This window comes from Triturus cristatus, chromosome 6, assembly GCF_964204655.1.
Source record: "Triturus cristatus chromosome 6, aTriCri1.1, whole genome shotgun sequence".
Taxonomy (NCBI): Eukaryota; Metazoa; Chordata; class Amphibia; order Caudata; family Salamandridae; genus Triturus; species Triturus cristatus.
In genome coordinates, this window is record NC_140589.1 from 1,328,339,214 (window position 1) to 1,328,846,645 (window position 507,432).

The 507,432-nt window shown below is 44.4% G+C and overlaps 1 protein-coding gene across 4 annotated transcripts; it reads left to right on the forward strand.

The window, feature by feature from the left end:
- Nucleotides 1-45,680: 45,680 nt before the first annotated feature.
- NINL (ninein like) lies at nucleotides 45,681-487,375 on the forward strand. 4 transcript variants are annotated; one of them, XM_085612328.1, is made up of 31 exons: nucleotides 45,681-45,803; nucleotides 148,088-148,292; nucleotides 182,421-182,514; nucleotides 190,488-190,663; nucleotides 259,554-259,620; nucleotides 261,854-262,044; nucleotides 269,717-269,869; nucleotides 277,894-278,052; nucleotides 284,900-285,036; nucleotides 289,820-289,960; nucleotides 307,622-307,796; nucleotides 330,345-330,455; nucleotides 335,126-335,215; nucleotides 346,300-346,447; nucleotides 347,044-347,109; nucleotides 361,401-361,519; nucleotides 362,761-363,107; nucleotides 369,944-371,350; nucleotides 383,707-383,811; nucleotides 384,465-384,513; nucleotides 384,857-385,141; nucleotides 398,278-398,406; nucleotides 423,976-424,059; nucleotides 426,730-426,813; nucleotides 435,727-435,810; nucleotides 437,151-437,264; nucleotides 455,033-455,146; nucleotides 456,765-456,878; nucleotides 462,690-462,902; nucleotides 471,236-471,349; nucleotides 486,510-487,375. In XM_085612328.1, the coding sequence occupies exons 2-31, from the start codon at nucleotides 148,110-148,112 to the stop codon at nucleotides 486,699-486,701; spliced, it is 5,445 nt and encodes a 1,814-aa protein (XP_085468454.1). In that variant the 5' UTR covers nucleotides 45,681-45,803; nucleotides 148,088-148,109; the 3' UTR covers nucleotides 486,702-487,375. The 4 variants fall into 4 exon arrangements, with proteins under 4 accessions (XP_085468454.1, XP_085468455.1, XP_085468456.1 ...); XM_085612329.1 differs by lacking the exon at nucleotides 398,278-398,406; XM_085612330.1 differs by lacking the exon at nucleotides 369,944-371,350.
- The last annotated feature ends 20,057 nt before the right edge of the window (nucleotides 487,376-507,432 follow it).

A 507,432-nucleotide genomic window follows, 5' to 3' on the forward strand; every position in this document is an offset into this window, starting at 1 on the left:
AATATGCATTTCTAGCAAAACCACTCATTCAGTTGACAACACAGGAGGCAGCCACATCGACTGTCCTCCCTTGGACTCAAGAACATACACATGCCTTTGAAAGCTTAAAGAAAGCTTTATGCCAAGCACCTGTTTTAGCAACACCATGTTACAGTAAACAGTTCACACTCTTTGTTACAGAACGCGAAGGTACTGCCTTGTCAGTACTCACTCAGGAACAAGCAGGATCACACAAACCATGTGCTTATTTTTCTAGTACATTAGATCCCGTAGCTCAGGCTCTTCCTGCGTGCCTGAAATCAGTCGCAGCAACAGCTTTAGCAATCAGACAAAGCGATGCCATAGTGTTAGGACATCAATTGACAGTACAAGTACCACACGCAGTAGAGGTTCTCTTGAACCGCACACAAACACAACACTTGACTATAGCAAGACTAACCGGTTATGAATTAACATTGTTTCAGCCACACATAGAAATCAGACGTTGTAATACGTTAAATCCTGCCACACTTTTGCCAGTAAACGGAACAGATCCATTAGCACATGATTGTATTGAAGTCATTACTATCACGACGAAACCCAGACAAGACTTGACAGATATCCCTTTATCAGATCCGGACCTGACATTGTATGTAGATGGTTCATGTATGAGAACAAGTACAGGAGAGTTAGTGGCCGCTTACGCAGTCACAACAGACACTGAAGTCATTGAAACAAATTGTATTAACACTTTGTCAGCTCAAGCAGCAGAGCTCATCGCTCTGACACAAGCCTGTATTCAAGCCAAAAATAAGAAAGTCAACATATACACAGATTCACGTTATGCATTCGGAGTCGTCCATGACTTCGGCGTACTGTGGCGAGAGAGAGGTTATTTAACTTCTCATGGTGCCCACATCCAACACGGACCCCTCATTCAAGCCCTATTAGACGCGATTCATCTACCTACTGCAATATCGATTATGAAATGCAAAGCCCATACAAAAGTGACCGATATCATTTCTCAGGGTAATGACCTAGCTGACAGAACAGCTAAACAGACTGCTCAGAATCAGACTCATACAACTGACACGACAAAGACAATAGTTCCGACACCAACACATTGCATGACAGTTAAGGATCCCGCCCTTGATGTAATTGACATACAGACACATGCTACACCAGAAGAAATACAGAAATGGACTGAATTAGGAGGGATCCAAACGGATCAAGGATGGATGACGAAGGGAAAATCTATATGGTTTCTTCCCGACTCCATGGTTCAAGTCATCATTAACACAATACATAGTCCAGCGCACCTAGGAGAAAAAGCTATGCTAGACAGCATTCAACACATTTGGTTCAACAAACACTTGCGAGCAGCAGCCAAACAGAAAGTACGTACCTGTATGATATGTTGTCAGTTTAATCCAGGTAAAAGCATCCCCGTAGAGCAGGGTGGATTTCAACCTCCCGATCATGCTTTTGAAGTCCTCCAGATGGATTATATCCAGATGGAACGATGTCGAGGATTCAAATATGTTCTCGTAGTTGTCTGTGCTCTTTCCCGTTGGACAGAAGCCTACCCGGTTTCAGATTACACTGCCCCGACTACTGCCAAACAGCTAGTTCGAGAATTCTTCCCACGGTACGGTTTACCACGTGTTGTATACTCAGATAACGGCCAACCATTCTCATCCGAACTAATGAAACACGTTTCACTTCTGTTAGGTTACCAATGGAAATTCCACTGTGTCCGACATCCCGAGGCAGCAGGTCTCGTGGAACGCCATAATCAAACTCTGAAAATTAGATTGTCCAAAATATGTAGAGAAAAAGGTGTCGATTGGATAGTAGCCTTACCAGTTGCGCTCTTTTACATGAGAATGGTAGCACATTCTCGAACAGGGCTATCCCCGTATGAGGTGATCTTCGGTAGACCACCAAATATGTGGGGGACGCCTATACCTCGCAAAATCACTGATGTTGACTGTAATATGCTGACAGATTACCTGGCTTCCTTGATGTCTGCACTACAATCTTGTCGTTCACAGGTAGCTGCAGCTTTTCCCGATAACACTGAGGTGAAGCCCCATGACGTGGTTCCAGGGGACCTGGTTCTTGTAAGGAATTTCGACCGGAAGACCCAGTTGGAGCCCAGGTGGAAGTCACCCAAACTCGTCTTGCTGACAACAAGGACAGCCGTGAAGATTGAGGGACGTAAAGGGTGGTTGCACTCGAGTCATATCAAGAAATTTTATGGACTACCGTCCGATGTGAACACTCAGCCCTGCATCCCCTCACAGACAGACTCAAAGCTCCCCTTGGTTGAACAGACAAAACACGAACTCTATAAACTGAAACTAAGGTCTAGCAAGTCAGACAATTTGATTGTTTAAGTCCTCTCCAAGGTGAATCGGTTGAATTTGTCTCTGACATGTATCCTCTAGACTGAAATAGAGAGAGAAATAGACAGATACAGCTTAGAAAACATGCGTACTGTAAATCACTTCGTAGTCATTGCATAGTGACATTATTAATTTTGTTTTTTCTAAGTCTTCTGATCATCATTTCTAGTGTATTGCTACATATGTATTACCCTATTTCCAAACGTGCTTACAATGCTACTGCTGAACATTCTTTTAGCGAATTACCTCCGCATGAGTTGTCTTATAGATTTGCGCTGCGCAACAACACTTTTATTAGTATGTTACATCATTCCCATCAGACCAGCAATGCTACAAATTGTTGGATATGTGGCCGACTCCCTCCCTATCAGAACTATAAGGGAGTTTTGCCTCTCTTTCCGTATCCGTTCACACACAATGGCTCCTGTGGAGCATGGTTTAGTTTGATTAATTCCCTAGATTCAAATTCAGTAGTTTATCAAGACAACTGGGTATGGGGAAACCTGAACCTAGTTTTGCTTAAAGTCTGCTACCCTAACAAGGAGGGACTTCCCAAAAGAACAGGAACTGATCTAAAAAATGAAGTATATGGATTAGGTAACTTTACACTTAACCTCATGATTCTGAATGTTGAATCCGAAGCTACACCAATCTTGCCCGCTATGTCAGTATTTCCAGTTAAAGGTGAATTATGTGTAAGAAAGAATGGTTCCATACACCTGGGCCATAGTAAATGCACCACTGTAATAAAATTCAGTGATCAAGGCAAGTCTACATTTAGAGCTTCCCGTCATTCCTACTTCATATGTGGCCAGACCGCATATATACGTTTACCTCTAGATTGGGATGGTACCTGTTACATAGCATTCCTTCTGCCACCTGTTTTCCTAGCCCCTCCTGACTATCACAGAAATACCCATTTAGTACACAATAGACAGCAGAGAGATCTCCCGATTGTCGATTACACTGAAACGGCATGGGAGCAATACACAGATTTCAATAAAGGTTTCTTTCCATATATAGGTCAGTCACTAATAGTAAGCTGATACGTAGATTAACTAGAACCCTTGAAGCAGTAGTGAACGAGACTACTTCCGCCTTAGGCAATTTAACAGAAGAGCAGTCTGCTATGCGGATTGTTGTGCTTCAAAATCGTCTTGTCCTTGACGTCATCCTGGCCGATAGGGGCGGAGCTTGTAGGGTCATCGGATCAAGTTGCTGTGTTTTCATACCAGAAAATTCGCCATCAGTATATAAAGCCATAACTCGCCTTCATAAGATTATAAGCCAGATACACCAGAGTCCAGGCACCTGGACTTGGTCCGGTTGGTTCTGGAGCGTGTTGTCAGCCTGGGGATGGAGGATCCTATCCTTCCTAGGTATTGGCTTTCTCATACTATTCAGTTGCTGCTTATGTCTACAATGTGGGCCAGCGATTTGTGGTCTGTGTGCCACATCGTGTATCCCGCATCCAAGTTTTCGTTCAAGATCCCGGAAGAAGAAAGAAGAACAAATGATGCTATATGAACAGATCGATGGATTGATGAAGATCGATATCTCCTGAGGGTCCGTAGGGGACAAGGAGGGAATGAGGAAATATGAATTTTATGATCAGTTATGTCCCCTATCGTAGACCCCAACGGCTCCATGTGCATGCTACAAGTACATGTATGTTCCCTCCAGTTCCAGTTATGAAGACGCAAATACATGTGCGTCCACCGTCAACATGTCCTCTTTCAGATCCGCCATGAATGGGTCAGATATTCCATTCCTAAGTATGAAAGGCCACCGACTTTATGTGGTTCACTTTCCACATTTTACAGATTCAGGCGAGTAGGCCCTGAATTCTGCCATCAAGCCTTTTCCTGCCTTCTGCCTCTGAAAGCTCCAGTCCGAGCCCGCATCTGTATCCATGAACTTTGTCCTACTCCCTGCGCGGCTAACGGTGCCTGATCCAGCCTGTTGCCTGCCAAAAACTGTATTTCACCTTCAAGATTATCTGCTCCGCTCCTCATCCGATGCATTCCTGTCTAGTAGTTTAGGTAAACATCCTTCCAGCTACCGAGCAGAGGGCCAGGCCTCACTGTCCTCATGCAAGTAATTCATAGCCCCTGTTACCATGGAAGATTCCTGCCCCCTCGCATCTCATGTAGACACTTAGACGCTTGTACACGCACTAACAGTCAGTATAGAATAGATTCCGTCCGAGAGACCTTTCCTTTTGGATAATACAGTTCTTTAAACATAAGATATTAGATATGATTTGGGATTAGGTTGACATGACCCCTCAGACTTCTGTCTCCACATGTAGAGCTAAATGTCAAGTCCCCTCCACCCTCTAGTTGCACGTCAATCACACGTCATGCGGCTGCGCGCGCATCTATGCCAAATATTTCTGCTGACATTGCAGGATTCTCTTATGGATCCACCCACTTGTGACATCATGTTTAATGACGTTTCTAGTTACGCCTATATGTACGCCTTTTTCCATTACGTATGTGTATTATTATCTGTATTATCAGCTGTTACGCCTCCTGCATCTGTCTTAATGTAATGCTTCTCATATAAATATCTTTACTTGTCAATAATGTATTGCCTTCCCTTCCTGAACCTTCGTGGTGATGGAATTTGGAGCCTATGGTTCGAACTATAATTCCTTTGTAGAGGAATAAAGCCTTTCAGAACCTCTAATACCACGGATTCTGCCTCTTATTTTTACTGAGTTATTCTTACTAGACTTTACCGCATAAAAAATAGTACCGGTAATGAAATATTTACCACAGTCATTGGGCTACATTTGGGCTACATCTGGGTGATATTTGGGCTACATTTGGGCTCTTTTGTCTCTGGTGTCCATTTTAGGAGATTTATTTGTTATGAAGTTTCCTAATTTCCTCATTTACTGCAGTCTCCTCAGTAGGAAAGGCTTTCAGTTTTTTACTTTGATTCCATCAAGAAGGTATTCATATATGTCACACATTTGCCATAAATTCTGAATGTTAGCACTCTAGTTGCTCATTAGATCACTGTAGTAAAGCTACTGCTCACCACGGAAGTCTGCTGCTAGTATTAGAAGTGCATGTTTCAGTCTGCATATCATAATTTTTTAATGAAATAGAAGAGGATTTGAGAAGTCAAAATGTGCCCTAGTTTTTCTTTCTGCAGCACTAATCATAATTTATATGGCAAAATGAACCCCCTCATTTTGTTCCTTTGTAAATTAAATGTTTTAAGTGTTACCACTTTATTCCAATCAAGATGGCTTCAGGTGTGCCATACTTTTGTCATAAGTAAGACTGTTAGCGCTCTAGTTGTTCTTTAGAGCACTCTGGGAAGCTGCAGTAGAACACAAAGGAATCAACTGACAGTCTCTGCCCTTGTTGGATGTACATGTTTTACTGAGAATGTCAGACTTCATTCTTACATGACTGAGAAAGATAATGTGAATTTACAGAAAATATGCTCTCAGTTTAGCTTATAGATCCCCTTCCAAACCTCTGCAGGGGTGTGGAATTTTCCAAATAATATAGTTGTCCAAGGGACAAAATGCCACTGAGATCTACATGTCCTGTAAAATCCACTTGTCCCACCTACCCCCGTTCCACATCAAACCTGAGAAGAAGTGTGGCTCAATGATTAGAGCGGCAGACCCTGAGGCAGAAGTCTAGCCCGGGACCAGGATTCAATTCCCCGCCTCGGCGGGTCTTGGGCTCAAAAAATTCCACGGACCTGATAATTCTCGCCTCGGTGCCTATTCCAATCATGGAGTCCCACTCTGCAACTCTGGGCAATAGCTTGCTTAATCTCCACAACGGCCCCCACAACGCTAAGGATGCCTGGCCTCCACCTTGGGGGTGCCCAGGAGTGGATGCCTCACAGGGAAAGCCAGGATGGGTTCCACAGCGGTATTCGTACAAGCGCCTTAAGACCCTTGCGGGTGAGTAGTGCGCTATACAAGTATCAAATTTAAATTTTTTACATTTAACCTAAGGGCTCCGGCTGACAGAGAAACATTAATATATTTTTGCTTTATTAAAATCAGTAAACCATTGAATGCTGTGCAATAATGATGCTAAAGGAAAACTTGTCAAGCGATATTATCATGTCCCTGCCCCCCTGCGCCCCCTCCCTGACGGCAATTCTTTTATTTCTATTCCCCTTTTTTCCATTTTTTTGGGCTGTGTATTTATTCCCACAAAATACGTACATTTCAAACCATACGTAATGTACTAATTTACCGTCACCCTTGGCTGTGTATTTATTCCCACAAAATACGTACATTTCAAACCATACGTAATGTACTAATTTACCGTCACCCTTGTAAAAACGTATGGGTGGGATATAAAAGGTGACAGCCAGCGTGCCTCCTGCCATTTCCCCCTCACTTTTGCAGCTGGCCAGACGTGAGCCCTACGTTCCTTGCGAATCGGTAAGTTGTATCGAAAAAGAAACAGCAAAGTTGGGAGCTTCCTTTAATAAGAAGAATCGTTTTTTCGCCAAATGTACCCTCTTTGCAACATTAATCAATTGTGTAATGTATATTTGTCGGTGTGTTTACGCAGTTATGGGCTGAAAGTTAATAGCTCACTATTCTATATTAGGACTTTAAGTTATAAATTGCAAGTCACCAACGGATGTCTCTTTTGAAAGCATTAATTTGCAGATCTGTTTCCATCCTATGCACTCTGTAATCGACTTCGTACATGTTCTTTGCAGCAGGCATATTAACCCTCTGCACTAACTTCACAGAGGTCACAACCTCAACTATACAAAACACGGATCTCTTTCCAGGATGGTAATTCATCACACGAGTTTTCTACACATTTCTGTGAGGCCTGGTAATTGCCGGCGGAAAGAAACGCTGCAGCAGGTGCTTCGAAAGCTTTTAGTGCTGGCTGCGCCGTGTGCGACAATGTTTTTTTGCCCATAAGCCAAAGGAGTGAAAGTGTAGGAGTCACATGTCACCCATACTGGTAGGCAGTAGTTTAAGAGTGCTTGGTGTGGAGAAGCACAAACGCAGAGTCGAAAAAGAAACAGCAAAGTTGGGAGCTTCCTTTAATAATATGAATCATTTTTTTCGCCAAATGTACCCTCTTTGCAACATTAATCAATTTTGTAATGTATATTTGTCGGTGTGTTTATGCAGTTCTGGGCTGAAAGTTAATAGTTCACTATTCTATATTAGGACTTTAAGTTATAAATTGCAAGTCACCAACGGATGTCTCTTTTGAAAGCATTAATCTGCAGATCTGTTTCCATCTGCGGTATGAAGGCTCCGGACCCGCGATGTTAAACCCGCGTTGCGATGGCAGTGCGTGAATCTGAATTCGTTGTAATGGGTGTTTCCCCCATGAAGCGGTGGTAGCGTAGCGCGCCTGCTTGCGATACGCTTTTTTGACGTCCTCATCTGAGGCGCCGAGGCGGGCCAGGCCTAGGCTTTTGTACTAATTAATCTACCCACGCACGGTTGCTAAAAATATAAATAAAAGAAAATCGCAGCACCTCCGTAACAATATCACACAATTCAAGCGGGCAAAACAACTTATTTTTACCTGAATGCTTAGTGCAAGCCTCGTGGCGGCCACGGACTACTGCTTGCAGAGGCTGAGTGACGTTTCACTCCCCCAGCCAATCACTGGCTAGAGCCCAGTCATGGGCTGCTAGCCAATCAGATGCTGCAAAGGCTCTCTGCAAGCTTCGGATTGGCTGTGAGCCCCAGAGTGCCCACAGCCTGTTGTTTTAACGAGATTAAAACGTGATTAATGTCTACATGTCCTTCGGACATAAATAGACAATAAATCTTCTTGCCCGTCAATATAAACAACATGGTTCGGGCGTAGGGCGATATGATTCCCCCACCCCTGACTCTGTGGGAAAAGTATGAGAAAATAGTTTTCTCTCAAACATGGTTCGTGATATCACAGCAGAAGGCTTTTTCACATGGTAAAATCACCTTAGAACACACCACAATTCCTAAAATGAGTATGGTACCATCAACAAATGATTTATAATGTAACTAAAGTCTTAAAACCTTCTATTAACTGCAATGCTTTTTAATGAGGTGCTATCATGTATATTGGTCCCAAGATGGCTGCCAACACTTCTTGGATGAAGTACTGACAGCCAATCAGATCTCACGATGAGATGTGTGGTTAGGCTCCGCCCAGATATGTATATGATTTTACTTTTGATTTTCTCAGGAACTACTGAACAGATTGACACCATATATGCAAAAGGCACATGCCTGACCTGAGGACTACCTCTTTGCCAAATTTCAAGTAATTCTGTTCAGCCGTTCGGGCTGTACCTTGGACTAAAGGTCCCTATGGAAAATTGCATGGGAAAAACGTGTTTTGGGACCCCCCTTTCTTCTCAGCCCCCTTGGCGAATCCCCCCGAGACTTTCAGGGTAGGAGCGGAGCGGAGCGCCCCACCTATTTTGAAATTTTCACGAGGATTCGTCAACCGGCGCTAAAGATGTTCCAAATAGAATGTTGTGGATTTCCTATGGAAACACGGTCCTAACTATAACTATCTACTGGCGACCGCCAGTATATAATATATACGTATATATATATATATAATAAATATATATATGCCAAGGTGTATTAAAGTATGAGTGGGTATATGAGTGTCTGAATAGATGATTTAGTAGGTGAGTGACTGACTGTATAAGTGAGTGATTAAACGTATCATACTGAATTCATTGGTTAGTGAGTAAACTGTGTAAATGTCTGTATCAGTCTGTCAGTTGATGTATAAGCGGCGGCATGGGTTAGTGAGTAGCTACATGAGTGTCTATATGGGTAATTGATTGGTTGTCTGAGTATCTGTATGGGTGTCTGAGTGTCTGTGTGGGCGGGTAATGCACTGGGTGTATGAGTTCAAGAGTGCATCTGTGACAGACTGTATGGGTGGGTGAGTGTGTGTATGGGTGTGTTGGTGAGTGAATGGATGTCTCAGTGGTACATGTGTGAATAACTACTATGTGAAAGGTAGTATATGTGGGTGTTGGAGTATATAAATCACTATATGTGAGATGAGTGATTGTGAGAGTGGCTGTATGGATGAGTATGTGGTTGTATCATTGACTGTATAAGAGACTAAGTATGTGTTAGTATCTGTATGAATAAGTGAGGTGATGTGTGTATAACTGTATAGGTAAGTAAATGGGAGTGTGATTAATTATTTGCATAATTGACTAGGTGTGTGAGTAACTCTATGGATGAGTGGTGGTGTGTGAGTGTCTGTATAGGTGTATGAGTGCATATGATAGTGCTGTATTGATGAGTGACAGCATGTGACTGCATGTATGAGTGACTGTATGGGTGAACGAGTGGATGAGTGTGTGTAGACCTAGGAATCATTGAGTGGGTATGTAGTAACTGGTATTGGTGTGTCTATGGTTTTGAAAATAGAGATCTGTATTAGTGGGTGTATCAAAGGTTATATTAGGGTATGAGGAGGTGCATCGGTTTATGGATGATGTCATCAGTGATGTCATCAGTGATGTCATTTGAGGAGTCATCAGTGATGTCATCAGTGATGTCACTGACCATGTCATAAATGATGTAATATGTGATGTCATCAGCAGTGCATTGCGGAGGCGCGAATTATACTTAGATCTACTAACTATAATGGCCGAATTACTCATGTTTTGTACGAGTGAAATGTCCAACTAACTATAACGCCCCTGAAACCTATGTTTTTTTCAATGAATTTCAACGTTTTTTTAATGCTAATTACTAACTATAAAGTTCCTGACACCTATGGTTTTTTCAGTGAAATTCTAACGTTATTTAAATGCTAATTACTAACTATAACGTACCTGAAACCTGGTGTTTTTTCAGTATATTTCAAAGGTCTTTTAAATGCTAATTTCTAACTATAACGTCCCTGAAGCCTATGTTTTTTTCAGTGAATTTCTAAGGATATTTAAATGCTAATTACTAACTATAAAGTACCTGAAACCTGGTGTTCTTTCAGTGAATTTCAAAGGTTTTTTAAATGCTAATTTCTAACTATAACGTCCCTGAAACCTATGGTTTTTTCAGTGAATCTCAAAGGTTTTTTAAATGCTAATATAATGTTCCTGAAACCTATGTTTTTTTTAACTAAATTTCAAAGGTTTTTTTAATGCTAATATCTAAGTATAATGTACAAGAAATGTTATTTTTGTTTTTAAAATTCTTGTAAAATGTATGTTTTTTCTTTTCTAAAATTAAAATATACATTTTTTTAAATTAAAAAATGATTCACGCACCCATTGTGCACCTTTCTTGATGGTGCGAGAATTCATGTAATTAGATGCCATATTGGTTAAGTTGTGTACACTACTCGTATCATAAGTGACCGGTGCGCATTGCCGGCCCCGCATAATGTCACATACGTGAGTTGCGATGTTGCACTGGGTGCGCGACTCCATCGTAAATATTTTACTTTTAAAAGTATGTATATATAACTTTATTGTATATATTACACCAAGACATGATTTAAGATAATTATGAATGTCATGTATTTATAACTGGAATAAAGATATATTATTTTTAAATGTGTTTTTCCTGAACTGCGACAGGTGCACTCACGTTGCGCACCGCTGTGCGCGCCCTGCGTGAGTCCCATGTGACTTCAAAAGAAAGGTTTTCATTGGTTTATAGGCTTTTTATTCTAGACGTTGAAGGACCCCACCCATTTTTGTTTCATTCTTTCAGGACCATCCATAGAGACAGATCTGTTCTCTCTTAGGTGTGTTTTTACATCTTTTTGGTGTTTATTTTACTTTCCCTCCAAATGGCTGTTGTACCACCATCACAGCAACTTCCACCAGAGGAAGAGGAAGACCTGGAAGAACCCCGGAAGAAGAGGTATGAAAGTGTTCTGTGGGTGTTTTTTACCATACCTCCTGGTGAAAAGAAAGGTAATGCCAGGAAGGTTTTACTTGCACAATTTGCGAGCAAGTGCTTTCGCATGGATCTGACAAGAAATACTCTTGCGGCACATCATCGATGCTCAAGCATCTGCAAACGATCCACCCAAGACTGCTTGACCAAGAGCAACTAAGGCGGCAACAAGAGAAAGAAGTACAAGATGGGCCCAGTACTTCTTCTAGTGGGACAACACCTGCCACAATCAACATACATCCAGATTTGGCTCGAGTAGAGCAGTTGTGCATTAAATGCAGAAAGACTCTTTGTGTTAGGGATCAGTCAATGAAAGCAATTCTGGTTGCAATCCAGAGTCACAAATGTTAATTTTCTTTTGTTCCTTTATGCAATTACTTTAAATTGCATCTTTTTTGCCATGTTTTTGTTGTTGGCTCTGGGTTCTTTTCACTTTTTCAATTAAAAAACACCAATAAAATGTAAAAAATAGTTTAAAAAATACAAAAAAAGAAGAAAACAACAAAAGAAGAAAATAAATGGTTCTTTCAAAACCGCCTATTTGGTTTAAAGAAGAAAAAAATTCTGAGTGTTGCATGAATTGTTGCCTGACTGATTGAAGGACTACATGGATAGAGCCTGAGTGATTTTGTTAGTGCTTGAATAATGTGTGCGTGATTGTATAAGTGCAAGGATAGTATCTGGTTGATTCAAAAAGAGTACATGGATAATGTGTGGGTTATTGTATGAGTGGACAAGTAGTGCCTGAGTGATTGGAGGAGTACATGGATAGTGATTGGATGAAGTTATAAGTGCTTGGGTATTGGCTAAATAATTGCTTGAGTGTATGGGTAGTGTTTGGGTGATTGAAGGAGTGCATGTGTAATGCCTGGGTGATTTGTATGAGTGCATAGGTACTGCCTGAGTGATTGGAGAAGTGCATGGGTAATACCTGGCTGACTGCATGACTGCATGGATAGTGCCTAGATGATTGGAGGAGTAAAAGCATAGGGCATGGGTGGTGCCTGGGTAATTTCAGGAGTGCATCAGTAGTGCATGGGTGAATGGAGTAGTGTATACGTAGTGCCTGGGTGATTCCATGAGTGCATGGGTAGTGCTTGGGGGATTGGAGGAGTGAATGAGTACTGTGAAGGTGATTAGAGGACTGCATGTGTAGTGACAGGGTGATTGCTGGAGTGCATGGGTAGTTCTTGGGTAATTGAATGAGTGAATGAGTACTGTGAAGGTGATTAGAGGACTGCATGTGTAGTGCACAGGTGATTGTAGCAGTGCATTGTTAGTGCCTGGGAAATTGCATGAGTACATGGGTAGTGACTAGATGATTAAGGTACTGCAAGAATAGTGCATGGTGAATTTATAAGTGCTTGGGTATTGGCGGAGTGATTGGATAAGTACATGGTACTGGCTGGGTGATTGGAGGAGTGCATGTGTAGTGACAGGGTGATTGCTGGAGTGCATGGATGGTTCCTGGGTAATTGAACAAATTAACAAATAATGTCTAGGTGATTAGAGGACTGCATGGATAGTGCACAGGGGATTTTAGCAGTAAATGGTTAGTGCCTGGGAAACTGCATAAATACATGGGTACTGATTGGATGATTAGAGTATTGCAAGGATAATGCATGGTGAATGTATAAGTGCTTGGGTATTGGCGGAGTGATTGGATAAGTACATGGTACTGGCTGGGTGATTGGAGGAGTGAATGAGTAGTGACCGGGTGATTGGAGGAGTGCATGGGTAGTGACAGGGTGATTTGTGGAATGCATGGGTACTACCTGGGTAATTGAAAGAGTAGTGTGTAGGTGATTAGAGGACTGCATGGCTAGTACACAGGTGATTGTAGCAGTGTGTGGTTAGTGCCTGGGTCATTGCATGAGTGCATGGGCACTGACTGGATGATTAAAGTACTGCAAGGATAGTGGATGGTGAACTTATAAGTGCTTGGGTATTGGTGGAGTGATTGGATAAGTACATGGTACTGGCTGGGTGATTGGAGGAGTGCATGGGTATTGAAATGGTGATTTGTGAAATGCATGGGTACTACCTGGGTAATTGAAGGACTGAATGAATCATGTGTAGGTGATTAGACAACTGTATGGGTAGTGCACAGGTGATTGTACCAGTGCATTGTTAGTGCCTAGGTCATTGCATGAGTATATGGATGATTAAAGTACTGCAAGGATAGTGCATGGTGAATTTGTAAGTGCTTGGGTATTGCTGGAGTGATTGGATACCGCATGGGTAGTGCACAGGTGATTCTAGCAGTGCATTGTTAGTGCCTGGGTCATTGCATGAGTGTCAGGATTGCCGTCTTGATTCCGCTACTGACAGTGAGGTCCTAACGCGCTTGCGCGAGGAAGTCAGGCTGTCAACAAAAGCCTTACTTCCGCCGGGAAATGCGCTTTGCATCATTTCCGCTTCCCGAAGCCTCAGAGTCCGACAGTGCCTGCAGCGTTCCCGTACGGATCTTGGACCTGACTTGGAAGAACCCCTTTTCCTTGTTCCGAGTGCACGGTGCGGTGCAGTGAGTCAGTGCCGTGGCATTCTTTGCCTTTATCCTGTGCTTACTAGGGCTTCCCCAATCTCGGTATCGGTCCGTTGTTCGTACCACGGGGTGAAGGGCAGTCCCGCAAGCAAGTGGAGGCATTGGGGGTTTCACTTGTTGTTAGGATTGGAATTTCCTCGACAGGTTGGAATACCTAGTGTCGCTCGCTGGTGTTTTGGGACTTTCCATAATCTTGGTGGGAGACTCTGGACAATACTGATAGCCTCACTACATGTTCATAGAACATCCCGGAGAGTCGCCTAAGGTGGAAGAGACTTCTTTGTGAGAAGAGACTTTGTTCTATTTTGTTTACCACACCGTATATCCCTAATTTGAACATTCACGAAAAGAGGACACTGCAACTACAAAAGGGGATACGGTAACAGCGAGGATTCGCTGCTTTATTTTCTTTATCATTCATGTTTGAGGACTCCTGTATCCTGCTGAGTTATGAGTTTAAGCCTCGGCAGACCTCTCTGAGGGAAGAGCAGTCTGGAAGTCGTTTTTGCTTATCTTTGAATCCCTATACATGGAAGCTCCATTTACCCCGCCCCGTAAGCACTACGATCTGTTGGTCTCATTTTTCTCCCAGTAGACTGTACTTGGTATAATGACATGTTTATCTGTCCCTTTCTAGTGCAGACCCTTAGTATGGTGGAGCTCGTCCTGTTTTAGAGGAAGAAGGGTGGCTTTAAGGTATCTTTCTATTCAATACTGTGATTCGAGTAGTTTTCCTTTCCTAGAGAGACAGATATCTTGTTTGTTTTTCCCTTTCAGTTCTATTTCTGCGAGGATTCCTGGTTGGTGCCAAAAGCTGAGAAATCCCCACTTTCCTTGTTTTGTTTCCCTTCTTCCCCAAACCTCATATGGCTGCCTAGAGTCTGGTAGGCGTGGTACGGGGTTGGGGAAGTTGTGGACCTAATCATCAGTTCCAGGGCGCTTCTGCAGAAATCAACAGGTGAGCACCTGTACGCTTCTGACAATGAGTATATGGGTACGGACTGGATGATTAACGTACTGCAAGAATAGTTCATGGTGAATTTATAAGTGCTTGGGTATTGGCGGAGGGATTGGATAAGTACATGGTACTGGCTGGGTGATTGGAGGAGTGCATGGGTATTGACATGGTAATTTGTGGACTGCATGTGTAATACCTGGGTAATTGAAAGAGTGAATGAGTAGTGTGTAGGTGATTAGAGGACTGCATGGGTAGTACACAGGTTATTGTAGCAGTGTATGGTTAGTGCCTGGGTCATTGTATGAGTACATGGGTACGTACTGGATGATTAGAGTACTGCAAGGATACTGCATGGTGAATTTATTGGTGCTTGCGTATTGGCAGACTGATTGGATTAGTACATAGTAGTGTATGGGTGATTGTAGCAGTGCATGGGTAGTGCTTGGGTTATTGCATAAGTGTATGACTAGTGCATGGATGATAGCAGGAGTACATGTGTAGTACCTACATGAAGTGTATGGGTATTGCTTGGTTGATTTTACAAGTGCATGCTTAATGCCTGGGTAATTAAATGAGTTTATAGGTAATGGCTGGATGATTGGTTGAATATGTGGTTAGTGCCTGGGTCATTGCATGAGTACATGGGTACTGCCTGGATGCTTCAAGGAGTGGAGGGATACTGCATGGTGATCTCAAAAGTGCTTTGGTATTAGTGGAGTAATTGGAAAAGAACATGGTCTTCGGGTCCCCAGCTGGGTGAATTGGAGTGCCTGCTGAGGTGCACCACCGTGGGAGAGTTGAAGCCTGCATAACGACTGCACGGAGTGGGGGAGGGGAGCCCAGGCCATTGATTGGAATGGGCTGGACCGATGATTGTTATTGGTGAGACCTCGAACAGGGCCTGGAAGATTTGGAGCCCCTGCGCAAGACACTAGAAAGAGCAGCGAGACCCCTGAGGAGAGAAGGTGGAAGTGCGAGGTGGCACAGGACGGTGGGAGGGGCTATCCAAGGTGTATGCCAGCGACATTTAATCATTTAAACAATCTCCTTTGGATGCGCACAAGTCTGATCGGCCTGGACTGACCTGTTCACTGATACCTGAGATGGTGGCTCCACTGTGGTGATGCTCTCGATAGGAAGCCTGACGTATGATCCCTGTCAAGTGTCTTGCATTCCAAGAGTCATAACTGAAATCTTCCTTACATAATCCTATCAGGACTGTGCCTGACCTCAAGATGGCGTCTGGAATTCATTCGGACCATGGTTTCTCCCCCCACCCCCAAAATCTGACAATCTCTGAGTACTCCTGATCTCCATCCCAACAGTGGAGTACGAGCACTATGTCCGATGCCCGGTGGAGCTGCTCTGTTCAGCTATTGAGGAGATTGGCCTTGGTTCATTCCCGGACCGTCACCTACCCAACCGGACTTTGGGCACAGTTTTTCGGCCCATCTCCCTGTCTCGCCCACACCCCCCCCATCGTCTTTCTGTAACTCTGCTTTTTCCTTGTCTCCTATCTATCTATCTGTTCCCATTTAGCACTCTTTCTTTCTTTGTCTTACTTCCTTTGCTCCTATCCCCTCTCACCTGAATCTTTCCCCTTGCCCGCTACACTGCCTAGCCCCCTGTCCTTTTGTGTCCTTTGACTAAGCACTCCTTCTCCCCTTGTTGGGGAAAGATCCAATATTTATACTCTGGAGTCTCAGAGACCCCTCTGAGAGAGCCCACTGCGTATAGGGAGCCTCTCGCAACAGAGATGGGGAAATGATACCACTTCCCCTGGGATCACAGCTTAATGGACTTTAGACGCAGCTCTGACTCGTCTACCAGTTTGTGTCCCCGTCACCCTCCCCCTCCTCTTTCCATGCTGTGTCTCTCACCCTCTTTTCCTCCTCCATTCTCTGTCTACTTCCCCTGCTCTTACCCCCCTTCCCTGAATCTCTCCCCTTGCCTGCTTTTTCCCTTACCTATATGTCCTTTTTGTTTGTTTCAACCTTACTTGTCACTATGTTGGCATACTCTAATAACTGTGTAACCTTTGTAACGATGTAACCTGCAATTATGGTCTGATACTCATGTAAAGCGCTCTGATACCTCCGGGTTTAGCCAGCGCTATATAAAACCTTTAAAATAAATAAAATAAATAAATGGTACTGGCTGGGTGATTGGCGGAGTGCATGAGTAGTGACAGGGTGATTGCTGGCGTGCATAGGAAGTGCCTGCATAATTGAAGAAGTGAATGAGTAGTGTCTAGGTGATTAGAGTTCTGCATAGGGTAGTGCACGGGTGATTGGAGCAGTGCATGGGTGGTGCTTGGGTTATTGCATAACTGCATGAGTAGTGCCTGGGTGATAGCAGGAGTAAATGTGTTGTACCTGTATCATTTTTTTAGTGCATGGGTATTGCTTGGTTCATTTTACAAGTGTATGCTTAATGCCTGGGTAATTACATGATAGGTAATGTCTGGATGATTGCTTGAATACATGGTTAGTACCTAGGTCATTGCATGAGTACATAGGTAGTGAATGGATGATTAGAGGAATGCACGGATAGTTCATGGTGATTTTATAAGTGCTTGGGTATTGGCAGAGTAATTGGATAAGTGCATGGTTAGTGATTGGTGATTAGATGAGTGCATCAGTAGTGCCTGGGTATTCGAAAGAGTAAATGAGTAGTGTCTAGATTATTACAGGACTGCATGGGTAGTTGATAGATGATTGCAACAGTGCATGGATAATGCCTGAGTTATTGCATGAGTGGATAACTAGTGCCTGTGTGATTGCAGGAATACATCAGTTGTGCTGGGTATTCCTTGGGTGATTACAAAGATGCTGTACAGGTACTACCACACTGAACAAAGCTGCATATTGGTAATGCATAGGTGATTTTGTAACTACAGAGGTTATATTTCAGAGATTGAAGAAGACCATATGTTCCTGTAATGAATGACTGCAATAAAAGTGACTCTAAATATAAATTCATAACATTATCCTTATTACATTACTTTATCTTACCATCTTTACTGAAGTAGATATGAAACTCATTTAAACAATGTATTCCGTTTTTTAATTATAATCTAAATTTAAAATATTTTCAAACTTTAGAATTAGTTTCTGTAAAAGAGAAGAAAAAGTACTGTTATTGCATATAATATTATAGTTTTAAGAGCACATCATTTTAGAATTACATAACATATTCAGTTTGCCTTTTTTGCTGTTTTCAGATTCTATTGAATTTCACCATACACAGTGATTTCAATGTTGATCATCATGTAACAGCGGGCAAACAAATACAATCAATAGGATTGTTAAAAAAAACAAATCTGTGTTCAAAATATTTACAAGAAACTCAACTATCTGTTTACATTTTCAAAAATAAACACTCTCATTAACATTGCATATAATACAAAGATCAAATATTTGAACTGCTTCTTTCAAACACAATTTTCTAAATACAGTATCAAAGAACAGTAACGATAATTGAAACAGTAATTGTTGAAATTTTGCCTATAGGCCGAATTATGTTTCCGAAATCATTAGCATTAAAAATATCCAAAATAAACTTCTTAATTCATATTCACATCTTCCCAATAGTCCGAATGATGTTACCAAATTCATTTCTATTCGAAATATCCAAAATACACTCATTTATTCATGTTGACATCTTCCCAATAGGCCGAATGATGTTTTCAGAACTTTGGCATCAAAAATATTAGATATGAATTTGGTAAGTCATAAGGCAACCGATATTTGAATTCTAAATGGGCATCATTACAATGTGTCCGTCCTTTATTGTATCTTAAATACACAGTATAGTGTCCAGATGTTGTCCTAGGTCCATCATGGAAAATAATATCCACTGCTTTAAAAGTTCTTCCTGAAGTTAACACTTGACTTGCGACAAAAATTTTAATTCTTGCTTCCAATTTTGTTCCATCTGCTCTACAACGTTGTAGCATTAAAATGACTATTTGTCCAAATCTTTCTATAAATAATGTTGACAACATTTCTGATTTGTAGTGAGTACATTTCATATCTTGATTAGCTGTGTTTACTAATTTGTTAAAAGACACTGTTTTGCAATCTGGTATCGTCAAATATATGAATTGCTCAGTGTCTATTTCAGTGATAGAAGAAAAAGAACAGCTATCACATTTATGATCCCATCTGTAACGTAGTCCAAACAGATTTTCAATTTGTATTACTTCATCTTCTAATACTGAAAGCATAAACATAAGAAATTCTGGGGCATCTTGTTATACATCTAGGGCCTGATTCCGATCCGGGTCGGAAAGCACTCTGACCGATTCGGATCCGGAGTGTTTTCCGACCGAGCTGGACCCCTACAGTCCGACCGAGCGAGTACGATGCGCACGTATTCTGTCGGACTCGGTTTGGTCGGACTCCCATAGAAGTCAATGGGAGCCAATTGTACGATTCGTACATGCGCTCCCATTGACTGAATGGGTACGTCTCGAACAAGTGCGCCCCCTACAGTGGGTACGTGTCGGTGCCATCCGCACTGTACATGCCTGTGTTGGGGAGACCCATAGGTCTCCCCCTGTGTCTGAGTCGTAGGGCTACGGGTGTCAGGGGGTCCGACTCGGACCCCCGAAGTCCGACTCCGGGAGCTTTTGCGAGCTGGACACTCCGGCTCGCACAGGCTGTCCGACGCATGCATTGTACTGGCTTGGTTGTAAATCGCATCCATTGCACGCCACGGTTAGCTTCCGACCGAGACGTACGGAGCGGTTCGGACCCGGAAACGACTCGGTCGGTGAATCTCACGTAGCTCGCATCGTACTTGCTCGCTCGTAAAGCTGTACAAGTCGGCTGGAAAACACGCGTACGGCTCGTAGTTTTTCCGACCGTATCGCGTTCGGTGCCCTTCCGACCCAGATCCGAATCGGCCCCCTAAGTGTAAATTGTGAAGAACCTGAACATATGTCCAAAAGATGCCTAATGCCAGAAGCAGTTTAGATTTTAGTTTTATCAGTTGTCAACTTTTCAAAAATATTATGCAACAAAGAACAAAATATTTTTCCTCGATTCTCCATAGTTTGATGATGTAAATTTTCTAGAAAAAACACGACGTTTAGAATTACATTAGCATAGCAGTTGATACATGAACTATTTTCTAACTGGTATCCTACAATATAATCGACAGTGTCCATTTTTATTTTCTTTGGAGCCTCACCATTCGCTTGATTATTTTTCTTCATTCCAACCTCACTACAGTGTTTCTCATATGTTCGTTTTGGAAATACTACACATTTTTCATATACAGGATATTCACCTAAATTGGGAGCATATAGTCTTCTTAACCGATTAGACTCTCTTACACAAATTGCATCTGCACTAATCTTTCTCTCATCAAAATCAATCAAATACAGTCCAGATAATATTTTTACTTGAGACAATGCAACATATGCCATTCCCTCTTTAAACACTGTACTTCCAAAATTTATTAAAGCATTATCTACACTTAAACCTTGAGATTTATGAATGGTCACCGCATATGCCAAAGACAGAGGAAACTGTTTTCTATGAACATACAAGTCTTTAATAAGCAAAAAACGAACAGCACAACGTCTAATCAGTGTTACCTCTTCAATCTGATCGAATTTAATCTTCAAAAATGTAAGTCCATCTCTATTTGGATAACTAACAAAATCAACAACTTTCCCCATTGCTCCATTTACTAAACCTTTTTCTACATCCAAATTATGCCGTAAAATTACCCGACAGTTTTCACATACATATAAATTATTTTCTAAACCAGCAGTCTTAGATATAGATTTTTCCAATGAATCCAATTTTGATTTTAATTTTTCTGACAATATAATAGTAATTCCTTTGTGTTCTATTTTATCAATGGCTTCCATTTTTATTATTTGTTGTTTTTCTAGCTTTAAAAGTTCTTCATTGAATGTAGAACACACTTGCAGTGTTGGCATTAGGCAAATTATAGATTTATTTTCTCCAAATTTGTTATACATTATTTCAGGAGCAACATTTTCATTTGGAAACAAGTTTCTAAGTAGTCGACTTTGCAAAGCTTCTTTACCATGTTTTGACAAAACACCAATTCTTATATCTTGAAAAATGCTTCCATAATGTTCATCACTTGCTTGTCTCTATTTTTAGTAAGTTCTTTATATTCAAAATAATTCCAAATGTTGACATTTCCAATACTTCCCAAAGATTTCCTGGTGTCTTCATGCACAAGTGTTTTAAAAACTGGTTGTCCTTTTACAGGAGTAAGTTGTAGTAGGTCGCCGAATGCAATTAGATGTTTTCCTCCAAATAAAACATCATAATCTGTTTTTAAAATCTGTTGCATTCTTAAATGTACAAAGGCAAGCATTAGTTTTGAGACCATGCTTACCTCATCAATGATCAGAAGTTTCATTTTATTTAGTACTCTTGAAACTTCATTACAAGCTTCTCCAGATAGCTTGTGATATTCCCACTTGTTTTCATGTTCAACAGGTAGCATCAGTAAACGATGTAATGTAATCCCTTTAATGTTGTATGCTGCTAACCCAGTTGGAGCAGTTACAATTTATTTAAGCAATTTATTGAGCGCGCAACTACCCGGAGGTGTCTCGGCGCTATAGGACAGCGTAAACAGACAGTCGGGAGAGACGGAGAGTATTATTGGAATAGCCATGTTTTTATATTCTTCCGAAAAGATAAAAGAGTAGGGGCACTCTTGATATGTAACGGAAGTTTGTTCCAGAGTTTGGCTGTTGCCACGATAAATCTCTTATCGCCCCAGGTGGCTTTCTTGGTTCTAGGAACCCTTAGCAGCTGATTAGAGCTAGAACGTAAGTTCCTGCTAGGTCTGTACAGGCAAAAGTTTTTCTTAAGGAATTCGGGGCCTGAGCCGTGGATTGATTTATAGGCTATACATAATGCCTTAAATTTAGTCCTGCTTTTGATAGGTAGCCAATGGAGCTGTCGTATGACTCCTGAGATAGGTTTGAATTTAGGAGTGCCTGAGAGAATCCTAGCCGCGGCACTCTGTACCATTTGTAATTTTATCAGGACTTTTTCTTGTGCATTTATAAATAATCCATTGCAATAGTCTATTCTGGACATGACAAGGGTACTAACAAGAGTTTTTCCTGCACTAGGAGGAAGAAAGGGTAGAAGCTTCTTTATCATTCTGATGGTGTAGAATGAGGATGAGGTGATATAATTAGCGTGTGGCATGAATGATAATTTATCATCAAATAAAACTCCAAGGTTTTTGACTCTAGTGACCGGGACCGGGGGGGAGCCTAGTTCCTCAGGCCACCAAGAGGTCGACCAGCTGGGGTGTGGCTTTCCAAAGATCATCACCTCCGTTTTGTCGGAGTTTAGCTTCAGACAGTTTTTTGACATCCAAGTGCAGATGGTGGACATTCCTTTTTTAAAATTGTTTGCGATCGAGTTTCCATTTTCGTATATTTCTATGACAATCTGGGTGTCGTCAGCATAAGATGAAAGTCGCAGGTCGTGCGATTTTATGATTCTAGCAAGGTCTGCAACATAAAGATTAAACAACGTAGGGCTTAATGACGAGCCCTGGGGGACACCACATGGTTGGGAAAAGGGAGGAGAGAGAAAGCTGCCCAATTTTACTTGTTGTGATCGATTGGCTAGAAAGGATGCTAATAAGGCCTTGGCTCTGTCTTTGATCCCTATGGCTGAGATACGGTTAATGAGGATTGAGTGGTCCACCGTATCAAATGCTGCTGAAAGATCCAGCAGCACCAAGATTGCAGCTCCACCCTTGTCCATAGTTGTTCGTATTTCATCAGCTGTTTTAATGAGCGCTGTCTCTGTTCCATGTCCTTTCCTGAATCCAAATTGGGTTTCATCTAAGCAGTTGTTAGTTTCGATGTATTCGGCCAGCTGAGTGTTCATCACCTTTTCTATAATTTTTGCTGGAAGAGGGAGACCTGCAATGGGTCTGTAGTTGCAACAGTCAGAAGGGTTGAGGTTGGGTTTTTTTAGGAGAGGTCTGATTATTGTTTCTTTCCAGATGGAGGGGTATATTCCTGTTTCAAACATGGAGTTGCAAATTTTAGTCAATTCTGGGGCTATAGTTTCTGGAATGATTTTTATTATGTTGGGTGGGCAAGGGTCATTGGGAGATCCAGATTTGGATTTAGAGATAAGGTCAGTTATGTGTTCGTTTGTGATTTTTTTAAATTCTGAGAAGGAGGGAGAGACGTCCTGGTTATTGTTTTGAGATGTTGGACTATTGGATAAGGAAAGGTCAGTATTGGACATAGTGGTTTGTGCAGAAAAACTGGAGTAAATGTCCATTACTTTATTCTGAAAAAAACTAGCAAGATTATCACAGAGGATTTGCGTTGGTGCTACTGACGTGGGTGTGTCTAAACCTGATAATTTGGTAACCACTTTGTAAAGTTGTTTCGTGGAGTCTTGAGAGGATTCGATTTGATTAATGTAAAATTTACTTTTTTCCGTTATTAATAGTTTTTTGTAGTTGGAAAGAGCTTCCTTGTACTGAGTTTTAGTTATGTTGTCGTAATTTCTGCGCCAATGGCGCTCTAGGTTACGGCATTTCTGTCTATCTAACCTTAGTTTCTCTGAAAACCAGGGGGCGGAAGGAGTTTTCCTATTTTTGGAGGTGTTTTTTGTTGGGACAAGTGTGTCAAAAGCTGAACGAAGCAATTGTGTGTAGAGCATGGCTGCGTGTTCAGGATTGTCTGGGAGGTCTTGATGCGTAGCTTTCAGATGTGTTTTAATATTATCTGAGGAGATGCTGTTCCAAGCTTTAAAGTTGGCAGGCGAGAAAGTGGAGGTCTGATTATGTGGTTTATGTACAGTATTGATATTGAAAAGAATTGCAAAATGGTCAGTCCATGTTAAAGGCAGGATGTTTCCTAGTGAAATGTGTTTATTGTTAGTGAAAAGTCCATCGAGAGTATGGCCAGCTGTGTGAGTCGGTTTATTTATCAGTTGGGAGAATTCAATAGAGTCGAATTCAGAGAGTAGGGCAGATGTATTTTCATCATTATTGGATTCAAGGTGAAAGTTAAAGTCGCCTAGGATAGTGAAATTAGCTTCTCCTGCGGAAGGCTCTATTAGGGACGATAGAGACGAGAGGAAGTCTGTTCGAGATCCAGGAGGGCGGTATAATAATATACCTTTGAATGTGAATGCTTTGGTGAGTGATATGGCAAAGGAGAAAGCTTCATAGCCATTCATGAGTATTGGATCTATTTTGATATTATAAGAGTCACGATGTATCAGAGCTATACCTCCGCCTCTTTTGTTAACTCTGTCCAGTCTTTTAACAGAAAAATCGTTTGGAGTTACAACAGCAAAGTCAGGCCCTGATGATGGGTCGGCCCAGGTCTCGGTTAGAAATAAGAGATCCAGATTGTGGTTCTCGAGAAAAGCAAGTATTTCATATTTATGCTTAGGTAAAGAGCGGACATTAATGAGTGCGGCTGTGACCATATGATTATTTGTAGGGATGGTAGAGGGATTTATAGAGGTGGATAGTGGTAAGCTAGAGCTGGGTGTGCAATTATTGCATGGCGTTAGCACTTGAGGTGGTATAGTGGTGTTAAAAGGACAAGTCTGTAAGTTATTGGAGATGGTCCTGATGTTTAGCAGCTGTCTTCTGGTATAAATTAAAGAAGTGGGTAGCTGAGCTGGCTTGGGTGGATCAGGGGGGGGGCGCTAGGCGCGGTCCAGGCGCGGACGGGCGCAGACGGGCTTGCCTTTGGCGCGCCTTCGGCGCGCCGGCGGCGCGCCCGCTGCGCGCGTCCGCTGCGCGTTGCGCTTTGCATCTGGCTTTGTGTTATTTTTGCCAGCAGCTGATTGGATGGCTGACCGGAAGTGCCGGGCCCTTCCTGTTGCACGTGATCCCTCCACTCAATCCGAATTATCGGTGGTGGACCGGGGATTTTGTGCTACTGAGTGGGTGAGTTAGCGGCGCAAATTATATTTAAAAATTTACAAATGAGTGGTTGGTTAAAATGTCACAGTGTACAGCGATTCAAAATGCAATTACAGTGTGATTGATGAGCCCTTTACCAGGCGCTCCTAACGGTTACCAGCATATACAGAAATCAGGAGCCCTTTACCAGGCGCTCCTAACGAACAAATACAATTCTCAGCCTCACCTTTCTGAGTTTAAGCGCGTCTGCTGCGCGTTGCGCTTTGCATCTGGCTTTGTATTATTTTTGCCAGCAGCTGATTGGATGGCTGACCGGAAGTGCCGGGCCCTTCCTGTTGCACGTGATCCCTCCACTCAATCCGAATTATCGGTGGTGGACCGGGGATTTTGTGCTACTGAGTGGGTGAGTTAGCGGCGCAAATTATATTTAAAAATTTACAAATGAGTGGTTCGTTAAAATGTCACAGTGTACAGCGATTCAAAATGCAATTACAGTGTGATTGATGAGCCCTTTACCAGGCGCTCCTAACGGTTACCAGCATATACAGAAATCAGGAGCCCTTTACCAACACAAGATAAATGTGATTCAGTGGTTTTCTGCAGATAACTGGTCAAAACTTTAATTAAGAAATATTTTCCTGTACCAGCTTGACCACTGATATACATTTGAATAGCTTTAAATGATGTGTAGTTGCATTCTTTTTTTCATAAAGTAAAACATGGTCTGTTGTGTAACTTGCTGATATATTTATTTCTGTTCAATATTTAGTTGTTCTTCCAAGTTTCCCAACTCCATAATTTCCTGTTGCGCTTGATGCATTGCCATTTCTACTTCACTCATGGCGATTGCTGCTTCATTTTCAAAAGTTGATTCTCCTAGTGGATCTTCACTCAGTAGAGTAGAACTTTGACTATCTTGAGAACTGTCTCTAGCAATTTCAGCTGCAATAGTAGCTTCTTGTTGAATCTCTTCATTCAACATTTGTAGATAATTTGGAAAAACTGTGCATTCAATGCTATCTTCACATTTGTTAAAAGAATCTTCATAGCACTGAAAATCTCCAAGTAATTCCATGTCAGTACGCCAAGGCTTGAACAGTTGCAGAAGTGCTAAATAGTAAAATTCCCTTTTATCTGGAGTTTCGCAACTGAGTTTCATGTGATTAATGAGATTTCCTTTGGTATGTTTCACCAAAAATCCACCACAGCCAATGACTATTTTTCTTCATTTATGCGCGCTGTAATATTTCTCTTAAAGCTGTAATATTGCAGTATTTCATAGAGACATATGTTTTCAAGATGCGGACTTCTTTTAGTATAGTACGTATCCAACATATTTGTTTTAACAATATCTGATCTTTCGGTTTATTGAGTGCTAAGTGTTCAATTTCCTATACAGATCTCAATACTCGATTTTGTGTTGAAGCAAGACCTAGACTTACCCAAATTATTTCTCTTGACTTTGAATATAAACTTGTAGATGTCAACCGATCCGAACCTTCGTAGGATCCAATTTCTCGATGGGAAAGCATCTTTAAACTAAAGCTGTACAATTTGTTACTAAGAGTCTTCTCTTGTGAAATTTCTTCTCACATTTCTTTCAACTCCATCTTTTCAGATTTTGTTATGTATGACGTCACATAGCGAGCAACAGCAATCAAATTATCTGCAACATACTGGATAACCATATTTGCATTCCACATCATCAAAATTACTGGATTATAATCATTATTATACTTTGAATGTTCACTTCTTTTTATATTGAAAGTATTCTTTGGAGATTTTCGAGTTATAGTATGCATCCCTGCTGACATGAAACTGTTGACTCTTCCTCTGGAAATTACTGGACGTGGGAATCAAAAACGACATTTTGTATAATATTTTTCCTTTGACTTGTATGTCAGTCCACAATATTTCCCACATCGATGAGTTTGAAACCGTAAAACTTGTTCTCTTAAGTATTTTCTTCTCCTGTTTTGGGAATTCCACATGTAACAATCTTCAATGAAAGATAAAACAGTCTCATCAGAATCAGTTCCAAATTTCGGTGCATCCTTGATCCATAAAAGCATATATATATGAAGAGCACCTCTAGCTTGGTACTCCTTTCTCCAAAAGATATCAATAACTTCTCCAAGAGATGGGTTGTTTTTATTGCAGATATATAGCTTGAAACCTATGATTAAAATGTCTGGACACATCACTTGCGGACCAGAACCATCTCGGAATCGATGCATCACTCCCCCTACAGACCGGATTTGACGTATCACTTCTCCTGTGTGCAGCAGAACTGTTGCATCACCTCCCCAGGGTCTCAGGTACTGACGCATCTCTTTGTTTTTCTACTCTTCCCATCTCTGCAGCTGTTTGGTCTTGTGAATTTTGTCGCAACTACAGGTACTTTGAGAGAAATCACGCATCCATAGTTTTCTATGGACCCAGTTGCTTAAAACCTTTTTAAAGTCATATTCTTAATAACTTGTATGTTGGATTTCTGTTGTTTTGGTCTTGTTGAGTTTCGATAACGATACTTATTTTTCCATATCTTCTTTCAGCAAGACCACGAGTCACATGACAAAATGAGTTAAGACGCCAGAAGGAAATACGCCAACAGAGAGTCTGGCAGAGACATTGTGGAAATTTTTTTAAATGTACAATTTTGTTGACAAATTATTTGGGCAAACTAATGATGAATGCGGTTGTGCAGCAGAACTGTTGCATCACCTCCCCAGGGTCTCAGGTACTGACGCATCTCTTTGTTTTTCTACTCTTCCCATCTCTGCAGCTGTTTGGTCTTGTGAATTTTGTCGCAACTACAGGTACTTTGAGAGAAATCACGCATCCATAGTTTTCTATGGACCCAGTTGCTTAAAACCTTTTTAAAGTCATATTCTTAATAACTTGTATGTTGGATTTCTGTTGTTTTGGTCTTGTTGAGTTTCGATAACGATACTTATTTTTCCATATCTTCTTTCAGCAAGACCACGAGTCACATGACAAAATGAGTTAAGACGCCAGAAGGAAATACGCCAACAGAGAGTCTGGCAGAGACATTGTGGAAATTTTTTTAAATGTACAATTTTGTTGACAAATTATTTGGGCAAACTAATGATGAATGCGGTTGTAACCGATTAATTTATGATGTTGCTCTTTAATCAAATTAATTTTCTCAATTAGAAGTGTGATTAATCATTTAGTATAGTTATGCAAAATTTTAACACGAGTCAACATATATTTAAAATAGATATATATTTTCTGGTGTTCTGCACATCTTGTTCCTGCTCATTCCCCCCTCCCACGCAGCGTCCCATTGCAAGACTTCTCTCCCTAAAGTTTTGGTGGAACACAGAGCGCTATGAAGCAAAATAGATATTGTAATAGACTGCGAATTATGAATGAAATTGTGTACCTGATGTATCATTCTGAAGGATTTCCTCTGGGAGTTTCGATGCAGGCGTGCAGAAGAACATAATTCTATGAGCTATTATCTAAGAAATGTTTCATAATATGTTGTATATCTCCGGAGTGCATATACTGATGAAGCAAGCAGAAAATTACCATTAACTGAAGAAATGGGTTAGTGTTAAGAACATTTATAATTACTAAGTTGTTTTTGATTTGCCAATTGTACCTAACCATGATCATATCATACTGAATTTGAAGTTTTATTCATTGATATGCATACATTTTGTATAAAAAAAACCTGGTTTTGTAGAATTGGGGGCGATTTTCTTATTTTCCTCCCAAGATTATTTTGAGACTTTCTTTTCTCAGTTAGGATGTAGTCAGTACTCTTTATGAGTTCGCCACTCTGCCGTTACCTTGGTCTGTCCCTGCAGGAACTTTTGGACTGCCTCCCTTTGTGTCCCGCCATCGCTGCGGCTCCTGCTGTGTCCCCCCCTCCTCCCGCCGCCGCGTTAGAGAACTCCGTGGCCGCAGCGTGGAGGGAGGGCGAGAGAGGACTTCAACACCCAGGCTCCCTGGTCCTATTACCCCGGAAGCAGCGTCACCCTTCCAGCGCCCGGAGGCGCTTTAAAACCAACACAACACCCGGTGGAGCGGGTGTGACCCTGCCGTTACCTTGGTCTGTCCCTGCAGGAACTTTTGTACTGCCTCCCTTTGTGTCCCGCCATCGCTGCTGCTCCTGCTGTGTCCCCCCCACTCCCGCTGCCGCGTTAGAGAACTCCGTGGCCGCAGCGTGGAGGGAGGGCGAGAGAGGACTTCAACACCCAGGCTCCCCGGTCCTAATACCCCGGAAGCAGCGTCACCCTTCCAGCGCCCGGAGGTGCTTTAAAACAAACACAACACCCGGTGGAGCGGGTGTGACCCTGCCGTTACCTTGGTCTGTCCCTGCAGGAACTTTTGGACTGCCTCCCTTTGTGTCCCGCCATCGCTGCTGCTCCTGCTGTGTCCCCCCCACTCCCGCCGCCGCGTTAGAGAACTCCGTCTCTGTCTAGATCTATGGAAATTCAAGAACGAAAACTGCCTAATACATTTCAGGATAGAAATTCTTATAAACATGGTCTTCCTTTAAAGTTCCTTTTTTGGAACTTAGCGGGTCTTTCCCCTAAAATTGAAAATGGCCAAGGCCCCTCTCTTTTCGAAAAGTCACATATTATCTGCCTTCAGGAGACTTGGGCCACAGAAGTAATACACATAATAGGTTTCAAAACCTACTTCTCATCCGCGGTCCCCTCATCCTCTGGCAGACCAAAGGGTGGCCTAATTATTTACATTACAAACTTGCTAGGAGAGGTTCATATTACTCCAGTTATTCTAGATGTCCATTTTCAAATATTAAGTTTACGTTTTGCTAAAGGAGACTTGCTTCTACTTGTCAACTTTTATAACAATCTAAAGGACCATGACGCAAGGGCAGTTATCCTATCTATTACCTCCCATTTGTCAACGTTGATAAAATCTTCCCATCTGGGCGCATCTATCATCTGGGGAGGTGACTTTAATTCACATTTGTGTAAAATTAACAAAGGCACTTTATGTGGGCTAACGGACGAACTAGGGGAACCAACCCTCCATTTCTCCCATACAGGACTAGGTGCCACTTTAAACGATATAATACTTGAATTGGACCTCCTAATTGCTAACATCAGGAATCCTGTTACTGATTGGCCGGATCCAACCTTTATAGGCAGAGGAACTCATTCGATCATAGACTTTATCTTAATTACAAACTGTTGGAAATCCTCCACTCCCACACCGGTAAGGGTTGGTGGCAACGGGGTCTTTCCAGGACATACAGTGGTAGCTTGGCTCGAGTGGTCAGGAATCAGGCACCGTGCTAAGCATACGTCATACCCATACAATAACCATGCGTGCATCCGTTCCAAAAACGACTCTACACCGTAAAAATTATGAAAATATCTTTCTTTATCTTCTTTTTCTCTTAGTTGCTGATTAGATAAATAATACACAATCACAATATACAAAGCTTTTTAAATAGTGCAGGTCAAATAAATACTGGCTTAATGATTCAATAAATAGGGGTGATCATAAATAAGGAAGGCATAAATATAAGTGCAAAACATACAGGCAATTAAATATTCTGAGGCAATAAATACTGCAAACCAATAAATATTGTGCGACAATAAATACTGTGGAACAATAAATACAGTGAAGCAATAAATAGGTTAAATACAATAAATACAGTGCCCTCAATAAATAATTAAAAGCTGACAGTGACACTTATAGAATCAGATCACATTTAGATCTCTATGGGCTGATTTGGCCCAGGCACAGCTTGTAGTTATGTGGATGGCTTGAGGGTGTCTACTCCCTGGCTTGGACAAGGCTGAGGCCTAAACTGAGGTAGATCAAGGGGGGAATACTAGTGACCTGGCTCTCTCACTCTACACAACCCCTCTGAATTAGTCTCAGCTCACCCCTGGCACAGTCCAGCTGGTTCCAGCACCTCTCTAACCCCTAGAGTAGTCTCTTAAGATTCCACAGGGCCTTTGGCGCCCTCTATTCCACTTACTGCCCTTTTTCTGAAGTTCCGACGCCGCTGGAGTCGTGTCGACGCCGTGAGGCGGTTCCGGTTCGATGTCGGCGGCCTCGGCACAATGTCAGTTCTTGACGACGCCGGCAGGCGGTTCCGGATCGATGTCGGCGGCCTCGGCTCGATCTCGACCTCCGATTCGATGGCGTCGGGCAGTCTTGGCTCGATGTCGACTTCGGGCGGCTCCGGTCCGATGGCGACCTCAGTTTCGATGACGTCGGCCGGCCTTGGCTCGATGTCGACTTCCGGCGGCTCCGGAGTGCGATCTCCACTCCCGACCTCCGGTGCTCTTCTCCTCAGGTTCCGGCGACTCCGGAGTGCGACCTCCACTCCCGACCTCCGGCACGATTCTCTCAGGTTCCGGCGACTCCGGAGTGCGATCTCCACTCCCGACCTCCGGCACGCTTCACCTCGGTCTCCGGCGACTCCGGAGGGCGGACTTCACTCCCCCGTCGACGCCGCTCACTCGACCTCGGGTGACTTCCTCCTCGACCTCTGGTACTCTCTACGACCTCCGTCGGCGCCCTCTCTCGACCTCCGGCGGCTCCGGGTACGACGTCTGCTTTTCCAGTCAGCGCCGCTTCTCCACCTCGGGCTCCAGGTCTCAGGCTTCTCGACGTCGGACTCCAGGGAAACCAGTATCCAGGTCAGGATCTTGCTGTTCTTGGATTCTAAGGCCTGTTTCTGCTGTCCAGGTCCTTAGGATGGTTTTTCTTGCTTCTTCCCACACAGGGCTCCAGGCTGGGCTCAGTCAGTAGGGACTAGTATCAAGGGTGGGTTTATGGACCCCACTCCAGGCACAAGTTTCCACCCCTGCTGCCTCACTCCTTCCTCCTTCAGGTTTCTGCTGCTCACTCTTCACCAGTCAGGTGCCAACTGCCAGCTCCAACTGCCAACTCTCTGTCTTAGCTTCCCAACATTCTAAACCGCCTCCAACTGTCACAGGGTTCTGGAATGTTCTGGAAGGTGCTAGTAGGTTCCAGTGGGTGCTGGTGATGTCACAGGTGGCCACCATTTTGTGCTCCAGGCCCTCAGACAGAAGCTCCAGGGGTAGATAAAATGGCTCCCTGAATCTGCAGCAACACTAAAAAATCTGGTGGTTCCCAAAAAGGAAAAATACCAACAGGGTTTGAGGCAAAAGTGGGACAAAATAAATAATGATGAGGAGGGACCACCCAAAGGGCTGACAGGTCTAACACGCGTCCCCCCCAGCTGAAAGTGGGGAGAGCTACCCAACCCCTTGGGAGTTCTCATCACTAAGGCGGAAATACCTTGAGAGACCGTCTGCATTGGCGTGGTCCACTCCAGGCCGATGTTCCACCTGAAAGTCCATTCCCTGTAGGGAAATAGACCACCTCAACAACTTGGGATTCTCCCCCTTCATCTGCATCAGCCAACGAAGGGGTCTGTGGTCGGTCTGAACCAGGAAGTGCGAGCCAAACAGGTATGGCCGCAACTTCTTCAGAGCCCATACCACTGCAAAGGCTTCACGCTCTATTGCACTCCACTTCTGTTCCCTGGGGAGTAGTCTCCGGGATAGGAAAACCACGGGTTGATCCAGACCCTCTTCATTGAGTTGCGATAACACTGCCCCAATGCCATGTTCTGATGCATCTGTCTGGACAATGAACTCCTTGGAAAAGTCTGGGGCCTTTAAGACCGGGGCCTCGCACATGGCTTTCTTCAATCTCACAAAGGCCTGCTGACAAGCCTCCGTCCAGACTACCCGTCGAGGTTGTTTCTTGGACGTGAGCTCCGTGAGGGGGGCTACGATGGTACCGTATCCCTTCACGAAGCGGCGGTAGTATCCCGTGAGGCCCAGAAAAGCTCGGACCTCAGTCTGTGTCTTGGGGGGTTCCCAGGCCATGATGGCCTCGATCTTCGCCTGGAGGGGTTGCACCGCTCCCCTCCCCACCAAGTGTCCAAGGTACACTACCGACCCCTGCCCGATCTGGCACTTGCTGGCCTTGATCGTCAATCCAGCTTGTCTCAGGGCCTGGAGAACAGCTTGCAGGTGACGCAAGTGATCCTCCCAGCTGTTACTGAAGACGGCTATGTCATCCAGATAAGCAGCAGAGAAACTCTCCATTCCGGTGAGGATCTGGTTTACCAGGCGCTGAAACGTGGCAGGTGCGTTCTTGAGCCCAAAGGGCATCACACAGAACTAGTAGTGGCCATTGGGCGTGGAGAAGGCTGACCTTTCCCTTGCTCCATCAGTCAAAGAGATCTGCCAGTACCCAGAAGTAAGGTCAAAGGTACTTAGATATTGGGCAGCTCCCAGCCGGTCAATCAATTCATCCGCCCTAGGGATCGGATGAGCATCAGTTTTGGTCACTGAGTTCAGTCCCCGGTAGTCCACACAGAACCTCAGTTCTGGTTGGGCACCCGGTAGTGCAGCTTTCGGTACTAACACCACCGGACTGGACCAGGGGTTGCTAGAAGGTTCGATCACTCCTAGCTCCAGCATCTTAGTGACTTCACTGTGAATGCTGGCCTTCACCTTGTTTGACATCCGGTAGATCTTGGACTTCACAGGTGGGCTGTCTCCTGTGTCCACGTCATGGACGCACAGGTGAGTCCTACCCGGGACAAGGGAGAACAACGAAGAGTACTGCCCCAGGACCTGGCGACAGTCCTCCTGCTGTTCAGGAGTTAGAGATGGGGAGAGAATCACTCCCTCCACCGACCCATCCTTCTCTTGAGACGCAAACAAATCGGGGAGAGGCTCGCTTTCCGCGTCCTCTGCTCCGTCAGTCACCATCATCAAGATGACTTCGGGCCTCTCGTGGTGGGGTTTGAGGCGGTTGGCATGCAGCACCCGCAGGGGCTGACGAGGGGTCTTCAGGTCCACCAAGTAGGTAGCCTTACCCTTCTTCTCCAACACCTCAAAGGGTCCTGACCAGCGATCCTGGAGGGCACTAAGCTCTCCTGGTTCGATCACCCACACCTTCTGGCCAGGCTCCAACTCCACCGGGTGAGCGTTGTGGTCATACCACGCCTTCATCACTGCTTGGCTGGCTTCCAAGTTGTCAGAAGCTTGCTTCCACAACTTAGCCATTTGGCTCCGGAAGGCCAGCATGTAGCTCACCACGTCCTGGGGAAGCTTTCTGGGAGTTCTTTCCCATCCGTCTCTCACCAGGTTGAGAGGTCCACGTACAGGGTGCCCATACAGAAGCTCAAAGGGGCTGAAGCCCACTCCCTTCTGTGGCACTTCCCTGTAGGAAAAGAGTAGACAGGGTAGGAGGACGTCCCATTTCCTCCGCAGGCTTTCAGGCAGACTTCTGATCATGCCTTTCAAGGTTTTGTTAAACCTCTCCACCAGACCATTGGTCTGGGGGTGGTAAGGAGTGGTGAACCGGTATGTCACTCCACACTCCTTCCACATCGCCCGCATGTACGCTGACATGAAGTTGGTCCCCCTGTCGGACACAACTTCCTTGGGAAAACCCACTCGGGTAAAGATTCCCATCAGGGCCCTAGCCACAACAGGTGCTGTTATGGTCCTCAGAGGTATTGCCTCTGGGTACCGTGTGGCATGATCCACCAGAACCAGGATAAACCTGTGACCAGCTGACGTTGGCGGATCTAACGGACCCACAATGTCGATGCCCACCCTTTCAAAGGGGGTGCTAACGACAGGAAGTGGTTCCAGGGGAGCTTTCAGCTTCACCCCTGTTTTCCCACTGGCTTGGCAAGACACACATGTCCGGCAGTAGGTATCGGACGACACTTTCATCTGAGGCCAATAAAAGTGTGGGACAAGACGGGCGAAGGTCTTGTCTTGCCCCAGGTGTCCTGCCAATGGTATCTCGTGAGCCAACTCCAGAAGGAAGGCTCGATAACGTTGAGGGACTACCAAGGCTCGTGACGATCCGTGTAGGGGTGCCTTGGGTTCACTGTAGAGGAGGCCATCCTCCCTGTAAACACTGTAGTTCCCTTCAACGTTCCCTGCTGCCTGGGCTTCGGCCTGTCGCCTCAGCCCCTCAAGGGTAGGGCACTCCCTCTGGCCCTGGCAGAATTCCTCCCTGGACGGGCCTCCCTCCACGTGCCACTCGGCCGGGATGGGTAGGTCCTCCAGTTTGGTAACGTCCCCCACCGCAGACTCCTGGTCCACCACCTCCGGTGGCCTATCCGTCCTACGGGGTGTGGACGCCGAGGCAGGCTCCTCCTGTCCTCGGTTCTTCCCTTGACTGGCAGCTGGCTGGGCCTTTGTTCCAGGCTCCAGCCGAAGCGAACTCCCTCTCCGGGTAGTCGCGGACCTTGTGCTCACACAGGCCCAATCAGGTGTACCCAGCATCTCAGTGTGAGTCCGGTATTCCACCTCCTTCCAAGCGTTGTGCTCCATGTCATTCCCCAGCAGACAATCGACTGGCACGGCAGGGCTTACGGCAACTCGAAGTGAACCTGCAACCCCCCCCCCCCATTCAAAGGGAACCTCGGCCACTGGATAGTGGCCTGTTCTGCCGTCAGCCATCGCGGCTGGGTGGAGTACATCGGGAATTACCTGCTCTGGAGACACCAGTTGGCTACGTACCATAGTCATACTGGCTCCTGTGTCTCTCAGAGCCTCCCCTCTTTGGCCGTTGATGGTGACCCACTGCCCATATTTTACAGTATTGGCGGGCACCTGGATCTTAGGAACCATCTCCCGTTCTCCCAGGGACACTAAAGTGACACCCGCCCACTCCCTTCCCTTAGTTAAGGGCATCTCCTCCCCGAGCACTGCACTAGCTACTCCGGGGGTCTTTCCTCCACTGGGAGGGGGTGGTCGTTTCAGGCACTTCGGATCTCCTTTATAGTGTCCAACGCCACCGCACTCATAGCAATGGACAACCCTTGGCTGCTGACTCTGGCCAGGATTAGGGTTTCTGGGTGGGTTAGCCCTAGGGGTGAATCCTGTTCCCTTCCCTTGGAAGTTATTTTGGGGGCCTTTGGAGAACTCCTTTTTCTTTTCCCCTCCCTCTTTCTTCTGGGGGGCGCCCTGTCCGGCCTTTTGAGTATCCCCTCCAGTCCCCCTTGTGGACACCCGGGTACTAGCCCAAATGTCCGCCTCCTCAGCAAGCTTCCGGGGACTGGTCAGCTTGCTATCCACCAGGTGTTGACGCAGTTCAGGGACACATTTCTCGAGCAGGTGTTCCTTCAGTACTAGATCAAACAACCCCTCGTAGTTCCTCACTTCACTGCCCTGAATCCAACCCTCCAGTGCCTTCTTTGCATAGTCCAGGAAGTCCACCCAATTCTGTGTGCCCAGTTTGTGACTACCCCTGAACTTCTGTCTGTACTTTTCGGGTGTTAGTCCAAACTTTCTTATGAGCGCCACTTTCATGGTGGGGTAGTGGGTCTGCTCATCCTCCTCGAGGGCCAATAAAGCATCCCTACCAGCTGGAGGCATGTACTTGTACAATCCCGCTCCCCAGTACTTCTCTGGAACCCCATGGGCCCTCAACGAGATCTCATAGGCCGCTAGCCACTTGGCGATATCGTCGCCCACTCCATAGCTAGCTACTATGTCCTTTGGCAGGTAGGGTTTGGGTTCCCTGGTGTACTCTCGTTCTTCGCTGCCACCGTTAGGTACAGGGTGTGCCCCGATTCTCAGGATTTGAAGATCTATCTCTTTCAGCCTTATCTCATGAGCCATCCTCTGTTCCTCCTTCTCTTTCTCCAGCCTTGCTAAGTCCCATGTGAGCTGTCTTTTCTCCCTCCGGTCTGTTAACTCCACTTCAGACAAGCCACCGCTAGAGGCACTGCTGCCCTTCCTGGAAAGTGTCCTGGGCCCCGCTGACAGGTTCCCCACCTCAGGTTGGTACAAACCAGCTCCCTCACTGTCGGGCTCTCTATCCCTGTCCTCCTCCTCAGCCTTGCTTTCTCGGCGTGCCTCCCCCCAAGCCCTTAAGCTGGTTTGGAGTGCACCCTTCTTTGCTCCTGGGGGACAATACACCCCCTCCCGCTGGCAAAACTCCCTGAGTTGGGCCACAGTGTACGTTTCTAAATTCTCCAGTACAAACTCCATCTTGCCCACTCAGGTCAGAGAACAGTTATTTGCAGTAACAATGCAGGGGGGTACCTTTAATAATACCTCCTCCCACCACCAGAGTAAATTTGGAAAAAAACAAAAACCCACAATTAGGAAGGCCGCTTTGAGAAAACTCCCGGTGTAGGCCTATGGACTACCCACAGTTATTGTTGAGTATACGTAGGCACAGCTCTATCCCACCACTGAACACCAATTAATGTTGGAAATCCTCCACTCCCACACCGGTAAGGGTTGGTGGCAACGGGGTCTTTCCAGGACATACAGTGGTAGCTTGGCTCGAGTGGTCAGGAATCAGGCACCGTGCTAAGCATACGTCATACCCATACAATAACCATGCGTGCATCCGTTCCAAAAACGACTCTACACCGTAAAAATTATGAAAATATCTTTCTTTATCTTCTTTTTCTCTTAGTTGCTGATTAGATAAATAATACACAATCACAATATACAAAGCTTTTTAAATAGTGCAGGTCAAATAAATACTGGCTTAATGATTCAATAAATAGGGGTGATCATAAATAAGGAAGGCATAAATATAAGTGCAAAACATACAGGCAATTAAATATTCTGAGGCAATAAATACTGCAAACCAATAAATATTGTGCGACAATAAATACTGTGGAACAATAAATACAGTGAAGCAATAAATAGGTTAAATACAACAAATACAGTGCCCTCAATAAATAATTAAAAGCTGACAGTGACACTTATAGAATCAGATCACATTTAGATCTCTATGGGCTGATTTGGCCCAGGCACAGCTTGTAGTTAGGTGGATGGCTTGAGGGTGTCTACTCCCTGGCTTGGACAAGGCTGAGGCCCAAACTGAGGTAGATCAAGGGGGGAATACTAGTGACCTGGCTCTCTCACTCTACACAACCCCTCTGAATTAGTCTCAGCTCACCCCTGGCACAGTCCAGCTGGTTCCAGCACCTCTCTAACCCCTAGAGTAGTCTCTTAGGATTCCACAGGGCCTTTGGCGCCCTCTATTCCACTTACTGCCCTTTTTCTGAAGTTCCGACGCCGCTGGAGTCGTGTCGACGCCGTGAGGCGGTTCCGGTTCGATGTCGGCGGCCTCGGCACAATGTCAGTTCTTGACGACGCCGGCAGGCGGTTCCGGATCGATGTCGGCGGCCTCGGCTCGATCTCGACCTCCGATTCGATGGCGTCGGGCAGTCTTGGCTCGATGTCGACTTCGGCGGCTCCGGTCCGATGGCGACCTCAGTTTCGATGACGTCGGCCGGCCTTGGCTCGATGTCGACTTCCGGCGGCTCCGGAGTGCGATCTCCACTCCCGACCTCCGGTGCTCTTCTCCTCAGGTTCCGGCGACTCCGGAGTGCGACCTCCACTCCCGACCTCCGGCACGATTCTCTCAGGTTCCGGCGACTCCGGAGTGCGATCTCCACTCCCGACCTCCGGCACGCTTCACCTCGGTCTCCGGCGACTCCGGAGGGCGGACTTCACTCCCCCGTCGACGCCGATCACTCGACCTCGGGTGACTTCCTCCTCGACCTCTGGTACTCTCTACGACCTCCGTCGGCGCCCTCTCTCGACCTCCGGCGGCTCCGGGTACGACGTCTGCTTTTCCAGTCAGCGCCGCTTCTCCACCTCGGGCTCCAGGTCTCAGGCTTCTCGACGTCGGACTCCAGGGAAACCAGTATCCAGGTCAGGATCTTGCTGTTCTTGGATTCTAAGGCCTGTTCCTGCTGTCCAGGTCCTTAGGATGGTTTTTCTTGCTTCTTCCCACACAGGGCTCCAGGCTGGGCTCAGTCAGTAGGGACTAGTATCAAGGGTGGGTTTATGGACCCCACTCCAGGCACAAGTTTCCACCCCTGCTGCCTCACTCCTTCCTCCTTCAGGTTTCTGCTGCTCACTCTTCACCAGTCAGGTGCCAACTGCCAGCTCCAACTGCCAACTCTCTGTCTTAGCTTCCCAACATTCTAAACCGCCTCCAACTGTCACAGGGTTCTGGAATGTTCTGGAAGGTGCTAGTAGGTTCCAGTGGGTGCTGGTGATGTCACAGGTGGCCACCATTTTGTGCTCCAGGCCCTCAGACAGAAGCTCCAGGGTAGATAAAATGGCTCCCTGAATCTGCAGCAACACTAAAAAATCTGGTGGTTCCCAAAAAGGAAAAATACCAACAGGGTTTGAGGCAAAAGTGGGACAAAATAAATAATGATGAGGAGGGACCACCCAAAGGGCTGACAGGTCTAACACAAACTCAGTTGGAAATCGGATGAAAGACTTGGAAACACATATCACAGTAACAAGTGATCATTGCGCTTTGTCCATAATATTCTTTCCCCTATATGAATTTTGTCCCCAACCAATACTTAGTTTACTGACACAAAATTCCCTTCACCTGGATAAGCATAATGGCTACGCCCTGAAATGGGAAAAGGTGGATCCGGTTGAAACCACAGATAGAATCATAAATGAGGCATCTACCGACATCTTTAAGTGCCTAGACTTACATACTACGGATCCTGAACTCCTGGTCCATTTTGGGGTGATTTTGAAAGCAACTAAAAATGCTTTGTTCGTGAAAACTAAAAAATCAATCCAACCGAAAAAATTGGGCTGGTTTAATCATCGATGTACTGTTGCTCACACCACACTAAAAAAAGCATTGCAAAAACAAGATAGGGATCCTCAGGAAATAATAAACCTGGGAAGAGAATACAACTCCGCCCTAAAAGACAGAAAACTCGAACTCAAGCTAGATTTATGGGCCCAACTCCAGAAAAGCATTAAAACTAAAAACAGTGCTGCTTTCTGGTCTATAGTCAAATCCCCTTTTTTAAATAACACAGATGACTCCCCGTCTATCGATGTAGCTATTGATGCAGGAACCTGGGTTGACCACTTCTCAAAGATATTTTCAAACAATCACTTGGAAGAGGAACCTCAAGACCAGTCAGAGTCCACTGTGCTAGGAATGCCATATCCCCTAAACATCCTTATAACCATGGATGAAGTCATCCTAGCACTAAAAGCAAGCAAAAATGGTAAAGCCCCCGGCCCAGATGGAGTTCCTATCGACTTATTTAAATCAAATTTGGAACTCTGGGCCCCTATTCTAACAAGGGTCCTCAATGCAGCTTGCAGGGTTGGTCTACCAGGCTCTTGGTCCAAAACAATTATGCTTCCCATCTTCAAGAAAGGAGACCGTCAAGATGCCACTTCATTACTAGATTCGGTGGGCAAAATGGCGGGGAGGATAATATTAGAACGCCTACAGGACTGGACTGACGATTCTAAGATTTTATCAGACATCCAGTTCGGTTTTCGGGAAGGGTTAGGGACGGTGGACCAGGCCCTAAATCTCTCACTAATATTGGGGAAATACACAGCAACAAAAAAAGGCAATATTTACATGGTCTTTGTAGATCTTTCTGCAGCTTTCGATTGCGTTAGTCATTCAAAATTATGGTCAATCTTACGGGATATGGGGGTAGATATAGCATTATTAAACTTCATACGTGAACTATATTCTAATGCTTCAGCCAGGGTTAGGTTTGGGACGAATGGTGAACTAACCGCCCCATTCACCGTGGGGAGAGAGGTAAGACAGGGGTGTGTCCTGGCTCCCTTTCTCTTTACCCTCTACACAAATGGTCTGGAGAAAGCCATGTTGAAAGGGAGTCAGGACCTCCCACGAGTGAAGGAGCGTCAGATTCCAGCCCTTCTATACGCCGATGAAGCGGTGATCCTCGCAAGAACCCCAATGGAGCTCCAGAGGGCTTTAATTAGATATTCCGATTTTATGGGTTTGTTAGATCTACGAATAAATATTAAAAAAACATTCGTCATGTCTTCTGGCCCCAAGAAAAAAACTATGAAGGAAATCTTCTTGAACCAGGAGAAAATTGCAACGACATCCCAATATCCCTATCTGGGAATTATCATTGACCACAAATTACAGTGGAAAGCTGCCCTCGAGTCTAGAAAGCTTCACTTCGTACGTACAACAAAGGCCATTGTTAATTTCTCCAAAAAACTGGGCAAAAGACCCCCAGGAGAATTGCTAAAAATGTATACAGCCAAATGCCAATCAGTTGCATTATATGGGGCAGGCCTCTGGGGTTATTTAGATATGCACTCACTTCAGACAACTGAGAATGCCTTTTTGAAATTCCTCCTATCTCTTCCCATGACTGCATCGACTTTTGCCTGTCACACTGAACTTGGTATCCCCTATATTTCTGACCTAGCTAGAATCCAACCCCTTTTACTTTGGCACCGTATATGGTCCTCGGACAAAAACACGCTGACTCAATCAATAATCCGAGACTGTATGGAGTTGGATTCTGCGTCAAAAATTCGATGGTTAGCATATATAAGATCTTCTCTTACCGATCTTGGCATGGAAAAATACTACCTCGATCCAGCATCAATTAAAGAGGTTCCGAGAAAATCGTTGAAAAAGGAGTCTCTTAACTTCCTTGAGGAACTTCGGATCGTTAAAGAAGGGTCAAAACCATCAGTACAACAAAGCATTGCCCTTCAAATCACTCCTAATATTCAGCCCTATCTAACCTTCGACCTCACCACTTTTGACAGATTTCTTCTGGTCAGATTTAGGCTGAATTTGTTCCACCGTTTGGTTGCCTTCCCAACAAATAATAATTGGGATAGATCCCTGCCCTGCTGTCCGTGTGACAACATTTCAAAACAGGCAACAATCCACACTGTTTTTTTCTGTCAATTTTATACTGACTACCGTAAAAAATGGTTAATACCGCTTTTAAGGCTTACTGGTATTAGAAGATGTCGTCCAGCACTAGTAGCCTTACAGCAATTAGATCATGTTTGGACAGCAAGGATACTGTTGAAGTTTCTGAAATATATCTTTCGACATCGGAAGAATCTATAGAATTATTTGGCGCTCTAGTTTTAACGAAGTTTTCTTCTTTTTAACCTAAATTTTAAAAAATGTTTCTGCTATGAAATAATTGTTATTTTAAACATATTCAACTGTATTGCTATTTGATGTATATTTATGCTATTGCTTTTATGGTTTTTTTACAATGACAAAAACGGAATAAAGTAAATATGATATGATATGATATGAGTTTGCCACTTAAAATTTTGAGAGTTTTTACTGCCTAACTAGGGATTTTATTATGATTTATGATCCTATGTCTGAGCCTTCATGGTAAATTATGCATTTTCTCGATGTTTTTATAAATGAAATAATTCTGCATTAAACCTTTTTAAACAAAATTTTGATTTAGAACTCAGTTCTTGTGTGGTCCTAGTTTCTAATTTGATTTTGGTTGATTTTACACATAATTTGTGTCATTGATTGGAGGATAGTCTCTTCCCGCTAGATCAATGAGAAGATTTACGGAGCGGACCTGCCTAAGGCCAAATTTGGGGTTCATACGATATTGGGGTTAAGGAGATTATTAGTGTTCGGCTCCCAAAACTGCACCTTACAATGGTGGTGGTGTGGACGTCACACTCCTCACGGGAAGAGAATCTGACAGAACTGCACATGTGCAGTAGCATAGCATTTCTTCCTACGAGCAATCACACTTCTAAAATATGGAATTGAGCGTTTTCCAAGCACTCAGTTCCCTTTACGTTCGATGCATGCCTAAAACTTTAGAAATAATAAAAGGGAGTTATCCCTAAGGAAAGATGCTTTGCAACTGTTTCTTAAGACCAGTCAGAAGCTTGTCGAGTATTCATATGCAGCTTTTTCTGTTGTTCTGTTATTCAGTCCAGCATCAGCACTGGTTTCCTCCATTTACAGCTCTTTTCATTCACTGCTCTCCGTTCATTTGTACTGGTTCCTTTTGTGGTACACCTGTTTCTCGCAGCCATTTATTGATACGAAGACTCCTCATCTTTCTGCTGACTCGTTGAGATTAAGCCTTTCTTGGCTTTATCAAGTTACCACTACTAAAGACCTCTGCCTCTACTGCTTGAATCAAGTTCTTGAAGTTACATCTCATACAACCAATCTTTGGCATTAAGCAGAGTCAAGACCATCTTCTATCTTGGCATCAATTACTCCAGGACAGCTGGAACCAAATATACTTTTTAAGAGTATTATCTGTCCAGAGTCAAGGTTCCTGTACCACATCTGTGTTGCCACCTGATATCTAGGAACACTCAAGTCAACCAAGTAACAAAATCTACATTTCATACCATGCAGAACTATGACATATCTTTCCATATCTTAGATTCCTACAGTGACTCCTAGCAACCACTTAGGGGTGTTTCTTTCAACAATGAGACACCTTCCAATAATCCAGAATGCAGTGGATGACAACTTCTACATGCTTACCTACAAACCCATAACTCTGATTTCCTAAATGCTATTCACTTGCTCCCTGTTTCTATATTTACTTCCTAGATACTATGCATTACATACATGGCAATAAATAGAAAGAGGCCAATATCCCTACAGGTAAAGCTTTAGAGATACTTTCAGAAAAAGAGACTGCATTCAAGATTAGCAACTAGTTTTACGACCCTACAAGAAAAAAACACGGATGCACGGAAGCCCACCCGCCAGCTCCGCTCCGCCAGCCTCGCTCTCGCCACCGTCCCCCGCATCCGCAGAGCCACCGCCGGAGGAAGATCCTTCTCCTACCTGGCAGCCAAGACATGGAACTCCCTCCCCATCCACCTCCGGACAACGCAAGACCATCTCGCCTTCAGGAAGCAACTCAAGACCTGGCTGTTCGAGCAGTAGCGTTCCCCCCCCCAGCGCCTTGATACCCTCCGGGTGAGCAGTGCGCTATACAAATGCCTATGATTGATTGATTGATTTGCAATGCTCATACTCTATCCCGTGTTAAGTTAGCATTCATGGCGCCATCTTTCTTGGCGCCATCTTGTTCTGTAACTGAGATCGAGCTCCTGTCCCATAATGCTTGCCTCAGCACAAAGGCTGCAGTTGGGCCTCTAGCTTGTACTTCTCAAGGTTGAAGCTGTGCTGCTCTCATGAATGTATTATCTATTGTTGCATACCTTTGCTGCTAGATAGACTCGTTCCCACATCTTAGAATGGTAGGCACCGGCTGAACGGCCTTGGGGTCGAGATAGCATCTACCCAGCCCTGTGCCACGGCTCATCCTTTTTTGCTGCCTTTGTTCACCATAGTCTGAGACGGAATTTTCCAGGCTGGGCGTATTCTTTGAGAATGTATAATATTTGATTTCATGTTGGGGGAGTCAGTCCCTCCGCAGTCATCTCAGGAGACTTGTCAGACTGGGCTCCGCTGCAGCACATTACAAATAAACTATTTGGATTGTATTCTCCACTGTCTGATCGACTCTTCATTCATGGGAAGGCGCAGAGGTGGTTGTGAGTGTCCCGGGTGACCCTAATCGGGCCACTTCCTTCAGAGGTAAGTACTTTCCTTCAAGGTCACCGCCCAGTTGGGCCGCACCGGTTGCAACGCCCTTAAGCTGACCCTGCTGCAACTCCAACAGTAGATGTGGCGTGCCTACAAGGGACCATCATGGACCTGGAGGTGGAATTCAGTTTCAAAACTGTAAGATTGAAGTGAGCAAACTAAGGCAGCACTTACACTTGATTTAAGCCACACACTGATCTCCTGAAGAAACCGAGCGGATAGGGAGGACCCCAGGGACCGGGAAGAGTGCAGCGCCACTAAGACAAATCGCACACAGAGACACAACGCATTAAATTGTGAAGTATTCAATGCAAGTGTTATATTCAAAGTACTTTGTTTCTTTGAAAAGATAAGCACTTGGGTGAACGTGGGAGCGGTTGTGTCTTTGTGGATTGTTGTGTGCCGAGCGCATGAATTCACACACTACCTCCCGGGCTGATTGGGGCCAATCAGCACCTCCTTTCCCTGGGGCCCTCTGAACGGAATCTAGCAAGTTCTAGTCAGTGCTTAATGTATATATATTTTTTATTAAGGAAAAAATATGTGCATGGACCAGTGCTTAATTTGAGCCGGTGCTTTCTGGTGCTCAGTGCTGGCACTTAATTGGTTTCCGGTGCTAGCACCAGCACATAATTGTCAACACAATACTTAGAACAGTCTACCACATGGTGGCGCTGCTCATCTAATTTAGAGATGAGCAGAATAACGTTGTTTAGGAATACAATATACATTAAAATAGTGCTGGAATAATCTGAACTGTTGCATTTACATGCAAGAGAGATTGTTAGTAGTTGTTTGGTCAGCGATGACAAGGGCGAGGGGTAGTGCAAGCTGCAGTGGCTTCCTGGTCAGAGCCCTGGCACTTAATATTTTACAAATTAAAAAGTTTTGTTTGGAGCCATGCCATCCCTGTCGAATGTTGGGGCCGCCTAATTCCAAGGCTGCCTAGTTTTGATTCTGTGTCGTCCTTCTCTTTTCACCCTACGCTTCCTCTTTATCTCTCTTTTGCCAGTTTTGTATCCCTGCTTTTTCCCTTTATAACAGTTTGTGTCTCTTTCTCCTAGTGTCCCAGTTTTCTGCACAAGTCAAGTTCTGACTCTCTCTTGATTCTGTGGGTGGTGGTGCATGACTGTCAGTTGGTGGAGCGATTTTTCTTGTTAATTTCGATAACGAAGTGCTGACTTGGGGATGTGCTGGTTAAGCTTTATTGGATCTGTGGAAGAAGTGACTTCGGTAGCAATTGACTTGTACCTGTCATAACAATAAAGTTTGTTTTGAGTTTTATTCGAGTATGCCTTGAGTATACTTTGTATTTATTGCAGGAATAGTGGGGGTTAAAGGAGCCGCCGCGCCCCTCCTCGCCGGCAGGGGAGGCTGCGATCGTCTGGCGGAGAGGAGAGGAAGCCTGGCTGTGGAAGATGAGCGCTGCTACTCCGGCGGGTAGGCGGGGAGGGATCGGGAGGAGAGGGATGCAGGGCTGAGGCCGAGCAGCGGCGCTGGAGGAAGGCTCGGCCCCGCCCCTCCCCCTCGCACTAAGCCCTGAAACCTGAGGAGCAGCTGAGGCAGAGGAGCGAGGCAGCCGGGAGCACAAAGCCGCCAGAGCAACAAGCGGGTCCCCGGGAGCATGGGGGAGCCGCGGCCGAGGCAGCGAGGCAGAGTGAGGTGAGTGCGGGGAGTCCAGAGCCCCCGGGGGACTGGGGGGAGACACCGCGGCGGGATCGGAGGCTCTGTGGCCCGAGGGAGGAGGAGGGAAGAGGCAAGTTTCGCCCTGTTGCTATCTCTCTATTACGTGGACACATGGATAACCTCTTTCGCGGCGCTGTTCATACCACTCTTGTTCGCCTTTGCCCTCTCACCCCAGCCAGATAGACCAGTGTTATCGCCAGGGTGAAGTGGGAGCGCGTGACAGAGAGAGAGGGACTCTGGGTACCTTTACCAGATCAACAGTGTAGGTGGTAGTGTTTTGGGTTGCTTTCCTCTAAAGAGGAGTCATTCACCAACTGCCCAGTAATCTGCAGACACTTCTTTTTGTATTCCATCGTGTTTCACTTTGCCCCCTATGGCATTGCCAGTGCACCATGTTGATGGCAGTAGTGCCAGGCAGTTGCCCTGGCAGCTGCCTCTGTCGTTCTCCAGTATTACTATCTTATTTCAGTGTGCCCCCTCTGGCAGTGCCAGTGCACCCTGCTGATGGCAGTTGTGCCAGACAGTTGCCCTGGCAGTTGCCTCTGTGTTTCTCCAGTGCTACTGTCTGATTTCAGGTGCCCCCCTCTGGCAGTGCAGCTTGTTGCTTGCAGCAGTGCCTGGATATGGGTATAAGTCGTTTCCGTGAAAAATTCCATGCCCACTTTTGTTGGTCTTTTAACAAAAAGAAAGTTTCCAGAACGTATGCTTGTCGCGGGACTAATAACGAGTGTCCTTATAGTGCTTAAACATTTTCAGGACCTGGGCTTATAACCGGTGAAAAATGCAACAAGCACTGGGATGCAAATTAGAAAGCAGACAGTTGGGGTTCGCTTCCTTACTGACGTGGAAAGGGGCACCGGTGCAGTGTGTGGTGGCATCGGCGCTCATAGGACAGAGTGCTTGTGGTCTGGTGATGGCTAGAGTTGGTGTGCACGGGTGGCATTGGAGTGGCCGCAGGGGATCACTGAGGGCACTTGAAACACTCATCTGCGCTGCTCTCACATCCCATGATGCCCCCTCCGGCCTAGACACGAAGCACAACAGGCCGTCAGTGGCGTGCCAGGGGCTTGATCCTCGGAGGCGCAGCCTGATGTGTGAAGAATGGAAGGTTGGCACAGGGAGTGTGTGGGCACAGGGAGTGTGTGCGGCCTATGACATGCGTGGCGCGTTATTCAATAAAATATCGTTCACTCATCGGAACAAAAGTCTGCTAACTAAGTGGTGGACGCGTTCTTTTTTTATGCACGAAGGAACAATTTAAGGATTTTGGGGGCCGGGCCAAACGTATTTGGGGCCCCCTTTTGGAACAGCTTTGAAATTATGTTCCGACTTCTGCTCCTTTAATGCCGTCGTTGGCCAGGTCACTGAGAGTGCACATGCACATTCGTCTAAAGTTGTTACATGTAATATTCAGGGATAGTGACGTGTGTTTTCAATATTGTAACACAGCAGCAGCTCACAAATATTACTCCAAATAATCTGTACCTCCCTCCCATTTCTCAAATGTGAGGTACTGTTTTGAACTCTAAAAAACTTTTTGTGGATGTTGTGTGAAACATAAACTCAGCATTTCTCTGCTAAATGTCTGCAATAGTCTCTCCCACATTACACATAAATTAAAGGGAAACGCTGTTGGAAACAATCTGTTTTAAGAATTATTCTCGACCAGCAGGGCAAGACTGCAGATCTGTCAGGCACGTTTCTAAATTGCACCACGTGGCGTGGGAAATGCGTATTTGCCCCGAGAGTCAGTTGTCTTGAGTTGTTGGGGGGGGGGGGGGGGTGGGGGGGGGGAGGAGGGGGCGTCATCGTCTGGATTGCGTTATTTAATAAGTATTAGTGTTGATTTTATATCACTGTGTTAAGCCCTGTGCCACATCATGGCACTAGAGGACACCTCGAGGGTGTAATTTGCTTCCGTATCGCACTACACCACTATTAATAAGTACGTGGACGTAAGGTTACCGGATGAACATGCTTTTTAGGGTTTCCCAATATTTAATCGGTATGAACCCATTTCATATAGTAAGGGTGACATTGTCGCGACCCCGCAAATTCCATGAATAATTTGCTTACGGATAGATCTGAAACAGTCTGACCAAACCATCACATCCTTTGCTTCACCTTCCCACGTGGGCCCCAGCCTGCTGACATGACATGGCCGGTGCAGTGGCACAGGCGCCTAGAGGCGAGTGAGGCGCACTGCTGCCCCTTGCGGCTGTCCAGGGCCTTTTCCTTGCGTACAATAGGGTTCGTGGTACCGCCCTCGGGTGACAGACAGCCAGTCTTGTACTTTTATCTTGCTTCCCCTGCTTCTTGGATTTTCCAGGACTCAGCCAGGCTTGTGTTTAAAAAAGTACACAACATGGTACCCATTGGAGGGGGTGCGGGGTGGGGTAAAGGCACAGCAAGGCACCTGCCGGTGAAACGGAATCGGATAGCCCCTCCTGCGCTGGCCTGGAGGGTAGTTTCCATCGATTCGGAAGAGGAAACATCTAAAGAATGTGTGTGTTTAATAATTAAAAAAGGTGTGTGATCTCCGGTAGGATTGTTAGGGAGTTAAACCATCTCGGCGAGTCACTTGCAGACTATACTGGGCATTTGGCATTTCAAAAGCACGAAAGTGACGGAATGCCCAAACCCAATGATGCCAACCAAACAAATCAAACACTTTTATTCGATCCTTTATTAAAACATCAGTCAATTTACATCCGCATATTTAGAAGCAAGAGAATAAAATGAAGTCTTGCTCGATAAGTAATAACCGAAATCAGACTACAACCAGATATTAAAAAGTTGACAGAGCACCTTAACCTGGGCGGTAAACAATAAGAAATGTGACTAGTTCAATGTAAAAGTAAGCAGCGCTTTGACCACTCGCTACTGGTACCATCAGAGAGTCACGTGTGAAGGGGGATAGCTTGCTTATTCGATTGGAATTAAATAGTATCATAGGCCATGGGACATCAATGATAGAAAAAACCTTCACCACGGACATTGTCCTGTGACCACTTGGAGCGACATGACCCAGAGAAAAGCCGTACAATATCTGTCTTATGGACCCATATCTGAAAAAAAAGGGAGTGTTAAGAAACCGGCTCAAGTCAGCTAGTGAGTGCTCTAAAAATCTAGCCAACAACAAGGAGTGCAGTTCACTTTAGTGGGCAGAGAAACCTGGCGTCAAGTCCTGATGCCACCAAAATATATTGGTGATAAAACACGACAGTTCCATTTCCTGGGGCTGAGTTGTTTTTTGTTCTTTCTCCTTCAAGAGGTGAAGGTCGAAAATAGGCCCTGTCTCAACATACGTTTTTTTTCTTTGCCAGGACTTAGCCCTGGATGACTTGGAGCCCTGGATACCAGTCTGTACTCTCAGGCTTCTACAGTGCCCCCATAGTTACTTGATAGATTTACATGCCCATGCAGGTATATTATTTGTATTTTATTTTAAGCATTTTCATCCTGATAACGAGGTACCATTTGTAGGTTGACTCAGTTGCTTCAGCAGCATTTTACAGTTTGACAACAGTTTTGCGTTCTGCAAAAAAGCTAAAAATTCCAGTTCCAATTGGTTTTTACCGCATCCACTTCCTGGCATGCAGCAGCATTTTGGATATATCTGGAACTAGCAGAGAAAATTCTCGTTGCATCTTGTAACTGTTCCTTGGTGTTTGCTGCTTTCAGTTGGTATTTGTTCCTGACAAGCAGAATTTGTTATAATCATGAATTTGTGTTCCTTCCTGTTGCACCAAGTTAAGGTATGTGAAAGATCAGAGGGATTTTCACTTTTCTGTTTAATAAGGTAACTAGTTAAATAGATATCCCATTATAGTCCCTTTCTGTGTACTTAGAGTTGTTTTACACAAATAAAGTAAACCCATTCTATTTATTAAATGTCTTTTAATGCGAAGTGTACAGTGTACTGGGTATTTCTTTTTCTAGGCAGCCTGCTTACCCATGAAACAGTATGTTACTAACTCATAAACTGATTGCCATGCCCCCATGTTTACAGATATTTGCTCTGTGTTTCTACTCAGCTGTTTTCTGTGATTATGAAATTACACTATCCATTTTCTTCTATATCTGTTCACTCTTCGATTAGATTGGTACAAAGTTGTCCAGTCAGCAGTTTGAGTTTGCATCATTATTGTGGTTTTTTTATCACTGTTATGCTTCCTATTGGTTACTTCAAATCACTGTGGGACCACATAACATTACACAAGATATGAAGGACATGAGCTTCACCGAGGCAGCTCTAGACAGCGGTACTTCTGCTACTTTGGAGGAGCCCGTGTTCCTAATCACAAGTCGGAAGTTGGGTACGCCTACGATCAGCTTATGTTGTTTTACATCCATCCCTACCTCTGCACTGCTGGGCCCTCCATCATGTCAGAGATGAGGCCACTGTGTACCTGGGCATGGTGGCAGGCAGGGTTAGGGTGACAGCTGTCATGTGCTGAACACTTTGCCTCTCTTGCTGTGAGACACCTTTTTCCGCAAGGAGCTATCGTCTGTTTAAGGTCCTGATCAAGAGAAGTGGGATCCAGTGGGGTGATCAATACTATGCCTGACCAGGCCGTCCATCACCTCCTTCAGGAATGCGTGGTGGTGCAAAGAACACTCCTAGGCAATTGACAGTCCACTAAGGCAGTGGGCAGATTTAAGAAAGCGGTTTGCCAATGAGTAGCGAATCCATATTCAAGTCAACAACAGCTTCTTACAGCTTGGATGAAAAATGGCTTCCATATATCAATACTATATACATGCAATAATCACAAAATATGCATATTTTGTAAGAGTTCTCCAGCCATGGGTGTTAAGTTCGAATCTTGTTTACTACTTAGGCACTTTATGTTTAGCCATACTTGTATCACCATTTTAAGAGGGCTGTCTGTTGATAATTTCTAAAAAGCAGTGAGCCCTTAGCCTGGAGTTTACAGCGTTTCAAAATTGTGTTCCTTTTAACTAGAGATACCTTCACCCATCTGTTCCAGGTGTAATCTTTAGCTAATCACTTTGTACTACCCTGATCTGATAGTACCAGCAGACTGTAGAATGAGCCTAGCAATTGTAGGCAGACCCAGTTCTAGTCCCAGAAGGCCTTATGCATGACATCAAATACATTGTCATTGCTTCCTGATTCTAATGAAACGCAATGAAGAGACTTCAGGGCAACCTTGATGTAGCTGTTCAATTTGTGGCTTATTGTGGGGGTGGGTTAGTTTTGCATCCTTTGTAATTTTTATGAATGTTCTTTAGAACAACTGAGTAAAACAAGTTTACATGGTCTTGTCATTACTGAGCCTGTCATAGGCCTCACGTTATGGTTGAAACAGAAAAGGGAGGCGTCATTTAGGAACTAGTTAGAGATGCTCTCTTTTGACACCAACCTAAGGTACAAAAGAAAACCCAAGTAAAGGAGATCCCCTAAATGTATAGAGTGACCGGATATACAAAGTGAAGAACCTTGATGGGGTACAGATATAGAAGTAGGACTAACATTTGGCACTCATTTGAAAAAGGAATTATTTGTAGGCCTGGACAGGGTTCCACTACGCGGAACTCTGCAAAGTGATTAAAAAACACTCCACGCTCTACACGGAGTTCCGCAAGCGGCAGAGTGCATTAGGACACGCCGTTTGTGCTGATTTTTTTGCGCTAGGTTTTTGTCCCGTGATAGAAAATCAGTGCAAACGGCAGCATGCACAGCGCAAGAGGGCGCTGCTTCTTTCTGCCACTTGAGTAGATGTTCTACTCAAGCGGCAACTTCCTCAATGCAAATGGAAGGTTTCTCAACTGTAGCAGCCATCCGAGACCACCCGCTTTGAGAAGTCTTGCTGGGAGGTGGCCTGGAGTAAGATTTTTCTCGCGTTGGTGAGCTTAAGCAATGAAAAACCTCTGCTCTGTTACGGGGAGCGCAGTTTTTCAGGACTCCACATGCTTCACAGAGTGGGAAAAACTCCGCAAAGTCCGCGAGCGGAGAGGAATTTCATACCCAAGCCTAATTATTTTGCATCCTGTACACATAGAACAAAATAGAGAACATTCCGAGCACTTTTCTAAAACTTCATATATCATTAATATTGTGTACATTTAGGTTATAGCTAGTCAGAGGAAAACACTTCAAAATCTTGTTTTTATTAAATAAGTTATAGTCCGTCCTCTAGTTCATTCACAGACTGTGATAAAGCTCAGGGGAAGGCTGGTAAACCTGGATTGTGCCCGAGTGCATCTTTGTAAGGTGACAACAGTGGTATGAAATTGTGTGGACCTTCTAAAGCAACTTCGGAAGATGGTACCCCTTCTATCCTTTTCAAGTATGCAAACTTAGGTGACGGCACTGATTGTGTCGCAACTGGATTACGGTAATGTGCTATATATTGGGCTCCCGGGCAAGCTGTTAGGAAAGCTTCAAGTAGTAATGTACATTCCTGCAAGATTAATTTTTAAGCTTCCAAGGCGTTCACATGCTACACCATTGCTGCAACAACTGCATTGGCTTCCAATTAAGCAGAGGACTAGGTTTAAGGGCCTACGTATTGCACATAAGGTCCTGTATGGAATGATACCATGATATATCAAAGACCGTCTAAGGAGATATGTTTCAGGGCGATGCCGCCGATCGTCTGAGGCAAGCCTGTTGTCCTGTCCACGGTTTGACAAAGTCACCATGGGTGGACGAGCCTTTTCAGTATTGATTCCCCAGTTGTGGAATAAGTTGCCGGAGAATGTGCGTGGGGAAGCCACTCTCCTTCCATCCAGGAAAAAATTGAAAACTCTTCTGTTTATGCAGGCTTTTCGGGCAAGAGAAGTTCTGAAGTGGGTATTGTGGCAGGTAACAGTTGGTGTTGTTTGTAATTTTCTCACAAGCGCTAAGAAGAGACCATTGACGATTATGCATTATACAAATTACACTTAACATTAATGCGGATTGACTCCTCTTTAAATTTTGCTGTGACTTATGAATGAGGTGAAGCAGCACATTAGGTGAGACTTTAAAGCAATTACTCTCTCTACAGGGAAGGGAGGTGGAAACATGACCATGCTTGACATTATTTAAATTATTAATTCTGTGCACCTGAGCCGCTCTTAAAAACCCGGCTTGTATGTAATTGAAAACCATCAGAAAACCGAATACTGAAAAACCATAACTTTAGGGGGAATCCTGTGACATCTGGTTACTCAATGGATGTATTATTTCTGACATTACTACTGAATCTAGTGTTTGTGGTCTTTCGAAAGATAGAGCATTTTTTCAGTGTGTACCCCAAGAGCAGATCTTCAGTCATGGTTTTTTAGGTTAAAGGAAGTGTTTTCTAATTTAGGACGTGGGTTCCATTGACTCACACATGGGAAAGAGAATACTGTGTTGAAAAACTCTTGCTCTTTGGTGCATATAAATATTTAGTATTAGCGCAGATGGGGATTGTGTCCTGGGATCCTGAATAGGAGGCTGTGAAGTGTTGAGGACTAGTCATAACTTGTTGGGTCCTATTTAGTAGTAAGGATCATATCCATTTGAGTGGTGGACTCGAGACCCCCCACGACTTAGGTTTAGACTGTGGAACAGGAAGGCATGGACGATCCATGGTTTGCATGCTGCTGAGAGTCCACGGGGAATTTGGGGTTATGGGTGGTCTCCACATGTAGAAGCTGAAAAGCAGGGGATGCTTTGAAGCTCAGGGTCTCAGAGTGTGAACATTCCTCCTAATAAAACCTGATGAGAATAGCATGCCATCAGCAAGGAGCTTAAACCCACCTCACCTGTCCCTGTTTCATAAACTTTGTGGTGCGGACCCAGACACCCACAAACGATTTAATTTACTTTATCGAAGAAATTCTGCACACTTACTTCTTCAAGTCTTCCCTAATATTTTATCAACTTTCCTGCCTGTACTGCCCTCACAAGATAGGTATTCTGCCTCCCTCTTTCCAAGTGAGGAACACACTTGTGCCGATTGTTCTTGGGCTTGGTAGGTATTGTAAATGTAATATCGAGGCAACACAGTAATGTAAAAACTAGTGTAGTGTATAGCGTAGTGTAACCTCTCATTGATCACCTCTTTGAGTAAAGCCTGAATCCGTTCCCGCTTGATAAATTGACTCTTTGCTTTTAAACGTTTGTGTATACTTGGCAGCAGAGTATCACTATTTTTTTTTTTTTAATGTTTTTATATCTTATACATGCTGTAATTTATTACTTTTTTGTAGGGAATTTAAGCAGTGTTCTAGTCTAATTTTGAATTGATCATGCTAGGACTCAAAGTTTTGATTTGCAGGTTGCGTTGATCTCTGCTCCACTTGCCAGACTTCTACTTAGCTGTTATCAGTTAATGATGACAAGTGTTGGGAAAGATATTTCTGAACTTAATGTGAGAGTTGCCTATTACAACAACCTCAATTGTAAAAGAATATTGATCCTTATTAATGCTTTAAAAACTCCTATATATATATATATATATATATATATATATATATATATATATATATATATATATATATATATATATATATTTCACGCTCCAACTTGCCCTCAGGCGCAGCAGCACTCCCCAACAACACCTTCGGATAAAAGCTCAGATCACACTCTGTATTCTTTCTGTCTTCATGTCGACAATTACTGCCTGACGCGTTTCTGGGCATCCGCCCTCATCAGAGGCTTCGACAAAAGAGATTGTGCATTGTAGACACACCCACATTTATTCATAATTAACCGCCCGTGGATGGGCTCACTCAGGTGAGTGAAACGCTTTGACTTGTGGGTCTTGTAGTGCCTATTGATTAGTACCTTGATGGTTGCACGAATATTGTCCATGAAAAGGTCCTGAATGGGCCCCCAAAGTGTGCGTGCGCCATAGATTCCTGTTGTTGGTCCATAGCCGAGGCCCAGAGGATTCCAGGCCCCGTGGCCCCCAGTCATCGCGAGCTGCCGCGCCTGAGGGCAAGTTGGAGCGTGAATTTGTATGCGGCCGGCCCGGCCGTAGCGGCGTGCACCACCCCGCGATGACTGGGGGCCACGGGGCCTGGAATCCTCTGGGCCTCGGCTATGGACCAACAACAGGAATCTATGGCGCACTCACACTTTGGGGGCCCATTCAGGACCTTTTCATGGACAATATTCGTGCAACCCTCAAGGTACTAATCAATAGGCACTACAAGACCCACAAGTCAAAGCGTTTCACTCACCTGAGTGAGCCCATCCACGGGCGGTTAATTATGAATAAATGTGGGTGTGTCTACAATGCACAATCTCTTTTGTCGAAGCCTCTGATGAGGGCGGATGCCCAGAAACGCGTCAGGCAGTAATTGTCGACATGAGGACAGAAAGAATACAGAGTGTGATCTGAGCTTTTATCCGAAGGTGTTGTTGGGGAGTGCTGCCGCGCCTGAGGGCAAGTTGGAGCGTGAATATATATATATATATATATATATATATATCACTGAAAAAACCATCGGTTTCAGGGGCGTTCTAGTTAGCTGGACATTTCCCTCGTACAAAACCCTAGAAATTCCCCTGTTATAGTTAGTTCAGCTAACTATAACTCGTGCCCCCGCAATGCGCTGCTGATGACGTCACATATTACATCACTCATGACATGGTCAGTGAGATCACTGATGACATCACTGACGACATCTCAAATGACATCACTGATGACATCACTGATGACGTCATCCATGTGACAAATTAGTGCACCTTCTCACACCCTAATATAACCTTTGATACACCGACTCAAAATTTTAGACGGCCATTTTGACAACCATAGATACTCCAATACCAATAACTACACATCCACTCATTGACTTTTAGGTCTGTGCATTTATACACCTATATAGACACTCACACACCGCCAATCATCCATTGAGGTACTGACACATCTAGTCAGTCATGCAAATAATTAATCACAGTCCAATTTGCTCACCTATACAGTTAAACACACTCAAGTTCACTTACTCATAAAAATACTAACAAATTCTGTGTCGTCCTGCAGAAAAACAAACAGCACATGACACAGATATCCTTGCACTATGGCGCATACAGCCACTCCCAAAATCACACACTCTCACATAGAGATAGTTATATACTCTTACACACATATACACTGCGTTTCACATATGTAGTTACTGACACATGTACAACTGAGATATACATTCAATCACTAACACACCCTTACATACAGTCACCCAACCATACAGTCCATCACAGATACACTCTTAAAACCATGCACCCACTGAATCACCCACTCACACATCTAGTCACAGAGTCACACACACCCTACCCACACAAACACTCAGGCACCCATACAGATACTCAGACAACAAATCAATAACCCATATAGACACTCATATAGCTATTCACAAAACCAGGCAGCCACTTATACACCAACACACAGACACATACAGACATTCACACAGTTTAGTCACTAGTCTGCAGTAAGATACATGTAATGACTCACTTATAGAGTCAGTTACGCAACTAGAAAATCATCCATTCACACACTTGTACACCCACTTATTCTTCAACAGGCCTTTCCCTATATATATTAAACATATTAAAACTGTTCAGAAACACATACTCAATGAATGATGTCATCAGTGATGTCGTCAGTGATGTCATTGAAAAATTATCGAAAAATTATTGTTGATGATTGAATTTGTTTTTCGTTTTGAGCCATACGGGGAGCTCGTAATGTTTTCTTTCATGTCTATTAACCATGACCTGTATTTCTAAGGGAATTTGGGCACAGGTCAGCAACTTGACAAAGGCTTCGCCGAAACGCGTAGTTCTGTTTGTTTGACACAATAAAGGTTTATTGTGTTGTCCTTGGCGGAGTTGTGACCGTTGCTGGCACCGGCGTCGCGAGGGAGGAGAGCGGTGATTTCACGACGAACTTCTGGAAACACTAAAATTGAACTGCTCCCACCGCTTCCACTACAGTGATATCGATATTTTATCGTAAGCGGGCGTTTTGGGAACAGGCGGGGAGGTGTCATGAATTCACACCGGAGGGAGGGGTTTGAGGCAGTATCTCTGTCTGTATCTCGTTTCTGCCTACGCTACCGGTATCGTAACGATTGGGAGGCAGACGCAGCACCCTGGCACAGAATCTTGCGCTGGGTGCCGAGGGACACGTTTGTGAATTGACTTCTGCTATATGTCCAAAACATGAATGAATGGGAAACTCAGAGAAGGAACGAGGCACTATCTTTATTCGATGAAGGCTTGGACAACATAAGTGTCCTAACAACGACGAGCGTCCGTGGCAATACAGTGGAATCTTCCTTAAAACAGAAGTTGTCCCAACTGGAAAAGCTATCAAAAAGAGAGATAAATAAATGGTGGGAAATAACATTGTTAACCAACTACATAGAGGTAAATAGAGTACCCAGAGGACTCTGAATTGCTATCATTCCAACTTACGAAAACCCAAATCCAGAATTGTTAAAAGAATGGTCTTCGTTCATGGCCAAAACATGCAAAGGCATGTTGGAGATGCTAGTTAAATATGCAAAAATTGATCTTGAAACAACCAGGAAGGAATTGTCAGATCTAAGACAAGAACTGGACAAATCTAAAACTGAGAAAACTGTCACGGATTTCCTAAAGCAATTGGAAAATAAATTAAAAACCTACGAGGATACTATCCAACCAATTTTGTCCACAGATTGACAAAGCAAGGAAGCACGTCAACAAATCTATTTCTGCTTTCCTCAGAGACTATGGTATGGGTTCTATATACCACAACAACTTGCGTTACAACATGCAAGACATTTATAGAGGAGATGGTGTACACTTCACTGATGAAGGCAACAGAGTCTTCCTCTTGAACTTTAGACTCTGCATCGGTACTTACTTGTAGGTACCGAAAAACACTCCATAAACACAAGGGCTCTTTTTAGAGCCACCTTATATCTAATCACTTAAATGCGATTTTTTTTTTTTATTCTTTTTTTATTCTTTTTTTTTTATTTCGGGTGCGCACTGGGTGCGCGCACTCGGCGATTTTTTTTTTTCAAAATATAAATCTTGTTTTTGCCCTACAAGGTCATACTGTGACCCCCTTATAATGCCTAGTGGGTCAATATCTCCCCACTCTGCCCCCTTTACACGTTCTCCCCCTTTGTTTATCACCCCCTCTTTATGCAAGAGACAAAATGGCGGCCGCCGCCTCCTGATTTCCACCGATTCGAATGTTTACTGACATCTAACAACCAATCAGAAGTGCGCTCGCGCACGGCAGGGTGCGCGCACAGGACTTGCTCAGTGCGCGCACGCTGCGCGTGTATAGATATATATATTGATTTAAATGCTAATTTCTCAGGAAATACTGAACAGATTTACACCAAACCTGCAAAAGGCACTTCATAGACCTTATGGCCACCTCTCTGCCAAATTTCACATAATTCTGTTCAGCCGTTCGGGCTGTAGCTGCGACTAAAGTCCCTATGGAAAAATCCATGGGGAAAACGTGTTTTGGGACCCCCCCTTTTTCTCGGCCCCCGCTTGACGAATCCCCCCAAGACTTTCAGGGTAGGAGCTGAGCGGAGCGCCCCATTAGTTTTGAAAATGTTGCGAGGATTCGTCAACCGGCGCCAAAGTTATTCAAAATAGAATTTTGAGATTTCCTATGGAAACACGGTCCTAACTATAACTACCTACTGGCGACCGCCAGTAGGTAATATATATATATAGATATATATATATATATATATTATGTATTTGGAAAAAGCTCACAATGCCTAAATAGTCCCTGGAACTGAAGGGAACTACTTGGTGGGCGGATGTGCTCCTTGTGAAAGAGCAGAATGGCGTCACTCACAGTAATGTTGGCCAGTGGCTGAAGTGAGCTGACCAACTGTCCCTTGCTGCATTTTCTGTAGAGTGTGGTAGGAAATGTGAATGATGGAATTACAGACAAATGGATGAAGAGGATTGACTGGAAGGAACTAGAAGTAAGCTTATTGTGTATACACATTTAGTAAAATCTAAAGGGTTTGGCCAACACCAGACCTAAAATGACCCTTTCTTGTGTGATGAAAGAATATTACCACCTTCCTCTATATAGTCACCGAGCCCCTTGATGACTTTCAATATAGCCTTATGTACCTCAAGGGTCCTTCATTCCATATATGCCCACACCCTTGCCCTTTTTCCAAGACACTCATGTGAATGTCTTGGTAATATCTGTGCCAGCGCATATCTCCACGCTGTGAACAGCTGCATACTTTATTCAGTCCAAGATGGCTCCGGGCTGTGGTCATGTCCTCAGGAGACAACAAAAGCAGGCTTCCCAAAGCGACACGGACCACCTCAAACAGCACTACACACTGAGGCAAGATTGGGCGTCGGTGCTCGTATCACGTTGCGGCAGGGTTAAAGTCTTTGCACTGCTGCCCTCAGCCACGTGTTATCTTCAAAAACAACTGCCTTGTTCACAAGGTGGGTCATGTGTAAAGTTTGGAGAAGAGTCTGCAAAAACAACGGCTGGTTCATCTCTGGAAGGTGGAACTGCCACAGTTGTCAGACTCCAGCTACAGCTGATACCTGTTTCATTAAAGCGGGCTTTTCTATACTATGACGTAGTCAGTCATTTCATTTCATGAAGCTTTATTCGGTACATTCAAGAAACAATGACCATAAAAGCACACAAGCAAAATGCTATACAAAAAGAAACACATAAAAGATTAAAAAATCATGCTTTTCCTAAGCTGAAAAGACGTACATAAAAACGTAGCAATAAAAAAACATTTGTCCGGAGAATTCAATTCATAAATCAATTTCATAGCATCCTTCACATTAGAAATAGCATATTTTTTAAAAATTGGTTTTAAATGGACAATCCTCATGTTCAAGAAAAGAGTGCAAATTAGCATAAAGTGCAGGGTGCTCTGTTTCGAGTGACTATCACATGGGCACGGTCCAACTGGCTGTTTCTTTAGTTGTGGAAAAGCCACCAACCCGTGGGCCATCCCCAGCCTGAGTCTAGTCAGAACAAACCTATGAGCTGGTTTAGTTACCAGGCTCAAATACAGTTGGAAGCCATCACTATACATATATTTATTGTACAGAATAACTGAGGAGAGGCGTCCACTTAAAACTGCACGTTTTTGGGCTCGATACATCAAGAAAATATTTTTCATATCTAACTTTGAAAAATTGCCAGCAGAACCAGGATCTGCCGCTATATCGAGTCCAAATATAGTATCAAAGCTATCCACAATATACTTGAGCCATGGTATATTCAAAAAATTGTCCAGTTTAAGACAGTCCTCAATTACAGACTGATTAAAAACTCTCTCCTCCTTAGTCCAGATTGCACGCCATACCATTAGTGGCCTTAACAAAATCAGGTCACTTAAGTGGGCAACCCCAACTTCTCTATGAATTAAATCAGTGGAGGCTGAGGTGGGGACACAAAGCAATTTTTTGACAAAACAGTTTTCTTCCCTGTGCAAGGAGTCAACATTAGTATGGCCCCACAACCCAGCCCCATATAATGCGATGGAAACACTTCTGGCATTATATATTTGGATCATGTCACTGATTCTTCTGTCGCCGATCTTAGTGGCAAATTTAAAAATACCGTAGGCACTTTTCTTCATTTAGGACCTAGCATTCTATAAATCATGGGACCAACTACCATCATGAGAAAAGATAACACCCAAATAATAGAATTTATCCACATCCTAGACTTTCATCCCATCGATAAAAAAGGCATGATTTTTTTTACCTCTAGTACCACAAACCATAGTGTGAGTTTTACTCTTATTAATGACTAGCCTCCGTTTACTGATAAAGTCTGAAAACTGGTCCATTAGTCGCTGCAGACCTATCGGGGTCCGGGACAGGAGCACAGCATCGTCCGCATAAAGCAGAACTGGGACGCCTGTTCCACCAATCTGGGGAGCATCTGCTTTAACTGTTTTCAAGACCGAATCGACCGCATTAATAAAGAAAGTAAACAGAAAAGGGGCTAGGACACAGCCCTGTCTTATCCCACGTTTTATGTCAAAATTTGGGGTACACTCCCCTCCTACCCCGAAACGCACACATGTTTGCATTCTATCATATAATCTTGCTAAGAAAAAAATGATAGCCTCTGGTGCGCCAAGTTCCAACAGGACTGGCCATAAGATGGAATGGTCCACTAGGTCAAATGCACTGCTTAGATCGGCAAAGCAAAGATATAATGTGCCTGGCTTGGCCCTAGTATACTTTCCGATAATTAAATCCAAGTTCAGGCATTGATCTATTGTTCCACGTCCCTTTCTAAACCCATATTGCAAGCTTGCCAGGATCTCATTTGCTTCCGCCCACTCTTCCAGCCTAAATAACAATACTCTGCTCATAATTTTTACTGAGGAGTCGAGCAGACTGATCGGACGATAATTACTAGCTACCGCCTTGTCCCCTTTCTTATAAATAGGGACAATGATCGAATCTCCCCATGTAGGTGGAATCAGGGTTGTTACGGCAGCATTCAGTACCAGGGTAAGTATGGGTCCCCACATCAGTAGTACTGTCTTATAAACATCGATGGGTACTCCATCTGGGCCCTGCGCCTTCCCCCCCATACTAGACTTAATACTGTTCTCAACTTCTGACAGAGTAATGTCTAGAGGGACTATGGGCTAAATTCTTGGTTCAACATCAACAGGACCTGTTCCTTGAAATATGGCCGTAAAAAGAGAAATCCAGGCCTCGCTACCAACATTAGATACAAGGTGTGGTACTTTATCGTCCCTGAGAAAAGGAGAATTAACCGTGGACCAGAACAGGCAGTTATCTGAAGTTTCAGCCGCCTGCGATAGGTTATCCCACGCTTCTTGTTGTAAATCCTTCTTCCTTCTAAACAGTGCCAATTTATATTCAGATCTTAAGTAGGCAACCAAGGTTTTATCCCTAGGCCTAACTCCTAGGGCCTGTTTCAGTCGGGTTGAGCTAGAGGTACATGTATGATCGAACCAACCCTTTCCCTGATGGGACTTAGCCGTCCTACTAGTGGTGAAGACACCCTCAATAGTTTTATTAATTTTGATAAAGTTATTCATGATAACAGTAGATGTACTATCCAGATTCAGAATGCCTTCAATTTCAACCAAGGATTTAGATACGATCATACCCATGACAGCTGCCGATTTATCCCCCTTCCATCTCAACCGTGTTCCATTTCGCCTATGTGACTCAATGTTACACGGGCTTTTTGTCACCTGTTGTCTGCTACGCTTCCATATCTCAGTAACCATTACGATACGATTATGATCACTAAGTGAAGGATCCTGTATTATTGATGTCCGAAAATTGGGCACAATAAATGATGACACCATAACATGATCAATGAGGGAATTAAGGTTCCTTCCCGTATAAGTGGGAATAGCTTGGCCATCTGCATCCTTACCAGGTTGCAGTAACTGTAAATCATAAGTTGCCATGAGATTGTTAATTGCGTCACCATATGCATTATGGGGAAAATGTGATATATAATTATCACTATTGTCTAGCACTCCACAAGCCCTAGAAAGGGATAAAGGGCAAATGGTAAGATTAAAATCACCTAACCAGATGAAGTTAAAAGAACATTTTGCTTTGGTAACAAGCTTCATGAGTGCCTTTTCTAGTTCCTCAATAACTAGATGTCGGGTATTATTAAAAATGTTATTGTAAAAATGTATTAATACCACCTCGTGGCCGTCCTTTTCTCTAACCCACAGAATTTGTGAGTGTGTTCCTGCAGTTATATGTTTAACAACTGTAAGTGATAAATCCACGGACAACAGAAAAAGCAAACCAACCCTTAGCTCTACCATGTCTTGATTCTATGGCTTCCAAGCTGTAACAGGCGAAGCCATCAACACTAGGTTTACTGGTACACCACGTTTCCTGCAAACAGAGGATATCGTACGACCCAACTAGGTCCACCCAACCCTGATTGTTTTCCTTTGAAGCCCATCCTGCTATATTCCAACTCACCATGGTTGTCCCCTTCTTAATACAACTTTCAGAGATACAGGTCTGGTTATCGTATACCATATCTACAATCCAATCCGGCCTGTCTTCGGCTGGACCTGCGTCGGTATACCCGGCCCAGGTGTCAGTCGAATTGGCTGCAACTCTCTCAACATCGGGCACATGCTTCGGCCAGATGCTGATAAGATCATTTGTGGCCCCATTTGTAGCAGACGTGGTATCAATGTTGCCCCGTCGTGGTATCATGTTAAACATAGCCCCATGTACGTTCGCATTAAACCCACCAACCTTTGGCTGTCAATCATTCAGGTCCAAAGAGCAAAAAGCTTGAAATCTATTATATGTTGGAACCTCAAAGGTTGGAAAAGGAATGGGGAAAAGGGGTCTACCTCTATTGATAGCTTGAGGTGCATTATTCAAGTGGTTATAAAAATGACGTAGTCAGTCATTCTTGATAACACCATCCCGCCGGATATCACTGCTATCAAGAGAAAGCCTCCTGCAGCGATATTCACCTGAGGACGAGGCCGACGTAGCCAGTATTATGACGTGTGTCAATAAAATGGTCAGAACTGTGGGCTTCGGTGCCATTTTTAGCTCGACAGAAAGCTCGTGGTTACAGTGTGCAGCTCAGAGTCACATACCACACTGGGAAGCCTCAGAGCTTTGTAAATAGTGATGCGTTACGCTTCCATTGAAGCCCGGCCTGCAGTGTACACATGGTTGTGCAAGGTGCCATTGTCTGCGAGCACCAGTGTATATGCTCACCCGGAAGCATTAACAACAGCCGAACACAAAACACATTTCAAAACAGCTTTCGAGCCCCACCGCTAGCATCGTATGCAGTGTTGGTGCAATGCTTATTGGAAGATCTTCCATCATTAAGCTGGAATTTAGCAAAGGGATTTAATGCACCTTCTGCATAGATCCGCGTCTCCTCTGGCTACTGCAGGGTGTGGCCTGCCCGCTCTTCATCCTTCAGTGCTGATGAATTGAGCACAGTGCAGCTGTGTAAAGACAACGCACCATGGTTAAATGCGATGAAAAATTAAAATGCAGTGGTGGTGAGTGCTACACAAGAGTTTTCGTATTGCGCCATGAACCCTGGTGCCAGGAAGGCAAATGAGCCATTGGAAGAGGTGTGGCGCCGCGGCCAGGGCGACTGACTCCGGACTCTGGGGATCATCACGGTTCGATCCCCGGCGCCGGCGGCAGATTAGCCCAGCACCATGTGACTTTGGGCAATAGCTTGCTTAATCTTCTCGACGGCCCCCAGCATCTAGCGACCCTTACGGGTGATTGTTTGCGCTTTACAAATGTGGATTATTATTATTATTGACTACGGTTGTTAAACTCACCAATATTCACCCTTCAGGTAGCCTCTAAACCTGTTGGGCCCCGTGCAACTGCACCCCTGCGCCATTGCTAGCTACGTCCCTGGCTATAAGCGGTGGCAAGAGCCTATCAAACATTTACAAATAAATGTACCGAGTCGCCTCGCAACTCTGAGTCCTTCCGGCACCAGAATATGCGGGAACCTGCCTGCCTCAAAGTAAACTTACATTGAGGAAAAACCCGGAAATTAAAGAGAGACGTCCTGGTTAATAGCAACATTGCACCATAGGGAATCTGAGAATTAATTTCACCTGCATCACAGCTGTTATGGATTTATGGTAATTTTAATGCCAAACCCTCCGTTTTATTATTACAGGGCTCCGCGCTGACGTAGTCTCTCTTTCTGAGCGATTCTAATTCTGGCGGATATGAAGCTTTGTGAGCAGCACGGCTTTTGTGTGTTTAACACATTCATACAATCCCCAGGTGCGCTCGTTTGAAGAAAGTATTTGTCGCTCCTCTCCCTGGCATGACTACATGAGGGCAGACTGGCTGATTTGTGTAATATCCTCACGGTGCTAAGGTTCGGATTACTTTGATATGTCTGTTATGTTTTTTTTCTTCACAAGGAAAATAATTTTCTCTGCGAATACTCCCTCACCTCAACACCACCCGTAAAATGGGCGGGGTTGGAAGGAATACAGCAAAAGCGCATTGACTTTGGTGCAGGTTTGAGATTGGAGATACATGGGGGAAAGGATTTACACATTCTTGGAAATACAGACTAATGTGCAACTTTGTGGGTGTTCACAACATTTTCATTGCCCCTTCCTCTGACATTAGCCCCCTCTCGGGCACATCCTCTTTATCACCCTGAGGTGTTATGGTGACTGTGGGAATCCACACTCCTCAGGAAGCGTCCACTGACGTAGTTGCGTGATCTAAGCATACGCATTTGCATAACCTTTCTCGGGCACAAGTAATACACGTAGGAAGAATGAAGTTTGAGTGCGGTGCCCAGAGGAATAAGGTAATGTGCACAGCCTAGGGTCACGCAACGAGGTCAATTGGGGATTAGAACTTTATTGTTCTGAGTCGAAAGTCTGTAGACAATGCGTCCTTGGCACGTGATGCGCTGCAGCCCACCCCCATTACCACTGTAATCCTGGCCCGAGAAGACTGGCGTTTACATGTAAATGCAAACTACTACCCATTAAACAACCCCCCTCGTCCCCAGCTGCCGGGCCCAAGCCCCCCCCCCCCCTTGAGCTAACCCCTCCCCCGCCCTACTGAGCTATCCCCCCCCCCGCCCTTCGCCCCACTGAGCTAAGCCCACGTCCCCATTGGAGATGAGACAGTCGGTGCCCTCGTAATATTTTCTTTCGACCCGATTGTGTGTCTGTGGCAGACGTAGAAAGCTTCTCTTCTCGACGCAGGCAGACAAATAGGTGACGGGTGATTGCTTCCATGGACTGAGCTCTTTAAAAGTTTTTGGGAACGCTGTCCACATCTTTCATTCAAGCCAAAACATAAATCTTTTCTGTGTCCCGAGGTCCGTGACTAACTGCGTAACAAAACAGGGCAAGTAGTCAATATTGCAGCCTTGGAATAACTAGACAATGTTGTGACAGGAGTGTGCCCCTGTTTTCTTTCTTGCCACATATTCGGCATTCCTTACTTTGACTAAATAACAGAATGACTCAGAACCAAACCTGAATGGAATATACAGTGCGGCCTTCAGTCACTCAGAAAACAGGGCAAGACTCGTGGTCTGCAAGAAATGCCAAAGCCAATAGGCTTTGATGTGCTAATGCAGAAAACTGCGTTATATCTGACCTACTTTTCTTTGTGTACTTGCCTGAATTGCACACATCCCCACCCACAGCCCCTAACCCCTTCCTTCATAGCCCCCCAAGTTAGTTGTGTCATCTGATTCCCGCTAATTCCACCCCAAACTGTGGAAAGCACGGCAGAGATTCGTCTGAGGATGCAAGACCAAGGGTCTGATTACAAGTTTTGCGGATGGGATACTCAATCACAAACATGACATATATCTTGCCTGTCAAATTACAATTCCATTATATCCTATACAACTTGTAATATGGCGGATGGGATATCCGTCACGTTTGTGATGGAGTATCCCATCCGCCAAACGGGTAATCCGGCTCTAAATCCACTAACCAAATACCGCTAAATTGACCTCGGTTTAGAGCAACTTGCTACTAACCATAAAGCGCTTCACTGCCTCAACAGGGGTGATAAGCACTACATAAATGCAATTGCAATCTAATGCAGTATATAGACACAGTCATTAAGCTGAGTCCAGATGAAACCATAAAAAAAGCTGCTTCAGTGAAAATAATGTTTACCTTGCATATAGAATGTTTACATGACAATTAATTGAATGTGTGAAGATTGAGCATAGTTTTGAATGTGAAATAGTCCTTCATGCGTTGAATAGGAGGCGGAATGATACACCTAACAGCCATTAGCATTACGTGAGAGAGTACTCCTTTGGAGAGGAGCAAAAGCCCACTCTAGGTGTATGTTAATGTGTTGATAAGAAAAGCTCCTGCAAGGCAGCTGCGCTTTCAAGCCGAATGCAAAAAAGTAGCAAAAAATGTGTATCCCCACTCACCATGAATCCGTACAGAAACTTGGAACAAAGGGAGTTTATGCTTTGCAACGTTACCTACTGTAGTGACAATAGTTCAATTATTACATGCTGTGCATTCGCCGGTCTCGTCTCTAATTGTATGGCACATTTGTGCACAACAACAAAAAAGTAGAAATAACTGTCTGTGAGGTTTAGACATCAGAGCAGACACTGCCTTCGAACCTACCCCATCACCGCCATCTTGTTTGATGTTCTGTGGCTCGTCATTATCTAGAGAATTGACACAAGCTCCATTCTTTTTTTCAGAGTTTCTTATCAAAGAAATTACCAAATACCTTGGTCTACCAACCTAAAATGAGGAGTTTGTAGCTAACTCATACATTGCAAGGTGTGTTCGTTCACCCATAGTGTAGGGGCTGTATACAGGCCTGTCAGAAGGGGGCGCAAGGGGTTCCTTATGCACCAGGACTTTTTTTTCAGAGTCCGATACACATGTTGCTTGTTGCAACATATATGCTCATAGATCTTAATGCTAACCTCCACTGATCTTTTAGGTCTCGCCTACGCAGAGCGCATGCGCTGCATAGGAGACCTTTAGCCGTCGTGCAGCACTTTTTCAAAGCACATACTCGTGCTTGTGGCGGCATACAGCTTACGGGAGTGCGCATCGGCGCGCCACAAGAACGAGTATGTGCTTTGAAAAAGAGCTCTCCCAGCGTGCGCGTACCACTCGCAGGTGCATCCCTCCGCCTCTCTCTGCCGCTGAAGCCTTCACGGCTTTTTAAAAAAAAAAAATGTCAGCGCGAGGTGCGCATGCTTGTCTCTCTGAGCTTCCGTTTCACCCCTCTCACTCTCGTCCTCTTTCACTTTCCCTCTCTATTTCTTTTGTCTCTGCGTATGTCTTCCTGTCTCTTTCTCTCTGTCTCTGTCTTCCCTCTTATCTGTTGTTCTCTTCACCTCTGTCTCTCTCCTTTCCTTTTCTCTGCCTACTTTCCAATCTCTCTCTTTTTCTTTCTCTCTCTCTCTCTAGCTCTCTTTGCTCGCACTTCCTCTTTTCCTCTCACGCTTGCTCTACTGAAGCTGTTTCCTATGGAAAGACTGTCATGGGACTTGAGGTGTCGGGATAGTAAATCTGACACACTGTGGAATACTCTACTTATACATTTAAAGGAGGGTTCACTAGCCTTGGCTTATCCCAGGTCACTTGGCCCTTTGATAGTAGGAATAGGCAGATGCATAAATCTGAGAGGATTCTGAGTCTTAAGAGATGTATTTGGGCACAGATGGAGGAGACAGGTTGTCCTCAGCTATGCACACATTTATTATCTCTGTTTATTGTTACTGACGTATTTTGCAATCCGTGAGTGGAGGGTGGGAAGTGTCTTGTCACTATGTAGGTATATCTTTCTCCTATGTGAAATGTCATATAAGCCAGTGACTTGATTTTATTCAATGTTGGGAAAACTTAAAGGAAATAAAAACATATGGCTTTTTCCCCCAAAATATATTTGTGCTGTAAAATTCCCCTTTAGAGGTAATGACCTTTAAGCCTGTTTTAAGGCATGGACGGGCTTCTTGGTCAATTGCTAAAGGCCCCCATCTTTTAAGGCTCACCCTGTTAAAGTGATCAAAACAGAAGACTATCTCTCGCTCTTTCTTGTTCTCTCTCTTTCTGTGTGTTACCATCTTCCCCTTACCCCTTCTGACTCGTCCTTTCTCTACCTATCCCACAATTTTCAACCTCTCTATCCACCTCTTTCTCTACCTCACCTACTTCTTGCTCTATCATCCATTTCCCTGTCTTGCTAACCCTTCTTTACCTCTCCACTTTCTGTCTGCCTTCCATTAACTTACTCTTAGCTCCTGTTTGTTTTGCCTCTCTACCTCCCACCTCTACTCACATTTCCCTCCTTCATCTCTCCCTCTTCCTCTCTTGTTGTAAGTTAACTCTCTTTACCTGACCAGAGACTAAATCCCTGCCCTTCTCTCTAACTTACTTCTCTACATACCACACTCTGTGACTAGTTGTCACTTCTCTATACCACCCAATACATTTCTTTCTCTGTCGCACCTTTCTTTTCCCATGTCTCATTCCTTTACCTAAACACTCCCTTTTTACCTGTCTGTTTATACATGGCTACGTACTTACCACACTATTGCTCTACCTTTAAACTCTCTCTGTACGTCACACCTCTCTTTCAATAAACCTCAGTGCCCCACTGCACTTACCGCTCATGACCTCAACTTGCCATCTCTCTCCGATCCTACCTCTAGATCTCTAGCTCTCGGTCAGCTCTCTGCCCCTCTCTTTTCCTCAAGTGCCTCTCTCTCTCTCTCTCTGTCTTTCTCTCTCTCTCTCTCTCTACTTTCTCTTCTTTCTGCATCTTGCTGCTCTGTTTGCATCTCATTCTCCTTCATTTCTCTTCAATTTACTTCACCTCCCTCTTCATTTCATCTCTTTATCTTACCCTTTCTATCATTTTTGCCATCCATACCTTACCTTTCTCTACCTCTTGCATGCCTCTTTGTACCTCACCATTCTCTCTTTCATTTCTCTCTCTGCCTCGCAACTCACTGCCTCATCTCTCTCTTCCCCACCTCTCATACACTATCTAGCCTCTCAATTTACCTCACCTATTGGCCTTCTATGTCTCTTTTTTTTATTGATGTCCTCTTTCCCTTACCTTTACCATTATTTTATTTATTTCTCTCTACAATGCTCTCTCTACCTCTTCCACTCCATCTATCACTCCCTTTGCTTTCATCTCTCTTTCTATCTCCTTCACTGTTTCCGTTCACTCTCTCTGCTTCCAGTGTCTCGCTTGTTTAATACATCTGTCTTACCTCTGTCTCTCTCTCCCTATTTCACCATTCTCTACTTCTCCCTCACCCTTCCTCTGTATTAGCCTCATCTCTCTACCTCATCTGCACCTCTTTACTCTCTACTTCTCATATCTTTCTATTTTTCATCCCACCGGCTCTACCTGCCTCTCTGCCTCGCTACTTTGTTTATCTGACCTGTCATTCTGTGCTCCACCTTTCTATTTGTGCTATCTCATTATAACTCGCCTCTCTTCCTATCTTATTTCGCTCTAGACCTTGCCCCTCGTGTTGGCACCTTTCTTACCAGCCTACATTTAAAACTGCATGCCAGGCCTCTAAAAACAAGCATTGGCATAGCCAATAGGTCTCGCTTTTGGGACCTTATAAGATGTTAGCCATGCAACAGTTGATGTTATTGCACCAAGGATATTGTGCTGCATAGCTAAATACTTATAAGGTCCCAAAAGCGAGACCTATTGGCTATGCCAATGCTTGTTTTAATGGCGAGCAATCTATCATGGCCTGTATAAAGCCAGATGCTGTAGGTTTGCTGACCCAGGCCAGTGCTTAATTTGAGCCTGTGGTTGCAGGTGGGGCCAACAGACACTCATTTTTGGGAACCGGCTCTTATTTTTCCTAAACAGATTTTGATCCAGGGCAAGAGAGAGGGAAACACAAAAGGAGGAGGAAGAGAAAGATGGAAAACAGTGAGAAAGGAAGAAAGCTGGGCTTAAAGAAACGAGTAAAAAGTGAGATGAAAAAGCAGGGAGTGCCTGGAGGAGGGAGAAAGAGGCATGAAGTGGAATCAGTACTTCGCTGCCTTGGCATTCCGTACCCCAATCTTCAATATCGTTAGTCGTGGACTTCTAAGCAAAACATTGGGCGCCGGCACTTATTCTTTTACAACTTCAGCAGTGCCCGGGCCCCAAAAATATCATGCCACATGCCTGGCTGTATGAGATTGTGAATCAAGAATTAAGGCTGTGGAAGCCAAGAGAGCGGTTTAATGTCTTCAGCATTTGTGGAACAGCTTGTAGTGCTCACAGAGTTTGTTGTAAAGACCTTGATACATGCTGGAGCACTACAGTGGCTGAAGAGTACGGTAGCCTGTAGTTCATCGAGAATGTTCCATGAAGGTGTACTGTCAAAACATGCAGGTTTAATTGGAGCCTTGGGACCACACGTGGGTGATGTCATTGTTTTTGTTGCGCAGAAGGCTCGCGCTGCATTTCAGAGTTCAGGTGCTCACAAAGGCGTTCCTGAGAAAGGCGACGTCAGTCCCTAGAAGATGGCTTCACGAATGAGTCGAGTTTGCGTGGGTGAGGCTCATTGTGTGTGGCGGTGCACCGATACTTAAGAAGTTAGGGCACCTAATAATCGTTAGTATTGTGTGGAAAGCCCCAAACTAATTTAAGAAAACGGCAGCTTTGTTTTAATTCAGAGGAGGCAGCGAGTGCTGATCCGTTTCCAGCTGTCTATCCTCCTGAACTCCTGCTCATAGCTGTGCTTTACGAAGCTACGCTACATTGAAGAGCCCACAAGAAAGAGTGTGAGTTCCACACTACATACTGTGCATTAGCCGACAAGACTCCCTGCAGTATACAAATTCCCACACTAGGCATGCTTCGTAAAAAAAAAAAACACACACACAACCATATGCTTCCTTTTTTAACTGCTGGTGCAAGGTAGTGATAGTTATATCTATTTTTAGGTCTGGCACAGAGAAAGTTTTATTTTTTTCCCAACTAAATGGTTTCCAAAAAAGTACATACATTAAAATATGCATGCTGGATCATGTTTTCCCAAAAATATATGCATGCTGGAGCTTTCGGTCTGCCCTCATCATCCATTGGTCTGTTCAAGAAAGTGTGATTTATATTTTGCTTCCGTCCATCGCAGCTTATGACATGGGGTAATCGGTCAGCCCCCTTCAGCCAGTGTTGGTATTTTGCTTGTACACATCCTGTATTAGAAGTTGTCGCCTTCAGTGCGAATGGTGTTGGGCCAATCTCTAGATTCACTGCATTTATATTTGTACATTTATTTTTGCCCTCTGTCATTTTTTAACTTATTTTTTTAAAAAAAATGCATGCCACATTTAGAAGGCAGCACATCTGCTTTTTGTTACTTTTAATGCCTGTGGCAGATGTGTGTGATACATAAATATATACATTTAAAAAAACATTGCATGCTTGCCAAGGTAGGCCTAAGTGAAGTTTTCTACTTTTAACTAACGGGACTAGAATGGGGGGATGCTTACAAAACCGGCACGAACCATCAGTGAATGACGGCTGCTAAATCTTCATGTTACAAAAAGTATTTGGGGGTGTGTGCGCCTCATCCCGGACACAGGAAAACAGCTCCCGTCAATAGTAAAACCACAGGCAACATTCTAAACTTGCTGCTTGATGCTCATAGGTATGTGGTTTTCTGATGTGATCTCTCAGGTTAGGTATTGCCTACTAATGTGCATCGTATTTTGTTTCTGTTGATTTGAAAGTGGAATCTCCTATTGTGGTTTAATGTACTTGTCCAGACTTAGTGTAGAAGTAAATGCTCACCTCGGAGTGTTCCTAAGCACTTCAAATGCGAGCATATAAAGTATCTGAAGCACACTGCTACTATGTGATTTTCCCAGGATGCTACAATGTGGTGAAGTGGTAAATCTGGGCTTAGAACACTACTGTTCTGATTCTAGTTCTGTCATTTTAGTCATTTTAGTCACCTGTGAGACATTTTGTTTACTTACAAGGGGCTTAGAGGCCGAACATTGTTTTCCACTGGTTGGCTTCATCGTCACTCTTATTTCCTTGCTTCTCCCTGGTCAGCACATGATGGCTTCACTTACTCTTTGTCTGTTTGTCCATCCCATGGAGCATGGCCCAAATACTGATTTCTGGACCAGTGTGTGTTCTTTCACCAGCCGCGCTTTCGGCAGGACTTTTTAATTTTGTTTTGCTTGCTCCAGACTTTTCCCGCTTTGTTGCTGTCCCCGTCACCCTTGCACCCCTCCCTCTTTGTTGCTTGCCCCATCCCCCCTGCCAGAAAAAAAACTATGTGATGCGGTTTGTGGCTGCCTGGAGGTGGTGCTCATCTCTGAGAGACAGTAAAACAAGCATTGGCATAGCCAATAGGTCTCACTTTTGGAACCTTCTAAGTATTTAGTTATGCAGTATAATATCCTTGGTGCAACCACATCAACTGTTGCGTGGCTAAATACTTATAAGGTCCCAAAGGCAAGACCTATTGGTTATGCCAATGCTTGGTGTGGGTGTGTGTGTGGTTGTGTGGTGGTTGTGTGTGTGTGTGGTTGTGTGTGGGTGCGGTTGTGGGTGCGGTTGTGGGTGTGTGTATGGATGTGTGGTTGGGTATGTGTGGTTGTGTGTGTGTGTGTGTGTGGTTGTGTGTGTGTGGTTGTGTGTGTGTGGTTGTGGTTGTGTGTGGTTGTGGTTGTGTGTGGGTGTGGTTGTGCGTGCAGGTGTGGTTGTGTGTGGTTGTGTGTGTGGTTGTGTGTGGTTGTGGTTGTGTGTGTGGTTGTGTGTGTGTGATTGTGTGGTTGTATGTGTGTGTGGTTGTGTGTGTGTGGTTGTGTGTGTGGGGGGGTTGTGTGTGGGGTTGTGTGTGGTGGTGGTTGTGTGTGTGGTTGTGTGTGGTTGTGTGTGTAGTTGTGGTTGTGTGTGTGGTTGTGTGTGGTTGTGTGTGTGTGTCTGTGTTCGTGTGTGTGGTTGGGTGTGTGGTTGTGGGTGTGGTTGTGGTTGTGTGTGGTTGTGTGTGATTGTGTGTGTGGTTGTGTGTGTGTGGTTGTGTGTGGGTGTGGTTGTGTGGGTGTGGTTGTGTGGTTGTGTGTGTGGTTGTGGTTGTGTGTGTGGTTGTGTGTGGTTGTGTGTATCATTGTGGTTGTGTGTGTGGTTGTGGTTGTGTGTGTGTGTGGTTGTGTGTATGTGTGTGGTTGTGTGTGGTTGTATGTGTGGTTGTGTGTGGGTGGTTGTGCGTGTGGTTGTGTGTGTGGTTGTGGTTGTGTGTGTGACAGTAATACTAAAATCATCTCAAAATAAAGGAACACAAACATCGAGTTTGTGGAAAGAGAAAGCACGTTGTAAGTCAAACGGGCGCAGCAAAGCATTAACACAACAACAAAACAAAGAAGATCACTTAGCGAAGGCTGAGTGCTGATAATGGATACACCCAGCCCAACATCTTAAGAGTTCGATTGCAGCCAATGTGCACTCAAACCTGCCCCCTCCTTGTGAGTTGCACCCCATATTTCATGAGTTGTAACTGCTGCACCCACCATAGCGCTTTGAGATCTAAAGCGCTACATAGGTCTAATTGATTAACCAGTCGCCAACATGCTGTGCTTTTAAAGAGAATGTGCCAAAAGTTTCCAGCTTCCTCATCATGTTCTCATGAAAGCGCCAACGAAAGGACTCCCTGAATGGTGCAACGGACATGAAGCAGCCGCAGCGATCAGAAATAAACACTGTGAACGTTGTCCAGTTTCACAGTAACATTTCCTTAATGTTCTTTAAGTCACAAAACAGTAATACTAAAAGCATCTCAAAATCAAGGGTAATACTAAAAGCATATCAAAATAAAGGAACACAAACATCGAGTTTGTGGAAAGAGAAAGCACATTGTAAGTCAAACGGGCGCAGCAAAGCATTAACACAACAACATGTTCTTTGATGTTTGATGTTCTTTGAACGAGAACATCAAAGGGGCGCTGCGAAAGGGATCGCGGGCGCTTAATGAGTATGACAAGGTTTGCCAGCCTCTGCTCCTAAGCGCGCGCCCGCGCACATGCACTGTAGCTCTAGGCTGGCCATGGTAGCATTTTTTGAGACCTCACAAAAAGTCTCGCCAGATCAGCGCATGCGCTGGGTCAGGCAAGACCTAAAAAAGCATTCTAACCACTAGAAATTGGAAACATGATGCTTATGTTAAGAGACACACTAGGCATGGACTATTTGGAATAGCAGAATTGAAAGTAAGTGTGAAAGTTAAAAAAAAAAATAGAGTGATAACTAAGCACTGCTGCATCATACCATTTTATCCCCCCAGCATTTAGCCATGTTGCACAGCAGTCACACTGCTGTACAACATGGCTAATAATACATTGACAAAGCCAATAGCTCTCGTAGGCGAGACCTATTACTTTTGCTTGTTTGCTATAACAAGCAGCTGCTTTACGTTTTGTGATACAGTAAACTTCAGAACGAGCAGCCATCAAAAAGTATGTACATAGGAACAACGCTTCAGGTGTCAATTAAAAAACCCCGTCTAGCTGTGAAGTCAGAGCTACCACTTAATAGCCTAACGAAGATGGCTACAGTAGAGTACCCAGTAAAAGAGTAGCATGACTTTACTTTCATTGTATAAGATTGAGAAATCTGAACTGTACTTGTGTTTTCAGCTCCGAGACATTCTTTGTTTTATTGATGTAATACGTCACATAACTTTTCTTTGTATTTTTTTGGATGGGGGTGGATACTGGGGAGCCACCAATGTGATGCAGCTGACCCATCTGAGAGAGCGGGCGAAACCTATGCATTAAATTATTAATCTTATATTGAAGGGATGGTTGGTCTAAAAAAAGTAGAAGCAACCTACCCTTGAGGCAAGCAGTGGCGTAGCAAGGTCAGGTGGTACCCGGTGCGGAAAATTTCTTGTCACCCCCGGCTTGACAAAATGGCAAAAATATGTGTTTAAAACACATATTTTTGCCATTTTGTCACCCCTTGCAGTGATTTCTTGTCACCCCCGGCTTGACAAAATGGCAAAAGTATGTGTTTAAAACACGTATTTTTGCCATTTTGTCACCCCCTCAGTGATGACACCCAGGGCAGCCCACACCCACTGCACCCCCCTTCCCAAGCCACTGGAGGCAAGTCCAGTAAAAATCAACATTTCTTGTAAATCTGCACGCATAATGTACTACTCCCCAACCCCCACACATCAAGCCCTTTCAATGAATGTCACGCGATACATCACCCATGCAGTGGTCTTGGGCAAGTTCATGCAAGTTCTCACCGAGCAGCATCCGAGTTACAGCACCACATCTCGTTCTTCTGGATCACCTCTTGGGGCGCGAGTCCTGCAGTTCCTGGCATGCGATCTATGCCTGGCAATATTTCAACTACTCTGCTTTTGTTTGGGTAATATTGTGTCGTCTTTGTTCTTCTTGAGGGTCATTTTCGTTTTTGGTCTCCGTTCAGGTCACATCTTGCTATGTTTGAAACAGAAACCTGTAGGGATGTAACAGAGTTGGGTTTGTCAGGGTTGTGGTGGGGATTAGATGCATTACTCTTAACCTGTGCAGCTTTGAGTAGTTGATATTAAAGGTGAACTGCAATGTTTTTCATGTAAAATAATAAAAATATACCTATAATATTAAGGGCATTTTTAATTATTTGTGCGCTTCTATCTTTTGAACTGAGGAGCTACGGATCTTAAACATCTGCTATAAATCTATGCCATTGTCATGCCCTCGCATTTTGTCCTATGGCTCCCTAATTCCTCCTGGGATTGATAAAGTTCTTTTTGCACACATTATTCCAAATGAATGACAGGCTTTCTATAAGGAAGGAGTAAGGGGGGTTGATATGAGAGGAGACTGCCTGTTTTCCCTTCTCAGCCATGTTGAGTTTGCAAATTCAGGGGCTAGGAAAAATTCAGGAATTCTGCTTTGGGAAAGGGAGTGGTAGTAACAGGTGTGCTGTTTCAACATATGGCATGTTAATTGTATGAACAGTTTATGCTATGCATCAATTCTGCTCTTATGTAGGATATATCTGTTCGAAATACCACTGTGCTCATACCAAATAAATAAACAAACAAATCAAAAAACATTGTCTAATCGACAAGCAGGGTCTGTATATTCTGACTTCCCATTCTTGTAGCTACAAACGTCAACCATTTGGATACAAAAATAATTATCATGTAACCCATAATCATGTGGCACTGCCTAATGGGGTGAATGTAATGGCACAGTGACTGGTTAAGGTGGCATACCTATTGAGCCAATAACCGCACTATGAGGCCTCAATTTTAGCATTAACACTGCCTGGCAGTACATGGTAATTTGCACAATAATGAATAGTGTTCTACCTTTGTCACCAACACTCTTTAACATCTATGTGGCCCCTCTGGCCAAGCTCATCAAGGCACATGGCTTTGCTATAATCTCCTACGCTGATGACTCTCAGCTTATAGTCTCTGCTGGGCAAGAATCAAATGACTCAGCTATTAAGTTTCATAGCTGTATGTCAGAAATTATGGAATGGATGCGAGAGAATTTCCTCAAAATCAACACAGAGAAAACCGAGATAATTGAATTTGGCTCGGGAAAGCCCGCATGGAATAGCTCCTGGTGGCCGGCCGAGGCAGGCGAATGTCCTATCCCTGTACGCAAGGTCAGAAATCTGGGAGTGGTGTTCGATGACCAGCTCAATTTCTCGGCACATGTCAGCAATCTCGCCTCTTCCTGCTCGTATCTAATTAGGATACTGCGGAAGATTTTCCCTTTCATCAACCCTGACCTCCGCAAGAATGTGGTGGTGGCCTTAGTGCTGTCCAAGATGGACTACTGCAATGCACTTCTCCTGGGACTGAATAAGTCCCTGCTGAAGAGATTGCAGGTTCTGCAGAATGCAGCAGCCAGACTTCTGCTGGATGTACCTAGAGACCAGTCTGTTGCTGAGGGAATTAAGGCATTGCACTGGCTCCCTGTCCAACAGCGGATAGAGTTCAAGGCGCTATGCCTAGTTCATAAGGCAGTGTTTGGGGGGGGAGCTAAGGATGTGGAGATGCTCTTTACTCCTTACCGCCCGGGTCGGACACTCAGATCTTCCACCCAAAGTCTGCTTAAACTTAACCGTGTGAAAAAAGCTAGATGGGGAGGTAGAGCATTTTCGTATCAGGCGTCCAGCCGATGGAATGATCTCCCAGGCTTTATTAAACGTACTGACAGTCATCAAGTTTTTAGAAAATTGATAAAAACATGTCTTTTTGAGGTCACCCACTCTTAGTGGAGTAATCTCTTTCTATGGACCAGCGCCAAGACGCTTCGGCATTTGTTCGCGCTTTACAAGTGACTATCCTATCCTATCCTATCCTATCCTACCTTTGCATTACAAGCTTTCTTAAGCTCAGGGACACTCCTTGGAGTAACCAGGCGCTCTACAAATTCTTTTAACATAACATCCCAGTTATATAGCGTTATGTTGGTGATTTCTGTGTATAGACAGCAAGGTTCACTGTACTAATCGTGGGCTGGGCATGGATCAGCTGCATCTAAGTACAGGTAAATATAATTCTAATATATGATTGATATATCATTATTTTATCTAATGAACGTATCACTTTTACGAGCCGCACAGAAGCCATGAGAAATGCGCTAACATATGATCACAAGGTTCCCTGATTGTACTTTCCCACCACAACCCCACACACACTACACAAATAACCAGACAACACGGAAGTTACACCACCATGACCCACCACAAAAAGCCCTCCCCACATGCACACACACCTCAAAGTCTACATTTCCCTATACAAACAACCTCCCTTCCACCTCTACCAAAACCCACAAGCAAAATACATCCCCAAACCAGCCACATCAACATACTCAATCAACCATACAGTACTTGTAGAGCGCAGCTTATCACCCTTGAGGGTATCCAGGTGCTGGGCTGCCGGTTTCAGTCGAAGAGGCAGGATTTGAACTTTCTCCTGCAGACTGTCCGCAAGGGTGATGTTCAGAGGTGTAGGTTGAAGGGCGCTCCAGGACTTGGCAGCGAGGTGAGAGAGGGAGCGTCCTCTGGTGCGGCAGCAGCGGATGTGCAGTATCTGTGCGAGGGCGAGTTGGGCAGAGAGGAGGCTTCTGGAAGATGGGTGAAAGTTCAAGCGGTGGTTCATGTATGCAGGTGCTTGGTCGTGGAGGGCTTTGTAGGCGTGGATCAGGAGTTTGAAAAGTAATCTTTCCTGGATGGGGAGCCAGTGGAGGTCTCTCAGGTGCTGTGTAATGTGTGTGGGTCCTTTTAGGCAGGTTGAGGATCAGTCTGGCTGCTGTGTTCTGTATCGTAAGAAGTCTTCTCACGAGTTTGCTGGTAGTGCCTGCATAGATTATGTTGCCATAGTTCAAACGGCTGGTGATGAGGGCCTGTGTCACTGTTTTTCTGGTGCTGACGGGGAGCCATTTGAAGATTCTGCTGAGCATGCAGAGAGTGTGGAGACAGGCTGATTAGATGGCGTTGACCTGTCAACCGTCCTCTACCTCCATCCTTACCACAGGAGATGAAGAAGAAATAAACACAACAACTAAAATGCTTACTCTTCACTGCAAGATCGATTAACTAAAATTGCTTTAACCTTCTTAACTTATTCTCAAAACCAACACCAGACCTCACCTTCATTAGAGAAACATGGCTCAGCAAAGATTCTACAAGCAAATGCCACAAATCCATCCGTCCTGATTTTCACATTATTAACAAAAATTGTATTAGCAAAATTGGAGGATGCCTAGCTGTCATTCATAAACAAGCATTGGCATAGCCAATAGGTCTCGCCTTTGGGACCTTTTAAGTGTTTAGCCATGCAGCACATGTATACACAAGAGGAAGGACACTGAAAAAAACATGCAAATATGCTAAAAGAAAAAAAACATAAATAGATATCTCTACTCTCAAAGACCAACAGACTTACCAGTCAGCTTTGGACCTGATGAACCTAGTTGAATGTGCAGAGTGCTCTTCACATAGGAAGATGCCTGGAATGTGGAGACATGCTGATGTTCGGATTGAGAGGACTGTATGGTTTGTGCAGGGATTGTTGTGCCGGCAATGTAGCCTGTTTTTATTTTGGTGTATTGAAAGGAGCGGAGTTAAAGGGGGCGGGGAAGGGGGTGCATGATGCTGTGGGAAGGGGATGTGGCGTGACGTCTGGGGGGCTGACCGTTGGGCGGGGGAGCAGTAGTCGGGATTCAGCTTGTTCTCTCGTGCTAGCTGGGGCCGGGGGAAAATGGCAGACAACTGCGGGTGATCTAGCAATGGAGTCCGATTGATTTTTGCAGTGCTGGTGAGCTTTTTTGAGTGTTTGTTGGATGTGGCTGACAGCCTGAGAACTGTGGAGCTGTGTTGAATTTGTGGTATGCTGCCTACATGCCAAGCCATTGCAAAAAAGGAGGAAATGCCATATTTATAATTTATAATGTTGAGTGACTTTTGCGTTGTGAAGAGCCAGTGGGGCTGGTGTTGGGTAGTTCTGCTCAGGACTTTGAAGTGTTTGGTGCATCTGCGTTTCTGGTTTGATTCTTCTGATTGCTTTTGGTGGGGGATGTCACATACCGTCTCAAAATGATGGGCATGAACCTGGGGAGCCCATTTCAAGTTTTGGCATGCTTTCAGCGTGCCACCCCAGGCCACGTGGGTCCTGTTGCAGTTTGGGAGTGTGACTTTGAAACTGCATCCCTTTTGGGCCCCCATCGCTAGGCAAGCATCTCATTCCTGCTGCCGAGTGGGCGCAGGGGAGGAGAGATGAGGGGGGGAGAGATGGGTGTGAAGGCCTTGGAGCATGAATGAGCAGTCTGGACCTCTGCCCCAGTTCATACTGTGGAGAATTGGACTGTCTCAGTTATCTCAACTGCTGCGAAGTCACCAAACAACCACCCTAAAACTGACACATGAAATGTCCACTGCGGCTTTGAGAGTTGGCTCTGCTGCCTTGGAAAGGTGGCGCAATGATTTTATACACTATGGCAGTAACTCAGTTGGGCACGTGGAAGGTGGAGCTGCTAGCCCAATGTCACACAGCGCATCGGTGGCACACTAGGACTAATGGCATATGGGAACTGTGGGCTCACCTGGGGTCACTAAATTCACGGCACTGTGACGTTGGAGTAAGGGAAACAGGTGACGACAAGCCTGCCTGAGTTAACAAAAGGACGGTGACCTGCGTGCAGCGTTGTAGAGATGAGACAGGGAGACTAGCGCGCGGGTCGAAGCTCTGCTTCACCCGGGCGGTCACGTGCCGTCTACCACCTCCAGACCATGCTCTCTCTAGGGAAGGTAAAGGGCAGTCTCTTGGGCTTTGCAAATGTTACCCGAGGCCAGAGATAAGAGGTGAGCCTGCCCCGCTCGGAGTCCCAAATACTGTTGATGAAACAAATCTGAGTGCTCACTGCGGTTTGGATTAGACAAGGGCCTACCATGACAGGAGGTTGAGAAGAGTGCGAACGATGCCCTTTGGGGCGGATGGGATTCTCTTCGCTTGTAGTACAAAGGTTCTCCGTAGAGGCGGCGCGCCTGTGGACACTTCATGTTTGCGACGGCAATGCTCTACATTTTATAATAGAGACATAGCGGCGGAAAGCGCTCTTCTCTAAAAAGCGCTCTTCTCTAACAAAGCTAACAGAAGCCCTTTGTGCCTTGCAGCGATCCCAGAGCTAGGGGAAGAGTTGAGAGCCCTCGTCACAAGATGCTAACAGCTCTTTTCAAGCACTTGTGCTTGTGCTGGCATCCACCTTGTGGGAGCAAGCAGCGGCGTGCGGAACATCTGTTTTCAATCAGTGCGCGCACCGCTCCTCGCTCCCGCAAGGTGGATGCCAGCACAAGCACGAGTGCTTGAAAAAGAGCAGACCAATTCTTAAAGGTCATCTCCTAGACCAGCGCATGCGCGCTGCCTAGGCGAGACCTAAAAACACTACAAATAACATCTCAGCACGGACGGCTGCGGATTCTTCATGATAAGATGTCACCCCACTCCAGCTATTACCTATTTCTTCCGCCTAACATATAGACCACCACACAGCAATGACAACACTAAATATGTCTGTCACGGGGGCACCAGTGGGGGCACGACTTCTGACACCCAACCTGAACGGATGGCTGATTGTTCCTTTACGCCTTGGCCACAGGACTGGTACGGGCCCTTTAATTCCACCAGAGAACCCCGTGGGGAGGAGCCGACTGTCTACACGACAGACCACGTCATCCAATCAGAGAGCTCGGGACCTGCTAAAACGAACCCGGAAGAGGAGAAGTGCGCGAAAGCCGGAGGACGAGTGAAGAGCCGAGAGAAGGAGACGGAGCAGGATCGAGTGAGCAGTGGAGAAGGAGAGACGACTAAAAGAGAGTGCGGAATCCGAGAGACGGCGCCGACGGAGCCAGGAGGCCAACGGATACGCTACTCGCCCCGCCACGTTCCTGGAGGAGCGTGGCTGGGAAAGGTACGTGATCGTATCTTGAGTCTGTCACAGTTACGGGGAGGGTCGAAGTGAATGAGACGAGGGAGGTCACGGGAGTACGGGGAGTGTTGAGGATTCCTTTTCTGTGGGTTAACCACGCTCAACCCTTCCAGCCTTCTCTGCCTACGTTCACCTCCTTACCTCACCTGAGTTGCACGAGTCGCACGAGTTGGTGGTAGTCCCCGGTGATCCCTCACAACCCTTTTCCCCCTCAAAGCGCCATTGGTCCCTACAACCCTACTCACCTTTGTGTCCCTCTGTATCTCTTCCCTGGGTCACGGACGGAGGAGGCGGAGACAGTCCCTACGGCAGAACCGGAAGGAGAGACGATCCCTGCAGAGGAACCCAAACCGGACAGTGGCCCCTGGAGCAACAGACCGCATACAGAAGCTTAACCGAAGGACGCTTATTGAGCTAATAAAAACCCGATTCATTATCTCATCTGTGGGTCCCTGTCTTGATATACTAGGCGATCCACCCCCCCCCAGCACACCGATCCTCACAATGTCCTACTTGATACAGTAACCAACACCCATCTGAACCTCTCAAGCCTGTACATTCTAGGAGACCTCAACATATTCTCTGACAAGAAGTCTTAACTACAGCTATCACAGCCAACCTTGAAGCCGTAACAAATAGTTTCTGGCCCAACTCACTACAAAGGAAACACGCTAGATGTCATATCTGTATCCTTATGACAAGCCACAGTTACAGACAACTCACTCCACCCCCGAAAGCTGGAGTGCCACAGCATCATCACCTTCAAGAACCACAGATCTAGCAATAACAGCACTTCACAAACAACCTAAACCTACATCAACAAACACTTATACAGAAAATGGAAAAAACTGAACATCCAGCAACTCAACACCCACCTTGGAAAACCAGAGTAAACGTAGGCAAAAGACCTACACACCTTCTACAACTGGATCTCCATTGCACTGGAAAAACGGATAACAACAAAAACCACATCCAGAGTTGATCACAAAAAGAACACCACATGTATTAATGACAACATCAAAATAATGAAATCACAATTTAACATACTACAACGTAAAAGGAGAAATTTAGGAGATAAAACAGACAAAAGCATGCTAAGCACTATAATAGAGTGTACAACAGAGCCATCAGAACCACAAAAAGACACCAGTATGAGCAAATATGTAGAGGTAGGTTAATTCCTATGTGAGCTCAAAACCTCATACATAAAATCTCTCCTTAAAAATAAAAAGCTCTACTCACCTCATCCAGCACATTACAGGCCCATATCAAATGCACCATTCTCAGGATTTGTTTTGTTGAGAAAACAGTGTTACTCAGCTCACTCACTTTACTGAAAATTATGGTTTACTGTCAGACGAACAGTCCGAATTTCAGACCAGGCACAGGCACAGAGTCAGTCATTATTTCAATATGGGGTGATCTAAAACTTTCCGTGGACAAAATCGGAGTAACTGCCTTCTTATTTCTGGTTCTATCAGCTATATTTGACACTGTCCACCACCACACACTACTGCAAAGACTTTACAATATCGAAATCATGAAAATGCTTCAAAATGGGTTGCTTCTTATGTCACAGACAAAGTATAGTCCACTTACTCCCTTACACATCACCTCCTCACGCACAACACTGTGGCGTTCCTCAGGGGTCCATCATAACCCCTTTATTATTCAATATCTAGATATCAATATAACTATATATCTCCTTATGCAAAGACAGAGATTAGGACATGCAGACAATGGCAAAACTATTTGCCTACTGCCATTTTGCATAAAGTGCTTGAAGCCTTTCCGACAATATCAAAAGAAGTTAGAAACATAGGAGTAAGCAGGGATTCAGAACTATTCTTGATATCGCATGCTAATGTCGCAAAGAGTGCCTACTGCACAATGAAAACACTACGTTGTATCTTCCTATACCTTACATAACGACATAAATTGCAAGCCATCTTCAACACTCCTAATCTACAAACTTGACTATGCCAGAATCTTATATTTTGGCACACCCGCATTCATTATAAGGAAAATACAACTCATCTAAAATGCTGCCGCAAGGCATCTTTTACATCATCATCCAAGAAAAAGTAGAAAAATACAAACTTCACCAAATGAACAGGAATAGAATACCTAAAGTGATCTATTGCACATTACTGGTCAATTTGGAGAACTTTGGTATAGTCTATTCACTGCAAGTCCCAAATATCTATACAGTCTGACTGCTTATTTTACATCTCTTGAAGGCATTCATATATGGGATGATGATAAAAATTCCAATCCCAACAGATCTCTGTTTCTCTCTCTCTCTCCAACCATGCCAGCTCAGGAATACAACTATACACAAAATCTTACATTGGACAACCCAGTGTAGTAACCAGCTAAGCAGACTATATCGTATCAAATACCATCAAGGGACCTGCAAAGCTGTTCAAAGGTACCAACATGCTGAAAATGATAAACTGTACGTCTGTTTCTTACACTTCATCATCCAACACACTGCTACGTTACAGTTACCTTAGGGCACGATTTAAAGTTACTTGAGATAATTATAACTGGTGAATTTCTGTGGTGTTTTGCATTTAAAAGGTTACATTGTCACAGAAATGTTGACCTAACTAAAACATTACTTTAACCTTTGTTTTTTTCAATGGCTTTCTAGGTTATTTTTACCGTAAAGTAATATTTTATCACCATACTTAAAGCCAACCCCCCGCCGCCCACAGCCTTGGGTCGTGCCGGGCAAAGGATTGGCCACCCGAGCTGACGTGGTTGAGCGATAATGCGGGCAGGGAAAATACTGTGTCCCAGCGGTGGGCTCCCCAGGACACAGTGTGTGAGCAGAGCCTGGGGATGTGATGCCTGGGGCCTTAGAGGTTCAGTGCAGTGCAGTGCGCCCCCCTCCCCTTATCAGTGACATTTAACCCCAGGGGAAGGGGACCCTGGGCCTATTAAGGCTTGTGGAGACAGGCCACTCCCACCCCCCTTATTATATACAACGGCCACAGTGGACGGGGTCCCCAGGGCCTTACAGAGGCTTGTGGAAGGCGGCCACGTGTCTCCTTCCCCAAAAGGAATATTGTGCTCCGGCTTGAGCCCGCCCTAGCCACCCATGGGACAGGAGGGAGGGGGTTTAAAAGAAGTGTAGGAGCCCACTCTTTAAAAAAAAGATTTTTTGCATATTTATGGCTGCTTTGTGAATTTGCAACAACATTCTGGTTGATATGGTAGCAGCCAATTAGATCTCATCTGGAGATCTGTCGGCCCTGTGGATTCTCCATGGCGTGAAATATGCATTTGAGCATTTAATTTATTTGTTTATAAACCGCTTGAATCACCCCTCAAGGGGTATCTCCGTGCTATAGACATTCTGCAGCCAGCCAGAGAAAGGATACAGGTTAAAACAGTACAGTTATGAGGAGCCTCCTGAACTGCAGGTGATCTGGGCATTGCCGTAGTTGGATAGGAAGTTGGTTCCAGTAAAAGAGGGCTAGGTGGAAAAAAGCTTTTCCTCCTAGATGCGATTTTTTGCAGCGTGGAACAAGGAGTAGAGACTTAGTCCGTGAATGTAGAGGCCTGGATGGCAGATATTTTGTGAATTTTTCTGCCAGGTAACTTGGACCTTAGCCATTCTAAGATTTATGCACAATGCAGCAAATCTTGAATCTGATCTGCTTACGCACTGGAAGCCAGTCTAGTTGGTGGAGGAGAGGAAGGGAGGCAGTTTAGGGAGCAGCATTCAATACCAGGCGAGGTGTAGTATTGTGGACTACTTTTAATCTGTTCAGTGTAGATTCATTAGCTTAACTCAGCAGGGCATTGCAGTAGTCCAGACGGCTTAGCACTAATGCCTGGATGAGTGTTTTACGAGTGGTCAGAGGAAGGAAGGGGAATAACCTACGTAGGAGGCATAGCACGTGGAAGCAGGAGTCAGCGGTAGTAGCAGCGTGCTCCTTCATTATCAGTTTCTGGTTCAGTCGGACGCCCAGGTTTTGACCACAGTCTTGGGAGCCAGAGCAGCGCCCAACTCTTATGGCCGCTAGCTAGGGGACCACATCATAGGGGCATCTCCAAACAGCATGATCTCAGTTTTCCCTGCATTAAGCTGGAGGAAACTGTTCCTCATCCAGCTAGCGATTGCCAACATGCCATCCGAGAAAGTAGACTGAGCGTTGGGAGTGTGTTTGTCAAAGGAAAGTAGGAGCTGCCTATCATCAGCATACCAGATTGGTATAAAGCCTAGTTTCCTCAGTAATTCTGCTTAGGGAGCAACATAAATATTGAATAAGGTGGGACTGAGACAGGATCCCTGGGGTACTACCTTTGTCAGTCCCGTGGTCTTTGAACAGAAAGGGGCTAGGTTGATAGTCTGAGTTCGATGAGAGAGAAAACTCGACATCAATTGTAAGGCTAGCCCTTGGACACCAATTTCTTTGAGTCTCCTGAGCAGAGTCTGATGAGAGACTGTGTCGAAGGCAGCTGACAAATCGAGCAGTACAAGAAGTACTGCTTGTCCGTTGTCCAGGGACTGTCTGATATTGTCAGTGACCGCTATCAGAGTTGACTGTACCAGGGCCTAAAACCAGACTGCAATGGATCAAGATAGCTTGAGGCTTCGACAAAGTCAGACAGGTGTTTGTTTATATGTTTTTCCAATATCTTGCTCAGGAGAGGTAACAGAGAAATTGGGCGATAGTTGGATAGGTCTTCCATGGGGGCCTTAAGATTCTTACGGATGGGGATTATTTGTGCGGCCTTCCACTCAGGGGGAATTAATTGCTCAAAAAACACTGAATGGATTTACACCAAATCACAAAAAAACACTTCTGGACCAAGATCTAGCTTTCTGCTGAATTTGGTGTTAATTCAGTCAGTCGGTCGGGCTGCAGCTGTGTCTAAATTTCCAATGCAAAAATGAATGGGGAAAACGCATTTTGGGACCTCCCCCCAACCCCCCCCCCCCCAACCCCCAACTAATCACCCAAACTTTCCATGCACAAACTAGCCAGTATTGCAAATTGGGAGCCCCGGCAGGAAACCCAGGATACATGAAGTGTGCTATGTTACACACATGTTCATCTCAACAAATCAAAACTTTGTCTGAATGTTCTTAGTCAGCCTAATAAGAGGGGAGGTGGAAGCAGGTTAAAGGATGTTTATTGTCCAAACACAAAACAGCTTTCTTGAACACGTTCTTAACTGTACTGGACCTTGCATAATTGTGGGAATTTTTAGCAACTTGTAAACATCAATGCTATGATGCCCACTGTCCAGCCATGCTGGCCCTCCAAAATGTTAGTGATTCTTGACAACTTGTCAGTCTCTACAGGATGATGCCTATTACCCACCTGAGGTGAAATTAGGACCTTAGCATAATGGTAGTAAATCGTGACAACATGTGGGCATCCATAGGATGTTCCTCATTGCCCAATCATGATCAATATGCTGGTTGCTGCATGCTAGTGGTATTTCCCAGCAATATGTTGGCATCCATGGCTTGTCCTCTTACCCACCCCTTGTGACCTGCTTGCCCTGTTGTAACGGTGGTAGTTCCTGGCATGTGAGTGTCCATTGTACAGTTGTGTTTGTCTCTGGCCTCCTGATTATCTTGGCAGAATGGTATTCACTTTTGACATATTGTGCACAGCTATGGGACTGTAGTGGCCGCCTCTAGCATAACAGTGAATCTGGCAGGATAGTGGCAAGTCTTGGCATACTGATAGCAGCCACTGCATAGGGGGTTCCCAAGCCTTTCATAATGTTCACCCTAGCAGTACAGTGGTAATACTTGCTGAGAGGCAGCAAAAGTAGATATGTTTGAGTACATCAAGGTGAAGGTAGCCTCATAGTAGAGAAACCAATGCAATTGCACGTATGTATCATGCACGCTAGTGGCCATGATCACCCAACCGCCCCTTCACATACTAGGGATCTTCTTTTGTAGACTGTGTTTTTGTAATCAGCTGAAACCTGATTAAATCATTTGGATTTCAAAGTAGAGTTGATAGTTTGCTATTGCCTCATCCCTGGCTCATATGCTGGTGTTGTGCTGAGTGTGCGGTGTAGCATGGCACATTGCCATTTGCATTGTTTCTGCTGCTCTGGTTGCTGTGAAAAGGTGTTGCAGCTATGATGCACTTATGTGTTTGTTGCATCGTAGGGTGATTTGTTGTCATTTGTGCTACAGGAAACCTAGCTTGAGTGTCAACATAGTGCTACATAGTTACACAAAAAGAGAGGTGCAACAGTAAGGATATTAATGTAGATGGTAGCATGACCTTTAATTGGGCAGTGTTTTGTCCACCACCTAACCTTCTCCACAGAAAGGGGCATTTGAGTAGGCACTAATATTCTAAACAGTCATGGACCCCCTGAATAGGCGTTGTGGTCCCCCAGGGCTCCACGGACCCCATGTTAATAGCCAGTAGTGTCTGGCAGGGAATGAGGGTGGAGGGGCGGTGACAATATGCAACAAAAAAAACCACTTACCTTTTCTGCCAGTCACATCTCTCCTCCACTTCTCTGGTGAGTCTTGGAACCAGGAAGCACCCAGGCTCCCCTAAGCCAATCACAACGCTGCAATGCAGTTTTGTGATTGGTCTGAGTGCCGTGGTTCGGCGCTCAGATGGGGACAGAGAGGCTGTGCATGTTTCCCACCAGGCTGTGTAAGGCAGCCTGGTGGGGAACATGCAAAGTGCGCATGACGGTATGGCTGGCAGGAGGCGGCTGGTCAAACCGTCATGCACACTTGGAGTGTGCAAACCACTCTCCCCCCCTGTGCCACTATTCCCACCCTAAACGAGTCCGAACCTGCGATAAATAAAATGATAATAATAACTAAGTTATTATCATTTTATTTTTCCTGCTCAAAGAGCAGTGGGGCAACGTTTCTCCACCTTAGCGGAGGAGCGTGCCCCTGTTAAGAGCTGCTGACTTACACCGTAGACCATTTTTTTGCCTCCTCTTCCTGCGTAAGCACGGTTGGTGGGGGATGTTTTGAGCACCAACTACTGAATTTTATATTTCATATGAAAAATTGATTTTTGAGATTTAAAACCAGTGTATGCTGGACTTTTTTTTTCAAACAGTCGTTTTATTGAAACGAGTATTCGATACACCATTACAATCAATGAACATTGAATAACATTATTTGAACAACTTTCGGGACGCCAGGTACAGTGTGATACATTCTTGGGAGGCATCTCTAATATAGCCCTTGGCTCTTTTGGTGTAGTTCATCTGTAGTTCCCTCGCTTTTGTCCTTGCCACTCAGCTAGGTCCTGTATTTCCCCATGAAGTCCCGATTGTTTCCCATTTCTTGGCACATCCTCTACTATCATACACCACCTTTTCTGCGAGTTGTCACCTGTCCATGTCTCGCTTCCAGCTGGTAAGCCTCGGCGCCGCCTGAGCCCCCCACAGTCTTGCAATGTTTTGCTTCGCCACCCACTAGGCCAGCATGAGCCTGGTGTTTGTGTGTGGGCATATTGGTCTCCCCTGTGACTCCCAATAGGAGCCATCTTGCATCCAGCTGCATTCTGAGGCCTAGCTCCTCTGACATCACCCCAACCACTTTTGACCAGTAGCGCTGGATTTTGGGACACTCCCAGATAATGTGAAAGAAGGTGCCCACCATCCCGCTCCCTCTAGCACAGCGGTCTGTGCCTGATCTCCCTCGTCTGTAATGGAGTGTTCTGGGGTATATGACCTGTGTAGGACTCTAAGCTGGATTAGTCTGAATCTTGCCCATATAGCCACCATTCAGGGGCTTTGGATCGATTCCTGCCAATCGTCGTCTTCGAGCAACCCTTGGTCTGATTCCCAGGCATCTCTCCACGGGCCCAGGGGGTCAGGGAGGTTATTCATTATCTTAAGGTATGTGAGGGAGACCGCTTTATCCGGCATGGGGTCCCAGAGGGGACTATTCGGGCAGCAATTCCCCCTCTGGCACATGGTGTCGTAGGGCGTGCCTCTACTGCAGGTAGCGGAACTGTTCACCACCTTCCATTTGATATTCAGTCTGGAGCTCTGTAAAGGTGATCATATTCCCATTTCTCCATATGTCCCCTAGTGAGTCTATGCCAATGAGGCTCCACCCACGGAAACCCTGTAGGTGCCCCACGTATGCTGGATTTTTTATCCTCATGTTACTACATTTGTGTTCTGAATCTTTGTACACCACAGGCCAAACGACCAACAGAGTTAAAGAAAAAACAAGCAAGGATCCTCTCCGCGCAATGCCTTGATAGGCAGCTTGACCTTTCTAAGCGCTTTTATTTTTTGTAATGTTTTACAGTGCCTATACTGTAATGATTCAATGGGAAAATGTGTCAAAAGAAACAGGCCAAATCACTTCTTCACAGGTTGGAGGTAGTCCAAAAAGAGGTGCATGTATTTAGCAGTTTTGAATAGGAAATTACTTAATCATGAAAGCCTTACTAAGAAATTATTATTGCTCAGTCTTGTGGGCTTTTTGGTTAAAGAGTTCACGAAAATGAATACGTGAAAATAGCCTCATAATAAACTGCTGGGGCTAAGTTTTACCATTAAAAACTTTAACTCTTGTGGCCTTATAAGACCCCTTGAGTATTTATGTAGTGGTAGATTCCAAGAATTGGTCTGTAATTGGAATGTAGACAGGAACACCCCTCTCTCCTTTCATATACACACCATACCGGATGTCTTCTGTCAGCAGTACTGACCGGGGTGCCTCACCAGTGCTAGACTGGGAGCGGAAAGCTGTCCACACAAAAATGCTGCACCAGCAAGCAGGTGGATAAGCTGATGTTTCTAGATGCTTAATGCGGTGGAAACCAAGAATGTTCAGTGGTCAACTGTCTCTAACGTTACCACCTTTGCTGCATGTCTGTGGGACGTCATGTTTCTGGTCCCGGGCTTTCATTTGGCTCCCCAGCAGGTTCTGGGAGTTGTACTCTTGGTATTGGGAGAGGGAGAGGGTGTTGCCTAATGGCTAGAGCAGTCGACTTCGAAGCTGGGGAACCAGGTTCGAGTCTCGGCAGGGACGCTCAGCATCCTGTGATTCTGGGCAAATCACTTAATTTCCCCATGCCTAACAAAATTAATGTGTCCGTCTGTAACGCAACGGGTGTTCATCTGAAGCGCTCCGATACCTTCGGGTCAAGTTTGCGCTATATAAAAATAAAAAAAATGTTTCCTTTAACCCGTTGACTGCGGCGTGCTGGCGAAATAATAAGTGGGCGGTGTTCGGGCGGCCCCCGGCCGTCCTCTGCACACGCCCACTGTGACGTCGGACGGCCAGGCCGTCCGACGCATGCAAGGGGTTAAATCAATTGGACAAGTTCACCACACATGGCGCACTGTTGACAAAGACTGATAAGCCAACTTGTTTAATGAGGACAGCGATGTTGGCCAACTAGCCAATCAAGAAAGGAAATGTTCATTATAGTTAGTAGTAAACCTTTTTCATTTTTTGCACCTCTAAGTATATGGCAAATATTTGATACAGTTCTGTTGTAGCACAATGTATGAAGGGACCACTTTTGACACTAAAGATGACCAAGCAAGTTAAGCACTTGTTTCTTCCTTCGAGTGTGATCTGAGGGTCACAGTTTCAAATCTTGGTAAGGCCAACTCAGCCTTTTATCCTTCCAAGGTTGGTAAATTGAGAACCATTACATTGGGTATTAGAGCTTAAAAATGATGGAAGTACCATATGAAGTGCTATTTAAAAACAAGGAATCCCCAACCAGGCTTTGGGAAGCGTTCAAGACCGTAATACGAGGGGACGCCCTCTCAGCAATAGCCGGGCAGCGTAAGGAAAGAGAAAAGCAAATGCTTGTCGTCGAGCGCGAACTTCTTGATCTGGAAAAGGTGGCGCAAGAGGATAGAGATCCGGGGGCTCTACATCGAATGCAGATTAAGGCGGCCGAATACAAGGCACTGGCCACTGAGGCCGCTAAGAACCTAGCGAGGGATAGAGACTAGCGTCTATACGACCAAGGGGATAAAGCGGGCAAAATGATAGCCTGGTTGGACAAGAAGCAGAAAGCGCAGAGAGTAGTGGCGGAGCTCAGGGACAGTTCGGGTGCTCTCCTCACTGAACCTCAAGAGATAGTTCATGAATTCGCAACACACTTCAAAAAAGTGTACCAGAAGGGATCGGAGCTCACGGAGGAGGACTCCTCCGCGCTCTTGGCCGACATCAGGCTGCCTACACTCTCTGACTCAGACCGAGAGGCCCTGGAGGGTGCGCTCACTGTGGAGGAGCTGGCCACGGCGATCAACGACCTCCGGCCGGGAAAAGCCCTAGGACCCAACGGTATCCTGATTGAGCTGTACAAGCTCAAGCCCGACAGCCTGGGCCCACACCTGAAGCGTATGTTCGAGGATAGTAAAGCTCTGGGGAAACTGCAGAGAGACCAGCGTATCGCCACATTGGTGGCTATCCCGAAAGAGGGGAAACCCAGAGAGTCGTGTACCTCTTATAGGCCGATCTCACTACTAAATGCCGAACCCAAAATCCTCGCAAAACTGCTCGCAAATAGGATCAAGCCTATAATTACAAAATTGATCCACTCAGACCAATCGGGCTTTATGCCGCACCGCAACACCACACTTAACTTGAGGCGACTCCATGGGGTACTGGGACGCTGCCACATGATCCAAGAAGATGCGGTCATGGTCTCCTTGGATGCCACAATGGCCTTCGACACGCTTGAATGGCCATACCTGATGGCGGTCCTCAAACGGTTGGGCTTCGGCCCTAACTTTATTGGGTGGATACGTCTCCTTTATACGGAGCCGCTGTCTCAAGTAGTTATCAACAACAAGATCTCCGAGGTGTTCACCCTGGAGAGGAGGACGCGGCAAGGCTGCCCCCTCTCCCCCCTGCTTTTCGCTCTCTCCTTGGAGCCGCTCGCGGCCAGGATATGACAGGACCTTTCCCTAATGGGGCTCAAATGGGCAGAGGGGTCTGAGGATCGGATCTCGCTCTATGCAGACGACATTCTCTTGTATCTCGCCTCCCCCTGTAAATCACCGAGAGTAGCTCTGGACATCTTCACCAGTTTCGGGAGAAACTCCGGCTACAGCATCAACTGGGGGAAATCGGTGCTCTACGTCCTGCATGGCACCCCTCCCTCAATGCCACGCTGCTGCCCGATCAAGACAGTCAAAGAGGGGTTTACGTATCTAGGTATTTTCATCACCACCGATCTGACAGCTCGATATGAGAGGAACCTCTTACCGCCCTTGCAGAGGTTCAAGAAGGGAACCGCCACCTGGAAGAGGCTCCCGATGTCCCTGTTGGGACGGGCGGCTCTTTTCAAGATGATGGCACCGACGCGTTTCCTCTACGCTCTCCAGAACTACCCGGATCAAGTCCCGCAAAAGTACTTTAAAGAAATCGAGGCCACTCAGAGGGACTTGTTGTGGGCCGGAACACCACGTATAGCACTCCATAGGTTGACACTTGGCTGGTACGATGGGGGCATAGCACTTCCAGACATTAGGAAATACTACTGGGCAGCCCATCTCTCAGCTATTGAGTGAAGGTAGCCTCATAGTAGAGAAACCAATGTAATTGCACGTATGTATCATGCACGCTAGTGGCCATGATCACCCAACCGTCCCTTCACATACTAGGGATCTTCTTTTGTAGACTGTGTTTTTGTAATCAGCTGAAACCTGATTAAATCATTTGGATTTCAAAGTAGAGTTGATAGTTTGCTATTGCCTCATCCCTGGCTCATATGCTGGTGTTGTGCTGAGTGTGCGGTGTAGCATGGCACATTGCCATTTGCATTGTTTCTGCTGCTCTGGTTGTTGTGAAAAGGTGTTGCAGCTATGATGCACTTATGTGTTTGTTGCATCGTAGGGTGATTTGTTGTCATTTGTGCTACAGGAAACCTAGCTTGAGTGTCAACATAGTGCTACATAGTTACACAAAAAGAGAGGTGCAACAGTAAGGATATTAATGTAGATGGTAGCATGACCTTTAATTGGGCAGTGTTTTGTCCACCACCTAACCCTCTCCACAGAAAGGGGCATTTGAGTAGGCACTAATATTCTAAACAGTCATGGACCCCCTGAATAGGCGTTGTGGTCCCCCAGGGCTCCACGGACCCCATGTTAATAGCCAGTAGTGTCTGGCAGGGAATGAGGGTGGAGGGGCGGTGACAATATGCAACAAAAAAAACCACTTACCTTTTCTGCCAGTCACCTCTCTCCTCCACTTCTCTGGTGAGTCTTGGAACCAGGAAGCACCCAGGCTCCCCTAAGCCAATCACAACGCTGCAATGCAGTTTTGTGATTGGTCTGAGTGCCGTGGTTCGGCGCTCAGATGGGGACAGAGAGGCTGTGCATGTTTCCCACCAGGCTGTGTAAGGCAGCCTGGTGGGGAACATGCAAAGTGCGCATGACGGTATGGCTGGCAGGAGGCGGCTGGTCAAACCGTCATGCACACTTGGAGTGTGCAAACCACTCTTCCCCCCCTGTGCCACTATTCCCACCCTAAACGAGTCCGAACCTGCGATAAATAAAATGATAATAATAACTAAGTTATTATCATTTTATTTTTCCTGCTCAAAGAGCAGTGGGGCAACGTTTCTCCACCTTAGCGGAGGAGCGTGCCCCTGTTAAGAGCTGCTGACTTACACCGTAGACCATTTTTTTGCCTCCTCTTCCTGCGTAAGCACGGTTGGTGGGGGATGTTTTGAGCACCAACTACTGAATTTTATATTTCATATGAAAAATTGATTTTTGAGATTTAAAACCAGTGTATGCTGGACTTTTTTTTTCAAACAGTCCTTTTATTGAAACGAGTATTCGATACACCATTACAATCAATGAACATTGAATAACATTATTTGAACAACTTTCGGGACGCCAGGTACAGTGTGATACATTCTTGGGAGGCATCTCTGATATAGCCCTTGGCTCTTTTGGTGTAGTTCATCTGTAGTTCCCTCGCTTTTGTCCTTGCCACTCAGCTAGGTCCTGTATTTCCCCATGAAGTCCCGATTTTTTCCCATTTCTTGGCACATCCTCTACTATCATACACCACCTTTTCTGCGAGTTGTCACCTTTCCATGTCTCGCTTCCAGCTGGTAAGCCTCGGCGCCGCCTGAGCCCCCCACAGTCTTGCAATGTTTTGCTTCGCCACCCACTAGGCCAGCATGAGCCTGGTGTTTGTGTGTGGGCATATTGGTCTCCCCTGTGGCTCCCAATAGGAGCCATCTTGCATCCAGCTGCATTCTGAGGCCTAGCTCCTCTGACATCACCCCAACCACTTTTGACCAGTGGCGCTGGATTTTGGGACACTCCCAGATAATGTGTAAGAAGGTGCCCACCATCCCGCTCCCTCTAGCACAGCGGTCTGTGCCTGATCTCCCTAGTCTGTAATGGAGTGTTCTGGGGTATATGACCTGTGTAGGACTCTAAGCTGGATTAGTCTGAATCTTGCCCATATAGCCACCATTCAGGGGCTTTGGATCGATTCCTCCCAATCGTCGTCTTCGAGCAACCCTCGGTCTGATTCCCAGGCATCTCTCCACGGGCCCAGGGGGTCAGGGAGGTTATTCATTATCTTAAGGTATGTGAGGGAGACCGCTTTATCCGGCATGGGGTCAAGTAGGAGTCGGTCCTCCAGAGGGGACTATTCGGGCAGCAATTCCCCCTCTGGCACATGGTGTCGTAGAGCGTGCCTCTACTGCAGGTAGCGGAACTGTTCACCGCCTTCCATTTGATATTCAGTCTGGAGCTCTGTAAAGGTGATCATATTCCCATTTCTCCATATGTCCCCTAGTGAGTCTATGCCAATGAGGCTCCACCCACGGAAACCCTGTAGGTGCCCCACGTATGCTGGATTTTTTATCCTCATGTTACTACATTTGTGTTCTGAATCTTTGCACACCACATGCCAAACGACCAACAGAGTTAAAGAAAAAACAAGCAAGGATCCTCTCCGCACAATGCCTTGATAGGCAGCTTGTCCTTTCTAAGCGCTTTTATTTTTTGTAATGTTTTACAGTGCCTATACTGTAATTATTCAATGGGAAAATTTGTCAAAAGAAACAGGCCAAATCACTTCTTCACAGGTTGGAGGTAGTCCAAAAAGAGGTGCATGTATTTAGCAGTTTTGAATAGGAAATTACTTAATCATGAAAGCCTTACTAAGAAATTATTCTTGCTCAGTCTTGTGGGCTTTTTGGTTAAAGAGTTCACGAAAATGAATACGTGAAAATAGCCTCATAATAAACTGCTGGGGCTAAGTTTTACCATTAAAAACTTTAACTCTTGTGGCCTTATAAGACCCCTTGAGTATTTATGTAGTGGTAGATTCCAAGAATTGGTCTGTAATTGGAATGTAGACAGGAACACCCCTCTCTCCTTTCATATACACACCATACCCGATGTCTTCTGTCAGCAGTACTGACCGGGGTGCCTCACCAGTGCTGGACTGGGAGCGGAAAGCTGTCCACACAAAAATGCTGCACCAGCAAGCAGGTGGATAAGCTGATGTTTCTAGATGCTTAATGCGGTGGAAACCAAGAATGTTCAGTGGTCAACTGTCTCTAACGTTACCACCTTTGCTGCATGTCTGTGGGACGTCATGTTTCTGGTCCCGGGCTTTCATTTGGCTCCCCAGCAGGTTCTGGGAGTTGTACTCTTGGTATTGGGAGAGGGAGAGGGTGTTGCCTAATGGCTAGAGCAGTCGACCTCGAAGCTGGGGAAACAGGTTCGAGTCTCGGCAGGGACGCTCAGCATCCTGTGATTCTGGGCAAATTTCCCCATGCCTAACAAAATTAATGTGTCCGTCTGTAACGCAACGGGTGTTCATCTGAAGCGCTCTGATACCTTCGGGTCAAGTTTGCGCTATATAAAAATAAAAAAAATGTTTCCTTTAACCCGTTGATTGCGGCGTGCTGGCGAAATAATAAGTGGGCGGGGTTCGGGCGGCCCCCGGCCGTCCTCTGCACACGCCCACTGTGACGTCGGACGGCCAGGCTGTCCGACGCATGCAAGGGGTTAAATCAATTGGGCAAGTTCACCACACATGGCGCACTGTTGACAAAGACTGATAAGCCAACTTGTTTAATGAGGACAGCGATGTTGGCCAACTAGCCAATCAAGAAAGGAAATGTTCATTATAGTTAGTAGTAAACCTTTTTCATTTTTTGCACCTCTAAGTATATGGCAAATATTTGATACAGTTCTGTTGTAGCACAGTGTATGAAGGGACCACTTTTGACACTAAAGATGACCAAGCAAGTTAAGCACTTGCTTCTTCCTTCGAGTGTGATCTGAGGGTCACAGTTTCAAATCTTGGTAAGGCCAACTCAGCCTTTTATCCTTCCAAGGTTGGTAAATTGAGAACCATTACATTGGGTATTAGAGCTTAAAAATGATGGAAGTACCATATGAAGTGCTATTTAAAAACAAGAAAACAAGCTACTATTATTTGTTTTCTCACCAAACAGGAACGTACCTACATTTGGAACTGCAGGTGCCGTGGCACCAGGACCCAGAGCCCTGAGGTGCTGATTGATCTCTGACAATGGCTTATTTTACTACCCAAACTGCAGCTGGAGGGACAATTTCCTTGCTTGCACTGGGGCCAAGGGAATCCTTGATGAGCTGCTTTGACACCAAATTTACCATCATTGTCCCTTGCTTTGCCCACAGCTTGGTCCTGCTAAGTGTAGAACTAGGTTCTGGCTAGCCGATTGGAATGAGAGAATACTTCCTGCATTGTACCATGCTGATGGCTGGCAGGCAAAGAGATGCATGTCACTTTGGCAACTTTCTTAATGTGAAGCATCGCTTGTTGACTTGAGGACACTCATTCTGCCTATGCGGCTTGGTTCTGACAGTAAAGAGGTTGCACAGCCTCCCTGAGAGTAGGAAGAACCTCTCGTTTGGCCTGATGCCTTTCATTGAGGATTTAAGCTACTTAAAAACAGACATGACCACTGTGTCACGTGCTAGAAAAGCAGATTTCTTTTAGACAGACTCAATCTGAAAAAATTTGCAACACACTACCATCCTGCCGCTTCTAAAAAAAAAAAAAAAAACTGCGCTGACCCCACCTCACCAGCCAACTCCTGACCCATCTTGCTGTTACCATACACTGTGAAATTCTTGGGAAAACTCATTAACAAGAGACTAGCTAACCTTTGGGACAAAAACCACTTCTGGATCCATCCCACTCGGGCTTCAGACCCAATCATAGTACTGAAACTGCCCTCATCGTAGCCACTGATGACAGCCCTCATCCTCCTTGACATCTTCATGGCCTTTGACATGATCTCCCACCCGATCTTCATCCAACACCTCCACCAGCCAGGAATTTGCAGATCAGCCCTTCAATGGATCCGCTCATTCCTCACAGGATGCACATAAACGGTCACCCTATACCCGCCCCTCCTCTGCTTCTTCATGAACTCATCAAGCTGATCTGTGGAATCCCCAGGGATCTTCTCTCAGGCCAATGCTCTTGAATATTTACATGACTCCTCTCGCCTGCATCGCACAAGTGTTTGGTTTCAACATTGTGTGGTATGCCGATGATACTCAACTCATCCTCTCCAAGGACACCACCAACACCAAAGCTAGGTTCATCGAGTGCATGTCAAAGGAGTCCTTTGGAAGAAATCTAACTGCATCAAACTCAACTCTGAAAAAAACAGAGGTAATGCTCTTTGGGAAGGACACCCTCTCTGGTAATCAGCCTAATGGCCTACCGAACTTGAACCCTCACCCACCCCTACCAGCAAAGCCAGAAGCCTGCGAATTATGTGACAGCAAACTATTAATGGCCAGCCAAGTCAATGCGGTCACCTCTGCCTGCTTCTACTCCCTCAAGAAAATCCACAGATGGCTTTCCCTCAAAACCTGCCATACAATTACACATACACATCACCAGCATGCTAGACTTTGGGAACACACTTTACATTGGTATACCCCCCCCCCCGCCAGCTCACCAGGAGGCTCCAGACTATCCACAGTCCTGCAGGCTGACTCTCTCATTCTCCTCCACGTAGCCACATCTCCTCCCATCTCAGAGGCCTCCAATGGCTCCTTGTACACAAGCGCTCTCTGTTCAGACTAATCATACACACATTGAAGGCACTACACAACTTAACAGTCACATCAGCTTCCACACTTTTCCCTGACACCATCGCTCAGGCAGCCTCATGCTCACGATGGTCCCACACATCCATAGAGCCGGGGCCGGCGGCCACGCTTCTCACACACATTGGCAACAATGAAAATGTGATAGTAACGCTGTTCTGGAGGGGCACTGCATTTTAAGATAGCTTTGGGGAAAGGGACTTGTCCGATTTATATGCATTTCAAGCTAATAGGACACTGCATTCCAGGCTTACACTATGAATCAAAACACCGCCTTACTACAAGAAATCCATAGGAGGCACAGCTTTCTCAGTACAAGCCACCCAGCTCTGGAACTCTCTACCAGCCACGATTTGAAGCATCCAGGAGCACTTACAGTTCAGATGAGAGGTGAAAAGAAGGCTGTTTCCAAGATAGCTACAACATCCCATAACCTTGAGATAGAACCTGTAACAATCACTACTTCAGGCACAAAGCGCAGTCCACATGTATGCAGCAGCCTGACCAGCTCACTCTCCTCATGTCCGCAAACAACTTTCTGTGTCCAGGTAAGTTATGATAGGCTCACCTGTGTCTAGCCTGGGAATTATATCGTTCTCTAAATTCATACATAACCCTCTCGCCCCTCAGGAACACTGTACTACACTAATACAAATAGTCGTGCAGCCGGTTGTAATTCAAACATGCTGCATATTAATTTCATATCCTGCTTGGCCTTTTTACTCTTACATAAGAGAGAACCCCTGCAGGTCATTTCTGTCACCTAGTACTGCACCAGTCCAGAACAACAAACCACAAATCATCTACTAAACAGGCACTGAATAACTAAAGAAAGAAACCCCAAGTTAAAAGCCTCCAATTGAGTTCATCACTGTAGATTACTACATACTATGATCACTGCTTGCTAACTCACAGTGAGTCATATGACGAATATCAGCCGATCTCCTAAATCTCTATCCTTCTAACCTATTCCAGCTCAGAACCATAAACATAAAAATCTCAGAATGGACAACCCTGGTGGTACCGTGGCCCACTGTCCCCACCATTGAGATCCTTGTTGCCATGAAAACCATATGGCACTTGCCCCACCAAGCCTTCCCCAAAGGACGCCTACCAATCCACGAAGCTCTAACATCCACACTCAGTGCCTCTGTTGAATCAGCCACATTCCCAGACGCCTGGAAACATCCCACCATCATGCCCCTGCTCAAGAAACCCATCCACTGACCTTGCCAGACTTTTCAACTACAGGCCTATCTTCTTCCTGCCATACTAGGCAAAAGTCTTAGAGAAAATAATCAACCGAAGCCTCACCGACTACCTCAGCAACCACCAATAGCTCCTCGATGCCATGCAGTCTGGATTCAGGCCCAGCCACAGTACAGAAACATCACTCCTTGCCACCACAAATGACATCCGCATGATCCTTCACAGAGGAGACATGGCTGCCCTGATTCTCCTGGACCTCTCCTAAGCATTTGATAAGGTCTCACACCCCATCCTCCTCAGGCGCCTGCACAAGATTGGCATCCAAGGACCCTGTCTCTGCTGGATTTGCTCCTTCTTAATGAATACACACAAGCTGTTAGCTTGGCACATTACTCCTCAGAAGCCGTCAAACTCATCTGTGGAGTACCTCAAGGTTCATCACTTCAGCCTCACCCTGTTCAAAGCATACATGATCCCTCTGGCCACCGTCATCCATGCACATGACATCAACAGCCTCTCCTAAGCAGAGGACCTGCAACTCATACTGTCCCTTTTGGATAGGACCCCGAACACAAGAAACATGTTCACTGCCTGCATGACCGAAGCCTCTGACTAGATGAAAGCCAACTGTCTCAAGATCAGCATGGACAAGACAGAAGTAGTGATCTTCGGCAACATCTCACCATGGGACTCCAATTGGTAAATGGCTGAACTCAGACCCACACCGAGCACCCATGCCAGGAACCTCGGAATAATCATCGACTGCAAACTGGACATGACCGCACAAGTCAACGCCGTCACTGCATCCTGGTTCCATATCCTGCAGGTGTTGAAGAAGATCTTCAAATGGCTCCCAAGCAACACTAGAAAAACTGTCACTCAAACCCTAATCACCAGCAAATTGGACAACGTGTACGCCCTCTACTTCTGAGCAACTCACTAGAAGACTACAAACCATTCAGAATCATGTGCCAGACTCATCCTCAACCTCACAGACAGAACACACATCACACCACACCTCAGAGCTCCACTGGCTCCTGATACATGAACATGCTCATTTCAAACTCCTCACACACACATTCAGGGCACTACACTACTTAAGTCCCACCTTCCTGAACAGGCGTATCCTTCCACCAAATACCCAGACAAATCCACTCCACATAACTCTCACTCGCACACATCCCAAGCATACACAGAACAAGATAAGGAGGACTGGCGTTCTCTTATATCGCCCCAAAAGAGTTGAATGACCTCCCACTCCACCTCAAAGCCTCCTCCTCTCTTCTTCATGAAGTCTGCAAGAAGCTGAAGACCTGGATTTTCAATTAACCAACCTACCATAGGCAGAACTAGGCACACTGACCTGCTCAACACCAGGATATCCTTGCGGTGATAGCGTGCTTTACAAATGCACTTAACATACCAACCAAGGGGAGTGTGATCATAAGAAATATCGCAAAGGGACCCACAGAGCTGGTCAAAGCTGCCAGTGTACTCAAAAACATAAACTGTGCACCTATCTATCACACTTATTCATCCATCACACTGTTAAGCTTTGTGTCCCATAACACGATAACTGCACCTCGCTGGTCATCACGCACGCATAGTAACACTTCCCACATAGGCTCAGTACTAAGACACCACCCTTCCAACCTCCCACCCCATGCGGTGTAGCATGGTACGCTTGTAGGCAAGCATTTCAGCATCCCACATAGGGGTACTAAGTGCGGTATAATTGTTACAATGCATCACAATACAATGTTTAGCCAACACGTTTGAGGGTTTAATACTGGTACTGTACCTCAGGAGGTTAACGCAGTTGCTGGAGAGATATTTATATAATCTCTTGTCACAGAATAGAAAGGTCATAAAATAGCATAGAGGGTTAATGTCCCTCAAGCATAGCCCTGTGTTTAAGGGGTCTGTCACAGATTATTGCTTTCTGTAAAATAGCTCAGTGGGTTAATCTTGTTGCCCAGATCTTGCTGTAACCTGCAGATCACGGGACAACATCTATTAAATTTACAGCCTGCACCAAGCAGCTGTAAGTAATCTGCCTGGCATACATTTGAATGATTGCAGATTGTAACTCAGTCTTTCGTCGTTCTAAGGTTGTTAAATTGTTATCTGTGAGTGGTGATCAACATTTACTGTTGAGTGACAAAAGATCAGTTAGTTTTCTCTTCTATATATGTTGTTGTTATTATTAATGTGATAACGGACATACAGGTATTCCTGAAGAGCATGTATAGATCTTGGTGTCTTACATAGATACAGAGATTGAGACAGTCAAAGGCACCTTCAAGTCTCAGAATTTTACTATGCAGTTAGTGAAATGATCTATTGAGCGTATCTTTTTGTCACCTCGTGGGTCGCTGAATCTGGCAGCCAATGGCATGTGCCCAGTTGGGCTCCAGTTGAGTCAAGGCTCAGATCAGACAAAAGGAGTTGCTGAATGTCCACAAAGTGAGGCACTTGCAGCCCGCCATTGCTTCTGAAGGCTCCTGCATGGCATGGCAGATTCTGCACAGAATGTGCAAGGGTACTGCTGCATGCGTCCTGGGACGTTGCACTGGGCACAACTGTAATGATTCACTGTGCCCGCTGGTGAAATTGGCTTGGGCTTTAAGCAGATATCCTGCCAGCACAGCTAAATGGGATTTAGTTTAGTAATTTTTCCATTTATTGAATATTGTTGTCGTTTTCACTGAAAGTAATAGATGTGGAAAAAAACGAAGGGTTTGTCGTTTTAGGATCACGGCTTTGCCACCTGATACCTCCAATGGCATGCCGGGGTCAGACTGGTCTGTAGGCAGTGCCGGCGAGATGGTCTGTCAGGTAAGTGTGGGGCCTGGGGGGGCATTTTTTGGCACTTTGTGGGTCTATTTTGTGGTCCGCTCGGCTGGTTTTACTACGAATTTCCCTGATATTAAAACAAACACTGCCTGCCGTAAGCTCAAATCCACGCCGCCTTCCATACCCTGCAATACACTTATACAGCGTGTCTTTTCAAGTTCAAAACTAACTCAGTTTGCAATCATGGACCACATTTGTAGCTACCTAAATCACACATTTTTGGCCACTTTTATTTTCTGTCCCAGCCCGACCCTGCTGCAATTGTGCATGTCCAGGCCTGCTAGACACGCCTTTGGCTACGGAGCTCTGATTGATGGTGCTGAAGACATTTAGGGGATGGGATTAAAGCTCCAAGGCAGGTTTATCAGGTCGTGTTTCGTAGGTCACATGGGATAGTCCGGTACCACTTCTGCCTGCCTGTTTGTGTAAAGCAATCAGGTGAACGGGAGACATGCTGGTGCGTTACTGGTAGAGACACACAAATGTCCATCCGCCATTTAGCATCATTGCTTTCTCTGGATATTTGAATGCTCACCTGTGAGAGACCATCATGTGTGTGTATTTAACATTTTTTTTTTTTTTAGGAAAGGTGGTGTGAGAGACCGGTGGAATGGGGGCCGGGGGCTGGTATAAGTTGCCTAACACTATAACCAGGGTGCTCCCGGAAGTGGATATATACCGTATTGCTTTTAGTATTTACATAGCGCTTCATAACCATGACAAGCCAGTGAAGCGAGCTGATTTCCATCAGCTTCCTGGTGGCCGGGGTGCTGGCCATTGTTTAGCCAATAATGGGAGGTGTTGGTTGAGAAAGCATGCTTCAAAGATTTTACGCAACAGCTCGGACTTACACAGAGCTTGAAACGAGACGCTGTCCCGTGCACGTGCAATATTTGCGATCACGTTTCCTATAAGCGAGGCAAACATTAATATCTGAAGCGAGCGCATTAGTGGCGTATATACTATTTGAAATTCGCTCAGGATCAACAGAAGCTCGACCTGTTTGTGTTATTCTATTTTTATAAAGATCTGAATGCAAATCAACTACTTCCTCAGTGGGTACCTGGGGGGGTTGGGGGATGACTTTTACCTGCTCCACAGCTATTTAACCATCGCCTCTGGGCCTGCCTTGGCAACTGTTGTCTCTAAGGAAAAGCAAGGTATGTAATATTTTCCACATCGCCTCAAGGTCTGTTGTGCTCAGCCCAATTAATTCTCCGGTAAACAGGCTCTTGCTCCGTGCTCGCGTTCATTGGCTGTGTGTGACTGGGAATGCACCAAACTGACAGGGCGAAGGCGCCATATTTGAACGCAAGGTTCTGCCTTCGCTCCCTTTCTGAGATGACTATTGGACAAATATGACTCTGGTACTTTCACATTTAGAGAGCAAAACCAACAACCTGTGCTCCTTTTATGTGGCTGTGAAGTCGTCTTTTTCTTAGGTGTTTACGATGACTTAAATAAAACAAGCATTGGTAAAGCCAATAAGTCACGCCTATACAAAAGCTATTGGCTTTGGCAATGTGTTTTGCCATGCTGTACACCAGTGTGGCTGCAGTTCAGTATGACTAAAAGTTAGTGGTATGGAGTGCTCTAGATTGGAGTGGGGGGAGTAGAATGTTGTTGACTAGATTTGTTGGAGTAGAGTGTTGTAGAGTGGAGTAGGGGCAGTAAAGTGTCGCTGAGTAGAGAAGAGTAGAGTTCAGTGTTTCAGTGACAGAGAGTGTCATAAAGTGCAGTGCAGTGGAGTGGAGTTGGTGGACTGGATGGGGTAAATTGGATTGCAGTTGGGTGTATTGAAAAAAGGTGAGGTGGATTGGGGTGGATTGGAGTAGAGTGGGGTGGATCACATTGGTTTGGGGTGGATTGGACTGGAGTGGGATGGATTGGATTGGAGTGGGGTGGACTAGATGGATCGGATTGAGTGGGGTGGACTGAACTGGGGTGGATTGGGTTGGGGGAGTGGGGGAATTGGAGTAGAGTGGGGTCGACTGGATGAAGTGGATTAGATTGGAGTGGAGTGGATTGGTTTGCAGTGGGGTGGATTTGACTGGGATGGATTGGATTGGGTGGGGTGGATTGGATTGAGGTGGATTGAATCGGGGTGGTGGGAACTGGATTGGGGTGGGTTGGGGTGAGGTGGGGGTCCATGAGAGTGGCATAAAGGTCAGTGGCAGAGAATGCAATGTTGCAGAATAGAGTGGCGTAGAGAGCAGAAATGTATGGTGAAGTGGAGTAGAGTGCATTGATGTAGAGTGCAGTGGCGTAGAGTGTTGCAGAGTTGAATATAGTGGTGTACAGTACAGTGGTGCATAGTGCATTGGCATAGAGTGCAATGGCGTAGAGTGCAGTTGGCTTATAGTGCAGTGGCATAGAGTGTTGTAGAGTATAGTGGCATGGAGTAGTGTGGTGCAGAGTAGAGTGTTGTGGCGCAGAGTGTCATTGCACCAAGTGCAGTGGCATAGAGTAGATTTGAGTGGTGTAGAGTGGATTGGCATAGAGTGGAGTGATACAGAGTAGAGTACATTGGTGTAGAGTGCATTGGCATAGAGTGAAGTGTTGCAGAGTGCAGTGGCCAGAAAGGAGTGGCATAGAGTGCAGCGGCATAGAATAAAATTGAGTTGCACAGGGTAGATTTCAATGGCGTAGAGTGGAGTGGCGTAGAGGGCATTGTTGTAGAGTGCAGTGGTGTAGCGTAGATTAGAGTGGCTTTGAGTGGATTGGCGTAGAGTGGAGTGATGTAAATTGTAGTGGTGTGCAGTGCATTGACATAGAGTGCACCATCGGGCACAGAGTAGAGTGCAGTGGTGCACAACAGAGTGGCGTAATGTTCAGTGGCGGAGAGTGCAGTGTGGCAGAGTAGAGAGGCATGGAGTGGAGTGGTGCAGTGTAGAATGAAGCTGTGCAGGGTAGAGTGCTGCGGCATAGAGTGCAGTGATATAGAGTAGAGTGGTATAGACTGCAGTGGAAGAGAGTGCGTGCCTTTGCAGACTGTGCATTGTTGTAGAGGAGACTGTCATAGAATGCAGTGGTGTATAGTAGAGTGGCTTGGAGTGCAGTGGCATAGAGTAGCATAGAAAGCATTGGCGTAGAGTACAATGGTGTAGAGTGCAGTGTCATAGAGTGTGGCAGAGTAGAATATAGTGGCATAGAGAAGAGTGGTGCAGAGGAGAGTTCCGTGGCGCAGAGTGTCATGGCATCAAGTGTAGTGATGCTGATTGCAGTGATATTGAGTGCAGTGGCATAGAGTGCAGTGTTGCAGAGTGGAGTAGTGTAGATTGCAGTGGCGAGTCCACTGGTGAATTGTAGTGTGGAGTAGATTGCATTGTCATAGAGTACAGTGGTGTAGAGTAGAGAGGCGTAGAGTGGGTTGGCGCAGAGTAGAGTGCAGTGACGTAGTGTGGGGTTTTGCAGAGTAGAGTGCAGTGGCGTGGAGCAGTGCAGAGTCAAGTGGAGTTAGATAAAGTGGAGTATGCGTGGTGTAGTAATGTACTGCCACTAAAGAAAACACATCTTAAATTGAAATTACCATTACATTTGTACAGACATACATTTACTGATGAAAGTATATAGCACACAAACAATAGTGTGTGGAAATGCCATTACCTAGCGTTTTGATTTGTTTTGATCGTATTAAAATATTTGTTTCCACCACTCTTCACGATTACCAAAAAATGTGCTTCATGTGTGCTGTCCTAATTCTGATATATTCTGAAATATCTGCACCGTTCATTTACATACATTTACATTTTGTTGTGTGCTAGCTAGAAATAAAATAACATATTGTAGCCATCTGACCAGCACACGCTCAGTAACCAGCATGATTGTCACATAAATCCTCTCACTTTGAAGTCAGAGAAAGAAAAGTAAACAGGAAGCTCCCTGGAAGACGTTTGACCTCTAACTTTGATGCACAGCAAATATGACTAGATAAGAACAAGATTTAAAGGCCTGTTTACAGAAATCAAGTACTGATGGAAGAATACAGTAAATAATTTTTGGGCAAGGGAAGGGACAAACTCAAGCTGGTCCGCCTAAAACAAATAAAAGCCAGCAAATGGAAAGCAAGCAATTGTGAGTTACAAACCATAAAGCCAATGGTAAGCAATGGGTGGAATGTATTCCCATGGAAGCTTTCCGAATGTCCCCAAGATGTTTGCAAACCAGCCTGCACAGGGTTTCCACCTAAATAGGGTCCTAGAAATCTCCCCTGCAATTACCGCCAAATTATCCTGCTCGATGCTTTAGGGAAAATATTTGCTGAGAGCATCTTGGAACACCTTTCTGGGTGGGTTGAAGAGGAAAAGATTCTTCCCATAGAACAAGCAGGCTTTAGGGAGAAATCCTGGTGGCTTAGTGGACTAATGAGTCTACTGTTGGAGCCTGTGTTCGACATCATAGTCACAGTTTCAAATCCTGGCAGGTCCACTCAGCCTTTCATCCTTCTGAGGTTAATAAAATGAGCACCATCATGTTGGATAACAATAAACATCTGTTATTCAGCGCCAAGATACCCTTGGGTGAATGTGCGCTTTACCAATACACATGTTCTCTCCAATATTCGGCAACACTTCTTCCTATTTTCATTGTGAATTTAGAATATCTCACTGAGCACAATTTCTTTGGTTTAAGCCTTAATGATTGGGAGAATAGATGTTACCACTTTCTAAAGGAGGGGCAAGAAAAAGACTGTAAACCAGTGACAAAGAGAGAAAACCGAGATGAAAAAAAACCTGCAAGTGTTTGATAGAGACAGGCTTTGTCGGGTGATGGCAGAAAGAGGCATGAGGTGGAATCAAGACGAGGCAGCCTGGGTATCGGTAAACCTGATTTTCGTCCACACTGATGGCAGGTTCCTAAGAAAAAAATGTAGACCCCTGCATTAATTTTTTTTAAATTAATTTTTACTAAGTAAACACCAGATGGAAGATCACGCCAGGCCTCTGATGTACATCTCTACAAGCCAAGATACAGGTAAGGTGGACGCCTTTTTACAGGCCCGCCTTTCAGATAGATTTCTTAGCGTGTCCCACCCCTCTTTATTACTTAAAGCAACGTAAGGCCAATAGTGGCAGGCCACATATATTGTAAGTCTGTGTCAAAGAAGGCAGTGGGCAGCTGGGTTTCCAGAGAGAGCTGCACAAACCACGCCCCCCTTACCCTTTTGAGTGGAATCCTGGTTACTCTGCCAGAGGCCCCAGAAGAAAGTACTGACGCAGCCGTCTCTTTTGCTGCTAGGCAAGTCTGCTCCCTCGGGCTGACTAAAGATTTAGGCGAAAGGAGTCTTATTTTGAGTAACACCAACTATCAAAGCTTAATATAGGAAAACTGGTCTGTCCTCATAAAGCATTCCCTCAAGGCAAAGCTTTATTTTTTTAAATGTAGAAAAATGCGGAGGAGGCGCTCAGCCGCAGAAGCAAAAACAAACTGCTGGAGTGAAACGTTGATTTCTAGTGGTCAGGTCTGGCTTTCATTTTAGACTCCTATATATTTTTTTCATCGTTGCTCAAAATATGTGGATTTGCTGAGACGCACTGCAGCAGGTAAATGGAATCACCTTTTCTGATTTTCACTCTTGGAACCAAGAGTTATCTAGCTTGTACGTTAATCTTGATTTCTCAAGGATTCAGCCTCGTTTTCAAGAAGGAGGCCTCTGCGAGGATGCTGAGTGACGTAGTCCTGGTAGTGCTGCGGTGCCACAAGTGAGCTGAGGCTACCACTGGACTGACACAGGCTTGATGTCTGCCTCCACCTAAATCTGAGAGTCAGTTACGCGGCTCCTCCAGGGAACCTGTACAATGCTTGGCTTGGTTTGCTGCTCACTCAGACTTGCCAAGGTTTTGCATCGCCTGTGGGGCTTCCTGCCATGCTTTCCACTCTGTTCCACGGTGAGCCATCTGAGCGCCTTCTCTGGAAGCAGGATGTGAGCTAGACTCCAGGAGCAACATTTCAACTTCTACTGTCACTTCTTCTCATGAGCCAGTGGCTGAGTGTTAAAGGAAATAGAAATTAAAAGAACTGTGGAACGTAGATACCAATTTTCCTATGCAACCCTATATTTAGAACACACATTTGTAATGTAATAGGCCATCAGCTTTTTGGCTTTGCCAATGCGTGTTTTGTTTTGTCATGGTTTTCCCAAAACTTTATTGTTGTGGAAGTTGCCGGCCTTAGTCTATCTGAAAAACAAACAATTGCTAAACGCTAAAATATTTTGGGGTCCTAAAGAAGCACATATTGTTATAGTAGTCTGTGGCACTTAAGGGAACTACTTTGTGCGTGGACGTGCTCATTGTGAAAGGGAAGAATGCTGTCACTTACAGTGAAATTAGCCAGTGGCTGAAGAGGGCTGACCCTACGCCTTGTTCTGCAGTGGATGGAAGAAAAATTACACAAAAACAGACTAGCCGAAGAAGAGGGCTGGTTAAACCACCTTTAAGTACGTATATTATACATTTAATTTTAGTAAATGAAAAGGTCTTGGTTAATGGCATACATGAAAAGAAAAAAGAGTTTAAGTTGCCATAAAATCTTATAAATGTTAAGGATAGTAAGAAATTATAAGAATTTTCTAAGAAATTGTTTGACTCCTAAGGTCTTTTAAAGTTATTTTTTCTTAAAGTGTATGTTGCCTTGTCAATAGAAATACACAAGAATCTCAGAAAGCACATTGTATGGGCAAATGCCAACTTGATTAGTGTGTGTTTACATCAGATATATGTTTATGCATATATTGTAATTCTTTACTTTGAGGTGAAGAATTTGAGGAGTTGCTAAACCCCTTTACCACCACCTCTTGAAGTCCTTCAGCACTTGAGGATTCCATTATCCATATATTGGTTGATGTTTTTATTATTTTCGCTCTCTAGACAGTTAGCAGAGCCTGGAAGTTCCTTCCATTCCCATCAACATGATAATCATGTCCTCTCTTGCACTGGTGTTGAGTTCATTATACTTTAGTATTATTGTATTGTAATTGGATGGATATAGTGCTTACTACCCCTGACAATGTGTTGAAGCGCTTTACGGTGAGTGCTACTCAGGAGTCCAAGATTAATAGTTAATCCAGTGTGCTCCCAATGAAAATATTGCGTTCATTTGAGCCTGTGTCTTTAGGAAGATTACATTATTAGGAGTTAGCTGTGATCATTAGTGGGGGATATGTGAGTGCTTGCAAATGGCAGGTGTTATAAATAAACGAGTAAGAGAAGGTTCTGTTATGTTAGGTTGCTTGGGTATGGCTCAAAGAAGGCGAGGTTGTGGTCCGTTAAGTGAATTGTAGGCAATTTTCAGAAATGCTATAAATAAGATTAAGGAAGACAAGCAGGTGATTAAAGTGGACTATACTCAGAGGGAAACCATGCTGAGGATGGAGGTAACAAAGGAATCATTGAAAAAAAGAAAGAGGAAACAATGTACAGTTTGAAGTTAAAGTCCAATTTACATGCTAGTGTTGTAGAATGTAGTGAGAGGGTGTTTTTTATAGATTGCATGCAATCTGAGTATGTAAAACTGCAGAAAGATAAACAACATTACGAGCCTGTGAGATTGTGCTATTTTGATTGGTAATTGAATCAGGTGAAACAGTCTTCTTGCCGCTTGGATTGATTTCTGTAGTGACTTGAATACCTCCTTCATGGTACAGAGGTGTGTACCCTTTCCCTAAGTGCCTGACTACATGTGAAGCTGGTATACTGGCTTTTTATTTTGACCCTGGCATCACATTATTCAAACATGTGCCTAGAAACCTGGACCTGTTCTGAGACCTGGTGGGGCCAGCAGCGGCCAGTAGAGGTAAGCGCAGTAGAGTGGTGGGAAGGGGTGGGGAGCTACGGGGGTATGTCGGCAGACGAAGGAATAGGAATTATTTATTTAATGTGCCATATTCCGTTGTCTGTCGACATCCGCCCGCCTCACCATACTTACCTGCATCGGCTGCACCTCATCGTACTTACCTGCACCGGCTGCTGCTGGGTGGGGCACACCAGTGGTATACTCAGAGTGGAGAGAGGACTGCTGTCCTTGTTTTAGGTTTAGTGCATAACGCAGTGGTGACAACCTATCGTTTATGATCTCCAGTAGAAGATCAGACTTTGTTTTACCTGTGTCAGTGAGGATGTGAGCTGCTGGCCCCTCCCATTTAAAGAATGTGAAACCTTGGCACCTAGTGCTGATAGCCAGTGTGTTTGTGGAGCGTGCATGCATGTGTAGTACTGTGTAGTAGGGCTCTGGGAATATAAGTCTGAGTACCGAAACCAATATTATCCATTTTGCATGCCCCTGCTCTAGCATGCCACAAGATGGAGGGTGACAGAGATTCCACAGACTGTGGAAGTGTATTGCATGCATTCTTTATTCTGGAGGCGTGGAAATCCATACGCTTAAGTGATGCACACGGCGGCAAGGCTACATTTAGAAATTCCATGAAGAGTTTTAACAAGGGCCTGTAGATTATGGTTGGATTATATGAGGAAGCATGATGTGACAGTATGCTCCTATTTCAGAAGTTTCCCACCCTCCACCTTATTAGAATACTTTAATTCAGTTGTAATATGTTTCCTCTCAAGTATATATTAGGGGTTCCTGCTGTGATAGGCTTATTGTTTATCATGTTTGCTTTATCTTTGGAATTAATGTCAAATTTATTATTAACAGATAGTTAGATTTTTTAAACATCTCAATACCTATTTCCTAATTAAGAAGAAATGCCTTCTTTTTGTACTTTCTGATCTCTGGACTCTATGCAATTGTCATTTAATTAAGCTCCTGTGAGTTGAATAGATCTCTGTAGTCTGATTTTTGACAGAATCTTGTGCTAGCTTTGCAATTGTGGTTAAGAAAATGGAGAGATATTTTTGAGATCAACATTAGCGTCTGGTTTACGGCGGTATTAGTCAGATTTGTTTTTATGATAGGTGAGGCCAGCAGCCTATCACTGGCCCTAGAGAGTATTGTGGAATAGTAAGTTCCTGAGGTGTGAGGGTTGACGCAAAATGATGTAGAAGTACTCTGCTCTTGGCAGTGGTCCTTCTCAGTTGAGATGTGGTATTAAAATTGGGGAAGTCCTGTAATGGAAATTTTAAGTGACTATAGACTAGAAACAGGCACTGACTGATAATTTGTATGGTTGTTAAATATTTATGCAGCCATCTATCCCATAGCAGGTTTGGAGGTTAAGCCTACCAGACAATGCAAGATGTCAATTTGCTAAAAACCTACTGTGGGCGTAGGCAGAACTTACAGGGGTGTACAGCCGGCACTTTATTTACCATTGGTTGTCTTTATCTTCTCCCTCATTGTTTTGCTTCTTATCTGATGGTTTTCTTTGTATTCCTTGTGCCTGTCCTTCCCCTGGTGCATAGCCTCTTCACCACCCTCTTGACTGGCTGACTTGGGTCCTTCCACTACTCCAACCACTGCATGAGATTGCATGTGTTTTCTGCTTGTTGCTTCATCAACCCTGTGTGCTGCCTTCTCTTTCAGAGCATTCTCCGCCTCTGTGCTCTGCGATGCTCTCCCATCCAATCCCACCCAGCTTGTCCCATTGCTTAGTCATAAGTTTGTTTTCGGTGCTAAAATGCGGATTGTACTTCAGAAAGGACATGCTCTTTCCTGATTGTTTGCTCTCTGGGCTAGGTAATCGATTACAAGCAATAAGGAGTTACGTTGTTATCTCTAGTTGGTTGCTCTAAAGGTTGCGGAGTGCACCAGCCCACCACACCGAATGGAAAACAACGCAGCTCTGGCGCATGCTTAAGTGCTGTTTAGGGTCTAGTAACTTAACCACTGTAGCGATGAAAAAAACATACATTTCTTCCACACGGAAAAACTGTGGAAACCACAAATATTGGCTCAAGACCCTCATTCCTATAGTGTTTCCTTTACACGGAATCGCATACGAGGTTTTGGCAGTACAGTGAGTCGGAGAGGGGTGCACACATGGGCACTCTGATCACATGGGGACACTTTATCCCTTACCACGGATGGTGTCTCCTGGAGAGGACCCTCTGGCTTACAGAAGAGCAGCAATAGCGCTGTCCTGCATCAACACCCCAGATTTTCCTTTAAATTACCAAAACATTTCTATATTCCCTCCTGAAACAGAAGAGGAGTCTTTTTTTTTTTTTTTTTTTTTTTAATTTGTTTATTGGGATTTAGCATTTCACGTAACAAATTGACATAGTACAGATATAATATATCAACATGTGTTTGCTGAAAAAGAATAACTGCAGATGTTCGAATTTGCAATAACTTGTGCGTACAGTATACAATTAACATTTATCAGTGGTACATTCTGGGTGTTACCTTCTTGGCAGGTCCAATTACCTTGTTAATACACTTTCAAGAACATAGCTTGGTTAAGTTTCCCATGGTCATGGAGTTATGTCTGTCCCCATATTTATGTATAGGTGCTATAAAATGTGATATGAGGTGAATGCGTTCCCTTTTAATTATCACCGCCTTCGGAATGGCCGGTTGAGAGTAGTAACTGCTAACTTTCGGGGTGAGCTAAGGAAGTTATAAGGGAACGGCGGGAATGCGTATCGCTGTGAGCTAATGTGCGGTTGGTTATAGTGTGGCTTCACAGTGTGATTACATTCATGTGGGGGGGCCACTACAGGTAATCCCGGCTTGGTGTGTGAGGTTAACTGTCATGACCTTTATGTGGCCTCCGCCGCGTACTTCTGCCGGTCCAGTCAGGCATAGGTATGGCGTCTGGGGTTGGGAGGCCTCAGGTGATTCCGCATGTGCGGTTTCGTGCTTGAATTGATGTAATAGCTGTGCCCATCAGACGAGGAGTCTTGTAGCTGAAGAACACTTATTTGAGTTAAAGCATTCTTCTCACTGCCTCACTTCATCTCCAAGGTCTGGTCATAGCTCATCAGCTGTGCTTTATGTTCTATACACAGAAGTTGAGAAACTCAACATTTGTTTCCAAACTTTCTAAATTCTTCTTACCGCCCAGGTCCCTGGTACTGAGCGCTGATGTATGGTCCCTCGGGAGGTTGTCTGATGCGTTGCCAGACTTCTGTGAGTGGTCTTGTGTGTTTCTGCAGCATCTACTGCTTACAGAATCACAGCTGGGTGCTAGTGATGGGTTTAGATGTTACATCTGCAGTCTCAACAAGTGCCTTATTTAGAGCCTTGCAGTGTCAGCTCCTCACCTGCCCTCTAGAATAACTTACTCTGCCAGACAGTTCCATTTCCTCACACTGCCTGCTTCTCACTGACCTCACTTCCCACCAATGCTGGCTTTTTCTCTGCTCACTAAAGACCTTTTCCTAGGCTGTCCACCAGCCACCTATTACACTGTCCACCTGCACATGCTTTTCCCACTGCCCACCAATGTAAATGTATTTGTACTTATATAGCACACTTCTACCCAGAGGTCTCGTAGTGCTGTATTCATACCGCTGTGGAACCCTTCCTGGTTTTCCTGTGAGATGTCCACTCCTGGGCACCCCCCAAGGTTAAGCCAGGCATCCTAGCGCTGTGGGGGCCGTTGTGGAGATTAAGCAAGCTATTGCCCAGAGTTGCACAGTGGGACCCATGATTAGAATAGGCACCGAGGCGAGAATTATCAGGTCCGGGGAAATTGAATCCAAGAGCCGCCGAGGCGGGAATTGAACCCTGGTCCCGGGCCAGACCTCTGCAACAGGGTCTGCCGCTCTAACAATGGAGCCACACTTCTCCACATGGCACTTTTCCCACACAACCTATGTTCTGCGCTGGCTGCATGTGTATGCTTTTGCCACTTTCTGGCAACACCTGTTTTTCTACACTGCCAGTGCCAACTTCGCCTGCTACCCAACATGGCCAGCTTCAAAAACTCTTTTCAACTGGGAGCTCTATAGGGAAAATGCCAAGCCGCCCTCCACTCACAATCTGTCAACAACAATGGCGCGGCTCAGCAAGACTACATTAGAGGCTGTGGATTGATCCTGACTCGAGGCGGTGACGAGATAAGGATCGCTCCGATAGAGGTTACGGTGAGATTTCTGAATCCCGGTACAAAGGTGGCGAAATGCTGTGTCCGTTGTTGGTAAAAGTGATACCGTTGAATTGTGGTGTGGCTTGAATGAATCCAAGACGGGTTCATGCGGAGCTACGAGATGTGGTTGAAGACGAATGTGTGGTTAAAGCATGGCCGGAGTTGAATTTAACCGGCTTTTAGAGACATACAAAATGAGAATGGAGGTGATGCAGGGGGTGGATACTTGCTACAATCACCGGTTGAAGTCTGCATTGGGACTTGATGATAAGTTGCAAACCTCTCTTCCACAGGTGGAACTCGCGCTAGTTGCAGCGCATTTCCGAGAATCGGGAAAAAGGAATATTGAGTAGAATCCCGAGTGGTGTTGTGAAGGCTGGTATGAATGTCCTCGGCCTTTACATGGTAAATACACCTATGGGAATCAGTAATTGGTGTAATCGATGAATGGTTGGTCCAATTTTTTATTGAAGTACAAATAGAAAATAGTCATTCTATTTTTCTTCCTTCCTGCTTTTTATACAGCCCTTCTGTAAACACTAAAGTGGATGTCCAGTGATACGAGTGATCAAAACCCCATGCCCTGATGAAATTGCCAAAAGATTAATGGCAATGAAACATGTTGGCCTTCCTCATAAAGGTTAGCGACATATAGTGCTTTTATTTTTGAGTGAACTCACTGGTTGTGAATAAAGAGGGTGACTTAATAGTGAGTCCTTAACTCAATTTTAAAATTGCTCGGAACATCTGTTCTTGGCAATACACTGGGTTTTTTCATTCTTACTCTTTGTCTATGGGGACAGCAAAGTTTTCCTTTTAAAAATTCTCTTTGTCTATCCACCTTTTTCTTTACTGGACACTATCTCTATGAGTTGGCAACCAATGATGACAAAACGTGGGCATACCAGCGAGAACCAGCTGGCAGCCTTCCTGGTGTTGCGTACGTGCCGCCTCATTTTTTCACTTTTCACGTGTCACACTATTTTCTTTGACTTCTCTGTGAGCTGTGGTGACACACTTTTTGTGAGGCTATGAAGGGTTGTATTGCAGATTGTCTTAATTGAAATTCAAGAGGTTCAGGACCGGGCTAATTTTGGACGTATTGCCAGTGGTTGGGATATAGTTGTTCCCAATAGTAGTGGTGGTCCTTAAATTGATACGTGAAGTCCTCTTGATGCCCAGCTTCAAAAACTGCCAACTGTACCAATGAAAAACTTCCCAGTCTGGTAGTAGTAGAGTATAAACTTCAGGCCCTTTCAATCACTCTGTGCTGAAAATAAACAAATTACTCTGCTCTCTCTGATTTTCCTTATATTTCTAAATCATATTTATGCCTTGAAATGCGGGTATGTATTTAGGTTTCACCTTTTTAGATCGAGGCTAAGAGCAGCGTGCATGCGCTGCTCGCTCTGCGAGGCATGCTGTATGGGAGTATGCACTGGAAGCCCCTCCCACGCCCATATTTGTCATTGGCTTGTGTCAATGTCCTTGGTAAATGCTGGCTTCTGATTCTTAAATAGGCTTGTTAGTCCCTCCTTGGTACAGCCTTGTCTGCATTTAGTACATCCCATAATTACTGGACCTTTTACTTGACTTGTTACACGGTCTGTGTTATAAGTGGGTGAGCACTATTTTGTTTATTGACTAATGGGGACAATGGCGGTTGTTTTTTTGTATTTGCAGCGTGCCCACACTGACAATGGCGGACGCTTTTCGTATAGCGAGCTATGCCGCTCTAACTTTATAAGTGGCTGCCCCCTACCCCTACAGCACTCACTGCACAATTGCGAGGCTTTTTAAAAATGACTTTTTCCCTCTCCTTACCCTTTCCTTTGTTTTCCCTTTGAGCTATTCAGATGTTCCCAAGATGGGCTGTCCAACTTCTTTCACACCTCCGGGTGCACCTGCTATACATGGTTTCTTACAAGCATATCATAAAATATTCTAATGTCATCTTTAAATGTTGTCTCTTTAAACACTAACAGGCCGAACCACCCTGTCAAAAGAACCAAAGTTTTAGACTATTGTAAAGGTTTGGATGGGGATATAGTGCTACTCCAAGAAACCAAAATTTGGCTGTAAAGAAGTCCTCTTAATGAGGAAAGGCTGGGTCTCTGATGTCACTTGTTCTGAAGCTTGTGGGAAGAGGAATGGGGTTCTTACCCTAATTTTGGAAAAATCGAAACTAACTGTAGTCTCCTCTGAACATGACGCCGATGGCTACTTACTAGATTAAGTAATGGCTTTTAAGATGTTTATTTCATGAACGTATATGCCCCAAATGTAGACTACCCACTATTCTGGCATACTCTTAGCAAAAAACTATGGGCTATCCCAAGAGGTTCAAAATGTATTGTTGGTGGAGATTTTAATCTCCCTATGAATCCTATTTTAGATCGCTACTCAGCCTTTGAGTTCAGAACATTCTAGGGCTCACAAACAAGTCTCAGTCTCTGCACTTCACACCGTCTTTTCGATGTTTGGAGACCACCATCCTAAAGGTAATGAGTTTACCTTTTTCTCCCCTCCTCATTCCAGCTTTTCACACATAGATTATCTCTTGGTGGATGATTCACTTCTTAAAGAAACTTCCAATGTCAAAATCCATCCCATCCTTATCTCAGACCATGCTGCAGTTTCCTTGACTATTAGATCTGTGTCCGTAACAAACAATGCCAAAATCTGGTGCCTGAATACAGAAGTTCTTGAGAACCAACATGATATTGAAGATCTTCAACTTGCAAAAGCTCACTTTTTTGAAGAAAATGTGCATTCTGTTCAGTCCCCTGTAATTCTGTGGGATGCTTTTAAATGTGTTATTAGGGGGCATATTATAAAACAGATGGCTGACAAAAACAGTGAAATTGAGAAATCACTGCACAGGCTGGAATCCGAAATTAAGACCAAAGAAGAGTCATTTAGATGTTTGAATGATAAATCCTTACTAGATGAAATTAAAAACTTGAAATACTCCTAGAACACCGTTGTCAGTAAAAGGGCATATCTCAGTGCTCATTCCCAAAAATCGAAGCAACTCTTGTTTCGTAATAAAGCTGGTAAAATACTCGCTGCCACTCTTAAATTTAATAACCACAGCAACCAAATTTCTCACATCATGGCCTGTGATGGCTCACAGAAATTTAAAACTGAAGAGATACTCTCTGTCTTTAAGGATTTTTATAGTAAACTGTATACCCCTGACACGCTATGCGAAAAATCCAAATGTTCAGAATTTCTGAATACCCTCCCTATCACCTCAGTCTCTGATTCAGATCGGCACATTTAAATCAACCATTTGACACAGAGGAAATCATACAAATTATAAAATCTATGCGGTCGGGTTAAGCACCAGGGCTGGATGGCTTTCCCATCGCCTTTTATGAGGTCTTTTTTCCCATAATCATCTCCCACCTTAAAAATATGTTAGACCATTTTTTTCTCCAGGGCAAAGTGTCAGGTTCAGCATCTGAGGCAACAATAGTAGTTATTCCTAAAGAGGGAAAGGATCATTATGATCCTAAAAACTTTCGGGACATTTCTCTGTTAAATATGGGAGCAAAAATATTCGCAAAGATTTTAGCCAATAGACTAGAAAGTTCTATACCTGATTTAATACATAATTCGCAAACCGGTTTTGTTAAAGGTCGTCTGGCCCGGGATAATATCCGCACGTTTTGCCACATATTGGAAAAGTCCCGTATGTCCTCACTCTCCACAGCGGCGATCACTCTTGATGCTGAAAAGGTGTTTGATAAAGTCACATGGCCTTGTCTGCATGCTGTTTTGAAATCTCATAAGCTTGGAGACTCTTTAATTAGTATGGTCATGGCCTTGTATGCCGACCACAAAGCAAACATTAGAATAAATAGCTCTACATCCTCGTACTTTGACCTACACCAAGGCATACAACAGGGTTGTCCTCCTTCTTCTTTACTTTTCTTGCTAGCTATTGATCGCTTACTTCTTAAACCCAATGCTGCCCCGGGGATTAAAAGTATTCAATTTGGCCCCAAAAGCTATAAAACTGCAGCCTACGCCAATGATATACTGATCTTCACTGAAGATATCTAATTTGCAATTCCAAGCATTATCAATATCATGAATTCTTTCTCTGAGGTTTCTGGGTACACATTAAATCGGGACAAGACAGAGGTTTTCCCCTTAAATTCAATATGTTTTCCTTCACACTTGGGCAACTCGGGTCTCAAATGGCAGCCTGAACATCTTAAATACTTAGGTATCTGGTTTTGTGGAGACCTAACAGTGACAGTACAATACAATGAATCACAAGCTATTACCAAAGTTAGAGATCTTTTATCCTCATGGTCCCTGAAGTTCATCTCTTGGTGGGGGAGGCTTGAAACCCTCAAGTTGATGGTCACTCCAATGGTCAATTTTGTATCTTCTATGCTCCCGCTAAAACTCTCAGACTCTTTTTTTCAAGGAAATGGATAAAATTACTTCAACGTTCCTCTGTAACGATAAAAGGGTGATGATCTCTTACAAATCTCTTCGTAAAACTCCACCTATTTGAGGATGCCAGCTCCCAGATTGGAAACTTTACCAATCTGTGTTCTTGGCTTCCCAGGGAGTTTTTTGGCTGACTCCGGATACGCCACGTCCCCCATTATGGTTGGAGATTGAATGCATAATATGATTGTCATTTAGTCCCTGCTCTATTGTTACAATGTCAAAACTTACAATGTCTCACTCCATGCAAATCTTTATAGACTCTGTCAATGCTTTGAAATTGGTAGATAAAAAAACTGTCGGAACCTCTTCATAATTCTAGAGGGCTTCTTTGTGGCATAACCCTAAAATTAAAACAGAGCTAGACAGTCAGGTTGTACAAACATGGGCTTCCAGCTGCATTACATTGATTGATCTATATGACACCAATGATGACCCGATTCCCTTCTCGACCTTGGCGGATCGGTTTGGCTTCTCCAACATGGACTTTTATAGTTTCCTTAAAATAAAGGTGATACTCTCAAAACTCACTCTCACCAAAATCCCATCCCTACTATTAACCCTGGCAAGATGGCAGCACTTATGGTATATTGCCTCTAAAATCTATACATTCTTATCAGACCCGCCCGCATCACAACCCTCCAATCTCTGCACCAAATGAGCTCATCACTTCCACCGTGATGTCTTCAGGAACATTTCTGATGAGCAATGGCAAAATATTGGTACTCTTACTTTACAGAATAAAATCGCCCCCTCTCTCATACAATCCAAACTGTTTACAATGCACCTACTCCATTGAACCTCTGCCAGACTTCATAAACTGCGCTTACGAGATTCTGATAAACGCTGGAACTGTAACCAGCATTCTGGCACACACCAACACATGTTCTTTGATTGTACACTTTTGGTCCCATATTGGCGTGCAATCCAGGACAGGCTTTCACAGATATTTCACTTCCCCATATCTTTATGCTTTCCTGTGATAGCTTTAGGTCCCTGGGCCGCCGAAAACGCTTTAGGACTTCATGCTAACGATATGGCTCTTTTCGCTCTCCTCCTTACTATTGCAGTGAAAGTTATTCTTTCCGAGTGGAAATCATTCAATCATCTTTCTCACCACACTTGGTGGGAGTGGGTCTCATACCTTAGAGGGGCACACTCTCTGCATCCCCATTCACAATTCAGCGCTGTTTGGCGCTCTCTAGATAGCTTCATTGAGGAAAACAATCAAGATACCCAAACCCACTCACTTGCTCTTGGATAGCTCTACCCTCCCTCGCACTCCCCTCTTCCCCTTAATGGTTTATAAATCCTTCCTATGAGTGTTTTTCTGATATACGTGATACTTTAGGTGTGTCTTGCTCTCAATAACGAACATCCTATAATGTGGGAGCACTTCGTTATGCATAACTCTTGTTTTATCTACTCCCACTTATGTTTTCGTATTATGGTGGACCCTACTTTTAAGTCCTTTTTCCCCATATACTTGTATGATGTATATGAGAAGGATTCTTTGTAATATTCATATGGAATGGGTTACATCTACTTGTAATGTTTATATTACAGCAAACTTTATACTTGTATCGCATGTCATATTGTTATATATATATATATTTTTTTATTTCCCAACTGAACAATGAGCACATAACAGTTTTACAAGTATATCTGCAGTGATCGATCACCTATAATAAGAAACATTTTCTTGGTTAACATAACCAACTCCCCGCCTCCCATCGAGTGTTATGAAATTATAATCGCCACCCGTATCTCCACCTTTCCGGTGTATGGTCGTGACTGGGACCTGAGAGCAATTTGGTACAGCCACCCAGTATATTGTTTTCAGACGGTCCTCCCTTTGACCCCACTAGGGGGGTTCCCTGTGTTGTAAGCATTGCAGACTGTTGTATATCATCCCCAATGTCCAAACCAAAATGTCTTCTCCATGGGTCCCAAATTCTATGGAATTTTTTGGGGCATCCCCTGCTGTGGTACATATTGCTATATATTATTATACACTCAAAATACTTTGGAAAAAAATTTACTTTTTAGAACAACGCGGTGTCCGCTTCTTTTTTATAAATTTGCATGCTGAGTGCGGCGCCTGCTTTAGGGACACTGTCTCGGTTTCATTCTTTTTTTTTTTACTATAATGTTAGTGCGGCGCCCACTTCAGGGGCACCAGGCTCTGTTTTTTTTGTTTTTTTTACTTTAATGGTGGGCACGGCACCCAGTTCAGCGGCACCATGCTCTACAATACAATGTAAATGACAATGCCTTTTAATATTATAAAAGGCATTGTCATTTACAATGCCAATATCTCAAAATCTCGCTGTTGCGAGACCTATTGCATTGTAAATGCTTGTTTTAAATGTCTTTAGTATATCTGGTTACAAGGCCTGCGGCAAGAGTTCACATGGTATAACCGGACACCCTGCTGGCTCTTTCCGCTTCCAGATTACAGTACAGACTACAGTGCAGAGACGTGGGAGCCAACGTGATGCAGGGAAGGTCTGACTTCGCCCATATAAACTGGAAGGGGGCACAGGGCAAAATGCAAATGGGAGAAGCGTAACTTCGATCCACCTTCATTTTCAAAAAAAAAAAAGCAGAATGCTAGTGTTTGTAACACTAGGCTCTGGAAATGTTGTTTGTACATTTCCATCCTGGCTGAACATTGACAAATTGCTGAGCGAGCCCTTTTTATGTCTTATCTAGAAACAGCTTCAGCTGTCTGTTCTGTTGTCAAAGAACGTTTTTGCACAAGGCAAATAGTTACATTGAGCTTTAGGACAGTCCATTTTTTTTATCACTGGTTGGCCTTCTTATCAATTTCATTCTTTTAGCTTCCTTACCACCCTTTTGCTTGGTAGTCTTCTATCCTTCAACGGATGACATTAGGGAGCCACTTTTCTTTTTTCCAGTACTCTGTGGAAGTGTATGTGTTTTCTTGCTTTCGCCCCCGTGTGCTGCTTCCCCCTCATATTCCTGCCCTAGCACTCTCTGTGTTCTTCATCCTGTGCTTGTTTATTGCCACCACACCCTGTCCCACTTGGCTGTTTGATCATCCTAGATATTTCATTTCTCCACCAGCACAACGTTAACCCGTCTCCTCCCCCTCAATTATCTCTGTTGCTCTTCTGCTGCCTAGTGGTGGCACATGTGGATGTACACATCATGATGCAGAGGCTAGGAGTTTTGCCCTTTTTTCACAACAATAATGTGTTCTTATTCGTCAGCAACAAGCTTTTGCAAAACCAAAAGTTAGGCTAGCACCTTTCAAAGGCGAGAACTGTAGATGTTACCAATGCTTGTTTGGTTTGCTCTTATATTTGATGATAATCTCCTTTTGGAATCACAGTTACACAGGAGCTTATTTGTCATGTGTGCTCTCTCAACTACTTTGCATAACATGTTAATTTCTTCACTAACTTTTTTCACCAAGATGGCAGACTTCCCTGTGAAATCAGCTAAAAATAATTCTCCCAAAATGGGGCGATTATTGTTGTTAACTACCTCCATTATGAATACCTGCTCATAGAACGCTGTTGATGGATTACAGGATCCTCCATATTAAAATTGCAATTCCAGCAATGATGCGCTGACAGCAAAGTGTTAATCAATGTTCATGGTCTTCAGCTGGCACATTTTCATGGATATCTTTACCTCTCTGGCAAAATTTGGAAATATTTTGAAGTGTCAGTAAATGTCTTCTCAGTATTTCTGAGTGGATCTTAAATTTGGGGATTTGAGGCACAGAGGATACTTCATTGTTGTGATTTGCACCCCAGCTGGCCTTGTGTTACTGAAGGGCAGCTACTTTCATGCACTCTGCAGATCAAGCAAGGGATTAGGTATAGCTTAACTCAGCAGAACGTACAGGGAACAGAGCAGGCGACAGCCCGTTTTAGAAATGAAAATACTACATCACCCACCAGCCGAGATGCCCCAGAGTCCAGCAAATACTGGATCGTGCCTGTGGGACCCTAGTGTTTTAACTGACACACATTGTAGCATCTTAAAACAATATTAAACATCGAGGCGAACACATTTGGGCTAAAACATAATTGTTGCATTATTTAAGGAATGTCTCTCCTATGCACACTTTGTGTTAAAATGTTGCTAATTGAACTGTTTTCCTGAATTTCACATGTAACTCAAAGCTTGAATTTATGTACCCTGCAATAGAGCCCTATTCACTTGATTAGAAGGTGTTTCCATGTACAACGCATCGTCAAATGTGGTAAGCGTTATATAAATGGAATTACATACTATACAACGTATGTGCATAAAATAACATTGCTTAAAACCAGAAATCGGCTAAACATACACAGTAGTGCGTTTATGAATCCGACATTGCAAGTGCTGTGTTCTTCAACCTGTGTACCGTGTTGTGTCCTGCTCTGGTTGCAGAAGTATTGTAAATGGCAACACCAAAACATGCTTCCTTTCTGCCTACAAGCGCTATTCACATACAAAGCCAGAGGCACTGATAGCATAAAACACAGCACTGCTAATTCCATTGTAGCCGGCTAATTCCTTATGGATCACTAATTCCTTGACCACTGTTGAACGACAAAGCTTCTTAGTCAGGAGGCTTACTGTGTGCCAAGCTCCTGAAATGCTGGCATGTCACAGATCCATATTGGCTAGCAGTTTCCTCTTATAAATTCTGTGGTTTCACCCCCAGGCCCAGCCTTGGTACAATGTCCAGACAAATCCTTGGCAGAATGTCCAGATTTAACAGAGAATTTGAATTCAAGCAGCCGCTGTTGGCAAATTCTACTGTTCTAATCAAGAGCTATGCTGGGGAAAGTTTGACGGTGATTGCAGTAATATTTAAGATTAAAAACATAATATCAAAAATACGTGATATAAAATGAGGAAACAGTCAAGCTATCAAATCATCATCTCTTTGTTGGCAATAATTTGTCCAGCAGTATTTAAGGATAGAAGTAAGAGGATAAGGCACACATGGGGGGATGGAAGATTGAGAAGGGATAAACATACATTGAGGCAAGGTACTATGCCACGAGTTACCATACAGTTCCGTGTAGCAGTCAAATCTAATCAAACATTCTGTTTTTATTTTCTCTTCGGCAAGACACCTTGTCCAGGGCACCTAATGAAGTAAGATTCTGTTGTCTATTAATGAAACACTCATGCTTGACCTCCATTGTTCCCTGTTAGCACACAATTTCAAAATCTCCACACCTATATTTTCTCTGATTCCAGTAAGATTCATGTGGCTTCAGGTTTATGGGCACAGCACTTTGATGTGTTTCAGGCCTTGGATAGACCAATTCTAACAGTCTGAATATTGAACAAGCTTAGTTTTTCCAGGTTTTTGGAATATTTTCATTGTGAGGATCAGGAATGTGTAAAAAGGAACAGTGCACCCAGAGGTAGACAGAGCATGCCCTTTGATAAACATCCTAGGCTTTTCCACATCCTTCCGCCTTTCTACAAGACATTACTTTCCAGGTAGCCAAAGGCCACATACACCGTGAACCACAAATATCCGGATGGACCAAGCTTGTCAATGCCATTGGTGGTGGTATCTTAGTGCATTAGTCAAACAAGAAGGGGGAAATTGATGGTGTTCAAGTGAAGGGAAGTTGGGTCTTGCTTGCTGCACCACACATTTAAAAAGAATGTGTTTATCATTTAATAAAAGAACATAACATCTACAGAGGTATCATTGTAGAAATCTGGCCTTACAGTGTCTAGGTCAACATTTAGCAAATTCTGTGCACAGAGGATTTTGTTCATTTGCAATAAAGATCATTCTTCCTTTACGCATATCTCGTAGTTTCTGCCCTCTGACATTACCATGTCTACAGTGCACCCAGAATTTAGGTGAAAATTACACTCTTATAAATAAAAACCCTGACACTTGTTGCCTATGTGACGAGTCACTCAATTGCATGTAAGTAACATCCGGGGACTTTATTAGAAGGCCAATTATTTCCACCCATTCTTCTAAGACATCTCTACAAAAGCCTCTAACAAACCAGTCATCCTACAACTTGACGGTCAGTCATTAAACAAATAAACTGTATTATATCCACCATCGCTAGCACACATTTGCCTATTAGCTTACGCCAGAATCATTGCATTCTCATTTTAAATAAGTAGGTGGATTCCCTGAGGTAGCTGAAAAGTGTATAATCTGTGACTGGGGAATGTCAGGGGTATCAACTGGCCAGAAGTGAATAAGTACTTAAAAAGTGATATACTAATAAATTCATATTTTAGCATTTGTTTTAACTGTGTCCAAAATGTATCTCTTCAATGCACTCACTACACTGCCAACAATATACTTGGCCGTGTATATTTTGAAATCTCTGTGCACAACGAGCCATCCATTGAAGTGGACCATTCCTCCTTCAATTTAGACTCTGCTCATACTGCCAAACTTGGTCTCTAGGTTCTTTCAAAAGGCTTGCAGCAATGAAAGACCTTTGTCAGTGCATGCAAACAAACTCTGGGACTCAATTTCTACAAGAATAAGGACAAAAATACTCTCCTCCATCTCCAATAAAATGAGGACTTTCCATCATTAACACTTGGAAAATCCGCATTACAACCACTTCAAATTTCATAATCCTTAAAAAAAAACTACCAATAATAATTTCCAATCACAATATCCCCTTAAGACAGAACTCCCCTAAAAAAAATGTTGGTGGTTTATTTTCTAATTTGGGCTACTAGCCATTGGGTATCAGCATCGTACTTTGTCTTAAACAGTTTAAGACAATGTCAATCATGTTTTTTTTAAAAAAAAGATGGTTTAGGTCTAAGCAGGCCCCCCAATTGCATAGAAGATGATAGTAAATAGTGCCATCTGCTCTGCTACTTTCTTTACCTCGGCCATGGCTGCCTTTGGATCTGAGTAGGATCTGAAATATTTTGCTTTTTTAACATATCCAGAATGCTTCCAAACATAGAATACTTGCAGTCCATGTGAGCCCTCAACAGGTCCGGGCCACCATCAGCGACACATATTCCCATACGAGCCTTGAAATGAAAGTTAAACTCAGTGCAGCACAAATGCAATTCAGTGAAAAGAAAAAACTCCTCAGAAATGCCTATGTTCATGCTTTAAAATGTACGCCCTTGTAACAGAGGGTAATGCAGAGTTAAAATGACCTCCAGTGGAACCCAGATCCCAGATCAGAACGTCTATGCGTCAGATGCTGTCCGCTGAGTATGCTTGTGGAATGCACGCAGCGCATAAATTATGGCTGTGGAACGCATGGGGCCCGGTAAGTGAGCGACGCAATGCCTGTTAAATTGAGCGAGTTCATAAGGCTTCACAATTCACTGAACAAGCTTTATACCTAGTAACCGCCCTTCTGGCATATCCAGGTCTAGCTGACAGTAGTTAAAAGTTAAATTTGCTTATCTAATACGAGTATTACCAACTTGGTAGCTCTGCACTTCTTGACTATTAGTAGTGGGTTCTTCTACAGCTCGATTCCGCTCGTCACCTACATATACGTTGTAGTGATCTTCCTTAAATGATGCACACAACTTCTGGATGATGCCTCATTATATTTTATTCGTCAAACGGAGTTGCAAACAACACAGCCTCTTAGCCTCTGTAAATAGTCTTAACTGTCATCCATATAATATCAAAATTCCATTCTGGGTCAAGCAGCATTCTATGGAATACTGAGGTAGCATTCCATAGAATGCAATTATCCATAATATCTCATAACTGTCTCCTGTGTACTCTTCTGCTTCACCACAATGACCCTTTAAGCCCTTCCCAAACACAATCCTAGCTCAAGCTACTTTGACCAGGCCAGGTGGCTGTCAACCAAGAAAAGAGCCTTCTATAATTTGTTGACCATGGTCTTAAGGTCCATAAATGGCTCCTTTTCCAGCTCAATGCTTTTAGTGCTACAGAAAATAAACACATTTATTGTTTATGATTGGGACTACCAAATTAAAATTACTCTGTCCTCAAAATCACTTAGCACATCATACTTTGATATATTAGACACTGCACCTTGGCTCGCTTTTCTCCCAGTAGACTTCTTGATATTTCCTTTATATCCTCATCATAAAGTTTGCATTTTGTCTCTTAACTTCTCTCATCTTTCAATCGACTCATGCTTCCTTTTCCTGTTTTGCCCCTACTCTACCTTGATATCCCTCACTGCCCTCTCTTCTCTGTCTCTATTTTCCAAACTCTTTTATTCTTATATTTATCTTACTCCCATCATTACTCTCTCCCTCGTTTCTGTAATGTAAGCCTCTCGTTTTTCTCTCTTCTCTCCTTTTCCTCTTCACTTCTGTCCGCGTTTCCTCCCAATTGTAACTGTTACATAGGATCCTAAAAATCTTTGGTACAACTATTTTGGAGAGTATATACCACAATTTAAACTCTTCTGGGTAAGGCACACTTGCTCAAGTTTTATTTTGTACGCTGTGTTCTATTTATCTGCTGCTCTTTCAAAGTGAAGAGGAATATTATGATGGATGAAATGCTGAAAACAATCTCAGCCACTGGTAATCACTCTGGGCTGTCTTCCAGTCAATTGTGCTTCTTTTTGTTTTTGCTTGCTGTGCCATTTCTTACAACGACCAACCACATGCACCATATGCATATCAATCTTAACCCAATCTTAAAGTGGTCAGTCAGCCTGGCTTGAACTGCTCGACTACCTCTTCTCTGTATGGAAATACCAACAACCGCAGGCACAGAATGGGTGTGCCTAAACATGCCTGACTCCCACGCTCTCCCTGTTGCAAAACTAAAACTGTACTCCACTGAAGAGACCCGAATCAGTCTGGATTTACTTATGTTCTGGTTGAATCGAGAAATAGCTCACCTTAATAGTAGCCTTTCGAAAATTGCACTGACCATCTAAAAATGATAGAATGGAATGTGGCCAGAATCATTAATTACCAGTGGTTCAGAATGATTCAAGCATTTCCATCTGTAAGAAATTGGATTATTATTTGAGGGGTTGACTACCCACCTCAAAAAAGAATCACAACCCTTGTTAAGGTGAACCATCAATGCCACTAAATTAACCTGAGCTCGTGGTAGCTAGGTAGTGAAAAGCGGGAAGCAGATTAAATGAATTCGTCTTTCACGATTGGAGGAAAGTGTGAGAGGATGAGTTTAAATTGTGATCATGGGGAGGAGCAAAGATCTTGGAAGCTTGTGATCCGCTATGGTCATGGAGAGAAGCAGTGTGAGATCGGCTACGAGCATTTATGAAAAACAGCAGGTATGCAGGAAAGATTGACTTGTGTAGGGTATAGTGTAAAGTTTGAAGTGCTCAAGGTTGGGTTCTATTGCATACAGCTATTTGTTGAGGCGCAGACGCGTAGAGGGGTCTAATAATTCATGCAGGTAGCACTGGGTTGTGAAGTTTTTATGTAGCACCGCGGTTAAAATGGCAGGTTTTACAACGAGGATGGATGTGGGGGAGGTTGCCGCGGGCAGTAAAAGCTTCATGAGGTTGTTACACCAGGAAAGTGGGGTTTTTTTTGTGTTTCAGTCAATTTTCACGAGTTGGAGGGTTGTGTTTTATCCACAGCACGTAGTTGAGCGATAGACCAATCATTTACAGCAAACACTTTTGTATGAACATTGTGGTATTAGATTATGGACTAATGGAGGTTTATTTTAATCTTAACAGCTACCCCTGACGAAGGGCTAAAATATAAGCCCGAAATGCATTGGGACATTTTATATCTACAACTGCTTAACATGAATTTAAAGTCCCTCGTGATGTGGTAAGAGGCCCGGATCGGCACAACCACCTCATTTGAAAAAATTGGGACTTCTTACAGTCTTATTGTGAATAATCAAGAGAAATGTGATAAATCTTATGAATACATGGAATAAACAACAAGTTTGGAATAAAGTTTGCAAAGCCCGTTTTTGAGCTGTGCGATTGGAATGCAGGACCGTGATTCTCCTGGTAGCTATGACGCAGAGCACACATGCTTAACTTAGGGCAATGTGTGAAGTAGTTATGCCGTGCCAAAACAGTAATAAAGTTGAAATGCAAAGACATATACATCCCAAACCGAATTAGAGAATAGAGTAAAATTAAATAAACAGAATTTCAACAATCCAAAAGGTGGAACTAAAGATATGAATGTTTAAAGTTTTAGGTAGGAATAGCGGCAAGAAGCATAAAGTGCAAGTGAAAATCAACTGTCACAGTAAACCAGGACACGTGCAATTTGATGCTGACCGCAATGGGGCGCAGGATGGATGCACTAACCAGGTTTGTCCTGGTCAAAGATAATGCCTACTAACTTAAGTCCTCTAAATCCTAATCCACCTCAGAAGAACACTTATTTTTTAATTTTATTTTTTGAGGAGCATTAAACCAAGAGTTCATAGATATACACTAGACGTATGTTTACAATAGTTAGTTACATATTTAATGAGAGATAAATACAAATCGAACAATCAAATTAACACTAACATGATTCTGCATTTGGTGGGCTACGCCATTTCACATTATACATTACCAGAATTAATTGGTTATAGATATTGCAGTATGGTCCTTCCTTTACTAGCTATATTCCAATTTAAAAATTCATTCTTGTCCATCCAAACAGCCACTCAGTGCCCATAAATTCGCCGCTTTCTTGCCTCGCTGCCATTACAATTATACAAATCACTCTCCACATAATATATAGACAGCAATCTAGTGTACAGGAGTACACTTCTAAAGACCCTCAGGGGAGTCACTTAGGGGCTCACAGGGAGTCAAGGCAGAGGACAACAGCAGGGTCCAGTCCAAGTCCAGTGGCCACTTGTCAGCTGGGCAGTTACGAGAAATTGATTTCTGTAGCCTGTTGTGTCCCTGTAGCTTTAACAGAAGGTCAGACATATAACACTTGGAGTATACTTCTTTGTCCTGATTAAAAAAGAGAGCATGCCCAGTCCTTCAGATCTCTTCTCAGGTCCTTGACAGGAGTTCAGTCTCTTCTGATCTCCATAGGTTATGAAGTGTTCTGAAGTGGGTGCCTGGAGGCGCCACATTTATGCCTGGCTTGAACTAGTGGGAGGGAATGATTCCTGGGAATGCAATCCTACCCACTTTGGGCGTTTTTCCTGATGGCCGAAATCTTCAGCCACTCTGAACTTGGATTCTGAGGGCTGGGATTTTGTGTGGGGAGTGTGCTATGGTAATCATATTGTCCTACCACATCTATCACAAGAATCTAGATTGGGGCACTCACTGTATCCCCAATAAACCCAGAGACAGAAATCTGGTAGAACAAAAGAAGGTTTTTCCAGCAACCAGACAGTGAATACACAAGAATTATTTGGGCATCATGTGTCCCTTCCTTTCAAGTACGCCTCCTATGTTATATGTAAAACTCAGCACAACTGTCAAGCAGGATTTGATAATTTAGCAGTGTTTGTCATTTAAACTTGATTTGACACTAATGTCAAAAAGGATGCTCACAGCTGCACCCTTCATATTCTGTCCAGTTCAGAGGAGTCATCTCTGGCCATTCAGGTCACCTTTTTCACACCTATTCAAATGCTAACTGCTGGCTGGCAGAAGTGGAAGAGCAAATGCAAATTTTGCCTTGAGGAACTTAAGGCAGGGAAAGGTAATGTTCTAGAACTAACTTTTCCCTTAATATTTATTACAACTCTGACTTCACCATTGAATTGGATTTTTAATAACTATTAAGGTCGTTTATTATTTTTCTAGCTAGTCCATTCTCAAGATACAATATTAGGGCTTTTAATATGTACCCTGGTTTTCCACATAGGACACCTAGGCTTGCTACAGTGAATAATAGCATTTGGGCACAGGGTACTGTAAGGTCATGTTAACAATACATTTCAATATGTCCTACGTTCAAATATCATCCCCACTGACTTGTGGACTCCAAGGCCAACAAAAGCGTGACTTGTTAATATTTAAAAAGAAAGTTTTGACCTGGCAAAGGGATTCATTTTGGCAGACTGAAATGCAGTGTTTAAACTGCCACAGTCAGACTACACTGATAGGCCTGAAGCCATGTTTGCACTGCCATTGTAGTGGATGGCACAATAGGTGCTGCAGTCCACTAGTGGCATTCAGCTTCCAAGCCCTGGGTACATCTTGTACCATACACTAGGGACGTACAGGTAAGTTAATTATACTAATGAGAAATATGCAGATTCAGCCATGCTTAAAGGGGGAGCACGCGCACTTTACTGCTGGTTAGCAGGAGTAAAGTGCATAGAGTTGTAAAGTCAGCAAAAATATAGGATTCAGCAAAATGTAAAAAATGCAGCGTGATCACGCCAAAAGGCATATTTCCTACACCATCCATCACTTTTTTGCTCTCCATCTACAGTTACTCACATGCTTGCTTATAAACATAGAGTGAAATGTATTGGAGTTCAACAGTGTGCAGTTTGGTCATGTGAGAGGACAGGCCTTTGTGGTTTGTAACCCTCCCAAGTTGTGGGCATCAAGGGTTAGATTAACTCATTTGGTTGCTTGTCCCCCTCATTACCACACTGCAGTGCATTTGTCAAGCAATTAGAGCTCCTCTCTGCCTTTGTATTGTTATTAATAAAGGTGCATTGTATATTGTCTGCAAGCAGTGTCAGTCCCCTGCAGCCAGATGTCCAGACAGAGGCTGAGAAGAGGTGAGATTGCTGTGAATATACCAGTATTTAAAATCCCATAGCTGTGGGTGAGACCTGAACTGGTCAGAAGCAATTATCATGTGGGTATTTGTCTCTCACTGTGCAGACTGGACAATGTGTGGGACTAGTGAAACTATTTCCAGTATGCCAAGACTGCTTGCCCCCCACCGTAATCATGACCCTCCACCCTCATAGTGCCAAAAGTAGGAAAGACTCCGCCCTGTGACCCAGCGACCGATCCCAATATATTTTAGCCATATAATCAACACTTTTTAGCAAATTTCTTCATATCCTTCCCAGACAGCATTCATGGTCAGCACATTTCTTCTTGAAAGTTTCAATAACTGTTAAGAGTGAGGAACACTAACCATGGCATTCCGTACTCAATGTATTCTTTTCTCAATTTAATTACATTGCTAGGCAAAATTAGTCATGTTCTTTGACTAAATGAACCTATATAGTTCCAAATTAGAGAGACGCTGGCCAAAGTAAATTTCTTTTTGTCATGTAATGCCAACAGTAATGGAGGAGGAAGAAGAGAGACGAGAAAAAGGAATGCACAAAGTTGCAAGGGAGAGTGGGGAGAAAGGGGAGAAAAAGGAGGAGGAGAGAATGGGGGGAATTGATAATGAGGGGGATGGGATACATGGCAAGGGAAGAGAAAGAGACAAACATGAGCGAAAGGTGTGAAGAGATTAGAGACTGGAATGGATAGGACAGTCCTAAAAGGAGAAGAGAGCGATTCGGGGAGGGAGGAAGAAAGAAAGGACGAGGAGAAACGGATGGAAATGATCAGGATTTCTAAGAATTTTAAAGAGAAAATGAGAATAGGGAGATATAAACAGAGTCTAGAGATATGTGGGCGAAAGGAGAGAAATATACAAGCAGGCTAGAGAAGGGCACAGTCGGAGGAGAGTGATCAGAAGAAGTAGAAGGCGGAAGACAGCTGGAGTGAGACAAATAGGTATAGGGAGTGACGGTTGGATGGAGAGAAGAAAGACAACAGGGAGAGAGAAGAAGGAAACAAAAAAGTGAACAATGAGGAAAGATTTGAAGGAGAAAATGGTGCCTTTGTGACCCCGGGAGTCAGAGATGGCAAAATCAATGCCTAGATATGGGGTACCCCCGCATACATTATTTTCTGCCCATTTTTCTTTATACTAATAGTGAATAATAATTTAATATTCACAATTAGTGTAATGAAAAATTGAGCACGCTTAGCTGAAAGGGACCTTTATTGGAAGGTGTGGTAAGTAAAACTCATTTTATATTTATGTAGTGTGCATGCTTGTGAGTGAGTGTGTTTAAGTGAGAGAGAGTGTGCGTCTGTGTGAGCACGTGTTTCTTTATGTGTAAGCATGTATGTGTGTGTGAAAGTGAGAGAGATCGTGATCCAGATTTACTATTCTTTGGCGGAAGGCAGCGCAGCAACTTTGGTGCAACGTTGCCTTGCATCAGAGAGAGAGAAAAAAAATTGTCACATCTACTAACATATGGTGCATTTCTTCTCTCCCAGTGTGCTAGTACCAACACACACACACTTGTGCCTTAGTGCAAGGGTGCCAGCATTCTCTGAAGCATAGGTTTTGTATTGGAAAGGGTCTTTTTCCAGTACAAAAACTATGCTTTGAGGCCTTTCCCACTTTTACAATTGTGCTGCAATGTACAAAACCCATACAAAGTTGGAAAAATTAGAACATTTCTCCTCATTACACCTGCCTTAAGGAGGCGTAAGATTTGGGCGCAAAATCCTAGCTACCAATGTTTGTAGATAAGGCTTTGCATCAAATCCCAAGTGTGGTTTCATGGGCATGCCCATGCACTATCCATGGAATGCCCTCTTGATGCAAAATAACACATAGCAGCGCATAGCACAACTTTGCGTTACTTTGGGATCCTATCCAACCCAAATCCTGATTTGCATTGGATAGTAAATTCTACCTTAACACTTTGCGTGGTGTTTGAGTCACAAAATTAATGCAAACCTGTTGCAATGCATCACAGTAGTTATCCTGCTCCTAAGTATTAATAATTATGTGTGATTGAGGATGAGTTATAGTAAGAGTGAATGATTAAGACTTAATAAGAATGAGTGTAACAGGGTGTAAGAGTGTGACTGAGAAGGAGTGAGTGAGAGAATGAGTGAAAATGAGTGAGTGTGAGCGAGAAGGTGATACTTAGCGAGTTTGTTTTTAGCCCTGGCATAGCAAAGGTAACTATTGTCTTATAGATATACCCAGGGCAAAATATTGGCACTGGCATACTCAAAACAGTTCGCAGCATGACAGCCACCTGTGACAAAATACTGGCACACTAGGGATAATTCTTGGCATAAAGGGCAACAATGGACTGGCACTGGCGTACTATAGGTAATTTATGGCATACAGGCCAACTGGGGAAAAATACTGGCATACTATAGGAAAATCTTGGCACGTGGACACTAGTGGCAGAATGGCAGTGCTAGCACAATAGAGGTACTTTTTGGCATAAAGGAGGACAACCTAGCATTTGGGAGGGTGGCAACCATGACAGAATAGTAGTCCTGACCAACTGACGTTATTTTTCACATAAGGGTCATCTATGGTATATGGCAGCATAAATTGCAAAATTCTGGCACTGGCATATTTTATGTCATTTTGGTATAATAGGTAACACCCATGACTAAATGTTGGCTCAGTCACAATGGAGGTAATTTTGGGCATATGGGGGCATTTATAGAACATTTTGAAAACAATGGGGTCAACTCCTGGGGAGTGTTCTATTTCATTGGCTTGCCACCCCATGAAAGGATTTTAATTTTTAATACATTTGCTTACCGCACGTATGGCATTTTAGTACATTTATGTGAAAAATGTATTTTAAAATGCACAATTTCACTCGTTCTTTTCAAAATTATCCCTGGGTGGGAAACCACTTAGAAGAGGTCTGGCTTGCTCCCTCTGCTCGCTCACTGCAATTTAGGACAAGAGTTATGCTGCGCAGCTTTCAAAGATCAAGTCAGCACCATAATATAGGTGGTATCTAAAAAAGACTGTTTTATGCGGGTATACTAATCTTGGAATTGTGATGTTAGGGTCATGTGACATGCTGTCCTGGAATAATATCAGTGGAAAAGGTAATTTGATGTCACTTTCTGTGATAGCATTAAAATTAAGGTCAAAGTGTATGTGATGTCACTTCCGCTACCGCTGGCATTGATGAATCTACACCCATGGTGGTGTGATAATTAGCACTTCTGGTTATAGTGTAAAAATGAAAGCGCAGATATGTTCAATAGCATTACCTCATGTTAATCCCCATTATTTGTATTAAATATGGATTTTGTAAATGCTAGCTACTGGGCTATGGACAATGCTACTGCTAGAAGGGTGTTTCCTGTCAGTTTTGCTTGTCACTCGCAATGATAACGATATTGTAATGGCTTGTGCAGACCTCCGGCTCTCTTAAAACAAGCATTGGCATAGCCAATAGGTCTCGCCTTTGGGACCTTATAAGTGTTTAGCCATGCAACAGTTGCATAACTAAATACTTATAAGGTCCCAAAAGCGAGACCTATTGGCTATGCAAAGCGGCCGTGCGGGATCACGATCAAACATCAAAGCGGCCCTGCGGCCGTGAAAGTGAAAGTAATTGCGGTAAAGCGCGGCGCCGGCGCGCGCGCCCGCGCACATGCACTGTAGCTCTAGGCTGGCCTGGTAGCACTTTTTGGAGCCCTCTCAATAAGTCTCGCCAGACCAGCGCATGCGCTGGGTCAGGCGAGACCTAAACAGGGGTGGTTAAACTTTGTCCAAGAAGTTGCGATGTACCCCAGTTTTCAGGGTAACCGCTGTCTGTGTAAATAATGTCCTTATAGATTTGCTGTATGTGCCCGGTGGCTGCCCTAAAGTCTGAGTTCCCTTTGGATTAATGCCCCAAAAACCTACCTCAACCTGAAGTGTCTCAAAGGATGCCAAAAAAAAAACAGTCTGTCTATGAACCAAGGGTCCACGGGGCTGCCGCTATGCCAGTATGTGGACGGCCTGGCCTGTATGAACAGTGAAATCCACAATTTTTCTCCTTTTGAAAAATAAATCTAAAACGGAAAAGACATAAAGAAAACACTTACAGTGTTTGAGAGTTAAACTGGTGTATCCTTGCCATGTACTAAATGAATACTGAGAATTTTTCAGACATATTTCAGCAGCCAGAAACCCTGGCAGGTCAAATAGAATGTATGTAAAATTCTCAGTAATCATTTAGTACATGGCCCTAAAGGAATAGTAAGATGTAAATAAATGCCGGTATTTTTTTCCTGTGAGAGTTGGCATCCATAGATCCTTACTTGGACATTAATGGGCGCTGTGCCCTTTTTACCACGCTTGCCAGAGCTCCTTAGGTCGAGGAATGATTGATACCAGCAGTAGTGCGAAGGAGTGTCAGTGTCGGGTGCTTGGAATGTCCCTACCCAAAGAGCGCCGGGCAAGCTGCAGCACGTACCTGTTGCGTTAGTGCCACCTTTGTTGCTTTTATTGACTTTAACATGGATCGCTTTTGTAGAGCTCTGAAAATCTCCCAGCAGCGTTTGTCATGCGTGTTTGTCTTCCGCTTGTAAGATAAAAAATACTTTCCCAAGTCCTTTTAAATCATTTATTTTGTAATTAATAAATAGTGTGATGGAATGTTGGAATCTGTGGAACGTTGTCCTGAATATCAAAGAATTCCGCGGACCAGGGGCCTCCAGCTATTTTACGCCACGCCCCTCAGATACGCAACAGTTAATATTTCCTGACAGTTTGTAAGTGAAATGTTAAATATTGTGCGCAAGCTAAAACCTGTCATGTCGACTTGGAGACGTTAAGTCCAAGTAATGACGGTAAAACCGGTATTCAGCATGGCACATGAATTTCTGACTAAACATTTCGAGTTGGACAGTTGAGTTTGGGAAGAAAGCCGAAAATAAAAGATCAGAATCTTATCTTTTTCTTTCGTTTTTTGCCAGTACACTCAGAATTTGGTCTTGAATACAGTTCCGAACTTTTAGGGGGTTTCTGAGTGTTTGAAGGGTGGTGCTTGCAAGGCAGATGTCAGTGGCTTCCAGGAGAAGGAACACTAGACTTCACACTTTAATCCCTGCCCTCGTGAATAGTCTAGGAGCAGTGATTTATCTGCGGTCACAACCCCTTCCTTTTTGGTGTTCCCTACATGGAGATTTAAGGCCTTTTAATGCACCTTAAAACTGCCCCTGTTTGTATGCTTGATAGTGTGTGTGTGTGTGTGTTGGGTCGTCAAGCAGTGCTGGCTCCATTATTGCCTAACGGTGCCTACGTATTGGTTTAAACATGTAAGGGCTGCGCCACGTGTTCATTTGTGTGTGCAGTCCTCAAGATTCTACATTAAGCGAAGAGTAGTTAATGCTGATTAGTGAAACTTCATCTTTTTGCAGCATAAGCTTTTTTCTTTCGTTTGAGGTTTTTGGAGAATTAAAAACACGGGCTTATTGCCAAAGAGCGTTTGGATGCCATCACAAAGAAAACTGGCCAGTGAGGCTAGAACCAGAATCCTGGAAAGAAGTCCTGCTTTTGTTGTCTTTTCCAACTCGCAATCAAATGAAATAGCACCAAAATAGCACCAAAGCTGTGCTGGACTGTGCATCTATCCTGCCCCCTTCTCCCCCCCCACCCCCCCCCCCCCCAATGTGCCACGGTTACTGGTCGGCTGCCTTCTCTGGTACCGCAGACTTGCACTGGCTGATGGCCAGGAGTAGAGATTTACTATGCACAGGGTACCACAGGCCTGTTCCTTAGATCTCTGGCAGCGCGGTGTGCACACATGGTCCAGGGCCGCAGAAATTGAGGAAGTACACTGTTTTTTCAACTGGAACAGTTTTGTGATTGCATGCCAGAGCCCTTTAAACATATCCAGCATGCGTATCGTATGAACTTTTTTATTCAGTGAAGTATTTAAAGTTTCACATAAAATGTCCATTATCGCTTTATTTATATTTGAGTTTGGAATTTTAATTAAAACGCCAGCCTCTTTACCTGGCTGGCTGTGTGTTGAATTATGTTGTCTGGGGAGGTAGCCTGTAACGTCATTTTGTACCTCTACCACACTCTTCGGGGCCTTCATGCAGCAGTTCGCAACTAAAAACGGGAAAACGCATTATCTTCTCGTTTAGTAACGCTTATTGCATATAATAAATGGCTGTTTTTAAACTCTGAGTTTTTTAGGGCTAACGCTGCTGCAACTGTGACTTTGTGCACTTGTTGACATCAGCAAGCAGTAAGTCGTTCTGTACACCCCTTTGTTCCGAGGTAACGTGGTCTGCGCCACATTGGTCATGTGATGCCTCTGACCAGGGTCTCGCCGGTATTAGACCTGGGATTAGGCTCTCACACTCGACATTCCAGCTCCACATTTGACCATTTCAATCTCGCACTTGCCTTAATTCAGAGGAAACACGTGGTGAATAGAAACTGCGTGGGAGGGAAACAGGAATACTATTTGAATGCTGTTTTCCTAACAAACGGCATACCTGTTGCTATGTTGCATTTCGTAATACCAACCCGCTACGCATTCTGGTGTGTGGTACATTGTGTGTGCATGGCACATCGGCCTGAGTACAGATCATTACTGAGAATGGATTTAGGTTACGGCAGTTTTGGTATAGCACAACTTTCTTCCATTACTTGGCTACTTGGCACTTAATTGGTAGGCTACTCGATTTGTGAGGTTTTCTCTGGAGGATCTCCATGGTGGCGAGGGATGGGGTGTCATTCAGCTGTCCCTGAGCTTGAAGTAGAGTGAGCTATGTAGTTTAGAGGGTGTTGGGCGAATTTTGCAAAGTCTCGACAAAATCATGACTGAGTTTGGTACGTCATATGTTACATCTTTACTGCATTATGAAGGGGTCCGAAAGGCTGAGTGCCATGTTTGTGCCACCTCCGTCCATCATCTGTTCTTTTTGCATTTGTCGCCCTAAAGTGGGAAGGGTATGCCCAGACGTGGGTCCCGTGCTCGCTACGCCACCAGATTCAAGCTAGCCTGACTGATGAGGGGTGTTACCCCGAAACCGGTCCCGGGATGCTTTTTTCTGGTCCCGGGAGGACCTGGCCTGGCAGTTCAGGCTGGACTGTTTCCATGGGGAACAGGGTCAAGACTGATTTGCATATGGCTGGGTCGAAACTGGAATGGCGTGGCGTGCAAATAAACAATGGATTTAACCCAGATCTGTGACTGGGGGTGAGTGTTTGATTAATTCAGCAATCCGTCCATCATCTGTTCTTTTTGCATTTGTTCCACTTCCCTCGGCAGAATCCTCCCTGCCGGGACTGGACCCTAAGATCTCCTTTATCTGTCTTCCTTTCCTGGCCTCACTGAGTCGAAATTTGGTCTGTATTTGGCATCTCATTGTTCCTTCTGTCCCAGCTGTTTGCAAGCCAGCGTGCCTGAGCAAGAGTCTTCACCACGCGCTTCCTCACTTGCGTCTTCCTCCTTGGACCACTCTACTCCCACTGGCTCTGGGTAAGGCTCCCCAATTACATCTCTCCCTGATTTGCTGTTACACCCCAACATCTTTTCGCTCATTGGAGATGTAATATTGGCAGCTCTCTTGCTGAGCTGTTGCACTTGTGTTCTTCCACACCCTCTCTTATCCTGTAACACATTCCTGTGCAGTACTGAGTCCCTACATTACTGCCATCTTTTTTGGACCTATCAGCCCAAGTCTTGGTTGTGTTTACAGTCTCCATCCTCCTGACAGTTTACAGAGTTAACCAACTTCACTTAGCCTTGCTTGAGGGAGAAGTTTACTGCACAAAAAATGTTTTGTGTGAGAACTGGCTTGCAAAAAGTTTTTGTTGGAAAATACTACTAGTAAAAGTGGTTATTTCTCACAGTTTTCTCTTGGTTTTAGTGACGGTTTTGTTCCATTATGTAAAAAAAAATTGCACATTTTGTGAAGTTCACAATGAAAAAGTAAACTTTACAAAATGTTGAAAGAAAAGCCTTCACAATTTGATACATCTTTACTATTTTCCCCACACCATTCCACCCATTGGCCCGCTACATGGTAGCAATATCTAACTGTGCCTTGCATTAACTCTTCATGATGTCAGTAATAGAGGATTTAAATGCCAGCATGCCTGTAGGGAATTGGCCTTTTTTGCGTGGTCACACCTTATATTTCACTTTTTGCTGGACCCTATATTTTTGCTGGCTTTACATCTCTGTGCACTTGAACCCTTCTAACCAGCGGTAAAGTGCCTGTGTTTCCCCTTTAAACATGGCCAAATTGGCATAGGATTAATTGGTATATTTAACTTGCCTACAAGTCCATGATATATGGTACAAGATCTACCCAGGGCCTGGAAGTCGATTGGACTGCAGCACCAATTGTGCAATCCACTACAGTGGCATTGCAAACATGGCTTCAGTGTAGCCTGACTGTAACAGAGCAAAATATGTACTTCGACCTGTCAATTAAACTCTTTTAAGAAGTCAAATCCTCCCTTTTAAATATTAATAAGTCACTCCCAATTATACCTTGTCATCCTCAAGGCAGGGTGCATGGTATTTAAAAGTAGGCAATGGAGAAAAGTAATGTTAAAATGTCCTTACAGTAACTAGCACCCAAAAGCTGTTTTTCACTGTGGCAGGCTCAGCTGAAAACCAAACAGATTAAAAATCGGAATTTGTAAATGGGACTAGATAGAAAAATAATTGAACAACATTTTAATAGGTATTGAAAATCCAATTCAGTAGAGAAGTCAAATTCTTTAATAAATATTTAGGAAAAGTAACTTTTAGAAAGTCACCTTTTCCCTGCCTGAAGTTCCTGGAAGGGAAATTAGCATTTGCTCTCCTACTTGTGCCAGCCAGTAGTTAGCATTTGAATAGGCGAGTAAAAGGTCCAAAGTGCATCCCAGGATCAAACAATTGGCTGACATGAATGGACAGAAATGACACCTCTAAACCTGACTGAATATGCAGGGTTGGGCTGTGAGCATCCTTTATGACATTGCAGTGTCAAATTTTGCTTAAATGTCAAATCCTGCTTGACAGGTCTACTTGGTTTTACATATAATACTGGGGTCACACTTGAAAGGATGGGAAGCAGGATGCCAAAACAGTTCTTGTGTATTCACTGTCTGGTTTCTTAAAACTCTACTTTTGTTCTACCAGATTTCTGTTTCTGGGTTTTTACATATAACACTTGGCGGAACTTAAAAGGAAGGGGAACAGGATGTCAAAAAATATGTATCTACTGTCTGGTTGCTGGAACCCTCCTTTGTTCTACCAGACTTATGTCTCAGGGTTTATTGAGGGTACAGTGGCGACTTCAAACCGGATTTTAGTGTTAAATGGTGGAAGACACTAAGATGACTTTAGTACAGTCCCCACACACACCCTCAGGCCTCGGTGCCCAACTTTAGTGTGGCTGAAGACTTCTGCCATCTTAAAAATGCCCAAAGTGGGTAGGGCTGGCCCCCGGAACTTTTATCCCATTGGCTAGGGCATGCCCAGGAGCTATTCCCACCAACAAGCTTGTGCCAGGCATAAATTTGACACTTCAAGGCACCCACTTCAGAACAGTGCTAGACATGAGGAAGAACAGAATAGGGCTGGACCTGCTCTCTGTAATCTGAGAGAAATCCTAAAGAACTGGACTTGCTCCCTCTTGTACCTAGGACAAAGAGGTAGACTCCAAGAATCCGATGGCTGACCTCCTGTTTGAAGCTACAGGGATAAAACAAGCTATAAGAGCCCTTTCCTGTAACTGCCCAGCTGACCCGTGGCAATAGGACCTACGCTGGGCCCCTGCAGTTGGCTTCAGCGTCACACCAAGTGAGCCCTGGGGGCTTTAGAAGTGTAAAACTGTAGTGGATTGGGACTTAAATGATTAAAGTCAGAAGGTAAAATCTTTGACCGGGATGAACCTGGTTGGTGTATCCAACCCATGCTCTAGTGCGGTCAGTGTCAAATTGTGCCTAAGTTGCAGTCTACTTCAACCATTGACTATCATTGACACTTTGTGCTTCATGGCACTACTTAAAACTTAAATAAATTGTATCTCCGGTACCCCTTATTGGATTTTTTTACATTTTGGGGTGATTTTGTCTTTTGAATTGTATACAATTTCTCTAATTTGGTTTGGGATTTTTATTCTTTTGCATTTCAAAATGATTGCTGTTTTGGTTCTTCATCCAAACTTTACACATACCCCTAAGTTAAGTCTGGCTGCTCTGTGCGATAGCGGCCAGGGGATTGAACTCCGGTTAATTTAGTGAATTTGAGGGTTCACCCTGACAAGTGTTGTAATTATTCCTTAAGGTGGGTAGTCACCCGCCCCAGATAATAATTCAACTTATTACAACTGCTTTCTTCCATGATAGCTGGCACGTCAGATTAGGAATGTTCTTCAGGTAATATCTTGGAAGGCGGGGTACGGAACTCGAAAAGCAATAGCTAACAAAGCGACTTCCCACTGATCAGACAACTTATCACGTGCACCACAGCATATACATACAGACTGGCCAAAAAACCCCACTACCAATCTAAAATGTCATAGACTGATAACTCTGCCATGGTAATGTTCTAGATCTACCTGTGTCTGGCAGCACCCTCATGGTGTCTCTGAAATCCCATCTCACCAGCAAATTAATTTCATTCTTCACTAAGACATTTGGCACCATTCGACTAGCTTTCGTGATACTGGCCCATCTCAAGTTGAGTTGTCACCAAAGGCTCCCCATTTCTTCACTCTCCTTTGTATGTACACCTGCTATTCAAGAAAGTGTGTTGACTAAACTTCTTCCTGAATTTAAACATCTCCCCCTAATGGCTTTTGAGTTTCTGGACTTGTTTTTGTTACTTGTTGTGTTACCACATTCCAACACCATATGTCCTCGGTATCAGTGTCCCAAAAACTGAGACACACCATTGTCACACTGCTCTCCAGAAAATTAGGCAGTGGTATTGAAAACTTTCCCAATTCTAGACCTGTATTGGGCCTACCGTGAACAGCCAAGGTTTGCAAGGCACTCAGCATAAGGAAATATCTTCCAATCACTCCCCTAGTGACTTTTTGTCCAATTTCTCCCATACTACCAGATGGAATCCACACTAGTTAATGCAATAGAATCATTTATTGCATCCATTGACCTAAAACATGTGTGCCCTAATGCTTAGTTTGCCGGATGGAATTGGTACTGCAGCTCTCAAGAGATTAAGGGCCAGATGCATCAAATGGTTTTGCCCATTCTGTGTTTATGGGAAAATGTGTTGATGCATATGGCCCTAATGCACTTACATGAGAACCAAGCTCATTAAGCCATACTCAAATGTCTTCTCAAAGGATCGACCCTGCACCAGAGCTTTTTCTGTATGTAGCTTACCAATTGTGTCCCTTCATTTAGTATTCCAATATCGGACTCCACCCTACTACTTCTGAAGCTGAATGAGGGCTCCAGTGATGAACAAATGTCAGGACCTTCTTGGCGAGGATTCAGTGAAGGAAGTAGCAAAAAAATGGTGACTTAATGAATCTTAAAAGTTTCTGCTCATTCGCGACCTCCTATTCACTTGGCCATGCTTCTTCAGGGAATCCTTCGGGTGCTCATCATGCATCACCAGGTCGCCCTGGTCCTCACTATGGCCACGTCCAGACTAGATGACTGAAATGCTTCCTGTTTTAACCTTCCAGCAAAAGACAACTTGTCAAGAGGAAGGATCCAGATCATCAGTGAGGCTATTCCTTAATCTCTAGTTTTCAATCCACACTACCTCTGCCCTGAAGGCCCACACTATTTATTGGTGAGAGAGATCCCACTTCAAAATACTGTGCTTCAATCTCAAGGCCATGCACAGACTGGTCCGGGTCCCCGTCTTCCTGTACAGTTTTTATCGAAATACTGCTCGACCAAACGCCTAACTTTGATGTCCCTGTAACCTGATTACTTCCAGCCTGTCAAACACATGTGGTTTATTTGAAGATGCACAATGTTCTTCTGCCCTTTGGAACTTCTTCCCCTCTATCTACGACTTAAAACAAATTCTTGAGGTTCAAGAAGCTTCGAAAAACATATTTTGTTTTACCTGATTTCCGAAACACACAATGAGTTGAGCTTAGACTGACATCTGGCCTTGACCAAGAGCTCATTCAATGTCTGTAACTGTCCCTACCGTACCCTTTCCTTAAGGATCTGGTAGGGGCTCCCAAAGGTGTATGAGCACCATACAACCCCAACCCATTTCAATAAAGAAATATCACTCCGTTGACACTAAACATCAGGCACAAGTCACCTCTTGTTCCATCTGATGATTCAACGCTCTGCTGTTTCAAACACACATCTTTAGACAGAGATACAGTCACCTCTTGTTGTGAAGTAGCACAACTTTGCTTTTGAATATTATAAAACTATTAGCTTTTTTTTGGCAAACAACTTTCAGGGTTTCAAATCAAAGTAGCAAATGACTTCACTCACAACTTTTCATTATGTTCTGAACGATAGTTGTGTTACAATTATTTTGTATGTGGGGCACTCGGATACAAGTTCCTTCCCCACTAAAGTAAGTGTAAAATGGCATCACTTTGTGCACAGGTGTTTACAAGCGAACTCTGTAACATATGCTTTATCTATATATTGTTCAGTGTTACTTGCAAATAGGCTTCCGCCTCTACAGCTTCTTCACAAAGTGGCTCATAATTTCATGATGACCCATATTCCTAAACTACTGACACAGTAGTAAGGGTCTGCAGACTTTGTGCACGCCACTGATATCCAGCATGGGAAACGGCCTGTCTTAACATGAGCTGAGCCACACGTGCTGTTTCCCCGCAAGCGGAACAACGATTGCCATGCGTGGTTAAGACAGTGCGCGGTCTAGATGCTGGGATAGGCGAGCACAGGAAGAGGAAGGATTGGGGCAGGACGCTGTCTGGTAAGTGGGGCCAGCTTTTGGGGGAATAGGGGTTCAGGTAGTTTTTAGGGCTCAAGGAGTGGAAGGGGTAGTTTTTAGGACTCAGGTGGGGGGTCGGGTAGTTTTTAGGGCTCAGGCGGTGGGTCAGGGTAGCTTTTAGAGCTTGGGGTAATTTTTATGGCTCCGGGCGGGGGGGCTGGGGCGTGATCTTTACCACACATCCCTTTACCACGAAATTGCGTGGTAAAGGAATGGTTTGTTATGACGCATTTGTTCTTCGGTCTGTGTTGTGGAGGCACGTGTGGCTTAGCCATGCATGCCTCTGTCATACAACCAGCCAGCATTGCTGGCATTAGTGACATGGTTCAAGAAAGTTTTGAGTTTGGATTCTTATTCTTCGGGAGGGCAAAGTACGCCCACTTGTGCTTATTATTGCTTTAACTGGATTGTTCAAATCTTTGTGGCATTAAATAAATAGAATTTCACGTTTAAGGTAGCTAGAGAAAAGTGTGTTCCATACTTGTTGCAACTTGCTCCCAGTGAATTCCCCACTGGTAAGGTGGCACCCAAACCCTAAACATCGAGGTGAATTGTAGCCTGCATTTATCTTTTGTTATTTCACAGATTTACAAAAGAAAAACGTTCAGCCCAACTGACTGAACTGTTGTTGGCAACGATATTGATTCTTCTGTTGACTGCTTTACAGAAAATCATTAACAGATGAATAAAACACAAATTAAATTTCTTTTCTTAGTTTGAAGTTAGGGGCAGTGCAGATGGAAAGTAAAAAATACTACTTGCAGGTGGCCTAACCATATGTTCACGTTATGGTATGCTAGATGGCTGATAAATGTTTTGGCTTCCCGACAGAACATGCTGGCCCGCGAGCACGTGCTGTAAAGGATGCGTTGTTTAATGCCATTACTTGTGACAAATAAACTGAATGTTGTGCCTATAGGATTGCATGTTCTGAAATAATACCCAGGTGGAGTGGTTATGCTTATGCGTGGGGTGCAGAAGTGTCTTGCGCACAGAGTTCCGCTGAAATTCCTAATCTAACACTCCACTTTGAGTTAGGTCTCGCTTTTAGACCAAAGCAATAGTAATAGTAATATTTGTGTATCCCCTGAACTGGTCACCACTGTGAGTTCATTGTTTCAGTTTATTAAATAGGCTATGATAAAAATTTTTTTTTAAAAAGTCACACATATTGACTAGGCCTGGGCAAAAAGTGCCGGAGTACGTTACGTCGCACTGCTGGTGCTGATTTTTAGCACCTGGTGTTTGTCCCGTGCTGTAAAATCAGCACGAATGCGACCACACCCAGCACAAGAGGGCGCTGCTTCCTTCTGCTGTTTGAGTAGATGTTCTACTTGAGCAGCAGCTTCCTCAACGCAGACGGAAGGTTTCTCAACGTGAACAGTAGTGTCCATCCGCGACCGCTCATGTTGAGAAATCTCGCCGGAGTTGATCTGGAGTAAGATTTTCCTTAACGTTGGCAAGCGAGGAAAAAACTTTGCACTGTGGAGTTTTTTTTAATTCCACGTGCTACACGGAGCACAGAGTGGGAAATACTTTGCAAACTCCATGAGCGGAGCAGAATTTTACGCCCAGGTCGAATACTGGCATGGTCTCCCGCCAACTAGACTTCGACTCATAACAGAATTGTTTAAACAAGTGGTCAGGTACCATCCACAGTTATGAAGCTGGAAAAACATCCCTTTATATTGCAAAAACACAGCTTCTAAAGCAATGTCTTAAATGGCTCGGTAAGAACCCAGAGAGTTATCTTATCAAATCCCACCACACTAATTCCCAAGTCCGTAGTCTAACATGGAAAACTGTTTAGGACACTTTCAAGTACAAGTTGTACAAGTCTCAAAAACTGAAAAAGTTGTCCCTGATTTATAGTTGAACACATAAAAAGGTGATGGGAGGAATGCTTAGGAATAGACTGAACCTCTGACCACTGCTGTGGGTAGTTTTTCAACCCACCACTTTTCGCACACTTTGATACTCTGTAAAGAGATCCTGTATTTTACATTTCTTCAACCAAACTCTTAGGAATGGGTAAAAGACTCTTTACACATTATTTTAGACACATGAAATGAGAGTAGCGTCTTTAGTAATGGGAAGTAACCATAACTGGTTGTGTCCTTGATTACCATTTATATGCACACAATTTGAAAAATGACAGACTTGCAAAGCTATTTAGTCTGTTGTTTTTTCCTTTTACTCAAGACCCGAGGAAATTGTTTGTCTTACATGGTTGTATCATTTGTCAAACATGATAAAACCCAATACGAGTTTCTTCTTTTGCTTTTTATAGGATTGTAAATGTTAATCAATCTATACTCGATTGAGTGGCTTTTATACTGCCTTATCAGTTTCCAGTTTTCTCCAATATATAACCCTATCAGATATATAAATTGGAAAGGAATTGTATTGGTATGTTTTATAGCCTTTTGGGCAGTATGTATTCTCCGTCAGCTCCTGTAAACCAGAAGGAAGGGAATGTTTTGTGAATAGCTCTTGTTCACTCAGCTGTGATGAGAAATCCCAACGTTAATGTGTTGTATAGTGCGTTTTTTTAGGGCAGTCAAGCAGAAAGCCTCTGCACAAAGCGTAACTATGCTTAATGAGAAGCAGCACCTGCGCTCACCCATAGCCTTAACATTATGCACAATATTAAGATTTAATTGTGCAGTATTTTGATCTTGCTATAAATAGAAGTGGGCGTTTGAATACAACTATAATTTACAGCCTCCTCGAAGACAAGCACTCATGAGGTAGAACCATGGCTTGTTCAGGCATTCAGTGTCTGCAGTTGGGTCCAGTCTGGGCTTGTTGGGAGCTCTGGTTTCTAGGTATGGATCAGGTGAGGTCTGTGTTTTCCTTTTGCTAACCTGTTGGTTTGCAGTTCCGTGTTCAGAATAAGCCGAGAAACTCAAACCACCCCTCGCCATCAGCTCTGTGATATTCAGAACAATTAGGGTGTGATTAATCTCATAATAGGGTTTTTGTTTTCTTTCTTTTTTCAAATTATAAGTTTACCTTCGAGTCTTGGATGACTTTTTGCTCTCCTTCCTTGTCTCGCAACAGGTAGGCTGCAGTATGCTGTGGGATGGACAAGGCAGACGAGAACAAATATGTGTCCCAGCTCAGCGAGGTGTTCAACAGCTGTGACACCACCGGCACCGGGTACCTGGACAAGGAGGAACTGACCGAGTTATGCCGAAAGCTGCATCTGGAGGCACAGCTGCCTATACTTCTGCAGACGCTCCTTGGGAAAGATCACTTTGCCCGGGTAAGCAGCGCTGTTTGTTGTGTCTAGATGTCTATTTAGTAGGTCCCAATTTTTTCATTCAGGTCTTTCTCATTTTCAGTGGTTTAAGGTGTGCTGATATTGAATATTTTTTCACGTGGCATGTTCTATTACTTTTGTCAAGACGTCGGCCAAAGTCTACATTGTTCTTTTTATTAATGATAATCTGGATGGCTTTTGATTATAAGGAGATTTTTCTGATTACTTGTGCACTTGAGAAAGAAAATGGTTTTCTCATGACAATACTTTGGAAGTCCGTCTTCTCTACCGTCACACATTTCTCTTTTATGGTCAACTGGACAACATGCTGGTAATCCACGTTTATCAAAATATTTGCACAAGCGTGCAGGCACACAGTGCGTAAGCTGCTGTTAGAGGCTCTCTTCTTGCCTGCAGTGCCCTCTAGGGAATCCACTTGAGGCCTCATTAAGAGTTTGCAAGGAACTGAAAATCTTCCAATTTCTGGAGTCAACTCTTCATATGGAGTAGAATTCGCTGGCTGATTTTTCCTCCACAGTACTACCCTGTGTGGAATAATTTCAGCCGAAGGGTTCAACTCCCTCTTTAGGGTTCCTCCAGAAACGAGAGGCTTTTCCCTCCAAACTCTAAATGTGGCCCTTTATTTTATGAGCCCCATCAGACAGGTGGCTAAATGATGTGGTTTGGGATAGCGTGGAAACATAATTTACAATCAAAGTGTTTTCTGGTGTACCTACTGCTAAGTACTCTTTTACTCGGATGCCAGAGTTAAATAACCTCATAAGAGTACCCACCTCATTGAAAATACTGCTTAACCTCCTGCCAGTGTTCTTTATGGCGGGAGTCTCTGTTCTAAAACCTCTGGAGTCTTAAAGAGTCTTTTGCATTTGGGGAGTACTATGCACAAGTTCTGTTCTCTTATGCTACTTATGCTATCGTGATTAGGGTGGGACTTGCTGAATATTGATTCTGAAACGATATACGAACAGAAACTGCACCACTAAACTACCAAAGAGCCTACCTATGACTACTTATTCTGCAAGTTCATAACAACATATTTATGGCTGGCGAGGCAGTAAAAATTATAGCCCCTTCATCCAAAGGGACTTCTTCGGTGGTTCAAGTTAAGTCTGGCGTTGCTCTTGAAGTAGTGTGGTTTGGTCAGTCAGTCACAGGATGTCAAGTAGTGATTGTCTTGTATTCTTCTAGTCCCCTTTTCTCTTCAGCCAGCCCATTGTTGTTTGACCACAGGCCACACCGATCGCCTTCAGGCCTCCAAAATCAAAAGCATCAACATAGAAGCAAATAGCTCAAGCATACATTTCCCTGCTGAGGTACAGCAGACCACCACGCGCTTAGTTTAATGAATGCCTTATGTCAAGGGAGTAATCAGTATGCCATTTGAAGGTGAGATTCCTGGATTGAGGTCCCAATGAAAGTTCTGATTTCCCTTGTTTCTGACGGATGCTCAATTAAGAATTGAGGACTGGTTGTCTTTCTCCTTTGCAGTACAGTCTCCTTATCTTGGCTGTGAAATGGCGAAAGAAAGAGTTATATTATGTGTTATGTCATATTTCACTACATGATGTTCTGTTTCATGTTTAGGTATACGTTTGTGTTTCTTATTAGGTTACATATTATTTGATGAGAAATGTTATCGGTTGAACGTTGTATCATTTAATTTGTCTCTTCTCTGATAACGTTGATGAATTCTGGATCAGTGTCTACTGGGTTTAACTTTTGTAAAGGTCAGTTTTGAAAAGAGAGTACACTGATGACGCCAGACTTCAACACCTGGAGCCGTATTATGCACAGTCTCTCTCTGCACTGGACATATCCTCTATTTCAGTGGTTCTCAACCTTTTAACTTCTGGGGACCTCCAATTAATCATTGCTGGAACCTGGAGATCCCCTGCCCAAAATATTATGGGAATCTGGGGACCCCCCACTGAGTCATGACTGCTACCTGAGGGCATAATACACATACCTTACTAGGAGGAATTCCTAGTTGGGCAAGGGGCCGAGAGGAACTCTATGAGGGAGTACACCCTCCCGTAGGTAAACACTAGATCACTATAAGTACTCCCGTAGTAGACCAGTCAGCAATTATTATCTATCGCTAACTACAACGGACCAGAATAATGGTATGCCCTATCTGAAGTATATAACACCACCTAAGTGTGGGGAAGGAAGCAAGTCCTTTTGTTATTATATTCCCTCACACACCCTAGTGGTGTCATGCTTCATCATCGGGACACCACGATGCCTAAAAGTCAGGGTGGGCTCAACCAATATTTCAGGGAGCACTTACTGAGATGATATTTGGCCAGGGGGTTAAAGATAAAAAATCGGTGTCAGACCCCAGTATCCCTTTATTCTTGGGTCTGGCACTGATAGTAAAAACAAAAGAAGTGGGTATCCAGGGATATTATGGTCCTAGGACCCTATTGCCAACATGTTTCTGTCCTTATTGCCCCATGAAGGGTGCACGGACATTCTTCAGGGCGTATACCCCCTGGAAAGTTTAAGAGAGTACAAGGGAAGTTCCCTATACTATTGTGCAGTAAGGGCAGATAGCTGCTCCTTAATTCTATTGTTCTGTTGATAAATTCACTCCATCTGTGAAGAATAGAAGAGAAGACAAACAACATACATAGCGCGTCAATTCCGTTTTGCAAAGGAACACACCAAATATATGTGCTTATCTCTGTGCTTTCCACATCATCATACGTGAAGCCAGAAAATAGAATGTGCGCGTGATTAAGGCATAACCACTCGTATAAGTGACACACAACATTGTGGCGTGTAAATGCTTGGGTGGCGGTGATTTACCGCATCCTATTTTCACACGTTCATTTGTGCGTAATTATAAGACATCAGTCTTACCAGTCAGTGCTCACAACAAATAAACACGAGTTTAAAAACAAATACTTCCCTAATTCATTCTTATATGGTGAATACGCATTTCCACTCCAACATATCTCACACAGTGTCGCTTACCCCAGTTAAGGAGAGGAAAAACCTCATGTGGGACCTCTATGCGTAGGGTAGCCCTGTAGTCACACTGCCACCAAGGGTCCTGCCCCGTATAGACACCTATTTGGTAGTGGTTCCCACAGCTTGGAATCTCTCCCGTTCTTGCTGCCGTGGTTTTAAACTTGTATCCGAGCCTCGATGAACGATCTCGTCTGTTTCTGGGAGTCCGAAGCCACGCCCCCATCCGGAAGTGCGTACTGCGTGTGTACCGCTAAAGGGTTTCTGGGACTTGAAGTTTCTTGTAAGGAGTCGTTCTAGTAGTTATGTTAAACTAATTTACCCACGTTATTTGTTTATCTGCTGATGTTTAAACACAGGGGAACAACATAGAAGTATACACATATCTCTCTCTGCATCCTCCCTGCTCAGGGCATATGTGTTATGTTATTATTGACATCATAATTATTCCTGATTATCAGTTATAATGTCGTGGCCACCCAAAGAAAGGGTATGTTCTCAACCCAGGGTCACAATAGTAGGTGTGGATCGGTTCCTCTGTACCACTTCCATGGATATAAACCAAGTTAATTACATTACAGACCCAGATGTTAATTATAAATGTGAGGTCTGTATACAGGTTATCATAGTTTGTATCCTCCTATACATCTCAGATGAGGGTCACTATAGAGACTACTTGTTCTTGTTTAATTGATTCCATGGGATGTGGTCATTCAGACCGGTCATGTGGGTTTTCAATCTATAGACCCATCTTTGTTCTCGTTCTAAGAAGGTTTTTGACACGTTACCATCCCCTCTGACTTTTTCAATCACGGACCACCATAGGTCGCTGTCTGAGTGTTTTTTCTCTAAATAATGTGCAGTGAGCCTGGTTGCTGATATGGACCTTCTGATCGTACTTCTATGCTCGTTGATGCGTACTTTTATTTTCCTCCCTGTCATCCCTATATACATCAACTGGCACGGGCATTTAATTACATAGATGACTTTATCTGAGTTACAATTGGTATGGGACCTCTGTTCCCATTTGTGGTGCATCCCCAGATCTATTTCCTTGGTGTGTTCCGTAAATGCACATGCCACACAGGAACCACACGGATAGTGACCCATAACTCGTGGTTGATTCCAAAGGGTACTTTGATATGTGGTTTTCATTTTTTGTAAATCTGTGTGAATCAATGTGTCTCTTAGACTCCTATTCCTTTTGAAGGAAAACATGGGTTTCTCAAAACTCAGTTTATTCGATGTTAATATCGGCCATTTTTTGTTTATGATTTTCTTACACTGATTAGATGATGCATTAAAGGTTGTTACGCAGATAAGAGTATTAGGTTCTGTCTTTTGATGAGTCTCGAGCAGAACGTCCCGCGGGGTATTCCGGGATCGTTTTCGTGCCTTATCGATAATTCTTTTTGGGTAGGATCTTTCTTCCAATTTCTTAGACAAGACTTGTGCCTCAAATTTATAATCAGTCAGGTTTGCACAGTTTCTACGTATACGTAGGAACTGGCCCACGGGTAAATTCTCTCTTAATGCTCGTGGGTGGGCGCTGTTAAAATGTAGCAAACTGTTTTTGTCTGTGGCCTTTGTGTACAGGGAGCTGACGATGCCATCGTCCTTTGCACTGATAGTGACATCAAGGAATGATACATGGTCTTGATCATGGGTCATCGTGAATTTAAGATGTGGATTTCGACTGTTAAGCCAGATGTGAAACTGTCCCAGTGTGATTACGTCTCCTTCCCATATGAGAAGAATGTCGTCAATATACCGCCACCATTTCTTTGTTATTTGAGAATGGGTTAGGGGTCCATATGCATTCATCTTCGAATTGTCCCATATACAAACAAACACGCTATGCTCGGCGAGAATGTACTGCCCATCGATGTTCCGTGGACTTGTAAATAAAGCTGGTCATCAAATCTGAAGAAATTCTCCTTCAGTGCCAAGCGTAACAAGGTGATGACCCAACTCACCGGAGCTTCCCAGGTCCAGTCTTCCTTATTCAGAATGGTTTCAATCGTATCGATGCTCTCCTCTTGTGGGATGCTCGTGTAAAGAGCTTCTACATCTAAACACACTAATATGTTGTTCTCAGGGTTGTATGTCACATCTTGGAGAGTGTTAAGAAGGTGTTTAGTATCCTGTATATAGGACCTAATACGTGTGACTAGAGGTCGGAGAAACCAGTAAGTGTATTTTTGAAAGGGGTTCTAAAAGAGACCCAATACCAGACACAATAGGTCTTCCAGGAGGGGGAAGTTTACCCTTGTGTATTTTAGGTAAGGTAAAAAAAATAGGTGTTCTAGGGTCTTCACAATTCAGAAACGCATGTTCTTTGTTGTGAGAAGTTGGCCTGGTATATGATGTTCACTAGTTAAAGTGACCACCTTGTACCATGCCAAGCAACCCTTATGGTGTGGTTGTAAGTCAACCTTTTCGGACTAGCTGCCCTAGTGGTAGCGTAGGCTAAGCAGTCTTTGAGGCTAAACTCGTGAAACGTGTTAAGCAAGCTGTTTTACCAAATGCAACCCCCTTTTATACCAATGAAAGGACACCACACAGATATATATTGAAAATATATATGTATTTATTTCTCAAAGTATCCCCTAGACTCTTTATGAGCACAGGAGCACAAATTGTTAAACAAGAATACGTTAGAATACACAGAAGTTGCACTTTATATGGATAGGCCCTGGTGGCCACTCAAATCATATACTAAAATAGTGGTATAAGTACCACGAACAGAAAAGGGAAAAGGCCTAGGGCCTCTAGAATCGCTGGGCCTACAAGGAGCTAACTTTAGTTGGTGACCAGGAGGTCCACGGGTTGCGTGTGCAGAGCAAATAGTCACACGCGGGCTCCCATAGGTTTTCAAAGGGTGCGTAAAAGTTACAAAGTTACTGCAAAAAGGATCTTCCGGATGGACTATGAACTCAAGATTGGAAACACAGACACTAGAGATGATACTCTACACTTGGGCACCGGAGTGCCAGCTTTACCTCACCCACAGGAAGCGGGTGCATAGGTCTCGAAGTGCGTCGGGTTTCTTCTATCTGTTCAATGGAGCCTGTAGACAAAGATGCTGCAGGCGATCGGTCCGGAAGAGATGCGGTGGATCCAAGAGTGGATCGGAGTTGTAGAAGACCTGTAAGCAGAGGGGACAGTGTTCACAGTCACTAGCCAGTGACCAGCGTGGCACCAGGTGGGTACCAGGCGATGTCGGGTGCAAACAGGAAGGAAGGGGTAGCTTGTCTCTGCAGCCACGTGGTCCCTGAAGGTCGACGACGTCCAGGAGTCGGTTCACGAGCTGTCCCACGCAGGCTCTCGCTGTCGGCGGTGTCGGCGACTTGGTCGAAGCAAACAAGCCTTGGCAAAAGCAATTGTTGTGGAAAACGAAATAAGCTGATGGTTCTGACCAGCAAGGTCAGAGGGATTGCTCCTTTGGAGGGGAGCAAGGGCCAGTCTGGAGCAACCAGACCAGCGGTGTAGTTCTTGAAGTTCGTCGCCAAGATGGCCACTAGCCAGCGGGCCAGCAACCGGTTAGGCGCGTCGAGTGGCAAAATGCAGAAGGGCCCCACGCAGATCGTGGAGATGCTGGAGGGCTCACCTTTGGTGCAGATGCTGCTCGGGTGTTGGGCTTCTCAGATCCCAAAGCACAACTTGGAGGGAGCCTCGGTTGTTGCGCTTGCAGCTTGTCGTGGTCTTTTCAAGAGGGCTGGCTCCACGTGTCTCGGTGCCTCCACGGGTTCCTTCTTTTCAGGGACTTTGGATCGGGCGGTGAGAGGTCTGGAGGTCCAGGTCTTGTCAGTCTCTGGGCTCGGGCTCCGGCGGGAGGCGGCGGCAAAGCAGACGTTGATTCGCTGGATGGTGCTTGCGTTAGCAAGGTGGTCACTCCCTGACCACAGGGGAGATTGGCTTCAGTCCTCTGTGCGGCAGAGCGTCGAAGTTCCCGTCTTCTTCTTGTAGTTAAGTTGATTCCAGGATGTCTAAAGTCTTAGGACACAGCTCCTACCTTTAAGCGGATTCTAGGGGCCGGACTACCTGCTAGGTCCCTCCCTAAGGGTGGGACTAGGAAGGGGGGTGGTTAAGCCCCCAATCCTTTGTCCAGCTCGCCCCAGGCCCGGGACTGGTGTGCCCCAGGACCGGATTGAACTGGCATATGCACCGAGGCTCCTTGTGAGCCTCAGGCATGTCTGGTTTCTTTCAAGCCCTACCTGACCAATACACAAAATCCTGTCTGGGGTGGTGCACGCACCTCCCCTGGCAGGAAACCCTTTGTCCACACCTCCCAAGCTGGAAGGACTCCCAGCAGCAGGAGGGCAGACTTGTGTCTGTGGTGGCAGCATCCATTTTGTGGAGCTGAGGCTATGTCTGATTTTACCCGGGTTTCAGGTACTGTACATGTCGTGTCCCTCTAGAAGGGTGGAATGCTAACCCCGTCGCCAGAATTGGTGAGGGGTTAGTATTCCAATTCGTATGACACCTTACTCGACATGTTTTGATAAAGCTAAACCAAAGTTAGCATTTAACCGCGAGGTTCATAATGCACTTAAGAGTATATGGTATGACGATATCTGGAAACAGTAGAAGGAAGTTGTTCCGACCACTGCAGACAGGCTCAGCTCATGCCAGAGCACCATCTCACATGGAACCAAGCACTCTGCCTTCAGGATTGTTAAGGCCTGCCATAGGAGTGACTTATAGGTTAACATGTGTCCCATTTAAGGTTAGGTATAGGTATACTACACCTAAGTAAGAGGTGGTTACACCAACTTACCCCAGCTGAGTGATCAGCCAGTTGTGTCAAATTTGTTAGGCCAAGCCTGGGGTGGCATAATACATGCTTCAGCCCCTGGCAGGCCTTAGATACACCAATGCCCTGGGTACCTAGTGTACACTGGTACAGGGGCTCACAGGGTGATCCACTTCCAATTGGTCATGCACCTAAGGTGCATAGTGTAAATTTAGTAGAGAGAACAGCAGGCTGGGGGTCTGAATGGCAGGCCCACAGCCTCAATATGTCAAAAACCAGTGAAGCAAAAAGCAAAAATTTAGGGTGACCATAGGATAGCAGACCCTACTCTCCTACATTTGTTATTAATCCATCCTTCTTTGAGTGCTTCAGTGGTTATGGAGCTTATGGTTTTCTTAAGCCGCGTAGTTGGATCTCTAGAAAGTGGTTGATAAAATTTCGTATCAGCCAAGAGATTTAAACATGTCGTGCGGTAGGCCGTGATACTCTGAATCACCGTTGCCCCACCTTTGTCTGCTGGTTTTATTGTAATGTCAGTCCTAGAACTTAGATTCTTCACAGCTTCTCTTTCCTTTCTACTCAAATTGTTGTATGTGTCTCGTTTGATGGGTAGCTCTTCAATCTCTTTTGTAACACTCTCCTCAAAGGCCAATACTTCGGGTGGCATTAGAGATGCTGGTGGGAAGAAATTGGATTTTAGTCTCAGTGGTGTATGTGTGTGATCTTCACCAGGTTTCAAAATGAAAACCACATATCAAAGTACCCTTTGGAATCAACCACGAGTTATGGGTCACTATCCGTGTGATTCCTGTGTGGCATGTGCATTTACGGAACACACCAAGGAAATAGATCTGGGGATGCACCACAAATGGGAACAGAGGTCCCATACCAATTGTAACTCAGATAAAGTCATCTATGTAATTAAATGCCCGTGCCAGTTGATGTATATAGGGATGACAGGGAGGAAAATAAAAGTACGCATCAACGAGCATAGAAGTACGATCAGAAGGTCCATATCAGCAACCAGGCTCACTGCACATTATTTAGAGAAAAAACACTCAGACAGCGACCTATGGTGGTCCGTGATTGAAAAAGTCAGAGGGGATGGTAACGTGTCAAAAACCCTCTTAGAACGAGAACAAAGATGGGTCTATAGATTGAAAACCCACATGACCGGTCTGAATGACCACATCCCATGGAATCAATTAAACAAGAACAAGTAGTCTCTATAGTGACCCTCATCTGAGATGTATATGAGGATACAAACTATGATAACCTGTATACAGACCTCACATTTATAATTAACATCTGGGTCTGTAATGTAATTAACTTGGTTTATATCCATGGAAGTGGTACAGAGGAACCGATCCACACCTACTATTGTGACCCTGGGTTGAGAACATACCCTTTCTTTGGGTGGCCACGACATTATAACTGATAATCAGGAATAATTATGATGTCAATAATAACATAACACATATGCCCTGAGCAGGGAGGATGCAGAGAGAGATATGTGTATACTTCTATGTTGTTCCTCTGTGTTTAAACATCATCAGATAAACAAATAACGTGGGTAAATTAGTTTAACATAACTACTAGAACGACTCCTTACAAGAAACTTCAAGTCCCAGAAACCCTTTAGCGGTACACACGCAGTACGCACTTCCGGATGGGGGCGTGGCTTCGGACTCCCGGAAACAGACGAGATCGTTCATCGAGGCTCGGATACAAGTTTAAAACCACGGCAGCAAGAACGGGAGAGATTCCAAGCTGTGGGAACCACTACCAAATAGATGTCTATACGGGGCAGGACCCTTGGTGGCAGTGTGACTACAGGGCTACCCTACGCATAGAGGTCCCACATGAGGTTTTTCCTCTCCTTAACTGGGGTAAGCGACACTGTGTGAGATCTGTTGGAGTGGAAATGCGTATTCACCATATAAGAATGAATTTGGGAAGTATTTGTTTTTAAACTTGTGTTTATTTGTTGTGAGCACCGACTGGTAAGACTGATGTCTTATAATTACGCACAAATGAATGTGTGAAAATAGGATGCGGTAAATCACCGCTACCCAAGCATTTACACGCCACAATGTTGTGTGTCACTTATACGAGTGGTTATGCCTTAATCACGCGCACATTCTATTTTCTGGCTTCACGTATGATGATGTGGAAAGCACAGAGATAAGCACATTTGGTGTGTTCCTTTGCAAAACGGAATGACGCGCTATGTATGTTGTCTGTCTTCTCTTCTATTCTTCACAGATGGAGTGAATTTATCAACAGAACGATAGAATTAAGGAGCAGCTATCTGCCCTTACTGCACAATAGTATAGGGAACTTCCCTTGTACTTTCTTAAACTTTCCAGGGGGTATACGCCCTGAAGAATGTCCGTGCACCCTTCATGGGGCAATAAGGACAGAAACATGTTGGCAATAGGGTCCTAGGACCATAATATCCCTGGATACCCACTTCTTTTGTTTTTACTATCAGTGCCAGACCCAAGAATAAAGGGATACTGGGGTCTGACACCGATTTTTAATCTTTAACCCCCTGGCCAAATATCATCTCAGTAAGTGCTCCCTGAAATATTGGTTGAGCCCACCCTGACTTTTAGGCATCGTGGTATCCCGATGATGAAGCATGACACCACTAGGGTGTGTGAGGGAAAATAATAACAAAAGGACTTGCTTCCTTCCCCACACTTAGGTGGTGTTATATACTTCAGATAGGGCATACCATCATTCTGGTCCGTTGTAGTTAGCGATAGATAATAATTGCTGACTTGTCTACTACGGGAGTACTTATAGTGATCTAGTGCTACCTGAGTGCCCCAGTCTAAGCATTGTTGATGATTTGTACCGCAAAACAATACACAAAAAATACAGAAGAAAACATTCAAACAAATACACAAATGATGACACATTTTATTTAATTCGCAAACACATATAAAAAAAATTTTAATTGTAATTTTAATATGAAGGTTGCAGCTTTTCAAAATTCAATTGAGGCCACTCATCATCATACTATATTCTGTTTGATACACTTGCACTGCTCCCACAAATCAATCTGAGAATACTAATTACATTTTTAGTCTCCAATTTCAAATTGCCGGACATTCACAGTAAATAAAAAAGAAAATCTACATTTAGTATTGCACTTTATCATTCTGTTAATATTATTTAATTTTCTAAGTTGTTGTAGACCCCCAGGTTGGAATCACTGCTGTATTTTGTGCACACATGCAGACTGGTACCTTGAAAAATATTGCATAAAAATGTGCTGTCCCTAGTGTAGACGCAAGCTTGTGCATTGACAGTGGACCAGCAGTTTAAAACTGATAAGGTGCCTTTCATTGCATAGGGAGCAGCACTTCCCCAGGAGGGGATTGGCCCTTCTCCTGCACACAGGAGCAGTGTGTAACTGCATTCAGGTCCTGGGGGATGGGTTTAGAACCCCTGAAACCACATCCGTAACATGACATGGGTGCAGAGGCAAAAACCTGCTGTTATTTACATTGAGCTGCCCCCCTCCCTGGGATTGTGTGGGCATTTGCACCTGCACAATCCATACTATAGAAGGGACCGCTGAAACTTTACTGGCCCCTTTAGTAACACCAAAGTGCTCAAAGGGCTCTAACACCTATTGCACCCCAGGATATTTTCTGTAATATGTTCCCTGGAGCCCTGTTAGCAATTGGGAGCTCCAGCTTGTATCTAGGACACTGCTTCTGAATATGGGTAAAAATGTTGTCTTACCAGCGTAGGTGCAAACTCTGACAGTTTGCTTTTTCACTGGCATTCGCACATCAGTGAAAGAAGGAGCCACGGTTTAAAACTGAAGCTCTGTCTTTCAGCGGCGGCTGCCGCACACCGAAAGTGTGGGGAGAGGCCGGGTGGGAATTGAGGGTAAAAATTAAATATGAAATAAACCGTACCTCTCATTACCCCGACACCGATGGCTACCTCAGTGCTTCACTCCCTGCAGTCTCTGGGAAGGCACAGACATCCCAGCCAATCCAGACGCTGCTCTCATGCTATGAGAGCAGCGCCAGGATTGGGCTGAGCGGCTTGGTCTGCTGCTCAGACACTTCCCCAGAGCCTTCAGCTTTTCTCCAACCCAGCTGTGAACACAGCTGGGTTGGAGAAATAGAAGTGTGCATGTCTTTTTGGCCGGCCTAAGACAGCCAGCAAACTTACATACGCACTTCTAAGTTCGCACCACTCCTGCCCGTCATGGACCGGCCCGCCCTGCACGCACCATCAGTCAGAGCCCCTCAAAGAATAATACAATATTAGTGTTTTAATATAATTACATTTTTCTGTGACAGACTCTGACCAATGGGGCGATGCTCCCCCACCATTATGGAGGAGTCGCCCCTGCTGTCTTTTATTTCCAGTGGACCAAAGACTGTATCCTGAAGGGGTGTGCTGAAGTGGAGCTGTGCATCTGTTTTTCAGACATTGTACTGTCTAAAGGGCATACACTTAGTTCAAAAATTCTTAGTGCATCAGAATTACTGTGAATGCAACCACTGCTCCAAGCACTGTTGCCTGCAGCTCATGCACAGACTCGGAGAATGTCTGAGTTAGGTTTCTGCACGTTCGACAGTGACATGCCTTAAACAAAGGTGAATCCTTGTGAAAGGGCAGAAAATCATCAATCACAGTGAAGTTAGCCAATGGCTGAATTGGGCTAACCCATTGCTCCATGCTGTATGCTGTAGTGGGCAGAAGAAAAGGGCTGGCCGAAAGCCTCTATTGGACAGTGTATTATACTTATCGTTTTAGTCAAATCAAACGGGTTTGGTTAATGCCAGACCAAAAAGTAAGCCCTTACTGAAGTTTTGGACAGAGACATATTTTTTCTACCCAGACTAGCTTGGGCCCAGTACTTAGGAACAATCTACTGTTTTGTCCTTAGCAGACAGCACAGCAAGTCTCTAATATTAGGGCAACCCACCTGCCTTAAGGTTTTCACGATATGGTACTGACAGATAATAGAGTGTGCTTTATGAAACATCTGTTAAGCTATCTCTTGTTAGGAAGTGTGTGGGTTGGCCTAGGCAGAGAGCCATAGTTCCAAAAGAGCACACTTAACTCTGTCTATCATAAACTGCATCCTAAGTTCCTAGATGGAAACTAAGACAGAGTTGGAACGTCCTCCTTTTTTTAATTTTAACAACCAAACTTAGACAATAATACATTTAAAAATAAAAAAATTTCGCATCCTAGCAAAGATGATAAATAAATATATAACTAAGTCGCATGTTGAACAGGAGTCCATGTAGTGTGGTGAGGTGTAGATATTAGCACTTATGTATTTGGGGTTAAATGTGTATGTCCAGAGACCTTTACCGGGAAAAATCAATTGTCCTTTTATAAAGCAAACTGTGTGTACAAACAGAAAAAAACATCTACTCCTGATTGCTATTAGAATAAAATGGAGTCAGACGTTTTTTTAATTCGTGTTTGCGTTAAATATGATTTTTTTTGTGTCACTCGCACTTCAATCTCAAACCAGTGGAGCACTGGGATTGGTCTTCTTGTTAGCTGAGCAAGTTTTGACTGTAAACCTCTTTCAGAAGAAGAATATGAAGCAAGAACGACACACATCTAATGCGTTGTAATTCCTTGGCACAATCATAATTCATGTACTAGCGCCAAGATACCCGTTGGGTGATAGTTGCGCTCTATAAGTACCGTATAGAATACAATCATTAATAAAACCTTGCCACCAGCTTTTAGTTGGAGGAAGACGCAGGTGATTTCTGATGAGACACTTCCTCTGCTGATTCTGCCCATGTGTCTAAACACTCCGTCCATCATTTCCTTTGGTTTTGCTTTGTTTGCCATAAGTTGGCAGGGTATGCTCAGACGTGAGTCCCTTGCTCACTTTGCCACTGGATTCAAGCAAGCCTGGCTGAAGACGGCTGAAATGCCAGAAACCGGTCCTAGGAAGCTTGTTTCCGGTCCAGGGAAGACATGGCTTGGCAGTTCGGGCTGGACTGTTCCCATGAGGCACAGGGTCAGACTGATTTGCATATGGCCATGTCTGAACTGGGGTGGCAGAGTGGGCTAAAGAACGGTGATGGATTAAACCCAGATCAGTTGACTGGGGGTGAGTGCTTGCAATGTTCAACACTCCGTCCATCATTTCCTTTGGTTTTGCTTTGTTCGCCATAAGTTGGAAGGGTATGCTCAGACGTGAGTCCCTTGCTCACTTTGCCACTGGATTCAAGCAAGCCTGGCTGAAGACGGCTGAAATGCCAGAAACCGGTCCTAGGAAGCTTGTTTCCGGTCCAGGGAAGTCATGGCTTGGCAGTTCGGGCTGGACTGTTCCCATGAGGCACAGGGTCAGACTAATTTGCATATGGCCATGTCTGAACTGGGGTGGCAGAGTGGGCTAAAGAACGGTGATGGATTAAACCCAGATCAGTTGACTGGGGGTGAGTGCTTGCAATGTTCAACACTCCGTCCATCATTTCCTTTGGTTTTGCTAAACTAAACTTATATACATTTTATCCCTAAACTTTTAGTAGCATGAGATAAAAGTTTAAGAGAAAGCATGTTGTTGCTGTGAGGCCTCAGTGCCTATTGATATCTGATAGGTGTTCACGTGCGACACAAAAACAGCGTTTTTCTAAAATGTAGAAGCTGTTGGTAGTGGAGAGCAGTTTACCCGTTGACAAATAATAAGTGAAGGGAGATCTATTTAATGAGAGCTCCTAATGACCGAGTCTGTGATGCGTTTCCATTCAAAAGGAGGAGCAGTGTGCTGCACATGGCGGTGACCCTGACCGATCACCCGTTGCTAAGAGAATAGAGCTACATAATTTGCTTATTTGTAAACTCCTAATGACCTCTCGGTTCTTCCAGGTTTTTTTCGGTTTTGAGGCATCCTTGCAAATGTTCTGCCTGCTCAATTTATCAGGGCCTAATTACTCGTCAGACGCACGTACTACCCATGAAAGTGAGTTGGTGGTAGTGCAGCTTTTCTTTCATAATTTTCAGCAGCAAGTGGCTCTGAATTTTAAAACTTCATACATTTTTTAACAAAGGCATAAAAAAGTTTTAATAATATTCTTAGCACTTTTTTCCGAACGTATACCATTTTTTATCTGAATTACACATTTTATCCACAGCTTTTTAGCAAACAATTTCATTTTATCCAAAGTTTCTATTTACATTTTTGGCTGACATTTGTAAAAAAACGAATTTATACATTTTCGTGGTGATGATTATAAGTTCTCAAATGTTGTGTAGAAGATTTAAAAGTTGAAATTGTTAATAGAAGGCTGTACAGGTGGTCTACGATTCAGTGGCATTCCTTAAATGAAAGAAAGGCCTCGCCACTGACCAGAAAAAAGAACCTTGTGGGTGGCAAATCTTTTTAGAAAAATTGAGCTTTCTCTAACGGTATAAAATAGCCAATATTAGCAGTACTTTCTTTTGAACAGGTTACATTGCCCTTTCTTCCTTTTGGCAGTCTTCTATGCCAGTCTCATCTCCACCTTGTTTTATGCCCGTAGCTTCAATATCGTCTTTTGCTTTGTTTTCTAAATGCCCATAAATCTGTTCTTTAAATAGGTGAGTCCTTCAAGTGTCCACTAAAACTCATTTGAATTGTCCTCCGGATGTCTTTGGAGTTAGTAGCCCAAAGGACAAAAAAAGTATTTGTTTTTATCCCCAATATATCTTGGTTTTACCTCTAAATATTTGGTTGGTCACCTAGGTCCACCATGGTTTGAGCACCTAATATCCACTGATTGCTCCTCCCTCAGTGTCCTTTGGTTTCTCTCCTGCACCTCTATTGTATTTCACAAATGTCTACTGTTTCCATACCAGATACTGTAGGAGAGTAGGGTCTGCTTTCTATGTTCACCCCCACTTTTTGCTTTTGCTTTACTGGTTTTCGACTTAGATGTGGCTGTGGGCCTGCTAATCAGACCCACAGCCCTGCTGTTCTCTCTCTAAATTAATACTATGTACTTTAGGTGCATAACCCATTTGGATAGGATCACCTTATTGGCCCCTGTACAGTGTACCCTAGGTACCCAGGGCATAGGTGTACCCTAGGCCTACCAGGGGCTGCAGCATGTATTATGCCACCCCTGGCCTGGCCTTCCATTTTGACACAACTGGCTGATCACTCAGCTGGGGCAAGGTCGTGTAATCACCCCTTGCTTAGGTGTAGTATTCCTATACCTAACTTACATATAGACACGTGTACCTATTAGTCACTCCTATGGCAGGCCTTAACAATCCTGGAGGCAGAGTGCTTGGTAACATGTGAGATGGTGCTCTAGCATGAGCTGAGCCTGTCTGCAGCTTTCGGAACCATGTCCTTATAGCTGTTCTATGATATAGCCTACCATATACTCTTAAAGTGCCTTATAATCTTAGACGGTTATGGTAACTATGGTTTGGCTTTATCGAAACATGTCGTGTAAGGTGTCTAACACAGTGGAATAATACCCCCATGCCATTTCTGGACATGAGAATATTATTCCCCCCTTCTAAAGGGAAAGACATGTTAAAATCATACTTCAACTGTTAGCCTCTGACCAAAGCCTCAGCATCACAAAATGGATGCTGCTGCCACGACACAAGTCTGACCTCCTGCAGCTGGGAGTGATCCCAGCCAGGGAGGCCTGGACAATAGGTTTCCTGCTTGGGGAGGTGCTAGCACCTCCCCAGACAGCTTTTAGTGTATTGGGGCAGGGTGGGCTGAAAGGAATGAGACATGCCTGGGGCACACAAGGTGTTCCTTGCATAGTCCAGTTCAAACCGGCGCTGGGGCACTCCAGCCCCAGCTCTGGCGCGAAACTGGACAAAGGGAAGTGGGTGTAACCACCCCCTCCCAGGTCCCACCCATAAGGCGTGACCTAGCAGGTATCCCAGCCCCCCAGATTAGTATAAGAGTGGGAGTTGGGCCTCAAGACTTTAGATTATCCTGAACCTGCAAAACTGAACAGAAACTCTGGACCTTCGACATTCGACGAAAGAAGAAGACTGAAGAATCTCCCTTGTAGCCAAGGAGTGGCTACCCTGTGCAAACAGGCACCATCAAGAGACTACCCTTTGCTTTGCCCACGTTCTACGAGGAACCGACTGCAGAGCCCGACCAGAGCCTTGACTTTCAGACTTCTCCGACCCTGATCCACATCGACAGCAAAGCTGAGATCCGTGGAGGCGACGAGCGACGTGGGACCGGCTACCTGGAAAAAGTGGCTAGTAACTTAAAGCGCAGCTTCTGAGGTACCCTCGAAGTTGTGCACCGGGGATTGAGAAGCCCCAACCGCAAGCACCATCTGCACCGAAGATCAGCCCCCCACACTCCACGAGTCCTGCGTGGGGCCCTTCTGCATTTTCCTGCTTGCCGCGTCTGTCCGGTTGCTTGCCCGCTGGCTAGTGGCCTTTGTGACGACGCACCCTGAAATCTTCTGCGCTGGTTTGGCTCCTCCAGACTGGCTCCCGCTTCTCTGCAAAGAAGAAGCACCCCAGACCTTCCTGGTCTGCACCAGAAGCAAGTCCTCCGTTCTTCGTGGGTTCCGCTTGCCAAGGTTTGGTGAGTCCTAGTCCAACTTCGACGCCGCCGACAGCAAGAGCCCTCGTGGGACAGCTCGCCTCCTGGTCCTGGTCGTCCTCGACGCTTCCTGGTCCTCCTGGCTGCAGCGACAAGCTTCACCTTCACCTGCAATCTTCACGACATCGCCTGGTTCCTTCCTGGTTCCACGTGGTCACTGGCTAGTGACCTTGACTCTGTCCCTTCTGCTTGCAGGTTTCTTCTCTTTTTGATCCCAGCCTTGGGATCCACCGGACACTCTTCACTGACTGCCTGTCAGCATCTTTCTTCAGGCATCCATAGGAGTCGACGACGAAAACGACGCATCTTCACCCCTATGCACCCGCAGCCTGTGGGCTTGGTAACTTGGGTACTCCGGTACTCATCAGGATAGTGACTACCCTAGTGTCTAGTTTTCAAGTCTCAACTTCCTAGCTACTCCGGAAGTGTCCTAAATCTACTGTTTTCTAAACTGTACTATTGCTATTGACTTTTACGCATTACGCGTGAGTGTTTCCACTCTGCACACGAATCCCGTGGGCCTCCCACTTCCTAACTAACGCTAGTGTAGTGTAGCCCCAGCGATTCCCTAGGCCTATTCTATTTCCGTGACAGTGGTTCTTATACCACTTACTTAGTATATGGTTTGCGTGGCCCCTAGGGCCTAACTGTATTACTTACCTGTGTGACTTAATGTATGCTTAAATAAGACTGTGTTGTACTTACCTCTAATCTCATAAAGAGTGCTGAGGGTTTGACTAGAATAAATACACTTTATTTTATATATATATCTGTTGTGGTGTCCTTTCATTTGGTATTCAAGGGATTATATATGGTATCACAGCTGGCTTCACATGCCATTCAGAGTTTAGCCTAAGACTGCTCTTGTCCATGCTACCACTAGGATAGCTGGTCTATAAGGTTGACTTTACAACCAATCACCATAAGGGTATTTGGACTGATATAAGGTGTACACTAGAACTAGTGACATCATACATCAGGCCAACTTCTCACAGATACCTTCTATCTTTCCTCCTAATGTCAGTTTTGTTGCGGAAACACCCTTCATTTCTTATTTCAACAAATGCCACATAACCTTTTCCTGTAAACAAAGATGAGTCCTGCCACCTTCCCTTGTAGGGTACTAATGCTATCTTCATAGTTGGTGTGTAGGGAATTAAGTTTTCCTTTATCTGTACATTCTACTTCATGCACTCCCTGATGATGTCTTAGTTTTATCTTCCATATAAACCGAGATACCATGAGGAGCACTCTCCCCATTGTTTGCAGATACACGAATTGCCGACAGTTGCATTGAACGATAATAAGGAATTATTGCGAAAATCTGTTTTACTACTGAGGACTGAACTTGATTATGACTTATTAGCCCTGATGAAGTAGATGGAAATCATCCACAAGGCGAAACTCGTGTTGGCTGCATTATGTTAAGACTGCTGTGATATTATCTATTTGGAATTCTGGTATTTGGAATAAAAAAAGAAATTACCATAACTACTGACTGCTGGATTTACTTTGGAATGGACATTTGCTCAGGATAAGATTCTGTTTGTTTTATTTTCCATCTCTTTTGACCACATTTATAACACTAGCACAGTGCCATATAAGCTGAGCTGTAAAATAACTACTGACTGCTGGATTTACTTTGGAATGGACATTTGCTCAGGATAAGATTCTGTTTGTTTTATCTTCTATCTCTTTTGATCACATTTATAACACTAGCACAGTGCCATCCAAGCCGAGCTGTAAAATGAACAACCATTGGCATAGCCAATAGGTCTCGCCTTTGGAACCTTATAAGTGTTTAGCTAGAGCTATTGGCTTTGCCAATGTATTTAAGCTATGCTGTAAAGCAGCATGGCTGCTGTGCAGCATGTTGAAAACTTATAATAAAAAAAGTGTTCTAAGTATTTTTGTTACCTTATATGTAACCAAAAGGACATTATATTGAACTGAACGACCCTATTAAAAAAGAATTAACATAAAAAATGTCTTCTAGTTTTCTTGTTCTTGCAATGCTTATTGAGAAGAAGTGGAATTAAATGTATTATTTTTCTAATATTACAAGTACTTCTCTTTACCCGTTGTTTGTAACTTCCGGTGTCACGCTTTAAGACATCAGTAAGACCAGTAACCTTTCTCATATGGTGGAAAAACCTATTCTTAGTCTTCCATGGTACTCCCTGGCCGGGGGGGTGGGAGTGTTCAGCTCATTGTTAAATCTCCTTGCATGTATGTATAAGTGAAACTCACAAGCGCAAATAAGGATGTTCACAATTGCAAAACCCTTTTGAAATTGGGAGAAAATGGTTTTGTGCCTCTACCACCGGGCCTTTGGGATAGACCACAGCAAACTGTTGCATGGGGGTACATGATGCGGCCCACCGGACCTTTGGGATAGACCACACCAAAGCACTACATGGGGGGCACATGATGAGGCTGAGGGCATTTGGGAAAGACACCTGCAGCTGAGAAAGAACATGCAAATGAGAAGAATTCCCGGATTGGCTGTTCATTACAGACATGCCCAGCGGCCAACAAATTAACTGCATTTCTACCTATCCTAGGCACGGCACGTATACTTTCCCACAGGTCCTTTGTCCAACAAATTCAGCGTCACACCGAGAATCCCTCTCAAGCTGCTTCCAACCGTATGTAGTGCTAAGTTAACAAGTAGATAGACTTCAGCCTTGCATTTTGCCTCAGAAACATACAGTGAGTGAAAGTACAGTGGCCCAAAACCACATAGCTATAATGCCTGTTAGTATGGCAGCCCGAAATACCATGACCTATTTAAGTGGCACGGCCTGCCGGTATGGCGGCCCAAAAATACATGGTACATGTAAGTAACACGTCCTGTCAGTAAGGCAGCACAAAATAAACGGGGCAGGTAGAATGTCCTGTCTACATGGAGGCCCAAAACATATGGTTCATGAAAGTAGCATGGCCTCTCAGTATTGTAGCACAAAAACACATGGCTCATTTAAATAGCATATCTTGTCAGTACACAGGCCCAAAAACATGTGATGCATGTAAGGAGTGCAGCCTGTCATCCTGGCTACACAAAACACCTAATGAATGTGAGCAGCATGGCCTGACAATATGTTGGCCCAAAAACACATGGCGCATCTAAGTAGCGCGAACTGTCAGTAAGTCAGCACAAAACACTTGCCGTGTGTAAGGAGCATGGCCTGTGAGCCTGGTGGCATAAAAACACGGCACCTGTAAGTAGCATGGTCTATATGGTGGCGGCTAAGAGACACATAGCGTGTGAATCACGTCTTGGCAATAAGGCGGCCAAATTACATGTAAGCAACACCTTAAACCTTGTGAGTATGGAGGCCCAAAAACACATGGGGTGTGTAAGTGGCATGGTCTGTCAATATTGCGGTCCAGAACACAATGCACATGTTAATAGCATGGCCTGTCCAACTTTGTAAAACCAGAGCCCCTCTCCCACCGGAAGTCCCAGGACAAACCACATCAAGAAGAAACTCAAAGACCATGAAACTTCTAGCACCACAGAAGAGAAACTCGGTACACAAACGTGCTGTGGTCGAGGGCTGAGGAAATGGATGCGAGAGGGGCACTCACCTGCTGCTGGCACCTCTGGCACCAGCTTGAGTGGCCCGATCTGGCGAATTTGGAAAGATGTCCTGACTTCATGGCAGGTGGGAGTCTTGGCCCCGCCAACACAGGGCAACAGCAGAATCAGAAGGAGAGGTGTCCCAGACACTAAAAGCAGGGCCAGCGGGCAACGGAGTCTGGATGGCACCCTCCTTAGTCCACCAGACACAGCATCCGTCAGCAGGCCTTGCGGCGGGCACCAATGCGTGGGAACCATTTCTATTGAGGGAGGGGTAATTCTGGAATGGAGGGGACAGCGAGCAGGTGCAGGGGTTAAAGTTGGAACAGGGTTTAAGTGGGTCTGTGACACCTAGGGCTGAGGGAGGAGAGCAGGGGTGCGTGGTGGGAGTACACCTGAGACGGGAAACAGTGGGAAAGATATTGGCCCCCTGGGTATGGGAGGAAACGGGGGGGTCCTCTAGAGGCGGAAAGGTCAGACAAAAAAAGCGTCAGAGAAATAGGGATAGTACCCCAGAGTGATGTATCTCTGGGACTGGGAGAGTAGGGGAAGGGGTAGTGTTGGGTTCATAAGACAGGGGTGGGCGGGGGTGGAGGACTCTTTTTAGGTTAGGAAGGTAACGGGGACTCCTGGGAGGGTGTGGAGCGGACGATGTGGGTTGTATCCTGGGAAAAGAGGTAAGAAGAGTGGAGACAAGGCGAGGGAGGCAGGACAGAGAGGAAATCACTCGTCAGAGGACCAGGGGTGGGAGAACGTGAGATCCCAGGGACAGAAAATAAAATAAAGAGGAAATAAATCCAGGCAACGAAGAACCGATCCGTTTGAGGAGGAGATTACATCCAGAGAAGAAGACGCAATCCAACAGCTCACGCACAGTCCATTCAATAATCCACCTGCAAAATGCAACAAGCGTGGCTGCGCGGCTGGGAAAGTGAAAGCGACGCGGCTGTGAAAGTGAAAGCAATCGCGCTAAGGCCACGCTAATTAAAAAACAGATGGCCCCTGCGCGCCGCTGCTGGCTCTCGAGAGCAAAACGCTCTGGGAATAAACATTGCCAAAAAAGCAGGGACATCCACATGCCTTTGGCCAATTGCGTGCTTTCAATTTTGAAAGCCAGATGCAAAGGCCAATAGCGTGTAAGCACCACACGCACGAGCTTTAAGAACAGCTGAAGTGATTCCAAGAGGCCGAATTCCTAGCGCAGCGCATGTGCGCTGTGCTAGGCTTGACCCAAAAACCATTGAATGGTACTGAGCTGGTCCTATGCTTAAAAACTTTGCTGTAGAACTGGCAAAAGACTTTGACCCTTTCTAGCTCGGGGTGGATGGCACTGTGCTAATCCCATGCTTAAAAACTTTGCTAGAAAAATAGACGGCAGATTTAGAGTGTCGCTGGTGTTCTGTACTGGAGCTGCTCTCCACTTAAACTTGGGAACTGCCCTGAGTTCTCTGCTTCTTTTTTGCATAATTTATGCAGCACTCTGACCCTAGAAATACACTGAAGAGACCAAAGGGTAAAGGGAGACTATAGTTGGATGACATTGTCAGTTCTAACGTGATGTTTTAAACTGGAAAAAACACTCGCTAGCTATAGCTATCTATAACTTGCGCCCCGCTGTGCACTATTTATGACCTCACATATTACATCACTCATGACGCTTAATGACATCACTCAAGACATCTCAAATTACATCATTTATAACATCACTGATTAAATAATTCAGCTAGTGTGAGAGTTTGCGAAACCTATCACACTAAAAGGTATTGAGTAAGCGTGTAGGTTTTTGCAATATGGATGGTTTCCTAAAGAGGCTGGCATGTGTCCTGGGAATGGTCTTTCCATGAAGGCTTGTGCACAGGACAAAGGCTGTGCGAACTAGCGGCTTGACCACCTAATGGTGTTTTGGGTGTCTGTTGGTTATGGGCTCTCTGTAGAAACCTGTACACAGGTTGAAGAAAGTGGTAGCAGGGGGATAGCTACCTAGTGGTGCTTGGTTGTCTGCAAGGAGTGGACTCTCCTTGAAGAGATTTGCACAGGCCAAAGGCTATGCGTAGTAGAGGTTTAGCCACCTAATTAGGCTTGGGCTTTTTTAGGAACTCGGCTGTTTGTGTAGTGTTGTACACAGGAAAAAGGCTGTATGTTGTTGAGGCTTGACCAGCTAATGGCCCTTTGGTGTCTGGAGGAAGTGAGCTCTCTGTGAAGACCTATGAACAGTGTGAAGGCTGTGCAAATTACGGTTTGTCTGTCTAATGGCATTTGGGGGTCATGAAGGAGTGGGCTCTTTTTGAGGAGTAGGATAGTAGTGCACAGGTCAAAGGTTGTGCATAGTAGATTCTTGGGCTTGGGTGTCTGGACAGAGTGAATTTAAAAGGCTGTATTGGTTTGAGTTTATTGAAGAGCAGTTGGGATGATGTTTATCCAGCTCTGGGCCAACCCTCTCACCATTTGTTATCTGATAGACCTTTTTCGCAGACAGAATGGTAAAGGGAGTTGGCATTTAATCAAACCATCTCATTAACAATGCAGCCCATTTGGCTACACAATTAGGACCAGGAATCAGTAACTATGGTTAAGGTTTATTACAAGTTAGCAGACAAGTTAAGGTAAATTAATCTCAATACCATATTGTAAAGATATGGAATAACAACTGGATAACGCAACTTCCCAAATAAGTTTAGGCGTACCAGAATAAGGCATACTAGAAATTCAGTCACAGCAATATAGAATATTAATAACACAATCTGTTGCTCAGAGAAGAATTTCTGGTTTTCCCTTCTATATATGAGAATAGTCTAAAATATTTTAAATTAAAGTCCAAACTAAGTGCATGGTTTAAATCTAAAAGGATCTAAAAAATCAGAGAAAAGACGAAAAATATGAAAATGCGGAGAAGTGCAGGAATGAGTCTTCGTGAGATTTGAGTGTGTTAGACTGAGCCACACTTAGCACAAAGTCAAAAGGGGAAAGCATAGAGGTCTAAACCTCTCAAAGTCCAAAGGTAAAGTGGCCAACAATGATCTGTGAGAACACCAATTATTACCTCACAAATCTTCTGAGTAACACCCCATATTCACACCATCAGCGGCTTCATTGTACTTTCCTATTCTCACGTTGTGAGCTGAAACATTAATAAATTCTCCCAGGCGAGTGCTGATAACGACATCGTCCTTGGTCACCTGTGACTCCTTGCAACATTACTGAATGGAAACTGTCAGTTAACGCTCTGGCTCTCCATGTCCTTTGTCAAGGTCTTCTTCTCAGGCTCTCCATCGCTAATACAGTGTTACATCTATTCTTAACTAACACCCTTTGTGAATGCACCTGCGAGGAAAAGACACGCAAGCAGAAAATAGAAAACAGCCTCCCATGTAGAAAGAAATGCAGACCTAGACATGGCAATCTAACATATTAAAGCAATAGTGTATATTTAATATGCGTGTGTGCCCAACCATAAATGAATGGAAAATGTCAGTACATCAGATTCATGTTACACGTTGCATACAGATAAAATAACTCGAATACATTTGTATAAATTTGACTAAGAACTATATGATAAATGCAAATATAAACATTAGTGCACACATTACATGAATCCTTTCCATTTCTAAAGTAAATACATTTTACTAGTGAGGATGTTTTTTATTCAATCATCTAAACAATAAATGTCATTTAATAAAGTTAAGGCACACAGTGTATATATGAGCCTCTAATCCTACAGTGAATGCACTTCAATAGTGATGTCAATCAAGTGCAACACTTTACATTAATATCATCTGGACACACAGAGTACATGTGCTAAGTGCATGTATATATTGTGTATTTATGACATGTAAGGGCGGAGCCAAAATCAAGCTCCTTCAATGTCATCAGTGATATCATCAACAATGTCATTAAACATGTTATTGAAAATATAATCTGTGAGGTCAGAAGCACTGCACGTTAGGGATACAAGTTACAGTTAGCTCATTGAACTAAAGCTGGTGAATTTCAATGTTAAAAAAATAATTTAATTCTCAGGTTATGACTGACGTTATCACCGTGCGAAGTAGGAGCTTGTCATCTCAATGGGGCTTGGGGCTACTGAGCAGCTGGCCTCTCCAGATAGACTTCTGTACATGGTAAACGCTGTGTGTAGTAGAGGCTTGCCGATATAAAGGGGCTTGGTGTGGGGAGAGACTGGCCTCTCTGTGAAGACCTCAGTTTAGGGAGAAGGTTGTGCCTAGTAGGCACTTGTCTTCGCACTGGGGTTAGGCTGCGGTGAGTGACTGACCTCTCCGTAAAGACCTCTGTTCAGGACAAAGGCTGTGTATAGTAGGCCCTTGCCTCACAATAGGGGCTTAGGTGTGGTGAGGGACTTCAGTGCATGGCAAAGGCTATGCACTTCCCTTTCCATTGGGTCTTGGTCCGGTGATGGACTGGGTCTCCTTAGAGACCTCTGTACAGAGCGAAGGGTTGCATTGTTGGGGCATGCCCTCCTAATGGGGCACAGATGTAAAGAGGGACAGGACTCTCCATGAAGAGCTGTGAACAGGTACTTAACTTTTAGATTTTATGCGCTCCCACAGTGCTTGCTGGAGCCTGTGCGTCCCCTGTATGCTCCATCAGGAACAGCAGACTGGACTTGTTTTTTTCTAAAATTTTGCCCCCACCCCCACTTCTCCCTCCATGACCCCCACATCAAGTGCCAGTGCACTTCTGTTGTACATTTTTAGGAAGCTCAGGATATAGGGACCAAGTCCCAGTGCCAAGAAATGGCGACCACAGCATGCTATTGATGTTGCGTACAGTCAATCACAATACTCAATTGCGAGGGAGTCCAACGGAATGAGTTAATCAGTACATTGGTACTGGAAATCGGTATATTTTAAGTCTTGAAGATATAGGTTTCTGTAAGTAATTTTGTTCAACAGTTTTTTCTGTATCGTTGTTTAATTTTCCCTATGGTAAAAATGTTCTTTCTATGGAAACTCTGAGCTAACTAAATCAAAATCAAAAGGTTGTGGCTATCCTGAAAAAATTTGTGGTGCATCAAAGAAATATGTAGGTTTGGATCTTTTGTGACAGGTCTTTCCCAGGAGCATTTCACCCTACTTGCAACATAAAAGCCTGTTTCTTGGCAATGTCCTTCTTCTGATGAACATCTTTTGGCAAAGAACAATCTTATGACCTATGCTTTAACCCCCATTGATGTTTTGGCTGGTAATTACTGAGAGCAGAGCTTTAAACAGGCTAAATGGTGAAAAACTAATTGAGATCTCTGTTCTGCATTCTACATGGTCTACAGAAAGGGGTGCAGTAAGGTGAGACAGCAAGGCGGCTGCACTGTGGAGCTGCTCATAGAGAGCTTGTGTTGAGTGGCCACAAAAGAACCCAGAAGCAGAAATCAGAAGCGCTGGGAGCCTTACAACTTAGAAACCACGCCGTAGGCGAGCGTGCACCTGTCTGTTTGGCTGTTATGGCGTTGGGCATTCATGTTGGCATTATACCAGCAGTGCTTGTGGCCCAAAACAACTTTGCTCTACTCAGCCACTCTGAGTCCTGGTGAATCCTGGTGAGTGGCAAGGAACGAGGAGTGCGAGTTTGAGAGGTGTGAGGGGGGAGCTGTGGGTAGCACTGTGGCTGTAGGTTGAGCCTTGAGTACTGCGGAGACAGCCCGATTTAGGATAGGGTGCAGCCTATGTTCTCGGGAGTGCTCCCCCCAACGCTACCTGGTCAAGAAGGAAGCAAGGATGAGTGAGACCAAGACAGTAGAAAGTTAAAGGAGCCCAAGGGGACACAATCTGCTGGGCATTTTTGGATTTACAACAACATCACCCCCATAAACACATGTGCCAAGTGCTACAAGCGTAACAGCTTGATGAGTGCCAGATTTGAGCTGGACAGTCAACAGGCAAGTTCTGGTTTGAGTCCAGCTGCTATGAGGTCAGGGAAGACCAGGGCCAGTATTCCAGCCTGCCAAAGGAAAAGAAAGCGGGAGGCTGCTACACTTGAGCTCCCACAATTATAAAAACGTCAAGCGAAAAATGCCAGTTAAGTACCCTGCTGAGGTTGATTCACCATCAGTCAGCAAAGAATTCAGAAAGAGTGCCTGGGGTGAAGAACACATACGGCCCACAATTCATACAGAGCTGGAAAATCCGAGAAAGGCCATAAGAACCTGAAGCCATCAAGGATCTCAAGACAATTTTTTGCCCCTTAATGAGGAGGAACAATGACGATCACCCCACATCCCTGGTCATGGGTCTGGCCTCATAGGTGGCAGTTTTGCAGATATGGGCGGGAGCAGTGTATACTGCCATCGCTATCACTTCAACCTCTGGTCCCTGCGATAATAATCTTGGAAGGGAAAAATCCTGATACAATATTAACTCCAGTAACAGTTTTAATGCCAACTTTATCTTTGGGCACAAGTCCATTGCGTAGACCCCTGGGGGCATGGTGTACAGGACTGGAAGTCGTCATCTCAGATGTTAGACTTATAGATGCCACAGAATAAGTAGACAAACGAGGCCATCAACCCTATTTCTGTTTTTTAGAGAGAAAACCAGCGTTCCCAGTATACAACTGAAAGTTCCCATGAGAGGGGTAGCAGTGAGCCAGCCTGAGCTCCCTCTGGTAAGCGAAGGTGTGCACACCTCAAGTGAAGTAAATGAAGCAGACGCGTCAGGTGCCCCATGTGCAGAGGGTCTAAGGGCACTGGGCACAAAGAATACCAAAGATACCACAGATACCACAATAGACATTAACAATTTTGGGGGGCTGTATTAAATACAATGCAAGCCACTGTGGAAGCACTAAATGACCATGCCAACAAGAAGGATATATAAGTAGACCTGTTAAACACTCTTGCAGTCTCCGTGTCAGGCATAGATGGAAAGTTGGAGACTCTAAATAGCCTGATTAAAAAGTTCAATCTAGGAAAAATGATGAATTCATGATGTGTTCATGCAAGGAAGTGCTCAACAAATTGGTGCAGTTCTTTTAGAGGAAATGGTTGGGGAAATAAGGGGTGTATCAAGCGCTACAGAAACAAGCAATAGCCAACTTGGATATACAAGGAAAACACCCAGCATCTGGGAGGGATTTACAGTTGAGATGGTGCAAAACCTGGCACTGATTATCTCAAAGCCTTCAAAAGACCTAAGAAATCAGGAGCATAAGCAAGGCCCAGTGGCCACCGAGATCACACTATCCAGTGATTTAGCACCTCTGTGTATGATGAAGCAGGAAAGAAAGCAGCAAGGAAAGGCAGAAGTAGAGTATATCCGTCAAGAAGAATCAGAGGGCAAGCCTTTGGTCAACCTGACAACGAAGGTACTTCCTCTCGTTCTGCATCGGCAGATGGTAAGCAAGCTGAATTTTAAGCTGAGCATCACAAGCTCGGAGAGCACCAGGAAAAGGTGTCGTCACCACGGCAGGCTATGGATGAAGAAGGCCAGCATGAGACTGGGAATGAGGTTAGTAGTAAGCCTGAGGCAGACTCCGACACTAAGGAGCAAGAGGCCTAGATTACTCTTCCGAGATTACCTCTGCAAATAGAAAATGTAATCAGTGCAGCAGTGCCCCCAGTAATGCACACCAGGGATAGCATGGATAAAAACCCAGTGATCCAGAATCTTATGGTGCCTGATGCTTCCAGAAGCTATAAACCAGAAAGAAGTGCCGGGGAGACTTGCTGCCATCAGGGACGTGCCCCAGTCCATACTGATACAGGACAGGACTGAGAGGAAAAGTTCTCATTGCCGACCTGCCCTGATGTAAGGATGACAAAAGGACTGCGTGAAATCCTGGTTAAGAAGATGGTACACCAGATAATACTACGTTGTGCCCAAGGGGACGGTAGTGTCAGGACACAAATGAAGGAGAGCACAGGATCCCGTTCTGGTATCAGGTTGTTCTGCAGTCAGTGCAGGAGCCAAATAGAGGAGAGACCGGCACAGCATATAATGCCATCATATGCCCAAGCAGAAGGTATCCAAGAAGAGATCACACGCTCCCCTGGAAAAAACGCAGAGAATGGCAATGCTTCTGCAGAATATCTGGGCCCAAAGACAAGGCTACTGTGCATTCCTGAATATAGACCTAGAGGGACCCATGACATTTGAAATTGATCAAATATTTTGAAATTAATTAAGTGACTTCCGAACCTCGCAAAAGTGGAATCACAGGACATCTACTCTATTAAATTCCCGGCACCCCATCACAGGCAAGTATCAGAACCCACATTGGTCACGTTTAACTCACCACAGATCCAAGTAAAAGTCATGGCCTGTAAGGAGATGCTAAAGAATTGGGGTATAAAAATAGTGCACTCCAAGGAGGGTTGCTATCCCCCCTTTTAGCACCAAACCAACCTGCAAGGGAGAGCAGACTCATACCCTACCCCACCCCAGACAGAAAGGGGCCTGTCACAAAAGGTACCTTTAATCCTGAAAGGTGTAGTGGGTTGGTCCTTGGCCACAAGAGTTTCAGGGCTGATGATATAAACAGCAAAGGCCTACGCAGAGGAAGGTGCAGGGACAAGACAACTGACCAAACTGACTGAATTGGACAACGGGAGTTGGCTGCCATCTGTTTTGTCAGTGCAGTGGAGAATCACAAAGACTGAAATGAGAAACGTGCGAGGCAGCACAAAATAGAGCATGGCATGTAGAGTATTTTTGCTTGGAATCTGGAAGGTGTTGTCACGAAAATCGAAGATTCTTCATTGTCAGAGTACTTTCATAAGTTTGATATTATTTATAGTACAGCAGACATGGGTACAACCCAGCATCCTGATAATTGGGTACATTGAATATAACAGATTGGCATGAAAAAGTAGCACCCATGCAAGAGCAAAAGGTGGGCTAATGACCTACGTGAATTCCAAACTCCCGGCAAATGTCACAATGCTAGATCTAAATGAACCCTGGCTATTGGCGCTGCGCCTGAATGAGTTGGACAAGCAGCTGTCAAACCCACTGGTCCTGGTTAATATATACATCAACCAGAAAGAAAACAACTAATATAGTGGATAAGTTGATTAATTTGGCCTTGGAGTGGAAAGGAGACCTGCAAATGGCAAACCTGGTAATCACTGGTGACTTCAACCTGAATCTTTTCCAAGGAACATATGAGGATGGTGATGAAGTGCCTCATGTTCTGCCTGCTCAAAGCTATCCCCCATGCAGAAGACAGGACAACCTAGGAAAAACAATCTTGAGGGCTTGTGAATTAGATAGACTGGTAACACTAAACAGCCACCTCCCGGGGGACATCCCACCAGTCTCGTCAAGGTCCTCCTTTATGTCGACCTCTCATCTTGACCATATGATGGTGAGTGCTAGTCTGTTCAGCAAGATAATTTATTGAAAAATCGACCAAGACCTGAGAGTGATCATCACCTGCAAAACCGCTGGCTCAGTGCACCACAACTGTTCTAGGCTATGCCTGGATAGTGCTGGTAGATGCTTACTCCCACAACTTGAAACACCTTAAATGGAGTCCGGATAATATTCAAGACTTGGCACGTGAAGCGATGGGAATTTTAAAAAGAAGCATCAGCTAACAAACAGAATCCAATAAAGGCATGGCAATGCCTCTTGGAGAGTCTAGCTGTAAAGTATCCGACCAATAGCTCAGAGAATGGCACAAGTATTATGCGCAAGAGGTCCATTAATTGGCCAAAGCCGATTCACCTTATCAGGTCCTGCATCAATAGAACGCTTTGTCAACTGTGGAGCTTGCGCAGGATTCAGCATTGGTAAAGTGCTTATGATTTGAACGTAGAAGGTTAAAAAAAGAGGTATGGTTGCACAAAAAAGGAAGATCTGAAGCATTGTGGGTTAAGCTACTCTACTCCTCTAAACAAAATGATCACAGGAATTTCTGGAAACTAATCAATGAGCTTGATAAGGCCCCCAGGGCGGCAAATTACGTGAGGTAGAATGGGTGAACTTCTTAAAAGCACACTATAAGAGATGTACAGATGCCCCTCCTGCCTCGGGTCCCAGTCCGGGACGATTCCCCATGGGACATAGCATGGGTCCATCCGATATGGCACTTGTGAAAAGTAACAGCAACATGGACCCAGAAATCTTAAAACATCCAACGACGTTTTTGGTAAAAGGTATTAAGAACTCACTTACTAACAGTGCACCCGGCCCCAATGGAATACCGCCAGCCCTTCTGAAACAAAATGTTATGATCTGAGCAAGTTATCTGATCTCGATGTTCAATCACATATTGCTGACAGAAAGCATTCCGGAAAGTTGGAGAGGTTTTGTTATACACCCCATTTTTAAGTTTGGAGCAGCTGCTTCCCCTAGTAACTATCGATTGATACCCCTGCTTGATGTGGACCTCAAATATTTCTCAATGCTACTATTGCAAGATCTATTGGAGTGAGCCCTGGAGGCAAAGAGGTTGCCAGTGAATCAAACAGGGTTTACTAAAGAGCAAGGAACTACTTCTAACCTGATGGTAGTGGGCCTCATAATGAAAAGGTCGAGCGATACCTATACTCTGCTGTTAATGTGTTTTGTGGATTTTAAAGCGTCCTTTGACTGCGTCCCTCAAAATATGCTGTGGGAGAAGCTACACCGTTGAAGAATCCCACAAAAGTTCCTGAGGGCGATCTGGTTGTTATATACCAAAACCTAGGTAAACATCAAGATGGGGGCGGGCATCGCCTGTCCAGAACAGTCAACACCTCCCTTGGATTGAAGCAGGGATGTATATTGGCACCACTGTTGTTCAACATTTTCATCTTGGATCTCTTGCTGTCTCTTGCTGATGTGGTGTCACATGCACCTTGGTGGCCAGCTGTTGTGTAATATCATATCTACAGATGATCTGATCCTATTAAGCAATACTCGAGTTGGTCTGCAAAGACTGATTAATAGGCTAGCCGAGTACTCGGTTAACAACCAGTTGGAAATCAATCTCAAAAAGATCAAAAGTTGTACCCTTAAATCGCAAAATATCTAAAAGGAGAAATGGCAACTTAATGCATCCAACATTGATGAAACAGTAACCTACATGTACCTAGGGTTTAAATTGGACTTGTGTGGCTCCAGTGCTGTACAAAAAAGCCATTACTGCAAAATAAGATGCGTTAAATTTTGCCTTTTCTGATTTAGGGAAAAGCCTGTGGGGGCACAATTTAAAGGCTCTGATGACAGTGTTAAAATTTAAATTGATTCCGACTAATCATACAGAGGTGAGATAATGCTGGGTGAAGATGCTGATTTTCTGGAGAAACTTGTAATACGTACATACAAACAAGTGTTTCAGTTACCAAAGTCCGCTCCCGAGCCCAAGTAAGACTTAAAATGTCTTCGAAAAAAACAATCACTAACCAGTCATGGAGCTTTTGTAAAATGTTGCCATCAATTGCAGAGTGCCCCTGAAGATCTATTGGCACATCTTGCTTGGGCGGAAATAAATCTGCAAAGGGGGAAAAGTCAATTTGCCAAGTATCCGCAGAGAAGTATAGAGAACTTGGTATTGCAGATTCATGGCAATAGAACACATGCAATTATACCCTCCCAAAAACTTTGAACTAATTCATACTACAGCAAAGCCACCTGGAGGAAAAAAGTTACATTGGCAATACGAGAGCATGGATGGCTAGTAATACATTCTTACAATATCAGTAAGGAACAACCCTATTTTGAGGTAGCACTGTCATTTTCCATCAAGAAGGAATTTATAGAAATGCGATTTGGTTTCTTTCAACCCTTGACTTTATACCCAAGTGGCAGAAGAAGTCCCAGTCAGAGGACTTGTTAGGTCACTTGTGTCATCAGACAAAAGAAACATTCATGCATATACTTTGCGTTTGCCCCAGCTTGCTGGTAAAATGGAGGACTCTTCTGTGTAAAGAGTTTTTAGTCTTGGAAGTAAGAACCTGTTGATCAGCTGCCATAAAGGCCAAAAACCCACAGACCCTTATGCTGAACACATGACTGGTACAATTTCTAGCAATTGTTAATAATCAGATAAAATCATTCTAAACAGAGCTAAGTTCTATGGCTTTAGATAAGGGTAAACTCCAATGGGATTTAAGTAGGTTACAATTCAATGACGGGTTGCTAGGCTGCGGAAACAAAATGGACCCGCATCCCAGTGTTGTTTTGAAATGGTTAAATGGAGGGGCTGCTAGGGGATGGGTTTTAGTGACCCTATCCCCTATTCCATCCTTGGTTGGGTGCTCAGCATTGGTTAGGATAAACAAAGCACTATGGAGTATCGATGAGGAAGGATTCAATATGTATGTTTATTTGGTCAGTATTTCTGTTGATGTCTGTACAATCTTCTTGTCCTTAGGCAGGTTGATGTAGGATAAGCCATGACGCTAAATTGTTAATGCTCTTTTACAAGTACGCCGTTGATGTTTGCACAATGCACTTTTTGAACGATCTGCTTGTGTCTAGCCAGGTTGACATAGGCCGGCCTATGATTTTAAATTGTTCATGCTCCTTTACACAATATGTTGTGTGATGGTTTCACGATGCACTTCTGTATGATTTTCCTGCACTCAGCCACCGGATGATGTATGATCTGACATGACTTTAAACTGCTAATGCTCTTTTGCATAGTACCTCGTTGATGTTTCTACAATGCACTTTCTGAACGAGCTGCCTGCGCATAGACAGGTTGACATAGAATGGCCTATGATTTTAAACTGTCTAACTTCCTTTGGACAATTTGTCGTATGATGTTTGCATGAGGCATTTTCTGTATGATTTTCCTGCACTCAGCTACTAGATATAGGATGGTGAATGATCTTAAACTGTTGATGTTACCCTGTATAGAATACTGTTGCTGCCAGAACAATGCACCCTTGAAAGATCTTGTGCCTAGCCCGCTTGATACAGCATGGTTCTTGACTTTGAACTGCTTATGCCTATACAGGTGGATGGAGTATGGTTCTCAGTTTTAAATCCTCTAATGCACGTTCCATTCACTTAAAAAAATAAAAAAATGTTTATGGTTTTTATTAACTAATAAACTGAAACTGAACAGTTGTAGGTTATAAGAGTTAAGTATATTTTATAATCCTTTTTTAACATGCTTGGTTGGAAGTACTGCAGAGTCTCCATTAAGGACTGAGTGAAAGAATAGGGGCTAAAACTGTATTCACAAAAAATGTACAGGTGTGTTTTGGAGACCAGATACTGTATGGATAATATTGTAATACATATATATTATTTTAACATCCCACAGGTTAATTTTGAAGAGTTCAAGGAAGGTTTTGTTGCAGTCCTGTCACGTACAATTGACCTTAGCATTTCAGAAGAGAGCAGCTATCTGCAGCCAGGTCAGCTATGATTCTTTGTTTACATTTGCATTTTACCCGGGCCTTCCTTGTGTTGTTCATGGAGGCTGCCAGAGCAAGCAGTTTGACTGATCTTTGTAAATGTGTCTGAAGCATTTGAATTCGACCAATCCCTCTACTGTAACTTTTGGCAAACAGAAACTGATCTTTTAATGGCTGTTTAACAAGGGCCTTATGATTGTGTTGAAAGCTGAGCGAAGAACTACCAGCTGAAGCAACCGTGAACATACTCTGTACCTACTTTGTTTCAATTCAAACATTATAATTTGTTGGCCTTGCAATTTAATTTATTTGAGTAGCATGGGGAGCATGTATTTCATTAATTACCTCATCCATTAGCCAATTTTATCCTGCCCATATATATACTGATTATGTTTGTCATCTGCCATATGCTGGGCATCGTCTGGCTCAGCTATTCGTACAACCCCCTACTTGCTGAGACTTTTCAATTGGGTCCTAATCAGGCTTTAGGCTCCAAGCCAGGAAAAAACAGCTATCGCATTTTTTTAGGTCAACATCCTTTTCTCCTTTCTTCTTATTGCCTCGCCCAAAATGGAGGAACTTCTTCAGCACTCCCTCCCAAGTTGATTTTTGGATAAGGGAGACCCAGCATCATGTGTTTTAGCCAATGCAGAACTTCCATATAGTTACTTGGCTCCTTTAAATAAGTAATCTTATTTTCTTAGGTGAACCACAGATGTGGGCATAGACTCTTGCAAAGCAATTTGTTTTGAACTTTTTCTATTACTTCCCCTCTAGCAATCACCATTGAAAGGTTCCCATTTCGTATTCTATCTTTGCTGTAGTAAGAAAACGGTTCTTGCTCTTTTCCTTCAGCCACTTATTCTCAGGCCACACACGTTTTGTGTGGGTTATGCTTTTGAAGGTAAATGTGGGGAATTTGTCTCTAGAGAAATAAAGAAACTACACTTATAGAAATATGTTTCAAAACAAAGTAATATATCTGATCCTATTTGTAGCAAAGTAAGAGATTAAAGCCCCCATAATGTGGATTGATTTTTTAAAAGGACTGCATGGCACTGTTTTCCTATCTGGCTTAATCTCAAAAGTCCACAAGAGGCTTAATTTCAATAGTAGTAATTCCAAAACCATCAGAGACGAAAGCTGCAACTCCTGTACACCAATAGGTTGTGAAAGCTATCCACTTACCTTACATTACTTGAGGATTTCTGACAAGCTAAGCCATCGGCAACTAGACATAAGATGTGCCTTTCAATTTTGAAAAGAATTTTCTACCCTTGTTCATCAATTTACCTTGATTTTACGGACAAGGAGTAAGGACCATAAACTAGAGTATGTCTAGGCGCCGAACGCCAAAGGGCTTATATAGTTATATGTTTAGTCCTTATTCTATATTAGAAAATGTTGCACCCTAGGAGACCATTTTGTGTCATTTTATGTCAAAGAAAACAAGCAGAGTTCACAAGATAGGTTGACAATGGAAGAAGATGAATAAACAAGAAGAAAATAGTCTACTCGTCTTTGCCTTTATTTTCCTAGAAATGACGAGAGACTTGTCGGACAAGTAAGCAGCATGGTGCAGCTCTGGCTATAAAAATTTAAAGAATGAAACAATGCCACATCACAGCCAACCATGCTCTTTTGGCCACTTTTGATGTTGCATACATTGCTCTCAGAGATATCTACATAGGAATTTAGCAAGCTAAGCCTTTCTGTCATAAAGTGTTAGATTATAGAGTAGATGTTCAGAATATACAAGCAGACAAAGCCACTAATCAACAACAGTAAGCAGCGTCTCCTTGAAGAGTGTATATATGTTTGATTCATTAATTCTGCTTCCTGACGACATCTGAAATACCACCAAATAAATGAACATATAAAAAATGTAAATGCACAGACGTACCCCTGGCCTTCTTATTGATGCAAGTGCGATAAACTATAGTGTTAGTGTACAGTCATCCCTTTTTAGGTCGAGCCAAGCGCAGCGCGCATGCGCTTCTCTAGGAAAACGACCTCTTGGAATCACTCACCACTTTTTTTTCTTCCCGCTTTTTTACTATTGGTGTTTGCGTGCGAAGACAGCACACAATTGGGCAAAGGCGGGTGCATGTCCCACCTTTCCCAGGAAATGTATCCGCCCACGGCCTACGGCTTGCTGTTACGAGCAGCGGGTGTGCAGTGTGCCATCTGTTTCAGGTCAGATTTCAAAGGTTGTTTTTCGTTTAGCTTTCGCACGGGCGCGCTTTTTCTTTCTCTCATTACCTGTCATTATTATTCCCTGAATGTCTCTGTCTATCCAAATACCTCGGTATATTTTCGAATTTCAATTGTTTGTTTAATAAATTAATTTGTTGCTGCTCTGCTGCTTCAGCCCCGTTGTCTGGGAGTTTTAACATCATTGTGTCGGTCCAATGGAGGACCGGAGTCCCAGCAGCTACTCCTGGTCGTATAGCGCTTCCTGGCATCATAGCGCTGAACCCTTGCTCAAAGGACTACAAGTCCCAGCGTCCCTAGCCTTCACTCCAGGTGTCGCCGGTAAGGGGGAGGCGTGGCCATCGCGCTTATAGCACTGCCTCTCCCACCGTGGCGCGGGACGCACGCGGGAGGTGCCTGGGCCAAGGTCGGGCCCGTCCTTGCCGATCATCGCCAGGAAGTGGCAGGGCAGGGCCACCCCCCTTTTGTTTGCTACTCAGAGCCAGACTACAACGAGGACTCAATACCGACCAAATAGGTACTGTTTGGTGATACTTCCCTACTTGTATGTTGGGAAAACTCGTTAACTGTCTGCTGCCCAGTAAAGCTAATTTGTGAAAGCTTCCTTGAGAATTACAATTATTCCATAGATATGGGGAAAAAGAAGTCCATGGAAGGTGGGGGAGCTGGGGGGGATGGTGGCATGCTTGGTAGAACACGTAATGGGAAAAGGCTAGGAAGGCAATTAAACACTCTGGCAGTAACTGTTTATTGGATCGTATAGACACATTAATTGAGGAATGTGAGGATTTACTAGTAGGCGAGCCAAATCTGCATCCGGACACGGACAAGTCCCCCATCCGTACAGTCCATCCCATTAGGGGCAGCCCAAACAATCGCTCCGTTATCCCGATTAGTTTCTTAGGCATAAAAAAGGTTTAAAAGACAACAGGGAAGAGAGCTATTCAAATCTAGTCAGGATGGCAGATCCTATACTTAGCACCCGAAGTTCCTCTGAAACTGATGACAATCATCCTCATATAATTGATCCTATAGTAACTTGCACACGTAGGGCCCGATTCACAGAACTAACTTAAGACAAAATCCTAAACTTACTACCATTTTGGTATTCACAGAAGGCACTTACTCATTTCAGTATTCACAGAAGTTAGGAGTCCTAACTTTAGGACTTCTAAATGCCTTCTGTGAATACCAAAAGTCTTAAAGTTAGGATTTTTCTCAGTTTAGGAGTAGTAAATTTAGAAACTTTACTACTCCTAAACTGAGAAAAATCTTAACTTTAAGACTTTCGGTATTCACAGAAGGCATTTAGGAGTCCTAAAGTTAGGATTCACAGCTTAAATGGTTGAGTATAGTTGAAAATTCTGGGTCCTTGGATAATATTGCTAGGGATGTTTACTATATCTTATTAGAGTTAGAAAACATTCCCTCCACTAGCGTAGGATTGGAGTCCGTTATCCAGTCTCACAATAGATTTTTTTCGCATATGAGAACTTATTTTGTCAAACACTACAAGCCAAAGAAAACAACAGACCAGAAACTTTGCCGTTGGTACAACAAGGAATGCCAGCAGACAAGAGTTCTTCTTGGGAATGCTATTAGAGGTGGAGAGCCAGCCGCAGTACACGCAGCTAGGCAGGCATACAAGAATTCCATGACTAAAGCTAAACGCTCCTGGGATGAAAAAAAGATGGCAGGACCTCAAAGAGGCTAGCAACAAGAAAGATAGTAAACAATTTTGGAAGATCATAAAGTGGGACCGAGAGGGTCAACCCGAACCTCCACATAATCATATCACACAGGAAGACTGGGTTAAACATTTTAAACCACAATATGCCCGTAGTCCATTAGAGCGAAATATGGAAGGCCCCAGCTATGTGTTTTCTGCTGAAGAGGTTTTCAACAGTAACGATGTTGAGGTAGCCCTTGAAGCAGCTGTTGGTAGCAGAGCGCTTGGCCCTGATGGCATACCTGCCGATGTGTTTTTACATGATAAAGCAAGATGGGGAAGGTATATCATGTTACTGGCTAACGCAGTTGCAAAAGGTGCCCCCATAACGGACTCCTGGAAAGGAGCCGAAATAATCCCTGTATATAAAAATAGGAGACAAATCATTGCTGGGGAATTATCGACCTATCAGCCTGATTGATTCGCTGCACAAAAATACTGAGGAGGCTGACTCTTAATAACATCCAGGATTGGATAGAGGAACATAGCATATTGTCCCCTCTGCAAGCTGTTTTTTGTGCATACCAGCACCATCGACCAGGAGTTTAGTTTTGTTTTATTACACTGGAAGACGGTGGTCCTGGGTAAAGGCAGCTTATATGCTGCCTTTGTGGACTTAAAATCAGCGTTCAATCTTGTTCCCCGTTCCAACTTGTGGGTGACCCTGCAAGAACTGGAGTTGCCCATTGAACTCCTTACGCTTATAATGAGATTCCATGAGGGCAACTATGCCAAAATTCGCTGGGGTTCCCAGGGTATGGTGACTAGCTCTTTCTCTGTAGAGCGAGGGATGCACCAGAGATGTGTCATGGCACCGACTTTGTTCACTTTGTTTATAAATGAAATAGTTGATTGCATGACACGTGTGAATACTGATGCCCCGATTTTAGCACAAACAAAAATTCCTATATTAATGTCCGTGGACGACACATTGATAATTTCAAAGACACCGAGTGGGCTCCAGCGAGCCCTGTTAGTTTTTGAATAGTTTTGCTCTGCTTGTGGTCTTGAAGTCAATGTGTCGAAAACGAAATTTATGACTTTTAACCCACATAGAGCTTTTAAAGGTGGCATTTTAATGAATAATCAACCATTGGAACAAGTTAGAGCATTCATATATTTAGGGGTGAACATTCAGAGTGATCTAAAATGGAATCAGCAAATCGACATGGCTACACTTAAACACCGGCAACTGTCAGGGGCGTTACGCCAGGAGCACAAAAAGTCTCTTACGAAACCAATTAGACCAGTGCTCCAAGTTTATGAGATAAAGGTGGTAAGCCCAGCCCTATATGGTGTAGAACTATGGGGGTTTGAGAACATGTCTAAACTTAATGCATCAGAAAACAAGTTCCTACGTGGGATCACCAATCTCCCACAAAGTACGCCATTTTGTCCTCTATTTTATGATCTTGGGAGAAAATCACTTCTTGACATTGCAAAACTACACACAGTGTTATACTGGCGCAGGTTGTGGACAACACCAGAATTGCCTCCATATGCCGCGGGCTTTATGGATGTAATAAAATCTGACATCTTCCACAAAATTCGTTGGCTACGCGGCATTAGAGATGTCTTAGCAGAAATTGGCATGCCAATGCTATGGGAGGACCCTACCACTGCTCGTTTTTACCCTAAAAAGTTTATAAAAGAAAAGTACTGGGAGATGGTTGCACACAATGCCTTGAGATCTACTGAATCATCCTCATTGGCAAGAATCTTCTTGGAATCCAAACTCATTCCGAGCCTAGAACCATATTGGGACACTGTTACCAAACCACTTGATAGGAAACTATATTTTCAGCTGAGGGCAGGTTAGTTGCCCTTAAGGTCTTTTACGTCAAGGTGGACCAAAATATGTGACAGTAAGTGTCCTATTTGTACGGCTCGCATTAAATCAGTTGCGCACATGCTATTTTCCTGCCCAGCCTACGAAACCCCTCGGCGGGTGTGGTTGAGGCCTATATGTAAACTACTAGGCACCGGAAGAAGCCTGGAAGCAGAAAGAATTATACATACTAACACTTCATCCCCCAATTTTATGACAACCATCTGATTCTCCCCGAATCCATACCGTCTTGAAGGTAGTCGGGGACTGTTGCTGTGGTTTATCCTGCCTCTCCTAGAGCTAACCAACTGGGGTGAGCAGTCACCATTTTCTTATTGTCAAGGCGGCACCCAGGGCCAGGCCATTAGCTTGACCACGGGCCTTGTTGAGGTGTTGCTTACTCTAGGCCTCCTTCTGACCATGCCAAATTGGTTTGATCCATTGAGGTGAGCACAAAGTAATTTTCTGTTTCACTAAAGACTTGATTGAATCTGATCCAAACACACAGTAACCTGGCTTTGGTGGCCTGTGAGGTGTGAGAGGGAATTTGCAGCCCATGGACATGTAGTGACATAAGGGATGCACAGCCATCTCAAAACCTTTACTGTCCAATATGAAATCCCACCTTCTTGTGGCTACATATACTCTTGGGTACTCACAGTGTGGGGAACTCTAACCCCTCATATACATTTTAGGTAATTATATGAAGACTCACAATGCACGTCTGGGGAGGTGGTAGGTACTTCAATCATGGCACACCACATAGATCTATCAGAGAGGGCCAGGAGGCAGGCCCCTAACTAAGAGGTGCAGGAAAAAGGGCTGTCCTGTGTGAGTATAAATCAGTTACCTTCCCTCACTAAGCCATGTAATGGCCTGGACCCCCACCACCTCCCATCTACAGCTGATTAGAGGTTTTTTTCTGATGAACAGCTTGTTTCAAAGATAACAGAAGTAACTTTTCCATGGGACTCATGAAGCAAGTTTTCTGTGCAAGAAAAATACCAAGTCCGTAAAACAATGTGAAATAAGAAGGTGGGTGGCACAAAGCTACTGGGGCTTTCAACACTTTGTTAGGTACTATTTAGTACTATTTAGTTAATGACAACAGTTAAGTGAAAACTTAGTTGTTTTGTAGGAGTAGTCAGAGTTAGATATTGGGCTATCAAGAGGCCATCAGGCTAAGGCCTGAGATCTAGCTAGAATTCAAAAAGCCACCTTGTAAACAAACCCCTTATCCAAATTGTTTCCTAAAGATGCACCCAGTTGGAGGAGAAAAGCTACTAAGTACAGCGTGAATGTGGGTCTCTTCGATGGTTTCTTTTTCATACAAATAACCTACTAACCTTGACTCCGCTCACAACTGGGTGTTCCTGTTCACTTTTGTGATCAGATATATGGATGAAGTAGGTAATTTAAGGCGTAAATTCTTACATCACTTGATGCCACAGACAATGCTTCTATATGATCGTTCAGACCCAACGGCTGAGCTATGGTTATGCGAAAAGGCCTCACTGCACAAAAGTGATTGCCGGTATGCTAAAATAGACCCTGATGTTGAAAAACTCGGTGATTTAGATGCTAGAGATATGAGGATTGGGTAAACGGCCTTTAGATCGCATGCGTTACATCGCATGCTATTACAACGCGGCCGTTACAACGACCGCGTTGTTACAACGTGAACCATTACATCGCAAGTCGTAACAACGACTTGCTGTAGGGGGCAGAAGGTGTTGGATATACCATCCAACACCTTTCCTGCTGTTGCACAAACTGGAGTAGGAATCGTAAATTATACTATTCCTAAGTCCAGCGCTCCCCCTAAATGCAAGTCGTTGAAATGACTTGTGATGTAATGGTTTAGGTTGTAATAGCATGAGATGTAAAGCATGCATAGTAAACGTCTCTATTCATAAGGACTATATGCTGTCCTTGCCCATTTTTAGTTGATGTTTCATTGTCATCCGAATTTGAATGAGGTGATCAGTGTTTCTGTAGTGGTAACTGATCCCTGTAGCACTCTGCTAATGTACTTTGTTTGAATTTAGAGGAAACACCGTAGCTGATAAATAGATTCATTAAGTCATTATATAGTGCGGGGTTTCTGAGATATTTTTGTGTTCCAATGCGACTGCTAACCTACTAAGTGACAGATCAGTTCTTGATTTTATTGATAACCGTAAATAATGTTTTCACCCCCAGTTATTCCAGAGGAAGTGAAACCAAAGTTTGTGAAGGGAACCAAGCGATATGGCCGCCGTTCAAGGCCCGAGCTACAGGCTGCAAATGCAGAATCAAGCAAATACATGCAAGAGCACCAGGTTAATGGGAACCGGAAAAATCAGCTGAGACGATCTGCATCCCTGGAAAGTGTGGAGGTAGGTGTGACTTGTTGATCGATCGTTGTAAGAAGAACTAGTTTCTCCAAAAGTAGAACTGTTAGTTGCTAATTTAAGGAATTAAACAAATATAGCTTAGGTCACTTAAATAAATTCGGAAGCAGTTGAAAGACCACGACCTTTCCAGTTTACTAAAATGTTATATATAATATTTTTACCTATAGGGTCTTTCAGCCAGCACTCTTCATCCACTGGTGTATAGTGTCATTCACAAATTTCTTCCACCCAGTGTAGCATCCTGCATGGACTAATAGTCCAACGCACTTCAGCCATTGGCTAACTTCACTGTGAGTGAGTACATTCCACCTTTTCACAAGAAGTACATCAGCACGTAAAGTAGTTCCCTTCAGTGCTGAGTAATGCTAATGCAGTCTGTGCTTTTGGAGACTAAAAGTATATTTTTGTTTTTACCTAATGTATTTTTTTAGAATGGCAAATGCCCAGCAGCTCACCCAACAGTAAAGCTTTACCATGACAAAATAAAACATCCATTGTTGTAATGCCAAAAGGCTGGCTAGCAATGCCAGATCTATTGGCTTTGCCAGTGCTTACTATCATAACGTGCATCAAACATATGCTCATCAGTCCTTTGTTTTTGCTAATTTATGGCTTTTATCACTGTCGGCTGGTATATTCATGACCTGGACATGTCAGAGCACGCAGACAGCAGGCCTGTTTAATCATTAAGATGACATCAATTCATGAAACATTCTCCTGTCCAGTGACTGTGACATCACTGCACTGTGCAGCCCAGAACACTGGAACACTCTCCATTCTGTTGCTTCAAAGCACCATTTGAAAGCTCACATTGAACCACAAGCTTCCGCGGATCCAGTTGCTGAACCTACAGTGGCAGGTAGAAAGATGCCAACCAGCTTTTGGTATTGTACAATCTTTGTCTTACAAGGTTAGCTCTCATCTTGCAGAATTGTGTTCATGGTTTCATCCACCTTAAATTTTTTTGTTACTTTGTTCCCCCTCACTACTGCCTGTAGACCTGCAGGTTGGCAGAAGACTCTTGATACTTGTTTTTACATTGATCGTCAACATCAATTCCTACAGTGAAATTTAAGGGTTCGCCTTTAGACTTTTCTGAAGAATATTGGTGACAGTTAATTGAGAGTAGAAAAGTGCTCATAATGCTTTTCTGTTTTATGAAACTTCTTTTTGATTAAAGTGATGTGACCAGGTAACATTCTTATGAAGACTGGGGATCAGCAAAAGGGAAATTGCACGTGTCTGCCAAAATGCCAGTTTGAAGCCTTTATAATGAACTTTTTTGCGTAATACACATTTGACCGCAAAATGTTTAGTAGAATATACACTAGAACTAATTATGAGTGCTGTGCTATTAACAATGCAGTATTTTACTATATGGTTTAATCCACTCCAGTATAGGAGCCTTCCTGGAGCACTGTGACTGAACTGCTGTCCGCTGTGATTGGCAGGCCAGTCTTATCTAGACCTTAGATATGTTGGTAGGGCGTTATGACTAGGCTCCAAAACTTGCAAGCTAAATGTAAATTCATAATCTGGCCTAGGTAGTTGCTAATCGAAATTTTGCTGTGGCCTGGTAATTGGTACTGCCCAGAGTGCTTCAAGGTAGGTACATGATGTGGCTAAGTGGTGTGAAGCAAAAAGAAGAGTATTTAGAGCTTGGAATACCAGTGTGGGTACCAGAAACACAACTCTTACACAGAATAAGCTTCTCCTTGGATCGACTTAAAATATTGATAGACCACCGTAGATTAATGAAGTTGTTTCACAGTAGAACAGTGCATGTCACTGTGTGGGACAGGACTACTGGAGGTCTTGATGGATGATTTACTGGTGGAACCGGTGTAGGGGGTACTGGTGGATCCTTCCTTTCTCATGTTAGCTTTCTCTTCCATAGAAACACCAATACAGTGTGTAGCAGCAGCAGTATGCATGTCTGCTGAATGCTTAAGCAATGTTCAACATCTCAAAATCTGACAGCACTGACTATAATGTAATATTGGATATGTTTTTATTATATTATTGATTGCTCGACCCAAACCGAACACTTTTTTTTAATATCGAGTTGAATGATTTTTTGTTTTTCTCCATCATTATTTGAGTACGGTGCAGAGATACATGCATAATGTAAACTCTCCAGTTCATAGGGATGATTCAGAGAGAGTAGGGTTGGGGCAAAGGGAGAAAGGGCGGATTTTTTCTTTTTTTTATATTAGAAATCCTGAAATGAACTTATATATACACACATGCACATGCCACTTGTTAATGTTGTATTGGCTGAAATGAATACAAATACTTTATTTAGTTCATTAAAACCATAAAAGGGGTGAATGCCATGAACACGCAACAACAAACACTTCCAAAGATTCATATTGTGACTTGTGCATCTTTAAAGGACCAACGTAATCCGCTCAACTGTAGTAGCAGAACATTCTAAATCAATAAATAACTGTACAATAAAAGGTAAAGTCTCACAATACATTGCAATCCTACAATTCAGTATACCTCAAAAAAACTGTGTGTGACCCTTGTATTCTTCCAAGACCAAGCCCCTTGCTCCTTCCATTATAGAAAGCTTGTTGTTTATTTGGGGAAAGGGCTGAAAGGGCACCTTTAGTATTTCCAAGAGGAAGTACGGAGTCAAAGTACAAAATGCCAGAGCAACAAGCGGTGACAATGGCAGGAGACATAGTAGGAATTTAAGATCCACGGCTACTCAGTCCAAAAGACAAGAGCTGCACTAATCAAAAAGGCCTTAAATATTGGAGATATAATTTAAAAAATGAACATGGAAAGCATTGTAGTTCGCTTTTAATATCAACTTCTCAAAGCTGCAGAGGTTGAGTATTCCATTTAATCTCCACCGCAACCCTGGCAAACCCAATTCCCGGCTACATTTTGCAGGTTTCTTTTTTTACAACAAACATAGCAAGTTGTGACCTGAACTGAAACCTAAAATTAACATGAACCTCAAGAACAACAAAGACGACATAACATTTATCAAACAAAGTGTACAGTGTTTGAAATATTACCATGCGTATATGCAATGCCAAGAACTGCAGGACTTGAACCGAAGGAGGTGATCCAGAAAGCAGTACTGTGGTGGTGTAAAGATGGTGCTCCTGGTGAGAGCCTGTATAAACTTACTTAAGACCACTGCACAGGTTATGTATTGCATTGCATTCATTGTAACGGTATGATATGGGGATAGTACGCTATGAATGAAGAATTACAAGAAATGCTAATTTTTACTGGACTTGCCGCGAAGCGCAGGTTGCTCCTACTTTTTTCAGACAAACCATAACTTTAGCATCGGATAGATAATCCTATGCACCCACTTCGCCGTCTCCCCCAGACGGTCAGCTGCATCACACGGGTGGCTACCGAGTCACCACGTCCACCCTAAAAATAACAACAACAAAAAAACACTTTTGAGTCTTATTACTATAACAAAATAATTACTCTGAACTGAAAGGACAATTTCAGTTCACATTTCTTAGTCTTTTTCAATGAAAGTAAAGTCTTGCTACTGTCTCAGTGTGCAACATGCTGCGGACATTTTTGTTAGACTATTACCCAAAAGCTCTGACTTCACAGTTAGACTACAACAGGCAGTTGTGAAAACCAGATAAAAGAGAAAAAAGGTTTTTTATCTTGGCATTTTGAAAATGGCTGTTTGTAGAAGCTTTGTTCCTATCCTACGTATATACATTCGAAGGTCGCTTGCTCTGAACTTTAGAGTTAAACAAAATGTATTACTTGCATCTGCTTGTTATAAAAATAAAATTAAAAAAAGAAACCTAAGTCCAGGTGGTCTTATTCTTGCAACTTTTCAAATTGGGTATAAAAATGCTTGTGCTGCCGTCTCCCTCAGAGAGCTCTTTTTTTTGGTGACTGCCAGGTAGATGTCTTTTTCTTTGTGATCATTGCTGTTTTCCAAAAAATACGTTTTGTAGTCCAAAAGTATAGTACTGAATGTTTGTTTGACAATATCTTTGTGTCGGGTTAGCGGCCTCTAAAATGATGACAATTGGGATAAAGTAGGTGGTCCAATGACTAAACTGTCAGCACTGGAAATGGAACGACAGTGCTCTAGGAACAGATTTTATACTTCACCACATTGCTGCATCCTGGGATAATCACCGAGTACACCTGATCTTCAGTTACTTTATATGAAAACATTTGAAATGCTTAGAAACAGGCTAATGTGAGCATTCAGCTTTCTATTAAATCTGGACGAATACATTTACCCATAATAGATTTCACTTTTCAAACACCCAAAAAAAAGGACAGCACACATTAGTAGGCAATAACTAATCTGAGATATCACATCGGATAAACACATACCTACGGCTATCATACAGAAACGCTTGTATTCTGGCTGTGTTTATAATGTTGGTGGGTGGAGTTTCCCTTTGCCAGTGATTTGGGACTCACACCACTAAATTCTGGCAGTCACTGCGGGATAATGCTGATTTGGTAACCACCTCCCTAGTCTAGCTACCTTGGTTAAAAGCATAAACCTTCACTTAGGTCTCTAGTGTCCTCATCTTTGAGAACATCTCAGAAAACCCCATTGGTCTAGCATTGGCATGCTAGTAATGTTTTTTTAATTTATGTATTGCATACAAATTCAATATGTATTCAAATATTAAAAGTAATAGAAATTATATATACTGCTTTCTAAATGTAGCATGCATATGTTTGAAACAAATAAGTTAAAAATTACCCAGTGCAAAAATGAAGGTAAAAAATGCAATGAAAGCAAGGATTGACCCACCTTCTTAGAACAGAAAATAGACAACTGCCATGAATTTGAATCTGGAGGCTACAAATTAAGTTTACTATCATCAGATTGGTTGATTTGTGGGAGCAGTGCAAGTGCATCAAACAGACTATAGTATGGACGATGAGTTTCTCATTTGACTTTAGAAACGCTCCACCCTGCCTATTAACATTTTATTTTTTTATATTTGTGAATGAAATAAAATATTTAATCATTTGTGTGACTGCTTGTTTCTGTATTGTTTTGCAGTTCAAATCATGAAAAATGCTTAGGAGAGAGTCCCCGACTTCCAGTAATGACTCGGGGGGGAGGGGGTTCCCAGATTCCAATAATGATTCAATGGGGGTCGGTGGGTTTCAGTAATGATTAAGTGGGATTTCTCAGAAGTCAAAAGATTAAGAGCCACTACTCTAAAGCATCAGTGCATCCCTGCACAGACTATGACCCCTGCTAACTTGACTCCCTCATGAAGCCATCTTCTAGGGCTGGACATCAACTTTCTAAGGCAGTGGTTCCCAAACTTTTCACTCCTGATGACCCCCATTGAGTCACCACTGAAAGCCGGGGACCCCCAAGCAATTTGTAGGATTTAAATTTCAAACATTAAAACAGTAATTAAAAAAAAATAAACACACGTGTGCACACAAAACAAATACTTGAATTACTAAGGATTTCAGGGGCATATTTACAAGTCCCTATCGCCATGGGAACGTCACTTTTAGCGATGTTCCTGTGGCAATAGGGGCTTCGCCTTATTTACAAGGCAGCGTTAAGCCACTTATTGTGGCTTAACGCTGCCTTGTAAATAAGGCCCCTTTTCACGCAATGCTTAGTGTGTAAAAGGTGGGCAGTGGGAGTTACAGTGGGCGTTTCATTCCAACACCCATTGATTTTGACGCTGCCCTCTATTTCCAAGGTCAGCTTAAATAGGAGACAGCACCCAAATTAAGACCATGAAAAACCTGGTCTTAACTTGGCAAAATGAGGAGAAATGCCTTATTTCTCCTCGTTTTTGCTTTTTCCAACGGAAAAAGCAAAACACCTTTGATTGTTTATGTTCAGGAAGGTGACCCTTCCTGCGCATAAACAATCTTTAATAAAAATGACGTTTTGTAACTTCCATGTGTGCTGCATTAGGCAGCACACATAGAAGTGACAAAACAGCATTACAAAATTGTTCATGTGCAGGATGTGGGAACATAGCAGCATCAGGATAATGATAGACTGGGAATAAACATATGTTACTAAGTTTTACCATGCAGTTGGCAAGCAGCTCTTTGATGACAGTTTATAGGACACTGCTAGATTACGATTGTCCCTTATGAATTGCACAGTGACTAAAGAATCTCTGTGACAAAATCAGTAACCCATTGACCTATGCACATAAAATACTGTTTTTTAAAATGCATTGTACACGTTCTTTGCAGTAGGCATATTAACTCTCTGTGTCACATTCGATAAGTCAAAGCTGCTACTGGACAAAACTCTCATCTCTCTCCAGCAGGTACATTAATCACTGGCATTTTCATGACACTTTTATAGTTGCTCGAAAACTGCCAATTTTACAAAGAACTTTGCAGTGCTTTTAAAATTGCTGGCTGAGGACCCCCTGGGAATATGCCACGGACCCCTGGGGGTCCTCGGACCCCAGTTTGGGAAACACTGTTCTAAGGGACCTATTTGTGAGAAACTGTACTCTGAAATGCAGTGCAAGTCTTTTGTGTAACATAAACAATGACTTCTCCCACATACTGCAGGGATACATTTCCTAAGTCAATTAATACAATGCTTAGTTTACCCCAACCAAAGAGGGGGGGGGGGCATTTTACCTATTTAAAAACAAAAAATGTAATCAGTTTACACCCATAGCGACCTATGGCACAGAGGTTTGGAGCATTTCTAATTGTCATAATATCCTGTATAAAGAGAACAGGTTCTGCCGTAAGCTCCTGGGTGCCCCGATCTCTTTGCTCCGATCTGTGTGCCATACTGAACTAAAGTTACATTACGTTGAAGACTATATCAGAGCGCGCCAGCTCGACTTGGGCCGGCTATATGGAAAAATAAGGTGACGCCCCTCACCAGAGATATTATAGTTGATTGCCATAAATGCGAGAAAGGTATGGGCATCCCACGGTTAGCAGAGTTGAGAACCAGTTTACTTAGGATTAGCCACGGACATGTTTTCAATAACCCTAATTTTTTTTTTAAACAAATTTTATTATTTCTTTTATCTTCGTAACCTTTTACTTTACATGAAGTATGTGGGATGATACTTATTTGAACAAAAGTGCGTGAGAGTCTACTATACATTACAGAGGTAAACAAAAGACTTTGCTGTAAACAATATATACACGCTTTCAGTGTACTACATTTCCCATAGTAATTATCACATCACGGATTGTAAGCCTCTCATCTTCCAGTCCATATCGAAGTCCACAGTTCTTCAAGCTTCAGGCTGCTACAAAACTGGGAAAAAAAACCTCAACAAAACCCCTCCGCCCCCTACCCTGCAGTCAATGTGTTTTCATGTAGTCTACCTGGTATACATATGACCCATAATTTTAGCTTAGCTTACTGCAGCACTTTACAATTAACTCTTATTGCATTTGACTTATAAGTATATGTCAAACCTGTTTGTGGTACACCAACACATGTTTGCATGTGCATCGTTCGGGGCATTACTATAGATTGCTACTCCATCTGACTCTACTGAGTGCCTTGAGGGGTGGCAGTAGAGTCCAGGTCTTCTGCTTTCAGGGTTTCTAACATAATATCCCAGTCTAATGCTATCGGGTTCTTGCACAGGCCCCTGGCCCCCTCCCTCCGGCTTTCAGCACTTTCTGCACTGGCCCAGCGGAGCAGATCATTATACCATGCACAAGCTGAAAGGGGGTTCTTGGACTTCCATCGCATGGTAATTGCCCGCATTGCCAGTAGCAGCGACAGGTTCACAAATCTGTATTGTACTTTGTATTTGGTGTAAGACTTATGGAGACCCAGAAGATACTCTTCCATAGTATTAGGTATGTTCCTATGCGTGGCCTCTTGCTTGTAACGTCTAACCGCATCCCAAAACTCGTAGGCGTGGGCAAGACCAGACCATATGGGCTAGGTCAGCTTCCTTGCAGTGGCATCTCGGGCAGTGATGTTGGGTCTGCGGGAACATCCTATCCAATCTGTGTGGGGTAAGGTATGCCCTATGTAAAATCATTATTTGAATAAACTTACATTTGGCATTGCGTGAGGTTTTCCGGGGGTGTTCTATGATTCTCTCCCATTCCTTGTCCTCTATGGCCCTTCCTATGTCTTCCGACCATGCATTGCGTAATGGAAGAAGGGCGATCTCTGTATGTGCCCGAATTCCTATATATAGCCATTTTATCGGGTGTCTTCCACGGCCCATATAATATAGTGCTTTAATCAGTTCATGGTTGGTGGGTTCCTGTCTTTGTGGAGCCCAATGTGTTTTGACATAATGGGTTAACGCCGCATGAACCATATACAAGTGTCCCGGTGCCCCGTCTCCCAAGCAAAGTTGTCATGATCCGGTAGCTGCCCATCATTAAATAAATCCGATACCGTGCTAATTCCTTCTTCTAACCAAGGCATTATTGTACGTTTTGTTAGTCTCCCGACTGCTAGTGGTATACCCAATAAGGGGATGTTGCCGGCATACGCAGGGTGCGAGCTTGTGTACTGTAGCGCCGCCTTCCAACATTGAGGCGCTATATGTAGTAAGGGTGGTAGATGGTGAGTGGGCCTGCACCTCGGTAATAGCAGTGTGTGTAGGGCCCCATTACTTATATCCCGCTCCGTGATCCCAATTTCTTGCAGATTGCGCCCTGCCGTCCAATAAGATAGCCATTGCAACTGGCAGGTGTAGTAATACGCTCTAAGATCCGGCACTCCTAACTCTTCCCTTCTCGTACCTAGTTGGAGCTTTCGAAGACTTATCCTTCGCCTGCCTTTGCCCCAAACAAGGTCAATAAGTAAGTTGTTTAAGAGTTTAAAGGTAGTTTGAGGGACCAATAGAGGCAGATTTGTGAAATAGTAAATCAATCGTGGTAGAACCACCATCTTCGTTACAGCCACTCTGCTCATCACCGACAGTGGTAGTGTGGTCCAAAATGCAGCACTAGAGCGCAGGGCACTAATTGCTCTGTTAAGGTTACCTTCCAGCATGTCAGCAGGGGTACTGTATACATGAGTGCCCAGGTACTTGAGCGTATGCGGGGCCACCTTTAGTGTGGTGGATCCAAATTTCGATAACCCAAATGATTTAGACACTGTAAATAAAAAGGAGCTTCAGGCGGCCCTATACAGGTGCTACCGCAAGGATAGACTGGCCAAGGAGTCCAGTAAACAGAGCGTGGCCATGTTTCTGAATATTGAGAATGACCAACAACTGGCTAGCTATTGGATTAAACCTATGGGTCGCTGGGAGTGTGGTCTTTTCTTTCGCCTAAGGGCAGGCACCATTAAGCACCTACTATGTTTCCCCCTGAGCTTTCAAGCGAATCTTGATCTTGTTCCATGTCCATGCGATAGGTGCTCAGGCCAAACCTTAGTGTACTTTTTATTTTTCTGCAAGTACTACACACAATATACACAATTGTTCCTACTTCCTTATTTAAAGAAGTGTTCATACTTTGACCACAGAAACGCATATAGGACCCTTCTTAAATTAGGAGAGGACGAGCTGTGGGGGCTTTTTGAAAACTGCTGTTCGAGCGTGCAACTCGATGAATACTGTATAGCTGCACTTTAATAGCTTTGCACTGTATTGAATTTTTATGTGTTTTCCTTTTAAAAATATCAGGATTTTGTATGTTTTTAATATTGTTTGAGCCTACTCTTTTATAGATATGTTTTTATTCGAAAAAGGCAATGATGACGACTTCTCCCACAGTGTGGTCTCAACGCTACAATTAAATCTGCATGTTTTGAAAATGCTTCTTTAAACATCCTCATTGGACTACAGTCCTCACTACTCTTCACCCACTGTAGTGCTTCAGCATGTCAAGGTATTTTCAGCCACTCTACATGAATTCTGCAAACGGGGGACTGCCATCTGTCCGGGGCTATTTGTAAAATTAGTGTGGGGGAGGCCCGTATGGCCTACCCCACAGTTCCGGGGACCACATCATCCCCTGGACTTAATTTTAAACAAATGGGCCTCCCCAGGGCAAAATGTCAGGCTAATGCAGGGTGTCTACGTGCCCCTCCCCCCGCAGTCCTGGGGACCGCCACCTCCCCGGGGCGAAAATCAAACTAGTGTAGGGCCAGTGGGGCACCATCGCAGCCCAGGGGACCACCACCTCCCCGTGGCTGTGCACTGCAATGGAGGGGGGCTGTGTGGACCTCCTTCTGGAGCCAAAGATGACCCTGGGGACCGCCACCCCCCAGGGCTGGCTCCTGGTATGTCCTGGGGTGCCCACCCTGGGACAGGTACCCAAAAGAGGCTGGGGACCTGCGGAATGGGGTGCCCGAGGCCAAAACCGGACTGGGAGGTGGTCTTCTTGGCCCCTCTGCCTTTCAGTTCATTAAAAAATCAATCAGAAATGTGTTAAGCGCGGCTATTCACCCGTAAGGGTCTCAGGGCGCTAGGGGGTAGGGGGTGCAGGATCCATTCCATCAAGGAGGGGATCTGTCGAAGAGCCAGGTTTTGAGGTTTCTTGCGAAGATGGGGAGCGATGCTGTCTGCCTTAGGTGGAGCGGAAGGGCGTTCCAGGCTTTGGCCGCGAGGAAGGAGAAGGAGCGGCCTCCCGATCTGGTCTTTCTGGTGTGGGGGACCATGGCGTAGGAGAGCTGGGCTGATCGTAGGGTCCTTTGGGGTGCGTAGAATTTGAGTCGGCTGTTCAGGTATGCTGGTCCGGTGCCGTGGAGGGCCTTGTGTAATTTTTAAAAAGGCCAGGCCCTGGCTGATGGGCTCCCTGGAGCCTAAATCAGACCAAGGAGGAGGGGCCGTGCTGCCCCCCTTACATATTCAAAATAGGCCTGGCCCTGGGGGATGGGTTCCCCAGGGCCAAAATTGACCCAGGTATGTAGGGGCCAAGCGACACTCTCCTCGAATAAATAAAAAAAAGTGGGCAAGGCACTGGAGGCCCAATATCCTTTCTTCACCACTCTGCAAACGTATCTCTTAGCGCACTGCTGGTTACGGGATTAAGTCCCCTTGGGTCAAGAGGGCCCTTGGGGGCCAACAAGCCCTTCTGTTACATCCAGTAAGTCCCACACAGTGCAATTGCTGAGAGGTCTTCGGAGGCCTTGCTCCCCTTCTCCACCACTCTGCAAATGCGCCTCCTGGCGCACTGCTGGTTGGGGTTGAAGCCCCTTTGGATGCTGAAGATCCTTGGGGGCCAACAAGCCCTTCTGTTACCTCCAGTAAGTCCCACACAGCCTGATTGCTGAGAGGACTACGGAGGCCACGCCCCCTTTCTCCACCACTCTGCAAATGTGCCTTTTGACGCACTGCTGGTTGGGTCATAGTGGTTGCAACATGTGCCTTAATTGAAAGAATCTAAAATAATACCCTGTGTTTGATGCAGCTGAATCCCTGTGATAAATCTGTGAACAATTTTATGGTGTCTCCGTCCCATATATCTTTTGTTTTGGAGATTCTGAAATGATCCCCAGAGCTAAAGTCAAGGGCCCTCGCAGATGTCGGAAGCCAATTGCCCTGCCATGGAATGGTTTTCAGTGTGAATCGTTTAAACCAGACAAACTACGACAAGGCTTTATACTATGCTGGGAACACCCTGATAGTAGCCTTTGAAAGATACCTAGGGATTTTAGATTGTGTGAGTTTGTTTCTTGATTGGGTTTGTTTCTTGAAAATAAGGTAATTCCAATCAAAATGGCATGTTTTTCCTTTCTATAAACATTAATTTATTAATAATTATGAGTTGGGCGGCCAAGTAATAGAGTTGGGTATCTGCCCTATTTAGCCCTCCATTATAGGTGTGCATTTTGTGCAAGCTATTCTTGGTTGTTTTACCAAGCCATAAAAATTCCTGAAGAGTGACTTTTAGTTTGTCAAAAAAAGATTGTGTGAGGAAAATGTTGCACGACATATAGTAATTCGGAAGGGTTATCATTTTGAAAAGTGCTATCCTGCCCATTATTTACAACAGAAGTACAGTCCATGTGCGCATGTTTTGATGGAATTATGTCAGTAGAGGGGAGACATTGATAGTCCATGTGTGATGCGCATGGATAGAAATGTGAATCCCTAGATATTTAAAGCTACCTTTCTGTATTGTAACTCGGGGTACTGGAACCGGGAGTTGTATTAGAACTAGGGGTTTCCATGGCATCTCTCCGTACAATTTGGCCGAGAGGCACCAGAAGAGATTTAGTCCCATCAACTGTTAAGCTCGCCAAATCTGCATAGAGATGCAGGATATGCATTATGCAGATTCAGGTTGTATAGGGGTGCCACAGAAATAGAAGCATGTCATCCACATATAAAGATATGCGGTCTTCCTGTTGATCCACCCATCGAAAGCCCTCCATTATAATGTCCATCCTGATTAGTTCAGCCTGGCACTGCATTGCTAGTGCAAATAAGAGTGAGGACAGAGGGCAACCCTGGTGTCCCTTTTGATCAAGACTGGGTTCAAGAGTTCCATTAACTCGAACCTGTGCCCAAGATAATGAATATAAGACTTTAGTGAACCCTGTAAACTAGGTTCCGGAGTTCATCCTATGAAGGACTTGCAGAAATCAGCTTATGGAGTTAAAGGCCTTTCTTTTTTACGTCTGGCTTGACAGCTCAATGACTTCATGACTATGGTTACCAATACTCTAACATACACCTAAAGTGGGCTTTGGATCCTCTCCAAAAGTAGTGTTTTTCTCTCTCACCTTATGCTAATGACCATTTGGAATATCATTCCGCCTCCTATGCAGTGCTGGCACTACAGTGCATAGGGACTATTTCACATCAAAAAGTACACTAAACCTTCACACATTTAATTCTGTGTTGGTGCAGCGCAACTTTACCCACTCTTTACATATAACAAATTACGTCACAATTTCATAACCAGTACATGACTTGAATGTACATTTAGCACATGATTTTTCTATGGTCTAACGATATTAAAATAAGTGTTGCACTTGACATTATTTTTAAAAGTGCATTTACTGTAGGACTAGTAAATTTACTCAAACTGTGTGTGTAACTCTCTTATATGAGAAACTAATAAACATCCTTACTTAATAGACACGTACTCACTATAGAAATGAAACTCGTTTTTCATAATGTGTGCCTTAATAAATTGAATCACCTTTACAGTGTAGATAATTGAATAGGAACCATTCTCCTATATGCAGAATATGATTACTCTAGAAATGACAATTTATTTATTGTGTGCACTAATGTTTCATATATTGCATTTAAATGTAGTTCTTAGCCATACTTACACATGCTTATCCAAAGGATGTATTATATGCTCTATGTAACATGAACCTAATGTACTGACCATTCATACAGAGGCCTGATTAACGTGCTGCATAAAATACAGTTTTCCATTTTCTGCTAGCATGACATTTCTTGCAGGTATTTACATGCATTGTTAGTTGAAGAATAGATACATTACCGAACTAGTGATATAGAGAAAGAGCCTGAGAAGATCTTGACAAAAGAACATGGCGAGCCAGAGCGTTGACTGAAAATCCTATTAAGCAATGTTACAACCTGGTCTGTGTGTGAGAAGACAATGTCGTTCCCATGTCCAGTATGAGATACTTTGCGAATGTCGGAGGCTTATGGACCGACGCAGCCGATTTGCAGTCCAACCACCCAATTACGATGTTGGCGGTCAGATTGTAAACCGGCCGGTCATTCCGACACAGTTACGACCAGCTCTCAGAGTCTTCCAGCCAGTTGGAACCGCACTGTAATCCACTATGGACGGCATTTCTGCCTTTAGGGTTACGATGTCTGTTTCCCACAGCCTTTCCAACACGTAAAGGCTGTCGTTAAGCGACTTTGGGGGCCCCTAGCAGGGCCCCCTTGCCTCCGCGGTCTACGGTTGGTGATCGAGGGGGTACCTAGGGTACCCCCTGTAAAACCTTGCACTCTGTGGCAGGCACCATGGGGTGCCACAGGGTGCAGGGTTTTACACGCACACAGATTTCTCTATAGGAGCCTGTATTACAGCCTCCCATAGAGAAGAGTGAATATGTGACCGAAGAGTGTTTGGTTGCTTCGTAATCCGGCATTTGGAACCGCCGAGCGGAGGTCGGTCAGTTGGTCACGAGTCCAAGATAGTGTCGGTCCGAAACAACTCTGACCAACATCGTAATGAGCCCCTTAGTGTTCACCCCGTTGGAGAGGAGATTCCGTCAGGTCCCAATCAAGAGCTTTTCTTTGGACTTTGAGAGGTATATGCTTTCCTTGAGTCTTTGTTGAGTGTGGCTTAAGCTAACATTTATTTTCCTGACCCAAGTAGACTCTTGACAGAGCTTCTGGAATGCTGACACCTTCCAACTCATTTTTCCCTTGTCTTGTTCCATTTTTTTTATTTTCCTTTATGGAATTTCCTGATTTTTTAGATCCTTTATTAGATTTTAGAACCATCCTTTTAGCTGGGACCTTACTTTAGGTGACTTAGATTTGCCATTGTATAGACAACAAAACCTCACTCTTTTTTGAGCATCAAATACTTTTATTAATCTTTTGTATTGCTGTGACTGAACTTCTTGTTTGCCTCATATCGGTTTGCCTTAATTTCTTCCGGAGGTTGGGCCTTCCTGTTGTTATTCTGTATCTTTATAGCATGGTGTTGCGAGTTGTGTATCTTAACATGATTATAAATTTGAAATCAACCTTCTTAACCCTAGCTACTGATTCCTGATCCTTATTGTGTAGCCAAGTGAGTTACACTGTTAAATGAAATTTGATTGATTTAAATGTTAACTCCCATCACCTCTCAGGCGGAAAATATAAGGTTTTATCGGAGAACCAGTGATAAGACAGTGGGCCCAGAAAACGCCGGATCAGTGTCATACATACATTCCCTATTGCAGCAGCATTTTTTAACGGTTTTGTCTGGACTCCAGTGCATAATTTTGTCTATATACCGCATTTTATTGTAATTGCATTTATATAGTGCTTACTGTCCGTTGCCAGACATTGAAGCAATTTATGATTAGTCGCATGCTGCTCTGGAACCAAAGTTAGTGGGTTAGATTAATAGTTTTTGGTTAGTGGATTTAGTCTTGTATTCTCAGAAGAATCTCCACATGAAGGGGATAGGGTCGATGGGTGGGGATGGGGGCAACTCACACAAGTTCACATCGAAAAGTAGGCCAATGCCAAGCTGTTTTGTTCATTACCACATTAAAGCTTATTGGATTTGTCATTTCCTGTCTTTCTTGCAGGCTACAAGTCTTGCCATATTTTCAGGCTGACTTAAGGCTGCACTGCGTACTCCATTCAGGTAGATTCTGTACCATTCTGTTGCTTAAAAAATATAAGGACTCCTGAGTTAGTGGCAAGAAATTTGCCGTGGGCACTCTCCTGTCACAACATTGTCTAGTTATGCCAAGCATGAAAAATAGGACCAAATGCCCTGTTTTGTTACGCAGTTAGTCACGGGCCGAGAGACTTAGAAAAGACTTACGTTTTTGGCTTGAAAGATGTGGAGTCACAAAAACATTTAAAAGAGCTCAGTCCATGGAAGCAATCACCCGTCACTTATTTGTCTGCCTGCGTCGAGAAAGAGACACTTCTACCTATGCCACAGACACAAATTCAGGTCGAAAATATTAGGACACCAATCCTCACATCTCCCATTGGGGGCGTGGCTTAGGTCGGTGGGGCGGGGCATAACTCAGCGTGGGTTTGGGGAGCTGGGGGCGACTTAAACGGGAGGGGTTTGTATTTACATGCATCTAAACACCTGACTCATTTCTGGCAAGGATTACAGCGGTACTCATGGGGAGTTTGCTGCAGCACATCACGTGCCAATGACGCATTGTAAAGTTCTAATCCCCAGTGTTTTCCGTACGTGATCCCAGAGCGTGACCCCGAGCATATTACATTATCCTCCTGGGCACCGCTCTTTCATTGATTGGCACTTGGTTTATATGAAGGTATCTGATTGTCGATCATTAATTGTTTAAATTTGAAAGATATAATAAAGAATTGAGATACAAAAAAAAATGTCAACATGTGTTCTTTGTTACTGGTAAATGTTAGGAATGTTTGTGTGCATCGAACGTGCCACTGCGTCAAAGGACCTTTTGTGAGATGTGTGGATTGCCACAGTAGTTAGTAACACCTCAGGACAATAAAGAGGATGTTGCAGGGGGTGAAGGGGAGGTGTGGCGGGAATGGACTGTGCAAATGGTGCGAAACCCCACGAAGTCGCCCCGTTTGTCAGTATTTACGAGCAGCAGGGCCTTTCACACACCTATCTCCGCTCACAAACGTGCAGCAAAATACTAGCGGCGTGAGCTGCATCCCCCCTCATTTTGCAGGTGCTATCGAGGGAAGAAAGTATTCAGAGGAAATTATGTTCCATGTGAAGAAAAAAATAACTGAAATGTCGAAGTAATCCCAACTCGTGCGTCAGCCCATTTACACAATCCGGCCAGTCTGTCCTTGTATACTTAAGGCAAATAACCCCACGCAAGGAGCGCGCGGCAATCGCAGTTTGATCTGTAGCACCCAGCCATGGGGGTTGTACGAATTTGTCGAACACAAATGTCTGTGACCTCGTCATGCTCGCTTATTCAACATTTGAAGTGCGCGGAGCCCTGTAATAATAAAACGGAGGGTTTGCCATTAAAATTACCATAAATTCACAACAGCTGTGCTGCAGGTAAAATTCATTCTCGGAATCCCTATAGCGCATTGTTGCCCCTACCAGGAGATCTTTGTTTACTTTCCTCATTTTAGGTTTTCTTTGAGGCGTTGTGTCTTTGACAGGTTCCCGCATTTTCTGGTAACTGAAGGACTGAGAATTGCGAGGCGAAGCGGTTCCTTTAGTTTTAAAGGATAGGCTGTTGCCACCGCTTAAAGCCTGGGGGCGTAGCAAGCAGCGATGCAGGGGGTAGGGCCCAATAGGCTTAGGGGCTCAGTGAAGGGCGATTAATGTATTTCACAACAAAACCTGTGTTAGGGGGCTCGTTTGCCTTCCTGGCACCCTGTCACACCACTGCTAGGAGCGAGTGATGCGAGGACAACACACATTATTCCACAGGAAGCTTTCCAACGCACTCAACTAGTGACGGGACAAATTGTCTTTTCAATCAATCACATGGTAGAAAGAGAGCCTCATTTAAGTAAACCGAAGAAAAATGAACATACTTTTAAAATTACATTTTGATACCAGAGAACGTGCAAGACAATAAACAACTCGATTTCATACAGTAATTACTGGCGCCCACTTTATGACGAAAAGACTTGTGTACCACTCACTATATAACATTTAAACTTTTGATGGCAATTAAACATTGACCTTTGTGCTCAGTTCAACACTGAAGGATGAAGAGCCGGGTTGGCCACACCTTGCAGTAGCCAGAGGAGACGCGGATCTGTGCAGAAGGTGCATTAAATCCCTTTGCTAAATTCCAGCTTGATGATGGAAGATCTTCCAATAAGCATTGCACCAACACTGCATTCGATGCTAGCGGTGGGGCTCGAAAGCTGTTTTGAAATGTGTTTTGTGTTCGGCTGTTGTTAATGCTTCCGGGTGAGCATACACACTGGTGCTCGCAGACAATGGCACCTTGCACAACCATGTGTACACTGCAGGCCGGGCTTCAATGGAAGCGTAACGCATCACTATTTACAAAGCTCTGAGGCTTTCCCAGTGTGGTGTGTGACTCTGAGCTGTGCACTGTAACCACGAGCTTTCTGTGGAGCTAAAAATGGCACCAAAGCCCACAGTTCTGACCATTTCATTGACACACGTCATAATACTGGCTACGTCGGCCTCGTCCTCAGGTGAATATCGCTGCAGGAGTCTCTCTTGATGTCAGGGTCGATAACCCACTTACGAAGTGCTATTAGATATGTGAACAAGACTCCATGTGCCTGTGCGATGTAAAAACAGGCCAGGAAACCATAATTTAACACACAATTTAAACACAATACATAACAAAACCCTACTAAAGCTGCTGTCTACAATATTTAGTTGAATTGTTTACCGTCAGAAAGAGTTAGCCACTGAGACAGAGTTCCAAGGAGTGTGCAAAATTAGTATAATACTGCTTTGCCTTAGTTCAATCAAATTTTAGAAAAATGAAGCCAAATGCAAACCAGGCATTTTGCGCTTAATTTTATTGAGAATTATGACTTTGCGTCAATCATGGACGGAAGGACACCCTTTGCTCTAGAAAACTAATAGCGCAAAAGACCCAAGTCTCGGGAACAAGAGCCACTCATGTAGTCTATTCCCACTGGTCAAGTACTACTGCAAAATCATTTTTTTATTTGAGAAACCTCCAATTATGCCATGGGGCATAATGATGTCATTTCGCAACATTTTGCATTGAAAAAAAAGGAACACGAAATGCCAGAAATACACCGGCCTCAGTGAAATGTCACCCAGACCTAGCTGTAATTCACAAAGCACCGGCTCCTTGTTCCACGATCAGGTGTAGCCGGAGTTTCACAATGGTAGCCGTTCCACCTTCCAGAGATGAACCAGCCGTTTTTTTTGGAGAAGCTTCTCTAAACTTTACACATGACCCACCTTGTGAACAAGGCAGTTGTTTTTGAAGATAACACGTGTCTGAGGGCCGCAGTGCAAAAACTTTAACCCTGCCGCAACGTGATGCAAGCACTGACGCCCAATCTTGCCTCAGTGTGTAGTGCTGTTTGAGGTGGTCCGTGTCGCTTTGGAAAGACCTGCTTTCGTTGTCTCCTCAGGACATGACCAATGCCTGGAGCCATCTTGGACTGAATAAAGTATGCGGCTGTTCACAGTGTGGAGATATGCGCTGGCACATATATGACCAATAGTACGAAAAAAGAGTTTACAGTGCACACCATTATTTTTGTTAGTTTCATTCCATTGTTTTGATGTTCATATTCTTTTTCCATTAGTTTAGCATGCAACCCTGGTATCCCACATTGAATTTTCAAAATAAGGAGAAGGAGCAAAATAAGGAGAAGGAGCGAGTTTATCTCTCCAATCCGGTGCACAGCCTGCTTCACCATTTACTATAACATGGTTGATAATCCAATTTTGAAGAAAAAATTCCAAAATACTTCAAATGAATTTCATGTGTAGATTTTATTCTCCATGTATAATCACACGTAAGATGCAGTGACATTTAAAAAGCTTCTCATGCTTCTGATATGCCTATCCGGGCCTTTTTCTGAGCACGCGGAAAATGTAACGTACATCCCAACCTCAAAGCTTCTATTTCCCAATGCATTTCGGGCCGTAATAGGCCCTTCCTCAGGGGTTAACTGCGAGTGAAAGAACATAAGTGTTAAAATCGTGATTATTTTATGAATACTATTTTACACTGTTTACGCATATAGAGTGTGATCTTAAGTATAAACCCAAAGCAGCATTTTTCCCTCTAATATAATTACATTTCAACAGCAAAATTGCCTGACCCAGCCTCTCTCTGCACTACTTCCCTGCCCAACACATGACCCACTTTGTGAACAAGGCAGTTGTTTTTGAAGATAACACGTGTCTGAGGGCAGCAGTGGAAAGACTTTAACCCTGCCGCAACGTGATTCAAGCACTGACGCCCAATCTTGCCTCAGTGTGTAGTGCAGTTTGAGGTGGTCCGTGTCGCTTTGGGAAGACCTGCTTTCGTTGTCTCCTCAGGACATGACCAATGCCTGGAGCCATCTTGTACTGAATAAAGTATGTGGCTGTTCACAGTGTGGAGATATGCGCTGGCACAGATATGACCAAGACATTCACATGGGTGTCTTGAAAAAAGAGCTAGGGGGTGAGCATATATGGGATGAAGGACCCCTGAGGTACATACGGCTATATTGAAAGTCATCAAGGGGTTCAGTGACTACATAGAGGAAGGTGGAAATATTCTTTCATCACACAAGAAAGGGTAATTTTAGGTCTGGTGTTAGCCAAAACCTTTAGATTTTACTAAATGTGTATACACAATAAGCTTACTTCTAGGGCCTTACAGTCAATCCTCTTCATCCATTTGTCTGTAATTGCTTTGTTAACATTTCCTACCGCCCACTACAGCAAGGGACAGTGGGTCAGCTCACTTCAGCCACTGGCCAACATTACTGTGAGTGACGCCATTCTGCTCTTTCACAAGGAGCACATCCGCCCACCAAGTAGTTCCTTTCAGTTCCAGGGACTATTAAAGCAATGTGAGCTTTTTGGGACCAAGAAAATATTTTTTCTTTTAGCAAATGCCTTTTTAGGTCGAGGACTACCGGTCTGCCGAAAGGCAGAACCGGAAGTCGGAGATTTAATGACTTGGAGAAGAGGGGCTTGAAACCGCCCCTCTTCTCCCCTGTTCTCCATTGGCTGGCCTCGTAAATGCTGGCCAGCCACTGGAGAAGAGGTCAGTCACTCCGATTAGGCCCCGTCCTTTTCGGATCGGGGGCGTGTTTTTTAAAGAAAGTCTCATTCTCTCCTCCAGCCAATGGCTGGAGGAGAGAAAAGACCAACACGCCACCGAATCCGAAAAGGACACTGCGTTTCTCCGAGGCATTTCTTCTTGACCTCGGAGAAAGGCAGTGGTGTGCCTTTTGCTCTGCCTTGTTTGGGAGAAGCGTGGGGGGCTTGGTGTGGAGCAGAGAGCCTCTAAGGTAGCTCTCAGCACAAGGCCCCCTCCAAGGCCCCTCCTCAACGTGGCATTAATTTGTAAATTGGCAGATGTATGAGTACAGATAGCTGGACATGGCTGGACGGAAATCAGGGAATTCTTTTTCCACCGTCACGTCCTTTAGAGCACTGGGCAGGAAGTTGGAATTCTCAACAGTTGCCAAAATTGGAGTCTAAGTTTTATTTTCAAAATTACACCAAAAAACAAACAACTAGGTTAGGTCGATGGCCATTTAGAATGCGCCACATTTTAGAAATGCTCTGTACAGCATTATGCAAATGTTGTTTCCGCGATAACCACCGGGAGAAAAGCACACACTGTCTGTCTCAACGTGATTGCGTCGCCCTGTGTGTCAGAGCCGGAGGTCGCCGTCGTTATTTTGCGGAATCTGCGAGAGATCAGCAAGTGACCAGCAACAGCACAGGGGCCTCGCGCTCGGGTCATCAATCAATCCATCCAGATTTTAAAGGAAGGGGCTCCAAATGGTGAAGGTGGCAGCGCTCCTTATTGTTTGCGCATTATTCAGTACAAGAGGCTGCGACCGCCCTCCATCTTTCATCTCCCAGCACAGGCAGCGTCGAGGCTCGCGCTCTTCTGTCCCTCCAGCAGCACCACCGCAGGACAGACAGAGGCCATTATCAATCTTCCGCAGCAGCATCGCAGCAAAGAGGCCCTTCCCGCCCATACAGCACCAGTGAGGCCCGCGTCACACCTCCGAGATGCCCACCTTCGTAATGAACACCAACGTCTGCAAGGACGCCGTCCCCGAAAACCTGCTGGGCGAGCTCACCCAGCAGCTGGCCAAAGCCACGGGTAAGCCGGCCTCGGTGAGTGCAGGCAGTGTGGGGTGGGGGGTGCAGAAGCACGCCTCTCCCTTTCTTTAGATTACATGAATGTTTATTTATCTTGAAGTTTCATTTCGGCGAGGACAAGCCCCCTCGGATGTTAGGGCGCCTCGCATTAATGCAGTTTATAATTGATGAGGTACACATGGCCACCTTACCACATATTGAAGTAATAACATATGGCAGGCGCGCAACACCCATTGAACTCAAAGGGCTTCAGCCCCCCCCCGTCGTGTGTGGCAGCCCGGGATGAGACCGCTTCCCGGGCAGACACAAATTCGCGCCCGAGCACTTCACAGGTCTTTAAAAAGACCATTTGCATGTTAATGAGGCCTCGCTGTTGTTTCACCCTTTCTAAAAGCCCCTTCAGCTCCACTCTGCCTAGATTCAGCCCCCCCACCCCCGAAATCAGCGCCACTCTGCCTACTGTTTAAAGATTCAGCCCCCCCCCCCCCCCCGAAATTTTTGCTTAGCCCCCCCCCCCCGAAATTTGTCTCTAGTTGCGCCTCTGACATATGGGATACAGAACGAGCTTGCAGCGCCCCAGCATCATAAATTACAAAACGTTTAGTTTAGTATTAAAAGTCTGAAGACCAGTCCTGTATCTTCATTACACACGAGTGCATTCTGGGAATCGTAGTCCAGGTTTAATTCACTTGGACCAACAGACCTGAAAAAATAAAGTCTGTGCCATGCTTTTGAAGTTGATCCAATTAGTACCGTTGAGTTGGATGATGTAGCTCGTGCTAGTCACAGCACTGAAGATGGGAGATTTTAATGGTGTTCTGTACAAAACAAACGCATTCTACGATAACGGTATTAAAGTAATATAACAAGCATTTACAATGCAATGGTCTCGGCATTGGTAAAGTTAGAGCTATTGGCATTGCTCATTACATTATTTTTGTTTATGTTTTTGTTTTCAAAACATTTAAAGAAACGGCATTGTCATGAGCAATGCCAATAGCTCTAACTTTAACAATGCCGAGACCGTTGCATTGTAAATGCTTGTTTATATTGGTGTGGGTCCGGAAGGTCCTGCAACAGTAAAGTTTTTCAAAAGATGTAACAAAATATAATGTAAAAGAAAATGAGACTTCATTTGGATAACTTGAATGTTGTTTGTATATGTTGGTGGTACTCTGAGCCCGTTCTAGCAGCAAACTGGTCCCTTTAATACTTAATATTTAAAAAAATAAAGATATTTATTTCGTTCTTCCTTTCGTTCAGCTTCATTTTTAAAAAATGTGTCTTTATTGAAGTTTTGCATACCATGAAAGACAATAGTTAGGGCAATGTACATAACATATGCAGTGTACAGTGCGCTATACAATTATAAACCTTAAACACGGTAAGCAGGGTCTACAGGGGATGTGGTCAATTAAGCACATGCCAATAAAACAGCGTAGAAGAAATAAAACATCAGATAGCAGCTTCTACATACGGACCCTTTGGCGCAGGTACGGGTGAATAGGACAGAATCTCGCCTCTTCGCCCTCTTTAAGGGCACAAGACAGGGATGCCCATTGTCCCCTCTGAAGTTTGCGTTGGCATTGGAGCCACTAGCTGCATGGGTCTATCACAACCCATTGTTGGCAGGCATAATGGAAGAGGGTGGCTGGGAGGAAAAAATCTCATTGCATGCTGATGACCTATTACTATACGCCACGCGCCCCTGTTTTACTGTGGGCAGGTTGCTTCACATTTTTCAAATGTTCAGCAGTTACTCTGGATACCAATTTAACTGGGACAAATCCCTCCTGTTTCCTTTGTCCTGCTCTGCTGCGTCCCTTTCAACGAGTGGGAAATCCCTTCTAGTAAAGGATACGTTTAAATACCTTGGTATACAAATATCGAGGAATGGAAACGAGTTCCTAGCACATAATCTACTGCCGCAGTTAGATAGATTGCGGAAAGATGTAACACATTGACGACAGTTACCAGTGTCCCTGATGAGAAAGGCTACCCTGTTTAAAATGATGACATTGCCACGTTTATTATATGTCCTACAGAATACCGACTGACTTTTCGTTTGGTGGATAGTGAAATTTGGAAAGTGGTAGCTCCAGGCTAGTTCTGCATAAGTTACAGAGAGGAGTATTCGACAGGGGCCTGGCGAACCCGTATATCAGAAAATACTACTGGGCTGCCCAACCGGTCATAATTAATGACTGGGTGTTTACAAAACAAGAGGAACCTGCCTACAGGGTAGACCGACACTCTATGGGACGACGGAGAAACCCAGCAGTGTTATATCGCAAACAGTTAGAAAGGCAATTGCTGCAGCACACATTAATTGTAGTTCGTGCCTGGATAGAAGCGACAAAATTCCTCGGATGGGGAGACAAGGTGACGGGGAGAACACCACCGTGGGATAGTGATCTCAAATATGAAAGATAATTTTCACCATACGGGTGGGGAACCTAGAGGGATTCAGTAAAAGGGGCCATCTGGGAATTGATCATCTTGGGGACATCTGGAGAAGTCAGGCCATTATCTCTTTGAGGACTTACAAGCGGAATACCAGATGTCTACAGCAGAAAGGTTCCGCTGTCTACAGCTGGGACATGCGCTGCAGGCTCACATCCTCGAGGGCGAGCAGCTAGCAGACTATGCCCCTTTAGAAGATAGGCTTTTTCTAGATCCAGTGCTAGAGAAGGCCACCTCCTTGATTGATCGAAAGATTATGAATAACATGTCTGACCCACTGCGCACCTTGCGGAAAGCATGGGAGGCAAATGTGGGATTGCTCTAGGACGATGATTGGGTAGAGGCAATACAGAGCCCTTGCGAGGTTGCCATAAGGGCATGGTTCCGCCTGATCTCAATAGATTCTATTCCTCTAGAACCCTACTGCACCGACTGGGCCATTGTGGCACCGACCAATGCTCCAGGGGGTGTCAGGAGGTGGGATCATTTTTCCACATTCTGTGGGCCTGTCCAAAAATCCAGCAATATTGGGGAAAGATAACAAGAATCATGTAGGAGGTGGTAGGCCATACCATTCCCCTGGAGGCTCGATGGCTCATACTCTGTGTGACTGGGGAGGCAGTATGGTCGACATATCTTAAAACATGGCTGATGGTTGCAGTCGCAGTAGCAAAAAGGAATATAGCTAGGGCCTGGGGGGCAGAGCAATCCCCGCGGGTGGTAAATTGGACGACAGATTTGGACTGGTGCTGTACAGCAGAAAAAGTAGTATTCCAGAGCCGTAGTTGCCCATGGAAATAGGAAAAAGCATGGGGCCAGTGAGTGACGTACAGGGGTTATTAAGGGCCCTGTTGTTAAGGACAAGACGATGTGCCGGGGTTCTAGGGATTAGCTACAGTAGACATGGTTGTAGATGTTGACAACACTACTGTGATTTTTATATCCACACCTATAGTTTTGGACGCAAATGTTGAGGTGGGATCTCCTGTACTCGGTGTCATTCTTTCTTTCAATCTTTATTTCGGCAATATTTCAGCCATAAAAGAGTACATAAAGTATTATACACATTAAAATTACAATATTAAAACAACATCTAAGATAACATAGGCAAATACAGATCAGGAATGGAAGTCATTGTTAGGACACACCATTGTATCAATAGCTGGGATTACACAAGCAAAATATATGCCCGGCTACTAGGCAGTATTTGATAGTATAAAACTCCTTTTAATCCAGAAAGCATGCAGATACTTAGCTAGAGCAAATACAACGTGTCCTGCAGTTTCAGTCTTAAAAACCCTTAGTGCGTCTGAGCACTTCCTAAATCCAAGGTTCCTACAGATAGGTACAATCCAGTTCTGCCTTGCTCTACTGTAGAGAGGACAGAAAAAAAGAATGTGGCTTTCGTCCTCTTTATTCATACCACAGCCAAGACAGAGTGAGGACCTAGTCGGGGTCCATTTGCTTGTTAAACACGCTAGGGGGAGTGCACCAAACCTCCATTGTATGTATAGCTTCCTAGCCATAACAGGGAAAATTACATCCAAAAAATCTTCGAATGAGTAAACAGATTTGATCTCTATAAATGCTTTTACCATGGTACCATTCTTTGAATCATGGAGCCATGCGTTAGAACATCCAGATCTGTATAGCTCAGTGAATGTATTCCCTGAGATCTCACTACAAGCTGTTGCTGGATTCGCCCACATATCTGCAAGACCCAAATTCGTAAGTTCGTCTTTGATGTAGGAAAGCCAAGGGATATGTGCTGCCCTGCCTAATCTCAGTATTTCTTGGAGCTCAGTTTTGTACTGCTCTAGCTCGGGGGTCAGCCAGATCCTCCTCCAAAACCTGAGAGGTTTGATAGCTAATTCCTCCTGAATGGGAAGTATACCCAAGTCGAGCCTCAGCGGTAATAAAGGTGTGCTTTGGGGGAGCGCGAGCAGCTGTCTCAGTAAGTTGTTCTCAGCTTTAATCAGTCCCGGTCTAGTGACGTGCCCCCAAAGTTCCCCTCCGTATAATGCAGCCGCTCTGGCCCTCATTTTGTAGATTTCAAGACTAGGGCTGATGGGTTTGTAAGTGGAGGCATTTGTCATTTTTAAAATTCCCCCAGCTATTTGAGTCAGTTTGAGTTGAGATTTGGCAAGGTGTGGGCCCCAGGAAAGTTTTTCGCTTAATGTGACACCAAGATATTGAAAGGTGTGAACTCTCTCAAGTGCAACTGAATCAAGGGTAGGTGGTGGCCTAGTGTGTGATGGGGGATTAAAAATCATGTATTTGGTCTTATCTACATTAATCTGTAGTCCATGCTCTCTACAGAAGTTGTTAAATCCCTCCAATATACGTTGGATACCCATTGGTGTCTTGGAAAGGAGCAGGGTGTCATCAGCAAACATTATAGCTGCTACTTTCCTGCCTGCCAACCTGGGTGCATCGTTGTTAGGGACTGCATCCAGACTGGCTATCAGTCCATTCACATATATACAGAACAGAGTAGGGGCCAAGACACACCCTTGCCTAACTCCCTTGTTTACAGCGAACCTGTCGGACAATACACCTCCTCTTGCACACCTGACCTGAGCAAAATTCTCAGTATGCAGCCTCACCAATATACCCAATAGGGAATTGGGTACACCCAGATCACGTAAAACAGCCCAAAGTTTGCCCCTAGGAACAGTATCAAACGCAGAGCGTAAGTCAACAAATACCATGTGGAGGCTGCCACCCTCCAATACCACAGTCTTCCAGTACAGCATTACTAGACGGAAGATCTGGTCCATGGTAGATGTTTTACTTCTAAAACCAGCCTGATAGGGAGAGAGGATTTCGTTCTCATTGATCCAGTCCTGCAAGCGATCTAAAATAAGTCTTGCCATTATTTTTTGTGGGACGTCAATGAGACTAATGGGCCTGTAATTAGCGGGGAGCAGGGGGGAACCCTTTTTATATATAGGTATAATTTCCGCTCCCAACCAAGAGCCCGGGACCTCTGTACCGTGCAAAATTGAGTTGAAGAGTGCACATAGGTACGGTGCCCATATCTTAGGCTGATCTTTAAACATATCCCCGGGTATCTTATCTATACCAGGTGCTTTACCCGTTGCCAGTTTTCCTATGGCAATCATAACATCATCTACGGTGAATTCCAAAACTTCGGCGTCCCCCGCAGAGGGTAGCCGAAAGGGCAAAAGATCTATATCAGAGGTGGCAGCGTAAAGAGTTTTGAAGTGGGATTCCCACACCCCCGGATCAAGATTAACTTCGATTGCATTGCGGGGTTCCGCACACCCTGAATTCACAATGGCCCAAAATCTACTCGGTTCCTTGTTAGCAAGAGCAGATGATAAATTTTCCCATCTCTCCCAATCCCAATCAATCTTTGCCTGTTTTAAAACTTGTTTGTGGTCAGTCCTGAGTGAGCAGATTGTTAGCTTGTCACTGCCGGTTTTGATGGCATTAATCAAAGCAGATTTAGCACTCCTGCATGTGGCATTGTACCAGGATGGGGGGATAGTCCTGGGTTGCCTGGTGGGAACGAAAGGGTTTAAAAAGCCTGCAAGGGTATCAATTAATTCCCGATGGACAGTGAGGAGACGTGCAGAATTATCCTTGGACCGCCCTTGGGCCCAGATATCACTTGCCATTTTGAGCAGGGGAAGAATAGATGAGTATAAGCTTGGCAGTGCATCCCGCCTTTCACACAGGGTTTCCCACTTAACCCTCCTCCTGTTGTTAGTGAGAACCAATCCTAGGTCGGCGGTTGGTTCCGTGTGGGCTTTAGCAGAATTTGGCAATTCCATTCTCAACAGCAGGGCGTTATGATCGCTGTCCGATCTATTCACAACCTCCAAATCCACGATTTTGGACCACAACCTGGTCTGGACCATGAAGTAGTCCAAGTGGGATTCTTGATCTTTTTTGTTATAGGTACATTTGGAGGGAATGTCCGAGGGCATCCGACCATTAACCGCCCTAACTGAAAATTGCAGGGTTAAAGTCATAATCTGCATAGCCAATGGGGTCCATGCCTTTGCATAGGTGGTCCTGCACTGCGGGATGCCCCAGAACTCATCTTCATCCTGCAGTGCCCCCTCACCCAGCCCTTGGAGGGGCTCAAAGTGGCAATTGAGGTCTCCTGCAATCACACAGTGAATATCATGGTCCAGGGATTCAAGAAGGGATGATAGTTCCCCTACGGTGTTAGATTCCTTAGCCATAGCAGTAGCACGTGAATATACATTCACAACTGCCAGTTTGTATGAGTTAGGCCAGGACAGTTGGACACATAGGATATCATCCGAATTAGTCTGAATCAAATCCACCCTGCAACCCAGGTGTACGCCTATCCATGTTGTCAGACCACCAGAAGGGCGGCCCTTGCCTCCCCACCGAGCTGCGATGTTAAAGGACGCGAACCCGGCTCTATGGACCTCCTCCCTGGCCCAGGTCTCCTGCAATAAAATCACATCAGCAGTGTCCACAAAAGAGCCCCATGCAGGACATGCTAGCTTGTTTTTTAGGCCTGCCACATTCCATGATAGTAAGTTCATGCATTGGGGACGAAGCGTGTGATGAGATGAGGGATCTGGTAGAGAAGAAGTACTACTCTGCTGATGGGGATCAATTTCCCCAGTAGGGGTGGAACTAGCACTATGGAAGGTGGCTGGCATTAGGAGGGGAGCAGAAGACTGCATGGAGTGCACTTGGGGATTGCTAATAGTATTACTATTACTAGTCCCCACTGTAATAGAGGTGCACCCCTTGGTATCAGGAGTCAAATTCCCTTCCTTAGGCAACTCAATGGGCTCTAGACCTAAAGTACTACCCCCCATAAAACCCTGAGCTACATAGTTTGACTTAGCCAGTCAATCAACCTGGTCGAGACAGCTAAACCTGTTTAAGCAAACAGGATAAGCCCATTCTGCGTCAGAGGGGACATGTCTTAATTTCCCACCACCTCCCCTTAGCAAATGCGGGATAAAGGTCCAGCCGCTCTCTTCTGTCCTCAAGTGATCATTTGGGTAAAAGTAGGAGAGGGGACGCACCCCAATTTTGGTGTCTAAACGGGGTTTTTCCCAATTGCAGATGTAATCTGCTGTCCTGGCGTCCCGAAAGTTAACTATGACACAATCGCCGGTTAAATTTTTAGGGGTGTGCCCTACCCACCCCACCCTTCTAACCATAATGATCTCACAACTAACCTGCGGTGGCAAGGGCCTGTGGTTTGAAAGCCAATGGATTGCCTTATTTTTCAGGTTGGAGAACTCCTCAATGCTGTGGTCATTAATTTCGGGGACCCCTGTAAGGACAACCAAGTAGGGACTAGCTTCCGGGGGCAAGTCTATTCTAGAAATCGACCTGGAAGCCTCATCCTGGGTTCGCTTTCTCGCTGTCCTCACGTTGTCACTATTATTACCCAAGGGGGCCTCTCCCGAGATGTTGCTATCTATGTGATGATCAGTGAGGGACCTAACTTCATGCTGTACTAGTGAGGGAGTGTTAAGTGTGGCTGGAACTGCCAGTGATGTAGCTGTTGGGACGGATGGTGGCCGTAAGGCTGTACATTGGGCCGTGGGGACTGGTAAAACCCCGGCTGTAGTGGTACAGTGACAATTGCAAAAGCATGGGGGGAGTACTTTATTATTGTTAGCACCCTCAGTTAGACCCTTAATTTGTTGTTCGAGCTTAGTAAGAAGGGTCACTATTCCCTCCAACCTGGATTCCAGGGGTACCAATAACGTGCGCAGCAATAAATCTAATTGCTGCGGAGCTATTACGTCCCCGGGTGGCTGTGTCATAAATGCGGGAGAAGCTGGTACCTGAACAGGGTGATCCCCAGGGGACTTAGAAGAAGTCGAAGCTGGAGGGAGGGTGCAGCTGCCCTGTCCATCTCTAGCCACCGGGTCGGCCACTAAAGCTGCGCCTTGTTGTGCAGATTTAGCTCCCCCTGGCTTGGAGCTAACTTGCCTGATAGCTTTTGGCTTAGTTTTTGTTGTCAGCCCTTCCTTAGTAACCCTTTTTTTCCGCAGGATCGGTCCCGACCTTGTCACTGGGGGGGATGTAATTCTTAGGTTGATCGCGGGGTCATTATCACTCGAAAGTTCACTAGTTGAGGTGTCATCAACAAATTGGGTTAGAGGGAGGACGTTACTACTCGCACCAGTACCATTTGGGGTGCGTGCAGATGCAAGGAGGCCCAAAGAAGATCTTCTTGCTAGGGCCAAATCCTGCGAGACTCTGCGCTCCATGAGGACAATACCCTGATCGATCACCGAATTAGCTCTTACTATGAATTGATCTAGTGTACCGGTGAGGTTGCCTTTGGTCGCATGGTTCCTGCCCTCTTTGGCTGCCATGCTCGATTAAGATGTAGCACAGTGGGCAGTTAAAATAATATAGCAACAATGTACCCTCCACAAGTCAGTATGAAAGGTAGTTAAAACCAAGTGCAATAAGAGTGACATAAAATGAACACATACGCGTTAGTCCGTGGGTGAAAGAGAGGTGGCCCGGTCCGGTCTCTCTCGGTCTCAAACGGGCTACAACGGGCCCGCCCTTGGCCCGGGCTTCGCCCGCGCTGCGATCCGCGCTGCGGATTCACGTGGACGTCGCTAAGTAATGAGGGGGGCGGGACTTCAGGAAGAGGAGCAGGTGAGCCGGATTAGCGGAGCGCAATGCTCCCCGGTCCTCGCAGTCCCGTTGTTTCAGGCGATCCAAGGGCCCCACAGCAGCGTAGCGTCCTGGGCACAGGGAGCATGAGGGAGACCCAACCTTCAAAGCACCAGCCGAGTTTATAAATGATGGTGGTGGAGCCTGCGAGCGGCTCCCGCGCAGCGGGGGCCGCGAGGCGTGGCGTCGGCAAAGTGACCAGCGGGAAGAGGAGCAGGTGAGCCGGATTAGCGGAGCGCAATGCTCCCCGGTCCTCGCAGTCCCGTTGTTTCAGGCGATCCAAGGGCCCCACAGCAGCGTAGCGTCAAGCATGGATACGTTAGACAAATGTCGGACACAATAAGTCCCTGCGGAGCCGACCAGAGCAGCAACCGGACGAAGGGGGAGCGGACGAGCAAAGGCAATTGCTGCAGCACACATTAATTGTAGTTCGTGCCTGGAGAGAAGCGACAAAATTCCTCGGATGGGGAGACAAGGTGACGGGGAGAACACCACCGTGGGATAGTGATCTCAAATATGAAAGATAATTTTCACCATACGGGTGGGGAACCTAGAGGGATTCAGTAAAAGGGGCCATCTGGGAATTGATCATCTTGGGGACATCTGGAGAAGTCAGGCCATTATCTCTTTGAGGACTTACAAGCGGAATACCAGATGTCTACAGCAGAAAGGTTCCGCTGTCTACAGCTGGGACATGCGCTGCAGGCTCACATCCTCGAGGGCGAGCAGCTAGCAGACTATGCCCCTTTAGAAGATAGGCTTTTTCTAGATCCAGTGCTAGAGAAGGCCACCTCCTTGATTGATCGAAAGATTATGAATAACATGTCTGACCCACTGCGCACCTTGCGGAAAGCATGGGAGGCAAATGTGGGATTGCTCTAGGACGATGATTGGGTAGAGGCAATACAGAGCCCTTGCGAGGTTGCCATAAGGGCATGGTTCCGCCTGATCTCCATAGATTCTATTCCTCTAGAACCCTACTGCACCGACTGGGCCATTGTGGCACCGACCAATGCTCCAGGGGGTGTCAGGAGGTGGGATCATTTTTCCACATTCTGTGGGCCTGTCCAAAAATCCAGCAATATTGGGGAAAGATAACAAGAATCATGTAGGAGGTGGTAGGCCATACCATTCCCCTGGAGGCTCGATGGCTCATACTCTGTGTGACTGGGGAGGCAGTATGGTCGACATATCTTAAAACATGGCTGATGGTTGCAGTCGCAGTAGCAAAAAGGAATATAGCTAGGGCCTGGGGGGCAGAGCAATCCCCGCGGGTGGTAAATTGGACGACAGATTTGGACTGGTGCTGTACAGCAGAAAAAGTAGTATTCCAGAGCCGTAGTTGCCCATGGAAATAGGAAAAAGCATGGGGCCAGTGAGTGACGTACAGGGGTTATTAAGGGCCCTGTTGTTAAGGACAAGACGATGTGCCGGGGTTCTAGGGATTAGCTACAGTAGACCTGGTTGTAGATGTTGACAACACTACTGTGATTTTTATATCCACACCTATAGTTTTGGACGCAAATGTTGAGGTGGGATCTCCTGTACTTGGTGTCATTCAATTCTAATGTATGATCACCTTTTGTGCTGCTTTGTACATGTTTAATAAAAATAATAAAAATATATATATGTCAGACAGCAGAACATGACGTGTGGGATGTGCTAAGGATACAGTGCATGTCACAATGTGCGACCAAGTTGGGGGCATCCAGATAGAACTGCATATGGCAGAAAGCGCACTGGGGAGGGGGGGGGGGTCACCCATTGCTACACAGGGGTCAGCACTAGCCTTAGCCTTGTCATACAGCTTGGAAACTTTGTTAAGTACGTTTTTTGTTACACTAGCTCATAACACGCAATTACTGAAATGTGTTTTACAGTTGAACTCTTTTTGGATTGATGTACAAAATGAGTGCCACAGTTCTGCTGTGTTCATTTTGTGTCTGATATTATGTGTACTCAACTACTTAACCTCACAGCCCGCCCCCTTTTACTCCTGCAGGGATATTTTATTATCTCTTTACTCCTTAAACTTAGCAGGTTAAATCTTAACATTACCAAACACAAGGAGATGATGGACGGAGTGCTGAAACTTTTCAGACACTCAGCCCCAGTCACAGATCTGGGTTAAATCCATCATTCTTTAGCTCACTTCGCCAACTCAGTTCAGACCCAGCTATATGCAAATCAGTCTTGACCCCGTGCCTCATGGGAACAGTCCAGCCTAAACTACCAATCCAAGTCTTCCCTGAACCGGATTCAAGCATCCTGGGACCAGTTTCTGGTTAACACCCTTCTTCAGCCAGGTTAGCTTGAATCCAGTGGCAAAGTGAGCAAGGGACTCACGTCTGGGCATACCCTGCCAACTTAGGGCGAACAAAGCAAACACAAGGAGATGATGGACGGAGCGCTGAAAATTTTCAGACACTCACCCCCAGTCACAGATCTGGGTTAAATTCATCATCATTCTTTAGCTCACTTCGCCACCTCAGTTCAGACTCTGCTATATGCAAATCAAGTCTTGACCCTGTACCTCATGGGAACAGTCCAGCCCGAACTCCTAAGCCAGGTCCTCCCTGGACTGGAAACAAGCATCCTGGGACCGGTTTCTGGGTGCCAAGCATGTGAAAAATACCAGCAGTTTTTTTGCTCAATGCATTGGCACTTGTTTTATTAATATTAACACCTGTTGTTTACAGTGCTTAGAAAGAGCAGAAGTGCCGATTGAAGTGCTGTCTAAAAACACAAGCCTTAATTATGATACCACATGCCATTTTTCGATCCCTACGTTGGTTAGTCAGTGGAACTGGCATGATATACTTCCCACGGTCTAGAACCCCAGCTTGTGTGCTGTATAAAGATGGCTCAAGAGGACTACTCAAAGGGACAAGGCATCCCATGGGAGTCGACTTCTGCATGAGGAATGCCGCACAGCATGCAGCTCTTTATAAGGCTGGCAGTCAACATGCAGTTTGTGAGAAATGGGTAACAGGTTGGATTTCTTTCAAATTGTAGCCTTTTTTGGCGTGTTACCACTGGATTAAGGCTCCATTTTGGGTGCACATGTATGCATGGGCGTAGGAAGTGTGGGGGACGCGGGGGATATATCCCCCCCCAGATTTTGGAGTGGGGGGGACACGGGGGACAAGGGTGGAGGGGACAAAGGAATTTCCCCTCTCCCTTCTGTTATCGCAGGGCCATTAGCACGCGAAAGCGCTACCTAATGGCCCTGCACTTGACCTGCCTGGAGTCAGAGGCCACCCGCCCTCTGCCTTTTGTTCTGCTGCAGGAAGGCTCAGCCGGCCTGGGAAGGGCAGAGAAAGAAAAAAAAGTTGTCTCTTTTCCTTCATGGCAAGGACCGTGTCCACTACTCCTGATCTGCCTATGGCGGCTGCCCTCCTCTCTTTATTCCTCCATCTCTTTCTGTCTCTGTCTCGCTCCTGCTTACGTGCTGATTTCAAGAGGCAGCTCTTAAGGTATCTCTCTTGCCTCTCCTTTTCTTTATTTGTTCCCCTGTGAAATTGATCCAAAAAAGGCTGGACACTTTGGCTGTAAATGTCCTCATTTTCTGACCGTTTTCTATTGAAAAGAAAAACCTCGGAATGAAGAGAAAAAATAGTTAAATACCTAAATAAAGCAATACAGAGTGGTCAGCAGACAGGCCAGACTGTTATTTACACCCACACACATTAGCGCCACTTTACAGAGTTTGCCAGTGAAAGCGCTACTTTCTTTTTATCTTCTTTCTTTGAACAACATTGTTTTCCCAGGGTGGGTAAGTGCGCCATTCCTAAGGGGACTGCAATACCTGGTTGATGGGTAGAGTGGAAACGTTTAATATGATCGTTTTCAACTTTTTAATTATTTTAGCTTATAAAATGCGGCTCTGTGTTTGGGAATGTGGTCTTTTTTAAAGCAAACTGCATACATTTTGAAAGGATATAAGCAATGCACATTGAAAGGGGTCCCTTCCTGGTCCTGTAGCCATGTCTTGAACTTTTCAGGCAAAATCACTTACTGATTTCTGAATAATGAGTTTAAAACCGTTAAGGTAACCATGTTTTTTTCTGATTACAGTTCGCATGCTTTGCTTATTCTTGCATTTCCTATGAGTGTTTGCTTTTTCCAGGGTGTTATTCATTTTTTTCAGGCAGCATTTTCCTGTTGTCTAGTGCATAATTTGAATTTAGTCGCAGCACAATTGAGTTGTGCTGAAGGCAGTGCGAGTTTCTCTCAATGGGGCAGTATGGTGTTCAGTGTGGGAGAGAATGTGGCACTCTGGCCAGAGCTGCTGAATTTGGAACTGGAGAACCATGTTCAGACCTTCATGACCAGTTCACCATACCACACTCCTGGCAGAGCTTATTCCGATGCTACATCTTAGAAGGCCCGATAGACCTTAGAAGCCCAGGTGTCTTAGCACCCGCAGGTGGACCTGTCCACCACAATCCATACTGCAGTTCACTTCCAGTCTTACGGGCAGGCATATGAAGAAGCACATCCTAGATCGACAGTGAATCTGTCACTGAGGTCACAAGACCCTTGAGGCCAGTCCACCTCACCCATTGGTACCTCCATTGGCCTTTTTCCAGCACTAGCAGTGCAACTTGCCAGGGTTTGGCAATGTAGGATTTGCATGCACACCAAACTAAGGGGGTGATTATAATGGCAGTGGGACCGCCACGTCACCCTGTTGGTGGCGGTCCCACCGCCATTGGTGACTGCATCACAGCCCGCCATATTACAATGGCGGGTGGTTACCTGGCGGTCGGAAAGACCAACCACCACGCACCCGACGGGCTTCTTGAGCCCGCCGGTGTGGTGGAGGGGCTCGTGGTTCCTACAATGCTGGTGGTGCCTACCATGCACCGCAGCAAGGATTACGATGTCCCTTACCCGCCAGCTTATCAATGGCGGTTCACCTGCCACGGAAATGCTGGCGAAAGGGACATTGGGGGCCCGTAGCAGGCCCCTTTACCCCTGGCCCCCAGACATGGGTCCTGGGGGGCATCTATGATGCCCCACAACATATCACTGCACCATGTGGCAGGCACCGATATATTTAACATGTTCCTTTTTTTTTAACTTTGCGGCGGATGATGCAGCCAGCAGCACCTGCTGCAATGTAAAAGATAGGCACTGCGAACACCGTAGTGGCAGTCGCATTTTAATGCCTATCGTGGGGCCTCCACCTTGAAGACCAGCGGTCCCATTCCCCGATTCGATGGCGGTGGTACTGAAGTCCGCCTGCCATCGTAGTCAGCCCCTAAGTTTGCAATTTATGAATATGATTCAGCGGGAAATAAATTGATGTTTGCAATTTAATTGATTTTGGTTGGCCTCTTATCTATGAGATTTCCCTGTTGAATGTGCCTTTACATTATAATTTTTCGGTTGTATGAATTGATTGCATACTACACTCTCCTACAGGTATTAACTTGAGGAGTGTCTGGGACCAATTGTTTTCTTAGGAATTGTTTTCTTTACTAACCTTTGCAAAGGGCCCTAAACTTCGCAGCAACACAAGTCACATTTCTTTTAGTAATTTGGGATCCGTTTGAGCTACAAAATTGTTTTGGAGGAAATCGTTAGATTATGCAGCAGATGATGTATTATGTGGCAAATATGATACAGCCATAGTTAAGTGGAAAACATTTTTCCACTTAATTTTGCCCCAACATTGTAGTTGATCAATTTGTAAGTTCCCCAAACCCAAAAGTCGAGTTTGGGCACAATTTGCATTTTAAAAGCAGCCCTATAACACAGGGCTACTTTTAAACTGACCTCAGGCTTCAGCAGTGCACACATGCAAGCGCAGAAAGGGCTGCTGGCCTCTAAACTGCCATGCCTTATTATATTCTAGGGACTTAAAAGTAGTTCTAATCCCCCTGCCCTATTATGTACTAGGGCCTTATAGGAGAGGTCATGCCAATCATAGGGGTACCCTAACCCATAGTGCACCCTAGTGTATGTAGGTGTTTTCACTGTATTTTTAAGTGCCTCTTTCAGAATAGCACTGGCTGTTTAGGCAGAGGCCAGGGTCAGTCAGTCAGGTACCACCAGTACCAGTCAGCAAAAAGTTGGGGAGGGCCCAGGGCGGCTTTGCAACACTAGAGAAACACAAACTCGGAATGTAAAACATAACACCATGGTTGGGGGGTTCTCTTCAATAATCAGAATTGATTTCTATCCTAATGAACCCATTTTCCAACATTAGGATAGGGAAAGACTGGGGAAAAATCATAACGTTCTAATCTATACATTGAAGTTTTTATGCAGCTCTTTGATGACGATTAATAGCTCACTGTTCAATGTTAGGATTTTAACTTATAAACTTCAAATACCAAAAGAATATCTCAGACAAAAGCAGTAACTCACTGACCTTTTGAATTAAAACTTTCACTAGACAAGCCTTCGATCTCTCTCAAAAAAAGAACATTAATCACCAAAGTTATCTTCACATTTTTATTGTTGCCTGAAAATTGCTGGAGACCAGGAATGCAGCAGCAGGTACTTTTCAAACCATAGTGCACTTGCAAACACGACGCCCCCACCCTAAGTCAGCGGCCTTTGTTTGCTTTGTGCATTATGATGCAAGATTCATATATATGGTTTTTTTAAACATTTGGTCTCATTACTGTATGAATGTAAATAACAATAAAGCATACATGCAAACTGTGACTACATGCCTGCTTTTCTCAATATTTCACATCGAAAGTATGCAATTGTATTTGTTTAACGGGCGGTGATTTGTATAGGGTCACTGGAAAGTGCACAAGGTTGTCCCTGTCCCCCCCAGAATGTTAGTGTCTCCTACGCCCCTGCATGTATGCGTTTGTAAATCCAAGATAACGTCATTCAGTGTAACTCATATGATCTTGCAATGTGGAGGGGTGGGATAATTTAGTGGCTTGGCGTGACTCGGTTGTCTTGTGTGTGTTCTGAAAGGGGATGTGCGTGGAGAAGAGTGGATAGTGTTACAGTGTGCAGTGGTTCTGAAGAGCCCTGGTTCTTTGTAGTCGCAAGACCAAGTGTTGGGAAGTGAGTGCACACCACATGCGAGCATCTAGGAAGCAGTGTGGCCCAGTTGTGGTACCCGAGAGAGTCACTGTTGTGCTTTGGTGGTGTGCAGTCTTTAGGCGTGCCCTGTTACCAGGGTGTGGGCTGATATCTGCCTGAGTCAGACATCCCTAGAAATGGAGTAACATGTGTGCGGCCATCTTTTGTGATTGCTCGCATTTCCAAGGTGTTAGACCCGTATGGTGAAAATTATCTTTCATATTTGAAATATATACTTGGAAACGCTTTGCATTTTAGAATTATTGTATAGTAATACATGAGGGGAAAGTCATTTTTACAGAACAACAGGACTGTTTACTGCTTGGAGGTGGTGTAATGTTATTGTTTCATTGAACAGGTATTTATGAAAACCCATGGGCAAATGAAATATCTGTTGTTGTGCAAATGTTTACTGCTGAGTTTTTGGGCGAACTGTATGGCAAAGAGTTCTGATTTTGTAATTTTACAAAATTTGCTGCATTAATAATAGGGAGTGAATTAAGATTACTGTTGTAAAGCTTTGGGCTTGGAGTCTAATTGATGACAATTTACATTTAGTGTAAGTTCTTAACTGCTGGAGAACTTTCTGTGTTTCTGTGGGTATAAAGTATGTTTATATTTCAGGTTTATGTGGCGGTGAGGGAAGGAAGTAACAGTATCCTCCTGTAAGTTGTGTACAGGGTGAGTGTACGTGGTTGACATAGTGCTTGCTGTGCTGATAAAGCCTCCAAGTCTGACAGTCAGGTTGGGGAAGTGGACTTTAGTACCCTTGGGTGTGATGTTATATACTGGATCTGCATGTTCTAATGGTCGATATGGAGAAGCAGTACCTTTTTTTAAGGGTGCATTCGGGGGGCTGTGAAGTGGGGAAGAAGTAGTGACATTTCGCAAGGTGTATCCTGGTGTTGCGAATGCGAGGCAGAGCAGCAGCCTGACGTTTTGTATGTATTGTGGTGTTGTGAACGTCGAGGAGTACCCTGCTGCACGAGAAAGATTGGGGAAGTGTGGTACCCCAGGTGTTGTGAATCGCGGTCGTGTTTTCTGCCTTTACGTGCACTTGGACCCGTCATCTTTGTATGGATGTGATGTTTCCATAAGTGCATGGTGATGAAGGCAAGAGTACGTTGGTGATTGTTTGTGTGTTGGTATGTGGTTTTTTTTTTATAGCGTTTATTAGTTTTCTGTTTGATACACACAAACCCAAGAACAGTGGGAGTTAATACAATATAACAGCTGATTTATTTGTTACTGCCATAGAATTTGTAACAATTTCGTAATAGTTTCCAGCAGTTTTATATAATTAACTTAAAACATAATGAGGTCTGTCGTACATCAGAGGGTGCGCTTAATTACTCAGAGGGATTACATAGCATTATATTGGTAATAGAACATTGTGATAGTATGCGGATGTCAAGTTGAGTGATCTTGCGCACAAGGGCGGATTGATGACCGGACTGTTTTTGTGTGTTTCTGAGCGCTGTTGGAATAAGTATGTATCCTGGATGGGCATGGAAGCCATTGAGATAAGGAGAAGAGGGAAGTCTGGCTATAACGTATATGCCATCAACGCGGGTAGAGCGGTCGCCGTTGAGTGTGGGATTAAGTACACAGTGTCGTCGAGTTAGAGGGAGCACGGGCCAATTTTGTTTCTATAAAAGTTAAGTACTTTTGCCAGTCTGGGAGGATATTAATAGGGGGATGATTAATAGTGTTGCCCTGTGCCAACTCCTGTTCTGCCACTAGTGCTCTACGAAGGTCCACGATCCATGCTTGTATGGATGGTGTTGTGTTTGACTTCCAGGACATGGCCAGCTTTCGTTTGGCTAGGCCTAGTGCCAAATCCATAAATGTATTGATAGTTTTGCAGAGTGTGTTTCGCTTGTTTGTTGGTATGTGTTTTAGAGTTTGACGGTACAGGAGTCGGTCATCATTGTGTGTGGACAGAGGGTCTGATGTCATATTCTTTGCTGCTGAGGGCGTAAGTGTAGCAGTTTGTGGGTGCTTCCCTACAGTGGTGCCTTAAAACGTAGGTCAGGAGTGCTGGCGTGAACTAGTTTTAGGAGTTGAAGTACTGGCCTGCACTGATTTGCTTCGCTTTTTTAGTAGTTTCAGTCTGTGCCTACTGGAGCTCTGATCAGTGTGTACGAAAGATGTTTTGTGTGCTGTTGGGTCGCACCCAAAGGCCATGGGGCTGGGTCCAGATTCAGGTGCATTGTTCTGTCTGGCACCTGGTCATGGTGGATTGGCCTGTTAGTGTGATTGGCTGCTGAGCGTGGTGGAGTGCTGGGCTGCGTTTTTGTGGGTGTGCGCGTGTGTCCGAGTGTCGTGTCCTCATGAGCATGTGTTGTTACTTGTGAAATGAGGGAAGATGTTGGATTGTGCTACTGTTTCTGACTGTTGCGTTAGTTTGACATCTGTCCTGTACTTTGGGTGGAAGAAGGACCTCTGACGAGAGGTGAGACTGTGACTGCAAGTAAGGGCCTAACCTTTAAGAAAGAGCTTATCTTCTTACTAAACGGATCTTGACTCATCAATTTAAAGAGCCTGCCCTCCAAATACAACAACATGTCACACCTCTGCAGGGTGTAGTGTCCTGCTTGACACGTTCTATTGTCTCAGCAGGCACCAGTTTTACCAGACACTCTTTTGAGGGTCGGTCATACACCCACCACACACCCATCTAACACAGGCGTCACCAGTCAGGTGACCCTGCTGGCCATACATCCACCCCACACCCATCTAACACAGGCGTCACCGGTCAGGGGACCCTACCGGCCATACACCCACCCCACACCCATCTAACACAGGCGTCACCAGTCAGGTGACCCTGCTGGCTATACATCCACCCCACACCCATCTAACACAGGCGTCACCGGTCAGGGGACCCTACCGGCCATACACCCACCCCACACCTATCCACCACAGGCGTCACCGGTCAGGGGACCCTACCGGCCATACACCCACCCCACACCTATCCACCACAGGCGTCACCGGTCAGGGGACCCTGCCGGCCATACACCCACCCCACACCCATCCACCACAGGCGTCCCCAGTCAGGGGACCCTGCTGGCCATATACCCACCCCACACCCATCCACCACAGGCATCACCGGTCAGGTGACCCTGCCAATGAAAGGGCCTGGGCGCACGTGCTCGGGCCAGTTCCAAGTAACACAATGCTGTGCCTGTGTCACACTTATTTACAAAGTATATGGGCCTAGAGCCCCGACTTTGCATAGGGCTAACATTTAAATGTAGCACATGCGCCTCAAAAAACGTGCCTGTTGGTCCGAACGCCCGGCCCAGTTCTTGCTGGGTGCACCCGCCTCTCCCGCTTCCCGCCTTTGTCTGAAGGTTACGCCTGGCATCAGCGGCTTCAGACACTGCAGCGGTTAGCGTTCTTGGCGCCTCCTCTCAGCGCTGCTGGGTAACTGGCAGAGCTGGCCGCGACCGGAGCAGATGTTGGTTGAAATGAAAGTGTGGGACGTTTGAAAATAAACTCCAGTCACTGCCGAGGCAGAGTGCCCTCCGCCAAGGAACGGGCCCTGTTCAATATTCAAGTGAGTTGGCAGGGAAAGAGCCGAGGCAAACACGCCAGCAAACGCTGGCATCAATAAATTACCCTGCAAGGCATCTGAAGTGACAGAATGGGCAGCTAGGCGGCGTGGCCTCTTCTGGCTGTTTTACATCAAAACCACTCAATCTTTTTTTCCCTTGATAGTTTGGTTGTGACATGACCAGTCTGCAACTCTGTGGCTTCCACATACAGTAAGTAAACCTTTTCAGTGCCGAGTGTGGTTTAGAAGCTTACTGGGCTGTTTCTACAAAACAATTTCCAGGTTCAGAATTAAACGCAATATTAGTTTAACCCGTCCATTTTTTCTGCTTGCTTTCTGGCATCGTATGCCCTTTTTATTCTGTTACAAATACAGTACTATAAGTACCAGCATGCAAAGAAAATCACTGGATAGAACGATCTACTCGTACATGAAATCCGGAAATTTGAGAGCTCGCTCAGGGAAATCTTAAGGATTTATGGGGTCCTGGGCCAGAACAGCTTTGAATTTATGATCCAATTTCAGCTCTTTCATGCCCTCTTCGGCCAGGTCACTGACAGTGCACAGGTACACTGCTCCAAATTCTAATTAAGTTTACATCTAATATTTAAGGATAGTCACGTGTGTTTTCAGTATTATTATACAGCAGCTGCTCGCTAATATTATTCCAACTAATCTTTGTGACTCCCGCCCATTTTTCATATGTGAGATCCTGTTTTGATCTTAAAGAAACTTTGTTTATGGCTGCAACATCATTATTAAAAATAAACTAAAGGAAAACACATTTTAAACAATCTTTTTAAGAATTACTCAAGGCTATCAGAGCAAGAGTCTCCGCAGAACAGAGCTGGCCCAATCAGGGGGTCCCCCTTGCCCATGCTGTGAAACTCCTCTGACTATTAGAGAATATTGGACTACTAGAATCAGTTGGCCGTCTATACGCAGCAAATGAGTGAAACATTTTAGTCTCTGTCAGAACTATTTTGTGGCAAGCGTGGGTTACAGAGCCGCAACCGAGGTGGTTGAGGCCTTTTACCAATGATGTCCCGGGACCTGACCTACTCTAGCTGCTGAAAACTGAACACAAGTGCATCCTTTCAGTCTCTCGTAGCAAGTGTGAGGAATCCAAGGCTTCTTAGCGAGGTACTGTGGGGTAGAGACTTAGAAATCAACAACCACACAACAGAACTCAGTAATAACTGTCCAGCCAAGCTCTTTAGCTTTATGAAAAAGGGAAAAGTACATTTATACACTGACTGCATAATACAGCACTAATAGATCATCCAAGGGAACACAGGGCTCTGACTAGTACTACCGGTAAGACAAAGGCGATCGGTGGAGGCAGGATTACGTGTGCAGGCTTGCAGTGAGAAGTGAGAGCAGATTCTCTGTTCTGAGCCCTGCTTGTCTCTGGGACAGTTTTCAGTTAGCGTCTACCTTCCACAGTGCAGCCTGACCCCTGCCTGAGGTCCTTGCTGAATGTAGCGTGTGTGGATGGATTCTCCTTTTGGTGCTGCAAATGATGCCACACATGACACTGGCATTCAGTGGGACCAGCTTTAGTCCCAAACACTAACTAACCTGCCAACCAAACGGTGACGAGAGGCCACCCATAGGTCACTTGTGAATTAGTTGAGCCTAGGTGGGTCAAAGGTCATGGATAGTGCCACCACTCACCGCAGTTCTTGGGGAAACAACATAAGGAAGACTGCAGGAGGCGGCCCCTCTTCTCTTCGTAACACAGAGTGAAAGGTTCAATGGGAATGCAGAGAGACCCATTCCAGCACACAGGTCAGCTCATGTAGTGTTTCTCCTAGTTGGGTGTGACCACTTGTAGTAGTCTTGTTTGGAATCTTCTGTGCAGTTCAGACCGATATGGGAACAATTCAAAGAGAACCACACCAGCACTTCGGATGACTTCTCTGGTGCTTGCCCTGTTTGGGTGTGATCCCTTGCAGTAGTGCAGCTTCGATCTTTGGTGTAGCATGCCAGGGATGCAGGGAGAGCAACTTCAGTACACAGTTTGGCTCCTATGACGACGCTCTGGCCAGTCCGCTCTTCTGGGCAAGTCCCTCTTCTTTGTCTCTGCAGGTAAACTTCTGTAGAATTCAAGCGTGGTTCACCAGGGAATGTAATTCACAGGTAGACATTGTTTACTTAAAAGGAGATCTTTATTCAGTTACATACATAAGATGACCTCAGCCACAGCTCACACCGCTGGTACCCGCCGTCTCCACTCAGGGAGCTCGACATCGAACCTTCGGTGTGGCAACATTCCACAGGATCGCGCTAAGGGCGAGAACACTCTGTTCTGACGGGAGGGGTGCAGCCAGAGGACATCGGTCCCCCTAAACAGAAGATACCACACATCCCCCTCTACAATTACAGAAGAGAATAAGCGATAAGATTGAACAAGAAAACTCTGGATTACTTATCAACATATTGTTCCAAATATTTGGGATGACAGACAACTCTACTGCTCAACCTGTGGTGAGTGTTGATCTTCCCAGCAGCTGTTGACTCACAAGACCTGGCAGAATCTGGCTTGCCTGACTCCATGCCTTTAGGCGTGTCCCCATGCTCAGTGGGAACAGCGCATCTTACCACTCTCCCCAGGTACCAGATTCGCCCATCCTGAGTCTTGACAGCATTCCTGAAAAGTTTGACAACTCTTCTGGGTTCTGTGAACTCTGACCAGCTCACTCTCCCTGTCAGAGCTCTGATCTTAACAAGGTCACCTACCTTGTATCGAATCTCTATCACTGCATGAGTTTTGTCAAACCTCCTCTTCCTATCTGCCATGGCCTTCCACTCTCTGCCCCGCCATGGTTTCTCTTGGATAGGAGTGGTCCACCCTATGTACCATTTCATCCAACCTGGTACCAACCTGGAGTTGGGTTTTCTAGCTCTCAATAGCTCAAATGGTGTCATGCCTGTGGTTTGATGGGGAGTTCACCTGTAAGCCTCTAGACGTTTGACCACCTCGTCTTTCCAGCTCAACCCACTGGCCTTGGCTAACTGGATGCTATCTTTGATGGTCCTGTTGAATCTTTCAACCATCCCGTTGTTCTCCGGATGGTAGAAAGCGCCCAACTTGTGCTTAATCCCATTGCACTCTAGGAATTCCCTCATTTCTCTAGAGCAGAGCTGCACCCCATTATCCGTCAGAATATTGCTGGGTAAGCCCTCGCGGAGGAACACCTCCAGTAGAAACTCAGTGACTGACTTAGTTGTTATTTCTGACACAAACTTTAGCTCAGGCCACTTGGAGTATAAATCCATAAGTACTAGTATGTACAGAGTGCGGTTCTCTCCTGATAATGGTCACACTATGACTAAAGCTACATTAGCCCACTGACCTTTCGCCAGTGCCCTGCAGTGCATGGGGGGGGTGTGTTGTTTGAGTACCTTGTCACTGGCAGAGCATGGTACACACTCTTATCTTTCTCTCTATTTCTAAATCCATATTTGGCCACCAATAGTCCAGACGTTACCTCTGCTTAGTTTTGGTAATGCCCAGGTGGCCCTCATGAGCCAAGTTAACCAGAACCTCTCTCAAGTTCCCTGGTGGAACTAACTTCGTACCATGGAAGAGACAATTGTCCATGACAGATAGCTCATTTCTGACCATCCAGTATGGTCTGAGAGACTCTTCCCTCTTGTCTAGATCAGACCAACCCCCCTTGGTCTTCTCACATACTCCTTGAAGAAGAACATCACGCAACTCCTCCTTCCAACGTTCTTCATCCACCACCCCTTGAGTGATGGCACACACATTCTCACTCCTCATCTCATAGTCCTCCTCACCTAGCCTGTTTCCATCCTTGACCCCTTCTGGAGTTTCCTCTACAAGCCGCGAGAGACAGTCAGCGGCTAAATTCCTCACGCCTGGTACATATTGAACCCAGAAGGTGTATTCTTGCAAGCTCACTACCCACTTCCTGATCCTGCTCGAGATGTCGTCCAACGCTTTCTTTGGAAAGACTTAGACAAGGGGCTTATGGTCTGTCCTTACGTCGAACCTCGTCCCCCACACAAAATCTCAAAATGTGTTAGTGGCCCAATGTACCGCAAGAGTCTCTTTCTCGATAACCGAGTAGTTGTACTGTGCCTGACGTAGGGAACGAGATGCGAACGCTATAATCTCTTCGCCCATTTCCCCTTCTTGGGTCAGGACCGCACCCAACCCTTTAGCGCTTGCATCAGTGGTTAGGATAGTCCTCCTACCGGGAACAAAAGCTCTAAGATTGGGTGCCTCGGCCAGTGCTTTCTTAGTGTCATCGAATTCTCTTTGGCATGCCTCACTCCATCAAACGTTACCCCATTCCTGAGGAGATTGCGAATCTGGTAGGTACGTCTGGCAAAGTTCTGGAAAAACTTGCTGTAAAACTCAATCATACCCATGAAGGATTTGATCTCCTCTTTGCTTCTAGGAGGGGTTAGGTTGAGGATGGTGTTTTGCAACTCTGTCTTGGGAAGTATCCCTGCCTCAGTTACCTTATGTCCCAGAAACTCTGTCTCTGAGCACCCAATCCTACATTTCTCCCTCTTCACGGTTAGGCCTTGCTCTAAGAATCTCCCTAGAACTTGTCTGAGCCTACGTTCATGCTGTGTGTTGCTGAATAAGATAGATACCCAGATCCTTCTGAGCTTGCCACCCCAGTATGTTGTCTCCTTTATTTGACACATAGACCTTGGTTACTGCAACTCTACCCTTCTAGCCAACTGTGCCCCAAAAGAAGCCTCTCATGCGTATTGGTTGACCACCATAGCCCCCTGGCCTGACATCCATTCTTTGGAGTTTCATCTTGCCTCTAGACGCCTTCTCAAATGCCTCTGCGGAAATGATGGTCAGTTTGGAGCAAGAGTCAAACATGGCTTCAATATCTGTTTCTTCAATAGTTATGTAGTCTTTTGGGTTACTCACAGCCCCACTCTCAACATGCAACACAATTTCATCACAGTCTCGCGTTGTGACATCTCTACTGCTTCTTCTGTAGTTTGTATTGCTCTTGCAGCAGGTTCTAAAATGTCCTCTCCTTCCACACTTGTTGCAGGTTGCCTTGAGCGCCAGGCACTCCCTACTGTTAGCCCAATGGCCTACTTTACCACACCTGTAGCAATTTCCTTTAGAATTCCAAACCCCTTTGTTTTCCTTCTGATCACTTTTTGCATCTTTAACCACTAGAACACTTTCACTCTCACTTGTTACTTCATTAACTTTAGTCTTCCCTTCATAATCTTGTTTAATTACACTGACCGTCTTCATCATGTGCTCAACCTGTTTAGCAACAATTAACACATCCCCCAGAGGTGGGTCATCTTTCAACCAGATCTCTTCGCGTATTCATTCTATCTTACACGTTAATAGAAACTGATCTCTTATTCTTTCTTCACAAGCCCCCCCGAACTTGCAACTCGCGGCCAGTTTTCTTAACTAAGACACAAGTTCTTCCACTGTCTCTCCCTCTTTCTGTCCTCTTTTCCCAAAGTTTTCCCATGATGGTGCTTATCTTAGGCAAGAAATGTATGTCTAGTTTTTTCAAGCTTATTTCATATTCATTTAAACCTCTGGCGTTATAGGCATTCAAGTCAGGTAAATGTTCCAGAATCTCTTGACCTTCAGCTCCTAAGTAGTGTAACAACAATGCTACTTTCTTTTCCAAACCTAGATTAGGACCACATACCACAGCATAGTTTTGAAACACTTTTTTCCACCTGTTCCATTACAGAGGAGGCTCTCCTGGTGTGCCCAAAAAGAATGGTGGAGGAGTAACATTCTGCATGTTTTACATAAGGGAAGGACTTTTCTTCCTAAGAAAGAATTTAGAAACGTTTTTTCATCTGTGTCCCTACGTTCTCTCCCCCACCCCCAGCCACCAGTGCCCACACCACCCAGAGAGCAGAAAAAGTCACAACCTTTTACCATGAACTGACAAGAGGACTTTAGCAAAGAAACAGCGAGAGATCCAAATTACTTCCACTAGATGGCGTTGTTTGCTCATCTACTGCCGTGAGAAAAATTATAGCATGCTCTTAAATATGTTATAGATAGTGAGAGTCATATTCGCCTTGGCTGAAATGGTTTGAAAGAGCTTGAGCCCAGTGTCGGGAGAAGGTAGCCTGAGCGGAGGCAGCGAACGCAGGATAGGGGAGAAGAAAGGAAACACGTGAACGTGCATGCTCCTTGTGAGGCGAGTGTGGCACTCAAAGCTCCAACTCAAAGTGCACACGCTGTGCCCGTCAGCGTGACTTCCCAAACCTTCCCTGATGCGTGTGAGATTCCTCTAAGGTAGGGTGACCAGATTCTCAAAACAACAAGCATTTACAATGCAATGGTCTCGGCATTGTTAAAGTTAGAGCTATTGGCATTGCTCATGACATTATTTTTGTTTATGTTTTTGTTTTTAAAACATTTAAAGAAACGGCATTGTTATATACAATGTCAATAGCTTAATCTCTCTCAAATGCGAGACCTATTGCATTTGCACCCACACACAGAGCCACACACACAAAGCCACCCAAACACACAGAGCCACCCACACAGAGCCACCTACACAGAGCTATTCACATAGCGCCACCTGCACACAAATAGAGCCACCCACACAGAGCCACCTACACACACACACAGAGTTACCCACACACAGACAGAGCCACCCACACATAGAGCCACCTACAAAAAAAGCCACCCACACAGAGGCACACACATACACACACACATACATAGAGCCTACCACACACACACACAGATCTTAGAGTAGCTGTTGGGGAAATCAGGGACTAAAGACGTGAAAGACTAAATACCGCTCACCTGGGCCGGTATCCCGCAACACTCGCTCCAGCTGCGGGAAGGTAAGACCAACGCGAAATCTGGCAAGGAGCCCGGGCAGGTGTCTTCTTCCACGGGCGCCTGCGTCTCCGCCGCTGCCTCCGCTGCCGCCATCATGGACCTGCTGGGGACGGAGGGGGCGACCAGGCTCGAGCCTCTGGAGGAGCCCGCCGCGATCCCACAATGCACCGAAAGAGGCAGCAAAAGCAGCACAGGTTGCGGTGACGCTACTCCCCGACTGACCTCTCGCTCTCCCTCCCCCCTTCCCCCGGGAGCGTTCTAGTCTGGCCTCGTGTGACACGAAATGAAAACAAAAGAGCATAGAGATCTAGTGGTTTGAGAGCGGAGATCGAGTGGAAATAGACAACGGACGACAAGCTGAAGATTTCGTTCGTTGGTCTACAAGGTAGTCATCTTGGGAATAAAGCGGGGGTCCAGAAACGAGTCAGTGACAATTTTAACCGATTCAAGCATACTTAGGACTTAGGTAGCAGCGCGAAATAGCGCCTCTAGCTGCATCTCCCAAACCTCCCGTGATTTGCAGGAGTATGCCGAGTGCGCTTGAAGAGAAAGAATTCTGAATATATATTGCACACGATTTTCTCGAGAGCAGAGCACAATCTTACCTGGTTCAAATCTCTGCGAAATGTGCCCCGCCTTCAACAAAACACGTGTTGAAAGTCCTACCCCGCGAAGGCCGCCAGTACACCCCAACTCGCAAGCATGTTCAGAGCAACCCCCAAAAGGTATGAACTGCACATCCACACAGATAAGGGGGATGGACTAATAAGCAGGAAAGTTCTCTGATACCTTCGGGTCGAGTTCGTGATATATAAACACTACAACAACAAACAAAAAAAAAAAAGTAAAACATGGAGGTGCTGCAAGTTAATGGAGAAGACGGAAAATGAATGTTACATCTTCAGAAGCACTCCCAATTAGTGGTACTGCAAAGTCAATCTTAAATTTAGGAATCTTGAAGTCTCCACATAGTTTAACATATTGCAACACGCGTGCTCAACAACCCCCACCAGCAAACCTACTTTCAAATAAAGCAAAAAATAAAAATCTATTGTCTCACCATAACGCCACCACCCCATTAGCCCCATCTTTTCAAATGCTCGTCGCCTGACTAACCAAGAACAGAAATGCCACTGTTACTATGTTCTGGTTTCACACGCCTTATCGAAAACTGAAAAACAAAAGAGCAGTGTGCAATGGAACACGTGGTCTCTACGGCAGAAGGAAAATCCCAGCGCAGCTTTGCTTATCTGGCAGCCTGACAGTAGCAGAAGATGGCGGAAAACTGACCGCAAACAGCTAGAAGCTCACACCAGGGGAATGACAGCGCTACTCTCGCGTCCTGCCCTGCACAAGAATGCTGCCCACCAAGTCCACGGCGAACCTCGGGGAGACAGACGACTGAGCACGAGCACAACCGGAGCTTACAGGCACCGCCGCTGTTCTTTAACCCGCCCCTGGGGAACAGCGCATTCTCGAATTGGGTGAAAGCATGTTTTTAGAGATTGGCGCGTCCTGCCCTGCACAAGAATGCTGCCCACCAAGTCCACGGCGAACCTCGGGGAGACAGACGACTGAGCACGAGCACAACCGGAGCTTACAGGCACCGCCGCTGTTCTTTAACCCGCCCCTGGGGAACAGCACATTCTCGAATTGGGTGAAAGCATGTTTTTAGAGATTGGCTACCGCTTTAAAAAACAAGAATGCTGCCCACCAAGTCCACGGCGAACCTCGGGGAGACAGACGACTGAGCACGAGCACAACCGGAGCTTACAGGCACTGCCGCTGTTCTTTAACCCGCCCCTGGGGAACAGTGCAGTCTCGAATTGGGTGAAAGCATGTTTTTAGGTCTCGGCTCGAAGGCTGCGCTTGCGCAGTCTCGTTCCGAGATTTAACGTTTTGGAGTGGGGCTTTAACCCGCCCCTTTTTTTTACCTCTTCTCCATTGGCTGGCCTCTTAAATGCTGGTCAGCCATTGGAGAAGAGGTTTGTCTTTCCAAACAAGCCCCGTCCTTTTCGAATTCGGGGGCGTGTTTTTTCGCTACTTTTCGCTGGGCGTGTTTTTCTCTCCTCCAGCCAATGGCAAGAGGAGAGAAAAAGAAAAACACACCCCGAATCCGAAAACGACGCTGCGTTTCTCCGAGGCATTTCTGCTTGACCTCGGAGAAAGGCGGCGTCCTAAACTACTGGTGTCCTAAAGATCGTTTACCAAAATATCGCCCCAACAGTGTTAATAATGAACAGCTACACCCAAGGAAGATATTTCTGGAATCCTATTTAGGACATGGTACTCCAGTCAGGCGATAGTCTGTGGTCTATATTGTGGCGTACAATCAAATGGTCGACATCATCACCATCGTGCGTGCTGCCGGCTTACGTCATACAGTGAATAGAATCCAAGTAACCATTGTGTGAAAATCATTTGCTCTTGTTCAGAAAAGTACCCTTTTCTGAAATGGAATGTGTGACTCAGCGTGAAGTCATCCTGGGGTAGTCAAGGCGCGTTGTCCCTTAGGTCTGTGAAGATGGCTGACTGGCGTCTGTGAGTCACCGCACCAGCCACAATTGCAGGATTATCGCACCTGGAACCAGTAATAGCGTGTGAATTAAACAGCGGTTCACCCTGATAGGTGCCGTCTTGTTTGTTATGTAGCTTCCATTGGCACTTGGTAGCTGGGGATGAGGAGGGTGGGCGTCTGAGGCGAGCTTTCTCCTCCTGTCCCCACCTCCCTGACAGACTTTGTGTGGCCGGCCTATGAGCTCTGGACTCCGGACAAAAAGGTTTGGTCCTGGGCGCGAAGCAGGGAGACCCCGGGCTTGCGCCAAGAGGGGGGACGTGCGGCGCACCACGAGTCCCCCGCTGCCCACGGGCTGCGAGTTCAGTCGTAACCGAGACCCGCGCGCCTTGCTACAGGCCGTAAATTCATGGAGAGGAGCCTCTAGCGTCAACGCCCATCGCAGCGCTACAGGGAGCCCCGGACCCCTCGGCAGCAGGTATGGAAGCGCCTCTCCCCCCTGCACTTGCTGCCGCCTGAACACCGGCCTCTTCTACTGTGGGACGAAGCAGCGCGCGGTGGCTGGGTTGGGCTAGTTGTGCTCACAGGCGAGTATTGTCATACATAGTAGTTCCAGAAGGTATTTCTGACGTGGTCGGAATTTCTACTGCGCACTTTACGCTGGTTGGCGGCGTGGGGAAACGTGGTTTTACGCGTGTTTCTTTTGATTTATTGTACAAGGGGAACAAGTTTACCGATGGAAAGTGACGCGGCTAAAACACCAGGGAGGCATAGGTAGAAAATATGTTATGCCACGTTATGTGACGAGCGGTGTGTTATTATTGTGTGTAGTGCTTTTTAGCGGAATTGACATGCTCTCATTGGGACAGCATGAGTACTGTATAGCAGAAATGACCCACTCTCACTGGGACAGTACTGGCTCTTTTCACCAAACTGCACCACTGTTACTGGGTCGGTTCTGCGTTAGTGGTACTGGGACACTGCCACCACTTCTCAGCAATGCGGTACTACCCTTAGTGGCACAGTATTGGCACATACGACCCTAATCTGCACAGTATTGGCACGTGCTACCCATACCTGCACAGAATTGGCACGTACTACCCTTACTGGCACAGTTGGCACGTGCTACCCTTACTGACACTTTTTACAACATACATTTTGCCTCTGACGCCATTGATCACAACATTTGTTTTGTCGGCTAGTCTGTTTAATGACTGCGATCTGAAAGGTGATTTTTTTCTTTTACTTATCAAATTTTTGGGATTAGGTTGACATAACCCCAGACTTCTCGTCTCCACATGTAGAGCTAAATGTCAAGTCCCCTTCACCCCCTAGTTACACGTCAATTACACGTCATGCTGCTGCGCGCGCATCTATGCCAAGTATTATCTTATAGATCCACCTATGTCTGATAATCCTAACCAATCATGTTTCTTTTATTCCTTATTACGCCTAGTTTCGATTATGTCACTGTCACGTCATTTTTCTTATCAAATGTTACGCCTTCTACATTCGTTTCATTGTAATGTACTTATTATAAAAATACATGTCTATCAATAAATTATTGTACTTCACTTCCTGAACCCTCGTGGTGACGGAACCTGAAGGCCGCCACTCGAGTCGGCCATTTTGAATGGAATAAAGCCCATTAGAGAACCTCTTATACCACGGATTCTGCCTCTTGTTATTTTGAGCTATTTTACTTTATTTTAAGACTCCGTACGAAATTCAGTCAGGTAATATTTATTTTATTTACCACATAATGGCGCCCGAACAGGGACACTTTCTCATCTCACGCGCCGGCGGTGCGTTGCAGGCCCGGTCTCCTGCCACAGCTGGACGGACCATAAACGCGTACCAGCAGGATTTCCTGTAAGCTCCCTCCGGTCAAGCGGGGGCGACTGAGGCTGCGATCAACCCAGACGAGGCGGTGAGAAGTGCGAAGTATCCCGACCAGAGCCTAGCTGAGAGAGCAAGATCCGAGGTATACAGAGGCCCACCAGGTTTTCCGAAATCCCGATGTGCAGAGGGTCCGATGTCCACAGTCGTCGAGTCCTGTCCATTCTCTGAGGCCTTCCGTTTCAAGGAGCTACTCGGTGAGTACCATCGCCGGGGAGGCGTGTTGACGTGCACATAGGTTGTGCCGGTCAAGACGGATTTGGGTACACAAATCCGGTCTGCACTGTTTAGCAGTGTATATGTACTGTTTAGCAGTATATCAAGTATTCCGAAGTATTCAGTTATTGTCAAGAATTCAGCGTGGTGATTAGTTAAGCAGACTGTCATCATTGTCGACCATTATTAAATGTTTAATGTTTAATGTTTAAAGTATTCAGAAAATGTCTTGCATATTGTGGTATGAATGACTGTTCATTGTTCACTGTTCATTATTGTGTTTCTCGTATTAAGTAAGTTCAAGAGTAAGTATCAGATCAGTTGTTAATATGCCGCTCTTCTCGAAGTTAAGACAGATTACCACCAGAAAAGGGGTGCTTGAAGAAGCAGTTCCTATTCCTCCTAGAGACACTCCAGGACATTTCATGTACCATAAACATGGCTTAGATGCCATATTGTTTCTTGATCTATGGGTAGATTATACCAAGGGATTACCAGAAAGTCAAAGGTGGCCCGCAGTGGGAACCTGGGATGCAGAGTGCATCATGAAAGTGGAGGAAGAGTTATGGAAAAGAAAGGTCAGACAGTCACAGAAAGACGCTATCGAGTTATGGCGTAAAGAATCTCATAGACGAACAGAAAAAGCACGTAGACAAGAAGAGAGGAGTAAAGAAAGTTCAAATAAAGTTCAAGAAAATCTATTAATTGAGGAAGGGATCCGAGTGAAATCAGAACAAGTAAATAGACAAAGTAATGCTCTTATGAATGGTATGTATCCCCTTCTAGCCGAAGGACTACCTAAGGCTGCTCCAGAGATGCCAAAAGACTTGCCACCCCCATTATTTCCAATTAAGGTACATCCAAAAGGGCATCCCAGAACCGCAGAAGACGTTTTCCTTTCCTCATATCTAGATGATGCAGCCCCCGAGTATGCTAACGCCACACCACATAGACCGTCTGGCGGAGGGGTTCAACGTCAGGATCAGGTATCTGTCCCCGTGCAACAGCAAGTCCCGACGCAAGCTTCGGCAAGCACATCTGTTTCCGCATCTGTCTCCGCAGTCGACTCTACAGGGGTAACAACACCCATAGTTGCTGTGTCACGTTCTACGAACCCATTCACACCCGACGCCCCAGATGGGGCCACGGGAGGTGCTAGCAGTACTTTTACACCACCTAGAATAAATAAACTTGTCTTTCAAGAGTCAGCACATTCACGTACACCTAAGTTCGTAAATGAACGTGCGCTTAAGGAACTCCTTGTAAATTGTAGATATGACCCGGTGGTTGGTAAAGAGGATGAAATGGTTCTGGCATCATTACGTATCAGGCGAGCCGCAGAGTATTTAGCAAGGTTACCAGGGATGATTACGCATCTGGATAACATATATCATTTTGTTCAAACAGGACGAGATCCAGGATGTATTAACAGAGCTATGGAATTCCAGAAAGTAGAGATACAGGGGGAACTGTTGCGTTTTCTCATAAACTGTGTGATCAGAAATCAAGATCGTCCGGGGGTAGACCCGAATGCAATGCTTACTCTTACAAGATGGAGCCAGAATATATCAGAAGGGAGACACGATAAGCAAAATTGTATAATAGCCATGTGCCGAAAAATCCGTAAAGAAATAGAACGTATTCATGAAGAGAGATTGGGAACAGACGAGTTTGAGCAAGATGAAGTGTCCGAATCAGAGAATTCCGCAAGACAGTCAGAAACCATAGCCTATGTAGGCAGAGGAAGATCCTGTGAAAATACTAGATGTTTTTCTGATCCCATACATTCTGTATGTCCAAATAATAGCAGAACGTATCCAACGCCTGTAATAAATCTGAAGTCTCCTGAACATTCGTTTCAAGCCGCAGATAAAATACTACGAGAACGAAGGGGTTACCACCTCCTCGATTCCATGGATGAGCAAGAATTAGCCAGATCAGCCGTTCACTGGATCGTTAGTCCTGAAAAATATGGTGATGAGACCGTAGCACACACGTTTCTCAATCTCAGTACAGATGAACAACGTTTAGCTGGAATCTATATGATTCAGCAACTCCTCATATTATATAAGAGCCAACATGCTGATCCTGGTCCTTTACCTGATATATTAACGGAACTACTCACGAACAGATGGAGAGGTTCTAGTAACAAGTTAATTAAAGAGATATTAGTGTCACGTAAACAGTATGTCCTTTTTGTAAGTCCGGATTCTCTCTCGCTGCCCCATAGAGAAAGAACGCCGTACTATATGGATAGACAAAATCCTTTACGAGAAGTGCACCCAATAAAAGGCGAAGACAATGAGTTTCACCGTGTATTTGTTTACACACCTATATCAAAAATGGAATTATTAGAAATGAAGAAAGTAGTACCTAGCCATGATAAAGACCCAGCGGGTTTCCACCGAGAAATTAAAGACATGTTACTGATGGGAGAGTACACCTTTCCTGATATTATGACGATATTAAAGGTGCTTTTGCCTGCTGGCATTTATGAAAAACTGAAAGAAAAAGAGTGGGAAGTGGGAGACCAAAAGATAGACTGGACAGCATTAGCAGAGGAAGAAAGGGGCCGAACTGCAGGTTCAGGGCTCGGGGATAAAGTTAAACTGTTACCAGGTTTACTAGTACAGGTACTGCCACGTTTATTAACTACAAAAAAGGAAGATTGGGGTGCAATCACAGCCTGCAAACAAAAGCAAGATGAAGACACGAGCGATTATTATGCTCGATTTGAAAAATGTTTTGGTATAAATAGTGGTATAAAAGCAAGTAGTGACTCATATCCACATTTATTTGTGACAAAATTAGTGGAAAATGCATTGCCTCCAGTGAAGAATAGAATATTGAAATTCGAGAGTACCTGGCAAAGTAACACTCCGTCGCAAATGCTACAAATGTTACAGTATCATCACAATAGAATTAGGGATGAACAAGAACACGAGCATAGACGCATGAAGGATACAAAAATGAAAATGCTAGTTTCTCAGACAGTACCAGCAGATGGTCACAAAAAGGGTGTGACACATTCTGGTGATTCTGCAGTTCCTGTAAAAGGAACCTGCAATTACTGTAAACAACTGGGCCATCATGTACACGATTGTCCAGTCCTGAAACGTAATATAGCTACAGGCATTACAAAGGAGAGACCACGATTAGTTAGACAAGATCAGAATGAACAAGGAGCTATGCAGCATGGACAGTCCATGCCAGCCTCACAGCAACCCATACAGTTTGTGCCAGCTGCACCACCGTTGCCTGCTACTGCCACACAAACCGCAACACGACAACTGTATCAGACTGCACAGTATGAATACCCTGAATACCAGCGTTACGCATGAACCAGCCTAGAGAGGGAAGTTGACTTACCACTTATCGAGATTCCTGTAGATCAAGAAGGACCTTATGTACATAGTGAATTATTAGGTCAAGATAGAAAATTCTTACTCGATACAGGGGCAAGTCGAACAACTATAAAACGTAGCGAAGTTCCAGGGGCACCCCTCTCAGGCTCTCAAAATGTTTCCCTTGGTTTTTCAGGAAAACCTATTGTTAATGAAGTATCAAAGCCTCTACCACTTACAATAGGACCTTTGACACGAACTACAGATTTGTTGCTTACTAAATCATGCCCAGAAAATTTGCTAGGAATTAAAACTCTGAAAGCACTAGGAGCCATAATATGTTGTTCTCCGGAAGGAGTAAGGTTGTTTTTACGTGATTTTAAAGGTCACTATGTGTCTAGAGACATGGATCCCCGACTACAGACTTTACCAGTACATCTATGGGCACAAGGCCCTACGGATGTTGGCTGCATGAACATTACACCCTATCGAGTCACACTGAAAGCAGGAGTGGTACTACCACGAATGCGACAATACAAGTTACCGCATGATGCTGTAGTGGCTTTGCTGAAAATCATTGATGAGCTAATTGCCCAGGGAGTAGTTGTAGAAACAGACTCCAATGTATGTAATTCACCGATAATTCCGATTCTTAAACGAACTGATCCTACTGCCCCACCAGTGTACCGATTGGTTATTGATTTGCGTGAACTAAACAAGTGTATTGTACCACAATTCCCTGTGGTCCCTGATATATCATCATTATTGACAGCAATTGATTCCGAAGCAACATTCTTTACTGTAATTGATCTCAAGAATGCCTTTTTCAGCGTCCCAATAGATCCGGAAAGCCAATACTTGTTCGGATTCAGTTTAAATGGGCGCAGCTTTAAATTCTCACGCGCTCCTCAAGGATTTACAGAAAGCCCCAGCATCTACAGCCAAGCACTGAAACGAGAACTTGACAGTATCCACATGCCAGTCAATACTGCACTGCTTCAATATGTCGATGATCTGCTGATCACCGCGAGAAGCGAGCCAGAATGTGAAAAAGCTTCTCTGACAGTTTTACATTTCCTAGCCGACAAGGGGCACAAGGTGTCCCCTTCTAAGCTGCAATTCTGTGTTCAGCGAGTTATTTATCTTGGTCACTCGCTGTCCAAGGAGGGAAGGCAGCTTACACCAGATCGCATCCAGTTAATTGCTAACATGTCAATACCCCAGACACAAAAGGAGGTGCGGGCTTTCATAGGCCTCACTTCATATTGTAGACAGTGGATCCCTCAGTACGCATTTCTAGCAAAACCACTCATTCAGTTAACCACACAGGAGGCAGCCACATCGACTGTTCTCCCTTGGACTCAGGAACATACACAAGCTTTTGAAAGCCTAAAGGAAGCTTTATGTCAAGCACCTGTTTTAGCAACACCATGTTATAGCAAACATTTTACACTCTTTGTTACAGAACGCGAAGGTACTGCCTTATCAGTACTCACTCAGGATCAAGCAGGATCACGCAAGCCATGTGCTTATTTTTCCAGTACATTAGATCCCGTAGCTCAGGCTTTGCCTGCATGCCTGAAATCAGTGGCAGCGACAGCTTTAGCAATCAGACAAAGCGATGCCATAGTATTAGGACACCCATTGACAGTACAAGTACCACATGCAGTAGAGATTCTTGTGAACCGAACACAAACACAACACTTGACCATAGCAAGACTTACCGGTTATGAACTGACATTGTTTCAACCACACATAGAGATCCGACGGTGTAATACATTGAATCCTGCTACACTATTACCTGTAATTGGAACAGACCCACTAGCTCATGATTGTGTTGAAATCATTGAAATAAAGACGAAACCTAGACAAGACTTGACAGACGTTCCATTGTTAGATCCAGACCTGACGTTGTATGTAGACGGATCGTGCATGAGAACAAATACAGGAGATTTAGTGGCCGCGTATGCAGTCACAACAGACACTGAAGTTATTGAGACAAATTGTATAGATACTTTGTCAGCCCAAGCAGCAGAACTTATTGCTCTAACACAAGCCTGTATTCAAGCCACAAATAAGAAAGTTAATGTATACACTGACTCACGTTATGCATTCGGAGTTGTACACGACTTCGGCGTACTATGGCGAGAGAGAGGTTATTTAACTTCCCATGGTGCCCACATTCAGCACGGACCCCTCATTCATGCCTTGTTAGACGCAATACATCTACCCACTGCTATATCAATTATGAAATGTAAAGCACACACGAAGGTTACTGATACCATTTCTCAAGGCAATGACTTAGCTGACAGAACAGCTAAACAGACTGCTCAGAATCGCACATTAGACATGACAAAGCCAATAGTTCAGACACCAACACAGTGTATGACAATTAAGGATCCCGCACTTGACGTAATTGACATACAGACACATGCCACAGCAGAAGAAATAAAGAAGTGGACTGAACTAGGAGGGATCCAGACAGATCAAGGATGGATGACGAAGGAGAAATCTGTATGGTTTCTCCCTGATTCCATGGTTCAAGCCATTATAGCTACAGTTCACAGTCCAGCACATTTAGGAGAGAAGGCTATGCTAGACAGCATTCAACACATTTGGTTCAACAAACATTTACGAGCAGCAGCTAAACAAAAAGTTCGTACCTGTATGATATGTTGTCAGTTTAATCCAGGAAAGAGTGTTCCCGTAGAGCAGGGTGGATTTCAGCCTCCTGACCATCCTTTTGAAGTCCTCCAGATGGATTATATTCAGATGGAACGTTGTCGAGGATTCAAATATGTCCTCGTAGTTGTCTGCGCTCTCTCCCGTTGGACAGAGGCGTATCCCGTATCAGATTACACTGCCCCGACTACTGCCAAGCAGCTAGTTCGAGAATTCTTCCCACGGTACGGTTTACCACGTGTTGTATATTCAGACAACGGCCAGCCTTTCTCATCCGAATTAATGAAACATGTCTCACTTTTGTTGGGATATCAGTGGAAATTCCACTGTGTCCGACACCCCGAGGCAGCAGGTCTCGTGGAACGACATAATCAACTTTTAAAAATCAGATTGTCTAAAATATGTCAGGAAAAAGGTGTGGACTGGATAGTAGCCTTACCAGTTGCGCTATTCTACATGAGAATGGTAGCACACTCTCGAACAGGGCTATCCCCGTATGAGGTGATCTTTGGTAGACCACCGAATATGTGGGGGACGCCTATACCCCGTAAAATAACTGATGTTGACTGTAATATGCTGACAGATTACCTGGCTTCCTTGATGTCTGCACTACAATCTTCTCGTTCACAGGTGGTCGCAGCTTTTCCTGACAACACTGAGGTGAAACCCCATGACGTGGTCCCCGGGGACTTTGTCCTGGTTCGGAATTTTGATAGGAAAAGCCAATTGGATCCTAGGTGGAAGTTGCCTAAGCAGGTCCTGCTGACGACCAGAACAGCTGTGAAGATCGAAGGACGGAAAGGATGGGTGCATTCCACCCATATAAAAAAATTTCATGGACTTCCTCCTGACACAAACAGTACTTCCCGTGTGTCTTCCCCCATTGACTCAAAGCTACCTTTGGCTGAGGCCAGTAGCACCGAACTCTATAAACAGAAACTCAGGTCCAGATCTAAATTGTCGGACGATTTGATTGTTTAAGTCCTCTCCAAGGTGAAGCGGTTGAATCTGTCCCGACATGTATCCCTTAGGTCTGAATGATGTAGAGTCCAGAATCATAATGAAACAACATGCTTATTGTAAATTACTGCGTAACCACTGTATTGTGACTTTATTAATTTTGTTTTCCTTGAGTTTTTTAATAGTTATTGCAAGTATATTGTTGCATATGTATTATCCTGTTTCTAAACGTGTTCTCAATATAACTGATGAACATTCTTTTAGTGACCTACCGCCACATGAGTTGTCCTATAGACTTGCGCTGCGCAATAACACATTCATTAGTATGTTACATCATTCCCATCAGACTAGTAATGCCACCAATTGTTGGGTGTGTGGCCGACTCCCTCCCTATCAGAATAACAAAGGAGTTCTGCCTTTCTTTCCACATCCATTTACACGCAATGGCTCCTGTGGAGCATGGTTTAGTTTATTAAATTCCATAGACCCAGACACAGCAGTTTATCAACAACATTGGATATGGGGAAATCTGAATCTAGTTTTATTCAAAGTCTGTCACCCTAATAAGGAGGGTCACCCCAGTAGAACAGGAACTGATTTAGAAAATGAAGTGTATAAATTAGGTAATTTTACGCCTAATCTTATGATTTTGAATGTCAAATCCGAAGTTGAACTAATTCTGCCCACTATGTCAGTATTTCCAGTTAAGGGTGAATTATGTGTGAGAAAAGTTGGTTCCATACATATGGGCCATAGCCAATGCGCTACTACAGTAGAATATAGTGATCAAGGCAAATCTTCATTTAGAGCTTCTCGCCATTCTTACTTTATATGTGGTCAGACGGCATATATGCGTCTGCCTCTAGATTGGGATGGTACCTGTTATATAGCATTCCTTCTGCCACCTGTTTTCCTAGCTCCCCCTGATTATTATCGAAATGTTCATTTAGTACACAATAGAGAGCGAAGAGATCTCCCAGTTGTCGATTATACTGAGACGGCATGGGACAAGTATGTAGATTTCAATAAAGGTATCTTTCCCTATATAGGTACAATATCAAATAGTAAGCTGATACGCAGACTCACCAAGACTCTTGAAGCTGTAGTAAACGAGACTATAGCCGCCCTAGGCAATCTGACAGAGGAACAATCAGTGATGAGAATTGTTGTTCTCCAGAATCGTCTTGTCCTTGACGTCATCCTGGCCGATAGGGGCGGAGCTTGCAGGGTCATCGGATCCAGCTGCTGCATATTCATACCAGAAAATTCGCCATCTGTATATAAAGCTATAACACGCCTTCATAAGATTGTAAGCCAGATACACGAAAATCCAGGCACTTGGACGTGGTCCGGGTGGTTTTGGAATGTGATATCAGCCTGGGGATGGAGAGTTCTATCTTTCCTAGGTATTGGCCTTCTTATGCTCTTCAGTTGTTGTCTATGCCTGCAATGTGGACCAGCGATTTGTGGTCTGTGTGCCACATCGTGTATTCCACATCAAGGTTTTGGCTCAAGATCCCGGAAGAAGAAAGAAGAAGAAATGATGCTCCATGAGCAAATCGATGGAATGATGAAGATTGATATCTCTTGAAGGGCAAGAAGGGGACAAGGAGGGAATGTGGAAATGTGGATTTTCCTGGTCAGTTATGTCCCCTATCTTGGACCCCAACGGTTCTATATGCATGTTACAAGTACATGTATGTTCCCTCCAGTTCCAGTTTCTAAGACGCAAACATATGTGTGTCTACCGTCAACATGTTCTCTGTCAGATCCGCCATCTATGGGCTGGATATTCGATTCCTAGGTATGAAAGGCCACCGACTTTACATGGCTAAGTTACTCCATTTTTACAGTTCAGGCGAGTAGGCCCGATTCTGTCCTCAAAGCCTTTCCCTGCTCCCAGCCTCTGACAGCTTCAGCTTGAGCTCGCATCTGTATCCATGAACTTTGTCCTACTCCCTGTGCAGCTAACGGTGCCTGCCTCGGCCAGTTTTCGCCTGTCTGCCAAGAAGCTGTATTTCACCTTCGAATTATCTATTTTCCCCCTCAGCCGATGCATTCCTGCCTAGTGATTTAGGTAAACATTTCCTTTAGCTCACAAGCAAAGGACTCAGCCTTTCCGTCCTCCTGCAAGTGATTCATAGCCCTGTTGCTATGGAAAGTTTTCTGCCCCTCGCATCTCATATAGACACTTAGACGCTTGTACACGCACATAGTCAGTATAGAATAGATTCTGTCCGAGAGTCTCTTCCTTGTGGATAACATAGTTCTTTAAACATAGGATGTTAGATATGATTTGGGATTAGGTTGACATAACCCCAGACTTCTCGTCTCCACATGTAGAGCTAAATGTCAAGTCCCCTTCACCCCCTAGTTACACGTCAATTACACGTCATGCTGCTGCGCGCGCATCTATGCCAAGTATTATCTTATAGATCCACCTATGTCTGATAATCCTAACCAATCATGTTTCTTTTATTCCTTATTACGCCTAGTTTCGATTATGTCACTGTCACGTCATTTTTCTTATCAAATGTTACGCCTTCTACATTCGTTTCATTGTAATGTACTTATTATAAAAATACATGTCTATCAATAAATTATTGTACTTCACTTCCTGAACCCTCGTGGTGACGGAACCTGAAGGCCGCCACTCGAGTCGGCCATTTTGAATGGAATAAAGCCCATTAGAGAACCTCTTATACCACGGATTCTGCCTCTTGTTATTTTGAGCTATTTTACTTTATTTTAAGACTCCGTACGAAATTCAGTCAGGTAATATTTATTTTATTTACCACACTGGGATGATCCTGTTTTGCATTGAATTGAAACTGAAATTGTCTTTACATAATGCTTACTACCCCCGGCAAGTACGGCCAGCACAGTGCTACCTGGGAGCCCAAGGTTAGTGGTCAGTCCATTGGCATGCAGACTAAAGGAAACCATTCCATGAATTCTCCATGCATTGACTCCAGTTTCTGTGAGGTACAATAGTGACTTGGGTGTGATCAATAGAGGGGCTATGTGAGAAGCCAATGCTTGTTGGAATCAATAGATATGATTTTAGAAACGGAGCTTTAAAATAGGCAGGCATGAGATTTAGAGTAGTTTATGTACACAAGAGGAATGCCATAGTGCTTAATTTGTAGCTAAAGTAAGTGCCATAGCCCTAGTCAGGAGGCCACCAAAGCTGGCACCACCCATTGTCACTGCCAGTGTGTGGGTGCAAATGCAATATGTCTCGCATTTGAGAGTGATTAAGCTATTGACATTGTAAATAACAATGCCGTTTCTTTAAATGTTTTAAAAACGAAAATAATGTCATGAGCAATGCCAATAGCTCTAACTTTAACAATGCCGAGACCATTGCATTGTAAATGCTTGTTAGAGATTGGCTACCGCTTTAAAAAACAAGCACACCACTGCCTTTCTCCGAGGTGAAGCAGAAATGCCTCGGAGAAACGCAGCGGCGGTTTCGGATTCGGGGGCGTGTTTTTCTTTTTCTCTCCTCTTGCCATTGGCTGGAGGAGAGAAAAACACGCCCAGCGAAAAGTAACGAAAAAACACGCCCCCGAATCCAAAAAGGACGGGGCTTGTTTTGCGAGATGAGCCTCTTCTCCAATGGCTGGCCAGCATTTAAGAGGCCAGCCAATGGAGAAGAGGAGAGAAGAGGGGCGGGTTCAAGCCCCTCTTCTCCAAGTCATTAAATCTCCCGAGCGAGACTGCGCAAGTGCAGCCTTCGCTAGCCGAGACCTCAAAAACGGGGACAGGTCATAGACCTAGAAGTAGGACTACCGTTTGCAGTAACCATCGACATAAAAGTAGGGCTATTTGACAGCTGTCATAGACATAGAAAAAGGACTACAATGACAGGTCCCTTCACAGACCGAGATGAAGCATTACAGACAACAAATCTGCGGTCTTTTATTGGCAACCCTCTCCTTTACACAGCAGCATTAGTACTTTTTATTACATTTACACTTTTAACATATATTTGCCAAAAATCAATAAAACATCACAGGCTAGCAAATACCAGATTTACTAGCTTTATCAATGCTCGTTTCTATAGCTGCTCCTTTAAGTCCTTTCCAGCTAAACAGTTTGCCGTGATCTGAAATGTCAGTCAAAAGATCAAGTCATAGCTTTGAAATGGAGAACACAGAGCATGCATCAATTGGTTAGGAATAAAACAAGCAATGAGCAATGCATTAATCCTTGCACGGTATGCATAAGGGCTACTGAAAAGTTTGTATGGCTATGAATACAAGCTACAGGATGAAGAAATATTGTTTTATCCAAAGTAGAAACGTTGGCTGGCACGAGGACGTAGGTGGCGCTGCGTGTAAAATGTCTCTCTTCAAAGGATTTCCCTTCTTGCTACAGCGCTCACCTCCGTGACAACACATGCCGTAAACAGTGTAAAGAGAACATGCGCGTGCATGCTCAACCGGAACAATGAAAAACAGGGACATTTCTGTGTTTAACCTGGACACTGCTTGAAAACAGGGACATTTGAGTCACTTGGAGAAAAGTGTCGGGACACGGGGACACTTCTCCAAAAACGGGGACCGTCCTGGGAAAACGGGGACGTCTGGTCACCCTACTCTAAGGGCCAGACGGATGTAAAGTTGTGTCGGTCAGCGCAACCAACACTCCATCGATGCAAGATGTGGTGTGAGGAACGCCTCACCAAATGACGACAAAGGAATACTGTGCCAGTCAGCGTGACTGGCCAGTGTTTCTTCCATGCAACTGCTCCATAACACAATGACTATGAGCTGCTGTGCCAGTCAGCATGACTGGCCAATGTTTCTTCCACGCAACTGCTCCATAAACACCATACAAAACAAACTGACTGTAGAGGTGTCTTCACAAACCCTTTTCCTGTTAAGCGGTGCATGTGTTTCTCCAAAAGCTCAGACAGAACAGGCAAACATGACCAACGTTGGTAAAAGCTCAAAATTACTTTCTTTCCTTCACAGAATGCACTCTCTTCCTTCCACTGAAAACGATCACTGGGCATAAAAGCATAGGTGGAAGGTCAAGTTGACAAGGAGTGACTACGGCAGCCCACAGAAATGGTGTTGTGCAAAGTCTGCGTAGACTTGCATAGATAAGATGGTGGAGCACCACCAAAACCTGCCGGTCACTGAGTATCTAGGGTCATGCGGCAAAAACAGGTGGACTGTTGTGCTGATGTAATAACCCAGTGACAGTTCACAAACGTTCTCCACAGATCTACGAAGTACACGTTCAGTCTCGCCAAACAAGAGGCAGTATGAGTGATGTAAAACCACGGCCCCTCAGCTCACAAACAGCCAGCGGAATGGCCCAGTGCACTTCCCAAAAGCCTCGGGTACCACCGCAGTGAGTATGTCACTATTCACAGTACATCCGCCTCAGGCAGTACCACAAGCAGCAGGTGTTCCTCCGTAATTACTTACGGCGCCGCAGCTCCCACAGTCCGGCGATCGAAGTTCCTCGCATGTTGAGGTCAAATTCCTCCTTCACACCACCGCTCCAGTGCCTGTCCCCAGTCGCCAGTGTAGAATTCAAGCATGGTTCACCGGGGAATGTAATTCACAGGTAGACGTTGTTTACTTAAAAAGAGATCTCTATTCAGTTACATACAGAAGATGACCTCAGCCACAGCTCACACCGCTGGTGCCAGCCGTCTCCACGCAGGGAGCGCGACATCGAACCTTCGTTGCGGCAACATTCCACAGGATCGCGCTAAGGGCGAGAACACTCTGTTCCGAGGGGAGGTGTGCAGCCAGAGGACATCGGCCCCCCTAAACAGAAGATACCACAACTTCTCGTTGTGGGCTTCCTCCTGCAGGGGCACCATCTTCCTTCCCCTCATGCAGTGGATCAGGTAGCTTGTTCATAAGTTACATTTTATGCAGTTATGTTTTTTTACAAAAAGGGCGTAATTGATGGCATTCAAGATTTTGTAGCTTAAGGCATATGTGGCAGATATGCCTAGCGACAGTCCAGTGATCAGCATGTGCCATATACGCAGCTCCTTACTCATTCACGGCCAGTTAATGAGTAAGGAGCCTTAACATGGCATTAGGCACAGTATACTGTATACGCCTTGAAGTAAGCAAAGCTAAAAAATAATGCCAGACAGCCAGGAGTGAGTCCCTTGAAGACAACAGTTTGAGAATTAGTTCAGGAAGAGCTTCACAAATTTTAAGGAGTTTCATGAAGGTGGGGCTAAAGGAATGGGCCCTAACGAAGTGGAAAGACAAAATAGGGTAATGCATCTCGCCATCACAAATAGTCCTACCCACCGTCAAGATGATGTTGGGGCCATTTCCTTTCTCCTAAATTTCCTGATACACCTCCGGCATTAAGGGGCGTCCGCCACATTGCAGAATACTCAGACCCACTCAAGTACTGAATATGTGCATAACGCAAACTGACGTGAACAAGACAGACAAGTTTGAGCTTCCTCAGTCATCTACACTTTCATGTTTTTTTTAAACGTTTTTCATTCCAAAATAGTTCATTTCGGTAGAGGTTTTCTCGTGGAATAATCTGCGGAGGCCTTATTTGCTGGGAACACTGATTAATTATTTGCAGCAACGACTCGTTGTTTTTTGACTGGCAATAGGATTAGTTAATCTGTTACTGAGGCTAACGTAAGAGGTTTACACCTTCAGCAGATGGAGGCTGCCTGTCGTACACAGCCTGAGCAGCAGTGCAGTTTAGTATGTCTGGGTGCCTGGAAGGGATTTGAATGACTCCATAATGTCCATGTCTGAACTCTGAGCATTGGAGTTAATCATTCCTTTCAGTAAACCCACCACGACAGATTAAATTTCGTTATTCATTTAAAGAAAATGTTCACATAGCTCTACAGTAGGTCATTATGTGTTCTTTGTGCCTATGCAATTATGTGTGATCTCCGGAACACACATATTCCAATGTGATTTAAAATACATACGTATACGTATTCCCATGCGTTCTCCCGGACATCTTGGTTAGGGAATGGTCATGCATGGTAAAACGTGCCCAATGTGCCCTCTTAAAGACACCCGAGGAGGATTTATGTAAATGTGCAGCACATGGGGTGCATATATGTCGCACCGTTCGTTTGTACCACAGTACCCAAGAGTTGTGTCAGAAAGGCACATTTATATTATTACTTACTGTATAAGCTCGATACATATTACTTATGGCATAATCGGTATGTTTAAGAGTTTTGGCTGCAACTGTTCAACACACAACACCATTTGTATGACCAGGTATCTGGTACAAAGCGCATTGTTGCAATCATTACCCTTAGCCCACATATAGTGTGCCTAGAGGCCTGAAATCACTTTGTCGGTGCTGAATAAAAAAAATAAACCTAAGTATTGTGAGCCAGTTTGAGCTAACGTTATTCTCTTCATAGTTAATTAAAGCACATTAAATTAATTCAGCATCTAAATTTCAAAGTAGTTTCTGATGCCAGAAGCCCAGACCGTTAAGTTCCTTCTTATATCACTGGCCAATCAAGGCCTTCCTTCCTTCTTTACATAGTTTATTGCATTCGGGCAAAACAATTAGTGGTTAATTATTCAAAGGTTCAGTGCTTTACGTCCATTGGCTGAAATAAAAGCTAAAGGCAGCAAAAGGTTTTCTTAGCAACTCCTATTGCACGGAGAAAGCAGCGCTTAAGCTCAACCCTGCTTAGTGGTTTCTGGGGTTGGAGATTGTGGTTTAATCCATGTCTTATCTATAACTTTAAAATGGAGGCTGAACAATTGTATGCAACCTTTTCTCAAAGATATTGAGTATAAAGCAGCAGCTTTTATAGACTCTCCTGAAGACGTGCCCTTAAGACCCATTTCACACAGCAACAAATCACATGTGTGCTTATAGGAAAACATGTGCGATTCTCCTTTAGAGAGGGGCTTATTGAGCCGGTAACCTGGTGTCCTCCAGCCTTCCACCCTCCAACGTACCCGGGCCTTTTGCTGTCGACCATAAATTGGAATCACAGTGCTTAGCTTCTTACAAAGCCGGTTTTTTAAATGTATATGTATGGGGGGTGCTAGATTAGTGGAGGGACACATTAAATTGTGAAAAAATGAAAAGCCTCAGCAGGGAATATTGTATTCCCATACTATGGAATTGCCATAAATGTACACGTGTACACAAAATATGAGGTCCTCAAAGAATGTCAAGTAAAACTAGCAGCAGATGTTTCAGTGAAAGACTCTTATCTCTGTACTCGTTAAGGGACCAAGGGCACTTCCATTCAGAGCATCACACAGGGAGGAGCAGATGGGGATAAAACCAGCAGAGATGGAAGTATTAGAGGTGCTGGCCACATGGATGAGCCATAGCGCTTGAAGCTCATGGAGACAAAGCAAACGTGCCAATGATGGGTAGCATATAAACACAAGGAATCCAATGGCCTTACAGTGGTCCCAGACATAGTTAGCGTACATACACCATTTGGCAAACAGGCAAAAAAAACTGGCTATTTTATGGAATGTTGAACTGCAGGGCTCATATTGGCTCTATTGTGAAATGTAGGTACTTCGGTCTTCGACTGGTGAAATTATCCATTCCCTAAATTTATCCTAAACTCCACAATTTGGACAATGGAAATGTCTTCTTATGCAGGTCCTCTTTGATCTCATATTGCTCGTATTTAGGACATGCAGAACACATTAGTTTGCCTCGTTGAGAAAACCGAGAAAATGTAGCGTGTTTGTGGAGAAATTAGATCATTGCACTGGATGCCTGTTCGGGAGTGTGTTTTGTTTAAAATCTAAAGCCTGGTACATGAAAAGCCATAACTAGTATCTCCAGTACAAAATTGGCAAATATTGCTCCAATAGACCTCTGAACTTAAATTCCTTAGAACACCCATGACACCTCTTTAGATGGAAAGCTGATTAGGGCTTCTTGTTGTTGTGGCCAAAAGAATGGAAGACACTACCACCAGAAGTGAGACATTCATCTACAGTTCCAATCTTTAGGGAAACCCTTCTCTTATCCATGTGCATGTGGTCATTGTCACTCTTCAGTGGTCCTTCCTCCACTTTTATTTTTTAATTGTTTATGCGCATAGATACAATTTATATCATAGTAAGTGTTATACAAGTAAATATCGAACATAATAGTTGCATTACCATCATTCAATCAGTTTAGATGTGGAAGTTCTAGTAATTGTATTCCTTTTTATCACTCAGTGTAACAATTGAGTTGCTATGCTCATGAGGCGGGCCTTTGTGCACACACTTAATTGTCCTTGCTCTTTGACCTTGCAGAGTCTGAAGTCAGATGAAGAAGCAGAGAGCGCCAAAGAACCTCAAAATGAAACCTTTGAGGCACAAGGTAAATTGATTGCACGTGACTGTCGAGCACTTTTTGTGTTTTAGCTCTGAGGATAATGTCTTTGGTATGAACGGAAACCCCAAAAAGAGCAGAATTATGAGCAAAAGGTTGTTGGTGGGGCGAGGGAGGATGCTGGGAGGGTGAGGGTGTAGGATGAAGCAGCTAGATGCACTCAGCTCATCAGTAGTACTGTACAAATTAAGCAAAAGGGCTTCAGAGAGTTTTATCAACTGTTGTAAATAAAGTTAAGTATGTTTTAACTGAAAAAGTAAACATATCAGAATGCTGTCAATGGTGGTAAGTCACACTGGAACTACATGATAGTTACATGTAATTAATTGAACTCTGTTGAGATTCTGTTAAGAATCTATAGTATGGACTGGGGCCAATACTATGTATCTGAAATCTGCCCATCACTGCCATATCTTCTGATGCTTTTGTGGGCATCCCCTAGCTTGGAACACCGCCATCTCAAGCCCCACACAGTAGTCTATCCCTCTCTTCTGTGCCCCCACTGATGGTGTGTTTGGTTTCCACAGTCTAGCTATGTCTCCTTTCATCAACGTAAGTCCAAGAAATAGCCAGTGCGCGTTATAGCTGTTTCCGCCTATTCCCTCCGTGCTATGAAAAAGCAGCAATTTAGGGTTCAGTGGAGTATACCTGGCGAGAACCTCCCCAAGACAGGACATCACCCCTCTCCAGAAACTTGTTACTGCCACACAGCTCCACACTGTATGAAGGAAGGTACCCTCCACCGAAGACATTTGTCGCATCCAATCAATCCCAGGCACCATAGACATCTTCTAGTATGCAGATATTTCAGTTGGATCAGCCGGAGCTGAGAAGATATTGCCCCTCTGGGCAAGTGGGGGGGGGGGGGCTTCTAGAGCATTCGTCAGTCATTGTTGTCTATGTTTCCAATGCCCCACACATGCCACGCTAATGGCTGGCAATGTAGTGGGGCTGTTTGTAATCAAAGACTGATACATTTTAGTGATCTTGTGGGAATCAAGATCTCCCATTAACAATTTGCCTTCCAGCAGACTAAATTCGGACAGTTCTTGGAGGTCCTGCATATAAGGGGATACGGCATGTCACAACTGTAAGTATTTGTAAAATGGGCTATGACACAGCTGGTAATCTCTTTGCGTCTCCTGAAACGATTTTAGCACCGTGCTGCACAAGCTATCCCGTAGCATAGACATGCCTATGGCGTCCTACTTTTGAAACCCTCCTAGTTGGGCCACCTGTCACAGAAAAATGCCATGCCACAATGGTGTCCCTTGCGTCAATCTCCCCCACCACCCCAGCCTTCCGAGGAACCGTCTCCATATGCGTATTACTACTCTAGGTGCCAGGAGAAGAGATCCCATCTCCCTCCCACTATAGAGAAAGTCGAGCACGGAAGGGTTGCCCATCGCCCAACTCTCTGTGGCATATGCTGGATCATCTTGAGCGTTATACCACCAGTCATTAATAATCAGTAAGTGGGAGGCAGCATAGTAGGTTTGCACGTTGACACTGTTGGTGTGATATCACACTTCAGTATAAGTCCTTCTGGACGTAAGATACAATACATTTCTGATTTGATCTTTTTTTAAGTAGTCATTTGTATTTAAAACTGTTAAATTTCATATGTTTATAGCTATATGTATGTTGCCACCTTGCCTGGCTTAAGAAAGACCTCCCATCTCATCGACCCCCTTCATCACAGCATACCACTTCGCCAACTCTCTATGCTTTATGTTATAAGCACTTTTACCTCGACCCATTCACCTCAGCCCTGACCATTTCTTCAACTCTTTTACTTTGCAACACCCCTTTTAACTACAGTCTCCATCCTCCTCAACCTAGTTTCACCTTCCCTTTCTATTGGAACCAATCTATCCTTTACATTTTTTTAAAGTTAAAACCCTGTCTGCTGCCACTCTCCGCTCTACACATCTCTCCTTGTTTTCTTACAAACCCTTTGCCTCGCATTCTTATTTCAGGTTTCCTGCTAATTTCTATATTCAAAAGTGATGTTTAATCTTGTAAAAAACTATTTAGGAATCATAAAGAGTGGCAGCTTTAAAAATTAGCACCTTGCATGGATTAGAAAGGTAGCTAGCATAAAAAATTACTAATAAACATAATGGGGGTCTGTGTTAATCTGGTATTGTGGTAATATCAGCGCAGTGTGAAGGGGTACATAACTTAATTAACCGACCATGTTCTTGTGTTTATGTTTTAGGCCAAATGAAGTCATGGAACACCGACATATTAGATAGTCCAAGAAGAGGTTGTAGCCCCTGCTCAGACATGACAGAAAACCAGGTGCGGGACATCTGGGAAGAACTAGATGTCGGAAACAATGGCTACCTCAACAAACAGGAGCTTGAAGCAGTCTGTGGCAGTATAGGGCTTAAGGACCTGAAGAAGGAGGTAAGCAGACTCCCTCTTAGTGATAAATTTGCAAAGGGCCCTATGTTTAATGATTCCAAGAAAGTGATATTTTGTTCTTTCTGGAAGTGAGTTGTATTCTTTTTTTGTTGTTGTTGTCCACTAATAATTGAATTGCCTCTAAGATCCTGCTTAACGTTATAGTTAGTTATTGGAGATACCAGGAAAGGTGCAAAGTTGACCACATTGGAAGCTAAAATGTTGTTCAGGAGTGTTTGTTACACCTAAGTTCGCAGTAAACTAGCAGAAATGGGAAAAAAGTTCAGAAACCATTCTGGGATTCATTATCCCAGACATGCACAATATAACCTAATCCAAGTCACTTGAGAGATCTGTATCTGATCCATCCCTATGTCAGGGATAGTTGTGGGATGCATTGATTCAGACCCGAATGGTGACTGGGAGATCGAAGACTGTCCCTATTAAAAGATCCTGTTTTTGAACCAGATTAGGAAAGTTAATGAAGTACTTTTGCATCCACAGGAGTGCTGTGGAATCTGACTCTAGTTTGTGAGAAGCTGTGTTTCATATATAGGACAGTGAATGGGGTGTCAGGAGCATCATTGCATTTATTAGCAGACATAAAAGGTTTGCCCACGGAATGTTAACGGTAAGCAGTATTTGATACATCCTAGAACGGACCCCGGAAGTAGATTGGAGATCTTTAACTACAGGGAACATGCCTACTAATGCCATGAAGATGGGGCAGAGTTGGTGCACTGCTACCTTGTTTGGCCAACAGGTATAATTGTAGACAATCCGTGGGTTAATAGGTACTTTTAAAGCATACTGATGCCAGAGCTTTATGGCACTAAATGACACAAATAGAGTTTTCACAAAAAGATAATTAGGCACTATTGATTGAAGAGCCAGGTTTTCAACTACTTCTTGACGAAGGCAAGAGACGTTTCGGTGTAAAGATGGCACAGAAGAATATTCCTGAGCTTGGTACGGGCAACAGAACAGGCTCCATCTCTGTAATGAAGTTTTCGTGAGGGTGGGTGGAATATGTAAGAGTAATTGGTTTAAAGATCTCAAAAAGTTACGCAAGATTTGCACGCTATTGTCAGACAGCACAGACTCTGCATAGTATCCTACGCAGACGACGCCCAGACTCAACTTCCAGGAGGGAATGAAGGACGTCACATCGTGGATAAGCAGCAGCTGCCTGAAGCTCAACTCGGAGAAGAAGAAGGTCCTGATCCTCGGATCCTCCCCCTCTGCATGGGAAAACACCTGTTGGCCCACTGCCTTCGGCAGCTCCCCCCTCCCCACACAGACCATTCCCGAAACCTCAGCAACGTACTTGACTCCTTCCTCTGCATGACCCTGCAGGTCAACGTTGTTGTCTTTACCTGCTTCAACACCCTCCACATCCTCCGAAAGACCTACAAATGGATCCTGCCGAATCAAGGAAGACCGTCTCCCACGCTTTCATAACCAGCAGACTGGACTACGGAAACGCCCTCTACGCCGGGGTCAACAAGTCTCTGCTCTGCAAACTCCAGACCATACAGAACACCGAAGCCAGATTCGTCCTCGGCATCCCTCACCACGAACACATCACCCAACACCTGTGTAACCTCCACTGGTTCCCTGTCGAGAAGAGAGTAACTTTCAAGATACTCACCCATGGCTGCAAATGCCAACACAACACCAGACTCCAATATCTCAACAATAGAAACTCCTTCCATGTACCCAAGAGGAACCTCCGATCCTCCGACTTTGCGGAACCCCAGCACATGCGCAGAGCAAGAACGGGTGGAAGAACCTCTCCTACATCGCGGTCAAGACCTGAAACGAGCTCCCAATCAACGTCAGACGCACCCCCACCCTGCGTATATTCAGGGAGACTCTCAAGACCTGGCTCTTCGACTGACTGAAGCTTCTCCGCCCCCCCCCCCCCCCCCCCAGTGCCTTGAGACCCTCACAGGTGAGTAGCGCACCTAAAACTCCCTGATTGATTGATTGATGCAAAAAATCTCCATGTCCATTTTAGCGTAATCTCCATCTCTCCAGAGGTCCTCTCATACGGTCCTTAAGAAGGCCCTGCCTTAAAGTACAAATTGGGGTCATAACGTTGACCCATTTAAATTTTGGACTGGAATACATATATTATTGCTATGATGAGCATTAAGATCAAATTTAACATTTGCCACCATGAACGTTTCCTACACCAGCCATTACCTGTCATACTAAAAGTTGTCTTTTCATTCATTCACTATTGTCACAACTCGCATGCACTGCACTGCACAGTTTTCTATTATTAGAGTATAAGTAACTTGGTTTATGAATATAATATGAATACTTTATCTTTGTGACAGAGAGTTATCTTGTTTGAAGATAAATCAGTTTTTGGGTATATTCATGAATTCCCTCAGAATTAACGTAAGTGGTTATTTATTGAATCCGAAAGAGCCTCTGTTCCTGGTGCTCCAGGTGAACCGGGGAATTTCCATTAGTTGCACTCCCTGACACCATAAGGGCGGACGGAAGCAGGCGATTGGAGGAGTGGACAAAGCTCACAAAGTGGCCTTTACTGTCGGACATCAGCTCACATTATGAGATATATTCTTCAATTCAGACGGAATCCGTTCCAGATCTGCTCAGACTGCATACTCATCCTTATGGATTTAATCATGGCATTGTCCTTTCGCTTTTGTTTTCTTGTAATTCTTTCTTCTAACCACGCCCTTATATTGACTCTTCTGATTTATTTTGACCGATTTTTTTTTCTTATGTCATGTTTCTTGTTGCTGAAACCACTTACCCCATTTTGACTCCTACTGTTGTATGTTTCTTCTTGGGTTTCTCTACTTACTTTGCTCTCTTGTACACTACTCCCTGGAAGGTGTACCTGGAGAAATAGAATATCAGCAACAATGACTGAACTGAAGCCTCCCTACTCCTAGGGAGAGGAGATACTTGATCCCTGTAGATATCAAACAGCACTGAGAGTCCGCCCCTTCCTGTAGCAGGAAAGCATGTCTGCATACCACTTCCGAGGATATCCTGCCTTCCGCTCTACCAACCTCTGACAGCAACTGTTTTTCATTGTTTACTCAATACTTTTTTGTTGGGAATTTGTTTTTCGTGAGCATGTCTCCTTAAAAATCATGTTTCCTTAAAAATCATGAGGCTTTATGCTCTGTACTTCATGCAGGAAGCAATTTTTAGTTACCATCCTCATAAGTAGTGTCTTGGGCAGATTGCATGGCGCAAGGGACAGTACCTCAATTGGAAGCGCCATCTACAGCTTCACCTTTCATGTTAAACTCATTCATTCTTCCTAAAGTTGCCTCAAAATGTTATATCAGCCAGGATCCAACCCTATCTCCCATTTGTTTTTCTACCTCTTACTTCAAAATGGTGGAAACACTACCTACATTGGATCCAAAGTATATTCAGAGAATTTGCTTTTTTGCATTTTGAGGGCAAACCTTTCATTGCCTATAATGGCAGTAAATTGGGTAAACGTTTGTGTGACTATATTATTTCTAGGTCGTTATCTTGCTATGAGCTAGCAGGTAAAAATGAAGGCCCACTGTGCAAGAGAGGTTGCAGCTACTTCAGCTTTGATTAGTGGTTTCCTAGTTTCCTGAGTCAGACACTTGGTCGTCTGTGCATTCTTTCATAAAGCATTATCGACTGGACATGGACAGGAAAGAGCCAGCCTACTTCTGTAGAGTTATTCTCCAATCAGTTCTGCTGCTGTTTCTTTCATATCCTCGATCCAGTCCCTGGAAGGATGCTTTAGGAGTGTTTTCCATCCAACAACCTTAGGTAGCATTCTTGCTGATGGATATTCAGCTCCTGCAGATTCTTTACCACCCTCCCACAACCCCTTTCGATGATATTTATTTCCTCATTTTTGATTTGCATTCTGCTAATGTTCTACCTGTGCCTCTAATGCACCTAAGCATTGATGGAGGCCTGGAAATCAGGGCATAACTGATCAGCAAGAAGCGCCCCTCATACATGTTACTCTGATGTCCCATCCAAGCACAACATGACTCTCTGTATGATGTTGTCTAGGGATGCCTGGTGCCGATGATGTCCTGATAGTAAAGTTTTTCCAGCTCTAGTTTGATATCTCGAAAGGTTCATGCAAGGAATCAGCGGGAGCGGATCTTCTGATCAGAAAGAACATTACAAAAGGTTTGTAACTTGTTCTTTTGGTTCTGGTTGTGATCCTTAAAGTTGTGGCTTTGAATAAAAAATTAATATGACCCTATCCACTCCGTAAAGGATGCAAAAATATCTTCCGATTGTTTCTAGTCAGGAATGATCTGATCAAGATAATCCAAAGTAGCTGTCGGATGAGTGTGCTCTCTGAAGATCGGGACAAGTTCATATACAGTATAATCACATATTTTTGTGTGGAAAAATGAAGTCCTTGCGTGTTCTTATAGCGATATCGGCTTTGAGTTGATTGCCAATATCCATTTACCCTATCTCTTTATGACCATTTTCATTGTTGTACCGTAGGCACTGTTTCAAGAAGAACGTTTTGCTATATTGTTAATGTGTATTGACTTGTTTGACGAGTACATTCATTATTTATGACTGCATTTACAATAGATGATGTAGATAAAGTGCAATTGTGTATAAGAGGTCGTTGTTTTTTTGTTTTAATTTCTTTTGTCTTTGATCTTTTCTCTTTTTTTTTTATTTGATGGAAACCAATTAAGTATTTACATAAACATTGGCAAAGTCTACAGGTCTGGCCCAGGCAGACTGGTGTGCTGGTTAATTTATGTTTCAAATTTTGTATTGCAAATATGTCACACAAAGGAAAAACATAAGGCCATATAAATGTAAACAACATTGACTTATGTGGCCATTTTACTAGTGCTTTCAATATATAATCCTTTCTGTGGTGCCGTGGATTTTATTATTATTATTTATGAAGGAGACAAGAATAAATTACCAGATGACCAAGCTCTCAAATCACAGGCAGATACAATGTCACCTAAACAGTTTATAAAAAGGAGGAGGGTGGGAGCACACTGCCTCACATCCCAGCACTCAATTTGCCCCAATGCATCATGGTACATGCATTTCATGGTATTACTTACTAGAAGTCGATAATTGTTCCCCATTGTTGGTGCAGCCTATGCTGTGTAACTCTAGACGTGTTTCTGGATTAATTCCTTCATCAGTAGACAGCAACAATTTGTTTTGGGGTGCTGGGAATGCAGGCTAAAGTATTCTCAGGTCTCTGTACCACTTACTGGGTGCAGGTGCATCAACATAAGCTAGTCAGCTATGTAGCTCAAGGGAGCCTTCTCAAACAAAAGTTTATAAAAAGAGGCAGAAAATAAATCACCATCTAACTGGGCACCCGAATTGCAGGCAAAATAAGAGGAAGCTATTTAACGTTGATATAAAAAATAACAGCCATGTTTTCCATGATTTGCGGATATTTCACTGACTTTCAGAGCCGGTGTTAGTCCCACGGTGATAACTGCATTAATTCTTGCACTTATACCAATATAATGATACTTTGCTTGTATTCCTGTTCCATGACAAAGGAGAAAGGGATGATTCATACGATATGCATTACGTACATTTACACAGTCAAATGATAGCCTGGTTAGGACTCAGCATTCCACACTTAGTAGCATCGCACGATGATTACTGGTCTGCAGTGCAAGGTGAAATACACGAATCCTCCAAAACCTGATGCGTTGCTCATTACATGAACAACAAGCGTGTCCGGAGGGCTCCCCAGGATTCTTGACACAGACCAAGCAGTAATGTCGAAAAAGAAACAATGCGCTTCCCACTCTATACTACAATGTGAGTGTGCGCTTAAGCGGTGATTACATACTGTACTTATTCTTAGCACTATTTCTTCCCTGCATGAGACCCCGGGAAACCGTAAGTCTTGCCAACAGGGAAGAAAGACAGAGACACCAGGAAGCAGCTCGGCTCTCTCCCCCGCAAGAGACCGCCGAAAACACGTTCTCGTCAACAGAGGAGATGGCAGAGCAACCACACAAGTCCCAGGAGGGAACAACAAGGAAATGTCCAGAGAAGATAATGCTGGTGCTACGAGCACCCTTACCGCCTCTTACAAAACGAAGGAACGGGACAGCGCGGGAACCGGGAGTCACCAAAATTTTCGGCAGCGTTCAGGGTCTCCACCGTCGTTATATCCGGAGTCCCTGACGCTGCACTCAGGTCACGTGGGACATCACAATCAGGAGGGACGCTGGAAAATGTAGTTTTTTGTCCTTGTTCCTCTTTCTCTAGGCAGCCGGTGGTCAGTGTGCACTGGGCTGATGCGCCCTGACAATTATGCACTGCAATGCAGGCTATGAAATGTCTGTTGGCAGAAAGAACGTGGCCCAAATTCCGGATAAAGTTTATCACTGATGAAGAAACTATTTTTAGTAGGAGGTGAACAATGTGCACTGGCTTTGACAAATCACTTAAAGTCACGCAAAGTTTAGGAGGACAATAAAGTGGGCTTAGGCCTTGCCCCATGACGTATGTGATGGGTGGAACCAGAATTTTAATGGCTGTTTTACAGACAAATGGACGAGGTCTGCTGACCAACCTCTCTCTATGTGTATTTATTATATATTTTTTGGGGAAAACCTATAGTCGGGTGGGATATCAAAAGTTCTCTCAAAAGCAGTGGCGGCATATCTGCAATGGGAGAGTAGCGACACCGTAATGTCTGGCTCAGAGCTGGCAAATGAAAAATAAAACGATATTCTGCCATAGTTTTATTTTCTACTGTCCAGCTCTGAGCAGTGCTGTAGGGACGGGCAGGGCTGAAGCATGGGAGGGGGAGTGCTATGTGCACTCCCTAAGTGCGCATATGTGTTTGGCCGGCCGTCTCAGGCCAGCCAAACACACATGCGCACTTAGGTTTCTCCTGGAGAAACCCCACAGACTCCCTGGTCTGAGCTGAGCGTCTTTCCAGCCCGCTCAGGCTGATCCCCGCACTGCTCTGCAACACTGGGCTTGGATGGGAGTCTGTCCCAGGAGCTGCTGGGACCAGGAAGAGGACAGGAGACAAGACACGGGAGGCGGCTTCAGGTGAATTCTGTTTAAAAAAAATATATTACTGCTAACACCCCCTCCGGAGCCCCCCGTGATCTCCCCCCTTGCTTCCCCTCATGCGCTCCCCCTCCCGCGTTCCTGCCACCTGCCTACCACCCTTTGTTTGTGGCAGCCGCCACTGCTCAAAAGCCAAACCAAAGTATATTTGTTTGTAGGCGTAAGCTCTGAAATTCTGATTCACAGACCTGTAGAAATGTATACCTACAGATGGGAAATTAACAATATTTAAGAATGATGCATTGTTCCTAAAGCTGATTCTAGTGTTTCGTTGGTAGAGTGCTGTGGCAGGTGGGGCGAAGATTCAAAATGAAGTGAGCACCAACAAACGCTATTCATGAACATTTTATTAGTTCTTTCTGGTTTTGCAACTGTAAGGCTACTTCAGAGAAGGAAAGGTCGAGTAACTGATTTTCTAGGCTGGTAAAGGGTTTTATGGATAATCCTCCAGTTTCATGGTGATTCAGGGAAGAGGGTTATGCTCGTGAATACTTAGTTTTCCTGCTTTCAAAACAATTCAACTTAATCGAGATAACTTACTTGCTCACATTGTTTTGCTTTTCTGTTTTTTATGGCACAGGAAATTGAAGATCTCTTCCACACACTGGATCAAGATGGTGACGGCCGAGTGAGTTTTAAAGAATTCCAGTTGGGTTTGTTCAGCCATGGTCCTATGTCTCTGCCCATCTCTTCAACACCATTCAAACAGAAGAGACAATCATCCCTTTGCCATGTAAGAAATTATGTTTGTTTTAGATTAAAAATGCCAGGCATCTGCAAAGCTCAGCAACTATAGGAGAGCATTGGGGTTTGTTTTCCAGCAGTGTATGCAGCTAAAGCTCCTCGCTTGTTACATTTGCCAGCTTGAATCCGTTTTATGAAGTGTTATAAAAAAATGCTCACTATGTGCATTCCTGCCCCATAATGGTGGATTGCCGAATTTTTGCACATGCCCTGCTCGGAACCTAGAAGTACAGTAAGCAAGCAGTTAAGAATGCCCAATTGTCATAACAGGTTATAATAATAGTCTTGTTTCGTTCCTTGCTTATGGGAGCAGCACCATCTAGTGGATGTTTACAGAAAATACAGCTGCTATATTCCAGGAAATGACTGGTATATATATACACTGAAAAAAACCCATAGGTTTCAGGGACGTTATAGTTAGTTGGACATTTCACTCTTACAAAACCAGAGGAATTCCACCGTTCTAGTTAGCTTAGCTAACTATAACTCGCGCCCCCGCAATGCACTGCTGATGTTGTCACATATTACACATATTACATCATTCATGACATGGTCAGTGACATCATTAATGACATCTCAAATGACATCATTGATGAATCGGAAGGAACGGAGCTAGCGGTAACCCTCTGGGACAGCACCGGATTATCAATTACCCTTTGTATTGGTAGGTGATAAGTTCAAATTCACCCTATGTGTGCGCTCTCGATTGGTACCCGCTAACACAATACCTCCCCAACCACTGGGGCAAGATAGGAACATAAACTGCAAAAGGCGCACCACAATCTCAAATTTAAATCAAAATTAGTCCATGTACATCCAATTTTTCTTTTCCAAAATGATCTTCTTTATTTTTCATATATTAAAATGACATTTAAGAACAGCCAGAGCAGCCGACGCGTTTCGTCCTCTTGGGACTTCTTCAGGGCTGCAAAGTATATATATAAAACAATGTATAAATACAATGAATACCCACATACAGTATATACAGAACAAACAACATTATCATAAATCTTAAACAAATACACAAAAGTACTAATAAGGAGGAAGACAGAGGACAACAGAGGACAATATTAACTAAACATGTGAAGACATAAACGAATTAAAAACAAGATTATAAGTCAGTTAATCCTTGCTACTGATTTATGTTCAATAGCTATCGATATCAGTGAGTAATCAACTCTTTGGCATGTTTCTGGGTGAATAGAAATTTCAAAACTACACAATTGCGTGGTGCGACTGGTTTTTAGCCAAATAATTGCATAGACCATCGTTAGTTGGGTCAGAAGGGATGAAAATTAACTATCAACCTGCTCAATATGGTGTCACCGGAAGTAGAAAGGGAAAGAGGGCGGTCCAAATAATTGCATAGACCATCGTTAGTTGGGTCAGAAGGAGTGAAAATTAACTATCAACAGGCTCAATATGGTGTCACCGGAAGTAGAAAAGGAAAGAGGGCGGTCCAAAGATGTACCCACCGTAAAAAGTAATGCGTCTGTTTATGTAATTCTTTCTTTAGAATTCTGGGATGTCATTCAGAGTCACTGGAAAAAGTCAAAAATGGAGGGGCATTACTCAGCGTAATGTTCTAATATTTGTAGATTACAAAGTGTCAAAGGTACATCTTATGTTAATAATAACCTAAGGAGTTAAACAGGAAGTGGAGTACAAAGCTTAACAAAGGGGTCATATACAAGAGTCGATAGCGCAAATAAATGAACGTGTGAAATCTGATTCCAATATCACAAGTAAGCCCCTAAAGGACGTATTCAACTGAACCAATGTACATAGGGGCTAGAAGAGAGCAATGAAAAACCCATAGGAGTATATGTACATACATACATAGTGAATATGTTGAATAGTATAGCGATCTGATGTCAACAGGTAGCGAGTGAACGTCCCGTTTTTTAAAAGATGGAGTGTCCAGTCAAGTTAAAATGCAATGATAAGGTAGGATTCCGAATCTTTAGAATGCCTAAGGTAAGAACACAATGAACTAATGATTCAGAGCAATGGTTACGATTTCAACGAATTAAACTAACCCACACATTGCATTCTGTATAGGTAAATCCAGGATGAAAATAAAATAAAGAGAATCTGGACGAAAGGGTTTTAAGGGGGACCAAATATGAACAAATCGAATATTGCGAGCAGCCTATCTAAGATTGTGTAAGCCTTACTATAGGTGATCAAGAAGTATTTGATATCAACCGTTATATACTTTTAAAAAATAATAATTAAAGGTATATCCCAGTACCAAACAGAAAAGGGGTCTAATCCATGTCATAAATCTGCGGGGAGTTATTACTAAGGTGCCATCGGTCCTTAAAAGCAAGCTCAATAAAAGTTTTTGAGTTTGCCAACAATAGTAATAAGTTAGAATATCCCAACGTACTCAAAAACAACAGTATCAAAAGCTTCCAAAGCACCTACCCGATTCCGCATCCTTCAAATCCTCGACAGTCACTAATGACATCATCCAGTGACTGTGTGCTTCTTTAAAGTTTAAATGTTTTGTATATATGCCAAGGTGTATTGAAGAATGAGTGGGTGTATAAGTGTCTGGATGGAGGATTTGGTAGGTGCATGACTGACTGTTTAAGTGAGTGATTAAATGTGTCTTACTGAATGCATAGGTTAGTGACTAAACTGTGTGAATGTCCGTATCAGTCTGTCTGTTGTTGTATAAGCTGCTGCATGGGTTGGTCAGTAGCTACATGAGTGTCTATATGTGTTATCTATTGGGTTATATGTATGGGTACCTGAGTGTGTGTGGGGGTGGGTGGGAGGTGTATGACTGTGCATGGATGTTTTGTGTGGTTGATTCACTGGGTGTATGGGTTCAAGAGTGCATGTGGAAACAGCTGTATGGGTGGGTGAGTGTGTGTATGGGTTTATTGGTGAGTTAATGGATTTCTCAGTGGTACATGTCCAAGTAACTACATATGTAAAAGGCAGTGTATGTGAGAGTTGGAGTATATAAATGACTATATGTGAAAGTCCGTGATTGTGAGAGTGGCTGTATGGATGAGTGTGTACTTGTATCAGTGATTGTATAAGAGTAGGTATGCGTTTGTTTCTGTATGAATAAGTGATGTGGTGTGTGTATAACTGTATAGGTGAGTAAATGGAAGTATGATTGATTCTTTGCATGACTGACTAGGTGTGTGAGTAACTCAGGATGAGTGGTGGTGTGTGAGTGTCTGTATAGGTGTATGAGTGCATATGATAGTGTTGTATTGATGAGTGACTGCATGTATGAGTGATTGTATGGGTGAATGAGTGGATGTGTGTGTGTAGACCTAGGAATCAGTTAGAGTGTATGTAGTAACTGGTATTGGTGTGTCGATGGTTTTGAAAATGGTATTTTACAGGGGGTGTATCAAAGGTTATATTAGGGTGTGAGGAGGTGCATCAGATTTTCACGTGGATGATGGCATCAGTGATGTCATCAGTGATGTCATTTGAGGTGTCATCGGTGATGTCACTGACCATGCCATGAATGATGTAATATGTGACATCATCAGCCTTGCATTGCAGGGGCGCGAGTTATAGTTAGCTGAACTAACTATAACGGCGGGATTTCTCTGGTTTTGTACGAGTGAAATGTTTAACTAACTATAACGTCCCTGAAACCTATGTTTTTTTCAGTGAATTTCTAAGGTTTTTTAAATGCTAATTTCTAACTATAACGTGCCTGAAATCTATGGGTTTTTCAGTGAATTTCTATGTTTTTTTAAATGCTAATTTCTAACTATAACATCCCCGAAACCTATGGTTTATTCAGTGAATTTCAAAGGTTTTTTTAAAATGCTAATTTCTAACTCTAACATAGCAGTCTAGTTTTCAGAGTGGTGGAGAAAGGTGAGCGTGGCCTCCAAACACCTTTTAGCAATCCCACTGTGTGGGATTTACTGGAGGTAACAGGAGGGGTAGTTAGCCCCCAGTGTCAACCTTGGGGGCCAACTACCCTTTTTATTACCTCCAGTAAGTCCCACACAGCAAGATTGCTAACTTGTTATATCAGGCCCACCCCCTCCCTGCACCACTGTGCAAACGCACCCCCTGGCACATTGTAAAAGGGGGATTAATTCCCTTTGAGTCCTGAGGGTCCCTGGGGGCCAACTAGTCCATCAGGTACCTCCAGTAAGCGCCAGAGAGCTGTGTTGCAGAGAGGTGTAAAAAGGGGCATGGCCTCGGAACACCTCTCTGTGACGCAGCTCTGTGGCGCATACTGGAGGTACCTGGTGGGTTAGTTGGCCCCCAGGGACCCTCAGGATTCAAGGGAACTTAATCCCCCAATTTACAACGTGCCAGGGGGCACATTTGCGCACTTGTTTTGTTAGGCCCACCCCCTCCCTGCACCACTGTGCAAACGCGCCCCCCGGCACGTTGTAAATTGGAGGATTAATTCCCCTGGAGTCTTAAGGGTCCCTGGCCCCCACGAGCCCCCACAAATTAAATACACATTGCCCCCGGGACCTGGCACACCCGGGGGCCTCATTAAAATCAAGCACGGGAGCCCGCACTTCATTTTAAAAAAAATATTTGGCCGAAAAAATTATTTTAAAAAAATGCTTTTCTGGGCCCTGGGGGTCCTTGTGGGACCCCTGAGCAGGCCTAGAGGGTCAGGGTGTTTCTACCCTGCCCCCTTTTCTTCTTTTCTACCATCTTTGTCAGTCAGTGCGCCCCCTGATTGCAGCCCACTTGTGGGAGGAAAGGGGATCCCCCAGACTTGCCCTTGCAGACGAGTGAAGTCATTCACTGCACCTGCCTGCAAGGGGTTCTCTAATCCCCTTAAAGTCCTGGCAGGTTGCTGCCTGCTCTGTGACGGCACAGAGCAGCTTTTAAACAGCATCTCAATTTTTCACATGAATCGCGGCTGCCTTGGGGGCAGCGCATCCACCATAATGCAGAGCTTTTCCTGGATTGCGCTGGACGCATCTTTTGAAAGGTGCGCCCAGCTCAATCCAGGAAAATGCACTGGACCCATAATATGGCCCATGGAACCCTTATTTTGCTAAATTTCTACTGCATGATATTATTTCTTCTTTGTAACTTTATTGCAAAAAGACAATAACATTTGTTTATCAAAAAAAAAATAAGAGCAGTAGAGATATGCTCCATCCATCATCTCCCAAGAACACTAAACGGGATTGATGAATTTTTTCAGTTCAGCTAGGTCATGTCACGTTTTTTAAATACCTCAACCACCAGTCCTCAAAGATCCTGTTTGGACAGGATTAAAAGGTGTTAAATTCTAGGAAGTCTGGCAAAAATGTATGCGCCCTCTTTTCCTTTTTGCTTCTTTATATCCCGAGTCCATTTTAATTCGCTGTTTAAAACTTAATTCATCAAACAATTGTCGATTTTTAATTAGGTTGAAACAAGAAGGTTGTTCAGATACTGTTATGTCTAGGGCATGGCATGGCATTCTACCCTTATCACTGGGCCAACCAGAATTATCGCAGCATCCTTTTAATAGGTCCAAAGATGTTGTGCAAATAGGAAATTTCTGCACAATAGAGAACCTGAGATTGGACCATCACTTTATATGCCTTTTAAAATTGGTGTAAAAAAGTCCCACTAGTCGTTATTAAAATTCTTAAGGCCTACTGTAAAGGAAAGAGCACTGTTATCACTTGTTTTACCCAAGTATTCCATTTTAGATTTTTCTGGAAATACATGCCTCAGTACTTGTATATAGCCACTTCGTCCACTTATTGCATAGCAATACATTTACCTGCAATTGGCTTCGTGTTAGTACCAAATGTGAACGTTTTTTTTCCTGTGTTTATTATTAAATGGTTAGTTTCACAGTATTTGGAAAACGCATGTGATTTCCTATGCATACTGATTACAGCAGGAATAGGACATTGACCCAGCCCATTTGCGCAGAAAAAGATCTGGTCTTTAAAGAACCTGGGGTAAATCAGCGAAGATTAAGACAAATAGGATGGGTGGCCAATACACAACCTTGTATTGAACCATTATTTACCAGACTTTTTCTTGACAGGGAGCCCAGTAGGTTGATTTCTACCCTCACGCAGCTGGACCTATGCTATTCTCTCAAAATCGACAAGTCCTATAGGTGATTACAGGCCGTTTTTCCACAATAACCCTATATCCACCTGGACGAATGCCGCCCTGAAATCAACAAAACAGCAACATTAATTCCCTCGCTCTTCAATCAACTTCTGGTCAGTCGTCCACTAACTAACACAGTAGTCCAACATGGAGTGGCCCTCTTTAAAACCACCCTGTTCAACTGGAAATAGCTTGTGATCTTCAATCCAGTCCTTCAAAACCGAGAGTAGACCATTAGTGTATACTTTTGCACCTACATCATTCACACCAAAAAGCATTTAGTTTTCAAGAGCTAACATATCATCCTTGCAGACAAATACAGTTGCTACTACCTTTCTCCTCAATCGTCCCCGCCTCCAAAATGAGTCCAGATCTGCCATTTTTATGCAGCGCTTTATCTCATGTCCTCACACATCCATTTAGTGAAACATGCTTCCACTTGAGTTGCAGACATCCACTTCATTACTTTAAAGACTTGGATTTTACTGTTTATTGTCACCTTTGGCCAAGCCTATAAAGAGAACACAGTGATCAAGCATCTCCTTTCTAAGCTGTGCCACATAATGCGTGGCCTTCGGTGTTGAAGGTGTTTAGTGGGCTTAGCTACTGGTTGTTCCAGTGTAGGACATGTGCTCTATTATTAATTATGCCCTGGTCCACTGGAATTAAATGGCAATGGAGGACTAAATTATGCAGCAAGGTTGAATAAATTGTATGGCAAGAAACAAAAGATTATGTGGTATAATATGCTACATCGATCATGGCACTATTATCTCGCTCTGTTATTTCAACCCTCTTTAATGTTGTCTGGTAAATATTTATTCTTATTACAACCACCATAGCAGCTGAATTTAGCAAACCGCAACCAAAAAGTGACCAGGTAACCTTTGCAAAGGGTCTACCACTGTGCAGCGCCACATATGGTGCGTAGTTCAGTAACAATTGATCCCTCTGAGCTAGAAACAATTTTTTGTTGAAATCTGCAGATTATGCAGCACACAGTGGATTATGTGGCAGATGCGGTTAATCCTACATTTTGTAAAAAAATCCATTGCTTTACGATTGCATAATACCAGTGGTTAGGATTATGCCACTACTTTTTCTTTTGTGTTTGCAGTTTGTGTTCTGCTTTAACTGTTAGATGCTCATCCTTGACTGAAAAATGATTTGAAATCAATCAGTTCCCCTTGTCTTTCCCATCTCCTATGTCTGTTGGTGTTGCTTTGGTGGGAAGAATTAAACACTGACTTTAACTTAGACTTTTAAAGTAATATGTTTCCATTTAAAGTACTTCACTGTATTCGAGTTGAGGCACCCCTTCCACGCAATCTTCCGCAACCACTAGGCTTTATAGTGTCCTGGCACTATATTTGCATAAGAAAAAGGAGATGATGTTAATGATTGATTGGTTGTGAAATTCCACCATTTATAACTTGCACCATACTCTTCCAGCCCGTATTGGCCTTGGCAAAATACATTTTGTTTAACAAACTTTTGTAAATGTAATGGCGCGTCATTGACCTCAAGCTGCAGTTGAAGGTTTTTACTGGTATCTTTCATGGAGTATCAAGTTGAAATATGCAAAAATGTGAATATGTAACCTGCTCCAACCTGCATCAGTTTGCATTGGTTCTCTCCTGCTGTTGAGAAGAGGGTTTTATGGTTTGCAAGAGAATATTGCTTGCATCAATCTGCCACATGCAAAGAATACATATCCAATAGTCTTGTTTATTGTTGTTTATAAGATAGGTCTTGTCTATGTAGGTCGATGTCCTCAGCTGTTTTTGGTTGTCCCCATTGGTCTTTGGCATTGTCTCGCTGCAAAGAGTTGCACTGTGTGCTTGTGTTAGAACTGTTTCCAGGATTTTGCATAGTTTGAGTGGAACAGTTCTCAAAAGTTTTTATTATCTCTTTCTTTCCTTTTTCAAGGCTTTTGAAGAAAATGGGCGTACGCCCTCGCTGATGTCGAGTTGCGGTGGGTTACATCTCTTTTCCAGCATTGACGATGGCTCTGGCTTTGGGAACATGGATCAGATTGTCACCATCTGGGAGCAAGAAGGGCTGGGCGACTGCAAAGAAATCTTGAAGGTTTGTACCAGTAATCACTGGCTTTTGTGTTTTATAACCATTCTTAACTTATGTTTATTAATAATATTGAGAAAGGTAAAAAAACAATTGCAATCCAACCAATATCACCATGTATATTGAATTTTAAAAGTTCAGCAAGGACCAAGGAGAGGCAAGTAGTAGAAACAAGCATTTGCAATGCAGTCCGTCTCGCATTTGTTAAAGTTAGAGCTGTTGGCGTTGAAAACGGCAATGTTTTTTATTTTTGGGTTTTTTTTTGCAGTATGAATAATTATATTTGCATATCGCTATTGCCATTGGTATAAAAAAGCAAAAGTAAAAAACATTGTCATTTTCAATGTCAGCAGCTCTAACTTTAACAAATTCGGGACCTATTGCATTGCAAATGCTTGCTTTTAATACAGTAGGAGGCTCATTGTAGAAAAATATTGCAAGGGACTAGACTGCAAGCAGAGTTGCTAATAATCTGCAAAATTAAGGTTGTAATATAAACAGTGGACTAGAAGGTGAATGCAATAAGTGCAGGACAAAGTGTACCACTGAAAGCGGTAAGGATGCGCAGTGAGTGAATTCTTCCATGACACGTCATCCTTAAAACATGTAGACAAACTTTCCAGACAAAGGATTCTGGTAATGAGTTGCAACATAGACGTTTGATAATGAGGCTTTGTTTAGAAAATCTGTCGGTCAACATATAATTGGTTAATGTTCTTTTCTCAGGTAGCTGCATCCAAGTGAATTTAGCATTGCTGTGGAAATCCTTCAGAGAAATAAAATACGCAAAGCATTTTAAAAAATCTAAATGTTATTTGCCGTTGTCTTTGGTTGGCACATTGGTTCAAATATGGTGGATTTAAATGCCGATTCTTAATTTAGGATGCTATAAGTTAAACTAAATATAGATGAATTCCGGTTTCAACTTATTTTGATTTTCTGCACATCAGCACACTTCCAAAAACCAATCCTTCTCTTAACAGAATTAGTATGTTAGCAAAATAGAAGAGCACTCTGTTACACCATTCTATCAACTCGTCCATGTTAGATCACGTGGACTGTGTCATCCAAGCAACATGAAAGAAATACTAGGGCTAGAAATAACAGTGTGTAGATGATGTACAGGGACAGTCATGAGCATACAGAAGGAAGCAAACATGAAGGGAAGTGCAGCAGTCAACCTGAATAAGAAGTGAGAAGATAGCACTTAGATATAAAAGGGCATAGCTCTGTCAAATACTGTGGACTCCTACTGTTTAGTAGACTATATTGAGAGCTTTTTAGTGGTCTAACGAAGCTCAGGGAAGCTACTGAAAGAAAAGGCACGGTAGTGTGCATGGTGTGCCTTGGACAGTGGGGTACAAAGAACGAGAATGCATATGACACAAGGTCCTATACGTCCAGGAAATTAAAAGTGAGTGACCCTCCAGAGGAAACATGCTGTCTTACCAGCAAGCACTTGGGAATACATGCAAGTTATGACAAGGGAAGGTAAAAAAAAATGTCCATCTGGAATCCAGAAGCCATTATATTGAGGGTGGAATAAAAAGTAGTGTAGCTGAAATCAAGACAGTACAAGAACCAAATGCTTAGCTTCCAAAAACATTCAATCTCAGTTGGTAGAAGTGCAGATCAACTCAAATGAGTGAGGATAGCAGGAGAAAGGTACAATAAAAACTGGGAACACAGGCAGATGAGTAGCAAATTATAGGGTCCTGGTTGCAAGGCTACAGAAGACTAGTAAGAGGACGGTACACCAATGTATAAGAGAGACAAAGAACACAAAGTAAACAAGCAAGCCTCCATCAAAGCAAGCCTCTATCAATGCAAGTAAAATGTAGAAGGTGAGACAGAAGTGAGACTGCAGAGAGGAGTAATACAAGTAACAACTGTTGGAAATACCCCACTCCCACACCGGAAAGGGTGGTGGTAACGGGGTCTTTCCAGGACACACTGTGGTAGCTTGGCTCGAGTGGTCAGGAATCAGGCACCGTGCTAAGCATACGTCATACCCATACAATAACCATGCGTGCATCCGTTCCAAAAACGACTCTACACCGTAAAAATTATGAAAATATCTCTGTTTATCTTCTTTTTCTCTTAGTTGCTGATTAAATAAATAATAACACAATCACAATATACAAGGCTTTCTAAATAGTGCAGGTCAAATAAATACTGTCTTAATGATTCAATAGATAGGGGTGATCATAAATAATAAAGGCATAAATATAAGTGCATTACATACAGGCAATTAAATATTCTGAGGCAATAAATACTGCAAACCAATAAATATTGTGCGACAATAAATACTGTGGAACAATAAATACAGTGAAGCAATAAATAGGTTAAATACAATAAATACAGTGCTCTCAATAAATAATTAAAAGCTGACAGTGACACTTATAGAATCAGATCACGTTTGGATTTCTATGGGCTGATTTGGCCCAGGCACAGCTTGTGGTTAGGTGGATGGCTTGAGGGTGTCTACTCCCTGGCTTGGACAAGGCTGAGGCCTAAACTGAGGTAGATCAAGGGGGGGATTCTAGAGACCTGGCTCTCTCACTCTACACCACCCCTCTGAATTAGTCTCAGCTCACCCCTAGCACAATCCAGCTGGTTCCAGCACCTCTCTAACCCCTATGGTAGTCTCTCAGGATTCCACAGGGCCTTAGGCGCCCTCTATTCCACTTACTGCCCTTTTTCTGAAGCTCCGACGCCGCTGGAGTCGTGTCGACGCCGTGAGGCGGTTCCGGTTCGATGTCGGCGGCCTCGGCACAATGTCAGTTCTTGACGACGCCGGTAGGCGGTTCCGGATCGATGTCGGCGGCCTCAGCTCGATCTCGACCTCCGATTCGATGACGTCGGGCAGTCTTGGCTCGATGTCGACTTCAGGCGGCTCCGGTCCGATGGCGACCTCAGGTTCGATGACGTCGGCCGGCCTTGGCTCGATGTCGACTTCCGGCGGCTCCGGAGTGCGATCCCCACTCCCGACCTCCGGTGCTCCTCTCCTCAGGTTCCGGCGACTCCGGAGTGCGACCTCACTCCCGACCTCCGGTGCTCCTCTCCTCAGGTTCCGGCGACTCCGGAGTGCGATCTCCACTCCCGACCTCCGGCACGCTTCACCTCGGTCTCCGGCGACTCCGGAGGGCGGACTTCACTCCCCCGTCGACGCCGCTCACTCGACCTCGGGTGACTTCCTCCTCGACCTCTGGTACTCTCTACGACCTCCGTCGGCGCCCTCTCCCGACCACTGGCGGCTCCGGGTACGACGTCTGCTTTTCCAGTCAGCGCCGCTTCTCCACCTCGGGCTCCAGGTCTCCAGGCTACTCGACGTCGGTCTCCAGGAAAACCAATAATCAGGTCAGGACTTTGCTGTTCTTTGCTTCTAAGGCCTGTTCCTGCTGTCCAGGTCCTTAAGAGGGTTTTTCTTGCTTCTTCCCACACAGGGCTTCAGGCTGGGCTCAGTCAGTAGGGACTAGTATCAAGGGTAGGTTTATGGACCCCACTCCAGGCACAAGTTTCCACCCCTGCTGCCTCACTCCTTCCTCCTTCAGGTTTCTGCTGCTCACTCCTCACCAGTCAGGTGCCAACTGCCAGCTCCAACTGCCAACTCTCTGTCTTAGCTTCCCAACATTCTAAACCGCCTCCAACTGTCACAGGGCTCCAGAATGTTGCAGAAGGTTCTAGTAGGTTCCAGTGGGTGCTGGTGATGTCACAGGTGGCCACCATTTTGTGCTCCAGGCCCTCAGACAGAAGTTCCAGGGGTAGATAAAATGGCTCCCTGAATCTGCAGCAACACTAAAAAAATCTGGTGGTTCCCAAAAAGGAAAAATACCAACAGGGTTTGAGGCAAAAGTGGGACAAAATAAATAATGATGAGGAGGGACCACCCAAAGGGCTGACAGGTCTAACAACAACAAAATGACTAAGGGGTTAAAGGAAGAGATTAAGGGAGAAGTACTATGGAGAGATGATGACAGTGAGGGTGACTGGCTGGTGGGTAAAGGGACCTGAAGCATAAGGAGCCCGGAAAGAACAGAGAACAAACACTGGAATCAGCCAGAACTAATGTGAAAAGAGATTTACAAGGTTAGGAAACAAAATAAAGTTGACCTTATTCACAAAGGTAAACTTACACTTTTGGTACAAGTTTACTATTTTTTTGCAATTCACAAACTACTAGTGTAGATCTACGTGTGGTATCTTTTAGACTGCAGAGACTGTCCTATCTTTTTATGTGCAGAGTTCTACACAGTCGTAAAGATACTACATGTAAAACTACATTTGTAGTTTGCGAATAGCAAAAAAAAGCAAACTTGCAGAAAAAGTGTAAATTTAATTCTGTGAATAAGGCGCAGACTAAGCAGAAAATAGCTAAAGTGCACTGTATGCTGTGCCCCAACCCAGTATATTCTACAGTGCAGGCTGCCTCTGCCTGCAGTGGAGGAAGGAGGAGAAAGGAGGGATAAGCAGGTAGTGCGGGAAGGAGGCAGTGTCTGCGCTGCAGCACTTCTGGAGCTGCCTGCGGTGAGTGTCCTGAGCTACCTCCGCAATGCTGTCCTGTTTACCACTACGACAGTGGCACTCTTGGCGTGGAACTGTCAGGGGCTGCCCACCCTGCCCTTTCTGCGGCGCGGGCTCCTGCCATGACCACTGTAAACATGCACACTCCGAAACCGTACAAAAATGGCTGTGTCTGAGCTGCAGACGCCCTGCTGAGGAAGGGGGGAAAAGGAAAGCAGAGGAAGCGTAGTGGTCATGAAGCGGACACGGTGAGGGAAACAACCTAACGTGACTGTGGCCACACCGTATAAAACGTAGCATCTATGAAAGGTCACAGCGCTAAGCCATGCAAAAAGTGCAGGAACACAAAGGGAACAAGGACAAACAAGCAGCAATGGGTGGCTGGTGGTGGGGGAGATGTCACAGATGGGTGCGTAAACTGAACACTCACCAATATGAGCATTAATCAAAGCAATTAAAAACGAGTTCTCCCAACCTACACATGAGCAATAACAGTGTAACAAAACAGTACTTGGCCGGTGTTCCTTTCAACAAAAACGGAAATGACATTATTATTATTATTATTATTATTACAGATTTATAAAGCGCGTGGCTGCCCTAAGGCTTCCCAGCACTAAGAGGTCATATAACTGATAGGGGTTATCCGGGCCTTAGAGGTATTGCTTAAACAACCAGGTCTTAATCGCTTTGCGGAACTGTAATTCTTTATCCATCAACTTATATTCCAGTGGTAAAGAATTCCAAAGTTTAGGAGGGAGGTGGGAAAAGGATCTTCCTCCCCATCTCTCTTGACCTTTGTTGATTTTAGAAGTTCCTCCATGCTTGATCGCAGCCGCCTGTTTGGAATGTAATGGGATACTAGCCTCTCGAAGTTTTTGGGACCTCTATTATGACAAGATCTGTGGGTGATGACCAGTATTTTGAATTTTATTCTGGCTTCTACCGGGAGCCAATGAAGTCCAAATAGGTACTTTTTCATTGGATCCCGTGCAGGGATATTGCACAGCAGCCTTGCAGCCGCATTCTGAACCACCTGCAGTCTGTGAGTTACAAATTTAGGTGCCCCCAGGAACAATGAGTTACCATAATCTAACCACGAGGTGACTAGAGAATGGACCACTGTCTTCCTAAGCTGTGTAGGAATCCTGTCTAGAATTTTCCTAAGACTTCTAAGAAGTCCAAAACAGGTCACTGTAGCCTGTGTCACCATAGAGAAACCCGTTTCTAACCAAAATCCTAGATTTTTTTATTTTTCTGTAGGGGTAGGTGGGTTGCGTAGACAAACAGGCCAGCCTATGGTGGGCCTGGGTATTGCTTTACTTCCGAGAAATAGTAACTCAGTTTTGTCCCCATTTAATCTTAGACAACTTGTTGTAATCCACTCTTTGACTCTTATCAAGCAGGAACATAATCTCTCACCATCCCTGCTATTTTTTGGGTCCAAGGAGATGACCAACTGAGTGTCGTCGGTATAGGATGTAATAGATATATCAAACTCCAGCACAATTTTAGCCAGTGGCTCCATGTACACATTAAAAAGTGTTGGTCTCAATGAGGAGCCCTGTGGGACCCCACACCTCAGTGACCTGGTTTTAGAGAGGATAGTATTATCGCTGCCCAAACCAGTTACGTGGTAGAAATAAAGTGCCACACTTCAGTGAGCCAAAGGTTAGCAGCAGGCAGGAGCTAAGTCCTATACTAAATACTACAAGTCTTGCAGACAGCGCATGTGCGCTGCCTAGGCTTGACCCAAAAAAATGAATTGCCTAAAATGTGCAAGCAAGGGGTGGGCCACGCAATTACACTTTAGAAATATGTTGTCATTGTGCCAGGTGGCCTTGCAAGATAAGCTTGAGCTACAGAGTTTAGCAGACCAGCAAATACAGAGATGTTATTAAACTGCATCAAAACGTTGCATTTCATTTTCATGTGCCAAGCAAAAATAATATCTGTTTACCAACATGGTGTGATCTCACACACCACCAGTTTTAAATGTGGGAGTGACACCTAAGAACTTATTACTACAAGTTTACACCAGAACTCAATTAGTGTCATTGAAGAAAATGAAGAGTGGCTGCCTTTTTCTTTCAATTGAAAATGACATGAAATGATGCAGGAGAATGAAATGACATGGAAATGAAGTGATACACTTTCCTGTATGTTCCTTTACGTTTACCCTATGGTATAGTGATATTTAAAGATACAAGTAGTAAACTGGAGTTTGCGTCAAGGTATTTAAGCAGAATATATAGTTCTCTTTGCTTGCATGTTTCCATTTTCGAAATTTAACTGTATAGTCTAATGTATTTTTTTAATCAATATTTTACAGAGTCTTGATTTCAGTTTAGAGGAACCAATAAACTTGGCAGACCTGGCCACGGCCTTGGACAAGGAGATGGCAGTAACCCAAAGCAGAGTCCATCATGCTGGGCTGGCTTCATATCGGCAAGAACTGCAGCATCTACGGTAACAGCTTCCCTTTTAGATATTTGGCCCTTCCGATGGACACTCACTGTTTGAATTTTATTATATCCAGAAATTTGTTGATAATTGTTTTGTGCGTGCCCTTAGGCTTCCAACCTACCCATTTTCAAAATACTACCGCAGAGAAAGATTGGACAGGGTCCTCAGTCATTACTGTCAGCCGAGGATTCTTACATGGGAAAAAACACATCCCCTTGTGTGCAGTGAATAATATCCTTCACCTGGCAAATGAATTGTTGGCCCATTGCCTCATTTTATTAACATATGGAGAGTACCATCTTGGGATAGTGTCAGGTGCATAGCTACCAGTGGTGCAGCCGCTGCAATGCACCGGGGCCCAGAGGTAGGAGGGGGCCCAACTTCCGCCCCTTGAGCCTTGAGAGGGCACCTAAATAACCATGTTGGAATTCCAAAGGTCAACGAGCATTAAAGATGACTTTACATTGTATTTTTGTCTTGTCACTGTTGCTGTGCGTTCGAGGACAGAGGCCAAATGTCATTCTAGTCTTCAGACAAATTACAGCTTATTTTTTTAACTTGGAAACTGGCGTTTACTTTTCTTTAGCTTACCGGAAAGTGTGAGGATTGGGAAAGTGAACTATGTGATCATTTTGCTGGTATGAAAGGAAAGGGTGTAGGATGTTTTCTTCTAACACAACACAATTTAAATACCTGCAATTAAACTGTACAAAGAATTTAAAATAAAAAACATGAAAGCACATATGATGCACAACACTTCCTTGTTATAACCAGAAGTCTGATTAGTTATCCTTCTGAAACCTATATAAATCAGCCAGAATGCTGGAAAACCATATGTTGCTCCACAGAGTGAGAAATTAAGAGGGGGAATTTGAGTAGCTGTTATACACAGTGCTGTAGTAGAGATGAGCTAGCCAACAAATTACCAGGGGGAGCCGAGTTAAGGATCTGTCTTGGTTCTAAGTGCCCAGGGACGAGCGGAGCCATGGGAACATTTGCCATGGAAATTGGACAACAAATATTATGTAACAATAGGAACCAGTGACTTCAAAATTCAAAAAAGTATATTTCAGATCGGATTACATCACGGCATTGAGAGGTGTTTATTAAAAGTGATTAAACATGAACTTAGAAACATTCATGCCGCCACCCGGCAACAATACCATTACTGAACAAAAAGGCAAGTCAGTTGTCAGGTGCACCTTATATAGGGGCTATATTCTTATTTTACACAGATCAACATTCTAGTCCGTTTACTCAAAGACAAGAGATTTTTATTCAGCACACTGCACATATTTCAAGGTTTTCTCATAATGCAGCAATGACAAAATAGGACGCATGATAAAATAAAATAATTGGCCAGGATCCCACAATTTGGTCAATTGGCAAAGCCAGGTGTGATCCCAGGTTTTTTATCTCAAATGTGTAATTCAGCCATTAGGTTGGTATCCCTTTCTCACTCCAGCCACAAGAAAGCTCAGATAATTTGGCAGATATTGCTTAATAGATCCTAGAGGTGAAGCTGAGCCTAGCATCGGGCTTGAGGCTTCAGTTACTCACCCGCCTCTATACTTTGCTCTGAGTATTCAGTGCTTACAATAAGCTCAAATTCTGCTGCCAGTGTGATACCTGTTTTGTATGTGAGTATAAATGTATAGAGCACAGGTAGCAGAAAGACAGGGAGTCCTTAGCTTGCACTGCTGATGACGATCTTGTAGCTGTGCTTCGTGTAAAGGGAACTGACACTGCTGCCAAATGCTGTGCATTGTGGGTGTGTTTACACACAGCCTTGGACTGCTGTTGCAGATGCTGTCCTTGTTCATCGCATAACGTAGGTCTTCTACTACTCTGGCCTTGAGAGATCTCCATTGGCTGCCTATTAAGGAAAGGGTCTGCTTTAAATCGCTCTGCATGGTATACAGAGCAGTACATGATTTGGGCCCAGTCCCACTGCAGGAGAAGTTTACTTGGTATAATCCTAAGAGGCACCTCCGCTCCTCCAGCGCAAACCTGATGACGACTGCCAGAGTTAAGCGCTTTAGGATGGGGGGGGGGGCTTTTAGTGTGGCTGCCGCACATCTATGGAACGAGCTACCCCTGAGCATCAGACAAGCCAACTCCCTGACTGAGTTCAGAAAGAGTCTGAAAACCTGGCTGTAGGGTGGCAGTATGCGCTATATAAGAACCTATTACAATTACATATGATCAAAGCTTCTGTTGTTTCTGACCATATTGATGTGTGTTCCGTGTTTGTGAGGAAAGCGTGTATTCCTGATTGATTCTGTTTGTCTTTTGTGTGTAGAAATGTTGCTATGTGTGTGAGTCAAGCTTGCACTCATATGTCCCAGTGCTGTTGCATGCACTTGTACAAAATCTGAAATGCTGCATGTTGGGCCTAAGGGAGGCGTTCCTGTGCCACATTTGTTCAATGTCTTTGTAGGAAGCTTGCAATGGTTGGCCCTGCAACACACTTGTTCTGTGTCTTTGAAGTAAGCTTGTTCTAGCCCTTAGAAGCTCACTTGTTCGATTTCTTTGAAGGTGAATGCACTGGCCTTGCTACAGTGCCACATTCATTCCCTATCTTTGAAGGAAGCTTGCACCGTCTGACTTTTCAGCACCACACATGTTCCATGTCTTTAAGGAAAGATTGTGGTGCTCTTGACCAGTGTGGTATGTGGTGTGCATGTGAGCCAAGGACTCCCTGTCTTTGCTCCCTGTGCTCTATTTATTTCTGTGTTTTTAGGTCTGACCAAAAGACGGTTTTAGCTTTTTCACCAGGCTTAAGTTTTCTCTAAATCAATACATATTTTTGCTTAGAGAAAATAGGCTTTAGTGAAGCCCACTTCAGTTATTTATCAGACACAAATTACATTTACCTATTTTGTCAGTCCTCCAGAACAACATGCATACAATTTGGCAGTAGTTCAGCTCTCTTCAGCCATTAGCTGTGTTGCCAATGTTTGGCTCTGCCTAGTAGACAACCACTGGTCTTTAAGATATCAGGTATTCTGATTAACAGTATTTTGCCTGCTTAGTCTGTGTTACTCTGCATCCAGAGAAGTGTGACCTCAGGAGATATTTCCTTTAGTTCATCCACCAGCAGCTCACCTGCAAATGCAGACTGGTGCTAATTGAGTAATGAGAGTACCAGCAGCCCTGCTGCCATTGATGTTTAACTTCTTATGCAGACTGCCAAGCATCACTGCTGCAAGCTTCAAAACCATGCCACTCTCTTGAAACGTTATTCTGCATACTCTGTCATTTTTTACTATTCCAAGATGACAGATGAGTGTGAAGATTTACATTTTATTTTTTCATTGAAGCACGTACCCTCCACATTTAGTTGACATATTTTGTCTTTTGTTTTTGTTTCTTTTTTGTTTTATTATTAATTTTAGCATACAAAGAAAATCACCTTCTTGTTTTTAAAAGGCATGTGTGACCATTTTTGTATACCAAGACTCTTCCCGCAAAAGTCCACAAATATCAGACTCCCATAGTCTGCAATAGTTGTCCAAGTGTGGCTGATAGAAGATTGGAAAAGCTCAGTAGATGTTCAGGCTTGAGTGTTGCTTACTTCAAAAGCTTTGAATAACACTACTGGATTGATGCACCTGATACTCAACCTGTGTCTCATTTGCCATCATTTGTCCAGACTCTGCTCCTTCCTAGTGACCGGTGTACCTGTGCGTGAACAGCATCATTCTGTGAGGACAGAACAGCACTATGTTTTGTGAGTGCATTGCGAGGGATGTGCCTGTGTGAATGTAGGATTAACTTTGTCTTTTGTGAAGGCAAGGTACGTAGTCTACAGGTTCACAGTTGTGCATGTGTGAGTGCAGAGTAAGGCATATGCCTGTGCGAGTGCAGAGGGAGGGCTGTGCCTATGTGAGGGCATCAGTGTGAGTGTGTGGTCCCTGTATGTTATGTCTTTGTCTGCATGCACTTTACAATGGCCACACCTATTGGCAATGCTTTTTAGGGTTATAGCTTTGACTCGCATAAATTTAGTGCTGGAAGTGAAAATACAATAATGTGTGCATGAGAATGGTAGTGAGTTTTGATATGGCAGATGCAGACTCTGTCAAAGGAGGTTGAGAAATGTTGGGGCCAGCTGACAGACTGAGATGTCAACCTAATGAGGGGACCCAGTTACTTTGTTTGCACTAGGGCCCATGGCAACCTAGCTACCCCATTGGCCAATATTATACAGTTAAAGAATCCATGAAGCTTGAGCAATTATAAATCAACAAATCTGCACAACTCCAAAACACTACATCATTAATCACAAACCTGGATACGATTTGCATCCTGGAAGACCCCACATTAAATAATCTCTTCCACCTTCACCCCACCCGTAAGTTGTTTCCAGATTCTCCTATAATGGATGTTCTACATTGATGGGAGACCACATTTGGTTTCCTCATTTTGAATGAGGAGGATTTGTGAAGGAATCGGTTTGTGAACACGCTGAATGTTGCATTGCTGCAGAGCACAAATGTAGACCCATCGTTAACAACTGATAGTTGCTCCTCCTGGATTTTTGCTTTCTCCTCTTCTGTCCATCTCTGATTCCTTTCTTAAGTAATTTTTTCCCTCGCCACTCCAGTCTTACTCTAGGAGTTCAGCTCTTGTTAAATGTAATGCATTTGTTTTTAACTAAATAAGTTTGTATTGCAATATTGGCAACATAGTGCCCTATAAATAAAAGAAATGTTTCCAGTCTTGCGTTATTACTTCAGACACAGATGTCTGCTCATCATAACTTCCAATTTTTTATTGGCAGAGTACAAGTGGAGCAAGTGTCACGGGAGAAAGAGAAAGTGAGAAAGGACTTTGAAAGAGCAGAGATGCGTAACCGGCAGCTCACCAGCGAGGTGGACGACCATCATAGTGTCATGGAATTCATCAATCAGAGCAAGATAAGGTAAATACAGCAGTGGCACAGCTGCTTAGATCCGACCCTCCAGCTCCGCCCCTGTGTCTCATGCAGATGCTAGAACTTATGGGACTTTGTGTTACTTTCAGTTCACATCTCTTTATTTACGTTGTTGAACAGAACGCTCAGAAACCTAAAATTTAGAAAAATGCCCAAAAAACGTGTATAGAAAACACTACACTTCTTGTGAACTGCAATTGCTTTATTATGTTACAATTGATTGGTTTATCTTTTTCTGTTACTTACCCAATAATACACTGGAAATAGAGGGAGAAGAGATGAATGGTGACAGTATAATGCAAATCACTTCTCTTTGAAAAGTCTGCTTTGTGCTTCCTCGCTGCCTCACCTTAATCACTTACTTTTTTTTTTTTTATTTATTTTATTTTCAGTTCATGGTATACAAATAGTTTTATACAAAATAATATATGCGAAAATCAATAGGTAAGTTTATCAGTATAAGATTTAACAGATTAAAGTATCAGCAAATATATATATTTTAACGAAAAGTCATGCCATTGAGCCAGAATTAAAAAAAAAAAAAAAAAAAAAAAAAAGGAGTAGATTTCTCAATCTCTCATATAATCAATTACTAGCCCCCAGATTTCCTTGCCAAGCTTTTGTTTGGTCAAACCCTTCACAGCATATAAGTTGTATTCTAAATAAAAAATATTAAAGAACCTTGCCCGCCATTGTTCAAATGTTGGTGCCTCTTTTTGAAGCCACATAGACGCAATACATAACCTGGTAATAGCAGTGATTAAAAAGATTGAGTACCGCATTTTATATCGGGGATGTGTAGGCATAACTTCTGTGTCCATCCCTAGTAGCATATCTATCACAGATAATTTTATAGTTACTCCTGATATTTCCAATAAAAACTTTTTAATATGAGAGAAGAAAGTGTCTAATTCGCTGCAGGTGTAAAAGATGTGCACAATATCGGCAGCTTCACTACCACACCGAAAACATTTTGCATCATTTGAGCTTCCCCATTTGGCAATTCTAGCAGGTGTATAGTAAAGATTGAACATTGTTTTATAATATTGTGTTTTAAGATTAGCTGACACAAAGACCTTTGTGGCCACGTTGATATATTCTTCAAGATTAGTGCCTCTTCTCCCTAGCCTAATATCCCAGAGCAAATTATGTTTGGTCAGATCATCCGTTTGTGTCTGTTGAAGAATATTATATAATGTCCCTATGCGTACCTGCTGTTTTATCCCTTCTACTAAGGGATTAGATTGAATTATCCCTCCCCTTTTAAATAAGAAGTCCCGTAATTGCAAATATTTGAAAAAGTCGTTCCTGGGTATATCATATTTCCCGGAGAGATCGGTAAATGATGACATAACCCCATCCAAGTAGAGATCCCCAATGCAAGTTATGCCAAGTTCCCTCCACTTCTTGGCAATCGTGTCCCAAAAGACAGACGGAAGTAGTAGAGACGCAGTTGTGGGTGTATAATACGATATTTTTGTGATCTTATAGCGTTTCCTTATATTTCTCCATATTTTAAATGCTGCAATTAAGATTTTGAATTTTGTACGCTTGTAATAGTTAAATTCAAGAGATATAAATAAACGTTTATTGGCATCAGTGCCGAGAAGAATTTGAAATATTGATGGATATTCCGCAGTATTTGCCACCTCTTCCCCTGATAATAAAATACGCATATGCTGGAGCATACAGGCGTAATAATAAAGTGTGAAATCAGGGACTGCCCATCCTCCTCTTTCTCGAGGTAGAGTCATATAACACATAGCTCTTCGGGCTTTCCCTTGTGTCCATAGAAATCTGGCGCATATTGACTGTAATTTTTGAAGTTGTGTAGAAGTGATCTCGAGCGGGACAGATCGAAAAAAATAAAGAACTTTTGGTAAAATCACCATTTTTAAGACATTACAACGACCAACTAAAGAAAGATGAAGACACTCACACCGATCTAATTGTGTTTTGGTCGCCCTCTCGATACCAACCCAATTAGACTCAACCATTGATTTTAAGCAAGTGCGAAGCTTAATCCCCAGGTATGTTACTTCGGTCATAATTCTTGGGTCATTGGTAGTTGGTTGATTTAAACACAAAATTTGTGTTTTGGCTGTGTTCAGCTTGTAACCAGACGCAGTACCATAGTTATTGGCAAGTTCTTCAATTACCCGAACTGCAGCCATAGGGTTAGATGTAACGACCGCTATGTCATCGGCATAGGCGAGCACGCGGCATGATTCCAGTCCGCAAACCAAGGAGTCTATTCTTGAGGAATATTCAAGCATATTTAAAAATGTGTCGATATATAGAGAAAATAATAAAGGTGAACATGGACAGCCCTGTCGAGTACCCCTAGAAATCAAGATCGGCGCCGATTCGTTCCCCGCGATGCAAATCTTTGCCGTTGGGGCTTGATACAGTACACGAATGGCCTTAATAAAATCCGGGTTTAAGCCCACCTGAGAGAGAGCGGCCCAGAGAAAGTCCCATGCCACCCGGTCAAAAGCTTTCTCTGCGTCGAGAAGGATGAGTCCGAATTTGGCGTGTTTTACATTAGCCCAGTCGATCATTGTTAAAACACGATTAATGTGGTCAGTGGTTCCGCGCCCAGGGATAAATCCGTGTTGTCTGGGAGATACCAAAGATGCTATGACCTTCGCAAGTCTGTCGGCCAGTATTTTGGCATATACTTTACCATCAACATTGACCAATGATATGGGTCGATAGGAGCCAGGAAGGGTTGGGGGTTTATCTTTTTCCTGAAAATAATTATATTAGCTTCCCTCCAAGAGGGCGGAGGGGCACCTTTTTGTGCTTGAAGTATGGTGGCGAGCAATTCATCTTTAATTTCGGTTAAAAATATCTTGTAAAATTCTAAGGGTATTTTGTCTGGCCCTGCAGCTTTACCCGAGGCTAAATTGTTAACCGCCCCTTCTAGCTTATCAAGATTAATAGGGGTATCTATAGTAGCAGCAGAGGTAGGGTCTAGTTTTGCTATGATGTTGTCTCGTAAAAGCCGTTCCCCATTAAGTATGTCGGGGTCTTCCCCAGTATAGAGTTTAGTGTAATAGTCATGAAATACTTCAAGGATCTCTTTTGATGTTTCCCTGATAATGCCCTGTGCATCTATTATTGAGTCTATGCGTTGCGCCCTCTCCTTAATTCGAAGTCTCTGAGCAAGGCAGTGTCCTACCTTTTCACCGTATTCATAACTGATTGCACGTTTAAGTTTATGTTTAATTGCTATATCCTCGCTCCATTGGAGATTAATTTTTGCCTTACATCTAGCGACCTCTGTCTGCAAAGGATCAATCAATGAGCCCTGGCTTATACCCTGTGTTAAGTTTACCTCAGCGTTCACCAAGTTAGTGTACAATAAGTGCATAGCTTGTCTTATCTCTTTTTGTCTATATAACCCAAAACTAAGGGTCTCGCCTCGTATCCCGGCTTTAAATGAATCCCAAACTATCCCACAAGGGGCAGAGTTATGGTTAATAGTCAAGAATTGTTTTATCCACTCCCTCATATGGCTTACATATTTTTCTTCCGTCAATATTTTACGATCAAAGGTGAAGGACCTGGGTTTAACATCAGATCTAGGGACGGAAATATTCAGAGTTAAAGGTCCGTGATCTGAGGTAATTCTCGGTGAGATCCCAATTGATGCTCGATTTACCAGCTCGGGGGAGAGGATAAAATAATCTAATCTAGCCAGCTTGCGATGTGGGTGAGAATAAAATGTGCCCCCTGGTTCTGACCCACGTAACGCTCCCCAGGCATCAACCAAGCCGTGATCCAACATCAGATTAGACAAGGCCTTAAATACTTTAGGTTTCCTGCCATTATATTGTATACCGCCCACACATAGGCCTTGTGATTCTGTGTGAATGTTGAGGTCTCCGCAGATAATCAAGGGGGTGGGCCAGAGAGCTAATTCTATATTTAGTGTGTCAAGTATCTCATCCTCGTCAAAGTTAGAGCCGTAGATTGAACATACGGTGCATATCTGGGCATTAATTATTACTGCTGTAATAGCCCATCTGCCATATTTATCTGCCATGGTTCTACCAGTGCCGTGTATAGTAGAATTGGCTAAAATTGCTACTCCCCTATTCGTTGTTGATTGTTGTGTACATACTAAAATGGAATATCCAATCTCCGTTATCAAGTGCTTCCGCTCCCAAGGAATATGTGTTTCTTGTATACAAAGGAGGTCAGGGTGTAGCATCTTTACTTCAGTTGCAACACGCTGACGTTTGTCACGATTATTAAGGCCACATACATTGAAAGAACAAATGCGTAAGCCAATCATTCCCCGTCTAGTTGCTGTAGCAGCCATGTCCATTCCAATGTTGCAAAAACTTTAATTTTAATAAATCAGATTGGTTTGCCATATGTCTCGTTCTTACCCTCATAAACATCATTAGATTATTTACAAATTGTTTCTCGCCATTCCAGCCATGAACTTTTTTATATCGTTTCACCCCCCTCCACCTCCCACCCACGTCCCCACCCAAAGTGCCACCCCTCCCTTGCAAGGCTTCCGCCGAAGCCCTGCCCCTCCCCCCCACCCTCCCACCCTCCCTCCCCAAAAACAGGGCTATGGGACACAAAGTCCCGGCGATGGAGTTGAGATCCAGCTTCCTCGACCAGCCCCCGGTCAGGCAAACATATAATAGCTACTTATAAGAAGAAAAAAAAACAAAAATTGAGGCAGATAAGATTTCCGCTGTACATAATCACCCTCTTTTCTTTTGATAATAAAGGTGGCTAAGTCAGCAATTAACAATCTCTACTTAAGTGAATGTAGGTATGCTTTCGCTGCAACCTCTGAAGTAAAGTATCGTACTTGGTCTTTGTTAATCACTTTCAGTTTTGCGGGGTTTAATAAAAATGCCTGTATGCTTTTGTTCCTAAATGGAGTGATAAGCTGGCGCAGCTGCCATCTAGCCTCAACTGTAAGTGGGCAATAATCTGGTCTCACAAAAAATTCAATGCCCTTGCCAGTCTTTTTACGATCAGGGCGGGCCAGATCGTAGAGAGCCTCCCTTGCTAAAAAATTACTGACAAAGATCAATATTGCTCTAGGACGTGTATTGCTAGAGCCGGGTCTAGCACGGGGGGTGAGGGGAAACCTGTGGGCCCTCTGTATTTCACATTTCCAATCCCAATCTGTTAATGTTGGAAAAGCTTCTGTGAATAGTTCAATAATGAATTGCCGCGCGTCGCCCCCTTCAACCCCCTCTGGAATATCAATAACGCGCAAGTTATTCCTGCGCAAGCAATTTTCCAAGTCCGTTAATTTCCAGAGTGTATCATCCTTTGTGCTTTGTAGAGACTCAGTAGTAGCCTTTTGAATGGCCAGTTCGTCTTCCAGAGATGAAATACGAGCCTCAGCTTCAGAAAAACGAGTGGTAAATTCGGTGCAAGATTTTTCAATTCTCCTGACAGAGTTTTGCAATTTGCGATACGCACCTTGCATGCGTTGTCCCTCGGCTTTAGTTTCTTCCCTATGGGCATGGATACTTTGATAAATATCAGCTAATGATTCATTTCCGAGATTAATCATACTATTCCCATGTTCGGGTGTAGTCTGGCCATTAACAATAGCAGTGTTGGCATCTCCAAGTTGTGTGTTAAAGGAATAGTCCCAGTGTAAGCCCGTAGCTGCATCATCCTTTGGGGGGGTGAGGATTTTGTTCTCTCCCATCTTTTTTTCGTACAGTTTGTGGGCTTCTTTTATGCGACTGGTATGTCCTTGATTGCTCTATTGCTAGAGCACACCCCCCTGGAGTATTCATATTGTCTGACAGTTCATTTTCACCCTCCGAAGCATCCGAAGTGTCGGATAGCAAAAAAAAATCCCCAGAATCAACATCCTTAGTTGCATCCCACCTAATGGAGTTGGTGCCTTCTGGGAAATTGAGTGCAGACTCGTGGGAATGGTCAGCTGTATTCATCTGTGCAGCAGTGAGTTCAGATAGTGATTGTAGTCTCTCTACAGTAGTCAGATCACTGGGGGCGTCAGCGGAAAAATCCGAGGGTATTACCATTGAGATCAAGGCATTTGCTGGCGATATAGACGATGTCCCGGGGCTCAAAGTATTGTTAATTAAAACATCTGTAGGGCTCTGTCGTAAAGATGCATCGCTACCCACCATCGCTATCTCTGATTGCAGCTCACCCTGTTGAGGGTTGTCCTGGCAGGGAAGTGCAGAGTCCGTGTTCTTTCTAGATTTCGTTTTGTTAACCAAAAATATGCTAGGAACAGTTTTTTTCCCCCCTGCCAGGTTTTTCTTCTCAGTCACAGATAAATCCTTTGTTGTTACCTGTCCACGACCCCCTGTTTTGGGCGAGCTCTCGCTGCCAGCACCCCCAGTAGTTCCGTCGTTTCCAAAGTTTCCAGCGTCAGCAGGACCGCGGTTTCGGCCGCGGCCAGCACGGATCGGCATCTCGCTAGCGTTCCGGTTGGCTCCGGCTCCGCCTCCAAGGTGAAGCAGCCTCGAGGAGCGCCAGACAGGTAGGCAGCGCCGCCACACAGTTGCTGAGGAGATGGTATAGAGCCTGAGCAGCCAAAGCATCCCGCTGAGGTAGCACAAGTAATGTTTAATTAAAATTGATCCGGCGCCAGTTCTGTAACCGGGAGCCGAAGAAGCCGTGGTCTCGCTCAGCCGAATCGAGCGGCCGCCATCTTCCCCCGAGCCGCGCCACCTTAATCACTTACACTGTGTGTGTATGTATGTATGTAGTATGTATATATATATATATATATATATATATGTGATCAAGGCCACTTGGTGGCCGAAACGCATAATGACATGCTGTAACGGTGCTGACTTGTGAAGCACGATTAGTGTCCGTGTGCTTTCTTCTTCGCCTGCCTGGAAGTGGAAGAATGCGCTTGGTGTTCGTATATATATATATATATATATATATATATTGCTTTGGCCACTTCCATTTGAGTGATGACTTGCTGTCTGCCCTTTAATTCTTTCTTGGAGCTTATAAGGCCCATCTCATTTAGGAAAGTTCAGCGTTTGTCTTGGAAGAAGGGAACCCGTCTGTCCTCACGTGTTAACATATTCTTTCTCGCTACTCACAGGAGCTAGCTAATTCCACGTGTTACGCTAGCCATGTTAATGCACTTGAGATCTAGCGAGGGTCAGAGGGTTACTGCCTTAATAGGCCTTTGCTTTTCAGGAGTTTCAACACAATTTCCTCATGTAAACAGAAGATGTAAGAACATTTTCTCCAGGTTTTTACTGGCTCCTACTATATCATTTTTCATATACTTCATGAACCCTTTTACATTTTACTTATTTATAATTAGGAATTGCAATGGACAATACCCATTATTCTGATGCTGCCTTTGCTGATGAACATATTATGTGAGTTTAACATGAAGAAACAATCATTACTCTACTAGTAATTATCAGTGGATAGGCTTATGAAAGCACTTTCCCCACCAGAGGAAGCATAGTGGACTATGGGTCCTGTTATGCTCTTTCTCTAGATTCAGTGAATGTAGTTCCCACGTGTGAACTGGGCACCATCATGAAGGGAGGTTTTGGCTCCTAGGTCTGCCCCGAAGTAGTGCGAGTGGTGAGATAATGATGTGTACCTCAAATCTCTCATGCTTAAATGCCTTCAGTTGCCAAAAGTTAGTGTTATAAATAGTGTCTCCGATCTGCCGGGGCATGGGGAGAACCATGGAAAAACACAAACATTTCTAAAATATGTGCCGCGAAGTTTCCAATTATGCACTTGTGACCTTCTTAACTGCTGCATCAGTTAACATTTACTTTCTTGTTCTTATTCCTACTTTGGAAAATAAACTCATCCTCTATTCACCACAAGTAGATATTCCAAACTCCAGTTTTATGTAGGGCAATGAATAAATATCGATTGTAACTACCTGGTCAGACACCAGATGATGACACTAGAAGCTGCCAGGTTAACAGTATGTAGAGTCTTGTGTATGGCTTTTAAACATTGGGAGCACAGTTTCAGAATTAGTTTAGGCCTGCAAGGATTAATCCTCAGCTGGTGCACAAGACCAAGATGACTGATGGAGGCACCCCTTGTGTAATCGCTCCCCCAAGTGAGGATTGAGGAGCTGTTTGTGAAGTATTGGATTTTATTTGTGAATCTGGAGTAGTGTGGGGATGCAGAAACTGTGGTGAAGTTCCAGCATAACTGGAACCAGGGATTGCGTTGTCACTTCAGCTGGCCAGACACTGGCTGTGAATTCTGTCCTGATTGTGAACCCTGGTGCTGACACTAGCTGGGTCAATGTGTCAAAAAACAGGGACCCCATGAAAAATGATAATGGTTCCAAGGGAAACAAACAACCAATGTAAATAAACACCACTTGGCAACCTGAATAAACAATTATATAACTGATAAGAGGGGGGTGTGGCTAGCCGTCTGTCATGGCGGTCGCCGCACAGTAGAGCTCCGGACCCTCCCGGGGGGAACCTACTTATTCTTCATTGTCCTACGGACTTTTATGGATGGGAGACGGAAGTCTGGGAAGCCCGCAGCCCCCAGCCCGGCAAAGGACGTTTACCCGCCTGAATAGAGGCGCTCCGGTGAGAATCTTCCCTGGGGCCTGTCGTCTGCTGGATCCGAGCGGAGGCCGGGGCCTGGAGTGACGAGGGCGCCCGGGCGCGAGGCGAGCACCTGGGCGTGTTCCCGCCCGAGCCCCGCGCTTAGCATGGGACTTAGGGATCCTCCTCTGTTAATTCGCGGGCGCCCCTTCGAGGTCCGCGCCAGCCTACAACACCAAGCGCAGGGCATGGGGTCCCCCCCTCCCCCCCCCCTTACTGGACAGTGCTGTGGGGCGAAGGGCCTAGCGGAGGAACGGCCTGGAGCTCCGCATTGAGCCGAGAGTGTTGTCGCCCAGGGGAGTGCCCGCTGCGGGCTGGCGAGGTGAGTGGGGGCTCCGGAGGTGCCTGCGCTGTGCCCGGGCCCCAGATCTGTGGCCTGCTGCAACCCGGGAGCTGTTCAGCCTGCAGAGAAGAGGCGGACGCGGGCCTGCTCAAGGCCGCGCCTGAAGAAAGGCTGAGATCTGCGGCGGGACATTGGCACTGCGACGTGGGCCTGGGGCAGCGGTGGAGGAGTCCGTTGGCCTGGCCCATACGACGCGTATTTTCCTGGGACAGCCGCACGGCAGAGGTGTGCTGGAGGCTTACGGTAGAAAGACACTCAGCCCACGGACCGGACTGGCCCCCAGAGGAGGCGCGACCGAAGGAGCACGGGGGAGCGCCGGAAGACCCTCTTAACGGTCAGTACAGTGCCAGGTGTGGTGCCACGGTACCGCGTGAGACCCCTGCGGCCTGACATTGAGCCTCGTGGGAAGCGAGGTGACCCGGAGTATACAACCCTGACCCCTTTTCCCCTGCCAGTGGGCTGCCTGAACATAGAAGGTGGCCGGAGGGCCACGGAGCCCCGGGGGGGGGGAACTGCATGACAGATGCTGATACGCCTCCTCCCAACGAAACCGGCGACATGGGGCTGGCTGACGAGGGACCCTGGGTGCCCCTACCGTCGTCTTTAGTCGGAGTTCGACGATGCGAGACGCATTCTCCTACGGTGGACCGAGCGTCTTATACACGTACTGGGGCGATACACATAGCGAACAACATACGGAGGGCCCTGTGAGGGCATACTACCTAACAACTTTGGGACACTACTGCCCGCGAATGTGGGATCTACCTGATCTGCCTGGACATACGCGGCGGGATACTGCCTCCCTGGACCCCCTGACCCATCGGCAATACTCCTCCAGGGTGCGCTGAAACGTACTCCGGCTGCGCCATAACCCTACGAGGGACACTATCAGAGTTCCCGTGGACCCGATCATAGGGACGGCTCAGTACGAAGATTGGCGGCAGCGTTGCGTCATGGGCAGGCATTGGGCTAAGACGCTGGAGGGACCACAGGGCCTTGACCGCTCTTCTGCCGTGACGGGCCACACTAGTAGGCTCTCCCCGTCGGAGGCAACATCGACCGGACATACAGAAGAGCCACCGGATAAACTGGACCTCATTCTCAAGGAGATCCGAGACACTAGAACAGCACTGGAACTACAAATGGGTACGCTGGCCACGGGGCTCACGCTGCTGAAGGCAGACCATAATAAACTGGCGGACACGGTAAAAGACTACGGCCAATCGATCACTGACCTTGCCCCCAGAGTAGCGGAACACTCATCCACACTGCAACAACTACAAAAGCAGGTGACGACGCTCCTGGATCAGGTGGAGGATGCGGAGGGCAGGAACAGACGCAACAATGTCCGTGTCGTTAGCCTGCCGGAACGCTGCGAGGGGAACAGGGCGGCAGACTTCATGGAGACATGGTTCAGGGATCATGTAGCAACTGAAGGACTTTCGCCGTACTTCTGTGTGGAACGAGCTCATCGAATTCGATGGGACAGTCCAGGCCCGGCGTACCGCCCCGTCCCCTGATCGTGAAAATACTCAATTATCGAGACCGCGACGTCCTATTACAAAAAGCTAGAGAAAAGGCACTAATCCAGTATGAAAACCACCGCATCTCCCTGTATCCCGACTACACGGTGTTGGTGCAAAGACAAAGATCATCCTACCAGGCTGTGAAGAAAAAACTACAGAAAGCACACCTCAAATACGCACTTTTATATCCTGCCCGGCTGAAGGTTATACACGATAAGAAAACCCACTTTTTTGAAAGCCCAGCAGACATCGAGGAATGGTTGGAAGTAATGTGCATCGGTTCTAGCCAAATTAGCAACCCGGATATTTCCTCGCAGGATTCAGACGCACTGCTGAAAAGGTCCCCTCGTCGAACTCAGAACCCCGACGGGAGTAGAGGAGGCGCCGGTCCATCACGGGAACAACAGCGACGAGATCAGGAGGGAGCGATTGCGGCTGCCGGGGCCTTCCGTGATGACTCGCACAAAATCTCCACCGATTCTGAGGAAAGTGCTACTCACTCGGGCTCTGAGCACAGTGCAATTCTCTTCCCCGCGATCACACCGAGGGCAGCTGATGATATGATCGACAACTGAATATAGGGGAAGAGTCAATGAAGCTTGAGTCGGAGATTGTGGGACTTGGACTTGCCCTTGCCGATGGCGTGAGCCCTGCGCCTGAGAGACTATCGTATCCTTTAACTTATAATGCTTTTTGTGTATGCTGGTGAGTTCCGGAACTCTCTCTGGGGGTAGGTGGGGCTACAGCCTTCTATCCTATTGATACAACTGCTGCGCTCTGATGCACCTGGGCTGTGCGCTATCTGCGGAGGGGCTTCGTGACACTCCCCATTGTGATGGAGTGTGCCAATAATTAGGTACCCATCACATCTGCACACAATTCCTCCCCCCCGGGGGCGGGGTACCATAGAGCCGCTGGGTTGCAGACCCCCTTTTTACGACCATGATTAGGTTGTCAAGAATTCCTGTCATACGAGGGGAGGAAAACGGTAACCAGCGAAAACGGACTACATCTCCCAGGATGCTTAGCGGTTGAGAGGTTATGTAAACAGGAGAGCTGTTACATAACTCAAGGGAAACACGCCCTTATGTAAACAGGAGAGCTGTTACATAACTCAAGGGAAACACGCCCTTATGTAAACAGGAGAGCTGTTACATAACTCAAGGGAAACACGCCCTTATGTAAACAGGAGAGCTGTTACATAACTCAAGGGAAACACGCCCTTATGTAAACAGGAGAGCTGTTACATAACTCAAGGAAAACACGCCCTATAAAGGGAGGAACCGGGAGGTACAAGGCTGTCGGATATTGTGTTTACACCGACGTACCTGCTTCGTGAAGAGCAGTGTTCCGGAGTGGTGCTCCAGTAAGGCAAGAACGGAGGTAGGTCGAGTCGTTACTCCCTGGGCCGTGTCTTGCCCCATCGTCACCTGTGAAGGACCCGGAAGCTCTACCGGTCAACCATTGAGCTTCGCTTTTTGACTCGGCTGAGTCCAAGCGCAGTGGCGCTTTTGCTGGTTGGAGTCGTAACTCCCAGCCCGACCAGAGACACAGGGACTGCCAGCTGTAACGCACACCAGGAGGTGTTTGCCGCGTTACAGACTCGGAAGTCCACAGGATCGATCGAGCGGCTGCTCTCGGTTCAGTCTTCTTGCTTGTGATTGGGGTATCGGTGACGCATCACCAGGAGGTGACTCCGCGTCCCGGTACAGTCTGAGGAAGAGGTTGAGCGGCTGCTCCCTTCAGGTAGAGACCCCGGCTGGGTGTTTCCCTGACTCCTCGATTCTCCCCAACACTCTTCGTGCCCCTCACAGCCTACCGATTGGCATTGTCGGCCATTTCATTTCTGCCCTCTGTTGGCATACGCCGGGATCGGCGTATATGCAGAGGACGGTTAGGACCATCCGTGCTGTGGGCTGGTAACGTACTTAGCCTGGAGGATTCCAGTGACTATAACTTTTGTTTGTTCTTTGTATTTTATTTGCCTTCATTAAAAGAACTAACCCTTCACAAGTGGTTGCGTCCTCATTGTCGTGTCTGTTAAACGATCCTGAGACGTTCAGGGCGTTACATAGGTATTGGGGTGGCTACCTCCTTGCTTGCGTACGCACCGTTGTTTGTTTCATATTATTGGTACTCCAATGTTGGGCCCAGCGCAGTTTAGGCGCTGTGCCAAATTTTGTTCCGGTTATGTCTGCTTTACTGGCTACACGGGAATGGGAGCTTCACAGTATACTTTGCAACATGGCAGGGAACGCTAACACAACAGGGTCGTATAACTTCATCACATGGAATGTACGGGGACTAGGTGCAATTCAGAAAAGGCACCGTGTTCATGCATTCCTCCTTCGACAAAAGACACAGGTGGCATTCCTCCAGGAATCCCACCTAACCGAATCTGAAATACAAAAGATGCGGAAAAAATGGAGGGGACATATTTATTCTACCAATTACTCCGCCTTCGCTAGGGGAGCGACTATTTGGATATGCCACGGGGTACCGTTTCTTGAACTGGAGCGCAGGGTAGACAACCAGGGTCGCTACATCCTGGTGAAAGGCACCCTCGATGGCTCCCCAGTGGTCCTTGGCAGCATTTATGCCCCTAACTTCGACCAGGACCATTTCTTGGGTATGGTGGGTGCAGTCTTAGCGGACTGGGACGGGATACCCTGGATACTAGGTGGGGATTGGAATGCGGTACTGGACACTGAACTAGACAGGTCACACCCCCCCTGCATGGCACGAACGCTAGCAAACTAGCAGAGCAATTCACAACATGGACCAGCGGGTGGACACTTTCTGACGTGTGGCGCAGTCTTCACCCAACCCACAAGGAATATTCCTTTTACTCCCTGGTACACAGTCTCCATACCAGAATTGACAGGTTCCTCTGTTTGAGATCCATCATAGCGAAGGCCCACCACTTCACATATCTAGCAAAGACCTTCTCTGATCACAGCCCCCTCGAGCTAACACTCCGTTGGGGCATGGTGCCTGCCCCGGTCCCCACATGGAGGTTGCATCCACACCTACTTGAAGATGCCCCATTCCGCACGACTGTCTAACACTATCACCAATTACTTGGCTGAAAACTGGAACACGGCCTCCTCCAATCTGACCGAGTGGGATGCATTGAAGGTGGTGGTGAGAGGGTCGACGATTGGACAGTTAGTGGGGGCTAGGCAGGAGACACACCAACGGCTGAAGGACGTTGAACATAGGCTACATGCACTGGAGAGGGAGGTTGTATCAGACCCTGCCAAACAGGGGGAATTGCAATCCGCACACATTGAGCAAGCGGAAACGCTGGAGACGCTGCGGACAATAGATTACAGGGCGTTTCTCCAACGAAAACACACCGAAGCGGATAGACCGGGTGCATTACTTGCCCGCATAGTTAGAGATAGACCGGACCCACCCGTTATAACTAGAATCCGGACCCTAGCGGAACATATAGTCCACACACAAGAAGAAATCAACGCGGCCTTTCATGATCACCTTGAAGCACTCTATGCACCCCCTGTTCCGGTAGAAAGCACCTCAATCACTGAGTTTTTCTAAGACCTCCCCTTCCCAGTGCTATCTGCTGATGTGCAGAAAGAAATAGATGGCCCTATCACTCAACAAGAGATCCGCGCTGCGATCAAGGGTCTAAACCGTAACAAGACGCCTGGGATGGATGGGCTCCCTGTAGAATTTTACCAGACCTACTCTGCCAGCACTGGAGGCTGTGTTCAAGACTGCTTTTGAGCTTGGCCACCTGCCAGACTCCACCATGCAGGCACTGGTCACGTCCATACCTAAACCAGGGTGGGACGGGCTGGAGCTGTCTAATTTCCGACCCCTCTCTATGCTATCTACAGAATATAAAATCCTCAGCAAGGCCCTGGCTAATTGCATACAACCCTATCTTACAACGCTCATCCACCGGGACCAGTGCGGTTTCCTACCAAACCGCAGCACCTCTTTGAACACCAGACAGCTACATTATGTAATGAAGGCCACCCCACGAGCTTTCCAATACGCAGGGTGTATGGCGTTGGACCTTAAACAGGCATTCGACTCCCTTTCCTGGGACTTCATGTTCGCGACTCTGAGACGGTTTGAATTCCCGGACACATACCTTAAATGGGTCCGATAATTGTACACGTCCCCTACGGCCAGGGCTCGCACGGGTCGCTACATTTCAGATCAATATAATATCTACAGAGGCACGAGGCAGGGATGCCCTCTATGCCCCCTGCTCTTTGTCCTTGCACTGGAATCCTTGGCCCTGGCCCTACGGGTTTCCGAGGCCCGGCTTGGCATTCCTGTTGATGGAGTGTGCCACCTGATGTCCATCTATGCAGATGACATACTCCTATACCTACGAGACCTGACTGCTGATAATGCCCCTCTCCCTAATATACTTGCCACCTTTGAGCGACTGTCGGGACTGGCCATAAACCCTGAGAAATCGACGAGCTATTTCTTCCAAGAGGCACCACATCTAACCCGCCTGCAGTTTGGCACCTTTACCCTACCGGTCACTCCTACCACCTTTAAGTACCTCGGTATCCAGTTTTACAGAACACAGGAGGATCAAATTGAGGGCAATATACAGCGAGCAATAAAGGGGCTCCATACTAGTGTAGGGTTTTGGTCTTCTCTGCCTTTATTGGTAATGGGACGGATCGCTATCTCGAAAAATGGTGATGCTGCCTCGCCTATTATATTTCTTTGTGAATCTACCCGTGATCCTCCCGCAATCCATTTTTAACACATTAAACACGATACTGGTGAGTCTTATCTGAGGCGCTGGCCGCAGACGAATAAGTCTTTGAAAGCTCCAGCTGGCAACACACAATGGCGGTCTGGGAGTCCCTGACTTCCGAGGCTACTACTACACAAGCCAGCTCCAGTGGCGCTCATACTGGACCGCAGGGAGGAATTTGCAGGAGATTGGGTTTACGTCGCAGAGGCTGGATCGAAGGGAATTGCATTCCTTGCTGCTACCGAAGGCTAGGATTCCCCCGGATTGACCTCCCCTACTGAAGACCGCCCTGTTGTGTTGGAGGAAGGCTCTATCTTATACATCTACGGTACTCCTGTACGCCGCGAACATCCCCATCCTCGGTATCCCTACACCGCAGGGTAGACTCACAAAGGCCAGATTACGAGACTGGACAGACAATGGGGTGGAGGGAGTGGGGGCATTCTTTGGGGACGGCACCATGCTAGATCACGACTCTTTCATACAGGCCACAGGGGCACCCCCACGCTTATATCTCTTACACGCTACTGTAACGCATTACATCAGAACCGCTTGGGCCCCGCAGAGGAATGAACCCCCACAACACGATTTGGTACACCTATTATACTATATGGGACCCGGGGGCATTTAGTACGTTGGCTATACACTGGAGTCAGGGCACATGCAGCAATTCCACTTACTTCCCTTAGGGCGCGCTGGGTGGAGGACTCTGGAGTTGAGATTACGGATAAAGCATGGAAGAGTATGCTGGAACACTCCCAAAAAGTATCGCGTAATGCGAAACTCAAATTTATTCAGACAATGATCCTTCATAGGTCATACCTCACCCCGAAAAAGATACATTGCATGTTTCCAGACTCCCCTCACTGCTGGCCCCGTTGTAGGGGAGACGAGGCGGACTTTATTCTTATGCTGTGGTCGTGCCCCTGCATACGGGGCTACTGGGGGAGAGTCCGCAATTCATTGACGAGGGTAACACAGCTCTCGGTTCCGGATGAGGTCCTAAACTGCCTGGTGGGCCTTCGTGGGCGCTCAGGGGTGTAGAAGGTGCGGTTAAGGGTCTTGGACCTAGCACTCATTCTAGCGATCAGAGTACTTACTATGAGGTGGAAGCCCCCCAGATGCCCGGTGGTCGCTATTTGGCAAACTGACATGATTCAGTGGGGACGGGTGGAGGGTGCAGCTCTTCGCAGAGAAGAAGAGAGAGGGCTAAGGATGCATCCTATCTCACTGGAGTGGGAGGCTATGATAATTGAACTGGAAGCACTTGATCTATCCCCTACATAAGCTAACCTGACCCAGCAATACGCAACGACTCCTTATGGCCTCTCGGAGTCAGGCCCTGAGACCCGAGAAATTATGATCTTGCTATGAAAATTACACCCCCTTAGGAGAATAATGAACATAGACCAATCACGATCACCGTGCTAGTTGAAGTAAGAACGACCAGGAGTGGGGTAGGGAGGGATGGGAGTGGGGGGGGGCAATGAGTTCGAATAAGCTTTATCAGTTGAATGTTAACATATACAACTTTGTAATGACACCCACAAGAGAACATTTTCCACTGTTTGCTTGATAGAATTATTGCCACAGAATGCGACACTTAGCTTCGTTTTGTTTTTTATTGTTTTATAGGACAATGGAAACAGAATTTCTGTGGGGGCATATATATTGTAATTGATGTACTAAGGGCAAAGGAAAAAACAGACTGTATAGACTGCATATTGCCTATGTTATGTATCAATAAAGTGTTAACAAAATTTTTATATAACTGATAAGAGAACAAACCTGAAGAACATGTGAAAAGTTGAATATATACATTAATTAATTTAATGCATACATGTAATATTAAATTGATGGGGTTTGAAAACCTCCTAACATACACAACTAATCATAAATATATCAATACAGACAAAGTGTTCAAAAATACAACAAAGTACAGAGACAGTGAGGATTACAAAAACAGAACACAACGATTACAAGATCAATAAATAAACGACATATACAGCAAAAAATTTGCAAATGTTGTGCACAGTCCAAAATACTGAACCACAATATAATCCAATGACCATCTATATATTTACATTGCGTAAAATTATATATGGTACAAAATCCAATGTAAACTGTAGATGAGGCAGCAAATAGGGCTTCTTCTACACGCGTTTCGGCGAAGTGGGGCGCCTTCTTCAGGAAAAATGCCACAACATATACTTTTTACCCAAGAGAGAATATGGATGCTGAACTCTTGAATATAATTAGAAAAATTGTACTCCATTACGTAATATAGCATAGACCTTGTTAGGCCCGAATCACTATTCGGTTTGAAAAGGAGGAAGGAGGAAGATTTCTGCCTTTGCCTGTTTCAGAATACAAACCTCATGCAATACTGAGTGCAGACTAAAGCAATCACCAATGTTTGTGTTCCAGCGAGTTGGAGCAAGACTACAAGGAAAAGGTGGCAGCAATGAGGTCGGAACTGCTGAAAGAGAGTGAGCTGTTCATGCAACACGCGGATCAACAGCGAACCAAGCTGGAAGTGAATCTGTTGACAATGCAACAGGAAGATGCACTAATGAGGGAGAAGCTGACACTGTGCTTGAAGGTAAGCAAAACATCTTTACATATGTTTAAGATTACTAGAATATGGCCCCTTTCTCTTCCTACTGAGTGAGAGATGGGGGGACGTAGAAAGAGAGAAGCCACCTCCAGTCTCGGGAGGTTACATTTCATTTGGCACAGAGTGGCAAGCACAGGAAGGAGAGTGTATATAAATGGTGTGACCCCAGCAGGAGGACACCATACATGTGACTTGTATGTGGTATGTGTTAACTGGAGTCACCTGTGATTTCATTTGGAAGGAGTGGTTACACCAGGCTGAGACCTTTGACCTTCACTTGCAATAAAGTCAGAGAAGAGTAACTCAGAGGGACCTCTTTTCTGTGGGTCCCTTGCCTTCAATCACAGGTTTTCTTGTTGGCCCTACTATTCCCTACCTACAACTTTCATCTTGTGTCATCTTTTCTTGTCATTTTTAGGTCTCGCCTGAGCCAGCTCATGCGCTGCTCTGGCGAGACGTTTTGTTAACGGGCTTCAGAAAATGCTACCTAGAGCTTGCAGTCTCACGTGCGGGCGCGTGCGCTTTCGAGCACAGGTGCCATCTCGCGGGCACCCTTACAGCCGCAATTACTTTCACTTTTTGCGGCACTGAGCACAGGCGCCATCTCGCGGCACCCTTAGAGCCGTGATAACTTTCACTTTTGCGGCGCTGCCAATGCTTGTTTTGTTTCTTTCTTGTTGGTGTTCCGGGCTCCGCTCCATATTGATGAGCGGCGTTTCCTAATTTATTTATTTTATTAGCCCGTTCCGCTTTTCATTCGCTATCTCCATCATTGGCTGTGCATGGGGAAGGATGCGGGCAACAGGTCACGGCCACAGCTTAAAAAACAACTTACTAAATAATTTCTCATGCTAACTTAATAACATTCGGATTTGTTTTAACTACTATACCTTTCCGCATCCACGATCATAGGAATCAAGGCTAGCATTTCTCCACAATCATCGCTTTTATCGTCCGAAATGTAAATGTACGTTCTCACCATGGTGCACAACAGCTTTGTCCATACTAAAATAACCCAGCCACTCTTTTGCTACTACAGCTCACACACTGCGGTACCATGTCCCCAGAGCCAGACAACTTTAAGTCAGGCAAATTGATCATTTCCCCTCCATTTTCATAGTCTGGGCATGCTCAATGTTCACGCAGCAAAATAACAGGGGTTTAGGGGGTCTAATTCACCCAAAAACATGGATTCTATTTTGGAACAAAGTTCCAACATAAAATAGTGATGCTCTAGTTGGGAACCATCACAAATTACACAAGTTTCGATGATATTGCGTAAAATACATTTGTGATGTGTGTTATCAATCAAGCCTAGAGCGGCAGCATTAGCGTTGAGTTTTAGGAAACATACTGTGACTCAATAAAAATGTAAAGTACAATTGAACAGTTAACATAAGAAGGTGTTTTAATGAGCTGGGTGTTTTGCAATGGCTATGGAAGCACCAAGATGGTCCCCACAGTGTCTCTCACCTCCAACTACCTCTCTTCTAATCCCCGCAACCTCCTCCACAACTCTTTCTGTTGCATCACTTCTCCCTTGCCCAAGCTCTGCCAGACAGTGTTCCTCCTCCCAGCACCGCTACCTGCAGGCCTCACCTCTACTGCCTGTCTGGGCTCACGGGTTTGTTTACAGTCTGTGGTTGATTGTTGCTTTTAGGCAATAAACGGGAATTTGAACGGCTCGTTAGTCTGGGAGGAGCACAGACTGCGCCTGGGCAAAATCTTTGAGAAAAGGCAGAGGGCGGCCTTCCACATCCTCCGATGTGAGTATCGGGATAACTTGAGTATAGCTGAGAGTGGAGGGTGCATACAAATGATCACCCATAAGGGAGGGCTGCAGCATACTGTGCTTTTTGTTGGTGGCTTGACATGGAGCATGAAATGTAATTTGTGTGTGACCACCATGTTGCTCTCATGTTGCATGAGCATAACTTGCAACACATGCTTTTGATTGTTGGAAGTGCGCCACAAGCTCATTGCGTGCATCAGGCTTTCTCCAGAAGGTTGTTGACGATTATCAGAATGTTTACATGGAATTATTTTAGGTTTTGTTACGCATTGGGTCTTATAATGTGCTACTTGGCTAAACACTTTTAAGGCCCCAAAGGCGAGACCTATTGGCTATGTCAATGCTGGTTGTACTGATGATTCCTAGATGTTTCTGTCTTTCCCCTCTATTCCCTTCAGTTGCATCACTGTTTCTTCCTGTCTTTCTTCTGTAGTAACCTCATAGAGTTCTCACACTCCTCATGTGAACTCTAGTAAGAACATAGTTCCTTTTATCCTACTCCATCATCATAGGCTTGCTCTGCTCCTTTTTTAAATTTTCTTTCTGCCTACGTTTCTCCTATCAATAATGCTCCCTTTTACTCCTCTATTTTTGTCGACCCAGGTTACCTCTCTTGTCTGCATTTGCAGTTTTCAATAATTTAGTAATTCATCCATTAATATTCTGCTGGTAACAACTATGTAATTTCTTGTCTCTTTTCCTGCGTCTCTCTTTTGGTTGACCTTCTTTCCTTCTCACTCCATCCTCCTCTGTCTCTTTTCACTTCTACATTCAGGTGGATCTTCAAGCTTTTATCAGTGACTCATATTCACACTGCTCTTACTTCACTTAGATGATCATAATTTCCTGCCTTACTTAAACCTTGTTTTTTATTGGCATCTTAGCTCTAATTCACACTTGTTACTGCTTACTCCTTGCTGCCCATGTGCTAATTCTCAACTCTGTGATTTTTTCACTAAGAGCAACTAAACTGTGCCACTGTACAAATTCATGAAGTGAAATGAAATGGAACTTATAATTGCAGCTATTGAAAAAAGTACAGTGACAGGCAACCCGTGTATTAACCACAGTCACAAAGATGAATCAATGCTGTGCCTTGCTTATGCTAGTAAGAATAAAACACCAAAGGTTTACATCCAAGAGCTAGAATTAAATACTTTTGAAGGATTCTATTGAACTGGTTCACGTTATATTGTTTTTAATACAGCCAGAGATCAATGTCTGCCTTTGGGCAGGTTTAAATGTATATTTGTTTCAGCTCGGCAAGGTGCCTGGTGAACTTAGTCATGGTGTGTGTGCTCTTGCTTTAAGCTTGGATTTTAGTACTCCAAACACCCTCTGCCTCTACATCGCCTTTCTTCATCTTGTCCTGCTGCCTGGCTGTTCTTACCATCCACCCGTTTTTCACTGGAGCCAGGAACTTAGCGTTCACTCCCTTACCGCTGTCCTGTCTCACAGCCTCCTCCTTTGCACCTGGTCAAAGACACAGGCCATGCACAGGAGAGCTGTGCTTGCTTGGAGTCTGAGATAAGACTCTTCCTAATTCATGTATGACATCATCATAAGGTCCTTTTCATCCACTTTCCTAATGTTGTCCTGCTGACTTTGACTGCCTGTTGTCACCATCTGCCCGTCCTCTGCTGGATCCTAGTACCCTGTCCCTTATTGCTACCCGTCTCAAAGTCTCCCACTGCGCATTAGGTCAGTGGCTCGTGTGTCTCCTAGGAAGCGGTAGCTTGCAGGAGAAATCCGCTTACTTTGTGACGTCTACTTGTTTTCTTCTTCCATCTTCTTTAGGGCATCCTCAATTAGGGCAGACGAGACATGGGCAATATTCTGTCTGCTCCTGTTGCTCTGCTTGTCAATTTTACTTTTCACATTTCTGTATGTTAACTTTTAGTCACGGGTACCTTTTTTTACTATTCTGCTCAATACTTTTTCTGCTGTTGGTTATTATGAACATCCCTGTCTATACATCTTATATTAAAAACCCGTAATTTTAAATACACAGATATGGACTACTGTGTGTTTGCCACACTTCCCCTAACTCCACTAGGATCTCATCTCTTTAATTTTCTCATTCTTTGGGCCAAAATACTAACTAATGTTTTTAATGCTGCGAGACATAAGAATATCCCCGAGTCCTGGGCGATATCTACAATTATTCCAATTTTTAAAAAAGGCCAGAGGGATGATCCGGCATGTTATAGGCCGATCTCCCTAATTGACTCTGCCGTTAAAATCTTAGGCAGAGTCATTTTGGGTAGATTGAACACATGGCTGGCGGGTAGCAGTATATTATCTGACGCCCAATATGGTTTCAGGGCTAACAGGAGCACGCAGGATCAATGTTTAAATCTCCACTTACTTATTTGCAAATACACTATTGCAAAGGAGGGGTCTCTGTACATGGCCTTCATGGACCTCTCCTCAGCCTTTGACCTAGTTAATAGGTCGAAACTGTGGAGCATTCTTTTGGATACTGGGGTTGACCCCCCTCTGGTTGGATTTCTGGCGGATCTACATCGTGACTTATCAGCCTCGGTGAGAGTCACCCAGGGGGGAAGGTGCACCAGCCGCTTCAAGTCAGAGAGGGGTGTAAGGCAGGGATGCATATTGGCACCCCTCCTTTTCACACTTTATATTAATGCCCTGGACCCAGCCCTGGCCAACGCAGCGGTGGATGTACCACGTGTAGGAGACACCAAGATCCCAGTTCTCCTATACGCGGATGACGCCGTGCTTTTGGCGCGTTCAGGGGTGGCTCTTGACAGACTATTGGCCTCTTTCGGTGACTTTATGACATCACTAGACCTGAAAATTAATACCCAAAAATCACAGGTCATGATCACTGGCCAGGCCAGTAGGAAAAAGAAATCTAAATCCTTTTTCTGTTTAGGCCACGAGGTCAAAAGGGTTCCAATTTTTACCTATTTAGGGGTCATTTTTGACGAGAAAGGCACGTGGGGTCCACAACACAAACTAAAAGGCAACTCAATGGCAAGATCTGCTGCAGCTATACTTGGCTTTGCCAAACGGTTGGGCACTCGCCCCCTGGAGGCCATTTTGAAAGTTTACAAAGCTAAATCTCTGGCAATAGCCACCTATGGCTCTGCCATATGGGGCTATTCTAGTAATGACACCATTCAGAGGGTGGAAAACAAGTTTTTAAGATCCTTGCTGTCTGTTCCCCAGTCCACACCCACTTTTACAATACATTCAGAATTGGGTTTGGGGTATGTTGTTGACTTAATCAATATGGCACCTGTTATATGTTGGTTAAAAACCTGGCTTAACCAAGACATTCTTTTAACCCATTTAATACTTAAGGATTGCCTAGCCCTGGATAGAGCCCACACAATTCCATGGTTAGTGTACGTTAAAAAGATGTTGAGCATAGTGGGACGACCAGAGCTATTTAATTCTCCTGATTGTATCAACAAGAAGGACATCATGGGGATTAAGACCGCACTAATGACAAGATTAATGGTTGAGAGGGAGGACATTGAATTAAACAAGCCGGTAGTGAGAAGGAACTATGGGTTAATCACCGTTCCTGGCCTTGAACCCTACCTGGCTTTTGTAACCAGCCCACTTCACAGGTCTCTCCTGATTAAATTTCGCTTAAATTTGATACCTTATGTGCTAGGTTTTTATCCCACATGGGCTACCCCGGATAATGCTCCCCCATGTGACTGTGATAATTTTTCTTGTCAAGACACATTACATTTTATTATGTTTTGTGAGCATTTTGTACAGATTAGGACAAAATACCTGCTACCTTTACTTAAAGGGGCTGGCTATGTTCAGGTTCGGCCAGCGCTTCTGTTCCTGCAACTTCTGCCTAACATTACCATTGCCTTTTACGTAGCAAACTTTTTAGTCGCAGCTGTTCGCATCAGTAAGAAGCGTGCTAGAGAGCGGCCTACTTTTAACACAATTGATGCGGTTGGGACGGGCGGTGGCCCGTAGTTATGGAGTATTCCATCCCTGTTAGTCTTTTAGATGGAAATTTTATCCCTAAACTTTATTTATTCTTTTTAACTCAGAATTGAACCTATGAAATATGTTCTCTTCACATTTTTAAATTTTGATTATGTTTTTCACTACCAGATCTGTAATTGATGTATTTTTGCCCTGTATTTTATGTACTGTGATTTTATGTCTGCTTTGTCTCTTTTTATGATCTTTTATTGATCGAATAAAAGTAGTTGACTGACTGACTCATTCTTTATGGAATGCTAGATCTCTGTATAATGCATACACTACCACACTTTACACATCATTCCTTTCTCTTAATCTGTTGTTACTACGCATTATTGCAACTTGGCTGTTCTCTAGTGACACTTCAGTCCTTGCTGTTTTTAATACCCCCAGCTTATCTTGTTCAAGGGTCCTGTCTTACTCTTTCAGGGCTGTTTTTCCATGCTCAGTAGATCCTTGCTTCTGTGTCATCTCACTTTTCCAGCTATTTCTTTGAAATTCATATTGTCTACTTCTGCAAACCATGTCCACTCTCCTTAATTGGTTACAGCCCTCCAGATCCAGTGTACTATTTTCTTTAGGCATCTGGAGTACATTTTCTCATATCTCCCTGATACGTCCTCCCTATTTCTTTTTGGTGAGTCCCATCTCCATCCTATTGAGGGTGTCTCTTTTCTTCCGCTTGGTAATCTCTTCACCCACTGACATCCATGGTGGTATATTGTATCTGATCATTTTCCCAACTGCTTTCTGGATGGCGCTTGTTTCTGTTCCCTATTGCCCCTTCTCGAGCATTTCCTTAACTTATCACTTTTTTTTCTCCCTCTTTCTTCTGTGATCTCTGCATCTTCACCCTCTATGCACTTCTCTCATAACTTAAAGAATTTACCTCATCCTCGGCTTGCTTCGGCGACCCTTAATCTATTAGCGCTTGCTGATGTCTTTGCTGCTCTCTCTCCTGATCCAACCTCTCTGCTCCTTTTTGATTACTTCTCTCAGTCTCTTAATGCATTGGCTCCACTGAAACCTCTCATGCCTACTTGTAAACCCTCTTGACTCATTGCTTACTCCTAAATTAGTTTGTCTTCATTCTACAGTGTCCCACTCTGAGACATTATGGTGCAAGCATGCATTTGATTTCTAATTATCTAACTTCTTAGCAACACATCGCCAATATGCCCTGTCCCTTGATCCAAAGATGAATCTTTCTTCGTCTGATTCATGACAAAGCTTATGACCCTCGCCTAATTCTTCTGTAGGTTAATCTTATTCTTTCCCCTATTGCCCTTGAACCTTCTTTCTGCTCTTCACAATTTGCTAGTGACTTTGCTCATTCTCTTGGTGTGGCACCAGCCTCTTTTTGTAATGGCTTGTCAGATCCGTTTACTATTCAGGCCATGTTAAAGCTGCCCCCCTGGGGTACTTTTAAAGGCTCCTCCCTCTTTTGACCTCCACAAGTCTAGACCTGTCTAGACATGTGTCTAGATTTGATATAATGCATGGCCACTTCAGTCCTGCAGGGTCAACTTTTCAGCAAAACATTCTTCTGGAACGCCTTCATCTCTGAATGCCCAAGAGTGATGGTGCCAGAAACAAGTTTTTTTAGTCATGTTGGTAGCATTTTTTACATTCAAATACATGGAACCCTGGCGTAAAGCATTGCAGGGCGCAACAGTGGGCATCCACTAGTTCCACCCATGCAGGAACCTTCAGCAAGCATTTAGCATTTAGCCGCAACATGCCATATCCTTCTATGGCTTATTTGCAAGCTGTGCCCATATGTAGTGATGGTGCAATATCATTATACTTTTATAAAATAGCTTGAATCAAACTTTTTGGCACATCTATGTGTTAAAATGAGCTAGAAAAACATTTCTGAAACCCACCTGTATCCTCTCTACACAACATGGTGGCTCCAAGAGGGCTGAAACTTATTGTCACACTCTAACGGTGTGAGAGAAATGGAAGGATTTGACAAGTATTCCTGCTTCTATTTATGGCAAGGATAAATTGCTCCTCCTTTAGCCCCCACTTACTTCATCATGGCGTCTCACCCTCTCACATTCCTCTTTTGCCCCTTCTCATGCCCCGTATCTTAGTGTGAGCGTTTTTTCTTGTGTGTTATATACTCTTCTGCCAAGTCACGGCATGTCAGGCGACACATAAAGTAAGAATTCCATTGGTTTCTCTGCGTGATGTACTGCCCTTACTTCCATTTTGTCCCGCAGTCTGCCTCCGAAGTCTCAGAGCACCGTTCTATTGCCTTTCTCAGAGATCCCAGATATCTTCTTGCAGGTGGCTGCAGTCACTCACTACACCCCCCTGCAAGGGTATCTCTAATCCCTCTTGAAAGTGCAGGTGGGTTCTGCATGCGCTGTGAAACACGGGGTGGCTTTGAAGCAGCTGCTCCCTATTTCACATGATTGTGCTGCCCTATTGGCAGCGCAACTTTGCAGCTGCCCTATGGCCAGTGCATTCACTCTAATAGGGTGCACTTTCCCTGTTTGCGCCTGGCGCACCCATTTTAAGGTGTGCTGTGGCGCAAATAGTGAAAGTGCTCCCGTATGGTAATACAGGCCCTGATGTCCAACTGCCTCATAAAGTATGGGCATTTAAGTATTTTCTTGCTGATTCTCTCCTGATTTTTCTTTATTTTATACTAATTATTGCATTTTCATTTTACAATCCAATTGCACAAGCAACAATATGTTACAACATTACAATAACAGGAAAAGTAACAGCTCACAACGTCAGAAGTAAACAGTCCATTTCTGGAAGTAAGAGTAATAGTAACAATAATAATAATACACATTCGGTCCACTTAATCAAATGCCTCTCCCATGTTATCAGTTACAGTCCAAGCAATCATAAGGACAACAACACAGAGGCATTGTAGAAGTCTCCATTGTTTAATGAGATTCTGGTGCTATGTGTTTGGCATCAAAACATATTGCGTTTTGGAGCTCCTCCTCAAGGCGGGGTATAGATTGCTCCCCCTCCCCCACTACAGTGATTCTTTCCTGAAATTATCAGTTTAATGCACAAAATATGGGTACTTCCCTGAGATGTTAATACCCCTCATGAGTAACTTCAGAAGAGAACCCCCTCCATACACACACACACACATCCTGTCTAGCAGACACTTCTCCCAGTTATCCTTGCCAGCAGCCCATTTAGCGGCTTACTGAATATGTATATGTAATATTAGAGTTCCATATCCGGACGACCAAGACTTCTTCCTCCAAGTCCAGTTTCAGGATGTCTAGGACTACCCCGCTTCTCTTCCCTGCCCACACTAGGGAAAACTATAAATTATTTAAGGTCTTAAAGGTAAACTGTGGGAGAGGACTGGTGAGTAGAAATGCATTTAGTAAAGAAAACCATCTTTGCAACTGCTATCTGACCAATAGAGGAAAGAGGAAGGGAACCCCAGAATTTCACTGATGCCTCAAGTCCCTGTAGGACTCTACCCATATGATATTTGTAATTCTTCTCAGAGCTATGTGCCACCATGATATCTAGGTACCGGAACTTCCCCAACTTCTAACGAAGTCCTAAGTCATACAGCACATCCACAAGGCAATGAGCCAGCGACTCCAACAGGAACAAAATACTTATGTGTTTATTCCTCGGACCGGAGACCACTCCAGATACCTCTGAACACTTCAGACGTCTTCCTTCAGAGCCCCTGGATAGCCATATATAAAACAGTGCATGATCAACATAAAGGTAGATTATGGATGGAAAATCCCTGAATGTGATCCTCTTTTCCACCAGTTATGCTGAGAGGTGGATCTACCAGGGGTTCGAGAGCCAGTGTAAACAGCAAAGGACAAAGGAGGCACCCCTGCCTACTCCTGTGCTCTATGCTGCCGCCGCCCGACACTATCCTGCCAATACGCACCCTGGACTTATGAGTTGCATACAATAAATTCACTCAACTACAAAAGACTGAGCCAAATCTCATGTGCTTAAGAACTTTAAATAATTAGTCCCAATTTAGGGCGTCACTAATATTGTTTCCTCTTCTTTTATCCAGAACCAAGTGCATCAGCCTTGTATTCAACCCCATACTATGACCAGGAATGAAGTCACACTGATCCTCATGAACCAGGACCCCAACCAAATGATTCAATCTGGTGGATAATTGCCTTACACAATGCTTTAGTGCCCCAATGTAATCACTCCCCTAAGCACTGCTTTCCATGATTCTATTTATTTATTTTATTTATTTTGAGAGTTTTATAGAGCGCGAACAAGATCCTTGCGGATATCAGAGCACTTTACAATAGTACAAATGTAACTTAGCAAACAAGATAAAAGCAGGTAGCAGGCAAATAAACAACATATCGTACAAACAGCAGCAGGGTAGATATAGGGAAAGCATCCCCAAAGCGAAAAATCTGGGGCAAATGGGGAGATTGGCACATTAAAATTGCAGGGCGTAAACGTACAGGATCCGTATAAGTCGGTGCGTAAAGGGTTGTGGTCATGTGAATTTTGCCATGAGAATAGCTTTGACTTCCTTTTTGAAAGATGCGGTAGAGGCATTCAGTCTGGTTTCAGGGATTAGAGTGTTCCAGATTCTGGGGGCCATCCCAGAGAAGGATCGTTTGTATGTTTTCTTCTTGTTGAACCCTTGAGGTTTCAATAGTAGGTTAACAGCACTCCTTGAGGATCTTAGACCACCAGAGATGGTTAATTTCTGTGCGAGGTAACTGGGAGTATTATGATGTAAGGCATTATGCGTCATGCATGCTATTTTTAGGTGGATCCTGCCTTCAAGCGGTAGCCAATTCAAGGCTTTTAAGTCAGGGGAGATGTGTGAACTTCTTTTCGAGCCAGTGATGAGTCTTGCTGCAGCGTTTATTGAGGCTCTTAGGGGCGCAGTTGTCGCTTTTGGGAGGCCACAAAGGGAGACACTACCGTAATCCACACGAGGGATGACTAGCGCTTGTACTGCCAACTTGAAGTCATCGACTGGAAGGAAGGGTTTCAGCTTCCTCAAAGTATTTAACTGGAAGTTTGCTCCCTTTGTAGCGTTGCTAATGTGTTTTTGCATAGAGAGATTGCTATCGAGAGTAATACCCAGAGATTTTGCAGAGTCCACGATGGTTGGTTGCATGTTGAGTGCGGTAAGCTGTTTGATCAAGTCTTGCATTAAGGGGACTCAGGCAGGTGGGGCTATAAGGAGGAATTCTGTTTTTGTTTTTAGAGCGTTCAATTTGAGATGGTTATCGGCAAGCCATGACTGGGTATTCCTGAGAGTGGAGTTCAGCAAATTGATGTCTTCTAGGGTGTTGATCTTGAGGTAGAGTTGTGTATCGTCAGCGTACATGTGAAAATGTACGTTAGAATCATGGAGCATTTTGGTGAGGGGTTCCATGAATAGGTTAAACAGTGTCGGAGAAAGTGAGGACCCTTGCGGCACTCCCAGCGTTACTGGTGAGGAATTGGAGAGCGTGTTGTTGACCTTGAATGTTTGAGTACGGTTATGGAGGAAAGAGGTAAACCAGTTTAACACTGACCATGATAAACCCATTCTGTGTTCCAGGAGATCTAAAAGGTTCTCGTGTTTGACCGTATCAAAGGCTGATGATAGGTCTAGTAGGATGAGTAAACAAGATCCGTTCTGGTCAAGGATTTGTAGCGCATCATCAATAATGTGAATCATGGCAGATTCGGTGCTGTGGTCTGCTCTGAAACCTGATTGGTGTTTATCAAGGAGGTGAAAGTGATCAATGTGTTTAGTCAATTGGCCTTGTACACATTTTTCAAGAAGTTTAGCGAGGGTGGGAATATTGGAAATAGGACGATAGTTATTAAGGTCAGTTGGGTCGGCTGTAGGTTTCTTTAGAATGGGTGAGACCTGTCCAATTATGAGGGAGTCCAGTATGCAGCCTTGTTGAAGAGAACTGTTAATGATTTTGGTCCAGAGTGGAAGAAGCCATGGTGCGAGGTCTTTGACAGCATTCGCAGGGAGAGGATCGGTGAGGTGATTGGCCGGCTTCAAGGTGTTGAAAATCCTACCTAAAGTTTCTTCGGTGTAAGAGTCAAAGGAAGACCAGGTTGCATCGTTTATTGGGCCAGGCTTAGGGGGGAGTTGGCATGGCGGGGTAGGGGGGGAGGTTGTGATGTTCGTAAGAGTATCAGAGCGTGGTATTCGGTCATTTAGGAGATCCATCTTGATGTTGTCGATCTTCTGATTAAAGAAAGAAGAGAATTCTTCACAGTTGGGTAGTGGGCGAGCTACGTTTTGAAGCCGTGGAGGTGCGTCCTTGGATTGTGTTTTGATTAACTCGAAAAGTTTTTTGGGACGATTTTTAGCTTGGTCTAATTGGTGGCTGAAGAAGTCTGCTTTAGTGTGCTTGATCTTTTTGTAGTAAGCATTTTTTTTTCCCTTAGTACATTGAGGTGGTTAGCAGATGGAGTTGATCTCCAATTGCGTTCCAGGGATCTGAGGGCACGTCTATCCTCATTAAGAGGACCGTTCTACCAGGGCTTAGAAACTTTAGTGGGAGCTCTCTTCAGTTGCAGGGGGGCTACCTCATTGATTAACGTGGACATGGCGTTGAGGTAGTGGTTGGTGAGGTCATGGACGTCGGAGGTACCTAGAGGGGGCAGAAGCAGGTTGTAGCTGGAGGAGGGTAATGAGTTAGGGTTGAGATTTTTCAGGTCTCTTTTCCAGATCTTAGGATTTGTAGAATGAGCCCGAGGTGAGTTTTAAAGTTTCCTTGATGTAGAAGGTGATGATATGATGGTCCGACCAATCACAGGGTTGGATCAACTCCAGCTGAATTACGTCAGTTTTGGCGATTATAAGATCGAGGGTTGAGCCTTTGTTGTGTGTCGGGCTGTTGCAAGATTGGATGAGGGCTAGATCATCCAGGAAGATTTTGAGGCTGTTAACCGCGGCATCATTGCTGTCATTCCAATGGAGATTGAAGTCGCCAAGGAATATTTGGGTGTTTTGACGCCCGATGTTTGTAGAGATCTTGTCCATACAGTGTTCAGTGAAGAGGAGGTTGTCTCCTGGGGGATGATAGATGATGTGGAGTGAGCATACTAGTTTGACATTGCAGCTAATGTCCAGGCATAAGTATTCACATGAGGGGAAAATAGGTGATATGGCTCTATTTACTGTGAGGTTGCTACGATGAATACAAGCTATACCTCCCCCTATCTTGTCCGATCTGTCCAATCTAATGATGTCGTAGTCTGGTGGGACTAGGATGTCGATGAGTGGGGTGGAGGATTCTGTTAGCCAGGTTTCAGTTAGCACTATCATGTCCAACTCCTGTGACATGATGAGGTCAGCTATATCGGTTGCGTGTCTAGAGGCCGATCTACAGTTTAGCAGAATACATTTAAGACGGGGCATGTACATGTGTTGTGGGACGGGACTGTTTTCCAATTGGATGGAGGAGTTTTAGAGGTGGAAGGAGTGTGGTGCGTGCGATAAATTGAGTTATAGGTTTTAGAGGAGATAGAGCGCCATGATTGACTCGACAGCACCTCTTTAAAAGAGTGGAGCTCCGTTTTAATTTGGTGCAGCATGATCATAATTTCATCTAGTCTAGGGTCTGGAGCAGATATAGGCGAAGAAGGTGGCTGTGTAATGCATGTGGATGGTTGCGCTGAGGAAAGGATGGGTGTGTGAGCAGTAGCCGGTATGCAAGGAGGTGGAGGCATTGCCGTGCGTGAGAGTGGGTGGGTTGTGGGTGTGGGTGGGAGGATAGTAGGAGTGGTAGGCTGATGTGTGGGTGGGGGAGAAGAAGGGACGGGAGTAGGGATGGTAGTTTGCACTGCCGGACACGAGGTTTCTAAAAGATGGTGGGGTGTCAAGTTATGTGCCAGCAATCTAGGTGGAGGGGGTGGGTGTGCTGTGGGGAAGATGTGTAGGGAGAGGCCATATGGGGCATAGATGAAGTAATGGTAGAGAAAGTATCTATGGGAGATAAGGTGTTACAGGTAAGGCGGGCAATGGACTTAAGCAGAGGGGGTTCCAAATCTAAGGGGGGGGGGAGCATGCTATCTCAGTCATGAAGGGCTGCAGAGTGATAGGGTTGGATGCAGTGATGTGTGGTGTGTTGATGGGATTGATGGTGTTCGGGGGGGTGGATGCCAGAAGGAACCGGTGCTTGTGGTGTCAGGGCCGACTGAGGGTGAGGGTGTCAGGCCTGCAGGGTGGGGAGGAGGGGGTGACGTGCGGTGTGTGGAAGGGAAGAGTAAGTTGAGTGGGGGACGGAGGAGGAAAAGGAGGAGGAGGGGTGGTGTTATTTGCCAGTGTGGGCGGTGTTAACAGTTTTGTGCTGGCGCGGGGGTGGGTTGAGTAGCCAAATGGGGCTTAGACACCATGTTATTAATGATGGGGAAGATGTTGTCAAAAAGGTTTAAGTTATGGTCTGTGTCTTGGATAAGGATAGTACCATTATTGTAAATGATGATAGTAGCTGTCGCAGGAAAGAGCTGGGAGGGGGAAATACCGAAAGCTGTACCGTGAGAGGTTTTCCTCGTGGAAGAGATCGAGAGCGAAGCTAGGAAAGCTTTTCTCCATTGGGCTCTTCGTTTCGTGTGGAGAATGAAATCCGTGGTCAGTTGTACCCCAGATACCCTCGAAGTAGGTTCCAACTATTGTACCCCAGGTATTGTGAACTGTGGTTGGAGGCATGTGTGGTTGTAGATACACATGTTGTGCCTATTCCTGCCATATAGTGTTGGGCCTGGATGTGTGCAAGTTATTTTTCTTCGAAGAAGTCTTTCAAGTCGCGAGGTACTTTGACTCCCCCTCTTGGCAATAATGAGCATGGTCATCGACTCCATTGTTAGATTGTTATCATTCTGCCTTCTGGTTCGTACATGTTCTCCTGTGCTTCGGATTCAACACCACTGCAGTGTTCTTTTCAGTTCACCTGGTTTCATTCCTCCGTTGGTATTGTACATTAATCGCATCTCCCGTACTTTCTGACTTGGATTGACGACTGATTACTTCACTCGAACGGGGTCGGGTGGACCGCGGCTCCTCCTGGGTCTTGCCCATTGGTACCTACTCCCGTCTCTCGATATTGTACTCGCTGCCACGCAAAATATCCTCTGACCGATTTCTATTGGGTCTGCAATCAACTCAAGATATTACGTAGGGGCGGAGATGACATCCCAGGGGGAACAACAGCTACAACCATTGGCTGCGGATAAAAAGGATTGTTCCCCTGGAGAAAAGTTCTGGCTCTGACCTGGATATGGAGGACCTTCCACCAGCTCAGCAGTCCGTGAGTGCGACTCCCCCATCCTCCTCAAAACTGCACTCATCCCAAGCTGTCTTCATCCAAAGGACACTCAGCCACTATCGAACACTAGAGACAGGCTTTCGAACCACCACTGCCTTCAGGCCACGATCGGCACGGACAAACTACTTCGGACTCCCCGCCTGGCTTGCAACCAGAGAAGCCTTCGAGACCAAACACACCAGCGCCAGTCATCCTGACACCAGCAACGACCCTCATCTACTTTGGCACCCTTGGAGTCAAAGACTTCAGCATTAACCAACAAGTCTGACACCGGCACAGTTGAGCGATTCTCCATAGGATGCAGGAGCAGCTCAACTCAAGGCAGAAACACCTGATCATCCACCCCCACATGAGCCACATTCTTGCCCTTCCTTCAGCCCCTGCTGCTTCACCCTTGGAACGTCAGCTGTCCTTTTAGGAGGCCTTGGACATTCTAGATCTAGCAAAACAATGCAAGAAAGCGTATAAGGCTACCAGCTCCTTGCCCCATGCACCACCTCACTCTGTTCCTCAGCCTTCGCCCTCCCTGCTTACTTCCCCATCACACCTCAGGGGTCTGATGATGCATTTGACACTCCCCACAGGGTGACCCATGCGACTCCTATGATGTAAACCCACCAGGGGGGACAGACCTAGACCTTTAACCTTCCCGCCTACTCCCTCTGGATAATTCCACATCCTTTCAGGAGCTCATTGGTAGGGCTACCTCCTGTCATAAGATCGAACTCCACTCTTAACCCTTAGAGGAGGACTTCTTCTTCGAAACCATCTCTTCCACTCACCACTCCACTCTGTAGGTCCCCATGCTCTAGGTCTTTCCCCTGATATTTTTAAAGACCCTGGATGGGCTAGAGCTATGACATCAAGGGTGGCTAATAAATATAAAGCCTCCCCTTCTAACCCCCTTCTGTATTTGCGGTCAGCACCCACCTGATTCTCTGGTAATTACAACTGCTCATAAGTGAGCCAACCCCCAGGCTAGCGGGCATGCCCTGCCACCAGATAAGGAAAACAAACACTTAGAAGTGGCAGGGAAACAGGTGGCTGCACAATCGGCCAACCACTGGCGCAGTGCTAATTCTGTCAGCCTTCTTGCAAGATATGATTCTTGCCCAATGGGATGAAATGGTGGCGCTCCTCTAATACCTCTCCTAAGATCATAAAAAAACGGGGTCAGGAGATAGTTTCTTAGGACACGCATGGCTCCGTATCTTCAGCTTTAAGCTGTAAGTTCAGCAGAACCAGCTGAAAATGCCCTTTGATGGTGAACATCTCTATGGTCCACAAGTGGCCAAACTTCATAAAAAATTAAAAAGCATACGGAGACAGCCAAAGCAGTGGGGGCACTGGAGACACCCGCTCCCCACTGCTCCTTTCGCCTCACTCCTTACCGTGGAGGCTCAGAGACCACCCCCCTGAAACCTCCACGTCTTGTCAGCACAACCAAGGCCAGAAGTCCTCTCCCAGGGGTTATTTTAAAGGGCCCTATAGGGGGACCAATTCCAGAGGTAAGGGTCAGGGTAGCTCCCCAAAAGAAGCAACACCTGCCACCAAACCCTAACTTGCCTCTTCTTCCCTCCAACCACACAACACCTGTAAGGGGGTGCCTACAAGGCTTCTTTCGCACATGCCAAACCATCACTTCAGACCAGTGGGTGTTGTGTATATTATCCAACATGGTTATTGTCTGGAGCTTCCACGTCTCCCACCACTCCACCTTGCAAACATAGACTCTCACCGGAACATCATAAAATGCTCACAGAGAACAAAGCCTTCCTCCTCCTCAAAGGGGCAATAGAACCTGTCCCTTGTCACCAGCAAGGTATGAGAGGTACTCACTGTACTTCCTAATATCATAAAAAAGACGGGTCCTTCAGGCCCATTCTGGACTTCAGGCCCCTAAACGAATACATCCTGTCAGAGCATTATCACATGGTGACCCATCAGGTTGTCATTCCGCTTCTCCACCAAGGCGACTTTATGGTCTCACTTGACCTAAAGGATGCCTATTCCTGCATACCAATAAATCCCGCTCATCATTGGTTTCTCAGATTTGTGGTCAGATGCAGGCATTGCCAGTTCAAAGTGCTCCCCTTTGGAGTCACTACTGCACCTCAGGTGTCCACCAAGTGCCTTGCGGGGGTGGCTGCACAACTGCGTAGATAGGGCATCCACATTTTCCCATATCTGGACGATTGGTTTATCAAAAGTGCCAACTGCCAGCAGTGCTGCGAACACACACAGGTCACAATAGACCTGTAACATGGCTTATTGTTTACCATCACCGCCACAAAATACCACCTCCAACCTCTAAAGATCCAGCTCTACCTAGGGGCTTTTCTGAACTCGGAGGTAGGCAAAGCCTATCCAGATCTTGCCAGGATCCAGTCCTTTCAGGCACTGCTTACCTTGTTGAAACCAAATCAACAACTCACAGTTAAAACAGTCACGCACTTCCTAGGCATGATGGCCTCCTGCATTGCCATACTACCTCATGCCAGGCTACACATGTGTCTGTTGCAAGGATGTTTAGGGCAACAGTGATCTCAGGTGGTGGGTCATTGGGACAATCTAGTGTTGATCGTCCGCCACGCTCATCGCTCTCTGCAGTGGTGGAAGACCAACAACCTGTTGCGGGGTGGCCTTTTTTGGATCCATTTCCACAGAGGATTGTTACATCGGACGCCTCTCTTGCAGATTAGGGCGCACATTTACATGATCTGATGGTACAGTGTCAGTGGCAGACCAAGTACCAGGGCCTCCACATCAAATACCTGGAACTTCTAGCCGTTCACCTAGGGTTGAAGGCTTTCCTACCAATTGTTCTTGTCCGGACAGACAATATGAAAGCCATGTATCACCTTCAGAAACAAAGGGGACACGCTCTCCACAGCTGTCTCAGCTATCCCAGACCATTTGGTGTTGGGCTCTCTGCCACACAATTCAGTTGCTAGTGGACTACCTTCCTGGGATGGACATGATTTTGCCAACCTCCTTAGCAGGATACAGCAATATGTCCCACAAGTAGGAACTCCACCCGCAAATCCTCCATTACTTTCACAGATGGGAGTTACCACAGATTGACCTGTTCACTATAGCAGAAAATGCCAAATGCCTATACTTCACCTCCAGGTTCCCTCACTCCAGTGGCAATGCACTATGGATAAACTGGTCAGGGATTTTTGCCTAGGCTTTTCCTCCTCTCCCTCGTCTTCCATTTTTGGTGAGGGGACTTCGACAGACGTCCCTCATGCTCATCCTGGTGGCACCCACATGGGCCCACCAGCCCTTGTTCACGACCCTCCTTGAACTCTCAATGGTTCCACACGAGAGGCTCCATTTTTTTGTTTAAAAATGTTTTATTGGGTTTTTTACATTTCTTTATCACAAATCAATACCTTGCATCGTTATCATACATTGACACATATCTGTCGTTGGGAGCTGAATAATGGTAAGTAGCTACACACATATTGTTACTGCCACACAGCTGTTGTGAATTCTATACATTGAAAACTGTTTCTGAGGGGAACCCTCCTTCTGGTTAGTGCTGTTCAGTGGGAGTTTCTGAAACTCTGGCTGGGGTCGTTTCCGATGGGTATGTAGTAATATACTCTTATAGGATCTTTCCCAGTGTCATTGTGTCCTATCTTGTGTGAATGTATTCCCATTTTAACTATCGTCGGGATTGCAACTGCCAACGTAAAATAGCAAACTGTTAACTATGGGGGTACAACTAGGGGGGACATTGGGGAGCTATCGGACCGGGTGTCAAAAAAATCAATGGTACGGACAGTGTCGTCGTCTACGTGTGATGTATTAGTGCATATTGCATGATGGTGCGTCCGTGAGGGGGGGGCCAAAGCCTTTATGGCCATCTATCACCGTGTATGAGAGTAGAGCTCCTGGCATGACTTTAGCGGAGCATTGAATCTAGACAGGTGGGGCTTGTCGTGGGTCTGTTGCTACCGACCCTGAAGGGGACAAAGGCGGGGTCTGGGATTGGGAGTCTGTTGGTACTTCCACCGGGGTCGATTCGTGTGTGAATGTGTGTAATAACTGTGCCCATTCTAAGGAAATGGGGTGCTTACGGATGCCCTTGACTTCCTCTTCCCTCAGCACCTTCTCCTCCACCTTATCCCATTTTTTTCATGGCGCCCACCCAGGCTGCTACCGGAGGGTCCATAGGGGTCCGCCAATGCGTGGTTATTCCCCTGTTTGCTAGAAGAATGGCGAGGGATGTAAAGCGGTCCTGCAGTTTCTCGGTCTTCCACCTGCGGAAGATCCCAAGGGCGCAAGCTTCCCATATGGTCATAGTCGTGCTATTGGTCGTTACCCTAAGTGTCTGCTGAACGCGAATCCAGTAGTCTTGAATGGTAGGGCAGTCCCAGAACATGTGTTTAAAGTCTGCCTCTGGGCTTAGGCATCAGGGGCATGCGAAGTGAGTGTCGGAATAAAAACGGTGGAGGCGGTGTGGCGTGAGGTATGCTGTGCGAAGGATGTTGAATTGAATGTTCCTGAAACGTGCGTTCCTGGAGACCTTTTTGGGGTATTCTAATGCTGAGTCCCTTTCTTTGTCGTTAAACACTCTTCCTATTTCTGTTTCTCATGTCTGACGCAATAACTGTAATGGGGTGAGTATCTGTTCTCGGACAGCCCTGTAGAGCCACGTGACCAGATGTCGGCCCTCTCCCATGTGTAAAATGGTATGTATCACTGGGTGTTGCGGAGGTTCTCCCACTTATAGATCCCAGTATCGGCGGCTGCTATCTATGAGTTGTCCACATGAGAGGCTCCATAACAAGCCAGGCCTTCCCACACAGAACCATGGTGAAACCTGGCACCCAGATCCCCCAAACTTGCGATCTAACTCCTGAGGTCATAGAATTTGGATACCTTAATCTTCCAGTTGAATGCATGAGCATTCTGAAGAAAGCGGGCAGATCTTCCACCCATGCCTGCTATGCAGCCAAGTGGAAGAGATTTGTCTGCTACTGTCACTCTAATGGAATTGATCCATTGAAAGCCACAGTACAAGATATTGTCTGCTACTTAACCTTTTTTCCAGGCACATAGGGATAGTGTTATCCTCAGCACCAACCCCAAATTCCTCTCTAAGGTGTTGTCTCACTTCCACCTTAATCAGTCCATTGACCTTCCCGTTTTTCCCCACTACCTGATTTCAGTTGTGAAACGGGATGTCCATACTTTGGACGTAAAAAAAGCTCTCATGTACTACATTGATAGAACCAAACCATTTAGAAAAACACACCAATGTTTTGTTTCTTCCTCCAGACCCCACAAAGGAAAGGCTCTATCCAAGACAAGCGTTGCTAGTTAAATGCATCCTGACATGCTATGCTAAAGCGAAGAGTACTCTACCCACTCCTCCTAGAGCACACTTTACTCATAAGAAAGGAGCCTCAGTGGCCCTCCTGGGGAACATCGCAATAGCTGATATATGCAAAGCAGCTACCTGGTCCATACCACAAACTTTCACAAAACATTACTGTGTGGATGTCCTAGTCCACCAACAAACTAATTTTGGACAGGCATTTCTTCGTACACTTATTCAATCTACTGCAACACCCACTGGCTAGCCACCACTTTTTGGGAGGACTGCTTTACAATCTATGCACAGCATGTTTATCTACAGCCACACATGCTGCAAATGGAAAATGTTATCTACCCTGTAAGCATCTGTTTGTGACATGTAGTGCTGTAGATACACATGTGCCCACCTTCTTCCCCGGACACCTGTGGCCGTTGCAGTGTCTTATTTTCTCTTATCCCTCTTATGAATGGACATCTTTTTATATATCGCTTTCCTTCTCTTTCCATCCTCACCCACCGTGCGGGAAAACAATGGAGTTGATGACCATGCACCTTATTGTCATGAGGAGAAATTGCAGTCCCTTGTGACTCTAAAAACTTCTTAGAAAGAAAAACAACTTGCACACATTCGGCCCAACCCCAGATGGCAAGAGTATGTACAGCATGTGACTCTGCAGCACTGCATGCCATGAACAGATGCTTACAGGGAAAGTAACATTTTCCTTCCCCTCAATCCCGAAACACATACATTTATTTATTTGAAATGTTTCTGTGTGAGCCTTTACTTCTTTTTGGTTGCTGTGACATCAGACCCCACCCATCTGGCTACACCTTATTTCACTACCTTGGCTGGATATTTCTTCATTGCTCTTTCTGTCGCTTCACATCTTTAATATTTGCTGGATTATTGACAGCCGTCTTATCAGGTAGCCTTTTGGGGACTCCTTGCTGCTGCTGATTTTAACCAGCACGTCATGTGAGACAGCACAGCCCTCAGAGGTAATAAGGGAGAAAACCAATGGAGGCACCTCAGAAGGAGCTCCCACACTACCAGGCATATCACTGTTGCACGCACCAGTGTAATGCAGAGAATCCTGCAAAAGAAACTGCTCCCCTACAGCTCAGATGGTCTCAATGCACAAGGGTCCTGCCCCAGGTGACCACGGTCTCTTCCACTGCTCACACCCATGCCCGATCAGAACCTCCAGGGCCTAGGATATCTGTTGGGTCGATTACGTGTTCACTGCACCTTCTTGCTTCATGGGGCAGCCTCAGGGAAGGCACGGTCCCTGATCATGTGATCCTCAAGCTCTTCTCACTCCTGAGCCACTCAGGAAGAGAGCACTGTCAAGGCAATACTGGTGTGGGGAGCTTGTGACTGGCCATCCACAGGCTAACTTTAATCACGTCCTGCGATTCTCCCCCTGGTGTCCCACAGATGTGTACCACTGTCCAGGCAGCACTGGTGTGGAGAGCTAATACAGCCTCCCCCCAGCTGTCTTTAGGCAGTGCTGAATATTCATTACCTTCACCAAAGGACCCCATAGTAGCATATGCCATCATTTTGCCACTGGCAATGTCTCTGCTGTGTATCTTTCCTTCACATTTTCCAGCACTGCAGTCAGCAGCCAGGCATAGCAGGTTGTGTGTGTGGGGAGGGGGGGGAGTATAACTGGCATCCTCTATATCAAGGCACCCCATTCTGGATGAGGATGCAGCACAATTCTGAAAGGCTGCAGAGCATGGTACAACTACCGCTTGCCAGTCATGCTGCTCAACCTCCACACCACATTTTTTTCATAATTCAGCCACTGCTTTTATCGTAGTAATAAATGAGGCACCATTGGAGCATATGTTTTATCAAGTCTCCTGACCTTTGTGGATTTGAATACTCAAAAAAAAATAATCTGTAAGGACATGCAGTCTTGAGAAGAACTATACTTAGAGGTAAATAACCTTTTTTTTAAATTATTTTTTAGAAGTTTTTGTAGCAGACAGTTAAGCTGTGCCCTACACATTACATGCATCATAGTGTAGATTTTCCTAATTTCTATACTAATTTGTGTTGTCCTATTTATGATCCAGTTACATGAAGTCTTTGCTCAAGAGGTTTACACCCAATGTATTTTTTGTGTATAGGAAAATAGTCGGTTGCAGAAGGAGATGATTGAAGTAGTGGAAAAGGCATCGGAGTCTGAGAAATTGGTTGTGAAGCTCCAGAAGGATCTTGACATGATGTTGAACGAGAGGGTAATTTAATGTGATTTTGTTATAATTGTAATGTTTTAATGCGTTCTCCCAATGTGAGGAAAGCTTGATGATCAAATTGTCCTCATAATCATAAAACCACCCCGCAAAACTCCCCAAAGTATCCTAAAATAAAACTTTATACTTTGAAACCACTGTCATACAGGCAACGGCATGGCCTCGAGAACTTAAAAAGTGACAGAAACTATTTTCAATTGAGAGTGCAATACCATTTACGAAAAAGCAATATGTAAGTTGTAGGTTCTGTGAATGCCGACCAATTGCACACTTCTATCATTATGTCAGATCCATTGCGAAGAATGATAGGCCGTGTGTAAGTCCTTTTATCTCATTCCCAGCAATAATTCAGTCCTGGTTGTTTGTGAGCTTGAATACTACGCTTTTAAGGGGCTCCCATAAGTGGCAAACTGAATTGGACAAGTACTAAATCCGATCACGTCGGAAGGAGTCCTGTTGAAAGTGCCTTTGAAAGGGTAGGATGCACTTTATTTCATCAGTTGACTTTATTCTGGTATCTGCTACAGTACTAACTATATCCTTTGCCAAAATGCCGCTTTTCATTTTGACAGCACAAACAGGAAGCATAAGGCATGTAAGTGCAGAGATTAGTTTTCAGACAAATTAGTACTAGGTGTGGTTTGAACACTGCAACTAGTGCAATCCAGTCTATTGACAATTTTCTGTGAGAATTTACTGATACCAGAGTGCAGCCATGTTCCTATTTGGGTGTCACCAGTTTAACATTACAATCAAGAAGAGGGGAGGTAAAAGACACAAATCCAAGATTTTTTTGTGTACCAGCTGAGACATTTTCAACAGATCTTGGCCTTTTTTAGGCAACTTCTGGCTGCCATCTTTCTCACATAGGAACATTCCCTAATGAATGTGTCCAAGCCCACGTGCTACTCCCTGATCGAGGAATGTGTGCAACCATTTTGCGATGTCCTGAGTGACTTTTCTCAGAAATCATTGTAAGAAGGATAGTAAGCATTGGAAAATCCTGCAGTTATTTTACCAAAATGTTCCTCACATTGCTCTTCAGACACACACTTTAAACTTACCTGTACATTTAAATATTTTCTTCTGGTTCAGATGTCAATTAGTAGATAATAGATGTGAGCCCTTTCACACTCCCCATTAAACAGAGAGGGGACTCTAGAGAATTTGGTAGTCAGATGTCCTTTGAAAAAGTGAGCTATCGGAGGCCTGGTCTAGGAGGCCATTCTCTTTGTGAGTCCTGACATAGGAGATTAGCTTATTTAGTTTCACCCTTCATTCTGATGATTGAGTCTAAGCAAATACATGCATATTTGGGTTTTAAATTTAGTGTAGTCCATGTATAAAGCAAATTAATTATTTTGCAAGTTGAAGTCACTAGAGAACATTGTTTTAAATTCGGGGTGGTGCAGCAAGGGTATTGGTTGACTTTATGATGTATGCTCGTAAAGATGCATACTTTTATGCCATACAATGGATAGAGTATTTAAGGGTTTTAGATTTGTAGCAAGTTCATATTAAAAATGTTTTTATTTTCTTTCAGCCTTAATGTGACCTGCAGCTTTCACATGTATATTGGGGGTGGGAAGAGCCACATTCTTTACTGCATTCGTTTTTGTACTCATTTAGAGTTATCACATGTAGGAAACTGGGTTTTTGTTGCAGTTACCCCCTACTTTCTGCCCCATTTTTAGCTACTAAATGATGATTTTCAACTCTGACAGTGTACTCAGTGCCAGTTCTCCCTACCCCAAACAAGGTATTGTCTAATTGCGCTACAATTGGGTAAGGACTTTAGCATCCTTGTAAGTCTCTAGTAAATGGTAGCCCAGGAACCAAGGGCATGAGTGCTAAAGAGGGTCCCAAAGGGCAGAAGCATATCTTATGCCACCTTAAGACACCCACACACACATTTCACCCAGACTACCATTGCAGGCTGTGTGATGTGGTACAAACCATGATTGAAAACATGACATGGAACACTCCTGTGTGACATGCCAAAGTCACTGCATCTAAAATATGTAAGTCACCCCTACAGCAGGTCTTTAAGCCCTCAGTCAGGGTGCATTATATTTTATAAGAGGCCATATCTGTATGAGCAGATATGCCCCTGTGATGTCGAGTTGTATTACTGGATATTGCAAGTGAGCAGGGAAGCCATCTTAAGGTATGTACTGGGCACTGGTCAAAGCAAATTCCCCAGCTACTTAATGGCGTCACTGAAGCCTATGGTTTCTGACCTCCAGGGGTGAGAGTCCACAATCTCAGGAGGTCAGGAACAATTCCTGGTCTGGAGGGCGGTGTTTTACACCTTCTCCAGGAAGGCTGGTAAATTAGCATTACAAACCAGGGAGCTACAAAGAGCCCACCGCTTTGATATGCAAATCTGGCTTCCTTCAGAGGTGAGGGGATGCCAACCCTCCTGACGTGGGACCATTTGGCATCAGGAGAGGCTGGAAAATCAGTAGTCAGAGGGGTGTGTCCACGCTCACTCTAGTTCCATCCCAAAGGTGGACTACCTGATGTGAATTTTAAAGTCTGTCATCTTGGTGATGGCAGAATTCGGAATTTTGGACAGGGTTATGTCCACTGCCCACATGAAGTGGTCTTATAGGAGGCGTAGTGACCCAGGGGTAAGTAGCCCATTGGCTACTACCCTACACTCCCTTAACGCCCCTAAACCTAGTATTTAGGGGAGCCCCTGGCACCAGGAAATCAGATTACTGCTGACCTAAAAAGGAAACCAAAGAGCCGCGAGAAGTAAGGAGATGGGTATTTGTAAAGTGCACGTTCACCCATGGGCATCTTGGCGCTGAATAACAGATGTTTGTTACCCAACTCAATGGTACTCATTTTATCAACCTCAGGAGGATGAAAGGCTGTGTCAACCCACCAGGATTTCAACCTGTGACCATGAGGTCAAACACAGGCCCCTACAGGGGACACATTAGTCCACTAAGCCACCAGGACTCCAAGGACTGTAGAGATGCAACTGCCTTGGCGCCAGCCCCACCGGTCTGTCTGCTGCTCCCACCAGATTGTGCTAAAGTCGTCTCATCCTGCAGCACCTCTGCCCCCAAAAGCCTGGCAGGACTGCCTACCTTCAACAAAGATGCAGGCACTCCCGTGGAGTAGCAAAGCTGCTTCCCTGCATCCACTCCACAAGAACTGTGAAGACGACGGACTGCGGCAAACCTGAGACTGATAGGCACCACAGCACCTGTCCCTTCTAACCTGAGTTGAAGTGGGGCAACGGTACTAGGGTGGTCTCCGTACCCTCCAGAGACAAAGCCCCCCATGGGTTTGCCCACAGTGAACTCACCAACGCTGCCTGCAGCCTCTTTGTGCACGCCCCCTCTACGACGAGTGTCTCCGGTGGCAAAAAACCCGATGCCTCGGAACACCTCTGCACACGGCCGCCCTGGCCCAGGGAGAAAAGAACCCAAAGTGTCCCCACGTCCCTGAGTATCGTGAGACCTGCACCCCATTGTTGGTTCAGCCTGACTGATCTCCCAGTCCCAGCTTGCAGCCTCCTTGCAACCGGACCATTCCCGATTAAAGTGAATGGGACACCCGACGCCCCGAGCCTCCCGAGGTGATCTGTTGGTGTGGCCTTGGACCTTGCCCCATACTCACCTTAAGTCCAGGAAATTGGTCCTGTAAGTCTCCGTGAAGGGCCCGAATGCAGTACATATTTTTCCTCCATAGCATAACATTGGGCACCCGATGCTGAAAAGTACCTCTGCACTGTGTCGCCCCAGTGCCATCCGAGGTGACCTGTTGGTACTGCCTTGGACCTTGCCCCATACTTATCTTAAGTCCAGGACATTGATCCCGTAAGTCGCTGTGAAGTAGCTGTATGCAGTGTATGTCTTTCTTCCATAGCATAACATTACTGCTTCCGAAAATGCACTGTGTCTACCTTTTAAAACAGTACAAATTCATAACTCGAAAAGTACTTACCTGATTCCGATGATCTTGGTATCTAAATGTATATAAATGTAAGTGTTGTTTTTATAAATTGGTGTTGGATTTCTTTATTGAGTGTGTTTCTCACTTACTGCCTTTGTGTGTGCAATAAATGCTTAGCACTACCCTCTGCTCGCCCACACTGGCACCAAACAGAGCATTTGGGGTGTCATTTGTGCCCCTGTAATTATTTAGGGTTTTCCTGGACTCTTTACACAGTTTACCTCTTTTTGTTCCACTATATAAAGAGTTGGCTTCCTACAACTCATCAAAGCCACATGCTCCCTAACTTTCTAGGCAACTTCAATTTCATACTTTTCTCTAGAAGGCATCAGCAATCTGTTCCTTTCTCTGTAATGTGAATGGTCATTCGGAAACCCCTTTAGCTTTTAAGACTGAGAAGTCACTCCGCCCTGTCACAGAGTAATACTGCCATGCAAAGCCCTTTGCCAATCACAAAACATTATTTCTACAAGATAAAAATGAATAGTGTCCCTTTACTGAGTTAGAAATGTCAGGCTGCGGGTGTTGTAACCTTTTTTGCCTATTTGTTAATTTGACCCTCATTTTAACCGTGTTTATAGATCCCAGTACAATATCATTGTAGACGGATATACTGATAAATAGAAGAAGAGTAAAAGAAGAGAGACACAAAAAGTAATGTTTCCCATTTTTCCTCTTTGCAGTTTAGATTGATGGACCCTCAAGGCACCGAGCACTTTGATCAGGAAGAAAGATTTGCAGAGATTATTAGAGAATACGAGATCCAATGTAGGGTAGGTACTTACGTGTATCACTGTTATGTCTGATTGATTACTATTTTGTGCTTTTTTCTAGTACATAGAGACCTTACAGTGCCCAAGTAAAAGGCCAGATTGTAAGAAATGTATTCATATGTTTTATCTGTCAAGTACATTTATATGAAGTCCTATACAGTGCTGTTAATGGTACAACACTAAGGAGAACAATAGTCATGAGTTTATAAAATAAGTTGAAAGTCACATGAAGGGAACGGTGGGAAAAGCTAAGGAGCAAAGTGAGTTTTAAGATAATCTTTAAAAATGGTCAAAAAAGATGGAAAATAGTGTGAAAACATTCCCTAGTGTGCCCAAGGAGGTAAGATTGTTTTGCCTTGAGAAGCAAAGTAAAGAGAAATATAAAGTTATATTGAAAATTGAGGAATGACAGAACAGGCAAAGTTGATAAGTGTATACATTTAAACACAATACAGCTGAAATGGTATTTGAACTGGTAAGAAGTGGGGATCCGGTGAAAATGAGACAGATAAGGAGAGAGATGTGAAAAATACAATACGACTGTCTGAATAGAGTATAAGGGCTGTCGAATAGAATGAACTAGAAAACGGGCAAACGTAGGAAGGTGGACTAAAACAGATGTACAAGAGTTACACCAAAAAATAACTCAAAATTGAGAGTTTGTTGGGATGTGCAAAGCAGTGCAACTGTGGTACTCCAATGCATCATTATTAACCCTCATCATTGCATTTTTCCATGGCAAGTTAATTTTGTTCAACTTATATAATTGGCTATTCACATGTGATAGCCCCTTCAGAGGTGGCTTCTCCTTAAGTGAATCCTTCAAATGAAAGTTTATAAAAGTCTGCTATTCTTTTAACTAGTATCACAAGTCTCTTAAACATCAAAAATGTCTGTCTTTTTCAAATATTTTTTAATTGACATTTAAATTAAGCAACATATGATATACAGAAAAACAAAACAAGAAAAAACAAAAAATTCAAAACAGTGACATACACTCACTTAGTGTAGTGATTACCCTCATTATTACAAAAAATAACACTTTCAGTACGATCCCTTACTCAAATGATAGCTGTCATTGTGACACACTGCCTGTGTGCAAAACTAGACATTGCTCACCAATACATGGGAGTTCACCCTCTTGAGTGAGCTTCATCAATTTATTTGAACCTATCTTAACAAGGATTTGCAGCTGGGGAAAGGTTATTCTGTGGTTGCCTCAACATGACGAGGCTACAAAAAATCCTTCTAGTTCTGCATCAGCAATGTTTAGCCCAGTATTGGCAGCAGGAATCCTCCCAAGAATTGACCACTGTAGGTTCCGTTTCTTGGGACTCCCCTTTGATTTGATCCACATCTTGCAAATAATCCAGTGTATGGCAGGCACACTAATTCACAACTTGATAATGTTTGATCACGTGTATGAATCCTGTCAAAAGCTGCATTGGTAATTTGTGGCTTAACAAATCCAGACTAAGGGCACTCTGTGTTGCGCTCAGGGCTTTATACAGACAGGGGCCAAGGTGTGTTGGCATCGGATTCCACCATGTTGACCCTCTACCTATCCTCAGTTCAGGTCTCCTCCTTCTGTTTACTGTCCCACACTTCAAGGCAGGGCCGCTGAGATGCAGGGCCTTTCTCAAGCCTTACTTTGTAGCTATGGTATCACCTTACCTATCACTCTTCCACAGAAGGGTAACCATTCGATCTTCCATAAGGCTGTCAAGCATCATTTTGTCTATTTTATGATCCTTATATATATTTTACTTTTGGTTCTTTCTTTCTGCGGTTTCTTTATACATAGCGCCACGTTACTTACTGTCAAGTGTAAGTAGTCAACTGCCTTCAATGGAGGAAGCCAAATAGATGGTTTGTGTTGCTACAGCTCATATAGGTAAAACATCATGCTTTTTGATTTCTCCCTTCAAGGGTGCCTACAAGTAGGGGTTCAAATTCAGACTTTTATCAAGACGTGGGTGTGCCCCTCATGGGTCACGACACTGTCTTTTAGTGTGAGCATAGAGATCTACTGTGTGTGAGGGCAGAACAGTGTACCTATGAGCCACCAAGCCATGCAAACAAAATCAAATACACCAACAATCAGAGAGGAAACTTTTATTGAAAATGCTTGGAGACCATTCCCATTAAGCATTCAGAGAGACTAACGGACTGAATTGTGCATTGGGGACATGTGACAGTCTATGTTTTTAATTTATTTGCCAAGATTCTTGGGAAGTGTAGGTTTTAGTTGTTCTTTCTGAACTTTTCATACTGACACTAGTTAAAATAAAACTTCAAACACATAAACCAAATATGACTAGCCTGTCATCCCATACAATACTGAGTCTCCTAATCTGCACATTTCTAAATACTATAGATTCTTCTAGATATTAGTCCATGCAGTTTGAGTTTACTCATTTTCATATGTTAGGCTTTTCTGAATTCATCCAGGAGCAGGGCTAGATGCCACTTGTTGTAGTGACTTTAAAAAGCATCACTTTACTTCCAATTAACCTGCTGCTTCCCTTACTGCTGAAAGGAGGTAATTATTTTTCCAGTTAAACTTACTTTAAGATAACTTTTTTATAATTTGGATATTTTCCATGAAGAAAATGTACTTTTTCCTCTGCAAGCCATGGGAAATGACTACTGATCTTTCCTGAAACATATCCCACTTTGTGCGTTTCAGATGTTGAACCTCTCCTTCTGAAACTCACCAGTGGTTTCTGGAATGACCAAATAGACAAGCTGCTATCAGTGCTGTGACAGTTTTGTCTAATTTATTCTAAAATTATTTATTTTCACTTAAACTCTCCTGTTTCCCACTTTATCTACTGTTGGGGAAATGCGGCACTTCCCTTTTCGGAAATGCTAGCGGGTAAAGGTGAGCACCTACCTATCTTCACTGTGCATGGTTCAGACCATTCCTTGTAGTTTGGCATGTTGTAATATTGTTGTCGCCTGGTTATGGCTGATTATTCAAACTCCTGCCTAACATTTTTGTTGCTTTAGTGTTTATATTTAAAGTTCTGCTTTTCTTTTTTGTGCTTGAAACACTTAAGTGTGAATTGGTGGTTTTGTTGGCCTGTATTTGGTACAGTGTTTATTATTTGACTGCACTGCATGATCATGTGCCATATTGAACTGTCAACCACAGACATATTTTACTGGAAATGGGTGTTATTTTGTTGTGTAACACAGATCAGATATGTTTGTTTGTTTGAACCCAGCTGGGAGAAAAGTTATAAAGCTACTATGCATTAATACTATGATTATTCACCTCGAAATGCAGATAATTGTTTTGGTTCCCCGAAGTCTGTTTAGTCTTCCATGGATGATGGGGCCAGAGTATATTGCAACTATGTTGGTTTGTACTACACATTCTTTGCTGTATGTCTGCATTAAGCATGTCCACAAGACACAGTGAGATTTAAACTTCTCAGGAGTGAGATTCCAGAGCCAAATTAATCTGCAAAGCCAAGAAAGCTTGCATTCAGGAGAAACAGAACATACCAAACTTTAACAGCAGTACTTGCTTGTCTGCATACATTGTATTTCTCCCATTCACTCCATTCCCTATGCTCAATAAACCATAGTTTGGTTAAAGGTGTTAACGTTTTTTCCGCTCTTGGTGAAAATTAATCTAGTACACATATGGAAGTGTTTGTGCAAACATAAATGCCTGTTACTGGCAAAAAGTTTGTGATAGGAGCTGTACATTTTGTGTATTATTTTACTGGTATCTGTATACCACACAGGTATCACTGTCTTGTGTCCTTTTACTACTTGTGTGTGTCCAAGAGTGCATGGCTGCACTTTTTCCATGTTGTTTGGAGTGTCAGTTTTTGAAATCATTAAAAAGGGTGAAAATGTAGATGAGAACAACACAAACGAATGGAGAACAGACTTTGTAGAACTGCTTTTCTAAGAGTTCAGTTTATAGTTATTATAGTGGCACAGGGACACAATGATCTTCCCAAAAGAAGCAGAGATGTGAGTATTCGACCAGGGCTTCAACTCTCATTCAAGCCTCCAGGGCCCTGTACATAGGCCCACTCCTCTGTCAAATCCATGGCCCACATGCACAAAGTTCGTCCTACTGAGATCTCTGGGCAGTAAATGCTAGGCCTTTGACTTTAGAAATAATTCTGAACCCTGACCACTAGTTCTGAACAAAGTACATTTATCCTTCTTCACTACCAATGCTATTATTATTAAAGTGATGTACATGCAGGGGTTACCATCTCCACTCTGTTCTACAATTAGTGCCTTAATGGCTGACCTGATGTCGGCAGTAAGGGCTTTCCACCTCCACATACATTTCAATATTTCAACCAAGTATGGGGTGAAATGAGTATGGTCTTTAAAATGACATGACAGAGAAGGTTACCCCAAAACAATGTTTTGAAAGAATCCAAAATGGTCAATTTTTAAACCAATACATTTTCTGTAAACATGTGTTACAGCCACGAGTAAATATAATCTCTCTCAATATGTACATCACTGGACAAGCTAACAATTGTGTGGACAAAGATTTAATTTCCTGAGCAACAAAGTTTATACATAATTTCAGCTATTAATTTTATCTTGTAAATCACCACTGACCTTTATTTTTTAACACTACAAAATAGGCTATTTAGGTTTACATTACATGTTTCTAAAACCTAAATAGAAGTCTGAGGTGAATGTGTGGGTCCTAAAACATTTATATGAGCATATAAATTCACATTTTTGTCAAACATGAGCCAAAAATATGAATGGCTTGCATTCCAAGAGGTTGAGCTAGTCAAGCCAGGATTGAAACAGGATAAAGCTTGAATAAGAGTAATTTGGATTTCAGTTGGAGGGGTCAGTTTGAGGAGATGAAAAGACCCCGCAAGATTGGATATCGTAGAAACTTTTATGATATGAGAAAAAGCCTCATGGGTGGACCCTTAATATAAGCTTGAGTTTTATCAATGTAGAGAAGTCAGGAGATGTTGACGTGTTTGAGAAGAGAATCAAGAAACACAAAGTACAGATTTAAATATCGGAGACAGAATTGAGCTTTGTGGAGCTCTGATTTGCATTGCTTAGGAGTGGAAAAGAGTATGTCCAATTTTAGGCGATAACAGCCACATATTTGTGCTTAAGTTAATTTGGATGGAATATTTTTAAAACATGTGTCTGAATTCGATCTATCTCTTGACTAACACCTAGACTTCAACTTAAAAGTAATCCTTATGCTGAAATTGCAAAAGGTATTCCTCAGCATGGTGATCAAGGATTTTACTTAAGAAATGTTTGTAGAGGAAAATTAGAGAGATGGAACTCATGTCCTATAGCAGATTTCTGGTAAATGCATCAGAAAATAAAACTTTGAATCGGTGACTCTGGGTGCTTGGCCAAATCATTAGATGAGATGCCTTTCTTCCCCTACAATGCAAGTATATTTATGCCAATATCCCTGTAAGGCAGAAGCCCAGAAGATGCAATGTGGGTTCCTCAGTCAAAGGTGACAGGTGTGTTTTTATAGATGGTCGTTTGAAGTGCAGACTTCGATATTAGCTTTCATTAAACTCCACAAACAGGAAGGATAAAGAAGATTAAAGAGGCATACTTTCACAAGAGTGGAATGGTTCAAATTCTCATTACATCACAAACTCTCCACCAAACACAATGCTAACTGAGGCTGAAACTATTGCAGAAATTGGTGGAAAACCAATGAACACTGGCTCAATAATACAGGACATGGGAATATTATAGAAACTTTGTGACAAGTAGGCCCAACTCTGCAGGACTAGATGTTGGATCTCGATCTGTTAAAAGGTCTTCCCTACAGAAAAGACCCCACTGTTCAAGGAACAAAGTACTGATGGACATTTCACTTCATCGGAGGAGTCGCAAACAAGAGAACATATTGTGAAGGTCAGTGGAAAAAGAGAAGAGGCTATGAAGAGTGCCAATATATCCTTGTTCAAGAGAGTTGATTAACCTTTCCCAAATTTTCTGTACTTCACAGAAAAATATTTTGGATGTTCACTAATGACATAGTAATGATCATGCACACACGAAAACTAGAATAGAAAGGGTGCAGAACCTGGTCTTGAACAGTTCAGCTCTACTTTAAATGAGCTATAAACAATACTTTTTTATGAAGTGACACCTTTTTAGGTCTCGCCTTCTGACAGTGCATGCTCTGTCGCTGCGAAGAGTGTTGTTCACAATAAATGACTTGGAGCCCACCCATTGCTTACCATTCATTGGTTTTATTGTCATTTGTTTGTTGCCTTCTAATTGGCCAGCGTCTGGGGGGTAAAACAACCGTTACAACGCATGCGTTACCACGCATGCATTACAACCCATGCTTTTACCCCGCATGCCATTACAACGAAATGGCTTGCTGTAGAGGGTATAAGGTGTTGGATATAACTCCAACACCTTCCCCTACTGTTGCACAGACTGGAGTTGGAATAGTAAATTGTACTATTCCAAACTCCAGCGCACCCCTGACAGCAAGTTGTGGTAAAAAATTGAGGTGTAATGGCATGTGGGGTACATGCATTCGTTGATTGTCTCTCCGCACTTGATTGTGGTGCTATTTCTTCTTCCCCTCCCTTGCCCCCTTGTCAGTGGTGTTTCATCCCCATCCCACCCTCCCATTCTCCATGTTGCTTCTTCTCCATCCCACCCTCACATTCTCCATGTTGCTTCTTCCTCCACCCACCCTCTCATTCTCTATGTTGCTTCTTCCTTCTCCCATCCACCCACCCACCCATTCTCCACGTTGGTTCTTCCTCCTCCCACCCACCTGTTCTCCATGTTGCTGCTCCCGTTAACCCTTCCCTTACCGAAGTTGGTGCTGCCCGTATCCACACCCTTCCCCCGTCTTTGCTTGCCTGTCTGGACCGAAAAGTAGTGCTATGATGCGGCTCCAGCACTGGCTTCCTTCAGTAACCTTAAGGTTTCTGAAAAGTCTCTGACCCGAACACGTGTCCTTAAAATGAACCAAGTGTCATGGTGCTCTGACCTTACTACCCCTGTAACTGAGTGGTTATGAATGATATAACTGATTACTCTTACCCAGCAAAGTGAATGGGCCTGGGCCCATTTGTTTAGTGCTCTTCTCGTTGATCCTCTGAGGGTTCATGTTAGCAGTATGAAAGTGTAAAGGGGAGCAAATTTCGGAAGTCAGATTTGGATGCAGTGTAACCCAAAGTGGCTACACAATAACAGAGGCCGACAACCAAATGAAAGTTAGTCAAATTTATTACAAATTCAAAAGTAGTTGGACATATACGAATCTCTGCATAAGACTATAAAAATACAGAGGAAACAGAAGAAATCCAAATCGTCTGAAAAGGTTTACTCGGCGCAGCAAGAAAAGATCAACAAGTTCAAAGACTATTATGCAAGAAATTAGGAAGCAAAAGTTAAGGTTCCCCTACATCGACACTTTGTTGGTGAAAAGATTTTAATTCTATCTATCCTTACCCTAACTCTAAAAGTGGCACCCCTAATTTAGCATTTAGGCAAAAGGTTTGAAGGAGAAAATGTGTCAGTAGTTTGAGTCTTCCTAAGAAGTCACTCCACTTTTAGATGGGTCAAGCAGCATAAATCCAAAAGCAAGCAAATAACAAGCAAGCACCTAGATGCTCTTTGTCAGTAAGGCAAGATGGAAATGGGCCGTGGTCCCTGTCTTCTTTGCATCATATACTCAAAATTGTATTCAGCAAATGTCCCATAATGCTTTTCTGTCACATACTCTACAATAGGCTACAGCCACAAAAGTTTCCATGACTTTGATTCCTTTCACAGCCTTCTCCATTTACGCCCCTCTCCAACAGTTCACCCTTTTTTTTTTTTAAACCGTTTTTATTGCAGAACAATGTAATGTAATAAGCAGCGTACAGCCATAACATTCCTGCACCGTTATTGCCAGTGCCATATCGTACGTGGCTATTTAGGCGTCGTACACAGCTGGTGAGCCCACATCCCTGAGGCCGGGCAGCGATGGTAAGGAAGTCACTGTATTGAACCATATTTCAATCTGTACATTTGCCGCGAACATAGTAGGGTGTCTGCGTTCCACTTTGAAGTTTCCTCCCCCCTTCTCCCTCCTCCCCCCCATCACTTCGCCCATCCCAGTCCCTATCCCCCAGCCCCCACCCTCTCCACCCTCCAGTGCCCACGCCTATGACTGTGACTGTTCCTGGCCTTAATGTATCGTCTGGGGTACATCTCAGAGGTACATAACCATTTACTGTGTTTGTGTGGTTGGAATGCTCCAGGGAACAACATCGGGCTCAGAGGGCGCCTCATCCTCCTCCGCCACGCTGCTGCGCAGGGCCTGCACCAACCCCTCCCACGCTGCGGCCGCCTCCAGCGCTCTATCATCAGCCCTGCGAGTCGCTAGCTGGTATCTAAGCGTGCTTTCACTCGCCGCCCATTTCTGCCGTTCCTTAATCCACCTCCCATGTGTGGGGCCCGCCTTCGACTTCCAGAGTCGCGTCACCTCTCTCTTTGCCAAGAGGAGGCCCATATCAATAAATTTACTTGTGGTCTTGTTCTTGGGCGTATGAGGAAACCAGTGCAGGACTCAAACCGCCTTGGCTCCAACAGTTCACCCTTGGTCTCTTCTCCTTCTCCCATGTGAACGAACCTCCTTTCACCTTATCTTCACCTGGTCGAACCAACTGTAGCTCCTTCATTCCTCAACTACCTACTGAAATAATACCCCTACTCTTCACTAACAGAGCGTTTGTCCACCTGCAATGCAAAGCGTGACACAAATAACATTCTACAAAACTCGCATGGGAATCAAAACATTAGTTTCAGAAACAAGAACATGCAAACATGCTGTGGATTCAGGCCTACAACTGAGGCTAAAATAATAAATGCACCAGGTTACTCACATTTAGTATGTTCATAAAGCCATTGCATTTTCAATCGAAAAGTTCATTAAACTGCATTAATACGTCTATTTCCACAACATTACTGGTCTACTAACATTCAAAATACATTTAATGTGTCAATGCGTCACATCACTAATGCTCTATATGTGTGTTACATCGGTTATACGTACTAAATACAATTCTGTAAATCACTTGTTGGGGTCTACATTGGATTGTGTTAATTCCACAAGATTATGATAATTGATTCACATTTACTCTAATATCTAGATTCACAAATAGCACTGAATAATGTGTGAGCCCATACTACAAGTGCTTACATTGCACTCCCATGTAGGATATGAATTTCCTCTCTATCAAGTCAAAACACTACTCTTCTCACACATACTCTCGGGCTTTTCAGCCATATCAGAAACCTTTCTCCACAAAACTCTGTCCGCAGGCTTCTGTCCGAGTGGAAGAACTCCGGCAAAGAGAAGCAGCTTTCCTCTGAACTTTACCTCTCAGTGGCAGCCAGTTTCTCCTCAGGGGCGTAGCTTCAGGGGTGGATGTTTGGGGTTTTACACCCCCCCTAATAAATGTATTTTGTGATAAATAGTTGGTTACAGGTGCTTTCAGTTGGGTATGGTGAGGTGTCTGCTGAATTTCACCAGGAATGTTTAAATCAACACAGACAAAAACACGCACACACACACACACTCTCTTCCTCTCTCAATTTGGAAAGACTTCAAAAATGTGAGTTATTTCACATAATAATGAGCTTTCGCTCACTTAGGAGCCCTACCAATCCGCATTCGTCTCCCTGTCCGCTGCCCCTTAAGCCCCTCTCATGTGCCTGCCCTGCTTGTCATATAATGTATTTTAACATTATGTGCCAGCCTGATAGCTGGGAAAGCTTGAAAAAGTACACAATATTTGTCTCTTCTACACATAAAAGGTAAGATAATTGATTTTACGTTTTCATTTTGATTCAATTTCCAAAACACCTCCTAGATGAACTTTGTATCTCTAGTTCCATGTTTTAGTTTGAAGCTAAAGTATATGTTTTGGTTATCCGGGAGAGATGCAACATGTCACCTTTCACTTTAGGTCACTGAGTTTCCCTTCATGCATTTAAGCATACCGGAAAAATTACATTACACAGCTCATTGGTGTACTTTGCTGGTTCCTGAAATGAATGTCAGTTGTTAGCTTAATGTTTATTATGTTGTTGCGCATTATATTGTCTTAATCACATTGTGTTCACCATTAATATTTAGGTCAAGCCTACTCGACAGCGCATGCGCTGTTTGTTGCAAGGCATATTTTGGTGTGCGAAGAACATTGAGAGGTTTGGAGCCCATCCATTGCTTACCATTGGTTGGCTTTCCATGTCACTCTCATTTGCCTGGTTCTTATTCGTGTCCCAGCTTGTCAATCTTGTGGTTGCCCTTCCCATGGTGCTTGCTTTTGAAGAACTACTTGTTTCTTTTGCTTGAAGCACTCTGTTCGAATGTGTTTGCTTTCCAGCCATCTCCCATCTCCCTGTTGTGCTCCCCCATATGATTCTCCCCATTGCTTCCCCCCACCCACGCCCTTGGTGTTCCTTTTTCCCAACCTCATGTTGTTTTCAGTCCCGCCTCCGACCTGTTGCTTTCTATCCTCTCCAGCACCTGTTACTTTCACATTCCTGCCTGAGTTGCTTCAATACCCCACCCACCCTCCTCTGTGTTTATGCTGTTCACCACCACCTTTCCTTGTGTTACTTTCACTCTCCCTCCCCACCCCATGTTGTTTCACTGTTTCCTCCACCCTTCCCATGTTCGCACTGCATCCACTTTAATGAAAAAACGCATATGCACATTTTATTTTTTCTTTAGTTACTGTTCCAACTCTGGTTGGTAGCCAAAAAGATTTAAAAAGTGCCTGCATCATTTAGTAGGCACACGCATGTGTGGTACAAAATAACTAGGTAACTGAATCATTGGATTTTTGGGGTTTTCTTGTTTTTTTCAACTTTTGCCATGCTGCACAGCACTGCGTATGATGTGCAGCTTAGCTAAAAACCATTGGCAAAGCAAAGACGAAACCTATTAGCTTTGACAATGCTTGTTGTTGGTAAAGCAACTTTTTAGAGTGGCGATTGTCAGTAAAGAAAGCCAATGCTTCTACTAATAGTGTCCCTTAACAATATACCTCTCATACACCTCACAGGAGCTAAGGGACCGAAATGACGAACTTCAATTAGAGCTGGAGAAACTTCGCTCACAGCTCAATGAGAGCAAGCAACACCACCTACTGGGGCGACGGAAAGATCTGAAGCAACTGCTCAAGAGTAAAATAACCACAAATCTTAATGCAGGTAAAGAAAATACTGAATTTTGCGGGTAGTAGAGGGCAGTGGCGGCTCCTCCGCTAAGGCGGTGGAGCTTTGCCCCACTGCTAACTGCTTTGCAGTAAGAAAGAAAGGAAAAGTAAAATCATATTAACTTGATGCTATTATCATTTTATTTGTTCCTGCTGCTGTAGCATGGGCCCGGGACGGGGCTGCTCTGCTCATAGAGCAGGGCAGGGGAGGAGTGCTGGGCACACTGTGGCGCTTTGGCTGGCCGTCTCGGGCTCGCCAAACAGTCATGCGCACTTAGCATGTTCTCCATCCAGGCTGCATTACAGCCTGTGAGGAGAACATGCCCAGGCTCCCAGTCCCCATCTGAGCACTGAACTACGGTGCTCAGACTAATCACAACGCTGCATTGCAGCGTTGTGATTGGCTCAAGGAAACCTGGCTGCTTCCTGTTCAGCGAACGCGTAGGTACACCTCCTTGCCACCTCGCCACCCACCCTGCCACCCCAGATCCGTGCTGGCCACCACTGATAGAGGGGCTCTCATTATTATCTCTTATGCACTTGTAGTAAAATTACTATAATTTATAATCTAATCTTTTGTTTTCACTCTAGAAAACCTGGGAAAGAACAAACTGACCCTTAAACTAGGGAGAAGCTCATCAACTTTAGGCCTTAATGGTAAGGCATAATAGCCAATATCCTTCTTTGGCTTCAAAGTGAGTGGAGAGCAATGCCAATTGACGTCAAATGCATAAGTAATAGTATTTCTTTGCTTCTTGTCTTTCCTTCACCCCACTTACCTCATCGATGTACTTCAATATCAGGTTTTGATATTTACTGCTTTTCTTGTCCTAGCTGAATTTATTTATTTTCTCTTCACTGAAGTCTTTTTCCTTACTCAAATTGAACGATGCAGTTGTGAAGCTGCTGGCTCCTTTTCACACACTCATTGCATCACGTGACTCTCTTCAGAAAATTTTAGTTTTGTAAGTGTTAAATCTCTTCTAGGTTCTCATGGTCTGCATTACTCTGCCATCTAGTAGTTGCGTCTGGAAGTTTTACCAATTTCTTTAATGTTTCCTTTTAAGGAGTGTGTATGATTTACTGTTACGTCAACCGTAATCTTTTTTTGTAATTTCTTTTTCCACTGTTGGGTTTGGAAGTGAGAGGAGAGCTCTCAAGGATAAAACAAAGAAAATGTCAGACCTCTTATCAGAGCGGTACAAAAGGGGGTGGTGATGGACGGCTGAAATGCCAGAAACCGGTCCTAGGAAGCTTGTTTCCGGTCCAGGGAAGGCATGGCTTGGCAGTTCGGGCTGGACTGTTCCCATGAGGCACAGGGTCAGACTGATTTGCATATGGCCATGTCTGAACTGGGGTGGCAGAGTGGGCTAAAGAACGGTGATGGATCAAACCCGGATCTGTTGACTGGGTGTGAGTGTTTGATTGGTTCTGATGCTCCGTCCATCACCACCCCCTTTTAGACCTCTTATCAGAGGCGCAACTAGAGCCAAATTTCGGGGGGGGGGGGCTAAGAAAAGATTTCGGGGGGGGGGGCTGAATCTTTAAGCAAGAGTGGGGCTGCAGGGGCTCTTAGAAGGGGTGAAACAACAGCGAGGCCTCATTAACATACAAATGGTCTTTTAAAGACCTGTGAAGTGCTCGGGTGCGGCTGTGTACATGCAAATGGTCTTTTAAAGACCTGTGAAGTGCTCGGGTGCGGCTGTGTACATGTAAATGGTCTTTTAAAGACCTGTGAAGTGCTAGGGTGCGGCTGTGTGTGTGCCCGGGAAGCTGTCTCATCCCGGGCTGCCACAAACGACGGGGGGTGGCTGAAGCCCTTTGCGTCCAATGGGTGCTGCGCGCCTGCCTCTTATCGACTCACGTACCACCTTCTTCATTCTAAGTGAACACCGTCATTTAAAAGATGTATGCAGGGCCGTACTGTCGCTAGCGGGCACTGGGGGTATCCCCGGTGGGCCGCCAGGGTTGCAATATCAGCCCATGTAACAAAAGCGGCAGCAGTGAGACAGGAGTGGTGGTTCCAACAAGCACCCCCTGCCCCGCGAAACCCCCCACTTTGCGGGGGCACTCCGTGCTGTTTGCCAGGGCCGGTTTTGGTTCCCAGTCTGGCCGTGGATGTATGTTCATATGTGTTTTTGTTAAGGCCTCATTTAGAAACATTTCTCACTTTATGTTCATAGCTGCCAAGTTTTCAGACTGCTTATGTGGGACATTTCCGTGGGTTCCATGCACTTATTAGAGATATTGAACTGCCAAATATGTGACACTTAGAATGACACTTTGTCACAAGTAAAAGCAAGCAAAGAAGAGCATGGAAAGAGATAAATATCACAAGTGACATCCTTTTGAGCAATGAGAACCTCTACTTTATCTTGAAACTGATGCAAAACCCCTGAAATGGAAGGTTAACACTTCTTTTATAATAAACACAATTTTCTGCATATTTTGGGGCAGCCTATCTTATACTGTATGTATAAAGTTTGTGGGTATACACAGTTAATTCCATACCAGTGGCCCTGTTCATTACCTAAAGAATCCCCCTGATAAGAAGGGGCTCTGCTCCCTCCTTGAGAAGGCCAGGCACATCCTAAAAACATCTGGCCAGGTAACACTACAAAAAAAAAAAAACGATAATACACACTCATTAAACTTACTGTGAACTTAAATAAGTGTGTTGTACTAATTATTCTTAACGGGGACAAGCTTGCTGACAAAATAACGCATTTAAGTAGAAACCCTTTTAGCAGTTTTGGAAGATGCCATTCCTGCAACTACAAGTGGACACTAGTTTAGATAAAGAAACTTCTCTGCATCAACAGAAAAGGAACTTGTAGGTGGAGGAGAGGGAGTGCTGGGAGGGATCCAAACTATGGTGCAATATGACATCTTGTGGCCAGCTGCAGTACACACTTTTTACACTCGAAGCGGCCTAGAGATTGGCCCCTGTATTGGGTCGACTGCATGTTTACCTTGTTGCAAGCTGCCAAAGTTGGAATATTGTGTTTTTTGGAGGTAAATACTGTCAGCGTACAAATCTTGATTACAGGTTAAACCAAAATAGAGGTTTAGAAGATTCACACAAATACTTGTGGGAAGGAGAGGCAGTTCTTAGGTGTCCCATCTTTTCATTATCGAATGCGTGATTAATGCATTTTAGTGCAGTGATGCAGCCACCAGCACTAAAATGTGTTAGTCTAACCCCTGAAGCATTGCACTTGGCAGGGCTGTGTGTTGTTAAGTGGTTATGAATTGGTGAAAGATGAGCATAAATCTATCTGAGTGTGATTAAGAAAGTTAGAGGCATAGCTGCCAAGGTTTCAGAGTGCTATGTGTGACATTTTCATAATTTCATTGTAATTATGAGTGACATTTCAACAAATATGAGTGACACTTTTTAGCAAGCAAAATCAAGCAATGAAGATGAGGGAAACATATAAATATCAGAACTATTACACCCATTTGAGCAACAAGAAACTCTAAGAAGTTATTGAACTAAAGTTCGCTAACAGCAAGCAGCTGAAAGCAGGGCAGAGTCAGACTGCGAGAGTGCACAGTTCTCAGACTCAGTACACTACAGGCCCGGGGTGCAGGCAGCTCAGAATGATTAAAGCATTCATTTAATTTATTAATACCAGCCATAGCAAGTTAGCTGAACTACTGATACACAGATGCCTGAGCCAGCCTTTGCCCACACTGGGTCCCCTGGATCCTCCCGGCTGCCAGCGTCATCAATCAGATCAGGATGCAAAGCATCAGTGGGGCCTCCAGGGCCTTTCTGTCACAAGTGGGACCTGGCCCACAACAGAAGGCATGTGAGGCCTCAACATTAACATCTCTTCTCAGCTGCCTAACTAAGAGCCAAACACCGTCAGCTGACTCGCAGACAACACTCCAGGCACTGGGAAAGCCTTGGGTTGAGGGGCACACAGTCCCACATAGGTTATAGCTGGCAGCCAGAGCTCTGTAGTGTTATAGTACAAAAACTACTCTTAGTCTTACACATAGCACTGGGCAGGGCTGTGCATGTCCGATGCAGCCAGTTTCCTTTACGTTGCGTGTAACTGTCCTGATCACTATGCTGGACAATAATTGCTCAGACAAGAGGAAAGATAGTTTCTGAGGAAACAGACAGCACAGCCAAACATAGCGGTTAGGCTATGTGGTTGAAGTGTTATGCAGCTAATATTACTAGTGAAGTATAGGCCGGGTAAAATAAAGATGCAGGGTTCTGCCTCAAAGTTTACAGTGAAATATCGGCAGAACGCACAATATTGCAACTGATTAAAGTCGGACCTAACCAGACGGCCCATTCAGAAACTAGTATTTGGCAGGGAGTATGAAAGGTGAAGCAGGCCCCACTTGAACTAACGTGGATTTTTCTTAATAACATGTGAGGTATGATGTTTGAATAAAAAAAAAACTCAGGTAAAACAAAAAGAGCGGTCCTGCTCATGCACTTTCAACTTCTAACAGGCACCTACCTGAAAGTTTGACCTACCACTCTACCTCAGCCATTATTGGTCTTAGCCAGCTTCATTTGAAAGTCTAAAGTCAAAATTAAATTACAAAGCTCAGCACACATTATGTATGCCTCACACTCATCCAAATGTCACTAAAGCAATTCGTCCCTAATTCTGGAAATGTTCAAGTTCCGACTTTGCAAGCATGATCCGTGTTTTTCAGGCGGCGTGGTAATAGTTTAGAACTTCCTGCCTTTTGAACTTTGCACTTGCACCATGCACTTGACATTCTTATCAGGCAAAAGAGGAGAAACTGGCGGCCCAGTCTGGTTAGTATAATGTTGTGACACTTACTTTCTGCTTGCACCGCTGCGCTGGTGTGAGCAGTTCTGCGGCCCAGGGCTGTTATTCCATTTATGGCTGCACCACAACTCTCCTGCAGCGGTCGCGCAGGTCCACTCGGAGCAAATCTTTTTTGCGTCGGCAGGTGGCCATGCCGCGGTGTGAGCTCAGCTTCAATTGCAGGCTCCTGGCTGTGCTAGCTGCTGCAAACGTGGTCCCGCCCCGGCCCTAGACAGGATGTTGATTGGACGAATGAAACCCCTGTCTCAACATGACCGTTAGGTCAGTAACTTTGCCGCCTGGCACCATGATTGAAATATTGTAGTCAGCCCTGGCCAGAGCAAGCTGCCTGACCCCTCCCCCAAGCCTTGTACAGCAACGCGGGCTGCCTGAGTGATAATACCAAATTGTCACTGTCTGCTCGATACTTAAGCAGCGCTCCAGCTTGAAAGCTGAGGAGGCGCTATCTGCATGGCAGTGCAATTCAGTGCAGTGATGTGGACCACCACACTGAAATGAGTTAGTCTAACGCCTGATGCATGATTCTTGGCAGGGCGGTAGGGGTCCAATCAGATTTAGTAACATCTCTGATCATACTCCGAATGGAGAATCATATATTGGATGCAACATCGCTGTGTTCCAAAACCACTGCTTTATTGTCGAATCAAAGTTGCTGTCTCTAAAATCCAGCCTGGCTTCAAAGAAAACACATCCGCCAATACATGTTTCACTCCTTCCCGTGCGCAGGCCTGAGGCTTTCTCAAGGCAGGCAGGGCAGGACTGTCCGTAGCAGGCACCAGGTGTTTACCTGGTGGGCTGGAAGGGTGCGGGTCTTTTTTGTTGCTGTAGGACGGTTTTTCAGCCCCTTGTAACCAAAGTGCAGCAGCAGTGTTCCAGCACTGGCAATTACGTCCGTTTAATTGTGCTTCGGAGATATCCTACGTCTGGTTTTAGAATTACAAAGAAATTGCTACAATTCTATTGGATCCAACTTTACCTAGCAAGGATCTATCCTCGAGTAATAGAGGACTGCTGACAGTCTGGCCTGACAGGATGATCGGTATCAAGTAACGATCCAACCATGTAACTGGAAGTGGTTTGATTTGTAGCATATTAGAAAGATGACTAAAAACTAGGTCAAGAAGATGTCCTGTTCGAGGCATATGAGCTGCAGATTACACACTTTTGCATAGATCGCCATCTGGTGTTGGGCCCGGATGTTTGCAGTTTGTTTTTCCTCTTGGAAAGTCTTTGGAAGTCACGAGGTCGGTGACTCCTCCCTTGGATCGTATTGCGCATGGGCTTCGGCTCCATCCTCAGATTGTTTTTTTCCGCCATCGGGCTCGGATGTAATACTTCGCGCTCCGGTCCTGAACATTTCCAGTTCGACGTTCGAAGCGGAATCCTCACTCATCGCGGTATTGTTCAGATCCATCTCCTCAATAACCTTCTCTTCGACACATCTTCGATTCCAGTCGTCGACGGCGGCCTTAGGGCCTACCCAAGCTCTGGTCCCGGCTGGTGGAAAGAACTCCTTTCAAGAAGTGCCCTCGATGTGGGTCCAAATTCCCCCAAACCAATCTTCATGAGGTGTGCAACCTCTGCCTCTCCCCTGAACACGAGGCTTGAGACTGTCCGGCCTGCAAGTCTTTCAGATCGAAAAAGACTATTCGAGATCGAAGAGCCAGACGAAACATGGCGCACTCCTCGACCTCCGTTCCAGTCGACATCTTCGGGGACGACGTCGAAGATCCGGGACAGCAGCACACCGAAGAGGACCTCGTCAGTGCTTCCGAAGCCGACGACTCCGATGTGGAGGACATCACCCCGGCGCAGAGGGTCGTGAGTACTATACCCCCTCCCGTACCCGCGCCCACACCCAAAAAGGCTTCGGTCACGCCTTCGGGCCTAGGCAAGACCAGAGACACTGCTTCACACACCCCACCTTCGGGCCCGGTGAAGAAGCCAAATAAGCCTTCCGGCGGCTCGGGCTCGAGCCAGCCCTCCAGCGGTGCCGAGAAACACACTTCAGCACCGAAAAAGAAACCGGCCTCTACCTCGACACCGAGTTCCGCACCAAAGTCCTCGGTGTCGAAACCCAGCCCTTCCGTACCGACGCCATCTTGGGTACCGCCCAAACTCCATAAGGCCCTCGGCACCGACACTTCCACGCCGAAGCCCACCTCGGCGCCGACCAAGAAAACGGAGGTTCCCAAGCCCATTGCTAAGCACGGCACGGACAAGCCTAAAAAGTCATCGACCCCGAAACCTTCGGCGCCGACGGAACAAACATTGTCACAGGAACTGCTTACACCGGATCCCTTGCAAAAGACTCTTACCAAGGATCCAGGAACTGGACATTTGGCACTCTCTTCCAAAAAGAGACATTTGGACAAACCGGCTCCACCTCCACCTCCAAAGAGGAAGGACTCTGCTACCTCCCCTTTCAGAATGCCTTCCCCACCTCCTCCACCCTCTCCACCTCCGCCCCCTCCGCCTTCTCCACCCCCACCTCATCGCTCCCCGACCCCGTCTCCAGACGATGATGATCAGGGGGACACATATTACGATCCAGGGGATGTGCCCCAAGACCCCACCCATATAGGATCCCCAGACCCATGGGACAACTACAATAATCCAGACATTCCAGACGTCCCACAAGATGACCTTTACCCTTCCAGGCCATCTCCACCGGAAGACTCATTAGGTTTCCACCACCTACTTCAGAGGGCGGCACATTATCACGGGATAGAGCTACACACTGACCCAGTAGAGGAGGATTTCCTCCTCGACACCTTTGATACCGCACATAGGTCTACCTCCATACTACCTATGCTCAAGGGGGTGATAAAACATGCACCAGAGGTTTTTAAGGACCCAGTCAGGGCTAGGGTCATTAACCCACGCATAGAGAAAAAGTACAAAGCTGCCCCCACAGATCCCTATATCAAAGGGCCAGCGCCACTAGATTCCCTAGTGGTTTCCACTGCACGGAAGAGGTCAAACTCTCAGGCGAAGGACCACCACCTGACAAAGAGTCAAAGCTACTGGACGCATCAGGAAAGCGCACTGCGTCACAAGCAGCCAATATATGGCGTATCGCCAACACTCAAGCGCTATTGGCCAGATACGATAGAGCGCATTATGATGAATTAGAAACCATAATGCACCACCTCCCAGAAAGATACAAAAATAGGGCCAATGAATTAATTCAGGAGGGTAAGACTATAACTAACACCTCCATACGCTGTGCCTTAGATGCAGCAATCACAGCCTTCAGGGCCATTAACACTAGCGTCCTCCTCCGTCGCCATGCTTGGCTGAGAGTATCAGGTTTCAAACCTGAGGTACAGGCCTCCATCCTAAATCATCCCTATGACCAAGAACACCTATTCGGCCTAAAGGTAGATGAGGACCTCTAGAAAATGAAGAAGGACACTGATACGGCGAAATCTATGGAAGCCCTGCAGTCACACCCTCCTAGGCGCTCTTTTCGCCGCTCTTCCTTTCGGGGAACGGCTAGAGGCTACTCCTCAGATAGCGCGTCCACTTCCTACAAATCCCCTGCTCAGTCCACCTTCACAAGGGGTTATCAAAGAGGCGGCTATAGGGGCAATAACAATAAAGGCAGAGGCAAAACAAATACCGCCCGCTCTACCACACCGCCTACCCAATGACTTCCCCCCGCTCCCTCCAGACCATCCCACTCCAGTCGGGGGCAGGCTACAAAATTTCCTTCAGGTCTGGCAGACCATCACCTCAGACAAATGGGTGACCCAAATTATTCGCTCAGGGTACTGCCTAGAATTGACATCTACCCCCCAAAACATTCCACCCAGGCAACGCCCAATGTCACAAGAACATTCCACATTATTAAAACAGGAGGTAATCTCCCTCCTACAAAAACAGGCAATAGAACAAGTTCCCGCCAATCAGCAAAATTTAGGGGTCTACTCCTTATATTTCCTAATACCAAAAAGAGACGAGACTCTACGACCTATTCTAGATCTCCGTCCCCTAAACACATACATACATTCAGACCATTTTCACATGGTAACGCTTCAGCAGGTACTTCCGCTCCTCTCCCAGAACGACTTTCTCACCACACTGGACTTGAAATACGCATACTTTCACATTCCTGTACACCATGCTCACAGAAAGTACCTCAGATTTGTAGTGGACCGGCAACACTACCAGTTCAAGGTGCTCCCATTCGGGGTCACAACAGCACCAAGGGTATTCACCAAGTGCCTAGCGGTAGTGGCGGCACACCTCAGAAGACCGCACATTCACGTCTTCCCATATTTGGACGACTGGCTGATAAAAGCCACGTCCTACAACCAATGTGTACACCACACCGCCACTACGATCCAACTACTTCACCAGCTAGGCTTCACGGTGAACCACCGAAAGTCCCAGCTAACACCATCCCACATACAGCAATACCTCGGTGCCACTATAGACACCTCAAAAGCCATAGCCTACCCCAATCCGGCCAGGATTGCAAGCATTCAGGCTTTGCGTCAAAGATTCCAACCTCAACTCTCCCTTCCAGCAAGAGTGTTTATGCAACTGATAGGGATGATGGCCCCTTGCATTTTCATAGTGCCTCACGCAAGACTCCAGATGCGTCCACTCCAAGAGTGCTTAGCGCGCCAATGGAACCAGGCCCAGGGGCAACTGACAGATCTGGTGTTGGTAGACTGTCGCACCCATCGCTCTCTGCAGTGGTGGAACACCACAAATCTTTCCAGAGGTCGACCGTTCCTGTACCCGGTTCCACAAATAATACTAACAACAGACGCATCGCTCTCCGGCTGGGGAGCTCATCTATTACACCTCACAGTGCAGGGCACATAGACGCCGCAACAAAGGTTACTCCATATCAACCATCTGGAGTTACTGGGAATCTTTCTAGCCCTAAAATTTTCAACCACAAATTTTAGGCAAGGCAGTCCTCATTCGCACAGACAACATGACGGCCATGTACTACATTCAAAAACAAGGCGGCACAGACTCTCCACAGCTCTCTCAACTAGCACAGAGCATATGGAGATGGGCAATTCCACACAAAATCTTTCTCCTAGCCCAACATGTCCCAGGAGTCCAAAACACCATGGCAGATCTGCTCAGTAGACAAACGCAGCAGATCCATGAGTGGGAACTTCACCCGCAGGTTCGTCACCCGTTCTTTCAGATGTGGGGGCATCCACAGATAGACCTCTTCGCCACCCACGAAAACAAAAAATGCCCAAGCTTTGCCGCCAGATACCCACACCCATTGTCCAAAGGCAATGCGATATGGATGAACTGGTCAGGCAAATTTGCGTACGCCTTTCCACCTCTCCCACTAATTCCATTAGTGGTGCGAAAGCTACAACAGCATTCCCTCCTACGTGCTCCAACTAGTAGCTCCAACGTGGGCCAGACAACCATGGTACACCATGCTGCTGGAACTCTCGGTAGTACCACACCAAAAGCTACACCTCTCACCATGCCTCCTAACCCAGAACCATGGAGAGATCAGACACCCGGACCCAGCTCAGCTCAACCTTGCGATCTGGCTCCTCAGATCCTAGAATTCGGATACCTTAACCTTCCCCCTGACTGTATGAACGTCATCAGAGAAGCTAGACGCCCTACCACTAGAGCCTGCTGCGCTGCCAAGTGGAAAAGATTTGTTGTTTATTGCCATAACAACACAATCAATCCTCTAGACGTATCTATACAGCACATCATATGCTACTTGCTCCATCTACAAAGGTGTAACCTAGCATATACATCCATTCGGCTACACCTCGCAGCAATTGCCGCTTACCTACAAAACAGACAGCACATATCACTTTTCAGAGTGCCTGCCATTAAAGCCTTCATGGAAGGCCTGAAACGAATAATTCCCCCCAGAGTACCACCCTCACCTGTGTGGAACTTAAATATAGTTCTCACAAGGCTAATGGGACCGCCCTTCGAACCTTTGCATAAATGCGAACTGCAATTTCTCACATGGAAAACAGCTTTTCTTGTAGCCATCACTTCCCTTAGAAGGGTCAGTGAGATACAAGCACTTACCATACAAGAACCTTTTCTCCAAATGCACCAGAACAAGGTTGTTCTCCGTACCAACCCAAAATTCCTATCCAAAGTCATTTCCCCCTTTCATCTAAACCAATCGGTAGAATTACCTGTATTTTTCTCGCAACCTCAAACTGTTGCAGAAAGGGCTCTACACACGCTCGATGTTAAACGGGCCTTACTTTACTATATCCAGAGAACACAACCTTTCAGAAAGACCAAACAACTATTTGTCTCTTTCTCTCCACCACACAAAGGCAACCCCATCTCAAAATCAAGGATAGCTACGTGGATTGTAAAATGCATACAGATTCGCTACCACAAAGCAAAACAAACGCTATCTGTTCCCCCTAAAGCCCACTCTACATGAAAGATAGGGGCTTCTATGGCTTTTCTAGGGAACATCCCATTAGATGATATCTGCAAAGCAGCTACATGGTCAACACCGCACACTTTCACTAAACATTACTGTGTAGATGTGCAAACCAAGCAGCAAGCTAGGGTGGGCCAGGCTGTACTAAAAACACTATTTCAAACCACTGCAACAGATACCGGTGGTCGCCGCTAAGGTTGGGAACTGCTATATAGTCTATGCAAAATTGGGTAATCTGCAGCTCATATGCCTCGAACGGAATATGCTACTTACGAGTATGCATCTGTTCTTGGCATGTAGAGCTGCAGATCTACACATGCCCACCCGCCTCCCCGGCTACCTGTATCTGTTCCAGCCTATCTTATTTAGATACAACACACATGGGTTTCTTCACTGTTATTACTACGCTCCATCTTTCCCTGCTGGCGAAAAACAATCTGAGAATGGAGCCGAAGCCCATGCACAATACGATCCAAGGGAGGAGTCACCGACCTCGTGACTTCCAAAGACTTTCCAAGAGGAAAAACAAACTGCAAACATCCGGGCCCAATACCAGATGGCGATCTATGCAAAAGTGTGTAGATCTGCAGCTCTACATGCCAAGAACAGATGCATACTGGTAAGTAGCATATTCCTTCTTGTGCATTGGTCCATCAACGTGCTGCGTCATTTGTAAATAGGCAAGATCCTGTAACAGATTGGTTGCCATTGTACAATTAGAATCGTCCAAATTAATATTCAGGTCCACCAAAAAGTAAAATGATCTTTGTTGAATGCCAAACTGGAGACCACACCAGGATTTATAAACTATGCGACTGGGCATGGGGGACAATAAACCACAGCCCCAGAGAGAGTAAAAGTAGGGGTAAATTCAATAGAAAATGAGATGCTTTCAAGGTCATGTAAGGTCAGAGGTCCAAGAGCACATTTTAATGTTGCCTCATAAATTGTAGCGATCCCTCTGCCTATCTTGTCACGCCCATCACCCCTGCATATATAGTAGCCGGCCGGCAGAGCTTGTGCAACATCCAGCATAGAGCCAAGTTTTTGTGAGAAATAGCACATCCGGCCACTCCTCACAGATAAATGACAACACATCTAATTTATGTTGGCCTAGCGATCTACAACTAGGCATTAAAAAGACGTCGCATTTCAGCTTCCCTAGGAGTAGTATCCTTTATAAGGGGACGATTCCGCAAGTTAAAACTACATGCATTGCAAAACAGTGTAGCAGCATTGAGGGCAATTGAATGTAAGCAGCAACCATTGGTACTTACTCTAAGAGCACAGTTGTTCAGACAGTGGTGTAGTAAGCGCTTAGGCCGCCTGTGGTGGTCCCCGTCTTTGCCGCCCCCTATGGGCCCCATCAATTAGTGGGGGCAGGATTTTTTGCATTTACTGCCCTTCGCAGCCGATTGAATGGAGGGGGGGGTGATTGCAGCCCGGGGACGGCAGGTAAGAGCGGGGGGAGGCTGCTGCCCCCAAAACTCATGCCGCCCGGGGCTACGCCACTGTGTTCAGAGGAATACAACACCACAGTTTGAGTAAAAAGACCAGGTTCCTGGCCCCAGCGGCACCTGGACGGGCGCAGAAGGGGCTTGCCCTCTGCACGCCAGCAGCGCACCTGCGCCCCGGCATTCATTTATAGAAGCAACTCACCAAGATGACGCCTCCAGCTGTCTCACTGAGGTAAAAATAACGTATGAATAGGAGTGCAGTTCCATTTTCAATAAACAGTACACTGTATGCTATGTTCCCTTAAAAGCAAACTCCCCCATCTAAAATCTCTCCCCACAAACCGTTGGATTCAAGAAAACAATACAAATGCAGCAATAAAAGTTTTCGATAAGCAAAGTGTAAAAAAATTGTAAAATTATAAGCCCGTTGGTAAGTTAGTGAATGTTGCACGGGTGTCGTTTAGGGGTTGCCAGAGGTAGTAACTGCTACCCCTGGCGTGCCCTTTGATATGCCTGGCACTGGCCTTGCTACCCTCAGTCTAAGTGGTCACGAGGAGAGTAACAGAAAGTAAGCAACTAGTCCTTGTCGTTTTCCTAGCCCTTGGGTATCAGATAGAATGCTGCAGAGGGTCTAAGCGTAGGACAAAGGCTCAATCCTGTGGTGACAGTTGAAAGTATAGGTGGTGGCGGTCTCAGATGACGTCACTTATCATATTTATTTTATTTATTTATTGATATAAAGTTTTATATAGCTAGGACGTGACCCAAGCGGGTATCAAAGCGCTTTACAGATGATCGAGGTATAAACAAAGTTGCAGTTAAAAACAACAGTGAGAAGCAAGATACTGGAAAAGATAGAGAAACAATACAATGTGCCAACGCAAAAGAAAATAGAAGAGCATATAAGTGCAACAGACAAATGGAGGGGTTGAGCACAAACCAAAGTCACAGACATAGTCAAAAGCATAGGACCCCCTGCGGAAAGAAAACAAACTATGAAGTAGCGTTAATCAGGGCGAGGCAATCCGTGGAGAAGGTGAAGAGCCCACCAGTAGCGGAACCAACCACGAGAGGTACCTGATGGGGTAGTGGCCGTCAAACAAGGGTGTTCATCCATAGAGCTGTCACTTATTTTTTTAAAGATGCCGCAGAGGGGGTCTGTCTGATGTGCGGAGTCAGGGAGTTCCAGATTCTCGGGGCGATACCCGAAAACGCCAGATTATAAGTTTTCTTTTTCTGGAATTTTTGAGGTTTCAGCAGCAGAGTGCTGGAACCTCCTAGAAGATCGGCTCCTACCAGAAAGCCCCAGTTTTTTAGCTAGGTACAGAGGGGTGTTAAAGGGAAGGGCCTTGTGAGTCATGCACGCAATCCTAAGATGAATCCTAGCCTCCAAAGGCAGCCAGTTTGAGGATTTCAGTACCAGTGTGATGTGACTATTTATTCTGGAACCTGTGATGAGCCTTGCTGCTGAATTCAGTGAAGCCCTGAGCAGAGCCAACTTGTAGCTGGGTAGCCCACAGAGTGTTGCGCAGCCATAATCTAGTCTGGAAATTACTAGAGCTTGAACAGCAGACTTCAAGTCATCCGGGAGGAGGAAGGGTTTTAGCTTTCTTAGAATACTCATGTGGTAGTTGGCACCTTTGATGGCTGAGCTAATGTGTTCCTGCATACTCAATGACTTGTCAAGTATAATTCCAAGAGACCTTGCAGAGTCAATGATGTGTGGGGTACTGTTAAGAGCTGCTGAGTGTTTCAAGTCCTCAGCGATGATGGTAGTCTGTTTGGTTGGCGCGATCAGGAGGAATTCCGTTTTAGAGGAGTTAGGCTTAAGATGTTGGGAAGTCAGCCAGTGTTGAGTTTTGAGTAGGGTTAAGTTAAGTGATTTCATGTCGTCTGGGGAGGAGATTTTCAGGTACAGTTGGGTGTCATCTGCATACATGTGATAGAGAATGTTTTATGAATTGAATAATTCTGTTAGAGGCTTCAAGAACAAGTTGAAGAGCATGGGAGAGAGTGCAGATCCTGCTCTGCCACTTTTGTAAATCTACATTCATGATTGTCGTTACCTATGTATTTGTTGTACGTTTTTCTTTTTGCGCGCTGGTCCAAATGACCGAGTGGCTGATCACCAACATTTGTTGCTGTATGCATATAAATGATTCCTATCACAATATTTTGGAACTGTAATCTCTTTAACAAAAATTGGACACAGCGCTTTTAACTTGGCGTGTTTCTTTGCAGGAGTTATTGCAAAAGAAATCGACCCATCCCCCCTCAGTATAGAAGCAGAGATGACGAAAGAGCAGCTGAAGGAACATCAGCAGCAGCTGCAGGACCTGAGAATACAACTGGACACCAAGGTTTGGGCAGGGATAGCCAATGCCACTGTTCTTTCGTATGATTTGATTGTGGGGAGAGTGGTTGGCTGATTTTCTTTTTCTTTTCTGCTAGTTGTTTGCATATCACGCAGTGTATATTATGTGCTACTTGTTTGCTGGATGTCAAACCATGAGAGGTGATTTATGTTGTACGTTTTAATCCTCAATGTACATAAGCTTTCATTGTGACAATTAACGTATAAGATTCCCTTTCTATCTACTAAATCGCTAGCAGTTAATTTATTTCCTTTGTTTATTTTTGGCATAGTGTATATAATGCTGGCAGAAGCAAACTTCAAGGAGTTGAAGTGTGTTTTATAGTGCATATCTGCATCTGAAATGTAACCTGAGAGTTAAAAGAGATGGTATTGTGGCAGTTTTGAAATATACCTGATCTTTTACCCGTTTTATCAACTAGTCCAATCTGATGTGACCAGTAGGCACTGTACAATGTAGGTCACTGTGTCTGACAGCTCAGCGGGTTAATGCATCACTTGCAGGACCTCTCAGACACAGGCTCCAATCCAAGTGGGTCCATTCAGCCTTTCCTCCTCCAGAGTTCAATTAAATAAGTATTATTGAGCTTGGGAACAAAAGGCATCTGCTGTTGGTGCCAAGGTGACAAATGCACATTTTATTGTGTTACGTCATGTATTTCACTATACCATGAAAGGAGTTAACAGCAAACAAGTGAAATATGGAACCATCACTCTAATAAATGCACACTAGATTGTTAATAAAAGACCTGAGGATACAGAACACATCCGAAAGAGAAAGGATTGTAGCTACTGGGAGTGTTGATAATGGAGGCCAAACACTGGTGAAGGGAGTGGAAGTTAGGAGGAATATGAGACTATATTCAGTGGCATAGCAAGACATTTCTAACTGATCTGTAAACTGAGCACAACAAATCTATTTTAACTCTGTTTTAATGCCAGAATCTGTTTAGTCCCTTCATGTTTTCAAGTTAAAGAAATGAGCAATCTCTGCATATCATTTTAAGCCCTTTCAATCTTTGTCACTTAATAGTTAATGATATTAATTGTTAATGGTGCAATATAGTGAAGCATGCTTGGGTGCCTGCCATAACAATGTAATTACTAGGACTTATTTTACTTACAGCATTTGCGATGCTGGTGTTGTTTTCCTATTTCTTAGTAAGGTTCGGAAGAAAGCAGTTTTGTGAACCTGTCCTTAAATCTTAAATCCTGACACTCTTGCAGGTCAACTATTATGAGAGGGAAATTGAGCTGATGAAGAGGAACTTTGAACAGGAGAGGAAGGATACAGAGCAAGCTTTTAAAATAGAGGTCAGTGAGCTGGAAGAGCAGAAGAGCGACCTTGAAGAGCTAAATGCAAAACTTGAAGAGGTCATTGCTGGTTTGAAGGACCAACTCCAAAAATCACCCCAAAGTCAAGAAATTGAAAAGCGGTTTGAGAAGGAACGTGCAGAAATGGAACAAAGCTATGCCAAGGAGATCTCCAACCTGGCCCAAAGTCTGACGCGAGAAAGAGAGCAAGTGGAAGAAGACCTAAAGCGAATCCATCAGCTTGAGCTACAGTCGATGAGGTTTGATATAGCTTTATTACTGTGTGGATTTTGCATATTAAGAAATAGATTTAAAGAAAAGTTAACCAAACCTAACCTCCCTTAATGCACTGATTTTCCAAGAAGAGCTTAACTTGCAGCATGTTCAATTGGTAGTGCAGGTCAAAGAAATAGCAGAACACAGGAAGGTGAGCAAAAAGGTAGTTTGCAAAAGTGAATGGAACCTCTTCATAAGGAGACATAGAGAGATAAATAGCCAGCATTTCCCAAGAGACCAACACGTGAAGATCTGCCAATTCAGAGTATTGTTTCACCCTGTGTTTCTGTTCTTCTCAAATCCAGCCAACATTATTGAATATATATATGTACTTTGTCTTGCTGGAAAGTTTTGTTTTTTACTATTAAATAGTCTATTCTGTTTAATTGAACCTAGGGTAGGTTTAGAACAAACTTTTAAAGGTGCTGTGCTCATGAATACACTTCCTGAAAATGGCAGTGTGTTTTGTAATCCCTACAGCAGCCTCCTCTGCCACCTTTGAAAGGCGAAGATGAGGTAATCACAGATTTCATGGACCATACAGCTTCATATTTACAACAGTGTTTTGTACGTTTCAGGTCAGATGAGAGGCACTTTGAAAGAGCTTTTTATGCCATCTGGACCTTCAAAGGCCTTAATAAATAGCCCTCTCGAAATCACAGACCAGAATGAAGTCTAGTGTTCCCTTCAGCAGGTTACCTCATTCACATTCTGACCAGGGACAATGTGGGGGACTTATTTACCCTGAGTTGTCTTGATAGATAACATAAAATTGGTGCAAGTCAAAATGATGGGAATGTCTACTCTTGTTTGAGTTTTACCCTGGGTGGTTGATGTCTAGAGAGAAAGTTCATCGTAAATATAACTTTGTCCCAGAGCAAAAATAATAATAATAATACCTACATTTATAAAGCGCGAACAGCTACCTCAAACAGAGGTGTCCCGGAGCTCTAGCAGTAGGCGTCGCTCAAAGGTGACCAGAAAAAAAGCAGAGCCCAGGAGCATTAACCTAGGCTAAAGAGCCAAGTGTTTACAGCTTTCCTAAATAGTGGCTCTGATTCAATTTGGCAAAGAGTTCCATAGCTTGGTGGCCCCTACAGTAAAAGATCTGCCACCTAGCCGAGCTTTAACAAATCACAGAGTACATAGCAGATTTTGAGAATTGGACCTCAATGAACGGCTCTACTTATATCGACATAACCGTCGTTTCAGGTACCTAGGACATTTACCATGACTTGTCCAGAATGCCAGGGTCAAAGCCTTAAACTCGATTCTTCTTGATAACGGTAGCCAGTGGAGCTCCTTGATATGCAGAGAGATATGATGGCAGAATGGTACACGTCTGATCAGTCTCGCAGCCGCACTCTGTACCATCTACAGTCTTCTGACTAGGTACACAGGCAGGCCCAAGTAAAGGCCGTTTGCATAGTCCAGCCTAGATGTCACAGTGGCATGGACTATGACTCTACGGCAATCCTCCGGCAGCAGATGTAAGAATTTTCACAGATTTCTCAATTTGCTGAAACAGGAGGCTGTCACCTGCCGAATTTGGGCAGAAAAGGAGAGATCTGCTTCCCACTTCACTCCCAAGTTTTTTGCTATGGCTGCTGGGGTGGGAGGCGAACCCCGTTCAGCCGGCCACCACATATCAGCTGCTGGCGGCAAGTCCTTGCTGAAGAACAACACTTCAATTTTCTCAGCAGTAAGTTTGAGTTTATTGTTGTTTATCCATTGGGCAATGTCTTTTAGACAACCCTTAAAGCTCTTGAAGGAGTCCCCCGACTGGTCTTTAAAGGAGAACACCAGTTGGGAATCGTCGGTGTATGATATCGCCTTCACTCCCCAATTGACTATAAGTGAGAACAGAGGGGCCAAATATATATTAAAAAGAAGCAGGCTCAGCGCCGACCCCTGAGGTACTCCACACCATAAATGTTTGGGTTCAGACTGATGGGGTTGCAAAGCGACTTTCTGTGTGCGGTTTTTAAGAAATTACTTCAGCCAGGTAATTACCACTTTCCCGATTCCAACGTCCTGGAGTATCTGTACCAGAATTTGATGGTCCACCGTGTCGAATGCCGCAGATAAATCCAGGAGCACCAGCATCGCTGATGCTCCTGTATCCACCGCCATTCTTACCGACTCTGCCACCTCTAATAGAGCCGTCTCGGTACTGAAGCCAGTACTATTTTTTCCAGCATTTTTGCTGGTGCCTGGTAGTAATGAAATTGGTCGCTAATTATTTAATTCCCCTGGATCCTTCATTAGGTTTTTTCCAGAGGGGTAGGAGTATGGCATGTTTCCATGTGTCAGGGGAAATGCTAGAAGTGAGAGATGTATTCCATATATGATCCAGGACATGGATAAGAGAGTAAGCCCACTCTTTCCAAAATTTAGGGGGGCTAGGTTCCTCAGGGGAACTTGACTTACATCTCTGGATCACTGCCAATAATTCCTGTTGAGAGATAGGAAGGAATTCTGTAAGAGAGAACTCGGGCTTACCACTCCCATTTTCTGCTGTTATTCCAGTTTCTGCTGCAGTTATAAAGGTGTTATAGACTTTCCGAATTTTGCTATTGAAAGTCAGACATTTTTGCGCACAGAGAAAGGGATGGTTGCACTTCGATCTCCAGCTCCCTCGGCTTAGAGAAGGAGTTAACGACCCTAAATATTTCTTTACTTGAGTTTTCTGCATTATTGATTCACTTTACCACGTAGTCCCTTATTGCCTCTTTCATCAATTTGCGGAGCCCTTTCAGTGCTTCCTTATATGCCAACTTGGCCATGGCGCTGTAATCCACCCTCCACTGTTGTTCCAATTTTTTGCACCTACTTCTATTTATCCTGAGAGTCTTTGAGAAACCATGGGGCAGAGGGGCATTTCCTCATTGTTTTGGTGACTCTGTCTCGGCCAGTGGACTCCACAGCGGTGGAAATCCACGTATTTAAAGCGAGTGTATCCGCATTTTGATCCTTTGATAGTAGTGGTTGACTGTCCTGCAGAACTGGACCTAGGATCTCAGCGGTCAGCTTCTTCCAATCTCTTTTTTAAAAATAACGGGTTCCCTCGTACTGACTAGATTTTTCCAAACTAAAAGAAAATGGAACTAAGCAATGGTCTGTTCAAACCAATTGGCCTGGAGACTCCGTTATCAGGGACGGGATGTTAGAAAACAGAAGGTCTAGGGTGTGCCCTGCCCTATGAGTGAGCAGTTTACGTGCTCCGTCAGGTTCTGTCCACTGAGAGACATGAGCTGAGCTGCCTGCATACATCTTGGGTCATGCGCATGTAGATTAAAATCCCCATACGCAGTAAAGTTGGAGTACTCTAACGATTTCTGGGCAACAAAGTTGCAAAACTCAGGAATTGTACTTGGTGAGCAGCCCAGTGGTCTATAAATCAAAAGACCTGCAAAAGAGGTTGTAGGGCCAATCTTAATACAAAAGTTTAGCCCTTCTATCACACCCATGTTATGCAGCACAGAAGAAGCGATTTCCCAGGAGTCCTTTAAAATGATGGTTACCCCCCTCCTCTTTTTTCTCCCTCCCTGTTTGGCTAGAGATGCTGCTGATAAGGCCTCGTCTTTCAGCCAGGTTCCTGTCAAAAACATGACATCCCATTCATTATCTGCCAGTAGAAGCCATATATCTTCTGCATGTTTAGCCAGAGATCTACAATTGATCAGGCACGCCCTGATCTTTTCCGCCTTCTTATTCAGCCCCATCTTGTTGCGGCCCTTGTCTCCTTTACCTAGGTACCCCGTAGTGTGCCCTAGAACCAGTTTGCAACCAGTACAGTTACTGGGAAGTACTTCATTTGCCAAATTAATGGCATGTTCCCTAGGACAAGGCTTGCCTCTCAAGGCCAACAGGTCATTCTTCTCGCATCGAATTTCCTCGCCGCTGGTCAAACGGGCAGCATGGCTGTCGCTGGCCGAGGTCCGTCCACGGACAGGCACTGACGGGCTTGCCTTTGGCGCGCCCACTGCATGCATCCGCTGCGCGACCGGGCTCCCATGCCAAATAAATAATAGATCCAGTAACGGAAGTAAGGGAACAAGGGGGAGAAGCCATGTCCCTCCGCGCCGTCGTCCGTAAGAGCCGTGGTGGACCGGGGACCGGCTTAATGCAAAGTGCCTGAAGGTAATTAGTGACTGTAAAATAATGTTAAAAACAGTAGAGCGCTAAAAACGCTAAAAAAGATGCCCAGTATGACAACTAAAAAGCTCTAAGTGCCACGTCCAAATATCATGTAGCTTTTGCCTTCCGGCACGACATTACCTACCGCTGCGCGACCTGTATCCCATGCCAAATAAATAATAGATCCAATAGCGGAAGTAAGTGAACAAGGGGGAGGAGCCACGACCCTCCGCACAATCGGCCGGAAGAGCTGCGGCGGACCGGGGACCGGCTTATTGCAAAGTGCCTGAAGGTAATTAGTGACAGTTAAATAATGTTAAAAACAGTAGAGCGCTAAAAAAAATGCCCACTATGCCAACTAAAAAGCTCTAAGTGCCACGTCCAAATATCATGTAGCTTTTGCCTTCCGGCGCACTGCTACCTACCCTGGCCATGTTTGGGAACCCAGCAAAGAAGAGGTAAAGTGCATTGGTTGATTTAGGTGTTAATGCACTTTTACTAAAATGAGCTGGGAAGAATGTTCCCTGTGAATACCATTTGCACAAAGAAGATTTTGAGATTCTGAAAAATAATTGCTGGTGACTGGCTAAGGATTACATATATGATTTCTCCCGGGATCGACTGAGAGGTTGGTATTTGTGGCCTGGCTTTATTCTTGCCACGTTACATCCCACCAGCCTTTTTTGTGACAAGTTAGTGATACAAACACACCATTGTCATCTTCATCTGCCACTGTTATTCGGAGATCACTTTCTCTACAGCAGTGATTCTTAACTTGTAGTCCACGGACCTGAGGGGGTCCTTGACAGCTACTCAGGGAGTTCGCGACTGTCTCGAAAATAAATAATAGTTGATTGATATAGTATATAAACATAATAACCTCACTTGAAATTTTACAACGCTGTGTAAATGGGAAGGGATCGTAAACTGGAGGCTAAAAATTAGTTTGGCATCATAAGGTTAATTCATGGGAACAGCACAAACAAAGCAAAGAATAGTATGGACAATTAGTAGTCTCAATTCAAGCTAGAGTGCTCTAACAATACAAGGGGAAGCCCACATTCTGAAAACCTCTAGTCATGCCATTAAAATTAAAATTTAGATTCTTGTTTTTGATTCGTGGTGGGGTGAAGGCAATGGGGTAGTCACCTCCTTTTTGTCCTGGGTGGTTGCTATCATGAGGTTTGACCTTCTGCCACGTACAGATCATGAGTAGCCCATTTCTTAAAACTTTTCCATTTATGGGTAGGCAGGAGAATGTAAACTCATCATGATCCAATGGCTTGTATTACCTCTTTCATGGGGGTGTTCACTGTTTCCCCTATTTGGTTAGTGCGGCTAGAAGAACTTTGAAATGGCTAGCCTAGGGAGTGGATGAGAGTAACAATCCCAGAAATGGAAGTAATTTCCTGCTAAACCCCCACCATCTATAGTATTGTGGAGCCTTAGGGTAGTAGGACAGATGCAGGTGTAAAGGAATTTCCTTCCTATGTCAGTGGTTTATGATCTGTGTCTATATTTACTCTCCTCCCCAGTGTATATCACTCTCTGTTTGACCTGAGAGGTGAGTGCATCTCTCACATAGCTTATGTAGCACCCCTTCCCTTCCAGAATATACAAGTGTTAGCACACTGATTCTGTGTCTGTTGTCTTTTGAGTAAATTGACCTGTTGCTACAAAGTTCCTGGATTTGCATTTTTTCAGCATGGTTGCTTGAGGGGGTTACTGTACATGGGGTCACTGTATTTCATGTAACTACTCCTGTTCTGCCACCACAGGTTGTGCTACAAATGAGTCCTTTGCAAATTGGGACAGGCAGCTGCTCCCTGCCCTGTAGCCCTCACTACACACAGTTGGACCTGGAGGTACCAGTGGCTATGTATGTTTAAGTTGAAGCTGTTTAATCCAAAGCTATTCAGAAAAGCAAAAACAGCACTGATGTTGTATTAGATTCACCATCTACAATTGGATTCCAGCTCACACTCCTGACAGCAAGGAGAGAAGCTCTCTAAAATAAAAGGTCCATGAGCAGAGAATTACGTGTTACTGATTTACCTTTTACGTTTTGCATAATACCATTGACTTACTCTTGGAACATTTATTAAAGTGATTTGTCCCATTTGTTTTAAACAACAAACATTTTGGACCCTTGTAAACATACCTTTTTTGACTTAGTTTCCATTTTTTGAAACGTGTATTGATGTTTTAAAGCGGGACGTGCAAGGTGCAATACGTTACTTTTGCTTGAAATGTAATATTAAAATAAAGATGTAAATTACCCTCCGCTATCGTTTTACTCAGCTGTCTTGTGAATCTGCTAACATAAAATGTAGCAGGCTCCTCTTGAATGGGCAATCGCTGTGCAAGTTGAGAGGGAGGTCATTATCAATACCCCGTGTTGGTCATTGCTGTGCCATCTTCTTGAGCACCCATGCACATTGCTAGAGACTGACTTGCAGCTGTTGAGGATAGCAGTGATCATAGTTTATCCTCCAGATCAATTCTTGATCCTATTGCTTTTTGTGCTAAAATTCTGTAGAACATATAGCAAGTACATTTCTAACCTATAGACATGTTTTGCTAAAGATTCACTTAAATCTTAGAACACATTGTACTTCAGGATTGTGACTATATGCATCATATGTTTAACATCGGTCACCATTAAACTGTTTATCTCTAGGAATGAGGCTGGGGTCGAATTCAATCAAAAGCTGTCACAGGCTGAATCTCAGTACGCTGAAAACATTAAGAGTTTGTGGCATCAACATCGGTGTGAAATGGAAGATCTGGTACAGACACATGAAGCTGCAGTAGAACGTATAAGAGACGCACATGCACAGGAGAAGAAGAAGTGGGGAGAGAAAGAAGCAAAAATTGTGATGGACAGTAGGAAGGATAGACTCAAGCATCAAGAAAAGATGAATGAAGAGCAAGCTAGGATCTGTAAAACATTTGCTATTGAGAAGGAAGCAGTGGAAACCAGCTACAAAAAACAAATCAACAGCCTTCTCTGTGAGGTCGAGCATCTAAAGACGTGTTTGAGTGGAAAAAGTTTGGAAACTACCAAAAAGGTTTTGAGTGTGCCAGAGGCCAAGCCCAAAACCCCTCCAAAGAAGCAAAAACATGGTAAGGGTTCTTCAACATCATTTGAGGAGCTGGGCTCCCAAAGTCTGCGACTATCCCATCAGGCACATTCCAAAGACAACTGCCTGCTTTCCTCGTGCAATGGCGATCAGCCTGGGGCCAAAGAGCAAAAGTGGGAAAGTGATGCAAGGAAGATGGAGTCTAAGTTTCAGTGCACTCTGGGGGAACAGGACAATCATCTTCAAGAGCAAGCAACGCAAATAGACAAGCAGAGTGAACTCTATCCTGAGGATTTACTGTGCATAAAGGCCAACGAAGAGACTGTGTCTTTACTGGAAAATGCAAAGCAAGATGAGCTGCTCCAGCTGAAGTGTTCCATCCCTTCACAGGTCAGTATTACCCAAGAGCTGACGGAGAATGAGAAGCTTCTAGAAAGTGAAGAAAGTGTGTTGAACAAGCAGCTCTGTGACCAACTTCAGGCCAAAGAAGTACAACTGCAGATGTTAAAAATGAACGAAGGTGATCTTGCAGCCCGACTTGAAGAGAGCTCCAAATCGATTAATTTTCAGGAGTCAAAACTCCAGGAGCTTGCCAAAGAAAAGGGGATTCTTTTAGAACAAGCACACCATTTTCAAGAAGAGCTCACATTTTTGAGAGAGGCCAATGAGGAGCTACTTGGGGGACAATCAGTGTTTGAGGCAGAACTGGAGAAAAGAGAATTCCTTATTGCACAGAAAACCGAGCTGGTCGAGTCCATCACTGAGGCAAACCAGGAGCTAGCTAGACAGCTTAGGACTGTGGAAGAAGAGCTGTCCAGCCTGCGGAAGAGAGGGGAAGGAGCACTAGAGCAGTTGAAACAGAAAGAGGAGGAGGTGGCCGACTGTGTATATAGAGTACAAACAGACTTTGAAGTAGAGAAAAATGAGCTGAAAGACAAGCTGCTTCATCTGGAAGATTTGGTACGCCGAATGGAGGCTGAAACAGGACCAAGACTGGATGACAGGTTTGACTCCCTAATATCCTTAAGAAAACTAACCATTGTGGCTGGATTCTGTAACCCCATAACTGCTCCTAATCCAATCAAAGCATGCGCTTTCTACTACTAAACCTGCCATTAAATACATTTGAAGATCAGTTTTCACTGTTGTATGATTTTGCTCTTAAAAAAATCATCTTATGCAACCTATTTCCATCTTTTCGTTCCTTCCACCTGTTCTGTGTGTACACGAATGCTTCTCATTGATTGCGTGTGTCACTCTTCTACATTGCTTTGCCTATTTATCTCTCCTATCCATTCTCTTCAGCTGGGAAACCTGGAAAGCACGTGCTTCTTTTTGAGGTGGCCTGTAATCAGTAGTGCAGTGAAATGAACTTTATTTAATCATTGAGGCCCTCATGGGTGATAATGATATTCCTATTAATGCTCTACTACCCACCCATCTCAGGCAGCCAGAACATTACACAGTGTTTATTATTGGTAGCAGTGGCAATAAGCACAGGTGGAATCCACCATTGTGGTTAGTTTTTACATGCTCGACACAAGCACTAATTACTGCTTTCTTTTACTTTTCTACCTCTACAACTTACTCTGAGGATGCTGCATGGATTTACTGGGGAGGGCATGCTCTTTTTTCTTCCTCAACTGACAGGTGTTTGGTCACCCATTACCTTGTAGTTAAACAATCTCAAATGTCTTTTTTTTTAATCGACAAATTTTGAACTGAAGAGCTTACTACTGAACAGCGCTTAAGTTCTCATTAAAATGTGTTTTTCTCGCATGGTGCTCTCAGTAGATTCATGTCATAATGTGAGGTCCACAGGACACTGTCATTTAACTGTAAAAAAAATTGGTACAGAGTAGAAAAGTGCATGTGCACCATAACATGCTTCGGTACGTTTTCCAGAGGCTTTGGGAACATATAAGTTCTTTGCTCGTTTTCAAAAAAGGAACTAGTGATGTTGCTGAAGCTAGCATTGTACCGATTTGTATATGTTTTCATATCTCTTACAGGTGTCCTCACATATTGAACCATGTGCCTTTTAATTCTTTGCCTCACCTACAGCACACTTGATGTTTATTCAGTACAGATGTTCAGTTTCATCTAAAGGGGTCGTTCACTTTTTAGCGAAATGTGAAAATAGAGCATACAAAGAAGCTGAAAATTAATAAATTGTCTTGAAACAATTGGTAAATCATTCACAGACTGTGAAAGGACATGAGAATTATGGCAGATCAAATTCTGAGACCTTAATTTGATTTTAACTTATCTAATGTGTTTTCGTTTTGAACCCCTTCATAGTTGTCCTTTGCGAATTTTACCATTTAAGACGATTGTTCTTATTTCCATAACATCTGCAAGGCAAATTAGTGAGTTACGAGCCTTGAGTGTAAAACCTCCCTTCACTACTTTCTTCCCTGATAAATTGTTATAGAGAACCAGGTTTCCCTTCCTGCCAAAAGTAGGTACTCCCTTCCTTTTGGGTCATTGCAGCACCCTTACCGCATTCTATCCTTCTCCTTATCCAACGAAAGAGCAGGAAAGACTTAATCGATTGGACCCCAAAAGAGCTGTCAATCTCTACATGAACAGGACACATGAATTCAGACTGGATGGCCAGCTTTTTGTGAGGACAGCGGGAAAATGAAGGGAAAGGTTGTTTGCAAAAGGACTCTGTCAAGATGGATCATCCTTTGCTGTAAGATATTCTACCCCATGATGCACAAAGAGCCTTCTGAAGATATTCGTGCTCACTCTACAAGAGTTAAATCTTCTAACTCTGCCTTAGCTAGAGGAGTTCCTGTAGCAGATATTTGTAAAGTAACGACTTAGGCCTCCCTTCACACTTTTACAAAACACTACTGTTTAGAATCTGAAATGAGGAGGCATGGTCCCTTCACTCATTCTGTTTTACAGAAATTTTTGGTATAGACAGATATACACCCTCCTCCGGGTGTGGAACTGCTTGGGTGTTCTATTCAAAAGGTTAGGAATCTGCAGTTAGGTGTACGATCAGAAGAACACGTTACTTACCGATTCCTCACCAACCCACCCTTCTTCCAAATTGCATGACTGTAGATACCAAAGAAGCCGGTTTATGTATATTTAGTATGTATGTATATTTGTATGGTAATACTTTGGCTTTAAAATAAAAAACTTCACATACAATTTTGAAGTTGGTTCCATCTGCTCGCCTTGAAGGCACGTAAAAAAATGGATGGAAACCCGCGTCAGCAAGCCGACTGGGGCTCTTTGTGGCACCAATGACATCACGTGGTGCTGCGTGCGGAGCTGTGTAAATGCCAACAACCACGTCAGCATGAAGGAACTATAAAAAAAAGTTTCCATCCAAACTGGTGCATAGGGCTATTCAAAAGGTGAGGACTCCATAGGTAGATACTGTGTCCACCAGAAAAAAAGCATTACCAAAGATAAGTAACTTGTTCTTTAGAGCAGATCAAAAATGCTACCTTTTAATTTAACCTCAGTATGTAGTAAAAGTAATTCATCGGAATGGCTTCGGACCCGGTGATTAGGCGAGCTCTTGATAAAGTGAGTAATCTTGAAGCCAAAAGCTTAAGCTAGGAGAAGGTGCCTTTTGGAGAACGGTCGCCATGTAATTTTGGTGCTTTCTCTTAATTGGTTCTTTCTTTGTGGATTCCCTTTTGCTAACCAGTTTAAGACATTGATGCTGGAGAGGTTTAATGAAGCAGCACGTCATGAATTGCCATTACAAGAACTCCCTCTGGACAAGTTTTAAGGGCTTGAGATTCTTTAGAGAAGGTGAAGGGATTTTTCCCAAATCAGGTTACTTTTTCTGGGCCAGTGCTCCTAGGTCCTCTGAGCCCTTTGAAGGTTTTTTCAACAAAATATCAGGTTTCAGTGGTAAACTTGGACCTTGATCCAGTTTGGTTGGCACTAGTAGTATGGCATAGATGATGATTTTCTAGATCTCTTCAGAGCTGGATCTTAGAAACCTAGTCTACCCTGCAGCATCCCTAAATACTGCACAATAGACCCAAATGTCTTTAAATACCTCCTTCAGTGTTTCTATCGGCCATATGGGTTCAAACTCTTCTGTGTCTGGAAACACACAGCTGCAGTCAGGCATTTACAATCATGAATTGCAAAGTACATATTCTACAGCAAACCATGGACTCCACAGGGCCTGGGAGTCAAGTATTGAGGCTAGCTTTTCTAGCCCAAGTATCAAAATCTTTGTCAAACAGAAGTTCTGTAAAAAAGCAAAGACAATTCTCCTGATTTTCTTCAGCAGTGGCTTCATCCAAGAAGTATGTGCAGCAAAGGAGAAAGAAAATAAGATCCAGGATTCTACAGGATGGTATTTCTAACAAAACCCTAGCTTTTTTCCCACTAAAGAGTGATGTAAACCCCCACAGATCTCTGTGTTACTGAACCACCTCCACAGGCCTAGGTGCTAGTGAGTCAAACAGAGCACAGTTACTCGATGCAAGTTGCTGTCATAATACTTAATACTTCCTTACTATGTCCTGCCAGCTGGTCAATGGCTGAGCTAGTCTTCTAGTCTGCACTTTAGATTAAAAGCTATTATGATCAGAAAGGCAGGTCTTTATCTTGGTAGTATATCTGCTTCTGATGGATAAATCTGCCAGTGGATTCCTCACCTTGTGAATATCCCCTGCGCCAGCAACGTTCGGAAACTTTTGTAGCAGTCCACGCCGATGGGGTCGAAGACGACGTCACAGAGATACGGCTCCGCTCGCGACTCAGCTGACGTCACCGGCTCCATAAGAAGACCTCGCCGGCGTGATGACGTCAGTTCCCTTTTTTCCGCGCCGTCGACCCCAACGGATTTCGGGAATTGCTGTTGGTAGCTTTACTGTTACTTTGTATTTCTTCTGGGTTTTCCCCGTTTCTCTTCGAAGAAGATGTCAACGAAGAAGTCGGGCTTCAAGCCCTTTCGGGAATGTGGCAAACACATGTCGATCACGGATCCACATGATGACTGTGTTTGGTGTCTGTCATCTGACCACGATGTGGATGGTTGCTCTTGCTGTCGCAAGATGAGCTCCAAAGCTCTAAAAGAAAGGGAGGCGAAGCTCTTCACGCTAGGATGAAAAAGGAAAAAAGAGGAAGAAGGAAGTCGAGATCGAGGTCACGGTCGAGGTCGGCATCGAAGTCGACTTCGGGGCATGCTTCACGAACCAAGAAGCATAAGAAGAAGAGGAGGCATTCTTCTCATCATCATTCTGATAAGAGTTTGGCTCCGAAGTCGCCGACCCGACGCCAAAAGGAATCCATGTCTCCTTCACCAGTTCCGGATTCTCCTCCTGGTCCTTCTTCTCTAGTGACTTCGCCGGCTCCAGCTACATCTCCGGGTCCGGTGCCATCCCCGACGCCGGTTCCATCTCCGGCTCCATCTCCGGCTCCATCTCCGGCTCCATCTCCGGCTCCATCACCGGCCCCGGTTGAAGATCTTTAAGTCCTGGGTGAGCCTGCGAAGCCGCTTATTCCACCGTCGGCGCCGGTTGGCCCGAGTCCGGTGATGCCTGACCAGTACCCTGCATTCCCTGGACCAGGTCAGGACCCTTCGCATTATCTGAATGCGATGTATGGGGTGTTCGCGAGAGCCATGTACACCACTGATGCTCCTGCGGGTCCGATGGGTCCAATGGCGTTTAATTTGGGGGTGCCGCAAGTCTATCCGCAGGCCCCTTTCATGCCGTTTTTTCCAGCGACGCCGTCTTGGCATCTACCGGCGCCGAGGACGTCGACGCCGCTTCCATCTTCACCGGCGCCGGCTCGACCTCGTTCGACGCCGGCTGCTCCTGCGGATCCACGTTCGACGCCGGCGCCGTCAGATTCAAAGACGGCGCCGCCGACACCGCTTCTACGGATTCGATCCAGAAGGGAAGCACAGAGAGTGGTGGATGAAAGGAGGTACCTTTTGGAAGAGGCTGAAGAGGGAGAGCTGGTTGAGTCTGATGAGGTGTTTGAGGAGCTTAAGGAGGCTAGTGGGCTGGATTTGTCTCCTGAGTGGGAAATCACTCCACCTTCAGATGAACCCTCGAAAGATGTGGCGCCGTATCATGCAGTCATCAGGAAGGCTGCAGAGCAGCTAAATCTTCAGTTGCCAACTACGGAGTTCAGATCAAATATTCTGACTGAGGTGCTGCATTCGCCCACTACAGTTTCGGAGCCTTTGTTGCCTTTTAATGAGGCCATTATTGACCCTGTATTGGAGGTGTGGCGTAAGCCTTTTCCTGCTCCCGCAGTCTCTAGGACGGTTGCAAGAAGGTATAGGGCGGCTCCAGGGGACCCTGAGTTTCTAACGTCGCACCCATCGCCTGAGAGCCTGGTGGTTCAGGCGGCTTGCTCGGGGAAATCCAAGGGTGCTTTCCCTCAGGTTCCAGGGGACAGAGAAGCTAAAAAGATAGACCAGTCGGCCAAAAAGGTCTTTTCATCGGCCAGCATGGCCCTCAAGTCGACGAATGCAACTTGCCTATTGGGATGCTATATCCATGCGCTCATGGACTCGGCGAAAAAATTGGCGCCAAAGCTTTCTGAGGAAGATAGACTTGGCTTTAATGAAGTTTTGATTGATGCCCAGGCGGCAGCATGCCAAGTGATTCAAAGTGGGCAGGACACGGCAGACTCAGTGGCGAGAGTCATGGGGTCTTCTGTTGCCACCAGGAGAGGTGCGTGGCTGAAGTCTTCTGAGTTCTCCCCGGATGTACAGTCGACTTTGTTGGACCTGCCATTTGATGGGTCTGGTTTGTTTGGTAAGAAGGCTGATGCTGCTCTTGAACGCTTTAAGGAGAGCAAGGCTACAGCTAGGTCTTTGGGCCTTCAATCCCAGTCGAGGGGGTCTTTTAAAAGATACAGAGGCTTCGGAAGGGCAACCTTTCGTTCCTACAGACAGACCCAGCAGCAACAGCAGCAGCAGCAGCAAACCTCTTTGTCCAAAGGATACAGAGGTAGAATCAAGAGTCGCACACGTGGCCGTCAACTCTCCTCTTCCTCTTCCTCCTCCTCAGCCCCTCCCACCACCGCAAAGCAGCCCTAGATCCGCCATTCTGGATCATGCTGGTCCTGTGGGGGGCCGGCTTACCCATTTTCTACAAGATTGGGAATCTGTAACTACAGATCTCTGGGTTCTGGATCTTGTAGAAAATGGGTACGCCCTTCCCTTTTGGGAATTTCCTCCAAATTACCCTCCTTGTCAAGGAGCTTGCTCAGAGAACCACCGTCTTCTCCTACAGGAGGAAGTCCTGAAGTTACTACAGAAAGGTGCGATAGAGGTGGTTCCAGAGCAGGAGAGGGGTCAGGGATGCTAATCCCGGTATTTCCTGATTCCGAAAAAGGACGGCAGATTGCGTCCGATATTGGACCTCAGGATCTTGAATCTTTATCTGAAGCAAGAGAAGTTCAAGATGCTCACCCTTGCTCAGGTTCTTCAAGCGCTGAATCAGGAGGACTGGATGGTGTTGATCGATTTGCAGGATGCGTATTTCCACATTCCCATCCTGAAGTCGCACAGGAAGTATCTCCGGTTTACGGTAGGGTAGCAACATTATCAGTTTGCGGTCCTTCCGTTTGGTCTTACTACTGCACCCGAGTCTTCACGAAGGTGATGGCAGTGGTGGCAGCCCATCTCAGAAGGTCTGGTATTTCTGTTTTCCCCTACCTGGACGACTGGCTGATCAAAGCGGAGTCGCCAGAGAAGGTGCTACATCATCTGCAGGATACAACTCAGCTGTTGTTCAAATTGGGTTTTTCGATAAACGTGCCCAAATCTCACCTGGTGCCCTCTCAGCGCAACCTGTTCATAGGTGCGGTACTGGACACTTCTGTGTGTCGAGCATTCCCTCCGCCTCAAAGGATTCTCGACATACAGGAAATGATTCCGTTATTTTGCAATGGAGCGGTCATTCCAGTCCTGAAGGTCCTTCGCCTGCTCGGTCTGTTTGCTTCCTGCATTCTGTTGGTTAACCATGCACGCTGGGACATTAGGGCGCTCCAGTGGTGTCTCCGCAGGCAGTGGTATCAGCACAAAGGAGATCTCAGGGAGTCTGTGAGGATCTCCAGAGAAGCTGCAGCGGATCTGTCTTGGTGGAGCGTGGAGGGCAATCTGACCCAAGAAAAGCCCTTCCATCTACCTCCATCGGTGGCCACAGTGATAACGGACGCATCCACTTTAGGGTGGGGTGCGCATCTGGGGGATCTGGAGATCAAGGGTCTTTGGTCTCCAGAGGAAAGGTTGCTTCACATCAACCTTCTAGAATTGCGGGCGATTCGTTTAGCACTCAAGGCCTTCCTCCCTTCACTTCGCGGTCAGTCTGTTCAAGTCCTGACGGACAACACTACCGCGATGTGGTATGTCAACAAGCAGGGAGGGGTGGGGTCTCTTTGTCTCTGCAGAGAGGCCCTGCGTCTATGGTCCTGAGATTTGTCTGATGGCAAATCATCTGGCCGGGGTGCTGAACATGCGTGCGGACAGTCTCAGTCGGCAGTTCTCCGACGACCACGAGTGGAGGCTCCATCCGGAGGTGGTTCGTCACGTCTTTCGGATGTGGGGGACTCCTCGGGTGGACCTGTTCGCCACCCGCGAGAATGCTCACTGCCCGTCACTCTGCAGTCTCCAGTATCCGATGCAGGGAGCGTTGGGGACGCGTTTCAGTTGAGTTGGGGCTCACGACTCCTTTACGCGTTTCCTCCCATACCCTTGATTCCTCGGGTTCTGAGGAAGATTCACCAAGACCGGGCCCAAGTTATATTGATCGCCCCGGATTGGCCAAGAAGGGTGTGGTATTCAGATCTTTTCCACCTCTCCTCGTGCCCTCCGCTCCGTCTCCCTCTCAGGGCAGACCTCCTCTCGCAATCGGAGGGACAGGTTCTACACCCCCACCTCCAGAGCTTACACCTTCATGCCTGGAGATTGAACGGGCAACCTGAACTCTTTTTCTCTCCCATCTGATGTGGTAGATGTAATTTTGTCTGCCAGAAGTCATTCCACCAAATCAATCTATTCCTATAGGTGGTCTAAATTTGTTCTCTGGTGTGGGGAGAAGTCAATTGATCCTTTGAAGGCTCGTTTATCTGACATTCTGCAGTTTGCCCTTTCTCTTGCTCAGCAAGGCTTTGCTGTGGCTACTGTAAAAGGATACTTATCGGCTTTGTCGGCTTTCCTTTGCTTGCCGGATCAGCCGTCATTATTCAAATCACCTATTTTTCTTCGTTTTCTTAAGGGGCCTCACAAACAGGTTTCCTCCTACTCCCTTTATTGTGCCTCAATGGGACTTAAACCTTGTCTTGACTTATCTTATGGGTTCTCCCTTCGAGCCCTTACACAAGTGTCCCTTGAGACTGTTGTCTTTTAAGACGGTTTTTCTCATTGCAATCACCTCGGCAAGGAGGGTAAGTGAGCTTCAAGCTCTAGGTTCAAAACCCCCGTTTTTGACCATTCGTGCTGAAAGAATGGTACTCAGGACCAGGGCTGCATTTCTGCCTAAGGTGGTAACTCCCTTCCATCTGGGGCAGTCCATTACCCTTCCTTCCTTCTATCCTCCCCCTCACCCTTCCAAGGAGGAGGAGCGACTTCACCGCTTGGACCCTAAGAGGGCGGTGAGCTTCTACCTGGACAGGACTAAAGACTTCAGGGTTGATGACCAGCTCTTCGTGGGCTTTGTTGGATGCAGGAAAGGTCGAGCAGTGCACAAGCGCACCCTTTCCAGATGGATTGTCTTGTGCATCAAGATATGCTACTCCCTGGCTGGTAAGGAACCTCCAGAGGGTTTAAGGGCTCATTCCACTAGAGCAAAGTCTTCCACTTCTGCTTTGTCTAGGGGCGTTCCTGTGGAGGACATTTGTAGGGCGGCAACTTGGGCCTCCCTCCACACCTTCGCAAAACATTATTGCTTGGTCACCGATGTGAGGAGGGACGGACACTTTGCTCGATCCGTCGTTCAGGACTTTCTGGTATAGAAGGGTGGACACCCTCCTCCGGGAGTGGGGACTGCTGTGGGAATCTATTCACAAGGTGAGGAATCCACTGGCAGATGTATTCATCAGAAGAACAAGTTACTTACCTTCGGTAACGCTTTTTCTGGTGGATACAGTATCTGCCTGTGGATTCCTCACTGACCCACCCGCCTCCCCGTTGTCCATCCTTCTATACCTACGATTCTATTAATGATGTGTCAAAAGGTATTTGTTACTGTCAAAGGCATTGTGTTATTTCTTTTGCCTTTCTACTTATTCTCCACACTGTGTGTGTTGCTTTGCATATTATGTTCTGTGTATATATTGCTGTCAGTCCGTCCGTGTGCCTCGAAGGCACGGAAAAAAGGGCGGAACGGACGTCATCACGCCGACGAGGTCTTCTTATGGAGCCGGTGACGTCAGCGGAGTTGCAAGCGGAGCCGTGTCTCTGTGACGTCGTCTTCGACCCCATCGGCGTAGACTGCTACAAAAGTTTCCGAACGTTGCTGGCTCAGGGGATATTCACAACGTGAGGAATCCACAGGCAGATACTGTAGCCAGCAGAAAAAGCGTTACCGAAGGTAAGTAACTTGTTCATCTTGTAATTGGATTTCATTTAAGAGAGTGGCTTGTTTTTTTTGTGTACTTCAAGAAGTTACAGATTCATATATAAATGTGTTGGTGTAGTTAAACTATATTTCCAATTTTAGATATTTTAATTATGGTATCACATCTATTTTTCACATTGCTTCCCAATTCAAAGTCTCGATCTGCCACCTTTCGGAAATTCAAAAGTTACAATTTACAATCAATATTTTTGTCGGATAGTATTATCCATGGGCCAATAGCCCTCATCACTTTGCGGTTGGCAGAAAGCACATTAAGTTATATGTTCCGCAAGACATAATAACAAAAGTGTACACAAGTGCAGACAGGGATTTCCCTGCCCAAGAGCAGTCAATTTAAAATGTACTGGTCAGAAATAAAATGAAAACTGAGCTTTCAAGTTAAAATCCTCACTAATACCACCAAGTAGTCCTGGGAGTGCTGTTAAACAATTTTCAAATAAGTAGGTAGAGTCTGATGCTTTTTAGTCAGGCTTCTGGGTCTTACAGAGGCCAAATAGAAAAGTTCATAAGGCAGAAACCTAGAGGGCACACAGTGGGCAGATGGATTGCCATACATTTGTGTCCAACTTTTTTAAAATTAAAAACGTTATTGTCATTTTTCAGAAATGTACAAAACATACAACGAGATATCAAATAGCAGCATTTCATAGCCCTTCGTTGCTTACAAATAGCAGCGGAACGCATAAGCAGTTAATATCGCTGGTCAAGCCATCTGTCATGACACATGATTGAAAGCATTACTTTTTTTGGTTCAGGAGAAATCCATCAACATCACATTTGCGATGTCAGGGAAGGTACAAATTTAGGTTTATAAGAGTTCACACCCCCTCCTTCAAAAACTGGTCTCTAATTACGTTTACTCTGGAAAGCAAATCCAACCTGCAATCCCCCACTCAAGACCTTAGAAAACAGTACAGGTACAGCTCAGTGGGAAAAAGGCTGTCTTAGGAGACCTCTCCAAAATCTCTATTCCTCACCTAAAAGCTGTTCTCCGTGCTGCTGCAAGACATGTTACAGGAGCCAACAAAAATCAGGAAATCAACACCATCCTTAAACCATGCCACTGACTCCTAATAGAAGCGAAGGTAAACTTCAACGTCACATGTATAAATCCCAAAACAATTCACATAGGCTTTCCCTCCTACGTGAAGGACAAAATGCAACTCGCAGATGGAAAAAGTAATATAAGAAACCGGCGAATTCTTCCTAAATTCAATAAAATTAAAACATAAAAACATCTCTTCTCATGATTTGCCCCAAGACTATAAAACTCTATCTCTGACACCATCAGATTTAATCCATATCTGCTGTCTTCCCTTAAGGAACTTAAAACGCACTTCTTCAAACTATACATCAAATACTAATGTGACCATCTGTTCACCTCTTCATCCTTCACCTCCCTTCAGTATGTTCTGTGTTATCATCAAATATGTTACCTGTAAAGTGCTCCACTGCACCTGTGGGTAGGTCCTCCCTTTGCAAAGTGGACAGCATCCTTAATCCTTTCAGGTCCTCAGTCGTCTGTTTCAGTCCACCAGAATTTCAGTAGAACTAGCATGTGCTCTCCTTTTTTGTAATTTCATATTCCTGCTCAATGTTACTCATCATCATAATGTAAAACTACACATTTAAGCTGCCAGATCAAAGACTAGACGCAATGTTACATGTATATTTTTGGAGTGGAGCATTCATCCAAAGGACAGGGCCACTGTTAAAAATATATATTGTAAGATGGCATAGCCAGTTGCATGATGAGGCAGGTCTATGTTGAGTTTGTCAATCATGCATTGTCTGCTTCTGTCCAAATTTGATCAGAGGGGGAAATTACAGGATTCCCTGCTAAATGGGCCTTCCTACACCGATGTGCCTGAAAGTAAAAAGTGGTGGTAAAATGTGACCAATCGGCAAGTCAATAACGAACAAACTTGACTATAACACCCGCATCCGCCTTTGTTCCTGTGCTGTGCTGGCCTTTCTTCTACCAGGGGGTATATGCAACTGAAGGTAAATATCCTGTTCCATGAGATTTGTAAAGTAGTTACGTGAAAGCCCCACTAGTTTTGTAAATTTCATCTTGACACAAGGCTGTAGGTGTGATGTTCAGTTTTGTCATAGTGTTTCAAAAATCACTTCATCAGCATGTTTATTGCTTAGCAATCTCCTTCTTTGGATTTCATCAGTTGTTGGTGTGTTCTAAAAGTCGCAAATGTTAAGAAGATGGTATCCGGAAATGTAAGTTAGTTACTTCTTCCAATAGCTCTGTCTTATTGCTAATATACTTTGATTTCCTTTTCTACCACCACCTTCTTCAGAATACCATACCACAATGTTACTGCCTCAAAAAAGAAAGTAACCTGGTGCTGATGGATAGGAAGCATCAGGGGAGTCTTTATTAGACATTTTCAGTTTCATTAGAGCCCAAAACAAAATGGCTGACACCTAATGAGGTAGATAGTTATGCAATTTACACAACATTAGGGCTCTTTTTAATTCTGAAATAATCCATCAAACGCTGGGATTGAAAGCGGACACAATCAGGAGAACTATTTTTAAACAAAAGTTTTTTGTATTGGAATCCGAAAGGGTTAACATGGGCTGTTCTATTAACTGTAAATGCAATAAACGTGGCGTATTTTAAGAAGGAATATATACTTTGTTTACGTATGACAAGGCTTGAAATGAACAACATGCATACCGTTCAAATTGTTTCATGCAATGTACACAAAATATTTTGTTTCCAAAATCATTCAACATATTTTCCTTTTTAGAATTGAGATAAATCGACTTACTGAAGACAACTGTGTGCTGAGAAATAATATCGAAAGATTACAGCAAGATCTGGATGCTTCAGCAGCTGAAAACAGTAGGCAAAGGTAAGCGATGGTGCAAGGAATTCAATTTATGAAAACATATGATGAGTGCATGTGAAAAATATGTGAAAGGCTGCGTGTGTGGACAATTCGATACAGATTGATAATGACTGTGCTTGTTGTTTTCTTGAATTATTGTCCCATTTACACAGTTAATAATATTGTGGTCATAAAAGGGTATGATTATCTTAATTCTTAGATTATAAAATATTGTACACAATTGAATTGGAAGTCATTTGCCGTCCTACACAGAAGTGTGTCCTCAAACCCTGCGGTCTTCCTCATGCCATTGTTCATATACACAGAAACGTAGAATGAGGGAAGAAGATGGTGGATGGTAGAAGTGATTGGTCCCATCTTTTATAATGTCTTTGACTTTCTCAGGCACTACTTTGGGATGTAGGGGAGGGCCCAGAGGATTTGTGGTTGGTCGATAGCTAAACTTTGTTTTTGTTGACTTCATAAATATATTGGAGACATTGTTTTTATTGCTTTGTGTAATTCATTTAGAGTTTGACTTTTGTACATTTGTTGAATTTAATAGGTTATGCACAATGTAGAATTGTAAGAAACGTTTATGTTGTTTCTTTTTGTTTATCTTGTTCTGTATATGACTAGTGTTTGATTACAAAGATATTTTCCTATTTTTTCTCTAGGAAAACCACCGAGAAGTTAGAAAATGACATTGTAGCACTGAGCAGTGAGGTAATTGGGAACAACTGCATGAACTCATTGCTTAAAAATATTTGTGGTTCTTGAAAATTACTCATTTGTTTCTGATTAACATTATCTTTAGCATTTGCTCCTTTATGTATCATGCCTTTCAGTATCACGCAAGGTATTTGCTTCGATTCAGCACTTTTTTGCCTTCACATTAAAATTATATATGCCTGGTGAGCTGCTGCTACCAAATACGTGTTTTTTCATTTTAACATTTTATTCACTTGGTGAATGTCTATTGTACACGGAGATCAGAAGAGGCATTCATGTTTCATGTGGGAGGGCAGTTTTAGCCTTTACCATGCCAAATCATTTTATTTATTTCTAGAACAAGGCATTCAAGGATGAGGTGTCTCTGCTAAGCACTAGAAACCTCCAACTGAGTGACGCCATCTCTGATCTGTGTGCCAAGGCTGAAGAGAGCCAAACTACCATCCAGCTGCTGAACCAGAGGTTGGCAGAGGTTGCAGATCAGAAGGAAGATGAAGCAGCTGTTGCCAGGCAACTGCAGGTGACTGTAACGAGCCTTGAAAAGCAGCAGCATCAGCAGGAATCAGCATGGCTGCGTGAAAGAGGACAGGCTGCACAAGAGTTGCACAGGTCAAAGGAGACGGTAAGACACTCTTCTGCTAAACTAGATTCTAGTGTTATCCTTTATTATTTGTATGGAAGCCCTTCCTTTGTTTTTCTTTGTCCGTGCACCGGCTTGAAGGCGTCCATTTTGGAACATTCGTAGTCCGGGACATCATAAGCATTTCAGGGGCCCTGGGCAAAATACATTTTGGGGACCTTTGTTCTGAACAGCTTTGAATTTATGATCCAATTTCAGCTCTTTTATGCCCTCTTTGCACAGGCACACTGGTCCAAATGTTAAATATATATTTACATCTAATTTTCAGGGATACTGCATGTATTTTTAATATTGTAACACAGCAGCAGCTCACTAATATTACTGCAAATAATCTCTCTGACACCCTCCCATTTCTCATATGTTAAGTCCAGTTTTGATCTAAAAGAAACCTCTTTTATGAATGTTGCAGTGTTGAAATACAAATATTTCTCTGCCAAATGTCTGTAATAGACTCCCATACATCATCAACATTTTAAATGAAAAAGTAACAACCTGTTTAAGAATTATTCAAGGTCACCGGGGCAAGAAACCCTGCAGAACAGAGCTGGCTGGATCTATGAGGGTTCCCCCTTAGAGGCTGGGGCCCTGGGCCAGGACCCACTATCCCCATGCCTTTAACCCCTTCCCTGCTCATGACGGAACCATTCCGTCATGAGCCACGGTTGCCGTGTGCTCATGACGGAACGGTTCCGTCATGACACGCCCGTTGGCGGCCGCTCCGCCTGCGCGGCGCTGTTTCCCCGCCTGTGCGGGGGGACAACGCAAATGGGCGGAGTCATGACGGAACCGTTCCGTCATGAGCACAGCCCAACCGTGGCTCATGACGGAGCGGCTCCGTCATGAGCACAGCGCCACCGCGCTGCCCCCCCGCACCCCCCAGCACCGCGGCGGAATTCCCGCCGCGGTGAAAGGGTTAAACATCTCTTTCGTAGTAGGCTCTGTTTGTAGTAACAAGAGTCAATGTCTGATAAAATGCCAGTAGGGACGTATGCATGACAAAGAGCACTAATGTTACACAACTTCTCTTTCCACTGCATTGCATTAGAAACACAACAGCAATTATGTTGATGCCTTTGCAGCCCTTATTAAAATTGCCACCTAGTGAACAAGTGGTTTTAAGGTTTACAGTTTTGTCTCTGCTTTAGCATAGGTTAATAGGCGGTTTTGTCCCAGACTCAGGAGCTGATTGGCTGAGAGTTGGTCATTTGTACTTGCATGAATAATCTAGTGTTGAAGTAGCCATCCGATCAAAAATGATTTCCAATTCCTAAATAGATTATTGATGTCTGTATCAGCGGTTGCAGTTTCTACCTTTTACCTGTGTTCCTGAGGAAAATATGTAGATTAATTAGTCGCACAAGCAAAGCTACTCCCCAACACTAACACGTGCCAGACTGGGAACCCTAAGTAGCACTGGAAATTTTGAGGGACCAGCCCCCCCCCCCCCCCGCTGCTCTCGTTACTGGGGATCGATATAGCAGCACTGCAAAACCAGCCCCCTGTAAGAAATACAACCCCAACCCCTGCAAAATCGGCCTCCACCCTTCCAGCCTCCCGGGAAAATACCTGATGCTTGCTACGGCCAGTCCGACCCTGACACTAACCTGCATAAAAGTAGTATCAGTGATTTAGTTCTAGTTTCTACGGTGTGCTGTGACTATCTTAATAACATAAAAGCCTCCAAGTTGCATAAATAGATGTTTTCAAATCATAACTCAGATTAAATGCCAGATCTCAAAACCTAAGTACTAATTAATTTGTTGTAAGTGAAAGCCTGGAGAGACTGGAATCTTAGAGGAATAACTTAAGCTAAGAAGTAGTCTTGTTCATGATTTTGTTTAAATCTGTCTTTTTAATGCAATGCTGCATATTGATGCATACCCGTTTAAACGTGGTGAGATGGAAAAGAGCAATGAAAAGTGCAAATCATCAATTAATAGAACATTCCAATTCAATTCCACTGGTTCTCCTTGTCAAACATTTTCATTCATTGCGGGTCTCCAACCGCCTCCTAAGTGCAGACACATGTTTCACACACAAATATTTAATTTCAGTTCTTTGTCTCTAATGATCACTTTGAAAAAACGTCCACCGAATCATTGCTGACCTCTCTGAGTCTAATGCTGTCTCAAGATTCCTTCATCCTTATTTGTAAAAACACTGGATTTGTCTCATTGCTTCTTGCTCCCCTCGGCTCAATTTCAGATGTCCAAATAAAGCCGGCAGATCTACAATACCACATAATTCCTTAATATGTCAGTGACTTTTTTTTTTTTTTTTGAAACACACTTTATTGGGATTTTCATGTGGGGGTACATCATAATACACATCACATTGAGCATTTTAGTTATGCAGAGAGCACAGGATACAATTCAGGCATTGTGCGTCATCTGTGCCAATTGTGGTGTTGTCTACGAAGCATACCAATAATGTCTCAATACAACTAGGGAGGCCACCAGTTCATCACAGTATTATGCATTACATTCCTAGCCTCTAACCTATTGTGTCCAAGGGGAGCTTTGTCCGCTCAACTGACCCACAACCCCACATCCCACCCGGAACCCACCCTCCGTACCCAACCATGCCACGAAGAAAACAATGCTTAATATGTCAGTGATAATTTAATCTGTCCCTGAATCATCTCTTTTCTTTTATGGATTGTGTAAATTAATTGAAAAAAATACCCTACTGATCCTGATATCTCAAGCAAGATTGGCACTTATAAGCATGATCAAATGTTGCAGCTCACTATATATGGGCAGCCCTCATAAAGGTGATCTGCTGATTGGAAGGTCTAATAAGGTCTGCCTCTACAAGTTACCCGTATTGACTGGGGTTAAAAGTGAGATTCACACTAAGGTGTGTACAGTAATTCACATAAGAGGTCCTACATACTTATGATTATCGTCACACGAACCAGAACATAACCTTAGATCAAGAGCGAGCCCAGCTTTGCTGGTGTCTAGATGAAACATAGGCTGTGGAGGGAGGTGCCTCCTAAGCAATCAGTGGGCAAGCCTTTAGAGGACTTTGCCGGTAGGTCTGCAGTAAATCAGTAACAAAAGACCTTTAGAAGTAGATATTGGCTCTAAATTGGTAAGTTCAAGCCTCTCAGAAACTGGAAAACTTTCTTCCATTTTCAATTCATGAACTGATCATGGCTTCTAAAAATGAAAGGAATAGATGAAGATCTCAAACAGCTGCAGTATCACTCAAAGGTAAAACTGCATGAATGAAAAGCTGTAGAAAGGGAGGGGCTTTAAAAGACATTTACTGCAAGATATGTTGCCGGAGATATAATCTCCTTCCAAGTCTTTTATGATGCAAAGATGAGACTTCTTTCTAACTCCTCGTACAAAATGTTTACGATGGGAGAAGTTATTCTTGGGCAAAACCGGATAACTTTTAAAGCATTTTTGTGTTTTTCACTGGTACACCACAAATAATATTCTCTTTGAAATTTGCACTTAAAAATATTGGTGAAGCACGGCAGAGGTGATGCTATTAACATGAGGCATTGCCAGCATATTTAGAGGTTTGCTGAAAAGATGCAGCATATTCTCAGCCTGCTGTCACCCTTTCCTGTGTAAACCAGGGATTTTGGTAAACCCCGGAAGCATATGTACTCTGTAAAAGCAATTTTAAATCTCACTCCTCGACGATATGGTCACACACGCAGGGTAAGAAGTTGAGAGTAACATTAATATTATGCTGGTTTCTGCAAACAGCAGCCTTTTTGCAGAGCCTAGCCTTAGAGCATTGTGCAATAGTACATTTCTGAGCTACATGCCAAACCCACCATGCATAGACTACATTTTCATGATTTTCTTAAAAAGAGACAATGATCCAATGTCAGTTTAAGCCTGCCAGACATGAACATCTACAAGTAACATCACATTTGGCATCCCATGAGTACATGTTCTAAGAATAGGAGTATTTGTGCAGGGTCTTTCAGTTCTTTAGTTCAGCTCTGTGATGCAATGCAATACAGCTCCTCTGGTGCAATATACATATTTTCTGCACATGTAACACTCTACCTCTTTAAAAGATAGATGAACCATTATAGATGGCTTGTGTTATGGTACAAAGGGTAAACTGCAAATTGTAATACATTTCTTAATAATTTTAAAAAGTATAGCTATTATTGCCATAAGAATTTCTAAACTAAAGCTGTCGGTTTAGTGTAATAATTTTAAAAAGTATAGTTACTATTGCCATAAGATTTTCTAAACTAAAGCTGTCGGTTTAGTGTTAGATCTTAATTCTCTATGACAATACTGTTAAGGAACACACATGTTTAATTACGGCAGAATTTGTTTCTGTAAACACAATCCAAGATTAAAAAAATGTATTCAAAGAAAAAGTGCTCATATTCTGAGTAATTGATGGCATCTCTTTGCTTAAAGTAGGCCATAGGATTTTTGTGTAGGTTTTTACATCTTGGTGCCTGTGGCATCCACAGTGATACTCTTTGAGACTTTCAAATTGGAATTAGATCAATTATTACACAAATGAGGGAGCAATTTGCATATTTGACTCCACCATGGGGTGCTGCCTTGTGGAATGTTAAAGTTCATCATTGCCGATTGGGATTGGTTTACCTATGAATGTATTGCTTGTTCCTCTGACATCGGGTGAGGAACACCACCAGGTTTCAAGATTGGAGCTGGCATCACGGACAAGGTGTGTCAGACTAACTTTTTTAAGACAAGATATTGTGTTGCCTTCAAAGCTGTCACTGACGTCCATTGTACCACCTTCTGTGGCCACGCTGGGGTTGAAGGCAACAATTCTTATGATTGCCCCTATAGAGGAAGATTGTCTCCCTCAGAGGCTGTCCAGGCTCCCAGTTTACCAGACATAGAGACAAATTACTGAAGGATCCAGCTGTCTGCCAAGCATGATGCTGAGGGCTTGTCTTCTCGAACCTGTCCCCTGATTTATGGAGTATTATTCCTCACACTGTTAGGTCCCAAACCAATCCCCTCACTTTCAATCAAAAACTGAAAACTGTTATATTCTCTATATTTGTATAGTCACTGCTTTTCTCATTCAGTTCTATCAACTATTGCCAGGATACCTACTTGGCTCATTCCTTCCGCTTTATAAATGTCCTTTAATAGTTTGTGACTGAGGTTAATCTTTCATTCCAGCAAAAAGAACAGATGATGGACAGGATGCTGAACAAATCGAACATTCACCCCCCAGTCACAGATCTGGGTTTAATCCATCGTTTTTTTGCTCGCCACGCCACCCCAGTTTGGACCCAGCAATGTGCAAATCAGTCTTGACCCTGTTTCCCATGGGAACAGTCCAGCCCGAGCTGCAAGGCCATGTCCCCTCTGGACTGGAAACAGGCACCCTGGCACTGATTTCAGGGTAGGGAGTAACAACATATGTAACAGTGGGTGTCCTCATGGGAGGTTACAAGAAGAGACAAAGCGGCGCTAAGGAGGGACTACTAAACCTATTGACCAATGAAAAGCCACCATTTACAAAGTACAGGGACAGGAGCCAATTAAAAAGATGGGTGGAAAGTGGGCGGAGCTTTATGCCCATATCCTGAATACAGCATCTCTCGATTAGACCGCGCAAGCGCTGCCTAGGCAAGAACTAAAAATGAGGGTGCAAGATAGTCTTTCAGTTGTCGATTGTAGTGAGGTTAAGAGGACACAAATACATGGCGATGTTCTTCATGCAGAATATAAATCTCCGGATTCCCTCTTTTACAGCCCACAGAAAATATCTTTGTTTTTTAACACAAAGGTTTGAGATTCTGAATTTTCATTTTGGCCTTATGTCACCACCTTTGATCTTCACAATGGTCTTGGTGGTGGCAGTAATCTATCTGCACCTACAAGGATGCATGTGTTTATTTTCCTTAAGGACAAGCCCCTAAAGGTGTGCCCCTCCCCCCAAAGAAAGGGTATTTGTTGCTTAGCAGATGACGCTGGCACTATTGAGTAGGTTGGGTTTTGTCCTTGGAACTCCTGCTATACAAAATCTCGCCAGACCAAAGTATTCATTTTGTGTTCATACATTAATGAATACTTCTCTGGTGTCTCTATTTCCACCACCAGAGAACATTTAGTAGAATTTTCTATATATTACTTTTGATATTTTCTATCTTGGTTTGTGAACTGACCTAAGCATTACGAAGTAATGCACTTAAGGCCGGGTGATTTGTATTTAGAGAAATGTATTTGTAATTAGTAAATTTGACCTGCATAAATTATCTGAATAGAGCTCTAGATTATAAAAGTACCCTAGCTCTTGTGAGGCCCCAACTTCGACAAAACCAATATTGTTAGTGTCCTCATGGCGCGTTGCTTCCTGAGATTGAATACAGTACTTCAAGACAAAAATGATGTTCGAGGCATATGAGCTGCAGATTACACACTGTGCATAGATCGCGATCTGGTGTTGGGCACGGATGTTTGCACTTGTTTTTGTCTTGGAAAGTCTTTGGAAGTCACGAGGTATGTGACTCCTCCTTTGGCTCATAGTGCGCATGGGCTTCGGCTCCATCCTCAGATTGTTTTTTTCCACCATCGGGCTCGGATGTGTTCTCGCGTTCCAGCTCGGATCCTTCCCATCTCGCCGGTATTGTTTCGATTGCGTTTCCAACCGCACGCGCCCTTCCACTCGAAGTCTTCGATTTCGGTCGTCGACGAAGGCCTTCGGGCCGACCAGGGCCTTATCTCCAGCTCATGGAAAGGATGCCATTTAAAAAGTGTTTTCGATGTGGGTCGAAGTTTCCCCACACCGACCTACATGAGGTGTGCAACCTCTGCCTCTCACCGGAGCACGAGGCCAGAGACTGTCCAGCTTGTGCCTCCTTCCTCTCCAAAAAGACCATCCGGGACCGACGAGCGCGAAGAACAATGGCGCGCTCGTCATCTTCGATCCCCGACGACATCTTTCAAGAGGGCATCGATGTTCCGGAGCAGGGTCCAGTCGAGGAAGCCATCATCAGCGCCTCCGAAGCAGACGATTCAGACGTTGAAGACATCACTCCAGCTCAAAGGGCCGTGAGTACAGACGTTGACCCACCCACCCCCTCAACAAAGGCTTTGATATCACCCCCACCTTCGGGCCCGGGTGCACGCCGAGACACTGCTTCCCATGCCCCGCCTTTGGGCCCGGTAAAGAAGCCTGCAAAGCCTTTATGCGACTCGGGCTCGAGTCAGCCTACCCTCGGTACCGACAAGCCAACTCCGGCACCGAAGAAAAAGGCGTCTTCGACATCATCCACGCCGATCGCTGCTCCCGCACCGAAGCACTCGGCATCGAAGGTCGGCACCAGCTCTTCGGCACCGACAACACCCTTGGAGCCCACTAAAAGCCGACCACCGAAAGGCCCCGACACTTCCAAACAGGAAACCTCGGAACCGAAAAAACAGCACCCGGTTCCAACTCTCAAAGACACTGCAAAACCACACGGTTCCAAGACTAGAACCGCTACCGAGGCCACGCCCAAAAAACCTACGGCACCGAAGTCCTCGGCACCGATGGATTTGTCTCCCACAGATGAACTTTTTCAGCCAGATCCAACACAAAAGACTCAAATGAAGGATCCTAAGACTGGTCATTTAATGCTCAGTATCAAAAAAAGACCACTACACACCCCTGTGCCTGGTCCACCACCAAAGAAGAGAGACTTTGCCACCTCTCCATTAAGGATTCCTTCTCCTCTTCCTCCTCCTCCTCCTCCTCCTCCTCCTCCTCCTCTCCTACCACACCGCTCTCCCACACCATCACCTACCCCAATAGATGATGACGACACATCAGACGATGCAAAAGGAGGTGCAGATGATCAACCCCTTGGGGACCCTACCCCTACTGGCTCCCCTGACCCCTGGAATGATTATAGTGTCCCAGATGTCCCTTACACCCGACAAGACAATATTTATCCCTCCAGGCCTTCCCCCCCAGAGGACAATATCGGCTTCAACCAGCTCCTTCAACGAGCTGCTCAATACCACGGGGTGGCTTTACATACAGAACCAGTAGAGGAGGATTTCCTTATGGATACCTTTGACAGCACACAAAGGTCCACCACAACACTACCCATGCTTAAATGGGTCATTAAGCACGCAACAGAAATATTTAAAGACCCGCTCAGGGCTCGGGTCATTAACCCAAGGATAGAGAACAAATATAAAGCTGCCCCTACTGACCCAATATACATTAAGGGCCCCGCACCACTAGACTCACTAGTAGTCTCTAACGCCAGGAAGAGGGCAAATTCCCCAACGTCAGGTGACGCACCACCACCAGACAAGGAATCCAAACTCCTAGACGCCTCCGGCAAACGCACAGCGTCACAGGCAGCAAATATTTGGCGCATTGCTAACACCCAAGCGTTCCTAGCCAGATATGACAGGGCACATTATGACAAACTTGAGTCCATAATGCAGCACCTCCCTGACAAATACAAAAACAGGGCCAGTGAACTAATCCATGAGGGTAAAACTATCCCCAATACCTCTATTCACTGTGCCCTAGATGCTGCTGACACCGCCTCAAGGGCAATTAACACCAGTGTCCTTTTGCGCAGGCATGCCTGGTTACTGATATCAGCTTTTAAACCAGAAGTCCAAAGTTCTATACTAAATCAACCTTTTGATGAGCAACACTTATTTGGGCCAAACGTAGATGTATCCCTCGGAAAAATGAAAAAGGATACAGATACCGCCAAATCTATGGGAGCCTTGCAATCGCAAGCTCCCAGACGATCCTTTCGTCGCTCATCATTCAGAAGCACCCATCGAGGCTAGTCCTCAGATAGCCCTTCCACCTCTTACAAAGCTCCCGCACAATCCACCTTTGCTAGAGGTTACCAAAGAGGTGGTTACAGGGGGAATAACAGCAAAGGCAGAGGCAAAAATAACAACTCCCGCTCTGCCTCCACACCTACCCCATGACTTCCCTCCACTTCCCCCTGACTATTCCACTCCAGTCGGGGGAAGACTCCACCAATTTCTCACTGCCTGGATAAACATCACTTCAGACAGGTGGGTCCACGAAATAATTCAATCAGGCTACTGTCTCGAACTAACATCTACCCCCGAAACATCTCACCCAAACACCATCCAATGTCACAAGAACATCTGTCACTTTTAAAGCAGGAGGTAATCTTCCTCCTACAAAAGAGTGCAATAGAACCAGTTCCACTGCACCAACAAAACAAGGGAGTCTACTCCCTCTATTTCCTCATACCAAAAAAGGACGGATCTCTAAGGCCTATTTTAGACCTCAGGCCGCTAAACATAAACATACACTCAGACCATTTCCACATGGTCACACTTCAGCAGGTCCTCCCTCTGCTTTCCCAGGGCGACTTCCTTGCTACTCTAGACCTCAATGACGCCTATTTCCACATTCCTATTCACAACGCTCACAGAAAATATCTAAGATTTGTAGTGGACGGTCAGCACTATCAATTCAAGGTGCTCCCATTCGGAGTCACCACAGCACCAAGAGTGTTCACCAAGTGTCTAGCAGTAGCGGCAGCACATCTAAGAAGACAAAACATACATGTCTTCCCATACCTAGACGACTGGCTCATAAAAGCCAAATCGTACAATAAGTGTGTACAACACACTCACGCCACTATTCAACAACTTCACGACCTGGGATTCATAATAAATCACCCCAAGTCCCAGCTCCAACCGTCCCACATGCAACAATACCTCGGTGCCACAATAGACACCGCAAGAGCGCTCGCCTATCCCAGTCCCGCCAGAATAGCAAGCATGCAAGCTCTTCTCACCAGATTCCAACCGCAACACTCTCTGCCAGCTCGAGTGTTCATGCAACTCATAGGGATGATGGCCTCTTGCATATTCATAGTACCTCATGCAAGACTCCAGATGCGTCCTCTCCAAGAGTGCTTAGCACGCCAATGGAACCAGGCTCAAGGTCAGCTAACAGATCTGGTGTTGGTAGACGGTCGTACCCATCGCTCTCTGCAGTGGTGGAACACCAAAAACCTTTCCAAAGGGCGACCGTTCCTCGAGCCAGTTCCTCAAATTGTCATAACAGCGGACGCATCGCAATCCGGCTGGGGAGCACACCTACTACATCACACCATGCAAGGCAGGTGGACATCTCAACAAAAACTACTCCACATCAACCATTTGGAGTTACTAGCCATCTTCCTAGCCCTGAAAGCATTTCAAAAACATATATCATGCAAGACTGTCTTAGTCCGCACCGACAACATGACAGCCATGTATTACATCCAGAAACATGGCGGGACACACTCTCTGCAGCTCTCTCAACTTGCACAGAGCATATGGAGGTGGGTTATACCTCAGAACATTTTTCTCCTAGCCCAACATGTCCCGGGAGTCCAAAACACAATAGCCGACCTCTTAAGTCATCAAACAGAACAAATCCACGAGTGGGAACTTCATCCACAAGTTCTTCAACTGTTTTTTCTGACTGGGGGGCAACCACAGATAGACCTCTTCGCCACCCAAGAAAACGCCAAATGCCCAAACTTCGCCTCCTGGTATCCTCACCCATTGTCCAAAGGCAATGCAATATGGATGAACTGGTCAGGCAGATTGGCGTACGCTTTTCCGCCTCTCCCACTCATTCCACTAGTGGTGCGCAAACTACAGCAACACTCATTAACGCTCATCCTAGTTGCTCCAACTTGGGCCAGACAACCATGGTACACCACACTGCTGGAACTCTCAGTAGTTCCACACCAAAAACTACACCTCTCTCCACGCCTCTTAACCCAGAACCATGGAGAAATCCAACACCCAGACCCAGCTCAGCTCAACCTAGCGATCTGGCTCCTGAAATCCTAGAATTCGGTTACCTTAACCTTCCTCCTGACTGTATAAACGTCATCAAAGAAGCTAGACGGCCTACCACTAGAACATGCTATGCAGCCAAATGGAAAAGATTTGTGGTATACTGCCATACCAATAACACCAATCCCCTAGATGCGTCTATCCAACACATCATAGGCTACTTACTACACCTCCAAAGATGCAACCTAGCCTATACCTCCATCAGATTGCATCTGACTGCCATAGCAGCATATCTACAAAATAGACAACACCTATCACTTTTCAGAGTACCTGCCATAAAAGCCTTTATGGAAAGACTCAAAAGAATAATTCCCCCCAGAGTGCCACCTTCCCCTTTGTGGAATTTGAACATCGTTCTCACAAGACTAATAGGACCTCCATTTGAACCTTTACATAAATGTGAGCTACAATTCTTAACATGGAAAACTGCTTTCCTTGTAGCCATTACTTCTCTACGAAGAGTTAGCAAACTACAAGCACTAACTATTCAGGAACCCTTTCTGCAGATGCATCATAATAAGGTTGTTCTCCGAACGAATCCTAAATTCCTCCATAAAGTCATTTCTCCCTTCCACCTCAATCAATCTGTAGAGCTGCCTGTATTCTTCTCGCAGCCACAAACAGTTGCAGAACGAGCTCTTCACACCTTAGATGTTAAAAGAGCACTACTATACTACATAGAAAGAACAAAACCCTTTCGTGAGACCAAACAACTATTCGTGTCTTTCTCACCACCACACAAAGGCAACCCCATATCAAACTCTGGGATAGCTAGGTGGATTGTCAAATGCATACAGATTTGTTACCATAAAGCAAACGTACATTATCTTTTCCTCCTAAAGCCCACTCTACACGAAAGATAGGGGCTTCAATGGCATTTTTAGGAAACATTCCTTTAGATGATATCTGCAGAGCAGCTACATGGTCTACACCACACACATTCACTAAACACTACTCTGTTGATGTGCAAACTAAACAACAAGCTAGTGTGGGCCAGGCTGTACTCAAAACAGTATTTCAAACTACTGCAACAGATACTGGTGGTCGCCGCTAGGGGTGGATACTGCTTTACAATCTATGCACAGTGTGTAATCTGCAGATCATATGCCTCGAATGGAATATGCTACTTACCAGTATGCATCTGTTCTTGGCATGTAGAGCTGCAGATCTACACTCGCCCATCCGCCTCCCCGGCTACCTTTCTCTGTTCCAGTATTATCTTATTTGGATACACCACACATGGGCTTCTTCCCTGTTTCTTACTAAGCTCCATCATTTCCCTGCTGGCGTAAAACAATCTGAGGATGGAGCCGAAGCCCACGTGCACTATGATCCAAAGGAGGAGTCACATACCTTGTGACTTCCAAAGACTTTCCAAGACAAAAACAAGTGCAAACATCCGGGCCCAACACCAGATGGCGATCTATGCAGTGTGTAGATCTGCAGCTCTACATGCCAAGAACAGATCCATACCGGTAAGTAGCATATTCCTTATACTCAGTGAGTGTTTTAACTTTTTTATTTCCTCAAAATTACAGACAAATGCTTCACCTCTCCACAAAGTTTGTGAATAGCAATAGAAAGGAAATGAGAACTATCTAATTGTGCATGTTGATGCTTTACTTAAATGCACTCTGGGCACCTAAAAAGGTTGACATGGCGCATCACATAGGAGTTGTTTCCTGCCTGAATATCTTCACTGGGTTAACAGATGGCATTTATAATCCGAAGTCCACTGATTGATTCTCAACAGAACAAACATGTGGTTAGAGTGTAAGTCACACTGGAAAGCAGGTGTCCACTGTCCTTTCAACACAAACAGTGATGGGAAGAACTAATAGAGCATGTTCAGACCCCTGAAAGGTTAGCATGGTGTCACAATAAAATACAGGATACATGGAGGTTCTGGCAGGGAGGCGTGGTGATGCCCAAAGCATTTGAAAATAGCATATAATGCTATGGAAGTTGAATTAAGAATATTGAAAAGAAGCTGTAAGGGGGGAGCAAATAGGAGTGACTCTTCATCTGGACCATGAAAAAGGGAAGTGCAGACAATGTCTGAGGACCAGTAGGATCTAGGTGAGATTAATTAATTTCTATGGTAGTGGTAAACTGCCTCTTATGGAGTAAAAGAAGATCAGATTAAAGGGTGGTAGGGAATCATGGAGAGGTGACCGTAGCTGCAGAAGAAAACAGATTGATGCTCCTGAACAGCTGGGGCAGACATTGTTGGTTCTCTATAGAAGTGGATCTAACCCATCTCTTCTGTTTTGACTACTCCTGCAGAGAACTGATGCTGAAACAACATCAGGAAAGGGTCTGGGGACCAAAGGCCCATTGCCTCATTTATGGGATGATATCTCAAGCGCAAGACCAGAATACTGCTTGAGCCAATGTCGTGTTCCAGACTGCAGGGTGAGAATGCCACTGTTGATAGATAGGTGCTTGCTGCAGTAATTGGCACCCTTCATTACCTTTTAGAATTTATGAGTGTTAGACACTAAACAACAATGGACCTCTGGAAAGCTCTATACAATTTTTTTAATAAAAGGTTCAAACGTTAGAAAAGCTTGTCCTGTCTGGTCATTTTTACATGATTTTTATAAGTTGACCTCATTTTAAGTCATTGATTGTGCTGTATAGGTTGGATGCCCTTACTAGTTGAAGTGACTTATATTGCAAGTCTGGGGGTTTGGGTCCTCTAGCATTGCTCACAAGCTGCTACTTCAAGAACTATAACTGACCAGAACATTTTGGGTTATGTCTGGTGATTTAATAAAAACTACTGGAGTTTTTCAAGTCTGCTATGTTTTAATGTAGGCAGCATTCCCACTCTGGCAACAAGCAGACATTGAAAGGTGTGCACATTGTATCTGTGAAAGGGGTGTATTGCAGTCTTTCTCTGAGAAGGATAGCTGCATGTAAAAGGCAACACAGCAAAACCCTTTGACCCCTTCGCTGCGGGGGTAATTCCCCAACGGTGCGGGTGGGGGGTGGGTCCGCGGCGCCGCTGTGCTCGTGACGAGCTCAGCTCTTCATGACTCACAGTGGAGCTGTGCTCATGACGAGCTGAGCTCGTCACGACCCCGCCCACTGATTAATTCTCCCGCACAGGTGGGGAATTTATCGCGCGTGGGTGGGCCGTGGCCGTTATGACGAGCTCAGCTCGTCATGAGCACAGCTCCACTGTGACTCATGACGAGCTCAGCTCGTCATGAGCATGGAAGGAGTTAAAGACTCACTTTCTGACTAGTTGTGAGCCAAAGCCCAAGTATTTTTCCAAGCACAAACTGGTAATGCCATACAGGTGGCACAATTCAGTTGTAGTTTCTTTATTACCAAGATAAACCAAGTAGGTTTTTTTGTCTCAGCAAACGAAATTAAGTGTTCAAGGCATGTGAGCTGTAGATCACATGCTTTGCATACTCCTGCCATCTAGTGTTGGGTCCAGATGTTTGCAAGTTGTTTTTCTTCGAAGAAGTCTTTCCAGTCACGAGGTAAGGTGACTCCTCCTTTCGGTGATAGTGCGCATAGGCATCGACTCCATTGTTAGATTGTTATTTTTCCGCCATCTGGTTCGGACGTGTATTGCTGTGCTCTGGTTCGAAACTGTTCTTCAGGTACCCCTCGGTGCGCAATCCACTCTACCCTCGTCGGTATTATTTCGTACGCTTATCCCACTTCTACCCGTATCGTATTGGTTGGGGAAAATTTCTATTTTGATCGAAAGACTCGTGGGAGGACCTAACCGCGTCGCTCCACCTCGCATTCGATGGAATGGACTCCATTCAAATTTTGTCCTGGGTGCCACGCAAAGTATCCGCGCACCGACTCGCATGTAGTGTGCAACTTGTGATTATCTCCAGAGCACAACGAACCGGACTGCAACGCGTGCAGATCGTTTCGATCAAAGAAAACGCTACGTGATAGTCGGGCTCGACGTCGTGAAATGCAGAGCCAGACCATCGAATACACGCCGGACATCTTCGGTGAAGGTTCAGAGCAGGACAAATTCGATACACAAGGGGTCAAAGAGTAGCAGGAAGAACCTGTATCTATTCCGGAATCGGACTCGAGATGGAAGACGACATACCGCAATGTCAACGTCCCGTGAGTACCGAACACCTCTTGTCCCAAAATCCAATTCAGACCAGAAAAAAGCCTTCAGTTCCATCTCCGCCTTCCGGCCATGGTCGGCACCGAGAAGATGTTTCTAGCGCCCGCTCCCGGCTCAGCACCGAAACATATTGTTAAGCCTTCCGGCTCGGGATCGAGTCGGCCAAAGTCAGGCACTGAGCTGAAACCTTCGGGCTTGAAGCTGGACACTGCTCCGGAGTCAAAACCCTTGACTCCGCAATCGAAAATGGCTTCGGAACCCAAATCTTCCGCGCTGAAAAGTCATTTCACCCCGAAACCGAAAAATAATCCTTCGCCGCTGCAGGATCCAATTTTTGACGTCCCACCTCCCAAATCGAACCCAAAACAAAAGGAACTTTACATTAATCCTGATACAGGACATCTTCTTACTAAACTGCCTCAGAAGTGCAAACCTGAGTCAGAGGACATACATTATATGATTCCCTTAAAGAGGAAGAATGTTGGTACTAGCCCCTCTCATCCTCCTCCCACCTTGTTCCCCTACACATTCACCACCTTCTTCAGCATTAGAACATTTACTTATCACACCAACTAACTCTCCACCACCACAGCCTCATGATGATGGAGATACCCATTTAGCTGTAGATCCCTGGAAAGACTACAATACTGATTCACCTACTGACAATGACCCAGACCTTTACCCTGCAAAGCCTTCCCCTCCTGAAGACAATGTAGGGTATTTATAATGACTAGATCTGCAGAATATCATGGGGTACAACTACATAAAGAATCCCTAGAAGAGGATTTCTTGTTCGAAACTCTCAGTAGTACACATAGATCCAGTCAGACTCTCCTTTTGCTCAAAGGTATGACGAGACATGCCGATGATCTATTTAAGGACCCTGTTCGTGCTCGTATTCTCACTCCCAGAATAGACAAAAAATTAGAAGCCTCCTCCGTCAGATCCAGTCTTGATTAGGCCTGGGCAAAAATTTCGTTCCGTTCGCGGAAATTGCGATAATTTGATATTTTTGCGTTCCGCGGAGAGCGCGAAAATGTCAAAAATTCCGGTTTCCGCAGCTTGGCGATAATTTGTTTCTTGCTCGCGCTGTAAAATGATACATTCTCGCGCGCGCGCGATCGCCTTACCTGAATCCCTGCGTTCGCCGACAAGTTTTCTTGATCCGGTCGCGTTCTCCATGAGATGTTGTATTGTTTTTAGCCATTTGCGCTGTCTCGCGACAGTTCGCGCCCGCAGTGACGTCATGCGTCGCGCGATCACGTCTTTCTTCTCGCGATCATGCACCGCGAGAACAACTCAAAACAAGATGGCCGCGCCCGCAAGCAACCACATGGGTAAGTTGGCGACCCGCAACCATGCAGAAAATCTCGCGAACATGCCGGAAAAAAACTTCCGCATCTTCGCGATAGTTCTGCTTGTTTGCGATAATTTTAAACATTCTCGCGATAATTTGCGAAGGTTAATTCCGCAAATTCCGCCCACCCCTAGTCTTGATTAAGGGGCAGTTACCACTAGACTTGCTGGTCATCTCTAATGCCCGTAAACGGGCCAATTCACAAACTTCAGGGATGAACCCCCTCCCTCCTGACAAAGAGTCAAAATTATTAGATGCTTCTGGTAAGCGAGTAGCTGCCCAGGCCTACACTCAGGCTCTATTAGCCAGGTATGATAGAGCGCACTGGGACGAAATGGAGCAATTGCTCCAATATCTCCCAGATGAGCACAAAGCTAAACCTCAGGAGTTAGTACAAGAAGGAAAGCTCCTCTTCAATTCCTCTATTTTATGTTCTTTAGATGTTGCTGACACCGCAGCTAGAGAGATTAACACTAGAGTGTTACTTAGGAGGCACGCCTGGTTAAGGATTTCCGGATTAAAACCTGAAGTCCAACAACCATTTTAAATACTCCATTTGATAAAAAGCATCTCTTCGAGCCAGAAGTAGATCAGGCAATGGAGAAAATGAAAAAAGACACTGAGGTAGCTAAATCAATGGTAGCCCTATAGTTTCCTTCAAATCGTTGCTCCTTTCTTTGCTCCTTCTACCGTGGGAGGTCCACGACCACATTCTCAGACAATTCTGCTGCCTCGTACAAAGACAACAATCAATCTTCAACCTCAAGAGGCTTCTTTAGAGGAGGATACGGAGGTAACAATGGTAAAGGTAGGGGCAAGGGTTCCACACCACGTAATTTCCCATCCCCTAAACAAGCAGTGACTTGCCTACCCTTCCCCTCGATCATTTAACACCTGTCTGGGGGTCTTCTACAATTCCTCCCCATCTGGCAATCCATAACTACAGACAAATGGGTTTTAGGAATTATTCAACATGGTTATTGCCTGGAGCTTGCCACCAATCCTCCAAACATTCCACCTCTTTCTCACAAAATGTCACCAGAACATTTACACCTGCTCAAACAGGAAGCCCAGTCTCTCTTGCTAAAATGAGCCATAGGGCCTGTACCGTTCAATATCAGGGGTCAGGTGAGTACTCCCTGTATTTTCTAATTCCTAAAAAGGACGTCTCCTTGAGCCCTATTCTGGACCTCAGAGAACTAAACTACTACATACTGTCAGAACATTTCCACATGGTGACATTTCAACAGGTGCTCCCACTTCTACATCAGGGCGACTTTATGCCTACTCTAGACTTAAAAGAGGCATATTTCCACATTCCAATTCATCCCGCTCATAGCAAATATCAAAGATTTGTGATAGCGGGTCAACATTACCAATTCAAAGTACTACCGTTTGAAGTCACCACTGCTCCCAGAGTATTGCCAAATGCCAGGCAGTAGTTGCAGCTCATCTGAGAAGACAGGACATCTATGTATTCCTATATCTGCATGACTAGCTCATCAAAGCCAGCAGTTACTAGAAGTGTCTCCAACACACTCTAGCCATAATTCACTTACTACACCAACTAGGGTTTACAGTGAATGCGCTGAAGTCTCATCTGCAGCCTGCCTACAAACAAACCTATCTGGGAGCCACAATAGACACTTAAACAGTTCTAGCCTCTCCCAATGCAGCCAGAATTCTCTGTATTCAGTCCCTTCTCACTCAGTTTCAACCCAACCAATCATTACCAGCAAGAGTCTTCATGCAACTGGTAGGAATGATGGCGTCTTGCATTGTGATCGTTCCCCATGCAAGACTTCACATGCGTCCCCTTCAAGAATGCTAAGCAAGGCAGTGAAACCAGTCGCAGGGTCAATTCACTGATCTAGTGTTGATAGATGGCTGCACCCATCTCTCTCTGCAGTGGTGGAACCCACAAAATGTATCCAAAGGGTGGCCCTTCATCGAACCTATTCCACAGACAGTGCTAACAGCAGATGCATCGCTCACTGGTTGAGGTGCTCACTTACACAATCACACAATCCAAGGGTTGTGGAGTCTAAAGCACAAAAGTCTACATATAAATCACCTAGAGCTGCTAGCATCGTTTCTAGCACTCAGAGCCTTTCAAATTCACCTCATAGGCAAAACTGTCCTAGTCCACACTGACAACATGACAGCTATGTACTATATACAAAAACAGGGGGACACACACTCTCTCCAACCGTCATGCCTAGTACAAGCCATTTGAAAATGAGCTATACACCAGAAGATTCATCTCCTGGGAGAGAACTTTCCAGGAGTAAACAATCAGATTGCAGACCTTCTCGGCAGACAGAGGCAGCAAACCCACAAGTGGGACCTTCCTCCCCAAGTTCTCCTCCCCTACTTTCAGCAATGGGGATTTCCTCACATAGACCTGTTCGCCACAGCACAAAATGCGAAATGCCCATGCTTCGCCTCCAGGTTCCCACACACGCTCTCCAAAGGCAATGCCCTATTGATGAACTGTTCAGTGACATTTGCTTACACTTTTCCGCCTCTCCCACTCATTCCGCTAGTAGTTTGGAAGCTCAGGTATACATCCCTCACACTGATTCTCATAGCTCCCACATGGGTATGTCAACCCTGGTTCATCACCCTGCTGCAGCTGTCAGTAGTTCCACACCAAAAGCTGCATCTCACCTCCAGTCTCCTCACTCAGAGCCATGGAGAAATCAGGCATCCAAATCCCAAAGAACTCAACCTAGCGATCTGGCTCCTGAAGTCATAGAGTTTGGTTATTTACAGTTACCACCAGACTGTATGAATATCCTAAAAGAGGCTAGAAAGCCTACTACCAGGGCATTTTATGCAGCAAAATGGAAACGGTTTGTTATCTATTGTAACAATAACAATATCAATCCTCGTGATGCTTCTGTGCAGAACATCATCTGTTGTCTGTTACATTTACAGCTATCTGGACTAGTCTATACATCCATTCGCTTACATCTAGCAGCAGTAGCTGCATACTTACAAAACAGACAACACTTATCTCCATTCAGAGTACCAGTGACTAAAGCCTTTATGGAAGGATTAAAAAGGGAGATACATCCAAGAGTCCCATCTGCACCAGTATGGAACTTAAACATAGTCCTTACAAGGCTAATGGGTCCACCATTTGAACCAATGCACTGGTGTCAATTACAATTCCTCTCAGGGAAGGTTGCTTTTCTCATCGCAATGACTTCACTAAGGAGAGTTGGTGAACTCCAGGCATTAACCATACAAGAGCCTTTCTTTCAGCTTCACAAAGACAGAGTGGTCGGTGAACCAATCCTAAATTTCTTCCTAAAGTTGTTTCTGCTTTTCATATCAATCAATCAGTTGAGTTACCTGTGTTTTTTCCTCAACCTGATTCTGTAGCAGAACGAGCGCTTCACACACTTGATGTTAGAAGAGCTCTACTGTAGTATGTGGAAAGAACAAAAGAATTTCGCAAAACAAAGCAGCTTTTTGTTGCTTTTTCGCCACCACACAAAGGCAATCCCATATCTAAATCAGGTATTGCAAGATGGATTGTGAAATGTATACAGACACGTTATGTGAAAGCGAAAATAACTTTTAATTAATAATACCCCCAGAGCGCATTCCACTCGCAAGATAGGGGCTACTATGCCCTTCTAAGGGAATATTCCCCTAGCTGGCCTCTGTAAGGAAGCAACATGGTCTACACCACACACATTCACCAATCACTATTGTGTAGATGTGTTAGCAAGGCAACAAGCTAATGTAGGCCACTCAGTACTTGAAAAACTGTTTCAGACAACTGCAATAAATACAGGTTAGCCACCTCTTTGGAAGTATACTGCTGTATAGTCTATGCAAAGCATGTGATCTTCAGCTCACATGCCTCGAACGGATAATGTTACTTACCCATTAAGCATATGTTCTTGGCATGTAGAGCTGTAGATCACGTGCCCACCTCCTCCCTGGGTACCTGTAGTTGTTGCAGTTCTCACTTTATATATATACACATGGACATCTCTATTCTACACTTACTAACTCCATTCTCACCGTCTGTGGGAAAACAATCTAACAATGGAGTTGATGACCATGTGCGCTGTCACTGAAAGGAGGAGTCACCTTACCTCGTGACTGAAAAGACTTCTTCGAAGAAAAACAACTTGCAAACATCCAGAGTATGCAACGCATGTGAATCTACAGCTCTACATGCCAAGAACAGATGCTTGCTGGGTAAGTAACATTATCCTTATTTTCTTGAAAGAATAGCCTCATAAGGGAACAATACTTCTTTAAAGAACCCTCATGCCAAGCCACTCTTGGTGACTGTATGTAGCTGTGGCCTGTGTGTCCACCTGTTTTCATCCAGTACTTTAGAATTAGAAGATGTGTATTTGTGCATGAACAGGATTTAAATGTTGCTGTGTTTTATCTCAACACGCAGGAGAGAGTCAAGCCATTAATTGGCTATTTTGAAACTGGGGCCAATGCTGTTTTCTCCAGATTAAGATCAGATTAAAGGTCGTTTAAGACTCTTCCCTATTGGAATAGTGAGCCTATTGCCTTTTGACTAATGTTACTTCATGGTTGGTCTCTCTAGTGTGAAGTTGTGGATTAAAGACATGGAGGCATGAGTGATTTTTAGTCCCCTTTCTGGGTCTGGCTACTATAATGTGCACTCCTATTTGTTATCTACCTTGACATGATTAGTGAACCTTCAAAACAAAAATACATATATAGTGTTACACAAAATAATTAATTTAGGTATTCAAACAAATCACCACATTTTCTTGTGAATCCAAATGTATTATAAAATGTGTGTTGCCAAAGATGGCCTTCCCCGCTAGCCTGAGACTACCCTCATATTAATAGATGTGATCTGCTAGTAACCTTCTGTAGCTGATTGAACTGCCACTGCTATCTGACAGCAAACGTCCTTTAGGATGAAGCGGAATCACTCTGTACCATCACAGCGCTGGCAACAGAACAGATGCGTCTTTAGCACACATTCGTTCTGCACACTAGTCGTTACAACAACTTGCTTTAGGGGGGAAGAAATGGTGGAGTGGTGTTGGAATTAAAATCCAACACCTTCCCTACTGTTGCGCAGACTGGAGTTGAAATATTAAATTAAACTATTCCAATATCCAGCACCCCCTAAGGCAAGTCGTTAAAATGACTTGTTTGCAGCACAAATGCATGCTAAAGACACATTAGTTCAAATTACAGAGTTTCTAAGGCGTGTGAAAAACGCATGCGGAATTCCGTCATACATTCCTATCAGACATTTTCAGCCAGCGGCCCAATGATAAGTACTAAGTTTGTTTCATTGAAGAGTCTTGAATGGCACTACCAAATAGAATAGAGCTGCATGAGTGGTTGTGGTTTTGGTAGATAAAAGATAGCATGTTGGAGGAGTTTTTCACCCAGTGGTTCTCCAGTGCGTTACTGAAGCTGCATACAATCCAAGGCGATGCTTTGTGCAGAAGGATGGTGTGGAGGAGGGATCGAGATATGGAGCAAGGGCACTGCAGTATCTTGCATGATATGGCAATATTTGAGGGGAAAATGACAAAACACAGATGGCCTTTCTATTACAGGATTGTTTTTTCAACGATAGACTCAGTGGCAGTAAATTTGCAAAGGAAGCAGGAAGAGCATAATTATTACAGACATCCTATGTTTTAGATAACCATCTTCCTTTGCAGTATTCCCAGGCATCAGACAGGATCTGGAAGAGTATTCAGTCACAGCAATGGGCCCTAGTTGGAGCGGAAGGGCTGCAGCTACTGAGCCACATCATGAGTCTTACCTTTTTTCTTTGTGCTAGAGATGCCCAAAGCTGGAGCTTTCGTCTTTTTGTGACTTCTCTTTGAAGCTTTTTAGAGTTTTTACAACTTTTTTTCCTCAGAAAATGTCACTTTTTATGTTGGTGTTCAATCCCTACTCTAAACACTGACATGCCTGTGTCCAGTCCCATAAAAGCCAGCTAGGTACAGTACTTGGGGGGTGAGACGCAAGTAGCTTGTTATTTTAGCAGGAGCATTCACCTTGAAATTATTCGGGTGCTTTGTGGTACAAAGTTGGAGTTCTTGGTCCTGCTTTCCATATTGACGTGCGGGTGAGTAGAGACAAGTGTAGTAGGGCTACTTCTCAAGCAGTGGAGCATGCCCCGTGCAAGATACAAAATAAGCCAAAGTCCTCACTGTCCACATGGTATCAGGGCACAGAATCAAACCACCACCAATTTGGTAAGCGAACATGTAATACTTCCCTTTCAGATGATGATGGACCAAAAACGACCAAATATCAATATGAAAGAATCATTTCTGAAAAACCGTTATTGAGTTGTATTACAAACAACTCATATATTTTGAAAATATGAAAGTTATTGTGACCAATCACATTATAAAACATTATAATCATACTTTTGTCATCTTATTCATTCCTCCCGCTTCCTTTATATATTACAAGGGCCATAAAATTAATGCACTTTATACTTAAAATGTATTCAGCCATATCTATCCTAGCCTTTACTGTACTGCAGACCAGCCACGCTGTCCGCTCGCCAGATGGGCTTCTAATCTCCTATATTGACGAGCCTACAAATAGGTTAAACTTTTACTATATCTTCCCTATCAAAGTCATCATTCAGAGTCATTTATTTGAATACATTTTAAAATCGCTCTTACTGCATTTTCTCTAATTCACAAAGGGATGGATGGAGAGTTTGAAATCTATCCCACAGTACGCAAAATATAATGACACCATTATAGATTTTTTATGATTATCATATTCCCTTTTTCGTGGGTTGATAAGGTTTAATAATTTGGTACATGTCTAAGTGAGCCTCTTGCTTATTCCAACACGCACCTCATATGAATACAAAAGATTCTTTTTCAAATATTCTTCCATCTGCCAAATCTAAAAATGGGTCTCCTTATTATAAGCATTTTTAATTGCTCCAGACCATTGATTGTGGTCCCTCATGCTAGATAAACAAAATAATACTTTAGTACTCCCTTCATACAGGGTCCTTATAAAGATCAATAAACCTACAAAAACCCTGTTACTATCCAGTGAGCAGCTCATTGCTATTCACCTATACCAATACACTATCTATGCAATTATCCTCTGTCTTCTTTACCAGGATACTTTAGTGTGCAGTTACAAACAACTCTCTTATTTATAGTTAATTGCTCCTTACGTCAAAGCCAAAACACAACCCTACAAGTAAACAACCAATTACACAATTTTACATCCCATAAGAGCCATGAATCCATTATATCTCTAGCACACATACTTCTGGTTATTCTAGCTTCCCTTTTTGAGGTCCACTGATAGCCTTCCCTCTGCTGTGTAGCCAATTTAATTTGCAACGGTGGTTCTTTGTTGCTAATCACTGCTAATTCGGGAGACAAACCAAACACCTACAAATAAAAACAAAAATGTCATATTTTATCATTCTTAGTGGACCATTTACACCCCCCTCCCCCCAAATTAACTTCTTATCTCTCCCAGGTATTCTCTCCACTTACCGACTATTATGCACATTCACCACTGAAGTTGTCATGATCTTCTAAAGAGGAACCAAAGCTACTTTAGAGGTGCTATATCTTTCCACAACTAACCCAAAACTATTGGCTCTATTCAAAATACGATAATCATTTTTTCCAGCTGTTGTCTTGCTCCCTTGCACTCATTTGCAGTTAAAGTTGCTAAGGCATCAAGCATGGCTTGACCTGGATGCTGTTGGCCGTCGCTCCTCCTCCACTAATGGTCACGATTTGGCTCCCTCTGGTGGCAATCAGATTCGGGTGCCACCATGGATGTCTTCTATGATATCTAGATATCTACTGAAGCACAAGGTCCACACTAGTGAGGAGAATTCAGGTTGACATGACAAAAAATGCAAAGAACAGGAAGGTTACCAAGGAGGAGACATAGAGCCATTAGCAGTTGCAGTGCCTCAACAGCCATTAATGGCCAGTGTTGCAGCAACACAACATTAATGTGGTTTTCTTCAGAGATCAAACCATCTGTGTGGGAGGAGGCAGGGAATGACTTTTGTTTAGAGGAGTGTGGTGTAGGGTCTTGCACCAATGGATTATACAGACTGTTTAGTTCTGTAATCCACCCATTTGTAAACTGTGCCAGAATCTATCTCCTTCCTTTTCCATCTCAAACTCCCGAATGAGGAGGCAAACACTACAGGTACCTCCTCATGGATGTGTTTTCCGTTAAACCAGATATCTTCTCGTCTCAGAGAAGCACAATGGTCGAGTTAGCCATAATGTCTTGTTTTTAAGTTTCACAAACAATTTCCTGTAGGAAGACACGTTTGTGTTGGTAATGTTGAGGTTGGCAAAGAGCATATTCAGCCATATATCATTGCAAGGGTGTTAAACAAAATGAATGCAAATGGCAGTCACCATGTCTTCTCTTCTTTAGATGACTAGCTAGCAGTGCATTCTGTCTCTTTGATGGCTACCTTTCTAACCATAGCATTCTACTTGTGAAGATTTTCCCTCACTGTAGCAAAGTTGGTAGTCTAGTTATCAGCAATGACTCTACTTATTACAGTAGCCCTGTGGAATGCCTGTTGACCACCCTTCATTCGGTTCAATTGTTCCATCCTAGATTGGGGCTAAAAATTGCCCTGTAGCTGCTCAGAGTAATGACCATCCATTTTTCCCTCCAGGTTGGCCTGAGGTGAGATATCTACAATGTGACCCTAGGGAGCACTGGAATCTGGCATGGTGGGGTGCAGAGCTGCATAGCACACATCTCCAATGAGATGTATGCAGACGTGCTGTGCTAACATGAGAAAAGAACCTTCTAATAGGAGAGCATTTCAGGCATATATGGCCTTGGGTAACTATTGTCATTGATGCTTCCATATTGAACTTGGGAGGATATATGGGGAACATTGGTTTTGATTATCTTAGGAAATCACTAGAGTCTAGAAGTAGAAACCTCCAAAGCCTCCTGAAGCTGATAGCTATTTATTTACTGTATTTATTTATTGAAGAAACCTATATAGAGAGTGTTGGAAACCGGGCAACCGGGTTAGCAGTCACCAGGTTCCCAGCACAATGGTAGCTTGGCTCGAGCGGTTGGGGGTCAGGCACCGTGTTAAGCGTACGTCACACCCTCACAATAACCATGCGTTCATCCGTTCCAAAAACGACACTATACCGTAAAAATTATGAAAGAAAGTAGTTTGTCTTTATCTTATTTTCTCTTAGTTGCAGGTTTCAAAACATACATACAATACCATAAGACTTTTCTTGAAAATAGCAGGTCAACTAAATAATACCACAGTGGGGTTTCAATAAATAGGATCAGTTCATAAATAAGCAAGGAATAAATAGGGGTGCAATAAATACAAATGGCTAATAAATACTGTCAGACAATAAATACAATGCAGGAATAAATACAGTCAGACAATAAATACAGTCAATAAATAAAGCACCTTCAATAACTTAAATAACACAATTAATGACAATTACAGTTCACATCACTTTCCTGAGGTAGTTTGGTTTTACTATGCCCAAGTACAGCTTGTGGTCATTTGGATGACATGGGGGGTGTCCCACCTAGATTGGTCAAGGCTGGGCCTGAACTGAGGTAGAATAAGGGTAACCTAAGGATCTGGCTCTCCCAAAATACACAACCCCTCACAGAGGTCACTGCACCAGTCTCAGTTCACCCCTGGCACTCCCAGGCTGGTTCTAACACCCCTCTAGCCCCTAGAATGGTCTTTTAGGGCTCCACAGGGCCTCAGATGCCCTTTCTACCACTTACTGCCCTTTTCACGATGATCGGCTCCGCTCGGCGCCGTGTCGATGTCGTGAGGCGGCTCCGGCTCGATGTCGCTGGGCGGCTCCGGTTCGGTGTCGCTGGGCGGCTTCGGATCGATGTCGCTGGCGGTTCCGGATCGATGTCGCTGGGCGGCCTCGGCTCGGTGTCGCTGGGCGGCTTCGGCTCGATGTCGCTGGGCTGCTCCGGCTCGATGTCGCCTTCCGGCGTCGCAGGGTCACGGTCTCCCCGCTTCCGGGTGTCTCCGGAGTGCGACCTCCACTCCCGACCTCCGGCGCGCTTCACCTCAGATTCCGGCGTCTCCGGAGTGCGATCTCCACTCCCGACCTCCGGCGCGCTTCACCTCGATCTCCGGCGACTCCGGAGTGCGATCTCCACTTCCGACCTCCGGCGCGCTTCACCTCGACCTCAGGTGACTCCTTACTCGACCTCCGGTGCCTCTCCACGACCTCCGTCGGCGCCCTCTCTCGACCTCTGACGGCTCCGGGTACGACGTCTGCTTTCTGTCAGCGTCGCTTCTCCACCTCAGGCCTCAGGTCTCCAGGCTTCTCGACGTCAGGACTCCAGGAGGACACCGCTAAACAGGTCAGGAGCTTGCTGGTCTTCTTCTTTAAGGCCTCTTCACAATATTTATGTCCTTAAGATGGTTTTTCTGGTCTTGGTCCCACACAGGGCTCTAGGCTGGGCTTGGTCAGTAGGGACTAGCATCAAGGGTGGGTTTCTGGACCCCACTCCAAGCACTGGTTTCCACCCCTGCTGCCTTACTCCGACCTCCTTCTGAACTGGTCCTCTCTCCTCTCTAGTCAGATGCCAACTGCCACTCTGAGATGGCCTCCCAACATTCTAAACTGCCTCTCACTGTCACAGGGTTCCAGAATGTTACGGAAGGTTCTAGAAATCTCCAGTGGGTTCTGATGATGTCACAGGTGACAATGGGTGGCCATCATTTTGTGTCTCAGGCCCTCAGACAGAAGTTCCAGGGGTAGGGAAAATGGCTCCCTGACCCTGCATCAACACTAAAAAGTCTGGTGGTTCCCAAAAAGGAAAAATTATAACAGGGTTTGAGGCAAAAGTGGGACCAAATAAATAATGATGAGGAGGGACCACCCAAAGGGCTGACAGGTCTAACACGCGTCCCCCCCAGCTGAAAGTGGGGAGAGCTACCCAACCCCTTGGGAGTTCTCATCACTAAGGCGGAAATACCTTGAGAGACCGTCTGCATTGGCGTGGTCCACTCCAGGCCGATGTTCCACCTGAAAGTCCATTCCCTGTAGGGAGATAGACCACCTTAGCAACTTGGGATTCTCCCCCTTCATCTGCATCAGCCAACGAAGGGGTCTGTGGTCAGTCTGAACTAGGAAGTGCGAGCCAAACAGGTATGGCCGCAACTTCTTCAGAGCCCATACCACTGCAAAGGCTTCACGCTCTATTGCACTCCACTTCTGTTCCCTGGGAAGTAGTCTCCGGGATAGGAAGACCACGGGTTGATCCAGACCCTCTTCATTGAGTTGCGATAACACTGCCCCAATGCCATGTTCCGATGCATCCGTCTGGACAATGAACTCCTTGGAAAAATCTGGGGCCCTTAAGACCGGGGCCTCGCACATGGCTTGCTTCAGTTTCACAAAGGCCTGCTGGCAAGCCTCCGTCCAGACTACCCGTCGAGGTTGTTTCTTGGACGTAAGCTCCGTGAGGGGGGCCACAATGGTCCCATACCCCTTCACGAAGCGGCGGTAATATCCTGTGAGGCCCAGAAAAGCTCGGACCTCAGTCTGAGTCTTGGGGGGTTCCCAGGCCATGATTGCCTCGATTTTTGCCTGGAGCGGTTGCACCGCTCCCCTACCCACCAAGTGTCCAAAGTACACTACCGACCCCTGCCCGATCTGGCATTTACTGGCCTTGATCGTTAAACCAGCGTGTTTCAGGGCCTGGAGAACAGCTTGCAGGTGACGCAAGTGATCCTCCCAGCTGTTACTGAAGACGGCAATGTCGTCCAGATAAGCAGCAGAGAAACTCTCCATTCCGGCGAGGATCTGGTTCACCAGACGCTGAAACGTGGCAGGGGCGTTCTTAAGCCCAAAGGGCATCACGCAGAACTGGTAGTGGCCCTTGGGCGTGGAGAAGGCTGACCTTTCCGTAGCTCCATCAGTCAGAGAGATCTGCCAGTACCCGGATGTAAGGTCAAAGGTACTCAAATATTGGGCAGCTCCCAGCCGGTCAATCAGTTCATCCGCCCTCGGGATCGGATGAGCATCAGTCTTGGTTACTCAATTCAGTCCCCGGTAGTCCACACAGAACCTCAGTTCCGGTTGGGCCCCCGGTGGTGCAGCTTTTGGTACTAGTACCACCGGACTGGACCAGGGGCTGCTGGAAGGTTCAATCACTCCTAGCTCCAGCATCTTAGTGACTTCACTGTGAATGCTGGCCTTCACCTTGTCTGTCATCCGGTAGATCTTCGACTTCACAGGTGGGCTGTCTCCTGTGTCCACGTCATGGACGCACAGGTGAGTCCTACTCGGAACAAGGGAGAACAACGAAGAGTACTGCCCCAGGACCTGGCGGAAGTCCTCCTGCTGTTCAGGAGTTAGGGACGGGGAGAGAATCACTCCCTACACCAACCCATCCTTCTCTTGAGACGCAAATAAGTCGGGGAGAGGCTCGCTTTCCACATCCTCCGCTCCGTCAGTCACCATTAACTATAGGACTTCGGGCCTCTCATGGTGGGGTTTGAGGCGGTTGGCATGCAGCACCCGGAGGGGTTGACGAGGGGTCTTCAGGTCCACCAAGTAGGTAGCCTTACCCTTCTTCTCCAACACCTCAAAGGGTCCTGACCAGCGATCCTGGAGGGCGCTCAGCTCTCCTGGTTCGATCACCCACACCTTCTGGCCAGGCTCCAACTCCACCGGGTGAGCATTGTGGTCATACCACGCCTTCATCACTGCTTGGCTGGCTTCCAAGTTGTCAGAAGCTTGCTTCCACAACTTAGCCATTTGGCTCCGGAAGGCCAGCATGTAGCTCACCACGTCCTGGGGAAGCTTTCTGGGAGTTCTTTCCCATCCGTCTCTCACCAGGCTGAGAGGTCCACGCACAGGGTGCCCATACAAAAGCTCGAAGGGGCTGAAGCCCACTCCCTTCTGTGGCACTTCCCTGTAGGAAAACAATAGATAGGGTAGGAGGACGTCCCATTTCCTCCGCAGGCTTTCAGGCAGACTTCTGATCATGCCTTTCAAGGTCTTATTGAACCTCTCCACCAGACCATTGGTCTGGGGGTGATAAGGAGTGGTGAACCGGTAGGTCACTCCACACTCCTTCCACATCACCCGCATATATGCTGACATGAAGTTGGTCCCCCTGTCGGACACAACTTCCTTGGGAAAACCCACTCGGGTAAAGATTCCCATCAGGGCCCTAGCCACAACAGGTGCAGTAATGGTCCTCAGAGGTATAGCCTCTGGGTACCGTGTGGCATGATCCACCAAAACCAGGATAAACCTGTGACCAGCTGTAGTAGGCGGATCTAACAGACCCACAATGTCGATGCCCACCCTTTCAAAGGGGGTGCTAACGACAGGAAGTGGTTCCAGGGGAGCTTTCAGCTTCACCCCTGTTTTCCCACTGGCTTGACAAGACACACACGTCCGGCAATAGGTGTCGGACGACACTTTCATTTGAGGCCAATAAAAGTGTGGGACAAGCCGGGCAAAGGTCTTGTCTTGCCCCAGGTGTCCTGCCAAGGGGATTTCATGAACCAATTCCAGAAGGAAGGCTCGGTAACGGTGAGGGACAACCAAGGCCCGTGACGAACCGTGCATGGGTGCCTTGGGTTCACTGTAGAGGAGGCCATCCTCCCAGTAAATATTGTAGTTCCCCTCAACGTTCCCTGCTGCCTGGGCTTCGGCCTGTCGCCTCAGTCCCTCAAGGGTAGGACACTCCTTCTGGCCCTTGCAGAATTCCTCCCTGGTCGGCCCTCCCTCCACGTGCCACTCGGCCGGGATGGGTAGGTTATCCAGTTTGGTAACATCCCCCTCCGCGGACTCCTGGTCCACCACCTCCGGTGGCCTATCCGTCACACGGGGCGCAGATGCCGAGGCAGGCTCCTCCTGTCCTCGGTTCTTCCCTTGATTGGCAGCCGGCGGTGCCTTTGTTCCAGGCTCCCGCCTAAACGAACTCCCTCTCCGGGTAGTCGCAGACCTTGTGCTGACACAGGCCCAGTCAGGTGTACCCAGCATCTCAGCATGAGTCCGGTATTCCACCTCCTTCCAAGCATTATGCTCCATGTCATTCCCCAGCAGACAATCGACTGGCACGGCAGGGCTTACGGCAACTCGAAGTAAACCTGCAACCCCTTCCCATTCAAATGGAACCTCGGCCACCGGATAGTGACCCATTCTGCCGTCAGCCATCGCGGCAGGGTGGAGTACATGGGGAATCACCTGCTCTGGAGACACCAGTTGGCTACGTACCATAGTCATACTGGCTCCTGTGTCTCTCAGAGCCTCCCCTCTTTGGCCGTTGATGGTGACCCACTGCCCATACTTTGTGGTATTTGCGGGCACCTGGATCTTAGGAACCATCTCCCGTTCTCCCAGGGACACTAAAGTGACACCCGCCCACTCCCTTCCCTTACCTAAGGGCATCTCCTCCCCGAGCACTACACTAGCTACTCCGGGGGCCTTTCCTCCGATGGGAGGGGGTGGTCTTTTCGGGCACTTCACATCTCCCTTATAGTGTCCGACACCACCGCACTCGTAGCAATGGACAACCCTTGGCTGCTGACTCTGGCCAGGATTAGGGTTTCTGGGGGGGTTAGCCCTAGGGGTGAATCCTGTTCCCTTCCCTTGGAAACTATTTTGGGGGCCTTTAAAGAACTCCGTTTTCTTTTCCCCTCCCTCTTTCTTCTGGGGGGCGCCCTGTCCGGTCTTTTGAGAGTCCCCTCCAGTCCCCCTTGTGGACACCCGGGTACTAGCCCAAATGTCCGCCTCCTCAGCAAGCTTCCGGGGATTGGTCAGCTTGCTATCCACCAGGTGTTGACGCAGTTCAGGGAAACATTTTTCGAGCAGGTGTTCCTTCAACATCAAATCAAACAACCCCTCGTAGTCCCTCACCTCACTGCCTTGTATCCAACCCTCTAATGCCTTCTTTGCATAGTCCAGGAAATCCACCCAATTCTGTGTGCCCAGTTTGTGGCTACCCCGGAACTTCTGTCTGTACTTCTCGAGTGTTAGTCCAAACTTCCTCACGAGCGCCACTTTCATGGTGGGGTAATGGGTCTGCTCATCCTGCTCCAGGGCCAATAATGTATCCCTGCCAGCTGGAGGCATGTATTTATACAATCCCCCTCCCCAATATTTCTCTGGAACCCCATGGACTCTTAATGAGATCTCATAGGCCGCTAGCCACCTGGCGATATCATCACCCGCACTATAGCTAGCTACTATGGGCCATATGTATGAACACATTTTCCCTTAGACACAGAATGGGTAAAACCCTTTGATACATATGGCCCTTTGTCTTTTGGCAAATAGGGTTTGGATTCCCTGGTGATTTCTCTTTCTTCGCTGCCACCACTAGGAACAGGGTGTGCCCCGACCCGTAGGATCTGGAGATCTATCTCCCTGAGCCTCAACTCGTGAGCCATCCTCCGTTCCTCCTTTTCTTTCTCCAGCTTCGCCAAATCCCATGTGAGCTGTCTTTTCTCCCTCCGGTCAGTGAATTCTGCTTCTAATAAGCCGTTGCTAGAGACACTGCTGCCCTTCTTTGAAAGTGTTCTGGGCCCCGCTACTAGGTTCCCCACCTCAGGTTGGTACAAACCAGCCTCCTCGCTGTCAGGCTCTCCATCCCTGTCCTCCTTCTCAACCTTACTTTCTCGTCGTGCCTCCCCCCAAGCCCTTAAGCTGGTCTGGAGTTCACCCTTCTTTGCACCTTGGGGACAAAACACCCCCTCTCGCTCACAAAACTCCCTGAGTTGGGCCACAGTATAAGTTTCCACATCTTCCAATACAAACTCCATTTTGCCCACTCAGGATAGAAGACAGTTGCTTACAGAAGCTATGCAGGAGGGTACCTTTTGTAATACCTCCTCCCACCACCAGAAGTAAATTTAGAAAAAACAAAACTCAAAATTAGGAAGTCCGCTTGGAGAAAACTCCCGGTGTAGGCCTATGGACTACCCACAGTTATTGTCGAGTGGACGCAAGCACAGCTCTATCCCACCGCTGAACACCAATTTTATGTTGGAAACCGGGCAACCGGGTTAGCAGTCACCAGGTTCCCAGCACAATGGTAGCTTGGCTCGAGCGGTTGGGGGTCAGGCACCGTGTTAAGCGTACGTCACACCCTCACAATAACCATGCGTTCATCCGTTCCAAAAACGACACTATACCGTAAAAATTATGAAAGAAAGTAGTTTGTCTTTATCTTATTTTCTCTTAGTTGCAGGTTTCAAAACATACATACAATACCATAAGACTTTTCTTGAAAATAGCAGGTCAACTAAATAATACCACAGTGGGGTTTCAATAAATAGGATCAGTTCATAAATAAGCAAGGAATAAATAGGGGTGCAATAAATACAAATGGCTAATAAATACTGTCAGACAATAAATACAATGCAGGAATAAATACAGTCAGACAATAAATACAGTCAATAAATAAAGCACCTTCAATAACTTAAATAACACAATTAATGACAATTACAGTTCACATCACTTTCCTGAGGTAGTTTGGTTTTACTATGCCCAAGTACAGCTTGTGGTCATTTGGATGACATGGGGGGTGTCCCACCTAGATTGGTCAAGGCTGGGCCTGAACTGAGGTAGAATAAGGGTAACCTAAGGATCTGGCTCTCCCAAAATACACAACCCCTCACAGAGGTCACTGCACCAGTCTCAGTTCACCCCTGGCACTCCCAGGCTGGTTCTAACACCCCTCTAGCCCCTAGAATGGTCTTTTAGGGCTCCACAGGGCCTCAGATGCCCTTTCTACCACTTACTGCCCTTTTCACGATGATCGGCTCCGCTCGGCGCCGTGTCAATGTCGTGAGGCGGCTCCGGCTCGATGTCACTGGGCGGCTCCGGTTCGGTGTCGCTGGGCGGCTTCGGATCGATGTCGCTGGCGGTTCCGGATCGATGTCGCTGGGCGGCCTCGGCTCGGTGTCGCTGGGCGGCTTCGGCTCGATGTCGCTGGGCTGCTCCGGCTCGATGTCGCCTTCCGGCGTCGCAGGGTCACGGTCTCCCCGCTTCCGGGTGTCTCCGGAGTGCGACCTCCACTCCCGACCTCCGGCGCGCTTCACCTCAGATTCCGGCGTCTCCGGAGTGCGATCTCCACTCCCGACCTCCGGCGCGCTTCACCTCGATCTCCGGCGACTCCGGAGTGCGATCTCCACTCCCGACCTCCGGCGCGCTTCACCTCGACCTCAGGTGACTCCTTGCTCGACCTCCGGTGCCTCTCCACGACCTCCGTCGGCGCCCTCTCTCGACCTCTGACGGCTCCGGGTACGACGTCTGCTTTCTGTCAGCGTCGCTTCTCCACCTCAGGCCTCAGGTCTCCAGGCTTCTCGACGTCAGGACTCCAGGAGGACACCGCTAAACAGGTCAGGAGCTTGCTGGTCTTCTTCTTTAAGGCCTCTTCACAATATTTAGGTCCTTAAGATGGTTTTTCTGGTCTTGGTCCCACACAGGGCTCTAGGCTGGGCTTGGTCAGTAGGGACTAGCATCAAGGGTGGGTTTCTGGACCCCACTCCAAGCACTGGTTTCCACCCCTGCTGCCTTACTCCGACCTCCTTCTGAACTGGTCCTCTCTCCTCTCTAGTCAGATGCCAACTGCCACTCTGAGATGGCCTCCCAACATTCTAAACTGCCTCTCACTCTCACAGGGTTCCAGAATGTTACGGAAGGTTCTAGAAATCTCCAGTGGGTTCTGATGATGTCACAGGTGACAATGGGTGGCCACCATTTTGTGTCTCAGGCCCTCAGACAGAAGTTCCAGGGGTAGGGAAAATGGCTCCCTGACCCTGCATCAACACTAAAAAGTCTGGTGGTTCCCAAAAAGGAAAAATTATAACAGGGTTTGAGGCAAAAGTGGGACAAAATAAATAATGATGAGGAGGGACCACCCAAAGGGCTGACAGGTCTAACAGAGAGCACCTGGCAGCATTTACTGTGGAGCACTGTACAATTAACAAGGAAAGACTTAACAGTTCAACAGTGGCTAGTGATAGATGAAATGTTGACAACATTTGGTAAGAATTAGCCATCTCAAAGGGATTCCAGAAAAGAGTAATGTGGGATAGAACATGCTCTAGATTAGATTCAAAAAGCTGAGCCTTTGGGGCCTTTTGGAGGAGAGGCATGCTAGGATTTAGTGCTGTGGCTCCAAATCATAGTTCTTGCCATGAAAAAGCGTGGTTGAGAGTTTTTTTTCTGGTCTTGGAAATTTCTAGAGATGGGATTTGCCTTTTTTAATTATTTCCCTTCATAATAGATATCATGTACAAAACACAACACACCACTTACTTTCCTTCATGAAGGAAAGTAAGTGGTATGTTGTGTTTTGTACATGATATCTATTTTAAATATGATTCTTGCTTCAGGGGTAAGCCAATGAAATTCCTTTAGAATGTGGGTAGGTGTTTGACTTGCTCTGGCTTCCTTCCTACAGATGTTACAAAATTGATTGGTGTGAGTCTTAACCAACAATGGAACTAAATGTTCCATTCCTCATCTGATCAGAAAGGTGTCCTTACTTTAGATGGAGGGGATACCAATTGATCCAGATTGGGTAAGGATGATGAGGTATCTCCTTGAGCTCACCCTGTTCCCTCTATAGAGCCTTCCACGGAGAGCATGCTTTCCTAGCAGAATGGGTGAGTGTTTTAACCAGATGTCACAACATTGTGCCTTCAGGTTTAGAGTTTAAAAAGGTTACATTACACAATAAACATCATGCTGTATGCTAGGCATTCTTTTGGGAATACTCGCATGGCATAGGCCTAGCTGCTTTAGAGATTCCACAAGTCTTTGGGTCATCTGTTTCTAAATACATTCTGTTTCTCCCTACCTTTTTATCCTCACATTTGTGAGGCTTGAAAATTGGATAGAACTGATGTCATAATGGGTGCTGACAGGCGCTTGTATATAGCTGATACTTCATATTCAGTGAGACGTGCACACTTTCTCAGCTAATGCCCCTCAGTACCACTTAGGATCCATTGTAAGAGTCTAAATTATTTGTAGATCTAGCTGATGACTAGTGATATCGAAAAGTTGATAAATAATATGGAGATTCATCAGAAAAAGTATAACTGAAGGTAAATGTTATTTTAAAACCTCACAGTCTTTTCAATCTTTTTCATCGGATTGCTTTTTAGATAGTGGTATTACTGATCTCAGTGTATTTACGCCCCTGCCTCAAAGTATGTTTGCAAAACCTACTAAATTGTGGTTTAAAGAGTTTCAAGACATGATGACATTTAACTCTCTACTTATTGTAGTGGAAGCCTGTGAAAATAATTTTGGGCCATGTAATATTTATCCTAGTCATTACTGCACTGCTTGACATTTTGCCAGCACCTGTGCCAAACAATCAGGTGCTGTAAAATGCAGGTTTACCTGCACAAGATGGCTACAAGGAATGGGCATAGTAAAGCAAACAAATATAAGCAATCAGTACAGTTTCCAGGTATTTAGCAACTTCCTTGGTGATAAGTAATAGTTTTTTTATTTACATTAAGGCTGTAGGGGCAGACTGTGAATAAAAACTGAACTGCAATTAATCAGACCCATAAATAGTCCTCCGCTACCACCACCAAACAGATCAAGGACAGTTAGATTCCTAAACTGATGAAATAGCGTACATTACCCCAAGACTCTTTTTTTCACAGAGTCACCTGTTTCATACGCGGCTTGACAATATCCACATTCTGAATTTCATCTCATGCATTTGAGATTTCCAGCCAAATCAGTGCTGTGAAGGAATGTAAACAGTTAATAGTAATTTCATACTTCACCAATGCCTTGCTGCAAAGTACAGTAACTATGCTATGTGTAGCCTTTCACACACACTATTGCATGATTTTAATAGTTCTTTTGTGCAATGCTGTATTGCGTGCCTTTAACTGAAGCATGTAATCAAGGCTGTGGACCTAAGACATTTTTGATCATAAGCATAGTTTTGCCTTGCATCCCTGACACAGACCATTGTATAATTTGTTTTGTTGTATTAAATTTCAAATTTTGGGGTCTTGGGTCTGCCCACGTTTTGAGGTAGGTTTAAGTGCGCTACAGAGGTTCCAGGTGCTTTATAATTTGTGTATGCAAGCTCAGCAATGTAAGCTACAATCGTCCCACAAATTATATTTTCTCATTGTAAAGTATAGTACAAAATTATTAAGGACTGGAAAAATAAAGTTTTCTGTACATTAAGTGGTTTAAAGAGAAACAGTTTATTTTCTTAACACAATAGTTACCTGTTTTGACAGGGCTGTTTGGGACTAACATTGGATAATTATTTCTGTGGTTTAACAGTTGTGTTTTTAATCCCAGTAGAAAAATATCTCTGTGAAACAGTTATTAATATTTTCTCCCTCTCTTTAAAGTAAAACCAATGATGCCTGTAGATTTTCTGTTTTTCTTCACAATAGGTTGCAAACATGTCTATCCACATCAGCTGCTACATTGGAAGAAACACAGAACTGTAAAAGATTCTGTTTGGTTTTTTTGGCCACCTCTGCGGCCATTCGTAGTCAAAGCAGTCATGGGAACACCATGCACTTGCGGACAATGTAGCAATCTGCCCAGAACTCCTGTACATGACCAACCAAGATGCCCATGTGTGAAAATCTCTGCCATTTTCAAAATTGTTAATTTTATTTTAGGGTACTTTAGCTAAAAAAAAGAAGGTGTCTTCCCTTAGCAGTCTCTCCTAAACTCTCATTCTTTCCTGAAATCCTAAAAAGATTGCTGAGAATACCATTGAGCTTTGTAATTACTAACATCCATTTTTAGGCAAGACATATGATGAAGTGTGCTCAGTGAGTGTGGTAACGATTGTTAATTTGAGGATGCATCCACAGCATCTTGCTATCTGTGAAGCCATGTGTTCTCTTTGAAGTGTCCCTTAATAACTTTCTTGTCTTCATTCTGTACTGCCACGCTGCCCAGACACTACTTGTGTGTGCGTATGATTTTTCTTGCCACCATATACCATTATGTTCTTGCCTTTTTTTTCTATGCGTTCCAAGGTTTCATACTTCCCAGTAAACTCCAGTGTACTTCACTTCTGCCATGCCTTCCCTTATAATTCTGTTGCTAGTATTAAATTGTATTCCTCTCAACATTATTCAACAAAAAGTATGATAGAAGCCAAGAGAGCTCTTTATCTGGTTGTTTTCTTAATCCAAGTCCATTGGAATTGAAGATGTTTGGAGGAGCAACCATATCTTCCCCATATCCGTAGAGTCTGCATAATATGTCTAGGACATAATGCTCGCTTCTGACATCTACTGTGATTTGCAGGGCACTCATTCAAGGGCAGCTCAGCCTTTCATCCTTCCCAGGTCAGGTAATCTGTTGTTTACATTGTTTAGAAAGTAGATACCTAAGGACAATTGGAAGGCCGACATCAATGAGCATATTAATGATAAAAAATGTAAGTTAATGGAGGTATATATCTTAACCTTAGTTTCAACCAACAATTAGTACTGTTCCATACATCACGAACATCAGCACGAAAAGCTAAATTGTCTGTGAATGGATCTGTTGTATGCTTGTGTTGTGTGTTAAAGACATGAGCAACTTTTCCCTGTATTGTGGAAATGTATCCGGGTTGAATGTTTATGGAAAGCGGGTATTGACACGGTTAACTAGGTGGTTGAAAAACCTGTCCATTCCTCGCCAATCATGGCAATTTTGAATGATATGCTACCAACTTGATGTAGCAGTGGGTCATGGAACTAAGGGAATAACCAGATCCTAAAGATTTAGAACTCCAGTGGTTGAAGATTGTTATGTAGACTTGACACTGTTTTCTAAATATGAGTAACTGTAAGGGCGGAGAAGAAGACATCTGTTTATACAGTGATTATACTAGATGGCAGACTGGCAGTATGGCTGGACTGTTCCCATGGGGAGCAGGGTCAAGGTCAAGACTGATTTGCATGTGGCTGGGTCCAAACTCGAATGGCGATGTGAGCAAAAAATCGATGGCTTTAAGCCCAGATCTCTAACTGGGTTTGAGTGTTTGACATTGTTCAGCATTCTGCCCATCAGTTGTTCTCTTTGCACTGTTCCAGGATAGACCACACACTTGTTCCACAGTTTGGTACATTTGTATGAAAATCATGATGATTACAATTTACATTCTTAAAGGGAAACATAACCCCTCTTTTCTTATTATGGTCAGAGTTAAGCTATCTATGTACAGTGATGTCCACCAAAGGTCCCGCAGTGCGGAGCCTTACTAGATTTTCAAAATAACCAGAGTCTATGGAAACAATTTCCATTGACATTTGTTAGATACACATTTATCTTAAAAACAACAAGACTAAAAATATGGCAAGTATCGAACCCTTGACGTCCCTAATTTAAATAATTATATTGCAAAAGAAAAGAACATCTAAAACAAATGGAGTTGTTCAATTGTAATTAAATGTATTCTTTCAAATTGAGACTGACAATAAGATATTATCATTTATCTAAAACAGGTTGCAAACTTGACTTATCAGCATCAGCTGCTTCAACAGGAGAAAGAAGAAACACTAAAACAATCAGAAGAAAACAAGAAGCAGGTTAGAAAAAGACATTGTTGCTATGTTCAGAAATATATGTGTAGCATAAAGACTGGTGGTAGCTGACCCTTAAGCGCTGTCTTAATGCAAGTGGCAGTATTTGGAGGCCACTCATCTTTCAGATACCTCACAAAATTTATCATAGTAGCATCTTGAATTGTGCAGCCATTTTGTATGACTTGGTTACTTGAGACATTGATATTGGATGTGCATTTCGCATTGAAGAATAAAAGCCTAGAACTACAATGAAATTAACAGCACCTTGTTTGTCTGACCAGATGCCTGTACATACATAGTAAGCACTACATTTGCACCGTAAAAGGTAGTTCAGTATGTTCCAAAACGTATTTAAAAAAAGGTTTGCTTTGTAGTTTCGCATCTGCTGACAATAGTGGTGTTTTTTACTGTGTCCTATCATTAAAAACAAATGGGGTAACCCAATATATGTCAGCAGACCTAGATATAATGCCATACAAACAACAAGTGGTCCTAATGTTACTCCTCGGAGAAACCAAAGAGGTTATGACTCCAGCAATTCAATTAGCTGAGTCAGAAGTTGTTCTCAATTGGTATTTGCAGAGAGAGCTGCATATTCTACAACACACACCAGAGGGAAAGACAAAACAGCTGTATTAAGAGGAAACAATTATATTTCTTTTTATTTTCTTGTTATACAAATAGCAAAATCATTGCAATATCAGCAGTGTATTAATGAAAAGTTGCTCTTTTTAATAATTTTTTAGACACCGTAGTCCCTCAAGCCAGGGCCCACACTACAGTGTCACAAAAATAAATAACAAGCATTGTCTTGTGTACAGGCCCACCCACACTGGTATACCGTTCTCCACATAATCCCTGCCAGTGTCCACTGTGAATTGTAACGCTTTGTTTTTCAATAAGTTTCCTTTGAATTGTCCTTCTCTCACTAATTTTACACAGGAGCACTTCTTTCCCTGCGCACTCTCCTAGAGCAACCTTTCATTGATACACTGCTGATATTGCAATGATTTTGCTATTTGTATAACGAGAAAAGTAAAAGAAACATCATTTTTTCCTCTTAATACAGCTGTTGTGTCTTTCCCTCTTGTGTGTGTTGTAGAATATGCAGCTCTCTCCTCTGCAAATACCAGTTGAGAAAAACTTCTGACAGCAAACTACATTTCTGGATTTATAACCTCTTTGGTTTCTCCGAGGTCTAATGATTTCCTTTGTTCTGGGCTACTGCTAACCAGCATTTGACATGTGTTAAGAACAGGGACATCAAGATGCTGCATACTGCTTCTGTAGTTATCCATTTTTATGTCAGTGGCAGCATCCCTACTGGTTTCCCTCTCTGGATATCATAATGCCAGCCTCATCCTCAGCTTCTGTTCCTTGGGCTGGAGTACTGTTGTGTGACAGTAGATCCAGACGATCTTATGTGAGGTGGTGAACGGAACCTGAAGTCTGGAGTTTTTGGGTGAGAGATTCTTGGTCTGCATCTGTTTTCAGATATGGGCCTCCTTCAGCCTATTTCATTCTTGCCTTAAGCATCTCTGTCTCTGTAGTTCGAGGCAAATGCTCTTGTGGTCCATCCCACTAAGATCAATCTTTTTTCAAGTATTTTTATGTTTGACCTCATCTTTGTTTCTATGGTACTTCATGTTGTGTACATCCTAGTGTGGAAAAAGAAAAGGACTTGCAAGATTAGGTTATCTTTTCAAACTTTTTCTACATATAATGCATCCTTCCTCTTAGAATTGGAATGGTCTCATCAGTCGTCTAAATCCATCACAGCATTTATAGACAGAATATGGCGCCACTGCGTTGTTTAGCAAAAATCCACTTAGCAACCAGACCCTTCATTCTAAAAGTGACCAAAATATAAAATTGTGAATTACAATTTTTTTCTTTAAGTGTTCCAGATTCTCAATGTGTATCTGAAGGTATACACATATTTGACATCTCAGAAGCCGTCCACACTGAAGATATTGATTTCATAATGTTGCCAGCCCAGGATATTGGTATAGAATCCATATAGGGTAGTACCACGCCTGTCCTTTTTTGAAATATTGCTTTGAAACGTAGATGATTTCTCTGTGGATGTAACAATTGCAATTTAGGTTAGTGACCTGAGCTGCCATTTGTTTTTTTGAAAAGCGAAAAAGGAAGAGGATTGCACTTTTGACTCACTTTAGAATCCCATGTAATTAATGCAACATTTAGGACACTGCTACATTATACATAAATTAGGCATCTGAGACCATTTCCACTATTGGACATTCAGTTAACAGAGCAGCACATTATTGAAGCTCTAGTTTTGGTTCACCTCAATTAATTCAGTTGGAGGAAAGTTCGAAATTACTGTTGTTGGGGGAAAACAGATTCTAGACCAGAATATAGTACCCATAATGACAGTGAGTCATAATGTAATCTTAAACTAATCCTATATGCTTGCTCCATGTTACAGTGTGAACTCAAAATGCATTGGAGGAAGAGTATTACAAGCAGTGTCAATCTTTTGAGCAGTGATATGAGCTACATTTGTTTTATCTGATATTATGGCAAAATAAGTACATGTGAGAAAACTCTGTGAAACATTTTTTGTATGCTGAGCATTTTTGCTGCTGATTTATTTCTTTAAACGGAGACCAGTGCTGTATATGAATGTTGTCTTTTCATTCAAAATAGGTTGCAAACTTAACATTTCAGCTGCTGCAGCTACAACAAGAGAAAAAGGATGTACTTCAAGAAGTTGATGAAAATAAAAAGCAGGTTAGAAAATGAGGCGTGGTGTGTGGGAGTGCAAATGTTTATTGATAAGATTAAAGGACACTAACAGCAAATGTGTTGATTGTGTCAAACTATGTACATTACTGTCAAGTTGCTGTTGGGAAGCTGAAATCATGGTGGCTCAAACCATGGCTAGCCCTAATAGCTCCCGGTATCCTTGAGTAACAAAGGATTTGTAATAACCACAGTTTTACATATTCCTGATGGGGAATCAAGAGAATGGAACGTAGTGGGCAGTGTATCCCGAAATGTGTAGGAGGCAACAAAAGGTTAGTACAACAACAATATCAATATTGCCAAGAGTAGATAAAGAGGACTTATAGGAAGACAGAAAGGTGATAGGCCAGATATAGCTGTAGAATATTACAATTAAGGTGAATCACAAAGTAAAAAGATGCAAAGCATTTAAGGGAATGAGCATAGAAAATACCAAAGATGCACATGTGAAGGGGAAATGCGCGGTACGGATTGTGAGTGCACAAAGAAGCCTCCTAGGCATGCAAGGTTGCATCATATACTGCTCATTCTAGATTGTCCAAAACAGTTGCAGAACCACTGAGGTGGCAATGTAAATAGAATTGTTGAACACCACTTTGGGTTGGTTATGGTGTGTGCACACAAATGGATTTGCAATTCATTCTTCTCCACATCGTCGTAGATGTCGAGACAGACCCAAGATTCTCTACACTCCCTGACCACCACTTTCTCCACTCCACCACTGTCTTCCAATACCAAAGGTTGCCGAAAGACTAAACCACCCACACTGATTCCTGTTACTACTTTGAGTGAGCTGCAGCCACCAGCCTTTGAGATGAGTTCTGAAAGTAACATAGGTTTTACAGCATAAAATCTCTTCTAGATTCACAAGCTTTTCACAATTCTGTCATTTAATGGTTTTTTAGAACAAGCATGCTTGTAGCATGTGTGACTGTGTATATACATACTCTCCATACTCTGCATGTTGTTTTTCCTTAAAGAAGTCTTTTGAGTCACACGGTATAGTGAATCCTGCTTTAGTTGGTAATGTGTATGGGCATTTGGCTCCATTATTAGATCGTTTTTTCTGCCATTAGGATCTGACATGTACCAATCGGGCTCTGTGTTCAGGGCCTAATAGCGCCTTATGTTCGTCTCTGGTTGCTTTGAGACAATCTTCATGCAATCCTGGGTCATCGCTGCCAACTTTAATCCAACACCCACACCACCCTCCGGGCATTCAACCGAGACCTCAGACCCTTTTTGGGGCCTCCCTCCCCTCGCCACCACTACCTTCTGGTTGACAATGCTGGGTTAGCGATGGTAGGGACTGCCTTCTAGTACTGGCCCCAGTGTCATTCCAAATTCCCCTGAACTGACCACCACCAGGTCTGTATTCAGTACTGAGGGAAGACTTGTGGGATGACAATGACGTTGATGCCCCAGGTGACCCAGACCCTGGCCACTATCCAGCTAAACCAACCCTGCTGAATGATATTACTTCCTATCACAAGGACATCCACAAAGCAGGTACATACCATTAAGTAGACATCCATGTCGGCCAGCAAGACGATGTCTTCCTGGTCAAAATACTCTCCAAAACACAGTATACCCTCCAGTTTCTCCCCACATTAAGAGAATGGTAAAGATGGTAAAGATTGCACCTGGCACATTCCAGGAGCTGGTCAAAACCCAGGTTGTCATGCCGACAGTAGACAATAAGTATAAATGATTCACCTTACAGGTGCAGGCATATTCCATGTGACTCATTTGTGGTTCACATGGTGCAAAATCACGCTAATACCTAAGGTACAACACAATTTTCACCTCTGTATAAAGAGAGCAAAAGATCAATGAGCGGGCAAAGAGTGGCAGTGCCATCTGGCACACACTGGTGAATTGCAAACACAGTGGGCCTGCTCGCCACGTACAACAGATCACATTGGGACGAAATGGAGGAACTCCTCCTTAAACAATATGACCAGTGTGGTTAAAAGCTTGTGGCTGAAAGCAGCACCACAATCTGCTTTGTTCTCGATGCAGCCAACACTGCGGCCAGAGGCGTTCACGCCAGCATTCTTGTCTGGCGTCGTGTCTTGCTCCGTGTCTCTGGTTTAAAGACAGAACTCAAACAGCATCTGTTAAATTTGCCATTTGATAGCAAACATCAGTTGAAACCTCAGTTGAATCAGATGCTCGAGAAACTAACACGGATAAAGCCAAGGTGATGGGGACCTTTGATAGATCTCAGTACGGGGCGTTTGTGAACCCACATCACCGAATCTAACAATGGGTCCGGTGGCAATGTGCATTTCCATCTAAAGGAAGAGTCCTTAAACCTCATGACCCGAAAGATCTTCTTAGAAAAAAAACAACTTGCATACGTCTAAGCTCAACACTAGATGGAAGGAGTATGCAGAGGATCTGAATCTAAGCACTACATGCTACAAACAGTGGCTTGCAAGTTAAGTAACACAATGCTTTGTAGGTTAGTGAGTGGATGTCAACATAGTGGGGGCCCTTGTGTGATGTCGACCATAATCCCACGATGCCCCTGTGTGCGCGCACCATGATAGATTATTTTCTTCATAGAGGATCATTGACAGTATCTCAAAGAAGAGATATAAGGTACTTGAAACAGATCATCTGGATCAACGCTTCATGCTAGAGAGAGGTTTCCTCAGGGTTTGTCAGAAAGAGCTTTGATGTAGTCTGAGGACCATACCTATTCAACATGGAATCTCAGGGGGTCTTAACCATATTTTTAGAGCATGAGCATGATCTTCCAATTCTGCCCGAACGGCCGTGGAAAGTTTGCTGTTGAATAATGAGCATCTAGTCTCTATGTTTTTCCTCCCTAGAAACCATATATTGGAGCATTGCTTCCCATGCTCACTCACTTTTTAAGCCGAAGATTGTGCAGGGAGACAAATGTTTTCAATCAGATTGGACCACAGCAGACACGGTGGGGCTGTCAGAATTAGGAAAGCTGAAGAGGAGTGCCCGTCGATGAAGGAAATGGGTCTCTCTGACGAGCACGTCCTGGCAGAGGAGCTCATGGGGAACACAACGATTGGGTCCTCATAGTTAGAATGGAGGTCATAGAAAGTGACCCTAAACCATGGCCGTATATCCACAGAGGGGCCCAAACATAAGACATCCAAGGTACTGCCTATGGTGCTGAACTAGGCGCCCTGGAGCAAAGCTGTGCCACAGAAAATCAAGCCTTTGATGCACAAAAGAATGGCAGTAATAGGAGCTCAATCTAGATGAGACAAATGTACCGGTAAGGAGGCACCAAAGAGCATTGCCCTGACTTCAGAACATGATCGAGGACAAAGAGGGAAGGAGGGACAAGTACCCTTCAAAGCAAAGTCCCAAGGGGACAGTAAAATCTCTGATGTTGTTGAAGTCAAGAGGAAGAAAAGGGCGTTGGAGGCTGAAATTGAGGGCCTATATTGAAGCAGAAAGCCTTTGAGGAAATCTTAGCTCCGCATAAAAACCAAAGGTGTTAGGGATTTGAAGACCACAAAGTGACGCGTGAACTACACAACAGGAGCTGTAATATGAAATTGAACACAACATAGACTTGTTGCAGAAGTAATACGCTCGAACACAAGTGGACTCTGAAGACTTGGGGTTTCACATGTAGAATACTTCGTGGCAAGATTTGGGGCAGGCTCACCTCAGGAACCGACAGACACATATCCCTTGAGGCTGTCTCCCCCAGATGACTTCACAATGACCACAGGTAGTTAAAAAGGCTGCTGATGCCTTCAGAGTGGAAATGGAGATAGAGAAGGAGGATATTTGTTTTCTCCTAGACTAGAGGCCCTAAATGCTGTATATAAGAAAAACATATATTACCCATGCTACCAAGTTTAGTACAGCAGGGTAAAGATGCTGTTAACGGGCCAGTTACTGCTAAGGTCATGTTCCCTCAATTTGAAAAGAAGTATAAAGTATCCATCATGATTCCAAAAGGGCCTCGTGAAATCAGACTCACTGAGTGTATGGCAAGGAAAAGGGCCATGTCTCAAGTGTCCTTGAGGCTCTCACAAATAAAATAAGAGGCTATAAGCAGTAGGAAGGAAAATGAAAAAGGCAATGGCAATGCTGCGACGCATAACCAATTCAAATGCCCTCTTAGACATGCACATCAGCATTGGGAGGACATGGAAGAGCTCTTCGCTCGTCTTCCAGAAGAATATCAGACATGAGCAAAAAGCGTGTTAGAAGGGGGAAAGACATTGCCATTGCATGTCTTAAGTTGGCTTTAGACACAGTTGATACAATTAGCATACGGCTGGCAATATTCAGAATACACGTAGGAGCTCAATCCAATATCTTCGACATGCCACTTACAGGAGGTCAACTTCTCGGCCTAGGGGGTGGATAAAGGCTATGAAGAAAGCAAACTAAGTGGAAAAGACCTTGCGCATTACTCGGCTATTGACCATCTTTGAAGAGGGGACTCTGCAGGCAGAAGAGGTCCAGGGAGACAGCTTTCTGGCATGCAACCCCAGAGGGGGAGATAGAACCTGGAGGTAACTAGTTATCTTCACCCATATAGTGGTGAAAGAAACAACTGCACCACCCCCAACTAGCCATCATAACAACAGACACCTTATAAATCGGGTGGTGAATATATGGGTACAGTCAAGAAAAGGGGTTTATGGTTAACACAGGAAATTGTCAAACTCATAAATTACCTGGAACTGAAAACCTTTTTCCTAACATCGGAAACCTTGAAAAGCCAAATTTAATACCAGTTCGAATTCTAACAGAAAACAAAACAGCAATGTTCTACCTGGAAACAGTCATTACAATGCGGCTGTTTCCCCGCAAGTCTTTACATTGCATGCGTTACAACACGTAGCCATTACTACGCATGCCATTATATCGCATGCGCTTTTACAACGCATGCAATGTAATGGCGCTCCAGCTCGTTGTGAGGAAACTGAGGCTCTTCCGTTTCCTCACAACGACGTGCACTGGCCCTCCGACAACGCTGGAACCAGGAGAGAGGAACCACGAAGAGAAAGAGGTAAGGGGGATTGGGCATGGGGTGGGGTTACTTTTTAGGGTTCAGGGTAGTGTTGGGGGGGTTGTGCAGGGTAGTGTTTCAGTGTAGGGACCAGACTGGGGGTAGGGTTGTGCTGGGGGAGTGTTTTAGGGTTTAGGGTAATGTTTTGGTGCTTGTGTAGTGTAGGGTAGTGATTTAGGGTTTAGGGTAGTGTCGGGGGGTCATGCAGGGTAGTGTTTGAGTGTAGGGACCGGACTGGGGGTAGGGCGATGGTCGTGCAGCTGGTAGTGTTTTAGGGTTTAGGGTAGTTTTGTGGTGTTTGTGTAGCGTAGGGTAGTGTTTTAGGGTAGTGTTGTGGTGTTTGTGTAGTGTAGGGTAGTGGTTTAGGGTAGTGTCGTGGGGTCGTGCAGGGTAGTGTTTGAGTGTAGGGACCGGACTGGGGGTCGGGGGAGGGTCGTGCTGGGAGTAGTGTTTATGGGGTTAGGGTAGTGTTGTGGTGTTTGTGTAGGGTAGTGTTTTAGGGTTGTGTCGGGGGGCCGTGCAGGGTAGTGTTTGAATGTAGGGACCAGACTGGGGGTCAGGGGAGGGTCATGCAGGAGGTAGTGTTTTTGGGTTTAGGGTAGTGTCGGGAGATCGTGCAGGGTAGTGTAGTGTTATTGTAGGGAGAGGACGGGTCGGCAGAGGGTCGTGCAGGGGTACTACATTAGGGTTTAGGGTAGGGTAGAGTCACTTACCTTACAAACTTTTACCATGAGTATACCTTTACCATGCATGGCTTTGCGTTGTAATGGCATGCGTGGTAAAGGCATAGACGTGGTAACATTTTGCGATGTAATGGCATGTTGTTGTCATTGACAAAGCGTAGTAATACCCCCGTTGTAGTAGCACGCATGGTATTGGTATGCGATGTAATGAGACATATTCAAACAGGGGACACTGTCATATCCACTGTCATAACAACTCAGCCCATATGGAAAAGTCCCATCCCCAAAAACATTTCACTCATAGCAAATTATGTCCCAGGTGTAGAGAACAAGAGCAGACATACTATGCAGAAGAAAAAGCTACTCTCACGACTGGGAGCTAAAGCAAGCTATAGCAGACACACTCTTCCGGCACTGGGGAAGAACTTAGGTGGACCTATTTGCAAGAGAAGGAAACAAAAAAAGGCCAGTCCTTTGCATCAAACCATTACTACCTAAAGGGAAATGCTGTGTCAAACAGTTGGTACGTACAGGATATTTATGTATGCTTTTTCCCTAATGCCATTGATTCCAATGATTCTGGAAAAGTTGAGTTTGTTTCATCATGACTTTGATCTTGATAGCACCAAAATGGCCACGCCTGCTAAGTTTCACACTCCTATTACAACTGTCAGACCAACAACATGTCCAAATCCCATTACCAAAAGGACACTTTATCCAAGCAACAGGGAAAGGTATTTCATCCAAGCTCGTGGGACCTACATCTATGGCATGGCTCCTAAAATAGTGGCGTTTCAGCACTTGGACTTGCCCAAAGCAACATTAAGTATTAATAAAGAGGCAAGGAGACCATCCACTAGGAAACACCTTTAAATGGAAAAGATAGCTAACATGGTACAAAGACCAATCCCAATACCGTTTGCATCACGACACTGTCATAGTCCGGTACCTCACAAATAACTAGATGAAAACTATTGTATTGCTTCACTGAGGGTTCCTTTAATTAAAATATTCACAGAAGGAGCTAAGCAGCTGTTCCTGCCAAACAGTCCCTACTCCTCAGTGAAACCTTAACTTGGTACTAGCAGGGTTGATGATGGAAACTCTTGAGCCCATGTACAAAGTCACACTAAAACACCTTACTTTAAAGAGGGTCTTCTTAGTGGCATCATTAAGGAGGGTAAGTGAGTTGTAGGCACTCACGGTGCGAGACACAAAGGCAAGGTATTCGTGAGAACTCACCCAAAATTCCTGCCAAAGTTCACTTCAACTTTTCACATAAATCAAACTATCACACTACCATCCTTTTTCAACAAATTATTAAACATAGCTGAGAGAGCCTTGCACACAGATGTCAGAAGGACCGTTATGTCCTACATACAAGCTACGAAATTAATCAGGAAGACCAATCGGTTCTTTTAAGGTCATTCTACACAAGTACTAGGGACGCTGGTAACAAACAATACTATTGCTAGATGGATTGTTCAAACTCTCGAAATGTGTTCTTCACTCTTTTGTAAGCCCTTAGGCTGCAATCCAAGGAGGCATCTAAGAAGAAAAAAGGGAATACTATGGCATTTATGGCCAATGTGCCCATGCAAGAGATATGCAGAGCACCCAGATGGTCCTCAGAAAGTACCTTATCTAAACACTACTGCATAGATTTAGAATCACAAAAGGTGGTGGCAGTAGGTCAAGCAGTACTAAAAATATGTTTGCTTCCACTCCAGCTTCTAACCCATCTCCCAGATGATGGAAATACTGTTACAGAATCTGTGCACAGCATGTGAATCTAGAAGAGATTTCATGCTGTTAATGAAACCAGTTATTTACCTGTAATGATAGTTTTGCAGCTTGAAACTCTTTGTGTGACCTTCCTGCCTCCAAATTCAAGGAGGTTTATAGAGGGAATAAAAAAGAGAGAGCGAGAAAAAAAAAAAGAATCTATCATGGTGGGCATTCATCGGTGCATTGAGGGATTAAGGGCAATGTCATACAAGGGCTCTGCCCATAACTACCCCTAATCGCTAACCTAGAAAACGTTTTTAGAAGGCAAGACACTTCGTAACCCAACCATTATATGCCAGAATTGTGCAAATAATGTGAATCTTGAAGAGTATATAGCTGCAAAACTGTAATTACAGGTAAGTAACTGGTTTCTTCACCGTATATCGATGATGGCCTGGTGCCCAATCTGTGTGGGTAACTTCTGCCCTCTGAGATCTGGGCAGAAAACATTGAAAGCATGTCTACTATTTTTCTTATTACTGTCTAGTTAGGACATCACTAGTCTTTATTATTGGAAAACACCACATCCCTGCTTTTCTACTGTAATAATTTATTGCAGCTTAAGTGCTGCATTGTCTCCTTCTAGAACCAGCCGACAGTGTGAAAGCACGCTTCGTAAGCAGAACACTTAACTGCCATTTAAAAATTAAAGAGAAGCCTAGCTTTTCAGACTAATTTATTCTAAGTGTTTATCCTGAAAAACAACACTCATTGCCTGTTTATGGTAAAAATGTATTTTTTGCACTGCTGGTGCTCAAGGCTGGACAGGAAAAACGATCTGCTTCTTGCCCACACCCATTCTAAATCCCAAAGACATTTTGATGCTGACTTACATTAAACTGTATATGTGCATGTTTTTCCAGCAAAATATTACTTATGAGTATGTTTATTTTCACAGTACAGATTCCACAAGTACAGGCAGCAAGAAATAAAGGGAGATTTAGAAAGGGAAGATTATGGTGTGGCCATGTAATATGAGAAATAAAATCCCTGCCTTAGATATTACAAAGATATTACAAGTTACCTTCGAGACATCTCACCTTAAAAATGAACAAATCTTCGACCTTGTACTTCTATCTGGTTAGGTCTCCTTGGTGACTTGGAATATCATTAACACGGATGGCAGGTGTGCTTTATCCTACATACATCACAAAAGCTAAAAACAGGCATGCAGTGTACTCATATTTTAATGGAGTTGATTATGTATTTTTAAACTACATAACAAGGTAACCGCATTTCATGATCATGTAAGCATGGCGGCATCTATGGAGGGAAAAATAATATTGCCCAAGCCAATAGGTACGCAACTTGTAGCAAATGAGAGGTCTATTGGCTTTTTCCAATGGTTATTTTTAAACATTGCAATGCCCATATCAAATGCTTTTTCTCTTCTGTAAACAGGTAGCTGTTTTGACTTTGCAGCATCAGCTAATGCAGCAGGAGAAAGAGAGCCTTCTCAAAGAGGCTGAGGAAAGTAAGAAAAATGTAAGCACCAGCAGTATACATTTTCAGATTGGTGTCTGTGCAAATTGTAACAAAATAGCCCCATAAAGAGAACTGAAAAACCACCCTTTGTTGTGTGACAGTATTGTGAATCGCATGTGTTGATGTGTAACTTGAATAATACATTGCTGCAGAGGCATATTTGGTCATGCTCCGAGACGGTCATCACTTAATGGAACTCCAGCTCCCTGTGCTGCCCGCTGGAAGCTTAAAGAAGTGGTGTGGTACTCAGAAATGCTAAACCACTAGACAGTCACTTGTCTCTGAAGCTGTGTCTGTAAGGAATCCTGGTGGTCCCTTGCATTTATTTCTTTGTGGAAAATATGACATTTACCACCCTCCCTTTGAGATAGCTCATATGCTGCAGTTTAATTCATCAACCTTACTGTACCACTTTATATTTTTCTGAATTTGTTCTTTAAATTATTTATTATTAGGCAACCAGTGCATTCAGAGATGCCATTGGATTGTTTTCTGTTTTCAACTTTTCTGGTGGACATATTGCCTGAAATGCCTCAATATCATCCATTTCCTAAGATGCGTAAAGTGTCTAGATTGGTAATGTTCGTGTTGTTAATGTTAATGTGAAATTAGTTTAGTCCTGCTACAGCGCTTTCTAGTGTGTTATGGGTAAAGTCAAGTGTGCCAAAGGACTTGGCTAGAGAACCCCCTCTCTCAAAGAGCATTCAGAGTTTTTTTAAATTTTATTTTTTTGTAACAACTCGGAAATGGTTTGTGTTTTCACTTGGATTGGTAAATATAACTTTCTTGCACCTCTCTCTGATGGTTAAATTAGCAAGAGATTTCTCTAAAGCTGCCTTAATAGCTGACAGAGTCATCTAATTTTTTTCGATTCTAATAAGAGGGTGCCTTTTCCCCTGGTTTTAGCGTTGCCTTTATTTGTTCTCCTGAGCCATAATTTAGAACTGGTGCAGTGCTAGGTAGGTATGAGATGCAACATTGTAGGTAAATTCAATTTCTTTCTACAGCTCGAAACAACTGAATGGTATTCAAACTACTGAATGGAATTTTCATAATTAGAAACAGTAAATGTTGTGCGTATTTGAATTTAAATAGGAGTTAAAGGTGAAAGCTTGGATTGAAAGGTAAGTTCTCATTTAAACATGCAATAGACGTTTTATTAATATTCATCACTAGTCTTTAGCTTGTTTTTTATTGTGCTGAAAGATCATGCTCCTTTGTGCAAGAGATGGCAATATGATCTTAATTGCTTCTTTATAAGTGATATAATTTTATTTGTCTGTGTAAAAAATATACCGCCTGTACATACAAATTTGCTAAATCGTTTATTTTTTTGATAGCTTTCAAGAATGGATTCTCTGCAACAAGAAGTTAATGTACTGAGGTTTGAGAAGCAGTCCTTGGAAGACAAATGTCAGACATTAACAAAAGAAGCTAAGGACTATGCAGACCAGGTATTAAACATATTTTCTAATTTCCATAGTGACTGTGCATGCAAAGAAAGACGTGACTGCATAAATCTTTTCTTCATTAGAAATCTGTTGACAGATGTCGCTAGAAGGAGGAATGTCACAATGAAAGACACAGTGCAGCTTTTTAGCAGGAACTTGCAGCTCCATCAATATGGCACTGCCTTTTAGGTAGTTCATTTTGAGGAGCGAAGCTGTGATTTTTGTTTCCAGCTGTTATTTGGTAACATGAGGGTTCATATCAGAGACACTATAACATACTGTTCTCCTCCATCTCAAAACACTTCTTGTCAAAGGGGACTTCTTTTTTTTAATATCTTTTAATGGTTTTCAAGTTAGAACAATCAAAAGCAGGGTACATTCACAAATGTATGTGAAATCGGAAAGTTGTAACATCATGCTGATGAATACAAACAAGGCTTTTAATAGATGGTTAGAACTGTGTATCCCAACAATATGTAATTTGGTATAATCAGTCATCTATGTTATGAGACTCCAGTGCATTATTCCCTCCCTGTTATTCTGTCATACTGTATGCCCTGTCACATAAAAGCATACCTATGTACGCATTAACCCTTTAGAAAAGGTATGTTCGAGGCATATGAGCTGTAGATCGTATACTTGTGCATAGATCACCATCTTGTGTTGGGCTCGGATGTTTGCACTTAGTTTTTGTCTTGGAAGAAGCCTTTGTAGTCACAAGGTAGGTGACTCCTCCTTAGGACGATAGTGCGCAAGGGCATTGACTCCACCTCTAGATTGTTTTTTTCCGCCATTGGGTTCGGATGTGATTTGGTGCGCTCTGGATCGGTGTCGTTTTCCAACCCCCTTCGACATGCAATACCTCACCACTCTACGGGATTGTCTCGATCGCGTTTCCTTTTCGACGAGTATCTTCAGGAAATATAAAATCCTCCTCCTCGATCTTCGACGCGGGCCGTTGGGTCTATCTGCATCGACCACACCAGCAGTCAATGGGAAGGACTCCTCCAGCCAGAGCAACAAGCTGATGAAGGAGACATCTCCATCGCCGAGCCAACGACTCTGACGTCGAAGACGAGACCGCCACCCCGGCTCAGCGATCAGTGAGTACCGAAACCCCTCTCCCAACCAAAACCAAACCTAAGGCTCCGGTAACACCTTCGCCCTCGGGCTCAGGTCGACACCGTCAACACATTTCAGACGCCCCGCCCTCGGGCCCGGCTATGAAATCAAAAGAAAAGCCTTCCAGCTCGAGATAGAGCCAACCCCATTCCGGTGCTGGAAAATCACCTTCGACACCGAAGTCCAAAGCCAAAGAGGTGCCACGCCCTTCTTCGTCGGCACCGAAAACAGCCTGGACGCCAAAGCCCTCGGCATCAAAACAAACAAAGGACGAGCATTCGGAGCCAAAAAAATCTTCGGAGCCAAACAAACCTTCAGAGCCGAAAAAAGTCTTGGAGCCACAAACTCCTATACCCAAAGCTAAGGACTCCAAGACCCCACAGAAAGCTTCAGAAACACGGTCTAAACAACATTCTGACCCTAAGTCTTTGGCACCAACAAAGAACATTGTACCCACACAACAGCCTCTACCAGAATTTTGGGATCCAAAGCAAAAAACTCTCTACATTGACCCAGAAACTGGCAAAGTTGTCGCCAAGCGTCCTAAAAAGAGAACATTGGACACTTCAGAAGACCCTGAAATATACCCATGAAGCGGAAGGAGATGGGCTCTAATACTTCTCCACCTCTCTGTCCTTCTCCAGCTGATCCAAATCTGCTAATTTCTCCAGCACACTCCCCACAACATACATCTTCACCTCAACCACAGGATGATGATGAAGATGATTATATTGATGAGGGTGGGGTTGGAGATCCAGATAGGGATGATGACGCGCATACCATTCCACACAACACGGATCCTTGGGATGATTACAACACAGATCCCGACCTACACAATGACCCAGACTTCTATCCCTCTAGGCCATCATCACCAGATGACAATATTGGATTTGCGCAACTAATTAATAGAGCTGCTCAATACCACGGGTACAATTAAACTCTGATCCTTTAGAGGAAGACTTTTTATAGGAAACATTTGCACCCACACAAAAGTCCATGCATACCCTGCCAATGTTAAAAGGCATGCTAAAACATGCACCAGAAGTTTTTAAGGACCCCGTCAGAGCCAGGATTCTTAACACCAAGGTAGACAAAAAATATAAGGCAGCTCCCAATGACCCAGTGTACATTAAACGTCAGGTCCCTTTAGATTCTCTTGTAGTGTCTAATGCACGCAAGAGGGCAAATTCACAAAGCAGAGACAACACCCCTCCTCCTGATAAGGAATCCAAACTCATAGACACATCTGGAAAACGTATCGTGTCACAGGCTGCAAATCATTGGCAGATTGCCAATGCCCAAGCTCTGTTGGCCAGATATGACAGAGCTCACTATGATGAGCTTGAAAAGCTTATTAAACATCTTCCTGACCAATATAAAGACAAAGCTAATGACCTTATACAGGAGGGGAAATTAATAACAAATACATCTATCAAATGTGCTCTTGATGCGGCTAATACAGCATCTCGTGCTATTAATACCAGCGTTTTGCTACGCAGGCACGCTTGGCTCAGAATCTCCGGATTCAAGCAAGAAGTGCAGTCCGCTATTATTAATCAGCCTTTTGAGCAAGAACATCTTTTTGGGCCCTCAGTCGATACATCTTTAGAGAAGATGAAAAAGGATACGGACACTGCCAAGTCCATGGGGGCCTTGCAATTACCTTCCCCTAGAGGTTCATTTTGTCGCTCCTTATATAGGGCTGGCTCCAAAACTATTGGTTCGGAGCATCCCTCTTCTTCCTATAAAAGCCCCAATCAAAACAATTCCTCCAGAGGATACTTTCGTGGAGGATACAGAGGCAACAATGGCCCGCGTCGAAGATCGAGGTGGAGGATTTTATATTTCCTGAAGATACTCGTCGAAAAGGAAACGCGATCATCCCACTCATTTCGGGGGAAGCCTCTCACAGTTCCTACCTGTCTGGAATTCTATGACTACAGACAAGTGGGTAAGACAAATTATCCAGAATGGTTATTGCCTGGAACTCACCTCCACTCCCCCAAATTTCCCTAAATATCCCTCCCAGACAACGTCCAATGTCCCCCAAACATCTGATTCTTCTGAAACAAGGGGTACTCTCTCTATTATGAAAACATGCAATAGAACCAGTCCCCTTACCTCATCAAGGCACAGGGGCTTACTCCCTCTACTTTCTAATCCCAAAAAAGGACGCTCTCTCAGGCCAATACTGGACCTCAGACCGTTAAACCTCTACATTCAGTCAGGCCACTTGCACATGGTCACTCTCCAACAGGTGCTTCCACTGCTTCAACAAGGCGACTTTCTCTCCGCTCTAGATCTAAAGGACTTTCGTATTCCCATTCACCTCGCTCACAGGAAATATCTCAGGTTCGTGGTGGACGGTCAACACTACCAATTCAAAGTCCTTCCGTTCGGAGTGACTACAGCACCCAGAGTCTTCACCAAGTGCTTCGCAGTGGTGGCGGCTCACTTACGAAGACAACACATTCACGTGTTCCCTTATGTGGACAACTGGCTCATAAAAGGCAAGTCACACAGCAGCTGTGTGCAACACACACACAAACAATACCTAGGAGCTACGATAAACACTTCCAAAGCTTTAGCATACACCAACCCTCTGAGGATAAGCACTATGCAAGCTCTAAACACTCATTACCAGCTCGAGTGTTCATGCAGTTGATCGGGATGATGGCCTTTTGCATTCTCATCGTCCCTTATGCAAGACTCCAAATGCATCCCTTACAGGATTGTTTGGCACGTCCGTGGAACCAGGCTCAAGGTCAGCTAACAGATCTGGTGTTGGTGGACAGCCGCACACATCGTTCTCTGCAGTGGTGGAACACACAAAACCTTTCCAAAAGGCGGCTGTTCCTCAACCCAGTTCCACAGATAGTGCTAACAGCAGACGCATCGCTCACCGGCTGGGGAGCTCATCTTCAGAACCGTACCATTCAAGGCATATGGTCCCCATGGTAAAAACAACACCACATTAATGACCTGGAACTACTGCCAATTTTTCTGGCATTAAAATCCTTTCAAATCCATCTGGTAGGCAAAGCTGTCTTGGTCCATACAGACACCATGACAGCAATGTACTACATACAGAAACAGGGGGGACACACTCTCTACAGCTTTCACACCTAGCTCAAAGCATATGGAGATGAGCCATTCCGTAAACCATATATCTCCTTACAGAACACCTCCCAGGGGTACACAATCAGATTGTAGCTCTGCTCAGACATCAAACACAGCAGATCCGCGAATAGGAACTTCATCCTCCAGTTCTTCTTCCATTCTTTAACATGTGGGGCCACCCAGAAATAGATCTGTTCACCACGCGCCAAAACACAAAATGCCCAAGCTTCGCGTCCAGGTATCCACACTCATTGTCCAAAGGCAATGCGTTGTGGATGAACTGGTCCGGCAAATTTGCTTACACTTTTCTGCCTCTTCCACGAATTCCGTTAGTGGTTCGGAAGCTCAAACAGCATTCCCTCACAATGATTCTGGTTGCTCCAACATGGGCCCGACAACCATGGTTCACAACCCTCTTGGAACTATCAGTAGTTCTTCATCAAAAGCTACTCCTCTCACCCAAGCTTCTTACCCAGAACCATGGAGAGATAAGACATCCAGATCCCAATAAACTCAACCTTGCGATCTGGCACCTGAAGTCTTAGAGTTTAGCTACCTCAATCTCCCGCCAGACTGCATGAACATCATTAAAGATGCTAGACGTCCTACCACCAGAGTATGTTATGCTGCAAAGTGGAAACGATTTGTAATGTACTGTATAAATAACAAAATCAATCCACTAAATGCTTCTATTCAAAACATTATATTGTTATCTCGTACACCTACAACAATGTAACCTAGCATATACATCCATAAGACTACATCTCGCTGCAATAGCAGCTTATCTCCAAAACAGACAACACTTGTCTTTGTTTAGAGTACCCGCTATCAAAGCATTTATGGAAGGACTTAAAAGAATAATTCCACCCAGAGCTCCACCCTCTCCAGTATGGAATTTAAATGTTGTTCTTACCAGACTCATGGGTGCCCCATTTGAACCGCTGCACAAATGTGAACTACAGTTCCTCACTTGGAAAGTAGCCTTTCTAGCCGCTATCACATCTCTTAGAAGAGTTAGTGAACTCCAGCCATTAACCATACAAGAACCATTTTTGCAAATCCATCATAACAAAGTGGTTCTTAGGCCTAACCCAAACTTTTCACCTAAAGTCGTTTCTGCCTTCCACCTTAACCTGTCTGTTGAACTCCCAGTTTTTTCCCTCAACCAGACTCAGTGGCAGAACGGGCTCTTCACACGCTAGACGTTAAAAGAGCAGTACTTTACTACATTGAAAGGATAAAATTCTTTAGAAAAACTAAGCAACTCTTTGTGGCTTTCTACCCAGCTCATAAAGGCAATCCCATTTCAAAAGCGGAAATTGCAAGGTGGATTGTTAAATGCATCCAAATATGCTATCTTAAAGCCAAGCGCACATTAACCATTCTCCCTAGAGCTCATTCCACACGCAAACTAGGGGCTTCTATGGCATTCTTAGGGAACATTCCCCTAGATGACATCTGCAAAGCAGCAACTTGGTCTACACCGCACACTTTCACAAAACACTATTGTGTAAGATGTTCAAGCAAAACAACAAGCTAGTGTGGGCCAGGCTGTATTAAGAACACTTTTTCAAACCACTGCAACAGATACAGGTAGCCACCGCTAAGAAGGTAACTGCTGTCTAGTCTATGCACAAGTATACGATCTACAGCTCATATGCCTCGAACAGAAAATGCTACTTACAGTATGCATCTGTTCTTGGCATGTAGAGCTGTAGATTCGTATACGCCCAACCTCTATCTGTTCCAGTACTATCTTACGTAGATACATTACAGAGGGACATCTCTTTCTATTTCTTACTAACTCCATCATAACCCTTCATGGCAAAAACAATCTTGAGGTGGAGTCGATGCCCATGTGCACTATCGTCCTAAGGAGGAGTCACCTACCTCGTGACTACAAAGACTTCTTCCAAGACAAAAACAAAGTGCAAACATCCGAGCCCAACACTAGATGGCGATCTATGCACAAGTATACGAATCTATAGCTCTACATGCCAAGAACAGATACATACTGGTAAATAGCATTTTCCTTTCCCTTTTTGTCAGGAGGGTAGTATCTCTGTGGATATAGTAACACTAGCATACACAGTTTTCAGTCAGAGGGATCCCACTTTTAACGTCACATCTCTTAATACTAATTTAAAAAAATAACCCCTCTGCTGCAGGCCCTTCCTCCCCATTCCTCAGCCAAATTTCCATTTTGGTGTATTTAGATTTATCCATGACTAAATATAGAAAATTTCGGTAGTGTCATTGCCAGCATTGTTGCTTTCTTTCTCATTTTATTTTTTGTGGGTAGTGGCGAGCCATCCAATAACCATACCGTCACAGTTTGAGACTTTTTAGCCAAAGGTTTGTTTCTTAAGTTTCTATGATCTCATCCTGAAACTTGTAGTTCTTGGTGCAGTTCGACGTGTATGAATGGGGGTAAAAGTTATTGGCATTTAGGACAATCGCCTGTATGATTTTTATTTTTGTAGCATGCTTTTGGTCATGTAGGTGCAGTGCAGGAAGTGAACTAATTTAACTTAAAGAGGGCTTCATCGGCAGCGTCATCTAGGTGTTAGGCTAAAGCCGAAATGCATTGGCAGACTGGTTTCTGCCAGCCTACCACCCGAGTCAAGGTCTTGACTTCCCAGGGTGAGGGCCTTTGCTCTCAGAAGGTCAGAAACAAAGTTTGCATGGGAAGAGGCTGTTCACACCACCCTCCCTCAGGATGACCTGCTGATTAGCATTCCAATGCACAGGAGCTTCAAAGAAATTCAATTCTGGCTCCTCTCACAGGAGAGGAAGCCAACCCCTTTGCCCAAAGCCCTTTGGCACCTGGATAGGTGGATACATTAGTCAGTCAGGTACGCGTGCCCACCCCCGGGCTAGTACCACCCCTAAGGTGGACTAACTGAAGGAAATGCGACTTTTCAGAGTTGACCATCTTGGGGATGACAAACTTAAGAATTCTGGGACAGGGTTATGCCCACTTCCCAGAGGAACTGGTCATATAAGGAGCATAGTGACCCCAAGGATAAGTAGCCCATTGGCTACTACCCTTTACTCTAAATTCAGTATTTAGGGGAGCCCCTGGCACCAGAAAATCTTATCCTTCCGACCTGAAAGAAGACAACGTTTGTGAAGAGTCAGAAAGAGCAAGAACTGAGGACTCAGCAGCTGACTCGGAGCCAACCCTACCGGCCTGACTGCTGACTTTGACAGTTGCACCAAAAGACGACTTGTCCTGCAGCTGCTGTGTCTCCAGAGCCTGGGAGAGCTGCCAGCGCCTCACCCAGGCACCAAGAACTCCCTTGGAGCAGCAAAGCTTCTTTCCTGCAGGCATCAAAGAGACCTGAGAGGACTCCAAGACCATGAAAACCCAACACCTAAGGACACCACTGCACCGTCGCTCCAAGCCAGAGTTGGAACCTGCAGCCTCTGTTTGCAGGGCCCCTCAACCACGACTGCTCCCGGTAAGGAAACCCTAATGCCTAAAGACACCTCTGCACCCGTTGCCTCTGGCCCGTGGAGAAGAAGATCAAAGGTGTCCTTGCATCCCGAGCATCGTGAGGCCTGAGCCCCCCTGTTGGTTTAGCCTGCCACTCAAAGCCTTCAGACTCTTTATGTGAAGACCGATCCCCATAGACAAAAATTGGGCACCCAATGCTGTTTTGCACCCCTGCACCCGGCTGCCCTGGTTTTGCTGGGGGTGTGCTGGTGCTGCATTGGACATTGACAACTACTAACCTTAACTCCTGGAAATTAGTCCTGTAAGTCGCTGTACTGTACCTAAATGCGGTACTTGTTCTTCCTCCCATAGGGTAACATTGCAGCTCCTGAAAATTGCACTAAGGGCCTAATTACGAGTCTGGCTGCTTGTCAGGGTGCGGCGGTGGTGGTCCAGTCACCGACTCACTGGCAGTCCGACCGCCCCATTATGACTTAGGAGGTTGCCATGGGAAGCACTGTTCCCTGGAAGTGGCATGGCGGTCCTGAGGGTGCAATATGTTTGGCAGGACTGCTGTGGTCCCGCCAAGCATATTACAAGTTTCCTCTCCTCCACGTTTTTCATGGCGAAAAACCGACACAAGGATGGTGGCGCAGAGGAAACAAAGGGGGCCCTACAGGGCCCCCTGTGCCTCCTCCCCATGTGGATGCACATAGGGGGGCACAACAATTACCCTCCTATGTTCATGCCCACAAGTTCCTGCATGGCATGGATTTTCAAGTCCACGTCGTACGTGCCTTTGAAAGAGGCACAGCGGCGGGACTGCTCCGCTGCCCGCCAGACTGCTGTGGTCCCGCCAAGCATATTACAAGTTTCCTCTCCTCCACGTTTTTCATGGCGAAAAACCGACACAAGGATGGTGGCGCAGAGGAAACAAAGGGGGCCCTACAGGGCCCCCTGTGCCTCCTCCCCATGTGGATGCACATAGGGGGGCACAACAATTACCCTCCTATGTTCATGCCCACAAGTTCCTGCATGGCATGGATTTTCAAGTCCACGTCGTACGTGCCTTTGAAAGAGGCACAGCGGCGGGACTGCTCCGCTGCCCGCCAGACTACTTTTAAGTTGTAATCTGGTGGGTGGGCAGCAATTAATCTCGGCGGTGCAGGAGCGTGGTTGTGGCTGCCACCGCCACTCCAGTAACACCAAAACCTGTAATCGGCCCCTAAGTGTCGACTGCTTTAAATGCAAAAGTATTTTTTATTGAAAAACATATTTACCTGATGGAACTGGTTTTGCTGCTTAAATATATATAAAGATATGTGGTTTTTTTTAAAAATAAATTGGTGTGGATCTCCTTTTTGAGTCGTGTGCATCATTTATTGACTATTGTGTGTATTTGCAGATTTCAAACAGTCCCCTCTGATAAGCCTAAGGCTGATCGACCACACTACCCCCTAGAAGAGCACCTTGGGATTTCTAGAGCAAGCCCTTGTCCACTCATAAGGGAACCCCTGAACTCTTTTCACCGTATATCTCATTTTTATATATCATAGAAAGAGTCAGGTTCCTACATTAAGCATTGGCAGTGCTCTTTCATTTGCAATCTGTAATATTTTCAATATAGGAAGCTCTTATCCTCCTTCATGGATTCAGAATATACTCCTTTTTCTGTGCCTTCTGCCCGTACACAGTGATACAAAGTCCAATTGAAATTGATGCATAATGCAACTTTCATTAATAAGATCAGCAGAAAGTATGTCTCTTGTGAAACAGTTACGAAAGAAAACACTTTGCATTTCAAAGTAGACCTACAATTTGTTTTTTTGATCAGGGCTGTATTCTGTTTTTAATCATCTTAATGCACTTAGAAACAACTAAAACATAACCTGCAGAGCATGCGTAGACTACTTGGAAAATGTGACATGCCCATGTTGTTAACCATGTGTGCAAGTGTGTTTCTTTCTGTTTAATTTTGTCTGTAATCACCATCTGCCCTAGAGCTATGATAACCAAATATTCTCCTTAGTTTCTTTATTATTTTTGGGGCTGAGCCACACAGTGGCCATCAACACATACAAGAAGGAACCATTAGAATTGCTACAGTCTGATGTAGCTGTAACACGTAATACCGAAGGGCCAGATGTACAAAGCATATTTACTGTCACAAATACTCAGATTCAGAGTTTGTGCCTTCAACAATGTTTTTTTCTAATCCATGGATCCCATTTGAGGAGTGTGTAAACGTTTATTGACTTCTAAAATGGTGCTGAGACTCCATACAATTTCAGTACTTGAAAGGGGAGTGTGTGGGCATCCCTTCTGAATACCAAGTTGGTGTATGGTGCATAAGTGTTTTGTGATCTTAATCTAGCTGCAAATCTTTGCAAAATTGCTGAGTTCCAATTTGGGGTTGTAACCCTCCATCCCCTTGAGAAACCTTCCTCTTTGAGAAAGTAAAAAAAAAAAAGTTTGTTGGAGAGTAGGCAGTGGTCCAGGAAAACCACTTCCAACTCTCAAACAGAAAAAAGTGTCTTTTTTTAACCGCAGTCGCAATTCTGTTAAGGAACAGCTTACTTCACATAAAGGCAATGTCAGACGCGAAGGTCTGCTGGCTTGACCCCGCAGGCTACCATCCCTGTGATCACCACCAATCTGCAGGAAGCACCCAGGCTCCCCTAAGCCAACCATGGCATGCTCTCACCATGACTGCAGCATCGTGATTGGTCTGAGCACCCTGGTGCGGCCCGGGGACGGGCCTGTGCATGATCTCCAGTTAGGCTGTGCATTACAGCTTGATGGAGAACATGCTAAGTGCACATGACTGTTTGGCCGGCCCAAGACGGCCAGCCAAACTGTCATGCACACATAAGGTGCATATACCACTCCTCCTCCTGCACTGTGACAGAAGACCGCTCCCCCCCTTCCCAACTTGGCTTCATAGAGAAAAATAAAATGATAACATCCTGTTATTGTCATTTTATTCTTCCTTTGTTGCACTACTCAGAAGCTGTGGGGTGACGCTCCTCTGCCTTAGCGAAAGAGCTGCCGCTGCCTGTCTGACGCAGCATGGTGGTACAAAAAACTGAGATGTGGCTCTTAGTATTTATTAGTGGATGACATTAGTTAAAACTTTCCACCCACCACAGTTTTATATTCCTGAGTACAACAGATATGCCGAGAAGTGGTTGACCGCGCCACTGGAACGAAGCTGCACTTTACTGAAAAGTCCAAGATAGGATGAAAGTGGTTTGGGATCGCTTGTGTTCTGGTGATTTGGCCTGGCAGTTAGGGCAGCGGCGTCACTAGGGGGGTACGGACCGCACCGGGTGACACCTTCACATGGGGTGACACCATCGCGTGTGCATGGACGAGTGCGTGTGTTCTTCTCGGTGCTAGCGGGTGCACAGGGGCCTGTGCATCAGGTCAGCCTGCGGGGGAGCAGGGTGGGTGAGTGTGCATGGACGGGTGCGTGTGTGCGTGTCGGTGCCTACGGGTGCACAGAGGGGCCCGTGTAGCAGGTCTGCCTGAAGGGCAGCAGGGTGTGTGCGTGTGCATGGATGGGTGCGTGCTGTGTGCATGGACGGGTGCGCGTGTTCCTCTCGGTGCACAGGGGGCCTGTGCATCAGGTCAGCCCATGGGGTCGGTCTCCAACCTGCAGCCCTTGACCTGCCTCTGGGCTCGTCATGCGCTCCAGAGAGCTGTGTGCAGCCGGCAGAGGGAAGGGAAGCCGGGCAGCGTCACCGCACCAGACGGAGGCCGAGTTTGGTTCCTTGTTTCGCGGACCCGGTGCGGGCGGCACTTCTGGGCACAATCAACGATGCAGTGTCCATGGGACGTGGTGAGCGGTGACAGGTGTCAAACACAGGGGCCCCGTGGACGAAAGCCACAGAGGGGCCCAGGCGCGAGCGAGCGTGGGGTGGAGCAAGGGCGGGCCTTCTGCGGGTCAGTGGTTGAGGTGGCCTTGGATAGAGCAGAGGGGAATATCAGGTTTGAGTCACTTTATTTTTCAAGTTCCCACTTTAACTGAAGGATTAGATAAAACTGAGATGGAAGGAGATGTGGCAGAATGGCCAGAGATGGGATTTTTCAACTGAGGGACCAAGTTCGAGTCCCAGCGTTCACTAAACTTTCTGTGATTCTGTGAAAAGCAATTAACTTACCCATGCCTAAAAAAAAAATCGACAGTGTGTAATCCAATCTGGTGATCACATAAAGAGCTCTAATGCCACATAAAGCTGTAAAAATAATAAAAAATAAATGGGATTGGACCCTGGGCCAAATAGGTCACACGCAGTGGCGTCACTAAGGGGGGCGGGAGGTGCGGACTGCACGGGTGACACCATGTTACTGCACTGGGTGACACCAACCCTAGTGACGCCGCTGAGTTAGGGCTCAACTTTTCTTAGTGGTGCAGGAACAAGGCTGCAATTTGACATTGCAATAGAGTGCAAATAAATGATGCATTGAGATTCAGCCCGTGTAATTATCAGTGGCCAAGGTAAAATTAAGAATTCCACCTGTCACTTTTTTAATTCACAAATTGGAGTCATAATTTGCGAACTACTTCATTAATATGGATAAGATAGGTTGGATTACAACCCACTCCGAATTGAAATTTTATGAATTAACCCATTACTACATAGGTCAGTTTGTAATATTCTCTGCTGGTCACAACGTGCAGCCATTGTTTACAACCAGTATTTAGTACATCTGTCCTGGTTATAATGGATATATTTTTGACTCTGGCCTACAGGAAAAGTGTTCAGAAAGTTTGATCTCTACTACAGACTTTGCCTTTCCAACATTTGGCACTTTCCAGAAACTGGGTTAGTTTAGAAGTGTAGTGTCCCCTGGATGTAAGAAAACAGACTTGATAACTATTGCTTAGAGTTTGAAACCTTACACTGAGCGCCCACAGCAGCCAAGTATGTGGCATTTTCTTGTGGTCCTGGAAGCCAGCAGTTAGAGGGCCGGTTCACTTGTGAGTGCTGTTTCCTACTGGTGTCCAGGGCCCCATGTATTATTGGACTCTGATTGGGAAATAAAGTTACTCACTTTGGATACTTGACTCTGACAGGGTAGCTATAATGAGTACTCAAGGTTCACTTGAGGAGGTAGAAGTGGGTTTGAAACTCAAATACATTATAAAACGGTAAATAAGATTTAATAACATCATTGTTGAGACACTGTTTTATACATTAGGAAAAGGATGTTTCAGCAGTAGATAAATGTAGCTCACTTAACAATAGGACATACAGGTGAAATCAGAAGGAGATACTACATTATGGGGATAGCATAATGGTATGATCCTATCTTATCTACATACTAGGCTCTGTGGCCCAAAATCTGGTACTGTATCTGTGTTGTGTACTGAAGTACAAGGGAGAAATAAAAGGTGTTTTAAATTCCTTATGTCACCTCCAGAAAAATACACCACCTAAATAACAAGGACCCCACCTCAAAGCAGTTACTTGTGCTCCCCTAAGATCTGGTGATAAAGTCATTGTTTCCCAGGGTCCGTTCACTAATAGTTGCTTAGAGACACAGTCCAAAATCACTGGAGTCCCACAAGCAACTTTACAACTCATCTGATTGTGTCGTTGTTACATGTGATATACTGAGTAGTTAGGTTGTGTATATAATAGATCCAAAGGTTACCTAAAACTTTGGGTGTGTCACTTGGAATCTACCTGTCGCTCTGAAACCTTCACGGTGGTAAGTGCACCAGCAGGACTGGGGACAGTTAATTGAATTCACTAACTCCTACTGGTAACCATTATTTAAGATTAGGGCTAAGAAAGCAACTTTAAAAGTGTATATCTCTATAATTGTATCCGCTTGGAGGATAGTACAACAGTTCAGTTCAGAATCAGGACAGCTACTTCATGCTGGGATGTGAAGGAGGACTGCCTCCTGGTTGTACCGGGGCTGTAGGAGCGGTAGAACCTTAAATGTGCATGGTGGGTCAAGATGATGCAGGCCTACAAACTCTTGAGTTCGAGGAGCAACAATGCAGCCCAGAAGGCAAAACAGTGATCTTAATGTGGTGTTTCTTTTCCAGTCCAGAATTGGCTGCATAAATCTTGTGGCTCCTTGGTGACATCAGTTTGTTGAAATGCCATCCATGTAGATCTTCCTTTCCGCTAGGTCACGTGTATGGCTTGCTGGGGTCTACGTGGTTTCGACTTTCAGGCAGTGTCTAGCTTTTCATTCAGGCAAGCTCTCCTTGCAGGCAGAGACTTGCTTCTCTCCTGGCCAGATATCTTTTTTGGCACTGATGTGCAGGCGTCTTTGGTGTCCAGAATGGCTGTCTGATAAATTATTAGCACCTAAAATATCAACAATAAAAATATTGCTAAAAAATAGCAAGAACACAAATATCGACTTTATATACTTACTATATAAAGTAAAAAATATTGACAACAAAAGTGTTGAATCCTCGGTACAATCAAAAATGTGTAAGTATATGGAATTCTAACTATTAAACACTATAATCACTTTCAAACATATATTAACTTTGAAAATATTACATTAAAAAATACACATATGTAAAAATATTAAAAACGTAACTTACAAACATAAAATAAAAATATACTTTAAAATAATTGCAAACAAATATTGAATTGAGCAAATAATAAATAGTAATACAAATTAATATCAAACAGAAGGTATTACAAAATAAAAAATATATACAACAGACAAAATGAAATAACCAAAATATTAATAAAAAAATAAAACATAATTTATAATAAACTAACTTAAACTTGAAAAAAAGTATATTAAAACAACTTTTAAAAATCACATAAAATTAATTATACTTAAAACCAGAAATGGAGCACCCCTTTTAGTTTTGAATCGTACTCTGCTATGCAGTAATATCACACAACGGCTGATATTGGAGTGGACGTGCACCAACCCATGATTTTTTGGACTAAGTGTTAATTGCGGTTTAGAGGTCCGTAGTTGGTGTGGTTATTTGATTTTTAAATACATTTTACTTGAAGGGGTAAAATTCACTAGTAGGGAAAGCGTTGGACTTAGGTGGGGTTAGATTTACTATTTCCACTCTAGTCTGAGCAACAGTCCCGCCCATAATTTTTTCAAACAAGCAGTTAAATATCAAACAAAAAAACCTTTTAAAAGAATACATTTATTCAGTAAATGCAAATCAAATGATATTAAATTTAAGGATTGCAATTTTTTTGGGGGGGGAATTCTTTTTATTAAACAAAATCTTAGCAACACATTTTGCTTGCATGGAGATTTTCTGACATTCAGAATGAGGGTGCCGGTGTCCTCATGCATACTCAGTACCAGTATTCCAATTGCAAAACAGTGTAGTTATATTCAACATCAGTGTAATTCTGTGGCTTTATTAATCCCCCTGGTATTAACCCTCCCACAATATCGTGTTGACCGTTGAGTCCTCAATTACCCCTATACCCCACCCATCGACCCCAGACCTTCTCCCATTTCTGAGGGCATGCTCGACTCGTATACACCATTTTTTCAGCTGCACAGCACCAATCGAGATCCACCTTCCACTCTGCTACCCCAGGATGTCGATCCGTTCCCCAGGATCTGGCTATATTCCTTTTTGCAACTATATCTGCTATTATTAGCCAGATCTTTGAGCATTTCGGCAATTGTTCTTGCCCTGTCACACCTAGTATGTGCCATCTAGCTTCTAGTGGGATATCTTGATCTACCACTTCTGACATAACCTGTGTTATCTATCTCCAGTATTGCTGCATTTTGGGGCAGACCGATAGTGTGTGAAAGAAAGTGTCCACGTCCTGGCAGCCCCTGGCGCAGTGACCAGTGTCGCTGCGGCCCATTTGATGCATAAGGGCCCTGGTGGTGTATGATTTATGCAGAATGTGAAGTTGTATAAGGCGAATGCGTGCCCTTAATAGCCACCTCTCTGGGACTCTGTATTGCCTCCGCCCAACCGTCATCCTCCGGTAAACCCACCTCAGCCACCTCGTCTCTCCTAGGGCACCAAGTGGGTCAGCTGTGTTGTTCATAATCTTTCTGTATATCAGGGAGGTGGCCTTATCTGCCATAGGGTCTAGCAGTACCTGTTCTCTAGTAGTGTGTAGTCTGGTATTTGCTCGCGCTCCAGGACATGAGCTCTCAGCGCATGTCCCACTTGCAAGTGCTGGAACTGTTCCGTGTTTGGCATCTGCCTGCACGTCTTCAAAAGTAATAAATGTTTGTCCCTTCCAGATGTCTCCTAGGTGATCAATCCCCTGGATTCCCCATTTACAGAAGCCCTTTAACCCACCTACCTCCCGCAATAGCTCACTGTCCCACAGAGGAGTCTTTTCTGTCAGTCTACCTTCCCAGCCCAGAAATGTTGTAGCTCTCCTCCATGTGCGTATTACTATTTTTGTATGTGGCGGTAGTTATTTTTCCATCCTTCTATGATATAACGCTGCAGGAGATCCCCGCTGTCCCATCGAGTAGTGATCGACCCTATATGCAGGTTCCTCCCATCCCACAAAAAGCCTGGTGTTAATTGTGACCAGCTGTGCCACCCAGTAGTATTTTTTAATGTCTGGTATCAACATCCCCCCTCAAACATTCCCCTCAGCTGCTTGTGCAGGGCTAGCCTAGAACTTCCTCCATCCCATAAGAGATGTCGTAGTTTACTGTCCACTTCCCGAAAAAATTCTGGCTGTACTTTACAGGGCGTGTTCTTTTATACATATGATAAGTGTGGCAGTGCCATCATATTAAACAGGGAAGCTCTTCTCATTAGTGACAGTGGCAGTTGTCTCCAGTGTATCACTTCCCTGCGCAGCCTGGCCAGTTGCGGGAATAGATTGCCCTCTAGAAATCCACTGTCTGTCCCGATTATCATTATGCCCAGGTACCAAGGATTATATATTTTATATTACAAATATAAAAGTAATATTTAAAAAAGATGTTAAAGCATTTCTAATTAAAAGACTACCCTTCCTACTACCCTAAAAAACAGACACCAACACACAATTAAAATTAACTTTAAAAAATGAGTTTCTTAACATTAAATTAATTATTAAATATGACTCAAATTAAAACAGTTAATAAATGTAAAAATTAAACAATGTAATAATTACACTGATTAGCCAATTAATTACTCAACAAAAATTAAAATAATGAATTTACATAATGATCAATTAAACATTGAAAAATACCTAATATAACTATATATTAAAAACAGTAAGTTACATTTTAAAACAAAATCCAACCCTAATCTCCTACAAACCAAAAATCTGCTACAAAATTAACAATTTCCATTTAAATACAAAAATGTCGGTTTATATAAAAAAATACACTAAAACAACTTAAACACATATGTTTATAACACCAATAACGTATAATACTAAATGAACTAGTATTTATCCAACCAATTGAAAACGTTATTTTCTACAACTATATAAAATAAAACAATTTTATACTCAGCTATATATTTTTTTTAAACGTAAGTAACAAAAACCCCAAAATTATTATCTTCTATCCCACAATGTGTTCGACATGACATTTGTGACCAACGATATTTTTATACCATAATTTCTCATAATATTGTTCAACACAGTACTGGCTCAGGGGACCAATACATATGGTGGGAAGCCTACATCAACCTCATAGGCCTGCTTTATTTACTCCTCTATACCTGGAGAGGAACATCTTGCTGGGCAGTTTTTGTTGGTTTTGCAGCAGTTTGAACTGTTCCTAGGTTATTTGCATATGACACTCGAAGAGCCCTGCATCTCATCCTTTTTCCTGGGAAACCAAAAATACAAATAATGGAGGATGGATGGATTCTAGACAAGCAGGTAAAATGTCCTCTGGACATAGAAATGGGCATGCATAAACCAAATATGCACACAAATACATTTGCATGATCACACTCTTCACAAAAATCACGACTTGAATAAAATGGCAACATTCGCCACTAATCATTTTTCCACAAGCCAAAGCCTTCCAAATTGGTGACTCTTACCTAATAACATATGCAGAATGAAGTATCTTAAATTTGGTTTTCCTTTTGACATGTCAAGTGTGTTAATCTCTGAATAACTTTTTTTTGATGCAATAGATCATGCAGATGCAGAAGCTTGAATCACAACTGCAGCATGTAAGTTGGGAAAGCCAGACACTGAGGCAGAAGGAGGCACAGCTGAGAGATGAACTGGTGGAATCTCATGGCAAGGTACCGCATAGCTGCAATGTTTGCCTCTGACTAATAGTAGGCCTCACATTTATGAATGTGGAAATCACTTTCATTTTAGTGTACAAATGAATACCTCTACTGGCATAGACCAGTGAACACCATGCATCTCTCAGAACCCTTGTGTACACTGATGCCTGTCTATAGTGCTGCTGCAATGAACAGGGGGCCTGCTTGTGTGTGTGTGTGTGAGGGTGTGTGTGCGTGCTTGTGTGTGTGTGTGTGTGTGTGTGTGTGTGTGTGTGAGATCAGAAAAGTAGTACCACCAAAGGAAAAAGATGTGTTGGGTGAGTGCAATGCTCAAACCCTCTGAAGGACTTGCATGCTTCACAAGCTCTTAGAATGGCTCTTAAGCAGGGAGAGGTACGTGCATTTCCCAGGCCTAAGATACACAGACTAAGGCATCAGCCTCAAAAGGGTAAAGGAAGCAGTGAAAAACAAATAAATACGTTAATGAAGTAATGAGAGAAAGGGGAATCATAGGAAAATCATCCATAAAGCTATAGGGATTGAACAGCTTTAGAAATAGTGAGGAGGAGGCGCTAGGGAGAAAAGCAACCATTTGAGTAAAGGACTCTTTATGTAAGTTTAGCTGGTGTTTAGTGACTGGGAGCACGCAAAGAAAACACACATGGATGATTGTAGACAGACTAAATAGGTCAGTATAGAAGATGGATAGAAAAATTCCAGGTGCATGGGTGTAGGTGATGGATAGGATAATAGAAAAATATGGTCTCATGAAAAGAGTGGGAACTGGTGACAGCAGTATTTGTAAGGATGGAGTACAATATGTTTTATAAGGATAGACCGCACAAAAACAGGTTTTGGAGAATGAAAAGCTGAGGCTGGAAAAGACAGGGAGCAAAAAGCATGGGGTTCAAGTTTTTTACTACAGAGTTTTGTATTGTGATGCAGGTTACCCCATGTTACTTTTTGTAGCCCCATAGCTTCTTACATGAGGTTTTATAGGTGCATTGTGGTGAGTGGGATAAGGAATTAGGCATAAGGGGAAAACAAGAATGGAATAGATATCATGGCCCTTTCTAGGGGTCAGAATATGTTCAGTTATTTTTAAAGGAGTCGGGATATGCATTCCATTGAAATAAACTGTAAATCAGTAGATCGCTAATTGTGTACTAACAGAGTTTAAAATGTAAAAGGACCAGAATGGCTGCCAATCTAAATGAAAGTATTCTGGTAACAGGTATGCAGTCACTTTACTGGCAAAATGCAGTGGATCCTTTTTACTACCCGGGTGAGCTTTTGTATAAATAGGGTGTAGCGTTGGGTGATTGCTCCAGTGAGGAGTAAATAACTTGAGCTTGAATGGGATGAAAAGGGTATGGTTTATGTGCCTTTCGGGTATGTATGTATTGACTATTATATAGAGCAAACCGAGCTAGGAAGTAAGGGAGCACTGTACATTACCTTGGCCTGGTTCATCTTCTCCGCAATGCTCCTCAATCACAAGGCATTGTTGCCTTAGCGTAAACCCCCACATTAGCTCAATGAACAGCATGGGACGAGATTTTTCAAATGTCAGAAACAAATGCAATGTTTTTGTTGATAGTTTCAAAATGTCTATTTAATGACAAAACAGGTCACCCAGATGGACAAGCTTGAATCTGAGCTGCAGCGTGTAAACAAGGAATGTAAGGCACTCGGGCAGCAGGAGGAACAACTGAAACAGTCGCTGGTGGAATCTCAGGACAAGGTACAGCATAACTGTATTGTTTTCCCGCGACAAAAGTTTTTGGAGTGAAATACATTTTTCTGCAATGAAAAGCGATGAAAACTTGTGCTCTCTGCAGCTCTCGTTCCTGCCCTCTCTACCTCCTGTCTCTAAGATATCTACGCAAACTGTGGATTTCCAGATGCAGTGCTCATCCACTGTGTATACTGTAGTGGACTTTCAACAGAGCCGACATTCCACTATACTACACAATGCAAAAATGTGTGTAAGCTCCCCCAATTTCTTTTTTCATCAGGGGAATCCGTATCCATAGAGAACGTTTTCCTCTTGAAATATGGGCCAGTACCTTTACTTTTCCATTGTGGAAAGGCATTTACTCCCATTTTCTCCAGAAGTAACATTCCAGGGTGGAAAATGACTTGTGAAATACACATATAATATGTTTGTAGCATGTGTTGTTGTAGATCCACATACTCTGCTTACTCCTGCCATATGATGTTGGGCTTGGATGTTTTCAAGTTGTTTTTTATCGAAGACTTATTTATATTCACTAGGTATAAGGTTACTCCTCCATTAGTTGGCAATGCACATGGGCACCAAATTCCATGTTAGTTTTTCTCCACCATTGAGTTTGGACGTGTTTTAGCAGAGTTCTGAGTTCAGTGCACTCCTCGTGCTCTTGTTCTGGCCCAACTAATCCATTCAATCCTGATAATCTGGGGAGAAAGAGTTTTTGTTGCCCACATTCTTCAACGGTCTTTTTCCTGGAGACAGACTATAAGTGACTCCTAACTGTCCTAACCTTGGGACCTCTTCGGGCCATGTAACCCAAAGAAACAACTTCTTTTGACAGCTTCTTCGCAGAGAAGCACACAGGGTGATGAAATTGATGCTGTTCCAGAACCGTCCCCAGTGTCACATGAAGTTCCCGTGGGCCGACTGACAAACACATGGTGTGGAACCTCTGCCTCTTTTCACTGACCATGACAACCGTTCTTACAAGGTCTGCATTACCTTCTGTTCGAAGAAAACTCTTTGGTATTGACGAAAGAGGTGGTGGAAACATCAGAGGATGCAGCAACAAGCTTCCAACTATGCCTCCAACATCTTTGGAGAACATCCCATGCCTGATGTTGAGGACAGTGAACAAGCCACTCCTTGGAACATATTGCCTCATCAGCCGTTGCCCAGCCCGAAGGAGGCCTTCTCTTCTGACTGTGACCCAGAAGAAAAAGACCAGGAGGCTCCTCTCATCTCCACACCCTCAGCTTCTGAAACAAAGACCTCAGCCAGGACCCGGAGTATGGTCAACACTAAAACACACCAGGCCTCCAAGAAGGCCTCAAGTTTAGGCTTTCACAATTCATTCCTTGCAATCTTGTGCCCATCGCCAGGTGGCCTACCTGTCGGACTTTCCAGTGTTCTAAGAAGCTTTGGGACTGTCCACTGTATGCATATATTTATTTCCTGGCATGTGGACACTATTCATAAATTCCCATCCATTCCCGATCCATGCCAGGTTTCATGAAAGCCAATCTGCTCTTTCATTAACTAGAATTTCCTGCTTATTGCTTTGTCTCCCCCCACCGCTGGCCAAGGATTCAGCACACCTGTGGTTTGAGCTGCTAGCCTTCTCACACCTGAGGCATGTGCTTACAGTGAGCTTTTTTAACCGCCAGTTCCCTTCAGCCCAGCGTTGGTCATTGTAGCTGTGATCCATCCTATTTGACTGACCTTTTGATTCCAGATCTTTGGCTATCCTTGTTTCCAGAGTTCCTGAGCTATAGTTAATCCTTATTTCCAGAGCCATAGCTAATTACTTGTTCTTGGAACTAGCACTGCTTGCAGTGATAACTTGATTCCTGAGCTTTAGCTTATCCTTGTTCCTTGATTCCTGAGCTGTGGCTAATTCCTTGTTCCTTGAATTAGCACTGCCTGCAGTGCTACCTTCCTTCCTTGATTTTGGAGCCAGACCTTTTAGTGTACCCATGAACTCTCTCTGTATTTACCCTTTCCCCTGTACCTGCTTTCTGTCCCTTTCTTCAAGTTTGCTACATTTCCTGTTCCTGCTGTTTTTGCTCTCATTTTCCTTGTGTTGTTTATACTTGCATTCTGCCAAGTGTGCCCTTTATTTTCCTTTCTTCCCTGGTAAGCACTCCTCCTTACTTGCTCCTTGTCCGTTCATGGATGTGTATTTAGTTCTACACCCTTGGTGTTACTGCCTTGCATGTTCCTATTTGAGCACCAGGATCTGTGGGCACAGAGTATTGCCTTCAAACAGACCCCCCCAGGATATTGCGGCATGGATTCACAAATTTAGCGGCACAAATATGGAAATTTAGCGGCATTTTTGCTGCACTTTATTTCACTCAATCATTCATTTTCAGCCTTAAATCAAAGCAAACTGTTTTAGCAGAGTATACCCCTATGAAATAGGCATGTTTAAAGTGTCTTCAGCTCTACGGAAGCACAGCTCCAATCCTAACCACGTGAGAGGGGGCCGTATTTCTCCCTGGGATGTTCTAGCACCCATGTACGCACCTCTGCGGGGACACCGCTGCCTCTAGGACCCATGAGGCATGACACCTCTTCTTCAGGGGCCCTACGCCGCAGGATCGTAATGGGTGGAGGTGCATTGCCACAGCTAATGCAAGCATGTTAAATATTGCTCTACGCAGATCAGTGGCATGGGGGTGGGTGTAAGCCCTTTCACTATACAGCCCCAACCTCAATGTGACTTACAGGGACTCTGTATGAAGTCTACATCCCAAATATGAGTCTATTCACACCACGACTCCTCTACGAGCAACCCCCCTCCCCAGGCTGTGGAGTTCCCCCACACATACAGAGTCAAGATCAGCCCTCCACTGATGGAGTTTGGCAGGCCAAGTTAGTAAAGAAACTTTTTTTGTTACAGTTAATGTATACAACCACACACACACAATAATTTATACCAGTTTCTTCATTGTCCCATCTCTCACCACACACCTGTTGTATTGAATTATTTGTAGTTATGTACAGTGTTCTCCTGGGACACTACCACAAGCGCCACACCCCTCTTCTTTCCAAACGTCAACCCTCTGTCTCTCGACAAGTTACTGCGGCAGCCTCTTTCTGCATGTTCTCTGGAGATAGTATTACATTCTGTTCAACTCTCAGAAACAAGCTCGAATCTGACAGAAGGCTCGGTGTGGCCACCAAAATATTGCTCAGCACCATCCAGGGGTTAGGTTAGAGCCCATAGGGGCATTGGGGAGAGCCGGTTGGTAATGATTGAGAGGTACATGGACTACCAGCCGAGACAGCAGACATGTACAGAGAGAGAGCGGACACATATCGCCAGACACAGCCTCCACTGCAGCAGCTTTATCAGACTTCAGCAGCTAAACATTGGACACCTTTCTTTTAGAGCCGGAGCTCTGCTCACCATGCCCACCCCTCCTGCCCTCTGTGGATCCCGTAGGGTGCACTTTCTGATCACTATCAGGTGATTATACCTTTCGAATAGCTGCTGATCATGGCAACAATCATAACAAAGAAGTCTCTTTGAATATACATCAAAAGCTGTGGATGGGTAATATGGCTACCAACACCAGGTTTGTTTCACACTGAGGGTGAGGGCAAAAATAGAAATCTGTGTTTTGCAAGTGTTGGTATATCCATGTAGTGATGACCGGTGAATCTAAATTGCTGATGCTAGTATTCAAAAGATCTCTCCTCGGCATCGTCGGAAAATAGCAGCTTGCCTGACCAGTTTTTATGCTTAATGTAAGAGGACACCTCCAGACTCTGCTGCAGTAAGTCAAAAAATAGCAGCAAACAAGAAGCTCTGATTGTAATGAAAATGCTTGGGTTTTGTTTACTTTTTGTTAATAAATTGTTGATCAAAACAATGGGGATTGCGCTTGCAAAGTTTGATTTCTTCTTACTACAGCAAACAAGGAGCACTGATTGGAAATGAAATGCTTGGGTTTGGTTTACTTTTTGTTAATACATTTCTGAGCAAAACAATGGGGATTGCCAGTGGATTTATGAAATTCTGTGGCTACAGCATTTACCTCATAATTATGGATTTACTCCGTTTGCCACATAATTTGCATTTTTTCAGTAAAAAGTCTCTAGCTAAAAATGGATAAAAATAATTCTACCAGAATATGTGTCACATAATTTGCCTTTTTTGTCACATAATTTGGACTTCCATTCTGCATAATTGTAGTAGCCCTGACAATGGTAAAGCTCTGCGGTGCGTGTTTTGTGGGCTGTGGGAGATGTGAACTATTTCCCATATTTCATGCCTCCAAGTCTAATATGGGTTTTTCTACCAATGCATTTTGTGCAATAAAAACACTAAAGCGTGTTGTGGTGTGTTCATATAAATATATATTTGTTTGGGGTGTTAAAATACTTTTACAGTGTGAACCCCCCTCCCCCCACCCCACAGCCATAGTCTGATCTGATGTCCAATGATCTTGATTCTGTGAGTTATGTTCATGTATTTCTGCCCGTATATCACATTTTGGTAGTGTAAATGACATATGCACAGAAGTCTATGTGAACTGGGGCCCAAGACTGGACTGCTCCATACAACTTAACTACATTTAGAAGAAACCATAATAAAATCTTAATGACAAAATTTGGGCCAGGTCAAAAACGTTGTGTCTTTAACACCTCCAGTTAAAGTCCTGGTTCTGCAAAACTTCAAATCTCTTGCTTGAGAGCATAGCAGTTTGTACACTTACCCCGTCCTCCCAATTTCCACTCAGAGGAATAATATGATAGAAGTGAATGACTAAAAAGTTAACCTTTTTCCTGTCGGCGAGATCGCGCCACTAACCCCCTAAATCTCTTTCCTACCTGGCTTAGCTCTAAAACCCCTTCCTACTAAAGACTTCCAAGGAGAACAAGGGTCCGATTTTGATGGTACTAGAAATATAATGTATATTTACAAATGTACAGGCAAAGGGCTTGCCTGGAGTTTGGCAGTTTGAATGGTATTTTGATTGATACTAAGTCTAGATCTATTTTTCTTTTGTGCATCTTTCTGCAGTTTTGAGCATTCGAACCATTTTTGTACTTTTGGCTACCTTCGGATTCTGAGTTACACGAATTTGCAATTTTACTAATGGATTTTCATAATAGTATGCACTTATTTTCTTGTGAAAGTACAGGAGTAAATATGCTTCCAGCACATTTTGATGTTACAAGGCTGTGGTAGTACAGTTTTTTTCTGATTGCAATTTTCACTTAACTGCATTGGTGGCCTCATTTGCAGTTGTTTCTATGTGGCATAATTATTTTTGCGCCTAGTTGCCTTGGTTATTCTTCAATGCATCCAGATTGGTTTATCAGTAAACTGGTTTTGTGCCGACTTTTGGGTGACACTATGCTTGTCCTCCGGCACAGATGTGTACACAAGTTAATGGCACCACATGGGAGCTGCAGTCAGCATAACATTAAAGGCCTCTACCCAGGGCTGTTTGACTTGTAAAAAAAAAAATTTGAACGTGAATTATAGTCCAAGCCAGAGTCTTTAATGACAAGTATAATAACCCACGGTAGAAGCGCTATAATGCTATGAGTACATTTGACACATTGACATCAGATGCTTTTGAATTAAACAGAAACAGAAAGACAAACTTTGAAATGTTGGAGTGGGAGGCATGCACCAGCCATTAATTGTCCTCTGACACCATATTGCCCTCAATGCTGTATCAGCATTACAATTTACTAATAGATTTTAATTACTTGCCATTGTTACTCCAACTCCATAGCGCTTTTGGTGATTTAGTCATGTTTCTAATCTATTTGCTCCTTTTCTTTTATGAAATGCAGTTATTAGAAGCCAACACAAGACTGACGCTTGCGGAGTCTCAGCATATGCGCGAAGTGCAGCATCTGAAGGAGAAGCTTTACAATGCTGTGTCCAAGGAACAACTGGACAAGCTGCAAGCAAAGCTCCTAGAGGCCCTGGAAAAGAACCAAGATCTACAGAAAAAACTCAGGCTTCAGACAGAGCAGATGAACAAGCAGCTTGCTTTTCAGCAGGTAAGAAGGGTTGCTGATCTAGTTATTTCTACTGTCATCGAAGTCTGTAGGTAATGTGTAAGCAGGCTACAGGTGGGCTCTTGTATAGATTAGCTGGTGTATTTTTCCATCTACCATTGCAGATTTTCAGCATCTGTCAAGGTTGTGGAGGGAAAACTAACTTTTCTACAGTGTTTTGTCAGGACTGCTATGGTGGCTGAATCGTTCACCAAAAGAGCCCATTGTCAGAGAAAACTCTGGCGGTACATCTGTTTGGTGGATATTCCATTAGTAGGTATGGGTACTAGAACTGTACCCCAGAGTAGGGAGTTTATTGCCACTGCCCACATAGCTGGTCTCTTTCATGTTCTAGATAGTGTTTTTCAGCTTGTGAAGGGCACCCCCTTTTCTTTCTGTGAAAGCCACCAATGTGCCGTAAGGATAATTGGGATATTTTGTGGTAGATTTATTATAAGGACCTCTCAGTCAGTCCTTTGTCTAGTACAGTGGTCTCTATTCTTCTTTTTAAGAGCTTCTTCTGATCGATGGAAATAGTCCTGAACTACTGACTTTGACAAGTATATCAGTAGTAACCTCCATCATAGACAATCACAACAGTGGCCACACCTTCCAGGATTACTAGTGGCCACCCTGATCTATGTCACAATATTGAGTGATGCGGTCATACCCAGAACATTGACTAATACAATGTCATGAATGTACATATATAGTTAAGTATAGATTTTGCTATTGCACACTCAACATTGACGTATATATTGTTTCCCCGTCAGGGTGCCTGTTTGAAATTTTGGCACAGTCCAAGAAAAACCAGGCAGTTTAACCCAGGATTGACTCCACATGGCTATAGAGACAACAGATTTATTTGGACGTACTGAATGTTGGTTTGCTATGAAGTCCCACTTTTTATTTTAATTTTACCTTGGCAAAGGACCAGAGGTTTAATTAAATTATAATTGGATCTCTGAGTCACAGATAGTTTTATATATACGAAAAAATTACTTGATCAATAGATGAAATTTAGGATCACCTCATCAACTGAGGATCCAGGAACAAAAAGTGATCTCTGCAAAGAGCTCCTTTTAGAGCCCGTTAGTTATTGTACACCCTGCTCAATGTGGAGCATGACCCGATGATGAAGCATGCCACTTTCTGGGTGAGTGTCATTGTAGCCCGAAAAGATTATTTCCTGGACCTGTGACACTTAGTGGTTCTGGGGCAAGTAGCCCACTCTTCTTGAGTACACCGTTCAGGACACCCACTAGTCTCTGAATACGTATTGAGCTGGAAGGAAGTGTGGGGGACCAGTGAAATATTCTCCCGCTCCTCCCTTTTTTGTTTTTATAGATATAAAGATGACTATACACCAGTCGTAAGGTTTCTGCCTGCTCAGCACACAAGTAATAAATACACTACCTTCTTCACAAACTACCACAATGAGTGGTCAAATTTATATTTACTTTCACTGACCTCAGATCCAAAGAACTGGAGGTGAAAATGTATGTTCGAGGCATATGAGCTGCAGATTACACACTGTGCATAGATCGCCATCTGGTGTTGGGCCTGGATGTTTGCAGTTGATTTCTCTTGGAAAGTCTTTGGAAGTCACGAGGTATGTGACTCCTCCTTTGGATCATATTGCGCATGGGCCTCGGCTCCAGCCTCAGATTTTTTTTTTCCGCCATCGGGCTCGGATGTGTTCTTCGCGCTCCAGTTCGGAACCGTTCCAGTTTTCCCGTTCGGCGCGCAATCCTTCCCCGTTCGACGGTATTGTCTCGATCGTGTTCTCCACACCACACTCAACGCGACTCTCAACGACCGAAGTCTTCGATTCCGGTCGTCGACGAAGGCCTTCGGGCCTACCTCGGCCTCCTGCCCTGGCTGATGGAAAGGACACCATTTAAAAAGTGTCCTTGATGTGGGTCGAAGTTTCCCCACACTGATCTACATGAGGTGTGCAACCTCTGCCTCTCTCCAGAACATGAGGCAAGGGACTGTCCAGCTTGCGCCTCCTTCCGATCAAAGAAGACGATTCGGGACCGACAGGCAAGGAGAACTATGGCTCACTCGTCGACTTCGATCCCCGACGACATCTTCGAAGAAGGCGTCGATGTTCCAGAACAACAGCACACCGAAGAAGGCCTCGTCAGCACCTCCGAAGCTGACGACTCTGACGTCGAGGACATCACTCCGGCACAGAGGGGCGTGAGTACATACGTCGACCCCAAACCCCCCTCCACGCCATTAAAAAAAGGCTTCGGTCATGCCTTCGGGCCTAGGTATGCACCGAGAGACTGCTTCCCATACCTCGCTTCCGGGCCCGTTTAAGAAGCCCACCAAGCCTTCAGGCGGCTCGGGCTCGAGCCAGCCTACCCTCGGTGCCGAAAAACTCTCATCAACACCGGCACCGAAAAAGAAAACACCCCTTTCCTCGTCCGCGCCGAGCTCGACACCGAAGCACTCAGCGCCAAAGACTGGCACCTGCTCCTCGGCACCGATAACATCCTCGGAGCCGAGCAAGAAACCGAACAGCCTTGACTCCCAAGCCTCGAAGCCGACACCCACCTCGGAACTGAGGAAGACAAAAGACATTTCTAAACCCCACGGTTCCAAACAAACAACCAGTGCCGAATCGACGTCTAAAAAAACCCACGGCTCCGACACCATCGGCACCGAAGGATCTGCCCCCTACAGATCAACTGTTTCAACCCGATCCTTACCAAAAAACCCTCGTTAAGGATCCAAAGAATGGGCATTTGATGCTTAGCACCAGAAAAAGACCACCGGACAAGCCTGCAACAGCTCCACCACCAAAAAGGAGAGACTTTGCCACCTCCCCTTTGAGGATTCCTTCACCATTCCTCCTCCTCCTCCTCCTCCTCCTCCTCCTTCTCCTCTTCCTCCACCTCCTCCTCATCCTCCTCCACCTCCCCCACCCCATCATTCTCCCATACCATCTCCAGATGAGGATGATGATGACATTAGCTACAACACAGGGGACGGAGTGGACAACCAACCAATAGGGGACCCTACTCCTACGGGCTCCCCAGACCCATGGGACGAATACAACATCCCAGACGTCCCGAACGTCCCGCAGGAAGATCTTTACCCTTCCAGACTCTCCCCCCAGAGGACACAATGGGCTTTAACCAGCTATTCCATAGGGCTGCCCAGTACCACGGGGTTGATCTCCACACAGACCCCGTGGAGGAGGATTTCCTCTTAGACACATTTGACACTGCACCGAGGTCCACCTCAATTCTGCCCATGCTTAAGGGGGTTATTAAGCACGCAACAGAGGTCTTTAAAGACCTGGTTAGGGCCAGGGTCTTCAACCCTCGCATTGAGGAAAAATATAAGGCCGCCCCAATGGATCCAACCTACATTAGAGGCCCCGCACCACTAGACTCCCTCGTAGTCTCCAATGCCAGGAAACGTGCCAATTCCCAGGCATCAGCTGAGGCTCCACCGCCACATAAGGAGTCTAAACTCCTGGACGCCTCTGGCAAGCGCACGGCGTCCCAAGCGGCCAACATATGGCGCATTGCTAACACCCAAGCGCTCCTAGCCAGATATGACAGGGCACATGATGACGAGCTGGAGTCCATAATGCAACACCTCCCTGACTGACAAATACAAAAATAGGGCCAACGAATTAATTCAGGAGGGTAAAACCTTCACTAATACCTCCATCCGTTGTGCCCTTGATGCAGCTGACACCGACACCGGGGCAATAAATACCAGCGTCCTTCTGCGTAGGCATGCCTGGCTACGCATTTCAGGGTTCAAACCTGAGGTTCAGAGTTCCATCCTCAACCACCCCTTTGATGAGAAACACCTGTTTGGCACTAATGTCGACGTAGCCCTCGAAAAAATGAAAAAGGACACAGACACGGCAAAATCTCCCAGGCGCTCCTTTCGCTATTCCTCCTTTAGAAGCACCACCAGAGGCTACTCCTCCGACAGCGCCTCCACTTCCTACAAGGCCCCCCAATCCACCTTCACTAGGGGTTACCAAAGAGGCGGTTACAGGGGTAACAACAGCAAAGGCAGAGGCAAAACTAACACCTCCCGTTCTGCCTCCACCCCCACCCAGTGACTTCCCTCCACTCCCCCCAGACTATTCCACTCCAGTCGGGGGCAGACTCCACAATTTCCTTCCTTTCTGGGCTACCATCACCTCGGACAGATGGGTGCAACAGATAATTCAATCAGGCTACTGTCTAGAACTAACATCTACCCCCCCAACCATTCCACCCAAACAGCGCCCAATGTCACAGGAACATTTGTCACTTTTAAAGCAGAAGATGATCTCCCTCCTACAAAAAAGTGCATAGAACCAGTTCCTAACAACCAACAAAACAAGGGAGTTTACTCCCTATATTTTCTCATACCAAAAAAGGACGTCTCTCTAAGACCCATTTTGGACCTCAGACCCCTAAACCAATACATACACTCAGACCACTTTCACATGGTCACACTCCAGCAGGTACTTCCTCTGCTCTCCCAGAATGACTTCCTTGCCACCATAGACCTCAAGGACGCCTATTTCCACGTTCCAGTTCACAACGCTCACAGGATGTTTCTCAGATTCGTAGTGGACGGTCAGCACTACCAATTCAAAGTACTCCCATTCGGAGTCACCACAGCACCACAAGTGTTTACCAAGTGCCTAGCGGTAGTGGCAGCACACCTGAGAAGACAACACATCCATGTCTTCTCATACCTAGACGACTGGCTCATAAAAGCCAGCTCATACAACCAGTGTGTACAACACACTCACGCCACTATCCAACTACTTCACGACCTGGGCTTCACAGTAAACTACGCCAAGTCCCATCTGCATCCGTCCCACGTACAGCAATACCTCGGTGCCACCATAGACACCTCAAGAGCGCTAGCCTACCCCAGTCCCGTCAGGATAGCAAGCATACAGGCTCTTTGCGCCAAATTTTAACCACAACACTCTCTTCCAGCCCGAGTGTTTATGCAACTTATAGGGATGAGGGCCTCTTGCATATTCATAGTACCTCATGCAAGACTCCAGATGCGTCCTCTCCAAGAGTGCTTAGGGCGCCAATGGAACCAGGCTCAGGGTCAATTATCAGATCTGGTGTTGGCAGACGGTCGTGCCCATCGCTCTCTGCAGTGGTGGACCTCCAAAAACCTTTCCAAAGGGCGACCGTTCCTAGAGCCGGTTCCTCAAATAGTTCTAACTGCGGACGCATCGCTTTCCGGCTGGGGAGCTCACCTACTATATCACACCATGCAGGGCAGGTGGACACCTCAACAAAAGTTACTCCACATCAACCATCTGGAGTTACTGGCCATATTCCTAGCCCTAAAAGCCTTTCAAACACATGTCTCAGGCAAAGCTGTCTTAGTCCGCACAGACAACATGACAGCCATGTACTACATCCAAAAACAGGGCGGCACACACTCTCTGCAGCTCTCTCAGCTAGCACAGAGCATATGGAGGTGGGCCATACCTCAAAAATTTTTCTCCTAGCCCAACATGTCCCAGGAGTCCAAAACACCATTGCAGATCTGTTAAGCCGTCATACACAACAGATCCACGAGTGGGAACTTCATCCACAAGTTCTTCAACCATTCTTTCAAATGTGGGGGCAACCACAGATAGACCTCTTCGCCACCCACGAAAACGCCAAATGCCCAAGCTTCGCCGCCATATATCCACACCAATTGTCCAAAGGCAATGCGATATGGATGAACTGGTCAGGCAGATTTGTGTACGCTTTTCCGCCTCTCCCACTCATTCCATTAGTGGTGTGCAAACTACAGCAACATTCCCTAACTCTCATCCTAGTTGCTCCGACTTGGGCCAGACAACCGTGGTACACAGCATTGCTGGAACCCTCCATAGTCCCGCACCAAAAGTTACACCTCTCTCCATGCCTCTTAACCCAGAACCATGGAGAGATCAGACACCCGGACCCAGCTCAGCTCAACCTTGCGATCTGGCTCCTGAAATCCTAGAATTTGGTTACCTTAATCTTCCCCCTGACTGTATGAACATCATTAAAGAAGCTAGACGACCTACCACTAGAGCTTGCTACGCAGCCAAGTGGAAACGTTTTGTGACCTATTGTCACAACAATAACGTCAATCCCTTAGATGTGTCTATCCAACAAATCATAGGCTACTTGCTACACCTACAAAGATGCAACCTAGCCTACACGTCTATTAGATTACACCTTGCTGCCATAGCAGCGTATCTACAAAATAGACAGCATCTATCACTCTTCAGAGTACCTGCCATAAAAGCCTTCATGGAAGGCCTTAAGAGAATAATCCCCCCCAGGGTGCCACCCTCACTTGTGTGGAACCTAAACATCATTCTCACGAGACTAATGGGGCCTCCATTTGAACCTCTACATAAATGTGAGCTTCAATTTTTAACATGGAAAACTGCTTTCCTTGTAGCCATTACTTCGCTCAGAAGGGTCAGTGAGATACAAGCACTCATAATTCAAGAACCCTTTCTGCAAATGCATCATAATAAGGTTGTTCTCCGCACTAATCCAAAATCCCTTCCTAAAGTCATTTCTCCCTTTCACCTCAATCAATCTGTGGAACTGCCCGTATTCTTCTCGCAGCCACAAACCACTGCAGAAAGAGCTCTACACACCCTTGATGTCAAAAGAGCTTTACTCTACTACATCGAGAGAACACAACCTTTTCGTAAGACCAAACAACTATTCGTGTCTTTCTCACCACCACACAAAGGCAACCCCATCTCCAAATCTGGGATAGCTAGGTGGATTGTTAAATTCATACAGATTTGCTACCACAAAGCAAAACTAACGCTATCTGTTCCCCCTAAAGCCCACTCTACATGTAAGATAGGGGCTTCCATGGCATTGTTAGGGATCATCCCCTTAGATGATATCTGCAGAGCAGCTACATGGTCTACACCGCACACTTTCACTAAACACTACTGTGTAGACATGCAAACTAAGCAACAAGGTAGTGTGGGCCAGGCTGTCCTCAAAACATTGTTTCAAACAACTGCAACAGATACTGGTGGTCGCCGCTAGGAGCAAGTACTGCTATATAATCTATGCACAGTGTGTAATCTGCAGCTCATATGCCTCGAACGGAATATGCTACTTACCAGTATGCATCTGTTCTTGGCATGTAGAGCTGCAGACCTACACACGCCCACCCGCCTCCCCGGCTACCTTTATCTGTTCCAGTTTTATCTTATTTAGATACAGCACACATGGGCATCTTTCCTCTTTCTTACAAAGCTCCATCATTTCCCCGCTGGCGAAAAACAATCCGAGGATGGAGCCGAAGCCCATGCGCAATATGATCCAAAGGAGAAGTCACATACCTCGTGACTTCCAAAGACTTTCCAAGAGAAAAACAACTGCAAACATCCGGGCCCAGCACCAGATGGCGATCTATGCACAGTGTGTAGATCTGCAGCTCTACATGCCAAGAACAGATGCATACTGGTAAGTAGCATATTCCTTTTCTCGTAGCGTCTCTTGGCCTCCCTTTACAGAGGCAAAGTTGGGAAAGCATTAGGCCTCCCTGTGCCAATTGAAGCTGCCATTCAATGATTAGTGTGGTAAGCCTTCTCTAACCAGACAGTCCTGTAAATAGGGGGCACTGAAACCTGCTTCTTCCACATAATCCCCAGAGGAATTCTCAACAGCATAAAAAAAAGGAATCACTTTATCATGACACTCAATCTCCTTAGTGTATGAGTGAGTCAAAGCCAAAATAGAGAAACTTGTACTCCAGAGGGGTAAATATGTATTAACCCCTTCGCCGCGGCACGAATTTTGCCGCGGCGCTGGGGGGGTATGGGGGCAGCGCGGCGCCCCCATGCTCGTGACGGAACCACTCCGTCATGAGCCACGGGCGCGCTGTGCTCATGACGGAGTGGTTCCGTCACGACTCGCACTAATCGCCCGCACAGGCGGGGAATCTGCACCGCGTGGGCGGAGCGGCCGCCAACGGCCGCAGCATGACGGAACCACTCCGTCATGAGCACACGGCGCCCGTGGCTCATGACGGAGTGGTTCCGTCATGAGCAGGGAAGGGGTTAATAACAATAAAATACAATTGTTGCTTCTGATTTGGTCTTGAAAAAAAGGCTTAGGTTTTTTTTCAATTTTATCTTTCATTTATTTTTTCCATTGTGTCCCATTCTATTTTTTTCCTAAAATAATGTATTATATTTAATATATGTATTTGTTTGGGTTTATAAGCCCCTTAAAAGTAATCACGACTCAGCAGAATGTTTTACCCTTTGTATCCAATCCATGTCATTTATAATAGCAATCTGGGTGATTGAATTTTAGGAAGAACATGAGAAACTTCTCAGGCGGATGGAGGAGAAGATGTTGGAAGTAGAAATGAATCTGAAAACTGTTCGACTAATGCTCCAGGAAAAGGTGAAACAGCTAAAAGAGCAGGTCAGTAATTAAATCTGTAATGCAACGATATTGACAGCTGTCTTTGTCTAATAATCCGGTATAGATTGTTTCCATGGGAAGGTATAAAAAGCCTTCCCGTTAGCTTGAATGTCAGTCAAAGATACCCCAGGATAAGCATGTCTATTGAAATCAGACTGGTAATTTCTAGTGCTTATTGTCTGGAGTGCATTCTATAGATATTGTAAACTTCAGGGCAATCCACTGGTGAGCATTTCAAATACATGTTTCTAGGGTGGCAGTTAAAGAGTACAGCAGGGTAGACCTAGAGATTTGGGGTGTGATGGGAGCTCTTACAGGGCTGTGGACCACCATTATTCAAATTAGCGCAGGTTCTTTGCATGGTTCAGACCAGGCCTGATAGACGACTTTATGCTGACTATCCTTTGTAAAACCAGTGTTAACTGAAGGCAGCTTCCGATTGGGGTGTTGGGGCCTACATAGGGTAAAGGTTGATGAGGATCTCCCGGGGTGGGTGAAGCCTCCTCTGGTTGTAGCTATTTAGGTTGACAGGAGGTGTGTCTTGCACAGAGGGTTAGCCACCTTGTCTCCCATTGTATTTCTGAGAGAACAGCATTGCATGTGTCTACTCTCAGGTCCCTTGCAGCACCCATGATGGACGAGTGGGTGGTAGGCTGAATTTGAATTCACAACAAGCCCTCAGTAACTTGTCAAAGTCTAGCTGATGCTACACGTAAGATAACTTCTGGATCTGACCTTAGTAATGGGCTTTAGTGGTGGTCATTCTAAGGCTACTAGAGCTATAGGATCCACTATGAGCCCAATATAGTGTATTGTGTAATGAGTGGAGGAAATGGCATGGCCAGTATTGATGTTGCGGTACAAAAGGGGGTGGTGATGGACGGAGCATCAGAACCAATCAAACACTCACACCCAGTCAACAGATCTGGGTTAGATCCATCACCGTTCTTTAGCCCACTCTGCCACCCCAGTTCAGACATGGCCATATGCAAATCAGTCTGACCCTGTGCCTCATGGGAACAATCCAGCCCGAACTGCCAAGCCATGCCTTCCCTGGACCGGAAACCAGCTTCCTAGGACCGGTTTCTGGCATTTCAGCCGTCTTCAGCCAGGCTTGCTTGAATCCAGTGGCAAAGTGAGCAAGGGACTCAAGTCTGAGCATACCCTGCCAACTTATGGCGAACAAAGCGGTACAAGAGGGGGTGGTGATGGACGGAGCATCAGAACCAATCAAACACTCACACCCAGTCAACAGGTCTGGGTTTGATCCATCACCGTTCTTTAGCCCACTCTGCCACCCCAGTTCAGACATGGCCATGTGCAAATCAGTCTGACCCTGTGCCTCATGGGAACAGTCCAGCCCGAACTGCCAAGCCATGCCTTCCCTGGACCGGAAACAAGCTTCCTAGAACCGGTTTCTAGCATTTCAGCCATCTTCAGCCAGGCTTGCTTGAATCCAGTGGCAAAGTGAGCAAGGGACTCACGTCTGAGCATACCCTGCCAACTTATGGCGAACAAAGCGGTACAAGAGGGGGTGGTGATGGACGGAGCATCAGAACCAATCAAACACTCACACCCAGTCAACAGGTCTGGGTTAGATCCATCACCGTTCTTTAGCCCACTCTGCCACCCCAGTTCAGACATGGCCATATGCAAATCAGTCTGACCCTGTGCCTCATGGGAACAATCCAGCCCGAACTGCCAAGCCATGCCTTCCCTGGACCGGAAACCAGCTTCCTAGGACCGGTTTCTGGCATTTCAGCCGTCTTCAGCCAGGCTTGCTTGAATCCAGTGGCAAAGTGAGCAAGGTACTCACGTCTGAGCATACCCTGCCAACTTATGGCGAACAAAGCGGTACAAAAGGGGGTGGTGATGGACGGAGCATCAGAACCAATCAAACACTCACACCCAGTCAACAGATCTGGGTTTGATCCATCACCGTTCTTTAGCCCACTCTGCCACCCCAGTTCAGACATGGCCATATGCAAATCAGTCTGACCCTGTGCCTCATGGGAACAGTCCAGCCCGAACTGCCAAGCCATGCCTTCCCTGGGCCGGAAACAAGCTTCCTGGGACCGGTTTCTGGCATTTCAGCCGTCTTCAGCCAGGCTTGCTTGAATCCAGTGGCAAAGTGAGCAGTATTGATGTTGCTACAAGTGATTTCTGCCATAATTTAAACATGTCTGGAGATTTTGGGAAACAACTGGTGGAACTCATGCTTTCGCCGGTCACTATCAGTAGAATTAAAGAAATTGGATGCCAGAGATTTCTGAAAGTCAGTGAATGTGATTTCTGGATATGTTTGCGATGCTTGAAAGAGGAAAGAATCCTCACAACCATTTACCAGGCATTTATTAGCTCCTTGATACATCACCAAGATATTTCACATGACTCCTTAAGTCCGATTCCTTAGTTGGCAAGTGTCTGATGAGAACGCATCGGTGAGCTACCCCGGTGTATCATGACCTAATTCTTGTCTCAAACTGTCTCTCAAGAAAATTAATCATCTGACCAGTAGTTGGTTGTTAAGACCCCCTTGTTGAGCAGTTTAGCCATGGACTAGGACGGCCCTGGCTTTTTTGTCAGCATGGGACAGAGACGGTCAATTTGTGGGTGCTCCAAGAGTAGCAAGATTAAGGTACTGTTAAATCGAGTGATGTTCTTTTAGGAGATTTCATCAGTTAGGAGATTTCAACAGTTTATTAAAGGCAATGTTATGACTTCAACCCAAGAACACCATATTGCTGCTGTAGGGCAATTATCATCTGTGCTCTTATGCTTCTGCCAAAAAACTTGGAAGACAAAAGCTTGAAGGACGAGGATGACAGGACCAGACTGTTGACAGATTAAGCTAGACCCCCCAGAGTTGTCCCTGACAACCAACTGGCCTTCCAGTTACTCTATAAGATGATCTCTATTCTGCTCATCATCACATGCTTCATTTGGGTCTTTGGATAGCAAACAGAGTGCCGATTTGCATGACTAGGGCCATATCAGGACCATTTTTGGAACTTTGGAATAACCCCACTTTGCTAAAGCTTTTTAGCATAAAGCTGTCAAGGAATGTAGTTTCATGGAATATATCCAGCTTTTTGAAGCATGAACCTATACTGAAATCTGTATGCTGTCCTTGTATTAACTAGCTAGTGGTTGGGTCCTGAAATAACCTTCTAAATAGTTTTATTTCTGTGTTGAGTGTAACTCACTATGACATGGACAATAAGCCGACGATGCCCTTATGGGTATCCCTCATCGTCATATTCTTATTTCCTCCAATGGTTTTTGTAAGAACGTCTGAGAGCTGTAGGATTTAGGTTGAGTTTGAGAGGGCTAACAACACAGACAACAAGGTGTTGAAATAAATCCATCTTTATCGGCCCACATCCCAGATTCTTTACTTTCTGCCATCAGAGTTAAAAAGCTAAACTGATTATCTTTCTCTAAGGTGTATTGGTAAAGGATGAATGAGCTTGACAGCAAAGTCTACACAGCTGCGAGTATCAACATCGCAGGTGACAGTGGAGTAATCATGGACAAGCACAGCTGCTACTTATGTTTATCATGTTCAGTTTTTGCAAATATAAACTGCTTGCAAGTACAAAAGTCAGTTTCCGGCAGGACTTTCAAGAGGGACAATGAGTAACTTGACAGTGTCTGGATTTCTGTTTTCATTTATCCTAACAAATACTGTAAGGAAAGTGATTTTGCAGGGTCATTTGATCATGGGGTACTTTAGTCTTGGTGTGTCTAGGCTGCATCCGGGTATTGGAATGATCCTTTGTGGTTTTTTAGTCCTCTTTCATTTTTAAACTTTCAATCAGTAGTGCAGTTAAGAACCAGAGCAGAACTGTTAAAGCTTTTATTTGGTACCTGGCAAATCATGGTCCAAATTTACTAATGTTTTGTGCTTTGTGACTCAAATCCGGTGAAAAGTGTTGTAATGAGATTTACTATCCAGGGCGAACAAGGCTTTACGTTAGGAAGTTCACCACATGTAAAGTTGTGTAATGTGCTACTTTTCTTTAATGGGGCATGCCATGGATGGTACTTCTGAAATAAGTGTTGCCCCGCGGTTTGCAGGTCATCGTCAAATTGCACAGCCATATGAACACTGGTATTCCAAATAATACACATTAACCATGTTATATCCAAATTTAATCCATTGTATTTCAAGTTTTTTTCAGGTTGTCCATCACGTCAAAGAAACGAAATTCAAAAATCTTATGCGTTTTAATTGCTCCATGATTGCCAATCCAGGCCTATACATGGACATTTTCGAATCTCTGGTCGTCCAAATTATTCCAATAACATCACACCCAATGGATTTCGGTCCAATGACCTTCATCAGGGGTATCTGTAGTTTATAAAAATATATATCAGCCATGTTTGTTAACAACCTACATAATACTTAATTATTATCTGACAACTCTACTTATTCAAAAGCATAACCTAAAATTAACATAATCTGCACTTCACATTCCCAATTGTTAGTATTCCCCGATTTTGTAAAAAACATAAAACAACCCCATAAACATATCCCATTGTGTGAAAAACTTTCTATGCACCAACAGTACGCAAAACAACCAGTGTAATGCAGGATGGTACTTGGGCATTCCCATGCAACCACAATGGGTTTGGATGCAAATCCATATTTACTAATATTCGTAGACAGTAATTTGCAACAAAACCTTCCTCCTCCTCGAGGTAGCAGAAGCGAGAAATGTTCTCATTTTTATAACTTTGCATGTGTGATGCATAGTTCAATAGACTTACAAAGTGGTGAAAGCCTTAAAAAATGTTTTTTCGTACTAGAAAGGACCCCTTCAGTACAAAATGTATGCTTTAAAGAATGCACACACTCTTGCACTATGGCGCAAGGGTGTGTGGAGCCAAAATTATCCCAGCACAAATGAGCTATATCTTAGAAGATGAAGTGCATTTCTTTTCTCTCCGCTTTATTCAAGGCAACGCAGCAACTTTGGTTGCTGTGCTGCTTTACATCAAATATTAATACAATTGGGCCCTTGTTTTTCTAAACCTAGCCTTATCTACACAGGAGGATTTTCAACCATATCTAAACTGGAAGTCGAAAATAACCCAGCAGTAGAGACCAACTCAAATCTCGGAGGGTCGTAGCCTTTAATCTCTGCCAGCCTTAAGAAAAGCAGCTTGGTTTTGCTGGGAGCAATGCAGCACAGTGGCTCTAGTATATTCATTATTGAGGTTCTTTTTTTTCTTTTATATCAGACCGAATATATTTTTAGTGGTCATATAGAAAATGTATGTTCTACAGCCCTTTAAGCTCCCAATGACGTATGACACAGGGACCTGCGTTTTGAGGATTTCTATCCTTTATTAGAAACACTGGGCCAGGCTGGGGCACCTGCTGTACACAAAGCACTCTAAAAGTGCCTTGCTTAATTTTAACAGATATAGGGAATAAATGCTTTGCTATACAGGACTAATCCATAACTACCATTGGTAAAACAAATAGAAGTGCGGAGTGTGAAGAAAAAAATGGGTTGTGAACATGGTAAACATGGTAAAGCATAGGGGCATGCAAAGTCATCCAACTCACAAATGTTTTACAAACTTCACAAAATTTGAAGCAGCAGAATGGATTCCTGCTGCTGTAAAGAGTCACGCAGGGCAAGAATTGGCAGCCAGCACTTGGTGGCATCCCCCCCCATCTGTGGTTTGTGGCCCCCACACAAAAGCAGAGTTTCACTGCCACACTTGTCCCTAAACTGCCACGGTATTTTCTGTTAGCCTGTCCGCTCCAGTCCGGCAGTCCCCACAACAATTTCATCTTTTTAGATGATATGCCATATGACGTATCAACAATGCCAGCCCCAACCACCTGCCCAACTGGCTTCTCAGCCATTTCGAGGTGGGGCCGTGGGTTGGACAGACAATGGCTCAGTCTTCATGGATAGCTTTCCTCACAATTTTCTGCTCGTCTGGCAAAAACTGTTAAACATCTTTAGTGTACCTTTAGCGGCACAAATCCATCCAATGGAAGACAGAATCAGTTACTCCCTGCAGGGATAGCAAAACATTAGAACTTACAAATCAGTCCTGCAGATTTGTCCAACGGAGCTACGCTTTGCCATTCCTTTTTGACCCACCACACCTGCCACCCCCATTGGAACGCCTGTCAGAGAACCACCTGTAAGTTGCCAGGATATGCAGGCTCTTTTTGCCAAAGGAGCCACAGAGAGTGTCCCTGCCTTGGAAGTGGGGACTGGGTGTTATTTCAGATACTTCCTTGTGCCTAAATAGGATAAATACTTCTACCCTATACTGGGTCTTCACCCTCTGAACACATTCCTGCAGAAAGACAAATTTAAGATGCTCCCCGTGGCCCATGTTCTATCTGCCCTTCATCTCGGAAACTGGACTGTGGTGTTGGACCTGCAGAATACGTTTTTTCACATCTGCATCCTGCAGGCACTATCCGCTCTTCTAGGTGGATCACAAGCACTTTGTTTGCTATGTCTCCTTTAGGCCTCTTCAGTGCCCCTCTGGTGTTTACAAATGTGATTGCGATGGACGCTGTGTATCTGCAGAGTCTGGGGTACCAGTCTTCTCTATCTTTTCAACAGGCTTTTGAAGGCAAGCTCACCACAGTCGGATGTATACTTCCATAGCTCCAAATAGCCAACCCACCACCTGTACCTGGGTTTTGTCGTAAGTTGATAACCTTACCAATCCAAAGTGCTGCCATTCAGGGTTACTACGGCCCAAGGGTGCTTAGAAAGTGTTTAGCGGTGGTGGCATCTGCGCAGAAATGACATTCATCTCATTCTGTATCTTGACTACTGACTGATAAATAGCAGCACCAGAGAGAAAAGTTTAGCTCACACTCAGACAGCAGTGTCTTGCTCCACAGGCTAGGGTTCACCATCAGTGCCACTAAGTTCCATCTCCACTCCAAGGAAATCCAGTCCTTTTTGGGTTTGGACCTAAATGCTGTCCCAGGAAAAGCCTACCCCAACCAGAGGAGGGTGATGGCATTCCAAAAGCTGCTGCCTCTTTTCGAGACTTTGTATGGAGGATGAGATTGTTGGGGATGATGGCTTCATGTACTGCAACAGTACTGCACACTAGACTGCATTTCCGCCCTTTTCAGGTGTCTTTTGCAAGGCTGTGGTCACAGGTGCAGGATCACTAGGAGGATCTAGTGTTAGTAAAGGCCAAGATTCAGAGCATTCAGGGCACTCTCCTTCAGTGGAATAGCATCAGTTTGTTGCTGGGCAGACATTTGCTTGACTCGCTTCCGCCGTTGATCATTACCATGGATTCTTCATACTTTAACCACATGACCCTATAGAGTACCTTACCACGACAAACATAAGTTGTGATATCACCTTCCTGGTGCTTAATGTCATTAGTATTAACAGCTTTTTATAAGTTAATTCAAGACTGAACAGTCCTCATAAAGACGGACAATATGATGGTGATGTACTAAATCCAGAAGCAGTGGGGCACAACGCCTCAATCTGACACATGAGGTCTTAAAGTTTGGTGACCTCAAACTTCCAAAGAGTGCATGCAGACAGATAAACTCATTACCCACACCTGCTACACGTCCAATTGGTTGGTCCACTACTGCTCTGGAAAGAAAACAGACCCCCTTATAATAACTGTGCAGGAGATCATATTTTACTTGTTACAGTTGCACAAACAGGGTTGGTATACATATCTATCCATTTACATCTAGTTGCTGTTGCAAAATAGGAAGAATTTCTACCTTTTAACAGTTGCCATTTCATTATGTCCTTCATAGAGGGCCTAAAGAACATCTTACCTCCAAGGACACCTCCAACACGTGTTTGTAATCTGAATGTGGTTCTCATGAGACTTTTGCCCCCCCTTTGAACCACTACAGTCGAATGTCATACAAGTCTTGTTCTGGAAGGTGGTCTTTTTAGTGGCCATTACATTTCAAAGAAGAGTCATCAGTGAGTTTCAGGCCCTGACTATAGAGGAACCATACACTCAGGTTAACAGAGGTAGGGTGGTTCTGAGCACAAACCTAACATTTCTACTGAAGGTGGTTTGCCCATTCAAGTCAACCAAACTAATGAGCAACCCATATTCTTCCTGCATCCAGACTCTGCAGCAGAAAGGACGTTACATACTTAGATGTTAAGATAGAACCTGATCCACCCGTAAGACAAAGCAACTGTAGGTTCTGCAACACCGCACACACTGAGTGTCCAATTATCAATGCAGGCACTGGTAGATGGATTGTGAGATATACACACACCTGATATACTATGGCCAAGGGTAAACTGCTTGTATGGCCTAAAGTACATACCACAAGTAAGAAAGAAGCCATTACGTTTTTACTAAGAAACATGCCTATTGCAAACATCTGTAAAGCTGCTATATGGTCAACACCACACATGTTCACCAAACACTACTGTGTATACCTTGAAGCTCACAATCAGACTTTAATTTGCCAGCCCACGTTAAAATCTTTATTTCAAACAGCTGCACGCTAGCCACAGCTTCGGAGAGGAAATGCTTTACAGTCTGTGCAGAACATGTGCATTTACAGCCACACATGCTACTAACCGAAAATGTTATGTACGCTCTAACCAGTGCTTTGTAGTGTGTGCTCCATATTCACATGAACCTATAACTCCACCCCAAAAGAGTAGTTATTACAGATTGTTTTCAAACATTCATACTTCTTTATTTATTGTCAGATAGGATAATAAATTCATCAACAAATACAATCATTAAAAAAATTAGATAGAAAATCTTAAGCTAGAAAATCTTCAACGTTTTGAAAATCAAGCATTAAAAATCCTTAAACAAAGATAATTATGATCCAGAGGGCATATTGCCCATACTCATTTGAATCTTGTGAGCCCCGCAGCTTTGAAAAACTTGGAAATGGCAAAAACTATATTCTGATCAGTGGCATTTTTACATATTCTTCATGTATTAATACAATTTAGTATCCCCCATAGAATGACATAAAGGCACAATCCACTTGGCTCTGAGTTTTTTATAAGCAGTTCAAAAGAACAATCAATGTTTGTCCGATTCATCTGTGCAACAGCATACAGGACACAATATTTACTTAATAGCAGGTTGCAACCAAGAATATATAAAGGTGGCTACAGAAAGAACTCCATATCTAAACTTCAAGTAAAGTTATTTTAAAAACCTAGGGTGAATGTAATCTAGGAATACATTATGGTAAAATAGACTTTCATGGAGCAACAAAAGATATGATTGGCTACTAAGAGAAACAGATGATTCACTTTCTTCCATGAAGCGATCCCAAAACCTATCCTTTACAATAGCATCTAAAGCCAGTTGAATGGAGAAAGTGGTCTGCTAATAGTCTTTCAACTCTAGGTCAGTCGAGCACCTCTTGACGTGTTTCAGCCAAGGCATACTATGGGCCTTAGATCGGCTTAAAACGTCTCTATCCAGCAGCAGCTCTTCAGTACTCCAAATGTTAAGCCAATACAAAATAGACCTCATGTTTGCATGTTCTACAATAGACTTCAGACCAACATCTAATTTTAGGGGGAGGAGTAGAGTACCTTGCCCTAGGTTCAATAACAGCCTAATAAAGTTATTCTCTTCAACCCCTAACTTTGCCACATCGGAATAATCGCATACTTAGTCTGAGCACCAAGAACAATGCCTCATGGGGCACCTTTACTCCCTTCAGTGAAAGAGACATTGACAAGATTCCTCAGAATATCAACCCATCTAATCACTTCAGTGACCCGCTGCCTCCTTCCGTCTTCAAAGAAATCAAGGATGTCGTCATCCCCCTTTGACAAAGATTGTCAATGCTTCACTGTTACAAGGCACGATCCCCGATTGCCTAAAAGCAGCTCAGGTTTCACCTATACTAAAAAAAAACGGATGCAGATAGTACTGACCTTAACAACTTTCGCCCTATCTCCAACATCCCCACACTGGCCAAACTCCTAGAAATTTTTTTTCAATCACAACTTTGCACGCACATTGAGAATTTCCAACTCCTGGACCAACATCAATCTGGCTTTCGGAGTGGGCACAGCACCGAATCGGCTCTCACATGTTATGGTTGACATTTTAAAAATGATTGACCAAAATGAATCTTTCCTTCTAATCCTCCTTTACCTCTCCTCTGCGTTTGACACTGTTAATCACAACAACCTCCTATCCATTTTGAAGCACAGGATGGGCCTCTCTGGTCTGGTACTGCAATGGTTATCGTCCTTCCTCCATTACAGATCCCAAAGAGTCAAGGTGAACCACTCTCTATCCCAGCCTTCATCAGTATCCATGGGGTCCCACAAAGGTCTGCCCTATCCCCCATACTCTTCAACTTGTACTTGGAACCATTAGCTAACGCACTAAATTCCACATACATTCTTTTCCATATGTATGCGGATGACACGCAACTTTACCTGAAAATCACCTCTCTGGAAAACCTCATATCACTCAACACTACCCTAACGAATACTCAAAACTTGTTAACTGAGAACCACCTCCTGCTCAGCACTTCCAAAACTGAATTCCTTCTCATCTCTCCTCCGAATCACACCCCCAAGTTACACCTCTGGATGAAGCACCTCACTGCCTTCGACTGCTCCCCCCACATTATTGATTTAGCCAAATCTCTCGGAATCACCCTGGACAAGCATCTGAACATGAAGAATCATATTAGCAATGTGTGCAAGGGAGCTAATCACCTGATGAGGCTACTCAGGAATCTCAAACCATTCCTTCCACAAGCTGACTTCAAGGGCTTGTTCTGCCGAGGCTAGACTATGGCAGTGCCGCGCTCTGTGGCCTTCCCAAAATATACCTTGGCACCACTAAGGGCTTCATTGAATACTGCTGCCAGAATGATAACAGGTACTAAAAGAAATGCTCACATATCCCCAGTCCTAAAATCCCTAAATTGGCTGCCCTACGAAGCAAGAATACAGCTAAAGTTTGCCTGCCTGTCTCACAGAGCCCTCCTTTTCAAGACCCATAGGTATCTAGCTCAAAAGATAGAATTATATGGAGGTGGTAGACCTTCAAGAAGTGCTAACTCTTTCCTCCTAAGACCAGAGATCTTTCAGAAAAACAGAACGTGTCACAGAGCTTTTTCCGTCTCTGCCCGAAGATCTGGAACGTTTATTACCAGCACAGTATTCCGTCTGAAGTTCTTTCGTTAGTTAAAGGCCATACATTTGTTTTTCTGAGCATTGATCTCTATCCTATGAATAACACAAAATAGAGAAAACCATTCAATAAGAATTTGTTGGCCCTTAGGAGATTTTAAAACAAGAAGGATTCCATTAGCAAAATGTAATGCTGGAAACGTTTGGCCAGCTAATGTTGGGTAGTCATTCTGGCAATCGGCCAAAGAGCCAACGCAACTTTTAACAAAAAACAGAAATATTGTGGGGGGGTCAAGACGCAACGGGCGAACTCTTTTATTAACACTAATTTTATGAGTGAGTTCACCATTAGGGCCCTATCTCACCTGTGCATAATTGTCCTCATTGAGACTTATTATAATGAATAAGAGGTCTGAGGGTACTCCCATGGTGGCCAGTACCTCCCACAATCTAATTGTAGGGACTAAGTCACAGGTTACTCTGAGATCGCCGAAGGCAACATGAAGTCCCCCAAATCGCCCCGGTCAATATCCACCGCCTTCTACTTGGTCATAAGGAAACAAAAAGCCTGGTCCGCAGTCCATGTTCTTGCTCTGAAACTAAAGCCTTCCTGAAAGTGGCCTAATACATTATTATCAGAGATTCAATCGGATAACTTACTGAGCAGTTGTTTACAAAACATCCACTGGAGATTATCCAAACGACTGACAGGATGATAATTGCCCATCACATTGTGCAAGTCCTTTTTAAACACTGGTACAATCTCTGCTCCCTTGCATGACTGCACAATTGAAACACCGTCTGCATACCAGTAAAAGTAGCATTGATGTAAGCTACCCATGTATTTTCATTCTGAACAAAATTGGTGAGTAGGGCCCCTATCGGAACTTGGGGTCTCCTTCTGTCTCTGAGAAATAATAACTTTTTTTATCTCTAACAGAGAGAAAGTGATGCAATGGTTGGTGACACTCGAGGACTGGAGGCTGCTGTTACCTAATTATTAGTCAAAAGGAGGATTCAACAACAATACAAAGTAGAGTGATTTAAAATGATTAACCCAATTGCTCAGTTGGATAAAGAAACTCTGGTCTCGTATGTGACGACCAACCTGGCTGATTATATTCCAAAAGGTTTTAGCATAGTTTTTTTGGTTGCTTTTAGCAAATACACCTAGGTTCCATTCCAATTTGGTGAAACTTACAGTTTTCTTTAACAGTGCCCTAGCTTCAACAGTTTTAGACACGTCTTTAAGCTTAATAGCCACCAGAAGTCATGACTTAGCTACCCTGTACGCTAGAGTCAAACATTCCTGGAACCTGGGGATCATTTCACTGGTTTATATTCTTTCTGATAAAAGTCTTTGAGATTAGAGAAGAAAATACTATGAGTTTCTAGTATCAAATGTGGGTTATCCAAGTTCCTTAATATCGTACCCAACTGAATGGATGCTAAGTCATAGATCTTTGCAAAGACATCAATAGAGCAACAGATAGCATTCCATTTTACGTTCCTGCAGTTAAGGCATTTGTACTAAAGTAAGCTGCAGCCGCCAGGTCGTCAAATAACAAACCCTAAATAGAACTAGACAGGGGATAATGGCTGCTTTTTTCGCTATGAATGACTATGATATCACACATTACTCTTCAAGCCCTAATGTCCAATAAAATATAGTCTACGCCGCCCCCCCCCCCGGCCCCAGAATGTTGTTGCAGCAATGCTGTTGGAAGAGGATCATCCATTGCAAGCACCTAACCCATGGGTAAGGTTTTCTTTTTTAACCCATGGGAAACGTTTTTTTTCTAACCCATGGGTAAGGTTTATGTCAGCTAATTGTAATGCAGATCCACTCTTACTTTTTCTAGGAGGGGCAATTAAGTCATGGATGCCCCAGTGGGCGTCCTGGTCTTTAGTCAAGTCCTGAGTAAAAGTTGAGAGTTCAAATGTCAGATTAAAGCCACAAGCAATGAAAACAAGATGGCTGTTGGTATAAGAGGACAGTAAATTGTTCAGTAATTTGAGTGTGGACGATTCTTTGTTATGTTGATTAGAAGGAGAGGCATCTCGTGGACAAAGGATATTATTAAGCCCTGTATGTCTGAATATCTTGTGTTTAACTGTTTAACAGAGCACAAGGAGATTTTCAACCAAACTACTATACCACCATAAACTCCCCTAGCATGTGTGAATTGCAGGAATACAAAAAACTCACAGCCAAGTCTATGGACATTTTCGAGGACCCATTTCTCTTTAAAAATGCAGAGCTCCAACTCATCTATAAGTAAACCCCACTCCGTATCTTCCAGGTTAGTTTTTAGACCTGCTATAGTCCAACTAATAATATTTGTTCTTTTCCTGGATGGTGGTGATGAAGGGAGGGCAAGAGCCCCATTTGAAGCAGAACCACAACCCAATAAATAATTTGGCTTTGAGATGCTATTACAATCGGAGGACCCCCCGCCCATCCCTCAGTAGGATCACTTATAGGTGGGACAATAGATGAGCTACAATTTGGCTTGGAATCTCATGTAATAGTAGGAACAGGATAATTGATAAACAGTCATTTTCTGGTATGTCAAAAAACACAGCAAAATGGTTGAAGGTAATAATATATGAGGAGGAGGACGTGGGACGGGAGACTAAAACAAGACTCCGTGGCTCCCATTTGATATATATCTATAAAAGAAGCATAATGGCAGAAATTTCACTGAACCTAAGTATGCCTCAGATGGGAGTGATACAGAATACTTTCCACAATATTAATATGCCTAAAATTGAAGATTACATAGTTCCAACTGAAGTTCTTGGCCAACGAACTGACCTGCCCAACCCTTCAGACCATCAGAATATTATCCAAAAAAGGAGTTCTAGCTTACATTTGTATGCAACTAGTGGAGGACCTTATTTCTTTAATTACGCTGATATTTCACTGGTGCCCAGGGCTAGAAGTGGTACGCTTCCCAAACAAAAATATATGGATATGTGGCCTGAAGCAAATGTATAGGAGGTACATGCAGATCTGTTGGCACATAAATCTTTGTTCTGTAGCCATAGCATAACACCCACCCCTCTCCCCAACCCGCATTTGCCCATCCACTTACTGGTTATTGGGAGATGGTTGGTTAACAATTTGACCCTCAGCCAATAGACAAGCTTCCTTGTTGTTACTATATGGTAGCTCAGCTGAGGTGACTCCCCCTTTTAGAGCCCAAGGTAGAACAGAGTGCCTGTGCCCCTGGTGCTGTTGGCCAGTGGGGTGATAAGGCAAGAAGTATATCAACTTTGTCAGCTGGAAATGATAATTGCCTTTCTGCCAGTTACATTTCTTTCGCAAGTCCCCCAACAGTCTTCTCTAGAAATCCATCTATAGTTCTGCTCTTAAGCTCTTTTTGCTGTTTAACTCCAGTTTTATGCATCCCCATAATTATCCATTCGAGAATCAATAGAGGCAATGGATCAACTCTCCACCACTTGTGAGTCAATCCATTACCAGTTCAAAAATCAACAGATCCACTAACACAACCTCAGAGCATAGGCCAACTTCTAGGTGAAACCCACAACATAATGTACATACAGTAGCAAGTGGGTGTCTTGACACTTCCAGGGATCGCCTACTAATTATCAGCCAATTCAGAATCCCAGGACATTGGCATGAGCCTCAGAAAGCTGTTTTTTGGGAAGAAGGCGCTTGGTGCGGGTTGGGGTTCAAAAGTGCCTCTTAGGTACTTCTCGGCACGAGGCCCCACCCCTTTTCACACAGTGAGATTGTTCTTCAAGTTGGTAGGTATATAAATGGCAGGAGTATGCAAAGTGTATGAATCTAAGCATTGCACACTACAAACAGTTAGTTGCAGGTTAAGTAAAATATTCTATGACAAGATTAAAGGGAAGCACAGAATTATCAATTATATAAAGTAATTTACAAAGAGCCAGTCCGATTGGATGTTTACCTATTATGGAAATATTATGTTGCTCAGAAACAAAGACACTAAAATAAATCTAAAATGTAATATTCTTCTCATTTTTAGCTTGAAAAGAATGCCAAATCAGACATGCTGCTGAAAGACTTGTACGTGGAAAATGCGCAGCTGATGAAGGCTCTGCAGGTTACTGAGCAGAGGCAGAAGAGTGCAGAGAAAAAGAACTTTATCCTGGATGAAAAGATTGCAGCCCTGAATAAATTAATCAGAAACATTGCCCCAGCATCCCTGTCGGCCTAGAGTCATTGCACCTCCTTTGGCCCAGCCAGGAGAAAGACTCCGCGAGTACAGAATAAAATCCAGAAGAGTCTCTTTGTGTCATGGATATCAACTTCTTGGGTGGAATCGTGACTCTGAATATGGCAGCCATGGCAGACATGTTTAATTCCCCAGCTACTGTGCCACTGGGTGTGGAGAATACAACTGCTGTGGTCTCAACCACAGAGACGCGAGATGGCAATGCGAGGTCAAAACTTTCTGCTATTGTTGTCACTTTTCAACCAAGTTGCTCAGGGATTGAAGCAAAATGAAGGTACGGAGAAGTGTGGCTTAGTGGCAGCGAGATGAACGCTTGGAAAGTATATACTTTTATGAGTGAGAGTAAAAAAAAAAACTGGGCTGAGACTGAAGAAGGACAATGAGCAACATCAACTTGATGTCTTCTGTCTCCAGTTCGGATGACATTTCAGGATGTTACTCTTCAGTGGCTGGTTGCTTGGTTAGCGCGCGTGAAAAATGTACAGTTTTATATACAGTGTGTTTTATATGTACATATGTAAACATTGTTAGCACCAAAAATCGCCTACATTCCCTGGTGTGTGAAAACACAGCCGGATGATGTAATGAACTGCACTTCTTTTGCTTCACATGAGAACAATTTACAAAATAAATGTGAAAATGTTTATTTTTACCAATGTATTTGTATGGTTTCAGATCAGTATGTGTTGTGTTTGCATCTGAATCACACAAAAGCAAGCAGGTTTTTTTTCTCCAGCACAAAATTAACAATATTGGATTAGTAAACATGCATGTGCCATTCATGCATCTTTGTGGTGCTGATGGCAGGATACAAAGAAGCTATTGGAAACTGAAGAATCATCAAGAAACTGATGCTGTAAAAATGCTGCTATCTGAGCCGTGCCTTCAGAGCTATATTCTTAGCCTGTTATAATCGACACATGGAGACTGTAGCACACATGTGCAGCCTGGGATATTTGCTTTTTGTCGGTCTAACAACCTTTTTATTTTACTTTATTATATGATTATCTTTTTTCTGATTTTCATTCCAGTATTACGCGCTGACCGTAGCATTTTCCTCTGTCCTAGACAGTTAGACGATACTAGGAAGTACCTATGATTAATGGTTTCACCCCTCCAAGATGGCCCCTTTTTTCGCTAAGAGAAATGGCCGATTTTCCAACGCCGGCCATACTTTGGTTTCATGACTGATTATATGTTGCCTCATTTAACTTCCCACATTATCAATTTAATTTCTAGATAATCTTGACAACCGCACAAGTACCTGCCTCAGTTATACTGAGGGGGCAAGACCGAGGAACACTTATATATCCTCCCAAGATGGCCCACGTGTATTGCATACAGTAGCGGCCATCTTGGTTCTGCTTTAACTTCGACGGTTTAGTCAAACTTGGTACACCAACATGACTGCGCTTTTTCATTCCTATTTAAATTGCACCAGGAGACAGACGCGCTAAGATGTGGTCCGCCCGGGTGCCAGTAGGTGTTATCAGAGGGAGGTGTGCTTTAACGAAGTAAGTTCCTTTTCCTCAACGGGTTCTTCCGGACATTTCAAAGCACTATTTTTCTGTTTCTTTGAGCATCTGCCATCCACGTTATGGACAGAAACAACAATATGCTTGGTTGGTAGTTCTCTTATTTTCTTCTCTTTGCTCACAGATAACTACAATGCTCTGTATCTCTTTAGGGTATGACTACAAGCCCCTCTACACCGACAGACCATGAGGCATAGTATTGCCATAGCATAAGTATGTTCCAGAAATTTTGAGAACATTACGTGTTTATATGTTGTATGTCATGTGGTGTCCAGTTTTTTCACGAGTGTTTTTAAAGTTATATTTCTGCATCTAACTATGCTTTCTCACAAAGGAGACGTCTGATGTGTTTTGTTATACCATATTAGATTAAAGCACTGATTAATTATTATCTCTAAGGGCACCAACTATAGAGGAGTACATTGATCGGATTACCTCATTGGGTATGGACTGCCCATGTGAGAGGTGGGCAGGCATTATGTGCTAACTTTTCATTCTGTTTTATTCCCTGAACAGATACTACGAGTCATAGACTAAACCGTATGTATTTTGAATCGGGTGCTCACACATTAGGTGTGCATCCGCACTCAATTATAGTTTTTCAGAAGGAGTGGCATGCATGGGGCTGGTCCCCGTGTGGTCCTGAAGAAGAGGTTTAGGGGAAACCTCGAAACATGTCGACCAAATATTAGGGACTGTATACACATAATAGTTATATCTTTTCCCAACTATTTAACCCCCTTTTCATCCATACCAGCAGCTGTTTGGGATGGCCCCAGTGATGCAGCATATCACCTAGGGGCAACCCAGGGTGAGTGAGGGGACTCAAGAAAATAATTTTCTTTTCTTTGGATAGGGGTCTTGTTTTTTCGCGCATTCGGCGCAATCCACATTCCCTTGGTTAGGTTTTTTGGATCTGACATTTACAGATTTTTTGTGAACCTAATATACATACTAGCAAGGGTGGACAAGGCCTCTTGGACAGTGGATGAAAGTTTGAAAGCAGTTAGCAAATGGCTAGTGCCATGTGGCAGTGTCACAGTAAGAGAAGTAGGTAGCATACTCCCCATTTTGATGTATCCGCAGCACCTTGATAATATAAAGATGGCGGGCCAGTAGGAAGCTGTTGTCATCATCCAGTTTGGATGAAACCATGGAGTAGTCAAAAATACTGAAATGCACTGAGGACAACAATTTGTGGTACAGTGGAAGCAGGGCTTCCGTAACAGTGTGCTCATAGCTGTTCCTCTACTGGCTAATAGCCCATGAAAATTCATGTGCAAAAAATACCATCAGAAATGCTTCCATTGCATGCCAGGAGTCTGCCACAAATATATCAAGTTACTTCGTCTTGACTTTGAAAATATTTCTCTCTGCTGCCAGTAGTGTCGGGTGTTCCTAAATATCCCAGGCTGCTTCCGAACTGATATTCTACTGGCCAGCCTGCCAAGAACAACTCTCCAGGAAACGGATAAACTAGGCAAGGAAATCAAATCTGGTTTATTGTTGATTAATTAAAATCTTACAATATAAAATCATTAAACATGTATATCATACAATCATAATACATAGCCCTCACTTCATACAATTAGATGAAAAGAATTTAGAATTGCAGTATAAAACCAGTTTTTTAAATTCCTAAAATACCAGCAGCTCTCAGGGTTTCCACGTTTACCAAACAGGTGTGCGCTCGTCCTTTTGATGTACCTTTCAGAGTTGCAGTTTAAAGCCAGTTTTTTTCGTTTTAAATTCCTAAAATACCAGCAGATCTCAGAGTTTCCACAATTAACAGACAGATGCACCCTAGTTCTCTTTTGTTATACCATCTTCGTAGCGCCTCATATCCAAGCCAAAACCTAAAACAAAGTACAAAATAAGCATCTCATTGGTATGTATATTAGCACAATAATAATAATCGAAACAACAAAAGAGTGTATCCTTAACAAAGGGGAAATGTGTCAGGAAGAGGGAGTCACTACAGGATGATAAAAGAACCCTCACTCACCAACCTGGTTGGTGGCATGCTTCATCATAGTGTCCCCACCAGAGATACCGAATGTATCTCTGGTGTGCTACAACGCTTTGATTATAGCGGAGCGTATTGCTTGGAAATCGTAAATCCAGTGTGACAAGTGAATGGATAGTGATATTTAAAAATTAAGGGGAAGGGGACCTTTGTCCAGCCAATATTTTTAATTAGCTGAAGTAAAGGCTCCTGTTTAAAAACAAGTGAGATGGATGTCCCTAACTGGAATTAATTTGACCAGTTACATCCAAAAAATAGCATGTGGTCAACATGTTTCAGCTTCTATTATTTGATTTAGCGAAGCTTTCGTCAGGACCAAAGGAAAAGCCACGGCGGTATAAGCACGCTAAGGCTTATCCTAACCTGTGGCGTTTATTGTGTACCATAACTCACTGTTGTGCAGAAACCTTCAAGAATTTCTCGAAAGGGTCACAGAGTCTGACAGAACAATAGAAAAATATATGTACTTGTAATTTCATTCTTATTAAGAGTGATACAACCCAATTCTGACATGTCTTACTGCCACTCAACATAATATAGGGCAATTCATTATTAACAAATAGACATCTTATTTAATTTTTAAACATAATAAAGTATACATATTATGTTCATTGTCTACTACGGCGATGTTAGCCCACACAATACCAACAGTTATTACGATGGTAAGGTTTGCAGTTGTTCTGAAAAAAACGGACTCTAAAAAGCAGCGATGTTATACGCTAGCTCAAAACAGTGGCAGACTAAAAACAAAGTTTTTACAATAATGGAGAAACACAGGACTTACATTACTGTTATGTAGACTCTGCTCCTTAAGTACTACCGGGTAGCGGGAGCCTCATCAAAATCTAAAACAATAGGTAGTGAGAGAAATCGTATTAGCGTCTCTGTCTCTACGAGGACGCTAGAAAAAGGCTACCAACGCAAAAAGAACTTACTTAGCAGAGGGTCGACCGCCGGCCATTCCACCTAGGAGGTCCCAGCAGACCTGGAGATAGAGAAATCTCCCGAGCCGGAAAATAAATACCATCCTGGCACTTCCAAGCGGCGCCAAAAACCGGTGGAATACTTCCGGGGTTTACGCGGGTTCACGTGACATCTCAAGTTTTACGTGAACACCACTTGTAGGAAGGCTAGAATGCTAACCGCAGATAGCGTGCTGTCGTCAAACAACTTTATTCCGAATGAACAGAAAAAAACGGAACCGTCGGGAGCACAGAGTGTCTGAACTATCTTGTACAGAAAACGGGCAGGAATCAACCGAGGAGAGGATTAAAGGGTGTTGTCAAACTTGTGATCTTGTAGTTATTAAACATACTATATAAATATGCATAGTCAGGCCTTAAATTAAGAGCGATCGGTTTGAACCGACCGTGTGTAATTGTCGCTAAACAACAAATATTGAGGTTTAATAGAAACACTAGAAAGAGGGGAATAATTGATGTTGCATAACCCCAAAGCCTAACGAGAAAGGCACCCTATTGCCCGTGAATAAATGTCAATCAATCTCCTAGTGTAATAAGATTACCAGAGACTAGTAAATATTCGCGGGGGTCAGTGTCTCATCACCGAACCCCACGGAATATTATCATTGAGACCATGAAAGTTAGTGGATAATCGATAAATCCAACGTTGCTCCTTTTCAAACAGTAAATGCGTAAAAGGTTTGTGGGAATTGATCTGTTCAATGACCGCCCATTGCATATCGTTAGGTGTATGATTGAATTTCAAAAAATGATCAGTCATTTCGTTGTGTTTTTTTCGCAGCAGACATTACTTCGATGTTCGCAAATTCGTTGTTTGACTTTGCGAGAGGTCATGCCCACATATCTTAGAGCACACGGGCATGTTATCAAATACACCACATTTGTTGTGTTACAATTTGTGTGTGATCTCTGAGTCCATGTTTTGCCAGTCTCTAAAGCCAAGGTTTTAGTAGGTGTAGTTAAATAGCAAACACTACACGACCCACATGGAAAATGCCCAGTCACACGGGGCAAGCCCCAGGGAGTCAAAACTGAAATATCCTCAACAAAATTGGTCTTCCTTGGTCTAGTATGTACCAGCGCATCCCTGATACTTCTAGCTCTCTTGAAAGAAAAAAGGGGTTTCTCCCATTTTAAGTTATTACTCGTAAGAATACGCCAGTGTTTCTTGATCGAATTTGACACTGCGTTAGATGCTATACTGTACGTAGTGACACAAGTCAGAGGGACATCTCCAATTGATTTCTTTGATTCCTCTAATAGAGCCTCTCTTGGTTGATTTCTGGCTCTTTTACAACTCTTCTTCAAGATTTTCTCCAGATAACCTCTGTTCCTCAACTTTTCGGTCAGATCTTTAGATTGTATACGAAAATCTTCAACCTTACTACAATTGCGTCGTATCCGCAAAAATTGTCCGTAAGGGAGATTTTCTCTTAAAGGTCTTGGATGGAAGCTTGAAAAGGTTAACATATTGTTCTTGGCTGTTGGTTTATAATATGTTCTCGTGAGTAAGCAACCCTCTGTCTTTGTTATCACAACATCAAGAAATATAATTGCATTGAAGGTGTGAGTGAAAGTCAAATTCGGATCACAAGTTTTGATCCACTGGAAGAAATCCAAGAGAACACGTTCAGAACCCTGCCTGATGACGAAAACGTCATCTATGTATCTTTTCCAAAAACTTAAATTGGATAGAAATGGATTGGCTGGTCCCAAAATGTTTTTACATTCAAAATCATGAACGTACAGCCCTGCCACACTAGGGGCGAAAGTACTTCCCATAGATGTACCGGTGGACTGTAAATATAGGGCACCCTTATATTCAAAAAAGTTTTTCTTCAGTGCCAGAGTTGCACATTCAATGACAAACTGTTTTGGGGTCCGAAAATCCCAGGATGCTGACCCCAGAGCTTCACCCAGGACCTTGATTGTATCATCCTGGGGAATGCTCGTATACAGACTCTCAATATCTAGAGACACTGGGATGGTTGATTCCATATCCACTCTCAGATCATGTAAGGGCCAAAAAACTTTTAGTGTCTTTTAAGTAAGTTGAAGTCTTTTGAATCAAAGGTTTGAGAAAAAAAATCACAGTATTTAGACAAGGGTTCCAATTGTGATCCAATACCCGAAACTATCGGTCGTCCCGGTGGAGGTGTCTTGTTCTTATGGATCTTTGGTAAAATATAAAAGTAGGGGATCACCCCTGCTCCTGTCGTCAAAAAATCAGCCTCATGTTTAGTGATGAAACCAAACTAATGATGGTAGTTTTCAGTTGTGGGGATGGGTCAGTAGGTAAAGGAGTGTAGTTCCTGAGATCACTTAGTAAACGTCTACACTCTTTGTCGTAATCAATCGCATCCTGAATCACAATCCCACCCCCCTTGTCTGTTGGTTTTATGACAATAGAGGAATTTGACTGGAAAGATTGTAATGCTTGAAATTCTGCTGTACTCATTATTTCCCTGAAATGATTCAAGGTCGTTAAAGACTGCCTGTTCAAAAGTAACAATTTCTGGCGGAATCATGTGTGGAGGAGGTGTAAACGTAGACTTAACACGAAGACATAGTGAGGGCGCAGGGAAATTACTAGCCTGGAAGACCAAAACTGATCTGGTGCGCAATAATATTGCAGCAATAACGGTAGACAATAACACCTTCTCTTCAGATGAGGATATCAGGGGTGCCTTCAGAGACTACTTTCAGGTGATCTATAAGGAGGATAAGCAGATCTCGATAGATTCTATTGAGGATTGGCTGAGGGACATTAATCTTCCTTCGCTATCTGCCGAACAGTCTCAACTCTTAGATAACGCCATCACCGAGGAAGAGGTAAGATCTGCCATTAAAAGAAGTAAGAAGGGGAAGGCGGCCGGACCTGATGGCCTTCCGGCAGAAATCTATAGAGCCCTTGAAACTTAATTAGTCCCATTCCTCACTGTTATTTTTAATCAAATATTATTGGAGGGTCAGTTCCCGCCACCCTCCTGGGATAATGCCTCAATTACCCTGATCCTGAAACCCGGGAAACCAAAGACTGCTTGTGGTTCCTATAGGCCAATTTCAATTCTTAATGTGGACTATAAGATCTTTACCACAATCTTGGCATCAAGGTTGGCTGTTGTTGCGCCTTCGATCCTCCACTCTGACCAAAAGGGTTTCGTTAAGGGGCGACAGCTATTTGAGCTAACCTATGACCTAATAGGTGCCATAGACATAGCATCGGCTCGGTCTTTACCTCTGGCCGCCCTCACGTTGGATGCGACCAAAGCTTTCGACAGAGTAAACTGGGTGTACTTGTCGGGGGCTTTGGCTAAGTTTGGCGTGGGGGCTGGGTTTTGTAGGGCAATTGGCTTGTTATATCATAGCCCAATGGCACGTCTCTTGGTCAATGGAGATTTATCTGACCCAGTTATTATCACTAGGGGGACACGGCAGGGCTGCCCACTTTCCCCCCTATTGTTCGATTTTTATATCGAACCATTTGCACAACAACTGAGGGAGGAGGTTAACATCAAGCCTTTTTCTTATAAAGGGTGAGAAAGGAAAGTAGCCCTATACGCCGATGACGTGCTTATTCTTACCTCAGATGTTGGCACTGCACTGCCCATAATTTTAAGGATCGCCCATTCATTTGGCCAAGTTTCCGGGTATGAAATTAATGATACTAAAACCGAGATGCTTGTCTGGAATGACGATGGGCAAGCTAAGGATTTACAAGCGGGCTCCTCGATGAGGTATTTGGGTCTGCATATAGGGAAGGACATAGATAAAATTGCTCAAATTAACCTGACAGCAGTAGCTAAAGAATGCCGTAGGTTATTGCATTCATGGTCTCACATTCCACTATCTTTAATTGGGAGGGTCAACTTAATTAAAATGTCGATCCTTCCTAAAATCTCTTTTCTGTTCTGTACCATTCCCCTGCACTTTGATTACTCTTGTTTAGCTAAATTACAGTCAGACATAACATCTTTTATTTGGAATAACAATCAGGCAAGAATTTCATGGAAGAAGCTTAGGAGGCGAAGAGACAAAGGGGGCTTGGCTGCCCCGGATCTGAAACTATATGCTTGGGCATTTCAATTAACTCACTCCCGTATGTTGTTAAAATTACCTTTAGACTACGGGGTGGGCCTGATGTTTTCAGCCATGTTAGAAGGGGAAGAAGTCAGTCAATCTGCCTTTCTTTTCAAATTCGGCAACCCTAAGTACTTTAAAAAGATCAAATTGAAGGTACTACAGGGATTGGCAAAATTGTGGGCCGAAGTTACAAGATCAATAAAACAAGGTTACTTTTGTGACAAGACGCCGCTATGGGGGCTTCCCGAAAACCCTGTCTGGCTAGGAGACATATTAGCGACACCTATAAGAGATGCAGGCTTAGAGGTCTGGGGAGATCTTTTTTTTGAAGGGGAGTTGCTCTCATGGGAACAGCTTCAGGCTAAGATCGGTCCTAATCTATCAAGGCTCAAATACCTTCAAATGCATAGTTGGACTCAGGCCTATAAATCTCAAGCTCTTGAAAGAAACAAGTTTCCATTTGGAGGATATAGCCTGCTTATAAATAACTTGGTTAACAATCCCATGGGTAAAAAGGAGACCTCACAGTGGTATAGACTTCTACTGGATGAATCTGATGGAGTCTTCAATTTGCCCGACTTGCTATGGAGCCCTTCAATCTCTGGTCCAAATTTACAAAATCTCTGGTCAGAGTCATTCGGTCTTTTATGCAGCATAGTCAAGCCATCATGGCTACGTAGGAACCATTTGTTTACATTGCACAGGGCATATTATTCTCCTCTCAGACTATCTAAATTTACCGAGGGCAACTCAATAGCTTGTTCTAGATGTGGATTTCAGGCTGCACCGGACACCCATATGTTTTTCGACTGCCCTAGTTTGGTGTCATACTGGGCAGCTATTAGTTATACTCTATCTATTTCATTGGGTGTTCAAGTTAACATTGATGTACCTCTTGTGATCTTCGGGATTTTGGAAGGAGTCCATGGTGCAGCCAAAAACTTGGTGTTCTATGCGGTTCTGTTGGCAAGAAGGGAGATCTGCAGGAAGTGGAAGGACGCGTCTCCCCCATCCTTCAGCGAATGGCAGGCTTCTGTTTTGTATACATCACGTATGGACTTGGCTAGAGCGGGTAACACGAGTAAAAGAGCTTTCTGGTATTTGTTGTCATGGGTACACTAACACGCGGGGTTTTTTTTTTTTTTCCCCCCCCCGGGTCCGATGATTACCCTATTATGGTGCCCCCCTTGCTTTCCGCACCATGTGATTAGCTTCTACCTGGTCCTAGCCCGGGTTGTCTTGGCTGCCACCTAGACAAAGGTGGTTTACAAGAAGGGAAGTGCCTGGTTTTTTCGCCTTCCAAGATTGAGACTGCAATAGCTGAGGGATTTTACCTGTGTACCATCCTGGTTATATATCCCTGCCGGTTCTATGAACTGAGACAGCTGTGTGTAGGTTAATCTGGTCTGGCATGGTAGCTATGAGGACAAAAAAAAAACAAAAAAAAACACGAAGACCTGTATTACTGGAAAGAGTCAAAGTTTCAACGGTCTTCTGTTTTTCAAAAAAGAACTTCAATTTTATTTTTCTAAAGAACTCTGCAAGTTCACAATGAAGATGAAACCGATCCAGACGCGCAGTCGGAACAAAACCTAATCCCTTTTCTAGGACTGTCTATTCTGTCTCAGTCAATTCCATGGAAGAGAGATTAATAATTAGACTCTCTGATTGCTTGGTCCTGCCTTGCTGCCAGTGTTGTTCCCCATTGCTTCTTCTTGTTCCCAGTGAACCTGGTTGTTCCCTCTTCTCTTGCCCCGACCTCTTCGACCTCTGTCTAAAAAAGGCGGGCGAAAAGGATTTTGTTGGAAAGAGTTTTGTGGAAATGGGGGCATAGGCATGAAATTGGGATTCCAGCTCATCATTGGAAACTGATGTTGTTGATAGGAATTGTGAAAACCACCACCCCCTGAATTAGGATAGGCTGGCCAATTCTGTTGGTAATGGTAAGATCTATTTCTACCTCTTCCGCGTTGTCTAGGTCTAAAACCTTCACCACTAGAACCACTTGTAGTAGACCCATCCTCATCTGATGTTTCTAATTGATCAGTATTTTTGAGTGGAGGAATATAGTCAGGGTGAGCATAAGGGTATACTTTAGTAAAGGCAAAACGTTTAAGGTCTTTCTAAAATTTCTGGGCTTTAGATTGTGTAAGGTTGTCTTTATATTCATTGACCTCTTTATTCAGTTCTTCTAATCTTTTTTTTATAACCAGTCAATGTTGTTCTGAAATGTGTCTCAGTAAGTTGGATCTCCACCATTCGTGCTTCAGAAAGTCTAAGGGCTGTTTTTATAATCAGCACTAACCAGTCGCGGGTACAGTGCCACGCGATCTGGGCCCATTCTTTTCTGAAGACTGGATCATCTAGAAAAATACGGGGAGCGTTAGTTACTAAAAGTCCCCTAGGTGCAATGTTATTCTGTAAATATTCAGTGAGTATTGTGCCATGTAAGATGGTACGAATTCGATTACGTGAATGTATATTAGCACCTCATTTAAATAGAGTAAATCTATAAGACAATAAAATACAGTAAATCTATAAGGTTATACTACAAATTAAATAAAATTCAGTAACTAAAAAAATCAAACTAGAAGGGCGTCATGAGTTGCCAGTTTTCTAGCCGCAAGCTTCAGGAACTTTCTAAAAATACAGTTCAACGATGTATCGGGTGTTTTAAAACATGCCACCACCGCCTAATTGCACGTATGAATTTCCTGTTGGTTAAAAGATATTCTTAACAGCCCTCTTCTTTCTTCCAGTAGTGCAGTACAGAGATGGGTTAAGTGAATTATGTTTTCCTCTCTATTTTTGCACAATCTGCAACATGTGTTTTTTTTAGGTCGAGCCTAGCGTTGCAGTGCATGCGCTGCTCGCTTTGCGAGGTATGCAGTATTCAGTATAGCGTGGAAGCTTCGTGGAAGCTCCGCCCACTCTGCCCCTCTTTTTCATTGGCTTAAATCCTGAATGCTGCCTTTCGATTGGGTTTAGGCTTGTTAGTCCCTCCTTATGACTAGCATGTTGTCATTTGTATCCTTCCATGGCCCCTTTACTTTCAACACTATTTTCTTCCCGTGTCTCCCCCTCCCCTTCCGCAGTCCATGACTTCTTGGCCCCCCGACCCTCTGCCCGTTCGCGCCTTTTTGCCCGCCCGCAGTCCCGTTTCCAGTGCAATAGGTCTCACGTAAATGCGAGTCCTATTGCATTGCAAATGCTTGTATTACTTGCAGCTAAGCCATTGCATAGGCGAGACCTGGGAGAAAGCCAAATCGAGCTCTAATAACATCATTTTTTAGCTGCGTTGACCAACCAGTCTCTAGATAGAGCTGTGATTTAAGAATTTTATACTCATTCAATATAAACCAGGCATGTGATCTTTGTACAAGGGATGTTTTATCTTTCAACACTGAGATTTTTTTCATTAATCTGTTGATGACTCATTTAAAGAGCTCTTGGGGTAAAGACATTTCCCATAGAATGGGAGCTGACAACTCATCTCTCGCCGCCTCCAGATACTACCAGGATGGAGAGTTTACATTTGTTTGGACTTTTCGCCACAGAGTTTGGCAAAGTTGGTTTGAGGTGTTTATTTTATTCTTTTCCAAAATTTAATTTTGGCTCCTTTCCTTTTGATGGTTTGATTTATTAATCCAAATTCTAGACTTATCTGGGCTGGCGCGGCATTGCTTGGGAGATGGAAAAGTTTTCTGTTTACACAATGAAAGTGTTTAAAGTTACAGAGTCTCTTCCACACAGTGCCTCACTTCCATAGGAGATACTAGGGCATAATTTTGCAGTTAATATTTTTAACAGTGGGAGATGGCTTGGACAACCCAGTGACCTCTGTAAAGTATGGAATGCTAGAAGTGAGGTGTTACCTTTCCTCCGCAAGTCCATCTTATGCTGCTGAAAGGAACTCTTATCTTAAAATAGTACTCCAAGGTATCTATATGTTTTAACCAGCTCCAGTTGGCGGCCTTGTAAGTACCACTTATATTTTTTCGGTATCCTGTTACTTACTTCCATAACTTTTGTCATATTCTCATTTATAACCACGCCATTAGCTAATGAATTATTTGATATTCTGTTGATAAGCCGTTGCAAACCAGTCTTAGTTTGACTTAACAAGACCACATAATCGGCGTATAAAATGTTTTATATATGCTAGTCTCCCAACTTGGGGGGATGCACATTTACTTCATCCAGTGCTTGTGTTAAATCAGACAAAAATAGGTTAAATTGATATGGAGCAAAACGCACCCTTGCTTCAGTCCCTGGGAGGTTTCAGTTTTCTTGGATAGATGGGAACTGTCGTCTATTTTCACCCTAACCGACATGTCGGAATACAACAACTGAATTGCTTTTAAAAGACTAGCAGGTATGCCTTGTTTATACAGCTTTTGTAGTCAAACGCCGATTTAAAATCTACAAAACAAAGGTAAATTGGTTGCTTACTTAGCTTATATTTATCTACAATTACTGAGAGTGCTAAAATATTGTTTGCCGTACATGATCTTTGAACGAACCCCTATTGGTTTGGAGGAATAATTTGACACGTTACTGCCCAATGTGATAATTCAGTCAGGGAGATTCCTGCAGAGAGTTTTGCCTCGGTATCTCGTAGACTAATCACATGATAATTTTTGGGTTGAAACCAGTCACCATCTATAAATATGGGTGTGATTATGGAGCCTTTCCATGACTCTGGTATAGTAACCAGCTAAAGAGCGTTATTGAAGACTTTCATCAGATATCCTGCCCAAAAAGTATGATTTTCCGTATAAAGGGCGTGTGGGATCCCGTTCGGGCAAGGTGCCCCAGCTTGTCTGTTTTTTAAATACATTTACACACTTGCTCTTCTGAGATATTAAGTATACATTCACCTTGATTTATCTGGTCCGTTGAAGTTTTACTTTGCATTTCTTGGATAGAACGTTGGTTAGTCTCCAAGACTTGATTAAAATGTTTTGTTAAAAAAACCAACCCAACTGGTGTCTGTTAAGGTAGACATTATAATTGCCATTGGGCCCTATTCAAGCTGTTAATCATCTTTCAGAAGTCTCTTGAGTTTTTCTTTTTACTATTAAATTGCGCTTTTGCCCAAAGGGCTTGTTTTGTTGTTAATTCTCTTCCCAAATTAGTTTCCAAAAGTCTCGATTTGTAATCTTTATTTTAATTTGGAGCTCTTGATTCCATGGCCAATTTCTTACATGCCTCATGATTCTATTACGGTTCCTCTTCAGAATACGGCATGAGGCTGATGCTCTGATCCCATTTAGATTTTGGAATTGTCCTTTAAATTGCTGAATAGTTGTATTACTTTCCAATAGATACATTTCCATTAGTATTTCAGAGAAGAGAGCTTTTTGTGCTGATGCTCTAAGGGAAATCAACTCGAAAAAAATGCTTGAGCAGTATTGAAGCCGTTGACTTAATTGAATATATTGTTCCTACTGACCAATGCAATCTCCTATAATTTGTTGTTACTAACTCACCGGGAGAGAATTTGCCTTTTGATGTCATGTACATTGGACCTGGATCTTAATGATTTGTTGCCCATGGCCACTTTTGTATGTTTTACAGATCTAGAATGAGGAAATTACTCAAAATAAGGGGTAGGGTTATTTCTGTAAAGTCAATTCTAGAGTGCAAGCCTGCTGCCTGGTAAGTCCAAGCAGGTGGTGAGCCTTGTTGATACCGCCCATTCAACACCCTTAAACCGAGGATTCAAGATGTTTTACTAGACCCACTCTCCTGGTATCTCTAGGCCCGATGCTCTCAGGGGTGATTGACTGCTTGGGGATAGCCCATAGATGATCTTGCTGTGTTATATTTTACTCTCTGGTAAATGGCCACATATTTTTGTACAAGTACCTCAGCTTTACTATTAGGATGTTATTGTCATCTATGACCACCTGTTCGCTTTCCATCGTTAGACTGATAGTTATAAAGGTTGCCAGGCCCCATCTTGGACGTCCATGTCTCATAATTTTAACAGCCGTAGTAAAGGAGCCAATAAATCCATCCAACACAAATGGCTGAGTTGCCCATGTTTCTTGTAGTAGGACAATATGAACATTTCTGGTGAAGGTATTCAAGTAAGCATTCCGAATTTTGGCGTGCACACCATTTATGTTCCATGAACATAACTTTATGGTTTCCTTTGGATGTTCAGGCAACATATGCTGAGTGCCTTGTGTTTTTAACTATTGCAGGAAACAGTGGTCCCTGAAACCAAACGATAGAGCAAAAAATGAATATAGTCAAAATTGGAACTATATTATAGCCAATGTCCGGCCGGGCACCAGACTCCGTGACTAACGGCAATCGTTACCCATCACTGGATGTCTGATGGTTATTGTACCACATCGATCACTTGTTTCATTTATATGTATGTACATACTGTAAATTCTTTATAATATACGATTTGCGTTTACTATTCACTTTCTCACTGATTTCCTCTTCCTTTCCACTCGTCCCGTTATCCACTGGCCACTTTCCTCCTTATTTAATTACCCTTCCAACATGGCGCCTTGGTTCCGCCGTCATTTGCCTTTACATTCGCACGGCGCTGCTCCCTGGTCACATGATACACCATGTGACCGCCCACATGACCTGCTACACCATGTGATCACCCACATGACCTGAGACAGCTACATTAGGTAGCTTCACCTATCTGCCCCCACAGTTGATCCGGCATCGTCCGTACACACTGCATGGCCACGGAACCCATTTCTGCAAGTTGATTGAGGTAAGCCCTTCCACCTCGCACTCACGATCCAGATGTCCCGCTCCTCACACTTGGACCCTTATTTATTTCTTTCACTTTCTTTCATTTAGACCTATCCGTGTCCTTCCTCCCGGAAGAATTGTGCGTAGGTAAGCCCTTCATTCACGGCACGCCCAACGCTCTCACTACTATACTTCGCCCTTCTTATGGTTTTCATTTATTTCACAGGCATTGTCCTACCGTAAACCTTAACTCAACGTTACCTTTTCGTGAATCGGCATCTTTTCCGTTGCCTCCATGGCAACATGAGGTAATCCCCCATCCACTTACCCCCTCTTCACCCTCGTTCCCCGCCACCCCTCCTCTGACCCTTCGGATTCCACACGCTTCTTCACTTAACGTCCTCGTGCGCCTCACGGGTCCACATCGTACCGCGCATGTAGTGACTAGTATACCACGGTTGTCATAATGTCTTTTTTAACGTAACCTTTAAAATCGTCTATTTCCGTATTTCTGTTTAGACATTAGTTGCCATATAACAACTACTTGCGATGTCACTACTGCATAACAATGCACACTTGAACGAGTACTTGATCTGACACAGTACCTTGTTGATGCGAAATGTAATGTTTTTACGTAATTACAAATTGATTGATTATTATTTTCCATTTTTCCCTTCCCTCCCCTTTATTATTTTCATTGTTTTTTCCATATTTATGTTGGTTGTACGTTTGCCTTATGTCCAATGTTTACTCAGGCATTCATAATAAGGGCAATTTAACTAAATTAGTCCTGATGATGATCCTGTATCTTTCTCATAAGGATCGAAACGCCGTCGACTCTGTTGCCCACCCTACACCTTAAATATTGCTGTATGTAATATAGTGTGAAGGTGGCAATCTGAATATCAGATGTTTCGCTATTCATTATTTCTCAAAGAAACATCACTGTAATTGCCTGATTGTGTTTTGTCATTTTCTGTCTACTTGGTATGTAAGTCAGAGGATACAGGCTTGTGTCCCACCGAATTTCTACTTACATTTCCTTGTTTACTGTCAAGAATTTCTACTTATTAAAGTTGCCATGCCCGGCCGGACATTGGCTATAATATAGTTCCAATTTTGACTATATTCATTTTTTGCTCTATCGTTTGGTTTCAGGGACCACTGTTTCCTGCAATACGTATCTACCCAAGGTCCCTGTCTAATTCCTTTGGGTGCCCTTGTTCCTCCTTTGATATTGTGTTTTTAACTGTCAGGCTTGAGATCCATTGTGTAAGGCTGCTGTTAACGAGCCTAGATTGAGTTGGGTTAACTTCTGTGTTCTTAGCTTAGAATGTATGGGGTTGGTGATGACAAACAATTTTCCCAATGGAATTTTAAGAATAGAATATACAAGGTGATTATCATCTTTACTTTGTGGCCTAGAAAACTCTTTTAAAAGATCAAACGGACTTGAGTAGAGAACTAGCGGGGGCATGCTGATTTTAATTCCCCAATTTAAAAAGGACTCTTTTTCATGAAGGACATTTTCTTGACTAGATGAGTAGAGGTCAAAGTCACCAAAGTGGATTCTTGTCTCTTACCCTCTTTATGGGATAAAAATGTGATGGATTCAATATCTTCCATTGTAATTTTATCAAGCAAAATTGTTTGACTACTTACTTCAGTAGAAGCTTGGGAAGTGATTGTCTTGCCTGATCCAAAATTAGCGAGACAATTTTCAGGTAGTTTGTTGGCCATTGGATTACGATCTTGATTTTTTTTAACCTCTCATGAGTCCTAAATTCTCGTTTGCTTTGTGCGAGTGGAGGATGAGCCGTGATTACCGTGGATATAAAGCTATATGTATTGTTAACCACTGGCTCTTGATGGAACCGGGCATCATCCCTTTGATGTTGTTTTGAGATATATGACCTCGCTGGAGAGCCAGGGAGACCCATGGAGCTATAGGATGTGTTGACACTTCACTCTTTTCAACGGTGTTGGTGTTTCTATAACTTTTCGCTGTTTTTTTGTCGAAGAGAGAGTAGAGCTTTTTCCTTTCCCTTGCTGACCTGATTCCCTGACTCCTCAGTAGTAGGCTTAATTATGTAATTCGCCATTGTAGTAGTATTTATACATTGGCTATCTAATACACTGGTTTTATCTTGTTTCTAGCTTTGCGTTGTTTTTTCCTCTGTTTTTTAATCATTATATATGGTGGAGAACACGGTTGAGGATCGTCAGCTCGGTAAGCTTGCACAGTAGTGTCTGCATTAGCCGCCTCATCCTTTTTCCCTAATGGCTCTGTAGTTTGACTATGAGTCGCTGTTCTGTGGCTTACTCTACTATTATCACATCCATCGCTTTTCTCCACTAGTTGAACAGGCAAAATGGAATCCTTATTACAACCGGGAACTTGCAGATTTACTTTTATACCTTCAATTAGGGTGGTCAAAACATCTGGAATTGTTGCTAATTTATTAGTCAGCGGTGCACAAGTGCAATCTATATACGATGTTTCTGCTTGCATGTGTGCTCGGGTTATTAGATTATTTAAATTGGCTAATTTCTGATCGATACCGGAGACTGCTTTTGCCATGACATTGAGGAGGTCCACTTGGACGTCCATTTCATTTGATTGATAAGTCAGGGCTTCTAATGTCAACTGCAAAGTTCTAAAGAAAATATCCCAAATAGCCCCCAATTCAGTTATTGGTTCTGCTGGGAAGGCATGGCTTTCTACAGAATCAGGTTGCCTTTCCTCAGGCTCTTACTTACTGATAGTGAACCTGGTTGTCCCTCAGTTTCTAATTTATCTTGTATAGGCTAAAAGCCATTGATCGGATAGCTGTATAAACATGGCGTGCTCCAAAGGTGAAGATTCTCTTTTTTTGATAACATTTTGTAAGTATTCCAATAATGCAACCTTTACTGGGGTTGAACTGCAGCTACATGACACTTCCTTTAACGTGTCAATTTGTGTTTCTAAAGTGAATTGCGATAAACTCTTAGTGCAGCTAGAGTGCGATTGTTGTTGCTCCAATTGTCCACTTACAACTTGGCACAATAGATTTATTCTGGAAATGTGGTTCACTAACTTCCGAGCATTATTATGATCTTTAATAATTTTTACATTCACTTCGTCGCGGTGGTGCACCTGATCTCAAGAACTGTCTTCAATACTTTTCTGGGGGCTTTTGAGGTGAGCATAAACTAGTTAAAGGCTGTGGTGAAAGTGGCTATTACAATCGTCCAATCTGTAGGTGACTAGGGCTGCTGTAACAGTTTTTCTTGCTGCGACTGTGAGAAAATCAAATAACTTTTAAAAAGATTTTATCAACTGGAAACACGTCCCAGCCACTGATATCGCTTGTGGACGAAAGGATAGGTGTTACATTTTACCCCAAAGTTATTGAAAACCTCTACCGTGTTGGGTGGGGGTGGGGGGTGTCCGATGGCGACTAGGGGTGAAGGTATTAAATTTGCCTAGGAGAATGATTTCTGTTTTTTTAGTGTTAAACTTCAGGTGGTTCCGCTTCATCCAACGCTTGACTTCCGTGAGACACTGTTGAAAATTCTCTTCTGCACTGGTGAAGTGTTTGTCCAATGCTTGGATCAAGTGAGCGTCATCCGCATATGAGGTGGTTTCAAAATTGAATGATGATATCAGTTTTATGAGGGGGGCCATATATACATTAAACAGTACTAGACTCAGTGTGGAAGCCTGCAGGAGTTTGGCGGCTCACTGATAGTGGCCAAGCGTGACTATTTGACGATCCTGTCAAAAATGATTTTAGCCAGTCTAAGGCCAGATGGGAGATGCCACAGGCTTTGAGACAATATAATAGGATGTCATGGGAAATGGTTTCAAAGGTGGCTGACAGAATCAGCGCAGCATTTTTCTCTTCATCCAATACAAATTTTAAAGTCTCCAAAGTATGTAAGAATACTGATTCTGTAGAGTGTAGTGGCCTAAAACCTGATTGAGTGGGAACAGCGTCATAGTGTTTTCTAAGAAAGTTGTAAGTTGAGTGTTAACTAATTTTTCAGTAATTTTACTGAGGCATGGCAATAGGGAGACGGGCTGAAGTTTGGATAGAGTAGCAGGATAATATAATTGCTTTTTCTGAAGAGGCTTAACTGCTGCAATTTTCCAATCTGGAGGTACTTCTGCTAGAAGAAGTGATGAATGAATTATGCTGTTAATGACTGGGTTGACAGTGTCAATGATAGCATGGAGTATCTTCGGGGGACAGGGATCAAAAGGAGATCCTGACCTACAGGAGAGAATAGTTTGACAAGATTGTTCCATATCAATCCTTTGAAACGAATGTAGGTGCTGGTCCTTGGTTTGGGGTTCTGATACTAGTTCTAGGTCGGGGAGAGGCATCCCCTTAAAGTCTATATTTATGTTTTGAATTTTCTGTTCAATGAAGTCGCCTATTTGATTGCAGAGTCTGTGAGGGGGGATATCTTGTTCAAGTGATTTAGGGTGCGTGAAGGATTTCGTGAAGGATGTCACAATTTTGACAATTGTATTGGGTCAAAGTCCGCTGACGCAAGTAGTTCAGTGTAGTATGCTTTCTTTTCCAGTCTAGTTTGGAGGTGAAAGACTTTTAAGGCATGTTTAAGCTTGGTAAGTCCCGCTGGTTTATAGTCTCTTCACCATCTACGTTCAATCTGTCTGCATTGAAGGTGTAGGTCTATCAGCTTTTGCGTGTACCATGGGGATGAGATTTTAGTACTGGGATTTATATTTTTTAAGTTGACTGGGGGGGCAGAGAGTTGTTAAGCATGGACACCCAAGAGTTGAAATGTTGTGAATCCCTAGTAGGATCTCCTGATATGGTGGGCCTAAGGTCCACTGCTTTATTATTAAGGTCAGGATTGGCTATAATTTTGCTCCATTTCTGGAACGTTTTGAGGATGTCATAGGTAAGGCCCGATATGGTGCTGGTATGCTTGCATTTGGTCTCAAATTGGACAAACCAATGATCTGTCCAGGGCATGGGCACTGGGGCATTAACTTTTAGAGAGCGATGATTAGATCAAATGCCTTTCCGGGTGTGTACCTCATTATGAGTGGGGGAACATACCAACTGCTCTAGACCCAAGGTTTCCAAGGTATCTAAATAATTTGTAACTCCTGGTTCGTTCTAAGTGTCAGTTGAAGTCTCCAAAAAGGGTGAAATTTAAGTATCTGAGAGTTAAAGGGCCTACGGAGTCACCCAGCTTGTCTAGAAATTGTGAGTTTGGGCCCGGTGGACGATAGATCAGGGCTCAAGGGAAGGAGGTGGACGTATCAAGAAGGAAGCAAAAACCCACATTTTCCGCCCCTTTCCGGCCTGAGATCTTGAAAGTAGAGCATTGGAGCA

Excerpts from the sequence above, each read along its gene's own strand:
- NINL (XM_085612328.1), top strand. The coding sequence starts at position 148,110 with ATGGACAAGGCAGACGAGAACAAATATGTGTCCCAGCTCAGCGAGGTG. Across the intron at positions 347,110-361,400 it reads ATCAACTTTAGGCCTTAATG|GAGTTATTGCAAAAGAAATC; the intron begins GTAAGGCATAAT and ends GTTTCTTTGCAG. Across the intron at positions 424,060-426,729 it reads CAGAAGAAAACAAGAAGCAG|GTTGCAAACTTAACATTTCA; the intron begins GTTAGAAAAAGA and ends CATTCAAAATAG.